The 466,589-nt window shown below is 40.3% G+C and overlaps 2 protein-coding genes and 1 non-coding gene across 4 annotated transcripts; 2 read left to right on the forward strand and 1 right to left on the reverse strand.

Annotated features, from left to right (window-relative positions):
* Positions 1–7,239: 7,239 nt before the first annotated feature.
* Positions 7,240–60,984, reverse strand: LOC126474111 (uncharacterized). Its single transcript, XM_050101537.1, has 4 exons — positions 60,732–60,984; positions 50,003–50,273; positions 28,566–28,761; positions 7,240–10,076 (listed from the first exon to the last, which is right to left on the reverse strand). The coding sequence occupies exons 2-4, from the start codon at positions 50,153–50,155 to the stop codon at positions 9,790–9,792; spliced, it is 636 nt and encodes a 211-aa protein (XP_049957494.1). The 5' UTR covers positions 50,156–50,273; positions 60,732–60,984; the 3' UTR covers positions 7,240–9,789.
* A 33,717-nt stretch (positions 60,985–94,701) lies between these two features.
* On the forward strand, positions 94,702–415,762 carry LOC126474952 (serine/threonine-protein kinase Nek8). 2 transcript variants are annotated; one of them, XM_050102469.1, is made up of 22 exons: positions 94,702–94,835; positions 108,817–108,998; positions 121,200–121,300; positions 121,701–121,877; positions 144,284–144,425; positions 146,693–146,849; positions 165,444–165,626; positions 191,133–191,271; positions 208,036–208,164; positions 209,929–210,104; positions 212,507–212,527; positions 228,611–228,735; positions 247,106–247,223; positions 255,094–255,221; positions 292,303–292,438; positions 307,002–307,149; positions 307,277–307,489; positions 344,784–344,876; positions 372,737–372,784; positions 387,046–387,137; positions 389,113–389,338; positions 415,453–415,762. In XM_050102469.1, the coding sequence occupies exons 2-22, from the start codon at positions 108,851–108,853 to the stop codon at positions 415,519–415,521; spliced, it is 2,769 nt and encodes a 922-aa protein (XP_049958426.1). In that variant the 5' UTR covers positions 94,702–94,835; positions 108,817–108,850; the 3' UTR covers positions 415,522–415,762. The 2 variants fall into 2 exon arrangements, with proteins under 2 accessions (XP_049958426.1, XP_049958427.1); XM_050102470.1 differs by lacking the exon at positions 165,444–165,626.
* Positions 415,763–459,697: 43,935 nt separating this feature from the next.
* LOC126476734 (U6 spliceosomal RNA) lies at positions 459,698–459,806 on the forward strand. Its single transcript, XR_007587201.1, has one exon. It is a non-coding gene; the product is annotated as a U6 spliceosomal RNA (small nuclear RNA).
* The last annotated feature ends 6,783 nt before the right edge of the window (positions 459,807–466,589 follow it).

A 466,589-nucleotide genomic window follows, 5' to 3' on the forward strand; every position in this document is an offset into this window, starting at 1 on the left:
ACTGAGGTCTGGAACAGTTGAATTTTTCTGCGTTGTGCCTGTTATGAAGCTACTTTGTTTCTGCTTTCTGTGAATGGGAAATTATTTAGAAACTTTTTATTGGCTAGCTACAGCTGCTCATTTAGAACGTATTGGGCCATACTGAGGGTGCGATTATATCTTTCTAGTTCCTCTAAGAGGTCCATTTTTCTTGTCTTTGTTAGTGGTATGTACTATCTCCAAGTTGTCGTTAATGTTAGAAAAAGAGTGTCCATACCGATTCTTGTGAGTGGCTATTGCAGGTTTGTTTCAATTTTTTTCGTCTAAAGGTATCCATGTAATCATGATACTGTATACTACAGCTTTTGGCAGTCTGTCCGGGATAAAATCTGGGGCAATTGTCACAAATAATCTTGTAAATTCCAGATTTGCTCCATCTAGGCTGGTGATGTTAGTGCCGTGGATAATGATATGTTGCACAGTCTTATTGGTGCAGAAACTTATTTGAACTCCTGATCTTCAGAAAATATTATCATTTTGGTAGAAGATTGTGCTTATGAGGGGAATGCATGCAAATAGGTCATCTTCCGCTACCAGTTGTGAATGTACTGCAGGTGATTTACTATCTTTAATTTTATTGTATAGGTGGTCAATTTTTTGTGGTTTATAGGCATTATTTGTAGCTACTGGTTCGGTTATATTGATTTCTTTCTCCTTGGCAGATGGAATAAGGGGAATTTTATGTATACAGTTTAATACGAATCTGATATCGCCATTTTGTGGTGTGTATGGTGGTCTGAAGAATTACTTACAATTACATTTGTGGTGATAGGTCCTCTATAAATTTCAGAGGCATGGTTTTAATTCAAAGTTTTTATTCTAAGATCAAGAAAACTGATACCCTCTTTTGTCCGATGTTCAAAAATGAATCTGATACTGGATTGTGTCTTACTCGCTGCATCTGCAAATGATTCTGTTTCATCTATGGCGCCAGAGAACAAGATCGGTGCATCATCAGTACACCTTTTATAATGTTTCAGATTGTCTTTACGATGGGAACTAGCGTCGACAAATTTATTTTTCAAATGCGTAATACAAACGTCAACTAAAAGGCCTGCAAGGCTGCTTCCCGTTGCTATGCAATCTGGCTGCATATACATTTTCTTGTTGAATGGGAAGTAGTTACGTGCTGGAATTAATTCTAACATCGCTTTGAGTTCGCGTTTCTCTGCCTTGTAGAGTTTTATGTTTTTTATTAAATTGCACTTAATTATTCCAGTAGTTTCCTGGACTGGAATATTTGTCCACTGGTTCTCAGTGTCTAGGGAGGCATATCTGGCACTGCCTGGTATGTATACATCACTTACATCAGTAACAAATCGTTGGGAATTTCTGATAGAGAAGTTCTCTTCAAATATGTAAAAGTTGCTCAGGAAATCTTTAAGCTTCTTCAAGATGTAATATGCAAGACCGTACCTTGAACTAACAATAGGATGTGCTGGGTAATGTGGTTTATGAATCTCTGGCTGAGATCATAGTTTTGGAGATATGGGATTCATGACTAAGTTATGTTGAATATCAGCATCTGATGAAAGGTAGCTGACTTTTTTAATTCATTTCTGAAGTCTTGGCTGACGTTTGTGTGGAACCAGTCTTCAGTTCTTTTCTCTTATTGTTAAGAAATAATTGTGAGGTTTTGTTGATGTAATCTTCTTCATACATTATTACTGCAGAGATATTTTTATCTGCAATAACAACAAGGGCTCTGCTATCTGTAATTTTTTAATAATACTAGTGACATTTTTTGAATCAGTTTTCCCAGAGTAGGGTGTTGATTGTAGATTTCCTGCAATAATTTATTTGGCTCTTGAAATTACAGTATTTTGTTCACTTGGTATTAGTTTGGCTTTGCAACATGCAAGTTTTATTCTGACAACTAATTCATTGATTTGTTTGTCGTAAAGATTTTGCCAATGTTTTGTAGTTACAGTATTTTGTTCATCTTGGCTTATTCTGGCTGTCATGTACCATTTTCGTGCTGATAACTAATTTATTGATGTTTTTGTCATTAAGTTCTGGTGCTATGTTATGTCTGAGACCTTTATTTAGTAACAAGTTCTGCTTCATCAAGCAAAATGCTGGTGGAGTTTAGCACTCTATCATAAAATTCAAGTTCTGGGGTGCTGGGGATACCAGTGAGCTAATGGGTAAATTCTGAAGTAAGTGACTGACTTTCTTTTTATGTCTCATGGAGATAATTAGCATTTCTTTGCTTCTCTATTAATATTATTTTAGAAGTGCATCATAGATAGGTATTTTATTAAATTCCAGACAGGTCTTGTTAAATTGCACAGCTTGTACTACCTTCATAATGTTCTCTTTGCAGAGCTATTGCTGTTAACCTTAAAGCAGATAGGTATTTCATTAAATTCCAGCCAGATCTTGTTAGACTATACAGCTTGTATTATCTTCATACTTGGTGGTTTTCAATGTATAAACAGGATGCAATGCCTGGCTTCGAGATTTCAATGATATTTTATCCATGTTGGATCTTGTGAAACATGTGACCATGTGGCCACAAATGATAGTTGGTGGATGACACAACCAACCACAAACAATTTTTAGAGGTTTTATTTTAGTGCTGTAACCGCTTTTGGGCTACCATGGCAATCTTCAGAGGTTAATATTTTCAGTTACACAGATGTTTTGACCAACAGCAAGTCGTGTGCTCACACACAGCACAAGAATATTTGAGTATTTAGTGCCACATCATAAGTTGTTTCACTAATAAAGATACACCAAAGCTCTTGCATTTATTTAGGTACAATGCGAAAAAGTTGTGTTCACTTTCATAAGTTCCAGCAGATGGAGATTTATTTTGTTGTAATCCATGTTGTTTTCCAGATATTTGTAGCTGGTTGCGTCATTCACCACTTAATGGCTTCAGAGTTCACGAAATCCAACATGGATAAAGTAACATTGAAATTGCTGAGCCAGGCATTCCAAACTGTTGATTCATTGAAAAACTGCAAACTACATCTTGCAAAGATGGTACAAAGGATAAAGTTTAACAAGGCCTGTCTAGCTTCTCCCTATCTACACTAAGGCTAACACTGACAGCCAGAGTAACTCTACACAGATTTCCAAATCTAAATGCGAAATAATGCGTTAAAAACTCAAATAAGATCCCTAGACAAGGAAAAAGACATACTAAATAATCAAGTATGTAAACTGCATCTTGAACTCACTAACCAGATGTATCCTACAGACCTGATGCACATCTTATGTAACATTAATAGATAGATAACCAAAGAAAAGACAATTGTCTTCAGGAGTCATAAAAAGAAAATTCAGTAACTTACTTCAAAATTAACACAGTATCTCACTGAAACCCCCAAGACCACATAAATTGAATGTTATGGAAGAGTACTTTTGTTTGATGAAGCTGAACTTGTTTCCTAAATAGAGGTATCAGACATAAGATTGCACCAAAACTCAATTACAAAAACATCAGCGAATTAGTTATCAGAATAGAACTTGCATGTGGCGAAGCCAAACTAATACCATGTAAACAAAAACTGTGACTTCAAAAGTCAAATAAATTATTGCAGGAAATCTACAATCAACACACAATTCTGGGAAAACTGATTCAAAAATAGTCACTAGTATTAATAAAAAAACCCAAAGATAACGAAGCCCTTGTTGTTATTGCAGATAAAAATATCTCTGCAGTAATTATGTATGAAGAAGACTGCATCAACAAAACCTCACAATTATTTCTCAACAATAAGACAAAAGAACTGAAAACTGGTTCCACACAAACGCCAGCCAAAGCTTCAGAAATTAATTAAAATGTCAACTACCTTTCATCGGATGCTGATATTCAACATAACTTAGTCATGAATCCCATATCTCCAAAACTAAGATTTCAGCCAGAGATTCATAACCCTCATTACCCAGCACATCCTATTGTTAGTTCAGGGTACAGTCTTGCAAATTACATCTTGAAGAAGCTTAAAGATTTCCTGAGCAACTTTTACATATTTGAAGAGAACTTCTCTATCAGAAATTCCCAACGATTTGTTACTAATGTAAGTGATGTATCCATACCAGGTAGTACCAGATACGCCTCCCTAGACACTGTGAACCAGTGGACAAATATACCAGTCCAGGAAACTACAGGAATAATTAAGTGCAATTCAATAAAAAAAATAAAGCTCTACAAGGCAGAAAGACGTAAACTCAAAGCGGTGTTAGAATTAATTCTAGCACATAACTACTTCCCATTCAACAAGAAAATGTATATGCAGCCAGATTGCATAGCAACGGGAAGCAGCCTTGCAGGCCTTTCAGGCGACGTTTGTATTACGCATTTGAAAAATAAATTTGTCGACGATAGTTCCCATTGTAAAGACAATCTGAAACATTATAAAAGGTGTACTGATGATGCACCGATCTTGTTCTCTGGCGCCATAGATGAAACAGAATCATTTGCAGATGCAGCGAGTAAGACACACCCCAGTATCAGATTCATTTTTGAACATCGGACAAAAGAGAGTATCAGTTTCTTGATCTTAGAATAAAAACGTTGAATCAAAAGTATGCCTCTGAAATTCATAGAGAACCTACCACCACAAATGTAATTGTAAGTAATTCTTCAGACCACCATACACACCACAAAATGGCGATTTCAGATTCATAGTAAACTGTATACATAAAATTCCCCTTATTCCATCTGCCAAGGAGAAAGAAATCAATATAATCGAAACAGTAGCTACAAATTATGCCTATAAACCACAAACAATTGACCACCTATACAATAAAATTAAAGATAGTAAATCACCTGCAGTACATTCACAACTGGTAGCGGAAGATGACCTATTTGCATGCATTCCCCTCATAAGCACAATCTTCTACCAAAATGATAATATTTTCTGAAGATCAGGAGTTCAAATAAGTTTCTGCACCAATAAGACTGTGCAACATATCATTATCCACGGCACTAACATCACCAGCCTAGATGGAGCAAATCTGGAATTTACAAGATTATTTGTGACAATTGCCTCAGATTTTATCCCGGACAGACTGCCAAAAGCTGTAGTATACAGTATCATGATTACATGGATACCTTTAGACGAAAAAAATTGAAACAAATCTGCAATAGCCACTCACAAGAATCGGTATGGACACTCTTTTTCTAACATTAACGACAACTTGGAGATAGTACATACCACTAACAAAGACAAGAAAAATGGACCTCTTAGAGGAACTAGAAATATATAATCACACCCTCAGTACGGCCCAATACGTTCTAAATGAGCAGCTGTAGCTAGCCAAAGAACAGTTTCTAAATAATTTCCCATTCACAGAAAGCAGAAACAAAGTAGCTTCATAACAGGCACAACGCAGAAAAATTCAACTGTTCCAGACCTCAGTATGAAATTGTATAAATATACAGTACGATGATGGGTAAATGTGTTGTTGTCATTCCTCTATTCAATTTTTTAATTTTGTATTCCCTGCAATTAACTTACACACTGTAATGATAATCAAAAAATGTCTGTATATATAAATGTGTTTGCGTTCATGTGTAATTTATATTATGCAATCAGTTGTCTTTTAAGTATTTCGTCAAGTTTTCTGCTGACGCGTACATAATAAAGAAAGAGAGATACCCACTAAAAACAATTTGTCCTATTATTCTTAGAATGAATCTTTTTCTGTTATTAACATGTTGCATTTTGCTCATTCTGCATACAATCTTTGTCTTTTTGCATGCTTGGTCAATAGGAAATGAATGATACTTTTTATCTTTGCTTAATGATAATCTTTGCACTGTAAACATACCATCAAGTGTATAGTACATGTGCGATGCTCAGCACTGACGTTAAGAATAACATGAAATGTGCCTCATCAACTTATTTACAATATGAGTGCTGTGTGTAGCTCAACAAAATATACATCGACCTGGAATATCACGTGGACCACAACAAAACAACCAGCTATCTCCTGGAACTGACGTAGGTGAACTCAACTACTTCGCGTTATTGCTAAATAAAATACAAGCACTTTAGCGTGTCTTTTTTATTAATGTAACCATTTATAATACAGCACTAAATACTCAGTTATTCTTGTGCAGCGTAGGAGGAGACAACATGCTGTTGATCAAAACTTCTATGTAACTGAAAATATCAACACTCTGAAGATAGGCTTGGAAGGCCGGAACTGGTTGTAGCACTAAAACTAAACATTCAAAAAGTATTTGTGGTTGGTTGAGCCTTCACGAACTACCTGTAACGGCCGTTTAGTTCACAAGCCGCAGCATGTCTAAAATAATAAAGAAAATTAATACGTAAAGAGGAGAAATCAATAAGTACGTAAAAGCAAGGGTAAATCCAAATACAGAGGTTAGAGCTCAGCAGCAGGCATGTGTAATTATTTAAAATAATAACGATATTCTGGTTGACCAAAAAATTAAACAAACGTTGAATCTTAAAAAAACAAACATGGCTGCTGGGCGTTGTAGTAAGTACAAAAAACGGTAACCAAAAGACTTTATAGTAAGAACAAAAAACAGTAACCAAAATGAGACGAATAAGGACGTACTGTTGCAGCTTTTTTATCAGATCATGTCTTTCGTTCACACTGCTTAGTTTAAATATTTAAGTTCTGCCACATGGTATCATTCTTCCTCGGTGTCCAATGTTTATAATGATTACGTAGTCTTAGTACCATTCTTTGCTCAAGTCGCAATGAGAAGTTACAGCGATCAGTATTAAAAGTCTCGTGAAGTGAGAACTTCAGCACTCTCCCGACAGGAGACAATGATCAGAGTTATTTACCTCGATTATGTAAAACACAGTATTTCACACCCTGCTCTGTGTCCCTTGGCGACTTGTTTAAACGGTTATAAGTCACTAATGAGGACTGTTAGAACAGCAGTGATGTTCTAGTGATAGGAGAGTTGTCTCTTGGAGCTGTACTTTATCTTGTTATTTCAGTTTCCTACATTTTGATTGGTAACTGCAGTCTGGATATTGTAAGTCCTATACATGTGATTTACTCGTTGGGACTCACGATATAGATTTTTCAAGGGCTGGGGAAGCGTTTTGAAAGATAAATGTCACATATCTAAACATCCTTAAATCTGGTCAACTTGAGTAACAAGACGCGATGTGCAAATGAAACTGAGCGATAAGGTGAGGATCACAGCTGTTTCTTGCAATTTATGAAAATTGGCCATTATTTTTTAAAAAAGTGTTAAGTTTCAAATCGTTATTGTGCCTTTTATTTGTAATATTCTTAGCTACAACTGTTTAGGATACACAAAGTTTTACTGAAAAAATTATGATACTGTGTATAAGATCGATATATAAAACATATCTGTGAAAACCCGCACTACAGAAAATGTAATGGTATAAATGTATAATTGTTCAGCTGATTCAACATTCAATTCCTCTGTCTCTGTTTTTATTTGTAGGAAAAAAGGAAATTTTGCAACAATCCTTTTCCTGTTCTTGTTCCTGGGAATAGAATGTATGCCACCGACAGTTTATCGCCCGAAGTTCGTGCTCTGAAGGTAGTCTCTCTAGCATAGCACGTGGGAGGGCTTCGCCTTCGCGTAGAAACATGGGGCAACTGGGTCTAGCTTTACCGTCTTGATATATTACAGTTTTCTTCAAGAAGGGTGTAAAATTAATAATGACTTTAATAAACGAACACTGTTAACATCCAGTTCCTGGTTTGCTCTACCTACGATCAATGAAGTGTGTGATACTGTTGGACCACGGCATCAAATTTTAAAGATACAGATCTGCTGGTCAGTTCCAAGAAACTTGGAGCACAAGTGGCATTTCCGTCTGCAAAATACATTTCTCGCTTACATATCTATTTTCTGCTTGACCTTTAGGAGAGATAAATTACAATTTAACAAAGTCTATTAAGAGTACCATTATTAGCACTGTAACAAATTGGAAAATACTCTTAAGGGAACAAATGTGAAATTATGTAAAGTTATTTATGAAAAACATACGAAAATTTAGTTCCATATTACAGACAGAACTATTCGGAGCTGAAGTTGTGAGTGATAGTACTTTTGTCGTAAAATTTGCTGTCAGAAAATATAAGTGACACACCATTCCCCTGTTCTACTTAAATGTACAACTTTTTGACAGAGAACAAAATCTATACTGCAGTTAGCAGTAGTGAATTCCAACACAATAGGAGACACCGCTGTAACCATATAACCCAAAACTTTCGATTATATTAGGAACCATTTCCTCCAGATTGAGTAAAATACATGAACAAATCAATTAGCCTTATAACATTACGCCACAAGTTAATTATTTTACATTTTAGTTTACTGTAGCTCCAAGAATGTGGCAATTTTGGTCCTCAGAAATGTCATCAGTTTACTGTAGAGCAACCAAGAGGCGGCGACGAGGAACTGACCACCGTTTCCCCACTGTATCCTGGAACTACTGCTGGAAAGGATTTCCTCAGATCGTGATAGTGAACATATAACTGCCCCATTTCTACTGTAAAGGAACCACGATTACCAAACACATGCTTACCGCCGACAAGAGTTAGCACATGTGCTAACACTACCCCTAACTTACACGCCGCTACCTTTGGCGCACCACTGTAGCTGCGCCTGCTGCGTCGCTACAGTAGTGATGGATTTCAATGGTTAATGGGAAAGGGACGAAGGAAATGTTCTACTCGTATTTGCCTGAAGGCTTGCAACTACTACTGACTGAGAACTTTGGCGAGAGTACGATAGCGAAGGAAGCAGGCGGAAGCCTGGAGAAGATACCTGTCTCACTTATCCTTCCATGTCACCAATTTCACTACTCCATTGCTATATTTGCAGTCGAAAACGAGCATCTGCTTCTCTTTGTCCCACCGCTAAGCCGCATAGTCTTGAATCTCCCTTCATTCGCAAACACTGGCTCGTGGCAGTATAGTTTTTGCACTTGAGGGTCTCGACTGAAAATGAGTTAATGTCACTAAAATATAGTTTTACTAGAATAACACTGTAAAGCTTTTGTTTCCTCAAGGAAGTTTGTCGGTTTATGTAAGTTCATTTGAATAAGCATCAAAATATTACAGTCACATATTTCTGGCTTCTCTGCTTTGCTATTGTACTAAACTTCACTTTGGTAATTTATAATTCCGAATGACTAGAGTCTTTATCTGCCCTGTTGTCTTACACCTGCAGTGTTGAGCAAGCTGGTTCTGACCCAGCTTCACCGCTGTAGAGCTTAAGATTCGTCAACCCAGCAGCATCTAGTTTCATCTTGTTCCTCAGCTGCATCTGCTAAACCCCTTCCACATATTTTTCATCGCATTCTCCGCCACCATTTCCTGTACGTTTGGCAGTTGTCAAGAAACTTCCATCAGGAAGTTCCGCGACATTTTTCTTTCATAAACATGCAGTTCTTTCGATTTGCATGTCAAAATATCTGTTGGTGTCAGCCCTCTGTCAACCTGTATACTTTCATTTTCCTTGGCTTTATATATGTGGTACTAAATTGAGAAATTAAAATCAAGCGGTGTAAGTTAGCAGACGACAGCATAATCGAGAAGTTCTAACTGAGTGGCGTTAGACCCTTTCCAGTCGAGTCCCCCGATAGCAGTAGCTTCTGACAAGTAGGAAATCTATCAGTTATTCCCACTACCAGCTTCTGTGACTGTCCGATTGTCCTGCTCGTCAGTACAGTTGTCAGCTGTGAGTGCGTGCCCCACAGCACGGATGCGTCGCTTTTACAGCGTGCCTGCCGTCGCCAGGTGCGTGGCAGGAGGCGGCCCTCAGAGGCGGTACTGCACGGCCTGCAGCTGCGCGTCGCGGTGGCGCGGCAGCTGCGCGCCGGCGCTGCACGCCTGCGGGTCCTTGGGGTAGCCGGCCTCGGTGTGGTTGAGGCGCGCGCGCGTCAGCCGCCGGTGCACGTCCGTCATGTCGGCGCGCCGCGCCGCGTCGGCCACGTCGCGCGCCAGCACGGCCGCCGAGCACGACATAGCGTACCGCACGCACGTCGCCAGCGACAGGAAGCGCCCGTCCGGCGACAGGTCCACCACCGCGTAGCCCAGGTACACCGCTGCAGACAGGAAATCGTCGTGCTCTCATGTTGATCGGTTGTCATTCGGAAAGTGGCATATTACTTATACTGTTCCGATGCATAGTTGTGGTAGCACACTACTGGCCATTAAAATTGCTATACCAAGAAGAAATGCAGATAATATTCATTGGACAAATATATTTTACTAGAACTGACATGTGATTGCATTTTCACGCAATTTGGATGCATAGATCCTGAGAAATCAGTACCCAGAACAACCACCTCTGGCCGTAATAAAAACCTTGATACGCCTGCGCATTGAGTCAAACAGAGCTTGGATGGCCTGTACAGGTACAGGTATCCATGTAGCTTCAACACGATACCTCACTTCATCAAGAGTAGTGACTGGCGTATTGTGACGAGCCAGTTCCTCGGCCACCATGGACCAGAGCTTTTCAGTTGGTGAGAGATCTGGAGAATGTGCTGGCCAGGACAGCAGTCGAACATCTTCTGTATCCAGAAAGGCCCGTACAGGACCTGCAACATGCGGTCGTGCATTATCCTGCTGAAATTTAGGGTTTCGCAGGGATCGAATGAAGGGTAGAGCCACGGGTCGTAACACATCTGAAATGTAACGTCCACTGTTCAAAGAGCCGTCAGTGCTAACAAGAGGTGACCGAGACGTGTAACCAATGGCACCCCAAACCATCACTCAGGGTGATATGCCAGTATGACGATCACAAATACACGCTTCCAATGTGCGTTCACGGCGATGTCGACAAACACGGATGCGACCATCATGATGCTGTAAACAGAACCTGGATTGATCCGAAAAAATGACGTTTTGCCATTCGTGCACCCAGGTTCGTCGTTGAGTACACCATCGCAGGCGCTCCTGTCTGTGATGCAGCGTCAAGGCTAACCGCAGCCATGGTCTCCGAGCTGGTAGGCTTGGTTCAAATGGCTCTGAGCACTATGGGACTTAACATCTGAGGTCATCAGTCCCCTAGAACTTAGAACTACTTAAACCTACCTCACCTAAGGACATCACGCATATACATGCCCGAGGCAGGATTTCAACCTGCGACCGAAGCGGTCGCGCGGTTCCAGACTGAAGCGCCTAGAACCGCTCCGCCACAACAGCCGGCCGAGCTGATAGTCCATGCTGCTTCAAACGTCGTCGAACTGTTCGTGCAGATGGTTGTTGTCTTGCAAACGTCCCCATCTGTTGACTCAGGGATCGAGACGTAGCTGCACGATCCGTTACACCCATCCGGATAAGATGCTTATTATCTCATGCTAGTGATACGAGGCCGTTGGGGTCCAGCACGGTGTTCCTTATTACCCTCCTGAACCCACCGATTCCATATTCTGCTAACAGCCATTGGATCTCGACCAACGCGACCAGCAATGTCGCGATACGATAAACCGCAATCGCGATAGGCTACAATCCGACCTTTATCAAAGTCGAAAACGTGATGGTACGCATTTCTCCTCCTTACACGAGGCATCACAACAACGTTTCACCAGGCAACGCCGGTCAACTGCCGTTTGTGTATGAGAAGTCGATTGGATACTTTCCTCGTGTCAGCACGTTGTAGGTGTCGCCACCGGCGCCAACCTTGTGTGAATGCTCTGAAAAGCTAATCATTTGCATATCACAGCATCCTGTCGGTTAAATTTCGCGTCTGTAGCACGTCATCTACGTGGTGTAGCAATTTTAATGGCCAGTAGTGTACTTTATGTTACAGCATGTCTCAGCCGTCAGGAAGATCTGACTGCTGACTAAGGCAGTACCTAGACAGTCAATAACACTGCGCAATAATGCTGTTCAGTATAACTGACGTCCTCCACAGACTGCCCAATAATATTGTGGTTTGCAATGTTGAGGATAAAGAATCTGCTGCTATGGTGACTGCTCAACTTTGTTGCAAGCGGAAAAAAAAGTGGATGAAGACTTGGAACTCGGAGCGTCAAAGATCGCTCACGAAAGTTGTTAAGAGAATTGAAGTTGGACGAAAGAAAAGATTATCATAACTTTTTCATGTGTTTATGGCTCATCATACATAGGCACTTACCTCCAATCCCTTCCCCCTGGAATCTAGAGCACGGTGTTTTGATTACGCCAAATCTTTCGTTTAGCGAAATGTAGCACTCACTACGTGGCTGACCGCAGTCAGGCAACACTACACACTTAGCAATAATCGTTTGTTGTTCTAAACTTCGAAGTAATGAAGTGTGAATAATACTCAGTGGACGACCATCAGTTCTGTGAGAAATAATGTTTCTTTGTGCCACCTATAAAATTTAGTTCTTGTGGTATGATATACCTCAGAACTGACCAACTCATTTACATCGATAATGGCAATGTTAGAGTGTTGCACAACCTCACCCTCACCCCGGATAAATATCTGTGATGCCCATATCCACACGATCAAAGAACAAGACACTACAATGAGAGACCTAATTTCTTCAAGTCAGCGTTTATCTGTTACGAAAAATGTTCAAATGTGTGTGAAATCTTATGGGACTTAACTGCTAAGGTCATCAGTCTCTAAGCTTACACACTACTTAATCTAAATTATCCTAAGGACAAACACACACACCCATGCCTGAGGGAGGACTCGAACCTCCGCCGGGACCAGCCGTATCTGTTACGCTGCAGTACCTTGCCACTGACAGTTCAGTTCTTTCGAAGACTTTTAACTTACAAGTATAATTTCACCTTAAGGGAGTTGAAACATAGTAACGGGTATACACTTCTTTTCATAACCTTGCGTTAATTAATTTTTGTGAAACTTCGTCGTTCGTGGGGATTTTGCCGTATTTTCTGAGCAACAATTCATACGATTCATTCGTAATTTCTGTTTTTGTACTCATCTCCTTAAACATACCACAGGCCGGCCGGAGTGACCGTGCGGTTCTAGGCGCTACAGTCTGGAACCGAGCGACCGCTACGGTCGCAGGTTTGAATCCTGCCTCGGGCATGGATGTGTGTGATGTCCTTAGGTTAGTTAGGTTTAATTAGTTCTAAGTTCTAGGCGACTGATGACCTCAGAAATTAAGTCGCATAGTGCTCAGAGCCATTTGAACCATTTTGAACTAAACATACCACAACGCCGACAATCATTTATACATTTCGATGAACTCCAATCAGAACACATTTTCGTCTTGCTTTGGACTCATTTTCAACACCACAACAAAATTCAAAGTGAACGTACTGATATCCACAGTCTGTTCCTCGCGAGAGCCTGGAAAGAATATTGTCAATACTGCTCGCAGACGGCAGGATATTTCCGGGCAGAGCAAAATATTTCAGAACTTTTTGATGTTATCAATATTATTGCACGGCCTCTCAATCTCACCCCTAGGTGTTCAATATTATTGCGCTTCAGAAAAAATTACGCAAAATTATTGGCCGTCTAGGGGGCTCTGATGTATTGTATCCACGAAGGTTATCTTACAAGGGGAATTCTTAGATTGGCCCTCTTCGATTTTCTTCACACTCACGGAATTTGAAGATTAGTTTCTGGACTTCAGCGTCCTACAGCAGTTAGACTAAAACGATCTACCTTCAAAACTCGCCTTTGAAGATTACATTTCCAAGCACTGTTTAGTAAGTTCCATTTCTAATTTCTTAATACAGTCGCTGGCAGCTGACTGCATAGCACACAAGTTTTGTAATCTTGAAGTCGCTGATTCAAATCTCGCTAGTAGCAACCTTTTTTTTTTACTTTTATTACAATCTATATTTTTTTTCTTCTCGAATGGGCCACCTAAGGATCACGTGCCAATTTCAGTTCCCTAGTCGTCGTTGTTCCCCTTCCTTACATTACCCTTTCATCTGTTCACTACGTTTGTTTTCTTCCTATCTTCTGACTACTACATACCGGTATTTTCCTCTCTTCTATCTTGGAATCCTTCCATATTTAACACTTTTTCCCTACATGCCTCTGTGTCAGTTGTTTCTTCAGCTTTTAAATTATTTTTTACTAAATTCTTTTTTACTTTATGGCTCTGATGTATTATTAACCTCTTATCCCACAGATATTTGAAGATCTTTTTGATGAGTCTACTGGCTTGCAAAAGATATAAACGCACAAAAAATATTAGTCTTCTTTTTCTCCTTACTCCTGCTACGTTTCCAGTGTTTCGATAAATTACATCATTACTACGTATCTTTCAACCCTATACAGCTTTTCGTGGTCGTAATAGCTTCCTAATGATTCGCCTACTATTTCCAGTTTATCCAAATTTTGGTTTAATACCAGACATTCGTTTGCACATAGACATTATGGTTTCACTGCTGTATCGTAATGTCTTATTTTTGCAGTTTTACACAGGCTTTTTTCGTTCTAAAAGTCTGATTACATCATATACCTTTCCCATTTTAGGTGTACTTTCCTCTATAGTAATATTTTCCAAACCTTTATATGAATTGTCTCCCCAAGATACTTAAATTTTCAACCTTTCCAATTTGGCCAGTATATGATTTCAGTAATTTCGATGCGTTTCGATGGTTTTCTCTGCAGATATTCGTAGGCCAGTCATGGCTATTTCTTCTGAAAGACCAATTTGTGTTACAGCAGATATCCCATTTTTAGAAACTGTAACAAAATCATCTGCAAATGCGAAACAATTTAGTCCAGCTTTTTGTGATATGAAGTATATTCATTCGATTTTTCATCCCAAATTCTCACTGTTTTTTTCTAGAACACAGTTAAAAAGAATTGGTGATACGCAATCACCTTGCCAAACACCTGAGCGTATTTTGAAGGGCTGACATATTTCTCTCATAAAATCCACTTTAGATACTGCGTTTGTAAGTGTTTCACGAATTAAATCCGTTGATTTAGACTTTACTCTGAATTCTCAGATTAGTTTATCTGTAGATTGCTTGTCGACCGTATCAAAGACCTTTTGGAAATCAACAAACATTACTACAATATCTTTGCAATTCAGTAATCTGTGGTGAACGACTGGCGCGAGATTAAATATTTTTTCAGAAGGTGGTCTGTCCTTCCTAAGACCAACCAAATGCCTTTCCATTTTTGTTTCTACTCTGTTTCATAAAATTTTGGAAAATATTTTGTATGCAACTGGCAGCAAAGAGATTCCTGTATAGTTGTTAACGTCTTGTGTAATTTATGTATCATGGCTACCTTCCAATCTGCTGGGATTTTTTCTGTTTTTTTTTTTTTTATTTTTCGTAGAGACCATTTCAAAAGTTCCGCTGTAATAGTGTCTTCTCCATGACGTTTACTTTTTTTTTTTTTTTAAGGTTTTCATTATTTCTTCAGCTTCAAGACTGTTTGAGAATTCCAGCTGATGGATTGGTTCTGGACAATTAAGAGGCTGATCAAATTATTTTCAAAGTATTTCAATATTTCTATTGTTTCTTAAGCCAAGTTTCCCATTCTCATTTATTAAACACACACCTGGAAATATTCTATCCCTTCAGACTGCCCTTCAATGTCTGATCCAAATCAAGGACATTGTTTTTCGAAAAGTCTTCCTCAATTTCTGCAGCTTTCTTCTTTATGAAATCTCTTTTAGTTCTTCTGATTGCTCTTGCTGTTTCATTTCTTTGCTCTTTAAACTGCTCGCGGTGTTCAGTTTTTCTTGAGCATTTCCACTTTTCCATTTTCTGGCTCTCTCTGTTAAAGCTTCTTCAAGTTCTTCATTCTCACGTATTTCATTTTTGTCCCTGGTTGGTTCAAATGGCTCTGAGCACTATGGGACTCAACTTCTGAGGTCATTAGTCCCCTAGAACTTAGAACTAGTTAAACCTAACTAACCTAAGGACATCACTAACATCCATGCCCGAGGCAGGATTCGAACCTGCGACCGTAGCGGTCTTGCGGTTCCAGACTGCAGCGCCTTTAACCGCACGGCCACTTCGGCCGGCTTTTGTCCCTGAGTCATCCAAATGTTTTCTGTGCAACACTGTTATTTTAGTTAGGTGATTCTAACCAATTGCCATGTTTAGCTGATATTTTTGAATCTATTGTTTTATTTTAGAGTGCCTGTATCATTTTTTATGGTTTTGTGATTTTAATTTTATTTTATTATGTATGAGTTTAGCCTCACTTTCAGAGAGGTAATGATCAGCATCAAATTCGCCATTCCATACACACTGATAACTTCCATAGTGCTTTCTTGACAAACATGTACATTATCTAACTGAAATTCTCCCAACATCAGGATTGCGAGATCAGTGTTTTCGCTTTTCTTTGGAGTTTTCTGAGGAAGGTGGACATTAATTTCGAGTTAGAATTTTGACATAGACTGATCAGTCTCACACCATTTGTGTTGGTTCCTTTGTGGACTGGGTAATGCCCTACTACGTTTGTAAATTAGTTTTCTCTACCAGTTTACGCGCTGATAGCCCGCAAAAGCAATGTGGTGTTCATCTTCGGTGTTTTGGATACCTCAGTTTCTTGAAGTTCCCAAATACATCTCTTATCCCAGATTTATTCTGTTGTCTTGATCTATCAGTGCATGGAAATTAATGACTATGTATTTTCTGTTTTTGCATTTAGTTGACAGGACAGATAGTCGTTATGAGGCAGATTTAAATTCGTTTACACTCTCTGTTATACTTTATGAGCATAGAAAACTGAATCCAGTAATGCCATCCCTTTTACAATGCTGATTGCTGGTTTGCCTTCGAAGATTCTGTAGTTACAAGTCCCTGTTACATTTTTTTGATGAATCAGATTTCTTGAACTGCCCCCACTTTTAGTGTATAATTTACAGTTAAGGGAACCAAATATTTTTATTATTGGATAGAAATGTTAATTAAAAATATTGAATCATAGTTTTAAAAAGAGTAACATCTTTTTATATTTAATTGCTGATCTCTTCAAACGCGAGTTTTCATAGTCAGTTCTAATATGATACAAAAATTGAAACATCAAATCGAAGATACGATACTTCTTTATTTCTAGAAACTGAACTGTATTATTGATATATATACAATTTTTTTCATTTAACAATAAGACACGTCACATGTCATGGACAAATTTAATTTATTTTCTTGTGACTGATAAATGAAAGAACAGATGCTATTTTTATTGGAAAATCATGATCAGTATTCATTAAATAACATTTCCATTTGTAGATAAACTTAGAATTTAAATGAAAGTAAAATAATGCTTGCAATGAAACTCGAACAATGACTTGACACTTATATACCTAGTAACTTTTCATTTGTTGTGGTGTACCAAAAATTATGGCACTTACTCCATAAGTCTCATTGCCCCAATATGTGCAGCTGAGAAGATAACATAATGGCAAAATACCTAACAAGTTACATAAATGAGTTACACAAATGTTTGTTCCCGTTTGCTTCATATCGTGAGGAAGAGTGGCGCAGTGCATCGACGGCAGAATCTTCATTGCCGCCACCAGAGATAATAAGCCGACCACTGCCACACACTAACCGATGGCCAGTGCAGAGAAGACTTCCCGGTAATTTTCAAGAATGAGTACCTATCGAAGTCGCGGAGTCCAAACGATATGTATCGACCGTGCGGTCGTAAATCGATCATGCGACTCCTGTGGCGAGCGTTGTGATCAATTATTTGTGACCGTAATTTTTATCTGTTTTCCGTCGTTCCCTTAGTTGCTCTAATTTACATACCTCCGCAAATTATTTGTGAGTTGCTAGGGAAACCCATAAGGTTTATGTCGTCAGTGAGTGGGACGTCTGGTGCTCTTGATGTTTCTTCGGCGGATTCTCTCACATGGAAAAATCTAATTCCATGTTTATCCAGCAAAGAAGGGACTATGTAGACTGTGGTGGTAGGAAGTGTGTAAAACTTCGTAAGAACAGTTGCGATGCTGAAATACCGTTACAGTTTCATTGCAGACAGTGTGGAAAACGAACGAGTGTTAGGAAAGATACATGGTTCGACTCTTCCAAATTATCCATCCAGACCATCGTAATGAACTTTCACATGACGACATCACCGACGACGAGTAAGGTAGTTCGTCTCCTTTGCAATTACAAGTATTTTTGTAACGCTCATCTTTCGTCGTTGCTGTAGTAACCAACGTAAACATACTCATAACCCACCCGCCACCAGAATCTCAGGATCCATTTACGATTGCACGTTCGATATGTATCGTTTGGAACCCGCGACTTCGATAGGCAATCATTCTTGGAAATTACCGAACTTCCTGCCAGAGATGGTTGCCACTCTCTGCCCTCGGTTGAATTACTTACAAAAAAATATTGTAATTGAAAAATAAATATCATTGTGTTAACTGACTACACGTAATGAGAATATGTATCAATGTACTTACTGACAAAAGTTTTAGCGTAATTAATATGTTATAATAAAGATCACAAGAAGTGACAATTACTTTGTTCGACTTCTCAAATAAGAAGCATACAGCACGTTCCAGGGGTATGCTTTATTATTGGCAAAACGTCTGAACTTAACATTCTTATCAGGACATTTGAAAGTGCTTTTGTTGGAGATAGATTCTGTCTACTTTCGAATTTGCTAATTTCTTACTAGAATATATATATATATATATATATATATATATATATATATATATATATATATATATATATATATCAATGCTAACTGGATCAGTGTCATCATCAATAAAAGGCCTTTGCTTCCTAAGATTCAAGTAGTTTCAAGAAGGCACTTTCGTTGGAGACTAAGCAATCTAATACGAAAGCCCTCTTGGCGCCCACAGGTGGGGCAAATGGCTTCCATCTAGAACGAGAAGTTCGTGGCACTTTTCGACGCTCCCGTTTAGCAGCCAAGTTACTTAGTCAGACGCCGTCACGGAACTTGTCACATTCTTTCCTGTTGCGGTCTTCGGCCAGCTCTTCTCATTTGCCGCGGTCAACATTAGATGCGTTCATATCGCGTTTTGCGCAGTCCTTAAAGCGCAAAGCAATCTTACAGGTATTCTCTTGGCAAGTGCTATTTCACTATGTATCTCACTATGCTATCTCACTACATGACACTCAGTAGTTTCGCAGTGTTCAGTCACATGGTCCCTCCATGGTATCCCTAGAATACTTCGTTTTTCGCGTGCACAGCATGTGAAAGGTGCTGAGCTTAGGTTGTCGTTTATCATATGATCCTTAGGAACAATACAAGAGGCTACTCAACATACATATTCCATAAATGAGTATTTTTGTGTTCGCTGTCAAATGTTTGTGGTCCCATACTCTGAGAGGAGCTTCCCGAAAGTATTCGCTGCTTTGACAGTTCTCTAGAGTGGCTTTCTGATACTATCGAGCCTAGATAACACAATTTTGTGTCTACATTCAACAAGGAGCCATCCAGTCTTAATGGCGGGCATATCCGCGTGTCCTTGCAGCATAATCGCAGTCTTCTGTACATTCTTAGACGATGAAACTAAGACCAATTACTATTATAATATTATACTGGTCTTTCATCCCTCCAATTCGTTTCATATCTACAGGTGAGATCTACTACTATAAAAAGCAAACACCAACTCGAAGACTACTTTGAACGATATAGTACTTTAATAGCCTGATCTTGTCGAAGGCAGTGTTTACTTTATTTCCTCGAACTTATGAATTGTTTTATTCAGCCTTTATGATGTTTACTTTAATGTTATTAGTATTGTTATTATTAGTCTTATGTAGGTCTTCAGAGAATTACCGTTTTTGCTGATGTGGTTACTCGCAAAATTACTTTCATCAGCGGCTAAAGTATATGTAATTAAATTCCAAGAGAGCGAGAGTCAAAGGCTGCACTAAAGTGTTACATTGCTGGTGATGAAAACCAACATAAGCCATGTTAACTCAAGGTCGTCTTACTTTTTGACTTTGGAATTCTAAAATTCTCTGTGTGCTTGTGGGGTTACTACGATCTACTTTGCGTATGTAACGACAGCGGCAACAATGGGATGTAAAATAATAAGCTTCACTCTGTTGATGTTTCCACTTCGACCTCGTTTCGTTCGATTTCAAGTTAAAAATGTATATTTGATGGAAACTAACCAATCTCTTCAACATATGGGGTGTCTGTTCTTTCGGACATGTCTGAAAGAGCAAACGTATTTTGAGATAGCTGGAAAATGGGCAAGAGACAGTACATCAGTAGTGTATGAATAAGTTGAGATCATGGATCTTACAGGAAGCCTGCTAGGGTAGTCGTGCAGCTGCGCTGACCACTGTATACAGATGGGGTAGCGGCCAGTGCATCTGCATAATAATCAGAAGACCCGAGTTCGAATCCCAGTCTGGCACATATTTTCAACTTGCCTCATTTATAAAAATCAGTGCTACTGGCAGATAATGTCTTTCATTGCTTTGTGTCTTCAGTCTCTTCTACTTCGTTAAACGCAGCTAAATATTCTGGAATGTGCCATCTTGAGTTTAGGTAGTATACGTCCTTCAGCTTGAAAATATTATCTGTTTCAGACATTTACATGCGCAGCTCAACTAAAAAATATCTCAAGTCATTATCTTTCGATTCCATTGAAAATTCAATAAACGTACTGCTGACCATTAAAACAGTAACACCAGCAAGAAGACCAAAAATTGTGAAATTTTGTTTATTGTATGTATTCTGTCGAACTGAGCTTGGATGTCTGATATGGGTACGTCATTCCATGCTGCTTCAGCCTTGCGCCAGTGTTCATCAACCATAGTGGCTGGTGAGTGGATGCGCGCCAGTCTCTCGGCAACCCGTGTGCAAATTTTTTCAGTAGAAAAGAGCATCGTGGCTGGTACAACAGTCGAACACCTTGTACACAGAGGGAGGGCAGGATAGGGCAGACAACATGCAATCTTGCATTATTTTGTTGAAAGATAAAGTTATGGAGACGTAGAAGACACTGCACAGGCACTGGTCTTGACGTGTCAGAAATGTAGCGCTTGCTGTCCAAATTGGAGGCTACTGCAACCAGAGGTGAACTGTGTACCTAACGGCAATACATACGATCGCACGAGGTGCTGGGCCCGAATAACGATAGCGAACGGAAGGAACCTGGCACATCAGTCTGGAACAACGCGACCACTACGGTCGCAGGTTCGAATCCTGCCTCGGGCTTGGATGTGTGTGATGACCTTAGGTTAGTTAGGTTTAAGTAGTTCTAAGTTATAGGGGACTGATGACCTCAGATGTTAAGTCCCATAGTGCTCAGAGCCATTTGAACCATTTGAACCTGGCTCACCTTCGTTCTACTAGCAGCCTCTGGATACTGATATTTTCACCTTGCGACTGTAAGAAGAACCTGAAATCGTCTGAAAATATGACGCGGTGCCCCTTCTGTGTCTATTTTGGTCGTTGAGAGGTTCAGTCGGCCTCTCTCTTTTGCGACGTCAAGGGAATCCACGACGGACGGCATGCTGACGCTCTCTGTTACTCCATACGTAGCCACGATGTCAGTATGGATACTTGTCTTGCTGTAAACATGTCCGTTCCTTGACACAAGACACACGGAGTGGCTGTCTCGTCCTGCATCTTCGAGCGAATTCTACTGTTTGTTAGGGTATAAGTGCAGATATTGTGATCATTGTTATCTTAATATGCACCGACTTCAGGGTGTTAGGTGTTTTTCATCTACCTCTAACAATCTTCTCGCAAATACGTCAGTACCTGATGTTTCCTGCACAGTCTTAACTGCACCACTAAGTGGACTATGCCTGTTAGTTTGTGCGTCCACACTTCCACACTTCAACACCTGTTGCTCAGGGGAAAATAAGCATTAATGGCTCGCTCTTGCCACATGTACTTGCAAGTACTAATGAACCAGAAAACAGACTTCTCCTAATCTCCCAGTCGGTAAATGAACTAAATACTGGTGGAATGTTGTTCAGAACACTACCCTCACACCACTGAAGATATCTGCACTTATACGCCTGAGACCTTCCACGTCTTTACTCTCGACCGCAACTCATGTGGGGCAGCTGCCTAAATGGCGTTGAATATGGCCCTCCTAAACGCATAGACTGCATATTCACATGACACTTGTGCAATCTCGTACCAACGCAGGCGGCAATATCACGGAACGCCCAACACCACACTCGATAGGCCACGATTCTGCCTCTGCCCAATTCCGACACGACCTTCTGACGAACAGCTGATATTTTAATCCGATTTTTAAATAAGCCGCTAGCTGCGTAATGTTTTCTTCTACGCAGAATGTACCTGTCGTTACTGATAATTAGTTTGTGCGTTTGTGATGAAATGCTATCATCTGCATATTTAAGCGTTAGTAAGCTTCATACCACTTGAACGTACGGTGCATGGCGCCTTCATAGTGTAGCAATTTTAATGTTAACCAGTATAACCCCTGAACTTGAAAATTTCCTTGCAACCATCTTCTGAAATACAGTGTGCCCTGGATAAACATATAATAATAGAAAATACAATGACATGAGAAGTAATTGAGATATTTATTGACGATATGTTTCTACAAGTACAATAATACAAAACTTTTTTGCACATCTAATCCACCTCGATATGAGCACTATTAGTGCCCATATTCTACTTCTTTCCATGTGTTTTGCAGCATTGCAGACGTAACAGTTGGGATAGCTGCAAGAATGCTGTGGCGAAGATCTCGTATATCGTGAATTGATGTCTGCTACACTCGATTCTGTATAAACACCCACAGAAAAAAATCAAGTGTCGTAATGTCTGGGCTTCTAGGGGCCAAGCAATCGATGGACTACGTCGGTCAGTCCAGCTATCTGACAAGGAACCCCTTGAATCCGAGGTCGCAAGTTCAATCTTCAGTACCGCTCATTTGAAAGTGTCGTGTTAACAAATATGACAGGAAAAATACTAGCTGCTAATAAAAATGGTTCAAATGGCTCTGAGCACTATGGGACATAGCATCTGTGGTCATCAGTCCCCTAGAACTTAGAACTACTTAAACCTAACTAACCTAAGGACATCACACACATCCATGCCCGAGGCAGGATTCGAACCTGCGACCGTAGCAGTCGCGCGGTTCCGGACTGAGCGCCTTAACCGCGAGACCACCGCGGCCGGCAGCTGCTAATAACTCACCATGAGCACAAGGAGTGTAACAGTAAATGTGTGTCCAGCGAGGTACAGAGATCAGCCTTCTAAGGGATGTGTGTATCAAGGTTCACAAAATGTACATCGTCGACATTCAAGTAATGTTCAAAACAAATTAACTTGTGCAATGGACACCGAATGAAACAGGGCGCGCCATAGTGATCACAAACGTTCGCACCATCAAGACCGAAGGTGAATTCTTTGAGAGCTACAAACCACGCGAAGCATCCACTTTTAAAGAATACAAGTAGAATTATAATGGTGTAACGGTGTGATGAGAAGTGATGGAATGGCTCTGAGCACTATGGGACTCAACTGCTGAGGTCATTAGTCCCCTAGAACTTAGAACTAGTTAAACCTAACTAACCTAAGGACATCACACACATCCATGCCCGAGGCAGGATTCGAACCTGCGACCGTAGCGGTCTCGCGGTTCCAGACTGCAGCGCCAGAACCGCGCGGCCACTTCGGCCGGCTAGAAGTGATGGAAGATGGTGGCATGCAGCCCTATGCGAAATAGTCTGTCGTGGAGCTTATCGTGAAAATGGCTATCCTTTAAGGTGTGGATGCAGATAGTGCCATAATATCTTTTACAGGCATGCAGAAAACCAACATCCAGAGGCTGAATTTGTCCAGCGGTTCCAGATCGTATGAGCTGCAGTGTCACACACTTTTCAGTTTTCAGGAGGGTTTGTTTACTCTAAAGAAGTATGGTTTTTATACGCAGACCATAAATCAAGCAAAAGAAAGTTATTTTGACCAGCTATTGACTAAAAGCTTGTAAGATCACGCGCGCGAGAAAGAATCGTAGGGAGCAGAGCACCTCCAACTTCTCTCAGGATAACAAATAACTTTTTATCCCATTTACCATCCAGTTTAACAATCGGCATAATTGTATAAGAATTCGTTATGGCATTGCGGTTAGCTGATCTTCATACGACTCTCTTGGTACCTCCAATTCCAGGATCCCTTTCATATGCAGTTCCTCTTCAAATCCCGACTGGTCGGGGTTGACAATAAATTTCTTACTGAACGATGGGATAAGTTTGTTTAACTCATCTACAAATTTTCGGGCCGATTCCGAAGTTTGATCTGCACCGTCAAGTTGGCGGTTTGTTTGAAATTTCGTTGTCTTACGTCTTCCAATTCTGTAGCACTGCTTGAAGTTATGCAATCAACCACTGCTTCCCTTGAAATCACTGTAATTATGTCGAACGCAATTTGATTTAAATAACATAGTAGCTCACTATCACGCGCATCCTGTAAATTGTATCGAGCGTCCTTGAAACGCTTTTGTAGTAAGTGCGCCTTTTCCTCCCTTGAATATCTGTAGTTCTTCTTATGCACTACACGGTCCTATTGCTGCAGACTTATTCGGAATCTGTTAATAACTGTTTTTTTTCCTATACTGCGGATGATTTTAGAAGTACGTAATTACGTTTAGTACCCGCTCCTTTGATAACGGTTGTCCTTTACAACGTTTCACTGGAGATGATGAACTACATGTCTCGACACCTGTTTCAATACAGATCGTCATCACTGACTGCTCATGTACATTGTTCGCACAGTCGAGCTTATACGACGCCACACATTCCATTGACTCATCTCAGATTTCATCTGCCGTTTCTTTTTCAGTTGGAGTAATCCCTTGGGTTCATTTATGACGAAATGCCAACAACGGCAGCTGTTGGTGTAGATACAATGCAATGTTTGCTCTGTTTATCGTTGCCACAGCTGTGGTTTGTATCAACACCACTAGAACTTTAGCACTGTTGTGAGTTACTCGTAGACTAAATAGTTCTCCTACGCTCCATATTCCCATGCTGTGCTCAACATTGGATACTTCCAGTCCAGTCCTGTTCCCTGTGGCCACTAGTAGTCAATAGTGTGGTTGCATGCAGACAATATATGGGGCGTCGAATGCCGTTAACATCATTGGCCTTTTGCGACCTCGCACTCAAGGGGTTCCTTGTGAGAACTCATGGTCCAAGAAATCCCTCACAATGTTCGCATAATGTCATCTTGTAGAAATATCACGTCATGATAAGGTTGTGGCACAGTATACGCGTCTATGTATGTTGTAGGCTCTGCGAAGAAGAATGGGACTACAACTCTATCCTTCAGCAATCCATGCAACACATTCACTTTCGAGAGTCATTATGTGGGTTCAGTGAGATTCAATATGCGGCTATAGTACGTGTTTACCCTATCGGAAGTGTGGAACGCAGCCTCGTCCGGAAAACAGTCGAAATAGAGGAATGCCTCGTTTTCAGCCATTTTTGCCGTAATTGTCCCGTCGCGGCCTCTCCTCAGGTTTGATTTAGTGGAAAACCTGCAGTTTGCAGGAGCAGCCTTTTTATGGCCATCATCTTGCATTGTGAAATGAAGTAACTGTAGCTGCCTAATTGCTTGTCGGATTTACGTACGAGAGCTCCAGGAAGGACGTACGGATTGTTCAGCAGTAGACTCTGGAACTGCGTGTTTGACGTGGCGGTCCAACATGGGAAACAGACTGGCAATTTCTCGAAACTACTTGTCCCATTTTTTGATTGTTACATTAGTAAGAACATCGTTAGTTGCTTGCAGTCCTTACGTACGCCGAAAACGGCGTTGCGCCAGTGTTACCAGACTTTAGCTCCGACGAGAGGATGCACACAGAACACCTTCCGCTATGGAGTCCACGCTCTTTTATGTGAACAGAGCAGTTACGCGCATGCGCATGGGGTATCAACTGCTGGAAACGCAGATAACATTTTGACTTACGATACGCGTAGGAGCAAACCGTCGATCAATATCGCAATTACGTCTCAATTTATTACATATTCTACGAGGGCGGTTCAGAAAGTAACCTCCGATTGGTCACAGTGCGGGTTGTGGGGGGAGTAGCGACGCCATCTGTGCGTTCACGCACTCAACAGGTCAGTCGGCATCAAGCCGTGGTCGAGTGAACGTCGTACCTGCGCTAGTTTAGTTTTTGTGGCAGTTTGAAATGTGTGCTGCAATAGAAAACCCCGCCAAATGTGAAGTGCGTGCTGTCATAAGGTTTTTTTACAGCCAAAGGATATTCTGCAGCAGCTATTCATCGTGAGCTTTGTGCCGTGTACGGACCAAGAGTTATGAGTGAAGGAGTTGTCCGTGAATGGGTACGTTTATTTAAAAGTGGACGAGAAAACGTTCATGATGAAGAGAAAAGTGGTAGACCATCATTGGTGACTGACGAACTCGTTCAGACAGTTGATGCAAAAGTTCGTGAAAATCGACGTTTCTCAATGTCGGAGTTGTCTACTGGTTTTCCACAGATTTCTAAGACTCTCTTGTACGAGATAGTGACAGCAAGATTGGGTTACCGTAAGTTCTGTGCACGATGGGTGCCCAAAGTTCTTACCGACCACCACAAAACTCAAAGAATGGCCTCTGCATTAGACTTTCTGCCACGTTATGAGGACGAAGGAGAACCATTGTTAAACAGAATCGTGACCGGTGACGAAACCTGGATTAAGTACGTGAACCCTGAGACAAAATAACAATCAAAGATGTGGGCACATTCAAATTCGCCTACCAAACCAAGAAAAGCCTCGCAAGATTTTTCTGCCAGAAAACTGATGGCAATGGTGTTTTGGGATGCCAAAGGGGTGTTGTTGGTTGAATTCATGGAACGTGGTACGACCATTAATCAAGACGTGTACTGTGAAACAATAAAAAAGTTACGACGGGCTATACAGAACAAACGACATGGTATGCCGACTTCCGGTGTCGTTTTTTTGCACGATAACGCCCGTCCTCACTCTGCTCGCAGAACAACGGGCCTTCTTGAGTCCTTCAAGTGGGACGTTATCAACCATCCACCTTACAGCCCAGAACTGGCGCCAAGTGATTATCACCTCTTCATGCATTTGAAGAAATGGCTCGGGTCACAGCGGTTTGATGACGACGAAGAGCTCAAAGATGCGGTCACAGGCTGGCTCCAGGCACAAGCGGGTGATTTTTGTGCAGAAGGAATTTCAAAGCTTGTGAAGAGATACGATAAGTGCCTCAATCGCTATGGAGACTATGTAGAAAAATAGTGCAAAGATGTAGTTGTAAGATGTATATATTAAAATATTTTTATTTAACTTTGTGTATTTTTTTAAATCAACCGGAGGATCTTTCTGAACGGCCCTCGTATTGTTGTACACGGCCCAGTCATATTAATGTGATCACCTGTCAGTAGCCTGAATAATCACGTATTGGAGTCCTAACAGCAGCAAGACGTGCAGAAAGGGAGTCAGTGAGGTTGTGGAAGGTACCGATACGAATGCGGAGCCATGGTGTCTCCCGTGCCGTGGCCAGCTGCGTAAGGCTTCTTGTTTGAGGATCCATGATGCGAAGAGCTCATTCGAGATGGTCCCACCGACTCTCGATTGGGTGTAAAAAAAAGCAATTTGGTGGCCAGGATGGTGCAGCAAACATATCCTGGTGCTCTTGGAACCACACACGTGCACTGCGAGCTGTTTGACACATTGTGTTGTCCTGCTAGTAGATGCTATCATGTCGAGGAAAAAATTAACTGCATGTGGGGGCGGTCATGGGTCCTCAAACTTATGTTGATCCCAGGGAATACCCTCCAGCCTGGAAGCTTCAAACGATTGTTGCAGTGTGTTTATTTTTAGATGCTTCACACTGTACGCATGAACAGCCGTCTGTCCGATGGAGCATAAAACGTGATTTATCTGTTTAAAAGGACATTTCTCACCACTCACTGGGCGTCCAGCTGAAGTATTTGCGTGCAAATTCCAGCTTTCGTCGACGATGAACAGCGGTCAGCATGGGTGCCTAACTTTAAATGCGAACATTTTACGTTAGGCTTTACCGTGACTGTTATTGACACTAGATGAAACAAGTTTATGTTTCATTTAATGTGTGCATAAACCAGGCACTTGCTGCAGAGGCGCATATGCACCTGTGTCCGCTGAACAGTCGTTGAGGAGACACTGTTAGTAGCCCTTCGGTTCATCTGGGCCATCAGTTGCTCAACTGTTACAGGTCTATTCGCTTATACACGTCTTCACAGACATCGTTCACTCGTGTCTTGTATGGCCTGTGGTGCAACCCAGTTGCCACGGCACTTTTTTTTATATATATAACATCATTTTTAATGCCTGGTATACTTCAACCAAGGCGGCACGCGAAAAGTCTACACACAGCCGTTTCGGAAATGCTTTTATCCTTAGCCCTAAAGCCAATGATCATGCCCTTTTGAACGTCGGCTAAATCACTCCTTTTCCACATTACGACAACACATGCACTGTTAACATCGAACATCTGCGGTTCCCACATTAATGTGACTGGACTGTGTAGTTTACCCCCGACAACCTGTATTTGCCAGCCTTTCTCAGCCCGTTGTTCAAGTACGTGAAGCTGTGGAAGTACTTCTGCCCAAGGACAGGGGAGGAGAACAGAAGGGCGCAGCGCGGATGGGAGAGGCGGCGAGCGCTCGTGTGGAGATACGTACCGGGCAGGTGCCAGACGCCGCCGTCCGTCACGGGGATGGCGGGCACCACGGCCTCCGTGCGGTCCTCGGAGCGCACGAACCACTGCACCGTCAGCGTGCCGTTCTCGTCGCGCCAGAAGTCGTACCAGTCGCACGTTGTGTCCGACGACAGCCGGACTGGCGCCACTTCCTCCACCAGGTACCATCGGCCGATGAGCTAGGGACAGAAACAGAGCGACTTAGGTCGCTGCTCAGTTACATCTCCCGTACCACAAATTAGAAGCTACCTCGGGAATGATTAGTTAAATCACCGTCAGCACGCGGACCGTGCTTTCGAACGTTAACGTTGAGCACGCCAAGTTCAACGTGCTGCTGAGCGCTCAGCGATGCATACGGTAAGTCTGCCTCGGCGCTGTATACACGATCGCAACGCGCTCCAGCGGCACTAGTCGGTTGTGTCTGACTCCCCAGTTATAGTCCTTACGAAATTGACAAGTGTAAAACTCCTACGTTAGCTATATTGAAACGCACATTTCCACCCTTGTGCGTATGCTAGTCATGTTGTTCTGTCTGCAGTACACATAAATAAAAATTTCCATATCCATGAACGGTATTAAAGTAAACGGTAAAGTAGATATAAAAACGTTGAGGTTCGCGGATGACACTGTAATTCTGTCAGAGACAGCAAAGGACTTGGAAGAGCTGTTGAACGGAATGGGCACTGTCTTGAAAGGAGGATATAAGATGAACATCAACAAAAGCAAAACGAGGATAATGGAATGTAGTCGAATTAAGTCGGGCGATGCTGAGGGAATTACACTCCTGGAAATTGAAATAAGAACACCGTGAATTCATTGTCCCAGGAAGGGGAAACTTTATTGACACATTCCTGGGGTCAGATACATCACATGATCACACTGACAGAACCACAGGCACATAGACACAGGCAACAGAGCATGCACAATGTCGGCACTAGTACAGTGTATATCCACCTTTCGCAGCAATGCAGGCTGCTATTCTCCCATGGAGACGATCGTAGAGATGCTGGATGTAGTCCTGTGGAACGGCTTGCCATGCCATTTCCACCTGGCGCCTCAGTTGGACCAGCGTTCGTGCTGGACGTGCAGACCGCGTGAGACGACGCTTCATCCAGTCCCAAACATGCTCAATGGGGGACAGATCCGGAGATCTTGCTGGCCAGGGTAGTTGACTTACACCTTCTAGAGCACGTTGGGTGGCACGGGATACATGCGGACGTGCATTGTCCTGTTGGAACAGCAAGTTCCCTTGCCGGTCTAGGAATGGTAGAACGATGGGTTCGATGACGGTTTGGATGTACCGTGCACTATTCAGTGTCCCCTCGACGATCACCAGTGGTGTACGGCCAGTGTAGGAGATCGCTCCCCACACCATGATGCCGGGTGTTGGCCCTGTGTGCCTCGGTCGTATGCAGTCCTGATTGTGGCGCTCACCTGCACGGCGCCAAACGCGCATACGACCATCATTGGCACCAAGGCAGAAGCGACTCTCATCGCTGAAGACGACACGTCTCCATTCGTCCCTCCATTCACGCCTGTCGCGACACCACTGGAGGCGGGCTGCACGATGTTGGGGCGTGAGCGGAAGACGGCCTAACGGTGTGCGGGACCGTAGCCCAGCTTCATGGAGACGGTTGCGAATGGTCCTCGCCGATACCCCAGGAGCAACAGTGTCCCTAATTTGCTGGGAAGTGGCGGTGCGGTCCCCTACGGCACTGCGTAGGATCCTACGGTCTTGGCGTGCATCCGTGCGTCGCTGCGGTCCGGTCCCAGGTCGACGGGCACGTGCACCTTCCGCAGACCACTGGCGACAACATCGATGTACTGTGGAGACCTCACGCCCCACGTGTTGAGCAATTCGGCGGTACGTCCACCCGGCCTCCCGCATGCCCACTATACGCCCTCGCTCAAAGTCCGTCAACTGCACATACGGTTCACGTCCACGCTGTCGCGGCATGCTACCAGTGTTAAAGACTGCGATGGAGCTCCGTATGCCACGGCAAACTGGCTGACACTGACGGCGGCGGTGCACAAATGCTGCGCAGCTAGCGCCATTCGACGGCCAACACCGCGGTTCCTGGCGTGTCCGCTGTGCCGTGCGTGTGATCATTGCTTGTACAGCCCTCTTGCAGTGTCCGGAGCAACTATGGTGGGTCTGACACACCGGTGTCAATGTGTTCTTTTTTCCATTTCCAGGAGTGTAGATTAGGAAATGAGACACTTAAAGTAGTAAAGGAGTTTTGCTATTTGGGGAGCAAAATAACTGATGATGGTCGAAGTAGAGAGGATATAAAATGTCGACTGTCAATGGCAAGGAAAGCGTTTCTGAAGAAGAGAAATTTGTTAACATCGAGTACAGATTTAAGTGTCAGGAAGTCGTTTCTGAAAGTATTTGTATGGAGTGTAGCCATGTATGGAAGTGAAACATGGACGATAAATAGTTTGGACAAGAAGAGAAGAGAAGCTTTCGAAATGTGGTGCTACAGAAGAATGCTGAAGATGGGTAGATCACATAACTAATAAGGAGGTATTGAATAAAATTGGGGAGAAGAGGAGTTTGTGGCACAACTTGACAAGAAGAAGGGACCGGTTGGTAGGACATGTTCTGAGGCATCAAGGGATCACCAATTTAGTACTGGAGGGCAGCGTGGAGGGTAAAAATCGTAGAGGGAGACCAAGAGATGAATACACTAAGCAGATTCAGAAGGATGTAGGTTGCAGTAGGTACTGGGAGATGAAGAAGCTTGCACAGGATCGAGTAGCATGGAGAGCTGCATCAAACCAGTCTCAGGACTGAAGACAACAACAAAAACAACATCCATGAACAAGATACAGGGCCAAAAGGAGATTACCATGTTCAGCCAGTATGGACATCGGCTTGTAAAAGTTCAGTTACAAATAGTGCGACACAAATTACAATAGTTCTCCACATAAGATTAATAGTAAAATGGGACTTAACATCTGTGGTCATCAGTCCCCTATAACTTAGAACTACTTAAACCTACTGTAACTAATCTAAGGACATCACACACATCCATGCCCGAGGCAGCATTAGAACCTGCGACCGTAGCTGTCACGCGGTTCCAGACTGAAGCGCCTAGAACTGCACGGCCACACCAGCCGGCTGATTAATAGTATTTCATCATTATCATGTTTCAGTAAAATCCTAAGGTCATTCTTACGGGACCACTATTCCTATTCACTAGCAGAATATTTAAAACATATGAAACACCACACTTGAAACAAGAAAGTGCAAAATATCTTACTGCAAGTAGTGCAAGCTGTCTTGTAGATAAAGCCAACCGAACAAACTCACTACTTGGGAAGAGCGCACCCGTAGCTACTTGTAAATAACATCGAATTTTACGGACCATACTTCTGTTAAACTAGTAAGAAACTATCTGGGCCTATTATAAAACGCGAAATTTATTAAAAGGAGGTCTGGTTTCAGTGTGACGCGAACCACCAACACACCTCCTTTCAAATTATAGCTCTGCTGATCTACTCATCACACTACACCGACCGTGTATAGTTTGTGACGATACTTCCCATCTTACCATCTCCTGATAGCTTCATCGCAGATATGTTATTAATTGTCATTTAATTACAGTAAATTGTATCAAGAACAATGCGTTTTTGATGGCTCCTCGAAGTGCCGTTACCTTGAAACGACATACTTTCATAATATTCAAGTTACAATTTTTTAACCACCAATATGATGTTTCCCGCCATTTTATTACAACAGATAATACAATTAACGACGGGTTTTCGAGAGATCCTCAGTTTCCTGGAGCTCAGAAAGGGCTTATATTTATATACATATGGGCTACAACTGAAAGCCAGTATGGTGCCTCGCGGCTCTGTACTGAAGAGGGATGGCCTCATGTCTCATTTGCCTACTTTCCAACGCACGTTCAGAACGTCTCACATGCTAGATAGTGCTCTGCACATTCGCAATAACTCCCCACCGTGCTTTTTCCGTGTTATGACGTCAGAGACTCGGTACGCTCAACGGTCGACGTTCGAATGCACAGTCCGTGTGCTGGCGGCTTTAGACTTGTTTAAGTACTGATTTCAAAAATTTGTTGTTGTTGTAATTCAAAAGTTATTTAATGACTTTAATCAATGAGCAAAACTGGAGAGTTATTAAATGACTTTAATCAATGAGCAACAATTTGAACATTCAGCTCAAAGAAATTCATTTACAGTGGATATATAACTGTACTGTTGCCGCCAAGCTATTATTTCGCGGTTGCAGCACTTCAGACTTTTAACTTTGTAAAACTCTTCAGAGTGTATTGAGTAGCATGAACAGTATAACCTCTGCGTGAACATATTGATGACGTAATTCATCACCTGCACGGGAGTGATGTTTTGTATTCAAGTCATCACGAAATATTTAGTTAAGTTGAAGGAAATAATGAGGAACGGAATGAAAATTGAAAGAATTGCAGAAATGTAGGACCACGTGAGGCAAATATACTGCGACTTATAAGGTACACTAAAGGAAATGCAACACTACGCTATTATATTTTTAGATTTAGAAAAAGTTTAACAATGCTAACTGCAATGTACTCTTCGAAATACTGAAAGTAGCAGGAATAAAATACAGGAAACTAAAGGTCATTTACAACTTGTGCAGAATCCAGAATATGGTTACAGGAATCGAGGAGAAGGGAGTGAAACAGGGTACCCTATCTCAAGGATTACTCGTACTGTAAACTGAGAAAGCTATAAAGGAAAACAAAAACCAATTTTGAACGGGAATAAAAGTATGTGAGACTACAAGGCAGTATGCAGCACAATAACACAAGGGAATTTAAGTGTGTGTAAGTACAACGCGATATGTACCACTGCATTACTACTAAAATATTTAATTTCATTCCTTTTCACGAAAGCGATATCTGAAATTTCTTCTTCATGTATGATCAGTTTCAATACTCTGTAAACTTTATAAAAGAAACTTGAGAAATAAATTAATTTAAATTAAATATTATCTGAAACGATTAAAAACCATTTCTAAAATCAGCGCAGTTGTCACACTGATAATATCAGCTACTCATTATAATATCGACTCAATGAAAATGTCTTAATGGATAGAAGAAAGCGTTGGGAGTGCAAAAAATCTTTGATAACAATAGCGGGCCGTTAGAGACATGGGATTAGTAATCTTGATGTTGTATAGCTGCGAGTGAGAAAAGGCGTAAGTGTATGTGGCTCTGGCGTAGAAAATAAATATATGTGCAGCGCTTTCTTGTGGGTGCGAGAGGCACTGCAATTTATAAATGCTACGGTACGTTGATGACTTTTATTGGTGCTCCGACAGCGATCAAAGAGAGAGCGGTGTTTGGCCAGAGTAAATATAAGGAATCTTTGCAACTGGAGACGGGATATAACTGTACTGTTGCCGCCGAGCTATTATTTCGCGGTTGCAGCACTTCAGACTTTTAACTTTGTAAAACTCTTCAGAGTGTATTGAGTAGCATGAACAGTATAACCTCTGCGTGAACATTAATTTTAGTTTCGTAGTCGCTATTATTCCAATGTACCAAGTTCTTGAACAGGGTCCATGGCCGATTATCCTAGGTTCCGAGTGTCCATTGTAAATGAATTTCTTTGAGCTGAATGTTCAAATTGTTGCTCATTGATTAAAGTCATTAAATAACTTTTGAATTACAACAACAACTAATTTTTGAAATCAGTACTTAAACAAACTATTGGAACCAGTGAATCTGCCAGATCAGAATATATTTTACTTCTTACTTAACAGTATGACTTAATTATATGTGCTTTTGATAATTTTATGCGGTATTCCATGGGTGCCATGGTACTTCAAAAGCATTAACGTTTAAATCTAGTAAGGTTCAGCGCTGACTTCAAGAGTTTAGAAAATTCTGTCTATCAAAATTCGTAACAATAAAGATTATTGCTGAGGTCAAGCTACGTCATTATTATGTATCGTGTACTACTGTAATTCTTTCATTTTCATTCCGTTCCTAATTATTTCCTTCAACTTAACTAAATATTTCGTGATGACTTGAATACAAAACATCACTCCCGTGCAGGTGATGAATTACGTCATCAATATGTGCGTTACTCATTTTTACGTGAATTTGATTCCGATTATAAGCAACTGCTTTCAGAAATAAAAGGTCCTATGTAGGTCTGGCGACGGGATTATTTCATCCCGTGATTGGAATTTCATTAAAATGTTTATTTTAAATAATAATAAATTCCGCTAACGATTCAAAACTCATCTATGTAATTATATCTCTTGCACTCAGTCTTTATCATGGCACTGTATTACCTTACCACTTTGGTGATATTCAGGAGGACAACGATTCGAATCCCCATCCCGCCACCCAGATTTAGGATTTTCCGTAATTTCCCGAAATCGCTCCAGGCAAAAGCCAGGACAGTTCCTTCAAAAAGGACACGGCCGACGTCTTCCCCGTCCTGCCGTAATCTGAGCTTCTTCTCCATATCTACTGATATCGCTATCAACGTGGTGCTAAACTCCAATCTTCCTTTTTTTTCATTTAGATGACTATATGATTAGATGTACACTTTTCACATCGTTTGGCTCAGTTCACTTCGGAATTGATGCCTTTCGAGTTAATTAGGCACACATAATCACAGTCGATTATACCGCACGACGTTGGAAGGTTAAAGGTTCAAGGAGAAGACATACGGTCGTCGAGGTTTGCCAAAGACATCGAGATGCATTCTCAAAAGAACTTGACGGACCAGCTGAACGGAATGGATATTGTCTGCGAAAGATTAAGATGACCTTCAACGAAAGTAAAAGAGAGGCAATGGAGTGTAGTCGAATTACATAAGGTGGTGTCGAGGGAACTAGTTTAGGAAATGAGACACGGAGAGCAGTAAATGAATTCTGCTATTTGGAAAGCAAAATAATTGATTATGGTCGAAGCAGAGACGACGGAAAACGAAGACTCACAACAGCAAGAAAAGTATTTATGACGAAGAGAAATTAATTAACATCGATCGTTGGTTTAAATGTTAGGGAGTTTTTATAAAGGTGTTTGTCTCGATTGCAGAGACTTGGGCGCTAAATAGTTCAGTTACGTAGAAAGTAGCAGCTTGTGTTGCTACAGAACAATACTGAGGATCGGATAGGTACATATGATGACAAACGAAAAGGTACTGAATCGAGTTAGGGAAGAAAGGAGTTGATGGCACAACTTAATTAATAATTATTAGAACACTTCTTGAGGTACCAAAGGATAGTGAATTTGGTAATGGAGAGAAGTGAGCAGAGACGACACTTGTACAGAACAGTCTACCATGGAGAGACGAACGGAACCAGTATTCCGACTGAAAAAAAGAAAGGAAGATTACAGTTTATCGTCCTAATGACGTCGAGGTCGTTAGACATGTAGCACAAGCTCTCATAGTTTCATGGATGGGGAAGAAAATTGGTGGTGCCCTTTCAAAGGAACCATCCCGGCACTTGCCTGGAGAAATTTGGGAAATCACGGAAAACTCAAATATGGACGGCCGGACGCGGATTTGAACCGTCTTCCTCCCGAATATGAGACCATTGTGCTAGCACTGAAGAAAATGGTTCAAATAGCTCTGAGCACTATGGGACTTAACTACTGTGGTCATCAGTCCACTAGAACTTAGAACTACTTAAACCTAACTAACCTAAGGACATCACACACATCCATGCCCGAGGCAGGATTCGAACCTGCGACCGTAGCAGTCGCGCGGTTCCGGACTGCGCGCCTATAACCGCTAGACCACCGCGGCCGGCAGCACTGAAGAGACCACAACAAGACCACGGCGTGTTCCACATTAAAATATAGTTTCGGTATTAGGAATACTAGAGTGCGGCATATCTGTGGTATAAGTAGGAAGAAGCCATTCAAAAATAGTTAATTTGACACTTGAAGGAACAGTAAGGAGAATAACTTTAAGAGACATAAGATAATCGAGTAAAGATGCCGAGAATATTATTAATGTGGATATACAGAGGCGAAACAGTTAGGATGAAAGTGAGAGGTGGATGAGGCATCATACTATTTAGTAAACAGTTTACAGAGTCCTTAATGACTAGATGGGTGAACATCGGTTTGAGAACAAAGAAAATTATTTGGGTTTAATGTCCTATCGAAGACGAGGTCATTAAAAACGGAGCACAAGCTCCGAAGAGAGGAGGGTGGGAATGGAAACTGTCCACTTTCTTTTCGAGGGAGCCACACCGGCATTTTCATTGTGGTACTTAGAGAAACATTTGAAGTGAGGCCAGTGTCTTAACCACTGCGCCACCCTGTTGACCAAACAGCTCTTTCCCCACCAGTGCAGCACTGCATTAGAGAGCTTTGTAGCTTGACCACCCGGTACGAAGATCTTAGATTGGCAATACGTGTGTAGCACTTGTTTGTTGACAACTTTTGTTTCAAAATGGTTCAAATAGCTCTGAGCACTATGGGACTTAACTTCTGAGGTCATCAGTCCCCTAGCACTTAGAACTACTTAAACCTAACTACCCTAAGGACATCACAGAAATCCATGCTCCAGGCCGGATTCTAACCCGCGACCGTAGCGGTCGTGCGGCTCCAGACTGTAGCGCCTAGAACCGCTCGGCCATTTTGTTTCATAAAGTAATCCACGAAAAGTAATCCACGGTTGTCGTTTATGTCCCGTCCGCTGTGGAGTTTCCCGTCGTTCACAATTGATGACTGTATGTCAAATTTGGAACATTACCCGTTACAGGAATCAGCAGATAGACATATATGTGTGGTATATAAGGATGTGGTGCCAGAAAAGCCGAACGAAAATGCAGAGAAATGTTTCGCAACAGGCTTCGTTCTGGTTCAAAAAAATTATCTTCGTGGTTAGGAACTTAATAGAAACTGGATCGTTAACAGAGATTTGGCCAAGATTCTCGACCAAAATTGGCCATACATTATAAATTAAGAGTGTTGGATTAAATCGGGGAAGATACAGCAATAAGTACCCATCAGGTTTCAGGAATCACTGCAACCAATCGCCGTTTTTTCTTCAATTTTTATTTATTCATGATCGGTTTCGAATCGTCTGGCGATTCATCATCAGTGATACAAGTTATTTTGGAGTGTGGCGGGGGTCGGGCATCCCACAATACTGCAAACTAAATTGTATCATCTGATGATGAATCGCCAGGCAATTCGAAACCGGTCATGAATAAATAAAAATTGAAGAAAAAACGGCGATTGGTTGCAGTAATTCCTGAAACCTTTAACAAGACAGTCGCAGTGTTCCAAATCCAGAATGTATAAAACTTTAAAGTACCCATCACTTTGCTCGTGAAATGCCTACTCCATGAATAAGTGTGACGGGTACTGGGTGAAAAGTAATTAGATTTCTTTTATAAATAACGCGTGTAAGTAATGGGGCCAATTCATTTTTAACCCGGAATTCAATTATTCCGATGGATTGTATTGCGTTGTTTGGACCCTAAAGATCTCTACGTGCAATGAGATACATATAAGTAGGTAGCTGAGAAACATTTAGATTACTTTTTCTATATCTACAGTAATTCGAATACTGTATCATCCGGGATCACCAATAGCAGAGCGTCCATTTAAAATTTATTCTTTATCTTTTGTTATTAAAAGGGCAGCCGAATGAAAATCACACAGATGGGAAAAAACGTAACCTCCTGCAGCATCTCGACTACACTGCAGAACTATCGCTGGGAAACCCTTACACAGCCTCCACACAGTCCCGAACTCTCCCCATACGACTTCCATAGTTTTGTTGCCACGAAGGAAAACATTCGTGGATGTCGATTTGCGCGCCTGGGTACAGTCACTGTTTCGTAGGCATCCGTAAACATTTTTCCATGAAGGTACTGACCGTCTTGTCTCACAGTGGGATAAATGTGTTAGCAGGTATGGCGATTACTGTTAAAATAATAAACTGTTTGCTTACTTTTTATCCATCTTGGCCCATGTTAAACTTCATTTATTCAAACTTCTGATAACGAATAGCAAACTTCTCAATAATAATGTCACGACACAGTGACATTGTTGTCAATAAGACAGAGGAAATAGTTATTTTTGGTAGATTCTTCTTACTTAGGGCAGTTACAGAGTTTTCCTATGTCCTTTAACACATCCACACATCAAGGGTTTGGTTCGAGAGGGCGGTGAGAGATTCTTGTTTCTTTACCCCCCCACCCCCCTCCCCCGTCCTAACACAAATACGCCGGCCGGAGTGGCCGGGCGGTTCTAGGCTCTTCAGTCTGGAACTGCACGACCGCTACTGTCGCAGGTTCGAATCCTGCCTCGGGCATGGACGTGTGTGATGTCCTTAGGTTAGTTAGGTTTAAGTAGTTCTAAGTTCTAGGGGACTGATGACCTCAGCTCTTAAGTCCCATAGTGCTCAGAGCCATTTGAACCATTTTAACACAAATACAATTTGACGAAATAAACCTCGGGTGAACAGCCTGGTATGAGTGTGCATAGGAAGAATCACAACAAATACAATTTGCTCTCAGCATCACTTTTAACGTACCACAGATGCCTAGGATTTTAATAATAATAATAACCAATGAAGATCCTGCAAGAATGAGGGCTAGATGAGAAGACCCACAGTCTTAACCAACAGACTTTAAGCAACACCAGGTCACGAGTAAAGTTCAGACGAACGCTATCAAATATTTTTGGAATCAGATCGTGAGTAAGACAGGGAGATGGTCTGTCCCCTGTGCTCTTCAACTATCCGCTGGAAAAGGTAATAAGAGAGTGGCGGAAGGAGTTAGCTCGAGAGGGGATTCCAAATGGTATCTCTCTGGGACAGAAGTGCAATGGGCTCAATGTTGATTGCCTGGCATTTCCCGATGACCTAGCACTTCTATCAGATTCAATAGAAACTTCAGTGAAACAACTCAAAGTTCTCAGACAGCAAGCTGCAAAGGTTGGGCTTCACGCACCGTTTAAAAAAAGCAGTATGTGACTAACATAGGTAAATCTCCTAGTACACTGTATCTAGACCAGGGAGATATCAAGAAAACCAACAGGGTTTAAGTACTTGGGAGAATCGCTGGAACCTAATCTATCTGCAGGAACAGCACTATCAGCTCGAGTCAACAAGCTAGAGCTGGCGTACCAGCTGACCAAGAACACTTAGAATAAACAATGTCTCTCCTGTAACCCTAAACTGAAGCACTGCCAGCCGGCCGCGGTGGCCGTGCGGTTCTAGGCGCGTCAGTCCGGAACCGCGTGACTGCTACGGTCGCAGGTTCGAATCCTGCCACGGGCATGGTTGTTTGTGATGTCCTTAGGTTAGTTAGGTTTAAGTAGTTCTAAGTTCTAGGGGACTGATGACCTCAGATGTAAAGACCCGTAGTGCTCAGAGCCATTTGAAGCACTACCAGACAATCATCCGTCCTGAAACCTTAAATGCTTCAGAATGTTTAATACTCAGTAGGAAGGGACTTACTGAAAATCTCGACATCCAGAAGAGAAAGATAATGAGGAAGATACTGCGGCCAATCAAGGAAGGCGACAGTTATAAAAGGTGAACCAACCGAGAGCTCTACGAGTACTGTGAAAGAATCACACATGTAGCTAGGAAAAGACGTCTAGCATTTTACGGACACCTTTACAGGATGCATCGTGACAGACTGACCATCCAGCTTCTCTGTTACTGGCAAAAGAGGAAGACCAAGTCACCGTGATTGATGGAAGTCGAGAAAGATCTTCAGGAATTTGGAATAACAGAAGGAAACTTGAAGGACCGGACAATAGTCAGGCAGAAGCTTAGACAAAACAGGTTCTAGGACAGACTACCAAGAAAGAAGATTGGTGCCCTCTGTACACAGGAGAGGAAGGAACAACACAGCCAGAGAATGCGTAACTACTGGTCAAACCTCAAAGCCCACTCCAAACGTAATAATTGAATGTCGTGGTCCTTAGTTGGCCTATACGAAATAATAAGAAGAAGAAGAATAACCACTGAGTATACAGGGAGATTCAGCTACCCTACCATTGCGTTTAATGCAACCCGCAAAACCCTCAAATGTGATGCGTAAGATTGTCATACTCTCTCGTTCGTTACGTGCAAACTGCACTGCCGGAAAAAAAATTAGTACACCTGAAAAGGTGTCGTCCAACTTGGTCCGATGACGGCATTTGCCACCTGGGGAATAGTAGTTGTACTGATAATGGCTTCAACGTCATCCGCCAACAAATAGTATAGTGGCATAGTTACCCGAGCGCCATCTGTATCTACCCGTTAATAGGGAATGCTAACAGCCAGAAGACTTAGTGTGGCGCAAACTTGTAAAACAAGGAGGCAATCATGCCATGAAGACGAAGAAAGCAGATCCCGCCTGTATGCACGTGAAGGTCATTTTCAGGTATGACGTAGACCTGGTGAGTGCTGTCACATAGAGTGCATTCGTCCAATACACACTGGCCCCGTCCCAGGCCTTCACCTTTTGTGCTCCTGGTGGGGTCGTCAATCAGCGCTCGGTATGTGCAGAATGTTGTTAGACTCGTTCTTCTGCCCTTCTTCCAACAGGCAGGTGATGTTTTGTTCCCACAGGATAATTCTTGCCCACACACTGCGTGTGCTACTCAGCGTTCTCTGCAAGACGTGCCAGCATGATGTCCAATCGAGCATGGGTAGGACGAGAAGTGACTTGAGCGACGCGTCATCCAAACGACTCTTACAGAATTACGTGACCAGGCCGAGCAGGCATGGCTCAACGTATCCTAGGACAATAATCGCCACCTGTACGATCGGCTGGATGTCAGAGTCAGCGTCTGCGTTGCCATCCATGGAGGCTACAACGCAACTAATATGGGTGTTTCACCATGGTTCGATAACTAGCACCTCAGAGCCGCTTGTGCTATTGATCTGCATGTATTCATTTCATGTACTCCATATGCACCGTTGCAACAATAAATCTTGAGTGAACTGAAACCTCTAAAAGGGTGTACTATTTTTTTCCTGTGTGATCAAAAGTAACCGGACACCCCAAAATCATACGTTTTTCATATTAGGTGCATTGTGCTGCCACCTACTGCCAGGTACTCAGTAGTCATTAGACATCGTGAGAGAGCAGAATGGAGTGCTCCACGGAACTCACGGACTTCGAACGTGGTTAGGTGATTGGGTGTCACTTGCGTCATACGCCTGTACGAGAGATTTTCGCACTCCTAAATATCCCTAGGTCCACTGTTCCCGATGTGATAGTGAAGTGGAAACGCGAAGGGACACGTACAGCACAAAAGGGTACAGGCTGACCTCGTCTGTTGACTGACAGAGACCGCCGACACATGAAGAGGGTCGTAATGTGTAATGAGCAGACGTCTATCCAGACCATCACACAACTGCGTCAGTATCCACTGCAAGTACTATGACAGGCGGAGGGTGAGAAAACTTGGACTTCATGGTCGAGCGGCTGCTCATAAGCCACACATCACGCCGGTAAATGTCAAACGACGCCTCGCTTGGTGTAAGGAGCGTAAACAACGGACGATTGAACCGTATAAAAACGTTGTGTGGAGTGACGAATCACGGTACACAATGTGGCGATCCGATGGCAGGGTGTGGGTATGGTGAATGCCCAGTGAACGTCATCTGCCAGCGTGTGTAGTGCCAGCAGTAAAATTTGGAGGCAGTGGTGTTATGGTGTGGTCGTGTTTATCATGGAGAGAGCTTGCACTCCTTGTTGTCTTGCGTGGCATTATCACAGCACAGGCCTACATTAATGATTTAGTCACCTTCTTTGTTTTTTAAATTCTTTATTATCAAAACCATTATAATTATACAAACTAACCCACTACCTTACTACATTAGTGGGTCCTAAACATTTATACATTTTTATTGAAATGTTGCAGCTAGTTTAGTATTAGTTGGTGAGCTACAGTTAATATTAATATTAATAACAATGGGCATCTAATATCTACATATACTATTTATTTCCTATTCCTATGATTAATTTAATTATACTGCAGCGTCACATGTGTGCCAGTAAAGATATAAACCTACTTGCATTGGCCTTGCTCTTCGAGCTAACCCCGAAGAGCATGCCCCTGGCACTGGGCAGGCCTCGATGTTAATTCGCTGCAGTCCCTATCTTAATTTCCTATAAGTAAGTCCTACAAACTAACTTATCCTACGTCAAATCCGGTGTGTGTCACGATCGGTGGTTGTTCCCCACTCCCCCTAGTCCTGCACGTGGCGGATTCCAACTTAGATGTAGTCGGCCAGTCCCCGCACAGGCAGCATGGGAGTAGGGCTCCTGGACGCAATTGGTGGTTATTGTATCTCGCCTAAATAGTCAATGAGAACTTTTCGAGATACCTCGTTAGCCAGGGTGTTTAAGGTCTGAAATGTTCCCTCTTGTCTGAGTAGTTGGTATGTGTCGCGGTTGGGTAGTCTGTCTCGCAGTGTGTTGGCAACATCATTGAAGAGGCGACATTCGTAAACTACATGCTCGGGTGTACCCTCCGGATCACCACAGTCACACGCTGGTGTTGCCCTCTTCCCAAATCGACATAAATAAGTCGGGTAGGGTCCATGGCCAGTGAGAAAGTGGATCAACCCTCGCGTAGGCTCGAAGTACATCTACATCTACATCTACATCTACATTGATACTCCGCAAGCCACCCAACGGTGTGTGGCGGAGGGCACTTTACGTGCCACTGTCATTACCTCCCTTTCCTGTTCCAGTCGCGTATGGTTCACTGGAAGAACGACTGTCTGAAAGCCTCCGTGCGCGCTCTAATCTCTCTAATTTTACATTCGTGATCTCCTCGGGAAGTATAAGTAGGGGGAAGCAATATATTCGATACCTCATCCAGAAACGCACCCTCTCGAAACCTGGCGAGCAAGCTACACCGCGATGCAGAGCGCCTCTCTTGCAGAGTCTGCCACTTGAGTTTATTAAACATCTCCGTAACGCTATCACGGTTACCAAATAACCCAGTGACGAAACGCGCCGCTCTTCTTTGGATCTTCTCTATCTCCTCCGTCAACCCGACCTGGTACGGATCCCACACTGATGAGCAATACTCAAGTATAGGTCGAACGAGTGTTTTGTAAGCCACCTCCTTTGTTGATGGACTACATTTTCTAAGCACTCTCCCAATGAATCTCAACCTGGTACCCGCCTTACCAACAATTAGTTTTATATGATCATTCCACTTCAAATCGTTCCGTACGCATACTCCCAGATATTTTACAGAAGTAACTGCTACCAGTGTTTGTTCCGCTATCTTATAATCATACAATAAAGGATCCTTCTTTCTATGTATTCGCAATACATTACATTTGTCTATGTTAAGGGTCAGTTGCCACTCCCTGCTCCAAGTGCCTATCCGCTGCCGATCTTCCTGTATTTCGCTACAATTTTCTAATGCAGCAACTTCTCTGTATACTACAGCATCATCCGCGAAAAGCCGCATGGAACTTCCGACACTATCTACTAAGTCATTTATATATATTGTGAAAAGCAATGGTCCCATAACACTCCCCTGTGGCACGCCAGAGGTTACTTTAACGTCTGTAGACGTCTCTCCATTGATAACAACATGCTGTGTTCTGTTTGCTAAAAACTCTTCAATCCAGCCACACAGCTGGTCTGATATTCCGTAGGCTCTTACTTTGTTTATCAGGCGACAGTGCGGAACTGCATCGAACGCCTTCCGGAAGTCAAGAAAAATAGCATCTACCTGGGAGCCTGTATCTAATATTTTCTGGGTCTCATGAACAAATAAGGCGAGTTGGGTCTCACACGATCGCTGTTTCCGGAATCCATGTTGATTCCTACATAGTAGATTCTGGGTTTCCAGAAATGACATGATACGCGAGCAGAAAACATGTTCTAAAATTCTACAAGAGATCGACGTAAGAGATATAGGTCTATAGTTTTGCGCATCTGCTCGACGACCCTTCTTGAAGACTGGGACTATCTGTGCTCTTTTCCAATCATTTGGAACCCTCCGTTCCTCTAGAGACTTGCGGTACACGGCTGTTAGAAGGGGGGCAAGTTCTTTCGCGTACTCTGTGTAGAATCGAATTGGTATCCCGTCAGGTCCAGTGGACTTTCCTCTATTGAGTGATTCCAGTTGCTTTTCTATTCCTTGGACACTTATTTCGATGTCAGCCATTTTTTCGTTTGTGCGAGGATTTAGAGAAGGAACTGCAGTGCGGTCTTCCTCTGTGAAACAGCTTTGGAAAAAGGTGTTTAGTATTTCAGCTTTACGCGTGTCATCCTCTGTTTCAATGCCATCATCATCCCGTAGTGTCTGGATATGCTGTTTCGAGCCACTTACTGATTTAACGTACGACCAAAACTTCCTAGGATTTTCTGTCAAGTCGGTACATAGAATTTTACTTTCGAATTCAATGAACGCTTCACGCATAGCCCTCCTTACGCTAACTTTGACATCGTTTAGCTTCTGTTTGTCTGAGAGGTTTTGGCTGCGTTTAAACTTGGAGTGGAGCTCTCTTTGCTTTCGCAGTAGTTTCCTAACATTGTTGTTGTACCACGGTGGGTTTTTCCCGTCCCTCACAGTTTTACTCGGCACGTACCTGTCTAAAACGCATTTTACGATTGCCTTGAACTTTTTCCATAAACACTCAACATTGTCAGTGTCGGAACAGAAATTTTCGTTTTGATCTGTTAGGTAGTCTGAAATCTGCCTTCTATTACTCTTGCTAAACAGATAAACCTTCCTCCCTTTTTTTATATTCCTATTAACTTCCATATTCAGGGATGCTGCAACGGCCTTATGATCACTGATTCCCTGTTCTGTACATACAGATTCGAAAAGTTCGGGTCTGTTTGTTATCAGTAGGTCCAATATGTTATCTCCACGAGTCGGTTCTCTGTTTAATTGCTCGAGGTAATTTTCGGATAGTGCACTCAGTATAATGTCACTCGATGCTCTGTCCCTACCACCCGTCCTAAACATCTGAGTGTCCCAGTCTATATCTGGTAAATTGAAGGCTCCACCTAAGACTATAACATGCTGAGAAAATTAATGTGAAATGTATTCCAAATTTTCTATCAGTTGTTCTGCCACTAATGCTGCTGAGTCGGGAGGTCGGTAAAAGGAGCCAATTATTAACCTAGTTCGGTTGTTTAGTGTAACCTCCACCCATAATAATTCACAGGAACTATCCACTTCTACTTCACTACAGGATAAACTACTACTAACAGCGATGAACACTCCACCACCGGTTGCATGCAATCTATCCTTTCTAAACACCGTCTGTACCTTTGTAAAAATTTCGGCAGAATTTATCTCTGGCTTAAGCCAGCTTTCTGTACTTCAGTCCAAGTCGTTCCCTGACATCAGGTAGGAACTGGAAGGTTCTTCGTCCCGTCTCTTCTGCCTCCCAAGTCTCCTGCCAGAGCTCCTCCCCTCTTTTCCTTATCTCTCTTCTTGCTTCCCACTGTTGAAGAGCAATTCGGGGATGGTGATTGCATCTTTCAACACTATGGGGCACTGTTCATAGTGCACGGCATGTGGCGGAGTGGTTACACGACAGTAACATCCGTGTAATCGACTGGCCTGCACAGATCCATGACCTGAATCCTATACATCACCTTTGGGATGTTTGGAGAGCCGACTTCGTGCCAGGCCTCACCGACCGACATCGATACCTCTCGTCCGTGCAGCACTCCGTGAAGAAAGGGCTGCAATTCCGCAAGAAACCGTCCAGCACCTGATTGAACGTATGCCTGCGAGAGTGGAAGCTGTCATCAGTTCTAAGGCTGGACCAACTCCATATTGAATTCCAGCATAAAAGCGCCACAAACTTGTGAGTCACTTTCAGCCAATTGTCCGGATACTTTTGATCACATAGTGTACAAATGAACGAGACCTTTTTTGTGGGAAATATAATAAAGTTAAATTTTTTTACTGGGATTCGTTTTCGGTAGAGACCGTAGTTTTCGTATTATTCAAGAAAAACATACAAAAGAGACCTTAAAAAATGCGTTTTTCATGAATAACTGAAAACCCGCGGGCTCCATCCAAAATGTATCCCAGTACAAAATTTAACTGCATTAATTTTTTTGTTTAAGACTAATAGTTTGCTAGTAGCGAGCGAGAGAATATGAAAATCTTGGACGTGGTGTTGTGGGCTGCATAAAACATAACCGTAGGGAAGCCGAATTACCCTGTATACAATGTTTCAATATAATCATAATAATATTTTTTACATTAGTGCTTAGTACCTCGTTTTAGCTTAACTTGCAAGAATTTGCAATTCTGAAAAATACATCATTTTAGATGAAACTGTCAAAATTTGGAACGTTCACATGTTACCCAGATGACTTAAGAACTGTAATAGCAACAAACTCAAACACACCAGGTAACGTCATAATTTACACGATATAAAATCGTAAGATGCTGTCACTATTATTTGTATTTCACTCCGGTGTTGAAGGGAGGTCTGCTGACTATGGCTAGGCAAGTGTGTAAATGAGAGAAATACTGTTTCTTTCTGATCAGCAAATTAGTGTTTCCATTATGGTTTTTATTTTCTTTCCTAGAGGGCATGTTTCCTTCTTCCATCACGCTTTACTCAGCTTCTTGTTCTGCCTGTGGACGCACGAACTATGACGGGTTTGTTGTTGATAGCAGGTACAGTCATGGACAAACAGTTGAAGAGAAAAATCAGTGCAGTAGGTTGAAAACGTAACACTCATAAATTTCAATCATGTGAATGTATCACTAGCTTCTCCTAAGGAAATTTAGAAAATTATACATTCATTCGCCCGCATCTCGTGGTCGTGCGGTAGCGTTCTCGCTTCCCACGCCCGGGTTCCCGGGTTCGATTCCCGGCGGGGTTAGGGATTTTCTCTGCCTCGTGATGGCTGGGTGTTGTGTGATGTCCTTAGGTTAGTTAGGTTTAAGTAGTTCTAAGTTCTAGGGGACTGATGACCATAGATGTTAATCCCCATAGTGCTCAGAGCCATTATACATTCATTCAAAAATAAAAGCTCATCTGGCTTTCATGGTGTGTGTAAAGATTTGTTCCTCTGTAATAAGTTCTATCTTATCTTAAATATGTAACGCGTCACTGGCTCACTACAGATTCCCAGAGACACTGAAATGTGTTGTTATTACACCCCTCTTTAAGAAAGGTGATAAGACAGATATCAATAGCTAATTTTTGAAAAGATGATGTATTCTGGAACAGTATCTCTCCTTAGTAACAATGATATGCTCAGCAAATCACAGTTTGAGTTTCAGAAGAGTTTCTCTACTGAGAATGCTTTTCACGTGTTCACCCACCAAATTTGGCAACCATTAAGTAATCTACAGATTCCCAGAGACACTGAAATGTGTTGTTATTACACCCCTCTTTAAGAAAGGTGATAAGACAGATATCAATAGCTAATTTTTGAAAAGATGATGTATTCTGGAACAGTATCTCTCCTTAGTAACAATGATATGCTCAGCAAATCACAGTTTGAGTTTCAGAAGAGTTTCTCTACTGAGAATGCTTTTCACGTGTTCACCCACCAAATTTGGCAACCATTAAGTAATGAAACAGCGCCACTTAGTATTTTCTGCAACCTACTTAAGTCATTTGACTGTGAGAATCACAGTTTTCTCCTAGACTGATTGAAGTTGTATGGGATTGATAGAATAGCCAACAAATGGATGATGTCATATCCAACCAAAAGAATTCGGAACTTTGCACTTAGCAGTTCCACCAATATAGTCCGGGTACATAATTCCGACTGGGGAGAAATCACTTATGCGGTTTCCCAAGGCTCTCTCTTAAGTCCACTATTGTTCTTCACACATGTAAATGACCTTCCGTCTAAAATACATCAAACAGAGTTAACTATATTTGCAGATGACACTTGTATTGTAATCAGTCCAAGCATACATGCAGAAAGAGAAAAAATGGTAAACATTAGGGGTACTACACAAATGATACGTTTAACACATAGTGAAGAAATAATAAATAGTGTGGGAACTTCCCACTGACGGGAATTTAAAGTGAAAAAAAGCACATTTTGGAACTCCTAGAACAACATAGTTCAGCCACATCGGCGCTTCAGGAAATCTTGGGGAGAGACAAATTAGTAAACTAACGTATTTCACATGTTTTAATTCAGGAATATCGTATGGAATACTGTCCTAAGGTAACTCATTTTTCAGGAAGGAAGTCTTCATAGTGGCCGAGCGGTTCTAGGCGCTTGAGTCCGGAACCGCGCTGCTGCTACGGTCGCAGGTTCGAATCCTGCCTCAGGCATGGATGTGTGTGATGTTCTTGGGTTAGTAAGGTTTAAGTACTTCTAAGTCTAGGGGACTGATGACCTCAGATGTTAAGTCCCATAGTGCTTAGAGCCTTTTGAACCATTTTGAAGTCTTCATAGCTCGAAAACGTGCTCTGAGAATAACGTGTGATGCTCATGCGTGATCTTCTTGTAGACGTCTTTTTAAGGAGTTGGGCACTCTGACTACTGCTTCACAATGCATTTATTCCCCTATAAAGTTTACTGTGTGTAATTCACTACACTTCAATAGGAACATGGATGTACATAATTGCAGTACCAGAAGGGAAAATCACATTCGTTACACCACACTAAGATTGTCTTCAACACGTAAATGGGTGCATAATGCTGCAACAAAACTTCTTGATCACTTACTCAGTGATATGAAATGTGTGACAAAGAGAAAAGTAAAAATTTAAAACAAACTGGAGAAGTTCCTCCTTGACAGCTCCTTCTGTTCCGAAGAAGAATTTGTATTATTGTGATGTGGGAAAGGTGGTGAGTATGAATTACTAATTCGTATCTGTATATTAAAAGAACCTTTAGAGATTCTCAGTATGTAAACATACTTACAGATTGTGTGGGTGAAATCTTATGGGACTTAACTGCTAAGGTCATCAGTCCCTAAGCTTCCACACTACTTAACCTAAATTATCCTAAGGACAAACACACACATACACCCATGCCCAAGGGAGGACTCGAACCTCCGGCGGGACCAGCCGCACAGCCCATGACTGCAGCGCTCCGGACCGCTCGGCTAATCCCGCGCGGCATACTTACAGATTAATGAGCGATGCGAATGTAACGTGATTCGTTCCATATCATTGCAATTTACCGTGCAAAATGATCCACGGAACACGAAATTAACTACTCAGCTTGTGAACGGGCGCCACAGCCTGGCCAGAATGTCTTCTGCAGCTGGTCAGACTGGAAGCACATCCATACCGGTTAGCCCTCAGGCGAGCAACTGGGAATTGTTCCCTGCTAAACACATCTTGCAATTTTCTAGCATTACTTGCCGTTTTCAGGATATTTGGTTTCTTCACTTCTTCATCTTCTGAATGTTAACTGAGAAAGTTTGAAATCGATATCCGCCCTTCAGCAAAAATGGTTGCAAGAGAGGCCATTGGAGGGTATCTGGGGCATACCTTTTCGAGGTTGAGGTCTGTGGCAGGGGAGACGAGCTCTCGCATCCACACGGAGGCCGGCTCGGGGCTGGCCAGCAGCCAGGCGCCTGGAGCGGCCGCCGACAGGCAGAGGGCCAGCAGCAGCAGCAGCGGCGCCGGCAGGCTGCTCCTCATGCTGCTCCACCTACCAGCACGGGCGACGCCGCAAGGCACGGGAACGCGAGCTGCCCGCTCTCCCCAACTGGATGCGCGCTGGTGGAGATCACGCCGTCTTCTTGCACCGACGAACGTGCTACTCACATCAAGAAACACTGCACTTAATACCGTTGATACTAACAAATGTGTATGAAATCATTCAGCTACCTAAAAGCTGATGTAATAGTAATTTAAGCTGTGACACTGAATCCCAGTGGTTTCTTTGTACGCTGTACTTACACAAGACACAAGGGTGAGTCAAATGAAAACCTCAATTTTTTTTTTAATTATTTATTGTGCAGAATTGGTACAAAGCTGTATCACTTTTCAACATAATCTCCCCCACGCCCAATGCAAGTCCTCCAGCCGTTACAAAGTTCATAAATTCCCTTAGAAAAAAATCCTTTTGGTAGTCTGTGCAACCACTCATGCACCGCGTGGCGTACCTCTTCATCAGAACGGAACTTCTTTCCTCCCATTGTTTCTTTGAGTGGTCCAAACACATGGAAATCCAGAATGAGATTTTCACTCCGCAGCGGAGTGTGCGCCGATATGAAACTTCCTGACTTGTATTGCTGTCAGTAGGTGTCGTTTTGCAACGATAATGCTAGGCCCCACACTGCCCTACAACAGTTGCAAGAATCACAGATTCTTAAGAGTGTCTTCCTCATCCACCATACTCACCAGACCTTGCCCCAAGTGATTTCCATGTGAAACTTCCTGGCAGGTTAAAACTGTGTGTCGGGCCGAGACTCGAACTCGGTACCTTCACCTTTCGCGGGCAAGTGCTCTACCAACTGAGCTATCCAAGCACGACTCACGGTCCGTCCTCACAGCTTTACTTCTGCCAGTACCTCGTCTCCTACCTTCCAAACATCACAGAAGCTCTCCTGCGAACCTTGCAGAACTAGCACCGCTGAAAGTTTTAATCTGCCAGGAAGTTTCATATCGGCGCACACTCCACTGCAGAGTGAAAACCTCGTTCTGGAAACATCCCCCAGGCTGTGGCTAAGCCACGTCTCCGCAATATCCTTTCTTTCAGGGGTATTAGTTCTGCAGGTTCGCAGGAGAGCTTCTGTAAAGTTTGGAAGGTAGGAGACGAGGTACTGGCAGAAGTAAAGCTGTGAGGACGGGGCGTGAGTCGTGCTTGGGTAGCTCAGTTGGTAGAGCACCTGCCCGCGAAACGCAAAGGTCCCGAGTTCGAGTCTCGGTCCGGCACACAGTTTTAATCTGCCAGGAAGTTTCACATGGAAATCACTTGGTGCAAGGTCTAGTGAGTATGGTGGATGAGGAAGACACTCAAAATGCAGGTCTGTGATTCTTGCAACTGTTGTAGGACAGTGTGGGGCCTAGCATTATCGTTGCAAAACGACACCTACTGACAGCAATCCAAGTCGCTTTGATTTGATTACAGGCCGCAGATGAATTTTTAGGAGATCTGTGTAAGATGCACTGGTGACTGTGGTCACTCTAGGCATATAATGCTCCAAAATGACACCTGTTTCGTCCCAAAAGAGAGTCAGCATAACCTTCCCTGCTGATGGTTCTGTTCAAAACTTCTTTGGTTTTGGTGATGACGAATGGCACCATTCCTTGCTCGCTCTCTTCATTTCTGGTTGGTGGAAGTGAACCCAGGTTTCATCCCCAGTAACGATTCTTACAAGCAAGCCATCACCTTCTCGTTCAAAGCTCTGAAGAAGTTCTTCACAAGCATCAACACGTCGTTCTCTCATTTCAGGAGTCAGCTGCCTTGGCACCCATCTTGGAGAAACATTGTGAAACTGGAGCACATCACGCACAATGTGGTGTGCTGACCCATGACTAATCTGTAAACATGCTGCAATGTCATTGAGTGTCACTCGGCGGTTTTCGTTCAATATGGCGTCAACTGCTGCAATGTTCTGTGGAGTCACAGCTCGTTGTGCCTGACCTGGACGAGGAGCATCTTCCACTGAAGTCACACCATTTTCGGACTTCCTACTCCATTCGTAGACTTGCTTCTGTGACAAACATGCATCACCGTACTGGATCTTCATTCGTCGATGAATTTCAATACGTTTCACACCTTCACTACGCAAAAACCGAATAACACAACGCTGTTCTTCCCTGGTGCAACCCGCAAGTTGGGCGGCCATCTTTGTACTGATACTGTGACGGTATGTGTGCATCTGCACTATGCTGCCACCTACAGGCCATTCTGCACGCTGTTTGTAGCACGCTTATCAACTTACAGGATAACGGCGCGAAATTTCGATTTGTTATTACAAATTTAAGGTTTTCATTTGACTCACTCTCGTAGTACTCTATTTCCTTACTGACATATTTTTTCCAAAATATTCTAAAAAACCATGTACTCAGAAGTTGTCGCACACGTAAATGGATTGTGTAGATCATGTTACTCTCTTAGAAAAACTCAAGTTTCATGGAGTTGGTTTGGATAATACTTGACAAACAGAACGGGAAATTTTGTGCTGAAAATTAATACAATTCCAGAAAGGTAGACAATTTTAATGAACAGGGTAAAATGATAAAAGAAGTCTCACGTGCTTCAATTTTGTATCCACTTCTGTCCCTTATATACGTAGATGACCTTCCACGTAACATTCAGCAAGCAAAATTGCTACTTTTGCAGATAATACTAACGTTATAATAAATCCCATTTAAGCGAAAACAAGAGAAGAGTTGGTAAATGATACTTTCCAAGAATTATTAAATGGTTCTCCGAAGAAGGATTCCCCCTAAATTTTGAAAAGCCACACTACTTTCACTTCTGTACAACAAATAGTCACACCAACAACTGACGTAGCACTTGATCAGGAGTCAGTAAATGGAGTAGAATGCTCCAAACGTTTTGGCGTACTTATTGATGAAAACTCGAGCTGGAAAAAGCATATTACTAAGCTTCTCAAACAATTAAGTTCAGCTAATTTTCTTCTTCGTGTAACTGCTAATCTTGGAAACAAATGTATCAACCTGCTAACGAATTTTGCGTATTCCCATTCAGTAATGTTTTCCAGCATAATTTTCTGGTGTAAGTCATTACTTAGAAGGAAAGTATTCATTGCACGTAACTGAGTAGTAAGAATAATATGTGGTGTTTATGTAGATATCTCTTCAAGGAACTAGACATTTTAACTGCGCCGTCACGATACATATATTCGCTACTGAAATTCGTCATAAATAATCCATCACAATTTGAGAAGAACGGTGAATTTGACATCTAGAACACTACTGGGAAAAATGACCTTTACTACCCATTCTTAATCTTGTCAGTGGCTCAGAAACGAGTTCAATATTCAGTAATAAAAATTTTTCATCATTTGGGCAATAATATATCCGAAAGGAAGCGAAGCAAGTTTTAAATCTGATTTAAAATCATGTCCCCTGGATCTAATTACGACTTATGTCCGCAGTGTGAAACAAAGATTAATGAATTCCCTTGTCCTCATGTTTAAGTATATGTATGAATCAAAGAATAAAATTTCCAAATCGACAATTAGCCAAATACCTTTATGTTACAAATCATTTTCTTATCAATGTAGAAACAGTAGAAATAAACAAGGGTAAGTTAGATGGTACAACAATATAATAAAAAATTCGAATAAAATTAATCAAACAGAAAATAACCACCAAAAACATCACTGGTATGGCCATATCATAAAAATGAAAAGCAGTAAAACAGCAAAAACCAATTTTCATAGATAAGGGGAAGCGATCAGACCGGCAAAAGCTGGCTAAAAATAGTGAAGACAAAAGCCGGGAGGAAAGACTTGAAGTACAAGGAATTCCACAAACAGTAAATTTATGACGCTAATAAGAAATGATAAACATTTGTATCACACAGGATATTAATAGCAAAAAATGTGATATAATAATATTAGACAATCACTTTAGGGATCACATGGAGCACAGTGATTACAGATGAGAAACATAATAAGGTAATTAAAGCAGAAAATAAAGTGAGGAGCTGGAAATAATACTTGAAGAACTATTATAGTTTCCAGAAGAAATTAAACTAATTGCAAATGGGAACAATGCAAAAAGATGATCTGGAGAGTCCTTATTACTAAATTTTAAATGGCTTTGCATGAAATGGTGAAATTCTAGTGGCACTCTAGTTGATTTCAGGTCAAAGAACCGAGCAAAAGAAACACACAATTGTGAGCAAAATTTGTGTAACTAAGTAAGTTCCAAAAAGTTTTGAAAAGAATGTAATTATTAAACTTCTGAAGTAAGCAAGTGGGGACAAGTTCGGAACTTACTATAGATTCAGCTTCTTCATAAGAATAAAAACACCCACACAAGTACTTTGTTGGAAGAGGAAGTTGAGGACCAGTTTGGTTATTTGTGCTAAGTTTTGGAGCAGCCAAACTTGACACTCTGCTTCCTTTAACTTGTGTATGAGGAAATTATACCTTCAGTTGAAATGAAGTTTCTGTTTCTTCAATAATGATGTGGTAATTACCATGAACATACTTTGAAAGGAACACCCATACATTCCAATATCGTTCCCTATAAACCGACATGAAAAAGTATATTGTTAAGATGATGAATTATGTATGTTTTTTATGCCAATGTTACAAGAACCACTAGAGATCTTCTGTTAAAGGTGTTGGTTATTTCTGTAATTTTTCATAAATTGTTTGCGAACAATCTCTAACTAGTTGAAACGTCTGTAAAATTCATTAAGAACTTTAACTAATTTTTTACAGCTGTTAAAAAAATATAGGAAAAAGTCCTTTCAGTCTCCAGCAGCTGGCGGAGCCATACTGGAAAAACAAAATGACATCTGTGCAAGACACTGTGTACAAACAACATGCTGTAATTATATTCTTGCTACGCTTTTGGTGCAGTTGACAGAAGTACTGTTGTGCGATGGGTGAAGAGACTTATAGCGTCAGGAATGACAGAAACTGAGCATCATGACGGCCACACACGGAACATCCTGTCACAGCTACTGTTCCAAACATGACAAATCGTCTGAATGCCATTATTTGTGCGGACCAACCCGTCACAACTGGACAATTGTCCTTAAAACTATCGGTGAACGTTGGCATCATGTACTATGATTGGAACTCTTTATGCAAAAGGGTGTTCAAGATGGACACTTAGAATGCTCAAAACGGACCACACGATTCAAACAAAAACCGTCCCATCTGATATGTTGGAGCTGTATGAGATCAGTGAAAAGACCTATCTGTCGAAGATCGTTACAGGTGATGGAGCCTGAGTGCATCACTTTGAGCTTCGAAAGTGTTCCTAGGTACATTACGTCTTCCCACCTCTCGCCATATGAATGCACCGAGGAACACCGTCAACATGATTGTTTTGGTGGTCCAGTTGCTATGGTATAGGGAGGCATACTGTTACATGGGCGTACTTACCTCCAAATGTTTGAAAATGGTACACTCAATAGTCAACGTTATTGCGACAGTGTACACCTTTTCCAAGTGCGTCTTTTCAGGGTTGCACTAGGCCTGACTTCATTTCTACTGACGACAATGCGTAACGACATCGTACGTACAGGTGGGGGACCTCTTGGAACGAGAGGATACTCGACGAATTGACCGGTCTGCACTTTCCTCCGACTTAAATCGCATCGAGCATGTGTCGGATGCCTTAGGGAGACTTTTGCAGCACGTTCACACGCACCACCAAAGAGCATTCAGCAGTTGTCAACCGCACTGGTGGAGTAATGGAACGCCCTAACAAAAACCTTTTACCAACCTTTTGGCCAGCATGAGAATATGTTGCAGAGCATTCATTGCTGTCCACGGTGATCACACACTCTATTAAGAACCTTGTCCTATCTTTTGTAATGTCCACTGACCACCATAAATACTGACTTCAGTCTAATTATTGTTTCTGAATAAAAGTCTCATTTCTGTTCGTCTCACTGCGTGTTTCTCTCGGGTACTTTCTAGACAATATTGTAGCAGTTCTTTCTACGTGTCGTCCAACTTTTATCGAGCTATGTTACTTGGTAATAACACATATCGTGAAAGTTGCTTTCGTCCTGAAGCTATGACACTGATGTGTAAAACTGGAATTGTGCTCGATCTACTAAAGGTGTATGAAACTGACTACAGTCTCTGTTACATTACTGTTAATAATATTTGAACAATATTTTACGATTTAAATCACAATTAAATAAAACAGAGAAGAAAATAATTAAATTTTGTTCTCTCTCTAAAATTAAAATCATTAAAATAGAATTTGAGTCATGGTACAAATTCCAGAATGAGATTTTCACTCTGCAGCGGAGTGTGCACTGATATGAAACTTCCTGGCAGATTAAAACTGTGTGCCCGACCGAGACTCGAACTCGGGACCTTTGCTTTTCGTGGGCAAGAGCTCTACCAACTGAGCTACCGAAGCACGACTCACGCCCGCTACTCACAGCTTTACTTCTGCCAGTACCTCGTCTCCTACCTTCCAAACTTTACAGAAGCTCTCCTGCGAACCTTGCAGAACTAGCACTCCTGAAAGAAAGGATATTGCGGAGACATGGCTTAGCCACAGCTTGGGGGATGTTTCCAGAATGAGATTTTCACTCTGCAGCAGAGTGTGCGCTGCAGAGTGAAAATCTCATTCTGGAAACATCCCCCAGGCTGTGGCTAAGCCATGTCTCCGCAATATCCTTTCTTTCAGGAGTGCTAGTTCTGCAAGGTTCGCAGGAGAGCTTCTGTAGAGTTTGGAAGGTAGGAGACGGGGTACTGGCAGAAGTAAAGCTGTGAGTACCGGGCGTGAGTCGTGCTTCGGTAGCTCAGTTGGTAGAGCACTTGCCCGCGAATGGCAAAGGTCCCGAGTTCGAGTCTCGGTCGGGCACACAGTTTTAATCTGACAGGAAGTTTCATGGTACAAATTCTTTGAAAAAGTGCTTAGCAAAATTGTAGTAACAGCTATTAATCAAAATATAATAATGTCTGCTAGTCAAAATTCGGCTAAGTTTCGTCCTATTGTATGGCTAACTTATCGTCTAATACACACTCTAAGATAAAAACAAATGGCGCACCAAGAAGGAATTATCCGAATGCAACGAAAAAATTACGTACCTTGAAGGGATTATTTGACGGATATGTTGTATGTGTACAAAAAAACAAATGATTAAAATTTCAGAAGAATTACATAATTTATTCAAGAGTAAGAGCTTCACAAATTGACCGGTCATAACGCGTTGGTCTGCCTCTGACGCTTATGCAAACAGCTGTTCGGCTTGGCATTGATTGATAGTGTTGTTTTATGCCCTCCGGGATACTTCAGGGATATCGTACCAAATTCTGTTCAATTGAAGCGTTAGATCGTCAAAGTCCCGATATGATTGAAGGGCCCTTCCTATAATGATCCAGAAGTTCTCAATTACAGAAAGAGCCGGCGACTTTGTTGACTAAGTCAGCATTTGGAAAGTACGAAGACAGGCAGTGCATGCTCTCACCATGTGCAGGCAGGCATTATCTTGCTGAAAAGTAAGCCCAGGATGGTCTGACGTGACAGGTAATAAAAAATGGTGTACAATATTCTTGATGTACCGCTGTGCTGCGAGGGTGCCACAGATGACAACCAAAGGGGTCCTGCTATGAAATGAAGTGGCATCCCTCAGTCTCAGGTGTTGGGCGACAGAGATGTTGATACCTAACTGCTGTCTGGAGTGTTTTCAATCATGTCTTCGGCCTGGAATCTCATTGACTAGAGTAGAATTGTCTTCAGTGATGAGTCCCACTTCGAACTGAGCCTCGATGACTAACGCCCCATTTTTTTGGCCTTCATGGTAAGCCACCCTGGGCTTATATTTCAGCAAGACATTGCCTTTTCGCACACGGCGAGAGTTTATACTACTTCTCTTCGTGCTTGCCAATCCCTACCATGGCAAGCAACGTCGCTGGATTTCTCGCCAGTTGACACCATTTGAAGCATTCTGGGAAGGGCCTTCCAACCAGCTCGAGATTTTGACGATGTAAAGCACCAATTGGACAGAATTTGGCACGATGCCGCTCATTAGGACATTAAACTACTCTGTCAATCGTGCCAAGCCGAACAACCGCTTGCATAAGAGCCACAGGTGGATCAACGTTTTACTGACTTGCTCAATTCGTGAAGCTCTTTCTCTTGAATAAATCATCCAATTTTTCTTAAATTTCTATCATTTTTTTGTCTGTACATGTACATCACAACTACCGATTTCTGTACCATTCGCATATCTCCTTCGTAGTGCATCGTTTTTTGTGTCTTGGACTGTATTTAAGTCCATGCTCAGCAGCAGAATAAAGAGATTTACTGATGGTTTTAAAATGATGCATAGAATTAGAATATGAAATAATTTTAAAGAAGTAAAGACTACCTGACAGTGCTATTGGCACGAAAAGTAGAAAATATTTTACGTTAATAACATATTGAACATAAAATTTAATTAAAAGTAAATATCCCAGCAAAAGAAAACGAATGTATAAGTGCACAAGGTACTAACATTGATATTTATATGCATTTTTTAAATTAGTTCATCTATTAAATATTTTAATAATTTCAAACACTGAGGCACTTACTATCTGGTTCTGTATGTGCTTTTAGGTTAGGCATTAGATTACCAGGAAGAATAAACTAGCAAAGCACCAATGATATACAAGGGACTATCGATCACATGAATGTTCCCATCCTTTCAAAAAACACAAATACTGTAATGTATCAGAAGGAACCAAGTAAGTTGTCATAGACTGAGTATAAGCAATTGTTTCATAGCTTAGTGGATAGTTTGATAATGAGCTTAGTCTTAAACTAGTCACCAAGTATTAAGAATCAACTTGTGTAATTTAACTTGCAATGTGTTAGCTTCAAGGATAGGATGTAAGCCAGATACGTGTCCAATCCGTGCAGTAGATTAACGACAGTTGCCCTGGTGCACTGTCCAGCCTGGCAATGACTGCAGTGTTTAGGCAGTTTTCCACGATCGTTTAGACAAATTATGGGGTGATCTCAAATCTCCTTGTGAGAAATACGACACACAAAAATTTGAAATACGGTAACACATGGGGGAAAGATTGTAAGATTCACAGACAGACTGCGCACACGACTTGCCTGCGTTAGGTTAACTGATGACGTGGCGACAGCGAGGGCATCAGACCACAAAAGTTGAAAATAAGTGAAAAATTGTAAAATCTTGAAAGCAGACGACCCCATACGACCGTACACACGCTAGAAAAGAGGGAGACAGTAAATTTTATACACTATATTAAGTTTGAGAAATTTTGTGAATGAGAGAGCCACATTTATTGAATGATGACCAAAAGCACGTGGTAAATGTAACTTTTTCATGTTGGGACAGTTTAAAAGAATCCAACGGATTTTATCCGTGAATTCGATATTGTGAATGAGATGTGGATCAACCATTCCACGGCAGATAGGAAGCAGAAATCAAAGCAATAGGCGGAAGTCAGTGGCGCTGCATCAAAAAAACTAAAGTAAAAGCCAGTATTTTCTGAGACTCAAAAAGGAGTCTTTTTATTGAATATCTTGTATAGGATACAACAAATACAAGCGAATAGTAAGCAAGTCATCAGGACCAAGTAGATTAAAAGGTACTTAAAATCCAGGCTTCAAATAACGATTAAAGAATTAATTTTTGGTTCATTCAGTGTATACATAAATTCTGATACTTAACTTCCATATATTTACACATGTAAGGAAACTGTTGAGGTGACAGTAGAGATGATGCAACTGTAGACAGTGCATAGCTAACCTTCGAAAATCACATTTGAGGAATAGAATCTAGTCACTGGAAAAATGCTGGACAAAGTTCACTCGTCCAAAACAGGGCAAAGTCGGAAAAAGAATTCACATTTTTTTTATCTAAAATACACAATCTTACACTTGCAGGAAAGAACATTTCACCTCAACATCCTAAAATTCACCTATATCAGTGGAGTTGTAAACTAGGTGAAATAAAGAAAGGAGGTCATACGGCACTGTATGACCTAAGACTTCATCTATCGCGAAAATTTCAGTATTGGTATAATACTTTCGTCGACTGTAATATAAGATCGCGTAAGATGTATGTGCCCACTTTTGAATATTTTTAAACATTGAAACAATGCTAATATGGTCACTACAAAAATGTGCAGGAATTGCAGGTTTTGTAGTGGTTGATTTGTTCGATGAAGGTTTCCGATATAATCATCATCAGATAATCAAAATATAAACAGCATCTGCTAGTGAGTATCATGGAGTCATGTACCTTGAAGTTACATTACTGCATGTTAATCTCGTCTTCAGCTTCAAATCACATGAGTCCTTTACCCAGATGTTTAGCTGACGATCACTGTATCCAAATGCAGCATTAAACAAATCTGTCACCAAAAAACCTTAGACTCCTTTATATTCTTTGTGGAATACGTACTAGTATTGTTTCAACGTTTTCGTTATTTTCCTTTTGTTAACAGATAGAGATAGATCTTTGGAGAGATAAAATAATATTTTCTTGCGAAGACATAACACGCCTTTTAGCAACCACTGGTTTCGTTAGTACAGTACTTGTCACGTATTTCTTTAAAAACTTGACGCGTACCTTGGACCTTACTCGAATTACGACCGAGGGAGGAATCCTTGGGTTTCCCGTGAACGAAACGTGATGGCCTCACGTGCAGCGTCGGCGGTGGCGGCGGCAGTAGGCAGGTGCCAGCGGACGCAGAGGTGGTGGCTCAGCTACCGCGGACGGAGTGACGGGAGCAGGCGTGGCGCGGGGCGGCAGCGGCAGCGGCAGCGGCACTCGGCCTCCGCCAATTGGGCCGATTTGCCGCCGCCAGCTGCGTTGACGAGCTGCATCCGGCGGCTACCCAGCCGCGACTCACACGCCGTCTCCTCAGCTATGAACCCACTCCCAGTGACCAGTCACCAGCTGCGCTTTACAAAACAAGAAAGGCGTAGAACGAAAGCTCGTTTTACTAGGATGGTGCGCAAGTTCGTAGCGCTTTTGTTTTGATGTTGGTATTCCGGTTTATATGTGTCCATTTGCCGATTGTCGTTTTTCTTTTGTAGTTCACCATTGCTATTTGAGTTTACATATTGCCACTTTGGCATCTGGAGATAGTGAGTGTAGCCGTGGACCTTAGAAAATGGAGTGCCAAGTGGAGAAACCCGAACATATCCGACATATTCGTTTGTTTGAGTTCAGTAGAGGGGTGGCAGCAGCGGAGACAGCCAGAAACATTTACGGCGTGTGTGAGGTTAATGCCATTGGACAGAGCACGGCACGAAATTGGTTTTCTGGTTTTAAGGAGGGCCGTTTTGACATTAGTGACTCTCCACATTCAGGAAGACTATCGGGATTTGACGAAGATCGTTTAGACGCATTAATCCACAGTTATCCACGTCACTGTACTCGAAAACTGGCAAATGCGATGAACTGTGATCATCCAACCATCGTGCCGCATTTGCATGCAAAGAGGAAGGTTCAAAAATTGAGTGTGTGGGTACCTCATGCTTTAAGCCAAAATCACAAAAATCACCGGGTGTCCCATATGTTTATCTCTGCTTCTTCATCGTCAACTGGCTCTTCAACAACACCGACCATTCCTATCCTGTATCGTTACTGGTGACGAGAAATAGTGTCTTTATGCTAACGAAAGGAGAAGGAAGGAATCGTTGAGCCCAAACAAAGCAGCCGCAAAAAGACTTGCGTGCATCCGCAAGACATAATGTTATTTATCTAGTGGGACAGCGGGTGTGTGATGTACTACTTATTGCTTCCCCGAGGTGTTCTCACTGCTGACATTCACTGTCAGCAGCTGAGACGTCTTGCAGATGCGGTCCAAGAACAACGATCAGGAAGGCTTCGCGAAGTGATGCTACTCCACGATAATGCCCACCCACATTCTCCTACACTAACAAGGGGAGGCCGCCAATTGTGAAATTCAGATTCGATTCATACTGCGCATAATAAAAGCTCATGGCCAGAGGTGTAATGTGGCAAAGCACCAAGATGCACTTCTCAGCCGTTGTCGAGAAAATCGACAGTTAAAAGAAACCGTTGCGATGAAATACTCTCGACGATTAATAATTTTCTACAGCGTCGTGGCGCAGCGGTAAGTGCTCGGGTTCGTAATCGGAAGGTCGCCGGATCGAATCTCGCGCCATGCATTTTTCTTTATTATTAGTTTTTTGTAATTCAAATATATATATATATATATATATATATATATATATATATATATATATATATATCTGCGTGTATTAATGAATTGCTTATGCATGTTGGTGAAGGCGGATCGCTCTCCAATTGTACCGCCTCCATTTTTCCGTTTTTTTTTTAACAGGGTGTACCAAAGCTCTCCCGTCCGCACTGATTTTCGACAATGTTATAAGTTGCGCTAGGGACCGCATCTACCTTCTTTCGAAGTTAGCAGGCAACTACGCTGTTATGCGGCGACTCGTTTCGGCCCATTCAACATCTGTCATCCGAGTGTAACGAGCGAGTAACAGAGTTTATATTTCATACCTGCCACAGCAAATTTGTGTTCGTGGGGTCTCTATTCTAATTCGAACGTTTGACTTACGCTATACGTATTCGTTTCGGAATATCGTTTCTACGTCTTCCGTTAACTATACGTGGTTAACATTATGAAGACAATTAATAACATTTGTGAAATACAACTTTGTTTGCGGAAAACATAATGATGTTCGAAGTCGCCAGTGTTTCCACGACAAACGACTTTCAACAACTTATTATATGCATAATGGTTGCAACTGATTGCCGGGAATTTTATATATATATATATATATATATATATATATATATATATATATATATATATATATTTGAATTATAAAAAACAAATACTAAAAAAAAATTGCGTAGCGCGAGATTCGATCCGGCGACTTTCGGATTACGAACCAGGGCGCTTACCGCTGCGCCACGACGCTGTAGAGGATAATTAGTCGTACAAAGTATTTCACTGCAACGGCTTCTTTTAACTGTCGATTTTCTCGACAACGGCTGAGAAGTGCATCTTGGTGCTTTGCCACATTACACCTCTGGCCATGAGCTTTTATTATGCGCAGTATGAATCGAATCTGAATTTCGCAATTGGCGGCCTCCCCTTGTAAGAAAAACGCTATACTGGAGTTGGGTTGGGAAGTCATTCTGCACGCACTTTATTCATATGATCTTGCGCCCTCACGTTTTCACCTTCATCACTCTTTATGGAACAGTCTACAAGGAACTTCCTTCCCGGATGAAAATGCGCTCCGAATGTGGATCGACGAGTTCTTCGTCTCAAAACCACAGTTGCGAAATCTAAAAGGATTGGAACACTGCTGTATATAGTGAAGGAGAATATGTTATTGATGACTAAAGTCTCTGTTATGTGTATCTGTTGTGTTTATTAAACTTATGGAAAAACGCTACGAAGCTATGCACCAAGCCAATATTATGACTATCCATTATACTATACGCGACTGCGGCCGGCCGTTGTAGCCGAGCTGTTCTAGGCGCTTCAGTCCGGAACCGCGCGACCGCTGCAGTCGCAGGTTCGAATCCTCCCTCGGGCAAGGGTGTGTGCGATGTCCTTAGGTTAGTTAGGTTTAAGTAGTTCTAAGTTCTAGGGGACTGATGACCTCAGAAGTTAAGTCCCATAGTGCTCACAGCTATTTGAACCGTACGTGACTGCGTTTTTATCGCAAACAGCACGAACACTGCTGGCAATGCTGCTATCTTTGCACGTGAGGCTATAAAATACTCTAAGAACAAGGCTACACAGCACTCTAAATTATAGTAAAGGGGAAATCAGCTGCAGCTACATGAAGCACCTGAAAACCAAATAATTACAACGGAGTGGGAACGGGAAGACAAAGTTTTCATTGAAGTCAAATACTAAATGGTGATCTTGAAAAGGCTGTAGCTTTTACTCTGAGATACGTTATTGTGGTCTTCAGTCTGAAGACTGGTTTGATGCAGCTCTCCACACTACTCTACCCAAATAGCGAAGCGCATATACTAATTTACGTGTCTCATACTCTAATATAATTCCCTCAACATCATTTGATATAATTCTATGCCATTATTCTTGTTTTGCTTTCGTTGATGTTCAGTGTCCATTCCGCTCAGCTGTTTTTCCAAGTCCCGTGCTGTCTCTGACAGAACAACAATGTCATCACCAAAACTCAGAGTTTTTATTTCGTCTCCCTGGACTCCAACTCCATAATTTTCTTTTGTTTCCTTTACTGTTTGCTCCATGTACAGATTGAATAACATCGCGGATAGGGTACAACCCTGTCTCAGTCACTGCTTCCCTTTCATGCTCCTCGACTTCTACAGCTCCTGTCTGATTTCTCAACAAGTTGTAAATCTACAAATGCTATAAATGCAGGTTTGCCTTTCCTTAACCTCTCTTCTAAGATACGTCGTAGGGTCAACATTACCTCGATTGTTCCTACATTTCTCTGAAACTGATCTTCCCCGAGGTCGGCTTCTACCAGTTTTTCCGTTCTTCTCTACACAACTGGGTTTATAATGTTGTAACCTTAACTTATTAAACTGATAGTCTGGTAACATTCACACATGTCAGCATCTGCTTCCTTTGGAATTGGAATTATTATATTCTTCTTGAAGTCCGACGATGTACAGGGTGTTACAAAAAGGTACGGCCAAACTTTCAGGAAACATTCCTCACACACAAAGAAAGAAAAAATGTTATGTGGACATGTGTCCGGAAACGCTTACTTTCCCTGTTAGAGCTCATTTTATCAATTCCTTCAAATTACATTAATCATGGAATGGAAACACACAGCAACAGAACGTACCAGCGTGACTTCAACACTTTATTACAGGAAATGTTCAAAATGTCCTCCGTTAGCGAGGATACATGCATTCACCCTCCGTCGTATGGAATCCCTGATGCGCTGATGCAGCCCTGGAGAATGGCGTATTGTATCACAGCCGTCCACAATACGAGCACGAAGAGTCTCTACATTTGGTACCGGGGTTGCGTAGACGAGAGCTTTGAAATGCCCCCATAAATGAAAGTCAAAGAGGGTTGAGGTCAGGAGAGCGTGGAGGCCATGGAATTGGTCCGCCTCTACCAATCCATCGGTCACCGAATCTATTGTTGAGGAGCGTACGAACACTTCGACTGAAATGTACAGGAGCTCCATCGTGCATGAACCACATGTTGTGTCGTACTTGTAAAGGTACATGTTCTAGCAGCACAGGTAGAGTATCCCGTATGAAATCATGATAAAGTGCTCCATTGAGCGAAGGTGGAAGAACATGGGGCCCAATCAAGACATCACCAACAATGCCTGCCCAAACGTTCACAGAAAATCTGTGTTGATGACGTAATTGCACAATTGCGTGCGGATTCTCGTCAGCCCACACATGTTGATTGTGAAAATTTACAATTTGATCACGGTGGAATGAAGCCTCATCCGTAAAGAGAACATTTGCACTGAAATGAGGATTGACACATTGTTGGATGAACCATTCGCAGAAGTGTACCCGTGGGGGCCAATCAGCTGCTGACAGTGCCTGCACACGCTGTACATGGTACGGAAACAACTGGTTCTCCCGTAGCACTCTCCATACAGTGACGTGGTCAACGTTACCTTGTACAGCAACAACTTCTCTGATGCTGACATTAGGGTTATCGTCAACTACACGAAGAATTGCCTCGTCCATTGCAGGTGTCCTCGTCGTTCTAGGTCTTCCCCAGTCGCGAGTCCTAGGCTGGAATGTTCCGTGCTCCCTAAGACGCCGATCAATTGCTTCGAACGTGTCCCTGTCGGGACACCTTCGTTCTGGAAATCTGTCTCGATACAAGCGTACCGCGCCACGGCTATTGCCCCGTGCTAATCCACACATCAAATGGGCATCTGCCAACTCCGCATTTGTAAACATTACACTGACTGCAAAAACCACGTTCGTGATGAACACTAACCTGTTGATGCTACGTACTGATGTGCTTGATGCTAGTACTGTAGAGCAATGAGTCGCATGTCAACACAAGCACGGAAGTCAACATTACCTTCCTTCAACTGGGCCAACTGGCGGTGATTCGAGGAAGTACAGTACATACTGACGAAACTAAAATGAGCTCTAACATGGAAATTAAGCGTTTCCGGACACATGTCCACATAACATCTTTTCTTTATTTGTGTGTGAGGAATGTTTCCTGAAAGTTTGGCCGTACCTTTTTGTAACACCCTGTATTACCTGTCTCGTATATCTTGAACATAGATCTACGAGATTTGTCATGGATATCTCGTCCAAGGCCATCAGTAGTTCTGGTGGAATGTCGTCTACTTCCGGGACACTGTTTCGACTTAGGTGTCTCAGTGCTCCGTCGAATTCTTCTCGCAGTATCATATCCCATCTAATCTTCATCCATGGCCTCTTCCACTTCTTTAACACTGCCCTCAAGTACATTCCCCTTGTATAGACCCTCTATATACTCGTTCCACCTTTCAGCTTTTACTTCTTTGGTTAGGACTGGTTTTCCATCTGAGCTCTTGATATTCATACATCTACTTTTCTTTTCTCCAGAGGCCTCCTTAATTTTCCATAAGGCGGTATCTATCTTTCTCCTAATAATATCTGCTTCTGTATCCTTACATTTGTCCTCTAGCCATTCCTGCTTAGCCATTTTGCACTTCCTATCAGTCTTGTGTCTGACAATTAGTGTACTTGAATTAACCGCGTACATTGCAGCAAATGTCAACTGTCTGCGGGATGAGCCTTATACATCCTAATCAACGCAGTGCTTTAAATGCGAACATGTTGGGCGCACAACCATGGGATGCAAATAGGAGCGCCCTTTGGTTTATGCCGTTTGGCTGCTCACAGCGTTAATACCTCATGCATGGCTCCGTCTATGTGTCTGAATTCCACACAACAACATCCAGTGAAGTAGAGGATGTTCAGTCTTCATAGAAGAGAAAAGGACATAGAAAATCAAAGTTACCCAACGCATTTCTCACTCTAATATCATTCGTCTCAGTAATAAAGTAGCCTGAATCGAAGACCAATACTTGCAGTCAGACAATGAAAGCTGAAGGAAACTCGAAAATCTGCGCCTTTAAATGTACTACGAATTCTTACGGCTCGGAAAGAAACAAAAGTGTTGGTCGACTGCATTGCTGTGAAGTACAACGCACGCCCGCAGCAGGTCAAAAAATGAAGCAAAAATACAACCTTACCAACGTCTTCAACAGCTAAGCAAAGCACCAATAAAAAGGGGCTAAACTATCCAGTACAAAATCCTTAGACCATGCAACCTTAATTCTGTCTGATAGGTCAGATGGTCTAAATTACGTATTTAGATTACCTGACTGAGACAGGTGGAAGGTTCCACACACTAACTACCCCCGCCTCCTCACGCCCTTCTACCCGAAACACCCCGTTAGCAGCGAACTCTCCACCTCTGTGGAATGATACGGGGAGAGAAGAAGGAAAATTTCACACTTAAGATGGCTGCCACATTACAGTGGAACGTCACCGAGCGAGTCTGCCGCAGTGGTTAGCACACTGGATTCGCATTCGGGAGGACGACGGTTCAATACCGCGTCCGGCCATCCTGATTTAGGTTTTCCGTGATTTCCCTAAATCGCTCCAGGCAAATGCCGGGATGGTTCCTTTGAAAGGGCAAGGCCGACTTCCTTCCCCGTCCTTCCCTAATCCGATGAGACCGATGACCTCGCTGTTTGGTCTCTTCCCTCAAACAACCCCAACCCCACAGTGGAACATTGTGGCTTCAAAACGCATGTGGAGGGACTGCGAATTCAAAAAACAGAGAAGGCCAATGTGTATATGCCTCCAAGAGGCACAATTTAAGTGTCCTGGCACCGCAGTGCTACATGGCTGCAGCCTATGCCAAAAGGATTCCCTTAGTGGAGAGAAATGAGGAGTGGCTGTTTTTTTTAAACAATGCATACGGCTTCTCTACTCTCCTTCCCAACATCAGTCACCAGCACCAGCTATACACAGTGGGGCGTGCTGAAAAGTAATGCCTCTCAATGTTTTATTCTGCCCTCCATGTCGGTTGAGGTATTACAGGGCATGCATATTCCTCGGTCGACTTTCCCACTGCTCTGACGCAAGTTGCAGCCCTCTGCAGGGCCCCGAACTATAGTGTGTGACATATTGGTTTGAAACGTAGCTGCGTCGGTGTGTGAGAAACAGCGCCGTATAATCGTGTTTCTAACCGCAGAAAACGTGACTCTACTTGAAATCCATAGAAGAATGAAAGCTGTGTACGGTGATGACTGTATTGATATCAGTAATGTGCGACGTCGGGCCTTTCGAGTTCGTAATGAAGAAAACTGTGGTGCTAACCTCAGAGTGTGTAAAAGAGCTTACAGTACTTCAAAAACTTAAAGAACACCTTCGACGACTTCACTTTCATAGTGATGAAGCGGTTCAAGCAGAGGTGAGGCTCCGTCAACAAAGACAAACATTCTACCGTGACGTTATCAACAAACTGGCGTCTCACTGGGAGGAATGTACTCTCCGCAAAGACGACTGTGTTGAGAATTGAATATGTAGACATGAAGAATCAGGATTCAGAGTATTAATAAAGTCTGTTTTATTTAAAAAGCCTTGAGAGTTGTCGCACAAAAAAATTCAGAGGCATTACTTTTCAGCATCCTCTACTGTGTATCGTACGATAACAATATCTTCCTCCTAACTGCCTCACATAAAGTTCCGGGCTAAAAAAACTCCCACTGAAGTCATTCTGGAGCTCCCCCAAGAATTCCTCGTATGTGGAGATTTGGAACTACCCGGTAGGTTTCTTAAAGTAACTGCCCAGGGGTACAGTTGTTTATAGAGCGACCTAATGTTTCCAAATACGTGTCAGTTCAAAAGGGGTAAAGTATAAAGATGATTGATACAACAAAGTTGTCACGGATTGTCTGTGTTTTACGTTAACAATATCTACGATTCTGGTTTGTGGTCTCTGAAGTATTATTGGGACTCTTCGTCCACATATTGGTGCCAACGTTCGGTCAATACCGGCCAACAGTTAAGCGGCAACTCCCACACATTCAGCTGAATTCTTATAGAACCAACATAAGGATGTGTGTCGAACAGATCACAGCCGGTGCATGTGCGGTTTTTAACGAGAATAATTACATTCTGCCATAGCAAAACAAAAACCGAAAATATGAGAAATAAGACGTGAGCAATGACTGTAACACATAAATACAAACAGTCCAGTCTCAGGTGATCCATTATGTGACATTCAGAATTCAAAAAATTAATTAAATAAACAACGTTTGGAAAATTAAGTTCAGAGTCAGTCTTCGTGTGGTTTAATACGTCCTTTACTATACGTAGGATAAGTTCAATGTTGAACAATTCCGAAATCAATTGTAGTTATGTATAGCCCACAAGTTTCAGAGAACAGCATGAGCAGAAAAACGTTCTAAAATTTTTGGTTAAGTAGTATATAGCTTATGGTTAAATTTGTACCTGAATTTGAAATAAACTGTATGTTATGCGGATTAAATACGAAAACTCTGACTGAGAGACTAGACAGATTACGACATAACCCAACCAGCGAGTCGAATATACACTGTAGTTTTTGAGTGACCACAAGTTTACGAAATTAATGCCTAAGAAACTACTTAGCTAAAGTAGCTTTCTCCTGAATTAAGTTTACCATCCTTCCATGAGGTTTCGGAATTGCAGCCAGATCATGTTGACTTATTGCCAGCCGGAATATTGTGGCAAGAAGTCAACAAGATCCGGCTGCACTCCCGAAACCTCAGCGAATATTCAGTACGCCGGGAAAACTTCAAGAATCACAAGTTTATCATCTTTTCATTATACCGATTCAAATTTTGCAACTTATACCGATTCAAATTTTGCAAAATGACTACAATACCGATGCACAAAAGGATACCAAGATTTTATTTCATAGAATAATTTGCAGTTTTTTACTTTGCATACTAAAGGCTTCTATTATAATTTATAGCAAGAAACCATCTATTCATAGGAAGTTAACATGGCTTTCTGACTGTAAGCCATGGGAAAATATGTTTCATTCAGATCTCCAAACAGAACAAAAACATTTATTGGATTAACGTCTAATGCATCTTTTCAAAAACCGAATCACTTACTTTGTAATACTCATAGAAAAGAGACGTAATTCACCATCTCGTCCAACCAGCGACTAAGTTTTCAGTCATAACAAAAACTTACGACATTATGCTCCTGACGTTTCGGAAATGTTAAAACAAGATGCAAGTATTAATCAGGATTCTCCACCGTTACAGAATTATCGGAATATCATATGGATTAAGATCAATGACGAGAACAAACTTTATTGCAAGGTAAACAAATAGATCAACTTATACAAAAAAAAACAGCACAGTTACAGAGCCTACCAACAATGTATACATTAATAATCAATCTTATTTTTTTTTTTTAGATATGTGCGTGTATTTATACCCTGAACAGGTACGATTCGCAAAGAGATTCAGCAATTGTGTGTCTGTTTAGTTGTAATCCATCCTCAGTGACTTGCGATTTTTGTAATTCCTCATAGTTAAGAGTCCGCAAATATATTTCTTGTTCGTAAAGTTCCAAAAACTCGAGAACTTTCATGCTATTCTACTGATTCTGAGACATTGTGTTATCATACATCCCATCTGGAACTGCAAGCGGCAAACGAACTCGTGTTTCTAAATAACAACCAAAATAAACAATGTTGGTTTATCGTTATTGGCCCAACGCCATTTAATGTTTGGTCGAAATACCGACAAGCGACGGAGCAGCACCAGCATTGGGACCAACTTTGGTACCAATACCATATCATCGACCCATCCATTGGACAAACACTATTGGCTCCAGTGTTGGCCCCATTGTGTGGATCCGGCCTTATGTTCGCTTTTTGCCAGTGAGGTGCTTGTTAGTGGATACAGTGGTCCTTTGTTGTATTTTAATACGTTTTATTTCTTAATTTTACTGCCGAATTCCGGGAATCGAGAGTTTTGATGGAAGCACTTGTTAGTGGCAAGCGAGGAGTCAGGGATTCTGCTTCCGTTAGTCATGCAGGGAGAAATACTCGCTAGAGAAACACGCCAGTTAACGGTATGTACCCTGACGCAACCACAGCTGTGCACACGTAAACTGACGCTTATCGCTGTCTTTCGGAACTGACTAAGACTAAAGGTTGATAGTTTTTAAACAGATTTTTTAGTTTTCACATCGTCTATAGCAGTTTTAAAGCTGCTCCGCCATGCTATTTAGAGCCAATAAAATATTCGTTCAGGATCCAAGTTCTTTGAAACACTGCGTCATCCGTCTGAATAGTCTCTGATCACAGATGCTAGTAACAACAAATATGCAGACGGGAACACGCTGTAAAATCTTAAAAGAAAGAGGGACGATTGTCACGTGGTCTAAAACTATGACTGTGGTTTTTTGTTGCAGAAACATAATCTGTATCAGTCGCTTGGAAGAGACGTTAACGCTTCTGTTGCATCAAAAAGACACTCCTCATGATCTCTTGTAAGATGATACCCATGACTGCGACTCTCTCAAGCACACCAGGCGTATATATGTCCTGATTCTGTACAGCTGCCAGCGCTTAAGCTGCAACCCTTGCCGATGATGTCCACAACTGGCCATGTTCCCGAGAGCAGTTTAAAAAAATCCATCGAAGATAACCCCTTTCCGTAAATTAGTAACAAGCACATATTTCTTAGTGGATACCTCGCAGGTGAAGTAAACTGCTAAGACACGAAAAGTATTCTCAGTGCTCGATATGGGGATCTGGAGATCGCAGTTGGATAGTCTAAGCTTACTATCTCGATAAAAAAAAAAAGTTAGGTCGTCTTGCCAGAAAACCTGTCTGACACTTTCATAGACTGCAGTTGACGTAATCATGACCTTTACTCACTGGGTGCAAATTCTAACGCATATGGGCGTATAAAAAATACAAATATACCACGCGCATTCCCTGACGACACATACCGGCGCTCGGTAATTCAAACAGATCGGAAGTAATTATCGGAAGTTAGCATTTTGCAGCTAACGTTGTTTTTGGAGGATGATGTACGGATGAAACTTAACTGAGTAGATCAGAGGGGAACCTAATTCCAGTGGTTTCACTCTTTTTTTATAGCAAAAAATATGGGCTATCGCATTTACGATGGGGAAGTACGGCCATCGAGATGCAAATCTTTTCAATTGATGCCACACTGGGCAACTTGCGTGTCGATGATGATGAAATAATGATGTATGGACAAAATCTCTGACCCGGCCGGAAATCGAACCCGGGTCCGCTGACCAGTCAGCTAAGGATGAGCAGCACTTCATGTTCATTCCCAACTGGCACGTCCTTGCGCAAATCCATGAGAGAATCGTAAGCGTACTGTGTTTTTTGTGAGCTGTCAGATCATTGGCTCAAGACTGTAGGACAATGAGGCTATCTATGAACTTACCACAATACTGAACACGAATAACAGTTGTTTTCAATTTGGCATACATTCAGACTACACATTTATCCAATATAGAACTTTCAGGCTTCAGTAAGGTTACTCGATGTGTTTTCGATAGATGCAGTCAATCCAATTTTATCAGCAAATCCTTGACTGACAGTCTCAAATTAGAAAAAATGACCATTAAGTCGATGACAGTCCAAGCTTTCGAGACGCCTAATGTCACATCTGATTCAAGCCGCGTCGGTACACTAAACTTTTTCGTGACACTCAGCAACTTCTCAAGATTCAGATATATTTAGAAAGACACAAAAATTACAATTAGATGATCCCAGAAAAAAGTTGAATTTTCTAATCAGATTAATCATAAGAGCAGACCAGTATTAACTAACAGTTAACCCCGCTGCACCAGTACGTATTTCTCCATCACTTGTCCGCACAGCTTCGAAGGTTGGTTGGAACGTTACCGGCAGACTTTCATACATCTCCAAAAGCTATTCAACGGTGAATTTAACCACCCTGAAAAAACCTTCCGCAGTGTTTGGGACCTAGAAACTATTATAATAACCAAGGGTTAAGCTCTCGCTATGAGTAAAAGAGATTCTCCACTACTGGAAGAATTTCACTCATCACACATCATCGAAGGCGGGTGACGAATTGTTCACTTGCCCCGAAAGCAAATAGTCTTCATACTTAAAAACATTAGTAATGCCCATCATCGCTTCGTATCACCGAAAATAATACTTTAAAATATGATATTTTGAAGGCTGTGTACAAGGCCCAGATGTTAGACTACAGTAGATGGAGGATTGGGGTTACACGTCCCATCGACAGCGCGGCTATTGGAGACGGTGCATTAGAGTGGGGCGATGCAGAAATAACCCCCTCGGGAACATCACTTACAAGGAAACCAAGCGTACTCGTCATCACCGATTTCTACCAACTTTCTGTTATGTGCAGGGATAGGCCAGAAATGAAAGTGACAGAAGTAGGAGCTCCACATAGTCGAGCGATTAGAAAAAAGAATAAAGAACGGTAATCCTAGGGCCGTGAGTTCGAGTCCCTTAGGGAGAGCGGCTTTTTTAAAATTTTCCTCTTTTACGTTACTTACACTAGAAATAAACCGCAGTAATGTTCGATAGGTGTATTTATTGATATTTTCACTAAAGGCGTGAAAAAGAAAGGCAAAGGAATATCTTGGCCTGCCAACAAATTTCCAAGAAATGATTGTACTTACAGCGTCCATGAGGAATCTGCAAATAACATTTCCAAGAAGGAATTGCAATTAAAGCGTTCGATTAGCCAGGTAAGTAGAGAATTCTCATTCGGGGCCATAAATCAAAATACTCTTTTTTAACTTTACGTATAACCGCCAACAGTCTACACATGCTTACAAGAAGATTTGGATTGGATCAAGGATTCAAAAAACGGTGTAAGAGTGCGCAGTAAAATATAGAATGTCGTCATTACGCAATTAAAATCTAGGAAACTTACAACAGGCTTACAGAAAAAAAAGAAAAAAATCTGACTGGTGTGACGAAGCCATACATGCAGGAGAACAAATTTCTTCTGTTAATTGACACAACTACACGACAATATACTTCAAGATGCAGCATTCCCATCGTGCAGTATTAAAATTATTGCTCCTCCCCCCCCCCCCTACCCCTACCTCAAACGCAATCCACTAATGGAACCTCGCGGTATCCGTTTTTATGATCAGATAAAAAACATGATTAAAAAAGATTCAAAACTGTCCTTATCTCATCGAGAAAGGAAAAGAAATCACTTCCCGAGAAGATTGCAACAAAATACAGTCAATTGAACATCACCAACTATCCTCGGTAGTGTTTTGAGGGGTTTGCTGCCATACTGCGTGATGAGAGATAACCATTTTGAGGATGTAAATCAAGTTTGTTTCTCTACAGAAACTTTAAAACAACCATGTATTTGTAAAAATGTGGCGTTGATAACGTGAGCAAGATGTAAACGAAATTACCTCTTCCCTTGTCTTTACGACGAATATCACCCCAGCAGGTGTAAATCCTCAACTTTAAAATAATAAAAGTAATTTTATATATGAAATTCTCGTGAACATCTAGCAGTCCCTTTATTTGCAATGCCACATTTTCCTTTGCCTTTCCTTATCATGACTTTCATGAAAATATTAATGAATACAGTATACTGAGCATTATTTCGGTTTACTTGCAGTGTCAGTAACGTAAAAAATTGGCCAAGTGCGAGTAGGACTTACCCACTGACGGTTCTGTACAAATTTAAAAACGCATAAATATATGGTTCACCCATCCTGGGAAACATGAATCTCAACGATTTTTGCCCGTTATCGATGAATCCAAAGATCGCATCAATATTTCGATAGTAGTTTGTCAGACTACATCTGTCGTACAAATGAAGCGAGCAGGGGACTTCAGTTTATATGAGTAGAGACAGAAGACTGCATTTAAAAAATCTTATTTGCTTACTAGTACATGATTACAAATTACGTTTTATGTTTGCATGCAGTAATGTTCGTATGTTAAGCATTTGATGGAAGATGAATGCAATGTATATTCCAACGGCAAAAAGATATTTTTATGTGATATAACTAAAATTTAATAAGTTCCAGGTTTTTTATTTTACTTGTACTGTAAGGTTGCGGTTTTTTTTTTTTTTTTTTTTTTTTTTTTTTTTTTTTTTTTGTTATTGCTTGCTTATTCTTAAATTGAGAACAATTGTGTGAGGAGAAATGACCAAGTTTAATGTTGCAATATTTCTAACCACATTACATCTTTTCACACAGTTTTCAACTCGCCAACATAAAAACAGCATGATGGATAACGCACCTTGCCATCATCAAAAGTGAAATAAGTTTATACACAACAATGTTAAATATTAACTCTCTGAAAGAACATTAATCTTAAGCAAAACATTATGAATGTATAATTGGATTTGGAAAGCCAGCTCCACAACGGCGTAGCGAAACCGAGCTGTGGGAGTTACGCCAGCGACCACTTAAAGGGGTGGAGGGAAAGAGGACAGCAACCCTGGGCCAGGTGGTTCAAGCTGGAGAGCCACTTGTAGCGAGGGCATCGGTACAAGGGCAGAGAAGAAGCTTTAGAAAACTGTGTTAAGAAATTCCAGCGGGAGATGAACAAAAGCAAGTGACTCATTTTCGTCCAGCGAATGCAACACACAGAAAGGTCAATGTACTTTAGGTGTCTAGAACGGACACAAAACGTCCGATTGGCGGAAACTGACTAGGAAGGAGGAAACTACTGAAGTTTTGACGCAGTTTGATAAAGGGACATTGCGACTGGTAGAGAAAATGGCTCTGAACACTATGGGACTTAACATCTGTGGTCATCAGTCCCCTAGAACTTAGAACTACTTAAACCTAACAAACCTAAGGACATCACACACATCCATGCCCGAGGCAGGATTCGAACCTGCGACAAGAGCGGTCGCACGGTTCCAGACTGTTGAGCCTAGAACCGCTTGGCCACACCGGCCGGCGACTGGTAGAGAGTGTTTCTACAAAATGACAGGAACACTTCTATTGGTCGAAAAAATCCGTGACGTGAAATAGGAACCCAAGTGGAGGTAGGCAGTTCTGCCATGAGAGGACAAGAGAGAAATTTAGTAGGGACTGTCCTCTGAACTGGCGTCAAGTGCAGAATGGAGCACTTAAAGCTCCGTAGGATGCAGTGAAGAAATTGGTGTGGACACTGCGTTCACAGTGGCTGCACTCCTGCTAAAATTAGCTGTAACAACGTTTAGTTCCAACTGTGGAGAAATGAACCAGCCAAATTAGTTAATTGTTCTTGCGAGAACTGAGAGGGCACTATAATATGCACGCTGATCCAACTATGCGCATGTATGTCGCCACATAATAAGACTAGGGCTGAGTAGATGTTTTCTCGCATAATGAGAAACATAGGCAAAGTTTCTGCTGGAAAGTTCAGCAAAGGCCAGATTAGTTTTGTAGGAATTTCAATGGGAGAGAGCGGCCTTGCAGACAGCAGCACGTTGCAGCTTAAGGTAAATACCGCGTAAACTTTGTTGGTTCACCAGCTTGCGTCCACTGTAAACACGAGCGGCCTTGGGTTATTGTTGTGTATAAACTTATTTCACTTTTGATGATGGCAAGATGCGTTATCCATTGCGCTGTTTTTATGTTGGCGAGTTGAAAACTGTGTGAAAAGATGTAATGTGGTGAGAAATATTGCGACATTAAACTTGTCATTTCTCCTCATGCAGTTGTTCTCAATTCAAGAATAAGCAAGCAATAACCAAAAAAAATACACGACCTTACAAATGGCGACCCTGCCAGGATGGCAATTGGTCTGCCTGGTTGACAAGTAGTCAAATTAGTAATAAAAACAAATTTTTGAATTTTGAAAAAAAATGTTTATTCTTGTTTTGCGACGCGGGTATCCAATGTATGTAGTTGAATAGTGGAAAAATACAGTAAATGTGTCATCCAAAGTGTAGAAAGGTTGTATTGATTTGTAGAATCAAAGTATCATTCAGTAGAAGTAGATTGTTCCTGACCTGGCTGGCAAGCGCGAAGTTATTCACGGCGTTGTTGAGTTAGGATGAAATTCCACAAACAGTGAACAGTGTTGCTATTGTTGTGTACATAGTTTAAGAAACTTTCTATGATTTTTTGGAAACGTGTAAGATCCTATAACTTGATGTTGACATGAGTGCAGGCTCGCGCAGTTCGAGAAAGACAGAGGTTAGCTAAACGATCGAAAATGGGGGAAGAACGGAGAGTATCGCAGATAGGAGAAAGTCAAGATCTTGACAGGATAGAAATTGATATAGAACAAAAGGTATCGAGTACAAATCACGAAACGGAATGTAGTGATAGTTCAGAGGGAATGGTAGCAGTTTCAAGATTGGTTTCACAGTCAGCGAATGCGCAAAAACAAACTAATGAAGGATCTAGTGGGTCAGAAATAGAGTCAGAGGACGAGCGACTTCGGTATGTTGAACCGAATATAGTAATTTTGAACCAAACGGGACAGTTTCCAACAGAAAGAATGTGTGTAATTGCGTCCGCACTGTGCACGGAAGTCGGTGAAACGCCACGTGAAAGACACGAACGGGAAAATTTTCATCCAATAGTGGCAGGTGACGAGGGCCAAGAATCGGTAGTGTGTTTGCATTATTGAAGCAACTCACTATGGTCCTAAAACAAACGAGTGAAACAACAAATGCAAGGTTAGAAGATCTAAAGACCGAAACGGCAAAGCTGAAAACAGAGACAAATGCTGCCTTAGGTAGTCTCCAATTTGAAACTTACGCGGGGTTCAAAAAAGTCCGCGAAGATCAGCAAAAATTACGAACAGAAGGCAATGAACAGTTCACTGAAATCCGGAGAGAGGCGAGAGACTCACGCGAGCTGATACAAGCGTTAAGGGCTGACCAGAAAAAGATGCGTTCTGACGTTGACCAGGTGCAGGATCCAGTGTGTAACGTTAATAAAATAGTGGATAAGTTAGCACGTAAGACGTCTGATAAGACGCATCAAATCGTGGAAGAGCTCAATGCTAGAAAACGTGTCACTCGAGTCGCATTACAAAGATTTGACACACGCATTGAAAACATAGTCTCGAAAAATCAGAAACAGTTTGAAGACCTTCGCACAGAATTGAAACAGTGTATCGAGAATCGTACAGAAAGTAGTAGCGAGACACCGGAATCGGTAGTATCATTCGACATAGTAATACACAGTATTCCAGAAAGGAAAAAATCAGCTGTGCAATCTTCCGTAGCAGTAGCGGAAACACAAAAGCGTCATGAAATTCCAATCGTTTATTCACAAGAGGTTGCATTAGTAATCACCGAAGCGAAACAAAAACAAATAGTAAAGGAACAGATAACTCAGGGGAGCGAAGTAGGTGATGTGCAGTCACACCACACATGGAAGCGAGAAACAGTAGACGCCCGCATTCCAGCAGAGCGGCAGCCGACCCTCCGAAAGTACGTGGGTGACGCGAGAGCGGAGCAAAATGCGGCGACACATGTACCAATTCCACAATGTCCGAATCACAGCACAACAGGTTACAGACCGCAAGCTAATGTGAATCTAATAGAAAGGAAAAACTCGGAACCAGTAACGGGAAATGTAAACGAATTTTTCAATCCGCTACACGAGGAACGGTACAGTGTAGGCATCTGCACACAACTGCGTAGATACGATGCTAAATGGGATATAAATATGTCAGCTCAAGACCCAAATGTGGTAGAACGAGTACAAGAAAATATGACACAAGTAATAGAAACGGGTCATGTTGTGAAAACACAAACGCCGTATGGTGGAAGAGAAAAATTTGACAATGATCTCTTTTTGACAGTCAGAAAATTCCAACATTACAAAGAAAGCGGGAACGGCTTACATCCACGCACGTTGATAAATCAATTTCAGATCGGTTTACCAGAGCATTGGCCGCTTAGCCATAAACTTGACTTCATTTGTGGGCATATGGACGGAGCAATAGCGGAAATCATGCAAAGCGTAGTGGCGAACTGTCATTCATATGAACAATCTAAAACTGCATTCTTGGAGCGGTTCTGGTCGACAGAAAAACAAAACAGGATAAAGTATGAGATGTTGCAGAAAGAGTTGTTGGAACATTCCGGAGGAAAGAAACCCGTGAGATTTTTCGAAGATATGACAAAGAAAAATCAGTGTTTAGATAATCCATACAATGATGGGTAACTGATGCGGATGTGCACAATGAAGTTACCGTTATGTTATCAGCAGTCATTGGTTAGTAGGGCTGGAGATAACATACAAGCATTTAAATGAATGTTGTGAGAACTTGACTTCATCTTCAGCGAAGATGACGCAAGAAAACAACGTACAAGCAGAGAAAACAGTAGTAGGGGGAGTAACAGTAACCGATCAGGTTTTAATAATAATTCCAACGCTGAGAATAACATAGGAAAAGGCAATGGTTTTGTAAAGAGTGGGGGTGGACAATAATAACTATGGTTTTGGTAACGCACAGAGAGTCGGCCGGTGTGGCCGTGCGGTTCTAGGCGCTTCAGTCTGGAACCGCGTGACCGCTACGGTCGCAGGTTCGAATCCTGCCTCGGGCATGAATGTGTGTGATGTTCTTAGGTTAGTTAGGTTTAAGTAGTTCTAAGTTCTAGGGGACTGATGACCGCAGATGTTAAGTCCGATAGTTCTCAGAGCCATTTGAACCGATTTTGAACGCACAGAGGGCAAATAACAATTATAGTTTCGGGGGACCGAGGAATTATAATGGGAGATTTGGTCCTAGAAACTACGGTGATAGCTAGGATCGGAGATACAATCCCCTTGCAAATGAAGGCGGAAGGTTTAGAGGTTTTCAGCAGCCAAATCCAGGTTATTCAGGCGGAAGTGGAATGGCCAGAACGCAGAAAGGCTGGGAAAATCAAACTTCAGGGGGACAAAAGATGCGAAAAGAACCGATAGAGGAAGTCGGGGAGAGGCCACCAAACCCAGCTAAAAGACAAAATTGACTAGATGAGCGGTACGAAGACCAATCACAAGTAATTCGATCGAATAATGAAGTTAAATGTATAATCAAACAAGTAAATAGACTTAGTTTTGATAAGCAAGATTTTAAAGTAGGATTAAGGGGAGATCGAATACAACACCAGCATGCTGGGATTCAGTTTGACTGGGAATCGACCGAAGATGATGAGAAACGGTGAATAAAGACAGTAGGACAAAAATTGATGATGATGACCAAGATGTTTATACGAAACAGAGAAAGTAATAGTATGCCATGAGGATAAAGCACCATTGATAACACCAATAGTGATACCTAGTTAGAAGTGAATTCCCACCAGTTACTAAAGTAAAACATAGACATCTTGTAATTTAGCACCAGGCGATGGGAAGGTTACAGCGTTGAATGTGAAATTCTTTTATACATGAAAAGGTTAGACAAAAGATTAATTAAACAACATAAATTTCGTAAGAAGGTAAATTAGTAATGATGATGAAAAGGCAAGAAAGTAACAACTAATGTAACTCTTCTGCAAACGAAATGTGTTCTGGGGAAAGAATTGAACGGAAGAAGAAAAATACTGATCAGCATGTGGATAGCTTAACGAAATAGTAGTAGATCCTCTCTTAAAGACGTAGTGTGAAGGAGCAAGTTGATTTTTGTAGAAGAAAAGAAGTGAAGAAGTAGGTAGGAAATAGATGATTAAGAGGGAAGGAGATAGGCATTTTAATTTTTGTTCCGTCGAGGACGGTGAACAAATAATTGAAGAGATATTTTGGGGAATATGTGAAACATATAGGATTTGTGGAAGATACCACAATCCGATACAGAAATAGAAAGATGAGAGAAAGAAGAATAATAAGTCGTTAGGAGGTAACTATTAGGAAAGAGAATTGAAATATTAAGATAAGCAAGAAACATGTTATTTCGTGGCAGGAAGTAGAACAGTAGGAGCCTAAGGTTACCCAGAAAAGATTCTATATGGAAGAATACAATGAGGGAAGATAGGAATTTAAAAGTTTGCGATGGAAAAATTAGGAGGAAGGGATAAGTACGAAGTTAAAAACAATACAAAAGAACAATAGAGACGGTTTTTGAAGGACAAAAAAAATAAAAATTAAAGAAGTGTATTCTGAGGTTCTGTTACAGCTAAGGACAAAAAGAAGGGATTGCAGAGAAAAAGACGCTGGAGTCGGAGACAAGGTGCTAAGTTTTTAAAACAACATAATATACCTGTAGTTAGAAAAAAAAGAAAGGGTTACTTACATATTAATCGTCATCACCATCAACCTCACTCTTACTATTCATCGTGATGAGGTGAGGAAACCATGACCTTTATCTTATAGTAGAATTAAGTTAAATGAAAAAAAAGGGGGAAGCTAATTTTGATAGAATGAATGATACTTTTTGTAAAGTCATATAAAGACTTTGTTTCATGTTTGTAAAGTTGATAGTGTAAACTTGATAGTGGAAGCTAAGGATGTAAGGAAAGTAAGATTGTCACATGTTGGAGATGAAGTCGGCAGCCAAGGTGCAGTATCACTGCGGCCAGATCGACAACGAGACTGAGGAGAGCGGTTAGGCTAAGAGGAAGGAACACTCAGTGTGACTGCCTGGTACGTCAGCTTACGAGATGACAAAAGAAGGGGCCTTGGTGGAAACGACGTTCCTAGAGGATAACTCCTCTGTGGAAACGTTTGGAGAGATACAACGCAGCCTGAATGCAAGCAACGTGTACTCTGAAGTGAGCTTTATTCCTGCGAAAACCACCCAAAAGCTTACTAACAATAGTTTTGGCGAAAGTGTTAGTCACTTGGAACTTCTATCGCAAGCTATTCAAAGCTACATAAGAAGGGAAAAAGAATGTCCACCGAACCGGAACGGAGGCGGAAATATTACGGCGAGGACGAGCACAAGTTTAGATTCACCACAGGAAGAGGAAGAAACGCGTTCCTGTAACTCAATGTGCAGAATAGCGGAAACTGTCATCAGACCAAACGAAATTCATCATCTGCTTCACAATCCCTGACAACACATGGGACGGAGCAGGAAAAGGATGGAAGGCTGTTCAACTTATCTAGGTGAACAACCTATTACAATGAAGAATCGACAACAACTGTGAAGAAGTCGCCACAAGAACGGATAAAAGATAACGATGTTAAACAGGTCTTCAATCCTAACTCCTGGTCCAGAGGAGAACGAAGATACAATTAAGAAGACAGCAAGAAGCACCAAGAACAGAAGACACAACGCAGAAGATTTGGAAGAAAAAGAGCCTGGACTAGAAGAGATCCAGAAACCTTTTCAAATCCCTTCCTATAAAAGACCATTATTACATTTAACTATCAGCGAGAATATAATTTAACTGTTCTAACAGCATATATATTCAATGTTCTTTATGGCAGATTGCAACGCTTTCAAATGGAATACCAGAAAGATGGAAGAGAACAATTAAAAAAAAAAATGGGCCAAATGGCTCTGAGCACTATGGGACTTAACATCTATGGTCATCAGTCCCCTAGAACTTAGAACTACTTAAACCTAACTAACCTAAGCACGTCACACAACACCCAGTCATCACGAGGCAGAGAAAATCCCTGACCCCGCCGGGAATCGAACCCGGGAACCCGAGCGCGGGAAGGGAGAATGCTACCGCACGACCACGATCTGCGGACAGAGAACAACTCGAATGGAAATCTACCGACGAAATGACCCACGGTGAATCGGCATAAGGATTCGACGAATGTGGAAGTGGACCTTTCTCGTTGCCGACCGTCATTTCGTTCTCGATGGGAACACGGCGAGGCACGGGCATCCGTCATGCCACACTCAACGGAAACGCAGCGAGACGCATACCAAGCGTCATACCATACTCAAAGGGGACACGGTGAGGCACACAGCCGACCGTCATTCCACGTTCGATGGAAACACGTCGAAACACTTGAAGAAAAAGTGAACTATAGTACAGATAGGAGAGAGAACTGTCTGTGACAGACTACGGTCTAGAAAAAATAAGGGACAACAATTTAAATTCTTATCATATTTAAAGATATGTTAATGTAAACTTTTCCCTGTGTTACTGATAAAGTTTTAGTAATGAAGTTCGCTTGCTCATTTTGACATGTAAATAAAATTTTCTTATATTGCAGTTTTTTTCAACTTGTTTAAGTTAGTAAAAAAATACTATTAACAATTTTGAGTGTAATGTGTACATAAAAATACAGAGGATAAATAAACAAGAATGACTGTAGCTATTGTAGGACGTCAATGTAAAGTTTGTAATATAAAAATTAGGTTTCGAAATTCAGTGTTTGTGAAAGTCAATGTTAATAATTTTTGTAAAGTCATGATGCGTGGAATTAAGATTTCTGGAGAATATAAATAGAGTCACAAATAGGATTATAGCTGTAAAAGCATGAGATAGGTTGAGAAACAGCTTATATATTTAATTGTAAGAATTAAACGTGTTTTAGATTATGAGTAATCCAAAAGAAAAAGTAACATTTTTTTATAAAATGGGGAAGATAATATTAAATGAAGGTTTCCTTAACTTCAGTACGTATCCATCGTCTTTTAACATAAATTAACTGAATAAAATAGAACAGTCTCAAACTATAAAGGACAATTTTCAAATGATACAAATTTATAAATATACGCACATTGTTTGAATTTCAGTAACAATTTTACTATAGTCAACTATACTTAAAAGAAAAAAATTTTTCACTAGTTCAATAGAATTGTACAAAAAGTCAGAAAATCAAGTGCGAGGTAAATAAAGGAGACTGAATAGAAACACTGCGTAAGTTATACTAAAATTTAAGATAGGAAGTTGGTCAGTAGACATTTCAATTGCTACAGTCAACAGTTGAACCTATTTTGAATTGTCTTCAATCAGTTACTCAACCATTGATTGACCCAGTACATAATTGAAGACGGAAGGAGGAGGATACGTAAGGTGGCAGAATAAATGGTCAGATATGCACCTTACAATAGACCTTGACAAATCGCAATGAGAAGGTGAAGATGACACCTAACATAAATCGACAGTTATGAGAACATTTGCCTATCAATATGTAATGCAAAAAGGGATGGCAGTCAATCGATGGTAATTAACACACCATTCATATACAATTCATATCTTTGAGCGGAAGGTAGAAAAGGGAACGCGAGTAGAGTCGCTTTTGGATTTGGAAAGCCAGCTCCACAATGGCGTGTTAATTACCGTCGATTGACTGCCATCCCTTTTTGCATTATATATTGATAGGCAAATGTTCTCATAACTGTCGATTTATGTTAGCTGTCATCTTCACCTTCTCATTGCTATTTGTAGAGGTCTCATGTAAGGTGCGAATCTGACCATTTATTCTGCCACCTTACAGTACTGTTAAAACTTGCTTCCTGCCGAATTTCATGATTCTAGGACAACGGGGAAATACCTTAAAGGTTTTGATGAATGAGTCTGCGAGTATTAAAACATGTGACATGAATGGCTGAACCTTTTTATTGCATTGACTTAGAAGCTCGAATTTTTTCACACCGCCAAATGACCGAAGATTTTAATATGGGACAAAAATTTGAACTTGAGACGCCAACCACTTCCAGAGAGAAAGGGGTCATGAAATACGGACAAACAGCCGGATAAAAAAAAAGACCAAAAAATACTATTTTTCGTGTGATATAATTACAAATTAACAATGTTCGGATTTTTTCCGTTATCTGTGCTGTGACACCTGGCTTCTTGCTGAATTTTATAATTCTGAGTCAATGGAAGGCACCCTATAGGTTTTTATTAATGAGTTTTCGAGTATCAAAATTTGTGACAAAAATGGCTGTACCTTTTGACTGCATTGACTTAGAAGCTTAAAATTCTTACACCACCAAGGGACCATAGACCTTAGCATGTGACATAAATTCGAACTTGGTATGGTAAACCGACAAATTTCTTGATTCTAGGTCAACGGGATACACCTCATAGGTTTCGATGAGTAAGTTTTCGAGTATCAAAATATGTTACATAAATGACCGTATTTTTTGATTGCACTGTCCTTGAAGCTTAAAATTTTTACGCTGCCAAGGGGCCATAGATCTCAGTATGTGACAGAAATTTGTACTTCAGACTTCTACGCCCTTCTGAGAAAAAGTGTTCTTAACTTAGTCGGATGTACAGACAGAGGGACAACAAAACTATTATATAAGGTTCTTCAGTTTCTCCCGGCGTAATTGATAATCAAAATATCCAAGGGTGTGCTGCCGGTCTATAGTGTCCAACGGGCACAATATTTCGTCGATCATACATGTCGCCATCATCAGGTGAACTGACGGACTGAGCTCCTGTGAACGGGCCGGCACGGAGATCCGTACGCTATGGCTGCTCTGAGCAGTTCACCTGATGATGGCGACATGTATGATCGACGAAATATTGTGCCCGTTGGACACTATAGACCGGCAGCACACCCTTGGATATTTTGATTATTATATAAGGGTTTCGTATTTACGGACTAAGGCACGGAACCTTAAAAAAGAAAATGAAAGAAGAAGAATGCTTAGCCCCAAGAGCCTCGAACCCACGGACCTCGAATTACCGTATCCCAGAGGGACTCAAAATCAAAGCCCTCGAATTACCATTTTGTACAAAACATCGCTCATGCCTCGCGAAGCACCCGCCACAAATATTATTATTTTTTTATTTTTATTTTTTTTTTTTACAAACGATCGACCATCTGGATGTCCTGCTTCTGTCACTTGCATTTATCGCCAAGCCCTGTATATATCCTCCCATTCTTAGTGGGAAGGAACGGATGTGGAATTGTTAAATGGAGGATGGAAGTTAGCGGATCTTCGCACCAACAGATTACTTCCTCATTCAATGATTCAATGGTGTACTCGAGATTGGTCCCAACTTTAGACCCATAGTATCCGCAGTACTTGTGAGATTTCGTCTATATACCTACGCAGTCATGGATAGCTAATCATCCAGTGATTTCTTCCTCTTTCCCCTGATAAAGAAACCATCAAAGCTCTCTGCCAGGTCATTAGTCGTTTGAAAAAATACACTGCAGCAAAAAAAATTAGCACATCCCTTTAAAGGTTTCTAATTTACTCAAGATATATTGTTGTAACAGCACATGTGGAACATATGAACTAATTACATTTAAGAGCAATACCAAAAGCGGTACTGAGGTACTAGATGCTGAAACATCCATATCAGTACGTGCTGTAGTGTCCAAAGGCGGCAATAAAGGTGCCGATATTGGCATCCAGTCGGCCGTAAAGATGGGGACTACTGTCCTGGGATACGTTATGCCATGGCTGCTCGACCTTTCCACAAACCCGGAAATCGTGCAGGCCAATAATGTTGCTCCACGCCTTGCACAGCACGTTGAGTTTCATGGACAGTTCGTGGGCGAGCATTATCCTTTTGGAGCAGCACATCAGCTTTCTGTTGCAACGGCAAAAGGACGCGTCTAATAACATTCTACACTTACCGAGCACTGGATAGCGGCGCCTCCAGGAACACCGAAGATGAACGAGAGTTGTAGCTTATCGCATCCCAGATCATAAGGTGTCGGGTGGGGCCACTGCGCCTTGGACGAATGCACTCCATGAGCCGGTACTCACCAGGTCTACGTCGTACGTGCAAACGACCATCACTTGCATGCACGCAGAATTTGCTTTCATTGCTGAAGACCACGGCACATCATTCCATCCTCCTAGTGATCCTTTGACGACACCAGTGGAGCTGTATACGTCGATGCTATGGCGAGAGTGGAAGATGGGCTAGAGGTGTGCGCGCGCTCATAGTTCCACAGCTAATACCCGGTTCGCAACAGTTCGTGTTGATGCGTCTGCGCTCACAAACCCTCTTATCTGTGCTGTGGGAGCTGTACGATCTGCTACTGCTGCTCTTAGAATACGACATTCCTGGCCAGCGTCTGCGCTATGTGGACGTTCAGAACGTTGTCAATGGGTGTGAAGTTTTTCACGTGACCGCTGATACCAGCATCGTTGCACAACTGACGCAGCACGTCCAACTTGTGTGTGCAATTCTCTGGAAGGACTGTCCCGCCACTCGGAAGGCCACAATTTGACTCCTTTAAAACTGCTCAGTTGGCTGTAGGAAGCGCGATTGCCTGTTTACTTCACACGTATGCATTGCCTTCTGGCTGTGAGAATTCCCTGTTAAATGGTAGATACATATGGTGCTGTGACAGCTGTACGACTACGCTATCTGTTGGTGGACGACGGTGAAACTATTATCAGTACATCTACTGTCCTCCAGGTGGCATACGCCGTCATCGGATCAAAATCGATGTCGTCTTTCCAGGTGTACTAATTTTTTTTCCGGCAGTACATATCGCGCTGAAAATTCAATATGTAAAGAAGAATACCATCATTATGGTGGCAGCTTGATTTTTTTACAGGTGATAAAACGTTACGACTATAGCAAGTACGTTTGATCGATAGTAGTGACACGTGTAAGACTCGTTCGACCGATGCATTACATCAAATAATGAATATGGAACAAGTAATGAAGTGAATACAGAGAATAATACTGAATCTCATGTTAGTAAATTGTCGAAGTGTCTGTAGCAAGATCCCCGAGTTAATCTCCGAAATAAACAGTTGTTGCTGTTGTTGTGGTCTTCAGTCCTGAGACTGGTTTGATGCAGCTCTCCATGCTACTCTATCCTGTGCAAGCTTCTTCATCTCCCAGTACCTACTGCAACCTACATCCTTCTGAATCTGCTTAGTGTATTCATCTCTTGGTCTCCCTCTACGATTTTTACCCTCCATGCTGCCCTCCAATGCTAAATTTGTGATCCCTCGATGCCTCAAAACATGTCCTACCAACCGATCCCTTCTTCTAGTCAAGTTGTGCCACAAACTTCTCTTCTCCCCAATCCTATTCAATACCTCCTCATTAGTTACGTGATCTACCCACCCTATCTTCAGCATTCTTCTGTAGCACCACATATCGAAAGCTTCTATTCTCTTCTTGTCCAAACTATTTATCGTCCATGTTTCACTTCCATACATGGCTACACTCCATACGAATACTTTCAGAAATGACTTCCTGACACTTAAATCAATACTGGATGTTAACAAATTTCTCTTCTTCAGAAACGCTTTCCTTGCCATTGCCAGCCTACATTTTATATCCTCTCTACTTTGACCATCATCAGTTATTTTGCTCCCCAAATAGCAAAACTCCTTTACTACTTTAAGTGCCTCATTTCCTAATCTAATTCCCTCAGCATCACCCGACTTAATTAGACTACATTCCATTATCCTTGTTTTGCTTTTGTTGATGTTCATCTTATATCCTCCTTTCAAGACACTGTCCATTCCATTCAACTGCTCTTCCAAGTCCTTTGCTGTCTCTGACAGAATTACAATGTCATCGGCGAACCTCAAAGTTTTTACTTCTTCTGCATGAATTTTAATACCTACTCCGAATTTTTCTTTTGTTTCCTTTACTGCTTGCTCAATATACAGATTGAATAACATCAAGGAGAGGCTACAACCCTGTCTCACTCCTTTCCCAACCACTGCTTCCCTTTCATGTCCCTCGACTCTTATAACTGCCATCTGATTTCTGTACAAATTGTAAATAGCCTCTCGCTCCCTGTATTTTATACCTGCCACCTTCAGAATTTGAAAGAGAGTATTCCAGTTAACATTGTCAAAAGCTTTCTCTAAGTCTACAAATGCTAGAAACGTAGGTTTGCCTTTTCTTAATCTTTCTTCTAAGATAAATCGTAAGGTTAGTATTGCCTCACGTGTTCCAACATTTCTACGGAATCCAAACTGATCTTCCCCGAGGTCCGCTTCTACCAGTTTTTCCATTCGTCTGTAAAGAATTCGCGTTAGTATTTTGCAGCTGTGACTTATTAAACTGATAGTTCGGTAATTTTCACATCTGTCAACACCTGCTTTCTTTGGTATTGGAATTATTATACTCTTCTTGAAGTCTGTGGGTATTTCACATGTCTCATACATCTTGCTCACCAGATGGTAGAGTTTTGTCATGACTGGCTCTCCCGAGGCCATCAGTAGTTCTAATGGAATGTTGTCTACTCCCGGGGCCTTGTTTCGAATCAGGTCTTTCAGTGCTCTGTCAAACTCTTCACGCAGTATCTTATCTCCCATTTCGTCTTCATCTACATCCTCTTCCATTTCCATAATATTGTCCTCAAGTACATCGCCCTTGTATAAACCCTCTATATACTCCTTCCACCTTTCTGCCTTCCCTTCTTTGCTTAGAACTGGGTTGGTTCTCTTCTCTCCAAAGGTCTCTTTAATTTTCCTGTAGGCAGTATCTATCTTACCCCTAGTGAGACAAGCCTCTACATCCTTACATTTGTCCTCTAGCCATCCCTGCTTAGCCATTTTGCACTACCTGGCGATCTCAATTTTGAGACGTTTGTATTCCTTTTTGCCTGCTTCATTTACTGCATTTTTATATTTTCTCCTTTCATCAATTAAATTCAATATTTCTTCTGTTACCCAAGGATTTCTATTAGCCCTCGCCTTTTTACCTACTTGATCGTCTGCTGCCTTCACTACTTCATCTCTCAGAGCTATCTATTCTTCTTCTGCTGTATTTCTTTCCCCCATTCCTGTCAATTGTTCCCTTATGCTCTCCCTGAAACTCTCTACAACCTCTGGTTCTTTCAGTTTATCCAGGTCCCATCTCCTTTGATTCCCACCTTTTTGCAGTTTCTTCAGTTTCAATCTGCAGTTCATAACCAATAGATTGTGGTCAGAATCCACATCTGCCCCTGGAAATGTCTTACAATTTAAAACCTGGTTCCTAAATCTCTGTCTTACCATTATATAATCTATCTGATACCTTTTAGTATCTCCAGGATTCTTCCAGGTATACAACCTTCTTTTATGATTCTTGAACCAAGTGTTAGCTATGATTAAGTTATGCTCTGTGCAAAATTCTACAATGCGGCTTCCTCTTTCATTTCTTCCCCCCAATCCATATTCACCTACTATGTTTCCTTCTCTCCCTTTTACTACTGACGAATTCCAGTCATCCATGACTATTAAATTTTCGTCTCCTTTCACTACCTGAATAATTTCTTTTATCTCGTCATACATTTCATCTACTTCTTCATCATCTGCAGAGCTAGTTGGCATATAAACTTGTACTACTGTAGTAGGCATGGGCTTTGTGTCTATCTTGGCCACAATAATGCGTTCACTATGCTGTTTGTAGTAGCTAACCCGCACTCCTATTTTTTTATTCATTATTAAACCTACTCCTGCATTACCCCTATTTGATTTTGTATTTATAACCCTGTAATCACCTGACCAAAAGTCTTGTTCCTCCTGCCACCGAACTTCACTAATTCCCACTATATCTAACTTTAACCTATCCATTTCCCTTTTTAAATTTTCTAACCTACCTGCCCGATTAAGGGATCTGACATTCCACGCTCCGATCCGTAGAACGCCAGTTTTCTTTCTCCTGATAACGACGTCCTCTTGAGTAGTCCCCGCCCGGAGATCCGAATGGGGGACTATTTTACCTCCGGAATATTTTACCCAAGAGGACGCCATCATCATTTAATCATACAGTAAAGCTGCATGTCCTCGGGAAAAATTACGGCTGTAGTTTCCCCTTGCTTTCAGCCGTTCGCAGTACCAGCACAGCAAGGCCGTTTTGGTTAATGTTACAAGGCCAGATCAGTCAATCATCCAGACTGTTGCCCCTGCAACTACTGAAAAGGCTGCTGCCCCTCTTCAGGAACCATATGTTTGTCTGGGCTCTCAACAGATACCCCTCCGTTGTGGTTGCGCCTACGGTACGGCCATCTGTATCGCTGAGGCATGCAAGCCTCCCCACCAACGGCAAGGTCCATGGTTCATGGGGGTGGAAATAAACAGTAGCAATGCCAATATTGTATTAGGTACTGAAAGCTGGTTGAAACCAGATATAAAAAGCAGTGAAATTTTGAACTCGGATTGGACAATGTTTAGGTCGGATAGGACTGATGCTATGGGAGGTGGTGTGTTCATTGCACTTAAAAGCTGTTTAAACCCAGTTGAGATTGATACTGGGTCGGACTGTGAAATAGTCTGGATAAATCTGTCAATCAGACAAGGATTTACCATTGTATTAGGAAGTTTTTATAGACCACCAGTATCCGCAACAGACGTCGCAGGACGTTTCAGGGAAAGTATTGAGTACATAGGAAGTAAATATCCAAATTATCCATTAGTTACAGACCGAGACTTTAATCTAGCATCCATTGACTTGGAAAATTACACGTTTATAACAGAGGGCAGAAGTAAAGATTCGTGTGAAGTTATTCTAGGAGCTCTCTCAAAACACAACCTTGAGCAATTGTTTAGAAAACCAACTCGAGATGGGAACATATTAGCTATCTTGGCGACAAACAGACCTGATCTTTTTCAATAAGTTAATCTAGAAGAAGGTATTAGCGACCATATTGTCGTTGTGGTTTCTATGTCAGTGGAAGTTGTAAAAAAACCAAAGAAACAGGGTAGAATTTTCTTGTTTGGGAAAGCAAATAAGAGTTTAATTAATGAATATCTTCATAGTCAGCTCCAAACATTCACTGCGGGACACAAAGATATTGAACATCTTTGGTCGGAATTTAAAGGTATTGTCCACCATGTGCTAGAGAAGTATGTGCCTAGCAAAAGCATAGGTGAGGGAAAGGATCCACATTGGTACAACAAACATATTACGAAATTGCTGAGAAAGCAGAGAATTTTGCACAGTCGTTTGACAAACAGAAATTATGCGAAATGAAAGCAGCTGTCAGAAGGACAATGGGAGATTCTTTTAACAAATTTGAAAGCAACGTTTTATCTGCAGATTCTAAAAATAACTCCAAAAAATTTTGGTCGTACGTAAAATCTATGAACGCTACAAATAATTCAATACCTGCTCTTGCTGACAGTACGTGTAACGTAACTGATGATGATAAACAGAAGGCCGAAATTCTAAACCTAGCTTTCAAAAATTCGTTTACGGTAGAGGAAGGCAGCACCATTTCCCCTTTCAATTATCGAACAAACGAAATAATGGCTGACATAGTGTTTAGTGTATCTGGGATTGTAAAACAGTTAAGATACTTAGACGCCAGGAAGGCATCTGGCCCAGACCGTATCCCCGTAAGATTTTATGGTGATTATGCTACAAATATAGCACCATTCTTATCCACCATCTATCAGAGGTCATTGGAACAGCGGAAAGTTCCAAGGGACTGGAAGAAGGCCCAGGTCATAGCAATCTGTAAAAAGGGTAGAGAATCGGATGCACATAATTACCAGCCAATTTCACTGACATCGATTTGTTGTAGAATCATGGAACATATTTTGTGTTCAGACATAATGACCTTTCTAGACTCTTGAGAAGCTCATCAACAGAAACCAGCACGGTTTTATGAAACAGCGGTCTTGCGAGACAAAGCTGGCCCTCTTTGTGCATGATATACAACAGGCTCTAGATACCGGCTCACAGGTTGATGCCATATTTCTCGACTTTCGAAAGGCGTTCGACTCAGTTCCGCACTGTCGCTTGCTCCAAAAAGTGCGCGCATACGGTCTGTCCGATGACATATGCGGTTGGATAGAAAGTTTTCTAACAGACAAGGAGCAGTATGTCGTCCTGAATGGGGTGACTTCAACAGAAACAAGCGTAATTTCAGGTGTGCCCCAGGGCAGCGTAATGGGTCCGTTGCTTTTTACGATTTGCATAAACGATCTGGTTGATGGTATTCCCGATGGTATTCCCGATGATGCTGTAGTCTACAGGAAAGTAGTATCACACGAAAGTTGTGAACAAATCACCGAGGATTTGCAGAAAATAACTGCGTGTAGTAATGACGCGGTTATCTCTCAATATTAGTAAGTGTAACCTACTGCGTACAACAAGGCGAAAATCACTATTAATGTAGGAGTACAAAATTAATGCCCAGTCTTTGGAAGCGGTAACGTCCGTCAAGTATCTGGGTGTGACTATTGGAAATGATCTCAAATAGAATGATCAGATTACACAAGTAACAGGTAAGGTGAACTCTAGATTGCGGTTTGTTGGTAGAATCCTGAAGTGATGCAGTCCTTCAGCAAAGGAAATAGCTTACAATACCTTAGTTCGTTCAGTCTTAGAGTACTGTTCGTCTGTATGGGACCCTTACCAGTTGGGTCTGCTTCAAGAGATTGAGAAGGTCCAAAGAAGAGCGGCAAGATTCGTGACTGGTACATTTAGCCATCCCGAGAGCGTTACAAATCTATAGAAAGTTTGAAGTGGAACACACTTGCAGATAGACGGCCCGCTATACAAAAGGGGCTGCTCACTAAATTCCAAAATCGGAGCTTCACCGAGGACGTAGAGCATATATTATTACCACCCACTTTCAAATAGCGCAATGATCACCATTCAAAGATAAGGGAAATAAGAGGTCGTACTGAGGCGTCCAGACAGTCGTTTTTCCGTCGCGCAATACGCGAGTGGAACAGAGGGGGGGGGGGGGGGGGGGAGGGATTTTACTTTGGCGCGAATTGTGCCCTCCGCCACACACTTCTTGCGGTTAGCGGAGTATATATGTAGATGCAGATATTATTTTTTTTAATTTATGAATTTGGCCAGCTATGGACCGCATACAACTTGAGACTTATGGTGTTTCTTTTTCTTCCGTTCTTCCCAGTACTTCTTCATTTTCTCGCCAACTGCTCGTCTCTGTTCATCTGTCCACACTCTCTTGGGTCGAGGTTTTGGCTCATCTTCTTCATAGTTTGCGTTTTCTATAAGTAGCCTAAAGTGATTCCTGTCACGTATTATTTCTTCTGTAACATCTATTTTGTTGGCGTCTTTCTTTACAGTTTTTTTCAGTTTACTAACGTAATTAAAAATTTTCTTTGTAATCCGTGATTCTTCCATTCTTTTTAAATGTCCATAAAATTTTAGCCGTCTCTTCCTCATTGTATCTGTGATCGTTTCTGTATTTTTGTATAGGTCTTCATTTCTCCTTTTAATCCACCTGTTTTCCTTGTTTCTCTCAGTACCTAGAATTTTTCTTAGTATTTTTCTCTCTCTTTTTTCTAGTTCTCTTAATTCACCTTTCTTATTCAATGTTAGGCACTCTGATCCATACGTTGCTTGTGTCCTAATAACTGAATTATAATGTTTAATCTTCGCTTGTATGGATATTGATTTCTTATTGTAGTAGTTTTGTGTTAATTTATATGCAAATTCTAACTTTTTTATTCTTTCTTTATTTGTTGTGTTATCCAGTCCATTGGCTTGGATCCACTCCCCCAGGTATTTGAATCTATCAACTCTTTTAATTTTTCCATACTTTGTTTTCATGAAGTTTTATATATATATATATATAAAAATCTGTTTCTTCAAAATAATAATAGAATTAATGGAGGATGCTGCTCTGCCCTGATAGGTTCAGTAATATCTTCCGACGACTAGCCGTCTGATGCATGCCTGCACAGCATTGTTTACCCTTTACAACGTAAATGGCTAAAGAAAAAGAGAACGAGAATGTACTGTGTGACCTGGCGAGCCGCAGTTGTCGCTGTGGTGACCGACTGTGTTGACGACGCGACAGAAATCGATGGGCTGGCCCCGGCGGTGGCCGCTTTCGCTCGCAGGTGCGTGCCGACGCGGCTCTGCGCATGCTAGTCGCCTGTCCAGCTGAGCACCTCGAACGTCTCCTTCGAACGTCGTAATTGTAAGTACAGCTCCAAACTGATTGTGTGTTGATTGGAACGTTTTGTTCAAGTTATTTGCGCAATTAGTTGAGAGGACATTTTAAAGTGACGTACATAAAGTATACTATGAAACTGTCAAGTAATGATCTGTAAAGCGCTGAATATACATCAGCCAGTCGCAAGGCTACCTCGGCCAGCAGATTTGCTCCATCTACCCTTACGGGCGCTCCCTAAAGTTTCATAATGTTTCCGTAATTTATGGACTTAGGCCTTAATGACTGGTGCCGTTAATGTGTAATGTTTAATGTTTATACTGGTCTGATATGGCTCCATTTCATCTCAGCTTATTGACCTGAAGTTACACCGAACATCCTCAGAAGTTTCATGCTCTTCGAGGCTATGTGACCATCGACCTCGAAAGCGCAGTTACTCTTTGAACACATATAGCTAAACTCCACGCGAAAGACTACATAGTTATACAGACCCGCTGGCCTATCATCCGGTTAAGCAATTTATGTATTACATTCATTTTTAAAAGTGGAAAACATAACTGTGTAGATATTTTGAAGAAATGGCCCTCCGACAACCAATAGGTGGGGGTCACCCTGCTGCCGACAACATCATCCACAAATAACCTGCAGTTTATGCAAACAGTTTTGAACTATTTTACATTTAACCTCCAAATCGACCCGTTGAAGGCACAGAAATTTATGTGCTTGATCTCTGCTACAGTCCTAAGAATGTTTCGGATAGAATACAAAGAAAGCTGTGTGCACGTGGCCGTACGCAATGCAGAGTAAACGTAGCCACAGCATAAATTCCTTTCCTGATGGGAAACACAATTTTTGTCATTGTGACTCCAGAAATAATAGTTATTCAAGGTCAGTCAGTGTATGAATTTGATACTGTGAACTTGAACTATGAGCTTTGACAAAAGTGAAAACGTAAACGTCGAAGGATACAAGAAGACATCGAGACTAAAAAATGAAGTTAAGTGTCAAGAACAGCACATAAAACGCCAATTGTTTCCTACTGCAAGTTAACTGTTCAGCTGTCGCGTATTACAGCTACAGGTACAACTTGTAATGCTTGCTTCGATGTTACTACAGCTGATTTTCGGCAGCCGACTGTTCTATTTAAGACCGCATTGGAGAGTGCTAGACCGATTAATTGATGTACCGTTAACGAACATATCAAATTAACGATCTTGAATGCGACTAATATCATGGATACACGAATAAAACACAGCGCCGGAACCTAGAAATATCCCTTGTGTGAATAATTATATAATGGCTTTCGGCGCCAGTAAAGTTATATTTTAAATTGTTAACCGTAAGGTTGTAATTTTGACTCAGAACTGTTAAAACTGGTACCACAGGACATCATTATTTACAATATTTGTAAAACTAAAACCGTACATCATAGTAATAAATTGTCCACTAGAGATTCATCGCAGGACACTTTACCTACATGAAGTTTGCATGACTTTCGAGACATTTAGTCACACAGAACTGTTTTCAAAATTAGCATCGCACTACGTGTCATTGACATGCATGAAAAAAGAAACAATCATGAAACACACACGTTCTGAAATAAAATTACACATGTAACGTATTAAAGATCTATTTTACTAGCCGTATGAACCGTTGCCAGTTTAACTCTACTGGAGAATTACGCTGACGATGAAAATTTCAATTTGCACGAAATAGTATGTGCTTCGGGAATAACTGGTTTGGTTTCTTATTTGTGCGACCGAGTCAGCTTCGAATGTCTCAAGTGTGCCAATGTCTTTCACATTAGCATATCTGACTTCCTATGATAAATGGCAGGAAGGCCCAAATAATTACAATTATTCATAGCGATGTCAGAGAGATAGTCATAATGATGGCTAAACAGACATCGCCCAAGCCGGTTATTCGCCTTCATACAATCAGACTCACCCGCATTCCCACAATAAAAGTTGTAACTAACACACGAAGGGTATTAGTGGTAGAAAGTAAAAGAATATGGCATAATGTTTGAACAGAAATTAGTGAATATTCTCATTCAAAGACACTTACATTGATACAAGCATCTTAACAGATCGTGGCTAGAAGGAGAATAAGAGGGAAGTAACAAGTGAAGTATTTCGGACAAAAGATGGAGATTGCTCTACAACAATAAGTTGTTTTCTAAACTGATTACTCCAGACTTAACCGCATTATGACTGTATGTTTCACATACATGAGTCTTTTCTTCATCACAAATAACACATTTGTAGTCAGACTATTACATTTGATCTAAAAAAGTAGTTCTATTAAAACAAGGCAAAAAAGAGAAAATTAGTAATACGTTGTTCTAATCTGAAATCATCATTGCTCCAAAGAAGTCATCAGATGTGATGAGAGATTATAAATTATTGCTACTTAAATACATAGAGTAGAAATATCTATGGACAGAGCATTCACATGCGCAGAATTGATTTTGTTTTGTCAATAATCATTGCAACTGTGGTAACGTGACGCGGACAAAGTATCTTTGTCCGCAATGCGTCCTATAAACTTTTTGTGTCATTATAATACTAGTGCAGGCATATTCCGTTCGTTGGTCCTGTGTATTTGGTATAGACGTTTTGTAGACACCAAACCATTTGGATTTGATACCTGGATTAAACTGGGCTCTTAGGTTTGAAGAGAAATATCTACGGGCGTCACGACACGGCACCGTTATGTCAGCCTGTATTTGCGCTACACATTAGTTTGCTGAGCCCAGTGCCGGAAGGTGAAAGTGAGATTACGAGTCGCCATCTGTGATACAAAAAGTCAGTGTCTAGGGCCTAGTATCAGTATTGGGGAATTAACGACGACAAAGTTTATTAATGACCAAAGCAAACTTCATAGCATTTTGTTCTTGGCCGCAGGTGAAACAACATTTTAAAACATCGACATTAATTTGCTAGGGAAAAACTATATATGTACAAACACATCAAACAATAGCTGTAAAGGAATAAATGGAGCCTCTTTACCTTAACCATTTTTTTCTTGTATAACTAATAAAATCACAACCAATCGCATTTTCCTCCTTCATTAAAGCCATTTCACTTAAAACGTTAAATTGCTTTGTCAGCTTATGTTCCAATTTATATACGATGTACGATAAATCGTACATTGTAGGTGGCCGCTCTGTTCTGCTATTGTTAAACCTAAATAATGTTTCGCTTTCAGATATCTGATCTGGCTTGTGTTAAGAACACTCAGTGAAAAAAACATCGAAGTCGTCATGTAACATTTCCAGTTTGCGACGAAAGTAAAGCGCAATAAGAAAATAAAGAGTACGAAGAAATGGAAGCACAAAATCTACTACTACAGCATTAGTGTTTGCAGTAGACGACACCGGAAAAACTTTCTTCGCGTGGCGTGAGATGGGGCATGGTTCATTGACGAACTGTGTGAATGTCGTCATTTGAAATGCACTGTGGAACGTGACTTTATATGGCGTGAGGTGACTTGATGGCCAGTGCGAATTGGCCTTAAACGACCAACGTCGTCCCAAGATCACGTGATAATTCCAGCTTAATGTTGACACCATTTGCAGAACGCAGTGCTCACTCCAAAGATAATTCTGATCTGTGCTTAACTGGTAGAACAGTGATGTATGCATCCCATACCTAACACAACAGCATTAGAGTAATGTAAGTACTTTTCTGCTGTGGACCTAGGTTTGATGTATATTGGTGACCGGTAGACACACAATGTATTAATGTTTGGTAGTAGTTGTCCAAATACTTTTGATCATATTCCGTTGGCAAGTGTAGATCACGCAGTGTAGAATGTACCTCTGAAAGGGGAGGCACTTCGTCAATGTTGGAGTGTTGTCTATTGGAAGTTCCAGAGGATTCTACTATGCAAACCAAAATTATTAATGTCCTCTTTCTGGCATTATTTTTTTACAGATTACACTCTGCTCACAAAGACAGCGTCTTCGGGAGAGAAATAAGGTAACTGACTAGTTTACAAAATCACTTTTACACTAAGATGACAACGTCGTGTAATAGCGATATGCACAATACAGATGGCGGCAGTATTGCGTACACGAGGTATAAGAGGGCAGTGCATTGGCACAGCTGTCATTTGCACGTAGGTGGTTTATGTGAAATGGTTTCCAACGTTATTATGGCCGCACGGCCGGAATTAAAAAACTTTGAACTCGGAATGGCAGTTTGGAACTAGGTGCATGGGACATTCCATTTCAGAAATCTTTAAGGAATTCAATGTTCCGAGGTCCACACTGTCAAGACAGTGCCGAGAACGCCACATTTCAGGCATTACGTCTCACCTTGGACAACGCAATGGCCGACGGCCTTTACTCAACGACCGAGAGCAGCGGCGTTTGCGTAGAGTTTCCCGTGCTAACAGACTTGCAAAACTGCGTGAAAGATCCTATAAATCAATGTGGGAGGTACGACGAACGTATCCACTGACTAGGACAACACGGCGAAATGTGGCGTTAATGGGCTGTGGCAGCAGACGACCAGTGTGACTACAGTGTGTTAACTGTAAGACGGCAGATTGGTGAGGGGAGTGCGGGGAGAGGAGGAAGCAAGCATTGGCGGGCGAGGGGAGATGAGCCGTTGGGGGGGACAAGGCACGCCTACCAGTTGCAGTGCTGGCACTACAAATTGAGCGTCATGCTTACACGAAAGCAGACGAAAGGCTTGGAAGTAAAACTCGCTTTAAATGTTGTTCGTAAACGAAACTGAAATCGTCATGTACATTAAAATCTATATATATTCATCCGATATATTCATCCGATTGCCATGAAACTTTGGTGAGTTGTTCTCCAAACGCCCGAAAAGGTAATGGACTATGTTTCAACAGTTATGACAATGCAACATGCGTAGCGCAATTGAGTAGGTCAAGGCTTGTTATGCAGCAGACCCGGATTCGATTCTCACTGCTCGCAATTTTTTTTTCATTCCCTGCAATGTTAAACTATTAATTATACAATTTAAATATACTTAAACAGGTCATATAGTATAACGTAACTGTCAATCTCTATATATAAAAATGAATGTATGTATGTCTGCCCTCTCTGCGTTCCCAAATCATTCATCCGATTGCGATGAAATTTTGGTGATTTGTTCTCCGTACGCCCACGAAGGTTCCTAGTCGAAAAAAAAGAAATAATACACATTCTTGAGGAGATATGACGTCATAAACAACGAAATGCCACTGCGGGAAAACATCCAGATTTATGCATCCACTGTTTGAGAATGAGAGCACTTAGCGACTAGCAACAAACGTTACATACAATTTGAAAACTTTGCGAAATTTTTTCTCGCTGACACCCCCACAAAATAATGAAAGAAAAAAAAGGTGGTCGCTTACTACATTTTCTCGGTACATACCGAAAATCTGCCGCAGTAGGCGTGACGTTTTAATGTATTTTTTCGTTACTATTAACTCTAATCACAACATATTTCGCATACAGTATCCACATACATCAGTAAATTCGCCGGCAAATTTATGTCTCTTTACGACATATAATTCAGGAGATATGACGAGGTAAACATCGAGATGCGTGAAAAAGTGCCGCGTCAGGCATGACTTTTTTTTCTATTATTTCTTCACTAGTAACACTATTCGCAACACGTTTCGCAAACGTGTTAAAAAAAGTATATAAAACCACGCAGAGCAGTACATCGCAAAACAATAACGAAGCAGACGACAATGGCTACCTTGTACAACACAGCTACGTAATGTTGGCAGCAGTCGAAACTGCGTGCCTCCCGAAGCCTCCCGACGTTTACCGACTTCTGCCGATTCAGAACTAGGGAGAGGTCAGCCATCTAAAACTTTACACACTGTACCTTTGCTAACAGCACAACATCGCTTGCAGTGCCTATCCTGGGCTCGTGACCAAAACGTTTGGACGCTAGACGACTGGAACCGTGGCCTGAACAGATGAGTCCAGATTTCAGTTGTTAAGCGCTGATGGTAGGATTCGTGTGTGGTGCAAACCCCAAGAAGCCCTGGACACTGGCTGTCAACAAGGCATTGTGCAAGAGGGTGGCGGCTTCATAATGGTGTGGGCTGTATTAACATGTTCGGGTATGTGATGACCACTTACAGCCATTCATATACATCATGTTCCCCAAAAACGGTGGAATTTTTACGGCTGACAGTACGCCATGTCATCAGGCCCAAATTGTTCGCGACTGGCTTGAAGAACAGTCTGTACAATTCGAGTGAATGATTTGGCCTCCCAGATCGTCCGACATGAATCCCATTGGACATTTATGGAACATAACTGAGAGGTTAGTTCGTACACAAAATCCTGCACTAGCAACACTTTCTCAATTGCAGATGGTTATAGACGCAGCATAGCTCAATCAGCATAGCTCAATATTTCTGCAGAGGACTTCCAACGACTTGTTGAGAATAGAGTTAATATGGGTGTTACCAACATATAATGTTTCCACGGTAACAGGAACAGATGTTAAGTGATGGTAGCAGCGCAACGAAATGTAAATACAACTTTTCCTTACTTGGGGCTAGTAACAGATAAGTTTAATCATTTCTAGTAAATGACTAAGAGACTAGTTATATAAAATTAGAAGAGTGCGTGTCTTAAGACTAGTGTCCCTGACTGGTCCCTGAACTGCCTGGTATGTTGACTTGAGAGAGAGGACCACCGTTCTTGCAGTTGCAAGGTTGGAGGTAAATGGTTTATATAGTTGTCCACACACACAAACGCACGCGCGCGCGCGCGCGCGTGCGCGCGTTAGTAGCAGTATGAGCCATAACGGACAGTAGCAGCGCTACGACGGACCAATGGCTCAACCAACAGAAGTATAGCGGATCCAGAAAGGAGCACATCGCAGTAGAGGAAACAGCGGCAGTGGCACAGGTGTGCACGACCACAGGAGTTCTCTTCGCATTTTATTTATTTAAAATAAAATACGTACCTGTCATATTCCTATCACAATTGTGGTGTTGGTAGCAGCACAGATGGATGGGGGAAATTTTTTGCAGTGTAATTTAGCGATGTCCTGTGCGTGTTTTGTGTGTACATTTTTCTCTCTATCAATGTTCCTACTTGGATTTCTGCTGTTATTTACATCTCTGCTGTAATCTTATACTGTAGCGCTCCTCTAAGGCAGCCTGATAGTCATGCATATAAGCCCTCAGATTTGACCTTAAGTCGTTTTTGTGTGATGCCAGAGATATATATGCGTACACATTTTTATGTAAATAATACATATCTTTGACCACTATATCACTTTATGACACGCTAAAGGTATGTAAGTGTACATAATTATCTTTCATTTTCAAATGAAGTAAGGCAGCTTCGTCCCATTTATGTGTATCGTTTTAATACCTCACAATAATTTATTGGAGAGAATAGGGAGTGGGTGTGGGAACATAGAGCACATTTGAGCGTGTTCCATCATCTTCTATTTTTGATTGGGTGAAGATAGGACAGACGCATTTTAAATTTCCCTCTAGCAAAACTGGGCTAGTTTCACCATCTTGGATGATGATTGGTTGTTTCATTTTAATACTACACTGTGATTGTCTGGAGGGAGAAGGGGGGAGGAGAAAGCCAGAAGGGGAGAGCAGGTGATGACATCATACGTTCAAGGTCATTGGTCCCTGTCGCTGAAGGTAGGTTACCCACACTAACACTTGCACTTTCCAAGGTCATTTAATTGCAACATAAGCTAGATAATAACTAACATGTATTTTTAATTGTCTTTATAATAATTCATGAAGTACAAAGCTTTTTGACACACTAACACAAATCTACGCCATGTAATTTATTTCCAACTGTCAGCAGTCAGTAAGTTTGATCAATGCCAATTTACTAAATCCTCTTTCACCCCTAGCAACAGTCACTGGTAGGATACTGAAAATCCTGGGTGCAATGCAAAGTTCAGGAAACACAGGTTATAACCTCAGCTCATAAATTTCATTCAGAAGAAATAGAACATATTTGTATTCTGTTGTCTTTGTCAAATACGAGAGGTAGCTGCGCACAGTGACTTAAACATTTGAATTTCTTTGGTGAGATGATCACTCAGATCATCAGGATACATTCTAATTAGTTTCTATATTGTATTTATTCCGACAATAACTTCAAAAGTTGCAAAAATGATTCTCATTTCTTCTTAGCGAAAATACAGGTGAGAAACAGTTTTGTCTTTGATTATGGCAAAAACTTCTTTTTGAAACTGTTGTTCCTCGATGTTATCTGGGAGTGTGTTAAGTGCTCCACAATTACCCGAATCAGATCTATCAAAGGAAATCTTCCGTTTCTTTCCTCTCTTTTTTGAGAAAAAAAACTGCTTGGTCCTAATTTAGTAGCCATTTTTTAGCTCTGCTTAAGGATTGAGGCCAGAGAGGTCTTATGTCCTTAACTACGGCATTGATATTTTTCATTTCAGTATCAGGAGAAATATCTTTTGACTGCAGAATCAAGCTTCTTACATTTATATGGTCCAAAATGTCCCCTTCCACATTCAAGAGACTCATTGTTTCAAACTTGGAGAAATAATTGATCAGCGCATTTACTTATGCTACCCCTTCTTGAGACAAACTGCATTGACTTTTTGTGTATTTCAAAGCTTTTATTACTTCTGATAATTGTTCAGCCTTAGGCTTCGCTGCCTCAGTTCTTGCGCTCCATCTAGTTTTTCAGATAGGCCCTGAAGAGATCGGTCGCCAGTGTTTTTAATAATCTTAATAATCTCTGTGGGCTTCCACTGAAAAACTGTACAGCTGGTTCAGATGGTTCAAGAATGTACGTACTTTATTGTTTCTAGTACCATGTAACCCTACTAATTTCAGAGTATGAACTGCACGATGAGTAAATGTTGCCAGCGGATAAATGTCTCTAATTTTTGACTACACACCTTTTATTTACCTTGTTATATTTGACCCACTGCACAAAGCACTGACCACGATAATAAATCGGTTTCATGCTTGTTAAATACATCTATGGTAGGATTAGTAATTGCATCATCTGTCTTTTTCTGCATATGAAAATTTTGCAGAAACCCCTCATTAATTTTCCATTTCTTTTCGTTTTTATGAAAAAATACCTGAAAATCAGAATGTTCTGTTCGGTTTTAGACACATCAGGATTAGCATTGCAAATAAATGAAGAAAAGCAGGACTTCTTGCCTTGATTCTAAAATTTTCTTTAATATATTATCCCTACATAAACATACGAGGGTCGGTCAAAAAGTAATGCCTCCCATTTTTTTTCTACTTAAAGAAATTAAGTTAAGTGAAAAATTTGAATTTGGCGCCATTCCTCAAACCTTCTTCTGCAATCCACTGCAGTAGTAACTTTCTGTGTCAACAGGTGGCAGCACAGCAGAAGTTTGTAAGATGGCCGACATCGATGTTCGTTTGAGACAGCGTTGTGTGATTGAATTCTTGAATGCAGAAGGTGAAACGCCCATACGCATTCATGAAAGACTGAAGAAGGTGTATGGTGTTGTGACAGTGGATGTCAGCACTGTTAGACGATGGGTTCGTCGTTGTAAGGAAGCTGAAGGGCAAACACCGTTGACTGACGAAAAGCGGAGCGGCAGGCCGGTGAGTGCAGTGACTCCACACAACATTCAGCAAGTTGATGACATCATTCGTGGTGACCGTCGGGTGACTGCAGATGAAGTGTGTCGCATTATTTCTCTTAGTAAAGGCAGTGTGATCACGATTATTAAACAATTGGGGTACTCAAAAGTTTGTGCACGGTGGGTTCCAAGAATGTTAACCGATCAGAATAAAGAGGCAAGGAAAACAATAACCTCCCAACACTTGCAGCGCTTCCGTTTGGAGGGAGATGAGTTTCTGAAAAAAATTGTGACCGGGGACGAAACATGGGTGCATTTTTTTGAACCCGAATCAAAGAGGCAGTCAATGGAGTGGCGTCACACAAGCTCGCCGAGGAAGAAAAAATTCAAAACTGTGCGATCGGCAGGGAAAGTTATGGCAACAGTTTTCTGGGATACAGAGGGTGTGATTCTGGTTGATTTTTTGGAGCAGGGATGCACAATAAATTCTGTTCAATACGTCACAACCCTCAACAAACTTAAAGCACGTCTTCAGCGAGTTCGCCCAACAAAATCAATGGCAGATGTTCTTCTTTTGCATGACAATGCAAGACCACACACCAGTCGTCATACCTCTGACGAGATTGTCAAAATTGGATGGGAAGTTTTGCCTCATCCCCCATACAGCCCTGACCTGGCACCATCAGGCTTCCATCTGTTCGGGCCACTAAAAGAAGCTCATCGTGGGATTCATTTTGAAGATGAGGAGGCCGTCAAAACATCCGTGCGTCAATGGCTTAGGAAGCAGAGCTGTGATTTTTACCGTGCTGAGATACATGCCCTTGTTCAAAGATGGACCAAAACTGTAGAGATGGGCGGAGATTACATTGAAAAATGACAAAATGATCCTCAATGTTGTGGTTTTCAACCTATGTAACTGCATTTAAATTTCCTGACAATTAAACGTAGAAAAAAAAATAGGAGGCATTACTTTTTGACTGACCCTCGTAGAAACTCACTGTGTGTTTCTCCCGATAGCTTTTGATATTAATGGTATCCCTCCATAAAAATGGGCCATACTTAGCCAATAACTCGGCAAACCCCAAGAAAAAACCATTATTTGGCGCCCTAATTGCTGACTACTTCGCCTAAAACGCAAATTTCGTGAGATTAAAAAGACAGTAACATCTGAAATTCTTTTTAACGGCTCGCGTAATAAGTCTCTTTCTTTCAGCAATATCTTCAGGAACGTGGAACGCACAGTGTTATCCGCTTGCCTTTGTTCATAATCTATGTATGCTAAATAATTATTTTTGTGCGACAAACTATTCTCGCGATCAGTTGCTTTCGTGCAGTCAACCTAAATGTAACAGGCGTGTTGTGATCATTCTGCACTAGTAAACATGGTCAACAGAAGAGCTTTTAACTGGCTGTCACTCCGCACTAACCAATTTCTTTGTCTATAAACTGTTGGACTACGCAAAGGTAAATATTTGAAAAAACCCTTTCTAATAATTTTGTCTCTAAATGGATATGGCCATTGCCCAGCATCACTTGGATTCCAGCCACAGTCACTACATCCATCAGATTCAGACTTTTGTTCGCTTACCTCTTCTGCGTTAGGCGGCTAAATGCCTACATCAGATGCTGTTAGTTTAGGTTTCTGCTCGGAACAAGTCTCTGCTTCTGCTAACACCGAAGGATTACACACATGCGACACTGGATTATCTTTTGGTAAAAATAGCCATCTATTAGTTGTTTTATTTTCTCTAGCTCTTTCACAAATTCTTCACAGCTCTAACGTTTTTCTTATCACTTGTATGCACCAGATTTATATGCTATGCATATAAACCCAACACTATCCTGGAAATAAATAATTAAAATACCTACTGAAATATGTTTGCACAAATAAGGAAAGCTTTAAATAATGTAGAAAATAGTATTAATAAATTATTTTTGAAAAATTTGTAGCCTATCTCAAAATAAAAACAATATAAACAGGATTGCCTAACAGATTCACAGATACCTGTAGTACTTGCAAAAGCAAAGAAGCCTCATTTTCGCAAAAACTACAACTTGCACACTGCTGTCACTCCAAATGTTCACTGAATTAATTAGAACAAGCACAGCTCTTATATCCGAAACACACTGCATGTAGAACACCAGCAAGCTGACGATAACAACCGAAAACCACACCCGTCAGTTTTGTTGCCAACGCTATTTTTATGATAGCAGCAAGAAATTTCAGCAGGCCTATTAATGAAACAACGCTACCAGTATTCTTGTCACCAAAGGGGTTTTAGAAACTCTCTCAGTGCATAATTAAACATATTTAATCTCTAAAGAAGTTATGATTGGCCTAATTATTGCTGACAAACCCGTCACACGCTGGACATGGGGATTTATCGTTTAATTTGGCGATAGCGCTGTTCAGTCATCACCACAGTTGATTAACAGTTTGCGTTCTGAAATTTATTTCGATAGTTAGAAGCAGATAGGTTATAAAGCTTGTCCAGTTTTTCTTGAGTCGTGTTAGAGGCCAGCGTGGCGGACGATGTGGAAGCACTACAGTGACCGCAGGACGAAGAATGTTGTGCGGGAAACATCAACAGTGCTGACAATATGTGCAGATTGCGCAACATTCTGACAACTTGCTGAGAAGGAAATGACGCATGCAAGTAACAATTTTTCGTAAAAGTACTTTAAAGCGACGTTCATGTTCACGTGTGGTACTTATTTGTAGCAATGAAACTGATAGGAACTTCCTGGCAGATTGAAACTGTGTGCCCGACCGAGACTCGAACTCGGGACCTTTGCCTTTCGCGGGCAAGTGCTCTACCAACTGAGCTACCGAAGCACGACTCACGCCCGGTACTCACAGCTTTACTTCTGCCAGTACCTCGTCTCCTACCTTCCAAACTTTACGGAAGCTCTCCTGCGAACCTAGCAGAACTAGCACTCCTGAAAGGAGGAGAGCTTCTGTAAAGTTTGGAAGGTAGGAGACGAGGTACTGCAGAAGTAAAGCTGTGAGTACTGGGCGTGAGTCGTGCTTCGGTAGCTCAGTTGGTAGAGCACTTGCCCGCGAAAGGCAAAGGTCCCGAGTTCGAGTCTCGGTCGGGCACACAGTTTTAATCTGCCAGGAAGTTTCATATCAGCGCACACTCCGCTGCAGAGTGAAAATCTCATTCTGGAAACTGATAGGAAATTAAATTGAGGCCACAGCTCAAGTCAAACAATAATCAGAATCATGCGTAATAGCTACTGCAGCGCCGATCAGTGCCGGCTTCCGTAGATTGGCAGCAACGTAAAGCGTCACGAAAACTTACAGTTTTGTCAACGAGTGCTTTGTGTTGCATGGGGACACTGCCCCAAAAAAATTGGACATTCTATAAAATCGTGTCGTTTTTATATGATTTTAAATTTATTAAATAACAAAAGCGTCGCTAGCAACATTGACCGTAAGTGCTTGTACGGTAGCTCAGTACAGTTCGGCGAAAACTTCGATCTTAAAAAAAAAAAAAAACACAACTGAATAAAGGAGAAAAATACATGTAGAGAAATAATGTTTTCCCTCGTCCCACCCCCACCTTCACCCACCAAAATCCCGGGGGCCTCCCACATTTATCTGTCAGATAAATAACGAAAAAAACACAAAAGCGGTATTTTCGTTGCAGTATTCTCATATATAATATTTTCCAGAGGAAGCGTCACTGTGCCTTGTCCTATCCCATGACTGCTTCGACCAGTATCAATATACCTACAGAATCCAGCACACAAAGACTAGATCATAGCCACAGGAGACGAGATTAACACTTTCGCACTCTCGTCTTCATATGGTCTTGTAACAGAACAATAGCGTCTGAACTTGGCATTCCAAGACATGCACTTTTCATTAGAGATGCCCTTAATTAGCTAGTAAGACAGATCCATTTTATATCTGTGTGAGGCCAAGGCCTCATATGTGACATTTAGTCAAGTCAGTCATCTACATATTTGGTTTACCTTACTTTCCTTGTTTTTACTCGAACTAATCAAAGCGTATTTAATGCCTCTTGGAAATTCCTTATTAACCCAATTTTTCTAAAGAGACAGAGATGCCCTGCTTTCCGTTTGTGTCTTAATTTGGTTGATTTGTTCAACAGCCACATCTACACAGCCCAAAAAAAAATAGCATATCATCTACAAAAGCAGAGTTGTAGGTTCATTTCTATGTAGTGAAGCGTGACTCAGTTCCAGATCTTATTAGTGCTCAGTTCTTTGCGCCATTCGCGGACTAGTTGCTCAAGAATCCGGCTGAACGGATATGAGAAACCAATTTCCTACCTCATGTTAATCGCACTTGCATTAAATTCCTTCCAGAATTTCATTTTTCATAAGATAACTCGAAAGCTAAGATTATGGCTACAGATTACTTATTGCTGGACTTCTAATTCAATTGATGTTATGCACGCATGTTACAGGGTTTTCCTTCCATCGTAGTCACAGCTGCTAACGATGCTCTCTGGCCGGCCGGACCAGGTGCGCAGCATGGTGCTGGCGTCCAGTAGGGCACCTCATCTCGCTGCCATCTCGGAGTGCGTCAGGACTGACGCCACTGTCGTCTCCTACAAGTATGACGCCGCCTCATTGGACCACATACTACGTGAGTACGCGAAAACCAATATGGAAGTTAATGAAAGAACAACGAGAAGTACACCGTAGGAAAAAAAAGAAAGACCGAACAGGAGTTGTGCGACGCAAACGAAAGCCGTTAGGCGTGTTTCCGCGTCTGAAAGATGATAGCTATTCAAATTTCGCGCCAGTCGCGTGAGAGTGGCGCTAGTAGCGCCACAGCGAAGATGCAAATCAGGTTTGCTTTAAATACACGCTCTAACGGCCATGAGCCTTAGTTACTTTTGACATTAGACGTGGTGAGTTGATTTTAGTCGAGAATGCGTTTAAGGCAACAAAGATGCCATTATCAACTCCCACTGAGTTTGAACGAGTTGTGTAATAGGGCTACGAGGAACTGGATGTTCCTTCTGCGATACTGCAGGAAGACTTGGCAAGAATGTAGTCACTGCACACGACTGCAGCCAGCGGTGGTCACGAGAATACATGGTCGCAAGAAGACCGGGCGCCGGCCGGAGTGACCGAGCGGTTAAAGGCGCTACAGTCTGGAACCGCACGACCGCTGCGGTCGCAGGTTCGAATCCTGCCTCGGGCATGGATGTGTGTGATGTCCTTAGGTTAGTTAGGTTTAAGTAGTTCTAAGTTCTAGAGGACTTATGACCACAGCTGTTGAGTCCCATAGTGCTCAGAGCCATTTGAACCATTTTTTTTGAAGACCGGGCTCCGGACGGCCATGTGTCACCACCGACAGGGTCGCGTCGTACTGCATCTGTAGCAACAAAAATGGTTCAAATGGCTCTGAGCACTATGCGACTTAACTTCTGAGGTCATCAGTCGCCTAGAACTTACAACTAATTAAACCTAACTAACCTAAGGACATCACGCACATCCACGCCCGAGGCAGGATTCGAACCTGCGACCGTAGCGGTCACGCGGTTCCAGACTGAAGCGCCTTTAACCGCACGGTCACAACGGCCGGCTCTGTAGCAACAATTTGAGCAGTAATTGACAGAAAAGTGACACAACCAGCTGTTATAAACCTGTTACTTCTGGGAGCCAGATGCCCTGAACATGTATTCCACTAACCCTGAACCACCACCATTTGCGACATCAGTGGGCAGGGTGAAGGTCTGATGTGTTTTTTGATGAAAGCTGGTTCTATTCCGGTGCCAGCGATGGCCGTGTGCTGCTTAAAGGAGGCCACTTGAGGACAAGCACTCAATCTGTCTGCATGCTAGACACACTGGACCTACACCTAGAGTTATAGTCTGGAGTGTGATTTCATACGACAACAGGAGCACTCTCCTGATTATCCCACGCTCTCTGGTTGCAAAGCTGTTCGTCACTCTGGTGGTTCGACCTGTTCTGCTCCCACTCATGAACACCATTCCAGGGGGGTGTTTTCCAGCAGGATAACGCTCGCCCACATACCGCTGTTTAACCCAACATGCTCTACAGTGTCGACATGTTGCCTTGGCCTGCTCGATCACGAGATCTGTCTCCAATGGAGCAAATATGTGACATCAACGGACAGCAACTCCAGCGTCATCGACAAAAAGCATTAACTGTGCATGTATTGACCCACCAAGTGCAGCAGGCATTGAACTCCATCCGACAAACTGACATCCGGCTGTACAACAGAACGGATGCACATTTGCATGCTTCTATTCAACATTGTGGCAGTGAGGCCGGTTATTAGTGTACCAGCATTTCATATCTGCAATGGCTTTCCTTACGCTTACATTGACCTATCTTGCAATATCAATCACTTAAATATGCTACCTAGACAATTGTATTTCCGAAGTTTCATTACTGTATATTAATTGTTTTTTCGTGTTGCGATTTTTGTTGCTAGTGTTTGTTAATACAAACCACGACTCAAAACACAATTACGTTCGCAATTTGCGTGAGCTGCGCATTGAGCGCACTTGGCCCTTCACTTACAGTAAGCTTGCCTTCAACCTAGCTCCGACCAGCTTGCTGCGGGCGGCCGCTTGAGCGCCAATGGGCTAGCATGATTCTTCAACGTTTTCGGTATCTTATGGCACGCACGCTACAGAACGTCGTCTCCATGAGCTGAATGAAAAGGGTGTAGTACTAGCTAGTGTGAGGTGTCAGTTGAGCACTAATGACGCTGTGAGATCTGAACCCAGTGACCTATACAGTGAACAGATCGACGCCCAAGAGACCAAGCGAATGAAAAAGTGAAGTCACGTAATGGATAACTAATTAAATATCTGAGTTAAACAAGGGCGGCCCGATTGCACATGAAATATGGGTACCAAAACTCACATAGATATACTGATAAAGGTTTCCATCAAATTATATCATGAAATCCATGAAATTAAAGGTCACTGTATCAAACTGATATATTACTGTGTGCATTAATGTTATTCTAGCCACTGAATAAACAGCTCCTGTCCAGTTTCTGTGTTGTTTTGCGCTTTTTATATGTGCAGCTTTTTGTCCCCGCTACGAATAGTGGCTTTACGAAGTATCCGACATTATATGCCCATTGCGTTCGTTTTGTTCGCTAGGGAAAGTGTTGAGATGTATTACATTCGCTGACAGCAGCAGTTCCTGTCCGGTTTCAAACCAATGACAGTGTGTGACGCTCATCTTCAGTCCTTGTCGGTCAGGACTTTTTTACGACAACTGTTCTTACACCATATTAAATGGCAGCCAGGTCTGCACCATTCCTTGTAGACACGCTGGACATCTTGCGTTGATACACCCACAAACCCGACAACTTCATTCACGGCGTGGTCACAGACACGTTTAAACGCGATAGCTCCTTTCTGCCATTCTGTCACATCCCCACGTCGGCCCCGGTTACTGCAGTGATTCTGTACAACCGACTATTACGTACATACAGCCTCACTTCCTTGACTTACATCAGTGATGAAGGGACACGTGGCCACCTGGTGCTGGTTCTACACCATCAACATTGCTCCAAAGCGACCAGTATACTCTTCCAAGGGCATGTCTAACAGTCTGTCTGGTCAGCTTGTTACACACATTTGTTAGGGTTCCCTTGCATCAATTTCATTATCGCAACTTAAATCATTCGTCATTATTTTAACACTTAGGATTCTAGTCTTGTACGTAGCTGCCATTACATTTGAACTGGCTGAAATACACAGGTGTCCAAAATTGAAGCAATAAACCAAAATTTGGCAAGATTGCGTTTATTTTGCCACAAAACAGTATAACCAGGTGATAGTAAAGCAGAAACGGTATAAGGAATACAGAACGTAAATAGCTGCAACACGCATGACGGTAGACAAAAATGTTCCTCGTTTTATCCAACTTGGCGGATTTACACAAACATTCCGACAACTGGTTAAAGCGTTCACTATGAGGTGTGACCACTTCTGGCACCAATACCGGCCTGACAAGCGACAGAGCGTGCTGTGTATGTCATCAATGTCATGTTGAGGCAATAACGCCAATTTTTCCTGCAGCGCTGCTCGCAAATCTTGGAGAGTGGTTGGTGGATGCTGACATGATGCAACCCGTGTCCCTAGTGCATCCCAGACGTGTTCTGTGGTATTCAAATCTGGAGAGGGAGCAGACCACGCCATGCGTGCGGTATCTTCCGTTCCCAAGAAAACATCAACTACGCGTACTCTATGGGGTCGAGTATTATCGTCCAGCAATGCGAAGTCTGGGCCCCCCAGCACCTCGCAAAAACCGCACATGAGTTCCCAAGATCTCGTCACGATACCTGACAGCAATTAAACCTTGCCGATTTAAGAGTACAATTTCACGAAGATGTGTTCGAGTGGTCAACATAATCCCTGCCCACACCATTAGGGATCATACTCGGTATCAGTCTCTTTCCACAATGTTTCGGTCCCGAAATCGTGCACCACGATCCCTGCAGATGCGAATGCGTCGAGAATCATTGTCCAGACAAAATCGTGACTCATCGGTGAAAGAAACATTGGCCCGCTGTTCGACCGTCCAGGCGGCATGTTAATGGCTCCATTCTAGACGTTCCCTTCTATGGAGACGCGTCAGAGGTACACATACAGTATGTCTCCGACAATAAAGGCCACTCTGCCGAAGTCTTCTGTACACCGTTTGCCTCGATACAACACTTCCAGTGGAAGCTGCGAGATCAGATGCCAGTTGCTGCGCAGTACTAAGGCGGTAACGTAGTGCCCTTAAGGGGCTCCGGAAAGGCTCAAAATCATGAAAAGTTCAATTTTTACTTTTTTGCGTTTTCTGAATCTGCAGACTATTACCTTTTAATAGATATATAATTTATTCAATTCCGAAGACTACAACCATTTTTAAATTTTTTTTGAAATGTGTTCTACATGGGCGTGACCCACTGTGGCGCTGTTAAACTGCTGTCAAATGGTGTTATTATTAACGTCCGTGTTCATCAGGTACATTTTAGTGATGTGAGATAAAGTATGTGTTCTGGCTAACCTGTGATGGTTCAATATATATCGCTGGTGTGATTGTCGATTGTTTCATGTTTATTTACTCTGTCGTTATCTCGAAAATATTCGTAATTAATTCTGTTTCTTGAGTCTCTGTTTTGTTGAAGTATAATAATGAGTAAAAGTAAAGTTATTAGAAATCCTCTGAAGGCTTTTAAGAAAAGGAGAAATGTTGGAAAGCCAAAGGTATGTGTTATTACTGTAAACAATAAAGACGATAACCAAGTGAGTGAACCTAACCTCTCAAGTACACCTGCCCATAGCAGTCAAAGTGGGAAAGAAAATACTTCACAGAAGAAGCTTGGTTCAATGAGTGAAAACTATGAATGTTTTGTGGGCGAATCGGATGTGAATGAAATATTTGATATGTCGGTTCTCAAAGGAATTTTTTCAAACTGTGTAAGATGTATTCATTATAGTGAAGTTGGTCTGGAACTCTCCATAATAAAGCACGTAGGACTTGCTAGTGAAATACAACTGAAATGTGATAATTGTTCATACATGACCACCTTTTGGAACAGTGTTGCAGTAACTGAAACTGAAGAAAATGGTTGCAAAATCTACGAACACAACAACGAGCGATGCTTGCTTTAGACAAGGAACGCCTTCGGGCTGCAGACAGGGCTGTAAAGAGTCTAGAAATACAAGCAAGCGTAAACAGGGGGAGGAACAAAAGGAAGCTGGAGGAGGAGTTTGCAGAGGATGAAGATAATTCATCCCATGGACCTGGAATGCACTAAAAAGTTAATCCAATCTTTGTCGCTCGATTCCCAAAACTTTTATTTTCTCATACTAATTACATGTTTTCTAAGGATCTTCCAAACATATTTGTTTCAAACTTTCAGTAAATGTTACATAGTACCCTCTGCATACTTTAACACAGCCTTTTTCCAAAAACCTGTATATTTTTGAATATATAAATAAAAAATTGCAAAAAAATGTTGTGAATTTTCATTACAATTGAAAAAAAATCATCTTTAATAACTGAACTAAAATTTTGTAAAATCCCTGTGTTAAGTTGTAGCCCATATTCCAATAAATAATCTGTAAAAACTTCAACTTCCTACCTCAAATACTTTGTGAGGAAAGATGTAATTTATAAGCGTTATTTTAACATTGCAAGTATAGGGCGTTCCGGAGCCCCTTAACAGCCAAATAACGTTCTCTCTTTCTGATGTTGCACGTGGTCGGCCCCGCCTTGGTCTTCGGGATACAGTTGAGATCTCTATAAAATGTCGCCACATCCGAAAAACAACAGAACGATTCACATTAAGCCACCGTGCCACATCAGTTTGCGATTTTCCTGCTTCCACTCTTCCCATAGCATTCCACCGCAGACAGCCCTGAAGGCGTCTTCTCTGTGCCATACTGCACCATCTGTGACTGTGTACACAGCGATTGTGGATGTACGACTACCCGGCAAACACTGTCCCGGTTGATAGGTGACCTGACGTCATCGTCGGTGTGGTTGTCCGTTGACCAGAATGCCATCTTCCGTGCAGAACACGATCGTACGGACATCTGTTGACAATTGCTATGATTGTATCGTGAATTAGACATAGAATGGGGAAAAAGTGATTTGTTGATTTTATTTTGGACATCGGCATACGTCGTTTTTTGGAAGTAGTAACTCGTGTGTAGAAATATATAGTTGTAATTTCAAAACTTTTTTAGGTTTATTAGACTTTCTACTTTAAATATACATATTTTGGCATTGCTACTGTTAAATCTGAATTCACAAATGATATTTCAGTTTAAATAATAATCATAGATAAAAACTGAGAAGGACTTCTGTTATTCAAATACTACCTCGGGAAGTAAACAGGCGATCTTTTTGTTTAAATTTCTTTTGAAGCCAGTTTAAATCTAAAGGAACACACAAAACACAAGAACAATGCAAAATTTTGCATTCGTTGTTGGTACAGTGTGATACAAATTGAAACATCACACTCACAGGAACCATATGCTTGAATTGATTTCCTGATTTACAAGCAGGCGAACTTTTCATACAAGCAGGTGAACCTTTCATAACAACAGTCTGCGAAAACAACACGGTAAATGTGAAATTTGAACCATCATCAGGTTCAAAAATGGCTCTGAGCACTATGGGACTTAACATCTATGGTCATCAGTCCCCTAGAACTTAGAACTACTTAAACCTAACTAACCTAAGGACATCACACAATACCCAGTCATCACGAGGCAGAGAAAATCCCATCATCAGGTATTTCATCTGCATAATCGGCAAGGACTCTGTAAATCATTTGCTATAGACGTTTCTTCTCTTTACTGCATAGTTTGTACACAAAATCAATACAAGCGTACACAAAACACACGACACAGAGAGAACTTGAACATCAGCTAACGTCTAAAAAACCGGAGACGATAAAAAATATTTCAAAAACGACAAGTTTTTCCATCTAACAAAATCTATTAATCATGCGGATTTGACAGACGTTTGCGGGAGCCGTAAATATACGTTTGACACCGTGGAGAATTATCATAATTGACGTGACGTAGTATTGTGTTCGCCGCATATTCCCATTGCCCGCAAGCGCCGTAATATTACGTCAGCCGCACGCTATAAGTGATAATTGCTGAGACAATGTACCAATGTTCGTCAAACTCGACTCATAGAAATCCATATGACATCTGTTCACCATAACACTGAAGAACGAAATCGACGTAGCTGCAGAAAACTTCTAAAACTGTTCTGTGGGACAAACACAATAGACAGTAAGGAATAATTATGTACGGTAACTATGTCTTTCTACATGGTATTCGACTGATATGTCTTTCAACTGAAACGTCTACAGCACACAATTTCTTCTATGTGTATTTTATTATTCTCTAACTTACAGGAATTTTTGTGATTGCTGCCACTCACTGCAATTCTTTAGGCGTAATTATCAAGTTGTTGTTGTTGTGGTCTTCAGTCCTGAGACTGGTTTGATGCAGCTCTCCATGCCACTCTATCCTGTGCAAGCTTCTTCATCTCCCAGTACCTACTGCAGCCTACAGCCTTCTCAATCTGCTTAGTCTATTCATCTCTTGGTCTCCCTCTACGATTTTTACCCTCCACGCTGCTCTCCAGTACTAAATTGGTGATTCCTTGATGCCTTAGAACATGTCCTACCGATTTATCCCTACTTCTAGTCATGTTGTGCCACAAACTCCTCTTCTCCCCAAATCTATTCAATACCTCCTCATTAGTTATGTGATCTACCCATCTAATCTTCAGCATTCTTCTGTAGCACCACATTTCGAAAGCTTCTATTCTCTTCTTGTCTAAACTATTTACCGTCCATGTTTCACTTCCATACATTGCTACACTCCATACAAATACTTTCAGGAACGACTTCCTGACACATAAATCTATACTCGACGTTAACAAATTTCTCTTCTTCAGAAACGCTTTCCTTCCCATTGCCAGTCTACATTTTATATCCTCTCTACTTCGACCATCATCAGTTATTTTGCTCCCCAAATAGCAAAACTCCTTTACTATTTTAAGTGTCTCATTTCCTAATCAAATTCCTTCAACATCACCCGACTTAATTCGACTACATTCCATTATCCTCGTTTTGCTTTTGTTAATGTTCATCTTATATCCTCCTTTCAAGACACTATCCATTCCGTTCAACTGCTCTTCCAAGGCCTTTGCTGTCTCTGACAGAATTACAATGTCATCGGCGAACCTCAAAGTTTTTATTTTTTCTCCATGGATTTTAATACCTACTCCAAGCCGGCCAGTGTGGCCGAGCGGTTCTAGGCGCGTCAGTCTCGAACCGCGCGACCGCTACGGTCGCAGGTTCGAATCCTGCCTCGGGCATGGATGTGTGTGATGTCCTTGGGTTAGTTAGGTTTAAGTAGTTCTAAGTTCTAGGGGACTGATGACCTCAGATGTTAAGTCCCATAGTGCTCAGAGCCATTTGAACCTTTGAACCTACTCCAAATTTTTCTTTTGTTTCCTTCACTGCTTGCTCAATATACAGATTGAATAACATCGAGGAGAGGCTACAACCCTGTTTCACTCCCTTCCCAACCACCGCTTGCCTTTCATGCCCCTCAACTCTTATAACTGCCATTTGGTTTCTATACAAATTGTAAATAGCCTTTCGCTCCCTATATTTTACCCCTACCACCTTCAGAATTTGAAAGAGAGTATTCCAGTCAACATTGTCAAAAGCTTTCTCTAAGTCTACAAATGCTAGAAACGTAGGTTTGCTTTTCCTTGATCTAGCTTCTAAGATAAGTCGTAGGGTCACTATTGCCTCACGTGTTCCAATATTTCTACGGAATCCAAACTGATCTTCCCTGAGGTCGGCTTCTACTAGTTTTTCCATTCGTCTGTAAAGAATTCGCGTTAGTATTTTAGAGCCGTGACTTATTAAACTGATAGTTCGGTAATTTTTGCATATGTCAACACCTGCTTTCTTTGGGATTGGAATTATTATATTCTTCTTGAAGTCTGAGGGTATTTTGCCTGTCTCATACATCTTGCTCACCAAATGGTAGAGTTTTGTCAGAACTGGCTCTCCCAAGGCCGTCAGTAGTTCTAATGGAATGTTGTCTACTCCCGGGGCCTTGTTTTGACACAGGTCTTTCAGTGCTCTGTCAAACTCTTCACGGAGTATCATATCTCACATTTCATCTTCATCTACATCCTCTTCCATTTCCATAATATTGTCCTCAAGTACATCGCCCTTGTATAGACCCTCTATGTACTCCTTCCACCTTTCTGCTTTCCCTTCTTTGCTTAGAATTGGGTTTCCATCTGAGTTCTTAATATTCATACAAGTGGTTCTCTTTCCTCCAAAGGTCTCTTTAATTTTCCTGTAGGCAGTATCTATCTTACCCCTAGTGAGATAAGCCTCTACATTCTTACATTTATCCACTAGCCATCCCTGCTCAGCCATTTTTCACTTCCTGTCGATCTCATTTTTGAGACGTTTGTATTCCTTTTTGCCTGCTTCATTTACTGCATTTTTATATTTTCTCCTTTCATCAATTAAATTCAATATTTCTTCTGTTACCCAAGGATTTCTACTAGCCCTCGTCTTTTTACCTACTTGATCCTCTGCTGCCTTCACTACTTCATCCCTCAAAGCTACCCATTCCTCTTCTACTGTACTTCTTTCCCCCATTCGTACCATTTGTTCCCTTACGCTTTCCCTGAAACTCTGTACAACCTCTGGTTTAGTCAATTTATCCAGGTCCCATCTCCTTAAATTCTCACCTTGTAAGTATAAGCAGCTATTTAGACATGCGCTATTCAGGTTGTACGTCATTCTACCACATGAAGCCACTGGAAGCGTAAGAAAGATTCCAGTCATTTAGCGTCGTGTCTCTTGATTACGATTAGTCCACGCCAGAAAATGAATCCGTGCAGGTATTTCGTGAAGTTTATGATATGCACCTCCAAACAGTCTCATTCCTTTAGTAATTCTATGGTTGACATACAGGGATTTGACAAAATCGTGGAAACATAAGAAACACGACTCATTATCATGCCTAAAACGGTGTAGGAAAATGGTTAGTATTCAAAACGAGCTCCAGTCGTCTTGGAAAGGATAAATGCAGATCCTGTATGGTTTTCATGGGAATCATACCATTCTTCCTGCAGAACAGGAGCAATTTCAGGTGATAATGATAGAGGTGGTTTGCAGCCACACACACTTCTCTCCAAAGAGAGCTCCCTTCGCGTTGCTTTGGTACTGACGGGAATGACAAAAACGACATTCAGTTCTGCAGTGACTTCTGCAGCTGACGTCCTCTTATTTTTGTCACAATCCTGCTCAATGACCGTCTGTCTCGATCACTTAACATGCATTTCCGTTCGCACTATGACTTAGCTGATGATGTTTTTCTGCTTTCCCTGCATAAGGCATAAATCTGTGATACGGTGCCTCTTGTAACACCAAATACTTTGGCTATCTTGGTGACGGAGGTACCCACCGTACGTGGACCGACGATTTGCCCACGTTAACGTAGCGAATGCACTGCAACTACACATAACATTGTTCTGACCACGGCTGACACGTGTAGCGTATAGAGGACATTGCACGGGACCCACTTGTGTCCAAACACAATAGCGCAACCTGCAGGCTTGGCTAGCATCTGCATTTACGTTCTAGCGTCCATTTCTCGCTGTTTTTCTGTATTTTTGTCCAACTCCTGTAATGTGTCTGTATCAAGCTTACGTAACGCCATGTATTTCCTTGTACAGAAATAACACTACACACGTGAATTCCGGTCTGTCTTCGTTGTTATCCCTCTTCGCAGCTGTTCTTGTGTAATCCATAAAATTCGCTTTATATTTCACACATACACTACCGGCCATTAGAATTGCCACACCACGAAGATGACGTGCTACAGACGCGACATTTAAACGACAGGAAGAAGATGCTGTGATATGCAAATGATTAGCTTTTCAGAGCATTCACGCAAAGTTGACGCCAGTGGCGACACCTACAACGTGCTGACATGAGGGTAGTTTCCAACCGATTTCTCATACACGAACAGCAGTTGACCGGAGTTGCCTGGTGAAACGTTCTTGTGATGCCTCGTGTAAGGAGGAGAAATGCGTACCATCACGTTTCCGATTTTGATAAAGGTCGGATTGTAGCCCATCGCGATTGCGGTTTATCGTATCGCGACATTGCTGCTCGCGTTGGTCGAGATCCAATGACTGTTAGCAGAATATGGAATCGGTGGGTTCAGGAGGGTAATACGGAACGCCGTGCTGGATCCCAAAGGCCTAATATCACTAGCAGTCGAGATGACAGGCATCTTATCCGCATGGCTGTAACGGATCGTACAGCCACGTCTCGATCCCTGAGTCAACAGATGGGGACGTTTGCAAGACAACAACCATCTGCAAGAACAGTTCGACGACGTTTGCAGCAGCATGGACTATCAGCTCGGAGACCATGGCTGCGGTTACCCTTGACGCTGCATCACAGACAGGAGCGCCTGCGATGGTGTGCTCAACGACGAACCTGGGTGCACGAATGGCAAAACGTCATTTTTTCGGATGAATCCAGGTTATGTTTACAGCATCATGATGGTCGCATCCGTGTTTGGCGACATCGCGGTGAACGCACATTGGAAGCGTGTATTCGTCATCGCCATACTGGCGTATCACCCGGCGTGATGGTATGGGGTGCCGTTGGTTACACGTCTCGGTCACCTCTTGTTCGCATTGACGGCACTTTAAACAGTGGACGTTACATTTCAGACGTGTTACGACCCGTGGCTCTGCCCTTCATTCGATCCCTGCGAAACCCTACATTTCAGCAGGATAATGCACGACCGCATGTTGCAGGTCCTGTACGGGCCTTTCTGGATACAGAAAATGTTCGACTGCTGCCCTGGCCAGTACATTCTCCAGATCTCTCACCAATTGAAAACGTCTGGTCAATGATGGCCGAGCAACTGGCTCACGCCAGTCACTACTCTTTATGAACTGTGGTATCGTGTTGAAGCTGCATCGGTAGCTGTACCTGTACAGGCCATCCAAGCTCTGTTTGACTCAGTGCGCAGGCGTATCAAGGCCGTTATTACGGCCAGAGGTGGTTGTTCTGGGTACTGATTTCTCAGGATCTATGCATCCAAAGTGCGTGAAAATGTAATCACATGTCAGTTCTAGTATAATATATTTGTCCAATGAATGCCCGTTGATCATCTGCATTTCTTCTTGGTGTAGCAATTTTAATGGCCAGTTGTGTAGTTACAATAAAAGTGACATGTTTATGTTATCTATGCTTTTTCCACAGAACTAGTCCAAAGAAATCTTGGGAAAACACGAGTGGAGAGAATTGCAATGATGATGCACTGCTCAGAAACGGATATCTTCTTGTCCTCTGTTGGTGGGAAGGTATGTATTCTGGCTTCTCTTTAAACTTTATAAAAACTCTACTGTCCGAGCTGTTAATGGTACCTAAATGTATTACTTAGTTACTTCTCAGCTGCTAAAACAGAATTTTTTTGCAACATATTTCCCTCAGGCAGACAGTGTAAAGTTCTAAGTAATGGCTTATCATTAAAAGTATCGAATATTGTGTTGCAAGCGAAGTAATTTGGCGATATCGTGAAATCAATAATCATAAGATAATCTTAGAGTTTCTTCTTCTTTTCTTGTCTGTGTTTGAATAAAAGATAAAGTGAGTGAAGTCCTTAAATCCACAAGACATTGATGCACATCGCAGTAAGAGAGATAAGAGAGCAATATGACTCCATTTGTAATAAAGTAATTATAATTTCTTCTTGATTAAAAGGTGTTGAGCGTAGTCGGCAATAAAGTTGATTCTGATGTCAGGATCTTCCTGAGGCAGCTGATCACAATTCACATGGACAGAACAACAGGGCGTTGTCGACTCGATTTTCTCAATGCTGCTCCAGCACTGCATCCCAACGGTCTCTTCATGGCCAAACAGCTGGAAATTCTTCTTGGGGTGAGTTTCTTTTTGTGTTTTGGTACAATTTGTATAAATGGATATTTATTTATTAGTGGGAACCACTTCCATGGCTGGAGCGTAATCTCGATACTGGCATTGCAAGCATAGGAAGGGAGCTCCACCCAAGACATACGTCCGAACAAGACCAACTGCATAAATCACTAGTTACTTGTTCCAAGATTCATGATAAACGTTCTGATATGGAGTATCTACTACTACTACATCTACTACATTTTTGCTCCGCAACCCACCCAACGGTGTGTGGCGGAGGGGACTTTACGTGCCACTGTCATTACCTCCCTTTATCAATGGAACTAACGTAGAACACTTATGTAGCCTATAACTAAATAAAAATAGATGTTGGGCACTTACATTTGTCCTTTAATGACTAATTATCTCTACTCAAGAATTCTTCTATGGTACAGAAAGAGTTGATAAGAAAAAAACTCCTTAATCTACTTTTAAAAACTCAGACATTTTATTTCCATTAGTAGACTGTTAAAGAGTTTTATAGCTTGCTTATTTAACCCCTTTCTATGCCAAAGTTAAACTTATCAGATCATTTTCCCTTCTAGTGTTGTACTTGTTATTATCTCTGTTACTCTCAAACTTACAATGGATTTTTGATAACAAATTTCATAACTGAATAATTGTACTGTGAGGCTGCGTTTAATATTCCCAGCTACTTAAAGAGATAAGCACAAGATGTACTGGTGTGAACTCCACACATAACTGTATGAATCATGTTTGCCTAAGCGAGGAGCTATCCCAGAATATTGTCCCATAACACATCAACGAATGAACGTTTGGTGGTGGTGGTGGTGGTGGTGGTGGTGGTGGTTAGTGTTAAACGTCCCGTCGACAACGAGGTCATTGGAGTCGGAGCGCAAGCTCGGGTTAGGGAAGGATTGGGAAGGAAATCGGCCGTGCCCTTTCAAAGGAACCATCCCGGCGTTTGCCTGAAACGATTTAGGGAAATCACGGAAAACCTAAATCAGGATGGCCGGAGACGGGATTGAACCGTCGTCCTCCCGAATGCGAGTCCAGTGTGCTAACCACTGCGCCACCTCGCTCGGTGAACATTTGGACTACAGCACAAAATGATCGAACGCATGAAATAGTGGCTAGTGGGCTGCAAGTCGGTTTTCTTATGAACTTCTCTGAGAATTTCTTCAAGTGTTTATCTGCACTTAGAAGTTGTCAAGAAAGCTGCAACCCAACAATAAACCTATTTGTTCGTAGTGGGAATGGTTGTAAGCCTTCTCTCAAGCAGCTCCAGGCCTTCGTGACTCAGCAGTGGTCCCCTGCTCTCTGTCAGTCTTGAAACGGTCCAAAGTAAACACTTCAGTTAAACCGTCCGGCTTTTGAACTAAGGTAGGAAGATTAGTCATTGGAGACGGAGCACAAGCTCGGAATGTTTCGGGAATAAGAAAGGAAAGCGGCCTTTCTCCTCCAAAGGAACCATTTCGGCATTTGTCTGGAGCGAGTTTAGGGAAATGACAGAAAACCTAAATCCAGATGGGCTACCGCTGATTTGACCTGTTGTCCTCTCGAATACGAGTCCAGTGTGCTAACCACTGCGCAACCTCGCTTGGTCTGGCGTCGAGAAAGGCTCATTATTTTCAGATATATCTGAAATAGAGCTCTTTTCTCCCGAACGCCTGGCTGCAAGGGATGACAGTGGGGAGTGAACACGATGTGAGAATGAATGAGAAAAACTAATCCTTACGATGCTAAGCTTCACACATGTTGACATTCTTGCTTCTACAGTTAGAGCATTGACCTAGTGACACAGTCTACAAGACAACCAGCAGGTGATCAAAATTTTATTTTTATTTTTATTTACACGACAAGTTCCGTAGTACCAAATTGAGGAACAAATATCCAAGGTCATGGAACGTGTCAGTACATGAAATTACAACATAAAAGTAACAATAAATAAAAATAAAATGTTTATGAACCCAAAAAAAGTCAAGCCCTAAGTTTAAGTAAACGCAGTCAACAATATAACATGTGAATCAGCTTAATTTTTCAAGGACTCCTCAGCAGAATAGAAGGAGTGACCCACGAGGAAACTCTTCAGTTTCGGTTTGAAAGTCCCTGGATTAGTGCTAAGATTTTTGAATTCTGGTGGTGGCTTATTGAAGATGGCTCCAGCAGTATGCTGCACACCTTTTTGCACAAGAGTTAAGGAAGTCCGATCCAAATGTAGTTGGATTTCTGCCGAGAATTAGCTGAGTGAAAGCTGCTTATTCTTGGGAATAAGCTGATATTGTTGACAAGAAACGACAGTAAGGAATATATATATTGAGAGGCCAATGTCAAAGTACCCAGACAAGTGAACAGGGGTTGACAAGAGGTCCGCAAACTTACACCACTTACTGCTCGAACCGCTCGTTTCTGAGCCAAAAATATCCTTTTAGAAGGGGAAGAGTTACCCAATATAAAATACCATACGACATAAGCGAATGAAAATAAGCAAAGTAGACTAATTTTCGTGTCGAACAATCACTTTCTTCAGATACCGCTGAATTGGTAAAAATGGCAGCATTAAGTATTTGAACAAGATCTTGAACGTGGGCTTTCCACGGCATTTTACTATCCATCTGAACACCTAGAAATTAGAACTGTTCAGTTTCACTAATCATATGCCCATTCTGAGAAATTAAAACGTCGGATTTTGTTGAATTGTGTGTTAAGGATACTGTAAAAACTGAGTCTTACTGTGATTTAGCGTTAGTTTATTTTCTACGACTTATGTCATGAAGTGTATTATTTGAAACCGAGCCAATGTTGCCCACAACACACTTTACTACCAAGCTAGTAACATCAGTAAACAGAAATGGCTCTGAGCACTATGGGACTTAACAGCTATGGTCATCAGTCCCCTAGAACTTAGAACTGCTTAAACCTAACTAACCTAAGGACATCACACAACACCCAGTCATCACGAGGCAGAGCAAACAGAAATATTTAAGAATTACCCATAATACTAGAGGGGATATACCATTTATATAAATAAGGAACAAGAGTAGCCCCAACACTGATCCATGTCCCCCCCCCCCACCCCCATTTGACCGCACCCCACTCAGGCCCCACATCACAGCCATTCTCAACACTGTGAATAATGACCTTTTCTGTCTGTTGTTTAAGTAAGAGGTGAACCAATTGTCAGCTGCTCCCCGTATTCCTAATGGTCCAACTTCTGGAGCAATATTTTGTGATCAACGCAATCAAACGACTTAGTTAAATCAAAAAATATGCCTGGCTCTCGAAACCTTTTGTTTAACCTATCCAGTACCCCACAGAGAAAAGAGAATATATCATTTTCTGTTGTTAAACGACTTCTAAAGCCGAACTGTACATTTGATAGCAAATTATGTGATTTAAAATGATCAATTATCCTTACATACACAGCCTTTTCAATAACTTTAGTAAACACTGATGGCATAGAAATATGTTTAAAATTGTCTACATTATCCCTTTCTCCCTTTTTATAAAGCCGTTTTACTACTGAGTACTTTAATCGCACTCCTAAAGAAAAAATTCCTAAAGAAAAAATTACAAATGTTGTTAAATATGGGGCTAACCTGTGCAACACAGTACTTAAATATTCTGCTAGGCACTCAATCACATCCATGAGAGTCCTTCGTCTTCAGTGATTTGATTATTGACTCAATCTGCCCATTGTCATTATTACAGAGGAGTATTTCAGCCATCAGTCTCGGAAAGAGAGTTATATGATTCCCTGCAGAAACTAAATTTTTATTTAATTCACCAGCAATACCCAGAAAATGATTTTTAAATACTGTACATACATATGATTTATCAGTAACAGAAATATTTTTACTACAAACCGACTTTATATCGTCGATATTGTGCCTCTGACCAGACACTTCCTTCACAACTGACCATATGGTTTTAATTTTAACTTGTGAATTAGCTATTCTATTTCCGTACCACATACTCTTTGCCTTCCTAATAAAATTTTTAAGTATCTTATAATAATGTTTGTAATGGGCTACTGTAACTTGATTGTGACTACGTCTAACATTTTGATGTAATTCCCACTTTGTTCTACATGATATCCTTATCCCACTAGTCAACCACCCAGGCTGCATTTTACTGCCAGTACCCGGTTTAGAACGTTGTAATGGAAAGCAACTCTCAAAGAGCATGAGAAATGTGTTAAGGAAAGCGTTATTTTGTGATCCATTTTATCGGCACTGTAAACATCATGCCACGCTTGTTCCTTCACGAGGTTTAAAAAACTCTCTATTGCCGTTGGATTAGCTTTCCTTCATAGTATGTAATTATATGTGACGTTAGTTTGAGTACAAAAGCCTTTTAGTGTTGGAATGTCGTGTGACGAGGGCCTCCCGTCGGATAGACCGTTCGCCTGATGCAGGTCTTTCGATTTGACGCCACTTCGGCAACTTGCGCCTCGATGGGGATGAAAAGATGATGATTAGGACAACACAACACCCAGTCCCTGAGCAGAGAAAATCTCCGACCCAGCCGGGAATCGAATCCGGGCCCTTAGGACTGACAGCCTGTCGCGCTGACCACTCAGCTACCGGGGGCGGACCTTTTAGTGTTAAAATTTGTTCATCATAATCTATGCAAGCTTCGTAACGTCGATACTATTGGTACACTAATCACCATCTCTTATTGCATTAATTTCTTGTGCAAAATATTTACATACGAAATGAATTTCGTGTGTGAGTCTGTGATCATTGTGGATAAAACTGCCTAGTCCACTTATTAACTTTTCTTTATTTATTACCACGTTTCAGCTACTGCCATCGTCAGATATCAAAAAATCTTAGGACTTATAAAGGAAACCTCTGTATCAGTACTAAATACTATACCCAATCCACATTACAGTGCTATTACAAATGATTGAAGCGATTTCATAAATTCACTGTAGCTCCATTCATTGACATATGGTCACGACACACTACAGATACGTAGAAAAACTCATAAAGTTTTGTTCGGCTGAAGCCGCACTTCAGGTTTCTGCTGTCATAGCGCTCGAGAGCGCAGTGAGACAAAATGGCGACAGGAGCCGAGAAAGCGTATGTCGTGCTTGAAATGCACTCACATCAGTCAGTCATAACAGTGCAACGACACTTCAGGACGAAGTTCAACGAAGATCCACCAACTGCTAACTCCATTCGGCGATGGTATGCGCAGTTTAAAGCTTCTGGATGCCTCTGTAAGGGGAAATCAACGGGTCGGCCTGCAGTGACCGAAGAAACGGTTGAACGCGCGCGGGCAACTTTCACGCGTAGCCCGCGGAAAATTGGCTCATGCCACAGCTGGAGACCGACAGCGCCGACTTCATCTTTCAACAGGATGGTGCCCCACCGCACTTCCATCATGATGTTCGGCATTTCTTAAACAGGAGATTGGAAAACCGATGGATCGGTCGTGGTGGAGATCATGATCAGCAATTCGTGTCATGGTCTCCACGCTCTCCCGACTTAACCCCATGCGATTTCTTTCTGTGGGGTTATGTGAAAGATTCAGTGTTTAAACCTCCTCTACCAAGAAAAGTGCCAGAACTGCGAGCTCGCATCAACGATGCTTTCGAACTCATTGATGGGGACATGCTGCACCGAGTGTGAGAGGAACTTGATTATCGTCTTGATGTCTGCCGAATCACTAAAGGGGCACATATCGAACATTTGTGAATGCCTAAAAAAACTTTTTGAGTTTTTGTATGTGTGTGCAAAGAATTGTGAAAATATCTCAAATAATAAAGTTATTGTAGAACTGTGAAATCGCTTCAATCATTTGTAATAACCCTGTACTTTATTGACTAAGTCATTTCAATGCGCATTCTTCAAGTAGCAAGAATTCATCTTGCCTGGTCCGCTCCTCCCTCCGTATGACATGTTTTCGACACTCCGACATTTTTGTTTCAGGACTCTCGACAGCGTGCATGGCGTAATTCTGAAAGTTTTCGCTACATCCTTTTCTCTCACTCTACATTCCACGGCCTTAGTAACATGATTCATTTCTGCGTGAACCAAACATTTGTATTTCTTTGAAGTCATTTTCACAGCTGATTTATATACCTTCATACGTTGTGCATTGTCGAGTTAACAATGGAGTTTCGTGAGAAGCTGAATGATGAAAGAAGTAAGGAAACCACTAAACAATTAGAATTACTGAATGTTAGATAGCCGCTAACTTCCATGTATTGTGTTTGCAAAGGTCTGTCATAACGATCGCCTCGATTTACTGAGTTTACCAAAACATATGATTTCTTCGATTTGTGGGGACAGTTGCGCACTCTTGACTTCTGCCGCAGGGTAGCGCCTGCGTTGTATGTGCAGTGGCAACGGATGTGTCACTGGACGTGGGAGATGCCGGTGCTGTAGTGGACGGTGGTTGAGCAACATCTTCGGGCCTAACGTACAGCCCCGGCTCTGAAGGTGGCGATGGTGGGCAAACCGGGGGTTCTGATCCTGGCGCAATTTCAAGGGTGGCCAAATTCATATGTTTGAAGAAGAAACACTTGTTTCACAAAGCGCTTAGAGTACAGCGCACGTTGTTCTAACGAGTATTTATTTGATTTTGAAACACATCCCAGTGGTTTTGAAACACACCCTGAGCTGATTCCTGAAAGTATCCAAAGTTGATTTTTCATTACATGTATAATGTACGTGACGTCTCTGACAGGGGAATCCTGTTGCATTTAGAAAAAAATGGTCTTTCCCGCAGAGAAAAGGGGACGGGGCTACATGAGTTAAGCCGAATAAACCCGAAGGTTAGAACGTCAAGCGACGATCGCTGTCTATGTCGTTGACTAACTACCGTAGTGGAAATAAATGATTAACAGGAATAACTAGTAAGACATATTGCATAGTACCTTAGCGTTGTAATAGTCCTGTTCTTCAGCAAACAAGCCGTATTACTAAATGATAAACATCCAAATAACATAGAGTTAAAGTCTACTGAATGCAGCGTTAGGCATTTGTACATCACATGTGGTTCGGAACAAAGGAAAATAAAGAAAATGTTAAAAGATCCTGGCTTGTTTATTCGAAAATAGAAAATGCAATTTACTATACTGTCTGCAAACCATACTCCAGCACTTCTACATCAGCTTTGTGTGCAGAGGGTCTTCAGAAAGATTATCTGAGCATGACGCGTCATAAACACACAAATTATGTTTTATCAAATGGAAAACCAGTCGGCAGCAAATGAAATTGTCTCAAGGCATCAATCGCAACACTGAGCGATTAATTCACTCTGGGAAAGAAAAATGGAGACACATTTTACATGTTGTAATGGACACTGTCATGTATCTTGCAACAAACTGTATTCCTTTTCGAGGTTCTAAAGAAACAACGAGTGTCATCGCTGAAAATTTTCCTCAGCCTAGCCAAAAAAATTTTCTTAATTTGCTCGCCAAATACAGTTCCACTCTCAAGGAGACCATGTAAAAAAAAGAACAGGTATGCTGTCTTTCAAAAACAATACAAAATGACATCATCGATATAGGGGAAAGTCGGGAAAGAGTACGCACTTAGTATATAACCGCTCATATATAGCAGTTGAGAAGCTTAAAACGAGGTTTCCTGATAGCAAATTATTGCTGGTTTATTTGGGAACAGCATATATCAGTTACAGCTGCTTGACTTTTAACATAAACCTTAAATGTCAACATACGTAAGATACTGCTCGTTTGTAGTCTTAGCCGCATCGTCTGGTAAGATTAGGCGACGTGTAGTCAAAGAGTACGCTGTAATCACAAGAAAATTAACCATGTCCTTCATAACTTGTAGACTTCACCACACCCTGGGCAGTTCAAAACATCAGATTCCTCCTTGGATTTGGACCTGGTTGTTCCTGAAGGTGATGACGCGGTTAAGTCCATACTAGCCCTAGAGATTCTGCGTTATTGGTACTGGTATTTTGCCTCTTCTTGGTTTCGTTTGGTTTAGCTTGTTTATCTAAGGTTGCATTTTTCACTATTTTTTTTTTTTTTTTACTTCTCTTCTTTGTGTGGGTCGATCATGTTTCGGTAGCGGATAAATACTGGATAGGCCTACACCTGTTCGTACATCAGAGCCCTGAACTTCATTTGTGTTACGTTCTTGGTTTTTTCCTGGTGACTGCACAGACAAATCATCTGTCACTGAGGAGAAGCATTTGCCCGTGTCCTCCTGTTAAACTCCTTTGCCATTTTGAGTTGTCGATGATTTGACTCTCCCTGTGATGTCTGAGGGAACAAGGTCCTGTACTGTGAAGACAACCGGATTGAGTGGAAATACTCCCGTTCATTCGAAGGATTTGTCAGGTATCTGCATTGCTGCTACTGTAAAATATGCAGCTCGCAACACAACAAAGCACTCTAATTCTGTCTGCCAAATTGGTCTTAAAAAAATTTCACAAATTGTTTCGCTGTTTCTCGTGCCATGGTTTGTTCCTCACAGAACGGTGATTCTTTTGGCAAACAATTTTATTTTCTAAAGCGTGCGTAGATAGTGCTTACTGCATACGATACACAACGATTACATAATTTGAAACAAAAACTTATATATACTTCTACAACCTATACATCTAGCAGGGCTCTTCAAGATTACTTGTAATGGCGTCAATACAGAACCAACAGCTGAATGTTGTTTTTCGTTGTCGTTAAGTGTTGCGAATGTAGAGAAAATGCTACTGCGAACTCATACCAGAAAGCGTAAGACAAATTTATACACCCGACCTTACCCTGATGGCAAACTAAGTTAGAAATACTATTATCACTGATATCAAGGAGACTAACTACTTCACCATCATGTTTGACTGCACTCCATATGTATCTCACACAGAACAAATGAGCCAGGTAATTCGTTATATAAGAATAACAGAAACTGAATGTGAAATAAAGGAAGCTTTATTGATTTCATAGAAGTAGACGGAAAGACTGGAGAATAGGAGTATTTCACACAGCGAATTCTAGAAAAAATAAAAGCTGATGTTTTGGACCTCGTGGACAATTTTACGATAATGGCTCTAATATGGCCGGCATATATTACGAAGGCCAGTCCAGAGTTGTGGAAATAAACTAGCTGGCAGAGTTTGCACCGTGTCTAGCTTATTCTTTAAATCTTGTGGGCGTGCATTCAGCGTCATCGTAATCAGAAGCAGTTAGCCTATTTGGGCATCCACGATGTGGTGGAAAATAACGCAAAAGTGTACGAAAACCAACTTAAAAGGATGCAGTCAAACAAGACGGTCGGCTAAACACCTAGTTGTTACAGCTATATTAAATAATTTACCGTAAGTTGTCAAAGCTCTGTTAGAAACTGAAGAATCTCCTCTTGCCGCAGAGTCTACGCACGAAGCAGTTCATCTGCTACACCTGGTGACAGATTTTAAATTTATCTTCAACGTAACTATTCGGGCTATTATTCTTCGAGAGATTAATAGAGTGGACGTCGAAATACAAATACCACTGAAAAGATGAATGAAATAAGTATTAGTGCCGGTGGTGTTGAGAAAGATCTGAAATCGTTAAAACTGAACAAAGCTCCAAGGCCCGATGGAATCCCTATCAGATTATATACCGAAATTGCGGCTGAGTTAGCCCCACTTCTAATTAGCTCCTCTTCTAACTATAATCTATTGTAGGTCCCTCGCACAAAAAGTGCCCAGTTTTTGGAGAAGAATACAGGCGACGCTTGTCTACAAGGAGCGTAGTAGAAGTGATCCACAAAACTAACGTCCAATATCCTTGACATCGATTTGTTGTAGATTATTAGAACATATTCTGAGCTCAGACATATTAAGGTATCGACAAAATGACCTCCTCAATGCCAACCAGCATGGATTCCGAAAACATCGATCATGTGAAACCCAACTAGCACTTTTCTCACATGACATACTGAAAGCTTCGGATCAAGACAGGCAGGCAGACGCAGTATTCCTTGATTTACGAATAGCGTTTGAGTCAGTGCTACACCTACGCGCATTGTCAAAAGTACGATCATAAGGGGTATCAAGTGAAATTCCTGACTGGATTGAGGACTTTTTGGTAGGGAGGACACAGCATGTTATCTTGGATGGTGAGTCATATTCAGATGTAGAAGTAACTTCGGATGTGTCCCATGGAAGTGTGTTGGAACCCTTGCTGTTCATGCTGTATATTAATGACCTTGAAGACAATATTAATAGTACCCTCAGACTTTTTGCAGGTGATGTAATTATCTATGATGAAGAACTGTCTGAAACGAACTACACAAATATTCAGATCATTATAAGATTTCAACATGGTGCAAAGATTGGCAAGTTATTTTAAATGTTCGGAAATATAAAAATGTGCACGAAAAAAACGTAGTATTCTGGGACTGGGACTGTAATCGACCAACTCATAGAAATACCTGGGTGCGACACTTTGTAAGGATATGGAATGGATGATTGCATAGGCTCAGTCGTTGATAAAACAGATGATAGACTTTGGTTTATTGGTAGAATACTGGGGAACTGCAATCAGTCTACAAAGGAGACTGCTTACAAATTAGTCGTGCAATCGGTTCTAGAATATTGCTCACTTGTATGGAATCCGTACCAGATAGAGTTAATAGGGGATACTGAGTGTATACAAAGACGGCCAGCAGTAATGGTCACAGGTTTGTTTAATCCATGGGAGAGTGAAATGAATATACTGAGGGAACTGAACTGAAAAATTCTTGAAGATAGGCGTAAACTGTCCCGAGAAAGTCTATTAACAAAGTTTCAAAAATTGGTTTTAAATGATGACTCGAGGAATATACTACAGCCTCCTAGGTTTCACTCACATAGGGCAGGTGAGGATAAGATTGGAATAATTGTTACACGATCAAAGGCATTCACACAATCATTCATCCCGCGCTCCATACGTGGATGGAATGGGAAGAAACCCTAATAATTGGTACAATGGGACGTAAGCTCTGCCATACACTTCACAGTAGTATGCAGAGTATAGATATACATAGATGTACAAAAAAGGACATTATCATTTTGCGTTCCGTGGCGCCAGTGCAAGACCTCAAGGTCTTGTTAAAGATCCTACAAGAATTGTGAGAAAAACCAACAGAACATTGGATCAAAGCAGCTACACCTGTATCAAAAAAAGTTGGAAATCGAGCAAATCCTCAAAATCAAACAAACTTCCAGAAAGAAAAGGCATTACGCCGAACTCTGCGAGGTCGAATCAAGAACAATAGACTAGATTGGGCTGTTTTCCTAAGATGTAAAAGTAGTATTTGGCAAAATATTAACACAGATTGAAAGAAGGGTAGAGAGCGCAAAGAGTCTATATGAAAATTTCGCCTCCCTCAGTGCCCACGCATTTTTTCATATGTCGACTGAGGATCTGCAGAAAAATGTAGCCCATCTTGCACGAAAATATTCTAAATACTTGAATGCAGCTGATTTTTGCCAGGAACTCGCCGTATTCAAAAAGCCAGTAACCAAACTTAATGAAACATCAAATGCATTCGACTTTTTACAACATCTGTGCAAGCATGACTCACAAGAAGCGTTTCCTAATGTTCGTATAACTTTAAGAATATACTGCACATTATCGAAGATATTTGCATGCTCTGAGCGAAGCTTCAGTAAGCTGAAAATAATTATCTGGGCTTGCCATCCTAGCTACTGAAAATAAAACTGCCTACGAGACGAACTTCGATGAGCTAATAGATAATTTCGCAGAAAGGGAAGCACGCTGTGTAAAGCTGTAGGAAGATCAGAGAGAAAAAATGTTGAGAACTAAAAACTGACGAAAAGTATACTGTCTTGCTTGTCTGTTGTCTTTACTGGTAGTATGTTTCCTGTATTTAATTTTATGGTTTAAGGCGCAAATTTGTTGGAGGGCCCTTATAGTCCCGGTCACAAAAATTCCCACCCAGTATATAATTGCGTGTTTTTCTAAATAACGCTCGAGAACAGAGGGCGCCACCATCAAGCTTCTTTCTCGCTTCAGAAAAACTGTACATTCGGGGCTGCGTAAGTATGCCCGTTTGCACAGGTCGATGAACATGACTTTCTTTCCTTCCTCTTCCACCAGGAGAGACATTGTTCAGCCAGGCCGTTACATGGTCTGGTAGAGGCCCTGGTAAAGCAGCTGTGAGGCGGAGCAAAGTAGACCTGTTTCGCCGTGGTAGAGGCAGCTCCGAGTCGGAGCAAAATAAACCTGTTTCGCCACAATCAGGCCTGTGGAAGTGGGTGGGGGTGGGGGGCGCATTGAGGCTGCCAAGCAAGATTGCACAAACGCTTCTACGATGTGTATGAGAAAAGTAATGAGACTGATTTTTTTTACCTGTCTAAGTTTTCATTTTTTTCAAACAACCTTGTCCTCCTCAAAGTAGTTTCCTCTGGTAGCTCTACAGCCATGGGGTAGCTGTTCCTGGTAGGAGAACTCAAAGACTTCAAGTCCCAAAATGACGTCCTTCAAAGACATTTTTCGATTTAGAGAAAAAAAGGAAAAGGTGCAAGGACTCAGATCAGGTGAACAGGTGAGCTGTGGAACAACAGGAATGCTTTTTGAGGTCTGCCCCGTGACATGTGGCATTGTCATGATGCAGCACCTACTTGTATGCAGTGTCTGGTCTAATTTGCTTCATGCTTTTCCTGAGCCTTTCAAGGACATCTTTGTAAAACACTTGGTTGACGGTTTGTCTTGCTGGAACAAATTCTTAATGCACTATCCTCCTAATGTCAGAAAAGCAAACAGCATTGTTCTGATCTTTGACTTTCTCATTCGAGCTTTTTTCAGTTGAGGAGATGTCTCAGTGTTCCACTCTTCACTTTGCCACTTCGTCAGAGAATCGTACCCAAAATTCCAGGATTCATCACCTGTGATAACATGGTTGAAACATTTGTGGTCATTGGCGATCCTCTCAAGAAAATCAATGCACACGTTTCTTCAAATGTCCTGCTGAGTTTTGATGTTTTTCTGCACCTTTTTGGCACAGACTTTTCGAATGTGCAAAATTTTGGTCAAAATCTAATGTCGCCCATCACTTTTTTTTTTTTTTTTTTTTTAAGTGTCAGTCTGATCCCACAAGAACACACACACACGTTTGGCGTTTTCGTGGGCCCCTGATGGTGAAGGTTTCCCTGAGAGAGGTTCATATTCAATGTGTTCTCGACTTTCCAAAAATGATTTCTGCCAAAGGAATACTTGAGCATTGGCTAATGAATTTTCCCCATGGACCTCTTTCAACTTTTCCAATGTCACTATCACAGATCACTCAAATTTAACACAAAATTTGATGGCATAACGTTGCTCTAAATTCCACTGCTCCGTTTTCGGAACGCAAAGAAAAACACAGCTGCACTGATGGCACTCTCAGGAAATCCCGTGATGGCTGAACGGAGCTGAAACTCGGACTGGGCATGTGGAAGGGGTGTAGGGCCTACGTAGTCGTCTACACAAGTAGAACAACATAGTGTTGCCAGATCGCTGTCTCATTACTTTTCCTCACACACCTCACCATTTTCAAGATGGGTCGTGAAATAGACGCACAACCAATATTGCTGATGTCAATGTGAAACACAGCTTGCTCTGTTCATCCTCAAGATCTACAAGGCAGTAGATATCAGTACCAAGATTGATGCCTTGTTCCTTGACTTCCAGAAGGCGTTCAGTACAGTTCCGCACAGACGTCTGATGAACGAAATATGTTCGGAATAACAGTGCAGGTTTGAGTATGGATTGAAGAATTCATGACAAATGGAACACGGCATATCGTTTGTACTGGAGAAGTAGCTTGAGGTGCAGGGGAACTCTGCCTATTATCGCACCTCAGTCTAATATCGTACCCTTCTAAATAACTGCTGGACGGGAGTAGCTTCATCAGATGTGTAACAGAAACCATTCAGTACTGTGTCATCTTTGGTTGGATGTGCAGCGTCGTTCAGTTTGTGTAATTCTTCGAAAGTTTTGTGCACAGCAAAAGTTGGTAATTTACAAGAATGATTGCCTATCGAAGTTGGAGCGCTCCAAACGATACATATCGAAGTTGCGATAGTAAATCAATTATGGAGGCCTCGTGGCGTGCGTTACGAGTATGTTTGAAGGTGTCACTAGAGAACGACAAAAGAAAAGCGTTAGAGAAGCACTGGTAAATTGAAAGGAGACGACTTACCTTAGTCGTCTTCGGTGTTATCGTCTTATGACAGTCTGTGCGATGTATAAGCTGCAGCAACAAGACCTTTTTTTGCCATACCCGGGGTAATATGGCTTGCACAGTGTAATCACGAATCCAGCACGACACAAGAATTATGCTCGTCTCAATCGATAATGTAGAGGACTCGAACCACGTATTTTTCCTGATGCTGGTTCGCTTTCCACAAAGTCCGCAATGAAATTGCAATGGAATGTCAGTGTCTGCACTCCCCTTACGCAGTTCCACAGACTTCACAGCACCACAGGCAATACAGTCTCTCTTGTCGTTGTCGGGCAGAAGTCCATATTTCGGGGAAAAAGTCAAACATTTGTCTAGACTGCATATGCATGAAATGAGAGTTCTTCATGTGAGGCAATCCGCAAACGAACCTTGAGAAGCAGCACTCATTACACTCGCTATGAAGGGAAAATGTCACAATCAATTATGGCCGGAACGTAATGTACTGAAACTGAAGAAACAACGCAAGCAGAAAAAAATTCTTTACGAACACTTTTTAATAAAGAGACAACTATTGCTGGTTGGAAATGGCTCCGCTCATTTATGTGGAGACGCTTAGAGCTTAGTGTAAGAAAACCTCAACAAGCATCAGTTAGGATTTAGCAAGGAAAGTGTTCAGCAGTTTTTTGACGTTTACGAATCTCTTCTAGAAAAGATAAATTTTGACCCTAAGAGACTTTACAATTGTTATGAGACTGGTCTGACAGTTCTACAGCATAAGACAAAGTTATTGGATTGAAAGGTAAATGGAAAGTTGGCTCTGAATCCTCAGCATAGAGAGGATAATTAGTAACAGTTGTTACTTGTATGAGTGCGACCAGTCACTTTATACCTTCTTTATTTGTATTTCCACGAAAAAAAAATCAAAAACCAGAGCTGTTAGATAGGGCAACGAATGGAAGCATGACTGTCTACCACAAATCAGGATGGATGTAATCTGAAAGTTTCCTTAAACGGTTTCTAGATCAGCTTTTAGAAAGTGTGAAACCTTCCAAGGATGACCCCTTCGTCCTGGTCTTAGATGGCCACTATTCACATATAAGAAACTTACTCGTACTTGAGTCAGCTAGGGAAAATGGTGTATGCATTGTGAGTTTACCACCTCACTGTTGTCATAAGGTGCAACCTCTTGATGGAACATTTATGTTTCCCCTGAAAACTTAGATATGCACAGGAAATAGAAAACTGGTTGAAAAATCGTATAGGTAGAGTGGTGAGTCCTTTCCAGATTGCAAAGCTGTTTGCTGAAGCTTACAAAAAGTCAGCCACAGTAGCTACAGCAAACACGGTTTTAGAATAACTGAACAGAAACATTTTCCAAGACCATGAATTTTCAGTGGCTGACTATCATGTTCACTGGTCAACAAGACGAGCCACTAGACTCTGTCCATCTTTCACCTTAAAATGACAGTTATCTGGCTGAAACAAGTCACATCAGGCAGGAACTACTTGAGCCCCAGCCTGGACCTAGTGGCTCCCAACCACCTGTAAACAAGAGTGGTACACACATTGTTCGAGGACAGGCCAGGTGTGAAACATCCTCACCATCTGCAAATGACTGCAGAATTTTTCTGATGGATATAAGCCCCTTGCCACAACTGAAGGACCAAACTGTTCATTCGAAGAAAAGAGGATGACCAAGCTGCCCAGCAACTGTTCTGACAACTACACTGTATAAAATGAAGCTCATTGAAGACATTTCCAAAAAAATCGAACAAAAATGTTGCAAAAACTATTTTTGCTGATAGATAAAACAAAAATAATCAACTCATTGCAAAACATAAAAGGAAAAAAATCATGCATGAAAAGAAAACTATTGTAATTAAGAAAAGGAATGTCTCACGTAGGCCATTATTGGAGACATCCTCAGAATCAGATGAAGATTCTGATAAACCACTGACAGTGTCTGCAGATGATGAAAGTGAAAATGATTGTGAGCTTCATTTGACTGACAGGCCTGAAGAAAAATGGATAACTTGTACTAAATGTCACATGTGGTGTCATAAACAATGTTCTGGAGCTACTGACTATAAAACCTTTATTTGTCATTTCTGTTTGGAAGGATAAATTCCAACTTTTTTATAATGTGAGCAGTGTATGACATTTTTATATGTGAAATTGCATGACAGCACTGTATTTGTGCATGTAATTAAATATAATAATGTTCTAAAATTTTCAGTTAATTTATTTTTGCTCCTTAATTCTATTTTAAAATTGTTAGAGCTAGTATCTCTAATATTGCACACGATGATATTAGGAGGACCCCTGATGCTATATTAGGGATACTTTTTTCCAAACTGCCTAAACGTACTTTGTGTGGTTTTTTATTTTTGAATTGTTTATTCGATGAGACATTCACTTAATTATTTTGGATAAGGGGCAACAATAAACAGCTTGCTTACTTAAAAACTAAAAAAGCAACTTAATGAAAGTAATAACAGCAAAATTTTATCCAGAAGTAAAAATGGTTGTGATATTAGGCGTAGTTCCCCTACCGAAAGGGAGACTTATAGGACCATTACTGTTCACAATTTATATAAATGATCTAGTGGCTTATGTCAGAAGCTCCATGAGTCAGTTCATGGCTGATGCTGTTGTATATAGAGAAGTCGCAACACTAGAAAATTGTTGTGAAAAGCAGGAAGACCTGAAGAGGGTCAACCACTTGGTGCAAGGAAGAGTGTAAATAGATGGAATGTATTGCACATAAATATGCAAGAAGACTGGTCATTCAGTGATTAGACAGTTGCTGATCAAAAACTGAAAGGTCATATCCATTAAATATCTAGATGTATGCATATGGGGCGATTACTCACTTAAAACTAATCATAGGTAATATAGTTGCCAAACCGAGTTCTTGACAGATCCGCAAGAAGTGTAGGAAACCTACTAAGCAGGTGTCATATAAAGTCATCGGCAGACTGATACTTGAGTAGGTCTATTGCACTTCAGTCTGGGCCCTTTACCAGGTAGGATTAATAGAGAAAATGGCATATATTCATTCTGACATGCTAATTATTTATACATTCTCATAGCTGTCCACAAGAGGGAAGAGGGCAGCAAGAGGGGATACTTGCAACCCCCTTCCCTCCCTGGAATCAGGAGTACAGAGTTTTTATTTATATATTGACTGTATAACCATCAGTGTTTTGGGATAGAATAAGTTTCTTGTACCACCTATAAAATTTCATTCTTGAGGCATAACACATCTCAAAACTGTCTAACTTATGTACATAAAAAAAATGTAATTTTAGAGACAGCCCCTCCCTGGATAAATTTCTGTGGATGCCCAGACTTAAAAACACACTTCAGTCTCCTGTGTGTATTTGTCAACAGCGTAGATAGTGGAAGCTCTTTGTACTAACATCCTAATCATAACACAACAGGGGGTATTGTGTTAGGTAGCTCACTGCATGCAGATACTGATCAATCTTCCTCTTACTTGTGTAAAACATAATATCTGAATATGGTAGCTTTCCATAACTCTTAATTTTTACAATAAACATGATGCTTCTGCTTTACTTTTTCTGCAGTGTAACCATGTCTACTGAAACACCATCATCACCATCACGATTTCCTTTCTTGACACATCTAATGGCTTTATACACCTCATCTGGCTTTACTTGTGGAATGACATTATTAACTGTCTCTACTTGTGATTCATCTTTTGGGCTATATTAAATTTTAAATAAATTTTCCAATGGTTCTACAATGGGCCAGGCCAAGGTTTGTGCTCCCAGAGCATGCTCACACTCTATGAGCGCAGCAGAGTCTGATCAGTGCTTTGGATTTCCCACCACTGCAGTGTTCTGAGCAGATGTCTGAGTGAGATGGTTGAATGCTGAAGACTGCACATGTGGGAAACTCTGAATGACATGTTTGTAACACAATTCAACTGTTTCTAAGAGTGAAAATTGCCGTGTACATCTAAAAGCAGGTTTTTATCATGTATGTTTATTTTCAGCTTTTATTTTTCTGCCAATGCAGTAACTTTTATTATTTTAATAAATAAGTTCGTTTAAGGGTGCTAATATGATGAACAGAGCTACAAAATGCTTTACATACAGGCATTTGACATTAAGTTGTGATGTTTATAAATTTACATACATTTTGATTTTATAATGAGTAATATACACACATCAATTCAAATCTAAATGTTGGTGGGACATGGTCAATTTAATAACAGAAAAAAAGGTTTGCAAACTTGTGTTGAACTGAACATTGAAATAATTGTTCCCATTCATCCCTGAACAATGTGTCTGCTCCAATAGCTGAGTGGTCAGCATGACGGATTGATGACCTACGGGCCTGGGTTCGATTCTCAACTGGGATGGAGATTTTCTCCACTCAGGGATTGGGTGTTGTGTTGTCTTCATCAACATTTCATCCCCATCTGGCATGCAGGTCACCCAATGTGGCATTGAATGTAATAAGGTCTGCACCAAGGTGACCAGACCTACACCGCAAGGGGCCTCCCGGCAAATGACGTCAAACACTCATTTCCATTCCCATTGAACAATATGGTCTTCGCTTTTTATTTTTTAGACAAGTGCTTGCAGAATGCAAATCTAATTTAACACAACTGGCGTCTGGGTGCAGCCTCCATTTTCCTCTTCCTCCTCATCCCTCAGCACCACTTGCTCCCGTGCTTGAAGCACTAGGCAGGAGTGTGGCTGAAGAGCTTGCACTCATGGATCACTGTTTGGGCAGATCTATTCTACAATTTTTTCTCCTTTCCATCCACCATTTTAATTGATAATGCTATTGATTTAAATTGTTTTATTTGTGAAATTTTCATTGTTTAAATAAATTTCCAGACGGATTTGTTTAATTCAGCATACTCTACTGTGCTCTTCTCCTGTTACTGTTTCTTGAAACCCTCACTCTCTTTTATACTGCCTTGTTCCATTTTTTATTTTATTTTCTTTTTCTTTCTTCTTTACTCCAGTATCTTTTGCTGTTTGCCTGAATACCTTTCATCTATCTCTTTCTTTTATTGTCTAACATTCTGTACTATTTGCTTGTTTTTTTTTCTGTTATATCTCATCAAATAAATACCCCTTATACAGCTCCTTATTGTTTGATAAAATGTAGTCGGTTGCATTTTTAGTTCAATTTGGTCTTCACGGAGGTCATTTCCTATTTAGAATTACACACATTAAAAAAAGTTTTGCATCACCTCAGTTCTGAGAGTTCCGGAACCTGTACAGAAAATTGGAATGGAGATCAACGTAAACATCATTTCTGCTCTTTTTACTGCTCATGAAAGCCACACATTGCATGTTGTACCACCATACAGCGAGACCTTGAGAGGTGGTGGTCCAGTTTGCTGTACACACCGGTACCTCTAATACCCAGTAGCACATCCTCTTGCATTGATGCATACCTGTATCTTTCATGACATACTATTCACAAGTTCATCAAGACACTGTTGGTCCAGCTTGTCCCACTCCTCCACAGCGATTTGGCGTAGGTCCCTCAGAGTTGTTGGTGGGTCATGCCATCCATAAAGAGCCCTTTCCAGTCTATTCCAGGCATGTTCGATAGGGTTCATGTCTGGAGAACATGCTGGTCACTCTAGTCGAGCGATATCGTCAACCTGAAAGAAGTCATTCACAAGATGTGCACGATGGAGGCATGAACTGTCATCCATGCAGATGAATGCCTCACCAATTTGCTGCCAATAAGGTTGCACTATTGGTCGGAGGATGGCATTCACGTATCGTACAGCCATTACGGCACCTTCCATGACCACCAGCAGCGTATGTTGGCCCCACTTAATGCCACCCCGAAACAGCAGGGAACCTCCACCTTGCTGCTCTCCCTGGACAGTATATCTAATGCATTCAGCCTGACTGGGTTGCCTCCAAACACGTCTCCGATTGTCTGCTTGAAGGCGTATTTGACACTCATCGGTGAAGAGAACATAATGTCAATCCTGAGCGGTCCATTCGGCATGTTGTTGGGCCCATCTGTACCATGCTGCATGGTGTCATGGTTGCAAAGATGAACCTTGTCATGGACGTCAGGAGTGAAGTTGTGCATCGTGCAGCCTACTACGTACAGTTTGAGCTGTAACATGACGTCCTGTGGCTGCACTAAAAGCATTATTCAACATGATGGTGTTGCTGTCAGGGTTCCTCTGAGCCATAATCCGTAGGTAGCGGTCATCTGCTGCATTAGTAGCCCTTGGGTGGCCAGAATGAGGCATGTCATCGACAGTTCCTGTCTCTCTGTATCTCCTCCATGTCCAAGCAACATCGCTTTGCTTCACTCTGAGATGCCTGGACACTTACCTCGTTGAGAGCCCTTCCTGGCACAAAATAACAATGCGGATGTGATCAAACCACGATATTGACCCTTTAGGCATGGTTGAACCTCCTTCTTGTTGGAATGACTGGAACTGATCAGCTGTCGGACCTCCTCCATCTAATAGGTGCTGCTCATACGTGTTTGTTTACATCTTTGGGTGGGTTTGGTGACATCTCTGAACAGTCAAAGGGACTGTATCTGTGATACAATATCCACAGGTCTGTGTCCGTGGCTGCACATTGGTGGTCACTGAGATGCTATTGTCGGCGTCTGTCATGGCGTTGGCGTAATTGCCTCGTCCGCCCTGGTTGCCCGTTCATTTTCTTGGTTGAGTTTTTTAATTAGACTCGATGCTGGTTCCCATGCCTTGCTGAGGTTATAGCCATCAAAGATCATTTGCAAGAACATCAGATACACACTCAACTTAGGTGCCCCAACAAATCGGTGGTCGCAGAGCACTGTTTGTCCGAAAATCACGAAATGGACTACCAACATACCAGGGTCTTGGCACAGACATCTAAATACTGGGACAGCATCGTTAGAGAGGCTATCAAAATTCATACCGGGGATGGACTCCATCAACCGAGATACCTCTGAAAGGCATGGGAAACAGCATTGTGTCTAATTAAAGAGACGCTCAGCAAAGAAAACGAACGGGTGGCTAGGCGGATGAGGTAATTCCACCGACGCCACCACAGACGCTGACGCCAGTGTCTCAGAAACTGCCATTGCGTGGCTATGGGTGCAGACAATCGAGAGAACACCTCATAGGGGGCGATTTAAGACGGCCGCCGGCCCTCAGTAGCTCAGTTCATCAGTGCACCTGACAATGGCAACATGTCTGATCACCGAAATATTGTGCCCGTTGGACACTATGGACTGGCAGTACACCCATGGACTGTTTGAGCGAAACATGATCTGTTTCTAGACAGATATCACTAAATTCATTGTGCAGTAGCTTTGTTATTTCCATGATTTTTTCCATTAATATACTCACGAATGTGTGTTTAGCATTGTTACTAATGTCATTCAATAAATTTTTATATTTACGGTACTGTAATACATTTATTTAACCAAGAGGTCCAGTTAACCCTGACATATGGTCCACTTAACCCAGCCACCCTATTTAGATAAATAGTTAACCCAGCCACCCTATTTAGAAAAATAGGGTCAAAATTCTTCTCCAGTTCTATAAAATCTGTGTGAGATACTGGAAAAAAGAAAGTGCTCATAGATTTTATATGGTTTTTCCTCCAGAGCCATGAATAATTAAAAAACCATTCTTTAAGTAAAATTTCGAGGGAAGAAAAATATAAGTATAGTTAACGCCAATTTCCCCTATAGGTTTCGATGAGTGAGTTTGTGAGTATCAAAATAGCTGACATAAATGGTCACATCAGTTTACTACATTAACTTAGAAGCTTAAGTTTTTTACTGTGCCAAGTGATTATAGACCTTATGAAGTGACATAAATGTCAAATTGAAACATACACCAATTCCTGAGAAAAAGGGATTTTAATAGATGGACAGACAGACGGACACTGAGATAAACAATGACAAAATTTTTTTGCCTTTACATATGTCTGCTTGTGTCTGTATATGTGCAGATGGATATGTGTGTGTGTGCGAGTGTATACCTGTCTTTTTTTCCTCCTAAGGTAAGTCTTTCTGCTCACGGGATTGGAATGACTCCTTACCCTCTCCCTTAAAACCCACATCCTTTCTTCTTTCCCTCACCTTCCCTCTTTCCTGATGAAACAACCGTTGGTTGTGAAAGCTTGAATTTTGTGTGTGTGTTTGTGTTTATTTGTGTGTTTATCTACATACCAACACTTTCGTTTGGTGAGTTACGTCATCTTTGTTTTTAGATATATAAGTAACAGATCTAACGTATTTTGCATTTTCTGTACACAGGTTCCTGTTGGTTTGTATCGAGATTTTGATGGTGCTGATGATGTTAGCCAGATTTACTTTTTTGTTGATCAGCTGAAGCTGCGATTGCAGTCCGAGGAGAACAAGCTAGATGGTTATGAGAAACTTCGTGTGGTGGGCAAAGGTGAATGTTTACTTTGTATTCCTATTATTGTTCCTGATGTGAATCCATAGCATAGGCGAAAAACAAGAATCGAATCAAACAGTGTTTTGTTTCTTCAACACTAGTTACATTTCCTTTTAGTTATTGGCTATCCAGTTTTTTTTAGAGTTGATATCAATGAAACTTCTACAAAATTATTTTACACTTAAGGGAGTGAAAAGTGTCACACCATAAACACATTGACCAAATGCTGCCAAACTGATACTCTACGATTTCCATACCTATGAAATATTTTGTTAAGACTTCATCCCAGAGAATGTGCACATTCAGCTTATTGCAATCCTTAAGACTTGGAGAAAGGTTGAATCTTTGGTGTAGATGACATGGGAACATCATATAGGATGCAAATGGTTGGCTGTGGTGCTGTGACTGCAGAGCAAGTCTTGATGATGTGGACTCAAGACAATAGTGTGGCAGCAAGGACAGGCATGGATCCTTCCAGAAAGACTACACCAGAAGACTGTAGCACTGTTCAACTGTCATTGACAAATAGAACTGACAACATCTAAAATCCAAGCAGAGGTTTCAAGCAGAGAGTTACTGGGAACTGTTGGGAACAGTGTACTTGAAGCTGGGTTGAGACCTAGTGTTGCCATGCATTTGTAGTGATGCAGATTGACAAACAAAGCACTAACTAGAAGCCTGTCTGAAATAGCTGTAACTGAATGGCTAACAAAGGACTAACTACAAGACAGTGTGAAATAGCTGTAACTGAAGGGCTTTGGTTTACTCTAGACCTGAATGATTCTCAATGTATTAGTGCATTATTTTGTTAGTCAAGCTAGGTCACTACATCAGCTACTTTTTTAAAACCCCTAGCCCCAGGTACATCAGGGGGTTTTTTACAGTACAGCAAACCTTTTTTCTGCCTGTGGGACAACTTTGTCCACCCATCACTCATGCTGCCATGCAGTGGCTAATACAAGCTCCTACAGAGTGGACCACACATCTTAAAATTCAGTGCGGTGGGTGAGATGAAATGGTTTCAGTCAAGTGGTTGGAGGTGGCACACTTGGACATGAAAGTGACTGTGGACACTGCTACAGGACCACCCATCACACTGCCAACTAGACAGCACAGTGCAGAGAAACACACGCAGACCAGCTGCCACCAGTGGGACCTCCCAGTGGTTCCAAAGACTACCAGATCTGGGTAAACTATAAAATACCAGCTGCCTGCCATACCTGAGGCTCCGAGTTTTAAAAATAAAGAAGGGAGGTAGTGCTGATGTATGGACACAGATTGACTAACAAAGGACTGTCTTTTGACAGTGTGAAATAACTGTAACTGAAGGACTCTGATTTACTCTAGACTGACACAATCCTCAGTGTGTTTGTGTATTATTTTGTCCTGAGGTATAGTGTTGTTATTGAAGGTTATAGTGTATAAAAATTGTGTCCTACATGTAGTTTACCACTGACACTATGCCACAGACAACTCAGACTTGTGTGGTGTAGAGCCGCACTCAACTGGAACATTGAGTGGCATCTGTAGTCTTCATCATTGAGTCTTGCCTTGTTTGTAGTGGACAGATTGTGTTGAATGTGTCAGTAAACTACTTAGTAACAGGGATTTTCAAGACCCTTAATTCTTCGTATCGTGAAATCATGGTATAAGCAGCTGTTAAGTATGGTGAATATGACAACAGTATTGATTTGGTACTTTTTGAAGGGTGACTGAATGCTCACCGGTGTTGGGCAAGAATGGTAAATCCTGCTCTCACACCCTTCCTGACAACGGTGCTAAATGGCATATTCCAGCAAGGTAGTTATAGATCCCCTACTGCAGTTGACATCACAGGAGCGTTGACATATGTATGAATCCTAAACTGACCAGCCTATTCCCCTGAATTGTCACTGGTAGAACATAACTGGATTGCACTGAGAAGACATATATTTTTGTATAGACTTCAGCTAGCAGTTTTCATGCATTGACAAAATATATGTTGGCAAGCATGGCAAGATATTTCTAAAATGACATTCAGAAGCTGTTTCATTTCATTGTACAGTGAATACAAGAATGTACACTGATGTTGATGTTGGACACCTGTTCGAAAATGAATGAAAGTTTAATGGTAAATATCCAGCTGGTGCTTCAGAGTGTAGCACTTTCCATTACTGTAAGTGTGTATGTACATAATTCTTGTTCTTTTAAGTGTTGCTTGCTGACTCATAGATTTTTCCAAAACTGACATACTGACTGTTAAATCTCTATTTTATTTGCAACAGGAGCATTTGGCAGTGCGGTATTATATCGCAAGGTTGCTGATGATACATTGGTTGTTATGAAGGAAGTGAACATGACAGAATTAAATGCAGTAGAAAGACAAGCAGCTCTCAATGAAGTTCAAGTACTTTCCATGCTTCATCATCCAAATATTATCAGGTAGTAAAAAAAGGATTTTATAGGCATGTGAAATGAAGTAGTAAATTGTTGATTGTGAAATCTTAAATAATGTAACTGAGGTAACCAAAGGCAGACATTACAGTATTTTTCTTATATGAACTGAACCTAACTGCTCAACATTTTAATATCAACATTTGACCATTATGGATAAATTGTTTCTTATTACTTTTGCACCTAAACTACTAAAGATACTTGGGTACACAATTCACTTCTCATTGATGTCTATAATACTCTTCAACCCTCTTTGGGGATTTAATAGCAGTAAATACCACAAAGTCATATATCAAAAACTCTAGACATCCAACCAGGATATCAAACAGAAAAGCAATATTACAGTCCCCATGAAAAACCACCTTTCAAAATAGAAGTAAATTACAGGTTTCCCTCTATCATCCAGCTTCATCGTCAGCAAACTGTTCTGACCCCACAGAAAACTTTGTGTATAGGAGGATCATTGATCACTGTAATAATAAAAATATTCTTTGTGAAGTTCAGTTCAGATATCAAAAAGGAACTTTAAATGCATATGATCATTTTTGTTTGTTAAACAGCTTTGAGAAAGCATAGCTAATAAATGTTGCAAGTTAGGATCTAAATCTTTTGAGGACATGAGTTTTACAGAGGGAAGCAAAGCATTATGGCTTCTGTTAGACAACAAGAATGTGGCTTAGATCATGTTCATATGACCAAGAACAGAAATAATACTAGTGTGGCATCTGCATCCCCCAACTAAGGTACCATGACTTGTGAAACATTACAGGGAACTGTGCTAGATACTTGATTAGTCCCTAATTTATAAAATGATAGTGTCTTTCAACACATTTAACTCTGTTCACATATGGCAGGAAAAATGATGACTGGTGTTCTCTGTACAATGAACCTAATACTAAGCCTATATTCATCAGATTTCCTAACAAGTTTGAATTTATTTTTGAATGTAGCTCTCCTAAGAAGATAATTAAATATAATACTGGCAAGTCATTAAAGAAGCCTTGGATTTGTACAAAATAGCCAGAACAATACCGTATTTACTCGAATCTAAGCCGCACTCGAATCTAAGCCGCACCTGAAAACTGAGACTCAAAATCAAGGAAAAAAAATTTTCCCGAATCTAAGCTGCACCTGAAATTTGAGACTTGAAATTCAAGGGAAGAAAAAAGTTTCAGGCCGCACCTCCAAATTGAAACAAAGTTGGTCCATTGTAATATGAGAAACAATTTAGGTCGAATGAATGACGATACAGCTACAGTAGGTTGGTTCAAGTCGTAAGCTTAGCAGTTAAGCTTTACCAGGTAGCCATTGCTAAGCATCAGGTGCTCCGTCCGTATTTATACGGATACCCTTCCTTTTTCACATTCTTCGTCTGGTTTGAATTGATTGCTAATTTTTCTTTGATCAGATAAGTGTCGTTGTCTTTGTTATAGGTGTTTATGTCACCCTAAGCTGAAAATGCATTACTGTACTGTCATGCGTTGTTTGTCGCATTCTGATAATGAATGTTTATGACCTATCACCGCTCGCGGCATGGGTTGCTTTTGTGCACGCTACCGCCGCTTACAATTTAAAAAAAAAAAAGAAAAAAGAGAGGAATCGTCTTATTAGCGAGACAATGGCAAGTGACTGCTATTTGTTGTTACTTACGCTGCTGCTTTCTTTGACAATGATCAACTAGAACCAAATAATAGACTGCGCATGATAGATGTTCTGAACGAGAGTTTACCGAAAATTTTTCTCCGTTTGAAAATCTTTGCAGACGCCTCTTTAGTACTTTACATTCTGCACAGAAATTAGAGTCATCTTAGATTTAAAAATCTAGTCAATTGCCGTGCTTCATTTCTGACTGTATCACTACTAGGCATAAGAATAATACAAATAAAAACATGACATAATATGTATATTCTTCACAGTTCGCTGTTGCCTCACTCTAGTTTCGTAGTTTATTAGGCAGACAGGATTTAAATGAGATAGCAGCAAACCCGAAAGAATACATGGCAAAATGTTTATATTCGTATAATTCTAATGGTGTAGAGAATACTGCATGTGATTCACAATTCATAAAAGTTCCTATTAGCAACCATCTCTTGTCACAGGTAGGAAAAAATTCAGAACGTATAGTTGGCCATATTGACAAACATCCCAAACAGTCTTGCCAGTCGGATTTTCATAGTACATTGAAATGCTGCTACATTTGAATATGAACAATACAGAATTTGTATTTACTTCGTTGGATAATGTATAAAATGCAGTGGTTGAAACTAGGGGCGGAGAAAAAAGCTCGTCTTCCACCTTTTTTTATTTATTTATTTACTGACGCAGAGGTTTTGGCGCCAGGATTTATCTTTGTGCCTGCAAAGCATGCCTGTGTAGCGCTACATATATTCGACGGCAGAAGCTAGTTGTGGCGGCACCTACCAACATTTTTCAGAACTTCTGCTTACTTTGCACTCGATTCTAAGCCGCAGGCGGTTTTTTGGATTACAAAAACCGGAAAAAAGTGCGGCTTACATTCGAGTAAATATGGTAATGACCCAGAAATACCTTCTTAGCACCATAACATGTTAAGAAAAGTTGTAAAAAAATTCAGGAGTATGGACATCTCATCTTAATCTGACAGATAAGATTACATAACTGAATGTATGTGGAATACACTTAAAAGAAAGATGGGAAAAAGATGTAGAAGGTGGCATTATTTCTGCTCAAGAGACATTATGAAAAACAGCACGTGCAGCAGATGTTTTTAATAACTGCTTTTTAAGAGTAGATGAAGAAATTGTTGTAGATAGTTCAGAAGAGAAAGCAAAACAGTTAACTAAAGAAGCAATACAGAGAACATTTGATTAATTAGAAATTAATCCCACATCCCTGTACGAAATAACTAAGATCTTCAGGGGTCTAAAAAGTAAACATTCATAATTTCAACAAGACACTAAATAGGTGTAGCCCTATTATATGTAAAGTTCTTAGTCACCAGTGTACTGCATGATTAGCTCTGGGCGTTAGGCCTCACTACAAAAAGGGTGACACCACACATGTCAGTAATTACTGCCTAGTGACACTCCTTACATAATTTCCTAAAATTTTTGATAGGATAATATACTCTAGTATTGTCATCCATCTGTGTAGTAATAGACTACTTAGCCAATCACAGTCTGGATTTCAAAAGGGCCGTTCTACTGAGTCAGCTATTTATACATTTACTAAACACATAATTAAATCTTTAAATGATAAAACATACAAACTGGGAATTTCTGTGATTTATTTATTTTGTCGATCACAATATTCTAGTGTGGAAGTTAAGTTGTTATGGAATATGTACTTCAGCAAATTTTTGGTTCATTTTGTATATAGGAAACAGAATTCAGAAAGTTATCCTAGGCTGCTCAAGTAATATAAATAGGGATGCCTCAACATCTGCATGAGGAGGGATTGCAATGACAGTCTCACAGGATTAGTCCACTACAGTTACTCCTTTATGTTAAAGATCTGCATTTTATTTGAATCAGGAGACAAAATTAGTCCTGTTTAGAGATGATACAAGCAATGTTGTGAAGCGAATCAAATAATTGTCAGCATAGAAAATAGTAAATTATGTTTTTGTGAAAGGTTTTGCACAAACAGGGTAGCTTTAAACACTGAAAAAACAAAGTTCATTAAATTTTGTACTGTCGCAAAATCCTGTCTCCTATTAATCTAGCGTATCAACAACAGATAATAAACAGTGTACAAAACTATAAATTCTTAGGTTTACATGTTGATGAAAACTTAAATTAACGTGTAGCAGATCTCCAAAAATTTTTAGATTTGGCTACTTTTACCATAATAGTTACCAATTTTGGGGATATAGAATTCATTAACATATTTTCATTAATTAAATTTTTATTGTGCATTATTCTTGGGTAACTATTCATTGCACAAAAGAAAGCAATTAGAATTATGTGTATAGAGATAACAAACATCCATGTTGCAGGTATCTCTTAAAGCATCTGGGGTACTAACCATTGCCTCAACATACATTTATTCAACTATGAAGTTTGCTATTAACCCTTAACTGCTCTAGTGGGGTCCCGGAGAACCCCAGACGATAGAATACAATACATAATATGTGAACGGAACAACAGATGGCAGCCGTGTTCTTGGTAATCCTCAGTGAAGTGCTGCCTTTTAACGCGGAGTGTTGAATGCGGTGTTTCCAGTATTATTGTGTGAGATAAAGAAAAGAGGTCTCAGAATACCCCACCAGAGTATTAACGTAAGTTTTTTTGACTACCTCAATTAGTGTTTTACATGACTGAAATCTTAGAGTACTTTGAAAACAGCACACTTTCCATGATAACATTAATTGTTAAGGTTATGTGAATATGAATGCATTATTTTTCAGAATGGCATCATTGAAGTCATTAACAGATGACGAGTTGGAAAGAATAGTGAATGATCCTGTGTTTTTGCTATCTGATGAGGGAAACCCCCCCCCCCCCATGAACCATGGACCTTGCCGTTGGTGGGGAGGCTTGCGTGCCTCAGCGATACCACAACAGAGGGGTATCTGTTGAGAGGCCAGACAAACGTGTGGTTCCTGAAGAGGGGCAGCAGCCTTTTCAGTAGTTGCAAGGGCAACAGTCTGGATGATTGACTGATCTGGCCTTGTAACAATAACCAAAACGGCCTTGCTGTGCTGGTACTGTGAACGGCTGAAAGCAAGGGGAAACTACAGCCATAATTTTTCCCGAGGGCATGCAGCTTTACTGTATGATTAAATGATGATGGCGTCCTCTTGGGTAAAATATTCCGGAGGTAAAATAGTCCCCCATTTGGATCTCCGGGTGGGGACTACTCAAGAGGATGTCGTTATCAGGAGAAAGAAAACTGGCGTTCTACAGATCAGAGCGTGGAATGTCAGATCCCTTAATCGGGCAGGTAGGTTAGAAAATTTAAAAAGGGAAATGGATGGGTTGAAGTTAGATATAGTGGGAATTAGTGAAGTTCGGTGGCAGGAGGAACAAGACTTTTGGTCAGGTGACTACAGGGTTATAAAAAAAAATCAAATAGGGGTAATGCAGGAGTAGGTTTAATAATGAATAGGAAAATAGGAATGCAGGTAAGCTACTACAAACAGCATAGTGAATGCATTATTGTGGCCAAGATAGATACGAAGCCCACACCTACTACAGTAGTACAAGTTTATATGCCAACTAGCTCTGCAGATGACGAAGAAATTGAAGAAATGTATGATGAAATAAAAGAAATTATTAAGATCGTGAAGGGAGACGAAAATTTAATAGTCATGGGTGACTGGAATTTGAGTGTAGGAAAAGGGAGAGAAGGAAACATAGTAGGTGAATATGGATTGGGGCTAAGAAATGAAAGAGGAAGCCGCCTGGTAGAATTTTGCACAGAGCACAACATAATCATAACTAACACTTGGTTTAAGAATCATGAAAGAAGGTTGTATACATGGAAGAACCCTGGAGATACTAAGAGGTATCAGATAGATTATATAATGGTAAGACAGAGATTTAGGAACCAGGTTTTAAATTGTAAGACATTTCCAGGGGCAGATGTGGACTCTGACCACAATCTATTGGTTATGACCTGTAGATTAAAACTGAAGAAACTGCAAAAAGGTGGGAATTTAAGGAGATGGGACCTGGATAAACTGAAAGAACCAGAGGTTGTAGAGAGTTTCAGGGAGAGCATAAGGGAACAATTGACAGGAATGGGGGAAAGAAATACAGTAGAAGAGGAATGGGTAGCTTCGAGGGACGAAGTAGCGAAGGCAGTAGAGGCTCAAGTAGCTAAAAAGACGAGGGCCGAGGGCTAGTAGAAATCCTTGGGTAACAGAAGAAATATTGAATGTAATTGATGAAATGAGAAAATACAAAAACGCAGTAAATTAAGCAGGCAAAAAGGAATACAAACGTCTCAAAAGTGAGATAGACAGGAAGTGCAAAATGGCTAAGCAGGGATGGCTAGAGGACAAATGTAAGGATGTAGAGGCTTATCTCACTAGGGGTAAGATAGATACTGCCTACAGGAAAATTAAAGAGACCTTTGGAGATAAGAGAACGACTTGTATGAATATCAAGAGCTCAGATGGAAACCCAGTTCTAAGCAAAGAAGGGAAAGCAGAAAGGTGGAAGGAGTATATAGAGGGTCTCTACAAGGGCGATGTACTTGAGGACAATATTATGGAAATGGAAGAGGATGTAGATGAAGATGAAATGGGAGATATGATATTGCGTGAAGAGTTTGACAGAGCACTGAAAGACCTGAGTCGAAACAAGGCCCCCGGAGTAGACAACATTCCATTGGAACTACTGAAGGCTTTGGGAGAACCAGTCCTGACAACACTCTACCATCTGGTGAGCAAGATGTATGAAACAGGCGAAATACCCTCAGACTTCAAGAAGAATATAATACTTTAAACATAGCTGCGCTACAGCAATGGTTCCACGTGAATCAGACTAAGAACAGCCGACCAGTTGCAAAGGATAAAGTAATCTTTACCTAGGTTTCAATAGATATAAATCTATCTTCTTCAGAAGACGCAGTATTATAACAACATGAAGTGATATGTCCTTATCGTTTAGGCAAACATCTGCATAGTTACATTAATCATATAAAATATAGCCCTGACAACAGGGTTTGTCAAACAAATAAAATAGGTACATAGAAGTTGCAGAGCGCGTCTATTGAAACCTAGGTAAAGATTACTTTATCCTTTGCAACTGGTCGGCTGTTCTTAGTCTGAAGAATATAATAATTCCAATCCCAAAGAAAGCAGGTGTTGACAGATGTGAAAGTTACCGAACTATCAGTTTAATAAGTCACAGCTGCAAAATACTAACACGAATTCTTTACAGACGAATGGAAAAACTAGTAGAAGCCAATCTCGGGGAAGATCAGTTTGGATTCCATAGAAACACTGGAACACGTGAGGCAATACTGACCTTACGACTATCTTACAGAAACCAGATAGCAGTTATAAGAGTCGAGGGACATGAAAGGGAAGCAGTGGTTGGGAAGGGAGTAAGACAGGGTTGTAGCCTCTCCCCAATGTTATTCAATCTGTATATTGAGCAAGCAGTAAAGGAAACAAAAGAAAAATTCAGAGTAGGTATTAAAATTCATGGAGAAGAAGTAAAAACTTTGAGGTTCGCCGATGACATTGTAATTCTGTCAGAGACAGCAAAGGACTTGGAAGAGCAGTTGAATGGAATGGACAGTGTCTTGAAAGGAGGATATAAGATGAACATCAACAAAAGCAAAACAAGGATAATGGAATGTAGTCTAATTAAGTCGGGTGATGCTGAGGGAATTAGATTAGGAAATGAGGCACTTAAAGTAGTAAAGGAGTTTTGCTATTTGGGGAGCAAAATAACTGATGATTGTCAAAGTAGAGAGGATATAAAATGTAGGCTGGCAATGGCAAGGAAAGCGTTTCTGAAGAAGAGAAATTTGTTAACATCCAGTATTGATTTAAGTGTCAGGAAGTCATTTCTGAAAGTATTCGTATGGAGTGTAGCCATGTATGGAAGTGAAACATGGACGATAAATAGTTGGGACAAGATGAGAATAGAAGCATTCGAAATGCGGTGCTACAGAAGAATGCTGAAGATTAGATGGGTAGATCACATAACTAATGAGGAAGTATTGAATAGGATCGGGGAGAAGAGAAGTTTGTGGCACAACTTGGCCAGAAGAAGGGATCGGTTGGTAGGACATGTTCTGAGGCATCAATGGATCACCAATTTAGTATTGGAGGGCAGCGTGGAGGGTAAAAATCATAGAGGGAGACCAAGAGATGAATACACTAAGCAGATTCAGAAGGATGTAGGTTGCAGTAGGTACTGGGAGATAAAAAAGCTTGCACAGGATAGAGTAGCATGGAGAGCTGCATCAAACCAGTCTCAGGACTGAAGACCACAACAACAACAACAACAACAACAATGAGGAAACCACAGCAGATGAGGATGAATTTATACTATGTGATCGTGATTCCACCTCTGAAGCTACATCAGAAAGTAGGTGTGAAGAATCAGATGAAGAGGCATGTATTAGACCTTCCGCTGACAAATATTTTTTTGGAAAAAAGCAGTGCTATAAGTGGTCAAAAGAAGCTCCTCCTACAACTCGTACCCGTGCTCACAATATAGTTAGTCATCTTCCAGGTGGTAAACGTGAAGCAAAAATGATTGATTCAACTGACATATTATCTGCTTGGGAACTGTTCATTAGTGAAGATTTATTGCAACTAATACTCACCAATACAAATGTCAGGATACATGATATGTCAAACAAGTACAGAGCTCCTAAGCCAGCATTCATAAAGCTACTAGATATAATAGAACTGAGAGCATTTCTGGGTCTGCTTTATTTATCTGGAGTAATGAAATCCAATCACGAAAATGTTGTTGGACTTTTTGCTAATGATGGAACTGGTCGTGATGTGTTTCGAGCCACTGTGAGCATTCAGAGATTTTTATTCATTTTGTCTTGTTTGCGATTCGATTGTGCTGCTACAAGAGATGCTAGGAAGGCTGATGACAGACTTGCAGCTGTTAGAGATGTGTGGGAATGCTTTAAAGACAAATGTCAAAAGAATTATACTCCAGGAGAGTTCGTGACAATCGATGAAGTTGTAGTACCCTTTCGTGGTAGGTGCACATTTCGTATGTTATGCCCAAGAAGCCAGCCAAATATGGCCTCAAAGTTATGTGCCTTTGTGACTCATGAACATTCTACACTCCTGGAAATTGAAATAAGAACACCGTGAATTCATTGTCCCAGGAAGGGGAAACTTTATTGACACATTCCTGGGGTCAGATACATCACATGATCACACTGACAGAACCACAGGCACATAGACACAGGCAACAGAGCATGCACAATGTCGGCACTAGTACAGTGTATATCCACCTTTTGCAGCAATGCAGGCTGCTATTCTCCCATGGAGACGATCGTAGAGATGCTGGATGTAGTCCTGTGGAATGGCTTACCATGCCATTTCCACCTGGCGCCTCAGTTGGACCAGCGTTCGTGCTGGACGTGCAGACCGCGTGAGACGATGCTTCATCCAGTCCCAAACATGCTCAATGGGGGACAGATCCGGAGATCTTGCTGGCCAGGGTAGTTGACTTACACCTTCTAGAGCACGTTGGGTGGCACGGGATACATGCGGACGTGCATTGTCCTGTTGGAACAGCGAGTTCCCTTGCCGGTCTAGGAATGGTAGAACGATGGGTTCGATGACGGTTTGGATGTACCGTGCACTATTCAGTGTCCCCTCGACGATCATCAGTGGTGTACGGCCAGTGTAGGAGATCGCTCCCCACACCATGATGCCGGGTGTTGGCCCTGTGTGCCTCGGTCGTATGCAGTCCTGATTGTGGTGCTCACCTGCACGGCGCCAAACACGCATACGACCATCATTGGCACCAAGGCAGAAGCGACTCTCATCGCTGAAGACGACACGTCTCCATTCGTCCCTCCATTCACGCCTGTCGCGACACCACTGGAGGCGGGCTGCACGATGTTGGGGCGTGAGCGGAAGACGGCCTAACGGTGTGCGGGACCGTAGCCCAGCTTCATGGAGACGGTTGCGAATGGTCCTCGCCAATACCCCAGGAGCAACAGTGTCCCTAATTTGCTGGGAAGTGGCGGTGCGGTCCCCTACGGCACTGCGTAGGATCCTACGGTCTTGGCGTGCATCCGTGCGTCGCTGCGGTCCGGTCCCAGGTCGACGGGCACGTGCACCTTCCGCCGACCGCTGGCGACAACATCGATGTACTGTGGAGACCTCACGCCCCACGTGTTGAGCAATTCGGCGGGACGTCCACCCGGCCTCCCGCATGCCCAGTATACGCCCTCGCTCAAAGTCCGTCAACTGCACATACAGTTCACGTCTACGCTGTCGCGGCATGCTACCAGTGTTAAAGACTGCAATGGAGCTCCGTATGCCACGGCAAACTGACTGACACTGACGGCGGCGGTGCACAAATGCTGCGCAGCTAGCGCCATTCGACGGCCAACACCGCGGTTCCTGGTGTGTCCGCTGTGCCGTGCGTGTGATCATTGCTTGTACAGCCCTCTCGCAGTGTCCGGAGCAAGTATGGTGGGTCTGACACGCCGGTGTCAATGTGTTCTTTTTTCCATTTCCAGGAGTGTATTTATGCAATGCATTTGTTTACACAGGAAAAAGGACAAATAAAAGTACATTATCAATCCCAACACAGGATGTTTTGAAATTAATAGCACCAATTGAGGGAAGCAATAGACATGTGACAGTAGACAATTGGTTCATATCACTTGAACTCTGTGATCAACTGGAAGCCAAAAAGTTGACTGTCTTAGGCACTCCAAAGCAAAATAAACCACAGATCCCAGAAGAATTCAAACCAAACAGATTGCGCCCGTTGAATCTGCATTGTTTGGGCACAACGAAGGAAAGACAATTTGTTCTTATGTTCCTCGGAAAGGTCGACCTGTTGTGTTACTTTCATCTATGCATCACGATCAGAAAATTAGTACTCAACAGAAAAAACCTGAAATGATCATTGATTACAATGCCACAAAAGGAGGAGTGGACGCACTGGACCAAATGTGCGCCAACTATTCGTTATCAAGGGGAACACGCAGATGACCAATGTCTGTATTTTATGCCATTCTAAACATAGTAGGAGTCAATGCTACTATCTTGCTTCAGTGCAGCAAACAACTTGATGAAACAAATGATTTAAAAAGAAGAGAATTGCTAAAAAAGCTTGGAATGGACTTAGTAAAGCCCCATATACAACGTCGAGATGTCTGACCCCTTTCTTGTGAACTGAGAGACGTTGTTGTTAAACTTGGTGGTACTCCTCTTACCTCAACATCTTCAGAGCCAGGACCCATGAGGAAAGCAAGATGCGCTACATGTGCACAAGAAATGTGGACAAGAAAACCAAAATAGTGTGTGAAAAATGCTCAAAACATGTTTGCCCCAACCACAGATTTTCAGTGTGCCAAAACTGTTTGTATTCATATCTCAAATATGTAAAAATGTTTATAATATTCAGTGATAAAAGTGCAAATCAAAATAAAATTTCCTTAATTTACAGTTTCGTTTTTCTTATTTGGGTCCTCCGAGACCCCACTAGAGTATTAGAGTATGAGCATTTCACTAGAGTAGTTAAGGGTTAAATATCTATCTGAGTTTGAGAGTAACAGAGGTATTTACAAGTACAGCAGTTGAAGGAAAAATGATCTGCATTACCCTTTAATTAAGCTAACTTGAGCACCGAAAGGGGTGAAATTAGCAGCTACAAAACCCCTCGACAGTCTATCCATGGAAAAATAAAAAATCTGCTCAAAAAGCAGTGTGAGGAAAACAGACATATAGGAAAGATATTACTTATGCAAGATTTCAGAACCAGTGGCTCCTTCTTCTGAAAGAAGGATTGAAGGAAAAACTTTCGTTTTCTTCCTGCCAGGTAAGTCTCCCCCGACCCTGGGTTCTCTGTGACTTTTCTAAACTGTACCCCTTTTCCTAAGCCTCTCCAGTCCTTTTCCGTCACCCCTCTTCCTTCCCCTTCGACACTTCCATCAGAAGAAGGAACCAGTGGCTCCAAAAGTTTGCATACGTAATACCTTTTATATACATGTGATCTCCTGCCATTTCTTGCTGAGCAGATTTTTGTTATCTATTCAACTACATTATAAGTCTAAAAACAAAGATGATGTGACTTACCAAACGAGAGCTCTGGCACGTTGATAGACACACAAACAAACACAAATATACTCACAAAATTCTAGCTTTCGCAACCAACGGTTGCTTCGTCAGGAAAGAGGGAAGGAGAGGGAAAGACGAAAGGATGTGGGTTTTAAAGGAGAGGGTAAGGAGTCATTCCAATCCCGGAAGCGGAAAGACTCACCTTAGGGGGAAAAAAGGCTGGGTATACACTCGCGCACCCACACACATATCCATCCACACATATACAGACACAAGCAGACATATTAAAAGGCAAAGAGTTTGGGCAGAGATGTCAGTCGAGGCGGAAGTGCAGAGGCAAAGATGTTGTTGAATGACAGGTGAGGTATGAGTGGCGGCAACTTGAAATTAGCGGAGATTGAGGCCTGGTGGATAATGGGAAGAGAGGATATATTGAAGAGCAAATTCCCATCTCCGGAGTTCGGATAGGTTGGTGTTAGTGGGAAGTATCCAGATAACCTGGACGGTGTAACACTATGCCAAGATGTGCTGGCCGTGCACCAAGGCATGTTTAGCCACAGGGTGATCCTCATTACCAACAAACACTGTCTGCCTGTGTCCATTCATGCGAATGGACAGTTTGTTGCTGGTCATTCCCACATAGAATGTGTCACAGTGTAGGCAGGTCAGTTGGTAAATCGTGTGGGTGCACACCACATACAAAGTTTGCCAAGGTAATCCCACTCCTGATGTCCAGGTGGAGCTTCAAGGAATCCTCAGAACCTTAGGCCCCCAACAAAACCTTTCACCTGACTCCATCAACCTCCTGACCCCACCGACACCCCGCACCCCTACCTTCTACCTTCTTCCTAAAATTCACAAACCCAATCATCCCGGCCGCCCCATTGTAGCTGGTTACCAAGCCCCTACAGAATGTATCTCTGCCTACGTAGATCAACACCTTCAACCCATTACATGCAGTCTCCCATCCTTCATCAAGGACACCAACCACTTTCTCGAACGCCTGGAATCCTTACCCAATCTGTTACCCCCAGAAACCATCCTTGTAACCATTGATGCCACTTCCTTATACACAAATATCCCGCATGTCCAGGGCCTCGCTGCGATGGAGCACTTCCTTTCACGCTGATCACCTGCCACCCTACCTAAAACCTCTTTCCTCATTACCTTAACCAGCTTCATCCTGACGCACAACTTCTTCACTTTTGAAGGCCAGACATACCAACAATTAAAGGGAAAAGCCATGGGTGCCAGGATGGCCCCCTCGTACACCAACCTATTCATGGGTCACTTAGAGGAAGCCTTCTTGGTTACCCAGGCCTGCCAACCCAAAGTTTGGTACAGATTTATTGATGACATCTTCATGATCTGGACTCACAGTGAGGAAGAACTCCAGAATTTCCTCTCCAACCTCAACTCCTTTGGTTCCATCAGATTCACCTGGTCCTACTCCAAATCCCATGCCACTTTCCTTGACATTGACCTCCACCTGTCCAATGGCCAGCTTCACACATCCGTCCACATTAAACCCACCAACAAGCAACAGTACCTCCATTATGACAGCTGCCACCCATTCCACATCAAACGGTCCCTTTCCTACAGCCTAGGTCTTCGTGGCAAACGAATCTGCTCCAGTCCGCAATCCCTGAACCATTACACCAACAACCTGACAACAGCTTTTGCATCCCACAACTACCCTCCCGACCTGGTACAGAAGCAAATAACCAGAGCCACTTCCTCGTCCTCTCAAACCCAGAAACTCCCACAGAAGAACCACAAAAGTGTCCCACTTGTGTCAGGATACTTTCCGGGACTGGATCAGACTCTGAATGTGGCTCTCCAGCAGGGATACGACTTCCTCAAATCCTGCCCTGAAATGAGATCCATCCTTCATGAAATCCTCCCCACTCCACCAAGAGTGTCTTTTCGCCGTCCACCTAACCTTCGTAACCTCTTAGTTCATCCCTATGAAATCCCCAAACCTTCTTCCCTACCCTCTGGCTCCTACCCTTGTAACCGCCCCCGGTGTAAAACCTGTCCCATGCACCCTCCCACCACCACCTACTCCAGTCCTGTAACCCGGAGGGTGTACACGATCAAAGGCAGAGCCACGTGTGAAAGCACCCACGTGATTTACCAACTGACCTGCCTACACTGTGAAGCTTTCTATGTGGGAATGACCAGCAACAAACTGTCCATTCGCATGAATGGACACAGGCAGACAGTGTTTGTTGGTAATGAGGATCACCCTGTGGCTAAACATGCCTTGGTGCACGGCCAGCACATCTTGGCACAGTGTTACACCGTCCGGGTTATCTGGATACTTCCCACTAGCACCAACCTATCCGAACTCCGGAGATGGGAACTTACTCTTAAATATATTCTCTCTTCCCATTATCCACCAGGCCTCAATCTCCGCTAATTTCAAGTTGCTGCCACTCATACCTCACCTGTCATTCAACAACATCTTTGCCTCTGCACTTCCGCCTCGACTGCTATCTCTGCCCAAACTCTTTGCCTTTTAATATGTCTGCTTGTGTCTGTATATGTGTGGATGGATATGTGTGTGTGCGCGCGAGTGTATACCCGTCCTTTTTTCCCCCTAAGGTAAGTCTTTCCGCTCCCGGGATTGGAATGACTCCTTACCCTCTCCTTTAAAACCCACATCCTTTCGTCTTTCCCTCTCCTTCCCTCTTTCCTGTTCTTCTGTACCACAGAGGAATACTTCAATACAGGTGATTTGTCATAATTAGTCATTATGAAAAGCTAAATGGCTACCATGTAACTACATAAAAATTATTTTTATGTATGACAATATTATGAAAAGGATAGATTGCTACCTCACCACATAGTGTAGCGTTGAGTCACAGACAGGCGCAACAAAAAGATTGCTAAACAAGTAAGCTCTTGATCAAAAGGCTTTCTTATGAAGTAGAAAACAAAGTCACATGCATTCATATAAACACCACTGACATGAACATGACCAATTTTTGTATGGCCTCAGTAGCCAGAGACAGTTGTTATGTTTGTGTGAGTTATGCTTGAGTGAATGTGTGTGATATTTTGTCTACCTCAGAAGAAGGCCCTTTGGCTGAAAGCTTAGTTGTTTAGCATCTTTTTGATGGGCTTGTTGTGATTCAACATCTCCACTATATGGTGAGTAGCAATTTATCCTTTTCATAATGCTGTCATTATTCCATCCTGGAATTTCCTTTTTTTATTTTTATATGTATTTTTAAGTTGTATACAAGTTTTTTAAGTTTGCTCTGTTGATATGTTGCACAACCTAATGTTTATCATGAGTCTGATCTGTGGAATAAAGAACGAACTGACTAAATCTCTCTTCTCTGGTTGCCTCTAAGCCATAATTTGTAAAATGTTTCCATCAGCTGCTGCTAGTAATGAGGGGCAACTACTGTGAGATGTTGTTGTTGTTGTGGTCTTCAGTCGTGAGACTGGTTTGATGCAGCTCCCAATGTCACCCTATCCTATTCAAGCTTCTTCATCTCCCAGTACTTACTGCAACCTACATCCTTCTGAATCTGCTTACTGTATTCATCTCTTGGTCTCCCTCTACGATTTTTGCCCTCCACGCTGCCCTCCAGTGCTAAATTTGTGATCCCTTGATGCCTCAGAACATGTCCTACTAACCAGTCCCTTCTTTTTGTCAAGTTGTGCCACAAGCTCCTCTTCTCCCCAATTCTATTCAATACTTTGTTATAGTTATGTGATCTACCCATCTAATCTTCAGCATTCTTCTGTAGCACCACATTTCAAAAGCTTCTATTCTCTTCTTGTCCAAACTATGTATCGTCCATGTTTCACTTCCATACATGGCTACACTCCATACAAATACTTTCTGAAACGACTTCCTGACACTTAAATCTATACTCGATGTTAACAAATTTCTCTTCTTCAGAAACACTTTCCTTGCCATTGCCAGTCTACATTTTATATCCTCCCTACTTCGACCATCATCAGTTATTTTGCTCCCCAAATAGCAAAACTCTTTTACTACTTTAAGTGTTTCATTTCCTAATCTAGTTCCCTCAGCATCATCCGACTTAATTAGACTACATTCCATTATCCTTGTTTTGCTTTTGTTGATGTTCATCTTATACCCTCCTTTCAAGACACCGTCCATTCCATTTAACTGCTCTTCCAACTCCTTTGCTCTCTCTGATAGAATTACAATGTCATCAGCAAACCTCAAAGTTTTTATTTCTTCTCCATGGATTTTAATACCTACTCCAAATTTTTCTTTTGTTTCCTTTACTGCTTGCTCAACATACAGATTGAATAACATCGGGGAGAGGTTACAACCCTGTCTCACTACCTTCCCAACCACTGCTTCCCTTTCATGCCCCTCGACTCTTTATAACTGCCATCTGGTTTCTGTACAAATTGTAAATAGCCTTTCACTCCCTGTATTTTACCCCTGCCACCTTCAGAATTTGAAAGAGAGTATTCCAGTCAACATTGTCAAAAGCTTTCTCTAAGTCTACAAATGCTAGAAATGTGGGTTTGCCTTTCCTTAATCTTTCTTCTAAGATAAGTCGTAAGGTCAGTATTGCCTCATGTGTTCCAATATTTCTACGGAATCCAAACTGATCCTCCCCGAGGTCGGCTTCTACCAGTTTTTCCATTCGTGAGATAGACCATCAATATTTTTTTCTCATTATAGCAAATGAATGTTCAAGTGACATCTCTATGGTGTATATCAATTTGCCAGGAAATTTACTTTGGTCATAACTATTATTATCGTAAGGTGACAATCTGGATTTGGTCTAAGCTTGAGAATATGCTTTGAGGCACATCTGCAGATTGAATTGCATTTTAACACCCATGATTCGATTGGAGATATAGATATCATGCTGTAGTAAACTACACTGAGAATACACACTTGCTGTTACCTCCAGCAGACAGATGGCTGCACCTAGAAATTTTCTGTGGTCAAAAGTATGTTGAGAAAGATTCCCTGAAAAATGCAAGTCATAAGGATTATGCAGGATTTTTTAAAGTGGTTTACATAACATTTGACCTGACCTTGACCAAAATCATATCTTTCTTGTCATAATTATAACTATAATAAAGCAATGAGAGATTATATCATATTACTGCATACCACACAGTTAAATTTGGTATCCACTGTTAGTAGTGTGTCTAAGAAATGGGCTAGCTGAAGAAGTGATGATAACTAGTGTTTTATTGTTGGCTTATATTAGAATTAGTTTGCAGCAACCCTTAGAAATAAATGTGTTTTGTCAGCAGTATTTGTCGTTCTTAGTGTCTCAGATGATCACATCCAATGGCAGTCCATACCATCATGACTATCAAATATCCAATGCGGCATTCTAAAATGTATACTCTAAAAGCATCAGTTTCTCCATTATTTTGTTCTGTGTATTGGTGTTAGTCACTTTAATTCTAGATTAAGGCAAACTGTGCAGGGATGCAAAAAATGGTTGGTCACTCAGTATTTTTCCCTTCATTATCCATTTTAATGTCGTGTATCACATTAGTACAGTCTCCTCTTCTTCATAGTAGAAAATTATGACAGCACGTTATGCCACTGTCAGTGCCTGTCATGTTTTTTGGAATCATACAACTCTACTATGATTGCACCACTATTAGTTAAAGAACTGTCAATTGGCAGAGCCATAACATCTCTTAGCACTACTATTTTAGTGAAACAGTTTGTGTCAATTGTTTCTAGCATTCATCTGTCCCATAAGACAGAATTAAAATTTCATAACTCTGATGTTGCTGATCAAAACCCTATAGCAGTCTACTTGCGTTCAGAAAAATACTGTAATCTGATCAGTGTACTGGACATGTACATTATTAATCTCCTACTAGCTCCTTATAACATGTTCAGCATTCTCAGCAATTAAAAAAGTTTTGGGGTAAGAGTTCATGGATACAAATGTCAAGAAGTCACTTAAAAGTCAATCAGCTTCCGCAGATATAATACAGTTCAAACCTCACCAAGACAGTTTCTTCGACCAGCTCATCTATCAATTAAATATCAATTCCCATGTGAAACTCAGTACTGCCCATTTGGGCTGAATCCATGTGTCCTTGACACTGAAAAACAAGACTGACAGAAAATTATCAATACACTGAAGACGGTGTTGCCAAATCATGCATACCTGTACTGAAAAGCCAAAGTTTATCTAAGATATTTCAAAAGTGTCAGTAACAGCTCATATCCTGGGCCCATAAAATCTATCTCCTACCCTCTATGAGGGTCCTTACTGACTCCCTGAGATCAGTGCAAGTATAATAATTTCTCGAATATTTGAAGCCCTTTAGCTAGTCAGTATGGAGGTTACAAAATAATTCTACAGTTTTACAGCCACAGATTATCTCTATGTTTTGGTTCCTTCTACAGCCAACAAATTTCACAGCCCTCTACTCGTAGATGCTGCTAGGGGTACTACTTCTAACCTAATTTTGATAACTAATGACCTTGAAAGCTCTCAGTGTATCATAGAAAATCTGTATACTGGCTGTGTCAAGGGCTAGCTACAAAACACCAACAAAATATACACTGTGCAAGAGAAGTCTCCGCTTGTGCCACAATTTGCTCAGCTTTGGGGAAAACCCCTTAACTCTAATACTGTGTACAAAGGAGTTATTCCCACTTCCACCTAGCACAGCACATCTTTGTAATATCTACCACATGCATTTATACATCTCAACGACTATTGTGATCTCTTGCATCATTATTTATGTATTTAAAATTACTCTCCACATTGAATCAAGATCTTATGAATACTCATAAACGTTCCTCACTGGCTTAGACAAGGTATATTACACTGAAATCAATTTGAGCACATGTGATATGATTGCTTCTTTTACAGATATTTGGGAAGTTTTGAACGTGAAGGCATTTTGATGATTGAAATGGAATATGCAGATGGTGGAACATTGGCTCAGATGCTCTCCCAGCGCACTGTTCATCTTAATGAGAGAGAAATACTTCTACTGTTTCAGCAGATTGTTAGTGCAATACAGTATATGCATCACCACAACATACTTCATAGGTAGTAAAGTCCATACATTTATCTTATAGCTAAAACATAATTGTAATAAAATCTCATATTTAGAGTGCACCACTGTTGCTTGATGCTCACAATGACTCTGCTCTTGGCCACAACCTGAAGGTGACCATTTATCTGGTTGGTGATCAGGTCCACATCACAGGCTGTACAAAAGCTGTAGAAGACCTAGTGGAAGATATGACTGCTTTCACAAGTGGCTTTGCCTCTGATCTAAAATGATAGGGCATGCCTTTGGCATGATTGGGATAGGATGTGTCATTTGGGTGTAAAGAACAGGTTGCACTTAATCCTCAATAGGTATATGACTCATGTGGAAAAGAGCTGTAAATATGTGTGGCATCAGGATGGATCAGGATATGTCACTCATTGGGTGGGCAATGGAATACCACTTTTGGAGTGGTAGAAGGATTCAGGGTAGAATGCCTCTCGTTTCTGAGGGCCATGAAAAGTGTAGTGAAACCCCTCATTTAAATTTTTCAATGGATTAAAAAATGTAAATCATGGGAAAATTTAAACAATAGAAAATGAATTTTTAATACTGTAATGTTGTTGTTGTTGTGGTCTTCAGTCCTGAGACTGGTTTGAAGCAGCTTTCCATGCTACTCTATCCTGTGCAAGCTTCTTCATCTCGCAGTACCTTCTGCAGCCTACATCCTTCTGAATCTGCTTAGTGTATTCATCTCTTGGTCTCCCTCTACGATTTTTACCCTTCACGCTGCCCTCCAATACTAAATTGGTGATCCATTGATGCCTCAGAACATGTCCTACTAACCGATCCCTTCTTCTAGTCAAGTTGTGTCATAAGCTCCTCTTCTCCCCAATTCTATTCATTACCTCCTCATTAGATATGTGATCTACCCATCTAATCTTCAGCATTCTTCTGTAGCACCACATTTCGAAAGCTTCAATTCTCTTCTTGTCTAAACTATTTACTGTCCACATTTCACTTCCATACATGGCTACACTCCATACAAATACTTTAAGAAATGACTTCCTGACATTTAAATCTTTACTCAGTGTTAACAAATTTTTCTTCTCCAGAAACTCTTTCTGTGTCACTGCCAGTCTACATTTTATATCCTCTCTACTTCGACCATCATCAGTTATTTTGCTTCCCAAATCGCAAACCTCCTTTACTACTTAAAGTGTCTCATTTCCTAATCTAATTCCTGCAGCATCACCTGACTTAATTCGACTACATTCCATTATCCTCGTTTTGCTTTTGTTGATGTTCATCTTATACCCTCCTTTCAAGACACCGTCCATTCCATTCAACTGCTCTTCCAAGTCCCTTGCTGTCTCTGACAGAATTACAATGTCATCAGTGAACCTCAAAGTTTTTATTTCTTCTCCATGGATTTTAATACCTACTCCGAACTTTTCTTTTGTGTCCTTTACTGCTTGCTCAATATACAGATTGAATAACTTCGGGGCTAGGCTACAACCCTGTCTCACTCACTTCCCAACGATAGCTTCCCTTTCATACCCCTCGACCCTTATAACTGCCATCTGCTTTCTGTACATATTGTAAGTATCCTTTCGCACCCTGTATTTTACCCCTGCCACCTTCAGAATTTGAAAGAGAGTATTCCAATCAACATTGTCAAAAGCTTTCTCTAAGTCTACAAATGCTATAAATGTAGGTTTGCCTTTCCTTAATCTTTCTTCTAAGATAAGTCGTAGGGTCAGTATTTCCTCACGTGTTCCAACATTTCTACCGAATCCAAACTGATCTTCCCGGAGGTCAGCATCTACCAGTTTTTCCATTCGTCTGTAAAGTATTCATGTTTGTATTTTGCAGCTGTGACTTATTAAACTGACAGTTCGGTAATTTTTACATTTGTCAACACCTGCTTTCTTTGGGATTGGTATTATTATATTCTTCTTGAAGTCTGAGGGTATTTCACCTGTCTCATACATCTTGCTCACCAGATGGTAGAGTTTTGTCAGGACTGGCTCTCCCAAGGCTGTCAGTAGTTCTAATGGAATGTTGTCTACTCTGGGGGCCTTGTTTCGACTCAGGTCTTTCAGTGCTCTGTCAAACTCTTCACGGAGTGTCGTATCTCCCATTTCATCTTCATCTACATCCTCTTCCATTTCCATAATATTGTCCTCAAGTACATCGCCCTTGTATAGACCCTCTATATACTCCTTCCACCTTTCTGCTTTCCCTTCTTTGCTTAGAACTGTGTTTCCATCTGAGCTCTTGATATTCATACAAGTAGTTCTCTTATCTCCAAAGGTCTCTTTAATTTTCCTGTAGGCAGTATCTATCTTACCCCTAGTGAGATAAGCCTCTACATCCTTACATTTGTCCTCTAGCCATCCCTGCTTAGCCATTTTGCACTTCCTGTCTATCTCATTTTTGAGACGTTTGTATTCCTTTTTGCCTGCTTCATTTACTGCATTTTTATATTTTCTCCTTTCATCAATTAAATTCAATATTTCTTCTGTTATCCAAGGGTTTCTACTGGCCCTCATCTTTTTACCTATTTGATCCTCTGCTGCCTTCACTATTTCATCCCTCAAAGCTACCCATTCTTCTTCTACTGTATTTCTTTCCCCCATTCCTGTGAATTGTTCCCTTATGGTCTCCCTGAAACTCTGTACAACCTCTGATTCTTTCAGTTTATCCAGGTCCCATCTCCTTAAATTCCCACCTTTTTGCAGTTTCTTCAGTTTTAATCTACAGTTCATAACCAATAGATTGTGGTCAGAGTTCACATCTGCACCAGGAAATGTCTTACAATTTAAAACCTGGTTCCTAAATCTCTGTCTTACCATTATATAATCTATCTGATACCTTTTAGTATTCCAGGGTTCTTCCATGTATACAACCTTCTTTCATGATTCTTGAACCAAGTGTTAGCTATGATTAAGTTATGCTCTGCACATAATTCTACCAGGCGGCTTCCTCTTTCATTTCTTAGCCCCAATCCATATTCACCTACTATGTTTCCTTCTCTTCCTTTTCCTACTCTCGAATTCCTGTCACCCATGACTATTAAATTTTTATCCCCCTTCACTTCCTGAATAATGTCTTTTTTCTCATCATACATTTCATCAATTTCTTCATCATCTGCAGAGCTAGTTAGCATATAAACTTGTACTACCGTGGTAGGTGTGGGCTTCATGTCTATCTTGGCCACAATAATGTGTTCACTATGCTGTTTGTAGTAGCTTACCCATACTCCTATTTTTTTATTCATTGTTAAACCTACTCCTGCATTACCCCTATTTGCCCCTGTATTCACCTGACCAAAAGTCTTGTTCCTCCTGCCACTGAACTTCACTAATTCCCACTATATCTAACTTTAACCTATCCATTTCCCATTTTAAATTTTCTAACCTACCTGCCCGATTAAGGGATCTGACATTCCATGCTCCGATCCATAGAATGCCAGTTTTCTTTCTCCTGATAACAACATCCTGTTGAGTAGTCCCCGCCCAGAGATCTGAATGGGGGACTATTTTACCTCCGGAATATTTTACCCAAGAGGACGCCATCATCATTTAATCATATGGTAAAGCTGCATGCCTTCGGGAAAAATTACGGCTGTAGTTTCCCCTTGCTTTCAGCCATTCGCAGTACCACAAGTGCAAGGCCGTTTTGGTTAGTCTTACAAGGCCAGACCAGTCATTCATCCAGACCGTTGCCCCTGCAACTACTGAAAAGGCTTTTGCCCCTCTCCAGGAACCACACATTTGTCTGGCCTCTCAACAGATACCTCTCTGTTGTGGTTGCACCTATGGTACAGCTATCTGTATCGTTGAGGCATGCAAGCCTCCCCACCAACGGCAAGGTCCATGGTTCATGGGGGGGGGGAATCTGTAATATACTTTATAAAATGTGAGTAATCCATTTTATTAATTGTATTAGTCATTAAATTCAAATTCTTGATTTTACATATGTTTGATATTTCCTGAATACGATGGTAGTTTTTACTTTTTTACCAAAAAATTCAGAACTGTGCTTTGTTTCAGTTTCTGGTGATTTTTTCTATTTTATTATCTAGTTCATGAAGTTTTGATGTCTACCTCTGTAACATAAATATATTTTTCTAATATAATCACTAATGCATTTAGTAAAACTTTAGCAGAAGTCAAAAGTGGTTAAGACATGGACATATGCTGCATTCACACGAAAGGTGTAAGAAAATTCAATGCCCAAACTGACAGATATGCTGATGGAGACAACAACAAACATAATTTGTTAAGCAGTCAGATGTCAGGAAGGTAAACTGAATGAGTGCAGAGTATCCAGTAGGTCACCAAGTGTGTTTGAGAATAGAACAGTGTTAAATATGTTTCTGTCCTTTATTGTTCTGATCATTATCACAATAAATGTTCAAAATGAGCACCACCTACTTCAGCGAAGAGCTATTGCCAGATCAGCACATTCTGTATGTGTGTGGCTGCTGCAAGAATTATTGCAACTAATTTCTCTTATTAGTTCACTGTGGTAGAGGAAAATACAGTTTCATGCAGTCCCAGAGAGAGAAGTCCAGTGGAGTGAAGTCCGGGGATCTAGCAGGTCGATGTACAGGTTGTACCCAATCTGCCTTCAGTTTTTGTAAATACAGATTGATGCTGCACCTAGTGATTCTGTAAAAAGTGCCATGACACTACCAAACAGAAATCACATCCTCCCTCTTATAGTGGTACCTCCTCCAGTAAAGCTGGCAGTTGTTCATTCAAGAACTGTCTGTATGTTGGCCTCTTGCTGAAAAGGCAACATTTAGGGCCCATAAAAATAGTTGACGGTCATTCTAACCCACATGTTTACAATGCATTGTCTCTGATGACCTCAAGTAAATGTTGTTCATGGGTTTCAAGCCACCTATATGTGCAAGTTGTGACAAGTGTACATGCTTTCTATGTAAATTGAGCCTCATCCACAAACAGAACAACTGAAGGTGTTTGTTAGCCAGTTCTGGAAACTGGAATACAGACTCCACCACGATGGATAATCATCTGGTTCCAGGGCTTATATATTGGTAGAACAAACTTTTCACATAGCACATTCCATATAAACTATGGTGAACATCAAACTCAGCTGCGATTGCTCAGTGCTTGCCTCAGACCTGTTCACAAATCATAACAGCATGTCTTCTTTGAAGCTATGTGTGAAAACCATCCATTGTATGCCTGCATTCAGCCTGTGTATGATTAATATGCAAGTATTGTTGATTCACTAAAGGATTAAACTTCACGTGCAATAATGGAGACATCTTCTTGCACAGAAATATTCGTGTTACATTCACTGAACTCTTGGACCATTGCTTCAGCTGCACCATAAACAAAAGCAGTGCTGCAGTTTTCTCCATGTGTAGTGCTCCATGTTATGTATTTTTTATTTATTTATTTTTATTTTTTATTTATTTATTTGGTCCTGTTGATTACATATTATACAGTCAGTGTACAAGTAATATAGGATAAGTCAATTGATGCAATTACAGTAGTACATTAACATTTATACATCACATTGCACAGACCTTGGTTAATTTTACAAGAACAATTACTTGCATGCAGTATTAAAGCCTGCATTATGCCAAAAACAGTTTAAGTGATTGTTTAAAATAGTAGAATAAGTAACAGTGCATATTTTTATGCTACTGACATATATAAGGAAGTAAATTTTCTTCATGGTCATGGTTTGAATGAATACAAGTTTTAGAGCACAACATATTGTTTACTGGGTCAGTACAAATATCCAGACATCGCAACACTATTTACCTCGTATCAGCTTTGGTATAACAATGTTTGAAGAGCATACATTTTAAATATTTCCTCCACCCCATGGGTACTTACACATACTCAGTATGCTCAGTCAGTAAATGTTTCCAACATCTGGTTGCTTACCAAAATGTACTTGTTGTTGACTCCATTGTGATATCTGTCAGTCTGGGTGTTAACATTTTTGAACACCTTGTGTATGACACTAAACTGTAGACAAGAGGTACATCTATTACTTCAAATTGTAAAACTTGCTACACCATACAATAAAAATTATTTTATTAGAAAAATATGCAAAATAGAAGATAGCAGTTTGCAACAGGTTATGTTAACAGCTTATATAGCATGATGAAATCTGTCAGAGAATTACATTAGATAAATGTCATTATGTATCTAAAACGTAAGTACAAGGAAGGTAACTGTGAGGAAACCATGGTTAACAGAACAGATACTCCAGTTGATTGACAAAAGATTGAAGCACAGTGGAATTTAGGAATAAAGAAACACAAGTCACTTAGGAATCAAATAAACAGGAATTTCATAAAAGTTGAGGTGAAATAGTTGGAAGAAAAATATAAAGAAATAAAAAAAGAAGCTATTGTTGGAAGAACTAATTCAACATATTGAAAAGTTGAAACAATATTTGGTTAAATTAGAAAACAAGGGTAGTAACATTATGAGTGTAATGGGAATTTGACTGTGAAATGTAGAAGAGAGAGCAGATAGATGCGAGGAGTGCACTGATAGCTTCTATAAAGGCAGGACATGACTGATGATGTGACAGAAGGAGAAATAGCAGTCGATAGTGAAGAGGCAAAGGATCTAATATTAGAATCACAATTTAAAAGAGCTTTGGAAGACTTAAAATCAAATAAAGCAGAAGGGATATATAACCCTCAGAATTTCTCAAATCATTGTAGGAAGTGGCAGCAAGATGGCTATCCATGTTGATGTGGAGAATGTATGTGACTGGCAATATACCAACAGTCTTTTGGAAAAAAACACCATCCACACAGTTCCAAAAATTGGGAAAGCTGACATGTACGAGCCTTTTTGCTCAATCTGCTTGACAGCTCTTGCATCCAAACTGCTGAGTAGAGTGATATGTAGAAGAATAGAAAAGAAAACTGAGGTTCTCTTACCTGATGATCTGTTTGGCTTTAGGAAATATAAAAGCACCAGAAACGCAGTTCTGATGTTGCAGTTTATAATGGAAGCAACAGTGAAGAAAAATCAAGACACATTCATAGGATTTGTCAAACTGGTAAAAGCATTTGACAATGTAAAATAATGCAAGAAGTTCAAAATTCTGAGGAAAATAGGGGTAAGCTGTAGGGAAAGACAAGTGATGTACCATATATACAAGAACTAAGAGGAATAATCTAAAAACACAGATGATGTGACTTACCGAACGAAAGTGCTGGCAGGCCGATAGACACACAAACAAACACAAACATACACATGAAATTCAAGCTTTCGCAACAAACTGTTGCCTCATCAGGAAAGAGGGAAGGAGAGGGAAAGACGAAAGGATGTGGGTTTTAAGGGAGAGGGTAAGGAGTCATTCCAATCCCGGGAGCTTAGGGGGAAAGAAGGGGTATACACTCGCACACACACACATATCCATCCGCACATACACAGACACAAGCAGACATTTTTCAAAAAGAATGTGTGGATGGATATGTGTGTGTGTGCGAGTGTATACCCCTTCTTTCCCCCTAAGGTAAGTCTTTCCGCTCCCGGGATTGGAATGACTCCTTACCCTCTCCCTTAAAACCCACATCCTTTCATCTTTTCCTCTCGTTCCCTCTTTCCTGATGAGGCAACAGTTTGTTGCGAAAGCTTGAATTTCATGTGTATGTTTGTGTTTGTTTGTGTGTCTATCGACCTGCCAGCACTTTCATTCGGTAAGTCACATCATCTGTGTTTTTAGATATATTTTTCCCACATGGAATGTTTCCCTCTATTATATTCAGAACTAAGAGGAACCAATACGAGCTCATATTAAAAAGTGTGTAATACAGGGATTTAGTCTTTCACCCCTACTGTGGAGTGGGATTACAATTCAAGGTGAAAGGATATCAGTGATGAGATTAGCTGATGACATTGCTATCTTCAGAGAAAGTGAACAAGAATTACAGAATCTGTTGAATGGAATGAACAGTCTAATGAGTACAGACTATGGACTGAGATTAAAACAAAGAAAGCCAAAAGTAGCAGAAATTAGAATACTGAGAAACTTAACATCAGAATCGGTGACCACGAAGTAGATCAAGTCAAGAAATTCTGCTACCTAGGCAGTAAAATAATGAATAATGGACAGAGAAAAGAGGGCATAAAAAGCAGACTAGCACTGGCAAAAAGGAAATTCGTCATCAAGAGAAGTCTGCTAGCAGCAAACACAGGTTTTAATTTGAGGAAGAAATTTCTGAGAATATATGTTTGAAGCACAACATTGTACGGACCATGGGAAAACCAGAACAGAAGAGAACCAAAGCATTTGAGATATTGCACTACAGAAGAATGTTGAAAATTAGGTGGACTGATGAAGTAAGGAATGAGGAAGTTCCCCACGGAATCAGTGAGGAAAGGAATAAATGGGAAACACTACCAAGAAGGAGGGGCAGATGATGTGACATCTGTTACTACATTAAGGAATTGTTTTCATGGTACTAGTGGGAGCTGTAAAGTGTAAAAACTGTAGAGGAAGACAGAGATTCAAATATATCCATCAAATAATTAAGGATGCAGGTTTCAAGCATTACTTAGAGTTTAAAAGATTGGCGCAGGAGACGAATATGGGGCACACTGCATCAGACCAGTTAGAAGACTGATCACTCACACACACACACACACACACACACACACACACACACAAAGAAGAAAGAGAAGATGATGATGGATGATGATGAACAGAGTCTAACCAACACCACAGAAATAGGACAGTCTTCAAAAGGACCACAGAAAGTGTGTGACAATTATTATCGTAAATTTGTAAATGTTGTTTAACTCACAGAAATTGAGGCTGTACTGTGCTGTGCTGTTACCTCTCAAAATAATCAATGCCTCAGAAATATCTAAATATTCTAAAGATCTTTGTTCCATACACAGTTTATAACATCTCCCTACAATCAAAGTTATTGCATTTTGCATATAATTTCCCAACAAATCCCATATATTTTCTGCAAGGGGCAGCAAATCTAATTTGTATATTACCCAGGAGAGGCACTACCAGAGCTTGTTGCTAGGAGACAAGAACTGTTCCATCTTGTAATATTTCTACTGATTCAGAGCAAGGGATCTGAGCTCCCAAGAATGTTACCTGTGTAATGTTTGTAAACATTATTTGTTTTCCCCTGCCATGCCTGCATTATTTTATGATAAGTACACCTTTTTTCATGAACATTGTTTCTTTAAGATTAGATAGTATGAAATTTATGATTACATTACTGTATAAGAAAATGCAAATTAACATTATGAACATAGAAAGTTTAAAGGGATTGATAAAGAGTGTTGTAAACGACTGGAAAATGTTAACTATGGGAACAGGAAAGTAGGGCTTTTACTGCAGTTGGAGCCCTGGTAAATTCTTCTGGTCAAGGGTAATATTGCATAATGAAATGGGAAGGGATGGTGCTCCTTTGTGCTGATTCATGGAAGTGGTTATCAGCAGTGATTAGTAGGGATACAGATGGCAATGGGCTGGTGTTGGTTGAGGTATAATGAAAGAAGTGGTTTCTCTTCAATGTGGAAAATTAGGCTGCAGACAATGGGTTGAGGGCATTGGTCAAAGAAAGCAAGATTATTTTTATGGATGCGCAGTAACTAGCTACAATTGGGTGTTCAGTATGTTTAGGACAGTGGATTTTGCTACGCATTAGAAGGAAGATTTGTGGGGGTATACTTGAGGGTACGGAAAAATATGGATTTAGGGGACAGGATGTGGGGTGGACCTAAGTATTTCAATAGGGATAGGAGGTTATGCTGGGCATCTGAGATTAAATCACTAGGACAGGGTTTGTGAATAAAAGTTATTGTTCATCATAAAGAGTGTTGCATTTGAAAGAAATATAACTTTAAGAAATAATACCACAAATGAATAAATGGTCAACAGGATACAAATACAGTGAAGGAAATGACACTGAACCTTAACAGGTCAGAATATAAAACATACATAAACACAGTGTAGGAATCTGAAACATCTCTTTAACATGGAAACTTCCATCACAAATAGAATGTCGGTGAACCTAATGTAAGTTGGATTATATCACAAGAGAGGCTATAGAAAATCAAATATTTTGTGTAATGGACACATAGCATTTAGGGTAGTAATGGGGCAGGTGGAGGCTGTTCAGAGTGTCACAGTTGAATAAGAAGTGGAAAGCAACAAATAATGAATGTATGCTGACATGAATAAAATACACTTTTTGTGTGTCCATATCCTGGAATTAGCTTCCATATAAAGGCAGAAAATAAGAGCATGAAAGTCATACCAATGTTGCAAGATTTGGAAATTATAGATATTTGTAGGAAGTCACTGTATTGAAAAATGATAAAACGTCACCATCTCTGGATTTCAGTTGCTATTTAAAGACTGTGTAAATATTTGAAATAATAATTACTACTAATAAAACACTTACACTCATTTCAGAAACTTTTTGATGTGTGTAGTGACAAATAAAAAGATCACCTTTCCACACTCCATACTTGCATCTGAGACTCACCTGGAAGCCATACCGACTTATTATTATATTTCTCTAGTAATTCATACACTGTGATTCCATATATGATCAAAATTTTACTTCGAGACAGCTTTGCCTACACACTATCATGTCTTCATAATTTCCAATCTTAAAGTGGGCTAGTGTCTGTGAACAACAAAGTTCAGTGGCAGGAAGAACAGAACATCTGGTCAATTGAATACGGGGTTATAAATACAAAGTCATGTAGGGATAATGTGGGAGTGAGTTTAATAATGAATAAGAAAATAGGAATGCAGGTAAGCTACTATAAAAAGCATATTGAATGCATCATCATACCCAAAATAGACATGAAGCCCACACCTGCCACAGTAGCATGAGCTCATATGCCAACTAGCTCCACAGATGATACAGAGATTCGAGAGATATGTGATGAGACTAAAGTAATTGTGCAGGTAGTTAAGGGAGACAAAATTTAATTGTGATGGAGGACTGGAATTCAATAGTAGTAAAAGGAAGAGAAGAAAAAATAGCAGGTGAATATAGATTGGGGGAAAGGAACAAAAGAGGAAGCCACCAGGTGGAATTTTGCACAGAGCATAATTTAATCAGTTAATTTAAGAATCATGAAAGAAGGTTGTATACATGGAAGAGACCTGGAAACATCTGAAGGTTTCAGATTGATTATATAATGGTTAGACAGAGATTTCAGAACCAGTTTTTAAATTGTAAGACATCTCCAGGGGTAGACATGGATTCTGACCACAATTTATTTGATGTGAACTGTAGGCTAAAAAAAAAAAAATAAAATAAAAAAAAAATAAAAAATTATTAAAAAAAAGTAAGTGGGAAATTAAGGAGATAGGAGCTGGATAACTTATAAAAAGCAGAGGTTGCTGAGAGTTTCAGAAGGAGCATTAGGCAACATTGGCAGAACAGAGGAAAGGAATACAGTAGACGATGAGTGGGTAGCTGTAAGAGATGAAATAGTGAAGGTAGCAAGGGATCAAATAAGTAAAATTCAAGGCCTAGTAGAATTCCTTGGATAACACCAAAGATATCAAATTTAACTGGCCAAATTTAAAATGCAGCAAATGAAGTAGATGAAAGGGAATACATACTTCAAAAAACTGAGATTGACAGGAAGTGGAAATTGGATAAGTAGAAATGGTTGGAGGACAAATGTAAGGATTTGGAAGCATATTTAACTACAGGAAATTCAAGAGACTGCCTACAGGAAAATTAAAGCAACTTTTGGAGAAAAGAGAAGCAGATGTATGAATATCAAGAGCGCGGATGGGAAAACAGTACTGCACGAAGAAGGGAAAGCTCAATGGTGGAAGGAATATATAGAGGGTAAATACAAGGGAGATGAACTTGACGGCTATATTATAGAGATGGGAGAGGATATAGATGAAGATGAGAAGGGAGATATGATACTGTGAGATGAATTTGACAGAGCTACTGATAGCCTTGGGGGAGCCAGTCATAATGGAACTTTTCCATTTGTTGTGCATGTTGTAGGAGACATGCAAAGTACCCTCAGACTTCAAGAAGAATGTCATAATTCCAATTCCAAAGAAAGAAATTCATGACAGGTGTGAAAATTATCAAACAATTGGTTTAATAAGTCATGGCTTTAAAAAACTAACATCAATTCTTTACAGAATGGAAAAACTGGTAGAAGCCGACCTCAGGGAAGGTCAGTCTGGATCCCAGAGAAATGTAGGAACCTAAATACGGGGAGAAAAAGGCTATTTACAACTTGCGTAGAAACCAGATGGTAGTTATAGGAGTCGAGCAGCATGAAAGGGAAGCAATGGTTGAGAATGGAGTGAGACAGGGTTGTAGCCTATCCCCAATCTTATTTAGTCTGTATATTGTCTTAGAAGACAGGTTAAGAAAAGGTAGAACTATGTTTATAGCATTTGTAGGCTTAGAGAAAGCTTTTGACAATGTTGACTAGAATAATCTCTTTGAAATTATGGAGGTGGGACAGGTAAAATCCAGGGAGTGAAAGGCTATTTACAACTTGTGTAGAAAGCAGATGGCAGTTATAGGAGTTGAGGGGCATGACAGGGAAGCAGTGGTTGAGAATGGAGTGAGACAGGGTTGTAGCCTATCCCCAATCTTATTTAGTCTGTATATTGGGTAAGCAGTAAAGGAAACCAAAGAAAAATTTGGAGTAAGAGTTGAAATACAGGGAGAAGAAATAAAAACTCTGAGGTTTGATGATGATATTTTTATACTGCCAGAGACAGCAAAAGACTTGGAAGAAAAAATGGAATGGAATGGACAGTGCCTTGAAAGGAGAGTATAAGATGAACATCAACAAAAACTGAACAAGAATAATGGAATGTAGTAAAATTAAATCAGGTGATAGTAAGGCAATCAGATTAGGACATGAGTCACTTAAAGTGGTGGTAAGTTTTTTATTTGGGCAGCTAAATAACTGATGATGGCTGAGGTAGAGAGGATATAAAATATGGACTGGCAAAGGCAAAAAAAGTGTTTCTGAAGAAGAGAAATTTGTTAACATCAAATGCAGACTAAAATGTTAGGAAGCCTTTTCTGAAGGTATTTGTCTGGAGTCTAGCCATCCATGGAGGTGAAATATGGACAATAAACAGTTTAGACAAGAAGAGAAGACAAGCTTTTGAAATGTAGTGCTGAATGCTGAAGATTAGGTAGGTATACCACATAACTAATGAAGAGGTACTGAATAGAATTGGGGAGACAAGAAATGTGTGGCACAACTGGACTAAAAGAAGGGTACTTTGATAGGACACATTCTTAGTTATCAAGCGATCACCAATTTAGTACTGGAAGGCTGTGAGGGGGTGGGGGTGGGGGGGGGGGGTGGGGGGGGGGGTTAAAAATTGTAGAGGGAGACTAAGAGATATATACAGTAAGCAGATTCAGAAGAATGCTGGTTGTAGTAGGTGCTCAGAGATGGAGAGGCTTGCGCAGGATATAGTAGCATGGAGAGCTGGACTGGAGACCACACCAACAACAACTTCTGACTATCCACATGTTTGAAAATATGTTGATAAATCTGTGATGTTATGATATTATGACCATTAACATGGAAACACACTGACCTTACACTATGCTAAAAAAGAAAAATACTGTACACTATTTTCATTAGCAGCAGTCACATAATAGAGGGGACTTCTTCAAAAGGGGGATTACCTCAAATACTGTTAGCATACAGATACTGAGAATCTATAAATGCAACTAATACTTTGAAATAACACTTAAGGGGTATAATATGATAATGATAATACAAAAAACAGAATAAGAAAAACAACCTTCCATAATACAGAGAAGACATGAAGTGTTTTGATAAGTACATAAAGTAGAAATTTCACATTGGAACTAATTGTATTAAGCTTGTAATTATTTCATAAAACATTCACACACACGGGTACACATACACACACACACACACACACACACACACACACACACACACATTCAGAAAGAGAGAGAGAGAGGGGGGGGGTTTACCAAAGAAAAATCACCAGACAACAGTATGTTTTCTGAAGTTGTTGTTTTATTTAGATGACCAGTTTCAGCGTCTCATTAATACCATCTTCAGGCCACTGCATGTTAAAATCGACTAGTGCACATATTGTAAAAAGATATATCCCAGTTGACAGTTAAAGAAAATGAAACCTAATTGTAGAAGCCCATAAAACCTACAAAATGCAATATGCAGCATTAAGAAGAGTAACTGTGCACACAAAGCACAAGAAATTAAAATATTTATGCATACTGGTTAGTACTGAAAGTTACTAATTTGTAATGTGACATAACAGAATTCTAGTAGAACATCCCAAACATTTGGAAAAAAATGATGAAATAGACAATATACAAAATCAGAAGCACAAATGAATAAAGCCTGTCTAGTTTTTTCCCTTTTTCATTCATTTCTACTTTATAAATATTTTTTGTTTAGAAAGCCTTCATAGTTCTTGTAGGTGAGAAACACCCTAGTTCCCAGGAAAACCTATCCTCATCCCAGTAAAAATGTTACAATGTAACCCATGGAGTAAACAATAATGTGCATATCTGTTGCCTAAGTATTATCAACTCTAGTGATGTAGCAGAATTAGTTGTCACCATATCAAAAAACACAACCAGAGGCAAAACCTCAATGGTTGAAAAATTACTAAGAAAATAATGGTATGCAAAAATCTTGCAAGGAATACTCAAGTAACACCTAGAGGGGATAATATTATATACCAAAGGAAAAAATAAAAATATATGATCTAGTGTTCCTTAAACATCAATTAATCAGTGTGAAAATACTAGGGTGGAACAAACAAGGACCCCAAATACCATTTTAACCATGTGGAGTCTTCCAAAAATCTCAGTAGACTATATAATTACTATTCCTTTGGTAATACAAGGTATCATAACATCTACCTATTTATATAACGACAAAAATCATCCAACTAGGAGCTAACATATAGCAAGCTGTATGGCAAAAGGTAGCTTTGAGACAGGAAAGGTTTAAAGTATGGTGAGTGTGCAAAATCAGTAAGACTACAAAGTATAAGCTCACTAATTAAGGAACATGCTGGCGAAAAAAGGAGCAGTATCTGTCAGTGAAAAAAGAGTTTTTAAATGACCTCATACCATAAACCAGTCATGGAAATGGACCAATAGTATCTGCCTGCCAATTAATTGATGTTTAAGGGACACCAAGTCATATATTTTTGCTTTTTGATTTGGTAAATAGTATTATCCCCCTAGGTATTTTGTGAGTATTCCTCGCAATATTTTTGCTTGCTGTTGTTCACTTAATAATTTGTCAGCTGTTGAGTTTTGCCTCTGGTTGCATTTTATGATAGTGTGACAAGTAATTCTCATATATCAGTAATGGTGATAATACTTAGGTAATATTAAATTAAAAAGAAGGTCAGCATTGGTCGTAATTATTGTAACCTTTAATCACTAATAAATTGCGTGGATATACAAACGTAGAAACAATAGCTGGTTACATGCTACCAATTCCGTATCGGTCATTCGACTGCCGTGCCGTGACATGCGGCCGGTGCCGTTCGTAGCTAGGTGGCGCTCCCGCGCTTAGCCGAGTTGCGGAGCGCCTCTATCGCCGTTTGCGCATACTGACGTGGCGGCGCTATTAAATGTCATGGCACTGTCACAACACTTTTCCCCCCTTCAAAGAAAACACTCACTTCCTGGGAGACACGGACAGCGCGGAGACATCCATGGCCTCTTGGGAGGCCCCGAGAAGATCCCGCAGAGAAACACGAGTACGGTCGAAAATGTCCAGGACGGAAGCCCGTGCGTGGAACGTGCCTCCTGGATGAGATGATGGGTGAAAACTCTGGAGCAGTAGCCATAGGTGTCATGGACCTGGGGGTGTGCTCCAGTGAGATGGGTCCCAGAGAAGGCGGCGTCGCGACTGGGGCCGGTTCCGGCGTACTTGGAAGCGGTAGCGACGTCGGCTGCAGCAACACGCACGGGAGATCGGCAGCAGCGACAGGACTGGCTTCTCGGGCTGGTGGAGGTGAAGGAAGGGGTGGTGGCATCGGCATGGCCACCACTCGTGGGCGCATCTGGTCGTAATGGCGAACAACCATGCCGTCGTCCGTACGTATTTCACAAAGCCGTCGGCCGTGAAGAGCATTGACCACCCCTGGAATCCATTTAGGGCGAGATTCATACCCTCATGCCCACACGTTGGCGCCCACCGAGTATTTTCCCGCATGAGGGGACACAGTACAAGGCCTGACAGGGTGAAGCAGGTGCAGTAGAGTGTGCGGTTGGCGGCCATGCAAGAGTTCAGCAGGGCTGTGATCACCCAGAGGCGTGAAGCGATAAGAACTCAGAAAAAGCAACAGAGCATCATCTGTGGAAAAATCACTAAGGAATTTTTTCATCTTTTCATCTGGCTTTTGAAAGTGCGGACAAGGCACTTGACCTCCCCATTCAAATGCGGATGAAAGGGCGGTGCTGTAACATGATGAATCCCGTGTCCAGTACAAAAATCACGGAAGGCCTGTGAAGAGAACTGAGGGCTATTGTCCGTGACGATCGTGGATGGAAGACCTTCTAGCGCAAAGATTTTGGACAAAGCCAGCATCGTCACTGCAGTGGGGGGCGACGGACATCGAACAACAAACGGAAACTTTGAGAAGGCGTCAATCAACAGCAGCCAATAAGTGCCGAGGAAGGGGCCGGCAAAGTCAGTGTGCACCCGTTCCCATGGCTGCGCCGGGTCAGGCCACGGAGAGGGCATTGTATGAGGTGCAGCCAGTTGTTGAGCACACTGACCACACGCAGCGACCATGTGGGCGATGTCCGAATCAATACCGGGCCAATAAACGTGCCTGTGGGCCAGGGACTTAGTCCGAGAAATCCCCCAATGGCCTTCATGCAACAGTTTGAGAACATCTTTGCGAAGAGAGGCTGGCACCACGACCCGTGGAGATGTGCCATCCGTGGCCAGAAGAACAACACCATCACGAACAGACAGATGAAGGTGCAACGCATGGTAGTTGTGAAGGGGATCCGATGTCCGGCCCTTGGTCCTGTCCGGCCAACCCCGTTGAATAAAACCGATCACCTGACACAGGACTGGGTCCCGCGCAGTAGCTGATGCGACCTGCGAACCTGTAAGCAGAAAACCCTCGACCACACGATGTTCTGCCTCATCAATGTGGAAACAGAGTAGTTCATCTCGATCGAAAACCGGGTCGGGGCCCATCGGCAAATGCGACAACGCGTCAGCGTTGGCGTGCTGGGCCGTGGGGCGATAGTGAATCTCATAGTGAAAACAAGACAAGTGTAAGGCCCAACATTGCAGGCGGTCAGCTGCCTTATCCGGAAGCGACGCTGATGGGCTGAACAGAGAGACCAGCGGCTTGTGGTCGGTGATGAGGTGCAACTTAGAACCATACAAAAAAACGCTGAACTTTTTCAGAGGATAAATGATAGCGAGCACCTCCTTTTCGATTTGAGAATAACGCCGTTGCGCATCGTTCAGGGTGTTGGAAGCATAGGCGATGGGTCGTTCCGACCCATCCTCATACCGATGGGCGAGAACAGACCCTAGGCCATACTGGGATGCATCAGTCGCCAGAACCAAGTGCTGACCCGGACCCGGACGGAATGTGGCAAGACAAGGCTCCGACTGCAAATGAGCCTTCAGGTGGACAAAAGCCTGCTCACACTCGTCAGACCAACAGAAAGGAACGTTTTTGCGTAACAGCTGATGCAGAGGATGAGCTACCGCCGCCGCGGATGGAATGAATTTGTGATAATAAGCAATCTTGCCTAAAAACGCCTGAAGGTCTTTTACCGTAGACAGCCGGGGTAGAGTGGTAATGGCCGCAACATGCTGACGTAGAGGACGTATACCCTCACGGGACAAGTGGAAACCAAGGTACACAATGGAGGGTTGGAAAAACAGTGACTTGTCCAGATTGCACTTCAACCCAGCCAAATGCAGAACCCGAAACAGAGAACGCAAATTGTGAAGGTGCTCCTCAGTGGAGGCCCCCGTGACAACAATGTCATCCAGATAGTTTATGCAGCCGGGAACGGAAACCATGAGCTGTTCCAAAAACCGCTGAAAAATGGCCAGCGTGCTAGCGACGCCAAACGGTAACCGCTGGTACTGATACAACCCACAAGGAGTGTTGATGACGAGAAATTCCTTGGAAGACGCATCCAACGGCAACTGATGGTTGTTGTTGTTGTGGTCTTCAGTCCTGAGACTGGTTTGATGCAGCTCTCCATGCTACTCTATCCTGTGCAAGCTTCTTCATCTCCCAGTACCTACTGCAGCCTACATCCTTCTGAATCTGCTTAGTGTATTCATCTCTAGGTCTCCCTCTACGATTTTTACCCTCCACGCTGCCCTCCAATACTAAATTGGTGATCCCTTGATGCCTCAGAACATGTCCTACCAACCAATCCCGTCTTCTGGTCAAGTTGTGCCACAAACTTCTCTTCTCCCCAATCCTATTCAATACTTCCTCATTAGTTATGTGATCTACCCATCTAATCTTCAGCATTCTTCTGTAGCACCACATTTCGAATGCTTCTATTCTCTTCTTGTCCAAACTATTTATCGTCCATGTTTCGCTTCCATACATGGCTACACTCCATACAAATGCTTTCAGAAATGACTTTCTGACACTTAAATCTATACTCGATGTTAACAAATTTTTATTCTTCAGAAACGATTTCCTTGCCATTGCCAGTCTACATTTTATATCCTCTCTACTTCGACCATCATCAGTTATTTTGCTCCCCAAATAGCAAAACTCCTTTACTACTTTAAGTGTCTCATTTCCTAATCTAATTGCCTCAGCATCACCCAACTTAATTCAACTACATTCCATTATCATCATTTTGCTTTTGTTGATGTTCATCTTATATCCTCCTTTCAAGACACTGTTCATTCCATTCAACTGCTCTTCCAAGTCCTTTGCTGTCTCTGACAGAATTACAATGTCATCAGCGAACCTCAAAGTTTTTATTTCTTCTCCATGGATTTTAATACCTACTCCGAATTTTTCTTTTGTTTCCTTTACTGCTTGCTCAATATACAGATTGAACAACATCGGGGAGAAGCTACAACCCTGTCTTACTCCCTTCCCAACCACTGCTTCCCTTTCATACCCCTCGACTCTTATAACTGCCATCTGGTTTCTGTACAAATTGTAAATAGCCTTTCGCTCCCTGTATTTTACCCCTGCCACCTTTAGAATTTGAAAGAGAGTATTCCAGTCAACATTGTCAAAAGCTTTCTCTAAGTCTACAAATGCTAGAAACGTAGGTTTGCCTTTCCTTAATCTTTCTTCTAAGATAAGTCGTAAGGTCAGTATTGCCTCACGTGTTCCAGTGTTTCTACGGAATCCAAACTGATCTTCCCCGAGGTTGGCTTCTACTAGTTTTTCCATTCGTCTGTAAAGAATTCGTGTTAGTATTTTGCAGCTGTGACTTATTAAACTGATAGTTTGGTAATTTTCGCATCTGTCAACACCTGCTTTCTTTGGGATTGGAATTATTATATTCTTCTTGAAGTCTGAGGGTATTTCGCCTGTTTCATACATCTTGCTCACCAGATGGTAGAGTTTTGTCAGGACTGGCTCTCCCAAGGTCGTCAGTAGTTCCAATGGAATGTTGTCTACTCCGGGGGCCTTGTTTCGACTCAAGTCTTTCAGTGCTCTGTCAAACTCTTCACGCAGTATCGTATCTCCCATTTCATCTTTATCTACATCCTCTTCCATTTCCATAATATTGTCCTCAAGCACATCGCCCTTGTAGAGACCCTCTATATACTCCTTCCACCTTTCTGCTTTCCCTTCTTTGCTTAGAACTGGGTTTCCATCTGAGCTCTTGATATTCATACAAGTAGTTCTCTTATCTCCAAAGATCTCTTTAATTTTCCTGTAGGCAGTATCTATCTTACCTCTAGTGAGATAAGCCTCTACATCCTTACATTTGTCCTCTAGCCATCCCTGCTTAGCCATTTTGCACTTCCTTTCGATCTCATTTTTGAGACGTTTGTATTCCTTTTTGCCTGCTTCATTTACTGCATTTTTATATTTTCTCCTTTCATCAATTAAATTCAATATTTCTTCTGTTACCCAAGGATTTCTACTAACCCTCGTCTTTTTACTTACTTGATCCTCTGCTGCCTTCACTACTTCATCCCTCAAAGCTACCCATTCTTCTTCTACTGTATTTCTTTCCCCCATTCCTGTGAATTGTTCCCTTATGGTCTCCCTGAAACTCTGTACAACCTCTGATTCTTTCAGTTTTTCCAGGTCCCATCTCCTTAAATGGTACGCCTCCGATAAGTCAAGTTTGGAAAAGAACTGTCCCCCAGCGAGCTTGGTAAATAACTCCTCAGGCGGGGAAGAGGATAAGTTTCAATGAGGCTCTGAGCGTTGACAGTGGCTTTAAAATCACCACACAATCGCAGACTCCCGTTTGGTTTGGAAACCACCATGATTGGCAATGCCCATTCGCTGAAGGTAACAGGAAGGAGAATCCCTGAAGCTGTTAACCTGTCTATCTGAGCCTTGTCAGGTGCACGCAACACCACCGGAATAGGGCGTGCCCGGAAAAACTTAGGGCAAGCTGTAGGTTTAAGAGTAATGTGGGCTTCAAAATCCTTGGCATGACCCAGACCAGCAGAGAACATGGACGAGAATTCAGAACACAATCCATCCAGCTGTTGATACGGAATATCCTCAGATATGAGGTGCACATCATCATCAATAGAGAACCCGAACAACTGGAAAGCATCATAACCGAACAGGTTTTCAGTGCTCGCATGATCCACCACATAAAACGTGCAGGGCCTAACAACAGACTTGTAGGCAGTGGAAGCATCAAACTGGCCAACGGTAGGAATTTTATGTTTATTATAAGTTCTCAGATTTCGCGTAACTGGAGACAAGGGAGGGGAGCCCAATTCCAAATACGTGCGAGAATTAATGAGAGTTACTGCAGAGCCAGTGTCCACTTGCATGCAAATGTCTTTATCCAGAACACGAACAGTAACAAACAACTTATTTGTTTGAGAAAGCACACAGTTAACATCCATGTCCGATGCCTCGTCCTCGTTGACAGGAACTTTATGGGACTGACACACAGAAGCAATGTGGCCTTTTTTCCTACATGAATTACATGTGGCCCAACGTTTTGGACACACGGCCCTGTCATGCTGTACGAAACAACGTGGACAAGAAAGAAGTGCGGAACAAACCTGCTTCTGTGGTTGCTGTTTTCGCTGTGAGCGTGGCGGCCCAGCGCGACATTGTTGACGCGAGTGAACCGCCGCCACATCGTCGGTCCCCTGGGAAACAGCCAAATTGTCCATGTCGAAAGTGGTCTGTATAGTGCCTACATCACATCATGCGTCTATTTGCGCACCAGCAGCGTGAGACACTTCAAAAGATTGAGCGATGTTTAGAACTTCTGACAATGACGGGTTTGGCAGTTGTAAGGCATGTTGCCAAACTTCTTTATCAGGAGCAAGCCATAGAATACCATCCCTAACCATTGAATCAGCATAAGACTCATGATGAGTGTCCGTGACAAACTGACATTTCCTACTCAGACCGTGTAGTTCCGCCGCCCAAGCCTGGTAAGATTGATGGGGCTGTTTACGACACTGGTAGAACGCCATGCGGGCGGCAATGACGTGAGTGTTTTTTCGATAATAGGTAGACAATAAGTCACACATTTCTTGGAGGACAGAGAGGCAGGTTCCCGCAGCGGGGCTAACTGAGATAGCAGCTGATAGATCTGTGGGGAAATCCAAGATAGAAATAACGACTTACACATAGGAGCGTCGACAATGCCGAAAGCCAAGAAGGGTTGCCGGAAACGCTTCTCATAATCCTCCCAGTCTTCAGCGGCTTCATCGTAAGAAGGGAACTGAGGCGGAGAAGAGGAAGACAGAAGATGAGTAAGCAACATCGACAACACCTGAATAGCAGCTGTCAGCTGTGTTTGTTGTTCAATGAGCGCTTGCATAAGCTGTTCCATGTCTGCCCTGACACAAACACACAAATCCACAATGCAGGAACAAAAATATCCGACCTCATCGCCAAAAAGTGTTATAACTTTTAATCACTAATTCATTGCATGGATATACAAATGTAGAAACAATAGCTGGTTACATGCTACCAATTCCGTATCGGTCATTCGACTGCCGTGCCGTGACATGCGGCTGGCGCCGTTCGTAGCTAGGTGGCGCTCCCGCACTCGGCCGAGTTGCGGAGCGCCTCTATCGCTGTTTGCGCATACTGACGTGGCAGCACTATTAAATGTCGTGGCACTGTCACAACAGTAATATTGATGTTTCATTGATAGCAAAATGAATTTAATGTGTACAGCACTGAAGATGATCACTATGTGATCGAAAATCGATTTTGCTATCAATAAAAGATCAATATTATGACCAACGCTGATCTTCCTTTTAATTTAATTCATTTCATTCATTTATTGGTCCATTTGATTCATTACATACTTAAACAGTACATTGAATATAGGACAAGTCAAAATTGCGTAAGGAGCAGAAACACACACACACACACACACACACACACACACACACACAGAGAGAGAGAGAGAGAGAGAGAGAGAGAGAGCATGGCAAAATTAATTACAGATAAGAATCATAAATTACAAGGGCCATATATAGCAATGTGAATTTATCCATTATTACATAATCATTGTTTACAAGGCTATTTTTTGTAATTTAAAAATTCTTTTACAGAGTAAAAACATTTTTCCACTAGAAATGACTTAACATTATGTTTAAAAAAAATTTATGTTGCTGTGATTTTAAATCACTGAGTAGGCTGTTATATAGCTGAACTGTTATCTGTGATACACTTTTTTGGTACAGTGCTGTTATACACTGTGACATGTGGATATTATTTGTGTTTCTTGTGTTATGACTGTGTATATGCTTATTTTGTTGAAGATGTCCAGTTTGGTTTAAAAAATACTCATTTGCAAACAGGATACACTCATATATGTAAAGGCTCGGTAGGCTCATTATTTTCATCTGGATGAAATGTGGTCTACATGTTTCCAGTTTTCTTAGGTTGCAGATAGCCCTGATTGCTCTTTTCTGCATCCTAAAGATCTTTATGCTGGTGGCCTAATATATATGGTCGTTGTGCACACAGCACTCCATGGAGTCGCCAATCACTTAGGCAATAGATATGCACACTATTGTGCACACCACAGGTTACATCACAATGTTTTAATTGGAATGAGGATAGATTTCTCTAAGAACTAGGGTGTTCCTCACCTACAAGAATTATAAATAATTTTACACAACAGATTTAGAAAACAAAAATAATTCATAGTAAAAAAGAAATAAAATAAAAAAGGAAAGAAAAGGAAGAAACTAGACAAGCTTTATTTGTTTGTGCTCCTTAATTTGTATAATCTATTCCTTTTTTTTAAAAAAAAAAAAAGTTTGGCTTGTTCTATTATATATGGTAACTCTGTGATGTCAAATTGGTTAGTTTTGATGCTAATCAGTATGTGTACATATTCTGCTTTGGTATACTTTGTGTGCAAAGGTACTCTTCTTAACACTGCATATTGCATTTTGTAGGTTTTTAAGAACTTTCAGTATTATGTTTCATTTTCTGTAATGTCGACTGCCATATACTTGATATAAACAACATGTATAATTGTTGTTTTTAACATACAATGGCCTGAAGATGGTGTTAATGGGGTGCAAAACTGGTTGCCTAAATAAAGTAACAACTTCTGAAAACATATGGCTGTTTGGTGATTTTTCTTTGGTTAATATCTGACCAGGCACTGTCCCACATCCAAGATGGAGCAATAGAGATTGACATAGAAGAAGTGATGCAAGGAATTGATGTGGATCATGAAGAGGGATAGACAGGGGTAAAGGAGAACACAACAATGAAGCCTCTTTTTCATTACATGATACAGCAGCAGGCTGAGAAAACTGAGAAAGATCTTCCTTTATAACTTTTATTATGTTTCATTTTCTCCTAAATTGAGGAATACCCACTGTCTTTTCTTTCCTATTCTCCTTCATCCACTCCCCACTAGCTTCAATATGTTGGTTGTCACTTTGTGCCACACAGATTATATCCATGTGGAAAACCAAGATGCAGACTTTCTTGTACAAGAGATGACCCAGAAGTAAGCAGGATCCCTATTGCAAGAATGTAATAGTTTTGACAAAAAGTTATTGTTAACACATTGCTCTATCATTTGTACAGAGAGTTTTTATAGTGTCAAGGAATACTTAAATCACCAGCATTCAATATACAATAGCTTATCTCCTTCATCGTAATGACCCAAAATGCTCATTAAAAACTAAATTGTATTCATCTGTTATTCTAATTTTACATATTATGAATGTTGCTACACGTATGGTTTCATGTTATATGTAATAATATTTTATTTATATACATATAATTGCAAATCTTTTCATATACTATTTTCTATGTAAGGCAATGTATGACAAATCCTATATCATTTTTGTAATGATGAGATACAAGGATGCTAAATAAATAAATAAAAATAAATAAATAAATAATTAAATGGGTGCTCAACTAATTAAAAAAATAGTGTGTAGTGAAGGCATAAAGCACAAGATCCCATTACTACCACCCCTCTGCCTATTGGTAAGAAAATCTAGTTACTTTTGGGCACACTTCATGTATCCATTTATCACATTCTGTAGTACTCATTTCACTGGTATATCCTGTAGACTGAATGCAGGGCGACTTGTGAAACCTAATGTCTCACAAATGAATGTCACTGTAACAACTGCATGACCTTTTATGCTTGTAATTATGACCACTGACCAACTGTCCACTTGTATAAATGACCACTGATAAAATATAACAAGAGCAAATTTGATCATCCAGTTGAGAGTAACTTGCTCAACATAACTAGGTGCAGTCAGATAGCTTCTTCACATCTTGTGGACTCTGCACCTTCTCCTTTCCACTACTTCTTCTCTGTATTCTAATGATGAAACTGTCTATTCAAAACTTTTCTGTTGTCCCACAGTCCTCTTGCTCTCAGCTTCTGCTAACTTCTATTCTCTGTCTACCTCCACATCTAGTCTTATTGCATTTCCAACATCATACTTCATGATTTGCTGTCAGGTACTCTTCCCCATCATATTGGTATGCCCATAGGCCTGCAAACCACGTTTTTTCACTGTTCATCTTGTAACAGCTGCTCACACATTGTTTGTTGTTTAAATTAGTTATTGTTATTTGCTGTAGGGCACCACCACCTGAAAGGACTTTTGCAATAAGGGGAATAAAGAGACAACAACAAATGTGTATGTAAACATGAACACCCATCTGGAGACAAACTTGTCAGTTTAAAACCAGTGATTCTGCCATTTGTGTAAATAAATAGTATTAGTATGGGTGGCTGGTTGCTGTTTCCTTCTTTGCAAGAATCCACCCAAAATTATTTTGTATTTGTAGAGAGAAATACAATATTCATTTCACTGCAATTGTTTCTACAGAGACTTAAAAACTGCAAATGTTTTCCTCACAAAGGATAACATAATAAAAGTTGGTGACTTTGGCATTTCAAAAATGATGTCAACTCGAGGACAAGCTCATACTGTTGTTGGAACACCATACTACATCAGCCCAGAAATGGTAAGTATAGTCAAACCATATTGCAAACCTCCTAAAAAATCTAACTTCAGCAAATATTCAGTTATACGACATTTTGGGGATGTAAACTGCAAGTTATTCACTTTTTCCACTCATTAGTAGTGGCTAAATATTCTCAAGTTTCCCTTCATTGCAGAAAAAGTATCCACTGCGAAGAAATATGCAATAAGAATAATACTCTTAGGTATCCATACATAAATATCTTGTAAAAAGACGGCATGATCTTCATGGTATGCCTATTGTTTTGTAAAGTTTGGTCTCAAAAGTTGTAGTTGTTCAGTGTTTTTTTAATCAGTAATATTCATAAATATAGTATTAGCAGAGAAGAATATGTATTCTATGCCCACTGGTCTTAGAATGACACAGGAAGGAGATAAATTTACTGTCATTTAATGCTTTGACTGTTAACCCAATGTAAACTAAAATCACATTTTCTTAGCTATTCATTCTGCATCATAGAAAAATTCCTTAACAGCTGATTTTATCTATTTGTCCTGTATATTTACACCACCACAGTATACTAGGTATTGGAAAAGTTAAATATATTGGTACTGTAAATGCCTACATAATTTATCTGAATAATACTTTAGTGATATATGTGATGCAGTTTAAAATGAGTAATACACAGGGTGTCTAGTTTAAGTTCCAGTTTCAAAATTCTGTAGAAAGAAAACCAATCCTCAGAATGACAACAAATTTGAACAGCATGTTATTGAAACAAAAGGGGGGACAGGGGTGAAGTGACCAATAGATGATTCTGTAACCATCAGAATATAACACCAACAGACGTGCAGCAAACAACTGTTCCTCAGTTTGTGCCCAAGGTCCCCAACATTACTGTCTCCATGATGGATTGCATGTTATTCATAAGGCTTTTTTGCAAGAATGTTGACTGTATGCCTGTAGGCCCGCAGAAGTTCTGGAAACTGAAGGGTATGAAAAAAGTAACTGGTCCAATGTCTGCTAAGAGTCTGGAGAAAATGGTTACGAACTTCAAAAAGACGGGTTCTTTTGAAGTGCAATGTGGCAGAGAGGGGACAGCAGTTGATCTGATTTTTGTCAAAGATGTGGCCACAGCATTGCAGGAAGGGTCAAGCAGTGGTGTGCAAACATGCAGTGCACAGGAAATTGCCTGAGTGTGGGACATGCATGGGAGCACAGTGCATAAATTCCTATGAAACATCCTGCATTGCTATCCATACAAAATCACCCATGTTCCGGAGTTGCTTCCTGCTGACCTACCAGTAAGACAAATGTTCACTTTGATCTTTCTTGTTCACATGGAAGTGGACAATGAACAGCCATTCTATGGACAGATGAAGCCCATTTCTATCTCTAAGGACATGTCAACTTGCAGAAATGCAGAATATGGGCAATGGAAAAGCCACATGCACATCAACTGGTACTACTTCATTTTGCAAAAGCTGTGGGTCCTGTTACTCGTACTATCATTGGCAAACAATATGAGAGTCTTTTGCACATAAACTTCATTCAAACCCCTCAACAGTATGGTTGTGTGGCTAGGGTCATTTTTATGCAGCATGACACTCTTCTGCACATTACACTGCCAGTGAAGCAGCTGCTGGAGTTGCGTTTTGGAAATGCTAGAATTATCAGCCATCATATCTCTACAGCCTGGCCATCCAGAAACACCTTTTATAATCCATGTGACTTCTGGCTGTGGAGCTATCTGAAAAATATTGCGTTCAGTGATCCTATTACAAATGTAGCTGAACTGAAGGAATGCATTGCGCAATGCATTCTGATTATGACCCCCGAGACACTCTGATCTGTTGTGGAACATACTGTTTCTCGATTTCAACTTGTGACAAAAAACGGCACAGAGTGTTGAAGGTGTCTTGCACCAGTCTCACGGCAATTGGAAAATAATTTCATTTTGGTTTTTGTGTGGTTTTTGGCCCCAGGACAATTCAAAACTGATGACATCTCACTTTTTATTTATTTTTTGCTCCCAGGAAAATTGAAAACCAGTGTCAGTTTGCTTTTTATACAGTTCTTGGCCTTAGAACATTTAAAAACTGATTTTCCTATCCAATATGGTATGACCTTACCATGGTGCATCAGATTACTTAACTAACAGAGACAGAACTGTTGCTTCCCAAACTTGTGCAGTCATGCACATTGAACAGAATGGATCATGTAATATGCAACTCATACCAACCAAAGTCACCATATTGCAGTTCATCTGTAATTTACAGCCAACCCCAATTATTTTAAGATGCTTAAAGCACCATCTATTGGTAAATATTGGTAAAACTTTCATGTCTTTTTTTTCCCTCTTGTGACATTTCCCCCTACATCAATAAAATGCTGTTCAAATTTGACATCATTCTGAGCAGTGGTTATCTTTGTGCACCATTTTTAAACTGGAACTGTAGTTATGGACACCTTATATACTGTATGTATAAATTAGAATTTCCACTATCCAGCCTAATGTGCAGAATGTCAAACAGGATAACAAAAGTTTTATAAATTCTCTCTTCTGACCACACCTGTACCAATTAAAATACCTTTTTCTATACCAAAACCTGATTTTATTAAAATTTTCTGACTTCCTGCATAATACATGCTAGTTATAAGTGTACATACTGCAGCTTTCAAAAATTATTACAGCAAGTATAAAGTGATCTACATTGTAAAATGTGAATGTATGATTAAAAATGAGAAAAGCTAGGCCTAGCAGAAAAGATGAAACTTACAAGCTTTTTACGGTAAGTGATATCAGCTGGCATTGCTTCCTCCTGCTCTTTAATGGACTGCAGCACCACCATAGCCATCTTGGATCCTTCCAGATACGTGATGACATGTCTTCTGTCACCTAATTTACCTCCCCCTTTTATGTTATTTCCTCCTGTATCACCATTTCCAAGATATTGTCAGTTAGCTCATCAACTTTGTCATTTGCCATCCATTCTGTGACATCCTCTGCATCAACATCCTCACAGCCTGGTACATTTTCGAGCAGTGAAATGATGTCATGGTTTCCATGTTCTACTTCTGTTTCACACGTGGATTCAAAGTTAAAATGTCCACCTTCAAGATCTCGAAGAATTTCCTAAGACCTTACAAGTGATATGTTCTCTTCCCATGCTTTGGCCAACCACCTTATGATGTCCAGCAAGTCAGTTCTTTTCAGAATGGTTACACAGTCTTCATTATTATCAGTCACAGAATATCAACAATTGGAGATGATAATGGAGACATTTCTTCTTTAGCATTTCAAAGATACCCTGGTCCATCGGCTGGCAAAGAGCAGTTACATTGGTGGTAAAAATAATGCTTTGATGTCTCCATCGGTGAGTTTGTCACTAGCACAATGCAAAGGTGCCTTATCAAGAAGCAGCAAAGCTTTCCTCAGAAAACTGTTGTCACTGAAACGTTTCTCTACAGCCAGAACAAATTCATTTTGCAGCCAGGTTTTAAAGATTTCTGAATTCATTCACACTTTCTTTTGATGACTGTAACGTAGGGGCAGTTATTCCTGATTTTTCAGGTTTTTGGAAGTTCTAGTCTCCTGTGGTTTCCATATTAATATAAGCCAAAGCTAGTAGTTGCCAGTTACTTTAATGCAAGCAAATATAGTAATTCATTTCTTACTTTTCTTTGTAGTCGAGTGCCACAGCTTCCTTTTTTGAAGCAAACATTTTCATAGAGAGCATCTTTTAATTTAATCCACTCTCATTGCAACTCACCAGATATTCCCTCATCATTTAATTTCAAACTATAGTCTTCAAACAGTGGCACAGCCTCTTTGTCAGCAGATAAAGCCTCTCCACTAATGGTAATCTGGTGAATACCAAATCGTTTTTCCCACTGAGCCAACCAACCATCATGGCAGTAAATTCTGTATCTTCTCCTTCTATTTGTTACTGAAATTGTAATGCTTTTTCCTGAAATATCAGCTCAGTAATGGATGAACCTTTTCCTCTAAAATGTTCATGCTACAAAAATAAGGCTTCCTAAACTTCTTTATATGAGGGTTATCCGAAAAGTAAGGTCTCCTATTTTTTATAAGTATATACAACTTTTTATTTCTACAATGGTTTACATCAGTTTTCAGCTTGAATATTTAGCTATTTTTCGACATACGTAATGACCATTTCTGTCGATGCGGGTGGGTGATTATGTTCCACTGAAACTGTTGTGGGAGAGCAACGGTTTGCCGAGCGATATGTGGGCAAGCGTTGACATGGAGAATGTGTACACTTTTTGCTCAACATTCCTGTTCTCCAGTTCTGAATTGCCTGTTTGAGCTTTTTCTGAGTCTCACAGTACCTGTCAGCGTTAATTGTGGTCCCAGCTATTCAGCTCCGAAAACGAGGTGAAAGAAGACGTTCATAACTTTCTGAACAGCATGGCAGCGAGCTAGTATGACATGGGCATACAAAAACTGCCACAGGGTCTACAAAAATGCATCAACAGAATTGGTGGTTATGTCAAAAAATAGCTAAATGTTCAAGCTGTAAACTGATGTAAACCATTGTAAAAATAAACAGGTCTACGTACTTATAAAAAAATAGGAGACCTTACTTTTGGGATTACCCTCATACTCAGCTTTCAAAGTTGTCTTCCTTACTTTTATTCTACTTTCACTAGCTTGCATAGCACACCACTTTACAATTTCTGCTCAGTGTTTCTTCTTATCTCCAAAAGCACTTTTTCCTGCCCATAGCGCCAAAGCAATAGTTTCAGCTACTACCTCAGAATTCAGTCACATATAGCACATATCTTCTGATCCATAGACACTATAAGTTTTTTTTGATTTATCACTAATTTTGGACTGTTTAATTAAAACACAAAGATCACACAAAACAATAATTTATCAATGCACACATTTTGGACATCTGATATGCAACAGAAGAAACAAAGAATACTGGATTGCCGACTGTGCTGATTTCTATGTGTATTCACTTGTGAGCTCTGGAAGAGAGCTTCTAAGTATCATTTATCGAAGAGGGTTCTGGTAATTTATCCAATATTAAAAATACAGCATGTACCTTATAACTGTTTCTCAAGATGTGCTACACAACAAACACAAAATATGCATGAAATATTTTGAAAGGCCACACAGCATTGTGGCCAGTACCAACTTGATAAGGCTTTGAAAAGGACAGTACATAGAGTAAATTAATCCTCATTTTATTACGGACAAATTTTATTATGATATTGATTAAATAGGGTGAATTTTGTAGGCCAAATAGTACGGAGGCAGGATAAACACAATCCACAACTTTGTTGTGGGATATTGCAGGATATTGCTGTTTCAGCCCCTTCAGTTTTATGAACTTCTGATAGGTGGTGGCGCTAATGGAGCCTTCAGAATGACAATAGTAGTGTAGGTGCATTCCAAGCAGGGAACTGTCATTTTGCAGAAACTAAAACATCACAGATATTCATAGGTGCTTGCAGATGTGTATGGAGATCTGACAGTGAACAAAAGCATGGTGTATCATTGGACAAGGCATCTGCCAACACTGCAACAAGGTCACACAAACCCACCCACTCTCCAATGTGCCAGCTGGCCACACACAATGTTGTAACATGCTGACGCTCTCATTTAAGGTGATCAGTGGATCACAACCAGATACCTCACTGCACAACTGGATGTCTCTGTTGGTTGTGCTCACAGACTTGTCCACCAGTGTGTGCCCACTGGGTTCCTCACCACCTAACAGAAGACCTTAAAGAGCATGTTTTTTGTCAAACATTATTACAGGTGGTGAAACAGTGGTTCATCACTTCAAACCAGGAATGAAACAGCAAACCGTGGAGTGATATCACACCAGCTCTCCTCTGAAGAAAAGATTCAGAGCTGCATCTTCAACTGGTAAAGCATCCTCAGCTGGCAGTCATGACAATGGTCTTCTGGGACTCTGTAGAACTTTTACTATTTGATGTCCTTGCTCATGGTGCAACAGACAATGCCAGGCCCTACACAAGTTTGCTGAGCCAAGAGGAGCTCACAAAACGTCATGGGAATGTTCTTCCTCATCCAGCCTACAGTCCAAATCTCTAGTCTTCGAACTTCCATCTGTTTAGCACAATGAAGAATGTACTCCACAGGAAGCAGTACATGGATGATGGGAAGGTTATTTGATGCAGCAAGTCATTTGCTCCAACATCAACCAGTAGAGTAATACCATGCAGGCACACAGACACCCACCTTAAGATTATGAAGAGAAATAGGGTTTTGCAGCCAAAAGGCTGGGGGGTAATATGATATACTGGAATCCTGAATAAAACCAACCTGCTGTCAAAAAGGTGTTGTTTTACTTATTGTATGCCTCTCATACACTGAAGCACCAAAGAAAATGGTATGGTTATGCATATTCAAACACAGAGATATGTAAACAGGCAGAATATGTTGCTGTAGTCAGCAATGCCTATATAGGACAACAAGTGTCTGGTGCAATTGTTAGACTGGTTACTGCTGCTACAATGACAGGTTATCAAGATTTCAGTGAGTTTGAATGTGGTATTATAGTTGACACACGAGCAATGGCGCACAGCATCTCTGAGGTAGCATTGAAGTGGGGATTTTCCTGTATGCTCATTTCATGAGTAAAACATCAAACTTCTGACATCACTGCGGCCAGAAAAAGATCCTGCAAGAATGGGGCCAATGACAACTGAAGATGTGACAAAGTAAGTTGAGATATTTTTACTGTCTTTCTTGTTTTGTCATCTGCCTCCTTAAATTCATTTTCATTTTTGTCTAATTACCATTACCATACATGAGTATATTCTGCATTTTCATAAAAGAGAAATATAGCACCAGATCTAATTTTGTGCTTAGTTTTTTGTATGTAATTAATTTCCTACTTTATTTTGACTGTACCTAGGTAATATCACTTGTTATAGAGTGAAATCAGTAATTGTTTCATGACTTAAATTCTATTGTTGACTCATAAACAAATATAAGTTCTGTAGTAATTATAAACATTTGGAAGAAGAATTACTAGGATTCTTTGAGTATTTATTTGGCTCTATTCAAAAATATTTTAGCAAAGACAGCCATTAATTAATTCCAAAATAATTATCAGATATGTCAAAAGCATTGTTTTCATAACTATGTCCATTAATTTAATTATTTAAGCAAATAATTTGGCCTAACCTTTGTGATAGAAGAAACTGTTAAAGAGGAAGAATTTTTCGATGTATTCAGTTAATTGAATGACCTATGTTTTAATTGTAATTTCCATAAATTAAACATCAAACAATGTATAGTTTCAGTGCTTCTTATTGTGAGGCTATATGAAGGCCTGATTTTTGCTCCTGAGACAGTCAGTCCACTTATGTACTGTTTCAAGTGGATTTAGTGTCCGCCCCTGGTAGCTGAGTGGTCAGCGTGACAGAGTGTCAATCCAAAGGGCCTGGGTTCGATTCCCGGCTGGGTCGGATATTTCTCTGCTCAGGGACTGGGTGTTGTCATTTCATGCCCATCAACACGCAAGTTGCCAAAGTGGCGTTAAATCGAAAGACTTGCACCCGGCAAACGATCTGCCCGACAGGAGGCCCCAGTCACACTACATATATTTAGTGGAATTAGTGTAACACAATAGGCCCTGTGTTAAAACAATGACAGTGTCTGTTCAATTTATTTCAGAAATAGTGTCACAAGTACCTTATTATTCTGCAAGAACTGTGAACTGTGTGGTTAGGTATTTACTGCTCATAGATGTTCAACAGCAAACTATTGTAGCAGTATGTTGATGTTTGTCTGCAACTTATTAATGAAGCTTAACATTTACCAATAGTGAACTGACCATATAACTGTGTAATATCGTGGGGTTGTGAGCAGTGAAAGTAAAGAACTGTGAAACACAACTGTGCAACTGTTGGCTGCATCATTTACGGTAGACAGTGTTGAACTACCTCCCCTCCCCCCATTTTTCAGCCAGTATAACAGTGCAGTAAGTCGACCGACACTGAGGACTATCAATGAAGAAATAAAGCAGGCGAACATCACAAAGAGAATCATTCAACATGAAAAGAAGTGCAACTCTTCTGCAGATCACTGCAGATTTCAGTGCTAGGCCATCAACAAGTGTCTGCATTCAATGAAACATCATCAGTGTGGGCTTTTGGAGCTGAAGGCCCATTCATGTTCCATTGATGACTGCATGGCACAAAGCTCTATGCCTTGCCTGGGTCTGTCAACACCAACACTGGGCTGTTGATGACTGCAAACATGTTTCCTGGTTGGCTGAGTCTCATTTCAAATTCTATTGAGCAAATGGACGTGTACTTATGGAGACAACGTCATGAATCCATGGACCCTGTATGTCAACAGGAGACTGTTCAGGCTCATGGAGGCTCTGTAATGGTGTGAGGTGTGGGCAGTTGGAATGGTTGAGACCCCTGGTACGTCTAGATATGACTCTGACAGGTAATGCATACATAAGCATAGCGTCTGGTCACGTGCATCCATTCTTGTCCATTGTGCATTCCGACAGACTTGGACAATTCCAGCAGGACATGTCCAGAATTGCTTCAGAGTGGGTCTAGAAACACTCTTCTGAGTTTAAACACTTCCACTGGCCACTAAACTCGGAGACATTAACATTACTGAGCATATCTGAGATGCCTTGCAACGTGCTATTCAGAAGAGATCTCCGCCCCTCATACTCATTTGAATTTATGGGCAACCCTGTAGGATTCTTGGTGTCAATCCCCTCCAGCACTACTTCAGATGTTAGTCGAGTCAATACCATGTCATGTTGTGGCTCTTCTGCCTGCTCGTGGCATCCTACACAATATTAGAATGATGTACCAGTTTCTTTGGTTCTTCAGTATATATAATGATGTGGACATGGCAATTTGTAATTATCATATGGTCAAAATTGGCCAATAGTGATGAAAAAACATTTTATTCAAATAAGATAGCTTCAATGGGGACAACAACATATTCCGTTAGAGGTTTATGGTCTTGATTGCTTTTATGGTCTCAGTTAATTTGTTAAATGTTCTAAGCCCATGTGAAATGCTTTCTTGTGGCACAGATAGGTTTTACTAATGATTGTGTGTTACATTTTTGTTCAGTCTGGTATTATGTTTATGAATATCACATTTCTTTCATGCTTTCTGTCTGGTCAGGTAGATTTGGTTCAATCAAAACAATAGCTTATTAAAGTATGTGATACAGGATGGAAGAAAACCTCAGTAGGAGAAGGAACTGAGCTTTACCCTTTCAAATGCATCATCCTGGCATTCATCTTAAGCAATTTAAGGAAATCATAAAAGAACCTAAATCTGGATGGCTGGGCAGAGATTCAACTGCAATCGTCCTGAATATAGGTCCAGTCTTGTACCACTGCACTGTCTTTCTGAGCTGTGTGATAACTGACAATGGACTTCAGGAAATGCCGTGAAGACATATTTACATGACTCCCTAATTTTACTTTAATTAACTATTGTAATGTCCCTTTTTAGGATTATAAATATCCTGGTGAGTACAAGACAGTCTTCACAAAATATTATTCCATGCATTAGTTTGAAGTTAATGCAAGCAGAATGAACTGTTCCCATACCAGTGAAAGATTCCAGAGCTCTTAGGACACAACACTTACTCCACTTACACTTGACTGCTGCTACTATTCTGTGAGTGGTCTCCTTTACTCCTCAATCATTCACCAATTATTCAAATACTCATTTAAAGTCATTTTGTAGCATTATACTGAGGTTGTTTCTGAGCTTCTTTGCAATGATTCATGATTAGTTGAAACAACATGTTTTAGGATCTATTCGTATAATAAAGAATATTTTTAAATTAAACTTTTATTCAGCTTACAAATGGCTAATACTCAATTCGCACTTGTCCCAGATAGGTGGCTTCGTTTTGTAATTTGGCTTTGGAAGGCTTCTTTCGGAATGTTCCTCAAATGCCCATGACACATTCTTCTCATTGTCATCACTGACACTGACCTTTTGTTCTTCAACCCATATTTTAATCTTGGTGACAAGAAAACATTATTTGTAGTGACATTTGAGAACTATGAGGATTTAGGAGAGGGCAGTAATCTAATTTTTTACACAAATCTTGAGATGTAACACAGTAGACTGAGCAGGCTGATTGTTATGGCAATGAAAACATAAGTCGTCTTGCCTTGACTGTAGTCTCAGTGCATTTTGTAATGCAACATTCCCAAACTTAGCAATGTTGGTTAGCTGTTTTAACAGTACAGTTCTGTAGAGATTGAGAAAAAAAGTGGAGGTATCACTCTGACATTGGTTCAAGACTGTTACACTTTTCCTGTTACGGAAATCCTTTCACCATCCATAACATGACTGAGTTTCTGTCTCAATATCTTAGACATAAACCATACATTCATTTTCTTTGCATGATTTTAAGTCTTTTTTATCTTGTTCAAGGGGTTTCTTATAAACAGTCTGCTAAGTCTCGTAACAGTTGAGTGCATTGAGAACACAGCCCAATTAAACAATTTATAACAGTTTTATTAAAAAGTACATAAACCAAAATACTCCTCCTTTGGAGTAAATTTAGTCATTGCAGGTTTTTGACAGTTCATAGTTGGCACTGAATTTATTAAAGTCCTACTTAAGCTGAAGGTTGTAATGATGAAACAATCGAAGTTAATCTGAACTTGGTTGCAGAACAAAGTAACATAATGAAGGTCAATATCCAATACCAAGTTCCTGGGTATCTCTAATGATGTAGAGACCAAGTACCAGTGATGGCGAAGGCAGACACCGGTGGCTCTGTTGTTTGGTGGTGGCTGTCATGGCATGGCATCATACATAATAAAGGTTCCAATTGAGGCTCTGAGGAACTGCAGACGCAGTTGATGCCTGGCCAAGACCTTGATAGAAGATGCCTTGGAGTAGCTCTGTGCCACCCTTAATGTCCAGGCCACATAGAGATGCCAGAGCAACTCTTTGTGATTATGTCATCCACAGAGGCAAACAGGTTGAGCTCTATTATCTGTTGATGTAATCCCTTTGAGGTTAGGCCACTTGTTATACCATTTCTGTGAGAAGGGTTGCCTGTCTGTAGACTATACAGCCTGTATACAATATATATCCCCCTCTCCAAGGATGAGAGGTGTAGCACATCTTAACATCTGAAGAATCTGGCACTTCTTTGTTGGCCGCCTGTGGAGTGGAGACCTCGGCAGGATGATGTTGACTTCCATTGGACTTGGTGTCTGGAATGATGCTCAGGTTCTGAGAGGAGGGACATCCAATTCTGGAACAAGAGATTGTGGGTTTCTTTGCAGTTTCCTTCCTTGTGTCCATATCTGACTGTCCAACATGTGTGATTGTCCTTTTTAGAGATTTCCATTCCTCTTCAGCTGAACTGCCTACTCTGGTGTTACTTATCATAGAATCCACATCCTTAGTGAACTTCAATTGTGCCTCATCATTCCTCAGTATTTCAGTATCCTACTTCCTTCCACATTGATCATTTCAGATGATTCTCTTAAACTTCAGTCTACTCTTCATAATTATTAAATTGTGATCTTATGTGCGCCTAGGTAAGCCTTACAATTCAATATCTGAATTCATTATTTCTGTCTGACCATGCTATTGTTGATATTACCTTATATTCATCTGTCCAGAAGTTCTTTCCATTTCACTTCACTCATTTCTAATACATCTATACTGAGCCTTCCTGATTGCCTTTTCAGATTTTCTGGCTTTCTTACTGTGTTTATTTGTCTAACATTTCATGTTTTGACTCATAGAATGTTATCCCATTTTTTTTCTCATGGTCACTTCCACCTTGGCAGTTCCCTCCCAGAGATCCAAAAGCCAGTCTAATCTGGAATCTTTTGCCAGTGGTAAAATGACGCTTTTCAATTACAGGCTACACATCTTGTGGATACACAGTGTTTTCCATTGCCTTCTGCATCCTCATGCCATTGATCATTGTTATTTGATTCACCTTTTATGGACCATTTCAAACCCCTAAGGGAAGAGAGTGCCCTGAACCTTTGTACACTCCTCTGCCCTCTTTGACAAGGCCATTGGCAGAGCAAGAGCAACAACTGGAAATCTTAGGGCCACCATTGCTGCTGATTTTGATTCAAAATTTGAGCAGTGGCTGGGTTCCAAGCTGGGACGCAGGATGTTTTGATTAATAATCAAAGATGCTACCTGTATGCCATGGTTTCAACTCAATTATTGATTGATTGCTCACAGGGGAGGGGACCAAACAGTGAGGTTATCATTCCCGTCAGATTAGGGAAGGATGGGGAAGGAAGTTGGCTGTGCCCTTTCAAAGGGATCATCCCAGTATTTGCCTCAAGCAATTTAAGGAAATCATGGAAAACCTAAATCAGAATGGCCGGACGTGGCTTTGAACCATCATCCTCATATAGGAACCTTAATTGTCATCCTATAAATTATCTTTCAGTGTGTAATGTGCATGCACACAAGACTGCCTTATTTGTTTGTTGGTTTTGACCTAATGAACCCATACTATGACCCAAATCAAACGACAATTTTGTCTATGAACAACCTCACTGTTGCCACAATATTCATCATGAGACAATCCACAGCTGAGTTAAATACTGTATTGTGAAGTGCAGTGCCATATGGATACAACAGAGTACTTAGTCACAGACCTAAATATGATCAAGTACTGGTTGAAAATAGTCATATCACGCAGTGACAAAATAAACAACAATTAATTTTAAAGATCAGTTTTTTATATATAACTTTGTGTCTAATGGAAGATATGTCCCTCAGCCTAAAGTTAATTGTCTATTTTACCCATTTTCCCACCTTTCCTGCACAGGAATGGCTGTAGAACTTTTGAGTTTAAAAAGAGATCCATTTGTTGATAATTATGGTAATGACATTATTATATTTTAGGCATATAACTTCTGCATAATTGCATGAATGCAATCAGTGTCTGCTCAATAGATTTTTAGCTCCCTTCTTCCTTCTGTGTCTTTCCCACAAAGGCAGTATAGTATCAATAGGACTGGCAGAACTGAAAGATTACTTAGGTTTTCACTGTCATATGTTAATGTTGTGGTTGTACATGTGTTACCATTTTCACCACTTTCTCTTTATTTGTTTTCAGATTGTTTGATAAGCTATTTTTGTAATCATCCTACTACATTCTTTAACCAAGTCCCAGTGGTTTCAGATAAATGTATAAGGCCTTTAACAAAAAGCTATATTAATGGATGTGTGTTGTATGTATGTATATATGTGTGGTTGTGCAGAGGGAAACTAAAATACAGCTAAATTTATTCAAATAATTAAAAAATAAGTCCATGTGCAGTTAAAAAATGGTGGCATATTCACACTGAAGCACTGTAAAGGACTGTCAAACCTGTAGTAGCACTTTTTATCAAAACTTAAAAGTGTGTGAAATATGACTACGAGTTCTGCTGCTGATGTCATCACTCCTATCATCAACAACAATTTGGCATGCACTACTTGATGAAGAATTTATCCTGACTTTGCCTTGATTACAGTTTTCAAAAATAAACATCCATGCTGTTACTGCAGGTTTTCTAATTGTATCTTTCAAGCTTCTATCAGGTCTTTGTGTTGATCTTTTATTATCTCTTGAAATCCAGCAGAGAACTGGCTGGCTACATGTCTGGCTTATCTTCATTTTGTTCTGATTACAGTCATAACTATGTCTTCCAGTCCATCTCGTTTTCCTGTACCTCCCAATAAATTTAATATGTATTCACCCATAGCTCACTGAGAAATCCTCATTTTGAAAGGTTGTGCTTTAAGTCTGTATCTCATTGTCATCAGTCATACCTGATAATATACATACCAGAGTCACTAAAATCTTAGTTTTAAAACTGTCTATTTTACAAACTACCTTTTGTGCCATTTTTCCTCATCTGTTTATTTCTTTTACCATCTATTTAAGTATTGCCCTCAAGTGACCTAAACCAAATGTTAATCAACTAGTCCTATGATTTCACTGTTCATTTGTACTAGGTATTTTCTGATGTGCTCATATACAATACTATTATTTCATTGTAATTGATTTTCAGACCTACTTTCAGACTGCACTAATAAGTTACATGAAGTTATTCTACACCAGATGTAAACAGTGTTATGCCAAAACAATAGGATAGTAATGTGTTAGGCCAGAAATGAAGTTTTCCCATGTTGTAATCTTCATGGATTGTAGATTTTTCTAAATTATTTTTGCTTTGACCAGTTCAAAACTCTAAAGTTATTTGTGTAAAATATAAGTGCTAGACAGTAGAGAAAAGAACAGCAATCGATCACAAAATCTGTTGTTTTATTACAGCAGATCTAGATTTCAATTCCTACATAGTGATCTTCAGTGCATAAAGCAACAGTTGACATTAGTCCGAAGTGTCACATAATAAAAAATATTTGTTGGTGTAGAACATGCAGATATGCTCTAAACCAACCAGTATTGTTTGTTATATGTCACTTTGGACTAATGTCAACTGTTGCTGATGTAATACTTGCAGTCTCTATCTGCTGTAATATTTTGCAGTTGATTGCTGTTATTTCCTCCACCGTCTATATTGAAAGTTCACTGTGCACAAGGGGATCATATGGATTCCAGTCAGATTAATATAACTGCTAGTTCTACTTGTGAAGTCCTCTCTATCATCATCAACAATGATTTGGTATCCACTACTGGATAAATGGCCTGTCCATAGTTTGTCTGTCATTGCAGTCTGCTTATATGAAGTGTGAATAAGTTACCCCATAGTTTACTACACAGGTGAAATTGTGGCCTCCATAATCACTAAGCAGATTAAAATTTTCAAAGAACAGGTGGCCACAATTTCAATGAAGATTACACCGAAAGAAAGATCATGGTATTCAGTGAATCTTCACCATTATAAAATCACTTATGTTATGTTGTGAGTCTTGAGCTTCACAGCATATATTCAGGAATGCAAAGAAACTTAGAAGATGGCTAATGCAGATTGGCAAGTTTGCTGATGTTGTGATACATCTCTGACCTAGATTTTTATTGAGGTAATATTATACAGATGGATACAGCAATAATGAAAATTTGCTCTGTTGTGTTATTGGACAGTAGTTTTTTTTTCTTTTTTCTATGAGGGTATAATTTAATTTTTAAGTGAAAACTCTTAAAGCTTTTTAAATCAAAAAAGTTATTAGCTTTCTAAATCTTTATTTTTCATGTCTGCATATTTGCAGCCCTCTGCCACTAGAGGGCTTTGAATTGTAACATGTAACATGGCAGTGTGAAACATAACTGTGTCATCTGTTACCAAAACTTAAAGTACATCTTTGAGGATTACACTTTGATATTGATGAAGCAGTGCAAGAAGAGGTAAGGTTGTGGCTTCATCAACAAAGTCAAATATTCTATAGCAACAGTACAAACAAATTTGTCTTTTGCTGGGAGAAATGTATTCATTGCAAGTGTGACTATGCTGAGAAATAAAAATGTAGACATTGAAGTATAACATGTGATTCTTCAGAACAAAATGTTACACTGTTATCCTCTTAGGCCAACAGAAGACGCTTGTGAAAGCAGAAAACATATTTTATGTAGTTTGTACATAGCAAACAAACAACTGTGTGTTATTTATGTTGATATGCACAGAAATAAGGAACAAATTGTGGACACAAGACATCAGCAAAGTGCGAAGGACTATTTGAGGTGATGTCATAAGATTTGCTGTATATATTCTACTCAAGTTGATGTGAGATCTGTTCAACCAGTTGTGTAGTGGTTTTATTTGAGCAACAAACTACAGAAGAGTTCTTTCAGAGGTGGTTACATCATTTCAGTAATGGTGAGTTGACATAGTTATGAGCTCTCTTACAGTCCTTGTCCACCTGCAGGCGATGAAGAAGTTTGCACAGTATAATTAGTGGAACTGAGTAGCAGGTCCAAGCTTGAAGAAAATACAACAAGACAACTGTCATGAGTGAAAAAAGTAATGTTTATTACAAACAACATTGCAGTAACAGATCAGTTGAGAATTGAGAGCTCAGTTACAACCCATAATAAGAGAATCCTACATTGTACTACTTTAACATGAAGAATAAAGATGTAGAATGTTTATGACAATATTATGAAAGGAATAGGTTGCCATTTGCCACACAGTGGAGATGTTGAGTCACACATAGGCACAAAAAAGATTGTCATACATTTAAGTTTTTGGCCAAAAAGTCCTTCTTCCATGTTAGACAACATACACGTACAAACCTATGCAAATGCAACTCACATTCATATGGCCACTGTCTCTGGCTGCCACGGTCTCAGTAGAAGGAAGAAGGCCTTTTTGGCTGAGAGCTTACTTGTTTGACAATGTTTTTGTTGTGCCTGTCTGTGACTCAACATCACCACTCTATGCTGAGTAGCTATCAACCCTTTTCTTAATATTGTCATTATTACATCCCAGATTTTTTATTGTTTGAGGTAGAATGTCAATAACATTTGTTCTGTTTAAAAAGCTTCAACAGCTTTCACATAAAGAAATTCAGGGACATTACTTTTCAGTACACCCATGTAGACTATATGACATGTGATGTGTATATTTTGAAAATTTTATCCTTTACATTTGTTATATTAGAGGTCACATTGACCAGTCCCTCCATCCTTGCTGTTGCGTGAAAGCAACACTCAGTAATATAAACCAGCCATGGCTCATCATCCATACACAATAGCTAGAATTTAGTAGACCATACATATGGACTGTTCAGTACTCATTATGTATTTATTACTCTAATAAACTGATAAACTCTTCCTTGATTTTGCAGTGTGAAGGCAAACAGTATGGACAGAAGTCAGACATTTGGGCTCTTGGCTGCATATTATATGAAATGGCATGCCTACAGAAAACATTTGAAGGTTCAAATCTACCAGCACTTGTCAACAAAATCATGAAGGTAAAACTAACTATTCACATACAACAAAATAATTCTTCAATCACTTCTCCTTTTAAAAACAGTTTCTTGTAAAGAATGTGAACTTACAGCAGATAATGATAAGTCCTAAATTTACACATTATGATTGACTATGACTGTAGGTAGTCTAAAGAATATGAATACATGTGTGTGTGTGTGTGTGTGATGTAAGCAGGTTTTCACTATGAATATTGTTTATAATGGGGTCAGCTCAAAGAACAGATGTAAAAGCAGAAAAAAATTGGCAGACTCTTCTATACATGAAATGATTAGTAATAGAGTATCAAGTGTCAGAGCAAATGGTAGAGCCAGAAATAACGTATCGAATTTTTGTTCTTTTACAAGAGATATTATTTTCTTGAAAAGGTACGTATGAATGTCGATCAGAGATTAGCCTTAAAAGCTTAACACTTCCAGGAAACTCTGAGGCTGCATTGTGCCACAATAATGCTGAATTTAGTTTGCTCTTAGGCAATCAATTCTTTGATGTTTACTACATGAGGAATTTAGTCTGTGTAAAACTGTTGGCTCGATCACACTAGGAAATATCATCAGTTCTTTTTTCTGTTTACTTTTCCAGCTGTACATTAAAAGGAGAACCTTTGATCTTTTAAATATTGTACTGACTCTTTTAGTCACATCCTCATAAGGAGCATGCAAATGATTTATAAAGCTGTAGTTAGCTCTGCAGGTAGTACATCAATATTCATGTAACAAAACATTATGTGACACTATTTAACTGTCGATGAACAAAATATCAGACATTATGTGAGAGTCATACTTCTAGACCTCCTTCCTTTTCTGTGGATGTTGTCGTCCTTTCTATTTCATCTATACCTTTCAAACATCACCTGAAGTAGAGTCAGATACATCAAAACTATAAGACATCTTTATGTCAAAGAAAAGCCCACTCCTAGAAGCAGATACAGAAGGGAAAGTGAGTACATTCGCTAAACACTGCCAAGCAGTTATTTGTGTGTGTGTGTGTGTGTGTGTGTGTGTGTGTGTGTGTGTGTGGCTCACATTAGCTCACATATGACAACAGTATTCTAATCATTTTTCAGAAAAGTGACATTTAATGACATAATAAAATATCCAAAATTTCTTTTTCTTTGTGAGTGTGTTGGAAACTAAATGCTGCCAATTGGTCCCTTTAACGTATCTTCACACAATAAAAGCCTTCATTACAAAATTCCTTTAGTTCATATTTTGGAATTTGCATGTTCATATTCAGGTACACCTGTGTCAAAAGTGTATACACTTAATACATCTTATTTAAAATGAAAAAGTAATAACATTCTTTCAAATTGATATGGGCCAAAGAACTTGCTTCTGAACAATACCTAGAAGCAAATGCAAACTAGAATGGAATGTTATCAGGTGATAAATTTCCCAGACCCCCAAATATTTTATGAAAACAGTGAATGTTGTCTAAGTCCACACGTATAGACTGATTCTGGCTCTCAAATTAGGTAATTAGAAAAAAACTGTCCTAATATTGGCCACACACAATGCATTATAGGAGGAGTATTGCTTGAATAGCAATATCTTTTGTAGCATATCCTTATCTTCCAGTATCAATCTCCCTGTTAATACAGCTTTCCATTTCTTTCTAATCTGTCTCTAAACACTCATGTCTTCATCATGACAGTCAGTTGTATGGACAAGGTTTTTTGTCAGTGATAAGCTGAGCTGACAAGCTACACATTATGTAGACAGTCAAGTTATCATTTTCTGTCTTTTTAGGGGCAATTTCAACCTATCCCATCAGGTTATTCTGCAGGCTTTCGACAGCTAGTTCATGATCTTTTACAAAGAGATCCAGTGTTTCGACCATCAGCTGCTGAGATATTAGAGTCCAGACTACCCCCATTACTGGACAATGCTCTCAATACAGCATCAGCAGTGAACGTCTCAAGCAGGTACAATTTATTAATACACAGATGCAGATTTTCTGTGGTCCTCTTATTATGTTTAAACTATTTAGCATTTGTAATTCAATTTTGATATTAATCTTATAAGTTTGAATCACCTCATAAAGAAGTAAGATGGTAACTGTGGTATATAATGCGCTCCTGGATAACCTTGTGGAAAGTTAACTCTGCGGTATCAAATAATCAAAAATTATGTTGAGATGTTTCACCGAGTAAACGTTTTTTGAAGGTTGCTAAAAATCAGCAATAAAAACATGACAATTCAAGAATACTCTTATTGTAAAAGCAGTTAATGCATTGCCTGATGAAAAAAGTGAAGCATCCAGAAGGGGGGGAGGAAAGGAAATGAAATTTCAAGGGGTTGAGAGAATGTTTGATGTAATTTAAAGGTTACAAATTTGAGTCAGATTTGTGAAGAACTTGGAAATATAAACCCACTTACCAGTATGATATTGCATGCCACCCTGGCACAGATGCATGTGCTGATTCATTTGGGAAAGTTGTCACAAGACCATTATATCCTCTTCTGAGGTAAGCTGGCCCACACCTGTTGCAACTGGTCCTTGGTATCTTGGACGCTGGTGCTGGGACAGAGTTGACATCTGAGCTAGTCTCACACCTGTTCTATTTTGTACAGATCTGGGGATCTTGCTGGCCATGGGAGCACCTCAACACTATGCAGACAGATCATGGAGATGCATGCCTTGTTTGGACAAACATTGTCCTGTTGAAAAGATGGTGCCACGATACTGTCACACAAGAGGTAACACTTGAGGATGCTGGATGTCTTTGACATACTATTATGTCATCAGAGTTCCCTCAATCATTACTAGCCATGAACAGAAGTCATACTCAATAACTCCCCACAGCATAACACTAGGAGTAACACTGCAATGTCTCTCCAAAACACTGCAAGAATGAAAGATGCCCCAGGTTGCCACCATATTCACCGATAATGGTCCCTCAGGATAGTGCAGAACTGAAATCCAATGCTAACACAATATGAAGCCATTCATTAGCAGCCCATGCTGCCTGGCCAATGCACAACTCCAAATCCAACTGTTTGTGTAGTGGTGTTAATGGCACCCTATGCGTGGAATAGTAATACCCTAGTCCAGCTGCCATTAATCTCTAACCAATGGTGCAGGATGACACAGACTGTTACAAGGAGTGGACACTATTGTTCTCGGATGGCAGGTGCAGATATGAAGAGGCTACAACATGTTTTGTGCGCAATACAGTGACCCTTTCTTGTGCTGGTTAGATGTGGTCGAGTGGAACATTTTCAATGAGTATGCCTGCCCTCACACTCCCATGCTGTCCAACATTCAGCTGATGTCAAATCTAAATGCCAAACAAATGCAAAATATGAATGGGAGACTTAGTAGATGGAATGAGAAGGAAAGACTTTTTCCTTCTCATTCTTTCTGGTAAGTCTCCCCTGACCCAGGGTTCTGGATGACTTTTTTGACCTGTATTCCTTTCCCTAAACTGCTCCAGTCCTTTTCCTTCACCTCTCTTCCTTCCACTTCAACTCTTCTTCTAGAAGGGGCCACTGGTTCCAAAAGTTTGTAAAAGTTAAATCCTTTTGTGTGTGTGTTCCCCTGACACCGGTTGGTGAGTAGATTTTTTATCTATCCATTTACATTATATTATCAGTAATTGATTATTTTCATTGTTAAAACAAAAGTATTGTTATTTTAATATGATTACAGTCTGGAAACAGCATTGTAACTGAAATTTATGATACCAGTACTTAATGAGTCTTCAATTAGTATAATTTCTTTTAATGTGAAGCCAAAAGATTATCTGGCTCAAACATATTAAGGAAATCTAGAAGTGTACAGTTTGCAACTAAGATTGTGGTTTATGTCTTTTGTATTCAGTTAGTGTAATTTCTTTCAGTGTGAAGCCAAAGGATTATATGGTTCAAACATATTGAGGAAACTTAGAAGTATACAGTTTGCAACTGTGATTGTGGTTTATGTTTTTTGACATGCAAAGGAATGGTTTGCATTGATTTCTTCAATTGGTGTGCAACAACAAATTTCTACAAATTTAATTTTGACTACATAATCTGACTGCACTAAATGTGATGGATACTGTGATTCACAGATTTATTGTATAATCATTTTCATGCAGTGTAGTGGTGCATTACCAGTCATAAAAAAAACTTCATTTGCACTTATATTTAATTTGTTTAAAAATACAATTGCATCAAGTTTCAATTGTTGTGTCAAACTGAAGAGTGTTCAATACCTGATTAATGTTTACCTGAAAGATATTAGTTTGATAATGTTATGCTTGATGAGTGTGTTAATATAAATATTGGTTAAATGCTGTAGAGCACTTATAATGTTTTATTTTTCTGTTTGTGCTCCAAAATGAAGCAGCAACAAAAAACATCAAAGGTATGGAATTTGCAATTGCTAAATACAATGTAATATTCACTCTTGAATTTAGAAAAACAAGCTTTTTAAAGATCGTGTTTGATGGAAGTACAGTTATTATGAATATTATGATAACCAAGATGAATGTACCTGTGGAAGTGAGACAATTAACTATTATTAGTTCTATCATTAGTATTCTTTGGAGCTGAGTAATGCCTGGAGCAGTGAAACAGTGTTGTCAGAGTTAGATGTGTATTCTAGGGTCAGTCTTGTTTTTTTATGCTGGCAAGTTAATATTTCCAAGGGATTTTTATTTAAGACCCCTAATAATCATGACTCACTGAGCCAACCCAGATAAAAACTTGAACTTAGAACTCAAACTGCATTTCCTTCTTCAAACTTTTTTAGAAAAGCGTGCTAACACTAGGTGTATTTTCTGGAGCACTGAATTATGCTGTAGTAACATCCATTTACATACGTAGAGCTGAGCAAATAAATTCTAACCCTACATTCATTGCCATCTTTCCCATTTTTCAAAACTTTTTGAGATATTAGCTTATCAAAGAATAGTGAGCCACATTTCTGACTGTAACCTTTTAAGAACTACTCTGTCATTGCTCATCAACAGAGAAAGCAATAAATAATCACACAAACTTCATTGTGGTGGAATGAAACAAGAATCACTGTTCTGTAGGAATTTTCCATGACCTCGTCTAGGTCATGAAATTCTGCAAGAGAATCTAAAACACTATGGCATAAAAGGAATTCACCTTCTATGGATGGTGTCATGTACAAGGGTCACTCAAAAAGTAATGCAACACATTTCTTTTGCTTGACTAATTTTGATTGAAAAAATATGAAATTTGCTGTGGGACATCATGGAATATACCTGAATGAGATTTTCACTCTGCAGCGGAGTGTGCACTGGCATGAAACTTCCTGGCAGATTAAAACTGTGTGCTGGACTGAGACTTGAACTCAGAACCTTTGCCTTTCACGGGCAAGTGCTCTACCATCTGAGCTACCCAAGCATGACTCACGCCCCATCCTCACAACTTTACTTCTGCCAGTAAAAGACAAAGGTCCCGAATTCGAGTCTTGGTCTGGCACACAGTTTTAATCTGCCAGGAAATTTCATGGAATATTCCTGTTTCAGTTCCTATTTCTCTAAGTTCTGATAGGTGGCAGCACTATATGTAGCCTTTAAAATGACATTTCAAGGAGAGAGCTGACATTGAGTTTGTTTTGGGAGAAAACTAGAGCATCACAGATATTCATACATGCTTGTGGAATATCTACAGAGACCTGGCAGTGAACAAAAGGATGGTGAGTCATTGGCGAGGCATCTGTCATCATCACAACTAGGTCATGCAAACCTGTCTGATCTCCACCATACTGTGCACAGCTGTTATTCCTTCAGTGTTGGAATGTATGGAAACTCTCATTTGAGGTGTTCAATGGATCAGAATCAAACATCTTGTTGCACAGCTGGACATCTCTGTTGGTAGTGCTCACAAGACTTCATTGGACTGTTGTTCCTCATCCACCCTACAGCCCAGATCTTGCACCTTATGGCTTCTATCTGTTTGCCTCAGTGAAGAATGCTCTCTGCAGGAAACAGTAAATGAATGATGGGGAGATTATTGATGCAACAAGACATTGGTTCTAACATCAACCAGTAGAAGGGTGCCATGCAGGCATCCAGGGCCTCCCAGTAAGGTGGTAGATGGCCATTGCATTTAACAGAGATTATGTTGACAAATAGGGTTTTGTAGCCAAAAGAGAGGGGAATAACATGGTTTGTTGAAATTCTGAATACAATAAACCTTCTTTCGGTAAAGAAAAATAAAATTGTATTACATTACTGAATGCCTCTCACATTAAGAACAGAAAACAGAGGAAAGGAAAAGGGGGGAAAATGCTGTTCTGGCCAGAGAGGGCCACTCTGGCCCAACAAAACACCATGCCACCCTCAGCCAATGGCATTATCGAAATGTGATGTGGAGCAGCATGTGGTCAGCACACCTCTCTCCTGGCTGTTGTTGTGTTAACAGACCTCATGCCAGCTCCTCAGCTGGCACCATGAGACTGAATTCACTCCTTTCCAGTTCTCCCACCAAGTAAAAACTGCTGACCATACTGGGATATCTGACAGAATTTTCTCAGGTGTTGTGATCACTTTTTTCAGATTTAGCCAAAGATTATAGGCATGTGAATGATTTCTTTTATTTCATAACTTGCCAGATATTTTGAGTTGAAGATATAATTTTAGATCACTGAACCAAAAAAGTGACATCTCTATTCACATTACTAACATAAAACGATGTAATTTGTACATACTATTGAAATATTCTTATCATTTGAAATCAAAGTACTCTACCTTAAAATAACTAAGTGGATAAATATCATTCATTTTAGGATTTGTGTACTTAGGGCACAACAAGTTTTCAAACTCACCAAATCAGTTACTGGTGTATCAAGCCTGGCAGTTCTTGAATCTTCTCCACTCTTGGAAAAAATTTTTTAGATGCCCGTGAGTATATGAGAAAACTTTTCAACATCATGTTCAAACTGTTGTCACTGGAATTAAATATCAATAGTTGCTGATAGCAATGACAAATCATACTTCAAACCAGATGCTCTTCACACTAACGTAATTCTTAACTTGAAACATGACGCTTTATAATGAAATGAGTAAAAAAGTAACCAAAACTGGAATATTCAGTGCTGATCTATGAACCACGAATGTTCAAATAAGGATCTGTATTTATATTTTTATAAAATTAAGGAACTCATCTCTGTGTATTTGTAAACGACAAGTTCACAGCTATGTGAAAAATCTCACACATACTTCACCCATACAGGCATGGAATAGAAACTGCACCTGAAGGCTGAGAACCCATACACAGTAACAAACATTACTGAAGTTGGTAAACTTGCTGCACATATCCTCAATTGGGCTACAAACATTAGAACAGTTTATCAGCCTTTTTCACCTTTCCATAAGCAACTCTACAGTCCATTGTTTCCAAATCAGAGTAATAAAGTAATTTTTAATGAAATTACACTTAAAATTTCTTTCCATCAACAAATACAGTAATTCCTCGAGTCTTTCACAATTCTCTGACTTTTCCAGTAAATTCAGTTTCCCAGAAAATTGTAGGTCTACTAGACAAGTCAGCACCCTGTTTACCACCTTACTCATCTGCTCAAGAAGAAAGGTCAAAGGCTCTGAATATATTTTCATGTTTTGTTAGGTTTTAGCAATTTATATTGCAGAATAATGAAATAGCAGACTGTTACAGCATTTATTCAATAAAATACAGGTGTCTGCTTGGAGCTCAAAGAATTTATGCAGCTTGCCTGTTCTTCAAATAGCAGGTGTTTCTGAGCACGGGGAAGAGACAGATATAGAGGCATCTTCCTTCAAATGCAAAATGATTATTAATGGAAACTACTTTTTCAATTTAGTTTGTTGTTTGTTCCAGAGTCATATGCCCAATATCACATTACAATACTAGATGTGTCAGTATATCACTAAATCAATTTCTCTTTCTGGAGCTTCAGTGAACATATATTAGCCATCTATCTAATTGGACAGTAGCTTATATCTTCTGTGATCCTGACACATGGAAATTAATTCTTGCTTCACCAGTGGAGGAAAGAACCATATACATTTTATATTGCTAAAATTAATGTTAGTAAGTGTTTCTGTGCCTGTATATGAACTGTGTCTTGTTTCTCTTGCATATGTTTGGTCTAAACATAGCTAAGGAGCAGTGACAGGCCTCCAAAATACAAGACTTGACTTCACAAGTGCTTTCGGTGGGCTCGGTTTCAAGTGCTTCATCCAATGAACCTCATATCAGATTGTCTGAGATGACACTGAAATCAATAAAATGTATGTGACAACAACACCCAAACTACTGTCCATTTGCTAAAGCTTGTTCATCAGGTTCATAACCTCTACAAAGAAGAGCTTTTAATACCAGTTTCTCAGGTGACTACATCTGTGTATAAATACACTCTGAGAAAGAAAGAAAAAAGAAGAAGAAGAAGATTGCATCATGGAGAAATTATCCAAATGGGATGGAAATCAGTAGATGTAATGTACATGTACAGGCAAACCAACAATTATAATTTCGGAACAATTTGCTGTTTGCTGATTTATTGGAGACAAAGAGGTTCACAAATTGAGCAAGTTAATCACATGTTGGTCCATCTCTGGCCCTTAACCAAGCAATTATTTGGCTGCATGTCAATTGACAGAGTTGTTGGATACCCTCCTGAGGGATATCATGCCAAATTCTGTCCAGTTGGCACATTAGATCATCAGAATTCTGAGATGGTTGGAGGACACTGCCCATAATGCTTCAAATGTTCTTGATTCACGAGAAATCTGGCAACCTAGGTGGCCATGGCAGGGCTTAGAAAGTGTGAAGACAGTGATAGAACTCTTTCCATGTGTGGGCAGGTATTATCTTGTTGAAATGTGGACCCAGGATGACTTGCCCTGAAGGGCAACAAAATGGAGCATAGAATATTGTCAGTGGACTATTGCAACTGAAATGACATGGATGACAACCAAACAAGCCCTGCTATGAAATGAAATGGAACCCCAGACCATCATTCCTCATTGTTGAGCCATATGGCAAGCCATGCTGGGCTTACATTTCAACAAGATAAAGCCTGCCCACACATGGCTAGAGTTTCTACTGCTTGTCTTTATACTTTTCAAACCCTATTGGCCAGCAAGATTGCCAGATCTCTCCCCAATTGAGAACATTTGGACCATTATGGTCATTGACCTCCAACCATCTTGGGATTTTAATGATCTAATGTGCCAGTTGCACAGAATTTGGCACAGTATCCCTCAGGAGGGCATCTGAAGCTCTTTCTCTCAAGTAAATCATTCAATTTTTTTGTAATAGAAATCATTTGCTTGTCTCTAAATGTATGTCACATCTATTTATTTCTGCTACGTTTTGATAATTCCTTTGTGGTCAGCCTTTTCCTTTTTTTCTTTTTAGTGTATATTCAGCAAATCTTTGCCTCTTGCATAATGTTCATAAGTTATGTAAGTAACTGGTGGGTAGGTAGTGATTGTAGCAGTGGTTACAGTAAAGAAGTAATGTTTTGGTACAACTCCCATGAAGTTTAAATATTTAATAAACTTTTGTGGAATGCAGAAAGTAATTGGTTTTAACTGGGTTACAACAGTCTAGATTGCAATAATATTTTGTTAATGACAGGTTTCGACTTCATGTAGATGTCATCTTCAGAAAATGACCAACCAGTTGTGATCTGAACTGTTATTTTAAGCAAGTTGTGTCACCACATCAGTGTTACTTCTCTGGACCAGGCCTGAATTTATAAATGATTTTACCAGAAAATAACCCTTCATATCCAAAAATCAGTAATATGAGAGAATAAGTGTTTTATGAATATGTAAGACTATTTAACAAAATCCAATTTGTAATTGTTAAACTAGGTGGCACAATAGTAAGACACTTAACTTCCATTGTTCAAAGCCCCATCCTGAAATTCAGCTATAGGTTTTCTGTGATTTCCTAAATCTCTTTAGGTGAGTGTCAGGATGGTTCCTTTGAAAGGACATGGCTGACTTCATTCTTCATCCTTCCCCAATCTGAGTTTCTGCTCCATTTCTGATAGCCTTATTGTTAAGGGAGATTAAACCATAATTTTTCTTCTTTGTTATTTGTATTCTAGAAGAAGTACTGAAAGTTACAACACATAATGTTCAAATATTCTTTACAATCCAATCCACTCTCCTCCACTCTTATCTCCTCCCCCCCCCCCCCCTCTCACTCACTCTCTCTCTCTCTCTCTCTCTCTCTCTCTCTCTCTCTCTCTCTCTCTCACACACACACACACACACACACACACACACACACACACACATTAATGCATATATGCACATTAATGCATATATGCACACCTCAGTTTGCAAAACACACTCTCAAATCTAGCAAGCAATGAGTGAGTAGGGGCAGTTTTATTGAAAGGTAACTATTTAGTTTCCTCTTGTGTTATATTTTATTGCAGTGTAATCTGCCTTTGTTGAAAACAAATGCCCTTCACTATCACTTTCTGGTAGAGGCTGTTGCAGAATTTATATTTATTGCATGGTGATATTTTGCAATATTTATTACAATAGTCTCAGTTGCAATTTGTCACACTTGATAATTAATTTTGATCACATTAATGGTTATCTTCAGATCTAAAAATAAAATGAAATATGACATTAATAAATAACTGTTCTGTAGATAACACAGACTGGAATTATTTAAACTTTGAAAATTTCTTAAAATTATGCCAAGATAATGAGATAATATAGATTGACAGTATTTATACGTAAGATTCTTAAAATTGTATGTGATTAATCACAGGTTGTCAGAAGTCTAATTTTTTTAAAAAAATTTTTTTTTAAAGAACATATTCATAAGCTGTATCATAAAAGGGACAGCACTGCAATACATCTGGATGGCATCTGAGGTGCATTTACTGTTTGTATACATCAGGCTCAGTCTGCCTGCAACCACACTGTGACTCAACCATACTGCCAGCAAGTGCAGTGAATTGCTTAACTTTTCTTCTGCCAACAGATACCACAGCAGAGTTGGAGAGCTACTGCTTATTAGTCCATCTAAGTATATTGCCGAAACTCTTGAAATATGCTGAATTCTTGAAGTCACACTGGAGAGTGAGTATTGTATTTGATTGTTTCAGGTGGAATCCATATATTTCAAGTTCCTTGAGATGTTCAGAAAACATCCCTTAGGTGCCATGTGTAAAAATCAAGATGTGTCTATTGGTACTACTGAGTGTTTAGATTCATTTTGATGAACTCCATATGCTGTTCCATTATTTTGTAGTGACATGTTCTTTAAATCATTTTACTGATGATGGAATTCTCTTGTATAAAATATTTTGGAGGTAAAATAGTTGTCTATTTGGACCTTTGGGCAGGGAGTATTTAGCTGGATGCTGTCATCAGAAAATAAAAACTTACACTCTACAGGTGTGAGTATGATCATTTACATCACTCAGTTTGGTACATAGATTAGAGAATTTAAAACGAGATATGGATATGTTGAAGGTAGATATAGTGAGGATTAGTGAAATGCAGTGCAGGAAGAAAGGGACTTGTGGTAATGTGAATACAGATTTACAAACACAAAATCAGGTAAGTATAACACAGAAATAGGGCTAACAATGAATAAGAAAATAGTAATGTTGGTAAATTAATATGAATAATGTAATGAATAGATTAACACAGCCAAAATAGACAGGAAGCCAAAACTCACAACAGTAGCAAAAGTTTAAATACCAACTACCTCCACAGATGGAAAGAATGTATGATGACATAAAGGAAACTAACAGTGTAAGGGAAAGGTAAATTACTACTTATCATTAAGATGACACATTAAGTTGCAGACAGGCACAGCTAAAAGACACTTACACATTCACAAACTCATTCATTCACATAAGCAAGCACACCTCACATGCACAAGACTGCCATCTCTGGCAGCTTAGAATTCTGGTACCAGTTGCTGGAGATGGAGGTCATGTGTACATGAGGTGTGCTTGCTTTTGTGAATGAATACGTGTGAGTTTCTTTTTCTGGCAAAGGCTGTGGCCAAAGGGGCTGATGTTTAAGTGCCTTTTAGTTGTGACTGTCTGCAATGTAATGTGTCATCTTTATAGTAAGCTGCAGTCTATCTTTTCCTTACATTACTGATATTCCAACTTGGAATTTTCATTGTTCCACAAAGGAAATTATTCACAAGTTAAAGGAGACAAAAATTTAATTGTGACAGGGAACTGAAATTCAGTAGTATGAAAATGAAGAGAAGAAAAAAATCATAGGAGAACATTGACTTAGAGAAGAGAATGAAGGGGAAGATGATTGGTAGAATTTTAAAAAGAGTATAATTCATCATTACTAATCCTAAGTTTAAGAATAATGATAGAAAGATGTTTATGTGGATGGCATCAGATAGAGTATGTAATGGTAAAACAGGGATTTCAAAACCAGATTTTACACAGCAAAACATTTCTAGAGACAAATGTGGAATCTGTCCATAATTTATTGAGTGTGGACTCCAAAATAAAACTGAAGAAACTGCAGAAAGGTAGAAAATTAAGATGAACTGGGTAGACTGTAAGAACTAGAGGTTGTTGATAGTTTCAAAGGTAGTGTGGTGGACTTGAGTATTCATATTTAAAAATTATACCTCTGAACTTTGTTTACAGTCTTATTACTTAGAAACTGTTATCATCTCTGATCTCGTTCACATCTACAATGTGTTGAGTGTTCGTTACACATATAAATACATCATTTCTGGTCTTGTATGGACCTTCTACCATAAACCATATTGGTGACCTCGGCATGATTAATAAGAGACAGAATGCATTTGTGGTTAGTGAAGTGTAAAAATGATCGTCAACACCAACTATGCAAATCCAACGCCCACATCAGTACGGAATGAAGCGGAGATTGCTCATGTTTCAGTGAAGATTACACCTGTCTGGAAGAAAAACATAAAGGTATGGTTCCTTCAAGTTGAAGCACAGTTTACCGCATTGGGTATCACTAACAAAACAATTCAATCATGTTGTTGCGTCACTGGAAGCAGATGTTGGAGAGTTAATTTCCGACTTTTTGACTCAACCATTATCTACCATTCCATTCACAGAGCTTAAAACAAGACTAATTCAGGAACTTCAGGAGTCAGAAAACAGAAAAGTAACAAAATTATTTAATAAAGAGGAATTAGGTGAAAAAAGCCAACTCAGCTCTTACATGAGATGCGAACCTCAGCTGGTATGCAGGTCAAGGATGATTTTTTGAGAACCATATTTATGGAGCGGCTTCCTGTCACCACACGTTCTATACTAGCTACAAGTAAAGATGATCTTGACACCACAGCAACTATGGCTGACAAAATTGTCAAATTTTCACAAACAAGATCAAATATATGTGCTCAGACCTCGCAGACATCATCTGCTATTGCAGTCAGTAAAGTAAATGATACCAGTAATGATAGAATCTCAAAACTAAAAACACAGATTGCTGAATTAACCTCAACAACCAGACAATTGAAAACACTGTCATGTTCAAGAGGCAGCTCATGTTCATCTCGCTCCTCACCAAGTAGATCATGAGACAGGTCACGGTCAGCCCAGCATTTTAATCCTAATGGAGCACTATGTTGGTATCACTTTAAATATCGCCACAGGCCAAAGAAATGTCAGAGCCCATGCTCGTTTCGATGATCTCCCACCCAAAATTCCAACAAACAGTCAAACTCAAATGCTCCACACTAGCAGTGGCAGGTGATCAGAGCCATCTTTCACGCTGTCTATTTCTCACAGCAGAAGTAACGGAAGTCATTACTTAATTGACACTGGAGCTGATATTTCTCTGATTCCACCTTGGAATAGTGATTGCTGAAAGAAAATATTTCATAAACTTTATGTTGCAAATGGCACTGGTATATTTACGGAGAGCATCTATTATTACTCAGTTTGGGTTTAAGGCGCAACTTCATATGGAGTTTCATAATTGCACATGTGCAATCTCCGATTATTGGAGCTGACTTCATTCACCATTATAATCTTTTATTAGACCTCAAGAACAGATGACTCATTCACTTGGCAACGTCAGCAGGAACATCCGGCACATAGATTCATGTCTCGGGCATAGAAACAGTTCATGTAATGCCACCAGATCAAAAATGTGCTGCCATTCTAAAGAAATTTCCCAACTTTCTTCAAGAAGACATCCATTTTGACCTCCCAGACACCACTGTTTTTCATATGATTGTCACAGAAGGACATCCTGCAGCAGCAAAGGCATGATGACTACCACCAGATAAACTTTAAGCAGCTAAATCAGAGTTCCAGCAGATGATTAATAAGAAAATCTGCCAGCCATCAAAGAGCACCTGGACAGGCCCCCTTCACTTAGTTCTAAAGAAAGACAAATCCTGGAGGCCTTGCAGAGACTACTGTACTCTCAATAAAATCACCAAGCCGGACAGGTATCCTATTCGTAATCTTCAAGATTTTAACAACCAACTATATGGAAAACAAATATTTTTGAAAATAGATCTGGTCAGAGCTTATCATCACATCCCTGTATGTCCAGATGATGTACCTAAGACCACAGTGATAACTACATTTGGTTTGTTTGAGTTTTTGCAACTTTCATTTGGGCTCTGAAACGCAGCACAAACTTTTCAAAGGTATATCGACAATATACTGAGAGACCTCGATTTCGTGTACTGTTATATAGATGACATTCTAGTGGCATCACAAGATGAAGAAGAGCACAAGAAGCATCTTCAATTGCTTTTCGAATGGCTCAGTAAATTCAACATCAGAATCAATCATAAAAAATGCATTTTTGGTTCAATAGAAGCACCTTTCCTGTGATATGTGGTAACTGCAGAGGGAATTAGACTAGATCGAGTACAAACCATTGTTGACTATCCGCTACCTACAACAATAAAAGAACTGCACAGATTTCTTGGCCTCATTAATTTTTACTGAAGAGCACTACCAAATTCAGCCAGTAAACAAACAGAGCTTTTGAACCTACTCCATGGGACTAAGGAAAATTAATTTAACAGAAAATCTTGAACAAGCCTTCACTGACCTAAAAAATAGCTTGGCCATTTCAGCACTTCTGGCTCATACATCTACAAATCTACCTCTAATTTTATTGGTTGACACCTCAGATTATGCTATTGGTGCATCTTTGCAACAAATCAAAGTCAATAATCTGCAGCCGTTAGCATTCTTCTCCAAGAAACTGACAAATACAGAGAGGAATTACTCATCCTATGAGAGAGAACTCCTCGCTGCCTACACAGCAGTGAAGAACTTTCAGTACATGCTTGAAGGGTGTGATTTTCCAATTTATACTGACTACAAGCCACTCACCTTCATGTTCAAGCAACATTTGGACAAAGCTTCTCCACGTTGGATCCGACACATTAGTTTCGTCAGACAGTTCACCACAAACATATGTTACACTACGAGGAAGGGGAAACCTCACAGCTGACACTTGTTCACAAATTGCTTCAATCAGTATACCTCCAACTGTTACCATGGAACAAATTGTGGAAACCAATGATGTGACGAAGAGCTTCCACACATCAAGAATACCATGTCCCTTGCACTTCAAACAATAATGTTGCCAAATGGTAAAGAACTTGTTTGTGACATAGCTGGAGATATGATTCGCTCATATGTACATCAACAACTACAACAAGCAATTTTTAACTCGCTACACAATCTAGCTCACCCTGGTGTTCAAGCAACCATTAATTTGTTTACAAAGCACTTCATTTGGCCATCACCAAACAAAGACGTGAAGGCCTGGACTTTATCATGTATTCCTTGCCAATGAAGTAAAGTCTGGAGACAAACCAATAGCACAGTGGGACATTATCCTCAAATGACAACAAGATTCAGTCACATTAACATGGACATAGTTGGGCCCCTATCTCCTTTACAAGGATATCACTATTTACTAACAATTATTGATCATTTTTTCTGATGCCAAGAAGCAGTTCCATTAGCTGACATCACAGCAAAAGTAGTTTCATTTGCCATAGTCTCAACATGGATATCTCATTTTGGCATGCCTCATATCATAACTACGGATCACAGAAGGAAGTTTGAATGTCAACTTTTCAAATGTCTCACAAGCACACTGGGCACCTGCAGCATATGGAAAAATTGAATTATGGCATCGTCAGTTAAAATCTGCTTTGAAAGGACAGATGACTGAAAATTAGGTTTTGAAGCTTCCTCTGGTCCTGTTAGTGCTTCACTCCTACATAATCTCATAAGTCAATACCTCACCATTGGAAATGACTTATGGTTCAGCAATTAGCTTACCAGGAGCATTTCTCAATGAACAGAAATTATTAACTGACATCCCAACCTTCGTCTTCAGATTGAAGGAACAAATGAGGAGCCTAAGACCAGTTGCAACAGAACATCACAACCACAAGAAGATCTTTATTCACCCACAACTGATGAAAAGCAAGTTTGCCTTTGTTCAACATGATGCTGTCAGAACACACTTCAGCGAACATATGATGGGCCGTATCTAGTCCTGTCTCACGATGACAAGCACTTCAAGATGGAGATTCTAACAGGAAAACAAACTATTAGCACTGATTGATTGAAATCGGCCTTCCTTCTGACAGACTATTCATCAGACAACATGGAAGACAGCAGGAGACACCACTCCGGATATTCCATCACATTCCATTCCAAAGACTGTCAACCTCCAGAAGACAACAGACAGCAATCAAGCCAGTGTGCCTTCACCACGGAACACCAGATCAAGTTGAAAGGTTACCTACCCTCAAAAATACGTGGACACTGTCACTGTGGAGGCAGTGTGTGGCGGACTCAAGTGTTAATATTTGTAAATTATATCTCTGAACTTTGTTTACATTCTTATCACTTAGAAACTGTTATCATCTCTGATCTTGCTCACATCTACAATGTTTTGAGTTTCATTAAACATATAAATACATCATTTCTTGCGTTTTATGGACCTTCTACCATAAACCATAGTCGTATTAGGCACTGGTTGACTGAAACAACGGAAAGGAATAAAACAAAGATGAATGAGTAGCTTTGAGAGATGAGATAGGGAAGCAGCAAAGGATCAAATAGGCAAAAAGCCAAAGCTAAGCAGTGGGTAACATGCTGGACATTGAATTTAATTCACAAAACTGGAAAATATAAAATTGCAGAAAATGAGGCAGACAAATGGGAATAGAAATGTCTAAAAATGAGACTGTCAGAAAGTGCAACTTAGCAAACCAGGAATGAATAGACAACAAATGCAAGGGTATAGAAGAATGCATGACAAGGGGAAAGATAGATGTTACCCAGTGGAAAATTAGAGATCTCCGGAGAAAAGAAAAGCAGCAGCATGAATATCATTAGCTCTAATATCATGTCAGTTCCAAGCAATGAAGGTAAGCTTGAAAGGTGGGAGGTACATATAGGAGAGAGAAACTGACTTGAAGACAGTGTTATAGAGAGGGGAGAGGAAGTAGATGATGGTGGGTTGGGAGATATAACACAGCAAGAGCAATTTGACAGAGCAGTAAAAGATCTAAATTGAAACAAGGCACCTGTAGTAGGCCCTATTCCCTCAGAATTATTGTGATTCCTGGAGGAACATACCATTGAAAAATTATTCCTTATACACACATCAAAAAAACTTTTGCATCACCCTGGTTCCCAGAAGTCCTGAAGATAAATGTTGACTGTGAATACTGTATCACAGACACAGTCTCTTTGGCTGTTCAGAGGTGTCGCTATACCCACACAAATATGTAAAAAACCATGCATGAGCAGCGCCTACTAGATGGAGGGGTCCGACAGCCAGTCATTCCACCAGGAAGGAGGTACATGGCTCATGTTGTCTGTAGTTCAACCATGCCTAGACGGTCAATACCACAGATTGATCATATCCACATTGTTACTTTGTGCCAGGAAGGGCTCTCAACAAGGGAAGTGTCCAGGCATCTCGGAGTGAAACAAAGTGATGTTGTTTGGACATGGGAGAGATACAGAGAAAGAGGAACTGTCAATGACATGCCTCACTCAGTCTGCCCAAGGGCTACCACTGCAGTGCATGACCACTACCTATGGATGATAGGTTGGATGAACCCTGACAGCAACGCCACCATGTTGAATAAAGCTTTTCGTGCAGCCACAGGACGTTGTGTTGTGACTCAAACTGAGCGCAATAGGCTGCATGATGTGCAACTTCACTCCCGACGTCCACAGTGAGGTCCATCTTTCCAACCACAACACCATGCAGCACATTACAGGTGGGCCCAACAACATGCCAAATGGACCACTCAGGACTGGCATCCTGTTCTCTTCCCTGATGAGTGTCACATATGCCTTCAATCAGACAATCATCAGAGACGTGTTTGGAGGCAACCAAGTCAGGTTGCACACCTAAGATGACATACTGTCCAGTGAGTGCAGCAAGGTTGAGGTTCCTTGCTGTTTTGGGGTGGCATTATGTGAGGCCAACGTACGCTGCTGATGGCCATGGAAGGTGCCATAACCGCTGTATGCTATGTGTATGCCATCCTCCGACCGATAGTGCAGCCATATCCACAGCATGTTGGTGGTGCAGTCGTCTTCATGGACAACAATACACGCCCCCCATTGTGCACATCTTGGGAATGACTTCCTTCAGGATAATGACATCACTTGACTAGAGTGGCCAGCATGTTCTCCCGCCATGAACACCATTAAACATGCCTGGGATAGATTGAAAAGGGCTGTTTATGGATGACAAGACCCACCAACCAGTCTGAGGGATCTATACCGAATCACTGTTGAGGAGTGGGACAATCTGGATCAATGGTTCCTTGACGAACTTATGGACAGTATGCCAGGCATGTATCAATGCAAGAGGACATGCTACTGGGTATTAGAGGTACCGGTGTGTACAGCAATCTGGACCAGCACCTTTGAAGGTCTCACTGTATGGTGGTACAACATGCTATGTGTGGTTTTCATGAGCAATAAAAAGTGTGGAAATGATGTTTATGTTGATTTATATTCCAGATTTCTGTACAGGTTCAGGAACTCTTGGAACCGAGGTGAGGCAAAACGTTTTTGATGTGTGTAGTATGAAAGCTTTTTGAGAAAGGCTGAATACCCTCAGTTTTCAAGAACAATGTAATTATCCCATTTCCAAAGAAAGCAAGTCCAGGCAGGTGTGAATATAAGTAAATTATCAATATAATAGAGGGAAACATTCCACGTGGGAAAAATTATATATAAAAACAAAGATGAGGTGACTTGCCGAACGAAAGTGCTGGCAGGTCGATAGACACACAAACAAACACAAACATACACACAAAATTCAAGCTTTCGCAACAAACTGTTGCCTCATCAGGAAAGAGGGAAGGAGAGGGGAAGATGAAAGGAAGTGGGTTTTAAGGGAGAGGGTAAGGAGTCATTCCAATCCCGGGAGCGGAAAGACCTCCGTCTTTCTGCTCCCGGGATTGGAATGACTCCTTACCCTCTCCCTTAAAACCCACTTCCTTTCATCTTCCCCTCTCCTTCCCTCTTTCCTGATGAGGCAACAGTTTGTTGCGAAAGCTTGAATTTTGTGTGTATGTTTGTGTTTGTTTGTGTGTCTATCGACCTGCCAGCGCTTTCGTTCGGTAAGTCACCTCATCTTTGTTTTTATAAGTAAATTATCAGTTGAATATGTCTTGACTGCAAAATACTGACATGAGTTTCATACAGAAGAATGGAATACCTTGTGGAAATTGATCTCAGAGAAGACCAGTTTAGGTTCCCAAGAAATGGATGAACTTTAGTGGCTATACTGACCCTACAAATTCTCGTAGAAGACTGGCTGAAGAAAGGCAAATTTATGTTTATAGCATTTGTGGATTTAGAGAAAGCTCCTAACAATGGATGAGTGGCACACACTCTTTGTAATTCTGAAGGCAGCAGGATTAAAAGACAAGGAGTGAATGAATATTCACAGCCCATATAGAAACCACACTGCAGTTATAATGGTAGAAAGATATGAAAGGAAAGCAGCAGTTGAGAAGGGATTGAGACAAGGTTGTAGCCCTTCCCCAACGTTATTCAATTTGTACAGTGAGCAAACTGTAAATGAAACAAAGGACACACATGGAAAAAAAATTAAAGCTGAGGGAAAAGACATGAGTCTTTGAGGTTTGTCAGTGAGATGGTAACTCTATCAGAGACAGCAAAAGGTCTCAGATGAGCAGTTGAACAGAATTATTGTGTCCTGAAAAATGTTATAAGATGAACATCACCAAAAGTGAAACAAGAATTCTGGGATGTATTTGAGTTAAATCAGGCCTTGCTGAGGGACTAAGATTAGAAAATGAAGCACTAAAAGTTTTTTGAGCTTCACTTTGCCCTGCCCTTTTTCCTTAACCCAGAATTTAATCAGTTAATGTTTCCACAATCATGTATGCACAGAATCTCTGCCTATGACAGTTTTAGTACCCATAAACTAATTTGTTTCAGATCAGTCTTGTATGACCTGAGGGTATTTGAAGATAATATTGCCATTACTCCAATTCAGTTGCCTCCAAGAAGTCACATAAAAGAAGTTGCCTGCAGTAACACACATTTCATTGTGCTTACCTCAGGTGATCATTACTTCATTACATACAACTGCATGAAAGTATAAAACATGTTTATTTTTTCAAAATACACACTATCTTTCAATAACACTATAAATTTTCTGTAAATCAACATTTGACATCAAACCCTTCTCATTTCTAATTGAAAGCTTTGAAATATTTTTATCTTCACTACATGGAATAGAACTGACTTATCACAATTTATTTAAACATCATATGATGCCATTTCCAGATGTAACATACACTGCAAATCATATTCTATAGGTAAATAATGATAATATGAAAATACAGTTCATGCCTGTAATGTCCATGTTAAAAAAAATGAATGCTGCTAAAAGCACCAACCATTTTTAGAATTAAGATTTTTGTGAATGTGTGATGACACTTGTCTTGACATTAACTCATTTCTTACAGAGAGTAAATTGTAGCTGATGTTGACAAATCCTTATGCTATGATTCATACTTTTTTGTTGTACTATAAATTGCATGAAATTTGTTCAGATGTTGATCTAATTATACTGCATAAAATTTCTAAAATACAAGACTGAAAAGGCAACTGATGGAATTACAATAAAATGCAAGACACAGAACTCAGTGAAAAAATTATAGCACACTTCTTTCTGGATTGATAATGAATTGTGGTACTTTACATTTTTAAAACCGGATCAATCCATAAATGTGAACAGATACTACAAGTCCCTCAAGACATTAAAGAAAGATGAGTGGAAAGCTTTTAGAGGATGTCTGCTTGTTGCATTATAAAACTTGGTGTAATACTGCATGCAAAACATTTGAAGTATTTATTGTAATATTCTGAATCATTCTGTCCATACTCTGGAACTAGTATCAAATAACTCACTTCCTGTCAGCATTTTGAAGGAGAACATGGATGTGAAATATTTTTCAATAAATGATAATTTAGCAGGTCAAGCATTACTCTAAAAGAAGTTGTTAGCAGGGATGTATGCTGTAAGCACTTGGCTGATATCCTGCTCCTTTCAGGCTTGGAGCTTAATAGTGACTGTGTGGAAAATTAGTGGTATACGAAATGTATAATAAGCCATGTATACTTTATGAATACATATGCACTTAGCTGACTGCATAGTAGGCAGGAAAGAAATACCCATCATATGATGACCTGTGTGAATCATGGTCATTTGGAGCTTAGGCATCTTAAACTTTTACTGTCTGCAAGTATTGGAATATAGCTGTCATCTAATATGGATAGTGTCTCAAAAATTTGTTTCTATTTAAATTGAATGAATCTTGTTTGAATGCATCTTTGGCCACCAACTAATAGCTTTACTCATCAGCTAGTATCCATGGATAGTTGAACGGAAGCAGTAATGTCATGGCCATTATAAATACTGTAGTTTTGTCTGTGCAGATCCCCTCTATAATGTGCTCCAGACAAACAGTTTTCCACAGTGTAGTGTACAATGACCTGACTGATATGCTATTATCATCATTGGTTTGATGTATGTTTGCTGTTAATGAGTGAAAACCATCAAAAAATTTCAAAAACGGTCACAAGCTACAACTTGCATCTGTTTGCTCTACAAGATCAACTGTCTGTAGTACAACCTACCTACTAAAAGTACTTGTACATCCATTATATGATCATTGGTGGTAGTTCATGATACTTATCTTAACTTCAAACTTTCTCTTGATACTCACAATAAGTACTTCATAATGTAAGATTATTTTTATACGGTCTTCAGTCACCAGTTATTGTTTCAGTAGCCTGATTACTTAATGTGGTTTGTCTTTCATGATTTCTAAAATCATTTGCATACCCCCATGAACCATGGACCTTGCTGTTGGTGGGGAGGCTTGCGTGCCTCAGTGATACAGATGGCTGTACCGTAGGTGCAACCACAATGGAGGGATATCTGTTGAGAGGCCAGACAAATGTGTGGTTCCTGAAGAGGGGTACCAGCCTTTTCAGTAGTTGCAGGGGCAACAGTCTGGATGATTGACTGATCTGGCCTTGTAACACTAACCAAAATAGCCTTGCTGTGCTGGTACTGTGTACGGCTGAAAGCAAGGGGAAACTACAGCCGTAATTTTTCCCAAGGGCATGCAGCTTTACTATATGGTTAAATGATGATGGCGTCCTCTTGGGTAAATATTCCATAGGTAAAATAGTCCCCCATTCAGATCTCCGGGCAGGGACTACTCAAGAGGACATCGTTATCAGGAGAAAGAAAACTGGCATTCTACGGATTGGAGCATGGAATGTCAGATCCTTAATCGGGTAGGTAGGTTAGAAAATGTAAAAAGGGAAATGGATAGATTAAAGTTAGATATAGTGGGAATTAGTGAAGTTCGGTGGCAGGAGGAACAAGACTTTTGGTCAGGTGAATACAGGGTTATAAATACAAAATCAAATAGGGGTAATGCAGGAGTAGGTTTAATAATGAATAAAAAAATAGGAGTGCAAGTAAGCTACTACAAACAACATAGTGAACGCATTATTGGGGCCAAGATTGGCACAAAACCCATGCGTATTACTGTAGTACAAGTTTATATGCCAACTAGCTCTGTGGTCGATGAAGGAATCGATAAAATGTATGATGAGATAAAAGGAATTATTCAGGTAGTGAAGGAAGATGAAAATTTAGTAGTCATGGGTGACTGGAACTCAAGAGTAGGAAAAGGGAGAGAAGGAAACATAGTAGGTGAATATGGACTGGGGGTAAGAAATGAAAGAGGAAGCCGTCTGGTAGAATTTTGCACAGAGCATAACTTAATCATAGCTAACACTTGGTTCAAGAATCATAAAAGAAGGTTGTATACATGGAAGAATCTTGGAGATACTAGAAGGTATCAGATAGATTATATAATGGTAAGACAGAGATTTAGGAACCAAGTTTTGAATTGTAAGACATTTCCAGGGGCAGATGTGGACTCTGACCACAATCTATTGGTTATGAACTGTAGATTAAAACTGAAGAAACTGCAAAAAGTTGGGAATTTAAGGAGATGGGACCTGAATAAGCTGACTAAACCAGAGGTTGTACAGAGTTTCAGGGAGAGCATAAGGGAACAATCGACAGGAATGGTGGAAAGAAATACAGTATAAGAAGAATGGATAGCTCTGAGGGATGAAGTAGTGAAGGCAACAGAGGATCAAGTAGGTAAAAAGACAAGGGCTAATAGAAATCCTTGGTAACAGAAGAAATATTGAATTTAATTGATGAAAGGATAAAATATAAAAATGCAGTAAATGAAGCAGGCAAAAAGGAATACAAACATCTCAAAAATGTGATCGACAGGAAGTGCAAAATGGCTAAGCAGGGACGACTAGAGGACAAATGTAATGATGTAGAGGCTTATCTCACCAGGGGTAAGATGGATACTGCCTACAGGAAAATTAAAGAGACCTTTGGAGAAAAGAGAGCCACTTGTATGAATATCAAGAGCTCAGATGGAAACCCAGTTCTAAGCAAAGAAGGGAAAGCAGAAAGTTGGAAGGAGTATATAAAGGGTCAATACAAGGGCGATGCACTTGAGGACAATGTTATGGAAATGGAAGAGGATGTAGATGAAGATGAAATGGGAGATATGATACTCCGTGAAGAGTTTGACAGAGCACTGAAAGACCTGTGTCAAAACAAGGCCCCGGGAGTAGACAACATTCCATTAGAACTACTGACGGCCTTGGGAGAGCCAGTCCTGACAAAACTCTACCATTTGGTGAGCAAGATGTATGAGACAGGCGAAATACCCTCAGACTTCAAGAAGAATATAATAATTCCAATCCCAAAGTAAGCAGGTGTTGACAGATGTAAAAATTGCCGAACATTTGTAGACTTAGAGAAAACTTTTGACAATGTTGACTGGAATACTCTCTTTCAAATTCTGAAGGTTGCAGGGAGCGAAAGGCTATTTTCAATTTGTACAGAAATTAGATGGCAGTTATAAGAGTTGAGGGGCATCAAAGAAAGGGAAGCAGTGGTTGGGAAGGGAGTGAGACAGGGTTGAAGCCTCTACCCGACGTTATTCAATCTGTATATTGGGCAAGCAGTAAAGGAAACAAAAGAAAAATTCGGAGTAGGTATTAAAATCCATGGAGAAGAAATAAAAACTTTGAGTTTTGCTGATGACATTGTAATTCTGTCAGAGACAGCAAAGGACTTGGAAGAGCAGCTGAACGGAATGGACAGTGTCATGAAAGGAGGATATAAGATGAACATCAACAAAAGCAAAATGAGGATAATGGAATGTAGTCAAATTAATTCGTGTGATGCTGAGGGAATTAGATTAGGAAATGAGACACTTAAAGTAGTAAAGGAGTTTTGCTATTTGGGAAGCAAAATAACTGATGATGGTCGAAGTAGAGAAGATATAAAATGTAGACTGGCAATGGCAAGGAAAGTGTTTCTGAAGAAGAGACATTTGTTATCATCGAGTATAGATTTAAGTGTCAGGAAGTCGTTCTTGAAAGTATTTATATGGAGTGTAGCCATGTATGGAAGTGAAACATGGACAATAAACAGTTTGGACATGAAGAGAATAGAAGCTTTTGAAATGTGGTGCTACAGAAGAATGCTGAAGATTAGATGGGTAGATCACATAATTAATGAGGAGGTATTGAATAGAATTGGGGAGAAGAGGAGTTTGTGGCACAACTTGACAGGAAGAAGGGACCAGTTGGTAGGACATGTTCTGAGGCATCAAGGGATTACAAATTTAGCATTGAAGGGCAGCGTGGAGGGTAAAAATCGTAGAGGTAGAGCAAGAGATGAATAGACTAAGCAGATTCAGAAGGATGTAGGTTGCAGTAGGTACTGGGAGATGAAGATGCTTGCACAGGATAGAGTAGCATGGAGAGCTGCATCAAACCAGTCTCAGGACTGATGACCACAACAACAACAAAATCATTTAAGAAAAAATCAAACAATAGACAATCCAGGGTGGAATGTAATTATATTATGAAAAGGACAGCTGATACTCACCATATAGTGGAGATGCTGAGTCGCAGGTATACACAACAAAAGTACTGTCACAAAATAAGTTTTTGGCCAACAAGGTTTTTGTCAAAAATAGATGATAGACACACACATACACTCAAGCAAATACAAACACATTTGACCACAGCCTCTGACAGCTGAAGCCATGCTACGTGCAGCAGCAGTGCGTGATGGAGGAGGCAACTGGGTGGGGGTAAGGAGCAGGCTGGGGTGGGAAGGATAGTGGGCTAGGATCGGGGGACAATGAAGTGCTCCTGGGCAGCATGCAGGGATGAGGTGGAGAGAGGGTATGGCAGCTAAGTGCAGTCAGGAGGTTAGATGGAGGGTGGCAGACAGGTGGGGGAGGGGAGGGCAGCGTAAAAGGAGAGAAGTAGAAAGACTGGGTGTGTTGGTGGAATAGAGGGCTATATAGTGCTAGAATGGGAACAGGGAATGGGAGGACAATGACTGACGAAGGTTGAGGCCAGGACAGTTATGGGCACATAGGATATATTGCAGAGAGACTTCCCACCTGTGCAATTCAGAAAAACTTATATTGATGGGAGGGATCCACATGGCACAGACTGTAAGGCAGTCATTGAAATGAAGAGTGTCATGTTTGGAGGCATGTTCAGCAACAAGGTGGTCCAGTTGTGCACCTGCATGGCACCATCCTATGCCAACCTATTTATGGGCCATCTAGAGGAATATTTCCTAAACACACAGAATCCCAGACCCCTCACCTGGTTCATATTTGTTGATGACATCTTTGCAAACTGGATTGCGGATGAGGACACCCTATCGACATTCCTCCAGAACCTCAACAGCTTTTCACCCATTCACTTCACCTGGTCCTACGCAGCCCAGAAAGCCACTTTCCTAGATGCTGACCTCCAACTCAAAGATGGCTATATCAGTACCTGTGTCCATATCAGACCTACTAACCACCAGCAAAACCTCTACCTTGACAACTGCCACCCGTTCCCCACCAAGAAGTCCCGTCCATACAGCCTAGCCACCCATGGTCATTGCATCTGCAGTGACAAACAGTCCCTCTTGAAAAATACTGAGGGTCCCACTGAGGCCTTTATAGACCATAATTATCCTCCCAGCATTGTGCAAAAACAAATTCCTGTGCCTTATCTTTCCAGTCAGCCACCATCTCTCAGAGTCTCACTGTCCACTCACAGAGGAGCATTACCCTCCTAACTAAGTACCACCCAGGACTGGAACAACTTAATTACATTCTCTGCCAGGGTTTTGACTACCTCTCATCATGCCCTGAGATGAGAAATGTCCTGCCCACTATCCTTCCCTCCCCTCCCACTGTGGAATTCGGCCATCCACTGAACCTACACCATATACTCCTCATCCCTACACAACCCCTGCTCCCAACCCCTTACCTCATGGCTCATTTCCCTGTGATAGATGCAAGACCTGTCCCATACATTCTCCCACCACCACCTACTCCAGTCTAGTCACAAACATCACCTATCCCATCAAAGGCAGGGCTACTTGTGAAACCAGCCATATGATCTACAAGCTAAGTTGCAACAACTGTGCTACATTCAATGTGGGCATGACATCCAACAAGCTGTCTGTCTGAAGGAATGGCCACCGACAAACTGTGGCCAAGAAACAACTGGACCATCCTGTTGCTGAGCATGCCTCCAAACACGACGTTCTTCATTTCAATGACTGCTTCAAAGCCTGTGCCATATGAATCCTTCCCATCAACGCCAGCTTTTCTGAACTGCGCAGGTGGCAACACTGCAATATATGCTACATTTGCATAACTGTCCTGTCCTCAACCATCATTAGTCATTTTCCTCACCCATCAAGCCCCTCCCCTGTTGCCATTCTAGCACTATACAACCCTCTATTCCACCAATGCATCCAGTCTTTTTACATCTCTCCTTCTCCACTACCCCTCCCCCCCCCCCCCAACCTTTCCCCTACACTCCATCTAACCTCCCGACTGCACCTAGCTGCCATACCCTCTACACCTCGTCCCTGCATGCTCCCCAGCAGCACTTCACTATCCCCCACACCTAACCTGCTATCCCTCCCCTCCCCACACCAGCATCCTCCTTACCCCCACCCAGTTGCCTCTTCCAACGTGCACTGCTGCTGCTGATGTAAGTGTGGCTTCAGCTGCCAGAGGCTGTGGTCATGTGTGTGTGAGTTGCATTTGCATGAGTGTAAGTGTGTGTCTGTTGTCTATGTCTGACAAAGGCCTAGTTGGCCAAAAGCTTATTTTTTGACAATCATGTAAGGAAATGGTGATCAAAGATTATTCAAGATATACCACCAGACAGTCAGATGATATGCACATAATCTTGAAGATGTTCATAATCCTGAAGGTGTTCATGGTAGATATGTGTGAGAATTATCATACATTTGGCTTAGTATAACAACAGCGTAAATTCCTGGATTGATATATTAGGCTTATCACTCAAATTGAGAATATTGTGGTTGACAATCAGTCTGGCTGGCACCAAAGAGGGTATTTTTACATTGTGTCTGACAATGGAGACAAGATTGAAGAAAAATCAAGACCCCTTCATAGGAATCTGCTGACCCAAAAAGAGCCCTTGGCAACTTAAAATGGTGCAAGATATTTGAAAATTTCAGGAAAACAAGTATAAGCTATAGGGAAAGACAGGTAATATTCAGTATTTACAAGAACCATGAGAAAACAATGGGAAGGGAATGTTGATCCTATTGTACAATTAATCACAAAAACAGTATTTTAAATTTGAAAATATTATTTGGAAACAAAAATCACAAACCCAAACAAAACAATTGATAGCCAGACCCCCATTCCTCTGTACATTTCAAAATGTCCTTTGTTTTCAAAGAAAAATAAAGTCAACATAAGGAAGAACTGTTTAAATGTAAATATAACCCTCATCATCCCACCCCTCAGTACCTATGTCAATTATAAGGCTCATTCAGTAAGTACTGCAACACATTTTTTTTCTAATATCAGGTCTACTGGTCAATGTAAGAGCCAACTTCTTGCTGCTCCATAACCTCCATGTCATGCAAGTCAGTGGAGTGATTTCTTCATTATGCCAAATAGATGGAAAATGGAAGGAATGGGATCTGGCTGTAGGTTGGATGAGAGACAAAAGACCAATGAAGTTTTGCGAACTCCTCTCAGGTGTGCAGACTTGTGTGAGGCCTTGTATTATCATGGAGAAGGAGCAGTTTGTTTGCATTTTTGTGGTGATGAACATGCTGAAATAGTTTCTTCAATTTACTGTGGGTAGCACAGTATACTTCAGGGTTGATTGTTGCACCATGAGGGAGGACATCAAACAGAATAACCCCTAAAGAGTCCCAGAAGACCTTTGCCATGGCTTTACCAGCTGAGGGTGCAGCTTCGAACTTTTTCTTTGGCAAAAAACTGTCATGACCAGCTACATAACATGCAAGCAATTCTGGGCAAATCTTTCTTCATTGCTCTTTATGGTCTTCTTTTAGGCAATGAGGAACCCAGCAGATACACACTTTTGAGTACCACAGCTGATGAGTGTTCCAGAGACATTCAATTGAGCATCAGGGTGTTTGATTGTGATCCATTGATCACCTTGAATGAGAGTGTCTGCAAGATCCAACATAGCAGAAGTCACAGCTATGTGTGGTTGGCCAGCATGTGGAAGATCAGACAGCTTTGCATGATTTTGTTGCAATGATGATAGATGACTTGCCCAATGACTTACTGAGCTTTTGTTCACTGCCAAGTCTCCATAGACATTCTGCAAGTGCCTATGAATATCTTTGATGCTCTGGTTTTCAGCCAAAAGAAACTCAAAGACAGCTCTCTGCTTGGACTGCACCTCCATTACAGATGCCATTTTGAAGGCTATGTATAGTGCCACCACCTATCAGAACTTCATGAAACTATACGGGCTAAAACAGGAATATTCCGCTTAGTCTCACAACAAATTCTGCATTTTTCAACTGAAATTGGCGGAGAAAAAAGATGTGTTATGCTACTTATTGAACACCCTTGTACTTGCACTTTTTGGGGAATTTCACAACTTGACCTAATCAGATAACTTTGTTTGGTGAGACTCTTGGAGTTGTGGGTAACTCATTTACAGATGAGGTACTTTGTACGCTATCCTGTAACCACTGGTGTTTGAATTCACTAGGATATAAGCAGGTAGCAATCTGTCAAGTGAGATGTTAGTTGGCACATCCTTAATGCTTAGGGTGAAATATTTTGTTTGTCACTTCAGGACTTCATAGGAGCCCTCATATGGAGGCACTAGTTTGACTTTAACTTAATCATTTCTCACAAATATGTGAGTCATATTACACAGATCTTCACTAATGAATGGTTTTTTCTTTGCCTTCTGAATGGTGTAATTGATCCATATGTTGATGTAACTGAGAACTGAATGCTGTTATATCTACTTCGTGTTTGTTTTCCAACCTCACAATGAAATAACCAAGAAACGTTACAGTTGTGCCGTACAGCAACTCAGGAGCTATTGAGTTATATCTTCTCTCACACAGCAACATAGTCGTAGGATAGTTGTAACAATGACATGACTCCGTTTATTTCTACCATGTGCTCTGATGGCTGCCTTTAGTGACTCTAGATGGTGTGTGGTAATTTAGAATCACAAATCTTAGCTAGCGCATGGAACAGCTCTGACTGGAACAGTGTTCATTTGTCAGTCACTATTTGGTTAGCTGCTCCAAACCTAGTGTTTCAGGAGCTACAAAGCTCTCGTGCCATGGTTGCTACTCAAGCATCATGCAGTGGAATGACTTCTGCCCAGTTACTGAACCAATTGATGCTCATTGAACAGTATATGAAATCATCTGAGGGAGGCAGTAGACTGATCAGATTAATGTTTACAATGTTTACCACCTTAAATCATCCATCTGTGCTTGGAAACTGGCCAATAGCAGATTTAGTAATTGTGTCTAGTCATGTTGTTCTTTTGGCATGGTATGCACAATTCTACTCTGCAAACCACCCCAAATTACATGGAAGAGGGTACATTTCATTGTACCAGTTATTAAGGTTTCTTCCCAGTACATTCACATATGGTGCATGGGAAGAACGATTGTTTGAATACCTCTGTGGGTGCTGTAATTATTCTAATCTTGTCCTGATGATCCCTATGTGGGTGCCATGTAGGAGGTTATAATATATTCATAATTTAAAGCCAGTTCTTGAAATTTGTTAGTAGACTTATCCAGATGGTTTATGTCTATCGTCAAGAGCCTTCCAATTCAGTTTCCACAACATCACTGCAACACTCTCCCATAGGTTGAACAAACCTGTGACCATCTGTGGTAAATTTCTCTGTGTAAGCTCAGTATCCCCTGTTAGTCCTTTTGGTACAGGTCTCACTCACTGCAGCAATATTCTAGAACTGTTCCCATGATTGATTTGTAAGTAATCTACTTTGTACACTGATTGCATTTCCCAAATATTCTACCAATAAACTGAAGTCTACCACCTGCTTCACTCACAACTAAGTCTACATGATTATTCCATTTCATATCCCTACAATGTGTTACACCCAGGTGTTTGTATGAGCTGGCTGATTCCAGCTGTGGCATTGCTATTATAATCATAGGACACTACATTTTTTTGTGGAGTGCATGGTCTTACATTTATGGACATTTAAAGCAAGTTACTAATCTTTCCACCACTCTGAAGTCATATGAAGATCTGTCTGAATATTTATGCAGCTTCTTTCTGATAGTACTTCATCACAGATAGCTGCATCATCTGCAAAAAGTCTGAGGCTACTATTACTATTGTCCTCAAGGTCTATATACAAATTGAACAGCAAGAGTCCAAACACAGTTTCCTGTAGGGTGTGCCACAGCCAGGGTCTAAACACAGTTCCCTGTGGCACACCCAAAGTTACTTCTACATACAACAATGATTCTGTATCCCAGATAACACGCTGTGTCCTTCCTACCAAAAAGTCCTCAATTCAGTCACAAATTTCACTTGATACCCCAGATGATCAAACTTTTAACAGTAAGCACAGGTGTGGTACTGAGTCAAATGCTTTTCAGAACTCAAGACATACAGCATCACCTGACTGCATTGATCCAAAGCTTTCAGTATGTCTTGTGAGAAAGGCAGGTGTTGGGTTTCACAGGATCTGAGTTGTTGGAATCCATGCTGGTTAGCATTGAGGAGGTAATTCTGTTCAAGTACCTCACTATGCTTGAGCTATGAATATGTTGTAAGATTCTACAGCAAACCAATGTCAAGGATACTGAATGGTAGTTTTGTGGATCATTTCTCCTACTCTACTTGAACATGGGTGTGATCTGTGTTTTTTTTTTTATGAGAACTGGGCATGGTTTTTTGTTTGTGGGATCTACGATAGCTTATAGATAGGAGAGGGGCTAACTCAACCACAGGTTCAGTATAGAATCTGAAATGAATTCCAGGGGGCCTGGAGCTTTGTTCTGTTTTAATTATTTCAGCTGTTTCTCAACACCACTGACATTAATATATATTTCATTCATCTTTTCATTGGTACAAAGATTAAATTTGGACAATTCTTCTGTGTTTTCTTTTGTAAAGGAATATTTGAAAACAGAGTTAAGCATTTCAGTTTTTGCTTTGCTACTCTCAGTTTCAGTTCCTGTCTCATTTGCTAGGATATGGACACTAACTTTGGTGCCACTACAGTCTTTACATGCAGCCAGAATTTCTTTGGGTTCTGTGAAAGATCGCTTGGCAATATTCTGCTCTGGCAGTTTTCAGTGGTACGAGGATTAAATTGGGGCAATTCTCCTGGGTTTTCCTTTGTAAAGGAACATTTGGAAGCAGATTTAAGCATTTCAGCTTTTGCCTTGCTAATATCAGTTTCAGTTCCTGTCTTATTTGCTAAGGATGAACACTAACTTTGGTACCACTAATAGCCTTTACACATAGCCAGAATTTCTTTGAATTTTGTGAAAGATCATTTGACAGTATTCTGCTATGGTAGTTACTGAAAGCTTCACACATTGGTCTCTTTGCAGCCAAACATGTTTCATTCAGCATCTCTGTATCTATAGCCCTGTGCTTTGTTTTACACCTATTATGTAGTACTCTCTGCTTTTTTAGAAGTTTCTTTACAGTGACTGTGTACCATGGTGGGCCCCTCACACTATGAGCTGTTCTACTGGGTATATTATCTACCCAATCCATGATCAAGTATTCTTTTAAACTTGAGCTGTAGTACCTCTAAATGCTCCTGTACTGTGCTGAAAGTTTCAGGTTCTTCTTTGAGGTAGAACCCTACTGATTTTTTAATCTATATTACTGGACATATATATCTTTCTGCTTGTTAGAATTGCCCTTCATACTTTGTTAATCATTGTTGCCACAACCACATCATGATCACTGATACCCTTTATGATGTGGACATCCTCTAAATGGTCAGATCTATTTGTTGCTATTAGATCCAATATATTTCCATCATGAGTGGGGTACCGAACTATCTGCTCTGGATAGTTTTCAGAGAAGGCATTTATTAATGTTTCACAGGATGTCTTATCATGCCCACCACTAACAAAACTGTAATTCTGCCTGTTGATAGATGGATGATTAAAGTCTCCACCAATGATTACACTATGATTGGAGAACTTATGTACATGCAAAGTGAGGTTTTTCCTATGGTTTTTGATTACATTAGGAGATGGGTCTGATGGGTGATAGAAAGATGCAATTACGATTTTATGCCCACCCCTGATACAGAGTCTAAACCAAACAGTCTCACATATAGCTTCAATTTCTATTTCAGTGGATTCAAATTTCTTGTTTACTGTGACAAATACATCAACTCCATTTCCCATTAGCCTAGCCCTTCGACATATACTTAAATGTTCTCCAAATTCTAGCTGCTATCAATTTCATGTTTCAACCAATTTTGTGGTCCTAGTGTTAGGTGAGCTTCTCTGCTTTTCACAAGTGCTTCAAACTCTGGCTCTTTGTTTTGAATGCTTTGGCAGCTAACCGCTACAATTTTAACACTCTCACCTGTGGGAAGCATTTCTTGTGGTCTTACACTGATACTTTTGAGTTTCCAGGAAGTCATAGCTAGCTCGTCACAGAACTTCCAAAGTTTCTGGTTCAGTCATTCCATTTGACTGAGAACCAATGGGTCATGATCAGTTCTGGGAACAATGTTGCAAACTGTGAGCTTCACATGCACAAGGCTGGTCTTCTCAATCTTCTCTGCCAGCCACTCGACTGATACAAGTATGACCTCAGAAGCCAGGAGTCAGGCACCATTTGTTCCAACAAGCACTGATTTCCTTGCACCCAGTTCCCTCAATGACTGCTGGAGTAGCCTCTTCAACATGTTGGCTGAGGCCCCACAGGCATACACACTGAGTGCACGTGGTGCCCTTGCTTGTCTCTTGCTGCCATTTCCCTTAGAGGTACCATTGTTCACTGTACATTTGAACTGCTGATGATTAATAGACTCCTACCCTTTTGCATTTGCCTCCTCTTGACACCAGACCAAAGAGGCTTCCCTGAAACAGGTGAAGTGAGTCTCACTGGTTCAGTTTCAGTTTCAATGAAGGACAACACCTCCAAATTGTTCATCAGGCAGGTTGGTATGACACCCTGAGTCCTCTCTGGTCCCAGTCCACCCTATACAAAATACAGCAGGTTGGTGTGACACCCTGAGTCCTCCCTGGTCCCTGTCCACCCTATACAGAATACCTAGCTCTACCACTCAAATGCTACTCGCAGTCAAGTGGATGAGTAGCAACATATCCATACTTTCTGCAGTGGAGACACAATACACAGAAAAAGATAGTGCTTGAGGTACCTCTAGTACCACAGATATACAACACTTAAAAGCTCTTCCAGCATGCTAATTTGCAGCAGCTGCCAATTTTTTGAGGGTAGCCAGGGTGATTTCCAGCAGTTTATGAATGTCAAACAAGGCTGCATTTTGGCTGGTGCAATGGACATTGACCAAATGACTTTAAAATAAGCCTGCTGATTGGATTTTATATCTATTGAGCTACAAAAATTACTAATTCCCTATAATAATTGTAGCAAATACACAAAATGAGATTCTATTCTAAACCTGTGGTAAAAGTTACTACGTTCCTAAAACTTTTTGGTGTTAATCGCAGTTATTAGGAAACAAAAATAGAGTTAATTTATGATAAATATAGATCATATACAGGTGTTCATTTGACCTCAAGACATTGAAATAGCTTGACAACTACAAACTGGATCAAAAAAAGTTATAATTTCAATTTGTCTAATTTGGGGAACATCCAATGATACCACACTCAACCCCCACCCCACCCCATGTGTGAGTGGCAGGGGGAAACTTCAAAATCTTCTACTGAATTATGATTCTACAGAAAAATCTGTACGTGTTTTGTTCGAAACAATTTTCTTCATTTCACTACAGATGGCACTGTAATTGGAGGAATAGAAATGGGTACACAAACATAATTTATGACATGCTACTCATGACACAGCTCTTGAATATCCAATAGCACTTGGGACCCCACCTTGATGCTGTGAGGGTAGGACAGGCCAGTATTACATAACTTTTAATTGGAAACCACATTCACAACATTGTATTCCTCTGATATATCAAACAGGGTACTATTTGACATGCCACCATGGCCATGCAGTGAACTACCACATATCATAACATGTAAAACACTGTGATTGGAGCTCATGTACCATTCAGATGTAGAACAGATAGCAGCTCTGAACATTACAGCACTTATACAGTATTTATTGCTTGCCCACCCACCTATTATTTGGAGAACAGACTTGCAAGTGAATGATGAATGTTGCAATCACAGAAGAAAAAATTGAAATGATCCTGATTTATGGAGAATGTAGGAGAAATGTTGAGGCTACTATTACCTTGTATACTGAGTGTTTTTCAGAGAAAGCTCACTTTCATTCTTTCTTTTACAAGGTTGCAAATGCCTTTATGTTTGATGACAGTGAATACACCAGCAAAAGGAAATGAGCAAACATGTTGCAGGAGCAGGCAACGAAATAGCCGTACTATCGACATGCCACCACAGCCCATGGATAAGTGCCTGACAATTATACCATTATTCTGGTATGTCCATAGGTAGTATTGACACAATACTGCATCTTAATAAGTATCATTCGTAACACATGTCAATGCATCAAGAACTTCATGGTACTGATTTCCTTAACTCTCAGTTAAGGCTTGTGAATGGCCATGTCAACAAATGCAAAGGACCACCATGCTCTTTGCCAAGGTATTATTTTGCTATGATGCTACACTCACAAATCATGGTTGTGTTAACCAGCATAATGTTCATTTCTAGAGTGTAGGCAATCCTCACTGTTTACAGCAAGTTGATCATCAATGTCCTTGGTCGGTTAGCAAATGGGGTGGCATCATGGGGAACAACCTCATTGGTCCATATTTTATTGATGGCACATTGAATGGACACAAATACTGAACGTTTTTGAAACAGGAACTACCATATAACTGTAGGATGTTGCCCTAAATGTTTGACAAAGTATATGGTTTCGACATGACAGTTGTCCAGTGTGGTATCCAATTGCAGTGCAGTATCCAATTGAAGCACTGGAGGTGTTAGACTGTGTTTACACTGGTCGGTGGGTAGGCGGAGCTGGCCCTTTAACTGGCCTACTAGGTAACTGGATTTGTTATCACTTGATTTCCTTCTGTGGGGATATTTAAAAGATAAACTGTACCAGCAAGTGCAGACAGGCTATGACGACATGGTTGCCTGCATCAGAAACGCCTATACTGACATTCCCACAGATATGCTTCTGTCCTGTGTTTGGTCATTTGAAAAGTGGATCATTAAGTGTATTAAAGTTGGCAGTACTATGTTTGAACACTAACTCTAATTCGAAAAGTAAAGTAGTGTTTGCCTCAGGCCACACCCACAGTGGTGAGTCAAGTAGTCCCCTGTTCGATATGTCAGAAGAATTCAACATTATGAATGAGGTTTCAAATTAGAAGTTATGACATATTGACCTGTCCTACCCTCACAGCATGGAGATGGGGCCCATGGGCCACTGGGTATTCAAGGGCTATTGGGTAGAATATTATAAATTACAATTGTGTCCCCATTTCTGTTCCTCCTATTACAGCGCCATCTGTGGTGAAATGAAGAAAATGCTCCATACAAAACGTATGTAGACTGTGCTGCAGAATTGTAATCAGCCGTAAAAAATGGGGGTTCCCACTGAATATTTCAAAGTTGCCCCCTGCCACCCATGAACGGTAGTACAAATAGTCACAGGTTTGTTTGACTCATAGTAGAGTGTCACTGAGAGCCTGAAAAAACCTGGACTGGCAGCTGTTTGATTGTAGATGTTAACTATCCTTTGAAAGCCTACTTACAAAGTTTCAAAAACTCTCTTAAGTGAGGATTCTACGAACATACTACAAACCCCTATATATCACTACCATTGGGAGTTTAGACTAATTACAGCCTGCACAGACAGTTAATCAGTAATTCTGCAAGGGGCACTCAGGGCATAATGTAACACATTTTTTCTTAAAGCAGCTTTATTTATTCAGGATTCCTATACACCATATTATTCACCACTCTTTTGGCTGCAAAGCCAACAACCTTACCACAGTGGTAACACCGTTTCCCAACAGGTCACCAAAGTTAAGCACTGATGGGCTTGGCTAGAACTTGGATTGGTAACCATCCAGTCTGCCAAGCACTGTTGGCAAGCAGGCAAGCAGTGTGCACTCAGCCCTTATGAGGCCAATTGAGGAGGTACTTGGTTGGTAAGTACTGGCTCCGGTCATGAAAAATGGCAACAGCTGGGAGAGCAATGTGCTGACCACATGCCCCTCCATATCCACACCTGATGTTGCCTGTGGGTTGAGGATGACATTGTGGTTAGACGGTACCATTCAGCCTTGAAGGTCTGTTTGGACAGAGTTTAGCTTTAGTTTTCGACTACAAAATCCTATTTTTAAACTGAAGCTCCATTCAGTGCAATGAACTTACACTATCTTATTGGGATGGCCTATATGCCCACATGATACCACTCTATTGATTGACATCAGAACCAGCATCTTGCTCCCCATGATCCAAGTACAGCTTTCCATGTAGCACGTTTTTCTTTGGGCCAAACAGATGGAAGTCAAGAAGTGTGAGATCCAGGTTGTTGGGGGGGATGAAAAAGAAATGTCCAGTGAAGTTTTATTAGATCCCCTCAGGTGTGCAGACTTGTGTGAGGCCTTGCACTGTCATGGAGAAGAAGAAATTTGTTTACATTTTTTTGGAGATGGAAACACTGAAGTAGTTTCTTCAGTTTCCTGAGGGTAGCACAATTCACTTCAGCATTGATCATTGCACCATGAGGGAGGACATCAAACAGAATAAACCTTTCAGAGTCCCAGAAGACTGTCGTCATGTCTTTACTGGCTAAGAGTGCAGCTTTGAACTTTTTCTTTGGAGTACAGGTGGTGTGGGCACCACTCCATGGATCGCTGTTTTGTGTCCACTTTGAAGTAATGAACCACATTTCAGCACCAATGACAGAGTTCAACAAATAATTGTCTTGATCAGCCTTGTAATTGGTGAGCAATTCTACACAGATAGCCTGTCGTTGCTCTTTACAATCTTCTGCTGGCAGCGAGGAACCCAGCAGGCACACACCTTGAGTACCCTAACTGGTGGATGAGTGTGCTACCACCACCACCAGAGACATCAATCTGAGCAGTAAGGTGTTTGATTGTGATCCATCAATCACCTCAAATGAGACCTTCTGCACATTCCAATATTACAGGAGTCACAGCTGTGTACAGCCGGCTGACATGCAGGAGATCGGGCAGGTGGGCGCAACCTTGTTGCGATGATGACAGATGCCTCACCTAATGACTCACCTTGGTTTTGTTCACTGCCAAGTCTCCATAGACGTTCTGCAAGCACTTACGAATATCTGCAGTGTGCTGATATTCCACCAAATGAAACCCAATGACAGCTCTCTGCTTGGGATGCACCTCTGATACAGACTCCATTTTGAAGACGACTTATATTGCTGCCTCCTATTGGAACTTCATGAAACTGTAGGGGATGAAGTGGAAATACTTCACAATGTGCCACAATAAATTCCAAATTTTTCAACTGAATTTCAAAGGAAAAAAAAAAAAAAAATGTTGCATCACTTATTGAACGTCCCTCATAATGCACTCCAATGCACATGGAATACTAGATACCAGGGGATGTATACTTTGCCTTGACTTCATATTAGTTTTTCAGAATATAGGTGTAGCTCTCAAAGTTAACACTCTTTTAACATGAACTATACATGATTTTATCTTTAGTGTGTCTTAAATGACATATTCCATTATTTAATTTTCTTGTTTCTGTCATGTTTTAGGCAAATTCTTTTTTTATTTATTTTCTAGAGCTTGTTGTTTACACATGGGGTGAAGGAAAGAAAGGACAACTTGGCCATGGTGATACAGAGCTGTGGAAGTCACAGCCAGAACCAGTTGAGGCTCTTAAAGGAAAGTCCGTACACAGGTATGTGAATGTTTTTGTGAACTCTGAGATCTTATTTTTGACAAAGCTGTTTATGCTGAAAATATGATACTTGTAACTGTCATATTCATTTTCAAGTGTCACAAGTATGATTTCTTCCACCTCTCATAATCCTATCCTCCTTATATGAGAAAAAGCATATCTCCTGACCTTTGAATGTAAACACATGCTTTTGTTACTGTACCATTTCTACAGTGTCATTTCATCCATGGACCATGATAAAGAAGTAACTTCTACCAAACATAGTGCATCTATCACCAACGTGATTTGCTTGAAAGCAGCATGTTTGTTTCACAAAGCTGGCACTTACACAGCTCACTCATGCTCAACAATGATGCTTCATTACTATGGTATTGTAGGATCTAAAAGAGTGATAAGGGGATGCTGTAGTGAACTTGCTATTTGAAGAAGGCTTCTGATTTTTGCCAACTGAGGACTGGAGCAATACATGACAGTGGAGGAAGCAAGCAAATAACGTGGAGGAGGTGCATAGCTCACGTGCCCCTCCGGCCAGTACTTTTGCTGGTCCCAAGTTTTGATTGATATGATCTGCTATGTGATAGAAAGTAATTCACAAATATGCCCTCTGTGGCTGATTAATAATATTACAGGATAGGATACATATTGCATAAAAACTGTATGAGACATGGGGGTCATATCTTGCACTTATAATAAAACTCTCATCTTGAGTGCAAATATTTCATTTATTTCTTTCATCCTTAAGTGTTTCATAGGATTTTGTCCTTTTAAAAATGGTGTAATGCCAAAACACATGAGAATGAAAGAAATAAAATAAATACCTGTGGTCAAGTCGATAGTTTTACTGTAATTACAAGAGTTGTTAGTCACTGTGCTTGTAGACAGTTACATTCTGTTTGTGTAATACAACAACATAATTTTTCACAGTAACATTCATAAATAAACTCTTCTTTACTGCATCCAGTAAAAGAAAGCCTTTTTCTTGCCGTTTCTGGAATTTATAAAATACCTTGTAAATATGGTAGCATTTACATTAGTCAGTTAATATGAACACTCCAGAGATCACTGACACCACACTAAATACTATGGTTCCAACAAATATGCTGTTTCTGAATGTGGTTTCACAAACAAACATAAGATTATGTTTGATGAAATGGAAATATTATCTCATGCATCTACCTACAGGGATTCCATTATCAAAGAAGCTGCTGAGATCAGAATGTGTAACAGTGTCTTTATCTGGGATGCTAGCTGCACAATTATTGCTGTAAAGTACTAGAAACTGAAAGGCTACAGAGACACTGACTGAGTGATCCACCATATAATGAAATCAGAATTGCTACCAATGTTGTTCAGACACAAATGTTGACGATCTCTGGTAACATATGGAAGTTACGTAAGTTTGCGATGTTTTCATGACATAATTCTGCTAACTAAATAAATTATATAAAGGCCAACTGAAATCTGATGATGAAACCAGAGGAAACTGTCAAAAGTTTAGGATTGAAGTTCAATCTGACATGGCAAGAATGTCATGAAGAATTTATTCTGTTCAGGTAAACTGAATTGTCATGCAAACAAATATATGCTCTGCCACCAGTCATCAACTGCATTGCTCAAGCCTCTGGTGTCATAAGACCATTGGAAGTAGTCCTGACATAGGTATTAGGTATTTGGTTATTATTCTAGTGTTAATGAAACTCTGGCGTGTACTACTGCATTGAAAATCTTAAAATTCTTTGCTAATCACTTCACTACATGTTGAACCAATTAATTTTTGTATCAGATCTCATTGTACATTCAGTTTTTCTGTGTATCTTTTTTATTGCACTTACATATAAAGTTAAAATTTATCAGTATACATAGAAAAAATTGCAGAAAGCTAATTTTTCATGGGAAGAGAGGGCCCAGTTTTGGCAGTTGTACCAGGAGCACAGGAGTTTCTCCCTGTGATTCTGACTAGATTGGGAACTGAACCTGAAATTTAGCTTTAGTAGAGAATCCTCTAATAGATGACACATCCTAGCAAGCTTCTCACAACCAAAAGTTTCACTGTACATGTTGTTTCCTACACTTCAAAGTTCAGTACATGAGCTTCTGCTAACAACATATAACTAGGGTCAGAAGTTATGGAAGGGAATTATCCAAAGCTGCCTGCAGAGTGGATTCTCTCACTCTGCAGTGGATTGGATGTAGGCCAGATTTAAACACACAAGTCCATCAATGATGCTAAAATAGCTCATATGGTGCAATGAGCATAACAAACAAGTGTCCAAACTCAACTACGTGGTACTACATGGTTTAGGTGATAGCTGAACAGGAATGCAACTGGTTCACTACAAAAATATCAAGTATCAGTATTACCAAGACTCATGTATACAGTTTCAAACAAACAGAGAAGACCTGGTAGCACCAGAATCAGAGATTCATGGCCCTACAGTAAATGAAAAACAGTGTGTAAACTTTCTTGGTGTACGACTGGATAGCAAGTTAAAATTGAGTCAACACATAAATAAACTAATCAGTAAACTCAATTCAGTACATTTTGCTGTCAGAAGTATCAGCATTATGGCCTAAAGACAAGTATGCTGGTTTATTTTGCATTTTTCATTCTCTGCTGTCTAAATGAGTCATCTTCCAGGGGCAGTGCACCTGAAGTAAATGACGTATTTATGCAGAAGCAATCTAAGCATTAATAATATTGCCTCTCAGAGATCTTGTTAAGGATCTTGGAAATTTACATTTTGTTCCCAGTAAATTTGGTACTTGATAGTATTTATTACTAGTGATAAAAATCTACTTCAGTTTCACTGTGATTTGCACAGTGAGTTACAAAAAAAGACAAAAAATTATTTTCAAGTAAACTTTGTTTCTTTCTCTAGAGTTCCAAGTAAATTTATACTCTCTCATTCAATCTCCCATCTGACACGTATAAAGAACATTGAAAATTAAAAACATATCAGTACCTCTTTAGCCACTTCTTCCACATATTATTTAACTGTCTTGATCAAGAATTTAAATTCCTGTTTTTCTACATGGCCTATAGCAATGTTGGTTGCAAATTTACATTGCAAGTAGGGATGTACTGCAGATATGCCTCTTAGTTACAAATCTTGATAGCTACTTTATTTGAGAAACAGCAATGTAAATCAGTAAATGCTAAGCCATATTTGACGCAATGACACAGCTTTTTGTGAAAGTGCTGTGCTCCTTTTGAATGAAAGTGGACATATTTCTCAAAATAAATATTTTTTTCTAAATCCTTTAGTCTTCTTTGTAATGTTTCTAATTATATTGTAAAAGATTTTGGCTGCACAGCAAGATTTTGTACTGCAGACAGGCCACCTCTGACTCATATGGGATGAAGGATGTAAAACAACAATCAATAAAAAAAGAAGTCTGTTGGCAATGCTCCAAAGACGGTTGAATGATTCACAGCCAACATATCTGAATCCCATAAAGTTTGGTTATGGGTGAATTCTCTTAATTTTATGGAACAATTAACATGCTGTGCGAACAGGATTCTTATATACGAGGGCGGTTCAGAAAGTAACCTCCGATTGGTCACAGTGCGGGTTGTGGGGGGAGTAGCAACGCCATCTGTGCGTTCACGCACTCAACAGGTCAGTCGACATCAAGCCATGGTCGAGTGAACGTCGTACCTGCGCTAGTTTAGTTTTTGTGGCAGTTTGAAATGTGTGCTGCAATAGAAAACCCCGCCAAATGTGAAGTGCGTGTTGTCATAAGGTTTTTTACAGCCAAAGGATATTCTGCAGCAGCTATTCATCGTGAGCTTTGTGCCGTGTACGGACCTAGAGTTATGAGTGAAGGAGTTGTCCGTGAATGGGTACGTTTATTTAAAAGTGGACGAGAAAACGTTCATGATGAAGAGAGGAGTGGTAGACCATCATTGGTGACTGACGAACTCGTTCAGACAGTTGATGCAAAAGTTCGTGAAAATCGACGTTTCTCAATCTCGGAGTTGCCTACTGGTTTTCCACAGATTTCTAAGACTCTCTTGTACGAGATAGTGACAGCAAGATTGGGTTACCGTAAGTTCTGTGCACGATGGGTGCCCAAAATTCTTACCGACCACCACAAAACTCAAAGAATGGCCTCTGCATTAGACTTTCTGTCACGTTATGAGGACGAAGGAGAACCATTGTTAAACAGAATCGTGACCGGTGACGAAACCTGGATTAAGTACGTGAACCCTGAGACAAAAGAACAATCAAAGATGTGGGCACATTCAAATTCGCCTACCAAACCAAGAAAAGCCTCGCAAGATTTTTCTGCCAGAAAACTGATGGCAACGGTGTTTTGGGATGCCAAAGGGGTGTTGTTGGTTGAATTCATGGAACATGGTATGACCATTAATCAAGCCGTGTACTGTGAAACAATAAAAAAGTTACGACGGGCTACACAGAACAAACGCCGTGGTATGCTGACTTCCGGTATCGTTTTTTTGCACGATAACGCCCGTCCTCACTCTGCTCGCAGAACAACGGCCCTTCTTGAGTCCTTCAAGTGGGACGTTATCAACCATCCACCTTACAGCCCAGACCTGGCGCCAAGTGATTATCATCTCTTCATGCATTTGAAGAAATGGCTCGGGTCACAGCGGTTTGATGATGACGAAGAGCTCAAAGATGCGGTCACAGGCTGGCTCCAGGCACAAGCGGGTGATTTTTATGCAGAAGGAATTTCAAAGCTTGTGAAGAGATACGATAAGTGCCTCAATCGCTATGGAGACTATGTAGAAAAATAGTGCAAAGATGTAGTTGTAAGATGTATATATTAAAATATTTTTATTTAACTTGGTGTATTTTTTTAAATCAACCAGAGGTTACAAATCAATTTATTTAAAATACTCTGAATTCCTTTCATGTCTATCCTACTATAAAATAATGTAGCTTACTGGTACTTTGTTAAACCTTTACAAGTACTTTTAGCAAAGAAGTGATTAATGATGTACAACACAGATCATACAAAGTATTATTCAGTTTGTTTCATTATATAATCTAGAATGTAACTGAAATCACAGGAAAATTCTTCTAGGGTCAATTATATAAAATGGTTGATCACAGATTAGCACAAAAGTGAATTATAATCAAGCTGAACTCTGAAATCTGCATTGTGCTAACGTTACTCTCAGATTATTTTGGTGTGAAGTAGGATCAAATATGACTAGCAAAATTTCACAGATTGAGTCAAAACTCACACACTGTTGAAACTGGAAATAACTTTTCAATCTGTAAAGCTAGGTTAAGGAGAACATTGGCACTGTCAGTAATTAGTGCAGATAGTGAATACTGCCATAAGAGCACATGCAGAGGACTCCTAATCGATGTAAAAATGTTTAAAGGCATTTCATGGATACTTAGTGGCAGAGTGAGAAACGGAATTTTCAACTGTTTACAGTGAACAGTCTCATATATGGAGTTTGAAATGACAGCAGTAAATAATGACTGAATCTCTCTTACAACAATTGTATGTAGAAATGAATACCAGTATCTATACAGTTTCTATTAAATTTTTAACTACCAAACATGGGCTTAAATTGCTAAGAAACTGGAAATAACTTTTTCAGTCTGTAAAGCTAGGTTAAGGAGAACATTGGCACTGTCAGTAATTTTTGCAGACAGTAAATACACCCATAAGAGCACACCTAGATGGAGAGAAATAGTAAGCATGTACCCTTTATTTCGATAGTGAACACCTGTTCATTGGCTGTTTCCTAAAAAGATGTCTCTCAGTTGATCAGTGGTTACATGCTGGACTATGATACTGAAGGGTTGGGGCTGAAATGTGGCTCACAGTTAACATTTCTTTCACTTACGACCTCTTTTATGTTTGGAAATGTTCATTAATGTGCAAAATGCCAAGTAGTGTTGTGGTTTGGCAACAAAAGTTAAACTATTGGTCCCTACACATCTGCATGGGTAAGTATATTCACAGATCTGGAGAAGGCAATGGCACACCACCTCAAAAATGACTATGCCCAGTAAATCATTGTGGTGGTCAAACCAAGACCAATGCAATCACAATGACTCTTAACGTCTGGCTGCAAATGGTCCAGAAAATAATGCTCCTGTGACACCTCCATCTTATTATGAGCCTGCAAGGGCTCCAAAACTAGTTAAAGGAGTAATAAATTGTACCAAATTAAAAAAGTGGCTGACTCCATCTCAAATATAAATAAACCACAAATTTAAAACATTCACAATGGGTATAATGATAATTTGACTTTACTATTTATCCTGCTACTATTTATAATATTTTGACTGACCTTATCTTAAGATGTCTCCACTGGACTTGGTAACTTGAAGGAAGGAAGATTTCCACCTGTGACTCTACTCTATGGTGGCCTGAAATGGTGAGCTTCAAAACTGACACAGTGTGTGTTTTGAGTTGTATATGTTATAATGTTTTCAAGGGATGATTTTCTGTCACGAAGTTCTCCAATGGAGACATTTATCAAGGAAGCAAGATGTACCATGAACTTTAATCCCTTGTGCCAGAGTCAGGAGTTTCTCAAATTTGCTGATATCTGAACTGCAGTTTTAATTACAAAATAAGTATACAGGGACAGTTTTCATAATGATCCTTTATGAAAGTTTGTAATTGTATTCTGGGCTACGACCCTGATTTTTAGCTACTATTTACCAGTAGTAATGGTGTAACAACTCAAATGTCCTTAAGTACCTCTCCCTGACAGTGCAAATGTTCATCCAGTCTTACAAAGTGGTGTATGTGAAATGTGCTTCTAAGAGAAAAATTAGCCATAAGCCTAGCTAAACTTGATCCAATTGTACCCGAAGGAATTTTGCACACTGCATTTCATTTAACAGAGGACCATAAATCACTAATTCTGGTGCTACCAGGTCTTTTCTGTTTATTTCAAACTGTATACATGAGTCTTTGTAATACTGATACTTACACTATTTGCAGTGAACCAGTTGCATTCCTTTTCAGCTATCATCTGAGCCATGTAGGGTAAGGCTGAGTTTGGACATTTGTTTATTAATGCTTGTTTTACTAATTATTATTATTAGTCCATACTAATGTAAAATTGTAAGTACCAGTCATCGTTCTCATATTTTTGTAATGCAAGAGCTCTCTAATTTGTGTTAAAATCTATTCTTGACTTAAGTTTCATACCTTTCTAATGTAAGCTATGATGTTCATTGTCCTTAGGGCACCTTCTGAAGAAGACAAATTTAAATTTGTTGAAACCTAGGTAAAGAATTCTTCATCCATTGCAACTGGTCGGCTGTTTATAATTTTATTACGTGGAACCGTTGCTGTTGTGCAGCTATGTTTAAAATACTGCTTGTTTTACTGGCAAAAAATTTTTAAACTGTCCCAGTTTTTTATTCATGTTTTTATGTTACTTTACAGGAGTTTTCCAATCTTTCATTTATTATTATTATTATTATTATTTTATTCTGATTTTGGTTGTGGGAGGAACTGCTCTCTGGCACTCGCAAGCTTCCCATTCACGTTATGTACTGCTACTAATTTTTCTGTTGAATACCTTGCATCACACTTTTGATTTAAAAAATTTATCCCAAAATGAAGTATATAGGCAACAGATATTTACCTTCACAAGTCACATGCATCTCTCCTACTTTTCCTCCCATTTCTTTCTTTTCCTCACACTGCTACACAGTAACAACACTTTAATATGGAAGTTTGTCTTTTAGTACAGGTATAGTAATTCTTCTTAAATTTTATGCAAAGTTGCTCATATCTATCATAATATTGTTACATTCCATCCTGGATTTTCCATAGTTTCAATAAAGGAGAGATAAGTATGTAGACAAATTTAATACTTAGGTACTGCTGATGATTTTGAACACTTTCATTACAGAGTTGGAGCAGGAGATGGCTACAGTGTATTTGTAAGTGACTCTGGAATGCTAATGACATGTGGAGATGGCACATTTGGTTGTTTGGGTCATGGTGACTGGAATAATTGCTTGCGACCAAAGCTTGTTGGTACGTAGTATAATCCATATGTAATTTCAGTAGAAAACTCTGATGGTTACATCTCACTGAACATGTCAGCAAGCTCTGTTATATATTGCAGGATGGCTGTGTTCAGATCTGCTACTCGTAACCCTAAAAAATCCCAGTAATCTACTTCACCTGTGCATATTTCTCAACCAAATGATTCAGAGATAGTTCTTTTCTATCTTTAATAATGTAGGAAAAGACATGTCAAGTTACAGACAGACACAATTAGACACTTACATAAAGTGTTTGGCCACAGCCTTTATCAGTAGAAGAGAGACAACACACCATATGCATACACACAAGCAAGGAAACCTCATGCACACACAACTGTCAATTCCAGCATCTTGGGTCAGCATTCCGCCTCAAGATGCTGGAATTGGCAGTTGCTGTGCAGTGCTTGCTTGTGTCTGAGAATAATGTGCGCATCTCTCTTTTACTGATAAAGGCTGTGGCTGAAAGGTTTATGTAAGTGTCTTTTAATTGTGCCTGTCTGCAACTTGACATGTCTTCTTTATGGTAAGAAGCAATCTGTCTTTTCCAACACTGTTGATATTCCTATCTGGAGTTTCCATTGTTTGACTTCTCTATCATTGTTTGATTGACACATTTGTAGGAACAGACAGCATTTTTTTTGTTCTATGTGATTCAGCCAGAACAATATGTAACTTTTCTTATAAGCACTGCCACATGAACAAGACTGCACATGGAGTGAATACACGGTAACGACTTCAGCAACACACACTTCCTTAGGAAGTACAAAGAGAGGATATACATTTTTATCAAAAGGAATATTCATTCAAGAAAACTATAAATTAAAAATATAGAACTGCTGACAAGTACTTATCTTGTGGTGGTGAAATTTCTATTCTAGATCTAACAGCTCTTTCCTCAGGGAGGAGGAAGAGGTAGGTTGGGGAAGGTTGAAAAGGAAATGCCTACCAGCATTCAATCCCCAAAATAAGAAGGACCAACCTATTGTGGGGGCAAAGGGAAATTAAGATCTCTTTACTAAAGTTAGCACAGTGCTTAGCCCCTGAACTACCTGTGACTAACGTCTCTGACACCTCCCACCCCTTTTCAACTTTTTTTCTCCTTGTCCACACAACTGATGAGACCCAGTCATTTTGGAGTCACTGTTACCTGCCCTTATTTTTTAAGCTTCTCTAACCCATCCGTCTCTCCTCCTTGAGGAAGGAACTGTCAGTTCCAAAAGCTAGGGTGGTGTATTTTCTATTCCATCTGTTGATTGTGCTGAAATGTTGTCTCCTGAAGGTAAGTATGGTCAGTAACTCTGTCTCATAATTTAACTGTATATACTCATTTCCAGAGAGCCAACTATGAATGTCTGAAGTGAAAAATGTGGTCATGTGCATAATACACTGCTGGCCATTAAAAATTTCAAACACCATAAAGATGACATACAAGATGTGTGAAATTGCCATGATGTGTGATACATGCCTTGATATGCAAATGATTAGTGTTGCAGTACACTCACACAAAACTGGTATTATTAACACCATATACTTTTTGTGTATAAGCAGTTTTCACATTCAGAACTTCCATTTGAATGGTGGTCGTTTGTGAGGAGATTGTGTTATGCCTTATGTAAGAAGGAGAAATGTTTACCAACGTGTTAGAATTTGAAAGCGACAGGATCATGGTGTGTCAGGAATGTGCTTTATTGTTCCACAAAATTGCTGATTGAGTTGGGCAGGATCCCTCACTGTCATGCAAAAATGGAATTGATGGGCTCAGGAGGACCATACTCAACACCATGCAGGGTCTCAACAGCCCCATGCATCTAGCAACTGAGAGGACAGGCCAGCTGTTTGCTTGGCTCTTCAGGATTGTACAGTCATTTTATATAACTTGAGTTAGCAAATACGATTGTCTGCAGCAACAACAGCATCCAAGTGAAAAGTGTGACTATATGTGGAACAACACAGGCTATCAAAATGGCAATCCCTTCACACAGCAGCAGAGAGAGATACCCTGACAGTGGTGTGCCCAATGGCAATACTGGATGCAGGAATGGCACCATGTCGGGATTTCAGGTATGTCCCAGTTCTGTGTAGAGCCTCAAAGTAGACAGTACCTTTATGTGGGGGCTTCAAGGTGCTATGTTATAGCCATGCCAAATCATTAACAGTGGGAATTATAACGTCTGAAGAGCAAAAATCAAGTGAGGCCAGAAGACAAGCTAGAACATCAGTTCAGCATGTAATCAAGAGTTCAAATGAAAAGAGATTTCCCTAAACATGCAAATGTCTAAGCGGCCAAATATCCACATGTCAAGTTGCTAAGCTAGTAAATGCATAACTAATATGAGTCAGTGGCTGCCTTAACTTGGCACCTAAGGAACAAGTAGCTGTCTATAGAACACACGACGTGGGTGCCACATGTTGACAGCCATTGTATTCAGTTTGCTGGCTGCCGACATCATTGGTTGCGCATCCTCCATTGCCATGGTATTATTGGCAGGTGTGGATACCAAATCCATCTCCTCTTTAGTGGGCACATACGGGCAAAAGAGCCCAAGTCTATGTCTTAAATGTCTGAGGAGGGAAGAGGGAGAAACTGAAAGCACAGCCAGCAGTTCAAAATGTAGTAACTGTTCTTTGTCGTGGTGGCATTGGATGGAGTGGTTCAAGCTCTATTGGTTGCTCCACCTGCAGTGTGGAAGAGGAATGTGATGTGATCTTAATCATTATCAGGGTGCAGGGGTCCTGTTGCCTCATATTTGAGGGAAATGGGGGGAAGGGGGGGGACTGATGTTATCCATACAAAGTGATGACCTGAAGGTGGCTTCTGAAGTGGTGGCAAATTATGCTCCTGTAATGGCCATAATTGATTTGTGTGTCTCATGCACCTATTGTCCCTAACTGTGACCTCAAATAGCTGGCAACCCCTGTACTGGACTATCACCCCTGCTGTCCATCCCAGTTGACATCAATTCATGTGGACCCAAACCAACACACCCTTCCAGAAATGAGGCATACAATGGAACTGCTGAAGGTGGGGGGTAGGACACAAAAGATTAAATAACCTGTGGGGCTGTTGTCCATGCAGGAGCTATGCTGGACTACGCCCAATTACCATGATGGTGGGTACGTGGCTAAGTGTGAAAGAGCCTCCTCTTCTGGCATAGTTTGCACTGCCTTTCTAATTTGGGTCTTACAAGACTGGACCAGCTGCTCTGCCATGCTGGATACCATTGAAACTACATAAGGCCTGAAATTCTGACATCGTTAACTGGGAGCCATTGTTAGAGACCAAGGTGATTGGTACATCATCTATGGCAAAAACAGTTGTGAGCACCCTGTGCTGGTGGGTATCCGTGCTGTATAGGGGAAGTTTGACAGGCATCCACCAGTATCAACCACATCTCCCCAAGAAAGGGACTGGCAAAAGTCCTCTTGTACTCTATTCTATAGCTAAGCTGGTTGAGACCACAACAAAAACTTCTGGAGAGGGTTCGCTTGGCTCTGTGGACAGATATGACACTGCACATCTGATATGGGTGCTTATTGCAGGCCAATATACATGCTACTGAGCTAACACTTTCATGTGAGACACTCCCAGTGAGAAGAATGCAACAAGTGAAGGATGCATGAGTGGAGTTAGAGAAATACTACCGTTCTCCATTGTAAGCAACATTACTCCCTGATGTACATTGAGCTGGTCTTTTTACTGAAATAAGATCAAAAATTAGGATGGGCATCCTTAAGAGGATGTACAGACCATCCTGGATGAACTACTTCAGCAGTGCTGCACAACACTGGGCTGTGACTTGTGGATACCACTGCTTCCTTGGTGATGATGGAAAAATCATGCAGAATCATTTGTAATGCATCATTAAACACAAAATAAACTATAAAACCTCATTTTGGGATCCATGAGCAACCTGGACAACACATCATCAGTCACATGCTGTGTGGTGGGCCAAAAACGGATATCATAAAAATAATTGGTAATAAATAGCACCCAATGCTGCAGTCCTTGAGCTGGCTTATTAGAGAAGCCAGCCGTATGGCTGAACAATGATACCAACAGTTAATCATTCATTACTAAGTGAAATTTGGAGCCAGACAGGAAAATGTGAAACTTCTTTAACATCATAGACTATGGCCAGTGCCTCTTCCCTGTTTGGGAGTAATTCTTTTGGGCAGCTGAGAGGGTCTTAGATGCAAAACCAATCAGCTGTTCTGACCTGCCCACATTTGTGTGGGGCAGTATGGCACTGATCCCATACTGTGATGCATCAGTAGCCTGTGTTAGGCTTTTCTTGAGACCAAATAGTAAGGCAAGGACTGGTGTGTAAACAAAGTTTTAACTGCATAAAAGCATGCTGAAAAATGTTGGGCCAAACAAATTTTACACCTTTCTTACAAAACTGATTGAGAGGTTGTGAGACCCCTGATGCATCTGGTATGAATTTGTTGTAATTTACCGTGACAAGGAATTACTGCAGCTCCTTTAAAGTTCCAAGGGGCAGGCAGTTCATCAGCTGCCGCAACATGGTCATCAAGTAGTTTAATGCCTTCCCTATTTAAGACATGCGCTAAATACTTGACACCAGCTGTAAAAAAGTACACTTTTCCAACTTACAATGCAAACCACTACCCTTCACTGCCTGAAACAATGCCAGTAAGTTTTGTTGATGTTCTTCTGGGTGGCATCTGTGACTATTAAATCATCCAGGTAAGTTGCACACTTTGGGAACGGCAAACTTTCTGCTCAATAAAATGCTGAAAAATTCCTGGAGCTGATGCAACACAAATAGATAACTTGGTAAATTTTTAGAGGCCAAATGGTGTATTAATAATGACCACCTGCTGTGACTTACTATCAAGGGCCAACTGCTGATAGGCATCTCGCAAATCAGTCTTTGAAAAATAGTGTCCACCAGCCAGCTGCATAAATAAGTCCTCAATGCAAGGAATTGGATAAACCTCCACTTCATTCTGGACATTAATTGCAGTTTTGAAATCATTACACAGGTGAATTGCCCTCAGGGTTTTTTAACCACAACTAATGGCATTGCTCACTGACTTGATGTTACAAGCAAAATAACCTCTAAGTCCTGGAGTTTGTCTAATTCAGCTTTAATGACCTCTCTCATGCCAAATGTCAAGTATGGCAGAACTTAGGGGGCGTGGAAGGATTAAGCTGAATATTGGTCAGGAAATCTCTTGCTTGACCCAATGTTGGCTCAAACAACTGTTTGTGGAGCTGCAAAAGCAACTTAAGGCCATGAAAAGGAATGACTGCAGACGCTAAATTATTGTGATCAGTAATTTAGAAATCATGATATAAAAGAATCCAGCCCAAAAATATTCAACACTGAGGTGGAATTGGATACTAATAATGTTACTTGGCTTCCCACATTTTTATTTTTTACCACTGCAACTGGTTGATCTCTAAACAGCATATGTTGGTGGCTATAGAAGATCACTGTTTTGGAAACTGCTTGTGACCTATTGATCCCCAGATACGTAGCCACAATGATCAACAAGCTGCAGCCCCAATATCGAGCTGTAACTCAACAGAACATCCCAAAATAAACAATTGCAACTCAAGCACATGAGCCATCTGCCAGATGTGAGGTTGATGTGGAAAGTACATTAATAGAAAACTGATCAACATTGCGAACAGGACATTGCATAGCACAAATGGTATCAATATGGCCACTGTGGTTGTTTTTGTACCAAAATTAATTTAAATGCAGACATTTCCACCACTTATGTTAGATGAGGAAACTGGAGAAAGCCCTAGAATCTAAGGAACTGCCCAATGCTGAGAGAGGATGGGCATTACTGTCTGCTACACCAGTCCAAGAATTGCAATGACCACTGTGCAGTTTGCAAGAAAATCAGTCTGTCAGCAGAGAAATCTGATTTCTGGCATCCACTGTATTAAGGTGCTTAACAGGGCGTGGTGAGACCACTTCTTAACAACTAAAGGTGACCCAGGCACATCAGACCCCGGGAATGAGACCCTGCTGTGTTACCTGACAATGTACTGTGGGAATAACTACAATCCACTTCTGCTACTTGGCATTCATCAACAAAAGCTTCCTGAGCCACTGCAGATAGCTCATATGACCATACTAACTGTGTCACATCAGCTAGAGAAGGGTCAGACATTTAAGACCTTCACATGAAATGACTTACCTGGAGCCAAGTGAATCTCCATAAGGTATGCCAAACTGACTACAATTGAACTTACAATCACCAAACAAACTCTGGAATTCCACTATCTATTCCATGTATAACTCATTAACCTGCTTTAACTTAAGCCACACTACCACAACATGTGATTTACGCTCAAAACATGCAACCAAGGCCATACACAACTCATCAAATTTCAGTGGAGCGAGGTCCATAGCATACAAAGCTTTTGCACCTAATTATAGAGAAAGGAACTGAAAGAGAGTAGGTATGCATTCATATCTACTGGTTGAATCACTTTTCTTACCTTGTGGAAGAGTGAGAATTGTCTCAGGTAGCTGCCCAATCTCTGTGTACCAACAGCAGAAGGTGCAAAAGCCAGAGGGAGCAAAAGGTCCAAAAATCAGAAGGGGCTGCAATCAGTGGCATCTGTTGCCATGGTTGCACTCGTGAATGTCTGCAGATGCTCAGCATGTAATTGCTACTGCTGCTGTTCCTGTTGTTGCAATTGCAACTGTTGCTACCATAAATCCATAAATAAGTCCTCCGTTGTGATGCAACCCAACCAATAAATGCATGAGTCAGACTCATCACCACTTTACTATATCCTAGGAATGCCAAGCTCTCAGCAGTGGGAATTATAATGCCCAAAGAGAAAAAAAACCAATCAAGACCAAAAACACAAGTGAGAATGTCAGCTGTTCATGTAATCAAGAGCTGTGTCAATACAGTGAGTGGTCATGTTGCCTTTGCTTGCACGGCCTCCATATCTCTCACTAATTGAAAACATCTGCTCATGGGTTGCCATGAGACTGGCAAGACCCCACTTACCTAACCAGGTTAGAGCCATTGTTGGAAGGTACGTGTCTTAAATTTCTCTCCCTGTGTACCATAAAGTACCTACAGATTTCATCATGTATTCTTCCTGCTATATAGTACCATGTACAACAAGCAAATTTTCATTTTTGCTATATTTCTTAGTGTTACAATTTTAATGACCAGCAGTGTATGTGTGTATGATACAATTACTGACTCCAGAAAGGTAATTATGCCAGTTATTTCAATGGAAGACAGGTAACTTGTGAGTGCATCACAAGAAAAGTAATGAAACAGCCTTACAGAATATTATAACGTAAGGCTATCTAAAGTCAGATATAAAAAAAGTTTCTTTTATTGTACAAAAATCACTTAGTTTGAAAATATTGCTGATGGGCTCCTGTACAACAAAAGTTTTAATTGTCATCCAATGGATCACAATTAAGCACTAACCAGTAGCAGTCTATGATCTTGTTTTGTGGCAGTAAAGCTTCTTATTGAATATTAATTTGTCAAGTGTCACCTAAAATCAATTCAGCAATGACCCTACAATTATATAATTTTCATTGTGTCTTAGGTAGCTGCACATATGAACAGCTCTGATGTTAGAATTGTAACACTTTGCAAAGAATACAGCAAAATATTGAAGCAAGTAATCCAAAAAACGAAGCAGCTTTATTATGAGAAAAAGATGATTACATCAGGCAACACAATAAAAATTGTGTGGGGTATGGTGAAGACAGAGACAGGCGGTGCCAAAAAGAAAGAGGAACAAATAGCTCTAAAAATAAATGAGACTTTGCTAACAAGTACTAGTAGTGTTGCAAACCTCTTAAACAAGAACTTCATTTCTGTTACTGGCAGTTTGGGGTTATAAGGTTCGGTGATAGGACGGTGGAGTACCTGAGAACAGTCTTTAAAAATAACTTCAGTAAAATGGAAATGACACTCATGTCTCCCAAAGAAGTAGCATCCATCATAAAATCATTAAAATCTAAGTATTCCAGTGGGTGTGATAATATATCAATGAAGTTGATAAAAGAGTGCTGCTGTGAGTTCAGTTCTATCTTAAGTTATTTGTGTAATCAATCTCTTATCAGTGGAACATTTCAAGACTGGCTAAAATATGCTGAAGTTAAGCCTCTTTACAAGGAGGGGGATAAAGAGATACCAACAAACTGTCAACCAATTTCACTTCTGCTGGCTTTCTCAAAAATATTTGAAAAGATTGTGTTCAAGCGTCTCCTTATGCACCTGACTGCAAATAACATATTGTCCAAGTCACAGTTTGGATTTCTGAAGGATTCTGATATAGAGAAAGCTTTTTACATTTGCAGTGAGAATGTACTTAATTCATTAGATAATAAATTAGAGGCTACTGGCATTTTCTGTGACCTGTCACAAGCTTTTGAATGTGTAAACCACAGCATTCTCTTATGTAAATTAGAATATTATGGTGTCACCAGCAATGCTGCAAAATGGTTTGGGTCTTATCTGTCTAATAGGAAACAAAGGGTATCATTGTGAAATACCTGTGCAGTAAGCAGTCTGTCTTCATCTGACTGGGAATTAAGTACATATGGTGTTCCTCAAGGTTCCATCTTGGGTCCATTGCTTTTTCTTGTGTACATTAATGACCTCTCATCTGTTACATTGTCATATGCTAAGTTTGTTTTGTTTGCATATAATACAAACATTGCAATAAGTAGCAAGTCAGGTACAGATTTAGAAATAGCTGCTAATCAAATTTTCACTGACATTAATAAGTGTTTTAAAGCTAATTCACTGTCATTAAACTTCAAGAAGACCTGCTATATGCAGTTCAGAACCTGTAAGAGATTTCCTTCCAGCATGAGTATAACATATGAAGACATGCAGATCGAAGAGGTGACAGTGTTAAATTTCTGGTCTTACAACTTGATAATAAATTCAGTTGGGAAGGGAATACCACAGAATTGCTTAAGTGCCTAAACAAGTCTGTATTTGCTGCGAGAATGATGTCGGATGTAGGAGATATAAATATAAAAAAAACTTGCATACTTTGCTTACTTTCATTCTATTATGTCATATGGGATCATATTCTGGAGCAACTCATCAAACCGAGCAAAAGTTTTTAGGGTGCAAAAGTGTGTGATAAGAATCATTTGTGGTGTAAATTCAAGAACATCTTGTAGAAACCTGTTAAATGAACTTTGTATTCTAACCACTGCTTCTCAGGATATTTGTTCCTTAATGAAATTTGTTGCAGGTAATACATCTCTATTCCCAACCAATAGCTCAATACATATTATCAATTCTAGGAATAAGAGCAATCTACATAAAGACCTAAAATCACTTACCTTGGTCCAAAAAGGGGTCCAATATTCAGGAACACACATTTTCAATAAATTTCCAGCAACCATTATAAACTTGGTTTCAGATAAAGCACTGTTTAAACAGAGTTTGAAAGACTTTTTGATAGGCAACACCTTCTACACCATAGATGAGTATCTTAACAGAGACTGTCAAGCCAGCTTAAGTAAAAATATCTGTTAGATTTTAGTTTTGACAAAACTTGGTCACAACAGCCAGGATTAGGTATTTTGTGTATGATAAATTTATTAATAGTGCAGAGCAGTATTTCATTCTGACAGTGTGTTAGTTCTGTAAATATTAGCTGTTCCAGCTTACTGCATTGTATTAACCTACTTGACTACCTCCTGACAAATGACCAGGGTAGTACTATATTCAAATGTTTCATGTTTTTATGTTATACTTTCTGACATGTTCCACATCCACAAGAATCATCTCATTTTTTGGGTCTATGGAATGAAAACTGAAGCTAACCTAATCTAATCTAATCTGTGGTCATATCTGGATCATTCCAGTGATTGGCAGAGAATGTTGTGCAGATTAATCTGGTTCACATGGTTTCAATCAAAATCAAATAGGAGTAATGCAGGAGTAGGTTTAATAATGAACAGGAAAATAGGAATGCAGGTAAGCTACTACAAACAGCATAGTGAATGCACTATTGTGGCCAAGATAGATACGAAGCCCATGCCTACCACAGTAGTACAAGTTTATATGCCATCTAGCTCCGCAGATGATGAAGAGATTGATGAAATGTATGATGAGATAAAAGAAATTATTCAGATAGTGAAGGGAGATGAAAATTTAATAGTCATGGGTGACTGGAATTCGATAGTAGGGAAAGGGAGAGAAGGAAACGTAGTAGGTGAATATGGATTGGCGGGAAGAAATGAAAGAGGAAGCTGCCTGGTAGAATTTTGCACAGAGCATAACTTAATCATAGCTAACACTTGGTTCAAGAATCATAAAAGAAGGTTGTATACATGGAAGAATCCTGGAGATACTGACAGGTTTCAGATAGATTATATAATGGTAAGACAGAGATTTAGGAACCAGATTTTACATTGTAAGACATTTCCAGGGGCAGATGTGGACTCTGACCACAACCTATTGGTTATGAACTGTGGATTAAAACTGAAGAAACTGCAAAAAGGTGGCAATTTAAGGAGATGGGACCTGGATAAACTGACTAAACCAGAGGTTGTACAGAGTTTCAGGTAGAGCATAAGGGAACAATTGACAGGAATGGGGGAAAGAAATACAGTAGAAGAAGAATGGGTAGCTTTGAGGGATGAAGTAGTGAAGGCAGCAGAGGATCAAGTAGGTAAAAAGATGAGGCTAGTAGAAATCCTTGGGTAACAGAAGAAATATTGAATTTAATTGATGAAAGGAGAAAATATAAAAATGCAGTAAATGAAGCAGGTAAAAAGGAATACAAACGTCTCAAAAATGAGATCGACAGGAAGTGCAAAATGGCTAAGCAGGAATGGTTAGAGGACAAACGTAAGGATGTAGAGGCTTATCTCACTAGGGGTAAGACAGATACTGCCTATAGGAAAATTAAAGAGATTTTTGGAGAAAAGAGAACCCCTTGCATGGGTATCAAGAGCTCACATGGAAACCCAGTTCTAAGCAAAGAAGGGAAAGCAGAAAGGTGGAAGGAGTATATAGAGGGTCTATACAAGGGCAATGTTCTTAAGGACAATATTATAGAAATGGAAGAGAATGTAGATGAAGATGAAATGGGAGATATGATATTGCGTGAAGAGTATGACAGAGCACTGAAAGACCTAAGTCGAAACAAGGCCCCGGGAGTAGAAAACATTCCATTAGAACTACTGGCAGCCTTGGGAGAACCAGTCCTGACCAAACTCTACCATCTGGTGCGCAAGATGTATGAGACAGGTGAAATACCCTCAGACTTCAAGAAGAATATAATAATTCCAATCCCAAAGAAAGCAGGTGCTGACAGATGTGAAAATTACCAAACAATCAGTTTAATAAACCACTACTGCAAAATACTAACACGAATTCTTTACAGATGAATGGAAAAAGTGGTAGAAGCCGACCTGGGGGAAGATCAGTTTGGATTCAGTAGAAATGTAGGAACATGTGAGGCAATACTGACCCTGTGACTTATCTTAGAAAATAGATTAAGGAAAGGCAAACCTACGTTTCTAGCATTTGTAGACTTAGAGAAAGTTTTTGACAATGTTGACTGGAATACTCTCTTTCAAATTCTGAAGGTGGCAGGGGTAAAATACAAGGAGCGAAAGGCTATTTACAATTTGTACAGAAAGCAGATGGCAGTTATAAGAGTTGAGGGACGTGAAAGGGAAGCAGTGGTTGGGAAGGGAGTGAGACAGGGTTGTAGCCTCTCCCCGATGTTATTCAATCTGCATATTCAGCAAACAGTAAAGGAAACAAAAGAAAAATTTGGAGTAGGAATTAAAATCCATGGAGAAAAAATAAAAACTTTGAGGTTTGTCGATGACATTGTGATTCTGCCAGAGACAGCATAGGATCTGGAGGAGCAGCTGAATGGAATGGCCATGGTCTTGAAAGGCTAAGATGAACGTCAATAAAAGCAACACGAGAATAATGGAATGTAGTCAAATTAAATCGGGTAATGCTAAGGGATTTAGATTAGGATATGAGACGCTTAAAGTAGTAAATGAGTATTGCTATCTGGGGAGCAAAATAACTGATGATGGTCAAAGTAGAGAGGACATAAAAAGTAGACTGACAATGGCAAGGAAAGCATTTCCAAAGACGAGAAATTTGTTAACATCGAGTATAGATTTAAGTGTCAGGAAGGCGTTTCTGAAAGTATTTGTATGGAGTGTAGCCATGTATGGAAGTGAAACATGGACGATAAATAGTTTGGACAAGAAGGGAATAGAAGCTTTCGAAATGTGGTGCTACAGAAGAATGCTGAAGATTAGATGGGTAGATCATATTAGTAATGAGGAGGTATTGAATAGAATTGGAGAGAAGAGAAATTTGTGGCACAACTTGACTAGAAGAAGGGATTGGTTGATAGGACATATTCTGAGGTATCAAGGAATCACCGGTTTAGTATTGGAGGGCAGCATGGAGGGTAAAGATTGTAGAGGGAGACTAAGAGATGAATACACTAAACAGATTCAGAAGGACATAGGTTGCAGTAGGTATGGGAGATGAAGAACCTTGCACAGGATAGAGTAGCATGGAGAGCTGCATCAAATCAGTCTCTGGACTGAAGACCACAACAACAACAACAACAATGTGGTTTCAACACATTTCATAATCTGCAGAATTGTCTCAAGAACTGGCTCCCTGTTTCTTGTTGAAAGGAAGACATGAACCAAGGACTTTGACAGTTCTGTTCTGTGGCTAGCTAAGATGTGCTCTCTCAGGCTTCTGCCACAAGGTTGATGACTGTAGGATCCTCGTAAATGGGTCAGGCGTGCACTTCGCATCAGATGCTGATTCCCAAGTAACTGCCTGGTCATGGGCAGTGAACAACGTCTTTTTTTGGTTAAGTGACCCTCCATCCATTCCAGATAACAAAGCAGTAGGAAACCTGGAAATTAACTGTTGTATTATTTGCAACAAAGCACTAGAGCTTGAAGCACCCCTAGAAGCTGTGGAACTCACATAATACAATGTACAGAAAGCTGAATAAAACCTAGAACCAATAACAGTGAGATTTTTGGAGAAAATCAAAGAGTATATTGAAATGATAGGCTAATGGGAAATGGAGGTGATATATTTGTCTCAGTAGACAAAAAACTCAAATCCATTGAGACACAAATGAAGCTGCATGCAAGATTGTTTGGGGAAGACTCATTATCTGGGGTAGCCATAAACTTATTTATAACTGGCTCCTTCTACCAACCACCATACTTGTCATGGTGTTCACCTTCTTTGTTTGTTGTCCTCGGTGTCAATGTACTAGTTGAAAAATTAGGGGGTGGAAGTGTAGTATTGCCTACAGTAAATTATGTAGCCAACAGGTGCACATTTGCGTTTCACAGTTCTTTACTTTCACTTATCACAACCACCCAGTAATATACAGTTATATGGTGAGAGCAGTATTGTTTAACCTTTGATAAGCCCCATTAATAGGTTTCAGCTGAACATCCACATACTGCTACAATAGTTTATTATTGAACATTTCTGAGCAGTAAAGACCTAACCAAATAGTTCACAGTTCTTGAAGAATAGGAAGTTATGTATGGAGCAGACACTGTCATTTTTTAACACATGGCCTAATTGTGTAACACTTATTTCACATTTAAGTTGAAGCATTGTTGTTGTTCTAACCAACACAGGTTTCTTGTCTGTTACTTGGCTAAGGACTGACTGTCTTGGGATCAATATCCTCACAATAATAGGTGCTAAAACTACACATTTTTCAAAGTTAAATTTATGGAAATTACAATTAAAATTTAACTCATTAAATTAACTGAATACATTGAAAGATTCTATTTCTTTAACTGTTTCTTTTACTACAAGGGTTAAGCCAAATTATTTGCTTAAAACATGAAACTAACGTATATCATTATGCAAACAATACTTTTGACAAAACTTTTAATTATTTTGGAATTAATTAAGGGCTGGCTTTGTTAACATGTTTTACAACAGAGCCAAATAGATCCTTTAAGAATACTATTTGTTGTTCCTCCAAATATTTATAATTAGTACAGAATTTATATTTGTTTATTAGCCAACAATAGAATTTAAGTTACGAAACAATCACTGATTTCACCCTATAACAAAAGTATTAACTAGGAATAGTCAAAATAAATTAGAAAATTACTTACATACATAAAACTAAGCACAAAATTAGATCTGGTGTTATATTCTTTACAAATGAGGGACATCCTTTCTCTTTTATGAAAATGCAGATTATACTCACATATGTTAATGGTAATTAATTCAAAAATGAATTTTAAGGAGGCAGATGACAAAACAAAATAGGAAGTAAAAATATTCCAGCTTGCTTAATCACGGACTCACTCACAGATGTAACCAAAAACTTGAAAGAAATCTTCAGTTCACTAGTACCACGTTAAATTCTGCAATGCACTGTCATCATTGGACGAGACTTCAGTCATGCGACAATCAACTGGGATAAATACAGATCATCATTAAATGTCTTCTCTGACAACTTTTGTATGGATATGATATGGAACGTTTGCTTTGCTTAGTTGTAGATAACCAGATGGTAGACTTTGGTTCATCAGGAGCGTACTTGGGCTCTGTGGCCAGTCTACAAAGGAGATCATTTACAAAACACTTATGCATTCCATCTTAGAATATTGTTAAAGTTTGGAGACCAATACTAAATAGGACCAACGTGGGTGCTGAATGTACACTGAAGTGACAAAGTCATGGGATAGCAATATGTACACATACAGATGGCAGTAGTATTGCATGTGCAAGGTATAAGAGGGCAAGTGCATTGGCAGAGCTGTCATTTGTACTTGGGTGATTCCTGTGAAAGGTTTCCAACATTATTATGACTCCATGGTGGGAATTAACAGACTTTGAACACAGAATGGGACATCCTATTTTGTAAATCATTACAGAATTCAGTATTCCAAGATTCACGGTAGCAAGACTGTGCCAAGAATCAAATTTCAGGTACTGCCTCTCACCACAAACTACACAGTGGCTAATGGCCTTCATTTAATGACCAATAGTAGTGGAATTTGTGTAGAGTTGTCAGTGTTAACAGACAAACAACACTGTGTGTAATATCCACAGAAATCTATGTGTGACAAACGACAAATGTATCACTTTGGACAGTGTGGCAAAATTTGGTGTCATTGGACTATGACCAATGTGAGTGCATTTGTTAACATCAATCAATTGCAATGCCTCTCCTGGGCCCAAGACCATATTTGTTGGACCCTGGTCGAGTGGAAATCCATGGCCTGGTGAGATGAGTCCCAATCCCAGTTGGTAGGATTTGAGTGTGGCATAGACCCCTGATGCCATGAACCAAGCCGGCCAGAGTGGCTGTGCGGTTCTAGGCGCTGCAGTCTGGAGCTGTGCGACCGCTATGGTCGCAGGTTCGAATCCTGCCTCGAGCATGGATGGGTGTGATGTCCTTAGGTTAGTTAGGTTTAATTAGTTCCAAGTTCTAGGCAACTGATGACCTCAGAAGTTAAGTCGCATAGTGCTCAGAGCCGTTTGAAGCATTTGAACCAAGCCATGAACCAAAGTTGTCAACAAGGCACTGAGAAAGCTGGTGGTGGCTCCCTAATGATGTGGACTGTGTTTATATAGAATAGACTGGGTCCAACTGAACTGATCATTGACTGTAAATGGTTATGTTCAGCTGCTTTAGGGCCATTCGTAGCATACAAATGTGGAATTTTTATAGATGACAATGCACCATGTCACCAGGCCACAATTCTTCATAATTCGTTTCAAGAACAACCTGGGCAATTTGAGCCAGTGATCTGGCCACTCAGACGACCTGACATAAATCCCATCGAACGTTTATGGGACATAATCAAGAGGTCAGTTCATGCTCAGAATCCTGCACAGGAAAAACTTATGCAATTATGGTCAGCTATAAAGGTAGCATGGCTCAATATTTCTGGAGGGAACTTCCAACAACTTGTTGAATACATGCTATATTGAGTTCCTACACACCACGCAAAAGGAGTTCCAATATGATATTAGGAGGTGCCCTATAACTTTTGACATCTCATTGTATACAAAGAACATGATGGTCACAGGTTTACTTCACCCAGATGTTAAAGGAGCTGCCAAACAACCAGAGATACATGCAAACTATGCCATGATAGCCTACTTAGTAAGTTTCAAGAACCAACTTCTATGTATCTACATCTACATCTATACTCTGCAAACCACTGTAAGGTGTACAGCAGAGGGGACATCTCATTATACCAGGTATTGGGTTTTCTTCCTGTTCTGTTCATGTATGGAGTGCAGAAGGAATGATTGTTTGGATGCCTCTGTGCATCCTGTAGTTATTCTAATCTTATTTTCATGCTCCCTCTGTGAATGATACATAGGGGACTGTAGTATATCCCTAGAGTAATCATTTACAGCCATTTCTTGAAACTTTGTAAATAGGCTTTCTCAGGATAGTTTATGTCTTTCTTCAAGAGTCTGGCAGTTCAGTTCCTTCAGTATATCTGTGACACTCTCCCAGCAAACCTGTAACCATTAATGCTGCCCTTCTCCATATACTTTCAGTATCCCCTATCAGACCTATGTGGTACAAGACCCTTACACTTGTGCAATGTTCTAGAAGCAGTCGCATCAGAGATTTGTTAGCAATCTCTTTTGCAGACTGGTTGCACTTCCCTGACATTCCATTGATAAACCAAAGTCTACCACCTACTTTACCCACAACTGAATGTATGTGATCATTCCATTTCATATCACTACAAAGCGCTACATCTGGGTTCTTGTGAGAGTTGGCCAATTCCAACAGTGACTCATTGATATTATGGTCATAGGATACTGTATTTTTTCATTTTGTGAAATGCAAAACTTAACATTTCTGAACATTTAGAGCAAATTGCCAATCTCTGCACCACGCTGGATTCTTATCAAGATCTGACTGAATATTTCTGCAACTTCTCTCAGGTGATACTTCATTAAGAATAACTGCATCATCTGCAAAAAGCCTGATTTTTGAACAGCAGGGGTCCCAGCACACTTCCCTGTGGCACACCCGAAGTTACTTCTAAATCTGACAGTGACTCTCCATCCAAGATAATATGCTGTGTCTTCCCTACCAAAAAGTCCTGAATCCAGTCACCAATTTCACTTGATACCCCATATGATCATACTTTAGACAATAAGCATAGGTGTGGTACTGAGTCAAATGCTTTTTGGAAATCAAGCAATACAGTACCTGCCTGGTTGCCATGATCCAAAGCTTTCAGTATCTCATGTGAGAAAAGTGCGAGTTGGGTTTCATATCATCGATGTTTTCAAAATCCACGCTGGTTGGCATTGAGGAGGTCATCTTGTTCAAGATTCCTCATTATGTTTGAACTCAGAACATGTTCTAAAACTCTATGACAAACCAATGTCAAGGATACTGGATGGTATTTTTGTGGATCACTTCTACTATCCTTCTTCTAGACGTGTATATTACTTGTTACTTGAAAGTTTGCTAAATGCTTTCATGTACACAGTAATAATATGTTATGTAAAATCATTTAAATCTCTGTTTTTTATCAATTATCGTATTTTCATATGACAGTTTACACAACAGAAAACACTGAAGTACCTATCACTTGCATATTATTATTTTTGATTGTAAGTTACACAAATTTTGATACATAAAGTCAGCACAGAACAAAGTATTGAAATTATTAATCATAGGTGTTAATTGATTAATCATAAATTGTATGTTGTTGCAAATAATGTGAAATTACAAGTTACAAGCTCAAATTATATTTATGTACCAGTTCCTTCATTAAAAGTATAGATTGAATAGTGTACTAAAAAATATAAGGCAATTATACACTCCTGGAAATGGAAAAAAGAACACATTGACACCGGTGTGTCAGACCCACCATACTTGCTCCGGACACTGCGAGAGGGCTGTACAAGCAATGATCACACGCACGGCACAGCGGACACACCAGGAACCGCGGTGTTGGCCGTCGAATGGCGCTAGCTGCGCAGCATTTGTGCACCGCCGCCGTCAGTGTCAGCCAGTTTGCCGTGGCATACGGAGCTCCATCACAGTCTTTAACACTGGTAGCATGCCGCGAGAGCGTGGACGTGAACCGTATGTGCAGTTGACGGACTTTGAGCGAGGGCGTATAGTGGGCATGCGGGAGGCCGGGTGGACGTACCGCTGAATTGCTCAACACGTGGGGCGTGAGGTCTCCACAGTACATCGATGTTGTCGCCAGTGGTCGGCGGAAGGTGCACGTGCCCGTCGACCTGGGACCGGACCGCAGCGACGCACGGATGCACGCCAAGACCGTAGGATCCTACGCAGTGCCGTAGGGGACCGCACCGCCACTTCCCAGCAAATTAGGGACACTGTTGCTCCTGGGGTATCGGCGAGGACCATTCGCAACCGTCTCCATGAAGCTGGGCTACGGTCCCGCACACCGTTAGGCCATCTTCTGCTCACGCCCCAACATCGTGCAGCCCGCCTCCAGTGGTGTCGCGACAGGCATGAATGGAGGGACGAATGGAGATGTGTCGTCTTCAGCGATGAGAGTCGCTTCTGCCTTGGTGCCAAAGATGATCGTATGCGTGTTTGGCGCCGTGCAGGTGAGCGCCACAATCAGGACTGCATACGACCGAGGCACACAGGGCCAACACTCGGCATCATGGTGTGGGGAGCGATCTCCTACACTGGCCGTACACCACTGGTGATCGTCGAGGGGACACTGAATAGTGCACGGTACATCCAAACCGTCATCGAACCCATCGTTCTACCATTCCTAGACCGGCAAGGGAACTTGCTGTTCCAACAGGACAATGCACATCCGCATGTATCCCGTGCCACCCAACGTGCTCTAGAAGGTGTATGTCAACTACCCTGGCCAGCAAGATCTCCGGATCTGTCCCCCATTGAGCATGTTTGGGACCGGATGAAGCGTCGTCTCACGCGGTCTGCACATCCAGCACGAACGCTGGTCCAACTGAGGCGCCAGGTGGAAATGGCATGGCAAGCCATTCCACAGGACTACATCCAGCATCTCTACGATCGTCTCCATGGGAGAATAGCAGCCTGCATTGCTGCGAAAGGTGGATATACACTGTACTAGTGCCGACATTGTGCATGCTCTGTTGCCTGTGTCTATGTGCCTGTGGTTCTGTCAGTGTGATCATGTGATGTATCTGACCCCAGGAATGTGTCAATAAAGTTTCCCCTTCCTGGGACAATGAATTCACGGTGTTCTTATTTCAATTTCCAGGAGTGTATTTCATGATTTAGCCATAGGACTTTGAAAAGACATTTCCAAAACTAGCCATTGCTAAATTAAATGTAGATGATACCTTTATCATCAGCGTTAAAAATGCAAAATTATTTGGAATAAGTACTGAGTCTCAGCTGAAAAGGTGTGAACATGCAAAAATACTGACAAACAGAATGTCATCAGAATGTTACATGCTTAGAATCCTGTCATTAGAGTGTGACAGATAATGTCTTTTAGTAGCATATTATTCACATCTACAATTCACTCTGAGTTGTGGAATTCTTTTATGGGAACAAAGGCAAAACGTGTGAACCTAGTTTTCAAACTACAGAAGATGGGAATAATTATAATGACCACAAATAGTAATTGAGCTCACTGTAAGAATCTATTCAAAAGACAGGGGATGTTAACCACTTCATATGAATACATAAAAAATACTGTAGCATTGAGCATTGCTACTCAGACAGCTCTGTCTATAGGCATGGAACAAGATCTAGACTGAACTTACATTCACCACTATAAATTTAAAACTCAGAACACCAATTTCTAGCAAAAAATAAAACTACTGAATACGTCACCCAAAGTAATGAAAGAAATTACTAAAGAAACCTATTTAAAAATGCAGTTCAAAAGTACCTTTTGGGCAATACATTCATTACAGTGAAGGATTATTTAGAAAAAATAGATTAGTGGTTTGGTAAAAAAAGTAATATAACTAAATAATAATAATAAAACATCTATCATTACACTTTCACAAATTTTCAACCTTATTCTCAAAACCCTGCAAATATAGTACTAGCATCTTCTTCTCTTTCTGTGCTCAACATCTCACTCATTACAGAGGAATGCTGACTCAGTTTTCAAGGCTAGTAAATGGGAAGTTGTGATACACAAAATGGAAAAAAAATTTTCATTATGGTCATGATGTCAGCTAATAGCATGTATAGTGTTACGTTATGGAATGATGTGTGTGGGATTTGGTATGACTAGAGTGAGTAATGAATGAATAGTGTAACACTGAAGGAATAGTGTAGCACTAGCCTTTTTCATTATTAAATAATTTCTTAGCAGGACAGTACTGCACACTAATGATAAACCAACTGAGATTGTGCTGTTTTAAACAGACTGGCCTTGTATGGGAGGATAGAGACTCATATCTCCATCTGGCCATCCTGATTTAGATCTTCTGTGGCTTCCCTAAATTATTTCAAGCAAATGCCAGAATGGAACATTATAATGAAAAGGAAAGTTGCTACTCACCATATAGCAGTGATGCTGAGTTGCAGGTAGGCACAACAAAAAGACTCTCACAATTAGCTTTCAGCCATTAACGCCTTTGTCAACAATAGACAACACACACACACACACACACACACACACACACACACACACACACAGAGAGACACACACACACACACACACATGCGCGTGCACGCGCGCGCGAGCAAACGCTGTGCGTGCAAGTTGCATTTGCCTGATTTTGTGTGTGTGTGTGTGTGTGTGTGTGTGTGTGTGTGTGTGTTGTGTGGGTGGGTGTTTTTGTGTGTTTGTTGTCTATTGTTGACAAAGTCCTTAATGGCCGAAAACTTTAATTGTGAGAGTCTTTTTGTTGTGCCCATCTGCAACTCAGCATCTCTGCTATGTGGTGAGTAGCAACTTTCCTTTTCATAGTAATGTTACATTCCATACTGGATTTTCCATTGTTTGAGAAATGCCAGAATGATTCGTATTATAAGGACCTGGCGAACTACTTGCCCCTTCTTTGTCTAACTAGAACTATAAGTATATAAATGACTGTACAAATAATCTTATTTTTTATGTTCTTTAATTGTAATACCATGTGTCCAATATACTTTGTAAAAGTGATCCATAGATGAATAGAACTACTACCACCACTACTACTGCTGCTGCTGCAATTGCTGTATGTAACTGTGATCTCTTGGGAAGAAGGTTGTAACCAACAAGTGAAAAAATTTTGTTATTGACTGGCAGTAGAGATATGCTCCCACACTGTCTTAAAATAAGGATCAAACTGTTTTCACAATTGTGGGTTCATTGAACTGACACACTCAAAAGAAGTGTGAGGCGGAGAACGAAAAAAATAGAAACAGAGCAGACAATTTATTTTGAGACCACATGAGTGCTGTAAACTAAACACATTCTGTATATCTATATCTACATCTACATCTACACTCTTCAAGCATCCTTGCGGTGTGTGACAGAGGGTATTTCCAGTACCACTTGTTTTCTCCCTTCTCTGTTTCATTATTAAAATGTACCTGAGAAGAATGACTGTTGATGAGCTCTAATTTTCTCTGATTTTTCTCATTGTAACCACTCCACCAGACACATATGGAAGAAAGTTATAATACAATGCCTGACTCTTTTTGGACATACAGTCTTGAAATTTCAAGAGTAAACCTCTCCATGATGCATAACACCCCTCTTGTAGCACCTGCCACTGGGAGTTTGGTGAGCATGTCTGTAACACTCTTGCAGTAACTAAATGATCCCATGACAATGGCCTTTCGGTATCTCTTCAGTTAATTGCTCTTGGTGAGGGTCAATGGCCAATGAAGAATACTCAAGAATCAGTTGAACAAGTATTTCCTAAGCAGCTTCTTTTGTGGATGAACTGCATTTGCTTAAGATTTCCCCAATGACCCTCAGGCTGGCACCTACTTTTCCTATAGTTGGTGTTATATTGTCATTCCACTTTAGGTTACTCTGGGAGCAGTGGAATAAGTAAGGTTTTACCCTAATACCCCCCACCCCCCAACCCCCAGTCCCCCCCACAAATAAATTTTGGGGAACTTTGTTTACTATGAGGGTGGTTTGAAAAGTTCTTGGAACAGAGTAGAGAAAAAGTACTTACATCACTGAAACATTTTTTTTACTTTTGAAGGTAGTCTCCTTGTAGATTAATGCAGTTGGTCCAATGATGTTCCAGTACCTTGATCCCATCTCAAAAATGAGTTTCCTGCAGGCCTGCAAAATAGTTGCCAACTCCGGCTATCAATTCTTTATTTGAAGTGAATCTTCATCCACCAACAAAAATTTTCAGTTTTGGGAAGAGATGGAAGTCTGACAGAGGCATATCAAGTGAATACGGTGGGTGTGGCAACAATTCATACCTTAGTTCATGTAATTTTGCCATGACGGTGGCGCACGATTTTGATCCAGCATTAAGAGTCATGGCACCTATTTTGCAGATAATTTTTTCATTTCTAATTCTTCAGTTAAAATGTGATATACCCTTTTAGATGACATCTGGCAAGCATGGGCAATTTCATGCACTTGCAATCGGCAACCCTCCATGACCATTTTGTGCACTTTTGCAATGATTTCCGGAGTAGTGACACATCTTGGCTGACCATTGCGTGAATCATCATCCAAGCTCTCCCAACTAAATTTAAATTCGTTTGTCCACTTGGCAACAGTTGAATATGAAGGAGCAGAGTCCCCCGGTGTATTCTGTAAATCGGCATTAATGTCCTTTGCTTTCACACCTTTCTTTACAAAGTACTTAATCACTGCTCAGATCTTGATTTTTTTTTCCATCTTCACAAATCAGTACACGGGAACAACAGCTGCCACAGCTCTCTTCCAAGAGCACTGATGGGGCACGTGTTTACAGGCAATAGTCCATTGAATATCACGTGAATAACTCATTGTGCTAGCGCTGACCTCTCGTAGTGACTCCAAGAACTTTTCTAACTGCCATTGTATTAAACCTTTACAGAACAAATATGAAAACAGTAGATATCCACACACTATAATTCAAGTTACAAATGAAATAAAACCACCATCAGGAGCACTCCTTGTAGAACAAACAATACCCTCAATTTTGTAAAGTGATGCTAAATGCTAAAGCAAATATGTCTTTCAAATTCTCCTACACTTATCACTCAAAAATTTTTCAGTAACGCCATCCAAGTTAAAAGAATGACAAGTTTCATGTACAAAACTGCTAAAGCATGCACTTTGGACTTGGACAATGAGTTTCTAAGAAACATTTTCATTAGTTTCAAGTTAGAACATGATCTTTCCGCTGTATCAAAAGAAAAATCATCCTTAAAAATGAGAAAATACCAATAGCCAGATAAATCATTTTCTTCTATCATTCCACAGACAATGGTGAAGATTAATTCTCCTGCGGTAGTTGATTTACTGACTCAATTACCAAAAATTAGCTTCAAAAAATTCACCACCAACCTTTACATGAAAATCATGTGCTACCAAGAATGATAATAATGTGGTTTACTCTGGTGCCCAAATCTTTCATGCCGTATTTGAAGAGTATCAGTAGCTCCTTTTACAACAAAAGACTTTTCTCGATTAATCACCAACACTGCAAAATTTTTTTTTTCCCATTATGCAGATGAAACATTTGCAATCTGACCCTATGGAAGGGACAAACTCCTTGACATCCTTTCATATTTGAACTCCATACATCCCAACATCAAATTCACAATGGAGAACAAAGCAGGAGGAAGATTACCATTACTGGAAATCATGGTCAACAAAAGATCTGATGGCATCCTGGGACACAGTGTGTATCAAAAGAAAACATGCACTGACCTGTATTTGCATGCAGACAGCTGCCACCAGCCTTTGCAGAGGACTGGGGTACTCAAAACACTAGTACACAAGGTGCGCACCATTTCAGATACAGAGAGTCTGCCCCAGAAGCTGGAACTCCTCAGAACTGTATTCTGAGAAATCAGATACCCACAATGGTTCACTCTCCACCCAACAACAGTACAACCAGTGGGGATGGAAGAAGTCATGAAGGAAGAGGCAGCCACTGCCTTTATACAATATGCTGGTGCACTATCAGGAAAAATTGGATGCATATCAAAGAAGTATCAAGTAAGAACTGTCTTTCACCCATCCAATAATACATAAGCATTATTGGCAAGAGTTGAAGATGATCTACGTTTGCAGAAGGCTGGCATCATTCTGGGAAGACATATATTGGACAGATAGCATGCACCATTGAAAATCATTGATGAGAACACCAAAGATACACTCGATTGATGTATCCCAACAAGTTAGCAGTTGCAGAGCATGCAATGGAGTACAAGTGTACCACGATCTTGGCACAGACTTCCAAATAATGGAACAACATAGTTAGAGAGGCCATAGAAAGTTGCACCAGGGACAATCTCATCAACTGACATTGCAGTTGTAGTCTTAGTAAGGCTTGGGAACCAGGACTGAGTTTAATTAAGAAGACTCTCAGTGAACAAAGTGATCTGGCAACCATGGCGGACAGAGAACTTACATCATTGCTATCACAGACATTGGCTCTAGATCCTCTGCAACTGCTGACACGTGGGGGTAGACTGTGGAGGGAGCAGGTTGTGAGGACAGGGGATATTAGTCAGAGGCTTACCCTCAGGAGCTCAGTTTGTCATCACACCTGATTATGGTGACAAATCTGATCACCAAAATAATGTACCCGTTGGACACTACAAACTAGCAGTACACCTGTTGACTGTTCAATGAACAAATACACTGGGAGAAACTGAAGAATCATCACTGGTATGCTGTCTCTGTAAAACAAAAATATTTTACCATTGTTTTTGATACTTTGGTGAATACCTTTTTCTCCAGTCTTTCTAACAGAGAATGAATTAAAAGCACCATTTGGACTGTACCAAACATCTTCAAAATATCATCTAGTACACCTTTTTCCATAAAAAGTTTCAACATCAGTTTGACCACTTCCAAATACTTTGATGTGCACATTATTCTATATATATCTAAAAACAAAGATGATGAGACTTACCAAACAAATATTCATATCATTATTCTCTAGATTAGATTAGATTAGATTAGATTAGATTAATACTAGTTCCATGGATCATGAATACGATATTTCGTAATGATGTGGAACGAGTCGAATTTTCCAATACATGACATAATTAGGTTAATTTAACAACATACTTAAGTTAATATAACAACTTTATTTTTTGTGTTTTTTTGTTTTTCTTTATTTTTTTTTAAATATTTTTTTTTTCTTAATTTATATCTAAAAATTCCTCTATGGAGTAGAAGGAGTTGTCATTCAGAAATTCTTTTAATTTCTTCTTAAATACTTGTTGGTTATCTGTCAGACTTTTGATACTATTTGGTAAGTGACCAAATACTTTAGTGCCAGTATAATTCACCCCTTTCTGTGCCAAAGTTAGATTTAATCTTGAATAGTGAAGGTCGTCCTTTCTCCTAGTATTGTAGTTATGCACACTGCTATTACTTTTGAATTGGGTTTGGTTGTTAATAACAAATTTCATAAGAGAGTATATATACTGAGAAGCTACTGTGAATATCCCTAGATCCTTAAATAAATGTCTGCAGGATGATCTTGGGTGGACTCCAGCTATTATTCTGATTACATGCTTTTGTGCAATAAATACTTTATTCCTCAGTGATGAATTACCCCAAAATATGATGCCATATGAAAGCAATGAGTGAAAATAGGCATAGTAAGCTAATTTACTAAGATGTTTATCACCAAAATTTGCAATGACCCTTATTGCATAAGTAGCTGAACTCAAACGTTTCAGCAGATCATCAATGTGTTTCTTCCAATTTAATCTCTCATCAATGGACATACCTAAAAATTTGGAATATTCTACCTTAGCTATATGTTTCTGATTAAGGTCTATATTTATTAATGGCGTCATACCATTCACTGTACGGAACTGTATGTACTGTGTCTTATCAAAATTCAGTGCGAGTCCGTTTACAAGGAACCACTTAGTAATTTTCTGAAAGACAGTATTGACAATTTCATCAGTTAATTCTTGTTTCTCAGGTGTGATTACTATACTTGTATCATCAGCAAAGAGAACTAACTTTGCCTCTTCATGAATATAGAATGGCAAGTCATTAATATATAATAAGAACAACAAAGGACCCAAGACTGACCCTTGTGGAACCCCATTCTTGATAGTTCCCCAGTTTGAGGAATGTGCTGATCTTTGCATGTTACGAGAACTACTTATTTCAACTTTCTGCACTCTTCCAGTTAGGTACGAATTAAACCATTTGTGCACTGTCCCACTCATGCCACAATATTTGAGCTTGTCTAGCAGAATTTCATGATTTACACAATCAAAAGCCTTTGAGAGATCACTCTCTCTCTCTCTCTCTCTCTCTCTCTATAAACGCCATTATTTCTTCGTCAGACAATTGTTAGCCTCATTTTCATAATCTGCCACCACAATACCACTCCTTTTAATATACTACACGCAGTTTTTTCTAAATTTTCCCGAATTTCTCCGTCCTTTAACGTGTTTTGGCGGCAACACAACCAACTAACCTTTATGCACATCGTTGTCTACCAACCCAACATAGCCCAGCTGTAACCAACACCTTTTCGCCTTTTTTCATTCCAGATCTCCAGTTTCTTTCCGGTTCACCTTTATCTCTCCCCATATATTTTTATTTTCATTTTCATTTCACTTCATGTTACACTTTCCACCTTCTAATACCATGTCACCCTCACAACACCATGGTGTCTGTATGTGTGGATGGATATGTGCGTGTGTGCGAGTGTATACCTGTCCTTTTTTCCCCCTAAGGTAAGTCTTTCCGCTCCCGGGATTGGAATGACTCCTTACCCTCTCCCTTAAAACCCACTTCCTTTCGTCTTCCCCTCTCCTTCCCTCTTTCCTGATGAGGCAACAGTTTGTTGCGAAAGCTTGAATTTTGTGTGTATGTTTGTGTTTGTTTGTGTGTCTATCGACCTGCCAGCGCTTTTGTTCGGTAAGTCACCTCATCTTTGTTTTTTATATATAATTTTTCCCACGTGGAATGTTTCCTTCCATTATATATATATATATATATATACATATATATATATATATATATATATATATATATATATATATATATATATAGAGAGAGAGAGAGAGAGAGAGAGAGAGAGAGAGAGAATAATGATATGAATATTTGTTTGGTAAGTCTCATCATCTTTGTTTTTAGATATATATAGAATAATGTGCACATCAAAGTATTTGGAAGTGGTCAAACTGATGTTGAAACTTTTTATGGAAAAAGGTGTACTAGATGATATTTTGAAGATGTTTGGTACAGTCCAGATGGTGCTTTTAATTTATTTATATATATATAATAGAGGGAAACATTCCACGTAGGAAAAATATATCTAAAAACAAAGATGATGTGACTTACCAAATGAAAGTGCTGGCAGGTCGACAGACACACAAACAAACACAAACATACACACAAAATTCAAGCTTTCGCAACAAACTGTTGCCCCATCAGGAAAGAGGGAAGGAGAGGGAAAGACGAAAGGAAGTGGGTTTTAAGGGAGAGGGTAAGGAGTCCTTCCAATCTCGGGAGTGGAAAGACTTACCTCAGGGGGAAAAAAGGACGGGTATAAACTCGCACACACACATATCCATCCACACATATACAGACAAAAGCAGACATATTTAAAGACAAACTCTTTGTCTTTAAATATGTCTGCTTGTGTCTGTATATGTGTGGATGGATATGTGTGTGTGTGCGACCCTCAGGATCATTCTCCCCATGTCTGTCAGGATAGGGGCATCTATAGCCTCCCTGGCTTTTTGACACATTTCACATTCTCTACTATTTCATATTATCATTCAGTTCTGTATCCAAGTAGAGGTACATGGGGTAGAAGTCTTTAGTAAACCAAAAAATACATCATTCTCAATGACAGTCGTACTGTAATTAGGAGAAATATGTGATATTGCTGGTGCTGCACAAGGCTGAAAGCAATGGATAACTACAGCCATAATATTTCCCAAGGACATGCAGCTCTACAGTATGGTTAAATGAGGATGGCATCCTCTTGTATAAAACATTCCAGAGGTAAAACAATCCCCCATTCAAATCTCTGAGTGGAGACTATTCAGGAGGATGTCATCATCAGGTAAAACAAAACTGGGATTCTATGGTCAAAGTATAGAATGTTAGATCCCTTAAACAGGCAGGTATGTTAAAAAATTTAAAAAGGGAAATGGATAGGTTGAAGTTAGATATTGTGGGAACTAGTGAAGTTTGGTGGCAGGAAGAACAGGACTTTGTCAGGTGAATACAGGGTTATAGATACGAAGTCAAATAGGGGTAATGCAGGTGTGAGTTTAATAACGAATAAGAAAATAGGAATGCGCTAAGCTACTATGAACAATATATGGAATGTAGTGACTACATTATCATAGCCAAGATAGACACAAAGCCCATGCCTACCACAGTAGTAAAAGTTTACATGCCAACTAGCCCCACAGATGACAAAGAGACTGATGAAATGTATGATGAGGTAAAAGAAATTATTCAGATAGTTAAAGAAAATGAAAATTTAATTGTATAGGGACCAGAATTCGATAATAAGGAAAGGAAGAGAAGGAAAAATAGTAGTTGAATATGACATAGGGAAAAGGAATGAAAGAGATCTTAACAGGGTGCAATTTAATCACGACTAACACTTGGTTTAAGAATTATAAAAGAAGGCTGTATACTCGTAACAGACCTGGAGACACCAGAAAGTTTCAGATTGATTATACAATCAACGGACAGAGATTTAGGAACCAGGTGTTAAACTATGAGACATCCAGGGGCAGATGTGGACTTGAACACAATTTATTGGTTATGACTGTAGATTCAAATTGAATAAACTGGTAAAAAGTAGGAAAAATAAGTTGAAAGAACCAGAGGTTGCTGAGAGCTTCAGGAAGAGCATCAGGTAATGGCTGACTAGAATAGGGAAAAGGAATGCAGTAGAAGACAAATGGATAGCGTTAATAGATGAAATAGTGAAGGCAGCAGAAGATCAAATAGGGAAAAAGACATGGTCTAGCAGAAATCCTTGGGTAACACAAGAGATACTGAATTTGACTGATGAAAGGAGAAGATATAAAAACATAACAAATGAAGAAGGCGAAAGGGACTGCAACATTTAATAAATGAAATTGACAGGAAGTGCAAAATTGCAAAGCGGAAATGGCTAGAGGACAAATGTAAGGATTTAGAAGCATATTTCACTAAGGAATAGGTAGATACCACCCATAGGAAAATTTAAGAGGCCTTTGGGGAAAAGAGAAGCAGTTGTATGAATATCAAGAGTTCAGATGGAAAACCAGTACTAAGCAAAGAAGGGGAAGCTGAAAGGTGGAAGGAGAATATAGAGGGCCTTTACAAGGGAGATGATCTTGAAAGCAGTATTATAGAAAGGGAAGTAGACACAGATAAAGATGAGATGGGAGATATGATACTGTGAGAATAATTTAACAAAGCTCTGAATGATCTAGGTTTAAACAAGGCCCCTGGAGGAGACGACATTCCATCAGAACTACTGATAGCCTTTGGAGAGCAAGCCATAACAAAACTCTTCCATCTGGTGCACAAGATGTATGAGACAGGTGAAATACCTCAAACTTCAAGAAGAATGTGGTAATTCCAGTTCCAAAGAAAGCTGTTGCTCACATGTGTGAAAATTACAAAACTATCAGTTTAATAAGTCATGGTTGCAAGATACTAACACAAATTCTTTACAGAAGAATGGAAAAACTGGTACAAGCAGACCTTTGGGAAGATCAGTTTTGATTCTGGAGAAATACAGAAACACACAAGGCAACATCAACCCTCTGACTTATCTTAGAAGATATCTTAAGGAAAGCAAACCTACATTTCTAGCATTTGTAGACTTAGAGAAAGCTTTTGACAATGTTGAGTGGAATATTCCTTTGAAATCCTGAAGGTAGCATCAGTAAAATACAGGGAGAAAAAGGCTATTTACAACTTGTACAGGAATGAGAGGGCAGTAATAAGAGTCAAGGGGTGTGAAAGGGAAGCAGTGGTTGAGAAGGGAGTGAGATAGGATTTTAGTCTATCTGTGATGTTATTCAGTTTATATACTGAGCAAGTAGTAAAGAAGACCAAAGAAAAATTTGGAGAAGGAATTAAAGTTCAGGGAGAAGAAATAAAAACTTTGAGGTTTCTCAGTGACATGACAATTCTGTCAGAGACAGAAAAGGATTTGGAAGAGCAGTTGGATGGAATTGACAGTGTTTTGAAAGGAGGATATAAGATGAACAGCAACAGAAGTGGAACAAGGATAATGGAATGTAGTCAAATTAAATCAGGTGATGCTAAGGGAATCAGATGAGGAAACAAGTCTCTTGACATAGTAGATAAGTTTTGCTGTTTGGGAAGCAAAATAACTGATGGTGGCTGAAGTAGAGATGATATAAAATGTAGGTTGGCTATGGTAAGACAAGCATTTCTGAGGAAGAGAAATCTGTTAACATCAAAGTATAGATTTATGTATTAGGAAGTCTTTTCTGAAGGTATTCATCTGGAGTGTAGCACTGTATAGAAGTGAAACATGGACGATAAACAGTTTATATAAAAATAGAATAGAGGCTTTCAAAATGTGACACTACAGAAGAATGCTGAAGATTAGATGGGTCAATCACATAACTAATGAGGAAGTACTGAACAGAATTGGGGAGACAAGAAACTTGTGGCACAGCTTGATCAAAAGAAGGGATCAGTTGACTGGACACATTCTGAGACTTTGAGGGATCACCAGATTAGAATTGGAGGGAGGTGTGGAGGGGGTAAAAATCATAGAGGGAGACAAGGAGATGAATACAATAAGCGGAGCCAGAAAAATTTAGTTTGCAGCAGTTACTCGGAGATAAAGAGGCTTGCACAGGATAAAGTAACATGGCGAGCTGTGTCAAACCAGTCTTTGGACTGAAGACCACAATAACAACATGGTATTATTTCAAGATACATGATCGTCTCATCCTTCCCAAGGTATGTACAGGCATAGAAAATCTGCAATATATTCCTCTCTGGTGGATGGATGGATAGATGGATGGATGGATGAATGGATGGATGGATGGAGAGGCTTGTATGGGCACACGACGGCTAGGTCTTCAGCGCCCCCTCAGTAACAGATTGACATGGGTGTCAAGAAAATACTCAGAACAGTAAGATAAAACAGAACGTAAAACACAGGTAACAAGGTTGGAAAAATATGTGCCTACCCACACCAAAACATGGGACGAAGCATACAGTCAGCAGTAAAACATGGACAACACAAGAAAAAAGTGGTAGAGGGAGCTAAGCCAATGTAGCATATGGAAGTAGCTGGCTGACCGCAAGCAAAATGGGAGGAGCCAGCCACTTTGCAATACACTAAAACCTCGAGCCTAAAAGTTCAGGCCAGAGTCCAGACACATCGCAAATCTTTAAAACCCTAGACACACACGTCTCATCATTAGCTAAAACACAGGGCAGATCCCCAGCAACTTGTGCTTCTGCCCTTGCATCACAGTATAAAATGCAGTCTATTAAAATGTGCCAGACAGAGATGTGCACACCACAAACATCACAAAACGGGGATGCTCCCCCCGTAATAGAAAGCTATATGTGAGAGGACAATGCCCAATCTAAAGGCGCGTGAGGGTCACTTCCTCCCACCTGAGCAACCAGCAGGAGGAACACCATGGCCGAGTTGTTGTCTTCACCAACCGCAATTTATTGGCCGTCACCACCAGCCATTCTTCCTCCCACAACTCCATGCACTTCTTGTGGAGTGCAGAAATGACATACTGCAAGGGAATAGGACACTGGATCACATCCTGCTCTCTGCAAGCCTCCTTGGCAGCCCAATCGGCCTGTTCATTGCCCCATATACCTACATGACCAGGCACCCAGCAGAAGGACACCTCCTTACCCTGCCATTGGAGCAAGTACAGTTGGTCATATATCAGCTGGACCATCTCCTCAGTTGGGTACAGATTCTGCAATGATTGTAAGGCACTAAGAGAATCGGAGCAGAGGAGAAATCGATTGCCCCAAACACGATTCATCTGCTCCAGTGCCTTCAGGATCACATGGAGCAGGAGAGGCAATCCTGTGCGCGAATCCCATAGGGCCGCATCGCTTGTTGCCGGTTATGAAATAGCTGTGCCAGAGGAAGCTGAGCAACGGTATGGTATGCAGGTGTGTATGGTGTGGACAAAGTTTTATACGCCTGATGCACCGTAAGTAGCCGCCGCCGCATATGAAGTGGCAGTTCACCAGCCTCTGCACAGAGGCTAGTTCTGAATGCCCCAGTGGTCAACTGAAGCCCAACATCTTTAAGTAAGAAGGCCTCGCAGACCCATACACCATGCACCCATAATCGAGCCGAGATCACACAAATGCCCTGTAAAACTGGAGCAGACAAGTCCTGTCGGCTCCCCATGTACTGTGGCTAAGACATTTTAAAATACTTAAAGCCTTAAGTGACCGTCATTTCAGGTCTTAAAGAGGAGGTAACCACGTAAGCTTCAAGTTAAAAATGAGCCCCAGAAATCTCACCGTGTCTTTAAAAGTAAGGACAGTGTCCCTCATCCTCAATGCAGGAAAGGTTAAATTTGAACGAGAATGGTGAAAAAGAACACATACGGACTTCTCGGTGGAACACTTGAAACCACTCTTCTGTGTCCAATCATCCAAACGTCTAAGAGTAAGTTGCAACTGACGCGTTGTCATTGCAAGGCTTGAAGAAGAGCAAAACAAAGAGAAATCAACCACAAACAAGGAATACTGGACAGGACTTTTCACTATAGAGGTAATGTTATTAATAGCTATGGAAAAGAGAGTCACACTTAAAACGCTACCCTGAGAGACACTGTTCTCCTGCTCAAAGCGGTCAGACAGGACGTCACCAATTCGGTATCTAAAATATTGTGGCAAGAGGAAAGACTGAATAAAAAGAGAAAGACAACCACAAAAATCCTATTCGTGAAGCTGCTCCAGGGTGAGATGCCTCCAAGTGGTATTGTAGGCCTTCTCGATGTCAAAAAATACACCTAGAAAGTGATGACAGCATAGGAAAGCTTGTTGTATAGCCGCCTCCAGGAGGGCGAGGTTATCGAAGGTGGAATGAAACCTCCTGAACCCACACTGAAAGTGACTAAGGAGTTGCTGGGATTCTAACATCCAGACAAGGTGGCGGTTGACCATCTGCTCCAAGGTCTTTCCCATGCAACTTGTGAGGGCAACACTACGGTAGCTACTCGGGCTCGTGCGGTCTTTCCCAGGTCTTAAAAAAGGAATTAAAACTGCCTCACGCCATGAGTCAGGAAAGTGACCTGACGCCCAAATGGCGTTAAAAAGTGTGAGGAGGATTTCTTTGTTGTGCCTTGTGAGATGCCGTAGCATACTGTAATGGATCCTGTCATGACCAGGGGATGTGTCATGAGCTGCAGACAATGCAGACTCCAGCTCCCACATAGAGAATGGGCAGTTGTAAACTTCATTAGAGGTGGACCTCTCAGCAACCGCTCTATGGCACTGGAAACACGGATCCTGACTGGTTGTTGCAGTAACCATGGTAAACTACTCTGCCATAGTCTGGGCAATGTCTTGCGGATCCATATGGAGAGTGCCGTTATTCATTACAGAAGCCATGGGGCACCTCCCTCCTCTCCTATAAATTCTCCTGATGGTCTCCCACACAATGGAACTTTTGGTGGAATGATTAATGGTGTTCAGGAACTGTTGCCACGACTTCTTCTTGCTCTCTCGAATAATGCGGTGACATTTTTCCCCCGCCACCCAAAAGGCTGCAAGATTCTCAGCAGTTGGCTGACCCCGGAACCTACGCAGAGCCACATGCCTGGTCCTGATTGCAGAGTGGCATTCAGCACTGCACCAAGGGACAGGTTGTCTCTTTTGGTGGCCTGTGGACTGTGGAATGGATGCTGCAGTGGCGTGGTGGACCGTTTTGGTAATATGATCAACTCACACCTCAAAATTCTCACAGTGTTCAAACCGGACCAACTGGCTATAAAGTGTCCAGTCGGCCCCACTGAGCACCCATAGTGGTGGTCTCCTTTTGGGGCCCATGCCATCTGGCAGATGAATCCAGATTGGGAAGTGATCACTGCCATGCAAGTCAGCGACCACTTCCCATTGAGCACTGGTGGCAAGAGCTGGAGAGCAAAGCGAGAGATCAATGGCAGAGAACGACCCAGTCACTGTGCAGAAGTTAGTGCTCTGTCCTGCATTACGCAAGTAGGCACATGATGACAGGAGAAGCCTCTCAATTGCTCTACCCCTGGGACAGGTAATTGCAGAGCCCCAAAGCACATTGTGGGCATTAAAATCACCACAAATAAGAAGGTCGGTGAGGGCCACTTCATCAAGTGCATGATGTGGGGGCAAGTTAAGAGAACACACAGTCAATGGATGACGCACGTGCATGGACACAGCGACGGCTTGTAAACTCATCGTAAGCAAGAGGGGCAGGGAGTGGTAGTCCGTCCTGATGAAAATACCTATGCCTCCTCTAGCTCTCTCTTCACGCAGGTCATCCTTTTTGTGGAGTGTATAGCCTCGTAGCTCAGGGGAGTAAGATGGATGGAAATAAGTCTCCTGGAGATACAGACACAGAGGTCTACCCTGAGGGAGTAGACGAAGTACCTCCACGTGCGTCGTGAACCCCTGCAAGTTCTCTGGGGAAGAGTCAAATGAAGCCTCACATAAAACAACATCTGCATGGTCAGATGGTTTACCACGTGATTTGACCCACTGTTACTGCTGTATAGGAGCTTTTTGCAGTTTGGTGGTCTTTGGGGGAGCCAAAGTGGGATTGGTAATGGCTGTACTGGGCTTCGGAACAGCCTCAGCTGTTGGAGGTGCCAGGGGCTGGCCCAAGTTTGCCACTGTACCTTTGTCTGCCATTCGAGTAGGGGCAACAGGCTCTGAAACACTGGCTGCGTTGCAAGTGCATTGACATCTGCAGGTGTTAGTGCCAACACTCACCACCTCTGTCTGTGTAGAGGCACTTTTGGAGTAGGCTTCTGAACCACGGATGCAAAAGATGTAGCAAATGTGGGAGGTTGCATCAACTTGTAGATCTTTTCGGCCTCACTATAGGGGATACGCTTGGTTGTTTTTTATTTCCTGGAGTTTGGATTCCTCTAAAAATATTCGGCAGTCCCTACTCCATACAGGGTGGTTTCCAGAGAAATTGATACAGGTGGCTGGAGACGGGCAACTAACTCCTTCATGAGCAGCCTTACCATAGTTGCCACAAGTCGCTTCGCCTTTGCACCCTAAGGTGGTATGCCCAAAATGCTGGCGTTTAAAACAGCGCATTGGGCTCGGGAAATAAGGTCTCACACTAAGGCGAAGGAAGCCAGCTTTAACATGTTCAGGAAGTTTCGTGCTACTGAAGGTCAGAATAAAGGAGTCGGATTTGACAAGATTGCCATCAACCCTCTTCATGATATGTTGGACATCAACGATACCTTCCGGAGCCTCCTCATGTTGCAGTTCTTCCTTGGGAATGTCAACTAGATCCCGGCATGTCACAACACCTTTCCTATAATTCAAGGTGCTGTGCAGTTCAGTGTCTATGGCATACTCCCCAGGGCATTTAGCAGATTGGAAGTTAGTTGCATGCTGGGAAGTGGAAGTTTCCACTAGCAAGGCCCCATTATGTAAGCGCTTCACCAATTTTAAGGAGCCACAGATCATCTCCAAACCCTTTTGTATATAGAAGGATGAAACCTTCTCGAAACTACCCTCCTTCCATTTCACAATGAGGAACAAGAAGTGCCGGAGTCAGTGGGACTGACTGCACGAGCCCTCTTACGAGACTGGGTGTTAGAACCTTCCAGCGGCCCATCCTTTCCACTGGGAGGAAGAAAAGAGGATTTTGAAGGATCCATCTTGATCCCACGAGCAGCTAGGGAACTAGAAGTCCACCTAGACAGCCCCATGTGCCTAGGTAAGCCTTATACAACTGAGGTGCGGCAAGTTCCCCAGAGGTTGCCCGCTAACAACTGTTCCACCTCAACAGCCATGCATATTATTAGTGTGCAGCACACCTTGGGATTGAGGGGTTGTTTACAGAGGTTTATTCCATCCTCGTGATTCGGGCAGTCAAGCCAAGATCCCCATTTCCCGAGACTCACAACATTCCACTGCTGCACCGCACAGTGGTCGCTGAAGTATGCTCAGAGCTTACAGTGAATGGGGACTGGCGGTGCTTATCAGTCCCCAGCTCACCAAGCCCATACCCGGCACCTGAATGCCGAGCCCCTGAGGGCTCCTCTCTGGTATCTGGGACCTTAAGACGAAGGGTGTTTGATACCAAACTCGCTGTGTTGGCCTTTTGTTTCCTTGGCCTGCCCTGCCATACTGGATAATGAAACATGACCACTAAATAAATGAATGGAATCTACACTTTGCCAAATAAAATGGTTCTCTTTATGAAGATATGCCAAGTAAAATGGTTCTCTTTATGAAGATACCAATTCAAAATTATATTTTAACCAACCTATTGGGAAATTAAAATTATCAGAAGTTTAATTAAAAACTTATACTAATAATTGTTATGTCACATATTAATTAGATATGCCAGTCTGTCACATCTTCACATGTCCACCTGGCATGATGGATATTGAGAATCAATACTTTGAATGTGTTTATGTGATCTCACTGATTTTATACATGTCAGCACACTTGAAACTGGCCTATAAGATTGGAACAAGTTAGTTTTGCATATGCACTGAATAACACATTATGGACAAGGAAAATCGTTGACAGGTTATCATTTCCAACAATATTTTAACTAATTTACAAGCTCTATGTATATCCTTTGTAAAAAATGAAATTTTTGTTTCCATTTAACTATGTTCTCTGCTGTAGTGGCTATAACTGTTGTTGCTGCTGTGCGGGTTGCATATTTTATTGCCACAAATACTAATAAACTTTTCATTATTTTTTTAGAGAATCTGCTAAGTGTTGATGTCATCATGCTAGCTTCTGCTGCTCAGCATGTTGTGATCCTCAGTGCAGATGGTGATTTATTCTCATGGGGAAGAGGTGATGGTGGAAGACTCGGCATTGGAACTGAGGACGATCGGTTTGCATCAATATTTAGTTGGCCATTTCTTCTTCTGTTAAAATGTAGCATTTTGTCTATTGTGTTCTCATTGCATATAAAGCAGTTGTTGATATCTTCATATTTGATAATGACTGAGCAACTGTCAAACTTCCACAGGAGCCATGCCCAAATTTTTGGAGTCGATTTTTGAGAAAACACAGGCTTCCGAAGTATTGTCAGTTGTCCATTTGTTACAAAGAAAAAATAAATAACATTGATATGGCACAGGTTAGTGGGTGAGAGGAGTGGTCAGATACTGGCCCATAAATATCAGCAACTTAGTATAAACAATATTTATCATACAATTAAAAAATTTCTTTCATCAAGACATTAATCACACTAGCCTGTGGGAACAGTGCTAAATTACTATAGGCCCAGACCATAGACCTTCAAGCCCACAAAAGACAAGCAGACATAAATATTCCAGAGTTCAGATGTGATGTGTGTATCCTTAAATAAAATGGGCATTTAATCCAAAAGCATTAAAAGGTACAATTTAGGAAAATGTGATGTATGTCACCTTGGAGAAATGCAAGACTTTACTTAGACTGAAACAAAAGATATAATATAAACATGATGCATGTCACCTTTAAGAAAACAGAAATTTACTTAGAGAAAATCCAAAGATATAATATGGCTTAGATGTGATGTATGCCACTTTTAAGAAAACAGAAATTTACCTAACATAATCAGAAGACATAATATAGCTTGTACATGATATATACCACTTTAAAAAAAAATGGTAATTTACTTAATGGAACCCAAAGATATAATATACTGTAGATGTCATCCCAGGATTAAGAAAATACAACACATTTAATTAAAACAACCCCAAATTATACGCTAACTGGATATGAGGTGCAGCACCCTTAAGGGAAGCAAGTATTCTTTTGCTAAAACAATTTACATGCATGTCACATGCAGAAAATTACATAACACTGTTTCAATAGGATGGAATAACATATCTGTAGCAGCCAGTGCTAGTTATGAAAGATGTGACTCCAAGTTGGGCCAAAAATAACTGTACAATACAAGATAATCACAAAAGCAATCTATCAAAATTTTTCAATAACCACCACTCCACACTGGAGCCTTAGCAATAGCTTGATATCAATTACTGAAGTGGTGTAACCAAATAACAGGGAGTAGATTTTGATTAAGGCATAAGTTTAAATTCTGGCAGTAAGAATGCCTACTGCTGAGATGATGTTAGTTAGCCTTAAAACAAGATAACGAATCCTCAAGATAATGATATTGGAAGAATCTAAATTACTCACTGGGTCAATTACATGTAACCCTCAACAACCGATAAGTAAGCACTTTAATTGTAGTTGACAATACCAATCATGAGACAACATGCTGCTATACAAGGCAGAATGGTGTGAGTGGTACACAAATTTAAACAGAGCCAATGACCAGCCATTGCCTGGCCTCAGCTAACTTCCATTAACTTACAAGTGGGCTTCTGCACATATATTAGAGGACATAGCATATTAATGTAATTAAGTAAAAGAAAAGGAATGACATACAGACACCATGGGAACAAAGTATTGACATCAGTAGACACAGTCCTGTGTGAATTTATAGTCACTGCAGTTGCCTCTGAACATGAACTGACTTCATGCAAATGACAGGCACATAAATCTTGTACAGATCAGTGACTCATGTGCCCTCAGACAGCCTAACAATGTCAGTTAGACACAGTCACAAAATATCTTAACACCAACAATGGCAATTAAGAAACACCATCAAGGCCAAAATTAAATTCAAACTTTATTTGACTGGTGTTATACAAGAGATACTGGAGAGATAAGATTTGACTCATCTACATTATTGAGCACTACTTGCACATAAATTGTGTGTCTCAGAATATCTGACAAAACACACACACACACACACACACACACACACACACACACACACACACACAAGAACAAGCACAGGCACACTATATGAATCACAAGGTTCAATAACCACTATACAGGCAGATGCACTTACACTAGGTGTACTACCCTACTGTGACACTGGTAGTGAATAGGAATGCAGGCGTATCCACAGGCTTGATAACTACACATTTCCAAAAGTGAGCTTCTTGTAAGCCATTCATTTCCGCAACTGTGGCAGTAAATAGCTAGATATACCAAATAACAGAATACTAACAGAGGTACAGGTATCTCAAATCCATGCCATACAAACACTGTTTACTGCCACCAGTATCCATCAGCAAAGTTCATTACAACAGCCCTTCAGAGCTACTCAGCACAGACTGTCCCTCCATGCTAATCATGCAGGCCCCTCCAACCTCTCTCTTCACTAACGACATGACCTCCAGTGGTCAGACCACTGCCAAAGACGCTGCTACGCTGGTTATACCAAAACACATGACTAAATAATTGATATACCCACTGCATGACACAGATATATTTCATTTATCTTACATACAGTACAATTTATTCCTCTCGTTTACAAATAAGGAAATTAATCATGTTTTGCCAACCTCTGCTCACCAAGAGTTGGCACTCTCCATACACTAAGTTGTGCCTCCATACATCTTACATACACCTTAAACTCCCCAAGTTTACCCTATACACCAAACACTAATACCCCAAAAATTCTTATAAACTTCACACGGAAATTAGACATATATACACACGTTTGTACACACCTATTAAACTCCTTTTTCTATGAACAATTACAGCTCTGTCGTTTTGTAGCCCCAGTAATTTTGCCAATACAGGATACACATTTGGGTGTGCACTTTCAGAAGAGGGTTTTTTTATTTCTTCATTGACTTTAATAGATATTTCATCAAGCTACAGTCCCAGATCTTGTAATAATAATCTTATAACTCCCATCCTGTCACTTTTTTCTTTCATTTATCATCTTCTCTGTACAAGTCTTCACTGCATCCTCTCTTTTTACTGTGGTTACCAGTTGACCTGGTGGAAATCCACCACCTCAATGAGAAACAACTTCAGCTTGCTTCCTGTCATTCATTCTAATGGTGAGTACCCTGCAAGCATTACTATTAACTCTATTTGATATGCCTTCAAATGATCTGACAAACTCCAACCACTTAGAATGTTTGTTATTTAAATACATTCTACACAGGCAGCTAATTTGTTGTATATAGTACTCACACAGGTTACATGTTGGATGGTATACTGATATATTTATGTGTTTGATACCTTGATTATTCATGAAATCATTCTACACTCTATATGTAATTTGTGATCCGTTGTCAGATAATAGCCTCTCTGGCTAGAAATCCTTTTCCAGTTTGAGAATAAGAGTTTTCCTGTTAGCTTTCTATATTGAATGCAGTTTGATAAACTTTGAAAACAAATCAATAACCATAAATATATACTTCATACCACCTCAACCATTTGGGAGTGGCCCAAAATTGTTTACAGCCAATAGCTCACTAACTTTGCTACGGATGGTACCTCGAATTTCCCCCTGATGTGAGGTAGTGCAATGTCTCTCCCACTTGCATTTGTCACAAGTGGCCAACTGAGCACACACCCATCTTGCTAGTTTTTTATGTGCACATACTCCTCAATGATTTCTACACTCTTTTGCAGAAAACGAGGTATAGAGGGCGAGCAACGATGGATGCCCCAGGAATGAACTCAGAAAAGCCTGCAGTTCTTGCAACAACAAGGGATGCAGCAGGTCTGTAGCAGCTCTGACAGGACCCTCCATGGGTTGGATGACATGCTGTGGGATGGTGTGGCCCAAATACTCAACAGACGGTTGGAAAAAGTTAGACTTTGACAGATTGCAGTCCAGACTCACAGGTGCTCTGAGATTGTTCAGGTGGTCACTCGTATTACGTCTGGTAATGACAACGTCATCCACGTAGTTGAAACAGTGCAGAGTAATGGACATGACCTCTTCCAGATAGTGATGAAAAATTGTGGGGGCACTTGCCACCCAAAACAAAAGCCGTTGGTATTGATACAGGCCAAAAGATGTATTAAGATCTGTGATAAATTGGACACCTGGTGTTCCAGCCTCCTCTTCTGTGTGTGTTAGAACCTCCACCCAATGAGCTTATGAATTTGCAGCCCTCAGCAGCAGCTCCAGTGGCCCTCCAGACATCAGGCATGCCCCTTGCCAGTTCAATGTCTCCTGCACAGCCTCAGCCTGTGGTGGAGTTGCCTCCACCTTCCACACTGCCACTGGACATCACCTTGGATCCCGGCTTCTATTGCCCATTGCCGATGCTGTTGTCTAGTGCTCCAAGGCATGGGTGTCGGGGTACTCCTCATGCAAGCCACTTTCACCCATATTCTAAGGTCTCCAGTGGCTGGGAGTTGCTCTCCCCTCTTGTGTCTGAAGCCTCCAGAGGCTGCCATTGATGGATGTGTGTGCAATTCTCCTCTGTGCACTCTACTGGCTGATTGACAGCTTATAGGCTCAGCCAGCCTTGCCCTCAGTTACATGTTGACATTTAAACTAGGATTATCAGACCAGTAGTGTAGCCACTCTGCCACAAGCATCTTTTGTAACAAGTTATTTCTAAATGTAAAAACCGGAGGGACTGTCATTGTCTCTGTGTGCTTGTTGGAATATACATATGTGAATTTGTCTGCTGTTCTATTTCTTAAAAAAATTGTTTTCTCTGTGTTTTCACTGTCTTCAATATCTGGTTACTGAAGCTTACATGTTATCAGTAGTATTACTTAAAACAATAGTTTTTCTGTATCAACAATATATCTGTCAGTAATTTTGTTTATTCTGTATAAAACTTGCAACATGACATGTCTGATAACATCAAACTAATCTAATTAAGCAATAAATTGGAAATAATGACCAGTTCAAACTAAAATTAAAAACATACCTCTTTAGTCATTCCTTTGGCAAATTGTCTGATTATCCAGATCTAAGATTTGACAAGTTCTGTCAGCTACATACTAATTAGCAGTAAATACATGGCCTACATCTAAATTTGTATGAAGATCTCCCACATTCTTCTACTCAGAATTGAAAGTTTTGTGCTGACAGATCACAGTTTCTAATCACTTTGCCATCACATTCTTTACAGAGAAATGTGTTTCTGTCTCACACTTTTTGTTCAACGGAAGTGATCAAGAAAACTGTAATAGCCTCTGGCTCACTGTTCCCTATTTCTGTATTCATTGAATTAAAAAGTTTTGGGCCCCTCTTATTGCAAGTAGCATGTTCCCCTTGCAGGTGAGTTGTTTCACCAACTACTCAAGATAATTTTCAGAAAACAGGTTTTGCACAATGTCACAATATTCTTAGCCCCTCCTTCCCATTCTTAACTTGTGCTTTACTCAGTCTAAAAATGGAAATTTGAAATCTCTTCCTACATCTATGGCATGAATAAAACACTTGTACACAATATTTTTCAAACTTTTACCAAAGAGTTTCTTCATCACATCAGTATTTGATGTGAATAAATTGAAGAAAAAATCAAATTACTGTTTTGTGTTTGGCACTTATGTTTGACTAGATTATCGTACATTCCAACTTTGTATTATTATGGAGCTATAACAATAAATACACTGTCACAATTTATGTCTAGCTCATGTTTGCAGTATGTATCCTGCTCAGAATTTAATTTTTCATTACTATTTATTTCTGGTGTCATGCAATTCATTTTTCCAGGTGTTAAGTGCACATTGTTACTATTAATTAGTGAGAATGATTTTGAGAATTTACCCTGAATTCTTTGACAGTAGGTAAAATGTTTTATCTATGGCTAGTTTCCACATCTTTACAATTGACCCATTCATGGCTCTGTAGTTACAACATGTAGCTATTTCATGCATGTGCAAAGATGTTTCTCCTACTGAAACATCCTCATGTGCACACCATATATAAACTCCTACTTTTTCCATTTTTCCCCAGTGCAGTTATTCTGTTTAGTGTTGTATACAATCTGCTTTACAGATACTCCAACCCTTCACTTTGCTAACACTACTCAGTAAACAGAAGTCATTCATGCCCCTACGCCCCCTAAAACACCATTGAATTTATGTGCTCAATGTGGTTTACATCACCACTCATGAAATAAGGAACAGATGCAGAGCAGTGGATAGCCACAAAGCAAATATGGAAAACACAGACACAGTCACCCAGACTCTCTCTCACTCTCTCTCTCACTCTCTGACACACACATGTATGTTGGTGCTTGCATGGTAAAACAAAATGTAAGAGAAAGTACAGGTGAGGATTTACAGTAGGGAAAAGAGAAAAGAAGTATGGCAGTGTATGTGCCAGCTAAAATGAGAAGGAAGAAAGGAACAAGGGGAATAACAGGCTTATGTGGAGGGCTAGAAGTGGAATGTAGTGAGAATAGGAGAGTGGGGAGGCATGGAGGATGGTGACTAGGTAAAACTGTGTGTCAAACTGAGACTCTAACTCAGAAACTTTTGCTTTCTGGAAACAAATCCCTGTGGCATAGCTCAGCCATTTCTCCACGATAACCATTCTTCCAGGATTGCTAGCCCCAGAAGGTATGCAAGGAGAACATTTATGAAGGCAGGAAAGAGGTATTGGTGGGAGCTGTGAGGGCAAATCATGAGTCATGCCTGAATAGGTCAGCCAGTACAGCATTTTCTCGTGATAAGCCTGTTTTGAGACCTGGATGAACAAATGCTTTTAATCTGCCAAAAAGTTTAAAATCTGTGCACACACCACTGAAGACTGAAAATTCATTCTGGGAACATATGGATGTGCATCAGTTTAGCAGGCAGCCACTGACTAACATACAAAAACGCTAGCTTTTCAAGAAAAGTGATACTTTACAAGGGTTTGTGAGGAGAGGGGGGAAGGTACATCCTGAGTTCAGGCTAAGGGAGGTACAGTAGGACAAGATGAAAAGATTCACCAGTGGGATTACAGCAGTTCACAAAAAGTGTAAGAGAAGAAAATATTTTGATAAGGAAATGATGGAATGCATATGAAAAATATAAATTGGAAGGGAAGGCCAAAATCCAAGAAAAAAGACATCAACAGAAACTATGAAACACTAGTGATACAGGCAGAGAAACTAGCAGTGCAGGCAAACAACAGACTATAGCATAAAGGCAGCATGGTGGGAAAAGAGATATGAGGTGAAAAGTAAAGTAAAGTAAAGTAGACAGCTGACAGACAGAAAAACTTAAGCTTGAAGCCAAAAGAATGATGGCAACCACCATGATGTGAGATGGGTTTCCACCTGTGAAGTTCTGAGTTACTAGTGCTGGGAGGAACATTATGAAGTATTTGTAAAGTGAAGTAAATATTGGACAATGCTATTGCACTGCAGATTAAACTTGCAAAATCTTATTGTTCCATTGATAACATGTGTTCCTTCATCTCTATTAATGGTTTAGCACTCCCATGACTACACAAAAAACTAAATTGAGGTTATGTGGTAAGTGCTATGTCAGATGAAACTGCTACAGCAAGAACAAACATTATTCATGGAACATAGTACTTCATGGAGAAACATGTAAGATACAATGTATAGGTTGTGCGTAACATTGAACATATTGACTGGACAACAGTAATACAGGTTACAAAATAGGCCAAACACTCCTTTGTGATCACTTAAATAAAACTGTTTCTTGGCGGCTCATCAGAGCATGCCAGGGGGCTGACCTAGGTGGCCTCTATAAGGAGGCCTGTGAACAGTATGGACGTGTGATCTCCGAAATCGCATACATCATAAGTGAAGGTACATCACTCCTCCCTTCCAGGGGTAGAATACCATATACATAAAAACACTAAGCACAGAAAAATACATGGTACAGGAAAATGTGTCGTACAGAAGAAATGTATACTACAGAAAAAGCACTGGTATGCTATCTGGTCAAAAGTATCCGGACACCCCCAAAAACATATGTTTTTCATATTAGGTGCATTGTGCTGCCACCTATTGCTAAGTACTCCATATCAGCAACCTCAGTAGTAATTACACATTGTGAGAAAGCAGAATGGTGCACTCCGTGGAACATCATGGACTTCGAACATCGGCAGGTGATTGGGTGTCACTTGTGTCATACGTCTGTACATGAGAGTTTCACACTCCTAACCATCCCTAGGTCCACTGTATCCAATGCAATAGTGAAGTGGAAACATGAAGGGACACGTACAGCACAAAAGCGTACAGGCCGACCTTATCTGTTGACTGATAGAGACTGCCGACAGTTGAAGGTCGTAATGCATAATAGGCAGACATCTATCCAGACCATCACACATGAATTCCATGCTGCATCAGGATCCACTGCAAGTACTGACAGTTAGGCAGGAGGTGAGAAAACTTGGATTTCATGGTGAGGCAGCTGCTCATAAGCCACACATCACACCAGTAAATGATAAACGACACCTCACTTGGTGTAAGGAGCATAAACATTGGACAATTGAACAGTGGAAAAACGTTATGTGGAGTGACAAATCATGGTGCACAATGTGGCAATCCGATGGCAGGGTGTGGGTATGGCGAATGTCCGGTGAACATCATCTGCCAGCATGTGTAGAGCCAACAGTAAAATTCAGAGGCGGTGGTGTTATGGTGTGGTCGTGTTTTTCATGGGGGCTTGCACCACTTGTTGTTTTGTGTGGCACTATCACAGCACAGGCCTACACTGATGTTTTAAGCACCTTCTTACTTCCCACTCTTGAAGAGCAATTCAGGGATGGCAATTGCATCTTTCAACACAATCGAGCACCTGTTCATAATGTACGGCCTGTGGTGGAGTGGTTACATGACAATAACATCCTTGTAATCGACTGCCCTGTACAGAGTCCTGACCTGAATCCTATAGAGCACCTTTGGGATGTTTTGGAATGCCAACTTTGTACCAGGCCTCACTGACTGACATCGATAGCTCTCCTCAGTGCAGCACTCCATGAAGAATGGGCTGCCATTCCCCTGGAAACCTTTGAGTGCCTGATTGAATGTATGCCTGCGAGAGTGGAAGCTGTCATTAAGTCTAAGAGAGGGCCAAACCCGTGCTGAATTCCAGCATTACCAACGGAGGATGCCACAAACTTGTAAGTCATTTTCAGCCAGGTGTGCGGATACTTTTGATCACATCCGATAAAACACTGGTACTGAAAAAGTATTGGTACCGAAAAAGCCCTGGAGCACTGGTACCAGAAGCACACTGGAACCATGGGGAAAAGAAAACACTGATCTCACAAGGCACTGAGAAAACATTGATGACTGCACTGACGTCCATTTCATCGCCTGATGATGGTGACTGCTGCAGAATGTCACAGGCAGACAGTGGTGATTAGGGGCAGAAGTGATGAGGGGGCAGTTTGGTGCTCCTCCACCCTCTCGTAAGAGACTGTAGGGCAGGACTGGGGACAGCATCTCCATAGCGAGCGACATCCTTGTCAAGGTCAGTGGTCAGTGCCGGAGGTGTCAGTGAGTGTGTCAGTGTTGATAGTCACACAGGACACAGCAATGGAGGCGGCAGTGGGTGCAGCGTCAGGTGCAGTAGGGGCTGCACCAGCAATGGCAGTCTAGGAGGGGGGCCAGAGGCAGGAACCCCAGACAGTGATCTGCCAGGTAGCAACCCATGATGCAGCACAAACTGGACCATCTGCAACAGTGGAACAGGCATTTGTGGCAGGGGAGGTGGTGGGCCCTCTGGAACAGACCTCATTGTGCACAGCTGGAGCTGGTCAAAGCAACAAGATGTTCACCCATTAGGAGTACAGACAATGCACAGGCACCAACCCTGGCAACACTCGATGACACCAGAAACCCAGTTCGGCAGCAGCCAAAACCAAAAGCCCAGACATGTGCACCTGGCCAGTGTCATTACCGAGCCGGTGATGCCAGCAGATGCAGCATTGAATCTAGCAGGTGAAGGAGGGTCCATGGTTGATGTCCATGCAGCAGCTCCACCAGGCTCTTGTCCCACACCAGAGTGAAGCAGTACAAATTAACAAAATGGTCTAAAGCACCTTCAGGTGAACTTCCAGATAACATACTTCCACATCTGAGTTTTATAAGTCCAAACCATGTGTTCAGCCTCACCATTAGATTGAGGATGCACAGTGGAGCTGTGAGGCAGCAAACATCACTAGCCTGACAAAAAGATGCAAATTCTTGAGAAACAAACTGGGGTCCATTATCAGTAACCATGGTATATGGAAGTCTCTCAATTACAAAAATGTTAGACAGGGCTGAAAACTGGCCACCATGGAGATGGACGACAATGCGCCATGTAGGGAAATGTGGAATACATGTTGGCTACAATGAGCCAATACTGATTTAGGAAAGGCCCAGCAAAATCGACATGTAGATGTTTCCACGGGCACTGCAGCATTGGCCAGGGGGAACGGGCACCTGTGGGGCCATCTGTTACTGAACATAGTGGGTGCAAGGAGCAATAAGAGAGATTATGTCCCCATCTATATCCAGCCAGTACACATGCCAGTGGACCAAAGTTTTGGTGTAAGGTTGTTGTTGTTGTTGGTATGTTTAAGGGGGACTAAACAGCGAAGGTCATCAGTCCCCTTTGGTGTAAGAGGTCCCACAATGACTGACATGCAGAAGCCGCAGTACATTACAGCATGGAATCACAACCTGTGGAACAGAGTCCTCTGTAGCTTACAAAAAACTCCATCAAACACAGAGAGGCTGTTCTGTGGGGAGACATCATTAGACAAGAGATCTGAGGAAAGGCTCACGGATTTCTCTGGCCATCTGTGCTGATGTTATAGTGGCACTAGTGGTCGGGAAACCATTGACTGCTTTCTTGTTCTCAATTCTAAATAGAATCACAGTAGGTCCTCCTGATTAAATGCCAGTTATGGCCTGATCAGAAGGCAAGATAAGGCATCAGTGTTGGCATGTTGCATCATTGGCTGGTAATGGATCTGATAATGATAACAGAAGAGGAAAGAGCCCACCATTCCAAATGATGCGCTGTCTTGTCCAGCACAGAGGCCAAAAAGTTAAAAAGAGCAACCAATGGCTTGTGATTCATGATTAAATGGCACTTAGAACCATAGAATAAGACATGAAATTTCTTAAGGGCAAATACAGTGGCTAAAGCCTCCTTTTCAACCTGAGAATACCAGTGCTGAGCAGGAGATAAAGTCTTAGAAGCATAAGTAATTTGTCATTCAGACCTGTCTGTGTATTTGTGCACCAACACTGCACAAAGACCATGCTAAGAGGCATCTGTAGCCAACAAGAGATGCTGACCAGGCTGAAAAGTGGCCACACACCTTGCAGATTGAAGCTTAGGTTTAAGCAAAGTGAACGCTTGGTCAAAAGCTGGGGCTCAGAAAAAAGAGCACATGTTTATGCAAAAGCACACGCAGGGGCTGAACAACAGTGGATGCATCTGGTAAAAACTTATGGTAGTATGCAACTTTATCTAGAAATGCCTGCAGTTTCTTAAAGGATGTGAGTCGCAGCAAGCGACATGGTGATGCAACAGCTTGACTCTTGTGATAGAAACCACAAAACCTGGGCTCTCTATTGGTGGCTGAAACACTGAGATTTGGCAAGATTGCACTTGAAACCCACAGACTGCTAAACAGGAAACAACAATAGGAGATTGCAAAGGTGGCCTTTGGTGGAAGAAACAATGATATTGAGGTAATTGATGCAGCCAGGTACAGAGGCTGTGAGTTGTTTCTAAAAACACCAAAAAATTGTAGGCCTGCTAGTTATGCCAAAAGGCAAGTGTTGATATTGGTATGGAGATATGATTCTGACAAATCAATTCAGGAAAAGCAGTGGACACCTGACACTATTGCGAGCAGCTCATCAGGGCGAGGCAAGGTATCTCAGAGACTGTGCATTATCATGACACTGAAGTTGCCACAAAGGTGAAAGTTACCTATTGGCTTCTTAACAATGACCAGTGGTGTAGCCCATTCACTGGAAGAAACAGGCCAAACGACCCTAAGCTATGTCAAGTGGTCTAATTCGGCCTTGACAGAGTCATGAAATGCGAATGGCACCTGTTGTGGGAAAAAAAAGGGGGGGGGGGGGGCAGGTGGACTCTTTCATGATAATGTGGGCCTGAAAAACTGGTAGCATAACAGAGCCCAGGGGGAAACAGGGGCTCCAGTTGATGATATGGAACTTGATCTGACACTAAAGTTACCTCATTGGCAATGAAGAAACAGACCATTAAACACATCTAACCCAAATTGGTCTGCAGTATGGGAATGATCCACAACAAGAAAGGTGAGAGGATTAACAACAGATCTGTAAGAGACATAAGCGGAAAACTGAGCTAGGATTGGAATCTGCTGTTTTCTGGAGTTAACCAACTTCCGTTAAACCTGTGTGTGTGGAGAGGAGGGGGGGAGGGGGCAGCGAGGACCGAAGTACACGTATGTTTGTGTTTACTAAAGTCACTGCAGCTCCTGTTTCCACTTACATTTTTAACAGTATATTAGACACAAACAAGTTAATAAATAATCTGTTTGGGGAAACAGTCCTTGTAGAGATACAGTTTATGTCCATTGGTGTTAATGTGCCCACCACATTTGAAGAGGAGTTACACAAAAATGAAATGTTGCCACTCAATACTTATGACATGCATAATGGTCTTGTTGGATGAAGAAGTATGGGCAAGATGGAAGAGGGCCCTTGGCCACTGCAGTGAAGTGTCCTGTTGCTGCTGTGGCCATAACCGACGCTGCCTCATGCAATGCTCAGTCAAAGGTTGTACTGGATCAATGGCTTCCCCGTCATATTGAACACTTGCAGTGTGCCCCACAGATGATGATTGAGCAACTTCCAATACCTCTCCCAAGACAGCAATCTGATCACCTGCAGCCCATTACACTTCAAAGGACCGTGCTATATTGAGAACATATGTAAGCATCGAATTATCACATTGAAGTGCTTTTTCATGGACTTCCCTTTCTGGGGCAAGATGAATAATGTCATGCACCATTTGATCAGTGTAGGATTCTTGATGGGTACCTGTGAACAAATTTACAGTGACGGCTCAACCCTTGTAATTCTGCAGCCAAGGCTTTGGAAGATTGGTTTGGACATTTCTGTCAATGGTTAAATTCTACACATGTTGCAATGACATGCATTCTGTCACAGTAATAGGTTGAGAAAAGCTTGCACACTTCATCAAGTGATAAGGTGGCCAGTTAGTGCAAAGGCACAAGTTGGCACAACATCTGATAACTAAGTGGTGAAAGCCAGGAAAGAAAGAAAGTGCTACACAGGTTTGCTTCATCCATGCGAAAAACCTTGAAATGTTGGTGTAACCAAGTTTCATAGGGGTCCCAGTCTTCATCCAATTCATCATATGTTGGAAGGGATGATGGTTGCACTGACAGGAGAGTAACCTGTCACAAACACACAGATGCCACTCGATTCAGAGCAGTAGTGAGTGCTTGCTGTTGTTTCACGAAAGCTTGCTGCTGGGCAATGATATGTTGGAGTATTTCTTCCATCAAAACATTCATTGGGTGACAGAGAACTGACACAAACATGCGGAGAAAATTTAAACTTCACTCATTGCCAAGTTTGCTATAGCAAGAACAAATGTGATTCATAGAAAGTAGTACTTAATAGAGAAACACGTAAGGTACAATGAAGTACACGTTGTGTGTAGCACTGAACACATGAACCAGACAACAGTAATATAAGTTATAGAACAGGCCAAGCACTCATTTGCGATTGCTTAAATAAAACTGTTTCTTTGGCATCTCACCAGAGTATGCCAGGGGGACAACACAAGTGGCCTTTATAAGCAGGCATGTGAACTGTATGGGCTCTTGATCTCTGAAATTGTGCAACTTATGAGTGAAGGTATATTATTAATACTAGTAGAGAACTTGTTTGATTCACTCCTCATCACCATTGCATCATAATAATGAGAAGTTCAGTACTGTTTGTGAGAAGTAATGAAAATGATGTGCGTCCAGAAAAAATGAGGTTGAGCATTCAGTTTAGGTTTTGTGAATAAGCTTTAGTCCTAAAATGTATTTACAATTCTGCCACTAATGAACAATTTGAGTATTAAATAAGTCAAAATTATAACAAAGTATTGAATTTCTAACTGCAACAACTCTAGTTTATATATTCTTTTTTAAGTTCTGAATAGTTTCTCTATATTACCTATGTAAAATGAGTCAAAGATTTGTTCAAACATATTGAAACGATCTTATTTCAAATTTTAGCAATTGTTTCATCTATAGCTGACTTGCTGACTGTAGGTATAACACTCAACTACAAAGAAGAAAAAAAACCCTGTCTCTGCTTCCCAATTCTGAGTAGTTTCTCTATGTTACCTATGTAAAATTAGCCAAAGATTTGTTCAAACATATTGAAATTAATTGATTTCATATTTTAGCAAATTGTTCCATCTATAGCTCCTTACTGACTATGGGCATGACACCCAACAACAAATAAGGAAAAAACCCTGTCTCTGCTTTCCAATACAAATATCAAATAAGAAAATCAACAATGAATACCATCAAGTGGACTTTTCAGGAATGAATTGTAGTCATAATTTCTATAGTACTTCTTGTAATAATCATCTGACATTGGTCTTAGACGTGTGCTTTTGTGTAACAGATGTGAACCACAACAAGTGCCTCTGCCAAGGGAAACAGTAGTCAGGTCTGTGCACACTGGTGTTGACTGTACAGCGATTATTACCACAGATGGTTTTCTGCTTAGCTGTGGACGTAATACTCATGACAAGCTGGGATTTTCTGTCAAGGTATCTAGATAATTATATTTTCTCGGCCATCAATCAAATTCTGCACGCAGATCTTTCTGTTCAAACTAAAATTGGCATTACTTTCTTGAAAAATTCTGTATTGTTGCATTTTGTAACTGTTGGCAAGGAAAATGATGGCAAAATATTATTGCTGAAGAGAGTGAAAAGCATTCCAGCCAAGGTTCATGATATTTCACTGGGTCCCAATCATACAGCTGTTCTCATGGATAATGGTGCAGTAATAACAATGGGGCGCAATGCAGAGGGACAGCTAGGAAGAGGACATTGCAGAGTAACGGGGCCAGCTGCTGTCAAGGTGTTGGCAGACAGGGTCATTACCGTAAGTAAAAATGTTTTGTGTGTGCATACTTTCCTATGTCTGTTTGTTCTTATTTAGTGATAGTTGCAGTTGATTTCAAATGACAACAATTGAGTTCCTCTATATCATTTATAAATAAATAGTTCTAATAAGGACCATTATCTTAGACGCTGTTGTAAGTAATAAAGTATAATCTGATGAAGTATGTGATATCTGTTTCTCAAACACAGTCAGATGTTTTGGTGTTTACTGTTTGTTACAACTGTAATTTGGTAGATATGAGCAACAACTGTATCAAATGAATTGTGTGAAAAAATAAATATCTTTATGTGGTATAAAAATGAGCCAAAATGTCTGTGGATGGTACTATTCATTGTGATCTCTATTTTTCATAAGAGTTTTCACTGAAGTAACATTTTGCGTCTACAGCTTGTGAAATTGCCACTGAGAGGCAACTAGGGTTTTTTAAATTATTGCATTCTATGTAAACAAAAGAATAGATCAAATTATATACCATGATGTTTTGTATTTAGGCAGCAGATAAAAATGGAACTTCTGAAATTGCATGCAGCTGTAGTTTCATTGTAAGTGAGGAACTTACATACACCATTGGAGCAGATATCAACCAATCTAATCTCTTTATTTTGCATGTGCAATTTTTTTAGTCTGATGTAAATGACATAGAAACTATCTGCATATAGAATAAAATATACAAATACAATAAATACATTCCAACAAATATAACATCCATGTAACTGACTAAAATTCAGTATATGAATTTTATTTTTTATCCAGTGATAAATTCTGCCTTCTTCTGATTAGTTCTATTTTTTTAAATTTTAATTATTACTACCTCAGCTACAGTAGGCATAAATTTTAATTTTTTTTATGGTGTTCCAAGGCAAGTTTCAGGTTGTTTCCATTAGTAAGGGAAGAGCTAGTTTCCAGCTGTGCTTGCTATATTTGACTTTTTGCTTCACTTCTAATTACCTTGTCGTCAGTGAGAACAACTCCAGTCTCGCTTCCTTCTTTCATTAATGATTACCACAGTTCCATTTCTTATGTCTCTAACATTTGCCTTTAGTGACACTCTGTCCTTTTTTTCTGCCACCTAAAAAGAAAAGCCTGTTTTGATAAAAAAAGGTAATAAAATATTTTTTTGAAAACTCGTGGTTTGCACACACCTGTATTGTCGTTTTACTACACGAACAGTTTCAGTCATAAACAGACCATCTTGATTTATTTTATGACATCTTAATCAGATGTATGACAACATATAACCACTAATAACCATAATATCTCCAACTAACATGTCAATTCAGCTATAAATCTGCAGCACATATAGCTTACAGTACACCTGTGGCAAAGCACATGGAAAGATTGAAGTGGCATGTGACCTTCAGTCATGAACACATCATGAAGTCTACCTTGTTTGATGATGTATTTATGGCTGAAGATCACATGCCACTTCAGTCTTGCTACGTGCTTTGCCACAGATGCACTGTATGTGTTTCTGATATATAGTTGAACTGTCATGTTGGTTGCTGACATGATGTTTGATACTGGTTATGGGTTCTCATACTTCTGATGATGATACCACAAAATACCTGAAGGTGGTCTATTTATGACTGAAACTGGTTGTGTAATAAAGTGACAATATAGTAGTGCGCACACCATGATTTTTTTTTTAAAATTTCTAAAAGCTATAAATCATCACCTCCACAGAATAATGATAAAAAGGTACACAAAACAAACTGTTGGCTACCAGATTCAATAAACTCTTTTGAAGAGTACTGAAGATTGTAATTGTAAGAAATTCATAGTCAAATTATACTTATTATGTATGTTTGTACAAGACAGTGTAGTCAATACTTCTTGACACTTGGGTGTAGATTTAAACCCACCAACCTTCAACAGTACCTGCATTTTGACAGCTGGAATCCACTCCACATAAAAAAAAATCTCCCATACAGCCTGGTCACTCACAAGTGGCGTACTTCCAGTGACAGAAACTCCCTTGCCTAGTATGCTGAAAGTCACACCAAGGCCTTCATGTGAATGCAGTATCCCCTAGACATAGTCCACAGATAGATCACCTTTGCTATCCCTCACCTCACTCCCCTCCTCCCTTCCCACAATCCTCCCACCAACCTCAAATGTTCCATTGTCTATCAAACCTTCACAATATCCTAGTCCATCACTATGCTACTCCCAATTCTGACCCCCACGCTCAGGGATCATATCCCTGTGAAAGGCCCAGAGGCAACGGCTACCTAATCCATCCACCCAGCATTTCCCATTCCAGTCCTGTCACAGGTTTATCCTACCCCATCAGGAACTGGGCCATCTGTGAAAGCACCAATTTCATGTACCAACCCTGCTGCATCATTGCACAGCTTTTTATATTGGTATGATGACCAACCAGCTGTCCACCAGGATGAATGGCCACTGCCAGACTGTGGCTAAGAGCAAGGTTTCGAGAGGGTGCGCTTCTGGATGAGGTATCGAATATATTGCTTCCCCCTACTTATACTTCCCAAGGAGATCACGAATGTAAAATTAGAGAGATTAGAGCGCGCACGGAGGCTTTCAGACAGTCGTTCTTCCCGCGAACCATACGCGACTGGAACAGGAAAGGGAGGTAATGACAGTGGCACGTAAAGTGCCCTCCGCCACACACCGTTGGGTGGCTTGCGGAGTATCAATGTAGATGTAGATGTAGACCACCCTGAGGCACAACACAGAGCTGAACATAACATGCTTGACTTCAGTGGCTGCTTCACAACCCAGGCCAACTCGATCCTCCCCTCTACCACCAGATTTTCTGAACTGCAGTGATGGAAATTGTCCTTACAACACTTTCTTTGCTCCCAAAATTATTTCCACCTCAACCTACAGTAATCTACTATTCCCACACACCCCACCCAACAGTTTCCGCCCCCTCTGTGCTGTCACCTCCTCGCTATTCACGTCCCATCACCCTCATTATTTGCCACCCTCTGCCAGTGCACCCTCACATCTTTCCTCTTCCCTGCTCCTCTCCATTCCAATCCCCCCTGCTCCCTCACCTCTCTGCTCCACAGCTTCCGACACTGCACCTGACAACCTTCTCATGTCTCTATGTAGTCTCTGCAAGCTCCATCACACAGTGTTCTTCTTTCGCTTCACCTGTACCCTGCTACCTCTCCTCCATCCATGCCCCATTCCAGATCACCACATGTGACAGATGAATTCCTATTTGAGCTGTCAGAGATGGTGTTCATGAGCTCTTGAGGTGTGCTTGCTTGTGTGAATGTGTATGCATTTTCTTTTCTGAAGAAGGCTTTGGTAGAAAGCTAAATATGTAACAGTGCCTGTCAACAACTCAATATGTCTTTTTTAAAGTGAGTAGCAATCTATCCTTTTCCTAATATTGTTTACTAATGTTGTTGTGGAGCTTCTGTTGTTTAATTTTTGGGGAAATATTTTCAAAAGTAGGCACTTCGGCAGTTAATGAAATAAATGTATAACTGTTGATATTAGAAAGTCCTCTCAGACACTTAAATTTCTCAGTTCTCTATAAATGCACTACAGTAATCCACTACTTCTTGTTTATTATCACTGATAAAAAAACATATGAAAGAAATCATGAAATGACAAAATAATATATAAGGCAGAAAATAAATTTGAAGTAGTTTGGGAGCCAAAAAACATGAAACTGGAAAAGACAGACACAAGTATAATAATACACAAATCAAAGATGGGGGTAGAATAAGAGACATTCCACCGAAATTGGCAAATTTTATACGTAACTATGACTCTGGTATTGCAGAGACATTGCAACAAAATCTTCCTAAAAGACATGTAATACCTAGATGTCATTCCAGAAAAAAGAAAATTCTCTATGAAATCTCTACACCGTAAATATGATGTACAAAAGATAAATGGTAATAAACAATTTACAAAAGAAACACAAAATTTAAAACCACAAAATTGGCAACAACTACAAGCAGGGCTTTTAAAAGCAGCTGAAACTGTAGCACTGCAAACAAGAACACGTAAACACCCATGGTGGACAGATGAGTGTGACCAACTGATAAATCTCAGACAACAGGCGTGGCAAAATTGGTTGTGCAACAAAAATCAAAAGACCCTACCAGGAAAACATTCACAAAAGCAATACGAACAGTCCGTAAACAACACAAAGACAAAAAATTTCAAGACATAGAAAATGATTTCAAGAAAAACAATTCTCGAAATTTCTACAGAGTATTCAATCAAAAATTAACAAAGTACTCTCCTCCATCACTCCAATTCAAAATTGAACATGGGGAAATTGCCCTTACCAACACCAAAAAATGGTTAAATTCTTGCAAAATAATTTTCTAAATTACTGAATTGTGAAAAGCCTGCAGAAAAATTTGAGTTCCATCACACATCACAAAACCCAGACTCAAAGCCACCAAGTTTACAGGAGATTAAAGAGATAATTCAGTCACTGAAAAATAACAAAGCATCAGGAGAAGACCAAGTCATCGCAGAATTATGGAAAAATGCAGGAGAAAATCTTATTGCAAAACTCAAAGAAATTATACATGAAATCTGGAAAACTGAAAAAATCTCCACAGATTGGAAGACAGCAATATACATCCTCTGTACAAAAAAGGAAGTAAAACAGACCCCAACAACTATAATGGAATCTCTTTATTGTCAATAACATACAAAATTCTGTCTAAAGCCCTACTAAACCGAGCAGAACCTCAGTTGGATTCAAAACTAGGTGAATACCAAGGTGGATTCAGAAAAGGTCGATCATGTGTAGAACAAATCCTTAACTTGAAAAACTCAATGAAATATTTTCATAGTACTTCAAACAAAAGTTGTGTCATCACGTTTGTCGACTTTAAAAAAGCATATGACAGAATAGACTGAGAATCCCTTTTTGAAGTATTAGCAGAATGTGGACTAGATCAAAAGCCAACAAACATCATAAAAGAAACACTCATGGAGACCAAATCCAAAGTAAAATTTAAGGGAGAATTGAGCACAGAATTTGAAATAGACACAGGAGTACAACAAGGGCACGTACTGTCCCCAGTGCTCTTCAATTGTGCTCTTGAAAAAGTTGTTAGAGAATGGAGAAAAGCAGGTGCACCAGCACACAGACTGGGGCCAAGACGTAAGGGCATAGAATTATATTGTTTAGCATTTGCTGATGACATGGCACTGATCGCACAAGACATTACCGATGCACAGAAACAGCTACAATTATTACAAGAGCAGGCAGCAAAAATAGGATTTGAAAAAACAAAATTTATGACTGACACCAAAGATGCACCTTCTGATCTCAAAATTGGTAATAACTACATCTCTCGAGTAAAACAATTAAAATATTTAGGTGAATGGATTACAGAAAATTGTAATGAAAAGAAATCTGTCAGATCAAGAGTCCAGAAAATGTAGACGGCATTTCATTTAACAAAAAACATTTACAACAAAAAGAGTCTCTCTTGGAACTGCAAAATACAACACTACACAACAGTAATTAAACCTGAAGCTCTCTATGCATCTGAGACACAAAACCTTCAACACAGAACACTAAAAGAGGAATTAGAAGTGAAAGAATGTAAAATAATGAGGAAAATCCTAGGACCAAGAACTAAAGATGGTGTGCATTATCCAAAGCCCAATGCAGAAATATATAAAAATATCTCCAAAGTAACAGACACAATGCGCATGAGAAGAATCCAATTCATGGGGCATTTAGAAAGAATGGACTCAAACAGGTTAACGCACAAAATCCATACATTTTTAAAGAACAGAACTACAAGACCGAACTGGTACAAACAGACAGAAAAAGACCTGAGAGAATTAGGGTCTCCAAATCTACACGATAGAAATGAAATCAGAAAAATCACAAACAAAAGGGATTTTGAGGAAGAAGAGAGAGAAACTAACCGACATACATGGTTTACGCAATGAAAGCTAGTCCATTCGTTGTTTATGAAGGAATACTGGGCGAAAAGAAAGGCCAACAAATGTTGATTATGCGTGGTCCTAAGTGATCCATCTGCGAAGAAAAAGAAGAAGAAGAAGACATGTAATACCATTTCAGTCTTACATGGAAAACAGAGTGAAAATGGTAGACATAGCTCACACATCTGCTGATGATAAATTATTTTGTAAAATAAGTTTTAGACAGAAAAAAAATTGCAAGTGTTCCTCAGAGTAGTATTTTGGATCCAAATGAGTCAGTGGTTTTCCAAACAGTGTAAGACATGGAAAAATAGCTCTCTGCTAATGGCATCAGTCTCGTAATCACTGATAAAAAACCAGAGCTATTAGAAAAGGAAATGAAATCCTCAGTGATGTTTAAAATTGGGAAGTATGTAATAAACTAACATTGAACATAAAGAAAACAAACAGAATGCACTTCCGCATAGGGGGAAAATAAAACTGTCACATTAAACATAGAACATAAATTTATAGATTGTGTTCAAATACAGAGTTTTAAGGTTTGAATATTGAATGCCAGTTGAAATGAAATGAGCATACGAAGATAGTGGCAAAAAGAATATCATCAGCATGCTTTTAGGGTTCTGTCATCAACTTGTAACAGCGAGTGTATTGTGATGACATACTATTCCTACATACTCAGTTGTTAGCTATGGAATTCTTTTCTGTTTATCGAAGGCATGAAATGTTGACTCAGTTTGGAAGTAAGAGAAAAGGGTTGTAACAATGATAACGGGAAGTAATAGTTGGGCTCCTTATGAAAGTCTATACGGGATGTGGAGCAGAGAGTGTAAACATTGGAAGAGGGGCAGTGAAATAAAAGAGTTGATTAAAGATAACTTGGGGGATGTTCTTGGTGTCTGGATGCAGAAAGGAGGTGGATGTAGAGGTTGGCTACTAGCCTAACAGTTGAACACAGAAATGGACAGAGCAGAAAATGGAAGAGCTGGCAATTTATGTTCATATGGCTGGTCGCCATTACTGGTGAGTGGACACAGACAGCACATGGCTGTCCGCTCTGTATGAAATCTCAATCAGAAGAGCATCTGCTTTGTACGACAGCTACAACAAAAGAGAGTTGACCAGCGCCTCTCTGCCCTCCAGGACCCTCCAGCAACTGCACATCTGACTCATATCCCACATCCCCTATTGATTAACTTGGTGGTATGGGTACACCAGTTTTCTCTTCAGAGATGCCAGAATGGGTGAACTGATGCTGTCTTCAGCAGATTTTACTGGAATATACTGCTTCTGTTCTGAAGGATGGGCTGGGCTGGCACATAGGCACTGATGAAGTTATTCTGGGAGGAAAGATTCAATGGAAAATGATATTTGAAATAAAATTTTGCAAAAAATCTCAAATATTCTCAGACTGACTGCCTCTACAGAACTATTTAAAATGGCATCCTTACTGCACCAAATAAATACATATACCAGTCTGATTTGTATGTCAGGGAAGATATTACCAACCATTTCATTAAAAGTTGTATACATAACCATGGGATAAGAACTTGATTGGACTTACATTTACCAAGGAAATACAAACAAAAAACTGGAAACAGCACTTTCTAACAAGAAATAAAACTGTGAAATACACTGCCCAATGAGGTGAAAAGCTTACTAAAGTCAGGTAAAACATTCTTCATAAGTAATTCACACTACACAATTACAGATAACGTAGAGGACTCAGAGAATTGGTTAGTAATGAAATGAGATAACTATAACACTCTGTCAATCACAGTGCAGTGCTTTTATAAAAAAAATTGTGTGCCAAGATTTATAGGTACAGATCTGCATGGATAAGAAACTATTATCCACACTGCATACACAAGACAATTATACACATCTGCAGAAACTCAAGCTTAGGTAAGCAGTTTTATCTGCCACTTCTCTGGTAAAAGGCTTATGTCTGGCCTGAAATTTCATCTGCTGATGTGTGCACTCAGCTTTGATGTGAATTAAGGCTAGACCTATTTCAATGGCAGTCATATCAAATTCAAATTAATTTTCATTTTGTTTAGAGGAGTAGTACAAAACATATTTTTTCCATGCGTATGGAGAAAGTTGTTTGATGATTTTCACATTTTAAGCATGGGCCTCATAATAAAGATAACCATTATCATGTGAACATCAATTACCACAGTACTAAGTTATTTCAAAATGTTACTATTCTCAGTGTAAAAACCATTATATAGTGCACTTTTAAATGCACCTAACACAAACATTGATATATTCACTGATTTTATACTGAATGTTTCGCTGATGTGCAAAGCTTAAGGACACATGTAACTTTCATGTTACATGTTGCTACCAAGTACTATAGGCCAATAACACTTGGACCATACACAGAAAGAAATACTACAGTATAGTACAAAAGGTAACTGAAAGAAATATGCAATGTGATGGAACAGAAATTCAAAAACAATAATTACACTGAAGTCATCACAATTTATGACAGTCTTCTGGTCATTACAAAAGATGGGACATGGTTCTTAAAAGATTGTGTGATAATTACAGACAGCAGTGCATGCTCTGCAACATGCTGCCACACTGTCCACAAGGTTGGTAAGAAGTTCTTGTAGTAGGACGTTTCATTCCTCTAGCAGCACAGTTGACATCTGTTGGATGGTCCTTGGGGCATGTGGACATGATGCAATAAATCTCCAGAATGCATCTCATATGTGCTGGATGGAATTTAAGTCAGGGAGCTAGGCAGGCCAATCCATTTGCCAAATATCCCATCATTCCAGGCTCTCCTTCACCTGCACTGCCCACTATGGTTGCACATTATCATCCATAAACATGAAGTCAGGGCGGAATATGCTGTGTCATCCAAACAAGATACAGCAAGGGCAAAAGCACCACAGATGCAAATATGTGAGCTGGTGCCAGTGCCATAGAGACTCACCACTTGCGCAAGTTCCACCATTGCCATGGGTGACATTGAGGGTGAAGAATGCCTCAGCCAATTGATGTCTGAGTACAATCTGCCAATGACCAGATGACAATGGACAGAAGCCTACTCGGAAGATAGATGGGCAGCTGTTGCCTACTTGGTTGTAGATCATCATCCAGGGTTGACTTAGACAGGGAACATCATTTAGTGAACTCTTGGAAGTGAATGGACAGTTGTTGTAAATTGCATTTGCTATGTACTGTGAAGTTTACCTACAACTATTTGCACTTAGCCATTGAGGGCTTTTTTGTGTTATCTTACAAGCAGTGTTGCCAACTTCCTTGTTCACAAGTCACAAGGATAAGTAAATCTTTCCAACTCATTTGTGTGACTTCGTTACTAATTTGATGGAGGGTTGTGGAACCTTCATTCTCCTCCTGTTACCTGACCCAGGGGCATAGCTGTGTAATAGTGGCAGGGAGAAATTGTCTTAGTGGTGTACTCTACGAAAAGACATTTCGCAAACTCGGCTTACCATAACAACAGTGGCAACTTGGCCTCCACAGCAGTAGTGATGAGGCCTTTACAAAACTGGCAATAAGGGTTTACAAAATAATATACCTCTGAAAAGATACACTTGGGAAAGTAGTGCATTGTCACAACAAGACTGACTGTTGAGTGTACCATGATCAAAGATATGGAGGTCAGTACACCCATGCAACTTATGCCTCCTCATAACATAACATCTGGAACACAAAAAAATCATGTTTCTCAGTGCATTATGCATTCCTACCATATGAGGGTATGTCCAGAATCACTTCTCAGACAGAATCTGCTCTCATCCAAGAAGAACATGTGACCCCCAATCCTCCGTGGTACAGTCTCTAAGCTCTCAGCACCACTGCAGACAGTGCCACTGATGTGCAGATATGAGTGGAACACAATGTACTGGTCTTTGTACAAAGAGGCCGCCCACATGCAGCCACTGTGCCACTGTAAGATTGCCTGTCTTGTAGTCCTGTTAAATGTGGTTGCAACTGCACTCATTTTTTTATGTGGATCCCTTCATGCCTATTCACAATGCTGTGGTCTTCTAATGTAATTGACTATGATCGACCATGTCCTCTCCTTTGAATTGGAGTGCCTGTGGTTCAGAATGCTCCTCATGCACATAAAACAGTGCTGTAAATAAAACCAGAATCCTGAGCTACAGCCATCACAGGTGGTCCTTATTTCAATTCCCTGATGATTCTTATGTGAGGTATATAAATGTTGACTGTGGTTCATGTTGTAATGAAGAACACCACCTCAGTTCACCATCACAACTTGCTGATTCACACTCAAGTGTCTTCTCCTGTTCCTTCAGCTGTAGTCACTCTGCCTCCATATCATGTGATGTTCAGCTTTTGTGCACAACTGGGTAACCTCAGCCAAAATGCCCCCATACTTTCTTTCATTTCCACTGAGTAGTTAATATATTATGTTGCTTTATCTATCTTATTCTTAAGTTTTTCAGATCAGTGTATTTATGGTGACTATGATTAACAAGCTGGAGTGAGATTATGAAACAAAGATTCCAAAGAACAGCTCATTCTAGAAGAGCCTATTTATCACATTGCAGTATTTCTTTTTTTTTTAATTGCATAACTGAGCTCTGTTGCTGCAAAAGAAATGCGATTAACTCAGATGTAGGGCAGATGCTTATAGGATGTATATAGAATGTATGAGGGTGAGTCAAATGAAAACCTTAAATATTTTTTTAAATATTATTTATTGTGCAGAAGTGGTACAAAGCTGTATCACTTTTCAACATAATCTCCCCCACACTCAATGCAAGTCCTCCAGTGCTTACAAAGTGCATAAATTCCTTTAGAAAAAAATTCTTCTGGTAGTCCGCACAACCACTCATGCACCGCATGGCATACCTCTTCATCAGAACAGAACTTCTTTCTCCCATTGCGTGTTTGAGTGGTCCAAACATATGGAAATCACTTGGGGCAAGGTCTGGTGAGTATGTTGGTTGAGGAAGACATTCAAAATGCAGGTGTGTGATTGTTGCAACTGTTGTACTGGCAGTGTGGGGCCTTGCATTGTCATGTTGCTAAAGGACACCTGCTGACAGCAATCCATGTCACTTTGATTTGATTGCAGGCCACAGATGAATTTTAGGAGATCTGTGTATGATGCACTGGTGGCAGTGGTCCCTCTAGGCATGTAATGCTCCAAAATGACGCCTTTTTCATCCCAAAAGAGAGTCAGCATAACCTTCCCTGCTGATGGTTCTGTTCAAAACATTTTTGTTTTGGTGATGATGAATGGCACCATTCCTTGCTTGCTCTCTTCATCTCCGGTTGATGGAAGTGAACCCAGGTTTCATCCCCAGTAATGATTTTTGCAAGGAAGCCATCACCTTCTCATTCAAAGCTCTGAAGAAGTGCTTCACAAGCATCAACACGTCATTCTCTCATTTCAGGAGTCAGCTGCCTTGGCTCACATCTTGCAGACACATTGTGAAACTGGAGCACATCATGCACAATGTGGCATGCTGACCCATGACTAATCTATAAACATGCTGCAATGTCATTCAGTGTCACTCGGTGGTTTTCCTTCACTATGGCTTCAACTGCTGCAATGTTCTGTGGAGTCACAACTCATTGTGCCTGACCTGGACAAGGAGCATCTTTCACTGAAGTCACACCATTTGCAAACTTCCTACTCCATTCATAGACTTGCTGCTGTGGCAAACATGCTTCACCGTACTGAACCTTCATTCATTGATGAATTTCAATAGGTTTCACACCTTCACTATGCAAAAACCAAATAACAGAATGCTGTTCTTCCCTGGTGCAGGTCACAAGTGGGGCGGCCATCTTTATACTGATACTGCGACGGTATGTGTGCATCTGCACTATGCTGCCACCTACAGGCCATTCTGAATGCTGTTTGTAGCACGCTTACCAACTTACAGGATAACAGCACGAAATTTCGATTTGTTATTACAAATTTAAGGTTTTCATTTGACTCACCCTTGTACATTTAAAAATGTGGTAAACCAGGAGAGCATGTCACTGCCCGCAGCCCTTGCAGATGTTATCAACACTTACCTCCTTCTCCAAGGTGCTATAAAGTCAAACCTATACAGTGGTATTCCATCCACTGGGGGAAAAAAAAAAACTGTCATTGTAAAGTTCAATGAAATGTCTTACAAAAATTCATGTTTCTTAAAAAAGTAGACATCTGGGGGTGAATAATCAAGTGGGCAGGCATGCCACAGATTGTAGACACCTGCTGTGAACAACCAAATGGGCTGGCATAGCAGAGTCTTCTGATCTATCAGCTGTTAAAGCAAATCTTTATGTTGTATGATGTGAGAGATGTGGTTCTGTTGCAAAATGTTAACTCATCATTAATATCTTAATTATCTATGTCACTTTTGGTTCTGTTGCTAAAAACAAGATAGTGGATACTGTAGCAATCTTGCTTCTTCCTTGAGCCTCACTACTATATGGATGCATATTCTATGTACTCTGATTTTTATTGTGAAATAACAACTTACTTAAAATCTTTTACACTTTATTTTGGTAGTAATATACCTAAACCTCTTCTATGCTAATTATAGAATCTTTTGTATATTTTTTTGCCCTTTAAATATGTTGGAAGTGGTTGGTTTGGTGATGCAGCAGTCACACACCAATATCATGTTATTGTTTTTGCAGTCCAATATTTGTAAGTTGAGCCTGAAATCTTTGTTATTAACAAAGACCAATCATTACTGTTATTATTACTGTCATTATTATGGAAATAATTTCTTTGCATTGAAATTTATCAGTAACAAAGGTCTTGCATCACCAAGCTTGCTGCTTACCAATGATGGCTTCTGCCTCTGATGCAATTATTAGCCTGATAACAAGAGGTAACTTATTCAAGTAAAATTCAATTGCTATGTCATAAGAAAGGATCTTACACCTAAATCCCAGTTTGATGATTACATGTTTCCACCGTCTTCTTGTTGGCAATTTAAAGTGCCCTTCCTTTGCCAATATCTTACTATCTTATTTAACTTTCAAAAATTAACACAATAGAAAGGCAGGAAGGTATCATTTTACTGCACCTTAGATGATCACTGACCTCATGCTCTTAGCATCATTCAGAATGCGTGAGACAAGCTGCACAAAATTGGTCATGGGAACACCTAGTCACTAGGTGCAGGTCCCTTGGGTGCAGCTAAAGTGATCATAGCCATAAGGTAAGGATGGAAACAGACTTCTGTTTTACTTGGGCCTTGCAAACATTCCAAGAACACCGACAGATTTCAGGCTTTCAGCTAATTTTACAAAGTATGTATGGTGGCAATCAGATGTGCCAACTTATAAAAAATAGTGAATTTTAAAGTTTTTTTAAAGCATTTTAGACAGTGAATATATAGCTCTGAAAAGACAGAAATTATATTTAAAAAAATTCTAAACTATCATTAAAAGAATAAAACAAAATATTGCTGTTGCACAGTAAGAGCACTTTGATTAATAAGTGAAATATCTCATTTAAGCTTACTTTGAATGAGGCTCAGGGTTCATAAAATACACTCTTGGAAATGGATAAAAGAACACATTGACACCGGTGTGTCAGACCCACCATACTTGCTCCGGACACTGTTGAGGGCTGTACAAGCAATGATCACACGCACGGCACAGCGGACACACCAGGAACCGCGGTGTTGGCCGTCGAATGGCGCTGGCTGCGCAGCATTTGTGCACTGCCGCCGTCAGTGTCAGCCAGTTTGCCATGGCATACGGAGCTCCATCGCAGTCTTTATCACTGGTAGCATGCCGCGACAGCGTGGACGTGAACCGTATGTGCAGTTGACGGACTTTGAGCGAGGGCGTATAGTGGGCATGCGGGAGGCCGGGTGGACGTACCGGCGAATTGCTCAACACGTGGGGCGTGAGGTCTCCACAGTACATCGATGTTGTCGCCAGTGGTCGGCGGAAGGTGCACGTGCCCGTCGACCTGGGACCAGACCGCAGCGACGCACGGATGCACGCCAAGACCATAGGATCCTACGCAGTGCCGTAGGGGACCGCACCGCCACTTCCCAGCAAATTAGGGACACTGTTGCTCCTGGGGTATCGGCGAGGACCATTCGCAACCGTCTCCATGAAGCTGGGCTACGGTCCCGCACACCGTTAGGCCGTCTTCCGCTCCAACATCGTGCAGCCCGCCTCCAGTGGTGTCGCGACAGGCGTGAATGGAGGGACGAATGGAGACGTGTCGTCTTCAGCGATGAGAGTCGCTTCTGCCTTGGTGCCAATGATGGTCGTATGCGTGTTTGGCGCCGTGCAGGTGAGCGCCACAATTAGGACTGCATACGACCGAGGCACACAGGGCCAACACCCGGCATCATGGTGTGGGGAGCGATCTCCTACACTGGCCGTACACCACTGGTGATCGTCGAGTGGACACTGAATAGTGCACGGTACATCCAAACCGTCATCGAACCCATCGTTCTACTATTCCTAGACCGGCAAGGGAACTTGCTGTTCCAACAGGACAATGCACGTCCGCATGTAACCCGTGCCACCCAACGTGCTCTAGAAGGTGTAAGTCAACTACCCTGGCCAGCAAGATCTCCGGATCTGTCCCCCATTGAGCATGTTTGGGACTGGATCACGCGGTCTGCACGTCCAGCACGAACGCTGGTCCAACTGAGGTGCCAGGTGGAAATGGCATGGCAAGCCGTTCCACAGGACTACATCCAGCATCTCTACGATCGTCTCCATGGGAGAATAGCAGGCTGCATTGCTGCGAAAGGTGGATATACACTGTACTAGTGCCGACATTGTGCATGCTCTGTTGCCTGTGTCTATGTGCCTGTGGTTCTGTCAGTGTGATCATGTGATGTATCTGACCCCAGGAATGTGTCAATAAAGTTTCCCCTTCCTGGGACAATGAATTCATGGTGTTCTTATTTCAATTTCCAGGAGTGTAAAAACAATATCTCAAAGTGAGTGCTTTAATACAGTTAAAATAATTAATACAGTATGCCTAACCACTTTCAGTCAAAAAGTATGTAAATAGTGGGTTGTAATTGGGTCTTGCACCCTAAAAATATCTAAGTATTTGAAAATAACTAATACAGTACTATAGTAATATAATAAATTAGTACTAAACTAGTACTAATATTTCGAAACAGAAAATTTAACATTATGTATGTATTTAATTCTCCATTTTATAAAGATTTTTAGTATTGCTCTAAATGCCATTATTAGGGATAGAGTGTCTTTAGAAAGGTGCAAATGTTGGCCGTCTGACTGGATTACTTAATATGAAGTCAAACCTGAAAAATGAGACTCGAAATCAAGGAAAAAAATTTTCCCGAATCTAAGCCGCACCTGAAATTTGAGACTCGAAATTCAAGGGGGAGAGAAAAGTTTTAGGCCGCACCTCCAAATCGAAACAAAGTTGGTCCATTGTAATATGAGACACAATTTAGGTCAAATGAATGACGATACAGCTACAGTAGTTTGGTTCGAGTCATAGCAGTTAAGCTTTACCAGGTAGCCATTGCTATGCGTCAGTTGCTCCGTCCGTATTTATACGGGTACCCTTCCTTTTTCACGTGCTTCATCTGGTTTGAATCGATTGCTTATTTTTCTTTGATCTAATAAGTGCCGTTCTCTTTGTTATAGGTGTTTACGTCACTCTAAGCTGCAAATGCATTACTGTACTGTGTGATGCATTGTTTGTCACCTTCTGATAATGTGTGTGTTTACGACCTGTCGCCACTCGCGGCATGGCTTGCTTTTGTGCACGCTACCGCCGCTTACAATTAAAAAACAAAAGAGAGGAATCGTCTCATTAGCGAAACAATGGCAAGAGACTGCTATTTGTTGTTACTTACACTGGTGCTTTCTTTGATAATGATCAACAAGAACCAAATAATAGATTGCATATGATAGAAGATGTTCTGAACGAGAGTTTAGCGAAAATTTTTCTCCGTTTGAAAATCTTTGCAGACGCCTCTTTAGTACATTACATTCTGCACAGAAATTAGTCATCTTAAGATTTAAAAATCTAGTCAATTGCCGCGCTTCATTTCTGACTGTACCACTATTAGGCATAAGAATAATACGAATATAAACATGACATGATATGTACATTCTTCCGCGTTTGCTGTTGTCTCACTCTAGTTTCGTAGTTTATTAGGCAGACAGGATTAAAATGAGATAGCAGGAAACACGAAACAGTACATGGCAAAATGTTTATATTTGTATTATCCTTATGGTGAAGAGAGTACTGCATGTGATTCACAATACATAAAAGTTCCTATTACAAACCATCTCTTCTCACAGGTAGGAGAAAATTCAGAATGTAGAGTGGGTCATATTGACAAACATCCCAAACAGTCTTGCCAGTTGGATTTTCGTAGTACATTGAAATGATGCTACATTCAAAGATGAACAATACGGAATTTGTATTTACTTCATTGGATAATGTATGAAAATGCAGTGATCGAAACTCGGGGCGGAGAAAAAAGCTCATCTTCCACCTTTTTTTAAAATTTATTTACTGATGCAGAGGTTTTGGCGCCCGTATTTATCTTTGTGACTGCAAAGCATGCCTGTGTAGCGCTACATATATTCAACGGCAGAACTTAGTTGTGGTGGCACCTACCAACATTTTTCAGAACTTCCGCTTACTTTGCACTCGATTCTAAGCCACAGGCGGTTTTTTGGATTACAAAAACTGGGAAAAAAAGTGCGGCTTAGATTCGAGTAAATACGGTAACTGGTCAGATATCCAATTCATCCAAAACATCTCGGTGGACATGAAGAACAGCCAAGTTGTTCAATCGCTTCTGTCCCATTGTTGGTTGGAGATATGACTTCAGACATCTAAGTGCACTAAATGACTGTTATGCTGTTGTTGTCATCATTGAACTACTTGGAGAATCTTAATGCACTTCACTACTTCACATAACATTTCTCCAACTGCAGGCTCTTGTGTAATGTACTTTCTTATATCAAACATGTTTTTAAGATCAGTTGTCTTTTATTAAGAATATCAGCTAACATATTCAAGTGTAAGCACAGTCTCTCAATGTCTAGGTAATTTTTTAAAAACTCAGTTGATTTTTCCAAATTTGTTTACCTTCTGTTTACTAAAAGCAGGCACTCTTGTTCAACTGCAGTGACCTGTGTGTGTCCAGTTGAAGCAAACTGCTCAGTAATGCAAGATTGCACCATTTGACAAACTTCAATGTAAATATCTTTGTAGTATTCCTTTGGGGTTTTGAAAGTGTGTGGTGAGCTGGTTTCATTGTTTTCCTACTTCTTTGGTATACTTTGATCCCAAGGAAGCAAAGAATCATCAACTTGGGAAGGTTTTTCTTTTAAACACAATTCCCAATAGTCTTCAAAACTATCATGCCTTCCATTCAGTATACAAATCAAGCCCCCATATATTTTTTCCAGATCAGCAACGCTTAGTTGACGGCATCGAATTTTTTCATTGACGTCCTCTACTGGGTTCATTGCATGGCAATAAAGATGTAAAAAGAAATAAGTCTTGAATTGTAACATTGACTCAAAGTAGCCTGCACATTTGTCCTCTGCAGAAAATTTTCCAAAAAGCTCTAGAAGTTCTTCAAAGTTTTTCAGTATTCTCAAGATACTAGAAGCTCGCATAGTCCATCGAAAGGGGCCGTAGACCAGCTTGTTCATTGGTGCTCTCACAGCATATGCTTCTGAAAAGTCCCATCGTTTTGTTGGATTTCCTTAGGCTGTTTACTAAGTCGTTGGCTAAAGCCATAATATCCATCATAGACATAAGAAGGCTGAGACTGTCTACAACTGCCAAGTCTAAACTGTGAGCAGTGCCGTGCACATAATGTGCTTTTAGTTGTATATCCAAAACTAACTTTTTCAGTCCTTTGAACTTATCTCTCATATTTGAAGCACCATCATAGCACTGTCTTCTTAAGTCATCCATTGACAAATCAAGAAGAGCAAAAACATCTTTTAAAATACTAAACTGAGTTTGTGATTCAGTGTTGGAGGTCTCGTATAAGCCAATAAATTCTTTATTGATGATTAAGCAATCATCGACAGTACGAATACGAAACATTTGTTCATGAATCGAAGAATCACTTGTTTCGTAAACCATAATAGAAAAATGTTCAGTCTTCTTGATTGAAGCCAATACCTTTCTGAACACAGACTTTCCTAGTAGATCAATGATCGTTTTTTGAATATCATGGGATGTCCACTTACACCCCGAATGGCCTAACCAATCTTTAAACTCAGGTATGTCATTCTTTCAGAGTTCCAACAATAAAAAAAAAATTGAGTTTACATCTTTGTGCCCTCTAATTGCTAGTCCTTGTCGGCATAGAAATTGCACGGTAGTAAAAATTGTCTCAAGAGCTAAATGGCCTTTCTTCATATCACTATCTAATGTTCATTCAATTTGGAGGTCACACTTTGGTTAGTGATGGAATTTAGTTTCAGAACACCTTCTTTATGCGTAAATGTATTTTCATGAAGACAGAATTTTTCTAAAGCCTTTTTCCAGTTAGAAAATCCTAAGGAAGTAAATGCATCTTCTTTTTTTGCAGGAAATTGTAATAGATTTTTAGCATCTGCCTCTTTGCAGGTTTTGCAAGAACCTTTTTTGGTAGATGCTTCATATTATAGCCATGTATATTTGATCAACCAAGACTTCTGAAATGATCTTCCCTTACTGGATTGTCCAGGTTTTGCTGTGAATGGTTCTTGCCTGAAAACGACGAAGCAATTGACGACACAATAATTGTTGGAGGCTGACTTGCAGCATCATCAACTTCCAAGTGCACCTTTTTGGTAACAAATTTATCCATTGCAAACTTAATTCACAATACACCAAGAGACTAAAGTAAATGAATAAAATATAGTCATATAAAATAGTCCACTAGACACTAAAGTCGGAACACTAAACTCGTCTTCAGCATGCACTGAACAAAACCATCCACACTGAATGACTGTGACAGCAGGGTGGGCTTTATTTAGCCACGCTGGCCCACTGGCCCCAGACTTTACCCAAACGTTCGTGCAGTGGGACAAATTCTAAGTGTGTAACGCTATCATGATTCACACCACTCATTTTCAGTTAACCTGCTTACTACTGTAATAATTATTTGTTTTAACTTGTTACTGAGTACTGAGTTTAAAACGTAATATCGTCAAACATGGAAAATAAAAAATTCCAACATAATTTTGTGATTTTACAAAACATAATATAACTAATAATTTTCTTAAATTTTTGAGGGGTCTTGGGCCCCCTTAAGCCCCTTGGAGTCGACACCTGTGGCACCAATTCACCTAGTCTTGTTCATTGAGCCCTGATAATGCAGTGTGACAAAAGCATAGAATAAAATTGATATTAGCTTTCAATTTTTAACTACAAAGCAGTTGTTATGTATTATTGTGGATGTCTACAGACGACCCACAGATGTCCACATGCTTTTTTCTGCAAGATAACAATTACTGCATATATCCATGGATATTTGCATTCATGTAGACCTCTATCTATAGTGTATGGCAGTCTTCTCTCTCATCACGGGTGGATGCTGACCCCGTTTTTCAGGTAGGTGGAGGGGAGGACATGAAGACATGTACAGGTCTGGAATCAGTTTTACAAACAGACAGGAATTAGTGCAAGGGGAATATCAGGAGTTGATAGGTCAGGAGTCACCAGTGGGTGCCCTTAATGTGTGCAGCAATGAAGAACATAACTGCGTTTCATGCTATAAGTTATCTGGAGCAAATTGTATGTAAATAAAAGAACATTATACAATAGTGGCCAAGAAGATGAGGTAGCGCAGTTATTAAGGCACACACCTTGCATATGTGGGGATGGAGTTTGCTATGTCCAGCCATCCTGAGTCAGTTTCCTGTGGGTTTCATAAATCATGTCAAGTAAATGTCAAGATGGTTCTTTCATGATGACCATGACGAAGCACCTGTCCTATCCTCATAAAATCATACTTAAATATTGTGTGTGTAGGTATATTTTTGAGTTATTTGTTTTCAGTGTATGCGATGACTAATCCTGTTTCAGAATAAGATGATCCCAGGATGAATAACTATTAGAGTCATTCAAAAACAAATGAACTAGAGGACGTAAAATAAAAACCACTGAAGGGATCATAGTGCCACTGCATGGGTAGGAGACGTGGTCCCTATAAGAGTGCTGTGGCCCCAAACTTGCTGCTAGAGGGGCATGAGCCCACACCCACATAGTGACAGAGCAAGTACATGCATGTGTCGACTGTCCGCTGCACTCAGTAGTGATGAAAACAGATAAATGGAGGCTCCAAAAAATAGCACATGAGTGTAGGGCATTTCCTTACACCAGAACGAGTGTGGGAATGCAAGATCATTGAAAAATGGCACAAATGTAAGGGAAACATTGTATTTCCATTGCAGTTCTGACACTAAATCAAACCTCTGGGGCAATGGCTGCCAACATAGTTCACCAGGCTTCAACAATGAGGGCATCTACCTAGACAATGGTATCAGTAATGTGGTGTGAAGTTCCAGATCATGCACCATCAGCCAACAACATCGATCATTTCTTGAATTCCTTGTGCCATACCTTGACACTCATAACAGACATACAGTGATCTTCACATGCTTGTGCCATTTTTTGATGAATTTCAGTTTCACACACTCTTTCCGCTGTCAGGAAACACACTACACACCTTTGTTCACCTTATGGAGCCTCCATTTCTCTGTCTTCAGCATGGCTTGAGTGCAGTGGATGGCTGATGCCTGTACGTGCTTGCTATGTCTTTCTTTTTTCAGGAATGTTTTTATTGCTATTACCAGACGCAATTTCATTTCTCTCTACTTTAATATCATCAGTTATTTAGTTGCCCAGATAAAAATACTTCTTATCTACTTTTAGCTTTTTATTTCTCAGTCTAATTCCCTCAGCACTGCCCGATTCAATTCAACTTTGTTTCATTACCTTTCTTTTACTTTATTTGGTGTTCATCTTATAATCTCTTTACAAGACACAATCCATTCTGTTCAACAGTTCTTCCAAGTTGTTTGCCATCTCAGACAAAATTACAGTGTCACAGTTTTTAGTTCTCCTTCCTGAACTTTTATTCTGTTTTCTAGTTTCTCCTTTGTTCCCCTTACAGTTTGTTCAAGGTACAGATTGAATAACATCAGGGATAGACTACAAGCTGTCTCACCCACTTGTCAGCTATTGCTTCCCTTTCATGTTCTTTGACTCTTATAACTGCAGTCTGGTTTCTAGACAAGTTAAGAATAACCTTTTGCTCCATTTATTTTAACTCTGCCACCTTCAGAATTTCAAAGAATGTAGCACAGTCGACATTCTCACATGCTTTCTCTAAATCTACAAGTACAAATGGCATATTCAAATGTTTGCCTTTCCTTAACCTGTCTTCTAAGATAAGTCAAAGAGTCAGTATTGTCTTCCATGAGTTTGGTCTCTACCAGTTTTTCCATTCATCTGTACAAAAATTCATATTAGTTTTGTGCAACCATGATTTATTAAACTGATAATTTGGTATTTTTCACAATGGTCAGCACATGCTTTGGAACTGGAATTACTACATTAATTTTGAAGTGCGTGGGTATTTCACATGTCCCATACATCTTACAAATGAAGTGGAATAGTTTTATCATGGCTGGCTTGCCAAAGGATCTCAGTGATTCCGAGGGAATGCTGTCTGCTCCTGCGGCGTTGTTTTGACTTCAGTGGTTCACTGATCTGTCAATCTTTCCTTGCACTATCGTACCTCACCTTACATATATATTTATAGTTTGTTCACAATATTCTGGACAATCAGCAAACACAGAATTAATGAGAGGAATACGGGTGATTCCTTGTGATTATGTACAATGAAGTGGAACTGACAGTCGAAGTTTTTCTCCTCTGTAGAACACATGTATGTGTTGAACATTTGTATGATGTTCAGGTGTAGTTTAAGGTCAAGCACAATGCATAGTAGCCTACCAATAAGCTGATACCTCCTTATTGTGAACTGGTGTCATTGTACCATCTGACTTGTACTTTTTTGATTTGATCAAGCTTTAATGGTTACTATGCACTTTGAGTTTTGAATCATTATGCAGCATAAAAAAATTTGTCAAAACACTAATACAGTTTAGGTTTATTAACTTGGTTCACCTAGCAATGATAAACCAAATGTTATAACCATGTTTTGTGTTCCTTCCTAATAAGATAATTGTTAATCTTCTGAGATGGCTATGCATTAATGTGTCAAGTCTTTAGCATTGTGAAGGAAAGTGTTGTCTCTTTTCGACCTGTGTTCATTCTGAGTAGAGTCTTGATCAGTCTCAGTGCACACTGCTGGCACTTATCTGCACTCATCCACACTCATCCACTATCAGCATACCACAAATAGTCACAGTTCCCCGTGGTGCTTATTCTACAGCCTGAATTACCAACAGTGCTCACTAACCACACGAAGAATGAGCTAAAGATCTGCCACTAGAACTCACTACTCATGTAGCACATGCACACAAAGCACTTTCCTCTTTTCTTTGTTGCTTGTCTTACCAAAACTGGACTTTTCATGATGTGACCATGGAGTCACGCCCACAGCAAATGCAATGTGCCCCACAGAAACATATGATGCAGATAATAATAATAATAATAATAATAATAATAATAATAATTTTATTGTCGTTCAGCTGATTGCAGCAATAGACAAAGTCAAGAGCATATATTTCTACATAAACTACTATATCGAAGTGATTTGGTTCTAGAGCCATTACTTTTCCTCATTTACATAGATGATCTTGTTGAATGTATGAGCCCACAAAAAACTATCCTGTTTTCTGATGATACAAGCATAGTGTTGACTGGATCTAGCCCTGAATCCCTTCAGACAATATCTGATAACTCTATGAAAAAACTTTCTGAGTGGTTTAACAAAAATGGCATAATTGTTAATAGTGGGAAAACTGTATGTATCAACTTCCATCTAATTCCCACATCCAATCAAAAAACTATCCAAGTAAAGTTAAATAATGATAAAATTGAAAATGTAAATGCAACAAAATTTTTGGGTCTATGGGTCCAACAAAATTTAAAATGGGACACACATATAAACAACTTATCAAAGAAACTCTCATCATTGTGCTATGGACTAAGAATACTAAAATCTACTACAAGTAAATCCACACTAATGCAAGCATACCATGCGCAGTTCCACTCATTGCTCCACTATGGAATCATCTTTTGGGGACATTCAACTCACAGCACAAATATATTTAAACTACAAAAAAGAGCACTGAGGATAATCTGTGGCCTCAAAAAGCTGGAATCCTGTGAATGTCAATTTATAAAACTTAATGTTATAAGCATCCCATCCCTATTCATTCAAGAAACAATCCTATTCACCAGGGAATACCTCTCAAGAACAGGCAAATTAATCCAAAACAATGATATACATGCTCATTATACCAGAGGGCAATCTAATATCCATCAAATTTTTTCAAGGACATCATCATATCAAAAATATAAAACTCATCTGGGTGTCGTATTACACAATAAAATTCCAGAACAAATAAAAACTGCTCCAGATCCAATATTTAAAAATAAACTAAAGGCATTTCTGACAAAGCGCTGTTTCTATTCAGTACAAGAATTCCTGGAAATGAAAAATTATAAAGTTCCTTTGTAAAATACTGTGATTAGAGTAAAACATTCTGTAGGCAAAATAATAACCTAATTTCTACTATACACAACTATGTTTCAGTTTCACTTCCCCAAATTTTTTAACTCGCTTTTTGAATGTACAAGTACACATTCTATTAGTATTAAAACTTAATTGTCTGTGAAATCTCAATGTTAATTTCATGTTTAATGTAGTTTTTAAATGAAATTGTCCTTCTGTTGTGTTTCCAGTTGACATTTTCACTATTCTGTAATCTCAGTGATTATTTGTGTAAATTTAAAGTAGCACTACATTGCCTACATGTTTCTGTTGTGTTTCCAATTGACATTTTCACTATTTTGTAATCTCAGTGATTATTTGTGTAAATTTAAAGTAGCACTACATTGCCTACATGTTTCTTAGTTCCCCATGTAAATTGTTTGTATTCTCTGTACGTGAAGTTACTATATTCATCAATGAACTATTTTGTGTACATTTTTTTAAATGGCAGTCCATTGCCTATTTTTTTTCTCCAAACTACATATTTGTTGAGAAAAATGACTTGTCCTATATCATGTGTACTTTGTACAATATGTGATCCACAGGATAAATAAATAAATACAAATACAAATACATAAAATAGGTACACGTTAGAATACAGTATTTTCATCTTCAAAGAATTCGTCAACGGAGTAAAACGGATTGTTCACTAGTAGATCGTATAATTTAGCTTTAAAGATATTTACAGGCAGTTCTTTAAAGTCAGCACTTAGTCTATTAAACATCCTTAGTCCAAGAACTAGGTAAGAGTTATGCGATTTTGATAATCTATGATATGGTACGTCTACAGATGTTCTGTTTCTAGTATTATGGCTATGAATATCACTTCTCAACACAAAATTAGACACGTTGTTTCTAATGTACATTAAAACATTGTAGATGAATATGTTTACTACTGTAGGACACTGCAATTTAATAAACAGAGGTTTACAATGTTCTGTTTTATCAGAATCCGTTATTATTCTTATTACTTTCTTCTGTAAAAGTAAAATGTCATTTACATGACAGCTACTACCCCACAGTAAAATTCCATGAGAGATGATGCTTTGGAAGAGGGCAAAATATGCTGATCTCACATAGTCACTGGGAACATGTCATTTTAAGTTTCTAATTAGATAAATCACTCTTGAAAGCCTAGCCAATATATTTTTAATGTGTGGTTCCCACGTCAATTTATTGTCAATAGTAACACCTAAAAATTTAACAGTTTCTAATTCCTGGTAGTTAGGAATCTCTCTGAGGCTAAAGTAAAGTGTCTGGGTTTTGTTTTTCATTTAGAAAGAAGCCATTAACTTTGAACCGTAATGAGGACTGAGCAAGGGTATTTTCGGTTAGTGTTTTAGTGTACCTAGATCAGAGCTTTTATGTAGAAAAGTTGTGTCATCAGCATACAATATTGTATGAGATTTTATGAATAAGGGCAGGTCATTAATCATTAGTATAAACAGTAAAGGTCCAAACACCGACCCTTGAGGCACTCCGTACCTAACATTAACCAAATTTGATTTCTCCCTACCAATGCACACAACTTGTTGACAGTTCTCTAGAAAATACCTGAACATATTTATACTGTTGTCATCAAAACCATAGTAAACTAGCTTATTCAGCACAGTGTCATGCTCTACACAGTCAAAGGCTCTGCTCAGGTCACAAAATGTAGCCAGGGCATAGTCCCTAGACTCGAACACATCTAGGACTAATTTTACGAGGGAGTCCATTGCATCTGTTGTGGATTTACCTTTCTTAAATCCAAACTGTTTATCACTAATTATATTTAGTTTACCCAAGTAGGCACTAACTTGCTCATACATAATCGTTTCTAAATTTTTGAAAAAACTGGGGTCATGGATATAGGTCTGTAGCTAGCGGGACAGTTCTTTTCCCCTTTTTTGTATATGGGCACAACTCTAGAAATTTTTAGTATGTCAGGAAACTTACTTTCAACTAGGCATTTGTTAACACAGAAGGTTAAAGGATAAATCACACAATCAATAACATCTTTCAACAAATTACATGACATATCATAGTAATCAACACTAACTGAAGGTTTGAAATTTTTCACTATTTTTAGGATGTTATTTGGGCTCACTTCTGTGAAAGTGAAGGTGCTTGGGGGAAGCTTTTCAAAGCAGCTGTCCATAATACTAAGTGCATTTTCAGGTGGTTTGATTATTGAACTACTAATTTCTTCAATGGACTGAATGCAATATTTATTAAATTCTTCTGGGGTAATGGCAATTTCCTCTTTGTGTTTAGTGTGTGCAATGGAGTTTATTACACTCCAGGCCTTCTTGCATTTATTGTTAGATTTTTCAATGTTTACTATGTTATGCAGTTTCTTTGCTTCATTTATTGCCTTCCTGTACTTGCATTTAGCTTTAGCATACAGATCTTTATATAGTTCTGATTTACTGGTTTTGTACAGACTAGAATACAGCATAACAGTATTTTTCAGTTGCCCTAACTGTGGAGTATACCATTCCTTCGTTTTCCTTTTCTTGTAATTACTACTAATATTCACTGTACATTTTTTCAGAGGGATGCTATTTTCAAATACATTTAAAAAGATAGAGAAAAACTTTGTGCAAAACTGTACATAATGGAGCAGAGTGCTCATAGGTGTGCAGCATGGTTCCAGTTTTCATGGGTGCATGTCAACAAAAATTAAGGTCGAAACTCTGAAAATTTCAAGTATTGCTTTCATAGTTGTTTGTCATGAGCTGAAAGGGGAAAAACATAGTAAACATCATCAGTGGATGACACCAGTGCTGAAATATTGAAGGATGTATGGTGGATGTAATCTTTTAAGTGATTTATGTTTTGATAGTGCTGAGTAGGATATCAATGACAAGATTCCTTTTATGACATTGCTACCCTCAGTGAAAATGGAAAGATTTACAAGACATGCTGTACTGAATAGAATGACCAGATTACAGTACTAATCAGAATAAGGACTGAGAGTAAACCAAATAAAGACAAAACTAGTGAGGAGTAGCAGAAATGAGATTAGTGAGAAACCTAGGGTACATATATGGTACAGCTGAACCACTGGCACATCACTTCCTACTGCTCACAGGTAGTCTTGCTACATTTCCACTGCAGCCTCACTGCTGGCACAGCACTGCTTGCTGGTCATGCAGCATTTCATTTTCCCACCAGGAACTTTTACCTTATGGCTGTTAAAATTGGTAGCTGAGCAGATTACTTGCAGTGTATGAGGCAAAAACTGTGTTGGCTCATTCATACAAAAATGTGTTATTCACAACAAGAAAGAAGAAGGTCTGGATACACCCTTTGAATATAGATTATAGTATTGCAAGTGCTAACAACAGCTAAAAATTTATTCAGAGCACTTTTTCTGATACTTAATGAATGTAATTAACAGATATTCCAGTTTATTTTAAATATTATGTGACAAGAATTGCTTAAGAAATGAAGATTCAACCCGAAATTATTGGCATAATTTTTCTTGAACAGGATTCATAGGTCTGTTCACTCTGAAGTAATATTTCATCAATTTTTATCTGCATTTACTTCATCAATGACAATAATAAATTTCTGAAAATATGATGTAATTTGATAGATTAAAAAAAACTATACTTGCCAAGCAGTGGTAAGAGAACACACATATAAAAGGTATTAAAGTTTGCAAGCTTTCGGAGCCAGTACATCCTTCTTCTGGCCGAAAGGTTGAAGAGGAAGGAAGAAGGGTGCAGGAAAAGGACTGATGAGGTCTAGGAAAAGGGGTGGAGTTCATAAGAGTTATGCAGAATCCCAGATCAGGGAAGACTTATCTGACAGGATGAGAAGGAAAGGCTCCTTCCTTCCTCTTCAAACCTTCTGCCAGAAGAAGGCACCATTGGCTCCGAAAACTTGCAAACTTCAATACATTTTATAAGAGTGTTCTTCTGCAGCTGCTTGGTGAGTAGATTTTTTTATCTACACAGTTACATCATACAATAAAACATTAATCTACCACTTTTAGATCTTTGTTGTGTTATTTCAATGAAAAAATTATAAACTATGGTAGATGAAGCAGAGGAACTAATTTCCAAAAATTATTAAACCTAATATTAACCATCATGAAGCAGTTATAATTATCCTTTTGCTTCTGGTTTCAGATAGCTTTGAGTCCAGAAATAGTTGAGATAAATTCTTGTTTAAAAATCATTACTTATAGTTCCCACAACATTAGCGTCTGTTTATTGTGGTTTCAGTAGTAGGATACAGGGAAGTTACAACAAAACTATCTCTCGATACCCTATTTACAAAGTTTCAAATGCTAGTATTAAGTGAGGAATCTAGGAATGTACTCCAATAGCCTAAAGCTCTTGTAGTGTGTAAAGGGACATCCTCCTCTTGCATTACTTTTCCTCAACAGTAGTAGTAGATACCAGTTATATTTTTGAATTTTGGAAAGGTCAGTATTACCTCAGATGTTTTTCTGAAAAGTTTCATATAATTTTACAAACAATATGTTATATTTCAAGCTAAAATTTATGAAAAGGAATTATTTTATTTTCATTGTTACAATTGATATGTATTAGCTTTGAACGTACAGTTGAAATGACATTTTTTTTTCCTTTTAGAAAAAAAAAAAAAAAAAAAAAAAAATTGAAATTATGGAATTATGGGCCCACTTAAAATTATGCCACCTAGTACTGTTTATTATTTTTACTTCTGGATTCATTTATCAAATAATTATTCAAACTAATAGAGATTCATTTGTCAAGAAAACTTGTAAACTGTTTGCAATATTGTTATTTCCACTGAGTGAGAGAGTAATAAGCATGCCTCTGATGTGATCAGAGGTATTTTTGTATTTTGGGTGAACAATGGAATTTTAGGCTTAGTTAATTTGAAAATTCAAAAGACTGTGATGTAGTAAAATGTGACAAAATAAATTAACGCAAAAATGAAAATTCTGCAACAACATTCTTCAAAATTATGTAGATCAATTTGGCAATGAGGACCTAAAATACGATAATTGCAGCTTCTAGAATCAGACCCCTAGGAATGATGAACTGAAGCCAACTTAGAAAAGATAAGTAAAATAAAAAGTTTATCATAAATCTTACTCCTTTCAATTCTTCAGGAAAGACTTTACCATAGTGGACAGTGTCAGCAACAAAGAACAAGGGGGTAGATTACAAGTGGTTGTGAAGATAAGTTAATCTAATTATAGCTTGCACAGTGGCATTTAACAAGTCATTTCCCTGATTCTCTATTATGTAATATAGGGTACTGTGAGAAACATCCTCTGCCACAGACTTCACATTAGCTTGTAGAGTATGGATGTAGTTGGAGATGTAGAGGTAGATGTACACTGTGTGAGAAACTGCACAATGAGGAGCAGTCAGACACGGCACTGACAGAGTGACCTTGAAGCAGCCAACCATGGCTTAAGTTTCAGGACATGGAATGGTGGTCTCATGGCATGAAACATGATTTGATTTTGATTTGATTTATTTCATGTTCCATAGGTCCAACTGTGTTGGATACACAAGGATGTGGAACGAGTCAGTTTTTTACAAATACAATCTGATAATCTTATAGCACATACAGAAATTTGAGTAAATAATTATATAACAATTTATACAGTAAATTCTTTGGGCAGCAATACAGAAAAAGAAAATGCATATTTTCTTAAAATCATTAAAACACTACAGAAAACAGATACGGAGCACACACAGATACAGAGCTCAGGCTAAATAAAATTCTTAGTGGCATTATGTGAACTTGCATTATATAATATTAAAATATTACAATTTATTTAGGTGAAAATTCATGTAGACTGTAAAAAGCTTTTTCTAGCAGAAATATTTTTAGTGCTTTCTTAAACTCACTCTTGTTATGAATCTTTGTCTTTATTCCGGGAGGAAGAGTGTTGAAGAGTTTTGCTCCAGTGTAGTGGACACCCTTTTGTGCCAAGCTCAAATTTCTGAGTTCACTGTGTATGTCATTCTTCCTCCGTGTGTTATGCTCATGATAATTACTGTTTGGTTGAAATATATCTATATTTTTACAAACAAAACACATGAGAGAAAAAATATATTGGCATGTAGTTGTGTATATTTTAAGATTACGAAATCTATTTCTACAAGAGTCTCTTGGGCGCAATCCACACATAATTCTTAAAGCTCGCTTCTGTGCAATGAACACTTTCCTTGCTAATGGCTGGTTGCCCCAAAAAATAATTCCGTACTCAATGAGACAATGAAAATAGCCATAATATGCCACTTTTGCAGTGTTAGGTTCAACACACGTAGTGACAACCCGTAAAGCATAGGTAGCAGAGCTAAGCCTCTTACAGAGATCAATAATATGTGAAGACCAGTTCATTTTCTTGTCAATTTGCACTCCAAGGAATTTTGTTGTTTCTGTTCTAACTATTGGTTGATTACCACATGTCACACTTATCTCTCTCTCTTTTTCTGTTTTTGTACAGAATTGAATAAAGCTGGTCTTACTGGAATTTAATGAGAGACCATTCACCTTGAACCAATTAACCATATCTGAGAGTATGTGATTAATGAGTTCCTCAAGATTGTTGTCTGTTCTACTGCTCATAAAAATTGTGGTATCATCAGCAAATAATGTAAATTTACACGGCAGGCTTGTACATGATGGTAGATCATTTATAAAAATCAGGAATAATAGTGGCCCAAGAATTGAGCTATGGGGCACTCCACATGTAATGGAACTCCATTCAGAATCTGAGGAAGTGTCATATACTCCACCCGAGCTATTCAACACAACTTTTTGTTTTCTGTCTTGGAGGTACGACTGTAGCCAATTGCCTGCAACACCACTTATTCCTGCTAATTTTGCTTTTTGTAAGAGAATCTGGTGATCAACACAGTCAAACGCTTTGGATAAATCACAGAAGACACCAAGTGCTAGCATTTTCTCATTAAGGGTTTCTAGGACTTCATTTGCAAGTGAGTAGACTGCGCCTTCTGTTGAACGGCCATTTTGAAAGCCAAATTGGCTCTTGCTGAGAACTCCATTCTTAAGGAGACGATCAGTAATTCTTACATGTATTAGCTTTTCTAGAATTTTGGAGAAAGCTGTCAGCAAAGAGATAGGTCGATAGTTAGTTAGTTCAGCTTTATCGCCCTTTTTGTACAGGGGCTTCACAATGGCATACTTAAGTCTACTGGGAACAACACCTTTCTGAAGGGAAGCATTGCAAATATGACAGAGAATGTCCCTTATCCACACACAAGAATATTTCAATAAATTACTAGATATATTATCAACCCCTGCAGAATTCGTACTTTTTAGAGACATGATGATTTTTTGAATTTCTTCTACAGTGACAGGATTAAGGTGCATTTCTGAAATTGTGTTCGAATATATGGCTTGACAAAGAGTTACAGCTTCATCAACATTGGGCTTGCAACCAATCTGTTGAGTTACTGATAGGAAGTGTTTATTCAAAATCTCAGCCACCGTTTTGGGGTTATCTACTAGGATACCGTCATATCTGATATTATTTATATCTTCTTTACTTGTTGTATCTCTTCCTGTTTCTTTTTTTACAATGCTCCAAATTGCTTTTATTTTATTATTAGAATTATCTATTTTCTTCTCATAATAAAGGGCTTTTGATTTCTGTATTAGTTTCTTCAAAATTTTACAGTATATTCTATAGTGTTCCCATTTTTCTACATCTTTACAGAATCTTATTGAAGCGTAAGTTTCCCTTTTGGTTTTACATGACTGTTTTATACCTTTTGTAATCCAAGGCTTGCTTACAGAAATGGAAGCACTGTTTCTGACCCATTTCTTGGGAAATATTTCTTCAAAAAGAGCACAGAATTCATTTATAAAACAGTTAAATTTAGTATCAACATCATCATGGCTATAAACTAAAGACCAATCCATTTGCTGCAACCTGTGGTTGAAAGTTCCTTTCGCCTCTTCATTAATTACTCTTATGAATTTCCATCGAGGAAATTCTTTTTTGAACAGAATAACATCATAAATAGTGAGAATTTGTCCATCATGATCTGAAAGCCCACTTATAACCTGCCTGACAATATAATTCTGATGTCTATTTACATCTAAAAAAATGTTGTCTATCATAGTTTGGCACTCGGATGTAATTCTTGTTGGGAAGTTTATTACTGATGTCAGACTGCTGGAAAGGCAGAACAGAAGAGAATCAAAGTGTTTGAGATGTGGTGCTACAGAATCATGTTGAAAATTTGTTGGACTGGCAAGATAAGGAAAGAAGTGGTTCCCTGCAGAATCTGGGAAGAAAGAAACATATGGAAGTAGGAACAGGATGATAGGACGTATGTTATGCATCAGGGAATAGCCTCTGCAGTACTAGATGGAACTAGGGAAAGACAGAGATTGGAACACATCCAGTAAATAACAGGATGCAGAATGAGAGTACTACTATGAGATGAAAAGGTTTGCATAAGAGAGGAGTTTGTGGCAGGCTGTATTAGACCAGTCAGATGTCGGTTGACTCCCAAAACACTGATCGTAAGCTCAATATTTTTATTGCATGTCATCAGGCTTTGAACATTGATCTGTTTGACTGAGACCATAGGCATGCACAAGGGGGATTTCCTATTCCCCAACCTGCTCACCAGTGTGAGGACTACTGAGTTTTTATCCATTATAGAATATTCATTCATCAAGAATAACCATCAGTTCTCTGGATATGATGATTTTTGTGTCATGTACAAGATTTAGTTCTTGTTGCATGACACATTTCTGAACTGAACAACTCATTTATGTAAGAAATGGCTATGTTATAATCTTGCCACCCCTCTATAAATTTCTGTGGATGCCCATAGTTGAAGCAGTAATAAAGAAACAATAACTAATTCTAGAAATGCAGTATGTTTGAAAGAGAAAATGGCAATAGCAGTGTGTTTTTTGGATTTGTGTAAATGTTTTATGTATCTATTTAAAATATCCAAGTGAAGCATCTCAGTAATTGTTCCTGAAGTGTGCATGGCTCATAATGATACACTGAAAAAATTATATTCTTAATCTCAAGTTTCCTTTATTAGCAGTACAACTTACGAGATAAAATTGTTAACAGATTGTGGAAAAGAGTCACAGTACTGATAGGGAAGCACATCATATCTTTCTTGAAGGGGTGACTGGGCTACCTGATTTGAGAACATAGAAGTGTAGGGGTCAGAGTTAATTGGCAGGCAGCTGGTGCTTCAGAATTGTACTGAACAGCATTGTACCCAGGAATATGTTAGCATTGTGTTTTCATTTATTTTTTTATGTAATCATTATATTTCAGATTCTACGGTGCCATTTGTTCTCAATACAGGTCTATTAAGTTTCCTAATTTCTGATGATTCCACTTGACACTCATTTTGAGACAGAAGTTAAATAAATTTACGTACCTGCTACTCCTGTCAGTACATTACCCCCTCGTTCTGGCTTGGTAGTGAGAAACTCCCCTTTGATGACCAGCACTGCACAGAAGTTGTTTGCTGTTGTTCAAAAATGGCAGAGTGGCATGGTTTGCCTTCCACATTGGATATTGTGTGATGTGGATATTGTGTAATGCTCCACACCTCTTTTCTTGGTTTTGTGCGATGCAGTGTGGCATATCTGGTATGGTCACAATTAAACCTGCTCTTTATTACATGTCATATTAAAATCAAAGTACTAAAGAGTGCTCATAAACAATAAAATATATATATTAAACAATGGAAAATCCAGGATGGAATGTAACAATATTATGAAAATGAAAGTCACCACTCACTATATAGCAGAGATGCTGAGTCACAGATAGCCAGAACAGAAAGACTGTCACAAATAAGCTATTGGCCAGCAAGGCCTTTGTCAAAAATACATATACATCTATTTTTGATGGAGGCCTTGCTAGCTGAAAGCTTATTTGTGATAATCTTCTTGTTGTGCCTATCTGTAACTCAGTATCTCCACTATATGGTCAATTGCAACTTTCTTTGTGATAATATTGTAAGGTATAGGTATTGTTGTACTTCCACTTTCTTTAGAAAGTTTGCATGATATGTAATTTGTTTGCAACAATAATACATTTAATTTGTTGGCTGCAATATTTTTTATCTGCATAGTTCATTTGTGTAAATTTTTTCAATAATGCTAAATTTTTTTAAAGCTACTTATAAAATTATAATATTGCTAAGTGTGATTAGGAAAATTTGCAGAAAAGTAACTTTATGAAGAGGGGTGGGGGTGGGAGGGCGACTGTGAAAATTCTACCAGGGACGTAGGATCATGTTGATAGGACCCTGGTTAGCTATTTGTTTCCAACACATGCCAAATTGCTTTTATGACTGTCAGTTTTAACATATAGAAGTCATGAAAATTATGCTGTACATCCATTAATATGAACAGGTGTGAATTTTTTAATGAGTGTTATGGAAGACACTAAAATTGGAAAAGCATTTTCTTGAATTTATCTCTCATCTTCCCATTTTTAAGAAATATGTGTCAAAGTCACTTTTTTTATGGTTATTTTGTTGATGTCCAATAGGATTTAATCAGTTGTCACTTTTTTGTTATACCAGTGTCTCAATTTTTAGGTTCAATCTACATGTTGGTGTTGTTGTGATTTTCAGTCCAAAGACTGGTTTGATGCAGCTCTCCATGCTACTCTATCTATCCTGCTATCTTGTGCAAACCTCTTCATCTGTGAATAACTGCTGAAACCTACTGCCTTCTCTATCTGCTTACTGTATTCTTCTCTTGGTCTCCCTCTATGATTTTTACTCCCCATACTTCCCTCCAGTACTAAATTGCTGATCCCTTGATATTTTAGAATGTGTCCTGTCAACTGATCCCTTCTTTTAGTCAAGTTGTGCCACAAATTTCTTGTCTCCCCAGTTCTTTTTATTATCCCCTCATTAACTGCAACTTGAGTATTTACAGTTTTTTGAAGATTTTAAGCCGGTACTTCAGTCAGAATATTGTATAAAGTAAATTACTGTACATATTGCAGAATCTGTTATCTGTTTTAAAAACTCAACTTTTGCACCTCTTTGTAGTATGTTTATTCCTTTTGATATTTAATGCTGAAAATAAAAATCCATTTTATCTGAACTGCAGTCTACACAATCACAATGAAAGAGAGAAAAATAATTTTCATTTAGATTTTGCCTCCTTGTAAAGGGTTCTGAGCGATGTTATGGTATTTACTCTGGTTCTAAGTCACTGTGAATATCAAATAACTCAAAAGGGTAATTAAAAAACACACCTTATTTCCCACTTTCTCTTAAAATTATCTGAATATTTAGATTTACGATTAAATGTTCCATTAACTATATGATGGGTACTGGTAGTAATATCCTTAGTAAAGTTGAATGTCATGTGGTAATATAATGTACAATAAATGTGGCTCTGTGTTTATGAATATAGGTAATGATTATCTTGAAAGATATCAGTTTAATCAAATAAATATCAAGCTATCAATAGGATATAAAGAGCAGTACGAATAAGGATGCAGCTCATTCAGTTGCAGTGACTTGTTTGTCTTTTGTTAACGTCAGTGTGTACTTTATATATCTAAAAACAAAAATGATGTGACTTACCAAACGAAAACACTGGCATGTCGATAGACGCACAAACATACACACAAAATTCAAGGTTTCGCAACCAACGGTTGCTTCATCAGGAAAGAGGGAAGGAGAGGGAAAGACAAAAGGATGTGTGTTTTAAGGGAGAGGGTAAGGAGTCATTCCAATCCCGGGAGCGGAGACAGTCTCCCTTAAAACCCACACCTTTTTGTCTTTCCCTCTCCTTCCCTCTTTCCTGATGAAGCAACCGTTGGTTGCGAAAGCTTGAATTTTGTGTGTATGTTTGTGTTTGTTTGTGCGTCTATCGACATGCCAGTGCTTTCGTTTGGTAAATCACATCATCTTTGTTTTTAGATATATTTTTCCCATGTGGAATGTTTCCCTCTGTTATATTCAGTGCGTACTTTGTCTCATTAAATGTCCCTGAATGTTCTCCTTCTGGATAGGATGTATATAACACAATGAATTAATGAATAACAGTTCAATGTCTTATCTTGGTCACTGTATGTGACAAAATTTGGTGGTCTGTACTCAATCGTTTGTTGAGGATCAAAACTTTAATTATTTATGAATCTCTTTGGTTTTACATTTACCCATATAGGATAAACGTTACTGCAGTGCCAATTTATATCTTTATTTTGAAACAGTATTATAATAAAAGGAGTTCCAGGATGAGGACAGCAAACAAAAATAAGGAAAAGAAACCACCCATCTCCACAAGGTGTTATCCTGTAGTATTTCTCTATTTACAGTTCAAGAACACACAGTGCATAACGTTAACATCTGCACCACTGTGCAGATACTTTTAGTGCAATACATACCCAAAGATAATTGGGAGTAAGAAATCGGACTATAATCGAATATCCTGTAACAAGTCGCTAGAGACCACTGAGAGAGAGGGAGAGAGAGAGAGAGAAAGGAGGAGGGAATGTTGTGGGGGTGAATGTACTTACACTAGAAAATGAGCATTATTGTAACTTGAAAGCTAGAGAAATTTTCTAACCACTTATGTTTGTCTACCTGCCACATGTCATTTATCTACAGGGTGAATGAGAACTCCATCAACAAAATTTATAAATTTATTCAGAGATATTTTCTGAGTATTTTGGTGTAATGGACCTATAATCTCCTGAGGCTCACTACAGGGTATTTGTCTATTGTTTCATTTCTTAATTCCATTTATTCTTGTATCTGTATAGCACTGAAAATATCTGGACAACAGTGCAAATTTTGTTTTGAAACAAACTAGCTCTATTCACTCCTTGTACTTGCTGTGGATAACTTTAATGCTCACTTTACTCTTCATATCCCAAGCTTGAATTAATTGTTGCTCAGTTCTGCCTTAGGGTTGTTTTTTCCACAGTGTTAGCTGTACTTTAATGGAGATACACAGATGTATGGACAGGTTTACTGATAAAGAGTTAGTTAGTCTGTACCTTGAGCATGGATATATTGAATGGAATGGGAGAGTAGCATAATGATACCATGCTGAGCTGTTCTTGGAGTAATGGAAACTTCACAGTGCTTTTGTATTTGATGATATTACATTGTGTTTTTTGCTGTACTTTCAGTTATAGCACATTACAGGCTCTTTTACTATTGTGATAATATTTTTGTAGAATCAAATGTAATTAGGTTCACAAACTGAACAAATAATAATTACATTACTGCTTTATAATGAGCCACAAGAAACCGTGAATTCCTAACACCAGAATACTCAGAAGGTATCTCTGAACAACCTCTGAAATTTTGTGACTGGATGGTCACATGTCTTAACTTTGGATTGTATGATTACATTTTCTAACCTTATGAGTAAATAATGGTTAATTAGGTCCATTATTTTATTCTCCTCCATGCCTGACAGGTTGACTGAAAGAATTACAAAATTATTCATTTCCTTAATGTTCTCTGCTCTTTGTCAAACTGTTTTTCAATTCTGTTTGCTTTCCACTTTGTTTCGTTTTGTTTCTATCTACATACTTTCACATTCACGTATAATGTTTCATTATTCCACCTGCCATTTCTTGATTATTGTCTCTTACTTAAATAAATTACTGCTTATAGAAGCCCCCAAAACATTATCAACATAAGAAATGCTATGAGTTTTATTCTCTTTTCCAGTTTGTCAAATGTGGTCCAACATATACCGTGGTAGGCACCAGTGAGAATGCTGTGTACTTCTGGGGAACAAGATTTTTTGCACCTGCTGGCATGGTACGTTCTTTTAGGATTAAAGATGTGTAGGAAATACTTTGTATACTTATCACTGAACACTGGAAATTAATTGTGATTAAAATTATTATTTGTATGCTCTGACAGTCTGTCATTGTAAAAGATTAGTTATGTGCTTTATATACTTTACTGTAACTCTTAACTTTAAAAATGAACAAAATAAAAGATTCCGATGGCTAGTAGGCTACTGGATATGGAAACCAAAGGAATCTCAAACAAAAATGTCAAAAATACTGATCAAACATGTTCAGTGATTAATGGCTAAGAATAGTGAATATAGAAGAAACTTCTCATAACTGTACTTTGACACGGGCAAGATAATTTTTATGCCGCATGTCAAGGAAAATTTGGAAAACATTTTTTTAGTAAATGGTTATAAAACTGTCTTGAAGTGCTTTTAGACTGCAGCCTAGTTTATAATTTAGAATCGTACTCTAGTTCCATGAGTTCTATATGTAATGAATGATTTACTGAAGTCATATACACAGGCAAAATTTTTCACCTTTGCATGCGTTTTGTTGGTGAACAGTTTGTCAAATTTGGTCTGAAAATTTCTTAGAACTGAAGTTCACCAAACTAGAATTATAATAGTTCTTGAAGATAAATGTGTTATTTTGTGCTGCAACCATATTATAATACATGTTGTAATTATATTTGGTAAATTACTGGGTGGGTAGGCTGGACTTTAGGTAAAGGATCACTCCCTTGGATTTTTGATCAACATGGTTGTTGTAATTTTCCAGATAATTTCCTGCAAATGTCACATTAAATTTAATTTCTTGACTGGTTTAGTAGTTTATGCCACAATAAATGTTAAAGAAATAACAGCCATAAAGAGATAGAGGTTCTTCCATGTGACATTAGAAACAGTTGGACTTATTTTATTCAACATGCACATCCAGATTGTGGATGTACACAAGGGAAACGAAACGTCCCATTACTGACCCTTGACGTATGCTATAGTTGACTGGGCATTCTTCTGACAGGTATTACAAGACTATTTATGTTTTTGTCTACATGCCTAATGGACACTTTTTGCTTGCAGTCATTGAGAAATGAACAGATCCGTTCATTAGCCAGTCCCCTAATGCCATAGTACTCAAGCTTTTTTAGATTCTGTGATTAACCATGTCAAAAACCTTAGATAAGTCTAACAATATACCTGCCATTTGCTTTGTTTTGTCAATGGCTTTTAGAGCAGTGGTTATGCATTCATAGGTTTGCTGTCTCAGTTGATTTCTTACTTTGGAAACCATGTTGAGATACAGCAAATACTCCATTTTTGTTTATGAACTTTATTAACTTACTGTACATTATTTTTCCCAGTGCTTTGTAAAACAGGATGTTCACGTAATGGGGTGTTAGTTTATCACTTTACCTTTATCACCAGCTTTGAATATTGGAATAGCTTTGCATGTTTTTAGCTGATCAAGAAAGAAGCCCATCTCTGATGAGCAGTTACGTATGTAAGTGAGAGGGTCAATAATACTTTGGAGGGAGAGCTGTAAGATTCTGTTGGGTATGCAGTCAACTGCTGCGGAGTATGCTGCTTTTAGACATGTAACACTCTTGATTGTTTCCTCCCTCTTCACATGATCCACAGACACTGATAATTTACAGCTGTTTATCTTCCCTGTTGGCTGCTGATTTCCAACAACATTAGGTTTTTTTAAACTTTTAGCTATTCCAATGAAATAACTGCTGAGCATATTTTCTGTTTCACTTGTTTCTGTAAAATTTTTATTGTCATGTAACAAGACAATGTTATCATTGATTTTCTTGTTTTTGCTTGTTGCTTTTTTTTGTATGATGTCCCACAAAGCTTTTACTTTACTTGTAGAATTTTTAATATTCATATCATTGTGCATTTTTTTGCCTGTTTCATGACCTTTTGTCGAATTTTTGTGTATGTTTTGTAGTGAGTATGCATTCTTGCTGTGACATTATTGTCCTTGGAGATTTGATACAGTACAATTTTCTTCTGATGAGAAGTTCTAATTCCTTTAGTAATCCACCCTTGACTCTTGCATTATTTCTGATATTTATCATTTCTAGGGGAAAGGCTGTATTAAAATGCTGTATCAGTTCTTCTAGAAATATGTTGAATTTTGTACCAATACTTTCCATTTATGCACAGCAGAACAGTCTTCATTGTACGGTAATGGATTAAAGAAATTTATGCTTTTCTGACAGAAGATCCTATATTTAAACTTAGGTATGTTGTTGTTTGCCTGCCCTCCTTCAGTGGTGATGCTCATTATTAAAATTTTGCGTCCACTGAAACCTATGCTTAACACTTTTACAGACCACTTAAATTTCTCTTTATCAGTCAGGATTTGATTGAAGGCTGTCTGAGTGATTGCTGCAAGGCTTACTGTGGGAGTAGGTTTTGTGATCTGAGAGACTGACATGAGTGGCTCTCTGTTTATAATTACTGAGAAGGTCTATGTTAAAGTCACCACAAATTATTACATCATATATTGTTGCATTTACTTTATTAAGGAACAATTCCATTTTTTGTAGAAATACCTCAAACTTTTCTGGTAGGGAATGGTATACCACAGCCACTATCAAATTTAATTTAGGAACTTTTATCACTGCTGTCTCCAAGCCTTTTCACAACTTTGATGTGTAATATTAGCTATGTTAGTAACTTCTATATCATCTTTGGCCAGTTTGTGGATTCCCCCATAGTGGCTAATTGGTTTATAATAGCAGTCAACCAGAGATAAATGTTGTAGGGAAACATATTATGTTAAGGTATTATCAAGCTTGTGCACAGAAAGACACATTACAGGAATCTCTTTTAGTTCATGGATTATTAGCATATTTAAATCTTCAACTTTTTTGTGTAGGGCCTGAACATTTTTGTGAAAGATCTTCATTCCTGAAGTTGAGGGAATATCTACACTACCACTTACCTTCATAGCTTCTGGCAATAAAACATTCCCTTGAATAACTTAGCTGTCTCATGTTCCTTCTAACTGGCTATGCTGAACCATCTCCCACTGCTGGGGTGGTTGCAGTTTCTGTTGGTGAGGTTGGTGTTAGTCCTTGTGACATTGTTGCTATTGAAGTTTCTTCTGATGCATGGATGGTTTCAATTGAGGTTGCAGGTTTTGTAACAGCATGTGATTTTTCAATCATTGGGACGTTATTTTAAGACAAATGAAACAGATTTTTAGATGTACTGATTGACATCTTGAACTTCTCTTTCCTCTGTGTAGTTTGTTAGCTCTAGATTGTTGTTAATTTTTCAGATATCTTCTTTTCTATTACCCTGAACCTCTGACCATTTGTAGTCCGCAATGTTCCGGTTACTGTCTTTCCTATGCTTTATGCGTTTTTCCCACTGATCAGTTATAGTTTGTACTGTTTTAGTGATTGTCTTTGCTATGCCTTCTGCTTTCTCCTTTGTTATTCTCATGCCCATAGTTTTCTAAGACTTAATTAACACTTGGGATTCTTACTTTGTTATCACTAATAAGTAAAAAGTGTGTTTCAGACATCTGTTTCTTTCCATCTCTGTTTAAATGGAAGCCCTGTAAAGTAATATTGTTTCAACCTAATGCTTCCATTTAAATATTAACAGCAATTCTCCATTTGCTTTCATTTCTTAACTCATTGATTTTCTGTACCATATGCAATTTGTTCCCTCTGGTTTTTAGTTTAGATGTCGTACGACATGTTATTTTGGGATAGGATGGATTATTACATTCATTTAATGGCTAAGTTTCAGTACAGTTTCTAATGCTTTTTAACCTAATGCAGCTGATTTCGTATGATCTATAAATAAAGAAGATACTTCATTGAAAACCAGAAGTGCTGTCTCATCAAAAGGTACAGAACATTCCTAGCTTTCAGAATGAAATTCATTCCTACCTTTTAGTGAGTCATTTCCTTTATTCCCTAATAATTCGTAACTCTCAACCAAAACTTTCCACACACTATTATACAGCTGATTTCAAGGAATTTACATCAGCAAATTCATTTTGAAGTACTTTGTACAACTGTGGATCATCAACAGTGTTCTCTCAGATGTGCATATAAGTAATCATATAAAGCTTAACCCCCCATGAACCATGGACCTTGGCGTTGGTGGGAAGGCATGCGTGCCTCAACGATACAGATAGTCGTACCGTAGGTGCAACCACAATGGAGGGGTATCTGCTGAGAGGCGAGACAAACATGTGGTTCCTGAAGAGGGGCAGCAGCCTTTTCAGTAGTTGCAGGGGCAACAGTCTGGATGATTGACTGATCTGGCTTTGTAACACTAGCAAAAACGGCCTTGCTGTTGTGGTACTGCAAACGGTTGAAAGCAAGGGGAAACTACAGGCATAATTTTTCCCAAGGGCATGCAGCTTTACTGTATAGTTAAATGATGATGGTGTCCTCTTGGATAAAATATTCCGGAGGTAAAATAGTCCCCCATTCGGATTTCCGGCCAGGGACTACTCAGGAGGACGTCGTTATCAGGAGAAAGAAAACTGGCATTCTACGGATCGGAGCGTGGAATGTCAGATCCCGTAATCGGGCAGGTAAGTTAGAAAATGTAAAAAGGGAAATGGATAGGTTAAAGTTAGGTATAGTGGGAATTAGTGAAGTTCGGTGGCAGGAGGAACAAGACTTTTGGTCAGGTGAATACAGGGTTATAAATACAAAATCAAATAGGGGTAATGCAGGAGTAGGTTTAATAATGAATAAAAAAAATAGGAGTACGGGTAAGCTATTACAAACAGCATAGTGAACGCATTATTGTGGCCAAGAAGCCCATGCCTACTACAGTAGTACAAGTTTATATACCAACTACCTCTGCAGATGACGAAGAAATTGATGAAATGTATGAGGAGATAAAAGAAATTATTCAAATAGTGAAGGGAGACAAAAATTTAATAGTCATGGGTGACTGGAATTCAAGCGTAGGAAAAGGGAGAGAAGGAAACATAGTAGGTGAATATGGATTGGGGCTAAGAAATGAAAGAGGAAGCCGTCTGGTAGAATTTTGCACATAGCATAACTTAATCATAGCTAACACTTGGTTCAAGAATCATGAAAGAAGGTTGTATCCATGGAAGAATCCTGAAGGTACTAAAAGGTATCAGACAGATTATATAATGGTAAGACAGAGATTTAGGAACCAGATTTTACATTGTAGGACATTTCCAGGGGCAGATGTGGACTCTGACCATAACCTATTGGTTATGAACTGTGGATTAAAACTGAAGAAACTGCAAAAAGGTGGCAATTTAAGGAGATGGGACCTGGATAAACTGACTAAACCAGAGGTTGTACAGAGTTTCAGGGAGAGCATAAGGGAACAATTGACAGGAATGGGGGAAAGAAATACAGTAGAAGAAGAATGGGTAGCTTTGAGGGATGAAGTAGTGAAGGCAGCAGAGGATCAAGTAGGTAAAAAGATGAGGCTAGTAGAAATCCTTGGGTAACAGAAGAAATATTGAATTTAATTGATGAAAGGAGAAAATATAAAAATGCAGTAAATGAAGCAGGCAAAAAGGAATACAAACGTCTCAAAAATGAGATTGACAGGAAGTGCAAAATGGCTAAGCAGGCATGGCTAGAAGCCAAATGTAAGGATGTGAGGCTTATCTCACTAGGGATAAGTTAGATACTGCCTACAGGAAAATTAAAGAGACCTTTGGAGAAAAGAGAGCCACTTGTATGAATATCAAGAGCTCAGATGGAAACCCAGTTCTAAGCGAAGAAGGGAAAGCAGAAAGATGGAAGGAGTATATAGAGGGTCTATACAAGGTCGATGTACTAGAGGACAATATTATGGAAATGGATGAGGATATAGATGAAGATGAAATGGGAGATACGATACTGCGTGAAGAGTTTGACAGAGCACTGAAAGACCTGAGTCGAAACAAGGCCCCGGGAGTAGACAACATTCCATTAGAACTACTGACGGCCTTGGGAGAGCCAGTCCTGACAAAACTCTACCATCTGGTGAGCAAGATATACGAGACAGGCGAAACACCCTCAGACTTCAAGAAGAATATAATAATTCCAATCCCAAAGAAAGCAGGTGTTGACAGATGTGAAAATTACTGAACTATCAGTTTAATAAACCACAGCTGCAAAATACTAATGCGAATTATTTACAGATGAATGGAAAAACTGGTAGAAGCTGACCTCAGGGAAGATCAGTCTGGATTCCGTAGAAATGTTGGAACACGTGAGGCAATACTGATCTTACGACTTATCGTAGAAGAAAGATTAAGGAAAGGCAAACCTACGTTTCTAGCATTTGTAGACTTAGAGAAAGCTTTTGACAATGTTGACTGGAATACTCTCTTCCAAATTCTAAAGGTGGCAGGGGTAAAATACAGGGAGCGAAAGGCTATTAACAATTTGTACAGAAACCAGATGGCAGTTATAAGAGTCAAGCGACATGAAAGGGAAGCAGTGGTTGGGAAGGGAGTGAGACAGGGTTGTAGTCTCTCCTCAATGTTATTCAATCTGTATATTGAGCAAGCAGTAAAGGAAACAAAAGAAAAATTTGGCATAGGTATTAAAATCCAGGGAGAAGAAATAAAAACTTTGAGGTTTGCCGATGACATTGTAATTCTGTCAGAGACAGCAAAGGACTTGGAAGAGCTGTTGAACGGAATGGACAGTGTCTTGAAAGGAGGATATAAGATGAAGATCAACAAAAATAAAACAAGGATAATGGAATGTAGTCGAATTAAGTCGGGTGATGCTGAAGGAATTAGATTAGGAAATGAGACACTTAAAGTAGTAAAGGAGTTTTGCTATTAGGGGAGCAAAATAACTGATGATGGTCGAAGTAGAGAGGATATAAAATATAGACTGGCAATGGCAAGGAAAGCATCTCTAAAGAAGAGAAATTTGTTAACATCGAGCATAGATTTAAGTGTCATGAAGTTGTTTCTGAAAGTATTTGTATGGAGTGTTGCCATGTATGGAAGTGAAGCATGGACAATAAATAGTTTGGACAAGAAGAGAATAGAAGCTTTCGAAATGTGGTGCTACATAAGATTGTTGAAGATTAGGTGGGTAGATCATGTAACCAATGAGGAGGTATTGAATAGGATTGGGGAGAAGAGAAGTTTGTGGCCCAACTTGACTAGAAGAAGGGATCGGTTGGTAGGGCATGTCCTGAGGCATCAAGGGGTCACAAATTTAGCATTAGAGGGCAGCGTGGAGGGCAAAAATCTTAAATGGAAACCAAGAGATGAATACACTAAGCAGATTCAGAAGGATGTAGGTTGCAGTAGGTACTGGGAGATGAAGGAGCTTGCACAGGATGGATTAGCATGGAGAGCTGCATCAAACGAGTCTCAAGACTGAAGACCACAACAACAACAACAAAAATAAAGCTTAAGATAATTTGAACCACAACAGCATCATCTGTTTTCCCGAGATTCTCTCCCTTCCTGCAAGTAACGTTCGCAGACTTGCAAATATCCTTTTTTATTCTTATTCATTTTCTTTTTATACTCATATGCAATGGATCTATACTGCAAACATGTTGCTCAAGTGTGGCACTGGAGATACTATTAAGTATGTAGCAAACACTCAGACATCCTGATGAAGGGGAGCTTACCGAGCCCCTCCCCCTGCTGTGCCCTTATGATCTGGAGTTCAGAGTTTCTGTTTACATATTTTGTAATAACTACCAATTTTAACAAAGAGATAGAGGGGCTGGCCAGTACTTACCTCAGCTCAGTACAGCCGACAGATACACATAAAACAGAACTGAAAATTTATGTTCCTAACTTTCGGAACAAATGTTTCTTCATCGGGGAGGAGAGAGGGGAAAGAAAGGGAAGAAGGGAAAGGAGATTCATTTACTCACAACCCAGGTTATGAAGCAACAGGGAAAGGAAAATAGGGAGGGTAGCAAGGATGGAGGCATGGTTGTCAGAGGGAAGCCAAAGATATTCTACTGTAAGTACTGTGCCAGCTTCAAACCAAAGAGGATGCATACAGAAGTAAAGAGGTATATAGTATAAAGATAAACACAACTATGTAGGATGAAAAGATGAAAAGATGCGTGAATGGCTAAGAGGAAAGGGAAAGAGGAGAAGACTGAAGAGTGAATGGGAGTGAGGTGGTTTAACGTAGGTTCAGTCCAGGGGGATGACGGGATGAAAGTATGTGTTGGAGTGCAAGTTCCCATCTCCGCAGTTCAGAGGGACTGGTGTTGGGTGGGAGAAGCCAAATGGCACATACGGTGTAGCAGGTTCCTAGGTCCCTGGAATTATGCTGGAGGGCATGCTCCGCTACTGGGTATTGGGCATCTCCTAGGTGGACAGTTCGTTTGTGTCCGTTCATGCGTTCAGCCAGTTTAGTTGTTGTCATGCCGATGTAAAAGGCTGTGCAGTGCAGGCATGTCAGTTGATAAATGACGTGTAGTTTCACACATAGCCCTGCCTTGAATTGTGTATGTTTTACCAGTAGCGGGGCTGGAGTAGGTGGTTGTGGGGGGATGCATGGGGCAGGTTTTGCAGCGGGGTCGGTTACAGGGGTAGGAACCGCTGGGTGGAGAAGGTAGTTTTGGAATGTTGTAGGGTTTAACAAGGATGTTACGGAGGTTACGGGGGCGACGAAAGGCAACTCTGGGTGGTGTGGGGAGAATTTTGTCAAGGGATGATCTCATTTCAGGAGTTGACTTGAGAAAGTCACATCCCTGGCGGAGTAATTTGTTGATGTTTTCGAGGCCAGGATAATACTGGGTGACAAGGGGATGCTTCTGTGTGGTTTGGGGGTAGGAACATTGTTGTTGGACGGGGAGGAATGTATTGGTTGGGAAATCTGCTTGTGGACAAGGTCTGCAGGATAGTTGCGGGAGAGGAAAGCACTGGTGAGGTTATTGGTGTAATTGTTGAGGGATTCATCACTGGAGCAGATACGTTTGCCACGAATACCTAGGCTGTAGGGAAGGGAGCGTTTGATGTGGAAAGGATGGCAGCTATCAAAGTGAAGGTACTGTTGTTTGTTTGTGGGTTTGATATGGACAGAGGTGTGGATGTGAGCTTCAACAAGATGAAGGTCAACATCCAGGAAGGTGGCTTGGGTTTTGGAGAAGGACCAGGTGAAATTCAGATTCGAAAAGGAGTTGAGGTTATGGGTGAAATTAAGGAGTTTCTTCACCATGAGTCCAGACCACAAAGATGTCATCTATAAACCTGTACCAGGCCAGGGGAAGCAGCTGTTGGGTCTTCAGGAAAGCCTCCTCCATGCGGCCCATGAACAGGTTGGCATAGGATGGAGCCATCCTGGTTCCCATGGCCGTTCCCCTGATTTGTTTGTAGGTCTGGCCTTCAAAAGTGAAGTAATTATGGGTGAGGATGAAGTTGGTAAGTGTGATAAGGAACGAGGTTTTTGGAAGATCTTCGGGTATGCGTTGGGAGAGGTAGTGCTCAAGGGCAGAGAGACCATGGGTATGTGGGATGTTTGTGTAAAGGGGTGTAGCGTCTACGGTGACAAGAAAGGTTTCAGGTGGGAGAGGAGTGGGAATGGATTTGAGGCATTCTAGGAAGTGGTTTGTGTCTTTGATGTAGGATGGGAGTCTGCGAGTGATAGGTTGTAGGTGCTGGTCTACCAGAGCTGAGATACGTTCGGTTGGGGCTTTGAAGCCTGCTACAATGGGACGGCCAGGATGGTTCTCTTTGTGGATTTTGGGTAATAGGTAGAAGGTAGGGGTACGTGGCTCAGGTGGAGTGAGTAAGTCTATGGAAGCCGTTGTGAGGCCTTGTGAGGGACCTTGGATTTTTAGGATTTTTTGCAGCTCAGTCTGGATGGAGAGAATGGGGTCCTGGGTAACAGCTTTGTAGGTTGGGGTGTCAGAGAGTTGACGCAGTCCTTCTGCCACATACTCCACACGGTCAAGTACGACTGTTGTGGAGCCTTTATCCGCCGGGAGGATGACAATAGAGCGGTCTATTTTCAGCTCCTTAGTGGCACGGGATTCAGCTGGGGTGATGTTGGGGGTTGTCGGGATGTTCTTCAAGAAGGACTGGGAGGCAACACTGGATATGAGGAATTCCTGAAATGTCTGCAAGGGATGGTTTTGGGGGAGGGGAGGAGAATCCCTTTGAGAAGGCAATCAGAACTGTTCTAGACAGGATTTAACGCTGGGTCTAGTATTTGGGGGCTGTGTTTGGTTAGTGAAGTGATATTTCCAGTTGAGGTTCGGGGTGAATGAGAGGAGATCTTTAACCAGGGCAGTGTGGTTGAATTTAGGTGTGGGGCTAAAGGTTAAGCCTTTTGATAGAACAGATGTCTCTGGTGGAGAGAGGGATCTGGATGAGAGGTTTAGGACTGAATTGGGACTGGTGATATGCGGCATTTGACTGTGGTTATAGTTGAGATTTGGTCTGTGTGGGGTATGTGCTGGGATGGGGAGATTGAGTAGGGTGGCTAGGCTAGGTTTGTTGGCTATGAGGGGGGTTTGTTGAAGGTTCTGTTGTGGTTGGTGTTTGTGAGGGATAGGGAGAGGGACCCCACTTCTTAGGTGTTGCACTAGCACTGTGGATAGTTTTTTCAGGTGGTGTGTGGCATGGAACTCAAGTTTGTAGCTGGCTTCTAGGATGATGTTCCTGAGTGTGTTCTCCAAGCGAGGGTTTGAGAGGTGGAGGACTTTGAAGAGAGATAGGAGCTGTTGGGAGTGGTGGTTACATGAAGTAGTGTAGAGATCCAGGACAAGTTGGGTAAGGGCTAAGGATTGAAGGTTCTGGAAGTCCAGGAGAGACTGGTGGAAGGAGGAATTACACCCAGAGATGGGAACTTTTAAGGTAAGCCCTTTAGGGGTAATTCCAAAGGTTAAGCAGGACTGGAGGAAAAGTATGTGGGATTGCAGTTTGGCTACGGTGAATGCATGTTTCCGGAATGAATGTAAATAATGTAGTATAGGATTAGGGTACATAGTGGGTAACTGGTGGGTAGGGAAATTAAATAACTAAAGTTGAAATAGTAATCATAAGAAGGAATGAAACACGGAGGGAAGGACGAGAAGGAAAGAAATTGTGTTGGTAATGTTCAGTACCAAAGGAAGACCACTAAATAAGAAAAATACGGAAAAAGTTAACCAGACCAAGCAAGTATGTCCAGATCAGGGGAAAAGAACACACGTTGCTCAAAAACAGAGATAGCGAGTGGCGAAAAAAGATTGCGCGTGCCGCAAAAGCGATCGCGCGTGCCGCAAAAATGATCGCGCGTGCCGCAAAAAAGATCGCGTGTGGCACAGAAATGTCCCAAAAAAATGTTCTTGTGGCAGAGAAAGATAGCCAATGGCACAAAAATATCGCCAGCAACAAGAAATTGACGGAAATGGATGATACTGGTAGGTGTGGAAGAGATTGTTGACAGTGATTGTTGGCTGGGAAACAGCGAATAACAAACGTTTAAACTATGGAATGTTGAATAAATAAATCAATAAATAAAAAAGAGAAGAGGACTATAAACGGAACAAGATAATACGAGGAAGATGAAACTAGCACAGTTGGTGACGAAAATATTTATTTATGTATATATAAAACACTGAAGAAGAGAAAGTGTTAAGATGACAGACGTAAGTGATAGCTAACAAAAGGGACAAAACAATGTAGGATGTGGACCATATAGGTGATCTAAATGATTAATGGAAAATCTCATATAAAGATGTGAAACAAATACTAACAAAGAGATAGAGGGGCTGGCCAGTACTTACCTCAGCTCAGTACAACCGATAGATGCACATAAAACAGAACTGAAAATTTATGTTCCTAGCTTTCAGAACAAATGTTCCTTCATCGGGGAGGAGAGAGGGGAAAGAAAGGGAAGAAGGGAAAGGAGATTCAGTTACTCACAACCCAGGTAATGAAGCAACAGGGAAAGGAAAATAGGGAGGGTAGCAAGGATGGAGGCAAGGTTGTCAGAGGGAAGCCAAAGATATTCTACTGTAAGTACTGTGCCAGCTTCAAACCAAAGAGGATGCATACAGAAGTAAAGAGGTATATAGTATAAAGATAAACACAACTATGTAGGATGAAAAGATGAAAAGATGCGAGAATAGCTAATGTATGCATCATCCAGACAGTTGCCCCTGCAACTACTGAAAAGGCTGCTGCCCCTCTTCAGGAACCACATGTTTGTCTGGCCTCTCAGCAGATACCCCTCCATTGTGATTGCACCTACGGTACGGCTATCTGTATCGTTGAGGCATGCATGCCTCCCCACCAAGCCAAGGTCCATGGTTCATGGGGGGTTAAGCTTTATAAGATTACTTATATGCACATCTGAGAGAACACTGTTGATGATCCACAGTTGTACAAAGTACTTCAAAATGAATTTGCTGATGTGAATTCCTTGAAATCAGCTGTAGAATAGTGTGTGGAAAGTTCTGGTTGAGAATTACGAATTATTAGGGAATAAAGGAAATGACTCACCGAAAGGTAGGAATGAATTTCAATCTGAAAGCTAGGAATGTTCTGTACCTTTTGATGAGACAGCACTTCTGGTTTTCAATGAGTTATCTTCTTTATTTATAGATCATATGAAATCAGCTGCATTAGGTTAAAAAGCATTAGAAACTGTACTGAAACTTAGCCATAAAATGAATGTAATAATCCATCCTATCCCAAAGTGACATGTCGTACGACATCTAAACTAAAAACCAGAGGGAACAAATTGCATATGGTACAGAAAATCAATGAGTTAAGAAATGAAAGCAAATGGAGAATTGCTGTTAATATTTAAATGGAAGCATTAGGTTGAAACAATATTACTTTACAAGGCTTCCATTTAAACAGAGATGGAAAGAAACAGATGTCTGAAACACACTTTTTACTTATTAGTGATAACAAAGTAAGAATCCCAAGTGTTAATTAAGTCTTAGACAACTATGGGCATGAAAATAACAAAGGAGAAAGCAGAAGGCATAGCAAAGACAATCACTAAAACAGTACAAACTATAACTGATCAGTGGGAAAAAAAGCCTAAAGCATAGGAAAGACAGTAACCGGAACATTGCGGACTACAAATGGTCAGAGGTTCAGGGTAATAGAAAAGAAGATATCTGAAAAATTAACAACAATCTAGAGCTAACAAACTACACAGAGGAAAGAGAAGTTCAAGATGTCAATCAGTACATCTAAAAATCTGTTTCATTTGTCTTAAAATAACGTCCCAATGATTGAAAAATCACATGCTGTTACAAAACCTGCAACCTCAATTGAAACCATCTACGCATCAGAAGAAACTTCAATAGCAACAATGTCACAAGGACTAACACCAACCTCACCAACAGAAACTGCAACCACCCCAGCAGTGGGAGATGGTTCAGCATAGCCAGTTAGAAGGAACATGAGACAGCTAAGTTATTCAAGGGGATTTTTTATTGCCAGAAGCTATGAAGGTAAGTGGTAGTGTAGATATTCCCTCAACTTCAGGGGTGAAGATCTTTCACAAAAATGTTCAGGCCCTACACAGAAAAGTTGAAGATTTAAATATGCTAATAATCCATGAACTAAAAGAGATTACTGTAATGTGTCTTTCTGAGTACTAGCTTGATAATACCTTAACATAATTTGTTTCCCTACAACATTTATCTCTGGTTGACTGCTATTATAAACCAATTAGCCACTATGGGGGAATCCACACACTGGCCAAAGATGATATAGAAGTTACTAACATAGCAAATATTACACATCAAAGTTGTGAAAAGTCTTGGAGACAGCAGTGATAAAAATTCCCAAATTAAATTTGATAGTGGCTGTGGTATACCATTCCCTACCAGAAAAGTTTGAGGTATTTCTGCAAAAAATGGAATTGTTCCGTAATAAAGTAAATGCAGAATACAGAAGTAAAGAGATATATATTATAAAGATAAACACAACTATGTAGGATGAAAAGATGAAAAGCTGCGTGAATGGCTAATGTATGCATGTTTGAAGCTGGCACAGTACTTACGGTAGAATATCTTTGGCTTCCCTCTGACAACCATGCCTCCATCCTTGCTACCCTCCCTATTTTCCTTTCCCTGTTGCTTCATAACCTGGGTTGTGAGTAACTTAATCTCCTTTCCCTTCTTCCCTTTCTTTCCCCTCTCTCCTCCCCGATGAAGGAACATTTGTTCCGAAAGCTAGGAACATAAATTTTCAGTTCTGTTTTATGTGTATCTATCGGCTGTACTGAGCTGAGGTAAGTACTGGCCAGCCCCTCTATCTCTTTGTTAGTATTTGCTTCACTTCTTTATATGAGATTTTCCATTAACTACCAATTTTCGGGGACATAATAAGTTTCTTGTGTCATGTACAAAATTTAGCTTCATGGCATGACACGTCTCAATATCGACTAACCTCATTTATATCAAAAATGGCAATGTGAATTTTAAAATTTTCCCGGCGAATTGACTGTTCAAACAAATTTCGGGCTTGAACGATGACAGGCTGCAAGCCTGAAATTTGTTTGAACAAAAATGGCAATGTTGAACTCTCCCCTCCCCCCCCTCGCCCCATGATAAATTTATGTGGACACACATGAATAATTACAATAGGAAAAGAAGATAATAATGATTGTTAAGAATATTTATTTAGAAAAAGGAAAATACAAATACATCTCTCTTTACACAGTGAACACATTCATGGGATGGAAATAATGGACTAAATGTTGTGTAGTAAAAATATAATACTGATTGTTCAGATCCCTGTCAACACAGTCAAAACTATTGATATAAATATAACACATTCCAATACATCTTACAGTTATATCGCAATCAAATTACATTCAATATTTATCAAAATTTTACAGATTATCCTTGCTCAAAGATTTGGTAAAAATATCTGCTACATTGCTTTCTGAATCTGCTTTACAAATGTCTATAGTTCCATTCATATAACATTCATTCACAGAATGGCAATGTGCTTCCATTTACTTTGAATTTTTAGTAAGGTTAATAATAAATAATTAAAATGTTCAGTATTGGGTGCCCCTGAGTTTTAACAGACTTCTCAGACTTTGCATCAAGAACTTTACATTCACTTGTTTAGTTATTCGTTTCCAGGTTTTATTCTTATTTAAACTTCTGATTTTCTTATCCCTTGCTCACTTCCAATTTCTGACTTGTTGCTATTCGTTGTCTCCTCAAAATTTTGTGTACTGTTAGAAGTTTACATAAATGGAGTTAGTCATGACATAATAATTAAATATATCAGGCACTCTGTGTTTTCTGGCTGACCTTTTCAACTCTTGTTCCTGTTTTTATTTATAATTGCTTGGACACCCTTTGATACCTTTTTCTTCCACTTGCTCATATACTGATCTATTTTCTATGCTTTTGCACTCAGAATCACTAAAATATTCACTCCCTCAATCAGAGTCCCTAATATCAATACATCTGACATTATTTTCCACAGTATAAACATATCTCGCAATGACAACTTTGTTGTTAATCAGTACTCTTTATCCAACTTCACTGTACCCTATTAAAATTCCCAAGTCTACTTAATGACCTCACTTTAACTTTATAAGTTGCTCTGACACTCATACAAAGACCCAAATTCCATAGAACTTAAAATGTTCAACATTAGGTTTCTTCCAAAACAATATTGCACAAGTTTTTCTTTCAATAATATTAGCTAAAGTTCTGCTTTTAAAGGATGCAGCTGCAAAAACCACTTCAGGCCAAAATCTCTTATTTTCTCTCACTTCAGCTGACAGGCATCTTGACATATCAATAACAGATTTGTTTTATCTTTCAGCTGTACCATTTAATTTATGTACACAGGGAGGACATGCATTTAAAGTGATTCCTTTCTGACTTGTAAAATGACACACATATACATTTAAATATTCTTTCCCATTTTCACATCTCAATTTCTTAACAGTTTTCTCAGTTAAATTTTCAATTTCATTAACATATTGCACAAAACAATCATAAACTTGATTTTTAGATAACATGTAGACTCTGTCTGTTTTATTCTAATCATCAATAAAAGTGAGAAAATATCTTTCCCCAGCAAACCTTGAGTTGAGTGAGGTCCATTCAGATCACTATGAATAATCTCTAATGTTTCTGTTGCTTTGCTTCTATTATTTTCAAAAGATAAATTGTGTATTTGCTTTCAATACATACACGATAAATTTTGGATCTAAATTCATTGGCAGTCCATCTGCTAACTGGTGTTTACACAACATATTCAAATAATTAAAATTTACATGTCCAAGTGTACAATGCCATTTGTCCTTTACTACAAGCTATCCACATCACTGACACTATCTACATTAATCTCTTTCTTGTTAATTTTGCTTGTCATTTTACACAGCCTATCTTCTTCCTAAGCAATCACAATTAAATTATAGTCTTTATTAAAAACCTTTGAGATATTGCCTAAAGATACAATTTCATGTTTTTCTGTTACTTTAGCATAGCTAATCAAATTTCTGCCAATGCCTTTGACATAAAATAAATTTTTCATTTCATTTGGAATCATGTCATTATAATCTGTAAAATAATGATATCAATATAATAGAAGGAAACATTCCACATGGGAAATATTATATATAAAAACAAAGATGAGGTGACTTACCGAACGAAAGCGCTGGCAGGTCGATAGACACACAAACAAACACAAACATACACACAAAATTCAAGCTTTCGCAACAAACTGTTGCCTCATCAGGAAAGAGGGAAGGAGAGGGGAAGACGAAAGGAAGTGGGTTTTAAGGGAGAGGGTAAGGAGTCATTCCAATCCCGGGAGCGGAAAGACTTACCTTAGGGGGAAAAAAGGACAGGTATACACTCGCACACACACACATATCCATCCACACATACAGACACAAGCAGACATATTTAAAGACAAAGAGTTTGGGCAGAGATGTCAGTCGAGGCAGAAGTGTAGAGGCAAAGAAGTTGTTGAAAGACAGGTGAGGTATGAGTGGCGGCAACTTGAAATTAGCGGAGATTGAGGCCTGGCGGATGACGAGAAGAGAGGATATACTGAAGGGCAAGTTCCCATCTCCGGAGTTCGGATACGTTGGTGTTGGTGGGAAGTATCCAGATAACCCGGACGGTGTAACACAATGGTCTTCCCACTTGTGCCAAGTGGCCATCTGGAGCCTGGTTTTCTTGTGACTACATTCTCGTGTCCATCACTGCTAGCAATTGTGTAAAATGGCTACATTCCTGTCAAGACTTTCTGCAGTATCACAGAACGAAAATAAAGCTTCTTGTAGCTCTAGCACATGAAGTCATTCAAACTAATTGAGGTGTTGATATTGGCATCTTTGTCACTTTGAAGGCATTTTTGACTAACATCAACTCACCACATCCAATCCCAAAGGTAAGTAATGCTCTCAACTGTTACAGTATTTATTTAAAGTGAACCTCATTTGCATTCTCATAGTGGTGCTACTAGTACCACTCTTATGTGACTGGCACAAAATCAAAACAGACATCACTTTTCCAATGTAGAAATGTCTGCCAACTTACATTTACATTGTACAACTCCTTCTTGCTAATGAAATTTTTTTCTGTCGGTGTTTTACGAAATTATGATCATAATTTCCAGCTGTTTGAAAATGACATGACACACTATTCTTGGAATATGGGTATCACTGTTCTTCTCAGTGCCATGAAGACTATCTCTCAAATTGACATGTCATCCTAGAAAGGAAACAGCCAAAGTAACTGATTTCAAGAAAGTAATGTTTTTAAGACATGACATAATTATCAAGGAAAATGTTGCTGATAACAAGTGTTTTAGTGTCTGTACAATATACTGTTCTCATTTCAGCTTATTATACATTGATGAAATGTATGATAAGATAAAAGAAATTATTCAGATAGTGAAAGGAGACAAAAGTTTAATAGTCATGGGTGGCTGACATTCGATTGTAGGAAAAGGGAGAGAAGGAAACATAGCAGGTGAATATGGATAGGGGGTAAGAAATGAAAGAGGAAGGCACCTGGTAGAATTTTGCACAAAGCACAAATTAATCATAGCTAACACTTGGTTCAAGAATCATGAAAGAAGGTTGTATACATGGAAGAAGCCTGGAGATACTGACAGGTTTCAGATAGATTATATAGTGGTAAGACAGAGATTTAGGAACCAGGTTTTAACTCGTAGGACATTTCCAGGGGCAAATGTGGGCTCTGACCACAACCTATTGGTTATGAACTGTAGATTAAAACTGAAGAATCTGCAAAAAGGTGAGAATTTAAGGAGATGGGACCTGGATAAACTGACTAAACCAGAGGTTGTACAGAGTTTCAGGGACAGCATAAGGGAACAATTGACAGGAATGGGGGAAAGAAATACAATAGAAGAAGAATGGATAGCTTTGAGGGATGAAGTAGTGAAAGCAGCAGAGGATCAAGTAGGTAAAAAGACGAGGGCTAGTAGAAATCCTTGGGTTGTTGTTGTTGTGGTCTTCAGTCCCGAGACTGGTTTGATGCAGCTCTCCATGCTACTCTATCCTGTGCAAGCTTCTTCATCTCCCAGTACCTACTGCAACCTACATCCTTCTGAATCTGTTTAGTGTATTCATCTCTTGGTCTCCCTCTACGATTTTTACCCTCCACGCTGCCCTCCAATACTAAATTGGTGATCCTTTGATGCCTCAGAACATGTCCTACCAACCGATCCCTTCTTCTAGTCAAGTTTTGCCACCAACTCCTCTTCTCCCCAAATCTATTCAATACCTCCTCATTAGTTATGTGATCTACCCATCTAATCTTCAGCATTCTTCTGTAGCACCACATTTAGAAAGTTTCTATTCTCTTCTTGTCCAAACTATTTATTGTCCATGTTTCACTTCCATACATGGCTACACTCCATACAAATGCTTTCAGAAACAACTTCCTGACACTTAAACCTATACTCGATGTTAACAAATTTCTCTTCTTCAGAAATGCTTTCCTTGCCATTGCCAGTCTGCATTTTATATCCTCTGTACTTCAACCACGATCAGTTATTTTGCTCCCCAAATAGCAAAACTCCTTTACTACTTTAAGCGTCTCATTTCCTAATCTAATTCCCTCAGCATCACCCGATTTAATTCGACTACATTCCATTATCCTTGTTTTGCTTTTTTTGATGATCATCTTATATCCTCCTTTCAAGACACTATCCATTCCGTTCAACTGCTCTTCCAAGTCCTTTGCTGTCTCTGACAGAATTACAATGTCATCGGCGAACCTCAAAGTTTTTATTTCTTCTCCATGGATTTTAATACCTACTCCAAATTTTTCTTTTGTTTCCTTCACTGCTTGCTCAATATGGAGATTGAATAACATTGGGGGTAGGCTACAACCCTGCCTCACTCCCTTCCCAACCACTGCTTCCCTTTCATGTCCCTCGACTCTTATAACTGCCATCTGGTTTCTGTACAAATTGTAAATAACTTTTCGCTCCCTGTATTTTACCCCTGCCACCTTGAGAATTTGAAAGAGAGTATCTCACTTAGGATCAACAAAAAAACTTCTGATCATGTTAAACCTAGTAACAAGCAACAGTACTTGCATTCTGACGACACTTTATGTGTCAAACATTCCATGCCATACAGCCTTGGAATTCGAGGCAAATGTACTTGTCCAGGTGCAGAGCTCTTTACAGCAATACACGACCATTCTCACCTCACAGAAACCCCTACAGCCTAGCTCAGAATCAGATTTACTAGGACTTCACTTCCAATCCTGGTACTGCTGTTCCCTCCAAAATCCAACTGAGGAGTACACCTATTGTCACTCAATACTGTTCTCGTCTTCAATGTATTAATTAGCTATTCAACTAGGCACCTTCCTAAAATCATGGCCTGAAATGAAGTCCATTCTGTCTGACATTTTTTCAACCACACTTAGAATAACTTTTTGTCCCCCCCCCCTCCCATCCCCTTCCTCCACCTAGTTTCCTCAGTATTTTGGTTGCTCCTTCTGCACCCATTTCCCTACCCTCTGGCTCCTACCTCACTAACCATCCCTGCTGTAAGACTTGCTCCATGCACCCTCTTACCACCACCTATACCACCCCCATAACTGGCAAAACATATACTATCAAAGGGAGAGCCACTAGTGAAATGACATGTCATGTACCAGCTGTATGTAAACACTGTCTGCTCTTCTACACTGATATGTCCACCATGAAGTTATCATTTTGCATGAATGTGCACAGAGGTGTATACTGAAGAGCCACTTGTGAAATGACACATCTCATGTACCAGGTATGTAAACACAGTTTGGCCTTCTATATTGATATGTCTACCATCAACTTATCAGTTTGGATGAACATGTGCAGAGGGTGTGTACTGGTAACAGACAATGTAACAGACAATGTAACTGTTGCAGGGTATGTCCTACAACAAGGCAGCAGTTGTGATCTCAGTTCCTATTTCACCACATCATCTGAATCCCCCCCCCCCCCCCCCCAAAACATCAGTTTCTCAGAATAACTTAAGTGGGAACCGGCTTTACAACATGTTCTTGGCTCTTATCAGCCACCTGACATTAATTTATATTAATTTCTTTTTAGTTTTATATATCTTTTATTTTGTGACCAGCCTATCGCCCCCCCCCCCCCCCCATTTTCCACCTCACATGTCTACCTTACATAATGCAGTTATCTTTTTGCTCTTGTAAGCTGTTACATGATGTTTCATCAGTAATCTCTGCCTTGCTTATTACCCTACCTTCAACCTTCCCAGGATTCCAAATCTCATCCCCAGCAATCAGTTTTTCCTTTTTATTCTGTGCAGTCAGTCTCCCTTGACATGTGGCACTGGGTGAATTTTCCATAGCTCTCCCCATTTCCTGAACCATGCCAGTAGTTTTCCTTCATTCCCTTTCCTTCTCCTTCCCTTCAAACCTTCTGCCAGAACAAGGAATCACTGATTCTGACAGCTTGCACATTTCCTTAACCTTTATGCATGTTTTCTCCTGCCACCACTTAGTGAGTAGATTTTTTTATCTGTCCAATTACATTTCCAGAAATAGCTTTGAGCATGTTTATAAAAATTCCAGTAACTGCAGCATCTTGTCAATGCAGTTTCAGCAAATGAAACATGTTGTTAAAAAACCATTTTAGGTGAAATATAGGTGAAGTAGACTGTCAGATTCAGTTACCTTGATTACAGAATATGACAAAGCTGCTAAATATAACTTCAATGACCTAAGCAATGAGTTTGCTTCACTCAAAACAAATGAATGGAGACTAAAATTATGACAAAAACATAATTTTGTTCAAGGGATATGTTCTAAAGACTTATCTGTCGCCCTTTTTCTTTTATTTTCAACTAACAGACAGACCTGACTTGCCTGGGTATTCATACTCAAAATTTCCTATTAAAATGGAAAAAAAGTTATGTATGTTTGCAATGTAATATCGAAAATATTTCATTTCCACGTATTCATGAATACACCCTAGAACAATTGGACAAAGAAATATGCATGATGTACAAATGTATAAGAACAGCTGCTCCATATGTCTACAATGCAATTTTTTAAATGTCTCTGTGGCAATGCCTATTCATGGTTATTGTTTTCACCTAGCCCTACTGCAAATTTCATGCATGATGTAGCATTTTGTCACACATCTCAGTGTTTATGATATCATATCTCTTGAACTATATGGTGTACAAAGACATACTTGTGGTGGCACATTCAACGGCATATGTAGATATTGTGTGTGGAATGAGAACAGCATGAATGGTAACAGGTTTGCTTGATTCACAGGGCAGTTTCACAGAGGTGTTGAAAGAACTGAATTTGCAGATTCTTGAAGATTGATGGAAACTACCCTGAGAAAGTCTCCCAACAAAAGTTAAAAGAATTAGTTTTAAATGATGACTCTAGTAATATACTAAATCCCCCTATATATTGCTCCCATAGGGATTGTGGGGAGAAGATTAGATTAATTACATCTCAAACAGACATTTGGACAATCATTCTTCCTATGCTCCATATGTGAATGGAATGGGAAAAAGCCCTAATAATGGATACAGTAGGATGTACCCTCTGCCATCCACTTCACAGTGGTTTGCAGAGTGTAGGTATAGACATAGATGTAGATGTTTCATACCAACCAATCCCTTCTTTTAGTTTAGTTGCACCTCAATTTCTTTTTTCCCAACTTCAGTTTATTTGTTATTCAATCTACCTATCTAATCTCCAGCATTCTTCTACAGCATGACATTTCAAAAGTTTCTGTCTTCTTCTTGCCTAAACTGCCTTTTGTCCACATTTCAATTCCATACCAGGCAACACTCCAAACAAATACCCTCAGAAAAGACATCATAACACTTAGGTCTATATTAGATATTAACAAAGTCCACTTTTCAGGAAAGCTTTTCATTGTATTGCCAGTGTGCATCTTATGTCTCCCATTCTTTGACTACAATCATTTATTTTTCTGCCTAAATAAGAAAACTCATGTACTAATTTTAGTGTCTCATTCCATAATCTCATTTCCCCAAGATCACACGATTAACTTTGACTACATTCTATTGTCCTTGTTTTATTTTTATTGATGTTCATCTCATAATCTCTTTTGAAGACAGAATCCAGTCCACTGAACTGCTCTTCCAATTCATTAGCCATTTCTGGCAGATTTACAATGTCATCAGCAAACCACAATAGTTAGTATGTTGTATTCCTGAACTTCAATTCCTTTTCAAAATTTCTCTTTGGTTTCCTTCACAGCTTGCTCAGTGAACAGACTAAATAACATTGGGGATAGGTTGTGCCCCTGTCTCACTCCCTTCTTGACTACTGGTTTCATTTCCTTTGAGTCTTATAAGTGCTGTCAATTTTCTGTATAAGTTACAGAAACGGTCTTTTGGTTTCTTTATTTTATCCTTGTTACCTTTAAAATTTCAAAGAGTGGAGCCCAGTCCCCATTGTCAAAAACTTTCTCAAAATGTTATAAACATAGTTTTGCCTTACCTTATCATATCTTATAACATAAATTGTAGCTTCAGTATTGCCTTCTGCATTTCAGTATTTCTCTGGAACCTAAAAAGTTCTTCTCCAAGATCCGGCTCTGCTAGTCTTCCAATTTCTGTGTAAATAATTCACATCTGTATTTTGCAAACATCACTTATGGTTTTGTAATATTTACACCTATCAGCACCTGCTATCTTAGGAATTGGTGTTATTGTATTCTTCCTTAAATCTGAGTGTATTTTGCCTCTGCTAAATATCTTGCACACTGGGTAGAATAATTTTGTCATGGCTGGCCCTCCCAAGAATCTCTTATAATTCTGCAGTAATGTCATCTGCTCTTTCATTGCTCTGTCAAATTCTTCTCGAATTACCAAATCTCCCATCTCATCTTCATCATTTCCTCCTCCCTTTCAAAACTAGCTATTTGTTTTGTATAATATTCGTTTCCCTTGTTACAGGCAAACATTGCCTAGCATTCCCCCTGAAATACTCAAAGACCTCTGGTTGCTTCAGTTCATTTAGGTACCATGTCCTTAACTACTTTTTGCAGTTGCTTCAGTTTTAGTCTGCAGTTCAAAACCAATAAGTTATTTTCTACATCCTCCTCTTGATATGTTTTACAGTTTAAAATCTGGTTTTGAAACCTGTATTATCATTATATAATCACTCTGAAACCTTTCAGTGTCCAACTTTCTTACAGGATTCTTACATCAAGTGTTTTTGAAGATTAAGTTATGCTCTGTGTGACATTCCAACAGGTTGCTTCCACTTTCATTCCTTTCCTGTCTCCTGCTCTTTTTTCCATCCTTTATCTACTACCAAATTCTAGTCACCCATCAAAATTAGTGTTTCATCTCACTTAATTATCTGATTAATTTCCTTTGCCTTCTCATATTCCCTTCAATCCATTCATCATCTGTGGAGCTAGTTGGCATAGAAACTTATGACACTTTGGGGTCTGTTGGCTTGGTTTTTTGTCTTTCAGGGCAGTGATAATGCATTCATTATGCTGTTCACAGTACCTAACCAGTCCGCCCCCGGTAGCTGAAATGTCAGCACGACGGACTGTCAATCCTAAGGGCCCGTGTTTGATTCTCGGCTGGGTCAGAGATTTTCTCCACTCAGGGACTGGGTGTTGTGTTGTCCTAATCATCATCATTTCATCCCCATTGACGCGCAAGTCGCCAAAGTGGCGTCAAATCGAAAGACTTGCACCAGGCGAGTGGTCTACCCGACAGGAGGCCCTAGTCACGCGACATTTCAGTACCTAACCCACATTTCTGTTTTCTTATTCATTATTAGACTTACTCCTGCCTTACCCCTTGTGTTGACCTGACTGATACTTATGTTCTTAACACTACTGCACTTCACTAATTCCCACTATATCTCACCTTAACCTAATTCATTTCCCTTTTAAATTCTCTAATGTACCTACCTGATTAAGAGATTGAACATTCCACACTCCAGCCCATAGAAAGCCAGTTTTGTTTCTCCTGATGAAGACATCCTCTTGAGTAGTTATTGCCCAGAAATCCAAATGAGGGACTACTGTAACTCCCAAATATTTTATGTGAGAGGATGGCATCATCATTTAATCATGAAGGAGAGCAGCATGCCCTTGGGAGAAGAAAGTCATGGCTGTAGTTTCACTTTCCTTTCTGTTGTTTACAGTACCAGCACAAGTCATGGCTGTAATTTCACTTTCCTTTCTGTTGTTCACAGTACCAGCACAGTAAGGCCATGTTTGCTAAAGTTACATGACCAGATTGGTCAATCGTGCAGACTGTTGCCCTTGCAACTACTGAAAAGACTGATGCCCCTCTGTAGGAGCCCTGTGTTAGAGTGACTCTTCACAGACACTCCTTTGCCAGCAGCATCTATGGTATGGCTATTGTATCGTTTCATCTATATACCTCATTTAACTAACGTTTTTCAATAATGCTTCATTTGTATTAAACCTACCTTACAAATTATAGAATTTTCTAAATATATGTAGAAAAAATGCAGAAAGGTAGTTTCTAATGGGGTGATGTGGAGTGGGGGACATAGCCTTGACATTTTTGCCGAGGGCTTATGATCGCTGGGGTACAACTCTGTCTGACTGAATTAAAATGTCATCACAAACCTCAAAGTTTTTACTTATCCTCCCTGAACTTGAAGTCCCTTACCAAACCTGTTTATTTCATTTGCTGCTTGCTCAGTCTACAGATCGAATATCAGAGATAGTATAGAATCCTGTCTCACTCTCTTCTAAGCTACTGCTTCCCTTTAATGTCATTCGATTCTTATGACTGGTTTCTGTAAAAGTTGTAAATAACCGTTCACTCCCTGTATTTTATCCATGCTGCCCTTAAAATTTCAAAGAGTGTAGTCCAGTCAATGTTCTCAAAATTTTCATCTAAATCTATAAATGCTGTAAATGTAGGTGTACCTTTCTTCAACTTGCCCTCTAAGATAAGACATTGGGTCAATATTGCACCACATGATACCACATTTCTCCAGAACCCACTCAGATCTTCCCTGAGTTCAGCATCCCTAAGTTTCTCCATACTTCTGTAAATAATTTCTACCAACAAATTGGAACCATGACTTATTAAATGAATGGTTCTGTAGAATTCACGCCTATCAGCACATGTCCACTTTGGAAATGGAAGTATTAGATTCTCAGTGAAGTCTGAAGGTATCTCTCTTGTCACACATCTTGCACACCAGGTGGAATAGTTTTATCATTGCTGGCTCTGCTAAGGATCTCAGTAATTCTGAAGGAGTATCCTCTACACCAGAGGCCTTATATCTACTTACGTTTTTCAACATTCTGTCAGATTCTTCTTTCAATACTGTATCTCCTATGGCATGTTCACCTACTTCTTCTTCTCTTTCTACAATATTGTTCTCAAGTTAGTTTCCTTTATGTAGATCTTCTATGTGTTTCCTCCACCATTTAGCTTTCCCTTCTTTGCTCAGTACTGTTTTGCCATCTGTGCTCTTGATATTTACATAGCTGCCTCTCGCTTCTTGAAACGTCTCTGTAATTTTCCTACAGGTAGCGTCTATCCTTCCTCCTCTAGCCATGCATGTTTCTAAAGCCTTCCATTTTCCTCTTGCTATTCCTGCTTAGCTATTTTGCATTTTCTGTCAATCTCATTTTTTAGACATCTGTATTCCCTTTATCCTGCTTTGGTTGTTTCAATTTATCCAGGTTCATTTTCTCTAATTTCCTTTTTCTCTGTGATTTCTTCAGTTTTAATCTGCAGTTCATAAGCAATAAATTATTGTGGTCATAGTCCACTTCTGCCCCTGGAAATGTTTTTCAGTTTAAAATCTGGTTTCAAAATCTATGTGTTACCATTACATAATCATTCTGAAACCTTTTAGTGGCTCCAGGTCTCATCCATTATACACCATTGTCTCCAACAATTTTTCTTATTCTGTATTTTCTTACTGTCATATTCCAGTCACCCATCACAATTGAATTTTCATCTCTCTTAACTGTCTGAATAATCTCCTTTACTCATCACACATCCTTCTAATACCCTCATCCTTTACACAGATAGCTGTCACACAAACTTGTACTGCTTTTGTGGGTGTTGGTTTCATCCCTATCTTGGCTACGATAATGTGTTCACTATGCTGCTCATAGTAGCTTATCCTCATTCCTAATTTCTTATCCATTATTAGGCATACTTCTGCATTACCTGTATTGACCCAATCAGAAGTCAAGCTCTTGATGCCACTACACTTCACCAAGTCCCACTATATCTAAGTTCAGCCTGTCAATCTCCCTTTTTAAATTCTCTAACCCTTCTAATTGATCAAAAAATGTAACATTCTGCACTCTGATTCTTAGAATGCCAGTTTTGTATTTTCTGACAACCACTTTCTCCTAATTAGTCCCTGCCCAGAGATCCAAAAGTGGGTTTAAGTTCTGTCACTCATTCAGACTATTGCCCGCACAACTCCTGAAAAGCCTGTTGCCCATCCTTGGGAACTAGGGATTAGTCTGACCTCTCGACAGATACCCCTCCATTGTGGTTGCACCTACAGCACAGTACAGCTGTCTGTATTCTTGAGGCGTGCAAGCCTCCTCCTCTTGGCAAGGCAAGGTTGGTGGTACATTTTATGTTAGTGGAGACCAGCAAATAAATATTGGTGTCAGTTTTGTCAGAACAATCTTCGGGGGAGGAAGGGGGGGGGGTGTATCTACTGGAAGTGAATGACAGCTTATAGTTTGGTTAGATAGTTTCATGTTCCACAGATCATTTGCATGACAGATTGTAATGATGTGGAATGAGTCATTTGACATCCACATTGCAAATTAATTTGTAAATGTGGCTGTGTACTGAACATTTATGTTTTATTTATTTCTTATTAAATATATAGATGTGAGTTAGTAATTCCTGCCCATAAAATAACAAAAATTCCTATACAGAATAGAAGAAGTTGTCAAGGACAAACTTTGTCAGATTGTTTTGAAATTTTACTTCACTGTCTGTCAGACATTTTATATCACTATGTAAGCTACCAAAAAATTTAATTGCAGGACTGTGAACCCCTTTTCAGGAATTTATAAAAGCTGGTTGGTAAAAAAAAAATTCAACAGTGTGTAGAACCTGGTGTTTCTTTATTCAATCATTTCCTTTCCTTGTTGCTGCGAGAAGAAGCTCCAGGTTCTTAAAACTACTGATTATCTCAGATTTTGTATCAGTCTTTCATTTTGTTGCCATCAACTAGATTGGCACATTTTCTATATTTATTTAGTTACAATTTCAATGTATCTATTTTTTTCTTTGCAGATGCTTTTAGTTACAGAAGACTTATTGTTTTAATTTATCTTTTGGAATCCTTGATTAATTGCTCAAGCCATTGTGGTCTGTATGTCATTTGCTGTTTGATTTTTCTTCTTTTTCCATAAATTTCAAATTTTGATACTTTTTTGCAGGATGGAAACAAGGCAGCAGATGCCTCTGCAGCATGGCATACATCACAGGTATTTGATTTCACAGCTGTAATAACAATAATGGAAATAAATGCAAAATGAGGGAAAGACAGCCACTTAACTATAGTGTTCTGATGTATGGAACATTGAAACATGTAACAGGAAAAACTATTCACACTAGCTTTGGAGATCTTGCTCTTTCTCTAGTAAAAATACACATTCACACAGACATCCAAATGCACATTCCCATGGTCACAGTGAGACTGATTACTGTTTATTGATTATTGAAAATAGTTGTTTATGCTGAAGGAAGTAGGGAGGGTGTAAGGTAGGACACAAGGAGGGAGTAGAAGAAAAGAGGCAGGTCTTTCAACAGATGACTCAGCAGCTGCACAAGATTAAAAGAGTGAAGAGGGGAGAGCACAAAAGAGATACACAGGACAAGGAAGGAGTGGTGTTGACAGAATAGAGAAGGCTAGTGGAGGTTTAGGCCAGGGTGATTTCAATAATGCAGGATGTGCTGGAGAGACAGTTCCCAACTGCATAGTTCTGAAAAACTTTTGCTGGAAGAGCAATTAGAATTCTGAGGAGGAGATAAATAAGCAGGACATCTGATTGTACTTGGGGTAGGAGCATGAAACTGAAAATAGAAGAATGCAATAACGAACAGCACTGGTATGCAGAAGGCATCTGAAAGCATTACACTGACTCCAGAATATGTATCTCCACAAAATTCTTTTGTAAAAAAGATCTAGAGATAAACAACTACCTGGGTAGATCTGCATATGGGGAAAGCTGGTATAAGAAGAACAATAAATAAAACCCATGTTATAAGAACCAGAAACTTAAATAATGTGTAACAATGTGAATAAAAACAACAAACACGGAAAGATTATATTATTACTCACTGTAAAGATGACACTTTGATTAGCAGACAAGCTTAACAAAAAGACTGTTACACATTAAGCTTTCAGCCAAAGCCTTCATCAGAAAAGGAGACACACACATTCACACAAGCAAGCACATGTCACACACACATGACTGCTATCTCTGGCTGCTGAAGCCAGACTTAAACTGAAACACATCAAATAGGAACAACAATTTGTAGTGGAGTGGGGAATGTGGTGGTATAGTAGAGTATGGATGGGGGAAGAGGAAACAGTGCTGTGTGATGGAGCTTATAGAGACTAGAGGTGGCAGACAAGGCTACCTGGTGCAGCTTCGGGAAACTGTGGAGGAGGGAGGGAAAGGAAAAAAAAATGTAGCAGAAAGGAGAGGAGCAGGAAGGGAAAAAGATTAGTGGTTGCATTGATAAAGAGAACTGTGCAATGATAGTGGGGGCATGAGTTGGGAGGAGGTAATAGGACAGAGGTAGAAACTGTGGGTGGAGAGTGTGGGGACAGTAGGTTACTGTAGGTTGAAGCCAGGGTGATTCTGGGAGTGGAGAATGTGTTGTAAGGATAACTACCATCTGAAAAGCTGGTGGTGGAGGGGAGGATCCAGATGACCCAGGTTGTGAAGCAATTGTTGAAATCTAGCATGTTATGTTCAGCTGCATGTTGTGCAGCTGGATGATCCACATTGCTCTGCAGCAGAGCTGGTACATAACATGGCTGCTTTCACAGGTGGCCCAGCCTCTGACAGGACTGGAGTAGAAAGTCATCCTCACCCTCTTACCTCCTGGATCTCTGCTCATCACTGTTGATGCCACATCCCTGTACACTAGCATCCCTCATGTCCATGGTCTTTCTGCTACTGAACACATTCTCTCCCAACTTCCTTCAGACTTCAAACCCACTCCCTGATTCCCCATACACCTTACTAACTATATCCTAACACACAGCTTCTCCTTTCAAGGGAAATTATACAAACAAATCCACAGCACAGTCATGGGCACTCACATAGCACCCTCCTATGCCAACCTGTTTATGGGCTGTTCTGAGTACCCCTTCCTAATCTCCCAAGCCCTTGATTTGGTTCAGGTTCATTGATGGAATCTTCTTGATCTGGGCTCAAGGCCAGGACAGCCTATCCTTCAAAACCTCAACACTTTCTCTATGATTCACTTCACTTGGTCCTTCTCAGCACACTATGCCAACTTCCTGGAAGATGAGTTCCTCCTATCTAAGTGCTTCATACACACCTCTGAGCACATTAAATCCACCAACCACCTGCATTTCAACAGCTGTCATCTCTTTTACACCAAAACATTGCTCCCATACAGCTTGTCCACCCAGGGATGGCGTATCTGCAGTGACAAGAACTCTCTTGCCCATATGCTGAGGGTCGCACCAAGGCCTTCAGAGACAGTCACTACCCTCCAGACCTAGTTCGCAAACAGATCTCCCATGACATTTCCCCTCACACCCCAATCCTCCCACCAACCCCAAGAACCAGCCACAAAGGAGTACCCCCTTTGCCACCCAGTACCACCCTAGATTTCACGGCTTTGATTACCTATCATCATACCCTGAAACGAGGCACATCCTACTTGAGAGCCTTTCCACCCCTTCTAAAGTGGTGTTTGGGCACCCACTCAACCTCTGCAACTTCCTAGTCCATCCCAACTCCACACCCAATCCCAACCCTCTGCCACAATAATCATATGCAAGACCTGCCCAATTCACCCACCCAGCACATCCTTTTCTGGTCCTGTCATACGATTATCCTATCACATCAGAGGTCAAGACGCCTGTGAAAGCAGCTATGTCATGTACCAGCTTTGTTGCAGTCATTGCCTGACTTTTTATATTGATGTGACTACCAACCAGCTTTCCACCAGAATGAATGGTCACCTTCAAACTGTGGCCAAGAGCAAAGGGGACCACACTGTTGCACAACATGTAGCTGAACATAACATGCTAGGTTTCAATGGCTGCTTCACAACCTATGACATCTGGATCCCCCCCTCCACCACCAACTGCTTAGATGGGAGTTATCCTTACAACACATTCTCCACTCCCAGAATCATCCCAGCCTCAACTTATGATAACCTACGTTCCCCACACCCTTCACCCAACAGTTTCTGCCCCCACTTTCTTATCACGGCTCATGTCCCCATCCTCATTGTGCACTGCTGTATGTCAATTCACTGACCAATCTTTTTTCCCTTTCTGCTCCTCTCCTTTCTACTCCCTGTTCTCCCTTGCTTTCATTGCTGCACTGGGTAGCCTTCTTTGTCAACTCTAGTCCCTGAATGCTCTGCCAGGCAGCACCATTTCTTCTTTCCCAACCAGTACCCTGTTAACCCTTCCTGTTTCCCACTCCACCATGGATTGTTGCTCCCATTTGGTGCATTTCAGTTTTAGTCTGGCCTGAGCAGTCAGAGATAGTGATCATGTGTGTGTGAGGTATGTTAGCTTGTGTGAATGTATGTGTTTTTCTCCTGTCTGACAAAGGCTTTGGGTTAATGTGCAACAGTCTTTTCATGTATGTTATCCAACATGTCATCTTAATGGTGCGTAGCAATCTGTCTTTTCCATGTTTGTTGATACACCAACCTGGATTTCTCATTGTTAATGTAAATAAAAAGCTAGGTACAGAAGAAGTAATTACGAGCATAAAATATCACACCAAATGCCACTGAATTGGTTTACATGCTTACATCACAAACTGATGTTGGAAAGGAAATAAATACAAGATAATTAGGGACTTAAAAATATATAAATAAATAAATAAATTCTGCAACAATATATTGTAGTGGTGAAGATATGGATAATTTGTTTATTTTTGTATGAAATGTTTCAAGAAATACACGTCATTTATCTTAGATTGTTATGTAACTGTCACTGCAGTATATCCTACGTTCCCGTAACCCTCTTGGCCTCAACCTTCGTTAGTCATTGTCCTCTCCCATCCAGCCACTACTCTGTTCCCATTCCAGCACTACACAGCCCTCATTTCTCTGTCACACTGTCGTTTTACTTCTCTCATTTTCCACTATCCCACTCCCCCACCCCACCTCTCCACTCCCTCCATCTAACCTCCCAACTGCACATAACTACCCTACCCTCTTTCCACCTCATCCCTCTGCGCTCCCAACTTCACGTCACTGTCTTCCATGCCTACCATACTATCCCTCCCCTTCCCCACCACAGCCTCCTCCTTACCTCACAGTGTGGCCTCAGTTCCCTGAGACTGCAGTCATCTGTGTGTGAGTTATGTTTGCACAAGTGTGTATGTGCATGTTTGCCTTCTATTCTGATGAAGGCCTTACTGGCCAAAAGCTATATTTGTGACAGTCTTTCTGTAGTGACTGTCTGCAACTCAGCATCTCTACTATATGGTGAATAGCAATTTTCCTTTTCACAATATTGTCACATTCCATCCTGAATTTTCCATTGTTTAAAAATGCTATTGAAACATTTTTGAAATCAGTAGCTTTAAATCATTGTGTCCAGCTTTAACCTTGGAAACAATCCCTATTTAAAGCCTAAAATTTCCCTCTAATTATTTTTTTGTTTGGATATAAAATGGGTTTGTTGGTCAAAAGCAGTTGTTAAACATCTACTGTACAGTTTGTGTGGCCATTTTTATGGTTGAACCAGAGTCTGGTAGACAGTTAACTTTATATGTGTGTCACACTGTAAGCAGCTGCTGCTGGCTCATCAGCTGCAGGCTCAAGAACTGATAGCTCATAAGCCTAAATACCAAGATTTGATACAGGACTGGCTTGGTATGCACATATATCTTTTCTAGTGCTCTCACCCACTTAGCAGGTTTGACTCACTCACAGTGGATCATATCTTAAATTTTTAACAGGAACATCTAGCTGCTCTGTACACAATGCTCTGCCACACACCTAGTTGTGAACTGTAGAGTGATTATGTAGATGCAGTTGTCATTGAGTTACACAAATGGAGGTTCTACACAGTGTGAAGAAAATGATTCAGTCTGAAAACCAGTTCTTGTTGTTATCTACATTACATTTCAGATAGGTGGGGCAGCTTTGATACGCTTTCATTGAAAACTGGGCTCTAGAACAACACTGAGATTTCAAATTTCAGAACAGCATCTCTTTTCAAAGTTCTGATACATGAAAGGTTCAGTGTTGACAGCTGGAACATACAGAAACAGTTTATTATTATTATTTAGAATTCTTAAAACAACTTATATCAGCCCAGACTGCATCATTAATCACTTTGTCTACAATTTATGTGTATATTTGGACTCAGAATGTGATTTCCATGTAACTTTGATGTTTAGGCCTATATTAAACAAATTTTGCCTATCAGTATTTGAGAGCTCATTCAAGTCTCTGCAAAATAAATGCATTGTTTGAAGTATTAGATAAAAGAAGCAGCTAAGCCGGATAAGAGAACAAGTATTGGGTTTTTTTCCAAGCAGTTATTTTTTCTCCTGATACAGAAATAGAAAGTAATCTAGAAGTAATTTCGATAACTATATGTTTGTATGGATATGGTGTCTGTTCTTTTGGACATGTCCAAATGAACAGAGACCACTGACGATCTGCAGCCATCTAGAACGAAATTAGAATTATATATTAATACCTTCAGCTGCTGACGGTTGTTGATATATACCAACGGGGACAGGGGAAATATGTGCCCCGACCGGGACTCAAACCCGGGATCCCCTGCTTACATGGCAGATGCTCTATCCATCTGAGCCACCAAGGGCACAGTGGATAGTGCGACTGCAGGGACTATCTCACGCCCGCCTCGTGCGAGACCCACAGTCTCACTTTATATGTTCACACACTACATTTGTAGTGTCCCTACCCAACACAGTCATTACTCATGGAAGACATCCTTACCAAGTTCCATAAGAGTTCGGGTAATATGTGTGCATCTGCACAGAAGAAGAAGGTCATGGCCGGTATTGCCAGAACTATATATTGTGCATGCTTGCATCATGCTTTGAGGTTCTATGCTCATGTCCATGAATTACGGTGTTCAACCTGAAATTCAATATTGCTTGCTTTTAATTGGTGCTGTCGTCTCTGAACCAGTAAATGAATCACCAAGATATTTTGGTCAGTTGGAGCTGATGGCATTTCCTATTGAGTAGCATCAGTGTACGTTTCTGAAGATAGGCAGATGTAGCAATGGTTAAAATCTTATTGATTTGTGTATTGATGCAGTTATAGGAATATATAGAGGGTCTATACAATGGCGATGTACTTGAAGGCAATGTTATGGAAATGGAAGAGGACTTAGATAGAGATGGAATGGGAGATATGATACTGCATGAAGAGTTTGAAAGAGCACTGGAAGACCTAAGTCAAAACAAGGCCCCGGGAGCAGACAACATTCCATTAGAACTACTGATAGCCTTGGGACAGCCAGCCCTGACAAAACTCTACCATCTGGTGAGCAAGATGTATGAGACAGGCAAAATACCCTCAGACTTCAAGAAGAATATAATAATTCCAATCCCAAAGAAAGCAGGTGTTCACAGATGTTAAAATTACCAAACTGTCAGTTTAATAAGTTATGGTGGCAAAATACTAACACGAATTCTTTACAGACGAATTGAAAAACTGGTAGAAGCTGACCTCAGGGAAGATCAGTTTGGATTTTGTACATATGTTTGAAAATGTGAGGCAATACTGACCCTATGACTTATCTTAGAAGATAGATTAAGGAAAGGCAAACCTATGTTTCTAGCATTTGTAGACTTAGAGAAAGCTTTTGACAATGTTGATTGGAATACTCTCTTTTAGATTCTGAAGGTGGCAGGGGTCAAATACAAGGAGTGAAAGACTATTTACAATATGTACAGAAACTTGATGGCAGCTATAAGAGTCGAGGGGCATGAAAGGGAAGCAGTGGTTGGGAACTGAGTGAGACAGGGTTATAGCCTATCCCCAATGTTATTCAATCTGTATATTTAGCAAGCAGTAAAGAAAACAAAAGAAAAATTTGGAGTAGGAATTGAGATCCATGGAAAAGAAATAAAAACTTGAGGTTTGCTGATGACATTGTGATTCTGTCAGAGACAGCAAAGGACCTGGAAGAGCAGCTGAACGGAATGAGCAGTGTCTTGAAAGGAGAATTTAAGATGAACATCAACAAAAGCAAAACAAGGATAATGGCATGTAGCTGAATTAAATTGGGTGATGCTGAGGGAATTAGATTGGGCAATGAGACACTTAAAGTAGCAAATGAGTTTTGCTATTTGGGAAGCAAAATAACTGATGGTGGTCAATGTAGATAGGATATAAAAGGTAGAGTAGCAATTCCAAGGAAAGTGTTTCTGAAGAAGAGAAATTTGTTAACATCGAGTATAGATTTAAGTGTCATAAAGTAGTTTCTGAAAGTATTGTATTGAGTGTTGCCATGTATGGAAGTGAAACATGGACTAAAAATAGTTTAGAAAAGAAGGGAATAGAAGCTTTCGAAATGTGGTGCTACAGAACAATGCTGAAGATTAGATGGGTAGATCACATAACTAATGAGGAGGTATTGAATAGATTTGGGGAGAAGAGGAGTTGGTGGCAAAACTTGACTAGAAGAAGGGATCGGTTGGTAGGACATGTTCTGAGGCATCAAAGGATCACCAATTTAGTTTTGGAGGGCAGCGTGGAGGGTAAAAATCGTAGAGGGAGACGAAGAGACGAATACACTAAACAGATTCAGAAGGATGCAGGTTGCAGTAGGTACTGTGAGATGAAGAAGCTTGCACAGGATAGAGCAGCATGGAGTGCTGCATCAAACCAGTCTCTGGACTGAAGCTACAACAACACCACACAGAAAGAAAATATTCTGCATATATGACTGGATTACTTTACTAAAATACATAAAAACTAAAGTATATGCACATAAAAAGGCATATATTTTAACAAGACACTTCAAAACATGTTTGTAATGTCACTGCATTGTAATTCAATTTTTGTAACAAATGAACACTAATGTAGACATCAAAAAGCCATAGACCATTTAGCTACTGTATCAGGAACGCTGCTACCAATTTTGTACTTATCATAAGACCTAATATTGAAGCTTGTAGAACTCATTGCAGGTAAGATCTTGATAACAAGTCTTAACTATTACAATTACTTCAATAGTTTCTGTGGTAAAATGGTTTTTCTCATCAATCTAAAGGAAATTCAAAATTGAAAATAACATTTCCACAACAGCATTTGTGCCTGGTACAGCAAGAGCAAAACTCACAGGAGTCTATATATTTTTACATGAAGTACCTGTGCTTTTATGTGTATGGAATACATCACATCATCTCTTATCTGTTTACAAATTAGCTTTTCCCATTCCTCAAGTTTCTTGGATACAATGTTGTTCTCGTGTCCTATCTCATCAAGCAATACATCTTCATCCATCTGAAATATTGCACCTGAATCCATCATGTTAAGAACTTTCAGACAATTTAGAAGTCCAGCCCAAGAAGCAGAATTTTTCAATGTTATCCAATGAAATGATTGCAGAGGCTGAAATGGAGAAGTCCACTTTTCTAAATAAGTCACAAAAGCATCATCAAATAAATTGGTAATTGACTTGTATTTTGACTGAGTGAAAAAACCTCTCATTTCTAAGTTAATTAAAATTGAAGAAATAACTGAAGTTTGAAATTTACTACATTTCCTGTTACTGATTTTTTGTTTAAGCTTATGCAACTCCTCAGCTGATTCTGCAGCTGAAATCATGGTTCTTTCCAACTTTTGGATTGAATTTGAAAACATTTTCAATTGGCTTTGTGTAAAACGAAACCAAAGAAGGACTGTGTGTTCTCAAAAAACTGTTTCAGCAAAGTAGGATGCCTATCCTGATACAGTAAATAAGATTTAAAAGGATCATACTTATCAATAGCCCTTATAACTCCAGGCAACAATGACGACCACCTAGTTTTAATACTGCCTAGAACTTGTGTTCAGTATCAGTGAAATCACAGAATGATTTCATTTCTTCCACACGCAAAGTGTAAATGTGAAAAATACTGAACAATTTTATTCACTATTGTTTCTATGTCAATGGGAAGAATGTCTGCATTTGTTTGTGTACCACATGGGCTGCACAACCAATGCCTTGAATGTTCATCTTGAGAACACTGTTCAGTTTGGAATAAACATTGTTTGTTCCTGCCCTCTTGTATCTACCAAAGTTGGTATTACAGTTACTTGAACAAAATGTGACAATCTTGTCAACTATATTTTGCCTTTTTTTTAAAAACCAGCCAGAATATAGGTAGCTAATAATTCTGTCATTTCTGTACCAGGGTTCTGAAGACAGATTACTTTGGACTGGACACCTTTGATAGGAATTAAATACTTAGCTAGAATCAGCATTAGCTTTATGCTTCTGTGATTTGATGCATCAACCACCACAGACATATACTTATCATCTTCCATTCAATGCTTCTGTTACTTGATGCATCAACCATCACAGACACATTCTTTCCATCTTTTTAAGTTCGGACTCCACTTCATGCACTGCGTATAGCAAAAAAATTGATTCACATTTTGTCCTCGAACATATTAATTTCTTCTCAAATAGGTCTCTGATTAGAAGAGGCATGCAGTCCATTGAATGGAAAGGATGATTGTGTCCCATGGTATGGAATGCAAACAGTCCTTCTGCCAGAGCAATCCATTTATCTTCCTCTGTTTGTAGTTTACTCATACTTACAAAGGAAGTTATGCTACTAGACATTCTTGCAGTAACTGCCACCAGATGCTTCTTTTTCTCTATGTGCTGTGATATATCACCACATCCTCTATGTTCAATGGAAAAACACTGTACAACACAATGTACATTCTACCTTCACACTCATAGTTTCCTTCAAGAAAGGGAACTCTTCTTTCATGGTTTTCAAGAAAGAGCATGTTGTTTTCCCCAAATTAATAGGCACAAGTTAGTTTCACACACAGCAAGCAACAAACAGTGGAGCACACTAAAGCAAGCTTGTCAAACAAAGTGTTGAAGCTGCTGTCTGCATCTCATTGTTATCGGAAACAGTCTGAAGACATCATGTCAGTTCCATCTACTGCAAATTTATGTCATCTAACAGTGAATAGCTGATTCGTAACGGCAAATACAATTGAACCCTGATAGCTGTATAACACTGTTACATCTGTCCGTTGTTTCTGCAGTAGACAAGGTTACTGCTAATTATGAATAATCAGGACATTTGGCCTCACTGAATATTTTGTGGGAAAATGAAAAAGGAAGTCCCACTAAAAACAGGACGTCTGGGTACCTTAATTAGATGTTGTCAAGCATCCATCTCTTATAAGACTGTGAACAATAGTACAATAAAATCTAAACTCAATGCCATGATGATTTCATTGGTGTCATGAAAGTCACATGTGCCCCATGCCTTTCCCTCATGGACCCATGGAGCAAACAACTCCACCCAGCAGGTAGAAGTGTCAGTCCATGGCCCACATTGCCAGCAGTACAGGATCCCTACAATTTTGATTTGCACAAACCATCAAAGAACCTCCCAAAAGTCAGATGGTTCCTACTTACTAACTACCTTAACTCATGAACATCTTTCATTGGCCAATGAATATCAAGATTGTGGGACGTCTCATTCTACGAAAGATATGTTACACTTCAACAGTACCTAATTAATCACTTATTTTATAATGTACCAGAATGTTTGGGCTTGGGATGTAAATTCTAAACACTAATGTTCTTGTTAAACAGCCTTTAACTTTTCGAGTATATAGACCACTGATACTGTTCAGTGTAAATGTAAATTTACCACTATACCTAGCCTGGACTATTAGATGAAAAAAGCAGATGAATGGTGTAAAAGGCAGAGCAGTAGATTTCTTGAAAATGCCTGCTTCTCTGTTTATGTATACAATAAAGTAATCTAGAACTAATCCACATAATTATCAGTGGGAGAATATTAAGGCTAGTTGTTACTGGTTGTTAAAATTCTTCTGTTTCTGCCAGATAATATACGACTGACTCATTTCATGTTATTGAAGACTCTCCTTCATGATGGAATACATATAAAATGAGGTGTTAATGAATGTATGACTGGCTGGATCAATAAGTGAATAAAACATTATCATGAGGAAGGCCACAATAGCATCCAAGCAGTTGTAGAACTGATGAATTTAAAAAATGGTATGAAAAGTTGTGTTTCAAAGTCTTTTAGATGAAAGAGGACAGTGCACCACAATGTTTGTGTATACTTTTACTACAAGTACTATATAAGCATTTAATAACTTAGCAGGGCAAATACAATAAGTGTTTTAAATTTTTTTACTTCTAGTTAATAGAGCACCAGCAATAAATGGATCTCATTTCCATTCCCTTAGGTTTATCATGCAGTAATCACCAGTGCTGAGTTTCCAGGGGTACACTTGGAGATGCATCCCCTTTAACTTTTTGAGTCATCAGAGGGGGAAAAAAATCTACATTTTATTTATATTTAAAGGCAGAAAAATTATACATCAATGACAATATTAGCAAAATATATTTCATCTGTATCTGGGGCATTTGTACATAATATGTTGATATTCCATTCAGGTGTCATGGCAGCCAATCTCACAGTCTTTGAAAACATGACTAGAATGTTGTACTTTACAATATTATTGACCTTTACAATATTACTCAAGTCACTCCACATGTGTATGTTAAGAGTCATGGAATTAAATAACAGTCTTATGCAGTCAGCTTTTAAAATAGATTTTGTCATCCAGTAATATTGTAATGTTGTTTTTCCACTTCTGATTTCCAGTGTTGAAGAGATTAAGGTGAAGTGTTGAATCCTATTAGAGTTTCAGAGTCAAATCATGGTGTAAGTTTATGCACTATTTCTCAACTTCTGTGAATAAAAAGGTTAATTTGTTTGAGGGTGATGATGAAAATGGCAGAGGTTATGAAAGTAAGGAAAAGGGCGGAAATGAAATCATGTGTCCTGAAAACATGCCATTCACATGTGGACCTATCTTTGTAAACAGAGTTGATTATGATCTTCCAGATTATTGGACAATTGAACGGAAAGAAGATTTCTGTAAGAAGAACGAGTGTTGGATGGTAATAAATTAAAAAGAACTGGGATGCAAGAGTAGAAGAAAATTGGAAAATTTGGGCCTGAAAAAGTAAACAAGGAATAAATATTTGACAACAGTGATAAAAAATTTCTGTGTCATGCTTTCGAGCATGTAAAACAGACCAGATGACATCTCTCCAGAAAAATTATTAAACATCAAGAAAGCTCAGCCCATAAAGCTGCTTTGAAAATATTATCTGCAGTAAGTGAAAAGTCTTTGGAAAAAGTCTGTATTAAAGCACTGGAGAATGACAAGTCAGTAACATTTGTAAATAATATATTTCAGCTATCAGTCATCCTTTGGAATTTTTATTGGCAGATCTAGATTTCAGCTAGAAACTAGGTAGCCATTCTCAATGCACTATCATTTTTGGTTAATGCATGTAATGCCTGTTGGTCATTGAATACTCATTCAATGAACTGTGGACAAAGCCTGACCAACAGGCATTACATGCATTAACCAAAAGTCATAGTGCATTGACAATGGCTAGTTTCTAGTTGAAATCTAGATCTGCCAATAAAAATTCCAAAGGACGACTGATAGCTGAAATCTATTATTTACAAATTAAAATAATGGTCGCTGCATGCAACAGCCTTTGAATGGAGGGTAACCTGATGAAGTCAGTAACAGCTAATGTTTTCAGAGCTGCCTACAAAGTTGCCAAAAGGAATCCACTGATACATGATCTCAAGTCAGAAATTGATGTCCATAAATTAAATGTAGTGGACATGGGTGTATTCTTTCTTCCTGGTTTGCATGTGTAAACATATTAAGTCAAACTGTTTGCTGAAATAAAAGTCAGAGTCATCAAAAATATAATTGAATCATCAGCAAAATTTCCTTGATTCTTGATGAAAGTTTAACAATCAGTCAGATTTCTCCCCGATTGTTTATATTCAAACAGTGCTACCTGATATGACTGAACCAACTAATATCTCCCCCACAAAATACCAGAGAACTAAGAAGACATGCAGAACAACTTGAAACTCAAATTCTTAAAAGTGTCACAGTCTTGGGTACTCAGTGGGTTGTCTATAGCTTTTGAAATGTTTCAGCTGTTTGGAGAAATAATAAGGTGCTAGTTTCACATTTTAGTAGTGCTAAGAGTGATATGACCAGAGACAACACTGATAATAAAATGTATGGAGGTCTTCACCAGTATTGACTGTATTTTGGATTTTTAGATCTGGATTTAATGTAGGAACTGCTGTAGTTTTTGCTTGACCTCAGTTTAGAGCTGCAGGCTCATAATATCACTCTTTTTTTTTTTAAAAAAAAAAGAAAAAAAGTAGAAAAAGACTCAGAGTGATTGAAGAGAAAAAGAAAAAGAACAAATGCAGTTGAAGGAAATGAAAAAAGATGTATTGCTGGACCAAGCACATTGACCCAACATCATTTTATGAAAGGTTGTGCAAGTGAATGGGTGGTAGACTATGAAGTGATGGCGATGATATTTATTCATGAACTAAAAAACTGCATCCATCACATTTGTCTGACAGTTCTGCATCAACTTGTGAGGAAAACATAAAAATTATGTCAAAGATTCAGATTTTCTGAAAAAAAAGTAACCAGAGGTTTTCGGGAGTTCATAGAAAAAAAAAGAAATATCCAGCTTCTCTACTGCCTTTGATAAACTCAGCTAATTGTGTAGCAAAATCCACCACTGAATGTGAGAGGGGTTTTAACAAATTAACTTAGTTTAATGGCAGTAAAAGCATTACTGCAGCTGAGGACTGTTGAAAACTTGATTTTCTTCAACTCGTAGGACCTCTTTTACAACCATATAACCCAATTCTTTATGTGGATACCTGGTTCCTGAAAGGAAGGTAGTTGGCTATAGACAGCAAAATCATGGGACAAAAGCATGAGAAACATGATAGTGATATTCTGATGCTGATTAGGAACCTGCTCTAAACAACCAGGTTGATCTGCAAAGTACCTGTTTTAACATTAATTCCAGATATATATAAATCTGGACTAGTTGATTACTTTAAGGTACTCATTAAAAGTGTGTTATAATTTCTTACAGCAGTAATTTGTAAATGTTAGGAATTGGCACAGGTCACAGAGTATCACTTAATTTTTTTCCAGAAAATCAGCACTGATGATAATTTTTAAAACTTAAAGATATTATTACTACCAAATATTATAACAACACTGTGACCAAATGTTATCATGTGTAATCAGAAAGAATATGAAGGATGTAATTCTAGAGTATAACATCTAATAGAAGTTGAGGCAAATATAATAAAGATTCAGAATAAAAAGATATTAAAATACATTTTTCATTTACAATTCACTGATAAAACATTCTTCTTTCTTCCAGAGAGGATCTCATTATTTCACAGCATTGAATGTTTCCACTGTTACTAACAGTCAACAGTCAGAATTGATACTTGAACCTCAAGAAATACTTGCGTAAGTAAAGAAAATTGTTTTTAAAACTGGTGTAATAGAACAATAGATGTTAAACTTGTAAGCTTTGGTTTCAGCAGGAAAATTAATGAAAATATAACTGACTAGCAACTCACTTTGGATGTAATATATTTGCAATCCCATATGTTAGAGAACCTATGCCCATAGGAATACTGACATTTTTGGTTGTATAGAATTATAATGTTTTTATCTGTTTTGTAGTGCCTATGACTTAAGAGTAAGTTCCATATTTTGAGTATCAGAGTGGTCTTTCTTTAACTGTTTAAAGATTTTGTTATAAGGTGTCAAGTAGTTTTCTTGCATCTGACAGATATTACAAGAGGATGATGTGTTAACTACACAGTGCAGTACAGAGTAATAGAAGTCATCCAATGGTCACTAAAATAATCAGGAGACCTGACTCACAGAACAATTACATCCAATCACAGTTGGTGTCATCTTGAATAATTTCCTCCACAAAGGTTCATATATTTCTTTAAGAATACTTCTTATTCCAAAATATATTCTTTAATATTGCTTGTGCATAACATGAAGAGTGGATATCTATGGATTACAGTACATGACGTTTCTTCTCAACTTCTCCAGGGCCTGCATGTTACACACACACACACACACACACACACACACACACACACACACACACACACACACAAACAGAGAGAGAGAGAGAGAGAGAGAGAGAGAGAGAGATCCTGGGAAGTGATACAATATAGGACAGTGTTTGGTAGTAGCTAATGAATGGAACCTCTAAGTGGTACTATGATAACTGTGTCACACCTTCAAAGCATCAGTCATGTCCTGATAAATTTAACATAGTGCATCGAATTTTCTGTATAAATAATACAGTGCTAAGCAGCAAGATATGCATTTCATCACTATCAGCTCAATGAAACTTTTACTTTCATGTAAGAATCTATGATCAAGAAATGTTTAAAATAAAGATGTAGCTCAATAAACATAGTCAGAATCTGTACCTGCCATATGCCAGGAGAGTTCAGATGTCTATAACTGAAAGGCCTACTGAGTTGTAAAATCTCTGGGTCCTTCTTTCAGATAAATAGAGTAGGGATAATTTGACAAGATATAAGGAGATTGGAACCCTGAGGCTTTGTTGATGAGTCAAAGAACAGATTAAATGACAAACAGTGGCAGTAATTTTCAAGTTTGATGTATTCTGTTCTACTGTTTTTGTCAGTGGCATAGGGTTCTTGTGGCTTCCTTGCCTAATATTAATAAATTATTAATTCTTTCAACCCTTTCTTCTCTTATGTTTGAGACAAAGAAACTGCAGTTTGCTCAGTTTCTAGTGCCTATTACATTTTGAAAATCTGTTTATGTGAATCAGCTGGCACACAGGCTACTTTGTTTTCACTTGATTATGTGGTAAATAGTGTGTATCCTGCCATGTCGTGTAAAGTTTCCCCATGAATCTTTGATTACATCAACTGCATGAGAACTTAAACAGTTAACAGATGAAATTAATGTTTTGTTGTGACTTTTCATCTTATTTTTGTGGCTCTCTTCCATTCAACTTATGCAGACAACAACATTAGAAATATTCTAGAAATTTACCGTAAGTTTGTGAATGGTTGTGACAGCTCAAATTCACAGAACTCATATTGTTTGTTATAACTTATCACATATATTAAGAATATACACTGACACAAACAGAAACGTACAAACTGTTATGGATCTTCATATGTCTAGAGAATATCTTTTAAATAAGAATACTTTAATTGGATAGATAAAAAATAAGAATAGGATATTCATATTGAAATATATGAAAAATGATGTATTAGTGAAGAGGAGTTAGTGCTTTAAGTACATGTAATATGCACAGCACATCACAGCTCGTTTTGTATCAGTTTATGTCTGTTTTTCTTTCTTCTTCTTCTTTAACTGAAATATGTCACATGCAAAATGTCAGCAATTAATAATGTAACAGGTAATATTTCAGACTCTATGCATCTCCAAATCACATAGAGAAAGGACACTTGCTTACGCTCTGTGGCCTCTTCCCACTAAGGGTCAGTGTGATGGTTTTGGTGGAGACTACAGCACCGCTTGGTCATGTTCTGGCACAAGATGCAGATAGTGATAACTCTGCTGATGAATCTACATATCAAAGCAACCTACAACATCGTAATTCATTGTCTTCTACTGAATATGACAGCTTTGGACCGGTAAGTCATATGTCTTCCTCTGTGAGACTTGATGAACCAAATATCTTGAAATATTGTGGCATAATAAATGAGGGAATGTTATTATTTTGAATGGTTTCCACAGTATTGTTGTCTGTATTAACTTTTTATAAGAACAACTATTAATTCTTTCTGATATTATACGTTTATATATTTATGCAGAAAAAGATTAATTCACTTTATGAGAATGGATTCTCCTATATGGACTTCAATATTTTTAATTGAGTTGAATTTTGGAATAAAAAGAGATTTGTTTCCCATGTTTCTCAACTGAGAGAGTTGGCACTACTGTTAACAATCTGGACCATGGCTCCAATCTTCATCTGGCCATTCAGTTTTGAGGTTCCCATGGTTTTCTAAATTGGTTAAGGTAAATTCTAGGATGCTTTCTTTGAAATGGACACAGCCAATCCACTTTCTTGTGTTTCATTAATGCAAACTCGAATGATCTCGTAATGGAAAGTTAAAATTAATTTTCTCCTGTCCTTCCTTACGGAAGGTGGGTCTGTCTCAGCCTAGGTTTGGTGCACCCTGTTCCTGTGTCCAGGCTTCCTTGGTTAACTCCTCTTTCCTCCCTGGAAAATGAGTATATTCTCCTGAAATCTGGGAGTGCTGTGATATGTTTTATGTGTCTTGATTAGTGGTACTAGTGCACACAGTAGCTGCCTCTGCACTACTAGCGAAAAATAAACAATTTTTATAGGGAAAAGTGATTGCTTGAAGCATATTTTGAATGTAAGTTTGTTCCTTTATATATTCTTCATCTGGGCAATTGAAGATTTCATGATCTGAGGTTTTGTATTTATATTATCACATAAAATCTCATCATGCATAACAGGCCACAGTTTACCAATTGTAAACATTGCCTAGCATCAAGTAATATTCATAAAAACTATATATAAAAGTTACATTCATTATGAATAAGTTAATTAACACATCCTGCAGTTAAGTGAATACTAAGTTCTTATTGTAAGTGGCAATAACTAACATCTTATGTTGCATCATGCACCTGAGGTGCTAAGCTGTAGGCCTAGTTTTTGCAATTCATAAGTAACAAAAATCTGTGAAGTGTAGAGTTTATTAGGTGATCAAGTTATATTTGAAAGTGTTTAGTCTGAATTATAATGTGTGATAAGTTTGGATGTTGCCATAGTGTAGTCAGACAGGGAATGGTACATGTAGATTGTGGGTTGGAATTCCACTGGGGAGAATTGTAGTGGAGAATGGACTTTAGGCTCTACAAAAAAGACAAGTTAATCACTGAACAGGAGGCAAAGATTTGTGCCCTTCAGATTGAATTACATTACATGAAATATGAACTAGATAAAGGGTAAACAGACTGTGGGAACTGGGTAGAGGTAACAAGCAATGTGTGAAAGGGGAACAGCTCTTCAACTACATGTAAGCTTATAGCATCTAATAAGCTTGATTTGTTACCTGAAATAGGAGAGGAAGAACCTTATCCAGCTGTAAGTCACAGTAGGGTCCAGCAGACTTCTAACAAAGAAACTATTTGTAGGTCAGTAACAAAAGAGATTAGGTAGTAGCCATGACAGGGGTGTAGGCCAGGTGGTACAGGACAATTTAGGAACAGCAGACCAGGTCACAAGTATTGTGAAACAAAGTGCTAGTGCTAGCCAGGTGAGAAATGACATAGATAACTTTCGTAAGGATTTTGATTAAGAGGATCAAGTTATGACAGTATCTGGAGCAGGAAACATCCTGGTGATCTGAATGGGATAGGAGTAGAAACTTCAGACACACATATGAGTATTGTAGCTGTTATACAGCATCATGCTAAGACCTGGTTTAACACTGCTGTGAGCTATGTGAAAACAGAGTTGGGCAGGTTACTGCTGACTGAAACGAACTCTCATGTGAGTGCCATGCAGGTTACTGCAGTTCAGAGATAGGTATATACTAGACACAGCTTATACCTGAATAAAAGATGGAAATATAGTTTGGCTGAGAGTTTTGCAGAAAATGTATGGAGGTGTGGGGCCACCATTACACAAAGCAAGGTCCGTGTAGTTACTCAAGCCAGAGGGTACCTCTTTTACGATCAGAATATAGAAGTGCGTGCTTGTGAATTAACACTGAAGAATAGTGCACTTACAACTGTATCTGAACAGAGTTCCCCACTGGGAAATTTTGATCCATATACAAGGCATGTGGATTCCTAAGTATGCTGTCTGCCAGACAGCAGCAAGCATTTAATAGTGAAAGAAATGAAAACAAAAGAAGAGCCCCACAAAATGTGTAAGAGTGCAAAGAGAAGTAATGAGCTACTTGCAAGGCAGTGAAGGCCCAAGAGATGCCTACTGGCCATTGTGTCATCCTCTCTCTTGCAATGACATGTAGATGTGGTATTTTTTTTTTTTTTTTTTGGGAGGGGGGGGGGGGGGCAGCATGTGGTCAGCACAGCTCTCTCCCAGCTGTTTTGCAGACTTTCTGGACTATGGATTCGCTACTTCTTAGTCAAGTAGGCCCTCAGTTGGCATCATGAGGCTGAGTGCACCCCTTACCAGTCCTCCTACTGTGGGAAGATCCTTAGCTGTACCAGGAATTGAACCCAGGTCCTTCATATGGTAGCTAACTATGCTGCCCACTCAGCTACAGAGAAGAACACAGAAAAAGTAAGGTTAGCTTATCTGTGAGAATATTAGAGGACTGAATAATAAGGTAGAAGAAATTCTTACATGTAAGAGAAATTTGGAGAGCTCTGGGAAGATAAACACACTGTGCCTATCTGAGCACCACATAACCACAGGGTTAGAGACTCAATATAAAAGATTACACTCTTGCATCATGCTCATGTAGGACTAATATGAGAAAACAAGTAGGTTTTGTAGTGATCAGCTCATGGAAATGTGTGCTTATGAATTAACACTGAAAAATAGTTCACTTATAATTGTAACTGCATAGAGATCCTGAATGGGAAATTTTGAACTGTTTGTGTAGCACATGGATTTCTTACTGTGCTATCTGTCAGACAGTAGCAAGCATTCAGTAGTATTTTATGATTTCAGTGTAGATTTTCTAAAGGATTCTGATAGGAAAAATGACCTATAAAAATCTTATTTGGATCCTACAATTTGATCTCACTAATTAACTTTCTAACACGGGTGGAAAAAGACAGGAGGATCATAATTGATAATGTTTACTTTGATAGAGCCCACAGCAATAAAATAACTGTATACCAAGTAACAAATGCTCTCTCTGATCATGGCGCACAGTTAGTTAGGATGAATAAAATAGTGCCTTAAGGTATAGATACTCCTCAGTGGAAATCAGTTAGAACAACTAACGATACCTGGACAAACATTTTTAAGATTTGTTTACAAGAGATGACTTGGGATGGAATTTATAATGAACCAAATACTGACATAAAATTTAATCTATTCCATGATAAATCATATCATTATTTGAAAATAAATATCTGCATAAGCTAAACAGAAATGACATCAAAAGCCACATAGAAAACCCTGGATCATTTGAGAGATCAAAGTATCTTCTGAAACAAAAAGGAAAATGTAATTCTTGGCAAGAACAAGTAAAGATCCTGCAGCAGTTGCACACTACAAAAACTACTCAAAATGGCATTTTGTCAAAAATCAATAATTCCAGCAACAAACTTAAGACTGAAATGTAATGAAGTGAAAGACAGGACAACTGACCAGATCACAGAATATCACTATTGATTTGAATGGGAGGGCTATAAATGATGAGTCAGAGGTAGCACATGTGTTTAATAATCAATTCTTAAATGTGGTAGGAAATATAAAGACCAACAGTTCAAGAGCAAAGTCACAGCAGTACCTTGAAAAATCAACTCATAAAATCATCTGAAATTAAGAAAATTATACATCCTCTCAAAAAATAAAAAAATTCATATGGATTTGATGGTATTTCCATCAGAGTACTAAAGATTTGTTCCCATATAATAATCTCTGTTTTATCTGAAACATGTAATGCATCACTTACTTAAGGAATTTTCCCAGAGAGATTTAAATATCCTATTGTTAAAAACCTCTATAAGAAAGATGATAGGAGAAATATGAACAACTACCAACCAGTGTCACCACTGATTTTGTTTCCAAAGCTTTTGAGAAGGTGAGGTGATGTATTCTAGAATATCATCCCACCTGAAAAACAATAATATCCTCTGTAAATCACAGTTTGGATATCAGAAAAGTTGCTTTACCTAGACTGCCAATTACAAGTTCACTCACAAAATTTTATGAGCATTAATGTTAGGGGGCAATCAAATGAAAACTGCACACTTTCCACATCGGTGCATGGAATGGTTCCATTCAAAAGTAACCATCATATGCATTCACACATTTGTCCCACTGGGGGAGGGGGGGGGGGACAATCAGTTCCTGTTTTGTAAAACACGGTCAGCTGCTGATGGATCCACAGCCACAACTATTCTTGCACTTCATCACCCATCTGAAACCAGCTTCCTTGTATGTCTTTCTCCAGACTGCCAAAGATGTGAAAATCAGGTGTTGAAAGATCCAGGCTGTGTAGAGGATGTTGCAGTGTTTCCCAACCAAACTGCTGAAGAGTAGCCTTTGTTCAATTGGCAGCAGTGTGAGAGATGTGAAAACCACACTGTGAAAGATCTGGGTTGTACGGAGGATGTTGCAGTGTTTCCCAACCAAGCCTTCATTCAATTGACAGTGATAGGGCTGGCATTATTGTCCAACAGAATGATTCCATCTGACAGCAATCCTGGGCATTTTCTGTGCAGAAGATGTTGCAATGTTTCCCAAGCAAATTGCTGAGGAGTAGCCTTCATCTGATTGGCAGTGTGGGGGCATTATCAAGTAATGGCAGGAGAGAACATACTGAAAGCTAAACCAACTGTGCGAGCTTTCAGAGCCAGTGGCTCCTTCTTCTGGTAGAAGGGTTGAAGAGGAAGGAAGAGGATGAAGAAAAAGGATTGGCAAGATTTAGGCATTGGGGGGAGTTCGGAAAAGTTGTCCAGAACCCTGGGTCAAAAGAGACTTACCAGACTGGATGAGAAAGAAACACTGATTGTTGATTTGAGAACCTGAGAACTCAAAGGTGGAAGATAGGGTAATAATCAACACTTCATGCAAGAGTTTATAGGAGTGAAACACTAAGTGTGTTGTATGTGGGGGAGGTACAGGGCAGGGAACAATAAACAGGTCTGAAAACAGAAAAAATATAGAAAACTAAAAGGGGGTGAAGAAAGGAGCAGTTACCAAGAAAAAATGCTGAGATCAACAAAATTAATGTAAAGGCCAGATGGGTGGTGAGAACCAAGGACTTTTTGTAATGCCAGTTCCCACCTGCAGAGTTCTGAAAAACTGGTGTCTGGGGCAAGGACCAAGGTCAAAACTGTCAACAGGATATTGTTTAATGGCAGTATACATCCTCTGTCTATGTCCATTTATCCTAACTGATAACTCGATGGTAGTCATACCAATGGAAACACTGAACAGGGTTAACATAGCGGTTACATGACATGTGTCCTTTCACAGGTGACTCTCCCTTTGATAGTATATGTTTTGCCACTTATTGGGTAAATGGTGGTGGTAGTAGGGAACATAGGGCACGTTTTGCAGCAGTGACAGTGACAATGGTAGGAGCCATAGGGTAGGGAAATGGGTGCAGAAGGAGCATTGAGTTTGACCAGGCTATTGCAGAGATTTAGGTGGGGGATGGAGGATGTGGAGTTGCTGAAGAGCTATTCTAGGTGTGGTACCAAAATGTCAGGCAGAATGAACTTCATTTCAGGGCATGATTTTCGGAGTTACAGCCTTGTTGAAGTAACTGATTACTATGCTCAAGATGATTATAGCACTGAGGGACAAGAGATGTACTCCTAAGTTGTTTTTTGAGGGATCAGCAGTACCAGGATTGGATGTGGTGACCCAGAAAAACTAGTCTGGTGGGGTAATTAAGTCCACTGAAGCCTGAGGCGAGAATGAGAAGTATTGCCCAAGTGCCAAGGCTGTCTGGGAGACACTGAAAGGATGGCAATTGACAACATGTAAGTACTGTTGTTTGTTAGCAGGTTTAATGTGAACAGAAGTGTGTAGCTGAACCTGTGAGGATGAGGTCAACATTACAGAAAGTAGCATGGGATTCGAAATAGGACCATGTGAAATTTAACTGGGAGAATGTATTTAGAGATTCCAAAAACTGTAAAAGGTCAGCTTCATCATGAGTCCATATGTCATCAATGTATGTAAACCAAACCAAATCTGAAGGCTTATGGATCCCAGGAAAGCCTCCTCCAAGTGACTCATGAAAAGGTAGGTATAGAAAGGAGCCATCCTGGTTCCCATGGCCGGGCCCCTGATCTGTTTGTATTCATCCACTGAAAGTTTCAAGTTCCTTGTTGAGATATGACACTGCTGATTTTTTTAATCCATGTTACTGAATGTTTTATCTTTCTTCTTGTTCTAGTTGCCCTTTGTACTATGAGTTGTGGCATGGAATGTCTGAAGTTTGAACATGGTAGGGAAGCTGGAAAATTTGAAAAGAGAAATACTGAGGAGGCTTAATCTAGATATAGTGGGGGGGGGGGGGGGGGGGGGTCAGTGAAGTGAAATGGAAAGAAGACAAGGATTTCTGGTAAGACAATTATACAGGGGAAGGAGTGGAAGAAAGGATTGTGGGAGAATATGAGCTTGGTACTAGGAATAAGAGAGGAGAGAGGCTAATGGAATTATGCAATAAATTTCAACTAGTAATAGTGAATACCCTGTTCAAGAAACACAAGAAGAGGAGGTATGCTTGGAAATGGCCAATAGATATGGCAAAATTTCAGTTAGATTACATTCTGGTCTGACAGACATTCCAAAATTATATAAATTTAGATTACAATTTCGTAATTATGATGAGTAGGCTGATGATTAAGAGCTAATCATGAAGAATCAATGGATAAAGAAGCATGATATGGAAGTACTAAAGAATAAAGAGATACCCTTGAAGTTCTCTGCAGCTATACATATTGTGATAAAGAATATCTCAGTAGGCAGTTTAGTTGAAGAGTATCTCAGTAGGCAGTTCAGCTGAAAAGGGATGGACATCTCTGAAAAGGGCAATCACAGAAGTTGGAAAAAACATAAATACAATGAAGATTAACTGCATCATGTGTAACAGAAGAAATACTTCACCTGATTGATGAAACAAGGAAGTTCAGAAATGTCCAGGGAGATTCAGAATTACAGAAATATAAATCACTTAAGTATGAAATAAATAGGAAGCGCAGGGAAGCTGAGACAGAATGACTGCATTAAAAATGTAAAGAAATCAAAAAAGAAATAATTGTTGAAAGGACTGACTCAGCATATAGAAAAATCAAAGCAACCTGCTGTTAAATTAAAAGCAAGGATGGTAACATTATGAGTGCAATGGGAATTCCACTTTTAAATGATGAGGAGAGAGTAGATAGGTGGAAAGAGCACACTGAGGACTTGTGTGATGGGGAAGACCTGTCTGATGACATGATATAAGAAACAATACGGGTCGATACAGAAGAGGTATTAGAATCAGAACATAAAAGAGCTTTGGAAGACTTAAGATCAAATAAGGCGTAAATGATAGACAACATTCCATCAGAATTTCTAAAATCATTGGGGGAAGTGGCCACAAAATGACTATTAACATTGGTGTGTAGATTGTATGAGACTGGCAACATACCATAAGACTTTCAGAAAACATCATTGACACACTTCTGTAGATTGTTAAGAGCTCACAAGTGTGAGAATTACCACACAATCAGCTTAACAGCTCATGCCTCCAAATTGTTGATAAGAATAATATATGGAACAATGGAAAAGAAAATTGAGGATCTGTTAGCTGACAATCAGTTTGACTTTAGGAAAGGTAAAGGTACCAGAGAGGCAGTTCTGACAACATTGTGGTGGATTATGGAAGAAAGACTAAAGAAAAACGAAGGCATTTACATAGGATTTGTCAACCTGGAGAAACTGTTTAACAAAGGAAAATTGTGCAAGATGTTCAAAATTCCGAGAAAAACAGGGGTAATCTATAGGGAAACACAGCTTATATACAATATCTAAAAGAACCAAAAAACAAACACTCTCTGGACAGGCCATGAAGGCCCAATGGTACCGACTGGCCACTATGTCACTCTCAGCCCTTAGGCACCACCGGATGCGGGTACAGAGGGGCGTGCGGTCAACGCACCACTCTCCTGGCCATTGTCAGTGTTCATGATCAGTGCCACTATTTCTCAAGCAAGTAGTTCCTCAATGGCCTCACAAAGGCTGAGTGCACCCTGCCTGCCAACAGTATTTAGCAGACCCACGCAGTGTCCCATCCAAGTGGTATCCTAACCCAACAGCGCTTAAGTTTGGTGAACTGACAGAAACTGCTGTTATCACTGCGGCAAAGCTGCTGGCTGTACAAGAACCAAAAGGGAACAATAAGAGTGGAAGACCAAGAATGAAGTGCTCAGATTAAAAAGGACTTTAGACAGGCTCTGAGCACTATGGGACTTAACATCTATGGTCATCAGTCCCCGACATTAGACAGGGATATAATATTTTGCCCCTACTGTTCAACTCACACATCGAAGAAGCAATGATGGAAGTAAGGGAGAGTTCAAGAAAGGGATTAAAAATCAAGATGAAAGGAAATTAATTATAAGATTTGCTGATGACATGGCTGTCCTGAGTGAAAGTGAAGAAGAATTACAGGAGCTGTTGAACTGAATGCATAGTCTAATGAGCACAGAATAGGGATTAAGAGTAAATTGAAGAAAGACAAAAGTAATGAGAAGTAGTAGAAGTTAGAACAGCAAGAAACTTAACATTAGGATTGGTGATCACGAAGTACATGAAGTTAAGGAATTCTTCTGTCTAGGCAGCAAAATAACCCATGATGGATGGAGCAAGGAGGACATGAAAAACAGACTAGCACTGGCAAGGAGGGCATTCCTGACCAAGAGAAATCTGCTAGTATCAAACATATGCCTTAATTTGAAGAAGAAATTTCTGAGAGTTTGCATTTGGAACACAACATTGCATGACAGTGAAACATGGACTGTGAAAAATCTGGTACAGAAGAGAATTCAAGCATTTAAGATGTGGTGTTACAGAAAAATGTTGAAAATTAGATGGACTGGCAAGGTAAGGAATGAGGAGGTTCTCCTGAGAATTGACAAGGAAAAGAATTTATGGAAAACACTGACCAGCGGAAGGGACATGATGACAGGACATCTGTTAAGACATCACAAAATAACTTCTGTGGTACTAGAGGCAGCTGTAGAGGGCAGAGAAAAATAGTAGAGGAAGACAGAGATTGGAATATATCCAACAAGTAATTGAGGACGTAAGTCACAAGTGCTACTCTGAGATGAAGAGATTCGCACAGGAGAGGAATTTGTGGCAGGCCACATCAAACCAGTCAGAAGACTGATGACAAAAAATAGAAAGGTCATACTTTTGTTAATAAGTGCTGGAGCAGTACTGAATGAGATGATCTTTTGAAATAGTGAGTTTACAGCCTTTTGAATGCCTTATAATACATCTTTTTTCAGTGTCCAATTTATAATTGCTAAGTGTTTTAAATAATTTTTGAATAGTGCAACACACACTAATAATGCCAAATCTCAACTTATTCATATTTATTTTCGCTGTCAACAATGATGATGATTAACCTTTAGTTAGTGAGCTGCACACCTGTAAGAAAATATTTTATTAAATTACAGAGACTTCTAGGAGTTTAAGTTAAACAAACAGGTAGCATTTTACAGTAATAATGATGAATAACTGAACTTTGAAAAATTGGCTACTCAACTGTAACCCAGCACAGACTGACTGTACAATCATAACTCAGTGAAGGTGCAACCAAGACCTTTTTTTATTTTGATAATTTTGCAAACATGTACTTATAATATCATAGTTCAGAAAAATTCAGCTTGGAAAACAACTTGGAGATTTCATATGTGCATGTGTCTGCTTTTGCATATGTGAAACAAAGAAGAACAGAAAGAAATATAAAAACATTATTTTATGTTAGGTGTGGTATTATACTGAATGGGATGATATCATCTTATTACGTCTGAAAGTAAGAAAATTTTGTGTCTGCAGTTTATCTTGACCCATGGCTTTCAGAATGATGTATGGGAAAAGTGGTATTTATTTATATTTTATTTATATTCATGTTGTGAAGATCTGTTTAGGCATGTGGGACACTAGAATGCAGAAGGAGTCAAAAATATATAAATTACACAGAATTTGTAACAAAGGAAAATACAGTTAATTTTCAATAACAGATGCAGGGAAAATGAAAACACAAAACTGGAACAAACACTAAAGCAAAGTGGAAAAAAGACATCATACAAGGATTAGGACATGTTGTACAACAATATATAACATATTAACAATAAAAATATAAGCTTAAAAACTATACATATCTGTTTAAAAAATTCACTTAGTGAATAAAAAAGTATTATCAAGTAAATACACATTTACTTTCCGGAATGAAATTCCACTCTGTAGTAGTCTCTGCACTGATTTCACATCTTTATTATTAAATAATAACTACTACCTTGCAGACTTCTATTGTTGTTTGGCAGTTAATTAAATATTTTTACTGAGATACTATACACCAGTGTGTACCTGGGGTTACATTTTTAAATCACAGTAGTGATCAGCCTTTCTTTTTGTATTGTGTTCAGGGTACATTTTATTGGTTTCATAGTGCACAGGACTGTCATCCATGAAGCTCATAATTGAATTAATAAATTGGGAAGAGGTGGTAACTATCCCAAGTTTCTTAAAAAGATTATGACTGGAGGGTCTTGGGGGCAGCTTTGTAGCCTTTTTCTGCAACAAGATAATTTTTTTTTGGTGTTGGAGAATTTACCTGGAAGATAAGTCTGCAACACGTTATAGAGGGGAATTATCAAAAGTAAGTGGGCTGTGTGACTGTAAGGTCTCCAAAATGTGTAGTTGTCCTAATGGATAAATAGCCAAAGGCAAGCCTTTTATGGCCTGAAGGACATGATATTCCAGCTAACCGTAAGACTTTGGTGCAGTATAACCTTTGTACTTGCTAACTGTCATATGTATCTCTCGTAGGATCTTGTGAGCATAGCTGAAGTGGACATAATTAGTTTTTCTCAGATTTAGTGAGTGACTTTACTTTGAAGCAGGTTAGGAGTTCTGAGAGTAATTTGGTGGTATCAACATCTAGGTGGTGGGAGGTTTGTTGTTTATGACAGTGCTTGCATTGACAGCAAACTTAGTGAACTTACCTATCATTTATATATATATATATATATATATATATATATATATATATATATATATATATATATATATATACATATATATAAAAAAACAAAGATGAGGTGACTTACCGAACAAAAGCGCTGGCAGGTCGATAGACACACAAACAAACACAAACATACACACAAAATTCAAGCTTTCGCAACAAACTGTTGCCTCATCAGGAAAGAGGGAAGGAGAGGGGAAGACGAAAGGAAGTGGGTTTTAAGGGAGAGGGTAAGGAGTCATTCCAATCCCGGGAGCAGAAAGACTTACCTTAGGGGGAAAAAAGGACAGGTATACACTCGCACACACGCACATATCCATCCACACATACAGACACAAGCAGACATATTTAAAGACAAAGAGTTTGGGCAGAGATGTCAGTCGGGGCAGAAGTGTAGAGGCAAAGAAGTTGTTGAAAGACAGGTGAGGTATGAGTGGCGGCAACTTGAAATTAGCGGAGATTGAGGCCTGGCGGATGACGAGAAGAGAGGATATACTGAAGGGCAAGTTCCCATCTCCGGAGTTCGGATAGGTTGGTGTTGGTGGGAAGTATCCAGATAACCCGGAAGGTGTAACACTGTGCCAAGATGTGCTGGCTGTGCACCAAGGCATGTTTAGCCACAGGGTGATCCTCATTACCAACAAACACTGTCTGCCTGTGTCCATTCATGCGAATGGACAGTTTGTTGCTGGTCATTCCCACATAGAATGCATCACAGTGTAGGCAGGTCAGTTGGTAAATCACGTGGGTGCTTTCACACGTGGCTCTGCCTCTGATCGTGTACACCTTCCGGGTTACAGGACTGGAGTAGGTGGTGGTGGGAGGGTGCATGGGACACGTTTTGCATCGGGGGCGGTTACAAGGATAGGAGCCAGAGGGTAGGGAAGGTGGTTTGGGGATTTCATAGGGATGAACTAACAGGTTACGAAGGTTAGGTGGACGGCGGAAAGACACTCTTGGCGGAGTGGGGAGGATTTCATGAAGGATGGATCTCATTTCAGGGCAGGATTTGAGGAAGTCGTATCCCTGCTGGAGAGCCACATTCAGAGTCTGGTCCAGTCCCGGAAAGTATCCTGTCACAAGTGGGGCACTTTTGTGGTTCTTCTGTGGGGGATTCTGGGTTTGAGGGAATGAGGAAGTGGCTCTGGTTATTTGCTTCTGTACCAGGTCGGGAGGGTAGTTGCGGGATGCGAAAGCTGTTTTCAGGTTGTTGGTGTAATGATTCAGGGATTCTGGACTGGAGCAGATTCGTTTGCCACGAAGACCTAGGCTGTAGGGAAGGGACCGTTTGATGTGGAATGGGTGGCAGCTGTCATAATGGAGGTACTGTTGCTTGTTGGTGGGTTTGATGTGGACGGACGTGTGAAGTTGGCCATTGGACAGGTGGAGGTCAACGTCAAGGAAAGTGGCATGGGATTTGGAGTAGGACCAGGTGAAACTGATGGAACCAAAGGAGTTGAGGTTGGAGAGGAAATTCTGGAGTTCTTCTTCACTGTGAGTCCAGATCATAAAGATGTCATCAATAAATCTGTACCAAACTTTGGGTTGGCAGACTTGGGTAACCAAGAAGGCTTCCTCTAAGCGACCCATGAATAGGTTGGCGTACGAGGGGGCCATCCTGGTGCCCATGGCTGTTCCCTTTAATTGTTGGTATGTCTGGCCCTCAAAAGTGAAGAAGTTGTGGGTCAGGATGAAGCTGGCTAAGGTGATGAGGAAAGAGGTTTTAGGTAGGGTGGCAGGTGATCGGCGTGAAAGGAAATGCTCCATCGCAGCGAGGCCCTGGATGTGCGGAATATTTGTGTATAAGGACGTGGCATCAATGGTTACAAGGATGGTTTCCGGGGGTAACAGATTGGGTAAGGATTCCAGGCGTTCAAGGAAGTGGTTGGTGTCCTTGATGAAGGATGGGAGACTGCATGTAATGGGTTGAAGGTGTTGATCTACGTAGGCAGAGATACGCTCTGTGGGGGCTTGGTAACCAGCTACAATGGGGCGGCCGGGATGATTGGGTTTGTGGATTTTAGGAAGAAGGTAGAAGGTAGGGGTGCGGGGTGTCGGTGGGGTCAGGAGGTTGATGGAGTCAGGTGAAAGGTTTTGCAGGGGGCCTAAGGTTCTGAGGATTCCTTGAAGCTCCGCCTGGACATCGGGAATGGGGTTACCTTGGCAAACTTTGTATGTGGTGTTGTCTGAAAGCTGACGCAGTCCCTCAGCCACATACTCCCGACGATCAAGTACCACGGTCGTGGAACCCTTGTCCGCCGGAAGAATGACGATGGATCGGTCAGCCTTCAGATCACGGATAGCCTGGGCTTCAGCAGTGGTGATGTTGGGTGTAGGATTAAGGTTTTTTGAGAAGGATTGAGATGCAAGGCTGGAAGTCAGAAATTCCTGGAAGGTTTGGAGAGGGTGATTTTGAGGAAGAGCAGGTGGGTCCCGCTGTGACGGAGGACGGAACTGTTCCAGGCAGGGTTCAATTTGGATGGTGTCTTGAGGAGTCGGATCATTAGGAGTGGGATTAGGATCATTTTTCTTCGTGGCAAAGTGATACTTCCAGCAGAGAGTACGAGTGTAGGACAGTAAATCTTTGACGAGGGCTGTTTGGTTGAATCTGGGAGTGGGGCTGAAGGTGAGGCCTTTGGATAGGACAGAGGTTTCGGATTGGGAGAGAGGTTTGGAGGAAAGGTTAACTACTGAATTAGGGTGTTGTGGTTCCAGATTGTGTTGATCGGAATTTTGAGGTTTTGGAGGGAGTGGAGCTGGAAGTGGGAGATTGAGTAGATGGGAGAGACTGGGTTTGTGTGCAATGAGAGGAGGTTGAGGTTTGCTGGAAAGGTTGTGAAGGGTGAGTGAGTTGCCTTTCCGGAGGTGGGAAACCAGGAGATTGGATAGTTTTTTGAGGTGGAGGGTGGCATGCTGTTCTAATTTACGGTTGGCCTGTAGGAGGATGCTCTGAACAGCCGGTGTGGATGTGGGAGAGGAAAGATTAAGGACTTTTATTAAGGATAGGAGTTCCTTATGTTGTCACAATAGCATGCTGTGTTGGGAATTTTTTGTGAGCCACTCAGTTAAAAGCATCAGAAAGATCACAAAATATATCAAGTATCTTCATTTATTGTTTAGGGATTCCAGTATATCATTCATGAAACAAAACACAGTTTCAGTTGTGTACATATCTTTTTGAAAGTAAACCTGTATTTCATTGATAATGTCAAAGTTTTTGAGATGCCTCACGTTCTGGAATGCAGTATGTTTTTGAGAACTTCTGTGACTGTGGTCAAGACAGAGATGAGATGATAGTTTGTACCTTACGTTGTGTATCCCTTTTTGTGGAGAGGCTTCACTAAAGCAAGCTCTGTTTTTTCTGATTCATAGATGCATTAAATATGTGGGCCAAAACTTTGCATAATTTATCTGGGCAGAATTTTAGGAGTTTACTGGAAATGTTACCTATACCTCGTGATCTTTTGCTTCTTTTTAAGGCAGTAGTTTTCTTTACTTCATTTCGAATTACAGGAGTTACAGGGTACACTTATCCCACTAATGGGGCAAAGAAAATGTTTCAGTATTTCCATGGCACTTTTTAAGAACCTGTATGCTCACCAGCACTTTAAAAATGGCCATTGGATGTCTGCAATATGTCTTGGTTTCCTGGATATTTATCATCAACATTTAAAACAACGTTTTTGTTTTTACTGGAACAGTTCAAATTTTTACCACTCCTAATTATGTCCAAAACTGTTATGATTTAGTTAAAAGATTAGTTGATTTTGGAGCTAAAATTTAAGCTTTTTGATTTTTTGGTTACTTTCAAATGGTTCAGATGGCTCTGAGCACTATGGGACTTAACTTCTGAGGTCATCAGTCCCCTAGAACTTAGAACTACTTAAACCTATCTAACCTAAGGACATCACACTCATTCATGCTCAAGGCGGGATTCGAACCTGTGACTGTAGTGGTTGCACGGTTCCAGACTGTAGCGCCTAGGACCGCTCGGCCACACCGACTGGCTTGGTTACTTTGCTTAATATTTTGCAGTACTTTTCATAATGATTCATTGAGTAGGGTTGCCTGAACTTTTTGATGTACTTTACAAAATTTTTGTCTTTGTTTAACACTATTATGAAAAGGATAGATCGCAACTCACCATAAAGGCGACACATTGAGTTGCAGACAGGCAAAATGAAAAGACTGTTACAGTAGAACCCCTCTAATCCGTCACCTTCGGGACTGGGACCATGGTCGGAACGAAAAAAATGTCGGATTATCAGAAAAATCTAATATTTATTGCAAAAAATATAAAAAGACATTTAGTACAAAAAATTAAACAATATAAGAACTAAAAGACGTCCAGAGCAATATAAAAAGGTGTTTTTTACACAGTGTTAAACAATGTATTAACTAAAAAACGTCTACACACATTATAATATGTATTGGTTTTAAAAGGAAAAACGACAACTAACTTACAGTACTGTACTGTACTTAATAACATATAAACGATATATACTGTAAATTAAAAAAATGTTTATAGGACTGTATATAAAAAGAAATTTTTTACAAAGAAATAAACTACTGCATGTATAAACTAAGAAATGATTATACTGTATGCATTGTTTTTACAGTAAAAACGAAAACAAATTACTTTGGAAAAAAGTCTGTGTTTAGCAGATGTTATTCTAGATTTAGCTGCAGTGTCCCTCCATTTTTTTCCACAAAATGTCCATTGGAGTTGAAGTCGGATTCTGCTCGATGTATTGAAGGGCAATGTCAAAAGCGTTTTTTGCATCGTTGTGTGAAATCCGGGTGGGGAGTTCGTCTTCACCGTCTGAGTCCTCATTCACAGTTTCCTGGCTAACAGTGGCAACAATCTGGTCGTCATTGAGATCTTCAAAAGTGTCACAGTCTTTGTCACATTCGTTGATCCACTCTTCAACTTCATTGGCAGTGACGTTCAGCTCCAGTGTTTGTAGATATTCAATGATTTCCAGTGCGTTGTTGTTTTGCTCATCTTCAGTATGCTCATTTTCAATTATAACTTGTGGCCAAAGCTTACTCCACGATTTCCGCAGTGTGTCAGGTTTCAGTTCATCCCATGCTGCAGCGATTGTGTAGATAGCATCTTTGATGTTCAGGGATTTCATTGCCTGAAATAAGTTATGACGTCCTTCAGATTTTTTCCAAGATTGAGCTGATATACTTTCTGCGATATCGCCTTTTTAACCATTCGATGAAGCCCAGATCCATTGGTTGGATGAGTGAGGTAACATTAGGAGGCAGAAAGAGAGCTTTTATGTCCCCTTTCACCAAATTTTCCTCAGATGGATGTGATGGTGTGTTATACAACGAGAGTAGAGCACTAACAGGCAGATTTTTTTGCTTCAAGTCTAATTCAACCCTTGGTACAAACTCATTGAAAAACTAAGGTTTAAAAAAGGTTACAGTCCATCCAAGCAGATTTTTGATTGCGGTAACAAACCGGAAAGGAAGATAAGCTTATCTTTTTGAATGCCCTTGGCTTCTTAGATTTGCCAGTGTCCAACAAGGGGAGCTTGTGGGTACCTTGTGCATTGCTACAAGGAATAACAGTCTTTTATAAGTTTCGTTCCTACCACGGATTCATTTGAAGCTGTGAGCGTTTTTGTTGGCAACATTTTAAAGTTCAGCCCTGTATCGTTGATGCTATGCACTTGACAAGGTAACAGTTCATTTTCTTCTACAATTTCTTGAAACTTAACAGAAAACTCTTTAGCAGCTGCGGCATTGCCAGATAGTTTTTCACCAGAAATAGAAACAAATCTGACACTTTGATGAGTTTTCCAACGATCAATCCAGCCTTCACTGTCAGCAAATTTACTTTCGGCTTCCAGTTTTTTGTGCAAAACTATTGCTTTTTCTTTGAGAATTGCCCCGGATATTGGAGTTCCTTCCCTTCTTTCTTGACAAAACCACATCCACAATGCATTGTCAAGCAGTTCATGTTTAGGCTTTTTTAATGTTTTGCGATTCTTCAGAATGTTTTCACCATCAATCATAACTGTATAGGATTCAATATCTTTCTGATTCTTCCTTCAATCCATAACTGTCGTAACACTTACATTCAGTTCCTTTGCAGTTTTTTTGAGCGATTCTCCTTCTTCCAGTCTTTGTAGCACTGCTAATTTTTCATTTAGTGAAAGAGTTACATATTTACGTTTGAATCTAGACATGTTGAAAAACAGACAACTGTACACGCAATGAATCTGCAGTAATAAGTACTGTAGAGAACATGGAATAAAACAAACAACGACATTTTTTAATCCAAACAAATGATTAAACAGCACAGTAACGTACAGTGTAACAATACGCACAGCCATAGACACCGCAACATTGGCCCAACAGGTGTCCAGTCAGTGACAAGTCGGCACAGGCTCACGAGCCTGAGCATGGTCCGACTAACCGGAGTGACGGACCATTCAAGGTCGGATTAGAGGGGTTCTACTGTACGTGCTGTGCTTTTGGCCAAAGCCTGCTTCAGAAAAGAAAGGAAAACACACATTCACATCAGCGGGAACCTTCCAGTTTTATTGCAAAACAAATTGTATTTGGAATTTACATCTCTTTCACAATACATCAGTTTACATCTTCGAGATGCGATTTACAGGGTTTAATCATTTCTTTATACATTGGTCTTACTACTTTCCAGTGTTACTCAGTTTTATTCTAGCAGTTAATAGTCAGTCTCTGATCATCAGGTATGGACAGACCATCCAATACTTTACTAATTTACAAAAGTTTTGTTGATTAGAGTGCTTTAATTTGGAACTAATCTGGTGAGAAAACTGACTAGTGGGGTAATGTTGTAGGTACACATCAAATTTCCCAGTACTGTATGTTGGAAAATTTACAATGAAATCCCAAAGTGCTGTTACATTTTTTTTTCATCCAAACAGATGCAGTAGAAGTGAGTCTAACTGTTACACAGAGGGCTAGATTCGCTGAAGCTGTCTTACATATTTCTACAATTAACAGGATTGAACTGTTAATGGGAAATTCAATGGCAAAGGCTTCAAATGTTGCTCTGGACAAAAATTGTGCACCACAGTTGCATTACAGTTGCTACTGTACTTAACAAAACTAACAACACCTTCTTTTTGCCTTTTGTTTTCTGCTGTATAATGCCATAAGATTGTGATCAGATATTAAATGTCCATCAGCTCTGGAACAGATATGGTGTTCCATGAACCACAGTGATGAGCATGGTCTATACTTTCATAGTTGTACACATTGACTGTGTGTTTATTTAGCTTATTACACAAGCCTCTATTATTCTGGGGGAAAATTGTTAGCCACACAGTCATCTACCGAGATAGCTGCCTCCAGTGGGTTGTGCATCCCTGAGCTATCTTACAGATATCCTATAGATCTCAAAATCCATGGCACAAGTCTAGGAAGTCTCACCAGCTTATTACAAAACCTTTAAAGTCTCTGATTTCAGGCTAATGCTTGACTCTGAACCGGGGGTACAAAATCAGTTCTACACAATGCTGAGATTGTGAATGTCACTGAATTCTCATAAACAAGGTTGGCCTTCTCAAACTTCTCTGTCAATCACAATGATCCAAACATGAACTCAGAAATAGAAGACAGACATATTTTGTTCTAACACTTCTCAGTAAGCAAAGAGAATCCCACTGGCTCATTTTCAATTTTAGATGGAGACAAAGACTTCAAACTTGTTTAAGGCTTCCATTTGACTCAGAACCAGGAGGCCACTAACAATTCTGGGGGAAATGCTGCAGATTGTTTCTCATTAGCAGCATAGTCTTGATGTAGTATCCTTAGTTTTCCCTGGCCCCTGCCTCCTCTTTCCATGGCCCCTAGATTTACCACTGACACGTCACCCAGTCAAATCAACAAGACATGATAGGTCTTTTAGTGATCCAGCTACACACGGCTAACAAAATTAAAGACCTATTTATTTCAGTTATGAATCAAGCCACATGTAGTGATCATGACTCAGCCCTGACACTAAATTTTCACCAAAGTATCATAAAGTGTGTGTGTGGGGGGGGGGGGGGACCTTTCTGATTTCTACTAACGAAATTTGACCATTTTGCCTAACATTTGTCTCTGCATACACAGTTAAGTACAGTACAACTGGATGCACTTATGGTTATGATGATGTGGCAATAGGGCATTTACTTCTAAGTGAATACACAGTGCTCTGTCTGACACAAGTTATTGTGTTTAAACGCATCTGTGTGTACTACACCAATTGGGTGTAAGCAACTCTGCTGTCATTTGCTGTTGCATTCAGCTTAATAGTGGATGCCACAATTCGAACAAATACAATGCCTAAATAATTGTATTTTAAATTCACTCACAGAAATTACAGTTCACAGGTGTTTAACACTCACCAAAACATAATTAAAATAGCAGGTGTGACAGTAGTGCTAAAATCATGAATGTAAGAAACAGGCAATTTATTAAGTCTCTAATGCACAACACTGAAGTAACACAGTTCAGTAGACGGTTTTTGAAGTTATTTTGATCACGGAATTATTGTCTGTTCATTTACCAAGTGAATAATGCGATGCGAACTCGCCACTGTTGGCGGTAACATGCACACTCACAATAAACAATTCCTATATGCCTGTCGCACAATTAACTATTCAGCCACACAGTAGCCAGTGATGGCGCAAATATACATTGGAATTATAAACTATTTAAAATGTACACAGCACATACACAGCAAACACAGTTCTTTCCAGAACACTGTAACTACAATGTCATCTTTCCTTAGCTATATTATCGTAGTTACGCAACACTGTTCATTTGGTGGTTTTACACAGTCCAACTTATCTGTTCACTTCAAACATTTTACATTCCATTACAGGAAGGAGCAGAAATGTATCTTATCATTAATCAGTTTCGTTCGCACCGATTATTTCACTACACAACATAGTCAGCACACTATTAACCAGTGGCGGCCGCTGAGGCATTCCATTGGTGGTGCCAAAAAAACCTTGTTTGGTAGCATTGAATGCATTATGGAATTTTGTCGATAATTCATATATTTCATAAGATATTATATTAAACAAAACATATAGAGAAACAGAAATAAACACTTATTACAAAAGGCCCTTCTTATGCACAGTAAGAGATTGATATATTCATGAACAACATGATAGCAAGTGATTGTACAAGAGAGAGGGAGAGAGAGAGAGAGAGAGAGAGAGAGAGAGAGAGAGAGTGGCCACAAATATGGACAGGGAAAAATGTGATGTAGCTGTAAAAGATCTCAGACTATCAGACCATCTGTGTCAAATACCAACAGTAAAATCAGGCATTGAATCATTCCCTAAACTACAAGCCTACAAACGACGACTATCAGAAAACAAAATAAAAATTTTTTCAAAGGAACTAGCAAAACAAAGCTGGGATGAAGCGTATAAGGAAACCAATGTGAATATGAAATCTAAATTCTCCACATTATTTAAATTGAACTCTGAAAAAGCATTTCCAAAAGTATGCATGTCTGTATCAACATCTCACAAAAACAGGTGGATAACAGCAGGTATTATAAGTCCTCCCAAACTTTTAAATACCACAGTTCCACGAAAAAGAGTTGAATGAAACAGAATTCTAAAATTTCTATCTCAGATACAAAAAGATCTATAGAAGGTGCTGATTGCTGTAAAATAGTCATTTAATGACAAAATAATATCTAATGCAGAGAATAAAAGCAAAGCAGTCTGGAGTGTTATAAAAAAGGAAATGGGGAGAGGCAAAGAAACGCAGAATAACATACTGCTAAGATCCACAACACTTAGCAAACTATGAAAATGAGCATTTTTCAGGTATTGCACAGAAGTTACAGCAAAAATCCCCCAAAACAAATATAACAACTGTAAATAATGGTCACTAAATACAATGATGTTATTTCCAACCACAGAGAATGAAGTCAATAAAACTGTTCAAAAACTAAAAAATAAAAAGTCAGTAGGCTTAGATGAAGTACCAATGTGTGTACGGAAACAATGCATAGAGATTATACAGGGCCCTTTAACAGATATAATAAATGAATCTTTCACATCGGGGACATTTCCAGAGCAGTTAAAACAGGCAAGAGTTGTACCTTTGCTTAATAAAGGGAATGCAGAAGACATAGAAAATTACTGGCCCATTTCCCTACTGTCACCATTCTCAAAAATAATAGAAGCAATTATGTAAGACAGATTAATGAATTGCCTGAATAAATACAATCTTTTAAGCGAATCAGTTTGGTTTCCGAAGTGGCAAAAATACGGAGTCAGCCATAGTAGAATTCACAAAGGTTGTACTTGATGCTCTTGACAAAAATGAGTGTGTCACAGGCATATTTTTGGATCTTTCTAAGGCCTTTGATACAGCTGACCACAAGACTGTATTAAATAAATTAGAAGCATTAGGAATAAGAGGGGTAGCTAATGACGGGTTTCGATTATACCTAGCAGATAGGGTACAAAGAGTAGAGATAACACATACTTCAAATAGATCTAAACATTTAATAAAACACTTATCAGAACCAAAATACATTAATACGGGCATTCCGCAAGGTAGCATATGAGGACCAATACTATTCCTGACATACATCAATGGCTTTCCCAGTAGTGTTGCTCATGGTGGAAAAATTCTCTTCCCTGATGACAACAATATTATAGTCACTGAGTAAACAAGAGAATTCCTTGCAGAGAAAGCAAATGAAGCTCTCAAGGAAGTTTATGATTGGTCAATAAGCAATAAATTGACATTGAATATAAAGAATACTAATGCCATGAATTTCAGTTTGAAGAGGGAAAATGACAATGTTAAATTAAATGTAGATGGCACCTATATAGACTGTGAAACAAATGCAAAATTTCTAAGAATGAATATTGATTCTCAGTTGAAGTGATGTGAACACACAAAGGTACTTGCAAACATAATGTCACCAGCATGTTATGCGCCTAGAATCCTATCATCAGTGTGTAACATGCAGTGTCTTTTAGTTAGATGCTATTCATATGTACACTCAGTTCTTAGCTATGGCATTCTTTTTTGAGGAACAAATGCACAAAATATGAACACAATTTTCAGACTCCAGAAAAGAGATATGAATCATAACCAAAAATGGTAGTTGAGCTCATTGTAAAAGATCTGTTCAAAATGCTGGGGATATTACCTGTTCCATGTGAATACATTTACCAATCAATTGTACATATCAAAAATAACATTGGTAATTACTGCACAAATAGTTCTGTCCATGACTATGGAACAAGAGGTAGACTCAACTTATATTTGCCACAAAAAAATAAACATAAAACTCAAAACAGCATATTCTACCAAGGAATAAAACTGTGCAATAAATTACCAAAAGAGATAAAAGAAATTGCAAAAATATACTTATTTAAAAATGCAGCTAAAAAGTACCTGTTATGCAATACATTTCATACATTAAAGAATTACTTAGATAAAACAGAGTAGGGGTTTGGTTAAGAAAATGTTATACAAATAAATAATAATAATGATTATGAAACATCCACCATTCCACATAACACCTTCACACTATGTTTTTTTTCCCTTCTTTTTTCCTTTTCTAGACAAACTTACACCCAAGCTATGCATTCCTCAAAACTAACACTTCTTCCTCTTTCTGAGCTCAACATATCACTCATTATAGAAGGATGTTGACTCAGTTTTTCAGGATAGCAAATGGACAGTTGTGGTACAGAAAATGGCCCAGAAATCACTAGTGTGTATTTGTTTGTGTGTGTAGTGAGGGAAATGTTATGAAACAATGTGTGTATAGTGTGTGCATTGACTGATAGTGAGATATGAGTGAACAGTGTGGCATTACATTATTTAATAAGTTATTTGTAAAAAAAGTATTGTATACCAGGAGTAAATCTAATGACTGTCTCTAACTGGAAACCTGTAAATGTATGTGTATATGAATCAGCTTTTTTTAAATTGGTCTGAACTTGTAAATACTTTGACATGTCCTATATCCATGTAAAAAGAAATATCTACGGATGAATAAAGCTACTACTACTACTACTACTACTACTACCACCACTACTTCTACTTCTACTACTACTACTACTACTACTACTACTCCTACTATTTACAGCACAATTCTTCACTCGTCACAGGGTATGTTCGATCACTTTTACGTGGAAATCATAATCAGGGGGTGTTTTGATGTATAGTTTATTAAGATACTGGTGGAAATCGGGCCTGAACTACCACATAACAATGCCACCAACCTCAGCTTACAACTGCGGCCTAGCCATTACCAAATGATTTATATGCTCTGTTTTGCTTTGAGTTGCGCTTGCTGGTTGTATCCTTTTCTTATTTTGAAATGAATGCAAAAAGCAATCTTCCTCTGTCACAGGGTTTGAATATGACTCTCACAACATCAGATGGAATCAGTGATCCATATGTATGTTATTACATCAGCTCTGCCTACCCAGGAGCATAGAACACGGATGTAAGCTGCAGGCCCTGTGAGAGGGAGGCGTGGCTTGTGTCCCTACAGTGCTCTTCTACCCTCGAGAGCCAAACTCTTCATTTGTTTTACGTACATGGCAGAATGCCAGAGAAGTGTCTGCTGCAGTGTGAGTGCCAGTACCAGAAATAATAGGGCGCATAAACATTACTCGAACTTGTAATTTAATCAAAGCATTGTACTAACCAAAAGCAGCAATGGTATTGGAAATCCATTTGTTGCTCCTTCTTGTTGGCAAATAAATCTGTCACTCTCAAATTGAAATCTTCAATTTTACACATGATGGAGTTTTCACAGGATAGCATCCCTAAGTCACTCAGTCATTCTGCTTTCATAGTGTTTCATAGGAATGTTTTAATTATCTTGAGCATGGAAAAGCACCTCTCAGCTTTCATGTCGAGAAAGGTGTCATGATTAGCAGTTTCAAAACTTTAACAGTCTTGTCGAATGTCACGAAGTGCATCCTCTACAATCAGCAAAAGAAACAGAACTGCTCCAGAAACTGCTCTCAACTCAGGCCCAGCATAGAGGACTTGAAGCTCACCCTTCAACTTTCTTTTTTCCATGAATGTATATGTGTCTTTAATTTCAAGGTATTTGTCTGGAAAATCTGTGATGTATTTGTCAAACTGATTTACATCAAATAAGTTGGTTGCAAAGAGGTGTCCAGTGAACTGAAAGTGTAATTTTATTTCAGAAAGGACAGCGTCACACACATACTGCCACACCATCTCTTTTTCTATGCTCATCAAGAATTTGTGGTTTCTTGGCAAGCATCATTTCGTCAGTTTTGAAACTAATTTCATTAAGGATGGAATCAATGTCATGTCTGATGTTTTGCATTACCGCTTCAAAGTTCTGGTTGTCTTGTGTTGCTGTGGTCAGTTGGGTTATAATCTTCTGAAGCCGATTAAAAAGTATGTCTGTATGAGGCATATCTTACAGAAAAATGATAGCCAGAAAATGAAATTACTACCTTGCAACCTTTGTTTGTACAAACCAGCTTTTTCAACAGTAGAAGATAGTTTTATGCTCTCACTTGTTTCAGCGACTTCCATAACAGTAATAAGATTTTTCCCCATTTTGAAAAACATCTTTTACTACTCACAAATGGTAATTCCATCTTGTCACACATTTGGGGCAAGCTTTTTTGAATAATGCTATGCAACACTTTTGAGCTCTGTGGCAAGTGAGAAAAGAAAGAAGAATTACCTGAAAGATGTGAAACAAAGATGTGGGCTTTGCGATTAACAGAGGATGCCATAGACATAAGGTTCAACTGATGCATATAACAATGGATGTAGTTTGTATTTGGATATTTATCTTTAATTATCTACTCACATTGTTTGACCCTCTCAATTGATATTCTGATCACTCTCACTCTGCTTGTACAATATCTCAGATACATTTAACTTTACAAAGTCATGCCAATCAACATTAATGTAATAAATGAGAAATGAAGAATCAAAATATTTTACATCTTCAATAGACAAGAAAACCTAATTACTTATGTCCAAAAGGGAAATAATATCAGTTGCATATTATTATTGTTAACAAACAGTTAATCATTACATTATAGAACAAAATAAACACTATGCTATATCACCAGAAATCCTTGTAGAACTATGAAAAAAGAAAGAAAGCAAGAAAGAAAACAGAAGAACACCTCTTGTGTAGGTTGCAACTAGTGATGTCTTCAAGGTCTGTATATCCTGGAGAGAAGACAGTACCCATGGGAGAGTAGTACTTGGTAACTTTGTTAGCTTTGCTGAATGTCACCCATTTACAGCAGCTTCTAATCACTTGACAGGAGTCCAGTTTTCAGCTACTTATGAACAGCAACTTATCTCTTTCTGTGTCTTAGAATGTAGAGTTGCATTGTGGTTAATAAAATGTTTTTCTGAAAAGAAAACAAATAACTTTGAACTAAGTTGCTTAGTTCTCTTTCAGTTTATAGATCTGTTACAGTACAGAGGTTCCAAGTCTCCTTTAAGAATTGAAGTGAATTGCATGAAAGAATTTAATGTTCTGTTATATCAAGTGACAAGACAAAGTAATAAGATGTGTAGATGCGGAGGGAAAAGAAATGTCACTCCAAAAAATGGGTCAGAAGGGTTTGAGACAGTAGATAGAAGTCAAAAGGCAAGTTGTAGATTACCAGTAATGAACTAGTAGGTCAAAGTTAAGAGTTGAATCTCCAAGCCCCTCCTCAAATCAAAAGAAAACTTCCAGATTTCTTGATGTCTCTCATTTATAAATTTATATATTGTTTACAATTACTTCCATTGTACCATTTCAGATTCCAGATTGGATCAAAGTTGAACTGGCTCAGTCAGAAAATGCATGGAAGGGGTATCCTGAAAACTGAAGTGAATGTAAGAAAAATTGGTTTGATATTAATTTAATTTAACTGTTCTTATTCTGTAAACTATTCACTTGTATTTCGAGCCTATTTAAGTATTAATGTTTCCTAATAAATTTAATGTATGCAGAATTAAACCACCTTTATGTTACAATGTGTTGAAACATTTGTAAATCAGTATTACATGAAGTAATTAATGACACTGTACATCAGATTGCCTACCACAATTGATGTATCAATAACAAAACTGTTGTATGATCACTTATGAAATAAATGGTCAAGCTTATATCTTAATTACTTAGTGTGTATATGTATGTCTCCACCACTGCCCCAGGAACCTAATTTGTGTGTTACATGTGTACACCATAACTCTACTGGTCTAAATTTTTAATCTCTCCTGAAACCTGTCTCCACCTCTGCCCCAGAACCTAATTTCACTCATACTACACTGACACTCTCCTCTTGGCAGTCTCTCTCTTCATATGTTCTCTCCCTCTCCCATTTCCAGTGCACTCATCCACATCATTGTGCAGTGCACAACTCTTCATGTCTTTGGCCAGAATGAGCTCATCTGTGTGTAAGGAGATGGGGGAGAGGTGAGGGGGGAGGGTACCTGTAGCTGTGAAACAAAAGTCATCCCAAATCTACTGATGTGCTTGGTCTTATTTATGTGTGTATCAACAAATCATTGCCAAAACTACTTGGTGACTTATGACCATCACTCCTTCCACTTTTTGTGTAGCCTTACATGTATAAGCTATAAGATATAATAATTTTTTGCAGAAGTGAGATTAAATGAAACCAAAAGTATTTTAATCCAAAATACTTATAAAATGGTTGGAAGACTATATATTAAATATTTAAATAATCATTATTGATACAAAAATTAAGGCTATTACATCAGTGTGCAGAAAATCAAATGAAACAATAATACAAGGTATACTACAAGCTTCTGTTATTTGACATTTCTATTACTTTGTATATGAATGCCATTACACAGCTTCTGTTCTGGGGTGACAGTGTGAAGGTAACAACACACTTTTCAACAAACAGTTCATCAGAAGACAGAAAAATAATACCTAGACTACGCTAAGAGGTCAGGCTTTGGTGCAACCATCTTCTTCAACAAACTTCCATGTGACATAAGGCATGAAATTACGAATCTCTAAAAACTACAATGAAATTATAAATATACTAATTACACATCATTAGCCAAACCTTCAACAAATTAACCATCTAATTTTGAGAGTTGAAGAACCCAGTTATCTGCAGTACAAACAGCAATGCACTACAAACACTCCTATTTTGTTATGACAAAGAGGTAACTGATTACTGACCCATTCAGTCATTCACTGATCATGTTCCATAAATCCCATCATGAAGATGAATCTACAAAGACATGAAACAAGTTGATTTATAAAGTAAAAGGAAGACATTGCCATTGTAGGCTACTGTTATAAAATATACCAACAACAAAGTATAACTTGTGCTAATCTACTTGTACTGACAGATATGGGAAAATTCAGTGGTAGCATATGCAGGTCATTGCAGGCTGTTTTGGTGAAGTGTACCAACAAATAACAACTAGTGCTAGCTTTCTCAGAATCAAAATTATGGCAGCTGCTTCTAGATTGCTTTGTATATATGTATGCTTCTCAGCTGCTGTTGATATTTAATACATCAAACAGAGCATTTATATTTTACACAGACATGTCTTAGCTCTCAAATACTGGCAAAATCAAAAATTGTTTAATACATGCTTCAGTATCAATAGTTACATGCCGAACGAAAACACCAGGAGCCATATGCGACGTTGTGCGAAACTGACTGACAGGCTCCCTATGACAGTTGCATTCTTCCAGACTCAGCTCTGTCTCCATTACTGTTTGTTACCATGTTGGTACCACAATGCATGACATGCAGGAGTGTGTACTGTGGACAATGCTATACACTGATGACGTGATGTCAGGGAGGATCTCGAAGCTCAAGTTCAAACCTAGTATGATTGTCTACAGCAATTTTGCCTCCATTTAAACATTCACAAGACTGTATAACTCAAAATTATTCTTTCTCTTAAAACTATACAAATTAAAGGATATCTTCTTACCAAGATGGACACATTCTGATATTTTTGTTCTTGGCTACAGAGTGACTACTATGTGAATAAGGATATGCAAGCAAGAATCAGAGTGACCTGGATGTGTTTCAGAGATGTGACTTGTATTCTCCATGATAAGAGCACGTATGTCCACCTAAAATCAAAGACATACCACACAATGGTGAGGCCATTGCGTTATATGGTATTGAGTGTTGGCCTATACCTAAAAGTGCTGAACATTCACTACATGTCTTGGAGATGTGGATATTGCTTGACCATATCAATAATACAATGATTCAACAAATAGTTTCAATCAATGAGAAGATATGAGGTTTGACACTTATCATTGTTGAAGGCCATAAACAATGTGGGAGACCTAAATTATGGTGATTGGACACTATAAACCCAGACCTAGGATCAAGGAGCCTAAGTCCACAAGAAGCGTTGGACCATAAGAAATGGCTTGCCTTAACTCCCTGCAATGTAAAGGGGCTAAGAAGGAGGAGAAAAAGATCAGAGTTCATGAAAATTACAGTCCTGAGTCCAAATATCAGTACAAATTGTAGAGTTAGCCTGGGCTGGTGTAAGCAGTTTTGGAGAAACTGATGAAGAAAAATAAAAAATTTCTGTCTGTTCTAGCTGTCCACATTGCATTTTTCACTTACCAGAACTTCAGAAAAGAGACATGATTCTGAAATTTGTAACCTCAGTGAGGTTCTTGAGCCTAGTCTTTAATAAAAGCTTATCAAGACTGCCCCACCTGTCTGATTTGAAATATAGATAACAACAAGAACTCGGATTCAGGTTGGAGCACTGTTTTCAGGTTATGTAGAACTTTCATCCATGTGAATCAACTATGGTTGCATAGTATATAGATCATGTTACCATCAAAAATTTAGGATGTGAACTGCTATATCCACGATTCACCAGACACCAGTGCACACATCAGCAAACAGGTGAGAAATGATGACAATGCAAGATGGGAAGACGGCCTGCAGTCAGGACTCAAACCCATGCCAGAGTCAAGTAATAAGGCCGAGGAACAGTGGCCCCAACAGTACAAGATCAAGGCAATCCAGGCTACAACAAAGTGGGATGAACTTTCAGCACAACGCTGTCAACAGATCAATAAGGACAACCACAATCCAAATTGAGCCAGAGAGAAAAACCAAAATCAAAGCAAAGTTGTTGGCAAATAGTCAGTAGTACAGTGGAGACAGAAAACAAATGCTATCACGTGAAGTACATGACTGAGTGAGTGCTCAAGATGTGCCAGTATTTATGCCGGCCAGGAGGGACACTATTGGCCAGTGTATTCACATGGCGAGAGCGTGACACAGTCACTAGGTGAGTGCAGTGCTGAGGCGACACTGCCCTCTATTGACTGTCGAAATCCATTTGTTCCAACTTATGCATGCAGGCAGAAATGGCTCAGACAGTGCCATGGAAGGTGAAATGAAGGTACAGATGAAGGTGCTGTCATGTTGACTGCATGTAGGCTGAGGGGAGGAAGTGTGGTCAGCAATGCCCATCGGCACATAGCTAGAGATGGGCATTTCCGGGGGAACCACTGATCTGCAGGGAGCCAGAGGATGGGACTGGGGTGACAATGAGATGTCCACAGTAGCTGCCCGGGTTTCTAGTTGTTGTGGCAAATTGGCACCAGAAGGCAGTGGAAGATGGGGCTGCAGACAGAATGCTTGAATCCACAACCTAAGCTGGTCATGGTGATGGCACACAACCCCTTCTGTGTTTGAACCAACAAAACTTGTTGACCATGGGTGGACACTACTGTTGCTGGCATCCAAGCCTCAGCAGTCCTGTAGGAGTGTGCTCACACCACCGTACCAGAGGTGTAACGTCTGGAAGGATGCGAGTGAGGTTCTGATGGTGATGGTGACAGCAGATGAAGCTAGGTCCATGGCAGGTGACTGGGGAGGAGCTCTGCAGGGCCATGATTGTTAATCAGTGTGCTGCAATAAGTGCTCAAAAACAAAGTAAGCGCCACTCTAGTGGCAGAGCATTCGATAGCCTTCTTCATCTGCTGCTTAAAAATCTGGACCAGAAGTTCAGCTTCACCATTGGAGGAAGAGTGGAGCAGAGGGCTACAGATATGCTTGTTCCCACTGGCAGCATAGAAGTCCTTGAAGCCAGAGGCCATGAACTGTGGGCCATTGTCAGAGACCAATGTGCAAGGCAATCCTTCGATGGCCAAAACTTGGGCTATATGACATAGGGGTACTTTGAATAAGCATCCACAATAAGCTATGATATAGAACCCAAGAAAGGATTGACAGGGCGCCACCTGGTGGTGGGCACAAGCTGTGCAACTGCAGACCTTCTTTTTGATGTAGATGTAGAGATGTGGATCCCAGGCCAGTACACATGATGGTGTGCAGCATTGTCATTTGGGACATTCCCCAATGACTCCAGTGGAGCAAACTCAATACCCAATGATGCATTTCCACCAGAACAACCACTCAATGTCCATCTGTCTCAGTATCCAAAAAGACGACACCATCCACAACCAAGAGGCAGTGAGAAAGCTGTTTCTAAGGGTGGAGTTCTGTCATCAAATGACGAGTGACATAACAAGGGCAGCCATGGGTTACATAGTGAAGGACCTGTTGCAAGGTGGGGTCTCAGCATATTTCAGCATCGAAATGGAAGCAGAGGCCCTCCTTTGGTTAAAACTCAGGTCCCAACCAGCTGGAAAACTGGACAATGCATGAGCATTGGACTCCTGGGCTGTTGCCTTGTACCACATAGTATAATTGTAGCCACTGAGGAACAATGCTCAGTACTGGAGGCATTGTGCTGTTCATTCTGGGAGAATGGCCCAAATAATGCCACCAGTGGCTTCTGATCTGTAATTAGAGATAATTCTGTCCCAAAACGTTAAACATGAAATTTCTTGACTGCAAACACTATTGCCAAGGCTTCACTTTCGATCTGTGAATAGTTGTGCAGTCCCAGGGCAATAAGCTGTTTGAAACCAACCCTATTCCTGTGTACTGATACCACTAACAAATGTTCTGGTGGCCACAATCAATGGGCAGTGGGGAGAAAAGGGCATGAGGCAGCATAGTTTTCCATTTGGGAAAATCCTTGTCACAAGCAGGGGTCCAGGTATAAGGGACCCTCTTTTTACATTGATTGAGGGGTTGTGCAATGTGGGCTGCATGCGATAAGAATTTAGTATAATAGTTGAGCTTGCCCCAAAAAAATACTTGTAATTCAGGTAAGTTTATTGGGCAAGGTAAAGATGTGATGGCAGCAATGATCCAATTGGTAGGCCAGATACCCTCTTTGGAGAACCAGTGCTCCAAGTACTCCACTCCTGCCTGAAAAAATCTGCACTTCTCCAAACACAGGCCTGCATCCTGCAGGGTCATGAACAGGGTGTGGATGTTTGCCAAATGCTCTTGGCAGGAGGATCCTGTGACAATAAAGTCAGCCAAGTAATTGACACAAGCCAGAATATGCTGTACCAACTGTTCCACAAATCATTGGAATATTGCAGGGACTGATGAAATGACAAAGAGGAGTCATTTTACTTAAGGCATAGTCCATATCAATTCAGGCAGGCTAGGAAAAAATCTTACCTTCATAGTCTTGGATGTTACTGAATTTGGCATATGTTAAAATGAAGGACTAAGTAAGGAACACATATTTTTTTGTTTTCTCAAAAAAAAAAAAAAAAAACTCGTCTGAGATACAGCCCTCCAAAGATGACACTGCACGTACCATTTTGCAGATGCGAATTTTGGAAAAAATTTGGACTTCCCTGTCAAAGTTCTTTTACTATACTATTCTGAACTTCTTTTTATAATTTATGGAAAAAAAATTCAAAAATGCCCGTCCATAAAATTTTGATTGTTTTCTGTTGATTTGTACCATATAGTTCTATGTCCCCTGAAAAGGAGAGTTTCCAGTTTTAGGTTGAACAGGTTTTATAAACATTTGAAATTTCCGACCCAGCAGGGAATCGAATCTGGGCCCTTAGGTTAGACATTTGTCATGGTGATCACTCAGCTACCAGGGGTGGACACTGGAGCACTTACAATCTTCAAACATTGTGAATAGGAAATGAGCACTGATGGCGTTGTTGCTGTCCTTCAGCTGGAAACCTATATCCAGCAGGTTGTCCATTCCAAAGACTTAGAGATTTCAATTTGTACTACTTCTGTGCACTCTGTTTTGTACTGCAATTAGCCAGTTAATGAACTAAAAATGTGTTCCACTGCTTCAGTATCTTCCTTTGATATAGATTGAACCAATAGGAACTGGAGCACTAAAAATGTCACATGATTAGGGCTTCCCGTCAGGTAGACCGTTCGCCGGGTGCAAGTCTTTCGATTTGACGCCGCTTTGGTGACTTGTGCATCGATGGGAATGAAATAATGATGATTAGGACAACACAACAACCAGTATCTGAGTGGAGAAAATCTCCGAACCAGCAGGGAATTGAACCTAGGCCCTTAGGTTTGACATTTGTCATGCTGATCACTCAGCTACCAGGGGTGGACACTGGAGCACTTACAATTTTCAAAACATTGTGAATAGGAAGTGAGCACTGATGGTGTTGTTTCTGTCCTTCACCTGGGAACCTATATCCAGCAGCTTGTCCATGTGGTAGCATAAAGTTCACTAGAATTTCATTTAAGTCATAAGTCTGCAATCCACCAGCCAAAGCCATACACACATACCACAAACATCCTCCTTCCCAGGTTGTGAATCTGAATATTATCCTGCTGTTTCTGAGGTGTTGGCTGAATGAACAAAATTTCTTCGTTTTTGCTCTTTAAAGGGTGTGCAATATGAGTTCACCGATCACTTTGAGTCCAAAAATGTGTCTTCTGAATTCCTTTCACAGGAGTAGTTTGCTTGGACCACTCTTCTTTGTTCTGTTCATGGAATCCTTCAATGTCCTCTTTGGATAAAAGAATGAGGACTGTGGGTGTGTAAGACTTCACGACTCTCATTAAATCCTCAGCATTCTGAATGGCAGCTGTATTTGATCTGGAAATATCATGTTTTGTAGCATGGTGCTTCAGCAGGCCTCGTACACCATCACAAGGCTGCTTCCCGCGATCAGTAGCAATGTGTACCGAGTTAGTTGGCACAAGCGATTTACGCTCTTTGGTTTTTCTTCTTGTCTTTGTGTTCTAGCGCTGTGTTTGATGACAATCTTTCTGTATTCGCTCTATTAAGTGATGAAATAAACATCATTTTGATCCTAAAAGTATGTTATTTTGGTTCAATGCCACGTAAAACCCAAAGTGGTGGTGACTCCAACTTCAATGTTGTGCGTTTGGGAATTATTTTGTGCTTATTTTCATTGTTAATGAACTTTGTGTGCGGGTTCACATTGTCTTTGGACAATGGATCTACCAGTGTTGTTTTGTGCTACTGTCACGCACCCTTTTAACTGTGCTTGCATATAAACAAGTGTTCCTAATGTACATTTGGTTAAAGGTGAACAGTTACCTGGCCCCTGACATGCTAGTGGCCACTTAACCATTACCAGCCCAACACTGCCACTGTCAAATGCTACTATGCATCAGGGCCTGCCGTCCGGACAGTGCACGCTGCTTAGCAACATAGTGAACTGTAATCATGTGAAGGACGTTGTGTTTCACCTGTCAGCTATGCAGTTGCATTCAGGTTTGGTTGATGTTCTTGTGAAGGACATTGTGTTTCACCCATCAGCTGGTCGATGTGCCGATAAAGTTCAAGATTTATACTTTGAACGTTCATGCACATGGGGTTCCACATTCTTACATGCCTGACGTCATTGCACCCCCCCACCTCCACCCTCCCCCTCCCCCCCCCCCCCCGCCCCCTACACACACACACTGTCTCAGCGACACCAGTCACCTCGGCCGCACCGGTTTCTGCGACCATCGCTCCGCAGTCAGTCACATGAAGTTCACCCTACCGCCCGTTCTCATAACAGCACCGGCCGTTTATTCTGTGCTGGTTTCGGGATCAGTCCCTCCTTGACTGCATTGCAACTGCCTTCTGCCCACTATTGCAGGAGGTGCCACCAAGTGGCCTACAGCAGGTACTGCCTGCGGCCCCCCCGACAGGTGCCGACATCACTCAAGCAGCAACCTGATCAGCTTCCTGCCCCAATGCTGTCACCTGCCCTGTGCTGGTTTTACACTACTTACAAGGACGCCACCCACAACTGCCACTTGCCTTGCACCTTTCCCAACTGAGACCGGTGGGCATGCTTACGCACCACGTCCCACCATGATTCTTCACGTCACCTACTGTCCGATGCCGCACCACTTGCTCCGGCAGCACAACTCCTCTATGTCACTGACTTGTCATCAGACATTTGCTTTCTCGTCGACACTGGCACTGACATCAGTGTTATCCCAGCCAAGCACATGGGCAACACGCTTTCTCCTGCTAACCTCAATTTTATCGCTGCAAATCACTCTCCTATCACAGTCCTTGGCTCCATCAAGATGTTGCTTCATCTGTCACTGAGCATGATGTTTTCTTGGACCTTCCACACCGCTGACATAGACGAACCTGTAATTGCGTCAGACTTTCTACACCATTATGAACCTTCACCAGACCTGCAGGTCGCTATGCTCCACCACGCGTCTGGTTCTTCCGTTCTATGCTCGAACAAACTTGGCATGTCTCTGCTCTCCACCTCCTTGGCTATGCTTTCCTCATGTGCAACAAAGTTATTATGGTACATTTCTCTGATTTACCAGACGTCTGCAAACAGATCACCGGGTGCTGCACACATAATGTGGGGTTAGGCTCCCGCATTGCTACCACCTCCGCTGACTTGACTCACACACAGAATACCTTACGCAGCCTCCTCGCAGAGGTGCTTCTTTCGATGTCACCTCTGTCTCCTACTGTGTCTTCACTCTGCTTCGCTCCTGTGGCAAGCAGCTCTTTCCCTGCTGCCAGTTCCGTGCTGACACATATGGACTGGCAGGACTCTCCTGTTCTTGCTTTGCAGGACCCTTGCATCCCGTGGCCACTGCGCCACACCCTCTGTCATCATCTGCCGCTGACACCTTGCCCACTTCACTCCGACCCGGCATGGACGTTCGTGTTCTTGCTTCACGGGATCCCTCACATTTCATGGCTACAGTGTCATGTCCTCAGTCATTGGCTGCTGCCAACGCTCTGCACACACCATTCTGTCACACCAAGGTCAGTCAACTGCCGCCGCTCGTGTCCCCTTCTCACCCCTCAACATGTGCCTCCCTTTGTGGGTCTATGCAATCAGCAATGGCACTGGTCACCAAATACGTACCATGGGTGACCCACCCGTATGTCACAAAGTTTGCCGTCTTAACGCTTTCTGTTCAATGAATGAAGCCTACATGATCTCTTCCGGAGCCACTTCCCGGCGCTCCCTGCCTCCAATGATGCCTCGTCCGCTGACAATAACTACATGGCCCCCTTCGATCCGCCTCTGCCTGTGCAACTGTCTGATGCCCGGGACCCTGACAACGCACCCGAGATGCACACTTCATGCGCCAGACACTGCCTCCACCCGCCGCACTGGCACGAGGATTTTTTTTGCGGCTGTGTGTTAGCTCCGCCTCACTGTCCTCCGCACTGCTGCTGTGGTGTCTCAGACACAAAGCAACAGTTCTTTGACCATGCTCTTTGGTTTTTCTTCTTGTCTTTGTGTTCTAGTGCTATGTCGGACAGCCATCTTTCTGTATTTGCTCTATTAAGTGATGAAATAAATGTCATTTTGATCTTAAAAGTGTGTTATTACGGTTCAATGACACATACAACCCAGATTACTAATCTACAGAAAAAAATCTAACTCATTGGATTGGCATAAATTTCGAAAGGCTACAGTGAAAGAACTTTGACAGAAATGTCCATACCAATGTAATCAGAAAGCAATTATCTTTCAAATAAAAAAAACAACTCTAACAAAATATCTAGAACTGTTACAGAGATACAGCATTTTAAAGATTTTTCTGAAATTTGCATCTTCAGAATGGTGTTCGCAGTGCCATCTTTGGAGGCGTGTATCTTGGGGCAGGAATTTTTTTGCAAAAAAAAAAAAAAAAAGAAAAAAAAAAGTTTCTTACTTACTCCTGAATTTTGACATATGCTAAATTCAGTAATATCTGAGACTATGAAGGGAACCCCCCTGCATGAAGTGATATGGATTATGCCTTATACAACCGAAATGGCGTGCTAAGGACAACAACGTTCTGAGATGCCTCATGTAAGGGCAGCTTGACGTGCACATCAGCGAGGTTCATCTTGGAAACATATTACCCTCAAGCCAGTTTGGTGAGGAGATCTTCTTGTGAGGGAATAGGGTTGGTTTCTGCCTGTGACTAAGCATTAGTGATACCTTGGAATCCCCACACAAGCAAAGAGACTCATTCAGCTTCCAGATGATGACTAGTGACATGGTCCATGCTCTCGATTTGACAGGTTTGACATTCCCAGCTGCCTGCAGGTGATCAAGTTCCTGCTTCACAACAGCCCAAAACGCCACCAGAATCAGTCTCCGTTGAGATGGTGACCAGAATGGTCGCAGGTTGAAGTGACGGAAAGCTCAGTGGGACCCGTGGAGTGGCCTGCGAACAACAACACAACTGGAGTGGATGGACACGACCAACGAAGGACAGAACGAACAAAAACATGATCAAGACAATGGAGTCACAAGAAAACCTAACAACCACGTCCACTTGTACACAGAACAAGAAAGTAAATAAGCTGTCTAAGGTGAGGCGATGTGTTCAGAGACGTACGCAAGATTAGACTCACTGGCTGAGCGAGAGGCAGGTGCTTAAATACTCTTTCGGGGGTGCTGCTATTGGCCGCTGGAACCACGTGTTCCACTGTGGCACCCTCACACCAAATGCGGGCCAGGAGGCGCCTGCCCCGACAGCTTACAGCGCGATGGTGCAGAGACCTCTAGGGGTCTTCAACATCCAGGACGTCTGGTGGGGATTCAAATTCTGCAGCGGGCGGTACCAGAGTCTGGCACAGTAAAAATGACACATAGCATCCAGCTGAAGGGTGATGTGCACCTAAAAGTCTGAATCCAGTTGAAAGAGTGACATAAACTCCATGCAGAGGTCGTCCAGTTCCTGAAAAGGGACCACAGTAAAAACCACCTTGGTAGCTGACAGATGGTTGACAACAAAGAGCGTCAAAAACCTGGTAACATATTTATAGGTTGCCACAATTGAGAACTGCCCATGAAGAGAAATCGCACCATTACCATTGGCCACCAAACTGCGCGAGGGTAGTGACATGTCAGATGAACCCAGTTGGGCATAAGTCGCCTGATTGATCAAAGTGATGGTGACCCCAGTGGCCACCTGAAAATGGATGTCTGGTGAGACATGCAAAGCTTGAGAAGCAATTTCTGTGCAAATTGGTCACCTAGAGGGGCTACTGTCTGCAGCGAGTGTACCGTGTCCTGGTGTGGTCATGGTGCCAGGTGGGGCTGAGTTATGTGGCTGCTACATATTGAGTGGAGGTGCGAGTCCTTGTCACAATGTGTACAGGAACCCCAGCAATCTGGACAGTCTGCTTGGGAGTGAGAGGAAAAACAATGCAGGCACGAAGGGAGTGGCCACTGTAGCCATCTTCAAGGGGTGACTGCAGGCTCAGAAATAATGGAGACATCAGTCGAAGATGAATCGTGATGTTGCTGCAACCTGGCGACCATCCTACACTAATGATACTGGGGCAGCAGTGTGGTAGCACATGAATTGTCGCCACTTGCGACCTTGCCATGTAGCCGCTTGTGCAATTTTGAATGAATAAGTGTTGCACAACATGTGCTCTAACAATGGGTTATCCAGTTTCAACGCCACTGTGTGAACCTCTGGGTAAGGTGCCAGTTGAATGACATCACGAATCAAGGAATCAGTGTAAGAAGCCTTACAACCTTAATTAGCATAAGTAAAATTTTCAGCTAAGTCCTTGTATCAGTGACCCATGAGTGGTATGACTGTCCCAGCTGTTTATGCTATTGATGAAATTCTAGCCTGGAGGCAACCACACGGTACTGCTTGAAATAATAATAGTCAGCAGAGCTCAGATCTCCTGAAAGGAGAGGGCAACAGAGTCAGACAGTGGTACCAATTTCTGGAAGAGATGATTAGATTAGATTAGATTAGATTTACTTTCATTCCAATTGATCTGTAGTGAGGAGGTCCTCCAGGATGTAGAACTTGTCAGAAAAACAACAATACATGACAAATATTTACAACTCAAACAAGTAAGCTAATGTACCATTCCACAGGTCCCAAGTGGCATGGTTGTCATTTTTTAATGAACGCTGTATGAAAGAATAATTTTACAAATACTAATGCACTGAATTTAAAATAAAAGTTTTTATTTATTTATAAGGTAATAAACATGTAATACAACTACTAAACACTTATTTACAGTGAACACATTACTGCACTGAACTGGTGCAGAAGTTAGATTGTACTTACCTCCCCCCCCCCCCCCCCCCCCACACACACACACTTATTTACAATGAACACAGTGCTGCACTGAAATTGTGCAGAAGTTATATTGTACTTATATACATATATACATACAAATCAGTTGGTTCTACTGAGAAATTCATCAATGGAGTAGAAGGAGTTGGCCACCAATAAATCCTTTCGGCTTCTCTTAAACTGAATTTCATTGGTTGTTAAGCTTTTTATGGCTGCTGGCAAGTTATTGAAAATGTGTGTTCCTGAATAATGGACACCTTTTTGTACAGGACTAAGTGACTTTAAATCCTTGTGAAGATTATTCTTATTTCTAGTATTGATTCCATGAATTGAGCTGTTGGTTTGAAAAAGTGATATATTTTTAATGACGAATTTCATTAAGGAATAAATATATTGGGAAGCAGTAGTTAGTATCCCTAGTTCGCCTAAGCAGGCTTCTGCAGAATGTTCTTGAGTTCACACCACATATAACTCTTACTGCACATTTTTGTTCCCAGAAAACTTTAGCTTGGCTTGATGAATTGCCCCAAAAAATAATCCCATATAACATTATGGAATGAAAGTAAGCATAGTATGCCAGCTTTTTCATTTTTATATCCCCTACGTCTGACACAATTCGCATTGCAAATAGAGATTTGTTAAGACACTTCAGCTGTTCTGTGGTGTGCTCCTCCCAGATGAATTTATTATCAAGCTGTAATCCCAAGAATTTAACACTGTCCACTTCTTGTATCTGCTTGTCATTGTATGTTAGGCATATACTCGTGAGACACCCCTTACAAGTTCTGAACTGCATGTAGTGTTTTTTTTCAAAGTTTATTATCATCGGCAAACAAAACAAACTTGGCTTCTGGTAATGTTACTGATGAAAGGTCATTGATATACACAAGAAAAACTAAGGGCCCTAAAATGGAACCTTGTGGGAGCGAACATGTAATTAATTCCCAGTTCGATGATGCCTGATAGCTTGATACATGTCTCTTTCCTAATAACACCCTTTGTTTCCTGCCAGAGATATAAGATTTGAACCATTTTGCAGCATTTCCTGTTACACTATAATATTCTAATTTACTTAAAAGGATATTGTGATTTACACAGTCAAATGCCTATGACACAAAATATACCAGTTGCCTGCAATTTTTTGTCTAATGAATTAAGCACATTTTCATTGTAAGTGTAGATAGCCTTCTCAATATTGGAACCCTTTAGAAATTCGAACTGTGACTTTGACAGTATGTTATTTGAGATAAGATGGTTATAAAGCCGATTGTACATTACTTTTTCTAAAATTTTTGAGAATGCTGGAAAAGGTGAAATTGGATGGAAATTTGCTGATATTTCTTTACCTCCCTTCTTAAACAGTGGCTTAACTTCAGCATATTTCAACCATTCAGGAAATATTCCACTGATAAATGACTGGTTACACAGATAGCTTAATATGTTACATAACTCAGAATGCTCAAGACAGAAAAGAGTGACCACTACAATGAATCATCTGTGACTTGAAACACTGTGAAATGTTGGTTCAGTCAGTGCAAATGTGTGTTCCAGTTCTCTGTAACATCACTAAAAAGAGGAAACGACAGAGGACGGAATGTGGTGTCGAGTGCAAGGGGTGCCAGTCCCTGGGGTGAAGCGGCCTCCTGCTCACCAAGCTTTCCACTAAGAGCTGAAGGAACTTTTGTAACAAGTCCATCTGTATCTGCTGGTCACACATCAGCTGCTACTGATGCTGAAGTAGGCTAACCAATTTAGCTTCTGTGCAACGACTCAACTTTTTTGTTTCCTCATCGCCAATTTCTATATCCACAAGTCTCTGGATACCAGTGCACATTTCAGCAAGCATATGAGGAACAATGATGATGCAAGATAGCAAGACTGCCTGTGGTTGGGACTCAAATCCAAGCTGTAGTCAAGCAACAGGGCAGACGAACAGTGGACCCAACACAACAAGAGCAAGGCAATCTAGGGTACAACAAAGTGCGACAAATTTTTGACACAATGCTGTCAACAGATCATGGTCAACCATAATCCAGATTGAGACCAGAGAGAAAAACCAAAATCGAAGTGTAAGTCACCATACAATTACAGAACAACAGCACCACAATATATGATCCAAAAGAATGCAAACTTTGTAAATTAATATTTCAGCGACACACTAACAAGCATACAACACAAATTTAACAAAATACAGCATGTGCAAGCACTGAACTATGTTCCCAACACAATGATGCTGCAATCCACCACTTCAGAAGAAATATACAGTGTTGTTTGGAATGTTAAAAACAAAACCTCAGTAGGGATAGATGAAGTGTCTGTATGCTTGCTGAAGGACTGAACAGACAGTATCAAAGACCCTTTAGCACACATCATAAATAAATGGGTTTCTTCCCAGAGACACTAAAGGATGCAAAGGTCCCGCCCCTACATAAGAAAGGAGACCCCTATAATATAGAAAAATGTAGGCCCATCTCTTTTCTGTCATCATTTTCAAAAGTAAAGGAAATCATAATGAAAATCAGACTCATGTGATACCTAATGAAGCACAGTCTTCTGAGTAAAGAACAGTTTGGGTTCAGACTTGGTAAAAGCACACAGCCAGTATACCTCATTTTACAAATGTTGTTCTGAAAGCACTAGACAGTGGGGATCATATAATAGGCATCTTCCTTGACTTCAGCAAAGCCTCCAGTATAGTAGACATCACAATTCTTTAAATAAACTGCTAAATAAACTGTAATTAATATCATCTTCTCCTCATGATCATTCTGTGAGCAATATGTAGGGGGTTGTAGTATATTCCTAGAGTCATCATTTAAAGCCAATTCTTGATACTTGAAGTAGACTCAAGGGTCTGCTAGTCCAGTTTCTTCAGCTCCATGTGACGCTCTCCATGCATTTAAAAAAAAAAAAAAAAAAAAAAAAAAAAAAAAAAAAAAAAAAAAAAAAAAAAAAAACAACTGTGACCTTTCATGCTTTTTTCTGTATACGTTCAGTATACGCCATTAGTCCTGTTTGCTATGGGTCTCACATACTTCAGCAATTTCTAGGATGAGTCACACGTATGATTTGTAAGTGATCTCCTTTGCAGACTGATTGCATTTCCCCAGTATTCTACCATGAAATCATAATCTGTTATTAGGGTTTCTTCCTGTTCCATTCAAGTATGGAGTGTGGCAAGAATGATTGTTTGAATACCTCTGCGCATGCAGTAATTATCCTAATACAAAATTGTTAAGGCTTTCATGGCCACTTGTTGACAAACTGCCTATTGGCTTCTGTCTCGGGTTCTTCGGCCGACATCCATCTAATGATTTTTCTGACATTTCGCCAGCACGAGTGGCTGGCATTGTCAAAGCTTCACCCTCCATTGCCGGTGGTGAACTGGAGCCGAGCTCGCGGAGAAGCCCTCGGACGTTGGCACGCCAGGTACATATAGTCTGCGCCTGCGAGCGCGGCTCCAGTTCACCACCAGCAATGGAGGCTGAAGCTTTGACAATGCCAGCCACTCGTGCTGGCGAAACGTCAGAAAAATCATTAGATGAACGTCGGCCAAAGAACCCGAGACAGAAGCCAATAGGCAGTTTGTCAATTATCCTAATCTTTTCCTCGTGATCCCGGTGTGAGCGATAGGTAATAGGTAGGGGGTTGCAGTATATCCATAGAGTAATCATTTAAAGCCAGTTCTTGAAACTTTGCTGATAGACTTTCTTGGGATAGTTAATGTCTGTCTTCAAGAGTCTGCCATTTCAGTTCCTTCAGTATCTCTGTGACACTCTTCCATGGATTAAACAAAACTGTAACCCTCTGTATATGTTCAATATCCCCTGTTAGTCCTATCTGGTACAGGTCCCACACAGTTAAGCAATATTCTAGGATGGGTCGCACACGTGATATGTAAGCAATCTCTTTAGCAGGCTGATTGCACTACCCCAGTATTCTACCAAAAAACCAAAGTCTAACACACATTTTACCCAGAACTGAACCTATGTGTTCATTCCATTTCATGCCCCTATAAAGTGTTACAATCAGTTATTTGTATGAGCTGGCTGAATCCAACAATGACTCGATAATATAATAATAGGATACTACATTTTTCTGTTTTTCGAAGTGCACTGTTTTACATTTCTGAACATTTACAGCAAGTTGTCAATCTTTGCACTATGTTGAAATCTTATCAAGATCTGACTGAATATTGATGCAGGTTCTCTCAAATAGTACTTCATTACCTGACTTTACAGTTAATATTGTCTGCAAGATCATTAATATACAACATGAACAGCAAAAGTCACAAGACACTTCCCTCGGGCACACCCAAAGTTACTTGTGCATCCGACGATGACTCCATCCAAGATAACGTGTTGTGTTCTCCCAACCAAAAAGTCCTCAACCAGTCACAAGTTTCAATCGGTAACCCAAATGATCGTACTTTTGACAATAAGCATAGGTGTGGTACTGAGTCCAATGCTTTTTGGAAATCAAGAAACACTGCATCTACCTGGTTGCCTGGTTTGTCACAACATTATGTTTGAGCTCAGTATATGTTCAAAGAGTCTACAACAAATAAATGGCAAGGATATTGGACAGTAGTTTTGTGGATTACTACTATTATCCTTCTTGTAGATGGGTGTGACCTGTGCATTTTTCCAAGGACTTGGCACGATTTTTTGTTCAAGGGATCTATGGTAGATTGTAGTGAGAAGAGAAACTAACTCATCTAAAAATTCAGTATAGAATCTCACAGAAATTCTATCTGGGCCTGGAGATTTGTTCAATTTTAACAATTTCAGCTGTTTCCCAATACCACTGGCACTAATATATATTTAATTCATCTTTTCAGTGGTACGAGGAGCAAGTCTCCACTGTTTTCCTTTGTAAAGTAACATTTGAAAATAGAATTAAACATTTAAGCTTTTGCTTTGTTACCCTCAATTTCAGTTCCTGTCTCATTCACTAGAGACTGGACACTAACTTTGGTGCCACTAACAGCCTCCACATATGACCAGAATTTCTTTGTATTTTGTGAAATATCATTTGACAATATTCTGCTACAGTAGTCATTGAAAGCATCATGCATTGCTCTCTTTACAGCCGAACGTGTTTCATTCAGCATCTTCTTTTACAGCCCTATGCTTTGTTTTACACCTATTACATATTAATTTCTGTTTCTTTAGAAGTTTCTTTACAGTGACTGTATACCATGAGGCTCCTCTCCCATTATGAACTGTTCTACTGGGTACATATCTATACAGTGTATGGTCATCCATTCTTTTAAACTTGAGCCAGAGTTCCTCTACATGCTCGTGATATCTGCTGAAAGTTTCAAGTTCCTGACTGAGATAAAACTTTACTGACTTTTTTATCTAGTTTATTGAACATATATATCTTTATGCTTGTTTTAGTTTTCCAACCACATCATAACCACTGATACCAGTTTTGATGTGGACATTCTCAAAGAGGCCAGGTCTATTTGTTGCCATTAGATCCAATATATCTAGATGGTTTCCAGAAAAGGCATTTAGTAAAGTTTCATGGATGTCTTATCACTCCCAACACTAACAAAACTGTAAATTTCCCAATTAATTGTTGTATGATTGAAGTCTCCACCAATGATTACAGTATGATAGGGGAACTTATGTACAAGTGAAATGAAGTTTTCTCTGAATTTCTCAGTTACATCATGAGAAGAGTCTGGTAGGCAATAAAAGGATCCAGTTATCATTTTATGCCCACCTCCAATACTGAGTCTTGCCCAAACAGTTTCACAACCAGCTGCAATTTCTATCTTGTAGGATTTGAGTTTCTTGTCCATGCAACAAATACACCACCTACATTTCCAGTTCGTCTATCCATTCGATGTACATTTAAATTTTCCGCAAAAATCTCACTGCTATGAATTTCAGATTTCAACTAGCTTTCTGTACATAATATTAGTTGAGCTTCACTGATTTTCATGAGCACTTCAAACTCTGGCTCTTTGTTATGAATGCTTTGGCAATTTACTATTATGATTTTAATACTCTCACCTGTAGCAGGCAGTTCTTTCAACCTTACATCAACACTTCTGGGTTTGCTACAGCTATTATTATCTGGTTGGATGGAGAGTCACCTAATCTGAAACACCCCTTGTGTGTGAGCCGTTATGTAATTTACACACTGTTTTTAACGTACTTCCACATTACTACATTAATTTAAATTACTACTGTCACTGAGTTGCTGCTTTGCCTGACCGTGAGCGGCATTAGCAGCGCGTATTGATATATCCCCTCTTGTAGTATCTTTGCTTGACTGCTATTACTTCCCATTTGTTGTCTGTCATAGAGTAGTTCATTTCAGTTGCTCAGAGTTCTGGTTGGGAGTTCAGATTGTGAGTTCGGGTCTGCCAGTGAGTTGGAACACATCTGCTGCGCAGTCTGGACCTGCCAGTTGGGAGTTTCAATGCGGCACTAGTGCAGTCGTTGGAGCAGCAGTGAGGTCTGGATCAACATGGCTCACCTGACCATTGCCGCCACACATCACTTGAGCCGGGCCACAGTCTTGGTGGATTGTCAGTCAGTTGTCCAACTGGATGACGTTTTCTGGCTCGCCGATCATTCATGAGTCGGCTATGGGTGTGTGCATTGACCAGTTGGGTTGGAGCTGTGAGGTCTGTGTTGGCATGGCTCGCATCACTTGAGCTGGGCCACAGTCTTGGTGATCGTCAGTTGGTCGTCCTACCGGATGATGTGTTTTGGCTCACCGATTGTTCATGAGTTGGCTGAGTGTGTGTGCATCGACTCCCTACTTGTCTTTGTGTGTGTTTAGTTACTGTTGCATATCGTTAAGGTCTTTGTGCAAGTTTTTGTCAGGTTGTGTGTAGTTGGTGTTATTTCCACTTATGTCTATTTTAGATGTTGTCGGCATTCGGAGGAGTCAGTCGGTTGCTATGGACCAGCAGAATTTCCTGCCTTGTGGCCGCTAGTGTTCTGGTTACTTGTCCAGGCCACTTTTCAGGCAGCATCCTTCCTCACCTGTTCTTGCTGTCCAACATGGTGTGTAATTTTGACAGCTAATTCATACTCTATTGTGAATTACCACATTTGTAATCTTTTCTGTTTGAGTTCTCGTGTCCTGATTGGTGGGAAGCAAGTCGTTGTGTCGGTCGGTCCGTGGCTGTCCCTGGGTTGGGTTCCGATGAATCAAGTATAGTTGGGTTCACCACCTGTCTAACATATGTGAATGAGAGCAGACAGACCTCCCTGGAGGCTTTCTGAGTGCCACTGGTGTTTAATTATCTGTTGTCAGCCATTTTAAATTTTAGGCTTATGGTTATTTGTTTTTTTGTAAAATTTTGCAAATTTAATTTTTTAATTTATCTTTCAAGCTTAAACACTGTGGCCTTCTGCTTTTAAAGATTATGGTAATATGTTTTAAAAATTTTGAAGTTTAATTGTGGCCCTCGGCCATTGGTATTGCACCTTGCATATGTTGCTTCTTTAAATTACTTTATTGCTATCCTAATGGGATTTTAAGATTTCTTGTTGTTAAACATGCTGGCCTTCTGCCTTTAAGGATCTATGGTAATATATTCTGAAGTTTTGAAATTTAATCGTGGTCTCAGCCATTTGTGTTGCATCTTGCGTATGTTGCTTTTTTGGTTATTAAATTATTTTATTGCTGTCTTAATCGAATTTTTGAATTTTTAAGGTTTCTTGTTGCCCTTCTGCCTTAAAGGTCTATGGTAATATATTCTAAAATTCTGGAATTTCATTGTGGCCATCAACCATTTGTATTGCGTCTGGTGTATGTTGCTTTTTTGAATTATTTTATTACTACCTTAATTGGATTTTTATCTTGTTAAGATTTCTTGTTGGAGGCCTTCAGCTGTGGAAGAGTTGCATTCAGTAAAGATTCGGCTATGTGCTGCTTTGGTTGTAAGCGTTATTAAATTACAATAAATGACAATTAGAAGCAGAAACTGACATCAACCCTTGGCCCTTTCCGCAACCCTATTACCTGTTCTCCCCAGCGGGTTTAGGGGGCGTCTCAGTGTGCACCCCACACACAGTCAGCTACCTGAGTGGCAGCCTTTGATGTGTAGTGCACACCTAACCTATTTAGGGGGACCCTTCATTTCTCAACCCTAAGCCCCAAGTCCAGGAAGTCGCAGCCTAGCTTGTCACAGAACTTTCAAAGTCTCCAGTTCAGTCCTTCCACTCCACTCAGAGCCAAAGGTCTACAATCATTTCTGAAGACAATGCTGCAAATTGCGAGCTTCATCGAAACTCGTGCAAGGCTGGTCTTCTTGACCTCCTCTGCCAGTCACTGGAATGACCCGAGAATGACTCTGGAGCCCAGACGATAGGCATCATCTGTTCCAATGTGTGCCACAATCTGCAGTTGGTTGCACCCTGTTCCCTTAATGGCTGCTGGAGCAGCCTCTTCAAAAAGTTGAATGAGGCCCCTGGGCATACACACTGAGTGCTCCTGGGGTCCTTTCCTGTCCCTTGCTGCCATTTCCCTAAGGGGTACCACCATTCACCGTACATTTGATCTCCGACGACCCCTACCCTTATGCGTTTGCCTCCTCCTGACGCTAGACAAAACAGGTGAGGTGAGTCCCACTGGCTCAGTTTCAGTGAAAGACAGCACCTCAGACTTGTCGGTTAGGGGGATCAGTACAACACCCCGAGTCCTCCCTGGTCCCCATCCACCACGAACAGGACGCCTAGGTCTACCATTGGCACGCCACTTGCAGTCAAGTGGACGAGTAGTGGCAGATCCTGTACTTTCTACACAGGAGACAGGATCCACAGGGGAGGATAGTGCTTGAGGTATCTCTGGTACAGGACTCTCAGGAGCTCTTCCGTCACACCCATTCACAGCAGCTGTCAATCATGTAACAGAGGTCAGGGCGATTTTCAAGTGCTTAAGAATGTCAACCAACTCATCCCATTTTTGAGAACAGCTATCACAGTGGGGCTGCATTTTGGCTGGTGCACTGTTTTACAGGGCAGTGAACAGAGGGCTTTAAGCTAAACCTGTTGATTTATCTTTTAATTTGTTGATCTAAAAAGGTTGCTAATTTCCTACAAGATCTGAAGCAGATACACAAAACGAGATTTCTATCATGGCAACACAAAAACCTGTGGTAGAAATTAGTAGTTTTCTAAAATGATTTGATGTTAATTATAGTTATTAGCAAACTCGAAAACCAAGTTAGTTTACGGCAAATGCAGATAATATATAGGGCTAATACTCTTTAAGGGAAAACTAGATGAAACACAAAATGTTACCTAGAAAATCTGCTATAGTAACTAAATCACAAACCCCGATTGCTCGTAAATTATGCAAAGGACAATGATAGCTCCCGAAAGTTCTCAAAAACGCACGTTTATTTGTATTGATATACAATAAATTTCAGGGGTGATGTACACTTTGGCTGAACTGTGAACCACAGACGCTGACTTGCTACGAATTAAATTACGTTGCCAAAACACTCGTTACCACTATCATACGAACGTAGTTTTGTAAGCGCCCCAAAATTCTGAAAAGTAACCTATTTCTCACGTAATTAGACAATGAAATTAGAGGAAGATTGTTTTGAACGAGGATACACCTACTGTCCTAAAAAATTTTAAAAGAGCACAATTAGTTTAAGCATACAATTGACGATAACAATACTAGTTTATCGCGGCACTCGCGAATGTTCCAAGTTGCACAGTATATCATAATGCAAACGTATATTGGTACAATCAAAGAAATATTATGCAGAGGAAGTGACACTAACAGTAAAATATGCCAATATAGAAGTTCACATCGACACACGATCTTGTACATGCGGTCTCACATAAAGGGAAATTCGTAAGTCGGCTTTTATTTATAGCCTAAATAAAGGCGTTTTTCGCTTAGCTATTTCTGTGTACACTTCTACACAGGAGGGGCGCAGAAGAAAAGTGCAGCTTAAAGTTCATCTCGATCAGTCACGAAAATGTGCAGCAGCAACAAAACACGTCTTCTGTTTTACCCACAACTGAGCCTATGTGATACCATAGCTATAGGGATACTGTACTTTTCTGTTTAGTGACGTCCATAATTTTACTTTTCTGAACATTTAAAGCAAATTGTCAGTCTTGGCACCACTTTGAAATCTTATCCGGATCTAACTGACTGTTTATGCAACAGTGAAAATAATCAATTTTTGACTATATAGTGTAATTGGATAGATAAAAAATCTACTCACTAAGCGCTAACAGGCGAAAACACATGCAAAAGAAGATTTTACGTATTCAAGCTTTTGAGCCAGTGGCTCCTGCTTCCAGCAGAAGGGTTGATGGGGAATGAAGAGGGTTGAAGTAAAGAGATTAGAGAGGTTTAGGAAAAGATTAGAGTTCGGATAAGTCATTCACAACACCACGTTACGGCACGCTTACCTAACGGGATGAGAAGTAAAGACTGATTGTTGGGATCTCATGGTCTCACTATGTCACGGACTGTGCATCTAGACCAGTGTATCAAGAGTGTAAGCAGCATAGCTGCTGTTCCTCTATGGTAGTCATTGGTGGTAACGATGGCCTCTGTTTCGGATGGTCCTCAGGCTACTTCCGTAGGTTTTGGAAGTAGGCTACGGCGGCTGCGTTTTCTGGGGCAGGCTGTCTTCTGCTGGAGCACCACTCCTCCTTCAGCCACTTCTCTGGGACCTAGTAGATGTGCTCCCAGTCGCTGGGGGTGAAGATAGGGAGGGCGTTGATCGCTCGCAGCTCCTTCCACGGGTGTGGCGGAAGTAGCATGGTTGGTGGGGAAGGGGAGGCGGCGTGAAAGGATATGGGTTGTTCCAGTGCGGGTACGACCCATCCTTTATGGACCCCGCGATCTTCTTAAGGAACGGCCGCACACTGCACTCATCTGGGAGCGGCAGGCTCTTCTTCCTCAAATGCCTCTTCCTCGACGTGGGAGGAAGCGGACGGCGTCCCTTCCCCGGTTCGTGCGACTGCCTCCGCGGCGTGGGGCGGTCCAGGCGACTCGACGTCCATCGCCATCTGCATTTCTGCAGGGGGCGAGTCGATGGGCGTCTGCGTGACGGCATCCACCCCCACGGGGCGCCCCACAGGGGTGGCGGGGGCGGGGGCAGGCACCTTCTTCTTGAGAACACGCAGCTCCTCGCGTAGCTGCTGGAGCTGGCGATGAACAATTGCGAGCTCTTCCTTAAGCGCGATCCGTTCGGCCGCAAAGGCGGCTTGGAAGCCGGCCATGGCATCAGTGGCGGCTTCGAGTCGGCGCGGCTCGCACCCCTCGCCCGAGCGGGGGTGGGGGAGGGGGGCGTCTTGGCACCAGACACCGCCGCAAGGCCTGTCGCGGCGTGCTGGCGGCGGAATTCCTTGAGATAGTCACAGCTAAGCGATATTCAAAAAGATTTCGGGCTTGCAGCCGGTCGTCGTTAGCTTCCATCCACGATATTTCGACTGGGGAACTGCAAGCCATCCTCAGGTGAGCCATCGAAGACTGACGAAGACGCCCTCCGTTCCGTAATATATAGCGTGCAGAGAGTATTCCGCGCATGCGTCAAAATCATATGGACAGACGAACCACACAGTCCGCCAGCAGCGCCCTCGCTGGTGGAACTGCAGAACTCAGCTGTCTTCGGCGTTGTCAATTGCCGCGGCCATCGGAGCACTCTGACGTCTTCGTCTGGAGCAGATCTTACAGATGACGGTGTTCCACCCATTATCTAGCTGGTAGCCAATGACACGGTTGATAAGACTGTCTGTCATACGAATTTCCACTGATTCTTTTATGACGGAGTCCCAAAAGGATGTTGCTGTGGCCAAAATTATTATCTTGTCATACTCCATTGAGTGTCCAGTGGAAATGCAATGCTCAGCAATTGTAGACTGGCTAGGTTGCAAAAGGCGAGCACAGCGTTGATGTTCAGTGCAACGTTCTTCTACTGTTCGCAATGTTTGTCCTATATGTGACAGGCCACACTGACAAGGTACTTAAAACACTTGTACACAGAACTCATGTAGCGTCAGATGTAGATAGTTTGACTGAAGAGCTTGCCCACCTGAAGAAGGTTTTCAAAGAGAATGGATATTCTACCTGGCAAATTAGCAAGGCACTTGCAATTAAGCCAAAGAAACAGGGAGTGAAGAAAGGAGCACGCCTACTAAATCTTTAGCTTTTCTTCCCTTTGTTGGCAACATTTCCTTCAAAATTGCAAGAATCCTCCACGGTTTCGAAGTGAAAGTAATTTTCCGTCCACCATCGAAGATTTCCGACCTGCTGGGGTCAGTGAAAGACGATCTGGTATTGTGGAAGGAGGGAATTTATAAAATACCTTGTCAGTGTTGCTTGTCATATATAGGACAAGCATTGCGAACAGTAGAAGAACGTTGCACTGAACAACAACGCTGTGCTCGCCTTTTGCAACCTAGCAAGTCTGCAATTGCTGAGCATTGCATTTCCACTGGACACTCAATGGATGGTTGGTTGTTTTTGGGGAAGGAGACCAGACAGCGTGGTCATCGGTCTCATCGGATTAGGGAAGGATGGGGAAGGAAGTCGGCCGTGGCCTTTCAGAGGAACCATCCCGGCATTTGCTTGGAGTGATTTAGGGATATCACGGAAAACCTAAATCAGGATGGCCGGACGCGGGATTGAACCGTCGTCCTCCCGAATGCGAGTCGAGTGTCTAACACACTCAATGGAGTATGACAAGATAACAATTTTGGCCACAGCAACATCCTTTTGGGACTCCGTCATAAAAGAATCAGTGGAAATTCGTATGACAGACAGTCTTATCAAACGTGTCATTGGCTACCAGCTAGATAATGGGTGGAACACCGTCATCTGTAAGATCTGCTCCAGACGAAGACGTCAGAGTGCTCCGATGGCCGCGGCAATTGACAACGCCGAAGACAGCTGAGTTCTGCAGTTCCACCAGCGAGGGCGCTGCTGGCGGACTGTGTGGTTCGTCTGTCCATATGATTTTGACGCTTGCGCGGAATACTCTCTGCACGCTATATATTACGGAACGGAGGGCGTCTTCGTCAGTCTTCGATGGCTCACCTGAGGATTGCTGGCAGTTGTCCAGTCAAAATATCGTGGATGGAAGCTAACGACGACCGGCTGCAAGCCCGAAATCTTTTTGAATATTTAGTTCGCCGGGAAAATTTTAAATTTCACACAGCTAAGCGAGTTTGTGGCGTGCGAGCCGCCGCAGTTCACGCATCAGCTGGTCACTCCCCGTGGCTTGCTGCAACTGCGAGTGTCGTGTGCCGCCGCGCACTTCAAGCACGCGACGGCGTTCTTGCAACACCCGCAGTGTGCCCCAGGTACTCGCACTTGTAGCACTGCTCGTCCTTCCGTTTCCGCTGTGGGCGCTTCGGCTGTCGTCGGCGGCCGCGGTTGCTCCCCATCGCATCGAAGAGTAGCTCGAGCGCGGCTACAGTCTTGCTTCCCTTGCGTCCAACCATATTGTGAGGCTAGTGGCGTACGCGAGCGACGGTAACGAAGTGAGCCGCAGCGAGTCGAGCAGCGGAGTGCGTGTGTGTGTTGAGGACTGCACCAGACGACGGAGCTCCACGACGTCTGGCAATATTGGATATAATTAGTGGAATAGAGCAGTGCATTAGGAATCTTTCGCACGATGCAGCTGAGGGCGTCAGGCTAACTACCAGCCATATCCTGGCGAAAGCTAAGCCACAAAAATCTAATATTAGCCAGGACGAACGACGTGGCTTACGGTTATTACGTGAGAATGAAGACTTGGTTGTCTTGCCAGCCGACGAAGGGAATGCTACCTTGGACCTCAATTCTGCAGACCACCACCTGAAGATGCTACATTTAGTAGAAGACGCCACGTACCACAAGCTTAGTCGTAATCCCACAAAGGCCATTGTCAGAAAGACAGGGAAGTTATTAAGGGATTCTGGTTTACCAGATGAAGTGGTGAAGAAATTAACGCCTCGTGCCGCCACACCTTCCAGGCTTTATTGATTACCAAAGATACACAAGGAAAGTGTTGCTCTGAGGCCCATTGTTAGTGCAATCAGTTCGCCCACCTACAGACTTGCTAAACATCTGGCCGGATTATTAGCACCAAAACTGGGACATTGTGAACACCATGTTGTCAACTCGCAGAAATTTGTTGAGACGCTCAAGAGAATGAAGATAGGCCCAAGCGACCTAATGGTTAACCTGGACGTTGTGTCACTTTCTACGAGAGTCCCAGTGCAAGATACGCTCGATCTTTTGGCCCAACATTTTCCATATGGAATCATTAAGTTGTTTCGTCACGTCCTAACGACAACGTATTTTTAGTACTGCGATGAATATTATGAGATGGCGGACGGCACAGCCATGGGATCACCACTGGCTCCAGCAGTAGCAAATTTCTTCATGGAGCATTTTGAGGAGCATGCTCTGCAAACTGAGATATTACAGCCGTCTTGCCTTCTACGATACGTTAATGACACCTTCTTGATATGGCCTCATGGTGAAGTTACACTGTAGCAGTTCGTCGACCACATGAATGGTGTCCATCCCAACATTAAATTTACTGTCGAGATTGAGAAGCACGGCAAGCTACCATTCTTGGATGTTTTGGTTGCGCGACCGCTACGGTCGCAGGTTCGAATCCTGCTTCGGGCATGGATGCGTGTGATGTCCTTAGGTTAGTTAGTTTTAAGTAGTTCTAAGTTCTAGGGGGCTGATGACCTCAGAAGTTAAGTCCCATAGTGCTCAGAGCCATTTGAACCATTTCTTTTGGTTGAGCGGAAGGCAGGAGGCCGGCTTGGTCATTCAGTGTACCGGAAACCAACACACACTGATCGGTACTTGAACGCCAATAGTTTCCACCACCGTGTACACAAGAAAGCGGTCTTGAACAAGTTGGTTCATAGAGCCAAGATTATCTTTGACGACGACCACCTACAGTCTGAATTGCAGAACGTAAAACGTGTTTTTGGGGAGAATGGATACAGCAAAAGAGACATCGCAAACGCTCTCAAGTGCCGCCGACGAAAGACACCTGGTGAATCAGTAGAAGAGGCCAAACGGACTGCATTCCTGCCATACTATGCAGCAACTGGCAGCAAGTTAGGACGTCTGCTGCAGAAACGTGGGCTAAGACCAGTGTTCCGGCCCACCGCCAAGACACGAGATATGTTGCGCCCTGTTAAAGACGACATTGCTCTTCGAGTGTCCGGCGTATATGGTGTACACTGTGAATGTGGCAGTATGTATATCGGACAAACAATTCACACGGTTGCGGAGCGTTGTACTGAGCACAAGCGTTTACATAAAACAAAGGAAGCTTGACAAGTCGCCCATAGCGGAGCATTGCCTAGAAGACGGACATAAAATACTGTTCGAAAATACAAAAGTGTTGGCTCATGCTTCTACATATTGGGACTCCGTTATAAAGGAAGCGGCCGAGATTCGTTTAAACAACAACAGTTTCAACAGAGACCAGGGGTAAACACTTAGCAGGGCATGGGGGTGGGCGGTAGACATCGAAAGAAAGCAAAGACAGATGCGCGAGCGGCAGTTTCAAACGTGGCGCCTGCCCCTGGAGCCAACTGACATCACCGGTGCTGCCACGGGCAATAGGTCCTCTAGCTGCGCGGGTTGACTTACACGAGCGCGCCACATTGGGTCTATCTGACTGGTTGTTGATGATGCCATCATGCCTATACAAGCGAGAAACCGTAGCAGCACCAGCAATCAGTGAACTCCTGACGACGATGGCGGAGATGGTCTTCGAAAGCTCGAGGATTTTATTCGAATTGACGCGGCTTGCAAACCGAGAACGTTTTATTCATGTATGCCGTCGCAAAAGACTCCGAGGACACATAACTATAGGCCAGATTACTGAGAGATCAGACTGCTGAGGGCAGGATTAGTGAGAGTTTACCATAGTATTAACATTTTTCTCCATGACAATTACTGATTCTCAGCCACAGCACTGTATCCTATGCAGCTTTCCATGAAATGCTGAAATACTTTTCTTCTACAAACCGACATAACACTTTTAAGTATTAATTCCACTTTCTATCAAATTTTGCACATTAGTTATTTGTGGTGCTGCAGTGCACGACTGCTCCATATGGAAGCTCAGCACCACCTCTTCTCTCCATGCCTAGACGACGCATGAGCACTCACAGGAGTGTCTTGTTGTTATACAACACGACAGTGCTTCACGCAGGAAAGATGTGCTCGACACCAGACGTTCCAGAAACCAGTGATTAGTAATGAACATCGAAGACACCAAAATGGTGCACTATGGGACTTAACATCTGTGCTCATCAGTCCCCTAGAACTTTGAACTACTTAAACCTAACTAAGCTAAGGACATCACACACATCCATGCCCGAGGCAGGATTCGAACCTGCGACCGTAGCGGTCACGCGGTTCGAGACTGAAGAGCCTAGAACCGCACGGCCACATCGGCCGGCTCGAAGACAGCAGTACCTACTCCCCCCCGCCCTCCTACTCCCTGCAAGAACAACTTTTTCAATAACATGAGCAAGTAGTTTTTTGAGATTCCAAAGGAAATAGAAATGCCACATAAAGAAATGAATAACCAATGAACAACCCAGTAATGGTTCCCACCTGATGTGTTATATTGCAATATGACATAAATATACATACGTCTCACATTCTCTCTTCCCTACACTTTTTGTTTGAATGTGTGATGAGTAGGCAGAGAGTATACATAAAAATAAAATTTGTCCAACAACTAGACAAAATAGCAACAAAAATAATAAAATGCTTTTGTACAGACGTCCATGAAAGTAATGGCAAAAGGTACTTCATGCGGTCCATTTAAAATGTCTACAGCGCAGAGCACAGATTAATCCTACTAATATTAAAGCTAAATAATATAAATATATGGAAGTGATGTGCACAGAAAAAGTCTCATTAACAAATCATTAAGTTACTGAAAATACTTTTTACAACTATACATGCCAAAATCTAGAAAATATCATTAAGCATGAGATAAATTAATTTAATCTGTTTACGTCAATGGAAGAAAGGGAAACGAAATAAGCGCAAAATTTTTCGTGGGATTAGTTATTTCTTTAGGCGCAGTGGCAAAAATAAAATATTTCTATCTCAAGAGTAGACTTTTAGCAGTGAACACACTCACTGATAGGTGGACGTAGCAGCTGATTGTCGACACCAGGTGATAGAGGCCAAGTGTCAGCAGCGAACATCGGCTGTTGCGTAGTAGCCGGCAGCGTAGCCGAACGTCATCGTTTCTCACATCCTACCAGGGGTAGAAGCTAGTCACCTCAATAGCACTTCTCCGTGACGTCATTATGACATGTACTTTGGCCAACGATAAATACAAGCCCGACTGCACGTCTCTGTGATGTCAGCAATGTAGTGTTAGTGGCCAACGATTGATAAGTTTCAAAACCCTATGGCTAAATATTTGGCAGTGTAATGGGAAACTTCAAGCTTGTAAGCAAAGATCTTTGATAAAACTTGAGAGGGAGGCCCGTTTGGTATCGATCTGAGTATCTGACATCTGAAGGTTTGTGTGTTAACACTTAGCGGCAGGTTCGAATCCTGCCTCGGGCATGGATGTGTGTGATGTCCTTAGGTTAGGTTAGGTTTAAGTAGTTCTAAGTTCTAGGGGACTGATGACCGCAGCAGTTAAGTCCCATAGTGCTCAGAGCCATTTGAACCATTTTGAACTTAGCGGCAGCTTGACGTTAGCAGCGCTCGGAGACAATTGAATGTCTTTCAAGTAGTGCCGATTTTCTCCGTTTCTGGCAGCACAATTGAAATCTCCGATCATTGCAATGTATGAAGTATACGAAATTCTTCGTGACAGAAAACACGCTGACTGCGGAAACCGTAATAAGCGGTTGAATTCTTATAAGGAAACAGCTGCAGCAATCAGCTGCATTCCAAGTTGATGTATTTATTTGTACTCTAAACAATCTACGTTTGCCGGCCGAAGTGGCCGTGCGGTTAATGGCGCTGCAGTCTGGAACCGCAAGACCGCTACGGTCGCAGGTTCGAATCCTGACTCGGGCATGGATGTTTGTGATGTCGTTAGGTTAGTTAGGTTTAACTAGTTCTAAGTTCTAGGGGACTAATGACCTCAGAAGTTGAGTCCCATAGTGCTCAGAGCCATTTGAACCATTTTTGAATCTACATTTGGCCACGATAACTTGACGACGTCACTAGTGCTTCGAGAATAGGAGAAAATCCGTACTACTTGAAAGATATCCATTTGTCTCCAAGCGCTGCCAACGTCAACCTGCTGCTATATTCTAACACGTCAGTATTACAAAATGCTTGAGTCCACTAGCAATTACCTTCTGTAAGAACTTGTTGAGGCGTTTACATCAGAAGAAAAACTTACTCAAGTTTACTTCTTCAAGTCACTGGGGCAAGTTTATTTCAGGAACTCGTCACAAGTATTTCTTACGGAAGTGCAGTTATTCTTAAAAAACCAGGTCAGTCGCCAATGTTGTTGCAGTATTATTAATGAAAGAAAATAGTGACGAAACACATAAAAAAAGAAAAATATTGGAGAGTACATATTAATGTTCCCAAGAAACAGTATTCAGTTAACTAAAATTAGAGGGTTCACTTAGATTAAAACCTTTGATGATGTCATATGCAAATTCCGAACATCTCTTGACTATTGTATAATCAAGTATTTGATAACGGGAAACCAAAATGCGGCGCAGTATCTCACCAAGAAATTACCTTTTAATTACTTTTCGATTTTTGCAAGCAGTAGTTACTACTTTTATAACAAATGCAATGCGTTTATGTTTGCGGTAACATCAAAAAATCAGCTAAAGTTAAAGACGACTGTCCTGCCACTCTACTTTCCCTTCTGACTGGTGGTGCTAATTATGTGTGTTTGGGGGTTCCAACGGTACATTTGTTTCGGCCCATCTGTCTTTGTGCCCGTCTTATATTCGACAATGATATTTTAACAACAGTACTGAACACACACAACTTCTGTATGTTTGAGGAGAACTTCCACGATTAGACAAATTCGGCGAGTACTTGCAGCAAGATGCAAGACAGTAGAACGAATTTAAGAATTTTCACCCTGTAGCAGAATGTGCTCTGATTTCAAACTTCCTAGCAAATTAAAACTGTGTTCCGGACTAAGACTCGAACCTGGGAACCCGATGTGGCACACAGTTCTAATTTCTCAGGAAGTCTGATGCAAGAAACTATTTCCACTAACTTGCGAACTTGTTGAAATTGACGGAACTAGCTGATGTCGATGGGAGGGGGTTGTAGATATGATGGTTAGTAATATTCCACCCGCCGGCCGGTGTAGCAGGGCGGTTCTAGGCGGTTCAGCCTGGAACCGCGTGACAGCTACGGTCGCAGGTTCGAATCCTGCCTCGGGCATGGATGTGTGTGATGTCCTTAGGTTAGTTAGGTTTAAGTGGTTCTAATTTCTAGGGGACTGATGACCACAGATGTTAAGTCCCATAGTGCTCAGAGCCATTTGAACCAATATTCCACCAAGTTCTGTGATTGTATGGATAATGCGCCGTACCACAGCAGGAAGTTCGACAGAATGCCTAATAAATACGATTTCAGGATTACTATGTTAGAATGGTTGAAAGACGGTCAAATAAACTGCAACGAGTCAGTGAGGAAGGCTGAACTGTTATCTGTAATAAAGGGAAACAAACCAGCCCTCAGAGTGTACGTCATGGATAAAGTGGCTGACAGCAGAGGTCACAAAGTAGTGCATTTACCGCCCTACAACCGGAGGAAAGTCTGCACAATTTTGGTAATGTTGCTTTCCTTTCAGTTACTGCACAGAACTTTACTGCAGGAATGTGCAGCAGCTGAAGCAAGAGTATTGGACACGAGACGGAATAATGGGAATGAACATTGATGAAGTTACCATCAATACCACGCCCTTGAGCGGTGATGGTGATGATGATGATGATCTTGAATCAAACACAAATGCATAAGTTGTAGACAAAATCCTCGAGCATGAATATGTCAACAAATTAGGTGATTTTCAGTCTGAAGGAAGTGTCACTTCCGTGGGCAACATTTCCGCGAGTGCCACCTCCGGTTTCGTGTTGAGCGCAAAACGCGGCTGACGCTGTCTTCTCACGGCTCACCTGCTCTCGGCAGCCGTGACGCGGGGGCACGGCCGTTCCGACGGCCACCGTGCCAATAGTTATTTTATGGTGGACAAATAATACTTAACCTTCATGAATTCTTCCATAGGTGATTTATGTATTGGTACACATTTCTGGAATAATACGTAAAATTAGTACACTGTAGCATTCAAGTACTACATCACAAGCTAGAATAGCTTTCACCTGTTGCTAAAAATCTTGAACTAATCGTGAGAGTATCTTTAGCAGAAATAGTATTCATGATTCAAATAATGAAACAATGCACCAGTTATGTTTTTCTCATAATTTGCACGATGCTTTCCGAGAATTTATTCTCAGGATCAAGTACAAGTATTTACATGGGTATGCTATGTAATGTTTGGAAAAATCGGACAAAGGAAGCCTATCTGATTGCAGTAAAACATAAACATACAACTGTAAGGCAATAGAGGTAGAACAACAGTATAAAAATCATGAATGACACACTGCAGGCTATGCAAGAACATCGATTGTTCAATCATGCTCAGATAAGCGTTCTTCTTTATGTTCTCGCACTGTAGCTGACAAGGCAAATTCACCCACAGGCGCTTCCATTTCTCTTTCTTCTCAGGCAATGCAGTCGCTACCAACAGATGGTGTTGTACGGGTGATGAACTGTTCAGCTTCCATTCCCAAACAACTATGACGAAAACTTTTACGACCATGTAATACCTCCAGTGAAGTAGTTTGGTCAAAGGAGTTCGACGAAATCTTTGACAAAGATCTTTTACAATGCAATACGGCCCTCAGGCTTCAGGTGTTTGAGTCGGCTGGCAATGACGCTACGTTGCTGACATCACAGAGACTTGCACTCAGGCCTGTATTTGTCATAGGCCGCTGTACATGTCATAATGACGTCACAGAGAAGTGTTACAGCGGTGAACCTAGCTTCTCCCCATGAGGGTTGACAGGAAATGCTGTGTTTCCACCTGCGGCGCACAGTCGGTAATCGGCGGTAACTGGGTTGGTTGGCGTGTTGGCACCTGCTATACGAATCATAGTCAGTGGTCTCCAGCAGCGCAGGCGAGATGTAAATGTAGCAACTGCGCAGCCCTTTCCATGTAGGGTTGGCTCCGTGAGGCAAGCAGCATTGCCTTCAAGAACTCATGGCTGTAGTAAAGATTTGATTACATCACGCTTTGAGTCGGCAGTGAGGCGGCAGATTCGTAAGCAGACGTAAATCAAATTCGACTCGTGTGATTATATTTTCTCATATAAAATTAACCACGACTTACATGGTTTGCGTTCCCTGTACTTTAAAATACCGTGACATGATTTTCAATATCGGTATATTCGAAATTAACAACATAAACGTATAACGACAGAGTTTTTACTGCACATTGTTTGTCATACATAGAATACATGTATAATACATTAAAGCACTTTGTAATTACTTTTTCTGTTATTATACGATTTAATATGCATATATAAAGAAGAAACGGTAAAATCTACATGTCAAACAAAATATGGTATACAGGATTCCTTTAGTAAGCTACATTTCAGTTTAATATTGGCACCCATATAATGATGCAAATAAATAATTATTATCTATTCTTAAATACTGCTATTGTGACTTGTTTGTCTTTTACCTATCACACTAGTAATGAAAGGGAGCAATTTTTAATTCTCAAATGTGTTACTATCTTACATCACTACGGTTATATAAAGATTGAAACCTTCGTAGCCTTTTTTGTAGCTACATAACATGTAGCTGTTTTTGTGTGCTTTCTCTCCAACGCAAGTTTTTTTTTTTTTTTGTTCTTGGAGTAGTTATTTAGCAGCACATTCAACCAAATGTCTATGCTACTGCCAGAAATTTCCATTACAGATTTACCACATTCACAGGTTATCTGGGATAATGTCTTCAGAAATCCCTTGGTGTTTTCACAATTTACGAACATTGTCTCATATGTGTGTGAAACAGGAACCTAAAATATTTGGGTCGTATAGAGTCCAATTTCAATTGAGAATTGGGAGGGCTATTTTAGACACCGCAATTCAGACAGTGAAAGTAGCTTACTTCTGCTGGCAACTGAAAGGCGAGAGTGGAATCTATCATCGTAAGATTTTTACGTGTCACACATGCTAACCTATTACATATCTTAAAGCTAACGTACCCAGCAATAAATACAATTACTTCTAAATTACAGGAGTCTATATCCATTTCTGTGGCTTCTGCTGTTATTTCACCAGTTTCCACAGGAAGATATGGCTCAATATTTATACCCTATGAAGAGGATGCATTAATATCCTAAAAATATAAGAGGCATTCATAGATTTGATTTTTCTTCGACTGCAATTTTAACAAACTTGTAACTTTTAATTTTCTTTCAGATTCTATAATCTGTTGAGATGACACATTGTAATTACAATCACTCATTCTTCTATATTTTCCAAATCGCTGTTTTAGATCATCTGTCTGGAATGTCCCTAACATTACAAAATGCAGTCCTAAATCACTGAAAAGATATTCACCAAACTTAACTAACGTGTCAGTAGTGTGTAATAAATCCATGAATGTTTATCTGCTGAGTTTCCCACAGTTCTTGGGAACATCAGTTACAAGCATATCATCGCAAATTTGCAACCAAGTACAGAGTGACTGCAAGTACTTGATATTTTCTTAAATCAAGGAACTGATGGGATCTGCATACTTATCTCTTAAATGAACCCCCTTTTAAGGATGCTAACATTAACCGGCATCCACCAGTTTCTTATTATTTGTAACCTCTCTTTAGTGCCATCACCATCAATCCCTACTAAAGTTGATACAGGGACTATTGTTGTTTCGTCAAATAGAGACACAACAAGAAGAGTTTGCCTTTCTAAGCTATTCGGCTAGGGAACCCTGAACGAAAAACCAGGAGCATGTTTTATATTGTCAAGTTTTTGTTTCTCGTATATTTGTCAGATGTGGGTGAATTTACATTGTTATATGTTAGTTAACTCAGACATAGATGGATAAACTTATGTTATTCTTTCCATTCAACCAGTTCTTTCTAAGATTTTTGCATAAGAATTTTTTTTACAGCTATCACAATGGTGATTTATGTATGACTGATCGACTGAATGAGTTTAAGGTTCCGTCGACATCGAGGTCATTAAAGATGGAGCACAAGCTCGGATAGTACCAAGGATGGAGGAGGAAATCGATCGTGCCCTTTGAAAGGAATCAAACCTGGCATTTGCCTGGAGCGATTTAGGGAAACCAGAAATCCTAAATCTGGATACCCCGGTGCGGGACTGAACCGTCGTCTTCCCGAATGCGAGTCCAGTGTGCTAACCACTGCCGGCCGGTGCGGCAGAGCGGCTCTAGGCGCTTCAGCCTGGAACCGCGCAACCGCTAGGATCGCAGGTTCGAATCCTGCCTCGGGCATGGATGTGTGTGATGTCCTTAGGTTAGATAGGTTTAAGTAGTTCTAAGTTCTTGGGGACTGATGACCTCAGATGTTAAGTCCCATAGTGCTCAGGGCCATTTGACCCATTTTGCTAACCACTGCGCCCCCTCTCTCTGTGATTTATGTAAGCATGAATTGTTATATCATTGCATAATGTTTCATGCAGCGTGACATTGAACTTATTATTATCAGTAATGATACATACAGCATTATAAACAAGTGCATGAAGTATTCTTAGGATATTCACTGTAGTAATGTGTAAAAATTTAGCATCTATGTTTTTTACAGGAACTAGTGATATTACATCTTTGTTCTTAGATAAAATTGGTTTAATCGTAAATGTTTGGACAGTAGAAGCTGCTTTCATATCTGCTGAGTTACTGCCCAGTCCTACAAATCTATTAGCCTTGCTTGTAATTTATGGATAAAAAAAATTTCGTCCAGTAAAAGGCACCTAAATTTTCATGTGGTTCAAAGGCATCATGCTTAGTTTGCAAATAATTTTTAAGAGGCTCGTTTATTCCACTGTTAATAACTGATAAATTAAACTTTTTCAAATGATTTGGATGTGGCAAAAAAATAATTTTCATCTACTGCAAAATTTATAAGCTGTTGGGAATGAAAAGTAAAAACTGCAAGCAGTTGGAAGCAATTCTGAGGAGTACCAGGGCTAGCGTGCACTGCCTGCCTTCCTGGCAGCGGACAAGGCGACGCGTGGCGGTACCACGACTATGTTACCGGAACCCCACTCCGCGATGTCGGCCATGCTGCAGACATGGAAACAGTAATGTGGTTCAGTGTCCAGATGCCCAACAGGAAATCAAAATGCGTGCAGCAAATGTCGCTCCTGCTTTTGTTAAGTGTGGAATTATGGCATGCCAGAAGAAAGAAAATTTCACAGTTAATTATGAAAGCCTACACTGGTGCTAACCTAATACATATTACGCATTTCAACACAAATATCAGAAAAAACTACTAAATGAAACGCTGTTAATAAAGACTTTAGTGGCGCAGTGGTTAGCACACTGGACTCGCATTCTGGAGGATGACGGTTCAATCCAGCGTCCGGTCATCTTGATTTAGGTTTTTCATGATTTCCCTAAATCGCTTCAGGCAAATGCCGGGATGATTCCTTAGAAAGGACGCGGCCGACTTCCTTCCGCGTCCCTGCTTAATCCGATGACTTAGCTGTTCGGTCTCTTCCGCCAAATCAACCCAATCCCATAAAGACCTGACAGTCCTTTTAATCTAAATGTTCAGCCAAAGCCTTCTTCAGAAAGGAAGCGCAGCGCACATACACATTCATACAATCGTACACACGAAATTCACGCACACGTGACCGCTGTCTCCAACTGTTCTGGCCAGAATTTTTTTTAAAGGGAGGGGGAAGGAGGAAATGTGAACAATGAATAATAATTATCTGCGGGAGGAATTTAGGGCATCAGACACTGCCCCAACAATCAGTGCGGTTACGTAGCCGTGTGTTGGACCGGGACGAGACCGTTGTTACGGTGTTGGTCGGATGTCGGAGCGTTTGTGGTATGGAAGGCAACGAAAAAAGCAGGAAATAAGAGAAAGAACGGACACTGAGTAAAGTAAGCCAAATCTAAAGTTAAATGACAGAAATAAAACAACTACTAGTACAATAAAAGTAAACATTGCAACAATAATTCATGTACACAAAAGAATATATTGACTAAATTGCTCCACTTTCCATTAAACTTCAAATTTCTGTCGGATCGGTTATTAAACCAATAAACAACGCATGCTGGGAGTTTTGATGAAACAACTACATCTCCACACGATAAAAGCATTCAACACGTAATGACACCTCCCTTCTTTCTTACCTTCATGGTATAAACAGTGCCGAATAACATCTTTGACTTTATAGGCCCACTGAAATTCGATCAGATAATAAGACGCAATCTTCAGCATGTCAGTTCTTTTAATGACTCAGTTACATAAAAGCACAGTTTACAACATTAATAAATTACATTATAAAAGTATTACTCTTCTGCATTTCGAAAAACAGTAGGAAATAAATTCAGATATCAATATTCGGTGTGTGACTGCTCTCGGAGTTAGTATAAATTCATTGTAAATACAATTACTTATGCATAGCTTGTATGTGAAAATTTTAGAATTCTGTAGCAGTATATTTCACGACTTTGGTCAATTAGAGTAACTGAATCATTATGTCAATGTATCGTGGTACAAAGAAAATTTAAACACAGACACTATCCAATACATAATGCAGACTACATTATTTACTCAAGTAATTGATATTATTCTCATTATTCTGTGCATGAAATGTATTCGCAGTTTTATGAACAACCATCAGCTGCGTAATGGAATGCCGAGAATGAAAGCAATAAGAGCTGTTGCCGCCGCAGTGCCTGCGTCTGAAGGAACTTTGCATCGTAATTCAGAATAATACGTGCACTTTATCTGCAAACACCGGGCAAGCGACTTTCAAGTAAAATGTCTCCCCTATATGGGAATATGTGTAATGAATGTACGAATACAGTTTGTAGACACATGGTTGACGATGTATGCAAGTTTGGGTCTAGCGTTGTGTCGTGCTTGGATAGCCTAATGGTAAGGCGACCGCTCGCAATAAGCATGAACTCCGGCTTCAACTCACGGTCCGGCACGAATATTTATTGTCGTCATTCCATTATGCAATTGATGGTTTTTCATATTCTCAACAGCTAATACATTTCTGTATTTCATAACGCCTATAGTCGCCGCAGTGTCTGTTCCTATGGACATACACTCCTGAAAATTGAAATAAGAACACCGTGAATTCATTGTCCCAGGAAGGGGAAACTTTATTGACACATTCCTGGGGTCAGATACATCACATGATCACACTGACAGAACCACAGGCACATAGACACAGGCAACAGAGCATGCACAATGTCGGCACTAGTACAGTGTATATCCACCTTTCGCAGCAATGCAGGCTGTTATTCTCCCATGGAGACGATCGTAGAGATGCTGGATGTAGTCCTGTGGAACGGCTTGCCATGCCATTTCCACCTGGCGCCTCAGTTGGACCAGCGTTCGTGCTGGACGTGTAGACCGCGTGAGACGACGCTTCATCCAGTCCCAAACACGCTCAATGGGGGACAGATCCGGAGATCTGCTGGCCAGGGTAGTTGACTTACACCTTCTAGAGCACGTTGGGTGGCACGGGATACATGCGGACGTGCATTGTCCTGTTGGAACAGCAAGTTCCCTTGCCGGTCTAGGAATGGTAGAACGATGGGTTCGATGACGGTTTGGATGTACCGTGCACTATTCAGTGTCCCCTCGACGATCACCAGTGGTGTACGGCCAGTGTAGGAGATCGCTCCCCACACCATGATGCCGGGTGTTGGCCCTGTGTGCCTCGGTCGTATGCAGTCCTGATTGTGGCGCTCACCTGCACGGCGCCAAACACGCATACGACCATCATTGGCACCAAGGCAGAAGCGACTCTCATCGCTGAAGACGACACGTCTCCATTCGTCCCTCCATTCACGCCTGTCGCGACACCACTGGAGGCGGGCTGCACGATGTTGGGGCGTGAGCGGAAGACGGCCTAACGGTGTGCGGGACCGTAGCCCAGCTTCATGGAGACGGTTGCGAATGGTCCTCGCCGATACCCCAGGAGCAACAGTGTCCCTAATTTGCTGGGAAGTGGCGGTGCGGTCCCCTACGGCACTGCGTAGGATCCTACGGTCTTGGCGTGCATCCGTGCGTCGCTGCGGTCCGGTCCCAGGTCGACGGGCACGTGCACCTTCCGCCGACCACTGGCGACAACATCGATGTACTGTGGAGACCTCACGCCCCACGTGTTGAGCAATTCGGCGGTACGTCCACCCGGCCTCCCGCATGCCCACTATACGCCCTCGCTCAAAGTCCGTCACCTGCACATACGGTTCACGTCCACGCTGTCGCGGCATGCTACCAGTGTTAAAGACTGCGATGGAGCTCCGTATGCCACGGCAAACTGGCTGACACTGACGGCGGCGGTGCACAAATGCTGCGCAGCTAGCGCCATTCGACGGCCAACACCGCGGTTCCTGGTGTGTCCGCTGTGCCGTGCGTGTGATCATTGCTTGTACAGCCCTCTCGCAGTGTCCGGAGCAAGTATGGTGGGTCTGACACACCGGTGTCAATGTGTTCTTTTTTCCATTTCCAGGAGTGTACATGCATGTCAGAAGGAATATTGAATCGCATTTCAGAGTAAGACAGGCACTGCAATATTATTATTATTCTGTATTTATGTTCTGCTGTGTAGTATGAATGTGTGTGTGTGTGTGTGTGTGTGTGTGTGTGTGTGTGTATACTGGTAGTATTAACTTGTGAGGGTGTGAGAGAATGCACTAACAGTAAAGTTATTTATCAGTGCAAGTAATTACCAATTGAGTAGACAAAAAGCGTTGTTTGTGTGCGTCAGGTCAGTAGTAAAGAGCATGGCATCAAAGCATAAGATACTGCGAAGAGGTAGTACAGCTGTTGCAGCAGAATTTCTATTTATGTTGGTAAAATGGTAGCATGTGTAAGTCATTCAGTTTACAGTGTAGTTAAATAAACGTAAAAAGGCAACTGATTTAGGCATTCGAAGCACTAATTTAAATTACATTATAAATCGCTCGTATGTGGAGGGGTCCATGACAGCGATCAGTGGCAGGTGTTATTGCTGCCGAGATTGCCAGCGTCGTATCGTTCTTGTTTTGTGCGCTGAATGAACTCGTGATAAAAGGGACTACTTGATGACACCAAGGACTGGAGCTATACAATGGCATAAGAGGTCATGGACAAATGATACTTGCTGCTATACATTATTTACCACTGGTTGGAAACTGTGGATCAATCAATTACTCTGACAGTGTTGCACGGGGACGACGAAGGATTTACATGTGCATTGCTCTCGGTCATGTGCAGAGTTCTGTCACCTGGCTGCATACTCTCCCCGCTATCACTCCACGTGTCTGAATGGGAATAGTGGGAATCTGCGAACGCGCTGGATTTAGGTGGCAATCCAGTCGTGCAAAGAACACTGAACGTGTTACATGCAGCTTGGTTTCACATTTCATGAAACATAGATCACAGACAAAAACATTTCAATACTATTTAATTATTTTTGGCTTTCTGAAGACATAATAAAATATATATCGGGTACAAACTGACGGCATACGAACAGACACAGGGAATTTTGCAGATTTCTGTCACTCAGCTTTCCGTATATTCATGCACAATTAGTTTCATAAATGAAAAAGTTTTTAACGCACATGTATTGATTGAAACATTCTATCACGTTTGCAACCTCATTACGGAGACGTAGAAACTCTTCCGAAGGGAAGCAATGCAGGACTACTGGACAGTTCTACCGTAAAAGAATCTGTCTTTCGAAAGAGAATTGCGTTACAGACCATCAGTTCCGTCTGCAAACGTTCAGGGGCGCTTCAACTTATTGTGAAACAACAAAAGATCTGGAAAACGCCTCGCAAACAGATTTAAGGTTAGCAGTGTCCTCAAAGCGTTTAGAAAACTATTCGTGTAATTCTTTCGACTCTACAATGAAGTCTCCAAATTTAGCATTTTCTTTCACGCCAGTGAGCTCAGGGAAACGGACGGTTTTATGGTCAAAAGTTGTTTTTAAATACATCCCCACCAAATAATATATAATTGGTTTCCACCTAGCAGCGTCTTGTTGTGGATAGTGCACAGTCAAGTGCACTTAAAGTGAGAGGTCTGCGCCGGCCGGAGTGGCCGAGCGGTTCTAGGCGCTACAGTCTGGAATCGCGCGACCGCTACGGTCGCAGGTTCGAATCCTGCCTCGGGCATGGATGTGTGTGATGTCCTTAGGTTAGTTAGGTTTAAGTAGTTCTAAGTTCTTGGGGACTGATGACATCAGAATTTAAGTCCCATAGTGCTCAGAGCCATTTGAACCATTTGAGAGGTCTGCAATCTCTTCTGGATGTTCTAATTTTCGTTTCTGCTTCTCTTTTTCCTTCATAACCTTAACAATAGCAAGTTTTAAACTGAAAAATCGTTCGAGGTATGCTCCTTGACTTAACAAACGTAATATATAGGCTACATTCCCTATACTCTTAGATCAGTTCCATCCATAACTGTTGCAACTGACGACGTAATAGTGCGCGCAGCTTCAGAATATTGGCTATTGGTACCTTCAATTACATCACGTGTTCCACGCCTGCTAATGAAGCACAAAGTGCTTCTTGATGTCCAGAACAATGAACCCCATACAAATCGTCTGGCCACGTGGAGTGGCCGCGCGGTTTGAGGCCCCCTGTCGCAGATTGCGCGGCCCCTCCCGCCGGAGGTTCGGGTCCTCCCTCGGGCATGGATGTATGTGTTGTTCTTAGCATAAGTTAGTTTAAGTAGTGTGTATGTCTATGGACGGATGACCTCAGCAGTTTGGTCCCTTAGGAATTCACACACACACAAATCGTCTGTTGATCGTTGTATTCTTTTGCCCTTTCGTCGTCAAGTAAATCTTTAAAGTTCTTTCTGCCTTGTGATGTCATGCCCTTCCATATCAGATTTGCAGTACCTGTCTATTATGCGACTGCATAATAGATTTTGAGAATTTTCACCCCTCGCTTTTGTGATTCCCTTTCATTTTTAAAGGTTGGGCCGGTAGATCGCTAGAGTACCCCTTTTTTTGCAAAAGCAATTGGACCTATGAATTTCCTTTATACCAAAAATAAATAGTGGAGGATACATATCGTGGACACAATGATACTGGAAAATTGAAGAAAGTTGTGCCAATCACAAAATGCCACTCCAAATGTCGGAAGAAAGTGTATCGCATCGCACCGCTAAATGAAATGTCGCGCTGTACCGAGCAGTTCCCAGAAGGATCGGATAAATCGGATACGTGCGGGGACAGGCCGAGCCTCTGACCGCTGCGTGCTGCACATCGTGCACTCGTGAAGTCTTGCATGCCGTGGCCGACCCTGGTATTGCACCTATTGTGCACAGTATCGTTTAATCGCTAGAGTTGGCAGTGACCTCTGCCGTCCAGTACTAGAAAGATTAAAAAGCCAAGAAAATATGGACGCATTGAGCTGGGACTGTAGATGTGAACAGCACGCGCATAAAGACAATAAATGAATTTATTTTCAACAGAAGCAACAGCTGCAAATTACATTCATTTCCGTTAGTAGCCAAAAATCTTAAGACATCTGTAATTGAAAAGGTAAATCAGTTTTATGACAAAAACACAGCTTGATACATGAAATCTGTACTTGGAACTTTGTAGGAGAATGAATAAATTATGATAGTTTGATTTTGCTGAAATTACAAGATTTAAGGTTTTCTCAACACAAACTCTTTCAGACAAGCCATGATAAACAGCTTGGATGACTAGTTTGCAAAACCAAACTAATCTGAGTATAACTCCCACGTCCGAAATATCCTTATTCATTACACGTATTACATGCCTGTGATAATTTATATTGTGCATTTGCGGTAGGGTGCAATTGGTTTGACACCTGTGTTTTGGTTGCCAGGGATTGGCAGAACTCGGATATTAGTTGGAAGCTTACCTTCTGACTTTCTTACCTGTTCCTTGTTGTTACTGCATTTCGCGATTTTCTTCTTTGCTGACTAGTGATGGATATTCCTTATTGCTCGCCAATTGTGTAGTCTGATCCGACGTTCAGCAACAGTATGGACCATTGCAGGGACCTCTGCAATGTTGACATCTGCCTCACGTTGCGATTTGTTATTTTATCTTGGAGGACACGCAGAAAATAATCCCCGCATAATTCAGGAAACTACCATGTGATAACAGCAGGGCGTGATTTGGCTGGGGTAGGCGGGACCACGCCCAGGTTCCTCCGAGAACAAGCAGCCAATGATAGATGAAGAAAAACAGTAAAATTTGCAATGGAGAGGATAAGTGGAAAAATTAGTAAAAGGGACGAGTCAAGTGAAGTCTTCTGCCACATTAAAATGATGAAAGATGATTCTGGAAATCACTGAGAGGTAAACATATTCTAATCATTTACTTCGTTTTATCGCTGGCTCAGTAGTGTGTACTTGCTTTGGCTTTACATACGCTAAAACTGGAGCGATACAAAGAAGATGACCATGGCCCCTGAGCAAGGATGACACACAAGATCGTGAAGCGTGGAAAAAAAGGTGGTGGAGTGACAGACTATGATCCCAGATCTCTGGGCTTCGATCCCTGGTCAGTTCTAGGGTTTTCGTCTGTCACTTTTTACTTCTTTCGCCAAGGCAATGTCTGTTAATGTGAAAAAAATGCCGAAATGCACTGTGGTTCGGAATCTGCGTAATACTGTAGATCCCATTTAATTGGGTGAGTAAGTCAGTTTGATGATCAGAGGGAGTAAACGGCATATAACACTTCTAATAGGTGCATTCCTAGTAAAGAACTGTAGTGTTCAAACTGACCTTCAGGCTGAGTGCAGCTTCACGATTACCTTTTTACCCACTTCAAAGATCAGTGTGCACTAAGACTCGAGTATCTGCTAATTGAATCTATATAACGAAGGAGATTAGATTTGAGTAAATGTTGCCAGATCCTTTTTAAATTTACACATTTAAGCAACTTAAGAGTCAAATGAAGGAGCAACCCTGTAACAGTTGAGAGCAGATATTTTTGGCCACAGATTGCTACGGTGGCAGGATTTAAAAAGTTGTTTCATGAGTACTTCCAAGATAACGCTAAAGAGACTAAACCAGACGCGTTGGTCTGGTAGATGCATTTATGCACTTAAGGGGGGAGATTCATTGAATTTCTTAAGGACCTGAGAAGAGCGATTCAGTCAGAACGTATCAGTTGACAAATATCCAACATTTCTGAAACATGGACCATTTTCTAACAAACCAATAAATACAGTAAAGACATACATTCTACATCTACATCTACATTTATACTCCGCAAGCCACCCAACGGTGTGTGGCGGAGGGCACTTTACGTGCCACTGTCATTACCTCCCTTTCCTGTTCCAGTCGCGTATGGTTCGCGGGAAGAACGACTGTCTGAAAGCCTCCGTGCGTGCTCTAATCTCTCTAATTTTACATTCGTGATCTCCTCGGGAGGTATAAGTAGGGGGAAGCAATATATTCGATAGCTCATCCAGAAACGCACCCTCTCGAAACCTGGCGAGCAAGCTACACCGCGATGCAGAGCGCCTCTCTTGCAGAGTCTGCCACTTGAGTTTGTTAAACATCTCCGTAACGCTATCACGGTTACCAAATAACCCTGTGACGAAACGCGCCGCTCTTCTTTGGATCTTCTCTATCTCCTCCGTCAACCCGATCTGATACGGATCCCACACTGATGAGCAATACTCAAGTATAGGTCGAACGAGTGTTTTGTAAGCCACCTCCTTTGTTGATGGACTACATTTTCTAAGGGCTCTCCCAATAAATCTCAACCTGGTACCCGCCTTACCAACAATTAATTTTATATGATCATTCCACTTCAAATCGTTCCGCACGCATACTCCCAGATATTTTACAGAAGTAACTGCTACCAGTGTTTGTTCCGCTATCATATAATCATACAATAAAGGATCCTTCTTTCTATGTATTCGCAATACATTACATTTGTCTATGTTAAGGGTCAGTTGCCACTCCCTGCACCAAGTGCCTATCCGCTGCAGATCTTCCTGCATTTCGCTACAATTTTCTAATGCTGCAACTACTCTGTATACTACAGCATCATCCGCGAAAAGCCGCATGGAACTTCCGACACTATCTACTAGGTCATTTATATATATTGTGAAAAAGCAATGGTCCCATAACACTCCCCTGTGGCACGCCAGTGGTGTGTAGACGTCTGTAGACGTCTCTCCATTGATAACAACATGCTGTGTTCTGTTTGCTAAAAACTCTTCAATCCAGCCACACAGCTGGTCTGATATTCCGTAGGCTCTTACTTTGTTTATCAGGCGACAGTGCGGAACTGTATCGAACGCCTTCCGGAAGTCAAGAAAAATAGCATCTACCTGGGAGCCTGTATCTAATATTTTCTGGGTCTCATGAACAAATAAAGCGAGCTATGCGAGGATAAGGGGGGTTGATGGAGCCCATAACTAGACTTCGAATCACATTTTATTCATTCAACGATTGACAGTACTTATTCGGAAAGAAATAATTTGTTTTAACAAATGAATTATGTTATAGATGCAAACTGAGCAATACTACCTTAGTTTATTTCTCTACCTTTGGTGAACATTTTAAAAATAAAGCACTTAATTTTTTTCTACGATCTTTCTCATCTGTTTCCAGCACAGATGATTTAATTAAGGACTTACGTTAAAGAGTAAATATCGAAATTATGACGCGAAAGACTTAGCAGCGCTGATATCGAGCTACCTTGACGTATACACAAACGTCCTGATGTATGTAATAGAACTTACAACTGTTGAAAAAGCTTTTTTGTTACTAAATACACTTTAAAAATTACTTATGCTCTACACTTAGTGAAGAACGGTCATCTAATCTAAGGGAAGAGCTGTCCTTACGGTCACAGGGTTGTTTTACTGACGAGCGAGAGTAACGGAGATGTTGAGTAATCTTAAACGGCAGGACTTGAAGCAAGACGCCGTATATATCGCTAGAACATACTATGAGAAACTGTGAAGGGGATAGTTTTGTTGACTTGGGAATGGAGTGAGGTAGGCTTGAAAGAGGGGGACTATGCCTCGTTTTACGAACTTGAATCAGTGTCCCCACGTCTTCGCTACGGTACAGAACTCCTACAGGACGCCATATACGAATAAACGTGTGTAGATGAGCGGATAGTGGGCTTCTAAATCGTTTGCCAACGAGAGACAACAATAAACATACACTCATTTTCAGAAAAAAACAGCACTTTGAACGACTACAGATAGGACGTTCGTATTCACACGACATGTACGGTGGTATGTTCTGCAAAAATGATTAGCATTTCAGTCACTTCGATTCAACACGAGCCTTGTTGACTAGTAGGCATCCATAATAGATAAGCTTAAAGATACACTCAGTTTCAGGGGAAAACACCCTGAACGACTAGAGGTAGGACGTTCGCATTCACAGGAAATTTACGTTGATATGTTCTGCAGAAATAATTAGCGTTTGTTACTTCGGCTCAGCATGAGCCTTGTTGACTAGTACGTACGGGGTCCACCATGGGCCTTGATAACTCGTTCTATGGGTGATGGCAACGACGCGTATAAGGCGCGAATGGCGTCCTGTGAGATAGCCATCCATGGTTCCAAAGTTCATCTGTGGTGGTTGGCATTGGGTCACAGCACTGCACCGGCTGGCAACAAGTCTGGTGAATTTGTAGGCCACGGTAAAAGGCTGGCATCCTATGACACCAAGAGTGGATGGGTTCGTGCAGCCCATGTAGCCGTGCGTTGTCTTGATGGAAAATGGCATCTGGGGTGTTGTACAGAGGGTATGACTAAGGGTCGCAGGATTCATTCACGTAGGCAACACTTGTCGCAGTGTCCTGGATACGCACCAGCTGTGACTTGTGGTTGTACTCAATAGCACCCCAAACCATAAGGCCTTGAGTTGGCGCTGTATGCCTTGTGCTATGCAGTCGCTGCGGTTCCACTCCCCCTGCCTGCGGCGAACCCAACTACGACCATCATTTTCAAACAAACAGAACCTGGATGCGTCCAAAAACACTGTCTAATGCCATGCCTGTACGCAGTCATGTCGTCCCATAAAACATTGCTGTCAAGAATGTTTCTGGACATTCGTCAAAGATAGGCGGAGAAGTGGATGACGTGTACCTAACCCATGCCATAATAAACGGCGATGAACTGTCACCCCTGATAGTGACTGTTGCACCAGAGCCGAGGAGGACGCAGATCTGTCATGTAATGTCATTCGGATGAGGCATCGATCTTCTCGGGGAATGATCTGTGTGGTGCGATGTGACGCATCTCATCGTATTCTGCGGCCTTCCGTGAGCCATTCTGCACACACCCGTTGCACTGCCGAAACACTTCGTCCCACACAAGCAGCAGTTTCCCGGATGGACGCACATTCTCGCGTGCTAATAGTGCACCCTCTTTCAAACTTACTAATTTGACGGTACGGTTCGCGCACACGTCTGCGAGGCATCCTACACGTCTGTTCAAGTCACGCTGATCCGTTACCTTCGGTTTGCAACAACGACAAGAGCCGCAGGCACCGGTAGGTGGTGTTGCGCCGCGGTATTAATGTTGACCTTCTTTTTATTTATTTTTTGTTTTTTTTTATTTGGTATGCGTATTCCACAGATCCGTACATGCGAGTGATTCGCCTGGATGTGGAACGTGTCAATACAATTGTACAAATACAATTAATGCTACAGAATAGTAATATAATTCAATGATATAGATATTACAAGCTGTCATTAAACTAGTATAGCAATTCTCAATATAACATTATAACTATAACATTAACACTATAACATTAACATAATATTGTATCATCCATCTAATAACTAAGAGACTAAATACATCTATTATTAAGGGAGGGCATTACTTCTGGAAAAGAATTCATCTAACGAGTACAGTGGATGGTCGAGCAGGTATTTTTTTAAAATACCTTTGAACAGCATTTCATTTTCTATTGTACATTTAATATAATTAGGCAATGCATTAAAAGTCTCTATAGCAGCATACTTTACTCCCTTCTGTACAAGTGTTAAATTTTTTAGTTCAACATGTAGATCATCTTTACCTCTAGTATTGTAGTTATGGTATGAACAATTTGTTTCATACTGAGCATAGTCTTTATTAACTACATTCATCAGAGAGTATATGTACTGACATGTTGTGGTCAGAATACCTAACTGTATAAAAAGTTTTCTACATGAGGTCCGTGGAGGAACCCCACACATGATTCTGACTGCTCTCTTCTGAGCAGTTAAGATTTTTTTTGAGGCTGGTGAATTACCCCAGAATATTATTCCGTAACTCATTAATGAGTGAAAGTACCCAAAGTAAGACGATTTTAAAATGTTGATGTCCCCAAAATGAGTAATTATTCTTAGAGCAAAAGTTGCTGATCCGCGGTCCGACATGGTTCAATTTCTGCGCGACATAATGATGTGCATATCCTGCGAATATGAACGCACTATCTCTGCTAGTTCAAGACGTTCCATTTTTTATGAGCATGAGTGTTTTAAGGGCACTAATTCATCCACACATGAAAATACCACCACCACACGCCTGGACGTTGATCTAAGTGGCACGCATCGCCTTTCGACGTTTTCGAGGTATTCGAGCTCTACTTGTCCTGTACCCCTCGTATACTTCGACCACCACATTTACGACCACTTTTAGCGGGCCAGATAAGACCTCTGCTTCACCTACGGGGTTGTTAGTAACTACGCGAGGCGATGCGATGTATACAATCGAGCCGCCGCCGTCTGCGGTTGCCAGCTTCACCTCTCAGACGACACGAGAACAGGTCACAAGGACAGAAAAAGTGTTGCATGACGTCAAATGGGTGCTCAAGGAACTCAGCACAAGATCTCGACCCCTCTCAACGGGGCAATGAAGTAGGAGCCGTTCTGCGGAAGTCGGGGATGCCTCGTTCAGACCCCGGCGAAAGTCTAACAACGAACGAGTCCCGAGAAGAAGTAGACTTCCTGTCCCAACCTGCCCGGCTGTAGTCATCTTATCTTACATTATCTTCTCAAGAAAACAGTGATTAATCAGTTGGTCTTTCCAACTCGCTAGCTCTGCCTAACAAGTCAGGAAATTATCTCCAGATAACAAGGGGCAGGCCTCTCAAATCACGTCCAGCTCCCAAAAACCGATATCTCATACATCACCAAATATATAAGTCAGACGGGCATAGCCTTATGCTGCTTCTAACATACAAATTTATGGATACTCAGACGGGGAGAAAGTCAAACATCACTTGGATTCCGATGGATCCACAACCGCTTCAAGTCACCGCACCGGACCCTTTCTGCCGCTCCCGCTGCTTTCCGAGTTGTCGTGGCGTCTTCGCAGTGAGCCACATCCGCTGCTGCTCTTCCAGCACCCGTTCACTGGGTGGCGCTTCGCAGTGGTTACCACTGGTTGTCTCGAGCTCCTCTCCTCGTAGGACCGTGCTGAACGCTCTGTCCTGTTCCTCGATATATTATCCAGGACAGATAGCTTTCAGTTATCAAGCTGTGAAGACATTCTCCCACAGAAGCGTACTTTGTTTAGTTACAATAATAAACAGTTGCGTCGTAAAGGTGTGTTTAGTCACTCCTCAGCAGAGAACCAATTTGCATCGCAACTCAAAACTCAAGGCGACTTATTTCCATGCGCAATATGGTAGTGTTTATGTGTCCATGCTAATGTCTGCACTCTGTGACGTGCAGTGAGTAGAGGCGCACGTGCGGGTGGTGACTTCTACAATCTCCAGCAGAGATCGGTCTGGATGGTGTGACTGCTCACTTGTCGATGTTGTTCAATATCGATTCTCGAAGTGTTTGGTGAACTGTGGCGAGTATATCTGTTATTACAACCTGCAAGTAGTTGACGTAGACATCCGCAACCTACACTATCACAGAGGCTGTCTTCTCCAAAGGAGATACTCAAAAAATGGTTCAAATGGCTCTGAGCACTATGGGACTAAACTTCTGAGGTCATCAGTCCCCTAGAACGTAGAACTACTTAAACCTAACTAACCTAAGGACACCACACACATCCATGCCCGAGGCAGGATTCGAACCTGCGACCGTAGTGGTCGCACGGTTCCAGACTGTAGCGCCTAGAAGCGCTCGGCCACACCGGCCGGCGGAGATACTCAAGGCACACCCTTGTCAAAGGGGCAAGTGAAATACCCCTGCTTGCTCCACGGTGGAGACTAAGTCTCCTGTGTGCCAGGTATCCATGAAGTGTCCACGTTTGAAATCTAATGTTGCCTTGCTTTTTGTGCATCCTGCATGTAACCTTCACGCCGGTAGTCA

The sequence above is a fragment of the Schistocerca serialis genome, chromosome 4 (assembly GCF_023864345.2).
Source record: "Schistocerca serialis cubense isolate TAMUIC-IGC-003099 chromosome 4, iqSchSeri2.2, whole genome shotgun sequence".
Lineage (NCBI taxonomy): Eukaryota > Metazoa > Arthropoda > Insecta > Orthoptera > Acrididae > Schistocerca > Schistocerca serialis.

Bases quoted from the DNA above. Each gene is read 5' to 3' on its own strand.
- LOC126474952 (XM_050102469.1), top strand. From the start codon at position 108,851: ATGCTCTCTGGCCGGCCGGACCAGGTGCGCAGCATGGTGCTGGCGTCC. The intron at 210,105-212,506 runs GTACAATTTATT...TCCAAAATGAAG, and splicing joins GCAGTGAACGTCTCAAGCAG to CAGCAACAAAAAACATCAAA. The intron at 247,224-255,093 runs GTATGTGAATGT...CTTTCATTACAG, and splicing joins AAAGGAAAGTCCGTACACAG to AGTTGGAGCAGGAGATGGCT.
- LOC126474111 (XM_050101537.1), bottom strand. From the start codon at position 50,155: ATGAGGAGCAGCCTGCCGGCGCCGCTGCTGCTGCTGCTGGCCCTCTGC. The intron at 28,762-50,002 runs GTATGCCCCAGA...TTCTGTCCCTAG, and splicing joins CAGACCTCAACCTCGAAAAG to CTCATCGGCCGATGGTACCT. The intron at 10,077-28,565 runs GTACGTATCTCC...TCCTGTCTGCAG, and splicing joins CGGCGTCTGGCACCTGCCCG to CGGTGTACCTGGGCTACGCG.